At 42.8% G+C, this 576,716-nt stretch overlaps 4 protein-coding genes and 1 long non-coding RNA gene across 17 annotated transcripts in view; 2 read left to right on the plus strand and 3 right to left on the minus strand.

The window, feature by feature from the left end:
* Positions 1–1,971: 1,971 nt before the first annotated feature.
* LOC117354200 (GTP-binding protein 10-like) lies at positions 1,972–368,351 on the minus strand. 4 transcript variants are annotated; one of them, XM_033931252.1, is made up of 31 exons: positions 367,653–367,863; positions 352,874–352,936; positions 348,480–348,545; positions 346,246–346,355; positions 339,077–339,153; positions 328,408–328,506; positions 320,329–320,481; positions 314,335–314,515; positions 306,497–306,620; positions 296,106–296,154; positions 265,877–265,998; positions 213,073–213,289; positions 204,788–204,952; positions 203,593–203,711; positions 191,618–191,736; positions 185,469–185,550; positions 166,877–167,069; positions 163,296–163,433; positions 151,368–151,444; positions 149,117–149,314; positions 146,509–146,595; positions 142,823–142,927; positions 51,111–51,304; positions 49,096–49,187; positions 44,592–44,736; positions 32,383–32,456; positions 31,124–31,176; positions 22,706–22,813; positions 18,547–18,624; positions 10,064–10,187; positions 1,972–4,359 (listed from the first exon to the last, which is right to left on the minus strand). In XM_033931252.1, exons 1-31 carry the CDS (start codon positions 367,761–367,763, stop codon positions 4,157–4,159), a joined length of 3,726 nt encoding a protein of 1,241 aa, XP_033787143.1. In that variant the 5' UTR covers positions 367,764–367,863; the 3' UTR covers positions 1,972–4,156. The 4 variants fall into 4 exon arrangements, with proteins under 4 accessions (XP_033787143.1, XP_033787140.1, XP_033787142.1 ...); XM_033931248.1 differs by lacking the exons at positions 1,972–4,359; positions 10,064–10,187; positions 18,547–18,624; ... (4 more) ...; positions 49,096–49,187; positions 51,111–51,304 and adding an exon at positions 127,497–127,761 and having other exon boundaries at positions 367,653–368,351; XM_033931249.1 differs by lacking the exons at positions 142,823–142,927; positions 146,509–146,595; positions 149,117–149,314; ... (17 more) ...; positions 352,874–352,936; positions 367,653–367,863 and adding an exon at positions 56,131–56,288.
* On the plus strand, positions 63,182–79,928 carry FAM237A (family with sequence similarity 237 member A). Of its 2 annotated transcripts, none has more exons than XM_033931253.1 (3): positions 63,182–63,367; positions 73,499–73,905; positions 78,694–79,928. In XM_033931253.1, exons 2-3 carry the CDS (start codon positions 73,515–73,517, stop codon positions 78,723–78,725), a joined length of 423 nt encoding a protein of 140 aa, XP_033787144.1. In that variant the 5' UTR covers positions 63,182–63,367; positions 73,499–73,514; the 3' UTR covers positions 78,726–79,928. The 2 variants fall into 2 exon arrangements, with proteins under 2 accessions (XP_033787144.1, XP_033787145.1); XM_033931254.1 differs by having other exon boundaries at positions 63,183–63,367; positions 78,697–79,926.
* A 25,040-nt stretch (positions 368,352–393,391) lies between the features above and the next one.
* On the minus strand, positions 393,392–425,337 carry STEAP2 (STEAP2 metalloreductase). 2 transcript variants are annotated; one of them, XM_033931255.1, is made up of 5 exons: positions 425,209–425,337; positions 417,779–418,291; positions 412,834–413,361; positions 403,109–403,273; positions 393,392–393,965 (listed from the first exon to the last, which is right to left on the minus strand). In XM_033931255.1, exons 2-5 carry the CDS (start codon positions 418,268–418,270, stop codon positions 393,681–393,683), a joined length of 1,470 nt encoding a protein of 489 aa, XP_033787146.1. In that variant the 5' UTR covers positions 418,271–418,291; positions 425,209–425,337; the 3' UTR covers positions 393,392–393,680. The 2 variants fall into 2 exon arrangements, with proteins under 2 accessions (XP_033787146.1, XP_033787147.1); XM_033931256.1 differs by lacking the exon at positions 425,209–425,337 and adding an exon at positions 425,149–425,198.
* Positions 425,338–429,584: 4,247 nt separating this feature from the next.
* Positions 429,585–576,716, plus strand: part of LOC117354205 — a 187,597-nt gene continuing 40,465 nt past the window's right edge. The window contains exons 1-2 of the long non-coding RNA XR_004538138.1: positions 429,585–429,698; positions 447,529–447,592. This is a non-coding gene — a long non-coding RNA (uncharacterized LOC117354205). The remainder of the gene's footprint in view (positions 429,699–447,528; positions 447,593–576,716) is intronic.
* STEAP1 (STEAP family member 1) overlaps positions 443,733–576,716 on the minus strand; it is a 185,690-nt gene continuing 52,706 nt past the window's right edge. For 2 of the 8 annotated variants that reach the window (XM_033931259.1, XM_033931257.1), the window contains exons 3-6: positions 545,873–545,998; positions 501,532–502,041; positions 494,654–494,818; positions 443,733–444,114 (exon numbers count right to left, since the gene is read on the minus strand). In XM_033931259.1, the coding sequence (XP_033787150.1) occupies positions 443,857–444,114; positions 494,654–494,818; positions 501,532–502,038 (930 nt within the window). In that variant the 5' untranslated portion in view covers positions 502,039–502,041; positions 545,873–545,998 and the 3' untranslated portion in view covers positions 443,733–443,856. Of the gene's footprint in view, positions 444,115–494,653; positions 494,819–501,531; positions 502,042–522,063; positions 522,139–522,328; positions 522,360–526,339; positions 526,950–545,872; positions 545,999–576,716 lie in introns of those variants that run through there. The other 6 variants (XM_033931263.1, XM_033931264.1, XM_033931260.1 and 3 more) reach the window with 6 other exon arrangements.

The following is a 576,716-nucleotide window of genomic DNA, read 5'->3' on the forward strand; positions in this document are numbered from 1 at the left end:
AACATTTTTTCACTAGTGAGTTTGTGTGGTCAGTCATAGTTAGATGAGTGTCTAGGGTGATACCGAGTATTTTTATGTTTTTGGAAATTGGGTATTCGTGATTGTTTATTTTTATCGATGTTCTCGTGATTTTGTCATTAGGACTAGCCAGAAAGACTTTTGTTTTCTCTGCGTTTAGTTTTAGTTTGAAATTAGTGGTCCATTTATCAATTTCAGTCATTATGTTTGAGAGGTTGTCTACAATTTCTTTTGTGATGTCGTTTATGGGGATTAGAATGGATATGTCATCTGCGTAAATGTAGTGTATTAAGTTGAGTTTTTGTAGGAGGAGACCTAAGGAGGCAATGTAGATATTGAAAAGGGTGGGTGATAGGGGGGAACCTTGAGGTACGCCTGAAGGGTTTTTCCATGGTTTGGAGTAGTTTTCGTTGCTGATTACTTGGTAGGATCTGTTTATTAGGAATTCTTGGAACCATTTCTTTGCCTTTCCAGAGATTCCCATTACTTCAAGGCACAGCAGCATGATTTCATTGTCTACCAAGTCGAACGCGCTGCTGAGGTCTAATTGTAGGATCAGTGCGCTTTTGCCCTTGCTAAAGAGATCATAAAGGTGATTCAGTAAGGAGGCTAAGACAGTTTCTGTGTTGTAACCTTTCCTGAATCCTGATTGGTGTTCACTAAGGATGTTAAATTTGTCCAGGTAGTTTACTAGTTGAAGGTTGACCAATCCTTCCTGTATCTTTGTGAAGAGGGGAATGCTTGCTATGGGTCTGAAATTGGATGTCAGAGCTGAAGAGGTTTTCCGATCTTTGGGGATTGGAGTGATTAGTATGTGTCCCATTTTTTTGTTTAATGTTCCGCTTGTAAGGGCGGATGTTAGCCATGCGAATACAGGTTGACAGTACATATTTGTAGTACTTTGAAGAAAACAATTTATAAAACTCGGAAGAAAAGCTGAATTAAACAATATTAGTAAAAGAGAGATCATGACCTTAAATGAAAACCTTTTATTTGGGGATAAGCCACTGGAAGTGTTGGGCAATAGTGAGTACACATATAGTTCTGCATTTTATATAAAGCTCAGATTGAATCTTGATAAACCAAAATTTGATGAGACCTTCTCCAAAGGACCTTTGGAGCCTATGCCAGATATTTCTTTTTAAGCTGATTTTTTTATTTTCTTAATTCTTTATTCATTTTATAACTTACATCAAGTACAACAATATTGATATTAACATTGTAGCATAGATAATACACTTGAGAATTTACAATTGATCTTTATCACATTAAATTTATCCCCCTCCCTCCCTACAGTTTATATTTCATAAAATCATTATCATCAAGAATAAAATCCCCCTCCCGATTTTTCATTTGTACTTAACAGGGAAGAAAAATATATACTTATTCTTTACAATATTCTGATAATGGCCTCCACACATCTTGAAATTTATTAAAATTTCCTTTTTGAATGGCTAATGTTCTTTCCATTTTATAAATATTATAAATATGGCATACTGAATTCCACCAAAAACTGAAATTTAGTCTATCCCAACTTTTCCAATTATGTGTTATTTGTTGTATAGCAACCCCCTGTCAAAATGAGCAATAGTTTATTATTATTAGAGGATATTTGGCTTTTGGCCCTCATCGCCATGCCAAATAATACTGTGTCATATGTTAATGCCACATGATTTTCTAATAAGCAATTTATTTGACTCCAAATTGATTTCCAAAATTCCATAATAAATAGACAATAGAACAATAAATGGTCTAAAGTCCCTGCTTCAAGATGACAATGCCAGCATCTATCAGACTTAGAGCTATCTAATTTTTTTAAATGAACAGGGGTCCAGAAGGCTCTATACAACAGGAAAAACCATGTTTGTCTCATAGATGCAGACATTGTACATCTCATCCTCCAAGACCAAATGTAGTAATTGGATACTTAATGTCTCTAAGACCATTCTTTGGTTTTTTGATAATTAATCCAGATATTAATTTGTACCACTTTGCGGCCTGGAGTCCCAGTTTTTTTTTTTGTTTTTTTTTTATTAAACCACTGAAATCCTTTTCTCAACAATGCAATTGAGCTGGGGCTACTTGATTGGTCAAACGCTCCTTAAGTGGCATGGTGTTTGTAAAATATCTTAAGCAATCAGAAGAAAGGAAGGGTGATGTGCAGGACATATCATAAAATGACAGTAGAGAAAATGTGCAGTCAAGCATATAATTCCTTTACAAAAGATCATTACATTCTCAATTTCTGGTTCATCATTTTCAGAAATAGAAGTGGAGGAATAGTGGATGTGCTAGATACATTGTCAAACAAGAGTTCTTCCCCTTTTGCACTGATTTATAATAATCAAGTTGGCCTTAAAAATCTTAAAATCTCTTGCTGATTATAAGCAATTCAGCAAATCTTTAAAGACTCGGCTATTAAAAAAACCCTTCATTCTTCCTATGAAACAGCATAACATTCCTTAAATAACCATCATTGGTTCTTTTTTTGGGGGGAGGGGTTATGGGTTTTTATGTACTTTCTTTGTATTTTACATTTGTTGTAACCTACTTAGACTGTTATTTTAAATCAAACTTAGAAACTACATCTGATTTTATTACAACAGAATTAGCCATCATAAGAAATGAGGTTACAATTTTCCTAAAGTCACAGGATGCATATCTGTCCAAGATGATTCATTAGACCAGAGCTTTCCAATCTGTGTGTTGGGACTCCAAATGGGATCACAAAACCCATAATTAGGGTTGCGACCTAGGTGGGCTCTCGATAGGTGCATCAATATTCTGCACCTCCAAGGATCACACGATTTTATTTGACTGGAAATGCTTCTTTATACTCTGGAAACTTTGTACAGTTAGATCTTATTTTAACGACAATTCATTCAGGTTACTGGTTCAATCTTTAGTTCTAAGTATCTTAGACTATTGTAATATTGTTCATTTGGCAGGTTATCATAAAAATCTACATAGATTATGTTTAATACAGAATATCACAGTTCGTTTGATTTTTAAACTGGACAGAACATGCGATGCCTTATTACAGGGAGCTGCACTGGCTCCTTGACGAAGCCAAAGTGTTTTTCAAATTTGGATTTTTATGCTATAAAGTTTTACATAGCTTGGCCCCTAGTTACCTGGCGGACCATTTTAAACTTACTTGCCCTAGATGCTTCTTACGCATGTCAGTACTGTTTACTTTTCCATCAGCCAGAGGCTGTGTTTATAAAAGATATTATTATTATCATTTAAAGCTGCTAACTGGGATACTGATTTCTGTCGATTGTTATCTAGTTCAAAAGACAAACAGGAGAAACTGTCTTCACAACAGTGAGGGCACGAAAACAACAACGGAGACCAGATGGTGCTCAATCCTTTTTATTATAAAACAGACTTGACACGATCGTGTTTCGGTCCAAGAAGGCCTGCCTCAGGAGTCTTAGTGTTGAATGATAAAACCAAAGATGTATTAATCCAAATGTCCAAGTATTGCAATAAAAACACTAGAAAAGACTGATATGGCTGCCTATTCTGAGAATGAACCCTGTCAGGATGCCCAGTCTGATAGTGAGTCAGAATCCACAGTAAGAAAGCAGTTGTTTACAAACTTATTGCCAGAAACCAGAAGCCATACACTAGGCTTAAGAAAATCAGCACTTTGCAGGATGATCACTAGGATTGTTATCTAGTTCCATCTCTTATTTACATTCTAGGAAATTATTGAAAGCTTACTTTTATGGGAGGTTCTTGAAGGATTAATTTTATATTTCACTGCAGATATCCAGTTTTTCTTTAAACCGCATAGATCTTGCAGTATATAAATGGTATTTTATATTTAAAGACAGCTAAGCACTGCACAAGACCATCTCTACAAGTTTTCCTTTCAGATATGAAGTAATACTAATCCATATCTTTCAGACTCCACTAAAAACCTATGCTGCCCCCTCAATTTTTTTCTTCAATGCATTAAGTGCATTTTTGCCTCTTATGAAATACCATATTATATAGATCCAGTGCTCAACATCCACTGCATGGCAAGTGAAGGCTTACTGCTCAACTGTAGGTACAGTATCCAAAATCCTGCAACTTCCATCATCACAAAAGTTTCATTAGACATCTACCCTAAAACTTCTGTACATGATTACACTGATGTGGGTTGCAAACTCTGAAGTTTTGCTTGGTGGAATTCTTTATCATCAAAATCTGCTTGTTCCTCTAATGATTTTCTAATGAAGTTCTTGAGCTCCTTTATTCCTTCTCCAGTGGCTGCTGAGATTGGTAGAACATATTTAAAATGTATCCTGTTCTCTGGAATCATCCTTTCTGGTAGCAGGTGTGAAAAATCTAATGGGAAGCATAAGAAACACATTAAAATATGCATCTTTCTGTAGCTTCATTCAATGCAATACAGGTATTACAAATTTCAGTTTGTATATCAAAATGAATGAAAATGTATCAGATTTACTAAGCTTCTTTTTACCACAGTCAAAGAACAGGAAAAAAAATCAATAATAAATTGGACCTTCAGTAGGTGATTTAAAATCTGTGATAAGTAACAGATTTTCTCAAATTTTTGTATTAATTTTCATCTGAAGTCAATAATATTTAAAATGCTAAATCTAACAAAGTAGAAAAGATGAACTAAAATGAAAGTAAAGCTAACAAAAAATGACACTTCCATTTATCTTCAGTCATTAGAGGTGGAAGTTAAACTTAATACACACCTTTGACAACTGAATTGAAGGCTCTCTGATCCAAAATACTTTGGGAACCCCCTTGAAGAAGAGAGATCTTGTGCCGGAACTAGAATGCCTCACATCATATACCCTCACACCACACTATCATTCCACTCCCATTCTAAAATACTCCCCACTTATCAGTTCAACCCCCTCATTCATCTAATTCCATCCCCACCTATCTACTATGTGGGTGGTAAATGGGTAATGGTGGGAGGGTGGGTAGGTGGCTGAGAAGATGGGAGATGGAATTTGAGAGAATTGACAGGGAATGGGTCAATGGATAACAGATGAGAGAACATTGCGAGGTTCCCAAACTTGGGCACCTGAAGACAGGCTTCATAGTTTGGGTATCTCAGACATTTGGTGGCTGATTCTATTTTCAAATTTATTTCCCACTGAAATCAATTGGAAGGGTCTGGAGTAAAGTTTCAATACTTAACTGAAAGTAAAGACATGCCTTAGACTTCAGTGCTCTTTCCAGAACTGGAAAATAATTCCTTATGAAAAGTGTACTAAAATCTGCTCACTCCTTTACTTCCCACACTAAAAATTATTTTAGCACACAAAAGCCAGCATTACAACACCCTCAGCATGCCAAGCACATGAACACACAAATATACACAAACCCACCAACTCAAACACAAATCTGCATTTACATGCTAGAAAGAATTCCATCAGCTATGTTCTGCATGCCTTTTCCATCTGTTATGTTCCACGTCACCTTTTTTTCTGGTCCTATTCCAGATTCCTTCCCAGCAGCGATCTCTTATTAGACCAATATAAAAAATATACTTTGAAAAAATATATTCATATTTAATTAAAAAGGGCACATTGTAGTCCACCAAAAAATTGTTCTACCCTGCACAAATTTACATTGGCCCCTTCGTTTATTATTTGGCTTGGGTAGCAAATTTTCTATTTATTCAGAACCACTATTTATAATCTGCCCTTGTTATTCGAGCGTTCACGATTTGCAATTTTGTTTATCTGCAGTTGCATGCATTGTGACCGCTATTCACCATTCACACCATGTGTTCGTAGACCTCTGACCTTAGAAAAAATGTTGTTTCCTTTTTATTTCTCGTCCAGTTTTGGCTTTGCTTCCAGAAACGGGCACCACATGTCAAAGAGAGTTAGAAGCATAGAGTGAGTTACAAACATCTACAGGTACAGCTCCAAAGACAAAGAAGCATGTCATGTGTCTAAGTGACAAGATACATGTTTTAGACAGGCTTCATTATGCCAAGTCTGTTTCTGCCATCAGCCGTGAGTTCAATATGAATGAATCCACAATCCAATCCATCCAGCAAAAAGAGTAAGATATTCGTTGGTCTGTTTGCAAAGCATGCACCCCAAACCACCTTCTCTGGGTAGCCCACAGGTGAATGCAGAAAACACTGTCAGAGGACAGAGAAACTCCAGTTTATAGCTATCCCTGAGAACCTCCAGGACCCAGGGGTCGGAAGTAAAGGCCTGCCATTCCACCAAAAAAACTGACAACCACCCCCTGATGTAGAGGGGAGGAGACACCAGTCTGGCATCAGAACTGTTTCTTTTGCAGAAGCCTCCAGATGACTCCCCATGGATGGCTGATGTTGAGGCCCACCAAAGTCTGGAAGAAGAAGAGGACCGTTGTCTCGTGTAAGAGCCCGACTATGGACGAGAGCGCCTGAAGGAATGAAAATGAAGATACCTCAAAGCTCAGGAAGGGCGAGATTTATTCTAGAGGTCTGCATGAGAATGGGGATTGGAATCCTGCGGGTCTACGGGACTCTGGCAGGGATTCCCCCAAGCTCATGGGACTCCCACAGGGATGGAACCAGGGTTCCCAAGGCCTGGAAAGAGAATTAATAGAAGATAGACAAAAGCAGAAACTGGGACCAAGATGATGAAAAACCAAAATGTCCCAGCAGCTACAGCAAGGGAGATGTTCATTTTGAGGGGGGCTAAGCTCAAAGTGGGAGGCCCAGCTCCCTCTCATGGTTATGCCACCACTTGTGTTTAGTACAAAATGAAGTACTTGCTGAGTTTGTTTTGGGGTTTCCAGTTTAGTTTTGGCACATTCTTCTTATGCAAACATTGTCCTGAAAAGTGCCTCTCTCAATTCTGCTTTAAATGATTTTGATGCTGTATTGTTTGATTCTTTACTCATTGCTGCATTAAAAATCATTTGTGAATCTTGGAAGGACCTCTCACAAGTTACCTATGCCAGATGGTGGAACCAGATTTGTTTACTCTACAGATATGAGCTTTATATTGCCAAAAAAAACAACTCTTATTTCTTTTAACAAGAAATGGTCGACCCTACAGTCACATGACCAATGTCTATTCTAATTCTTTCCGGTGATGTATGCATCTCTTATTTCTGTTCACTGTTATTTGTTTATATTGTATTTTATTGTTTAAATAAACTAAGACTTAAAAAAATCAAAACTGTCGGAAGTAATTGCTGCTTTTTATGGGGACAGGTAACTTTTAGGGGGGGACGGGCGGAGACAGAGGAGATTCCTTGCCAGGACAGGCCCGGACGGAGGGGATTCCTCGCGGGGACGGGTTTGATTTCTGTCCCCGCGCAACTCTCTAATCTATTCATAGGAAGTGACTTTGGCCTGCGATTTTGCACACTGGCTGTAAGTTCATCCAGACCCTGGCCGAACAGCAGCTGTCCCTTAAAAGGCAACTGATTCATGGTCACTTTAGAAGAATCGCCAGACCACTGCCAGATCCAGAGCAACCTGCAAGCCAAAACCGAATAGGAGGAAAGCTTAGCAAAGACTTTCGAAATCTCTTTGGGCCGCCGCGGGAGCGGACTGCTGGGCAGGATGGACCTGTGGTCTGACCCGGCGGAGGCACTGCTTATGTTCTTATGTTATTACAAGACATCAGCCATATAATCCACTCCCAAGATTATAAAATCCAAGTTACGAAGCACCACAGTGTCAGGATCATGGTGCAGAGTGGAATGGCATGCCAGAGCCATGAAGAAGAGGCTGATGCCACCTGAACACCAGCGGCCGCCAAATCAAACAGACGCTTAAAGACAAAATCCACACTGGAGAGAAAAGTGCACTTGGTGACCTGCGGCACTGATGAATCCACCTTCGGGAAAGCAAAGCGCTAGTTAAAGACATCCGCCAGGGAATAAAGTTGCTCCACGGTGTGAGCACAGCACAAGGGACCCTCAGGAGTCTCTTCAATGTCTGTATGAATCCAAACACAGTCAAGATGATCAGGAAAAGAAGCAGATTGTGGCCTCCGGTCACTCGTGAGGGAACATTATACAGTAACAGGCAGCTCAGCCTGCAGCTTTAATGCCTGTAGAGATTCAGAGATCAAATCCACAATAAGCATGTGCAGTGTGAGATCCTCCCCCAAATCGGCTCCACAGTGATCTGGATCCTGGAGACCCGCAGATCTGTCAAAGTGGCAGCCATCGCAGCACCCTCCTGCAAAAGCAGAGGTATGGAAAGCAAATCTGGTGCAACCATGGGCACTATCTGCATACCTAACGGCACCTCCCTAGGGGAGGCAAGAGAAAAAACCCTGGACCACAGTTGCAGGGGTTCCTGTGCATGGAGGCCGGCGGAAGGGAGATAGGCAGAGACTGGAGGGGGGGGGGGCAGTTTTCACCCAATTATGCCTGTTAAAAGCATAGCAACAAAATCCAAGGAAATCCCATCCTCCATGGTGGGAGCCAAGCCCTGTGCTCCAGTTGGGAACTATTTGGAGGATTTACCAGGTTTATCCCCCAAGACACGCTTGGGTTTCGCCGTAGCATCGCCTATGCACTCCCCAGGGCCCCCGACGCCATTTTCATGGGAGTTGGGACAGAAGGTGCTTAGAAGACCCTCTAAGGAGGCACTGAATCTGGGCACATCTCTCACCCCTCGCAGGCTGCAGTGCACATAGAATATGGCTGTGCATCCGATAGCCATCCACTGCAAATGAGGCATGAATCTATTACAATCTGCCCTGGGGAGGTCATGTATATAGTTTTCTTTCAAAAATGAAGCTGGCAAATATAAAAAATAATTTTAAAATCAAATCTAGAAAAATCCAAGATGGCCTATTTTGACTAAAAATAGCCCAGGAAAACCACAGGGAACCCTCAAAACCAGAGATTTTAGGAGTTTAGGGGAGTAGGGCATGAAGGGAAACCACGTAAAAATCCCTTTTGAAAGAACCCCCCTCCCCCCAAAAAAAAAAAATCTCTGATTTAAGCTGTTAGCTGGTACTTACAGAAACATGTGCTAACAGGATAACATTGATGCCTGATAGGATTGATGATGGAGCTGTAAACAGCTCACAGGGAGATCCTATGCCTCAACTTGCTGGAAAGCTGAACTTTGAATCTTGACTGCCCCACCAGCCTGACTTCCATGGCCAGTAATCTCCACCACCCTTGGACATGTCGTGCAGCACACCTGGCGGAGGAATTCAGTCTGGCTCCAATCCTGGGCGTGTTTCCATGGAACCACGCAGCCTGTGCTCAACCCACTAGTGAACGAACCTGGGGTGAGCTAGCTCCCAAGGGAATGGTCCCTGAGCCCCAATCTGATGTACAGGCTGTCCAGAGGGCTTACTGACAAGCAGGGAACCCTCCAGAAACAGACTTTCCCCAAAGGTCTGCGATCTCCTGCAGTCGGAGCTGTCTATGAAGGGAATCTCTGCAGCATGAGGGCGAAAATCGCAAACGCAAAGACTGAAATTACATGAAATAAAACAAGCAGAAAAGGAAAGCTCCTACAGACTGATGTTTACAGAACCAGTGACAGTGATGAGGTATGAGGGGTGGGGGAGGGGTTTAAGTCTCCTACAAAGCTCTGGCGGATAGAAAGAAACAACCAACTGATCCCGGAATAAAGTGAGATTGTTTGCAACATTCTAAATGTTCTACTATGGTTTTTGTCAAATGCTGTCCCATGCAGGAACCTAACCCTATTTTTCCTATAGGATACATTATTCACTTTACCCAGTTTTGAGGCGCAAAATGTACTGCTGGAACCTAATCTCTGTTTTCCCATAGGTGCAGCATTTTCTGGGAACCATACTACCATGAATAATGAGAACTGTAGGAACTCAGTTATTTTTGACTATAACTTACTGAATAAGGAATTTCGTTTTCTCACAACTAGGTACATCCCATTCATTGGCCATTCAGTATTTATACACTATTTAATGCTTGGGGATCATTTGAAATCATCTTTAGATTCTTGCTATTTTATACAAACTCTTATAAACTGCAAACTAAAACTGCCACATAGTGCCCCTTGTATACCAGTAGCCTTTGTGACATGAATATTCTTTACCTTTGGGATTCTCCAGTTGTACCATGAGTTCTTCCAATTTTCTTTCTGATTCAGGAAGATCCATTTTATTAATTGCCAGAAGTGCAGGTTTCTTCAGCAGCTCCTCATTGTATAGCTCTAGCTCCTGAAACAAAGCACTGGAGTTTTATTCTGTACGGAAAATATTAGGATCTCCTTCCCCCTCAGACATTGCAGAAATTTATAAGAATTACACAACAGTGGTCAAGAATGTCTGTCTGTCCTTGGGCAAAATTTAATGGACTGGGATGAGACAGAAAGAAGGCACATGAAGTTTGAAAATGGGTCAGCTTGATCAGGAGATCAGCCCCTCAAAATATGGCCCACTGAATTTCTATGGGGCAATGAGTTCCAACTTCTGTAGCATAGAAACAAGAATGAAATTTTAGTTATAAATCAAGGCAAGTCGGTTTAAAAAGTGGAATTTTTTTCTTCCAAACCACCAAATTGTACCTACTTTCCAAAAGCTAACCCTCTCTTAAAATCCCCTCAGCTCAAGTAACATACTACTCCCACAACTGCCACATGACTCCACAAATTTCCATATCCTCATAATTCCCTGTCTTGCAACTGCCCCACTACTCCATATAATGTCCCACACCCCCAAATTATTCCCTACAACTGCAACACCATCATGAATGCCCATACGTCCTAAATCTACCTCTTTCTTGCAAACTGCTCCACTCTAAAAACTACCTCAACTGCCCTACCACCCTGTAAAACTAACCCCCTTGTAGCTAACCCATCATTCCACAAACCATACCACCTGTCTACTAACACTAACCTACAAACTACGGCAACTCCAAGCTACTCCCTTGCAACTGCATGGGGTGGGGGGGGGGAGCAAAGATATCTAAAACAGGGGAGAGAGGAGTATTATAGGAGACAGCTTCCTTTACAGACTGGTGTAGTATAGTGGCAGAGAGGAGGGGTGAAACTGCGATGGAGAGTGTGCAGGGATCAATAGTCTGAAGATTCCTAAATTTATTGGTGCAGACTGGCCGGGTCTTGGGGGGAAGGTGGTGGGTTGTGAAAGTTATTAGATAGTGGAAGAACTGTGGTGCAAAAATTTGTAATAGAGCGGTTTGAAGAGAGGACCAGATCAAGGCAGTGGCCATTCTGGTGAGTAGAGACGGTGGAGCATAGTTGAAGATTGAATGAGGACGTTAAGGCTAGAAGTTTAGAAGCCTAGGAGTTTGAAGGGTCATCAGTGTGAATGTTAAATTCACCAAGAAAGAGGGAAGGAGACGAAGGTTAAATAAAGAAGGAGAGGGAGGAGTCAAAGTCAGTGAGAAAGGAAGAAAGGGGCTTATCAGGGGGTTGGTAAATGGCCGCTACATGGATGGATAGAGGAACAAATAGTTGGATGGTATGGACTTCGAAGGAAGAAAAAACAGTGTGAATGAGGAGGAAGAAGGGGTTGGAATCTACAAGAGGTGAGAGTAGCAGCCCAACATCACCTCTACGACCAGCTGAGTAAGGCATTATGGGAGAAATGGTAACCTCCATGACATAGGGAGGTAGCTGAGGCAGAGTCCTCAGAGTTAGTCCAGGTCTTAGTTAGTGCAAGCAGGTGGAAGGACCTGAACAACTGTCCCACTTATCTGATAACAAATGTCTCCCCCAAATTTAGAGCTTGCCTCATGCAATGGGTACAAACTACGCTCACGGAAGGTCAATTCCCACAGGACCTAGGCGAGATCATAATCACCCCAATTTTGAAAGATCATAAAAGCCCAATAGATATCCCCTCCAACTACAGACCCATTGCTTCAATACCAATATACGTTAAACTAATAGAAGGACTAGTGGCACAATACCTCACTAACTACCTGGAAGACCACAACCTACTTCACCCCTCACAATCAGGGTTCAAAACCAACCATAGCACGGAGACACTACTAGACACAGCCCAACAGCACCTTAGCAAAGGCAGAAGGATGTTGATAATTCAACTTGATCTCTCTGCTGCATTTGACTTGGTAGACCACACCATACTACTACAGATACTAGAAGCCATAGGGATCTCTGGCAGGGTTTACACCTGGTTCCAAGGATTCCTTAAATCAAGAACATAAAGAGTAAAGACAAATGATCTTAAATCAGACCCCTGGTCTAACCCCTGTGGAGTTCCACAAGGGTCACCACTGTCGCCAATGCTCTTCAACCTCTTTATATCCTCCCTTGGGTCCACTCTAGATAACCTAGATATAACATCATTCAGCTACACAGACGATATCACCATTCTCCTCCCCTTCGACTCACCAGCACCCACCTCAACAGAAAAACTGAAAAAAACACTAGAAGCAGTGGAAAAATGGATGATTGACCCCAAATTGAAGCTGAACTCAGACAAAACAAAATTTCTACTGCTTGAAAAGGCCAAAACCCCATCCATTATAGAATTAGAAATAAATGCCACCAAGTACCCTATTCAGTCCGCTCTTAAGCTCCTAGGATTGATGATAGACCATGCAGGTCCAAATCAACAAGACTACCCAGAAAGCCTTTTTAATCATGCGCAATCTACAAAAAAATAAGAAAATTCTTCGACAAAGATCAATATAGGCTCATAGTCCAATCCCTAGTCCTAGGTCTAGTGGACTATTGCAACATCCTCTACCTACCATGCTCCGCAAACATGATAAAACAATTACAGACTGTACAAAACACAGTCCTCAGATTGATCTATTCACTAAGCAAATATGACCACATCACCACTGCTTACCTAGACTCACACTGGCTACCTATACACGCGCAAATTCAATTCAAATTATACTGTCTATTATACAAAGTAATAAATGTCACTGCCCCCACATATCTAAACAATCGCCTAAATTGGAACCATATAACTAGACAAAGGAGAACTCAGACCCCATTTACCTACCCCCATTCAAAGGTACTCAGCGCAAGAAGATGTATGACAACCTACTAGCAACGCAAGCAGCAAAACTTGACCACCCCATCTCCAACATGCTGACAACGACCGACTTCAAATCATTTTGAAAAGAAATCAAAACTCTGCTATTCAAAAAAATTTATCTAGATATCAAAACACATCCCCTTGTCCATCCCCTCTCTTGTAAATTTCCCTTCTAAGTCTCTACCACTCTTGTAATTTTCCCTTCAAAGTCTCAATTATGTAAACAGCACCCTAAATTGTAATTCCTGGAAATGTCCAGTTATCTTCTTTTGTAATCCGCCTAGAACTGCAAGGTACTGGCGGAATAGAAGTCACTAATGTAATGTAATGTAATAAAGAGATTGTGGATGTAGACAAGCTTTTTGGAGATGGAGCAGGCATTCCACAGGGCACATGAGAAAGGCAAGGAGAGAAGAGGGGAACAGAAATAAGACTGGTGACATTACGGTGTGATCGTATGAGTAGGTTGAGAGTTGATTGGGATAACCAGGATTGGGATTGATGTCCGTCAGAGAGCAAGAGAAGGAGCAGAAAAGTATTGACGAGAATGGGGGAGGTCTGCAACATAGTGGATGAGATGCACATAGGAAGAGCAGGGATGGCTGAATGTGCAGGAGAAATTGTTGAAGCTTTAGGGCCGAGAAAAGAATAGTAGACAAGAGGGAGGGTGATGAATTCATCTTTTAGTAACCTCAAAGAGGTCACATTAAATCTGAACAGGACAACATACCCTCTCTAGTATTAAGATCTTGGAGGTTAACTTAGATCAGGATTTATTGTTTGAAGTACAAATCAATTCTGTAGTTAAGAAGTGTTATTTCTTGCTTTGGAAACTTCGGACTATTAGGGCCTAGTTAGCACAGTTACTTTCCATAACAGGTGTTATCCAGGGACAGCAGGCAGATATTCTCTACATGTGGGTGATGTCACCGATGGAGCCCCCTAGCGGACGTTTTCGCAAGCAGACTTCCTCGAAGACCTTCAGGCTTGCGATTGGCCTGCCCCTCCCGCCCTGCCTAGGGCATGCATCTCCTCAGCGTGTCCTCAGTTCTCTGTTTTCCCGCGGAGCCAGAAGCACTGCTCCCTTGCTTCGCACGATCTCACTGTCCCTCTTGCACCACGTGTATGCCTCCTTGATGTCCAGTGAGCAAAGCCAGTCCCCCTCGTCCAAGAGGGGATACAACGTGGGAAGGGTGAGCATTCTGAATCGTTCCCGGACCAGAAACTTGTTCAGAGCACGGAGGTCCAGGATCGGATGCAGATCTCCCGTCTTCTTGGGTACCAGAAAGTACCGGGAATAAAATCCAGAGTTCCACTGCTCCGGGGAACCTCCTCGACCGCCCGAAGGCGAAGAAGAGCCTGAGCTTCCTGTAGGGGGAGGGTAAGCTGAGACTGAGCAGAAGGAAACTTTCCTGGAGGCAAGTCCAGGGGTACGCGACTGAAGTGGAGAGAGTACCCCTCCTGGATGATAGACAGCACCCAAATGTCGGTGGTAAGACTCTCCCATTGGGTATAGAAATGATGGAGACGACCCTCAACGGGGAGGGGGGAAGGCTCCAAGAGGAAGGCAGCCCGAAGGCTCGGACTGGAATTGTCAAAAGGACGGCCCGGGCTTCGCCGGGGTCGGTGGCTGAGTCTTAGGTTGACATTGCTGCTGCTGCAGGGGCCATTTCGAAGGAGGCCTAGAGAAAGCAGGAGTGGATTTTTGTGGATACCTCCGGAGAGGGATATTATATTGACGAGCCGGAGGGGCCTTAGGTTTAAGTTTCACCAGGGACGCAAAGGACCGCTCGTGATCCAAGAGGCGCTTCGTGGCTGCTTCGATGGAATCATCAAAGAGCTCATGACCCACACACGGGAGATTGGCAAGGCGATCCTGTAGATTAGGATCCATATCCACAATCCGGAGCCAAGCGAGGCGATCACAAAAGGCTGTAACTCTCGAGGACAATTCAAAGGCGTCGTAAGAGACCTGAAACATATACAGGCGGAGTTAGGAGAGGGTCTCCTCGAGGAGACAAAACTCCTGACGCTGAGGCTCTGGCACGACCTCCTAGAACGAGCAGAGGGCATTTATACAGAACCGGAGTAAGACGTGAAGATGAAATTGTAGTTAAGGACATGGTTTGCCATCATCGAATTCTGATAAAGGCGGTGACCAAATCTGTCCATCGTATGGCCCTTCCTGCCCGGAGGGACAGCAGTGTAAACCTTCAAGGGGTTAGATTTCTTCAAGGAAGACTCAACCACCAAGGATTGGTGGGAAAGCTGAGCACTTTCAAACCCTCTAACCGGGATAGTCCGGTAACGGGATTCCAACTTGGATGGAATAGCCGTGACAGCATATGGTGTCTCCAGGTTCCGGAGAAGCATCTGCTGAAGAACCTGATGCAACGGAAGGCGAAGCGCCTCGCGAGGCGTATTGTCAACTCCCATTTCCGCCAGGTATTCCTGGGTAAAGCGGGAGTCAGCCTGAAGATCCAAGTTCAAAGCTCTGCCCATGTCAGAGATGAAACGAGAAAAGGAGGAGGTCCAAGAAGATTCATCTTCCAGGGGAGACTCTGACCGAGACTGGGGTGCAGCCGAGAAAGAGGGAGAAACTTCCCTGGAATAGTAAGCCGGAGCCTCAGAGTCCCGTGAACGGGAGATCGAGGAGGCACGTTTAGATTGATGTCTCAAAGACGCCGATGATGCGGCGCTAACATGAGACTCCGAGGTAGGCTTCTTCGCTGGCATACCTGAGGAGGGAAAAGGAGACTTACCCAAAGCTGGAGTAGCAGGAGGGGCCGAGGCTGGAGCCTTTGAGGCCGAGGCGCCCAATGAGGGCATCGAGGCCGAGTTCGAGGCCAGTCCCGCAGGATCCATGGGGCCAAAGAGTTGGAGAATCTTGGCCACCCGTCTACGAAGAGCCAGCGGTTGTAAAGTCGCACAATGGGGACACGACTCAGCACGGTGCTCTGCACCCAGGCACTCCACACACCAACGATGAGGATCAGTGATGGAGATAACCCGGTTGCACTTAGTGCAATTTTTACATCCGGTACGAGGCCAGAAAAAAAAAGAGAGCCGTGGCCCCGCGAGGCCAGGCAGCCAAAGGAAGACCGGGAATCCAGTGAAAAATATACGAACTGAAAAAAATGAAAATAAAAGACGCGAGCACAGCGACTCTAAAGAAACTAACCAAATAAGCCACGGTGCAAGAGGGACAATGAGATCGCACGAAGCAAGGGAGCAGTGCTTCTGGCTCCGCGGAAAACAGAGAACTGAGGACACGCTGAGGAGATGCATGCCCTAGGCAGGGTGGGAGGGGCACGCGTGGGCCAATCGTAAGCCTGAAGGTCTTCGAGCAAGTCTGCTTGCGAAAACGTCCGCTAGGGGGCTCTGTAGGTGACGTCACCCACATGTGGAGAATATGCTGCCTGCTTGCCTTGGGATAACAATTTTAACGTGTTTAAGCTCTTGGTACAATCTTGGTTTTAAGTTTTGATTATTGCAACCTGATTTATCTAGCCTCGTGCAAAAAGAACATTAAGAAGCTACAAATTATTCAAAATACTGTTGACAGATTGATATTTAATCTGAAGCAATTGGTTGCAAATCAAAACAAGATTATTATTCAAATTTGAGTGCATTTGCTACATGGTTTAATACCTACCTATATACTTAATCATTTTACTTTTGTAAATAGAAAACGCTTTGCTCGAGAATTTAGATTTTTTGCATTTCCTTCAGTAAAGGGCTATCTATACAGTACAAAAGATTTTTTAAATAGAATTATGGCTTATCAAGATTCCCTTTGGGATAAGAGTTTTAGTAAGTTGATCTCCAGTTCCAACTCTTATCTAAATTTTAGGAAATTATTAAAAAGTTATCTTTTAAATAGTTAAATTGTAATATCTCTATGTATGTGCAGTTTTCTTTAATTCTTGTAAACCACAGAGCTGCGAGGTTGTTGCGGTATACAAGTATACTATACTGTTATGTTATTGTTTGGGGTGAAGGGAGAGATTGGGAAGAGTCAGTATTGGGAGGAGGAGGTGCACAGGAGCCACAGAAGTGGAAGAGAGAAGAGGGAAGCACTGGGAAGAATATGCAAGCAAAACCTTGTCAGTAAGACTTCCTTGAAGATATGTTATAGATATGGAAGAATTTTCCTAGGGCCAGACTGCTGAGGCTGGAATAGGCTTTGGGGTTTTGCACGAAAGGCACAGTTATATTAGGGGAAGGCAGCAAGGTTAAAGTGTGGGTAAAAATAAAGCTGCTCATGGGCAGCAAAGAACTTTTAAACAACCTGGTCATGTGACCAGAAGCAATCAGATCCTGGGCTTAGAGAGGGGGTTGGGATGGCAATCCAATTCTGATTTGGGCTGCTCAGAAGAAAAGGTGGATGCCCTTTGCTATTCCTGGTCCTGCAAGATGATTCTTTAAGGATGTTATCACATTATTGTCCGAGTTTTCAACTGTCAGATGCCATTTCAACTGATATTTTGTTGGGACTACCAGATTTAGTGAAGGCTTAGTTATCTGTCGACAGTTCTTTTGTAGCTTGTCAAATGGTTCCAACACCATAACAACATTGTGTCAAAATGCTCAAAACAAAATTGACTATTCTTGCCAGTTTATCAGTGGTCTACCTAGCCAAAATTCCAGACAACATGCATCAGTTTTCATCAAGGTGAGCTCTTCTTTTTTTTTTGTTGTTGTTTTTTGTTAGCGGAGATGTTGGTGTCAATTTTGAGTCAAGGTGTGCTCAAGGACATAATCTAGTCCCCCATCCTCTTATCTCCATTCATTTCCAAATCCATCCCCTCTCATTCATTTTTTATCTGTTCCTTCCTTTCCCCATGGCAATAATGACTTTATTTCCCTCTCCGCAGATTCCCACAGATTTCATCAAGGGCCCTGTTGTCTCCATCCCTGTGCACACCTGTAGTTCACAACTCATGGCATTTAGAAATCTAATTATTGATAGTAGCACTTGAGCATTAAATTGCATATGTCTTTATGTAAGACAAGCTTGACATAAACCATGATATACTACGGCTACAGATCACATTATTGATGCTTAGGAGCTGCTAGTCAAGTTTTTGAAAAAGATAAAATAATTTGAAAACAAGTAATGTTATTCATTTACTCTATCATACAGTGGTTACAGCAGTGTCATTTGTTTGCAAATGCATGAAAATTATAAAATCTCTCTGATATGGGCTATATAGAATTGATCATAATTACTCAAGCAAGACCATAAGAACATAATAATAGCCTACTGAGTCAGACCAATGGTCCATCAAGCCCAATAGCCTGTTCTCACAGTGGCCTATCCAGGTCACTAGTTCCTGGCCAAAACCCAAGGTGTAGCAATATTCCATGCAACCAATACAGGGCAAGCAGTGACTTCTGAAATCAATAACTAACATACAAAATGGGACCTTAAGGCATATTCGTTGAAGGAGAGAACACTTTCAGTGCAATGAGAGGTTGTTTTGACGTCTACTAGAAGATGACAGTGTCAGCCTTCATGAAGAGCACATGGAAAACTTACCTTAGTCAGCAGCTGTACAGTTTCATAGGCCGTTCTGAATGGAGTTTTCACAGAGAACTGAAACCCAGAGATATCAATCTAAAAACAATGGTAGGATATTAGACATTGCTTCAGTGTCTCTCAAATTTTTTTAGCTCTGGCACACTAAACTGAGCAAATGTTTTTTGTGGCACATTATAACTGAAATTATAAAATTGCAAAACCAACAAAAATTAAATTTGAGAGTTGTTTATTTAAAGTTCTTTAAGCTATGTATGGGCAATTGTAATAGCAGTGAAACTAAAGTAGATAAAATAGAATTGTTAATCGATGCAATAGATATGCTTGTTTTTGAGTGCAAATTAACTCAAAATGCAGCTCGATAGTCAACCAACAAAAACGCATTTCATTATCTACCACCTGCAGTCATTCTTTTTTTCGATTTAATTTCTGTCAGAGCAGAAAATCCAAGTTCACAAAGATAAGAATATCCAAACTGTAGCAAAGCCTTGATTGCTTTGTTGCTCAAGTTAGGACCAATCACATCAAAGAATGATGCATGTCTGGGCGGTTGTATCCTTATGCATACACATGCTCATAACACTGACAGACTTGTACATGCGATGTACATGTCATCTATTCTAGTGTATACTTATGAAGGGAATTTTTAAATTAAAGTAAAATTCTGGAATCTCTCTGGGGCATACCATTGTGTCTTGGCATACAGTTTGAGAGATACTGTATTACCTAAAACTTAGTTAAGTGTTACATTACTCTTTTACATAATCACATGAGATGCAATATGTATGCTTGGTCAGACCAAAGGTCCATTGAGCCCAGTATCCTGTCTCCAACTGTTGCCAATCTGGGCCCAAGGAAAGTACTCATACCTAGCAGACTCCAAAGAGCAGATCCATTCCATGTTGACCAATCACAGGGAAGAGCAGTGGTTTTCTCAAATCTACCTGGTTAATATATTTAAACTTCTCTTAAATTCTATGTGTACTGACTAAATTTGGTTTGTGAGCATAATTTGTTTCAGAAGCAAGCTCATAATCCAAAGAGCTTGTATATCAAAGCGAATTTCACAATAGGAAGTAATGGAAACTTGGACGATTCATTCCACATCCCAAAAACAGGCCTATGTTGCACTGACTTAATACATCTCTCCTCCCCCACGCATATCTCTGTTAATGCACATCTAGTCTGCTGTTTCTGTTCTGAGAACTGCCTTCTCCAAGAATCTCATGAGAATCTCAGAGAAGGTGAAAGCCAGAAGGCCTTGAGCATGTGCAGATGCTCAAGGCCCCACAGAAACCCAGCATAGAACATCAGCGGCAGGCACTTTCAGCACCGGCGTACGTATGGTAAGCACAGTGCCGGTCAGTGGGGGGAGGAGATAGACAGCAGCACTGATCATCTTGGTCACGAAGGGAGAGAGCAGCACCGGTGGCTTCGGGGGAGAGGGGGTTTGCAGTAGAAGTGAAGCCGGTTCCCAGGGTGGGGTAGTGGCAGCTCGCTTATCGAGTCAATGCTCGTTTTGCGAGTTGAAGTTTGCTCATCTTGCAAAACACTCGCAAACCAAGGTTTGACTGCACATAGTTTGACAGTGTGGACTGAGTGAAAAAAATACTTTCTTCAATTTATTTTAAATCTGCTACCTGTGAGTTACATGGAGCATCTCCTAGTCCTCTACTATTTAAAAGAGATAAACAGTTATTAAATACTAACTCGTTCCATCCTACGCATGATTTTGTAAACTTTATCCCTTTTAGTCATCTTTTCTACAAGTGAAAGACCCATGGCCTGTTTAGTCTTTCCTTACAGGTGAGCCATTCCATTCCCCTTGTCATTTGCTTGGCCTTCCCTTTTCTAGATCTGTCATAATTTTTGAAATGAGGCAACCAAAGCTGCATATAATATCTAAGATGCAGCCATCATTCAAACAACTTAGCTAAAAGAAGATAATCAATTGCCATTGCAGAAAGATTAATAATGCCACTAGCTGCATCAATATTAAAAAAAGACAACATGTGGGGCTCTGATTTCAAGAAAAGGGTTAGATGAACATGAAAACTGCAAGCACATCGGGATCAGGGAATTTTTGGGGAAGAAGGGGGGCAAATTGATAGAACAGCACTAGTTTTTGACTGAATTAAGGGAAAATGGTAAATTATTTTTATCCTGGCAGTCCAGGCCTTTCATGGATAGTGAGCCTGAGTCAGGACCCACTATTTTTGTGTTGCTGCAGTTACAAATACATGATAATTCCGGTTGCAGCAATACAAGAAAAATAAAATGCAATTTAATGCAGGTTTGTGAATACCATAGTAAATTTTCTCAAGGTAAAATAGCATACAAATAATTACTAATTAACATTTCCAGGTTAACAGGTTTAAAGACTTGCGCAGTGATACAAAAGCATCAGCAGGATTTGAATCCTGGCTTTCCAAGTTCTCTGCCCACTGCTCTAACCAATAAGATACTGAGAGAGGTGAGAGGCCTCAGCTGTTGACTCTAAGGGGGTCAATTTTCAAAATGAATTATACAATGGCGGGTAAAAGTATAACACCACTATCTGTGTATTTTCAACACCTATATAGATAGTGGCATGCTGAAAATATATCCAAAAATACAACTGGGCTGACATGGAGTGAACGGCTGAAATCAGGCCCCAGCACACAATACCTTAACAAGAGCCACTGCCGCCCCCCTCAGAAAGTTGCCTTGCAGCTGCCCGCTACTTGCCTCCACCTTGGCCACAACCTAATGCCGCTGTGGTCTACTATATCCCCCTCCCTCCCTTTGACATCTCCTGGCAGTGTTAGCAATTAAAGCAGAGCACTGCCGACAGCTAGCTGGCTTCAGTCTCTCGCGGTCTCTTCAGTCCCTGCTATACCAGAACAGGAAGTTACATCAGCTGTTCCTGTGTAGCAAGGAGTGAAGAGACCTTGAGAGACTGGAGCTGGCTAGCTTGCTGGCAGTGCTCTGCTTTAATCACTAGCACTACTGGCAGGCTATGAAAGAGAGAGGGAGGGAAGAAGTGAGAGCAACTCGACCATGGGGGAGGGAGGAGAGACACCCAGCCATGGAGAGGGAAGGAGGATAAAGAGGTGCAGACAGTGTGGGGGGGGGGTCAGATTCTGGAATAACAAGGGAGAAGGTGACAGAGGAGGCATGGAGAGAAATGGTGAGCATGGAGTGGTGAGGAGAAGGCAAGGGAGGGGAGGGAATAGAGGATACCCATGGAAGGGAACAGAAAGGAAAAGAAGGGGGAAGGAGTTGATGGTACCCAAGAATGGCAGGGAAGGGAAGAGACACAAACTAAACAGATTTGAAAAAAAGGATGAAAAATAGAAGACAAATTTATTGTGAAAGATGAATATAGGGCAGGAAGTAAAGAGGAGAAAAAAATAAAAAAGTGAATAGACAGGGAAGCAGAACCAGAGATGCGGAACAAGATGATTAGAAAGATAAAGATAAGATAAATGATTTTATTTTTAGTTTAGTAAAGGGGTAAATGGGATTTGATATACCAGCTTTCTAAGGGACAATTGAATTGAAATGTATCAGTTTTGAAAATTTACGTCTGCTATGTATATATTGCACTACACAGGAGGAAATGTGAGGGGGCGCTTAATGCGATTAATCGTGCAATTAAAAATTGTAATCGATGTACAGCTCTAGATTTTATACATGAACTAAAGTCCTCTGAGACTGAATATACTTAAGGAGACACTGTCTCTGAAGAGAAGTATAAGATTTGGCTGCTATTTACTTAAAAGCATTAGATTTTAGGATTCAATATAATAATGGCTTTGCTCCCATATTTAAAATCTGAATTTCTGTGACAGTCTGAGGCTAATATAGGTTCACTATACATATCTAGAGGGCTGTAATATTTTAAACCATGTAGCCAAGTAAAAACTGCTTTGAAAATGTAGCCACCCCCTTTCATTTAAATGTTACTAAACTAAACTAAACCTTAAGTTTATATACCGCGTCCTCTCCATGAATATAGAGCTCGGCACGGTTTACAAGAGCTTAAAAAGGAAAAGAATAGCACATAGAGTTTGATGGATTGAGTATAGTACTCTATGTCCAATGATCAGTGTTTACAACAAAGCACGTTTCTATGCAGTCCAAAGAAAATTCACCTGAAGGACGTTGGAATACTTACCACAAAAAGGAGCTGTTTAGTTCGCTCTATGTGCTTGAGGAATTTGTGGCCCATTCCTTTGTTCATGTGTGCTCCTTCAATCAAACCAGGGAGATCAGCTACTGAAATCTTAATAGCAGAAAAAAATAGCCAAAAATATTTAAATATATACTATATACAAATATGTATGTATAGAAATAAATAAGATACATAATAGCAGCCATAAAATATTTTTCTCAATGCATGGAATAACTTGCCAATTCAACCAAGCACCTATTCAGCATACTAAATGGCTCACTTCAACCTTCAGAGCAGAAGCAGCCTGGATAGTCAAATTAAACGGCAAAATATTTTCTGTATAACTTTGCTAATAAAATCAAGAGTCTCCATCACAATATACAGGCAGTTTCACCCAGTCTCTTGTCCTGAAGGAAAACACAAGTTACTTTCTGAGGACAGCAGGCAGATATTTTCACATGTGGGTGACGTCATTCACGGAGCCCGATACGGACAGTGCACAAGCTTACTGTCACTTTAAGAAAAGTCTTGAGATTGCCGTATTGCACATGCATGAGTGCCTTCCCACCTGTCAACTCATGGGGCCGTCAGTTTTGTAACAAAGCTAAGAAGCCAACTAGGGGAGGTGAGAGGGTTGTGAGTATATCTGCCTGCTGCCCTCAGATTACACCTGCTACAGGTGAGTTAACTATGTTCTTTTTGAGGCAGTATATTCTCATATGTGACTCATTAGCTCAGGGGTAGGGAACTCCGGTCCTCGAGAGCCGTATTCCAGTCGGGTTTTCAGGATTTCCCCAATGAATATGCATTGAAAGCAGTGCATGCAAGTAGATGTCATACATATTCATTGGGGAAATCCTGAAAACCCGACTGGAATAGGGCTCTCGAGGACCGGAGTTCCCTACCCCTGCACTAGCTGCTGAGAACATGCCTCTGAGAAGAGGGTTAGTGACAACTACCACAAGACTGGCAAAGGGAAGTGGCATCTAAGTGGAGAATAAATTTTGTAGAATCGGTAGGCTAAACCAACTGTTCCATCTGGAATGATTCTCCAAACAACAGTGGGATGTAAAGATATGAATTGAAGACCAGGTGGCTGCTTTACAGATGTCCTTGATGAGAGTGGAATGTAGGTGAGCTACTGAAGTCGCTCAAACTTTATGTGCAGTTACACGGCATTCCTGCATCAACCCAGCCCAAGCATAGCAAAAGGAGATACATTTTGCCAGCCATGTGGAGATGGTTTTCTTGGTGACAGGAGCTCCAAATCTGTTTGGATCGAATGAAAGGAACAGCTGAGTAGAAGTTCTGTAAGGCTTAGTCCTATCCAAGTAGTAAGCGAGCACACATTTACAGAACAATGTAAGGAACACTGCTTCCCCAGAATGAGAATGTGGTCTTGGAAAGACAGAGAGAACAATCTGGTTGAGATGAAATTCTGTGATGACTTTCAGGACCAACTTGGGAAGAGTATGGAGAACTACCCTATCGCGGTAGAATGTTGTGTAACGAGGATCTGATACAAATGCTTAAAGTTCACCAACTCTGCGTGCAGAAGTAAGAGCTATGAAGAAGACCACTTTCCAAGTGAGATGCTTGAGGGATAAAGTCGAAAGTGGTTCAAATGGAGGCTTCATGAGGGTGGTAAGGATTATATTAAGGTTCTAAACACCGGAGGAGGTTTGACAGATGGTTTGGTATCATAAAGGCTGGTCATAAATCTGGATACCAAAGGATTTACTGACAATGGTTTGTTGTGCAGAGGTATACAGTGGTACCTTGGATTACGAGCATAATCCGTTCCAGGAGCATGCTCGTAATCCAAAATGCTCATTTATCAAAGCGAGTTTCCCCATAGGAAATAATGGAAACTCGTTTTGATACCTTCCCCTCCCCCCCCCGAGGCCAGGGCGCTGCTCCCCTCCCCCCGCTCGCAAAGTCCCCCCCCGCATGATCCGGCACCCCCCGTGAGAACAGGCACCCCCCGCCCGACCAACTTTAACTCACCCCCCCCGTCTGGCACCGGCACGAGAACCGCTCCCCCTGCTCGCAAAGGTCCCCCCCCGCTCGAATCGGCACCCCCCCGCGAGAACAGGAACCCCCCGCCCGACCAACTTTAACTCACCCCCCCTTTGGCACCGGCACGCAGCCCACAAGTGCCGGTGCCGCTTGAAGATCTTCTTCTTCCCAGTCTCTGCCGGCTTTGAGCATGCATCTGCCGGCTTTGAGCATGCATCAACATTCGTTTTGCGAGAATGTTTTGCTCGTCTTGCAAAACACTCGCAAACCGGGTTACTCGCAAACCGAGGTTTGACTGTATATGAAAAACAGTAATAGCACTAAGCTGAATTCTGACTGAAGTAGTTTTTAAGATCAGAGTTAGAGAGGTGTAGAAGATAGTTCCGAGGGGATGAGAGAGGAGAAGTGATTGGATTTAATGAGTTGAGATTTATACCAGACTGTGAAGCGAGTCCATTTAAAGCGATAAGTGTTGTGTGGAAGGTTTTCTAGAAGCTTCAGTGATGGCTGACACTAGTGCAGATAGTGACAAAGTATCTAATTGTTGGGAAATAAATACCATGCTACGAGAGCTAATGAATGTAGATTGGGATAGAGAAGAGATCCCTCGTTCTTTGTCAGCAGCGTTTGAAAGATTTGAAATGTGATGGGTTCTTGTACACTGAGCTGAAGAAGGCGTGGAAACAATTATCATGGCCACCAAGGTGCTATGAGAATCATGGAGGCCTGTTCTTGGTGAAGTTTGAGTAGAGTTTTACTGAGTAGAGGTATTGGAAGGAAAGCATAAAAAAACTTATCCCGCCTGTCGAGGAGTAAAGCATCTGACTCAAGATGACTGGAAGTATAGATTCTGGAATAGAAGAGTGGAAGTTTGTGATTGTAGGGGGAAGCAAAGAGATCCATGTCTGGAGACTGTTGAATTGAGAGACCGCTCGTAAGGTTGGAGAAGTCTGCTCAACTTGTCTGTTAAAATATTTTTACTTCCTGCTAGGTAGACTGCTTTCAGGAATATGTTGTGTGGAATTACCCAAGTTCAAATCTGGACTGCTTCTTGGCAAAGTAGGTAAGACCCTGTACCTCCTTGTTTGTGTTCAAATGAATACTACTTCAATCTTGGAATGTGGCTAAAGCATTGTGGATTACTTGAAGCTCGAGGAGACTGATGTGGAGAGTTTTCTTGTGAGGAATCCAGCTGCCTTGAGTGTGGAGGCCATCAAGGTGGGCTCCCCCAAGCAAGCATGGGCAGAGTATGGAATAGGAAGTCCCTGGAAAGACTGGTTGGTGATAACCAACACTGAAGGGACTGAAGAAGTTCTGAGATCACTCGTAATCATTGGGACAGTGCACCAGTAGCTTGAGACCATTGGGTCGTAAGTGTCCACTGAAGTTCTCTTATATGTAGACAGGTAAATAAAGTTACATGAACTGTAGATTTCATGTGACCCAGAAGAAACATCATTTGGCATATAATTATGAGTTAAAGTGAGGAGACCTTCTAGCAGGTATGAATCAGATTTTTGAGTCTGTGTTGTGGTAAAAAGACACAAAATTGAGTTGTGTCCAAAAGTGTTCCAATGAACTCTAGAATTTGAGTGGATTGCAAATGAAACTTGTCATAACTGAATGCAGAAGTACTGTTGAATTCGTGGCCAGGTGAGTATGTTGTGGTGTGAGACCTTGATCAACTAGTCATCCAGATAAGGGAACACACGAAAACTGTTGTGAGCAGAGGATTGCGTTTTGTGAATACTCTGGGTGATGACATCAAATCAAATCGGAGCATGCCTGGAGGGGGAAGGGTGTTTATGCTTCTTAGCTTTCTTACTGTAACCAGCCCCACCTTCAGAGAGAGGTATCTGCTACCTTCTCAATTTCTTGTAATTGTTAAGCTGAGTCTATTAGCAGAAATCCTTCCAAAAGGATGAACCAGGTTAACGTAAAAATTAACTTCACCCAAATAATTAATCGAACGGGTAAAATAAAGCTCTTAACAATATTTGTTAAATTGTGTTGGGCTGAATGAGAATCAATTCTAATCACCAGAACACAATTCAAGTGCAAGGTAAAATTTATTGCACTCAATTGTTAATTCAGCTAAAGTGACCTGAATCAGACTGAATTCTTTAAGTGGTTTCATACAAATAGCAAACAATTCTTCAAGAAATAACCCCTATTGGCCAGTGTTACAATCTAGAGTAAAAAAAAAAAAAAACTACAACCAACCAAAGAACATAAGAACATAAGACTTGCCTCTGTCGGGTCAGACTGGAGGTCCATCGTGCCCGGCAGTCCGCTCACGCGGCGGCCCCTCAGGTCCAGGACCTGATAGTGCTCCTACCCTAAAACTCACATACGCTTTTCGCTTTTGTCCTGTAGAGTAACCTTCTATCTATACCCTGCAATCCCCTTCGTTTCCAGGAAGTCATCCAGTCCCTGGTCCTGGGTCCACTCCTTTTCAACATATTCATATGGGATCTGACTCAAGGGCTTCAAGGTAAAATAACACTATTCGCCGAAGACGCCAAATTATGTAATATAGTAAGTGAATGCAGTTTACAGAATTATATGGTGCAGGACCTGCTTACATTGGAAAGTTGGTCCTCAACCTGGCAGCTAGGCTTCAATGCTAAGAGGTCATGCACCTCGGAAGCGGAAATCCATGCAGGACATACTTCTTGAACGGAGAAACTTTAACTAGGACTTCAGCAGAACGAGATTTAGGAGTAATCATCAGTGCAGACATGAAAACTGCCAATCAAGTGGAGAAGGCTTCATCTAAGGCAAGGCAGATATTGGGTTGTATCAATAGAAGTTTCGTCAGCCGAAAGCCTGAAGTCATAATGCCGTTGTACAGGGCCATGGTGAGACCTCATCTGGAGTACTGTGTGCAATTCTGGAGGCCACATTACAGTAAAGATGTGCGCAGAATTGAATCGGTTCAACGGACGGCCAACAGGATGATCTCGGGGCACAAGGGTCTCTCGTACGAAGAGAGACTGAACAAATTGCAGCTCTACACTCTTGAGGAACGTAGGGAGAGGGGAGACATGATCGAAACATTTAAGTACCTCACGGGACGTATCGAAGTGGAAGATGATATTTTCTTTCTCAAGGGACCCTCGGCTACAAGAGGGCACCCGCTCAAACTCAGGGGTGGAAAATTTCATGGCGACACCAGAAAGTATTTCTTCACAGAGAGAGTGGTTGATCATTGGAACAAGCTTCCAGTGCAGGTGATCGAGGCAGACAGCGTGCCAGACTTTAAGAATAAATGGGATACCCATGTGGGATCCCTACGAGGGTCAAGATAAGGAAATTGGGTCATTAGGGCATAGACAGGGGGTGGGTAAGGAGAGTAGGCAGACTTGATGGGCTGTAGCCCTTTTCTGCCGTCATCTTCTATGTTTCTATGTTTCCCTTTTTGAAACCCAATATTGTACTCTGTCCTATTACCTCCTTTGGAAGCGTGTTCCAGGTGTCCACCACCCTCTGAGTGAAGAAAAACTTCCTTGCATTCGTTTTGAATCTGTCCCCTCTCAGTTTTTCTGAATGACCTCTTGTTTTTGTTGTCCCTGCTAGTCTGAAGAATCTGTCTCCACCCTCTCTATGCCTTTCATGATTTTATACGTCTGTATCATGTCTCCTCTCAGTCTCTGCTTTTCCAGGGTAAAGAGCCACAGTTTGTCTAACCTTTCGGCATATGAAAGGTTCTCCATTCCTTTTATCATCCTAGTTGCTCTCCTCTGGACCCTCTCAAGTATCGCCATGTCTTTCTTAAGGTACGGTAACCAGTATTGGACACAGTATTCCAGATGTGGTTGCACCATTGCTCGATACAATGGCAGGATAACCTCCTTCGTTCTGGTAGTGATACCTTTTTTGATAATGCCCAGCATTCTGTTCGCTTTCTTTGAGGCCGCTGCACATTGCGCCGCTGGCTTCATTGTTGTATCCATCAATACCCCCAGGTCTTTTTCTAGGGTGCCTTTCCCCATCACTCTTCCTCCCATCGTATAGCTGTACATGGGGTTCCCTTTTCCCATGTGCAAGACCTTACATTTCTCCACATTGAAGCTCATCTGCCATCTTTTTACCCACTCAACCTAACGAATGTAGCGGTATATAAGAAATAAATTACATTACATTACATTTGTTCAGGTCGCTCTGCAGTTCTTTGCATTCCTCAACAGTTTTGACCCTGTTGGAGAGTTTTGTATCGTCCGCGAACTTGATAACTTCGCACTTCGTGCCCGTTTCCAGATCGTTAATGAATATATTGAACAGCAGCGGTCCCAGCACTGACCCCTGCGGGACACCACTCGTGACCCCTTTCCAGTCAGAGTAGTGTCCTTTTACTACTACCCTCTGCTTCCTATCCGCCAGCCAATTTTGGATCCATCTGTGGACGTCCCCTTCCACCCCGTGGTTCCACAGTTTCTTCAGCAAGCGCTCATGGGGTACCTTGTCAAAGGCTTTTTGGAAATCCAGATAAACTATGTTAAAGCTGAACAAAGTTACTAAGTACAATAGCTATTAAATGTCAAAATTTATTTTACAAGCACGTTGGTTACAGAGGTAACCTTTAAAAAGTTTCTGTAGTCAGTAAAATTTGTCACTGCTAATTTCAACTTTATTAGAAGTATAAATCCAGTTCCAAAAACCTTTAATCTTGAAGTCTTCCCATTTGCTTGTGTTTTCAGTTCTTCTTTCTTGCGGTGACTTTCTCTTCTTTTGTTCTTCACCCTAAACCAGCATCTCACAAACTTTGTCGAACTGCTGCACACTAAACATAGTGACTATGGCTCAAGGCATCTGGAAGTGCGCAGACTAGAGAATGACATGGGGAAAAAAATGTGTCCCCGTCACTGCCCCATCCCCGCCCCGTCCCAATGACCACTGTCCCCGCCCCGTCCCCGTGACCACTGTTCCCGCTCCGTCCCCACAGCATCCACGCAAGCCTCAGAACTGCAATATTAAGCTTATTCCTTCTTTATAAATCAAAGTTCTGGCTGCATCTCTCCTGCCGGCATCCCCCAAAACATCCCCGTCAGGAGAGATGCCACTCACTCCTGTCAGCACCCTCCCCCCCAAACACCCACCCAGACCCCACCCTGCACCTTTAATAGGAAGGCTAGCCGAACGGATGCCTACTTCCCTCTGGCCAGCAGGCCCACCTCCTCAGAATGGCGAGACTTCTCCATGCATCCTGGGATGCACCAGGGAGGGGCCTAAGGCCCTAATTGGGGAGGGGCTTAAGGTATCTGGCCAAGCGAAGTCTTAGGCCACTCCCATTGCATCCCAGAATGCACTGGGAAGGCAGCCTAAATCTCCGGTTGGCCCAGGTGCCTAAAACCCCTCCTATGGACGCCTGTGTGTGATTCTCAAAAACCGCTTAGGCGGCTGCTGAGACTGGGTGTCCTATACAGAAACAGGCCCCGAGTGTCTACTAATGTGGTGGAAATGCTCCTTGATGCCAGCAACAATGGATGAATCTGTTGCAGAAACAGTAGTTCATTTAAATCTAAAAGCAGCTTCTGCAGGTTTTTTTAAATCATTGAAGTCAGTCAACAGTTGTCTAAGATGTGTTAACTTTTTTAAAGATTGATACTAGAATTTTATAGATGCTGTTCCATCTAATTCAGTGGTCTCAAACTGGTGGCCCGGGGGCCACATGCGGCCCGCCATGTACTATTTTGAGGCCCTCAGTATGTTTATCAATCACAAAAGTAAAATAAAACAGTTTCTTGATCATAAGTCTCTTTAACTATAAATGACAATATTATTATTAAGACTTAGCCGAAAGGAAAGATTTATAAACTATAAAGAGTTTTTTACCTTATGCAAAATTGTAATTTCTTTAATAAGACATTAACTATTTTTTTTTCTGAGGCCCTCCAAGTACCTACAAATCCAAAATGTGGCCCTGCAAAGGGTTTGAGTTTGAGACCACTGATCTAATTGGAACAGCCTGTTTAACACTAGTCTCATAGAGAATGACAAGGGGATACAGTCCTTGACCCGCAGACTCTGTCCCTGTCCCATGGGTTCTGTCTCTGTCCCTGTCCTACGGTTATCTGCGGGTACCTGTCCTCATGTTATTCTCTACCTCTGACCCTTAGGACCACTAAAGACTCCCCAGGTCATCTGAGCAGCTGATTAAAGAGAGCAGAAATTTAATAAAATGCTTTCCACTTCTTACTGAATAGTAGTTTAATTGAATTATACAACTTATTTGCCTAACAGAAAATACTGTTTAAACAGACAAATTAGAAATTGCAATTTGCAAAACAAAATAACAAAAGGCAAAACAAAAAGAAACAACATACTCCATGCTGACCATTCATTAAGATATAGAAGCACAAACCCACTGAAAAATACTTGGAATTATATTTAATGACTCACCTGTCTGCAGTCTTCAAACATAATCTTTCCCAAATGAGGCATCACTGTTGTGACTAAAAATACAAATGTGAAAAATATCATATTTTATTTCTAGTTACATGATGACTTAAAAAGCAAGGGGAAGAACAGTTCTAATGTTACATAACAATATAAAATAAAGTATAAATTGCTGAAAAACTGTAAAAAGTAAATTTCATACCAAGGGGGAAAAAAAGTCACACACCAAACTAAATTATTTCAAAACTTCAAGAGGCCCTTTCACTAAAGCTTCATCTGCACTAACAGACATTGGCGCACACTAAATACTGAGCATCGTATTTTATACTTACAGGCCACTAATCCCCTCTTCTATGAAACTGCACTAGCATTTTTTAGCACAGAGAGCCCCGCTGAATGGCTTGCGCTGCTCATGACGCTCATAGGAACTCAATGAGCGTCAGGAGAAGCGGGGCCATTCAGCGTGGCTCTCTGCACTAAAAACCCCTAGCGCGGTTTCATAGAAGAGGGGGTAAGTTTTAGTAAAAGGGCATCCAGGGGTCTTATTCTAAGTTGTTAGGGCTTGATAGTAACTAGTTACAGTAACACTAGTTATTGTAATCAGTTACACTTACCCCTCCATATTCGCGGTCCGCAATTTCGGTTATTCACAGTTTTTCGATCAAAGACCCTGTCTGAGTTCTGATCATGACTGGAAAGTTGGATGGGCTAAAGTGAGACTTTGATGACAGCTTTAATAGTGGGAAAACAAGGCCAGTGCTGGGCAGACTTCTACAGTCTGTGCCCTTTCTATTAATTATTTCTAGACTACCAGATGTACGCAGCACTGTACTGAGTCACAAAGGAGACAGTCCCTGTTTGGGTGAGCTTACAATCTAAATAATCAAGACAAACAGGATGTATTTATGACAAGGACAAATCAAGATCAAGTATGCATTTGTAGTATTGCATCATACTCTATGGTATGAATTTATCTTATTGAGCAGACTGGATGGACTACAGGGGTCTCAAAGTCCCTCCTTGAGGGCCGCAATCCAGTCGGGTTTTCTGGATTTCCCCAATGAATATGCATGAGATTTATGTGCATGCACTGCTTTCAATGCATATTCATTGGGGAAATCCTGAAAACCCGACTGGATTGCGGCCCTCAAGGAGGGACTTTGAGATCCCTGATCTACTATGTTACCATATGTTGTCTACAGAATTTAGAACTATGAGTAGAAATCAATTGTAGAATGCATGCATAATTCTATGGTACTTACATGGATACTCTGCAATCTCAGGCTTAGCATGGGAAATAGTACTTAGCAAAGAGGATTTCCCTGCATTTGGAAATCTGAAAGAAAAAAAAAAATTACAAAAAATAGCTTATCGACTATCTAGGTCAAATGTTTTATGTCTTATTAAAATTTGATCTACCACTCCAGCTTTCAATAGTTCTAAGTGGTTAACAAAATTATAAACAATTAAAACAACTCCATAAAATAAAAGGAAATACTATACCTAAACCACTCATACAGAGTACAAATGCAAGTACAACCACAGAAACAGTCATATTCAAAGCAAAGCTTGCTAATCAAAAATTGCCATGGCTTCCTTTAAGGGCACCAGAAAGCAAGATTTAGTTATAGGACAATGCATTTATGTGAACAAAATGAGCATGTTTGTAGTGGAGGATGTATAAGAGAGTCTGAGTATATGTTGTACTGTTATTATTTATTTTGTATGTTGTTTTGTAAACTGCCTAGGCCAGGGCTGCCCAAGTCCGATCCTCGAGATCTACTGGCAGGCCAGGTTTTCTGGATATCCACAATGAACATGCATGAGAGAGATTTGCCTGCACTGCCTTCTTGGTATGCAAATCTCTCTCATGCATGTTCATTGCGGATATCCAGAAAACCTGGCCTGCCAGAAGATCTCGAGGATCGGACTTGGGCAGCCCTGGCCTAGACTTTAGACAGTATATACATTTTTAAATAATAATAATGGATGTATGGTATTCAATGCTGTAAAATGGTGTTAAGTATTCAGGTTCCAAACAGTCATGCTTAACTTATATTATTCTATAAACTACTACACACATGAGTCCCACCCATGTGCCGAGTATTGTTTCCCCATGTTAAGCCTGAGACAAAGGTGACTTGCCAAAGGTCAAAAGGAATGTCAGTGGCAGAAGTGGAATCTGAACCCTTGTTTTGTTTCCCTAGTTCTCAGCTGACTACTTTGACCACTAGGCCACTTCCGCTTGTAGATAAGGATCACAAAGCCTTACAGGCACCTGAAGTTACACTAGTCATAGACCTGGCATAACTGCAGGCTCCCAAATGTGGCAAGGACACACAAACTTACTGCATTCTGTAAACTGCCAGCATAAGTAATTCCATGCAACCAATGTAGGGCAAACAGTGATTTCCTCTATGTCTTTCTCAATAACAGACTATGGACTTTTCCTCCAGGAACTTGTTCAAACCTTTCTTAAAATTAGTTACCCTATTCGCTCTTACCACATCCTCTGGAACGCGTTCCAGAGCTTAACTATTCTCCAAATGGAAAAAAAAAAATTCCTCCTATTGGTTTTAAAAGTATTTCCCTGTAACTTCATCGAGTGTTCCCTAGTCTTTGTAATTTTAAACAGAGTGAAAAATCGATCCACTTGTACCCATTCTACTCCACTCAGGATTTTGTAGACTTCAATCATATCTCCCCTCAGCCGTCTCTTTTCCAAGCTGAAGAGCTCTAACCTAGAGGTCTGCACGGGAACGGGGATCACGGGGATCCCGCGGGTCCCGCGGGGATCCCGCGGGTTCCCCCCCTGGCCCACGGGACTCCCACGGGGACGCCCACGGGACTCCCACGGGGATGCCCCCCTGACCCACGGGACTCCCACGGGGACGCCCCCTTGCTCACGGGACTCCCACGGGGATGAAAACAACCTACCTAAATTCTGGCGATGCAAGCATGCAGATTACAAGTCTGGCGTCGTGTCGGGAAATAGCCATGTTGAGCAGTGAGCTCAGCACGTACACAGATGAAAGCCTTGCTTGCTGATTGGTCCGGCGGCCCCGCCCCACCGTGCCGCCGGACCAATCAGCAAGCAAGGCTTTCATCTGTGTACGTGCTGAGCTCACTGCTCAGCATGGCTATTTCCCGACGCGGGCATTAAGCTGTTTTTTGTCATTTCGGGTGGGGGATGGCAGCGGCATCAGCAGCCTGAAAAAGAAATCATCCTGGCCGGGTTCGGTGTCATGCTCCGGAGCTTCTACAGCCTTCCTATCTCCCTCTCCCTTCTACCTGCGGCTCTCTTCGGCAACTCAGCAGCAGCTTCTGACGTCGGGGCGTACCCTCTGCGAGTCCCGCTTGTTTCAACTTCCTTTTTCCACAAAGGTGGGACTCGTAGAGGGAAGGCCTCGATGTCGGCAGCTTGTCTTGATCACCGCTGCTGACGAGTTGCTTAAGAGAGCCGCGGAGCAGGGGGGTGTTGCCAGGTGCAGGTAGAAGGGAGAGGGCCAGATGCAGGACTCGTGGGTGAGGGAGGAGAAGAGAGAGGGGAGAGAAACAAAAGGAAATATTTCATACTGGGTTGGGCCGGAGTGGAGGGAGGGTGGAAAGATTCTGGCTACAGGGTGCATTAACAAAGGAAAAGGGGGGAAAGCTGAAAATGGAGATAGTGACACAAAGAAGAGAAAGGGTAAGCAGGACCTTCTGAATAAGGATAGAGATACAGAGGGGACATGAAGAGGAGGTGAAATAGAGACATAGAAGTAATGCTGAAAAAGTGTGTGTGTGGGGGGGGGGGGGAGATAAAGACATTGAAAGGGCAAATGGTGAATATGGGGTAAAGACAAGGACAGAGACAAATGAAGATTCTGAAAAAGTGGTGAGATAGGGATATAGGTGAGATGGACACAAAGAAGGGTGATGCTGGAAAATAGGTGGAATGGTAATTCTGACAGACACAGAAGGGAAATGCTGGATCAAGGAGAGATGGGGCTCAGGCTGGATGGAATGAGGAGAAATGCCTTGTTGGCCCGGAACTTCCTCTCCTACGTCAGAATTGACGTCAGGGAGCGGAATGCTGGTCAGCGCGACGCTTCTGCAGGGAAAGCTTGGGACAGCGGTGGCTTGGGGACTATTCCCCGATGGCGGTGGCAGCAAACCGAGTGGCTTGGGGGAGGGCACGGAGAAAGAAAGAAAGGGGGCAGACAGAGACAGAAAGAAGGGGGAACAGGGAGACAGAAAGAAAAAGTTGGGGGAGAGAATGAGGTCTGGAGGAGAGGAAACATACAGGAGGCTGAAAGAAAGGAAGAAAGATTGGATGCACAGTCAGAAGAAGAAAGTGCAACCAGAGACTCATGAAATCACCAAACAGCAAAGATAGGAAAAATGATTTTATTTTCAATTTAGTGATCAAAATGTGTCTGTTTTGAGAATTTATATCTGCTGTCTATATTTTGCACTATGGCTCCCTTTTACTAAACCGCAATATTGTTTTTTAGCGCAGGGAACCTATGAGCATTGAGAGCAGCGCGAGGCATTCAGCGTAACTCCCTGTGCTAAAACCTACTATTGTGGTTTAGTAAAAAGGGAGGGGGGTGTATTTGTCTATTTTTGTATTTTGTTACCGAGGTGACATTGCATAGAGTCATCTGCCTTGGGAAATGTATATGGCAGATATCTTTGTTTTGTGTTCAAAAGAAAAGGAAATGCATTTCTGGTTTTATTTCTACAGTGTTGAAGTACTTGTTGGCCCTTGCTGTGACTGGTGGGGATCCCCAAGCACCGCCAGCAGAGGACCTCCTCTAGAGATGGTCAGAACTCCCCTCCACCAAGCGCAGCAGTCGCTGGCAGCATCCATGAGCCACTGAGGTGCCAGCATCTGTGACTCAGGGACGCTACTGCTGCCTGCCAAGCTTGGCAAAAGGGACCCCAGGCCAACTGCAAAGGAAGTCCTCAGCTGACAGTTTGTGGGTTCTCATCAGCTGAGTATTTATATTTTATATTTACATTAGAGGTTCTGGTAGAAACCCATTTACAAAGTATGTATTCTTCCCAATTAATATTTCCAAATTAATAGTCTCTTTGCTTATTTGTAAATGGGTCTCTACCAGAGCCTTTAATTCAGTAGCATAATTAAATAAAATAACTATTTCTGAAGTTTATAGGGAAGGATGGTGACGGAGGGGATTCCTCGCGGGGACGGGTGGGGACGGAGGGGATTCCTCGCGGGGACGGGTGGGGACGGAGGGGATTCCTCGCGGGGACGGGTGGGGACGGAGGGATTCCTCACGGGGACGGGTGGGGACGGAGGGATTCCTCACGGGGACGGGTGGGGATGGGTGGGATTTTGGCGGGGACGGGTGGGGACGGGTGGGATTTCTGTCCCCGCGCAACTCTCTACTCTAACCTTTTTAGTCCTTCCTCATACGAGAGGAGTTCCATCTCCTTTACCATCTTGGTCGCTCTTCTTTGAACCTTTTCTAGCGCCACTATATCTTTCTTGAGATAAGGAGACCAGAATTGAACGCAATACTCCAGGTGAGGTCACACCATTGAGTGATACAGGGGCATTATGACATTCTTAGTCTTGTTAACCATCCCTTTTTTAATAATTCCCAGCATCCTGTTTGCTTTTTTGGCCGCCGCATATTGGGCACAAGGTTTTATCGTATTGTCTACAATGATACCCAGATCCTTTTCTTGGGCGCTAACCCCCAAGGTGGACCCTAGCATCCGGTAACTGTGATTCAGGTTATTCTTCTCAATGTGCATCATTTTGCATTTGTCCATATTAAATTTCATCTGCCATTTAGACGCCCAGTCTTCCAATTTCCTAAGGTCCGCCTGCAATTTTTCACAATCCACATGCATTTCAACAACTTTGAACAGTTTAGTGTCATCTGCAAATTTAATCACCTCACTCGTCGTTCCAATTTCTAGATCATTTATAAATAAGTTAAATAGCACCGGTCCCAGACCCCTGCGGCACTCCACTGTTTACTCTCCTCCATTGAGAAAAATTACCATTTAACCCTACCCTCTGTTTTTTATCCGATAACTAATTCCTAATCCACAACTGAACTTTGTCACCTATCCCATGACACTTCAATTTTCTCAGGAGTCTCTCGTGAGGAACTTTATCAAAAGCTTTCTGAAAATCTAGATACACTATATCAACCAGCTCACCTTTATCCACGTGTTTATTCACATCTTCAAAGAAGTCAAGCAAATTTGTGAGGTAAGATTTCCCTCGGCTGAACCCATGCTGACTCCATCTCATTAAATCATGTTTGTCTACGTTTTCCACAATTTTATATTTTATAATCATATCTACCATTTTGCCTGGCACCAAATGGAAGCTTACCGGTCTGTAATTTCCCAGATCTCCCCTGGAGCCCTTTTTAAAAAATCAGCATACCATTGGCCACCCTCCAATCTTCAGGTACTACAGACAATTTTAGCAATAGGTTACAGATCACTAACAGGAGGTCAGCAATTTCATGTTTGAGTTCTTTTAGTACCCTGGAATGTATACCATCCAGTCCTGGCGATTTATCACTTTTTAACTTGTCAATTTGGCTCAGTACATCTTCCAGATTCACCGAGATTTCTTTCAGTTCCTCCGCATCATCACCCTTGAAAACCATTTCCGGTTCAGGTAGATCTCTTACATCTTCTTCCATAAAGACCAAAGCAAAGGATTCATTCAGTCTTTCCGCTATGGCCTTATCCTCCCTTTCACTCCTCGATCATCCAACGGTCCTACAGATTCTCTCACAAGTTTTCTGCTTCTGATGTACCTAAAAAAATTGCTATTAGTTTTTGCCTCTTTTGCAAATTTCTCTTCATATTCTCTCTTAGCTGTCTTTATCAATGCTTTGCATCTAACTTGTCAGTGCTTGTGTTTCTTCTTATTTTCTTCATTCGGATCCTTTTTCCATTCTTTAAAGGATGTTTTTTTGGCTCTAATAGCCTCTTTCACTTCACCTTTTAACCATGCCGGTTCTCGTTTCCTCTTCTTTCCACCTTTGCTGATACGTGGAATACATCTGGTCTGGGCTTCCACGACAGTATTTTACAGTCCTAACCTTTGCAACAGATCCTTTTAGCTTCTTTTTAACCATTTTCCTCATTTTATCATAGTCACCCTTTCGAAAATTATACGCCCCTACAGTTCACTGTTGCTGCCAACAGGTTTGCAGGACAGCTATGCCAAACTCACTGGGAGGGGAGAGGCAGAAACGCTTAACTATTACTGCAGGTGAGGCACTGGCAGGGATGCCAGTGGCTAAGAGATTTTGGTACTCTTTAAAGCTGGCACCCTCAGCCGGTGCCTTACCGGGTCCAGTGATTAAGTCAGTCCTGATAAGGTAAGTATTCTATCCCTTTATTTTTGCTGCACTCCTCTGAACTATTTCTAGTTCAATCATCTCCTTTTTGAGACTGGACAGTCAAAACTGCATACAATATCCATTGGTGCAGTCATGCTAGTAACCTACAAAGAAGCATAATGTTATTCTCAGTTTTATTCTCCATCCTTTTCATGGTTCATTGTATTAAAAGATATTGATGAAATACAAGAGTTAGAATATCCCAACAGATTGGTTATGATAAAAGCAAATAAAGTCTAGGAAAGAACATCTCACATTTTTATTACAAGACTGAGGCATTGTACTTTACCACTCAAACTTGATAAAAGAAGCTAAGAAAAATAAACCCCAACCAACCCACAGCACCCCCTAAAAAACATAAGGATGCAAAAGCCCTTCATTTTTCTAAGATGGTGTATTTTGCCACACAGATATATGGCAGACAGTGCTATAAAAAGCTTTGAAGATAAAATTGCAACCCTATTCATACTTTTGAATCTGTAGCTAAAATCCTAATTTCTCCACAATGAGAGGGGGCCTTTTTTTCCAACACCTTTATCTACACAAGCACAAGTTCTAAGTTCAGTTCAGATCAAAGCGTTAGTAGCAGTAAACAGCAATATACTGACTGGCTACCTTGATTGCAGTCTGATCTTACAATACAAAAAACAAACCTATCTTCAATCCAAACAGTGAGCAATTATTTCCTTTAGTTCTCTCAGCTGAGCTTTGTAACACCATACATTATAGAAGGACTCCTTTACATGGTTTTAATCAGTAAAAAGAAAAGAGAAAAAAAGCACTTCTGTGGTCTCAGTGGAAAACAATGACTATATGAGAAAGCTTAGGAACTGACAAACTCAGATGCAGGAAAACAATACAATAGCAATCCAAGATCTGCAATGGGTAACTTCATCATTAGGAAAGAAAACAATTTTTATCGCACTGTATATTCTGGAAAAGAAAGAATATGAAATAGCAGGGAAGTTACAAGAAATTTATGGATGTTTGGGAACCATTAACTAAGTATTGTAAGGATTGACCTCTTTAGATAATCTTTTAAACATACACATCCAGGGGGGGGGAGGGGGTAAGTTTTGGAATTGACTTAGGGAGTATGTTTAGCTGGTTCTTGTAGGTATTTACTTAATGATTAATGGGTAGAAGGATGGGGGAAATACTTTTTTTAACATAATTATAAATTATAAATTCTTGTAAGTTTAATGTGCTTTAATTTTATTATTCTATGTAAATGTATTAATTGTTGTGCACAAAACTGTAGTTTAAAAATTGAATAAAGAATTTTTTTTAAAAACCACTATTTTATTTTTTTTAATTCATTTATGTAATTTTAAAAAATACAAACCACGCAAAAACAGGTTTAATAATAACTTGATATATTGCTTAATTACAAAAGGTAAATACAGCGGTGTACAATATAAAATCAATAAAACAGAAAAGAACTCAATTGGTTGCATCCCCTTCCCCCCCCCAAAAAAAAAAAAAGCCACACTTGTACAGAAAAACAAAATTGGCATGGGAAAGAAAAAAAAATTAAAAAGGTCTTTTTATTAAGTTATGCTAACTGATTTCACATAAACCAAACACTATAAAGTCCATACCTATGGGCTTCTTGGCATTTAGTGCACTTTAGTATAAGTACCCCTAAAAAAGATAATTATGAATGAAAGAAAAACAGAAGCCCAACTAAGCTACAGTCTACAATGATTAGGACTGCAAGATTAAGGGCCTTTCCATGTCAAGTGGTCCAATTTTGAAACATATCCCCAATCGACCACCTCAGAACTCCATGAAATTTTTATATACGAGTAAGCCTAAGGTCTTAAACTAAGCTGTGCACAATATTAGACTCAGATATGTATTTGCTCCTGCACTAAAGCATCCAATGTGATGCGTACTCTTGTCAATCTGCGGGCAACCAGAACCAAAGTGGCTACTTTCAGTATCTATATTGCATAAACCAAAATTGGTAGAAAGCTCAAATTTGGTTTATCTATATAGTTTTGATGTTGAATTCAGGTAATACTGATGGATTTACTCAAACTAGATTACTTTATTACTGCTCAGAAAAATGGGCCAAAAAATTCATTGCACAAAACGAGACTCATACTTTGGTCATCAATAACGGAAAATATTTTATAAAATGCCTCATAACTTATATTAACAACTAGTCTTCAAGTCCGTTACATTAACGGGTGCTAGAATATATGTCTGTCTGTCTTTCTTTCTGTCTCTCTCTCTCTCCTTGGCTCCCTTTTTCTGTCTGTCTTTCTGTCCCTCTCCCTGCCCCTGTGTCTTTCTTCCTTTCTGTCTGTCTCCCTCCCTCCTGCTGTTTGTCAGTCATTCTTTGCCTCCATTTCCCTATGCAGCAGCATTTCCATCCCACTTCCCTGTGGAGCAGCAACAGCATCCCCCCACCCCGACTTCCCTGTGCAGCAGCAGCGGTATTTGGTTTCCCCTCCAGGTCCCTGTGCAGAAGTTGCAGCATTTCCCCCACCCCTTCCCTTACCACGATCTGGCCTGCTCCGTTCGGCCCCTCCCCCGCATTGTGGCCTGCTGCGATCTGGCTGCTCCGTTTGGCTCCTCTCCATTCCCTTCCCGTGGTCTAGCCTGCTCCATGGCCCCCCCTTCCCTTATAGCGTTCCCCACAGGCAGGCAGGCCCAGCTTCTTCCTTGCGGCTCGAGTCCTCTTCTTTGTCGGCCCCCCCCCTTCCCTTCATGTCTGTAACATAGTAACATAGTAGATGACGGCAGATAAAGACCCGAATGGTCCATCCAGTCTGCCCAACCTGATTCAATTTAAAATTTTTTTTTTTTTTTTTTTTTCTTCTTAGCTATTTCTGGGCAAGAATCCAAAGCTTTACCCGGTACTATGCTTGGGTTCCAACTGCCGAAATCTCTGTTAAGACTTACTCCAGCCCATCTACACCCTCCAGCCATTGAAGCCCTCCCCTGCCCATCCTCCACCAAACAGCCATACACAGACACAGACCGTGCAAGTCTGCCCAGTAACTGGCCTAGTTCAATATTTAATATTATTTTCTGATTCTAAATCTTCTGTGTTCATCTGTGTGGGTATTTTTTTTATTTGTCTCTCTCTCCTTGCATGCTGCCTGTCTGTCATTTTTTCTGTCTGTGAATGTCCCTGTGCCTCCTTCCTATGTCCTTAGTGCCCCTTCCTATGTCCATAGTGCCCCCAGTGCCTCCTTCCTGGCCTCCACAGTGTCCATACACTTGCACTTCACTCAAGCTCCATCCCAAGGCTGTGGTGAGGTTTTTTTCCCTAGACAAGGGGTCCTCTGCGATCCCCAGTCTTAAGGGTTCTAGATGGGGCTAAGCCCAAGGCTCCCACATCTCCCTTACGTGACTTGCAGCATGTGGCACATAGCGGTCATCCATTGCAAATCTGGCATGATACAGGAGTATCTCCACTAGATGAGTCCATCCCAAATGTTTTTAAAACAAATTGTGGGGGATCTGAGGCAAATTGAGGCTTTTATTTAAAAATCAGGAAAGTCCAAGATGGCCACTTCAACAGCTTAGTCGAACTAAAAACGCCCAGGGAACCCACTTAAAAGGTCAAAAAATTCTGAGAAGGGTTTTTTTGGAGATGGGAGACCCTAATTACAGCCCCAGAAACCCTTAAAAACAACAAAATCAGACACACACCACCACTCCCACACGATTTTCCTATAGACTTCAATAGGCAGTACTCACTGTTTGTCTGTACTAGGTTAGCCTGCTGCTGCAGCTGTCAGAGAAGCTGGAAATGGAGAAGACACTGCCTCTAGCTCAGCAAATCAGTTCACATGCTGGAATCTTCAGGTCGCCAGTTGGACCAAAGTCCAACTGAAACTTCAACTCCCACAGATCCACACTCAAGCGGGGTGAGTAATTTACAAAGTTAACACCCGTTAAACCCTGCTGGATCAAAACCAGGTTCAAACAGCCTGTATGCAGGCACCTGATAAATCAGGATGTGAGCTAGCTTCAAGAGGAACGGACCTCAAGCCCCACAATGTAGGTCAACTGGACAGGAACCTGAGGGTTGCCTTACCAGCTGCAAATGTCTGATCCAGAGTCTGCATCCTCTCCCAGGCAGAATTGCCCCAGGGTCCCCGGGGTACTCTCCAGCACCGAAAAGACTCAAAAATCTTAAATATGTTGTTATATAGTGCTACGTATGCTTATCAGCGCTATAGAAATGTTAAATAGTAGTAGTAGTAAACTCGGATAAAAACCCTAAAAGAATATCAGAGCAGATCGGAATCACACCTTCTTGCTTGCAGGAGGAAAAAACTGACAAAGACTCTACAGCACTAGAGAAGGAGGTGGAGCTGAAGAATGTACCGTAACTTTCATCTTTCTGCAATCAACTCATGAGTAGAGGAACATCACCTATTATCAGGACTCATATGTCCTTTGCGCCAAAAAGAAGAATTGTAGCATGTCAGCATGCAGTGCTCATCTTGTCTCCTCTCCCCAAACTACAACACATTTATGTACCATATATAAATCTTCAAGTCAATTATCTAGTTTTCATTATAGACTTTTCTCTGCTGATCTTAGATTTTTTTAGATAGCTTGTAAATTTTCAGGGTAGAAGTCAAGTATAAAATACATCATGCGAGGTCTTAAAAATTAACAAAGCAATTTTAAAATGAATTCTTCAAAATGCAGGAACCAATATAAATGTATCGGGATAGGCACTATATATTTACGACATGAAGTTCCAAAATCAATCTTATAGCAGCATTCTGAGCCACCATAGTGGCTCCAATAAAAGTAATTGGGAGCCTAAATAATAAAACATTACAGTAATCAAAGGAAAAATAAAAGCCTGTATTACTTTGCAAAAAATATTACCATTCAAAAAAAAAAATCAAGGGCAATTTTGAAAAAATTTCACCTTAAAATTCATTTTACTCTTCTGGATCTTGTCAGGTACTTGTGACCTGAATTGGCCACTGGGCTTGATAAAATTATCAGTCTGTCCCTATATGGTTATACTTATGTTTGTTCAGAAACCCACATTTGAATACTATAGGGGCACAAACATTTCCACATACTGAAATGTGGACCAAATCAGTACATACTTACCTATGCTATCCACCTACAATGCTGATTAAAATAAAAGAAAGCGTTATTCACCAAATCTAATGTGAAATATACAATGTTATGCCAGTCATCGCTTAAAAGATTCTATCATTACCACATTTATGTAAAATATTTAACATGGATATGTGAAGGGCAATTCTATAACTGGACACAAGTGTTGAGGTACAATACTACAAAAGACCCCCAAATTTGGGCGCTCAAAATTTTGACACACAGGGAAGATATGCACACAAATTAGTTAACGAGCCCTTAATTACTGGTGTTAACTGGCACTAATGTGGACTTGTGTGCGATTATCTGCCTACCTGCTATTCTCTAACCCTGTTTACCCAAAGTCTGGCACACAGTGCAAAAGGGAGGACATGGCTATAGGAGAGGCATGGACACATAGGGGGCGTTCCACACATTTGGGTGCAGTATTACTGAATTCCGGAGTTGTGCACCCAACTTGCGTGTCAGGATTTACACCAGGTTTCAGGAGGCGTAAGTCCTCGCACTCAAATTTGGGTGAAGGAAATTGACAATAGCAGCTATTCTATAAAGGGCGCCCTTCTTAGAATGTCAGTTTGGCATGGATCTTTCCAGTGCCTAAAGTCAGGCATCATTTATTGATCTGGCCCTTTGTGAATAAGTACGCTATTCTATAAGATAGTGCTTAACTTCAAGGGGGGCATAAACATGGGCAGGGCATGGGTATGTCTCCATCTTCCATATACAGAATACTATAAACATGGCATACTTAGGTGCAACCATTTATGCCTGCCATTCATCTCGTATTTGATCATGCCTAAAAATTGTGAGCCAATTTGGGTTTATGCTAGTATTCTAAATAGCATCGTGGTTCACAGGCACCACTATAGAATTGGCGCTTACCATCGGCCCGTCTAACTGAAGGCGCCAAGTTATAAAAATGCCCTTCCCCCACAATGCATTAAATCTGGATAATGAAATACAAAGTTGCTTACCCTACTAGTCCTACATCAGCTATAAGTTTCAGATCCAACCGAACCACTCTCGCCTGGCCTTTTGAGGGATGGAAATTTGTTGTATAACTGCCACCACGACCTCCACTAGCTACTCGTATTCTGTCTCCAATGTTACTTAGCTCTCCTAAAAACAAAGGTTTTTACTCTGTAAAACTACTGTAACTCTTTATTAATAAATATCATTCTGTCAAACACCCATTTTTCTAGCTAAATTGACCTGGCTGAAAGCTGCCTTCAAAGCGGCTAAAAAAGGCACACAGAGTTTGCAAATTACAGTACATGCTTCTAGTCAGATTAAAGGAGCAATGTAAAGGGTGGGATGCTCAGTGGATAGCTTAATGTGGATTCTGAGCACAATTCTCCACACTGTTATGGCGACTCTATGCACAGAGGAGTTTTGCACAAAGAACTGAATAGACATCAGCACGCTACTTATCTAAATCCAATGGTAATGAAGAGATCAGCTATTAAACCCAAATAAAAGAAGTACACATAGGGCCCAAAGGCTTCCTGCATGGTTTTCTAATGCTGTGGATTAAGCATGGGATCTAAGGATAGCTCGCTTTTCTGTGGTTAGCATTAGTGAGGGTTTTGTGCCAGTTTCTTTTCTTGTGCTACCATGAACTCTGTTCCTGTTTTACTCAAGGGGATGGATGGATATTATAATTTTTGGTGGAACTCTTTATGCCATATCTTTAAAATGGAGCGTGCTATAGCTATTCAACAGGGGCATTTTAAGAAATTTAGAGATGTTTGGGACCCATTAACAAAATATTGCAAAGAATGAATATTACTTTTTCCCTTTGAACATACACGTACAAGATTGGGAGGGGGGGATAATTTTTGTTTTCTTAAAACTGAAGATAATTGGTGGGTTTTCAGGGGGTGGGATATTTGATTTGAATTAGTTTCTGATAGAATATTAAGTGATCTTAAATTGTAAAATGTTTTTATCTTGTATTGCACTTATTGAAAGTTTTTTTAAAATGAATAAAGAATTTAAATTGGGATGGATGGCTAATCTCATGAAGAAAAAGAAGAAAATTAATCAGAAAAAGATAAAGAGCAGAGATACAAATGCTGGCTTAAACGACAGATGACACAGCTATGGACAAGGCCCTTGACTGCAGAAATATACATAAATATCAATAGTATCCATGTGTAGAATATACAATTGGCATTCCATATATGCGCATCCTGATATTTACATACTGCAGTGTATGTAAATACAAGATTCTTTCAAGTTCCTGTACAATCTCTGAAAAAATATCAATTCTGCAGACAGAACACGCCTGATGCACTATAACATACAAGGCTGTTACAAAAAGTAACAGCAAATTGAATATTTTGAGATATATAATTCAATTAGAGATACAAATTATATGTCCTTTTTCTATATAATCACCCTCATTTTCAACACACTTCTCACACCATTGCACCAACTTCTCTAGTCCATTGGAAAAAAAAAACCATTTTTGGTTGTGCCTTCCGCCAAGAATGCACCACTTCTTTGATCGTATCATTGCTTCCAAATCTTCATCCTCTCAAAGCATTCTTCAAGGGTCCATAAACACATGATAATCACAAGAAGCAAAATCAGGGTTGTATGGAGGATGCTGTAAGATCTGAAATCGCAATCTCCGAATGTTGTCAAGAGTTGCAGTGGCCATGTGAGGGTGTGCGTTATGAAAGATAACAAAAGTCCTCTGTGACGGCTCTAGATTTTTGGCTTCAGCTCCTCCTCCAACACTGCACTATAACGGGCACTATTCACCCTTTTCCTGATACTGCTTCCAAATTGGTCCATTCATATCCCAGAAGAGAGTGAACAGGATCTTTACAGCGGAGGGTTTAGACATGAACAACTTCTTGACTGAAGATGATATGCGACGCTATTGTGAAGACTGCCTTTTGCTTTCAGGCTTTCCTACCATGAACAAGTAAGTAACACCGTTAAATCTTGCTTTTATAGGCTACGAATGATTCGCTCAATTTCTAAGTTTCTTGAGCCAAAATCACTCAACATATGAATTCATTCCCTGGTTATCACTAAACTTGACTACTGTAACTCTTTATTAATAAATATTACTCTAAAAGAAAAGAGGTGTCTTCAGATAATCCAAAATACCGCCATTAAATTGATTCATAATGGCAAAAAATACGATCATGTTACACCCTTTCTGATCAAATCCCACTGGCTTCCAGTAATCACTGCATTACTTTCAAAATCTTACATTTAGTATTTAAAACTTTGTCTTCCAATGAACCTCAATTTATTAACAAACTACTTATTCCTCATAATACATCACGCTCCCTTAGGTCCACTAATCAAAAACTTATAGCAGTTCCCTCATTGAAAGTAATTGGAACTCATCGTCATGACATATTCTCAGTAATGACCCTGCAAATATGGAATACCTTACCTTAGTATATAAGAGAAGAAAATGACTTAAGTCGCTTTAAAGGCAATCTGAAGAGATTTCTTTTTAAAGATGCTTTTAATCTTTAGCTATGCTCAAAGTTTATTTTAGTCCTTCTTTATTTTTTACTTTTCCCCCCCTATTGTTCTTTCCATTCATGTCTTCTCCTATATTCTAATAAAAACAATTGTAGTTCTGCCCTTCTTACCTTATGAATCTGTTAGTCTGTAAGTCTTAGTTAAACCCATTATAATTAATGACCAAATTGGTATATGCTTATACTTTTTTTAAATTTGTAAATCGCTTAGTAAATAAGCGATTCATCAAGTCAAAATAAAACTTGATTTCCACCCAGGTTTCGTCCCCTGTAATGAAACATGCCAGGAAGCTTTCTCCTTCATTGTTATACCACACACCAAAAAGGCTGTGGAAATCTGCACACAAATCATCTTGTGCTCATCAGACAGCAACCTAGGCACCCACCATGCACACAGCTTGCGATACTTAAGAACATCTGTGACAATGGTATGTGCGGAACCGATACCAACATCCAATTCCCTGACCAGAGATTTTAATGAAATGCACCTGTTTTCACAATTAATGGAATCAACATGACCCACCTTCTCATCAGTGATGGCCGTGTTCCTCATCAGGGATTGATGTTCGCCCACTTTTTAACACATCTACCTACTCGTACACTCGTCTCTTGCCAATGCAGGCATCTCTATACTATTGTGACTTTCTTCTATGAATTTCACGAGGTTTCACACCCTCCGACTACAAAAATCTGACGACTGCTCACTGCTCCTCTACCATGCAAATAACTAAGGATGCCGCCATTTTAATCTTTGTTTTTATTTATTACATTTTATTGTAAACTGCTTAGATTTACCTTGGTTTTATTAGCATTATATCAAATAAATTGAACTTGAACTTAAAGCCTTTGCTCCTACCGACAGCGTCAATGGCTTTTCAGCCTACTTTTTACTCAACCTGTGGTACTCTGTACTTTTTCCTTTCCGGCTGGAACTGTCCCGAACTTCCAGGAGTAAAAAAATTAACCAAACAAACAAAAAAACAAAACAAACCCAAGAAAGCATCACTCTAACCATCAACAAAATGTTTTGTATTTGTTCCTTCATATTTATTTTTTGAAGATGTTAGGTCTGGTGTCAGGTACCCAGCAACTTGGACTTCTATGCGGTACTGATCCCTTTCGGTACCAGTGGACATCATCACTGATCGAGTCACTTGATGCATGCCTCTCATCAAAGCCATTATTCATCTACATAGGCTGTCATTTCTGAAGTGTGCCTTTTTGGGGGGTTACCAATGCTTCTGAAACCCTATTGCAAGGCACATTGTATAGAGAGAGAGGGGAGGGAGATTGTAAGATTGCAGGAAGTTTGCTGGGAGAAAGGAGTGCAGACAGGGAGGGAGGAGGTGTGGTTAGGGTGATGTTGAGAGAGCCAGATTCTGGAAATATGAATGGAAAAATGCAAGGGAAATGGCAACAGAGGAGGGCAGGAGAGAAATGGTGAGCTCGGAGTGGTGGGGAGAGGGAGGTGAGGGAAGAGAAAAGGGGGTACCCATGGAAATGAAAAGAAGGGGAGGAAAATGATGGTGCCCATGAATGGTAGGGAAGGGAAAAGAGATGGAAACTAGTCAGGTTTGAAAAGGAGGAAGAAAATGAAAGAAAAGATTATGAAAGATGGATATAAGGCAGGAAGTAAAGAGGAGAAAAAAGAGGTGAATAGACAGAGCAGAATGAAGCAGAACAAGAGATGCGGAATGAGATGATAAGAAAGATAAATCACCAGACAACAAAGGTAAGAAATGATTTTATTTTTAGTTTAGTAAGGGGGTAATGGAATTTGATATACCGCCTTTCTATGGGACAACTGAATTAAAATGTGTCAGTTTTGAGAATTTGTCTGCTATGTACAGTATATATTGCACTATACAGGAGGACATGTGAAGGGGCGTTTATGAGATTAATCATGTGATTAAAAATTTTAATTTATGTATATAGCCTTAGTTTTTACATAAAGTAACTTACTCACCAATCTTTTTGCCTTCATCATTAGTAACAGAAATTCCCACAGGTACACGAACCTCATAATCCTGTCCCTTCTCTCCTTTCAATGCACAAATACTGAAAATGGGAAAACATATTGTAAAGAGAGGGAATGGTTTTATCACAGATAATATTCAAGAATACAAATATCCACGTGAATCAGAAGTTCAATTTTCTCAAGGTGGCATTCTTCAATGGAATATAAATTACAAAAGCATCTCTGCAGAGAGCGTGGGACAGGCACGTGGGATCTCTTAGGGAGAGGAAGAGATAATGGATGCCATGGACAGGCAGACTAGATGGCCTTCATCTGCCATCATGCTTCTATGTTTCTATAAATAAGACTTCCTGAGTCAGCTTGTCATGATCTGTATCTAGCCCTATTCCAATTCAAACTACAAGCCCACTTTCTTGAGGCTACTTTTTAATCTTAACCCCCATATTCACCTATTTAATTCTAATACTGTTACAATCATTCCTATAATAAAATAAATTTCCTAAATCTCTTACTTGTCCCATCTGTCTTGAAAGGTTTGCAAGCTCTGTCAAGTAGAGATTATCTTGTGCATGTTTGTGTAGAGTGCTGTGATCATATGAACACACACTCAAATTGTTTTTAGCAACATAGGTTACACATGCAAAATCGGTACGCACACAGCTAATTTGTGCGTGCAACTTAGCTGTTTAACAAGATTAATCAGCACCACTGGCTATTAACACCTCATAACAAATGTTAATCAGCACCAATCAAAAGTTACTCACACAACTTGGTTACGCATTCTATAAAGTGGCACACGTCAGTTGTAGCATGGCCTAGAGAGGATGCTTCTAAAACTTAAACTTATTTGATCGCGTTATCGCTTCCAAATCTTCGTCCTCTCAAAGCATTCTTCAAGGGTCCAAAAACACATAATAATCACAAGAAGCAAAATCAGGGTTGTATGGAGGATGCTATAAGATCTGAAATCTCAATCTCCGAATGGTGTCAAGAGTTGCAGTGGCCATGTGAAGGCGTGCACAACTTAGGAGCAGGTATTAGGCCTGGTTTTGTATTTAGGACTGATAATTCTTGGCCTAAATGCTAGTGATGGATTGGATATGGCCGCTAAGCACGATTCCATATAATAGCATGTGCCCTTTACAGAATCGCACTGATCGTAATTATGATTGGTGCCGATCTTTTAGATGTTAAATATATAGAATCGGGACCACAGGGTGTACACGTGCACCTCCATCATGGACTGAGCAGATGCATTCTTGAGAGTCGCATATAAGATTTTGACAAAGCACAACATACTCTGCATTTTATATACGGTGCTTTGAGTTGTGCGCACAAATCTGGGTACATGCCCAACTTGCACATGTATCTTTATTAAACAAGCCAATTTAATGCTGATATTTGAAGGTGCTACTATGAACTGTGGGGGAGAGGTTTTTGGAATGGAGCAATGATCATCATTCTAACAGATCTGACAGATTCCCAGAGAAAGTAATGGGAATTTTTATTGGAGAACTGTTTCCTGATTTTTGAATTTGTTCAAGATAGTCATGTTTTCTGTTTGTATGCCAATTTGTGAATTTATGTCCTTTTTTTGGAGATCAAAATGAAGTCATTGTGGAGTTCCGTTAGAAATGACATGTTGAAATGGTTGTATGTTCCCTTTGCAATTGCTAATAAAGAAATTAAAAAAAAAAAAAAGAAATGACATTAATATCTAAGGTCAGCTCCTTTTACAAAGCCGCACTAGCGGGTTTAACGTGTGCGACTTTTCATCACGCGCTAACCCCCGCGCTGGCCGAAAAACTACCGCCTGCTCAAGAGGAGGTGGTAGCGGCTAGCGCGTCCGGCGGTTTAACGCAGCTTTGTAAAAGAAGCTCTTAGAGTTTAACTCAGTATATTCTATATTAAAATATTCCATCTTATATACATACATATGAATATTACAAATGGAAACATAAAAAAAATTAGAAAACTTAAATGCTTAGATAACAATAACTTACCTACTGTTCCCTCCTTGTCCTGCTGAAAACCGCTTCAGGGGATATTTATCTTTTAATTTCTTTAAGGTCACATCAGTTTGGGCAACAAACCAAACATCACCACCTTTTCCTCCTTGTCCACCCAATCGAGGAAGTCCCATTCCACCAGCTCCTCCTTTCACATAGAATCTTAAATTGTCAATGAAGTTTCCATACTAAAATAGGAGCAAAACAAAATGAAATTATTCATTTGCAAGCCTGATTGTTTATTGAAAGACTACAGTTGACTCCGCTTAAGTGCACGCCCTTCGGACCAGGTTGCCACGTGCGCTTAATAGAAGTACCACTTGTTAGTCATGAAAAATTACAGTACACTTTAGTCAAATGCAATAAAACTTTTATTCAAGCAAAAACACACTGTACTGTTCGGTCTAATGCAATACAACTTTTTCTTCTGCACGCATATTGCACAATTCAGGCTGTGTATCTGACTACTGATGCTGTAAAACTGTCCATGGTTGTGACAGCCATTTATCTCCAGATAACAAGCGTGTGTAGGGACTTCGGTGTGTCCGAGAAGGAAAAAAATCTCTGCAGGTGGTTCATTAGTCGTAATGACAGCAGCAGTTATCTCCATCATCATCAGACTCTTGGCTGTCTGCAGTGTCCTTTAGGACTGTACAGATATCGGAATTAGTGCTGTCAGATGATGTGGGCAGATCGTTGTCAATGGCAACATACAGCTCAAACTCTTGTGACGAGAGTCCAACTGGGAGTTCAATGGACGAAGTTCCTGCTTCAGTTGTCTCATCAGATGCGTTAACGAAGCTCTACCTTCAATAGCAATTTGAAATCGTTGATAATGTGACTCGACTCCATGTCTCCCGTACCACTCGTACCATACGAAGAGAGTTGAGCACCAACATTTTTTCTCAGCAGCTTGAGGGCTGGATTCCGTGCTTGCATCAATCACTGCCATCACATATCGTACAACGGGTGACCTGTAATGACATTTGAAGTTTGCAATTATCCCTTGGTCCATCGGCTGAATCAAAGAGGTGTTTGGTGGCAGAAACACGAGATTGATGTTGGTTAGTCTTATGTCATTGCTGTATGCTGCACAGTTATCACACAGCATTACAATGTGCCTCCTACACCTTCTCATCAGATTGTCAAGCATCTGTAACCATTCAATTCACATTATCGCTGTCATCCATGTGTTTTTGTTGCTTTTGTATTCAACAGGCAGGCATTTAATGTTTTTGAAGCACCTAGGATTTTGATTCTTTCCAATCACCAGTGGCTCGAGTTTTTCACTACCATCCATATTGCAATTGAGCAGCAATGTCAATCGTTCCTTTGGCACCTTGAAGCCAACAGCTTCGCTGCATTTGAAAGCCAATGTTCCGTCAGGGATGGTACGCCAGTAGAGGCCCGTCTCATCGGTGTTGAACACGTCACATGGTTCATATCCACCAATGACTGATGGCAACACTTCCATGACCCATCTTTCAGCACTAAATTCATCTGCGAGAATCAAATTTTATGCCATTACAAACTTTCCACCTCTCTAACCATCCATTTGTCACTTTGAAGTCTTCTATGCCAGCTCTTCAGATAACTGCTGCTTTCTCCATCAGCAGAGGTCTACTGATTGGCAGTTGCTGACTTCTAGCTTCCGCAAACCATCGCAGCAAAGCTTGTTCAAAGTCTCCAGCCTTCCCAATTCTTTTCCGTTTTCTGGTAGGATTGCTGTTGTTTTGCCAGTCTTTCAATATCACTTGCTTTTTTTTTTTTTTGTAAATCTGAGAAATCTGGCTAAGATGAACACTGTAATGTTTTGCAATAGAGACTTGACTCTCCCTTGTGTCAAGTTTCTTTAACACATTGACACGCTCAGCCAGACAATGATTTTTGTCCACGCGACACCATGATACAGGTACTGTAGTTCCGAAAGTTCTAATACCTGGCTAGGCCTAGGCTGCAGTTCCAAAACACATGGCTCATCCACGTCAGAAGGGGGTAATATTCACGTGCTCTGCCCCCCTCATTCCCTCCCCTGCCAGGCTCTGCACCCAGCCCTTCCCCCGGCCAGGCTCTCCACCCTGTCCCCCCTCCTTGCTAGGCTCTGCCCCCAGCTCCCCCTCTCTCCCTGCAAAGCTCTCCATCCTTTTCCCCTCTCTTCCTGGCTCTGCACCCAGCCCCCATCCCTGCCCTGTACCCTGTCCCCCCTTTTTTCCAATGTCCTGCAGGCCTCCACTGGGCCTGCCTTATGACCTGTTGGGCCAGAACCAAGAGGGATCTCTCCTGTCCCAAACAATTGTCAATTTTATGTATCAACAGGTTTTATTGTTGACAAATACACAACAATAGACAACAGCAGTACTCTTGTCATCCATTTTGTCATCCGGAAGAAACTGGCGCCTTCCGTCTACAAAAGTACAATCTGTGTCAGAGCAAAGAAATCAAAGGAACCAAAGGGTAAATCAACAAGATCCATGATAAGATGAGGAGGGGGGCCCAACTCTTAAGACCCCCCCCCCCCACCGTACAACATAAGAGACAATGCCACTGAAAGACATGCTAATATAAGAACATAAGCATCGCCTCTGCCGAGTCAGACCATAGGTTCATCGTGCCCAGCAGTCCACTCCCGCGGCGGCCCCCTAGGTCAATGACCTGTAAGTGATCTTTTAATTAACGTTGTCCTGTATCGTATCCCTCTAATTGTACCCTTCAATCCCCTTTTCCTTCACGAACTCGTCCAATCCCTTTTTGAAACCCAATAACGTACTCTGCTCTATCACCTCCTCTGGAAGCGCATTCCAGGTGTCCACCACCCTCTGAGTGAAGAAGAACTTCCTAGCATTTGTTCTGAATCTGTCTCCCTTCAATTTTTTTGAGTGCCCTCTTGTTCTTGTTGCCCCCGCCAGTCTGAAGAATCTGTCCCTCTCTACCTTCTCTATACCCTTCATGATCTTGTAAGTTTCTATCATGTCCCCTCTAAGTCTCCGCTTTTCCTGAGAAAAGAGTCCCAGCTTCTCCAGCCTTTCAGCATATGAAAGGTTTTCCATGCCCTTTATCATTCTTGTTGCTCTTCTCTGGACCCTCTCGAGTATCGCCATATCCTTCTTAAGGTAAGGCGACCAGTACTGAACGCAGTTTTCCAGATGCGGGTGCACTATTGCCTGATATAGCAGCAAGATAACCTCTTTGGTTCTGGTAGTGATTCCCTTTTTGATAATGCCCAACATTCTGTTTGCCTTCTTTGAGGCTGCTGCGCATTGTGCCTCCAGCTTCAATGTTTTGTCCACCAAAACCCCCAAGTCCTTTTCTAGGTTGCTTACCCCCAATACCATCCCTCCCATCGTTTAGTTTTACATAGGGTTTCCTTTCCCTATGTGCAAGACTTTGCATTTCTCTACATTGAAGCTCATTTGCTATTTATTTGCCCATTCACTCAGTTTGTTCAGGTCCCTTTGTAGTTCTTTACATTCCTCAACAGTTCTAACCCTACTGGAGAGTTATGTGTCATCCATGAATTTTATAACTTCGCACTTCGTCCCTACTTCCAGGTCATTTATGAATATATTGAACAGCAGTGGTCCCAGCACTGACCCCTGTGACCCCTAGGACCCACCCAGCAACCCCCCCTTACTGGAAACACTCAAGAAAGACTGAACTACCAGATTAGGACAAGTCATTAAGAATTAAACTTCTGGCCTGAGGTGATAAATCCTGGAGATACGAGTCCCATAAAATGTTTTAAACTTAAAAAGCTGTGTCATTAAAATCAAGAATCGAAATATTTTTCCCTGAATCGGGCAGCACTAGTGGGAAGTACCACTCTATCTATCTGTTAGTCTATCTTGAAAAGTATACAGAGCGTATTTGTGTTTATATACCCTTTTGTGTTGATCTAGTAACACTATAGAAATGATTAATTGTTCTTACCATTTTCGCTCCTTCCATGCTTTCTTGTACATTACTAATGCAGAATTTTGTAGCCCTGCTGGCCCCTTTCAACAGCAGACCTGCATTTAGGTTACTAACATGCACTAATAATAATAATAATAACAACAGTTTATTACCGCAGGACCGTGAAGTTCTATGTGGTTTACAATGATTAAAAATGCTAGAAATTGAGTAGAACTACCAAACTTAAAAGCTAGTGACTGACAGCTCTAGAGATCAGTTATTGTGGAATAAGATTGTACAAATCAACTACATTAGAAGGCCACTGTAACTGTTAACCAAAGCAGTAAACAGCACTAACACCGTAAGTCATAGGGCAAAAGCAAGAACAAGATTTCCAGTAAGATCTTTTGCCATTACTCATGAGTCAAAGTTCCCCATACATCCTAACTAAAACTACCATAAACATTCAATCTAAGATACCTTTTTTTTTTTTTGCTGTTTTACAAAATTGCAGTCATCATTCTCTCATATGCTGGAAAAGCTACAGAGCATAACTCTTCCAAGCCATGATATATGGGGATGCAGTTACAGCATAGATGTCCTGTTGCACTGCTATAGAGACATGGGTTATAAATAAGAGTAGCTAGAATGCAAAACAATGATGTATTTCTGAGCTAGCATCTCAAGGTTGGTCAACAAAAAAGTAACGCCTTACTTCATTCTTGCACAGAAAAAGCTCGAAGTGCCAGTATGTAAACCGCTTTGCGTGTGGTTGTAAAACTACAGAAAGGCGGCACAGTATACAAATCCCAATCCTCCCCCCCTTCCCTCATCCTCAATCTCTACATGAATGCAGCTTCGAGCGAAAAGACTTGCACTGCTTATGTATGGTGTTAACTGGTTCGGTGAAAATAGACGGGGATGATGCCCGAGTCTGTGTGCAGAATGAGCCCTTAAACTAGGACAGAAACGCAGCAAGATGGGAACTGTCCAAGTCACACAAGGGCAGAAACCGGTGACCCACTTTATCCCCCCCCCCCCTTGCTAAGGATCTGCTTCAGATAAACAGCCGAGTGTTAGAAAGCTAAGCATTGCGATAAAGTGGGCAGAAAGTTGCTCTAACCTTCCTGAGCAGCGCCCTGCTACCACACACCATGTTGCGCTTCTCGGACCTGCTGCAGGCAGCCTCAGCTCGGGAACTTCAGCACAAGGATCCCATCGCCCCTCCCCCCAGCCGAGAGGGTGCAGCAGTGAACTGCTCCCGGCCGACACGCACACTTCATCAACAGTTCCGGGTCGCCACAGTTCTTAATCTAAACAAGTATATAAATGTCGAAGTGTTTAATACTTTTGTGTTAGTCAAAGGGTACGGGACTTGTTTCGTTTTACAGCCGGTACAGAGGAACGCCACGAAACTTACCGTAGATCTTCAGCAAGAACCACCAGCAGTTTAAACTGCTTCACCTCTGCTATTTATTGTACAATAAAGTGAGCATCATTCTTTTGTGCCCAGTTCAAACTTGTCAGCTCTAGGCAATCTCCCCCGACATATATTTGCATTAAATTAGCATATTCATGAATCTAGCATTACCACTGCTCAAACCCTGGTCCTCTGTGTAGGCTGTAGGGCCAGACTAAACTGGATCAGCTTCGGCCCCCTTTCTGCACAGAATTCAATAACGATTCCTGAACAAATTGTAACATCATGAGAAATTCTGGGGTGATGACTGTCTTAATTCATTATGCTGTTTCCAGTTTTAGCTCAGTGTCAGTGTTTCCAACGGGTTTCCAACTGTTGGCAAAAAAATAAATAAATAAATAAAAAGAGGTCTGCTAGACTACTCTTCTACTTCAAGGAGATGATTATCAAACCCTAGATGTCAGCACATTAAACATGTACAAGACTTATTCTTGCCAACTCTCTGTGGTACACATATTACTAGGGTTACCAGATGTCTGGATTTACCTGGATATTTCCTCTTTTTTTAGAGGACATGTCAGGGTGTCCGGATGGCTTTTCAAAACCTGGCACTTTGTCAAGGTTTTAAAAAAACTTCCACCTCGGGACTATGTTGGGAGGGCATCTGCGCAGTGATGTCACATGCCTGTGTGTGATGTCATTGCATTGCATCTATGGATACGCAGGTGCCCTCCCGATGCAGTCCCGAGGACGAGAACAGGTTGAGGGGGCGGGCAGGGGGGGCAAGGCTAGGGCGTAATGTGTGTAGCGGGGCAGGGTGGAACTGGGCACGCATGGGTGTGGGGCTATGGAACAAGATTTTACAGGAGCAAAATCTGGTGACCCTACATATTACATACAAGTACTTTCTTTGTCACTAGTAGGCTCAATATTGAAGTTTTGTACTTGGAGCTATCGAGGATTAAGAGGTCCGTGTAGAAAGCGGCAGTAGCACATTGTTATGCACATTTTTCCTATGCACTAAGACCATTTTTACTGCAGCCAGAAAATGGCCAATTTCCATTTTCTGAATTAATGGTCATGCATTAATGTTAGTGCATGGTGTGCCACTTTGGGTGCCATGAGAGCAGCAAGGGGGAGCAGGGAAAACTTTTCCTGGTTAGACTCCAAGTTTAAGCAGTGCCAGTTTAAAAGTAAGGAGCAGGTACTTGCCCATAGAATCTTAATTGCCCTTCTGACAGCGTCTCATCTAATGAAGTACATGTACCAAAATGCACTGGGATTTTCAGCTAAAAGCTGAGGCAGCCCTAGGGAAGGAATGCAAACAGGAAAGCCCTTTTTAGCTATGATTATAATGAATATTAGATCTCAGGATCTGTGGTGGTCTTTCAGTTGGTAAACATTGATGAGTGAAAGTTGATTTTGCACTATGGAGTGGAGTGATTTATTTTTTTGGGAGGGAGTTGAGATTTTTAGAAAATTTTACTCCCCATTTTTTTGTTTATAGCTACCTTGTTAGCTGCCTTGTTATATTTTAGGGTAACTGCTGAAGAAAAGCAAAGAATGTAGGAGAAGATCTTGTGGTTTGAGATCAAAATATAACTTTTTGGTCTCAGTGCTAACTGATGGGTAAGACTCAAAAACTACAAGGGTGGTCTGAAAAGTTCAGTAAAAAAGCAAGTTAAACAACATAGGGCTCCTTTTACAAAGGTGCGCTAGCGTTTTTTAGCGCATGCACCAGATTAGCGTGCGCTAGTCGAAAAACTACCACCTGCTCAAGAAGAGGCGGTAGCGGCTAGCGCGTACGGCATTTTAGCGTGCACTATTCTGCGTGTTAAGGCCCTAACACACCTTTGTAAAAGGAGCCCATAGTCTCCATCAAGAGTTATACATTACTATAAGCTATGGGCTTCGGGGCCGTTAGAGCAGGGCAGCCGCTAGCACTTTGTAAAAGAGGCTGTTAATGTTGAATTACTTAGATTTCTGCCATTTCCATTTTTAAAATTGCTGTACGATCTTGTACGTTTAATGCCCAGTGCATTATTATTCTGAACCGCCATGAACTGATGGTTTGGCGGTATATAAAAATAAACTATTATTATTATTATTATTTTAGCGCGCCTTAATAAAAGGACCCCTAAGTTCTCTCATCTACTATTTCATGAGCTAAAAATGAGCCAATTCTGATTTATAAGTAACATTCCTTACCCTTTATACTTAGGCATCGATAGACATCCTAATGGTTGGCATACCCTATTTATGCCAGGGTTTTCTTGGCCAACATGAGTGCGCCAAGTTATGGCACTTACATGAAAAATATGTCCACAATGTGCCCCCTAACCATGCCTACATTCTGGTATTCACCTCGGACTAGGCACCTTCCTCAGAGTGGTAAGTGCCTGCCAAGTTAAACGCCCATCTTCCAAATGAGTGCAATTAACATCCGTTACAAGTTAATTGCCAATTCTCAATGCCGATTAAGTCTAGGCTGAAAAATAGAAAGAAATCCCCAGTACTTATCTTGTAGGAATAGGCAGGGTAAACTCCAGAGTGCAAGATGTCATTCATACTGTCACTTCCTACCAAGCTAATGGAATCAATTGCTGCCTCGCATCAGATCCCTCAAAGGGTTTCTGAACTTCAGGAAAGCAATAAAAACTTAGCTCTTCCCATAAATCCAGTCACTCCCTTCCAACCATATGTATTCCTAATATATGCTGATCTAGATCCACTCTGATAACTGAAGATGGAAATAACCATATGTTAACTTAAAATTACCAAATTGTATGCTAAACTTAACTCTGTGTAACATTACTGTACACATAGGGTTACCATACATCTGTGAAAACACGGACATGTCCTCTTTTTAGAGGACTGTTGGGGCACCAGGAAGGATTGTCTGGGTTTTGGAAATCCTGAGCTTTGAGTCCACATCTATAAGCTTTTGCGCATGTGTGGCTGTCACTGTGATGACATCATACACACACACACACACGCGTGCGTGTGACATGATTATGTTGATGTTCATGCATGCGCGAAGGCTTCCAAATGCGGGTCATCGAGCTCGGGGAAGTTGGGGGGCGGGGATGGTGGAGGAATGGGGTGGAGTCAGAGGCAGAATAGGGCGGGGCTGGTGGAGGAATGGGGCGGAGTTGGAGGCAGAATAGGGCTGGGGCAAAATGTGTTGGGGCCAGGTGTCCTCTTTTTTTCAAAGAGGAAATCTGGCAACCCTATGTACACATGTAAATTTATAATTTATGTATGCCAACCTTGTTACCTGTTCTGAGCTTGTAATGGAGGACAGGATATAAAACTAACCAAACAAATAAATAAATAAACTTCAGCAGAAGCTAAGGAGGGAGAGGGAGAATTCATCAGTGTGTTTCAGGTTCCTAATTAGGGAAACCTTTGTGACAATGGCTTCCTCAGCAACCCCAGAAAGAGAGAGAGAGGGTGTGGTTAGAGAACACACTGTTACAAGTAACAAGACAGCAGCGTAAAGAGGTCCAAGGTATAGAACTGGTTGGTTTCCTCAGAGGACAGAGGGAAGGAAGGAGCCCGTTGGACAGCAGGCCAGTTCACAGAAGAAAGAAGGAGTTCCCTGGGGAGGGGGAATCCTAACCCACAGGCTGCCCAAAGGAAAAATTATTTTTCCAGAAGTAGCTGAGGCAGAGAGGCCTGCAGCAGGTGGATCCCAAGGAAGGTAATTGTTGTCCCTGATAGCTAACTGGAGGGTGGACCCACAGCTTCCCTGGGAGTCCGGTATGACGGAGCAAGTGAATTCCATTCTAAATGCTATTCTGTAAAGGGTAATCAGCCCTGAATGCCCTTCATAGATTAGCTCTTAACTTGGATTTTCCTCAATGCCTAAATCTGAGCACCAATTACTGAACCTATCTCTAAGTGCTTAACTCCTTTTAGTAAAATGACCCCTACATCAGTATCAAGGCCATGGATGGGCTCAGGCCTAGATTACTGTACACATAGGCCATCATGGGGACAGGAATCCCACCCGTCCCCGTGAGGAATCCACCCTTCCCCGCGAGGAATCTCCTTCGTCCCCACCCGTCCCCGTGAGGAATCCCCTCTGTCCCCGCCTGTCCCTATAAACTTCAGAAATAGTTATTTCATTTAATTATGCTAGTGAATTAAAGGCTCTGGTAGAAACCCATTTAAAAATAAGCAAAAAGACTTTATTAATTTGGAAATATTAATTGGGAAGAATACATACTTTGTAAACGGGTTTCTACCAGAGCCTCTAATGTTTATAAATTTTTATATACTACTTTTCCTGAAGCAAAAAAAAAAAAAAGAAATAGAATTCTTTTCCTACCTTTGTTGCCTGGTTTCTGCTTTCCTCATGTTCTCATTCAATTCCTTCCATCCAGTCTCTCTTCTCTCTGCGTCTTCCATTTGCTGTTACTGTGCCTCTCCCTTTCTCCCCCCCCCCTTCCAAATTGGTCTGGCACCCATCTTCTTCCCTCCGCTCCCCCCATAGTCTGGCATCTCTTTCTTCTTCCATGCCAACGTCTTCTCCCCATTCTCTCTTCCCCATATCCTTTCAGCATCCTTCTCCCCCCCCATCTTCCCCAAGTCCTGTCAGCGTCCTTCTTCCCCCTCTGTCTTCCACATGTGATTTCAGTGTCCTTCTCCCCCCTCTGTCTTCCCCATGTCCTTTCAGCGTCCTTCTCCACCCCTTTGTCTTCCCCAGTGCTTTCAGAGTCCTTCTCCCCCCCTCAGTTTTACCCATTTCCCTTAAGCGTCTTTTCCTCTCCACTCCACCTTTCCTCCCTTCCTCTCTCCCTGCCTCCTTACCTTCGTGGCGCTTCCCCGCCCGACCAACAACAGAACAGGTCCGGTCCGACAAATCTCCCTGCCCTGTAGCCGCGAATCTAAATTACCTTCTTACAGCTGCTGTAAGAAGGTAATTTAGATTCGCGGCTACAGGGCAGGGAGGTTTGTCGGACCGGGCCTGTTGTCGGTTGGTCGATCGGGGGAAGCGTCGGGGGACCTGGCCGGCTGTGCTGCACCCAGGGTGGACCGCCCTCCCCGCCCGCCCCTTGGTACGCCACTGCCTTTTCCCTACCTGCCCTGCTGCAGCACACAGCCAACTGGAAGTCTTCTCGATATCAGTGCTGACGTCGGAGGGAGGGAGGGCTTTGCTTAAGTCCTCCCTCCGATGTCAGCACTGAAATCAGGAAGACTTCCGTTAGGCTGTGTGCTGCAGCAGGGCAGGTAGGGAGAAGACAAGTCTCGCAGCTGAGTACATCCAGCCCCGCAGGAACCCTGTGACCCTAGGGGGCGTCCCCATGGGATTTCCGCCACCCTAGGAGGCGTCCCCACGGGATCCCCGTGACCCGAAGGGGGAACCCACGGGATCCCCGCGGGATTCCCGTCGTCCCCATTCCCATGCAACTCTCTACTCAGGCCCAGGGAACTTTCCCTTTAAAAGAGATTCCTGGAAGTTGCATCAGAGGGAAGGCTTGGAGCTAGCGCAAACAAGGGGAATTAGCTGTTTGCTGCTGGTGAAGACTTAAAGGATTTAATGGTACAGGGGATCAGGGGAGTGGAGTTAACTGACCCCACTTTATCACCTGAGGGGGTAATGAGAGATGCTACATGGGGTCATTGTGCCTATCCATGTTGGGCTCAGGCCCACTCAAAACTGGGTGTCTGACTCAGTGGCGTAGCAAGTGAGGTTGATGCCTGGGGCTTTGGCGTCCGACATCGCCATGCTATGTGCATCCCCCACCCCCACTCTTCCCCACTGCTTGGACATTTCCCGCCCCCTCCCCCACACTTTTCCCCGCCACTTAGGTGCTCCCCACATATCTCTTGAAATGTTTGCCAGCACAAACAGCATCTTCCACTTGCTGCTGGTGCCAGCATCGGCTCCCATATGATATCACTTACTGGTCCTGACACAAGGAAGTGATGTCAGAAGGGAGCCAAGGCTGGCAAGAGCAACAAGTGGAAGATGCTGCCCATGCTGGCAAACATTTTAAAAAGTACGCAGGGGGAGGGGAGGCAGGGAAGAGGTGAAGTGCTGGCATCTCCCTCAAAGATGGCACCTGTGGCGGTCTGCCCCTACCCCTTACTATGCCACTGGTCTGGCTACCCACCTTTCCCCTATTTAGTAGTCTGGATTACATGAACTAAACATTTTCTCATCAATATGCTGGCTAAAATTGCACTTCTGTTTCTCCAATCAGTTTACAAGCTATAACTGTAATGTCTTTGTAAATTAAGGCTCCAAGCGTCAGGAAACAAGAATGAAAAGCGCAGATCCGCGTTTACCGCCCAGTTAGTACTCTCCTCCGCTTCACCTGCTTGCACACAACATATGGTTAAATCCTCAATCGTGCACAATTAGGCAAATCAGCATAATAGTTGCTTGTGTTATGAAGCTGACAGTCCTACAGTTTTTTATGCATGCCTTTTTTGCGCTTTGCTGTCGCTCCGATTTCCTTGGTGCGGTTGTTGGTTTTTTTGTTTTACCCGGTCACGGGATTCCTCCCTGGACCAGCAGGATATAATCCGCAAGATTTATCCTGTTATAGGGTAAGTAACTTGACTTTCTCAGCCCCATCTAGGCAAAACGCAGCGCAGGTCCTCGAGTTGAGCGCCTGTCCTCCAGCGTCGCACTGATTCACTGTCCAGCGCTCGCTGCCGGTGACGCAGGACTGTGGGCGGAGCTGTGGTATAAATAATGCCCGGGCTCCTTTTCTGCCTCTGTGTTTCTCATGCAGGCGTGCGCCTATAGTAGCCGATCTTTCGCCTGCAAACTGAGCTAACTTGGGCTTTGTTTTTTTGGGGGGTGGGTTTTTTTTTTTTTGTTTATTTTTTTTTACATCTAATCGATCTTTCTTTATTATTATTTTTCAAATTAATATTGCAAAATATTTTCTGTTTACAGGTGACGCTGCATAAGACTTCTCCAGTAAGTAAAGTTTTTACCTTTACAGAATTAAAATGACTTACGAAGTGGTCAGAATATGCGAGGGAGGAAAGATTATATGTATTTTATAAACAATTTACACGTGTAGAGCAAGTTGCAGAGTTATTGGCTTGAGGGATCACGTCTCTCAGTACAATAGCTCTCAAGTGTTGTTAAGATGCAGGTAGAGGTCTTTTATATTATTAAATCTCACAGATATTCATTCAATTTGGATAGATGCCCATACAGAAATCTCTGAGGGAAATCTTACCAAGGTGGTCTGGATAAAACTGATTCAAACGAGACTAGGCACCCTGATTTAAGAAGTACAGTAGGTTGACCTTTTTTGGTGCGTGGCTGATGCCGTAGAAGTACTGCCTATCTGCAGTACTGAAGCAGGAGAGGGAGGCTAACACCCATCCTCCCTAGTTTCAGATAGCTTAAACAACTGCCTTTCAGAACACAAAAGTATATCTGGAAGGTTGGCTTTGTTCTAGCTACCTATATTTGGCTTCTTGTTCAGTTATAAAGAACAGAATATGCATTTATAGGCTTAAAACAACACTAGCCTTTTATTCTAATCTTGTCTCGGACATCTTACAGTTTGTTTTAAGAATTTAGATGAAAAGTAATATAAAAGCAGTATATATGGTAGTAGTAGGTAGTATAGGTATTAGGCTCATAATCTTTCCCTTCCACAGCTCATAATTTGCATTCATCAGTATAATATCTGACTGGGAAGGTGGCAGAACCTGTCCTGGTGACTCCACAGCCTGATTTCCAAGAGAATTTTTATGACAATGCAAAATCTGATTTGCATATATTGAAGACCTGGGATATGCAAATATATGTCAAGTATACACATTATAAGAGTTTTGACTGACTAGCATTGGGATCAAGGGGGTGGGGGAGAGAAGCTCTGTGGTAATGATGTGCAAATAATGACCTAATTTACATAGACAGAGTAGTGGGCAGTGCTAAATGGGAATAGTTCTTCAGAAGCTTAAAGCACTAATACTTCCTCAGGGATGATGAGAACTTTAAAAAGGAATTCTAATGATTCTATAGAAAGAAAAGAAATCAGTGGTTCAAAGAAATATTAATTTAATGGGAATTTGACAATAGTCACAAAGACAATTTAAAAATGGGGCCTTTTTGTTGTGGAATATTGGTGAGGAATTATGCGGCCACTGATATGTCTCTTCATTTTATATGATGTTGTTTGGGTCCTTGTGTATTTGTTTTTAAGGCCCTTTTTTACTAAGCCATGGTAGAGGTTTCTACTGTGGCCAAGAGCGCTAAATGCACCAGCGCTGCTCCGATGCTCACAAATTCTATGAGTGTCAGAGCAGCGATGGGGCATTTAGCGCTCTGGGCTGCAGTAGATACCTCTACTGAGGGCTTACCCCCTCTTTTACATAGCCGTGCGGCAACAACCCCGAAGTCCATAGAGATTTAAAGGGCTTCAGGGCTGTTGCCGCGCGGCAGCTGCTAGTGTGGCTTTACTGGACTTTAAAAAAAAAAAGTTTAAAACAAAGAAAACATCTTAAAAATGCTCAACAAGATCCTAATTAAGGGCCTTTTTCACTGTGTATGTATATATTTTTTAATATTTATAGCTCGCTAATCCCATGTACTCAGTAGGTTACAAGCAACACGCGCAATAAACATAAAACCACAGTCAGATAAATACATATCATAAACAACATACAACCATTACATTAAATAGATTTAAAAAATATATTTTTTTAATGCACACATACCCCCACACACATATAATTTAAAAAAACTAAAAGCAAGACATGTCATCCAAAGCTTCCTAAAACAAGAATGCTTTAAGAAAACAGTTCTCAAGCCTCTCTGGGGGGGAGGGGGGCTCCCCTGCCGGTCAGAAATGAGAAAAATTGCAATGGTACAAACAAACAAACATATTTTGGGGTCTGATAAATAGCAATACACTTATAAGGAAATCGGACCATCCTGGGGGCTCCTCAGCCAGTCAGGTGTCAGGATATCCACAATGAATATTCATGAGATAAATTTGTATGCTAAGGCAGTGCAAGAAGATCTCTCTCATGAATATTGGGCTTGGGAAGTAGTGCCTTAAGATGTTTCCTAAAATCTTGTGCAGCCCAGGAGGCTAAACCTATGGTCTAATTTCCTTGTAAGTATATTGCTGTCTATCAATCCCCAAAATATGCTGGGGTTTTGTTTTTTTAATCATTGCAATTTTCCTAATTTCTTGAAAATAAGAAGAAACTGTTCTCTGTAAGGGATCTGCCTTGTCTAAAGGAAAAACCTAGTGATTTGACTGGAGGAATGGGATAACACTAGTCAAAGGATTTAGTGCTTGTAGGGAGGTGTGGCCTAATGGTTAGAGCTGCTGCCTCGGGGCCGTGAGGTTATGAGTTCAATCCCAGCCATATGACGCTGGGCAATTTGATTAATCCCTCCATTGCCCCAGGCACTACAGCCAGATTGTCAGTCTTCCAGGACAGATAGGAAAAATACTCAAAAGTACCTGATTACTATTCAATGTGTTGTAATCTGCTTTGGTTGAACCTCTTCATGAAAAGGCAATTAATAAATCCAAAATAATTAATCTCTTTCTTTTTCCTCTTGGATTCTCTGGCCCCAATATTCAGACTGTGGGAAGCAGCCCGGCTACCTCTCACAGTCAGCAGTGATCCCAAATATTCAATGCCCAGGCCGTATCTGGCCACTGGCATTGAAATTCCGGGGTAAAATTTGCCACCACTGACATAACCAGCCAAGCTAATATTCAGCAGCTGGCCAGCTAAGGCCCAGCGGCCAAAGACAGACCTGCGTTATAGGCAGGTCTATCTGGCTACATGCCTTAGCCAGTGAGCCGCTGACTATTGGGCACAGAGCAGAATTAGGACACTTCCCCATATCATTCACTAAGCAAACAGAAAAATCAAGGTCTGTTGTCACCTCAGTAACAGCAATAGAAATTCTCTTTGCTTCCAACCATGCATATTGTGAATTATACAAAACCCTGCAAAAAAAGACTCGGAACCTGCATTGCAAACATACGACCCCCAAACAGCACGTACCGCTATAAACGAACAACCCAACTCCGTAATTCAGGAACAGGATGGAAGACAGAGGGAGAAAGTTCATGTTGGCTGCATAAGGTTGTACTTTGGGCCTGTTTTTCTAGTATACGACCTCTGCTAGGCATGACTCGGGACAACTGCCCCCTTTGTCCATAATTCTGCCTATACTACATTCCTGGGGTTGCCTCAGTGTGATCTATTCAGCATGCACACTTGCACACACACATCCACCTGCTCAATTTTATATAGCTGTTTTCTGTATGCATGTGGGAAATATAAAATTACCTTCATAGTTCACAAAATGTAATTATTTACTTTGCAAGTAGCTATTTTTCAGTTTTCCACGTGCTCAGTTTTATTTAAATGCATAGTTGATGAATCACTGCAATGCAAAATTATGCTAAGCAGCTCGTGAACTATGAGCACATAGTAACACTGTGTGAAAATAGCTTCAGAAACATGATTTTGCAAAACCTCACTATGCCTAACAAATTCTAAAGAAGTAAACAGTATTGCAATTACGCACTGTTCAGTATTTTGCCCTCAGTATATTTGTCTCAGTCTGACTTTCCTGACCACAAAATATATTTACTTATTATTATTATTTCTTACAATTGCAGAACTGATAATATGTGAAGTCTGGTGGTCAGTTGGAGGAGGTGTATCTCTGGGATTCGGTAGAAAATAAGGTGGCTGATAAATAAACAGCATAAAATAACTCGAAGGCCATTCTGTGCTCTAAAATGGCAGTATTCAAATGCTAGGCTCAATTTGCCCTTATAACAGGGCACTTATAAAAATGACCAGAAATGCACCTCTTTTATGAAGGCAACTTGGTTGCCGATGGTCCTTTATGACAGGGGTTCTCAAACCAGTCCTCGGGACACACCCAGCCAGACAGGTTTTCAGAATATCCACAGTGAGTTATCGAAAGCCCTCTAGAAAGGAAGTAAAAAGAAAGAGATCCTTTGTGGCAATTACAACACAATAATTACAAGAAAAGAAAAGGCCAAAAAGTAACTCGAGTAATGTTAAGAAATTCTTTTTCATGGAGAGGGTGGTAGATGCCTGGAATGCCCTCCCAAGGGAGCTGGTGGAGAGAAAATGGTGATGGAATTCAAAAAAAGCATGGGATGAACACAGAGGATCACTAATTAGAATACGGATGGGCAAACTTTCACGGTCTGAATCCCGCAAATTAGATGGTTTGGATAGGCTGGAGTGAGCTTCAACGGCAACTCCAGTGGTTGGAAATTAAGAGCTAGATTCACTAACCTGCCCGATCTGCGGCAGGCCGACTGATCCACAACGAGTCAATATGCAAATGGGGGCGATCGGAGGAACGCCCCCCACCAACCACCCAGATCGCTAGTGAGCAATCCTGAAGCATGCGCAGACCATCTTCTTTGCCTGTAAATGGTCTGCACATGCTCTCTGCTGGAACTTTTTTTAAACATTTTGGCTCCATAGCAAGCAATGGGCAGCAGGTCTCCTCCGTCCCGCCGGTGTGCGGGTGCTGCTGACTTGTTCCAGGGGATGGAGGAGAACTGAGGGGGGCTGCGGAGGAGAAGTTCGCGGCTTGTGCCCAGCATGGTGTCAGGCTTTTAGAAGACCGAAATCAAGCTCGTGCCGCCCCGACTTTCCTGCCCTCTGCCGGCCTTCCCCACAGTGCAGCCCCGCTTTAAACCTGAGCTTAAAACCACAGGCTCGCACTGCGGGGAAGGGCGGCAGAGGGCAGGAGAGTCGGGGCAGCAAGAGCAGGGCTCTTGAAGGACTGGAAGTGCGGCGACGTATCCCTGTTCGCCACCTTTTTGAGCAGAGCAGCAGAGAGCAGGGGGCTTATTGATGTTTGATGGGCTGCAGGGCTGGGATTTCAGGGCGAAGACAGTTAGCAATGACGTGAGCGATTGGCCCTCGGCAGTCACTTCTTTTGTGATCGGCCAGCCCAGTTAGTGTTTCTTTTTTTTTTTTTGTGTGTGTGAATTGCTGCCTTCCTACTTTTGGATGCCCTTCCCCTCATTTGCATGCACAGATCGGAATCGGGAGGAATGTTAGTGAATCGAGTCGGGGTTGCAAAGGGGTCACTAAGCAGTCGGGACATGATTGGTGAATCTAGCCCTAAGGTCAATACTGGGTAGACTTCTAAGGACTATGGCCCAGAAATAACAATGAAAAAAAGACATTTTAATTTAAAATTGTGATTACAGGGCAGACTGGATGGACAATTTATCTGCCATCATTTACTATGTTACTAGGCTTATAAATATTTTCACCTTGATTCGATATATGATGTCCATATTTGGGTATACATCTGAGAGCCGTGCACAAATTATTTAGCTAACGAGTTGCTAACAATCAGTTACTGATGCTATTTTATGTTCTGTAGTGCTGCGTGCCCAAAATGTCTTGCACGCTGCCCAAAAGGGAACGGGGCCATGGGAGAGGCATGGATGGGTCAGGGATTTTGCAAAAATTTCAGCGCAGTGTTACAGAATACTGGGATTTTGCACCCAACTTGTGAGCCAGGATTTATACCAGGTTTCAGCAGGCATAAATCCTTACATCCAAAACTGGGCATGAGAATCTGCACTAAGCTTTTTTTTTTTTTTTTTACAGTATATAGGGTGCTCAATGCCTAATTTTGAGTGCCATATACTGAATCTGGCCCCTTATTAAGGTTACCAGATTTTACTTCAGTAAAATCCGGACCGCTAGACTCACCCAATTCCACCCATCCCTGCCCTGTTATGCCTCAGCTCCGCCCAAAGCCCTTCCCCCCGCTCGCCAGGCAGGAAGGCATCCTGAGTGGAGTAGAATGGGTACAAGTGGATCGATTTTTTTACTCTGTCAAAAATTACAAAGACTAGGGGACACTCAATGAAACTGCAAGGAAATACTTTTAAAACCAATAGGATAATTTTTTTTTTCCACTCAGAAGTTAAGCTCTGAAACGCATTGCCAGAGATTGTGGTAAGTGGATAGTGTAGCTTGGTTTTAAGAAGGGTTTGGATAATTTACTGGAGGAAAAGTCCATAGTCTTGCCCTGGATCGGTAGCATGGAATATTGCTACTTCTTGGGTTTTGGCCAGGTACTAGTGACCTGGATTGGCCACCATGAGAACGGGCTACTGGGCTGAATGGATTATTGGTCTGACCCAGTAAGGCTATTCATATGTTCTTAACCATTAGCTGTAGGCATAGGAGGGCCCAAACTGACTTTACCTTTTTTTTTTGGGTTTGGGGAGGTCATGTTATAAAGGATTTTTTACATGTAAATCCTGTTTTATAAAACTAAGCCATGGGTAATGTGCATAAAGCAGGCATGATGACAAGAAGACACCTGTTTTATGTGACATATGTAGGCATGTTTGGAGATGTACTTTGGGTGGAATGCAGCTCGCGTCATGAATTACATGTTGTAGGTTCTAAAATATGCACTCTATGCATATACGGCTAACACATCCATTGTACACCTGCTTTCACGCAGATGCATTTCACCTGTATTTCTGCAGCTTTTGTGATGTTGTTTCAAAAAATCAGATAAGTGTCTGCAGTGTTCATTTTAAAAAAAATATATACCGTATTTTCACGCAAATAACGCGCACCCGTATAAAACGCGCACACGGGTATAGCGCGCAGAAATCACGATGATATGTACAAAAACTTTGGTATACCGCGCTCACGGGTATACCGCGCATGCTGCCCGACGCTCCTCTCGCCCGCCTTGACTTTCCGTGCGCTGTCCCGACTCTCCGTTCACCCCCCCTGACTTCCATGCACTGTCCCCCCTTGAAGGTCTGTCCCCATCCTGAAAGCCTGATGCCCCCCCCGACGTCCGATACATCCCTCCCCCCGAAGGACCGCCGACTCCCCAACAATATCGGGCCAGGAGGGAGCCCAAATCCTCCTGGCCACGGCGACCCCCTAACCCCACCCCGCACTACATTACGGGCAGGAGGGATCCCAGGCCCTCCTGCCCTCGACGCAAACCCCCCTCCCCCCCAACGACCGCCCCCCCAAGAACCTCCGATCGCCCCCCCAGCCGACCCGCGACCCCCCTGGCGACCCCCACGACCCCCCCACCCCCTTCCCCGTACCTTTGGTAGTTGGCCGGACAGACGGGAGCCAAACCCGCCTGTCCGGCAGGCAGCCAACGAAGGAATGAGGCCGGATTGGCCCATCCATCCTAAAGCTCTGCCTACTGGTGGGGCCTAAGGCGCGTGGGCCAATCAGAATAGGCCCTGGAGCCTTAGGTCCCACCTGGGGGCGCGGCCTGAGGCACATGGTCGGGTTGGGCCCATGTGCCTCAGGCCGCGCCCCCAGGTGGGACCTAAGGCTCCAGGGCCTATTCTGATTGGCCCACGCGCCTTAGGCCCCACCAGTAGGCGGAACTTTAGGATGGATGGACCAATCCTGCCTCATTCCTTCGTTGGCTGCCTGCCGGACAGGCGGGTTTGGCTCCTGTCTGTCCGGCCAACTACCAAAGGTACGGGGAAGGGGGGTGGGGGGGTCGTGGGGGTCGCCAGGGGGATCGCGGGTCAGCTGGGGGGGCGGTCGGAGGTTCTTGGGGGGGGCGGTCGTTGGGGGGGAGGGGGGTTTGCGTCGAGGGCAGGAGGGCCTGGGATACCTCCTGCCCGTAATGTAGTGCGGGGTGGGGTTAGGGGGTCGCCGTGGCCAGGAGGGTTTGGGCTCCCTTCTGGCCCGATATTGTCGGGAAGTCGGCGGTCCTTCGGGGTGGGGGTGTGAGTGGTCCTGCCGGGGGGGGGGGGATGTATCGGACGTCGGGGAGTCGGCCGGGCAAGAGGGCTTGGGCTCCCTCTTGCTCCGATCGTGGATGCGGGTGCGGGTGGGAGCGCGTGCGAGCGGTCGTTCGGGGTGGGGGTGCGAGCGGTCCTGCTGGGGGGGTGAATCGGGCGTCGGGCGGGGTGGGAACTATGTTTTAAAACTTTTGTATACCGCGCTCACGCATATAACGCGCGAGGGGTATGCGCGGTAGGTAAAAACGCGTATAACGCGCGCGTTATATGCGTGAAAATACGGTATATATATATATATATATATATAGACACCTCAAAATGCCTAAAAAAAAAGTCCATCTGCTAAAATCATCCAAAAAGTCCATCTGCTAAAATCATCCAAATCCAGATTTTGAAAAGCCAGAATTTAGATGTTCACACAGCAGTTTGTCCAAATAGCAAGGGGATATATTTTTGGTGGGATTAGGGAGGGCCCAAAAGTATGATGTCCAACAGCAAATTTCAAATGGAAAGAAACGTCCATGTCTAAAGAAAAGAGTAGTTTTTAAAAATCTAGACCTGTCTCAGTTTTTTATTTTAGCAGGATTTAGCACATTTTTCATATTTGAAATCACTATTCGGCTGAATATGAATAATGTAATTGGGGCCAAATCTAATCGAATATGAATATTTGGTAAAGCCCTAGTTATGAGATTAGCTTCTTAAAGAGGTCATGTTTCAAAGTCACTTCTACAGGTAAAACAGTATGTGTGTGTGTGGGGGGGGGGGGGGAGGGTTAAAAGCCCACCTTTCTGAGACAGCATTTAACTCTTAACTATTTATCCAATTATTCATTTTTGCAAAACCCCTGTTTTAATCTTTCCCATAATAGGAGGAAAGGTGGTAGGACTTGTATTCCACCTATTTGTGGTTACATATTCAAATTGGTTTACATATACTGTATACAGGTACTTATTTTGTACTTGGAGCAATGGAGGATTAAGGTCCAGATGCACTAAAGTCAGCAATCATCTAACGATCGTCACTAAACTGGTTTTGACTGGTTTAGCGACGATCAGATTTGCCAACCCAATGCACAAAACGGCTCTCCGGATGGTTTTCTGCACTATTGCTCATTCTCCGATTCAGCCATGCAAATAAGGTCATTAATATTGAAATGCCATATAAACTAGCAGAGCAATTGATGCTCTAACATGGCTTTGCGATGCACGAAAAAAAAGTGATCGCTTTTAGAGATCCGAAAAAAGCAACCGGTCAAGCCAGTCGCTTATCTTCGATAGCTCAGCGCTGAAATTAATACATTTATAACACATCAAACCTTTTTTTTAATGGGCACAGATGCTGTGCATGTGTTACACATGCAAAATATCTGCCCCATTAAAAAAACACCTGTGAGCTGAGCTGCCCTCCCCCATGACAAGCCACCGCACCCCCACCCCCCTCTGTGATGAGCCACCGCACACACACACCCAATGACAACCGCAGGTTCCAGAACCTGCCACTTACATATATGGCTTTTTGAAACTGGGCAACCACACTTACTAGTGCCAGCATTTATGGGGGAAAGCGGCTGAATGTCGCTGTTCTTGTTTTCTCCATAGAATTTTGCTAAATCATTTCTTGCGTTCAGGAGAGCCTTTTGTAAAATACTGAGGAAATATGACTGTCTTGACCAGGATGCATCATTTTCCTGTGCTGAGTTCCTATACAAAATGGCAATTCACATTTTAAGGTTCTTGATGCCACAAATGATGCCTTAAGAAGTTATCTTTATTTATTTATTTAATTCATTTTCTATCCCGTTGTCCCTAAAGAGCTCAGAATGGGTTCCTGGTTAGACATACAAAGTATTCAGTTAACAGGTTATCATTTGCACTGGATTTGCTATAACTTCAGTTCAAATTTACGTTACAAGTTATTATCCTAACTTGACACATATTAGGGTACTAATACTAATATACATAATATACATTTTACCGGTTACAATTTCTTTTAGTTATCCTTACAGTGCAAGTTTATCCTAGTTGACACACACAGACAGTTTACAAGTTGGATTTGCCATAGTACAGTGCAAGATTTTACAGTTTTCTGTTTGCATAAATCTAATTCTCCATTCCAGCTTTTCTCAGCTGTGTTGGAATCTTGTTTATACAGCCCCATCACAACACTACGTTTCCACAGATGTATGAGGGCTTAAGGGGGCTTTTTATTTTTCCTCTCTTTCTGCAAATCAAGTCAGTCAGCTAAGAACAGAGATTGTTAGTGCTTTATCTTTTGCCTTCTGTCCTCACTTGCAGGTGTCTTGAGTACATCATGGAAGCTGTGGGCAGGTGGTGGTGCCTGCATTTGGTCTGTGTGTTGATGGTGAATTTCATTGGTGCCCGCTCAGAGTACTCTAAGGAAACTCTGAGGAATCCACACACTGGGAGCCTGGGTGAGATTGATCACGAGTGCTGGGAGACCTCTTCTCGGAAGCTGATGGAAATGAAGAAGCTCAGAGTGGCAGATACTGTTATAGGTCTCTGGGACTTCATGATCTACCTGAAAGAGTCGCAGAACCCTAAACACAATGCCCTCTTTGATGATCTAGCCCAGAACTTCTGGAATATCTACGTGGACTGTGTACTCTCAAGGTCACACGGATTAGGCAGAAGGCATTTAATGCCTCCTGAGTATGTTTTTGCCTACTCAGCAAAAGCAGAAGGTACATGTAAATAATAACTGAGTTTTTTTAAATTATGCTAAAACAATGCAAGTTTCAAGTTTTTATTAAGGCTTGGTATACTGCACTTTGAAGAACATCAATGCGGTTTACAATTCAAAATCAAAAGTAAATAGAGAGAAGGGTGGAAGTAGAGGAGAAGGAAGAAAAGAGAAAAAAAAATAGGAAAGAGGAACCATAATCAATCAATAGGACAGGGAAGTAGAGATGAGACCACATTAAACAATCTTTTTTTTTTCTATGATTCTATTTAAATGGGTATAATTTTATGATTATCTTTGAATGTAGGGTTACCACTAGTCAGGTTTTCAGGCTGCCTATAATGATTATGAGATTAGTTTGCATACATTGGACACCCAGTATATGTAAATTTACATCATGCATATTTATTTTGCTTAGCTGGGGGTCATCAGGACAGGTTTGGGAAGCCTGGTGTTTAGCAAAGCTGCTTAGTTAACAAGGCTTTAGGATAGCTTAGGGCAGGGGTAGGCAATTCCGGTCCTCGAGAGCCGGAGCCAGGTCAAGTTGTCAGGATATCTACAATAAATATGCATGAGATAGATTTGCATCTCAAGGAGGCAGTGCATGCAAATCCATCTCATACATATTCATTGTGGATATCCTGAAAACCTGACCTGGCTCTGGCTCTCGAGGACCGGAATTGTCTATCCCTGGCTTAGGGCAAAGTCTTTGAAATTAGCCCTCAAGAACTCCATTTAGCTGCGCTCATTCTCAAACTCTCTGATGAATATGTATGAGATATTTCCATTCATTGACCTGGTTGTTGAACCCAATGGGGCTCACTTTCAAAAAAGATAGACGTCCAAAAGACAGCATAAACTGTCATTTGGACGTCATATTAGTCAAAACGTCCAAGTGGCCAATTTTGAAACCTACTTTCTAGATGTCTTTCTGATTGTTTTGTCTCCAGTGCATCTAAATCAAGGGGGCGTGTTTTGGGCAGGCTTAGGACCTGGACGTTCTGCAGAGATAATCAAACTTTTAACAAAATGTCTAGGGCACCATTTAGACATTTCAGATTAGACCTGTTTTAAAAACAAATAAGGATCAAAAAGGTGCTCAAACTGACCAGATGACCGCTGAAGGAGACATGACCCTCCCTTACACCCCCAGTGGTCACCAATCCTTGTGAAGAAACAGTACATTCTAGCCTGTATTACAGCTTCGGATGAGCACAGAGGAGCAGAGGGTCACTCTTAAGGAGTACTAAAGTGAACGTCACATAAAAAGTCCCAGGTACACATGTCACTATAACCTGCTTATATTGTATGGTGAGCCCTACAAAACCCACCCAAAACCTACTGTACCTACATAAAGATGACACCTGCAGGCATCAGGGCTATTGTTATGGTATACAGGTGGGTACAGTAAGTTTTGGGTGGATTTTGGAGGCTCACCATACAGTTTAAGCTGTTCCATTAAAACATGTTTGTCTATGTATTCCATAATTTTATTTTTTTATCATTGTTTCCACTATTTTGCCCAGCACTGAAGTCAGACAGCAGCCTTATGGGGCAAAGACCTGGAAAAACTAATTATACACGCAAATAACTATGGTGGATTTAGGAAACATCTAAAAACATACCTGTTCTTGAAGTACCTAGGTAACGAATCTGTACAATCGACCCCATCACAATCTCACCCCCCAAATCTGATCCCGTAAACTGTTATCCACTAATCTCTAACTATGAATGTCCCATTCAATTTGTAGAATCTTTCTAATTCATTGTAAATCGCATAGAACTTCACGGTCCTGCGGTATATAAACTGTTATTATTATTGATCTGTAATTTCCCAGATCTCCCCTGGAACCCTTTTTAAAAATCGGTATAACTTTGGCCACCCTACAATCTTCAGGTAATACAGACGATTTTAGCAACAGATTACAGATTACTAACAGCAGATCATCAAGTTCATGTTTGAGTTCTTCCAGTTCCCTGGGATATATACCATCCAGTCCAGGTGATTTATCACTCTTTAATTTGTCAATTTGGCTTACAGTGGTGTGCAAAAGTCTGGTACTACTTATGAATTTTGCATTCTTTCAACTTTCTGATCGTTTATTTAATTTTTTTGTTGACCCAATAGATTTGTCTGTGTACCACATTAGAAGGAATACATTTGGCTATTAGAATCAACTTTTTATTCTAGCTTGGCCTTAAATTTCTGAATTTGTTTGTTAAAGTTGCCATATTAATCATTTTTCTGCGTAAATTGATAATGTACTTTGCTGGTCAAAAAAGTACATACAAGTGTCATCTATCCTTCATATTCATGTATGTGGCCTTGAAAAAGGCCATTTTGTGTGACAGTGATGGCTCAGTATTTGATGGGCCACCCTCTGTTCTTGATCACCTGTCTGCACTGTGTTGGCATTGAGTAAACCAGTCTGATGTGGATCTTGGGTGACAACGTAGTTCCAGGCTGCAATAGTCACTCAATCAACTCATATTTTGATGTTGGGTGTCTCTTGGATATCTCCCAGGCCATCTTGTGCCACAAGTTCTCAATTGGATTCAGGAGATTAGGCAGGCCAGTCAATTGATTTGATGTTGTTTTGATGCTTCCAGCTGATCGCATTTTTGGAGCGATGGCAAGGTGCGTTGTCATCTTGGAACAGGAACTGAACTGGAAACAGTTGCTGAGCTGATATCGCTGTGCACTTTTGCAGTATTGTGATGTACTTTGTCCCATTGACCATTCTATTGATGATATACAGACATCCAACATCACAGGCAGCCATACTGCCCCAGACCATAACCTTCAAAGGATGCTTCACAGTGAGGTTGAGGCACTCAGGCTTGAAATCCTCTCCAGGAAACCTCCTCACATAGGTATGGGCCTAGCTACCAAATAAGCAGGTGCTTTCATCACTGAAAAGCACCTTTTCCCACATCTCATATGTTCAGCTTGAATGCTTCAGTGCCTACTTGATCAGGTTGCGCCTTTGGGCTTGTTGCCTGCTTTGCAGCCCCACAGGCCAAATTGCAGGCACCAGTGATGAACTGTTGATGAGCTGACATTGATATGACACTCATCTGACCACTCACAGAGTAGCTGAGGTGAGGACAACTTGTGATTAGTCAATGAAATGCATCAAAGTGCACGGTCTTGATGTGCTGTTTGTGCTTGTGCACAACCAGATCGAGGCTTGTCTACTACCAAACCCATCGCTTCCTTCTTTTGTGCAATCTTTAGTACCGCGCTATGACTGCAGCTGACTTTGCTGGTGATTTGATGGCACAAAAACCCTTCCTTGCTCATCACTGAGACACGAACATGCTCCTCCAACATCAGATGTCTAAGTCAGTTATTCTATAACTGAGCACCTCCATTTATGCAAGCCCAAGGCCACACAATAGAAGTCTATTCTATAATGAAACCTAGGTGTTGAAATTATATTGTAGAATGTAAGCAGAACTTGCTATTGGTTCAGCCAACATGTATGTTTCTGCACTTTTGTCAGCCAGTGAACTGGTGTAAGTGCAAGTGAATAAATGCAGCAGGGATTCTCTTGAAAGAGACATTAGCGAAGCCTCTGCTTTTCTTGGAATGCTACTGTTTGGGTTTCTGCCGGGTTCTTGGCCTGGATTGGCCATTGTTGGGATTCTGAGATACACGGACCATTCGTCTGACCCAGTATGAGTATTCTTATGTTTTGTACTAGAAGATGAAGAGCCAAGACCCTAGGCAAGCATTTATTGGCATCACTAGGGTCAAATCCAGAATATTTAAAAAAAGTATTAAAACATTTAATAATAATAATTTATTTCTTATATACCGCTATACCGTGAAGTTCGAAGCGGTTTACAATAAAGATACATTTGACAGTACATGGGATAGAAACGGTTTACAATAAAGATACGTTTAGTCGGTACATGGGATGCAAGTGGTTTACATTAAAGATTCATTTTGTCAGTACATGGGATACAAGTGGGTTACAGTAAAGATATAGATATTTAAGTACCAGGACAACATCTTAGGTCAAGTGATCAATGTCCTCATAGGAAGAGACTGTCAGCAGTGTAGGACTAGGTTCTAGGCAGGATAGAAATTTTTAAATAAATCTGCATATTTATTTAAATCTGATGATATTCCTTTACTGAAAATGCCTGTTTCACCACAGCCCTTTGGAATTCTCTTCCCTGACCACTTCTTTGTCTTCTTTGTGTAGCGCTACAGAAATAATTAATAGTGGTAGTAGTACTATGATTGTAAATGGGTTATCTCTGATTTTTAGCCCTGTAACTTCCTGGGTAACTGACCCAACCTCTTGTAATGCAATCCAACCTTGAACTGAATAGGTAAAGGTGAAATAGAAAACCTGATTAACCTAACATAATTTTCAACTAATGGCGTTAATTATTTAAAAAGCCTTAATGAAGTTAGGCGCCGATCTAGGCATCTTTTATAGAATCAGGGCCTCAATGTGTGCCAACGGGGGACCAGAAGGCGTGGGATCTCTTAGAGAGAGGAAGATATAATGGTTACTGCGGAAGGACAGATTAGATGGGCCATTTGGCCTTTATCTGCCATCATGTTTCTATGTTTCAAAATTTGTATGCAACTTTTTAGGCACTGAGCTTTATGCGTTACACAAGCTGACTCAGTATCAGAGCCAATTTATTTATTTTTTTTTTTAATTTTATTGCCTGAGCTGCAAATTTCACAATAGATATGAAAACAATCACAACTTTCATGCTTAAATAGAAAGCCTATTTCTTAATGATGTATTTCTTTCTTATTCAGCAGGATTTGACTTTACAAAACATCCATTCTGAGTTTGTAAGTAGAAGGGGATTAAGAGAGTTCCGGAAGACTGCATCTTGCTGAAGGGAGACTGCCTGCCTTAAGAGCACTCTCGTCTTGGGACAGATAAATCTTAACAAGCTGTTTCTACAACCTTTCCAGTGTATTTTGTAAAGCACATCATAGAATTGTGATAAACTTCTCCTATTTACCTTTCTTCAGACATCCACCATAGTTGCCTTTTCAAAGCCACAAGTGTGAGTCAAACCACATTACTCTGTACTGGGTCAACATCTTGGTTCTCTCAGGTATACCAGTCTATTAGGCTGAAATCAAGATTGATGTATTTTGTGAGCAGCTTTGTGTTTAATTAAAAAAAAAAAAAAATCACCGAACCCAAATGGTATTTTTTTTTTTTTTTTTAAATGAATGAAATAAAAGTCAAGTGAGTGCTTGGAACATTTCCAGTCTGTTTTTTGGTCTGGCTTCTTCATGAAAGACACACTGCTCACCCTTCTTGATGATTGATTGGAGAAGATTTTCACTACAGATTTTACGGGTTTTAATGGCTGCTTTGACATTAATCACGAGATCTAATTGTCCAAATTGAAAAGCACTGGTGGCAGAAGCAGGGTGATGCAGTGGATCCATGGGTATAAGAGATATCTGCAGGAGCTAGTGCCGTTTAATGTCTTTTCGCATCCACTTTTGGATGCTGTCAGATTCTTTGGGTCTGAGTTCCATTACTATGAGGATTATCTTCAGAGTTGTCTATTGGAAGATGTAGCAGCATGAGCAAGGGTGGAGCCTTAATAAACACAGCCAATTTGAGGCAAAACCAATTTTTTTATGTGCAGGAAAATGTATGACCTTTTCCTTTCACAAGGGAGAAGAAAATAAAACAAAAATCAGTCCTTGTACTCAAAAAGTTCTCTCCTGCGCTCTGCTCCTGCACGGCCATAGTTTGCACTGGTCTGTCCCTCAATAGGCAGCACAAAGAGCTTGTCTCTGGTCTGGGCATGACCAACATTATAGACTTATAGGGTTAGATTCACTAGCCTTCTGATCCATGGGTGATTGGAGGCAGGCCGACCGATCCACCAACCATCTTCATGCAAATGGGGGTGATGGGAGGCACGCCCCCAACCGTCTGCACAGATTGCTAGAGCCCTGACAGTAGTGACAGGAGAAACAGCCTCCTGTCACTGCTGTCAGGGTTTCTGCCGTCTTTTTAAAAAAATTTTTAATCGGGCACCTTCCCGGTTCCCGGCTGGACCCACCCCCCTCCCCGTAACTTTAAAAACATTGGGAGCAGGAGGGGTGCCCAGTCCCTCCTGCTTGACCTCCAGTGATCTTCGGAACAAGGAGGAAGCGCAAGGTCCTCCTGATCCTGCTGCTCTGCTGAATGCAACATAATACCAGCCTTAGGCCACTTCCTGGTGCATCATGTGATATGCCGGGGAGGAGTCTAAGGAAGTCCCTGATTGCATCACAGCCGGCAGACCAGAGGACTTGCACTTCCTCCTGCTCCCGAAGATCACTGGAGGCCTAAAGAGCAGGAGGGACTGGGCACCCCTCCTGCTCCCAACATTTGTAAAGGTATGGGGAGGGGGTGGGCCCAGCTGAGTTTGCGATGGCAAGAGGGAGTTGGCATCCCTCCTGTCATATTCCTTCATGCATGGGGAGGGGGTGGTGGGCAGTGGCGGCAGCAGGCAGCAGTGTGGGGGGGTTCAATTCAGTACGGGGGCAGTTTTTTTTTGGGGGGGGTTGGGGAGGGGGGGCACTGTCGGGTTAAAACCACGGGCTTGCAATGCGTTTTGCAGAATATATAAAAAAGGGAAAATTCATTTTTTATATATTCTGCTAAAAGCATTGCGAGCCCGTGGTTTTACAGGGCAGGAGAGTCGGCCAGGATAGAAGCGATTGGTCTTCAGCAGTTGCTTCTTTTCTGATCGGCAAGCCCAATCGGTTTTGTAGAAATTGTTTAGTGAATCGCTGCCTTCCAAAATTTGCATGCCATTGCCCTAATTTGCATGTGCTGATCGGATCGGGAGGAAGGTTAGTGAGTCAGGTTGGGGAACAATCGGGTTGCAAAGGGGTCGCAAACCGATTGCTACATGATTGGTTTGCTTAGTGAATCTAGCCCATAGAAAACTATAAGTTACATGCTGAAGTGCTGCATTTAAGTGCATGCATTTATACCTGCTGTTGACCTGGCATAATAAGTAGGCATGCCTAAATGCAGTTGCATAGATCCAATTTATACTAATGTACTATAATGGAATCTGGCACCCAGATGCCATTATAGTATTAGTGCTCAGTACACTGCTTCTAGGTGTCCGGTTATATATTGCCCCAAAATATATTAATTTACACATATATGTGAATAATCTAAGCACAGACATTAAGGCCTGCTTGAGATCAGTTGATATGTCCATGTCTGCAAGGTAGGCACAGTTTCTATTACTAGTACTACTTATCACTCATATAGCGCTAAAAGGTGTACGCAGCACTGTACATTTTGACATTTATAGACACAATATATAGGGTTGGGGATGCAGAACCCAAGGTGAGAGAGTTAGGAGTCGAAAGCCCTCTCAAAGAGGTGGGCTTTTAACTGAGCCTTGAACACTGCCAGAGACGGAGCCCGCTGTAGGGATTTGGGCAGTTTGTTCCAAGCATATGACGCAGCAAGGCAGAAGGGATGGAGTCTGGAGTTGGCAGTTGAAGAGAAGGGCACAGATAGGAGGGACTTACCAGCTGAGCGGAGCTCACGGGTGGGGGAGGGAGGGGATACAGGGGGAGATAAGTGAAGAGAGATAGTGAGGGACAATTGAGTGAGTACATTTGTAGGTCATTAAGAGGAGTTTGAATTGTAGTCTGAAATGGATGGGAAGCCAATGAAGTGAGTTTAGGAGAGGGGTAACGGCTCTCCCGGAATATGAGTCGTGCAGCTGAATTCTGTATGGATTGGAGGGGAGCGAGATCTGGATAAGTAGGTGCCTATTTGCCCTCATAAACCAGGCACTCTGTTAAAATTATCTTCCTTATGTCAAAAAGCCTTTTCAACCCAACTGAAGGCTAATACATTAACCCTTAATTCACTAAAGACAAAAGTCCTGTGTGCTCATAAAGCCTCAGAAAGTATTTCAGACATACAAATGATGTTTGATGGGACCTCCCTCTCTTCAAGTGTCTCACAGTTAGAGTTTCAGTGTAGTTTTGGATGTGTTGCTTAATTTGGAACATTATATTGCCTCTATGATTACAAATGCCTGGTATAAGCTCTGTATGATGTGTTACTTAAGCTTTACCTGCCTGTCTTAACTAAAAATAATATTGTAGTTATTGGTTTTGTTGTAAGTCAACATTGGCAACTTTCTTTATGTAGGGCTTACTATGAAGGGTCTTCAGGTTTACAAATCATTATAAATGCTGCTGTTTGGTTCGTGTCTGGTTGTAATTTCAGGGCTCGTATCAACCCCATATTGTACAATCTTCATTGGCTGCCTGTGGAGTTTGATTCAAGGCATCACTTGGGTCAAATCCAGAATATTTAAAAAAGTATTAAAACATTTAAATACCAGGACAATATCTTAGGTCAAGTGGTGATTTCTTATCAATGCCCTCATTGGAAGAGGCTGTCAGAAGTGTAGGACTAGGTTTTAGGCAGGATAGAAATTTTTAAATACATAAATCTGCATTTTTATTTAAATCTAATGATATGCTTTTACTGAAAATGACCGTTTCATAGAAACATAGAAACATAGAAATAGACGGCAGATAAGGGCCACAGCCCATCTAGTCTGCCCACCCTAATGACCCTCCCCTACCTTTCTCTGTGAATAGATCCCACGTGTCTATCCCATTTGGCCTTAAAATCAGGCACGCTGCTGGCCTCAATCACCTGTAGTGGAAGACTGTTCCAGCGATCAACCACTCTTTCAGTGAAAAAGAATTTCCTGGTGTCACCTCGTAGTTTCCCGCCCCTGATTTTCAACGGATGCCCTCTTGTTGTCGTGGGACCCTTGAAAAAGAAGATATCTTCCTCCGCCTCGATGCGGCCCGTAAGATACTTGAACGTCTCGATCATGTCTCCCCTCTCTCTGCGCTCCTCGAGCGAGTATAGCTGTAATTTGTCAAGCCGTTCTTCATATGGAAGATCCTTGAGTCCCGAGACCATCCGGGTGGCCATTCTCTGCACCGACTCCAGTCTCAGCACATCCTTGCGATAATGCGGCCTCCAAAATTGCACACAGTATTCCAGGTGGGGCCTCACCATGGATCTATACAATGGCATAATGACTTCCCTCTTACGGCTGACGAAACCCCTTCGTATGCAACCCATTATTTGTCTTGCCTTGGATGAAGCCTGCTCCACTTGATTGGCAGACTTCATGTCCTCACTGACGATCACCCCCAAGTCTCGTTCTGCTACCGTTTTTGCTAGGATCTCGCCATTAAGGGTATAAGACTTGCATGGATTTTGGCTGCCCAGGTGCATAATTTTGCATTTTTTGGCATTGAAGTTGAGTTGCCATGTCCTAGACCAGCGCTCCAGCAGGAGTAGGTCGTGCATCATGTTGTCGGGCACTGAATCTTTGTCTGTTGTGCATTTGCCCACTACATTACTTAGTTTGGCGTCATCGGCGAATAATGTTATTTTACCTCGAAGCCCTTCTGCCAAGTCCCTTATAAAGATGTTGAATAGGATTGGGCCCAAGACTGAGCCCTGTGGCACTCCACTGATCACCTCCGTCATTTCGGAGGGGGTGCCATTCACCACCACCCTTTGAAGCCTACCTCCAAGCCAGTTCCCAACCCATTGCGTCAATGTGTCACCTAATCCTATAGAACTCATCTTGCCCAGCAACCTGCGGTGTGGTACGCTATCGAATGCTTTGCTAAAGTCCAGGTACACGATGAAAACGCTAGCGCACCTTAGTAAAAGGAGCCCTAAGTGCCACAAAGGAGACCAGATGACCACTGCATGCATTGAGGTAGGACACCCCCACACTCCCTCAGTGCTCACTGACCCCCTTCCACCACACAAAAATGAGAACATAAGAACATAAGCAATGCCTCCGCTGGGTCAGACCTGTGGTCCATCGCGCCCAGCAGCCCGCTCATGCGGCAGCCCAACAGGTCCAGGACCTGTGCAGTAATCCTCTATCTATACCCTTCTATCCCCTTCTCCAGCAGGAAATTGTTCAATCCTTTCTTAAACCCCAGTACTGTACTCTGCCCTATTACATCCTCTGGAAGCGCATTCCAGGTGTCCACCACACGTTGGGTAAAGAAGAAGTTCCTGGCATTTGTTTTGAATCTGTCCCCTTTCAACTTTTCCGAATGCCCTCTTGTTCTTATATTTTTTGAAAGTTTGAAGAATCTGTCCCTCTCTACTCTCTCTATGCCCTTCATGATTTTGTAGGTCTCTATCTTATCCCCTCTCAGTCTCCTCTTCTCCAGGGAAAAGAGACCCAGTTTCTCCAATCTCTCAGCGTATGAAAGGTTTTCCATCCCTTTTATCAGATGTGTCGCTCTCCTCTGAACCCTCTCGAGTAACGCCATATCCTTCTTAAGGTACGGCGACCAATATTGAACGCAGTACTCCAAATACGGACGCACCATTGCCCGATACAATGGCAGGTATCGGTAGTAATACCGATAGTTCTGGTAGTTCTGGTAGTAATACCCTTCTAAAACAGCTTCACCTAGTATGGAGAAGCCTAGTAGAGCTGCACACAGGTGTCTTAAGTAGCCTTATGAGTGGGATAGTGAACCATAGAGAGGAGGACCCAAGCCACTCTAACCACTACATTTATGGTAGAATGTGTGAGCCCACCGAAACTACTGCCATATATGTGCCACCTGCCATCATAAGTGCTATTGAGGTGGAACAAGTTTCAAGTTTATTAAAAATTTGATTAAATCGCTTAATCAAAATTCTAAGCAATGTACATAATTATAATTACAACTTATGGGGGAACTATACACTCCGTTTCACCACAACTCTTTGAAATTCTCTTCCTTGACCACTATGGCTGCAAATGAGTTATCTCTGATTTTTAGACCTGATCAAAGCCCACCTGTTTTGTGTTCATTTTTCTAAATTTTGAAGCTATCAAGATATTTACCCGCTGATGGGACTGATAGAGGGATTTTCTTTATAACTGTAGGTCTGATTTAATCTGATTTAATTTGCTGTTAAGGTTTATTTTTGTCTGGTTTGATTTAATTATTTTTAAATGTAGCTGACTACTGTAGTTTGCTTGGCTTTATTGTACATTGCCTTGAGCTACAAGGGTAGGCAGTTAATAATTGTAGTTAATTACACTCAAGAGATATATATTTTGTACAATAACCTCTAAAGCAAACTGTCAGTTTATGTTAAGTGTTTTGCAAAGAAAACCCATCGATAACATCCCAAGGAGGTGTATATTATGCATGATAAACTGTATTGTACAGCTTTTAAAGTCTGTATTTTATCACAGCCAACTCTTTGTTATACATATATCAATAAAACATATTTTTTCTATGCAAAAGAATGTCTGTGATATATCAAATAAATCTTCATAAATTTCTTCAAATCAGAGCATGTCAGTGATGTGTGATATTGGTAGAATATTTTAGAGGTTATTTTAGATGCTTTATGAATGTCAACAAAATGTTGCAATCCAATAAGTGGTTCACAATGGTTGGAAATCAGGACCCGACTCAGTCCGTGTTTCAATTAACACTTCTTCAGGGGTCCTAAATGTTCTATATGTCATTATCAGCATCGCACTGAGACAGAACTTCTACTGGAGTTTTAAAAAATGTTTATCTGCTTCAAAATTGTAGTAAAATTGTTGAATTCCAATTGGTTCATGGTATTCGAGACATAGAACATTTAGATGTACACACGAATTTATTGGTTAGAAAATGCTTCTCGACATTATGGAAACTCAGAACCATCAGAAAATATTTTGATGCAGCATTGTTCCGTTTATTAGTTCAATCTTCCATTTTAAGCATGCTAGATTATTGCAACATCATTTATTTGGGAACCTTCAAAAAAACCCTTCAAAGACTCCGAGTTATTCAAAATTCGGCAGTACGACTGATTTTACTATCAAAAATTACACTGGCTGCCCCTGGAAGCAAGAGTTTTGTTCAAATTTTTCATTCTTTGTTTTAAATCTATATTTGGTTTGGCCTCTATGTACTTGGTTTCTCAATTTAATTTGGATTGTTCTATTAGGCCCACACGTAGAATTCATATGTTCACCTATCCAACAATAAAGACCTGCCATTATAAAAGATTCTGGGACAGAACCCTCACTTTCCAGGCAGGTAAATGGAACGATTGGCTGGGTAACATTATTATGCATTCCTCATCCTACTTTAGATTTAGAAAATCAGTAAAAACGAAATTGTTTAATCGATTTGTAACCTATGAACTTTAATGTTCTTACTTCTATTCTGTATGCATGTATTTAATGACTTTATATTGGTACTATTTCTCTGACTGTCCAGCACTTCTTCTTGTAAACCACCTCGAACTATTATGGCTTTGCGGTATATAAGAATAAAATTATTATTATAAAGATTGCATACACATGTAAATGTTAACATAGAATATTGCTACGTACATGTTACTGTAGGATGCACAGATTCAAAGGAAGCATGTTCTGAGTGGTCCAAAAAAACGTATATGTGTAGTTTACAACTGATCCACAGCAAGTGCTAAGAGTCTGCCGACTGCTTGTTTGGACTTGGGGTCCTTACCAGTGATTGAGGGGCAATTGTGCTTACCTCAGTGCTGTCAAACACTATAATTGGAAACAAAGAGCCATTTCAATGGCTCCTTCGTTGGCTTCTTTTGTGTATGTAGAGTTATGTAAGCTGTAAAAATCCATGTCATGCTGCTGTTTTGTAGGTTTTTGAAATTAATGTTTCTGTTGCATATATTGGCACATCCATGTATATTTGCTAGTTCATCTGCATTTTACAAAAGGCTTCATGCTTAAAAGATCCATTTGTAAAATACCAGGGAAACTGTGAACAGCTTGACCTAGACCTACTTGGATATCCTATGCAAAATGGCTTCTATCTATCTATCTAGATTGAGAGATATCTGAGACAAAGAAAGAAGGTGTGTGTTGACTCTGAAAAGCAGACTAAGACAGATTAAGACAAACACCTTTGACCTGATACTCAAATGAAATGATCTGTTCACTGCCACTCAGTGAGGGGCTGATTCTATAAAGGGCACCTAAAGTAAGGTGCCTCTTAGGCGTTGGAGCAGCTTCAGAGCATTTAGCGCTCCACAGTGGAAACCTCTGTTGCAGCTTAGTAAAAGGCAGGGGGGGGGGGTAAGTGTCTTTGCTTGTAGTATCATTTTATAGAATAAGGGCCAGATTCTATAAATAGTGCTTACGTTAGCCTACACTGAGGATGTCTTGCGACGCCTAACTAAAATTCCGCTCACAATCCAAATTGTTTTAATTAGCTTAAATGGCATGGTAATTGAGCATGCCATTGAAGTTAATTGAAAACCATGAAAAAAAAAATTAAACAATTAAGAGTTCTGCACAGAACTCAGAGCAGCACTTAGCAATGCCTAAGTCCAGGCACCCTCTGAGTCTTAATTATATTAAGGGTGGAGAACAGGCTTGGCAGACTTAGGCATCATTAGGTGTCCAAGTTAGGCGCCCGTAAATTATACAAGGTAAAACCTGGCCTAATACGTTGGCGCCTACCTCTAGAATGCCTGTCTACTTAGGTGCCACTAGGCGCGATTCTACAATGAGCACCTAGTAGTTAATAGCTCCACAGAGCCGCATCCACAAGGTAGGTACGCTTAGGCGTCATTTATAGAATCTGGCCCTAAGGGCGTAACTGGAATACTGGCATTTATGTGTGCACATGCCCACATATGCGCATACATGCCAGTATTCTGGTAATGCATCTTCTTGGTGCCAAATGTTGGCTCTTGCTGTTTAGAATCTCACCCTTAGTAGCACCAAATGTGAGGATCGCATTACTTTAGAGTGGTGCAAGCATTCGTAAAGCTGAGAATTGGCAGGGCCAGTGATAGGTTATCGGCTGTCCTCAGTGAACCTTCAGCCTTACAACCTGCTCTTCTCCTCCAAGTTTTGATAACCAAACTACAAATCGTAAACATCTTAGAACAACTGTATAAAAGTGCATAATTGGGCATCAGCTGTTTGATATTTGGACCATGGGAGATAGCCAGCTGTCTCCCATAGTGCATGGCAAAACTGGAAATTCAGTGCCAGTACCATATCCAGTGACCAGCACTGATTTTTCAGTTTAGATATGAGTCAGCCGAGACATAGCCAGCTAAGCTAATATTCATCTGCTGGCTGGCTGGCTGGCTACTTAAGTCCTAGCAGCCAAAGATAGACCTGCTTTTTAGGTGGGCCTATCTGGCCACTGAACTTAGCTGGCGAGCAACTGAATATTGGCAGTGACCAGCAATGTTCTGCATCATAGTCTGTCACTGGCTAATCCACCAACCCAGACATCTGGCCAGGAGCACTTACTATCAGCCCCCAAACTTTTAAATCTGAAATTTTATTTTTGCAGACAAAAGTACATGCTGATGGTTCTTTGAGTTTGTGTCACTATCAGGACTTTTTTTTTGGGGGGGGGGCTGCCGCTGCTCTTTGCTGCACCCCCTTCTTCTCCCCACAAGAAGCTGCCATCCCAGGCAACAGCTTAATTATGCCTTATGGTTAGTTTGGCCCTGTGAGTTGGTGGCATTCTAAGATGACTGGAACATTATGGTTTTACTCTCCGACCAGGGCCAAGGGGTAAACAATAGCTTTCCGAAAATTCTAAAGACGAATGAGGCAGAACATAAGAGTTACAGTCATTACGATGTGAAGAATTAAAAGCATGCACAGAGATCTCGGGGGAAGAGGTGAAGATGAAGAACATTGTGCAGTTGATTACAGTCAGATTTACCGATTTCAGAGAAGTGAGACATAAAAGATTGTTCTGATTAAGGGCGACATCAAGGTTGCTGACAAAGAAGGCAAGTGAGAAAATATGGGTCAAGAAGGGCAACAAGACAAGAGAACTGCGGTAGACAAGGAATTTCTTGCTTCAGACTTCAGCTGGAAGATTCTCATAAATTGCAGAAAGCTGAGAGGAAGTAATACCTTGAGTTTTCAGGATGAGAAGATGTTGAAAAAAGGTACTTTTTTGGGTATTGTTTTGCCGACTCCTGGATTTGCACATTGCAGGGAAAAGTGTGTGGTGGTGGAGTACAGTCAACTCCACCTAAGTGTACGTCAGTTAAGTACACGCTTCAGTTAACCGCAGTCTACCACCATGGTCCCGTTTTTTGTACATTAAAATCGATGGACTTAAACTCTGAATATTTGCAATTCGGATAAGTACACGATCCGCTTATGTGCACTGTCATAGGTCCAACCTCTATTCTTTCACATACGTTCACTCCGGTTAAATGCAATCACGTTCTGACTGGGAATGGCTAGGCTTCACACAGAAGCTTAAGCGCTGGGACAGCTGGGAAAGTGAGTGCTCCGCTTCCACTCAAGCTGTAGGGCATAGCTTTCTTGTACTTTAGGCTCCAGCAGCCCATGCACCATATTTAAACTGAGCCCTCCCCCCACTCCTATTAAGTGCACACTCCATTTAAGCGCACTTGGAGAGCCGATCCGAAGGGCGTGCACTTAAGCGGAGTTGACTGTACTTTCAACACACAATTTGGCAACATGGACTGTCACATGATGAATCAATTTGTTGTAAAATTTGGAGGGACAATATTTTAATACTTTTGTTTAGGTTTTATTATTTCAGTTCTTCCCTCTCCCTATTTATTTATTCAATTTTCTATATCGTTCTCCCATGGGAGCTCAGAATGGTTTTACATTAATTTATTCAGGTACTCAAACAGTTTTCCCTGTCTGTCCTGGTGGGCTCACAATCTATCTAATGTACCTGGGGCAATGGGGGGATTAAGTGGCTTGCCCAGAGTCACAAGGAGCAGCATGGGTTTGAACCCACAACCTCAGGTGCTGAGGCTGTAGCTTTAACCACTGCGCCACACTCTCCCCTGTTGGGGTTGTCCAAGGCCATGGGGCTATCTCAATTTGAGCCTAATCCCACTCTTCATCATGAAACCTTTACCCTATTGACAGTAAGAGAGATGTTTAATTAGACATCATTCTGCTGTTATAGGACCTGTCTTGTTCTATAAGCAGCAAGATTTTGTGGTTTTAGTTGTAAAGCCAGGTCTAACCCAAAGGTATTTGACACTCTAGACCAGTGGTTCCCAACCCTGTCCTGGAGGACCACCAGGCCAGGTCGGGTTTTCAGGAGCAGATTTGCATACCAGGCACCTCCATTATACACAGATCTCTCTCATGCATATTCATTAGGGCTATCCTGAAAACCCGACTGGCTTGGAGGGTCCTCAAGGAAAGGGTTGGGAACCTCTGTTCTAGACAAATCTTTAGATTTGTGCTCCCATCCCTATCTATCAAGGGGTGTCTCAAAGCCGCCCTTTCCTTCTCGATCATTCCATAGTCCAGCATCACTATCTCATATCTCTCCATGACACCCAGCATCTCTCTTCTTTCTTACCTCTCATCCCTTCTGTGTCCAGTGTCTCTCTGTTTCCCTACTACCATCCCCTATGGTCTCCAGCAGCTCTCTTTTCCTGCACCCCCCCCCCACCATGGTCTCCCCATCATTCTCCCTTCCTCCCTCCATCTCACACATGAGGTGTTCAGTGACTTACTTCCCCTCTTCCTAAGCACTGACATGAAAGTAATTAAATATGGTTTGATGTGATTTTTAAAAAAATTTATTTAAGTTTTCAAATTACATACCAAGTAATCACTTGTACAGAAAGTAAGTTAGTAAAGATATGACTTATCTCAGTCAAACTTTTTAAGATAAATAATAATAAAGAAAATTATTTTCAACTAACCCAACTCAAGTCCTCAAAATATGGATCCAAGATTACAAAACTGAGATATGAGCAGTTTATATAAACTATAGAGCAGTTGGTTTCTCTTTATCCAGTCGAAACAAAGCCAGAAAAGCAGTTAACTGTTGAGGTTCAAAAAAGACATATTTGACTGAATAGTGGCAAATAATATATTTGCATGGATGTCTTAGATAAAACGTTGCTCCCATGCTCCCAGTGAAGTGACTCCAGGTTTCAATAAAAGAAATTCTCTACGACGCTTTTGAGTTTCTCTAGAAAGGTCAGGAAACATTTGAATATGACATCCAAGAAACTCTTTCTGTTTGTTTTTAAAGAAAAGTCTCAATAACCATATTTTATCAATTGCAAGAGCTACAGTCAAGATCATTGTGGAAGGTACAGCTATCTCTCTATCTGATGTTTCTAAAATTTCAGAAACATTCGGTGGTGCTTGATTCAATGTTTTAGACTGCAATTGAGTCCCATCTTTATTTGGCAAGTAATACACTTGAGTAAATGGTGGTACAGTTTTTTCTGAAACTTGCAAAATTTCTATCAGATATCTCCTGAGCATTTCCCTAGGGGTAACCGTAGTTAGTCTAGGAAAGTTAATAAGTCTCAAGTTATTATTCCGAGAATTGTTTTCAAGTGTTTCCAATTTCTTTCTAAAATTGATATTATCTTTAATTAGGGACTCTTGTACTTGTTTAGCCATCAACATATCTTGATCAAGCCTTTGAATTGAAGCCTTTGAAACAGTCAGATCTACTGTTAAATCCTTCAGTTCTTTAGAGTGTTGAATCAATTTTCCCTCAATATACTGGAAATTGGGACTAATAGCTTTAGCAAAATTTGCAATCAAATCCCATAGTGAATCCAGGGTCACTTGTGCTGGTTTTTCCCATATAGGAAACCTTTGCTGGGTGTAAAAATGCTCAACGTCAGAAGAAGAGCTTTCCTGGCTGCTAGTCCTACCCCGGCTTCCTCTGCAGATACTCTCTGGTCAGAGAGCACTGCTTCCTCAGTCTCCGGTGATGTTCATGTTGCCTCAGGGGAAAGTACCTCCCCCATCTCCGGGGTTTCCTCTACCCCTGAAGAACTGATAGACCAGGATCGCGGAGGTGGAGCTCTAACATCGGGGCTTAAGGTGGTTTCCAGCCCAGGAGAAACAACTCCAGTCTCGCCTTGTCCAGGTACTCTCAGTGTGTTAATTCCCGACATAGATAATGCTTCCCCCTGCATCCACCGCAACAGTTTGTTGATATTGCAGAGGGAGGGTATATCAGAGTGCCGTGAGGCGCCAGCCGCACTCCTGCCCCTTCTCTTCAGTATTAAGAAAGAAAGTCGGGCCACAAAGCTGGCAAAACAGGAAAAAGAGGTAAGCTGAGTGAAGCGGTCAGAAGCGTCGCTCTCAGAGCGTCTGTACATAAGAACATAAGAATTGCCGCTGCTGGGTCAGACCAGTGGTCCATCATGCCCAGCAGTCCGCTCATGCGGTGGCCCTCTTGTCAAAGACCAGCGCCCTAACTGACACTAGCCCTACCTGCGTACATTCCGATTCAGCAGGAACTTGTCTAACTTTGTCTTGAATCCCTGGAGGGTGTTTTCCCTTATGACTGACTCCGGAAGAGTGTTACAATGTTCTACCACTCTCTGGGTGAAGAAGAACTTCCTTACCTTTGTACAGAATCTATCCCCTTTCAATTTTAGAGTGCCCTCTCGTTCTCCCTACCTTGGAGAGGGTGAACAACCTGTCCTTATCTACTAAGTCTATTCCCTTCAGCAGGGCCGCCATCAGGGCAGTACTACCAGTCCTGCATTCAGGGGCCCGGAGCTGACAGAGGGCCTGGGCTCCCCCAGGGCGGGAGAAGATGAGAGGAAGTGGCGGCAGCAGCAGACTGTATTTGAAAGTTAAAAGATGCAGCAGCGGCTCCTCTCAAGATCCCTGACTGCATCGGACTTCTGACGCAGGTGGGGATTCGTGAGAGGAGTCGCTGCCACGTCTTCAGTGTCCTACCAAGCGGGGGGGGGGGGCGGTCCACCCCGGCTGTGCACCCGCCCTAAGGCTGCAGTCGGAGAGGAAGTTCGGGCCAGCCAATCGCTGCCTGGCTGAGTGGAACTTCCTCTCCGACGGCAGAACTGACGTCGGGGGAAGCAGAGAGAGCTTGGGGCAGCCGCGGTGGTGGCTTTGGGGCCTGTTTCCCCCGATGGTTGTGGCGGTGGCTTTGGGGCCTGTTTCCCCCGATGGTGGCAGCAGTGGCTTTGTGGAGGGTAGGGAGAAAGAAAGAGGGCAGGAAGGGAGACAGAAGGGAAACATAAAAAAAGAAAGGGGGCATCAAGAGAGAAAAAAGAAAGAAAGGGTAGGGAGAGAGGAAAAAAAAGTTATGGGAGGGAATGAGGTCTGGAGAAGAGGAAGCATACAGGCTGAAAGAAGGGAAGAAAGATTGGATGCACAGTCAGAAGATGAAAGTGCAACCAGAGACTCATGAAATCACCAGACAAGGTAGGAAAAATGATTTTATTTTAAATTTAGTGATCAAAATGTGTCTGAATTTATATATGCTGTCTATATTTTGCACTATGGCCCCCTTTTACTAAATTGCAATAGTGTTTTTTAGCGCAGGGAGCCTATGAGCGTCGAGAGCAGTGCTGGGCATTTAGCGCAGTTCCCTGTGCTAAAAACTGCTATTGTGGTTTAATAAAAAGGATGGGGGGTATATTTGTCTATTTATGTATGGTTGTTATGCATAGAGTCATCTGCCTTGACCTCTTGAAAAAAACCCAGAATAGGAATGATAATTAACATTTTCTCAGCGTATAGTGTGCTTTGTGTTTTTTAATTTTATTGTTCGTAAATCATTTTGACTTGGTCATTTTAAAGTAGCTCGCAAGCCCAAAAATTTGGGCACCTCTGAGCTAGTGTTGAAGCTGTGTATTTCTATTTTATCCCCCCTTTTATAAAACTGTGGAGCGTTTTTTTAGCGCCAGCCGTGGTGGTAGCAGCTCTGATGCTCAGAATTCTATGAGCGTCAGGGCTGTTACCACTGTGGCTAAAATCAACACTACAGTTTTGTAAAAGGGTGAGGGGTTAGTTTGTGATGACATATACCATACTAGGCGAAGATGTTTTCTGTGTTCTGTGTGTTTGAAAGACATGGTTTTCTGTTAGGATTGACGGTGTAGGATTGATCTGTGCTGGTCTGGCTTGTTTAGTTTTACAATGGGTGTATTGATGTACTGCTCACTGCAATATGTAAGATGCTGCCTTTTCCTAGGTACTCATGTGACATGTGGTTTGTTACTAAAAATCATGTTTTTCTTACAGATGGGGGAGGGGTGCCAAAAAATGATGGGCCCCGGGTGTTACATATGCTAGGTACGCCACTGTATGTAAAGATACCAGAAAGCTGGCGTAGCAAAAACTTTAAGTAAATTGTTATTCTTCTAAGCTTTGAGTATTTAACCCTCCCACAATCTCACGGGCTCTCGTTTCAAGTTTCAAGTTTATTGAGATTTTGATTTAAACGCAATATCAAATATTTTCAATGTGTATAACAAAAATAAATTTGGGGAAATAAATAAAACCATTTGAACAATAAACATACAAACATATCCATAGATGATTAAAATTACATAAGGAGTACAAGGATAAACTACATTTGTTTAAAAATGCGTCCTCCGCGCCTGCTCATAAATTTGTAGAGTATGTAACTTGTCGCTCATGCATATTTTTTTTTGCACACACCTCATCAATCCTTAGAGGGAACATTGGTCCTAGGCCACCATAGCACAAATTCCTGTATTATGCTTCTGCTGTGCACATCAATAAACACTGCTGTCATACTTTTTTTTGTCCCCTGCCGATATCCTGATAGCACCCCCCCGGACAAAAGTGAGGGGAAGGGGTACGTGGGAGGGCCCAATAGGATTGCTCAGTAAGGGGCCCAGAAATTTCTGATGGCGGTCCTGCCCTTCAGTGCCTTGAATGTTTGATCATGTCCCCTCTCAATCTCCTCTGCTCAAGGGAGAAGAGGCCCAATTTCTCTAATTTTTCGCTATACGGCAACTCTTCCAGCCCCTTAACCATCTTAGTCGCTCTTCTCTGGACCCTTTCGAGTAGTACCATGTCCTTCTTCATGTAAGGCGACCAGTGCTGGCCCGGTACCGTGGCCATCTTGGATTCCTATCGTAATTTTTTGTATTATGATAATTATTGGCTTTTGTATATTTTTAGCTACCAGTATGTAATATCCACCCATCTCCCATTTTTTAGTATAGCAACAAAAATAAAAATTAAAAATTATAAGACATATAGAGCAGGTCAAAAGGGTCAGGTGTGCTAGAGTACTAAGATACAATCCACAGCAAAAGGAGGGTTTGGGAATTCATAATTTGAAGAGCTGAGAGAACGTAAAATTATTCATTAGCTAAATGATATGGAAACTGGAAGCATTGTTCTATTGTGCTCTCAATTTATATACAGTAGATGATGTCTGATTTAGGTCGGTTATTTTGAAATCAGTACCAAAAAATCCTAAATATTTGAAAAAACTATGTTGTCTACCCCTCATTTATTGCTCTAGGACTTGTAAGATCATAGGAACAGGGAAGACAAAGGGATTTAATCATGCTACTAAGGAGTTATCTGACTAGATTAGTTAACTAGATTTCTTGGAAATTCACCTCAGAGATGTTCAAAGCATGAATGTACATTGAGCAAGATTAAAAGGAGGCGTTCCTTGGGGAGAGTTTAGCTGGGGAAGTAAATAATGTGTATACAATTGCACCTTCATATATGCCCATGTTGTTTTACCCATGTTAGAAACATAGAAATGTGATGATAGATAAAGGCTGCCTATCCACAGCATGCACTATCTCCTCTTCTCCCTAAGAGATCCCATGTGCCTGTCCCAAGCTTTCTTGAATTCAGACAAAGGGGCATTTTTGGAAAAAAAAAACCCCGTCTAAGTCCAACTTGGATGTTTCCAGCTTAACATCCAAAGTTGGAGGTACAAAAATGGCCATTTTCGAATGGCAAATTGCTGGACGGCCAACTATAGGGGTCATTTTACTAAGGCGCGCTAACTGATTTAGCGCATGCTAAATGCTAAGGCGTCCATAGAATATAATGGGCGCCTTAGCATTTAGCACATGCTAATCTTTAGCGCATGCTATATCGATTACTGCACCTTAGTAAAAGGATCCCATAATTTTTTTAAAAAAATCATCTACATAGACATCTAAGCTTCAGAACATCTAACTTTATAACCCATATTCGATCAGAAAAACATCCAGGTTGAAAGCGTCCTAATCCTGACCATTTGGACATGGGTGAGGCTAGCATAGTAATAGACTGGCCAAGTAGATATCCCGACAGAGCAATGGAACACATTTGAGGGCACTGCTATGAACGTCACATAAAGGGTGACAGCTGTAGATCTCACCATGACCCCCTTATAATTTAGGGTGCGCTCCCCACCCAAAAAAAAAAATCCCTACTATACCCTCCTGTGTACCACCCCTATGAATGCTGATGGCACCTTTATGGCAGTATAGTAGGGTTTGGGTGGGCTCACACGTTCTACCATAAATGGAGTGGTTAGAGTGGCTTATGAGCCTGGGTCCTCCTCTCTATGGTTCATTAGCCCACCCAATAGGCTACTTAAGACACCTGTTGAATATGGGCTCGGCTGGCTAAGTGTGAGGCAGCAAACTTTGACTTGGATATTCAATGCCGAGTGGCTGGATATGGCCCTAGTACTGAATATCCAACTCCTGTATAATCAACCTTTGAAATGTCTCAACAACCGGATCATTCGGTCCCGGGGGTAGCCAGTTTGATCTATTTTTATATTTATCAAGAAACATACGCTGCTCACTCTGCTGATTATCTTTTATTTGGTTAGAGAAATACACCCGTAATCGCAACTTGCGGAAAAAAAATCTATACAAGTACATTCTGGTTGTAAAAGAATCATAATGGGAAAATGGTACAAATGACAAACCATATTGTAAAACAGATTGCTCAGTCTCATTCACCCTCCTACCAGACAAATTAACTACATGTATTGATTCCGGGCTTGCCAGCAAGTCTTGACTTGTTTTGATGAAACCTGCGCTGTTTTCAGATCACCGCAACACGTCTGAGGTCAGCATGACCCAAACATTTTGTTGCATTGTCCACATTCCATTGTCCTGGGCAACAGTCAGATAACAGAATCACAAGCCCATCTCAGACAGACCTGTCCGGCACATCCTTATCTGCAGCATAAGTCTTAACTGCAGTTTGATCTCATAGCAAAGTTTCAACTGCAGTAAAAGTCGCTGTGTTGTGAAGCACCAGAAAGTGCAGGTTCTATGATTTTTTTCAGGTGTCCCACAGGTGTAACCCAGTCTGTGATACATTAGTTGTATGATGGCAGGGGCTTGTACCCGTACAATCCCTCCTTTTTAATATGGATGGCACTCCAGGGATGCCATGCATCTTAAAATATTAGCTAAAAAGTTGTGCGTGTATGTTTGTATCCATTGACACAATAGTACATGCAAGGATGCAACATAGTAGCAAAAGAATAAAAGCAAACGCCAATATATCTTATGCAAATGCTGAATATAAAAACAATGAGAGCGTTAAGCAGAATGCAATCAAGCTTCAATACTTGCACAGCAGAAGACTCAGTTTCAAAGATAAAAAGTCATTTATGTAATTACAATTCATGTTGTAGTTGGCGCGCTAACAGTTGGAAGACGCCAATATGAGTTTTTGCTGCTGCTTCTCATTTAGTGAGCGATTGTTGTTTGTAAGTCCCCCAAGGAAGGCAGTTTTACACTGCCGAAACTGGGATCCTAGTCGGGACCTTATTTTTTATACTCTGTTGACAAGATAATCAACCATACAGTGACTTTTCTACATCATTAAAATATTGCTGGTTGATTCAGACATCTATTTATTTAGATTTCTAGCCCGTCCTCCCAACAGCTCGGAACGGGTTACAAAAGGACATTCACAATGTAGGGAGAGGACATGAAGCTAAAGACAGGGACTACAGAGGACAAAAGAACTAAAAAAGGAAGAGAGGATACCGATAGAAGCATACAAGGGGATAGTTTCCTAACTATATTGGGATGAGAGGTTCAAGAATGTAGCTTTCGAAGGGGTCAGTTTATAAGGAGTCAGAAGAAAGTTCTCACTTGCCTTTTTTTGTGTGTGTTCTACAATTCAAGGCAAGCTCTCTCTTCTGTTCGTTTGTAGCTGTAGTGAGCAATGAAGGAAATGGTAATAGATGTAGTACACAACAAACAGCAGGGAATGCCTTTGTCATACAGCTGCAGACTGCACAGTATATGGTCGCAGGTCTTTATATAGTTCATAGGAAGAGAGGTTCTGGTTTGGAAGTATGTGAGTCAATGCATGACTGTTAGCAGATTGAGTCCAATGCTCTACATCAGTGGTTCCCAACCCTGTCCTGGAGGACCAGCAGCCAGTTGGGTTTTTGGGATAGCCCTAATGAATATGCATGGGGAAGATCTGCATTCCTACCATTTTTATTACATGCAAATCTCTTTCATACATATTCATTAGGGCTATCCTGAAAACCTGACTGGCTGCTGGTCCTCCATGAGAGGGTTGGGAACCACTGCTCTACATCAATAATGAGCACGATAATACTTAACAGATTGAAATGAACAACAGTAATAGCAGAAGCGTATAAATAAAATCAACATCAAAACATGGCAACAACAAGCAGACATGCATTATAAATAAAACAGTACTGTGACAGTAGTACACTGATGTAGGTAAAAAGCATATTTGTAATACAAAAACTCTTAATAGTTTATTAGCACTAATTGGAATGATGTTGATCAACATCTATAATATAATAAAACGGTAAGCCGCGCATGCGCATTTCCTAAGCGTGCGTCCGTTTTCCGTGAGCTATAGCTAGCAAGTGCGCATGCGCGGCTCACCCCCTGCCCTCTCCGTCGCCTCCCGGCTCCAGCGGCGTGACAGTTTTCAAAGAGGCATGGGATTGTTTCAACGCGGAACCACCAGCCGTTAAAGCTCCTGGCGCTGACTCCCGATGGTGGAGGAGAGGCAAGGTAGAAGAAGATTTCCACCGCCCCCCCCCTTCCCTTACCGCGGCCCCGACTGGCGATTTAAGCAGCGTGTCCAGCAGTCTTCACACGCTGCTTCGGGCCCTTCTACTGCCCTGATTTGCTCCGGACGTGCCAGAGTAAATCAGGCCAGTAGAAGGACCCGAAGCAGCGTGTGAAGACTACTGGACACGCTGCTTGAATCGCCATGTGTAGTTGGACCCGCGGGAAGGGAAGGGGGGGGGCGGGCGGCAAAGGACTTGGGCCCGCGTTTGTAGTCGCGACTGTGGGAAGGGAAAGGGGGTAGAGGAAACAATAATGCTGCTGCACAGGGAACTGGTGTGGGGGGAGGGAAATGGAAGGGGGAGGGAATGCTGCTTTGAACAGACAGACAGAGGGAGGAAGGGAGACAGAAAGACACAGGGGCAGGTGCACAGGGAACTGGTGCGGGGGGAGGGAAATGGAGGGGGAGGGAATACTGCTTTGGACACACAGACAGAGGGAGGAAGGGAGACAGAAAGACAAGAAGAAAGACACAGGGGCAGGTGCACAGGGAACTGGTGTGGGGGGAGGGAAATGGAAGGGAAGGGAATGCTGCTTTGGACACACAGACAGAGGAAGGAAGGGAGACAGAAAGACAAGAAGAAAGCAGTCTGGTATGGCAGGCCTGTGCCATGAAGCAGGCAGCTGCTGCAGCTTTGATACCCAAAGTCAGTACTTCAAACTATCTTTTAAGGATTACATCCACCTTAGTGCTGTGAGTCCTTTAACATTACTCCACCTTCACTAGGAAGGGAGGTGCATTTGGTCAGCGGCAACTCTGTGCAAAAAATGCAGGATCCAGAAGTAGAATGGCCTGGGGCATCCATGAGAAGTGAGCTCTAGTAAAATCGAGCAGTTTTGAGGCAGAGAAAACGATGTTTAAAAAAAATAGCTAAAAATTAAAGATGGTCACCATCAAGAAAAATGCACCAAAAATGGGCCATTGGGGCCAAATCAAGAAATAGCAATTTTAGGGTTTGGGAGGAAGAAGAACCAAATCCTAACCCCAGAAACCTCTAAAAATGAAATTTACAGACCTCCCAATTTTCCATCTATAATAATAAAACGCTAAGCGCGCATGCGCACTCTCACCGCGTGTTCCCTGAGATCTGATCTGTTGGGATGTGCCAGCAAGAGTGCGCATGTGCGCTTACTACGTATCCGAAGGTGCGCTAGAGACGCAACAGGCGTGTTCGGCGGCGGGACATTTAGAGGCAGCCACAGAGGGGGAAAATAAAAGTGTACCACAGTTGTCAGAGGGTGCGGGGCAGCAGTCCGGGAGTGACAGAAAAGGAGAAGCAAGAGTTGGTGTCACTCAGAAACGGCCGCCACAGCCCCTGTCACCGCCTAGGCCTCCCGGCTACTCACACGCACCCTCCGAAAGGCTGGGGCAAAAAGAGCGCCTCCTGCCCCCCCTCCCTAGGGCGAACCGAGAAACAGAGCCACCCCGGCCTCCGTGACAGATCCGAGGAGCCCAGCAACTTTCCGACCCGGCTCTTGTGCTGACCCCGCCACCCAGGACCTGAGTCCTTTGCCGCCCCCCCTTCCCTTCCCTTCACGCGGTCCTGACTATGAACCTGGCGATTCCAGCAGCGTGTGCAGCAGTCTTCACACCCTGCTTTGGGCCCTTCTACTGCCCTGATTTGCTCTGCTGCGTCTTTGATGGTGTCATCAGGGATGTGCCAGAGTAAATCAGGGCAGTAGAAGGACCCGAAGCAGCGTGTGAAGACTGCTGCACACGTTGCTGGAATCGCCAGGTTCGTAGTTGGGACCGCGGGAAGGGAAGGGGGGGCGGTAAGGGGCTAAGGGAGCCGGACAGACCGCGGGAAGGGAAAGGGGGTAGAGGAAACGCTACTGCTGCTGCACAGGGAAGTGGTGTGGGGGAGGGAATGCTGCTTTGGCTGCTGCACAGGGAAGTGGTGGGAGAGAAATGCTTCTGCATAGGAGGCAGGGAGAGAGACAGATAGATAGAAAGACAGACAGACAGCGGGAGGAAGGGAGACAGAAAAAAAAGAAGAAAGACACAGGGGCATGGAGATACACAGAAAAACAAAAGGACAAAGGGGGCCAGGGACAGAGAAAGACAGCGGGAGGGAGAGAGAGACCGAAATAAAGACAGACAGACATATATTCTAGCACCCGTTAATGAAATGGGCTAAAATACTAGTACAGGAAATAATGGGAGTACTCATTATGACTTCTGGTGCCTACTTGCCTGAATCAGCCTGTCTGCAGGAAAATTGTCAGACCTTGACCATTGAAGGAATTCTGGCTGCCAGTTGGATGGATCATGACTATGGACTCCCACTCCCAAGATACCTCACACAGTGACAGGGGGAGAAACTATGCAGCCCGCTCCTTGATACCCAGAGGGTTCTTACTCATGGGCTACACAGCCTATTCTCAAGTCTCCAATGAAATCAACAGACGAGCTGCTCCCAGGGGGATGGACCCCAAGCTCCTGAACCAGACTGGCTCCACAGGAACTCAGTAAGATTGGCCTGGGAGCAGCAGTCCACCCACACGGGACTGTGTTCCTTCTGCAACAGAATAAGCCCAAGGCAGGGACCTCCGAGCACTGAAGCCACAAAGAATTTCAAAAATCTGAAGGAAAAATACCCCCAAATAGCAAAAAGAAGCACAGCAGATCAGAACACACCTTCTGAGTTCACTTGCAAAAGGTAAAACTGAAGAGGGAGCTGTTCTCCACTGCAGAAGAGGAGTTCAAGATTTTAAAGTGATGCCCTTCTGGAGTTTCGCAGGAAGTGGGAATCAACAGCTAAAGTATGTACTCCTGTGTATACATAACAGAAGTATGGTCTGACTAGGGGACCCAATGGTCCAGCAAACCCAATATCCAGTTTCCAGTAGTTGCAAACTAGGTCATAATTCCCTGGCATGATTACAAAAGAGTATAATTAGATTTCATGCTGCTTATTCCAGGAAAAAGGAATGGATTTTTCCAAATCTACTTTAATAATAATGGATTAGGACATTTATGAAATTGTCCAAACCTTTTTTTAAACCAATTCTGTGACAAAGAATTCCAGAGCTTAATTACATGTTGAATGAAGAAATGTTTTCTCTAATTTATCGTAAACACACTATTTAGTGACATCATTGCATGATCTGTAGTCCTTGTATTTTTGGAAAGCATAAACAAGCAATTCATGTCTACTCGTTCCACTCCATAAGATTACAGGTGGCTCATATGTTAGTACATGGAAGCCAATAAGAGTTACCAGAAGGGGTCTTCACACCAAAAGCATCTTATATTCATCTAAAATCAGAAGCCTGACTTACAGTGGAGTGTGGTGAGGGCTTTCAGGGGATTCGGTGAATCCCAAGCTCTACAGCCCTGCTTTTTAATGTTTTCGTTTACTTTTTTGCTTGATGCAGTTTGATTTGCTGAGTAGGCAGTCTACTCAACCAGTCAAACTGCATCACACAAAAGTAAACAACAACAACAATAAAAGGCAGGGCTCTTGGACTGGAGATTCCGGAACGCCCCTGAAGGCCCTGATAGTATTGATATGAATTTAATTGGCTGAGCAGCATCTGCCTATTACCTATTCAGGGCAGTTTCCTCAGGGCCTTTAGGGGGTGGGGCAAATCCCTTAAAGGCCCTGATCGCACCCCACCGCTTACTTATAAAGTATTGATTGCTGAAATCATTTGCTTTGCTCATTGAATCCTTCTGTATGTCTTACTGAGTCTACATACATGCCTTCTGTTGACTCGTGAGACGTTTTCAGCTATGAATGGTAAGCATACTTGAATTCACTCGTATTTCTTGTCCAGGCCTGTAAGAATGGCCATAATGATTGCCAGAATGAAAGCCAGGTTTTGTGAAAGGTTTGTGTGGGTCTGTAATGATTTGTTTGCAATTTTATGGCCCTGCGCTTGTTTTCCAGGACTACACAACCCTTTAAACAACAGCAAGAGATCACTTGAAACTGGATTTTCTGTTTCAATATACATACAAAGAGAAATCATGAAAGGACACATGGCATCATCAAAGCAGGAAATACTTCAAAAAGAAGTCATAAGCAGAGCTAGAAAGGCAATTCAAGAAACTGAAAATGCAGACACAAATATACACATGAATAGTAGGAAATATGAGGTGATGAGTTATTGAATAATAATAATAATAACTTTATTTTGTATACCGTCATACCTAGGGAGTTCTAGGCGGTTCACATCAATTAAATTAAGGTTACAAACAATGAAGTCATTGGAGCTTACAGTTTAGAAATGTACAGGTCATTGAAGTTGACAGAAATATACAAGAGTGTACAATAGGAAGGTAGTATTTATTTACAGGAAAAAATAACAGGTCATTAAAGTTAACAGGTTAAGAGAGTACAATAAGAAGGAGTAGGTGGAGGTTCACGTGCATTGAGGGGAGTTGAAAAAGAAGAAGAAGAGGGTGTGTTATGGGTTCTATCCATGGAATAAGTGTGTTTTGAGTTTTTTTCTGAAGTCAAGTTAGGTGGGGGCGTCAAGCACAATTTGGGCTAGCCATGGGTTCAGTTTAGCCGCCTGGAAGGAGAAGATTTTGTCAAGGAACCTTTTGAAATGACATAGTTTTAGGGAGGGGAAGGCGAACAGATGAATTCTGCAGGAGTTCTTATTGTTGTAATTTAGATTGAAATGTAGGTAGAGGTAGCTCGGGGATAAACCAAATACTGTTTTGTAGCAGAAGCATGCGAACTTGAATAGGACTCTGGACTCAAATGGTAACCAGTGCAGATTATGGTAGAAGGGGGTGATGTGTTCCCATTTGTTTAAGCCAAATATAAGGCGGACGGCGGTGTTCTGAATCAGTTTTAGTCTCCTGGTGGTTTTCTTCATGGAGTCCAGATAGATGATGTTGCAGTAATCCAGGATGCTGAGAATGGAGGATTGTACTAAAGGCGAAATGAGTTGTTGTCGAAGTATTTTTTTATGGTGCGAGTTTCCAGAGCACCGAGAAGCTTTTCCTGACAGTAAGATCAGTGTGTTTCTCAAGGGATAGATGTTTGTCTAAGGTGACTCCCAGTATTTTTAAGGTTTGTTCTAGGGGGAAATCTGATCCAGTCACTTGTATTGTGGTATCTTTGATTTTGTCGTTGGAGGTGGCTAGGAAGAATTTAGTTTTGTCAGAGTTTAATTTTAATCTATAGGATAACATCCAGAGTTCTATCTGACTGAGTAAGCTTGATAGAGAGTTAAGCAACTCTAGTGTGAAACAGGTTAGCGGGATGACTATTGTAATGTCATCTGCTTAGATGAAGAATTTGAACTTGAAACTTTGCAGGAGGTTTCCCAAGGAGACGAGATAGATGTTAAAACCTGGCTAGAGATGCCTATGTGTGCAAGGCAGTCTAGGAGAATAGTGTGGTTGACTAGGTTGAAAGCACTGCTCAGGTCAAGTTGTAAGATCAGGGCGCTGGAACCCTGGCTGAAGAGTGTGTGCAGGTGATCGAGTAGAGAGGCTATGATGGTTTCGGTGCTGTGGCCAGAACGAAAGCCCGATTGGTTGTTGTGTAAGATATTGAATTTTTCCAGATATGTAATGAGTTCGGCGTTTACCACCCCTTCTGCTATTTTGGTGACTAACGGGATGCTAACGATAGGTCTGTAATTAGACGGGGCGTTGGGTGGTTCTTTTGTGTTTTTTATAATTGGAGTTATCATGATGTGGCCTTGCTCTACTGGGAAGTTTCCTGAGGATAGTAAAACATTGACCCATGCCAACACATTGGCTTTGAAGTGGATCGGGGCAATTTTCATGACATTTGGGGGGCAAGTGTCCAGTCTGCAGTAGGAGTTGTTATATTTATTGTAGTATTTGCTAAAGGTTAGCCAGTCTATGGTTGTGAAATGGTTCCAACTTAGGTCAGTTCTGGACCCTAGGTCAGATTTGGGTATGTCTGTGTCGTGGAGAATTGGAAAGTGCCCATGGGGATGGCCGGGGCAGTTATTGATGATCTTAGTTTTTGTATCTTGGAATTGAAGAAATCTGCTAGGGTGTTAGCAGTTAATGTGGATTCTTCCTGGATGTCAGTGAGTGTCTTGAGGTTGTAGAGGTCGTTGACCAGATTGAAAAGGTTTCTACTGTTAATTGTAACGTTTCCAATTTTTTGGGCGTATAAATTTTTGCGTTTTTCCTTGGTGAGGTTTTTGTAGTATTTTAATTTTGATCTCCAAGCAGCTCTGTGCTCTTGAGTACCAGATTTAGTCCATAGTCTTTCTGATTTTCTTAGGTCCCTTTTTAACAGTAGTAGAGAATGACAGCAGGACAAATTTTTCCCCATCCCTGCAGGAACTCAAATTCCCCGTCCCCGCGAGTTTTAGCATTGTCCCTGCCCCATTCCTGTAAGCTCTGCCTTAACCGCACAAGCCTCAAACACTTATGATTTTAAAGTGTTTGAGGCTTGTGCAGATGAGGACAGAACTTGCAGGAATGGGGCAGGGTCAGGAAAAGAACTCACTGGGATGGGACAGGGAAATTAGTTCCCCCGGGGACGAGGAAAAATTTGTCCCTGTGTCATACTCTAATATTGAAGTATTTTATCAAGAACGAGAATGAAGATTGTAAGTGTTAAAATGTGCCTATGGCAATGTTCTTCAATGCAAGGCCCAGGGGACAAGGGTGATCCCTGGAGATCTCTGTGGTGGCCCCCATTATCTTTAAGCTTTTTCTTAAGCTACTTTGTGATTCAGAACTAAAGGGATGGGGAGAGTGCCACTTGCTTGAAAGCACAAGGCATTTCCCAGTAGACAAAGAGGATACCCTCAATTAAAAATTGGGCTGGTAGGGATGGATATCATTGACACACACTGCTCAGCAGTGACACAGATCCACACAGGCAGTTATTTGGTGGTTCTCCTACAGCTCAGTAGAATGGCAGTTCTTGAGAGAGTCCAATGGAGGGCAACGAAACTGGTAAGAGGGCTGGAAAACTTCCCATATGCTGAGAGGCTGGATAAACTGGGGCTCTTCTCTCTGGAAAAAAGGAGGCTCAGGGGGGATATGATAGAGACCTTCAAAATACTTAGGGGCATAGAGAGGGTGGACAGGGACAGGTTCTTCAGACTAAAAGGGACGACAGGTACAAGGGGGCACTCAGAGAAACTGAAGGGAGATAGGTTCAAATCAAATACAAGGAAGTTTTTCTTCACCCAAAGGGTCGTGGACAAATGGAATGCGCTCCCGGAGGAAGTGATCCGGCAGAGTACAGTACAGGGATTCAAACAGGGATTGGACAGATTCCTGAGGGAAAAGGGGATCGTGGGGTACTGAGGGAGGTGCTGGGGTGTTGCATAAGTATAGACAGCTCACCAGGTCGTGCAGGTGCAAGGCCGGAGGGTTAGGACATTGATGGGAAGATAGGACTTCGATGAGAAACCTAGGGGGCAAGGGGGCCCCTTCTGGTGATTAAGGCAGATCATGACCTGTTGGGCCGCCGCGGGGGCGGACTGCTGGGCGGGATGGACCTCTGGTCTGACCCGGCAGAGGCACTACTTATGTTCTTATGTTCTTAAAGTGGCCCCCAGCTTTGAAATTAGTGACGACCACTGGCCTATGGGAACAAACAAGTTTATATTCCATCAACAGCTATCTCATCCAGGTTTAGGGTGGTAGTTAAGAGAATAATGCACAATCTTTGCTAAATAGCACTTATTTTACTTTAATATGTGTTATTTTACCACAGTAGAGATACAAAGCAGAAACAAGCGGGTCAAGTGTGATATTTCCAAATGAAATCTTTACTCATGGAAAGAAGAGGTACAATTCTGCAGAGAGCAACTCAATGCCGCAAGCGTTTTGGTATAGCGGATTATACCTTCTTCAGGAGTCTTAGCCACACAGCTGGTGGCATTGATAATGGGCGAGATCTCCTTCAGATCCAATGCTTGGGTGCATGAATATGAAAGAAGTAATACTGTAATTCTTTTATACACATTTAAAAAAAACAACAACGTGAGAACTAGTACTGTATATGGAGAGAACTACAATGAGAAAACTCCAACAATGTGATTAACAAACACTCATAGAAAGTTATTTTACCACAACACATATTAGTTAATAGTGAGATGCAAAGCATGCAAGTGCATACAAAGCACCTAATTACTATGCAATTTGAATAATGCAGCTTGCATTGAAGTATTAATAGAAAAATAACACCAGTTTTTGAGCTAGCATTACTTTTCTTCCCTAGGCACAATGGGCCCCTATCAATGGCCAAATGTTTCCGGGGCCCATCTTAAAGGGATTAGAGGTAAAATAACTGTCTCATAGAACCCCCAGCAAAGACACTCTAACCCATGGATAGGAAACTCCGGTCCTCGAGAGCCGTATTCCAGTCAGGTTTTCAGGATTTCCCCAATGAATATGCATGAGATCTATTTGCATGCACTGCTTTCAATGCATATTCATTGGGGAAATCCTGAAAACCCGACTGGAATATGGCTCTCTAGGAGCGGAGTTCCCTACCCCTGCTCTAACCTCTAGCAAAGATTCCTCTCTCCCTCCGCCAGCAAAACTATCTCACCTCTTGAAAACAACTGGACCTACTGAGACAATCCCTGCTGTCTAGAAGGAGGGCACAGGAGCAATCCTGTTATTCCTGCACTTTCCGATGTTTGGTTTCAAAAGACACCAATTGACCATTAGTGGTAGCTTTGAAGTTCTACTACTAGTGGTCAAGCTGCCAAATAAGGGGCCAGGGGACAAGAGTGACGGGGTCACTCCTCCATTCCACTATTAGAAAACAAGGATTATGTCAATAAGTCCTGGGGTGTTTTCAAGGGATGAGGGGTATTTGCAGGGGAGTGGGGCAGTGGTATATAACAAAAGTCAAGTTTGTACTATCACTCCCTCTTTGGTACCCACATTAATTTGGGAATTATATAAAGGACCAGATGATTTTGTATGAATACTCCACGGGGTCTTTCCTACGGAAAAATTCCTATAATTTTGCGATTCTGCCCAGTTTTTCAGTCAATGCATGTGAATTGAATTATTTTTCTCATAAGAGTCACATGCAAATTATAAGCAATTGAATGAACTATTACATAAATACTGTTCTAACCTATCTTCAGAACTTTGGCAACATATTATAAGTCATTGTTTTGTACACCCTCACTTTTCATGTCCTATGTACAGCTCTGACAAAAGACAGAGTCAATCTATATCTGAAGAAAGGGAGTTATTCAATTCATTCAGGGGGTAGTTCTATAAGGAGCTGCCTAAGTGGCAGAAATGGCCACATATAGATGTAAATGAACACCAACTAGTAATAATGTTCCCTTTAAGCTTTGTGGGAGTCCTCCAACTACATTTCTGCCATGGGGGTGGTACTTCAATATTTTGCTTTCAAACACTGGGGAGAGGTCCATTGAAGTCCTTCAGAACTTGCCTGTCCCTTCCTATTGAAAATGTGATGCTGAAAGCACTTCCCCCTAATAGAAATGTAAGTGGAGGACACATTCACAGCTTAGAAGGAACACTGACTAGTGGCAAAGTACCTGCCATGATTTCATGGCACACATACTTTGCTGATAGGTACGCGCAGGGGTGGAGTTTAGGCAGAGAATGGGCAAAGTATACAGGTACATGAACAAATAGAATTTTGTTACTTACGTGCATAACATCTAGGCATGGGCATTTATGCCTGCTATTATGTTGGTGTAAGTGATCATACGTTAATGCAGGTGCATTGTCTTCCATTTGTGCTAGTACTCTTAGAGAATGACACAGGAACTCAATTTCCCCCCATCCTGTCCCCGCAAACTTTGTCGCTGCCCCTGTCCCATCCCTGTAAGCTCTGCCTTAACTGCACAAGCCTCGAACACTTATGATTTTAAAGTGTTTGAGGCTTATGCAGATGAGGACGAAGCTTGTAGAAATGGGGCAGGAGCAGGAAAAGAACAGGAAAGGATGGGAAAATGAGTTCCCACGGAGACGGGGAAAAATTTGTCCCTGTGTCATGCTCTATACCAGGGGTGTCCAATGTCGGTCCTCGAGGGCCGCAATCCAGTCGGGTTTTCAGGATTTCCCCAATGAATACACATGAGATCTATGTGCATGCACTGCTTTCAATGCATATTCATTGAGGAAATCCTGAAAACCCGACTGGATTGCGGCCCTCGAGGACCGACATTGGACACCCCTGCTCTATACTCTATAAGGGCTGGATTCTGCAAACAGTGCTGTTATTGGCAGCTGCTTACAAAAGTGGTACCATTTGCATGTCAATCATGTGACGGCGCCGTTTGCAGAATTGTGGCTATGGCAAAAGTAGGCACCAGAAATGTAAGCCATGGCTTTACAGGCCTAAATTTACAGCGCGTACCTGTGATAAGAATTGTAGCTATGGAGGCATCTACCAGCGTCTACCTCCTCTTCTGGCGTGAACCACATCTACTTTTGACATAGGTGCCAGTAGGCGCCTCTATAGATGGAACTTGGATGGCGTTCTTTGTAGGTGCTTGCAGAAGCCTATATATTTATTTTAAATTACTTTTTACTTGGTTTTAAATGTCAGTCAATTACTGCAGCATTTATAACTAATTAAACTAATTAAGTTAGGCAGAAGAAGGGCACCTACCGCCACCTAACTTTTGGCATGGTTTAGTTTTCTTTACAGAGTAGCCTCCAAATAGGCACCAAAACCAGTACCTTTATTAGGTGCTATGTTACAAAACTACCTCTGAACTTATAGAATTTTGTTCCACTAGAAATGGCTAAAAAAAATGGTTCTGATGGATCAGGATTCCTTTATAGTTAGTTTTCTACATTTTATGTTCAGGATGTGACACACTGAATTTAGAGTAATGGATGTTTGATCCAAAAGATGTGATTAATGAACCTCCCATCTAGTCATTTAAAATTCATTTGGAATTTTGCAATTCCAACCAATGACTCATAAGGTCTGATCTGCAGATTGCGGTTTGTGAGTTGTGAATCATTTCTAGGAATTTTTTAAGTTGCTAATTTATGTTAAAAACACAAGATATTCTATATTTAACACATTTTATGAAAGAGAAAAACTTTTCCTTGCTGCTCTAGGTCAATCTGCTTTTTTCACCCTGTTTCTTCTCTCCACCCATGTTGCCTAATCCAGAGGTACCACAGTTTCTATGTTGGAATGCTCTTGTTACCTTTACAGTCTCTAGGGGAATAAACCACCCGATATTCAGCACTATTTAACTGGCCATGAACAACTTCTAGCTGGTTAAATAGATTTGGCTGACTAACCACTAACATTTAGGGTTACCATATTTATGATAAGAAAAATGAGGACACAGGGCCCTGCCCCATTCCACCCCAGCCCTGCCCCCATACAAACCTCATCTCTCCTCTTCCCAGAGCTCGGGGCCATATCGGGAAGGTCTCCAAGCATGCATGAATGTGACATAATGACATCGCATGCATGTGATGTCATTGTGTCCCATCCGCACATGCTCAGAAGCCCTCCAGATGCAGTCCTGAGCTCTGGCAGAGCTGGGGGTCGTGCAAAACCCGGACAAAGGGCCAGGTTTGCAAAATCCATCCGGACACCCAGACAGTCCTCTAAAAAGAGGACATGTCCAAGTAAATCCAGACATCTGGTAACCCTACTAATATTCAGCATAGATAGTCGACTATCTCTGGCTGAATAGTACCAGTTAGCAACTTAAACTTTGCCAGCTATTTTGTTTGATAGCCACCAATTATAAGCGCTGACTGGCCAAAAAAGCAGGTCTATCTTTGGATGTTATAACTGGCCAATACTTAAAATTGATATAGCCAGCTAAGTTTGAGCCAGCTAAAGATATGCCAGATCTTCAATGCTGGTCACTGGAAATGGCCCAGCATTGAATACTGGTGATCAGTGATTAGCATAGCACCAACTGCATGAGTTAGCAGGCCAACCTCCCGTGGTTTAAATATCAGCCCTAATATATCCAAATGAACATAAGAACATAAGAAGTTGCCTCCACTGGGTCAGACCGAGGTCCATCTCGCCCAGCGGTCTGCTCCCGCGGCGGCCCATCAGGTCTGCGACCTGTGAAGTGGTTTCTGACCACTTCTATAACCTACCTCAAGTTTTATCTGTACCCCTCTATCCCTTTATCCTCCAGGAACCTATCCAAACCCTTCTTGAATCCCTGTACAGAGTTCTGGCCTATCACTTCCTCCGGAAGCGCGTTCCATGTGTCTACCACCCTCTGCGTAAAAAAGAATTTTCTAGCATTTGTTCTAAACCTGTCCCCTTTCAACTTCTCCGAGTGACCCCTAGTGCTTGTGGCTCCTCTCAGTTTGAAGAATCTGTCCTTATTTACTCTCTCTATGCCCTTAAGGATTTTGAAGGTTTCTATCATGTCCCCTCTAAGTCTCCTCTTCTCCAGGGAGAACAGCCCCAGCATTTTTAACCTGTCAGCGTATGGAAAATTTTCCATACCTTTTATCAGCTTAGTCGCCCTCCTCTGCACTCCCTCGAGTACCGCCATGTCCTTCTTGAGGTACGGCGACCAGTATTGAACACAGTACTCCAGGTGCGGGCACACCATTGCGCGATACAGCGGCATGATGACTTCCTTCGTCCGGGTTGTGATACCCTTTTTGATGATGCCCAGCATTCTGTTTGTTTTCTTTGAGGCTGTCGCACATTGCGCCGATGGTTTCAGTGATGAGTCGACCATCACCCCCAGGTCCCTTTCTAGGTTACTCACTCCTAGCAGTGTTCCCCCCATTTTGTAGTTGAACATCGGGTTCTTTTTCCCTACATGCATGACCTTGCATTTCTCTACGTTAAAACTCATTTGCCACTTTTTTGCCCAGTCTTCTAGTCTCGTTAGGTCCTTTTGTAGGTCTTCGCAGTCTTCCATGTTTCTAACCCTGCTGCAGAGTTTGGTGTTATCAGCAAATTTGATAACCTCACATTTTGTCCCCGTCTCCAGATCGTTAATAAATATGTTGAATAGTAGAGGTCCCAGCACCGACCCCTGCGGAACTCCGCTCGTGACCCATTGCCAATCTGAGTATTGGCCTTTGACTCCAACCCTCTGTTTCCTGCCCGCTAGCCAGTGTTTGATCCATCGGTAGATATCCCCTTGCACCCCGTGGTTCCACAGTTTTTTAAGTAGCCGTTCGTGAGGTACCTTGTCGAAGGCTTTTTGGAAGTCAAGGTAAATGATGTCTATGGATTCACCCTTATCTATCTGACTGTTTATTCCCTCAAAGAAGTACAGCAAGTTCGTGAGGCACGACCTTCCCTTGCAGAAGCCATGCTGGCTCGCCTTCAGTTGTCCATTGTTTTCTATGTGTTCGCAGATTGTGTCCTTTACCATTGCTTCCATCATCTTTCCAGGAACCAAGGTCAAGCTCACAGGCCTGTAGTTTCCCGGGTCACCCCTTGATCCCTTCTTAAAGATGGGCGTGACATTTGCTATTTTCCAGTCCTCTGGGATCTCCCCAGTTTTTAGGGAGAGGTTACATATTTGGCGAAGTGTCTCTGCTATTTCGTTTCTCAGTTCTTTTAGTACCCTTGGGTGGATGCCGTCCGGGCCTGGTGATTTGTCGCTCTTTAGTCTGTCTATCTGTCTGAGGACATCCTCTTTGCTTACCTCTAGTTGTACTAGCCTTTCGTCGTGTTCTCCGTTTATAATCACCTCGGGTTCTGGGATATTGGATGTGTCCTCTCTGGTGAAGACCGACGAGAAGAATTTGTTTAACCTTTCAGCTATCTCTTTTTCCTCCTTTATCGCTCCTTTCCTGTCTCCGTCGTCCAGTGGTCCCACTTCCTCTCTGGCTGGTTGTTTCCCTTTCACATACCTGAAGAAGGGTTTGAAGTTTCTTGCTTCTCCTGCCAGTCTTTCCTCATATTCTCTCTTTGCCTTCCTGACTTCTCTATGACATTCTTTCTGGTGTCTTTTGTGCTCTTCCTGGTTTTCCTTTGTTGGATCCTTTTTCCATTTCTTGAAGGCTTCCATTTCTTGTCGCTTGTCGCCTTTTTAACCGCAGATGTTATCCATGCTGGGTTTCTAGTTCGATTTTTTTTGCACCCTTTCCTAAACCTTGGGACGCACAGGTCTTATGTCATACTGCAAGTACAACCAAAAGTGTAACAAGACTGCCTAGACGGAAATTGTGCGTTGTGACTTAGGCCATGTATAACCAGGTCTAAGTGCCCAGGTCTCCAAAGTGAGCAGATAACCACTGTAGACTGTCACACCTGCCCAGCTCCTGTTCACGGCAGCGAGCTGGAACACTGTGACTGCTCCTGTCCATACATGTACCCTTTAACCAGGGTACCCTTCAGGCCTTCTTAGGCGTCTGCCTAAGGTATAATATCAGATTCCCTGACATTACCAAAAGAAAAACAGGCAAGGGAAAAGAAACACACACCTCAAAATCCAGTATAGTAGAATAATCAAACAAAGGTTTTATTATGTTCACTGGTTGCATTGAACAAAAGGAAAAAAATGCTTCAGCTTAGCAGACCTCAAAACAAGCACTCAAAACTATGAGGCAAAACACAAGCTGTTCAAACAGAGCAAAACTTTCAAAGAAATCCAGTGTCCAGGTTTTTGGGTGTGTCTCATCTTAACCTACAGTTCCACAGCCTCTGGACTTTGTTAGCACATCTTTAAACAGTCCTGTTCACCAGAGTAGTTTGGATTTAGTAACTTTCCCTAAACTGCTTCAGCTCTGTAAACCGTATTCTCTTCTTTAGCACAGAATTCACAAGGTCCGTGCAGGCTCTCAGCACAGCTCCCTGCTGTGCCTTTCAAGTAATTAATTATGCACAGCTGTGAGGAAGAACACTCTCGGCTCAGCTTGGCTGCTAGCAGAGAGAACAAAAAAAATGCCAAAACATTTGCTAGCTTTACAACTAAAGCTTTCAAGCAGCAATTAACAGTTCATTATCAGCAGGGAGAGATCTACAACTCCCCTTTAAACTATCACTGGCATAACTGGTAGCTTCACTACTGTGGACACAGGCAATACACATCCCCTTACTGCTTATCAATGTCCATGGACACCTCCTCCGGTCCTACCAGACTCTCCTGGATTTCCATGGGTTCCCCTGGGGTTCCTTCCTCACTCCCTGGGTCAGCAGTAAGCTCTTCTGTGTCCAACATTTGCCAGTCTTGGTTCAGCTCCTCAGCATTCCATTGAGGAGGAGAGGGTTCTCCACCAGCCCACCCTGAAGCCTCCTCAGCTCCTCCTCCTCCTGAAGCCTCCTAGCTGCTCTGTTTTAACCCCCTCTAATTCGCCCCTCCCTGCTCTGACGAGGGGGAAGGGAGAGAAAACTCTCTGCAGCTGTGCCTGTCTCAGTCACAGCTTCCTGTGTTGAGACTGGCCTTCTGGGAGCTGTAGTTTCTTAGCTCCTGGGAAAGTCCAAGTGAAGTCAGCTTTCCATATTCTGCAGGGCCAACCTGAGCAGCTCTCCTGCCTCGGGGACTACCTACCTTCTTCACCACTGTGTCAAAGCTAGGGATAGCGCTAGATTTGTGACAAGACACAAAGTACAAACCCTCACACACTCCCCCAGTGATCAGACCTCCTCCCCACATCCATAAAAAATGGAATAAAAAATTTACATATCTGCCTCCAGAACATCAGCACCTGGCATAGGAAAGCCTAGTTGAGCAGTAGTCTGGAGGGTGGGCTAGTGAACCATAGAGAGGAGGACCCAGGCCCATAAACTACTCTAACCACTGCATTCATGGTGAAACATATGCACCCCCCAAAACCCCCCAACCCTGCTGTACTGCCATATAGATGCCACCTGCAGCCATAAGGGCTATTGGGGTTGTAGACAGGTGGATCTAGTAGGTTTTGGGGGGCTCACCATGACCTATACAGGAGTTGTGATGAGATGTTTATATGGCACCCTTTTGTGAAGTTTGCAGAAGTGCCCTGTAAGGTGCCCCTCTACTGTGTTGCCATGTCTAGGTGTCCAGTTCATTACTTTGCTGGTCTCTCTCACGCCCAAAAGGTCTTGTTCTAGGCATTTTTGACTTGGACAATTTTTTGGACGAGAATGAGGTATAAATAAGGTGTACCAAAGGCTGAGTGGAATTGTCCAGATCAGAATGATGTGCACTAATGAAAGTGTCCTCCAATGCATCTGATAATATAGGAATCTTTATTCATCCAATGACATAAAAATACATCCAATGACTCGACATGCACATGTTTCGGCCACCAGGCCTTCCTCAGGAGTCTTGAGTGCCACCAATGTGAATATCTAGAATATGTTCCACTCTGATAGGTCTTACCAGACTTCGAACAAAAAAGAAAGTCAACTAAAACTTCTCAAAAAACGAATATAACATCAGGTAACAAGCATCTCGCTGCTAAAAATGGGAATTGAGCCGCCTGGGCCAATCAGGCCTTAAGGCCAGCCATTCAACGGATGGCTGGCCTGTCGGATGGACGGGCTTGGCACCCGTCCGTCCGACCAACGATTTAATTGTAAGGGGGTTGGGGGGGTCATGGGGTCAGCAGGGGAGGTTGTATTTTAGTGGGGGTGGGGGGTAGGGGGTGTCACCGGGCCAGGAGGGCTTGGGCTCCCTCCTGGCCCCATCAGAATCGGCTGATGAGGGGGTGAGGGTGCTGCTGGGCAGGAGGGCTTGGGCTCCCTCTTGCCCGATTGTTGTAAGGGGAAGGGCTCATCGCTGCAGGAGAGATGGCTCATCTCTCCTGCCGCGATGATGATCGCCCACCCCTTCCGAACTGCCCCGATGCCCTGCCCCGATGCTCACCCCAAAGTGCTGCGGTTCGGAGGGGTGTGGGTGAGCATCATTGCGGCAGGAGAGATGAGTCATCTCTCCTGCAGTGATAGGCAGGTTGCTGGGGCTGCTGAGCTGCAGCGATCAGCTCAGCGGCCCCTTTTTCGGCACTTATACCTAAGTAAAAACGTATAAGTGCTGACTAGGCAACCTGTCAAAATCTTTGGTTATACCTGTTGTTACACCTAAGTGTAGGTCGGCCCACCTCCCGCCCTTTTTCCGCCTCTAAAAATGCCTCTTTTCTCTCTGTGCATTTAGAGGTAGGGGAAAGGCCTAAGCTGGTTTTAGATACGTCTAAAACCAGCTTTGATTATGGGTACTTGGACAATTAGGCTTTTTGATCATCCAAGAACCCATTTATGCCACTTTTAAGATGATTTTTTTTTTTTATTATGAGCCCCATTCCCTTTAAGAGAAGTGTGATAAAGATTTTTCCAGATTTGACTAGAGAAACTCAGAGGTGTACAAAGAGTTTTATGTTGCTTAAACCTGGAGTGCTCCAATTACGGGCACTCTCTTTCCTTAAATATTCACGTAAATGTGTAGTTAAATTGAATTCAGTAAAATGTGTCTTTTTTTGAGTCGTCTCAGCTATCCTCATTTATCACCAATAGGAGAGTTCTCTCTAATTCACCTGTTAAGACCCTTGTTGATAATATAATGTAATCTGGAAAATTTAGCTACAGTTTGCTTTATTGATAGTAATAGTGGTATTCCATTTTTTCCCTTTGTGAATTTTCTTGTACACTGCCCCACATTGTAGTTGACTGTGTTCTACGATTGTTCTTTTTGTATTTATTATAAAATTTCCTCAAGATTTCTGTAGAAGTGTTTTTGCTTGGTTGTTATTGAAAATTTGTGAAATAATAAAAAAGAAACCACCACTACAGCCCTCCATCTGTAACCTTGAAATCTCAATTGATTCGACATTATCATTAAAACTGCAAATACATGAGGTAATAAAATATTGCTATTTTTCCATTGATTAGAATTTATTTACCATCTTTTTGAAGAAATTCACCCAAGACATTGTACAGCAAGAATAAGTTCAATACAAGCAATAGACAGTTACAGAAGTTAAAAATAACAGTACTGTACATAGTATGGTATAGTTTGCTACCTGCAGTCTCAACACAATATGCAATAAAACATCTTAATTGCAAATGGCGTAAAAGGAGATGGAACACATACACAGATAAAACAGAGTAATAGGAGTTAGAACTAACTTCAAGAAAGTTGAGAATGAAGTCAGAAAGATGCATAAATATAATCTCAGCTAGGGTAATAATAATAATAATAACTTTATTTTTCTATACCGCCATAGTCAAATGACTTCTAGGCGGTTCACATTGAAAGAAGGCTGGACAATCAGCGAATTATAGAATGCATGAAGAAAAGATGTTACATAATAAATTGGAGTTACATGGGGAAAGAATCCATGAGAGAAGAATGAAGTTACTTAATACATTGGGGTTACACGGGGAAAGAATACATGAGACAGGTCTGGGTAGGTGAGGATAGGCAAGTCCTGCTACAGCATGTACAGCTGGTGTTAGTAGGAAGTTAGTTGCTACTTCCATTAAAGGCTTGGGAGAAGAAAACAGAGAAAATCATAGTGGGGGTAATTCTATAAAGAAAGCACTAACATTTATGTAGCAAACATGCACATAAATAGCCAGGATCCTGGGATAAATGCATTAAATGCTGGGAAATCAACTACATGCTATTTTGTAACTACATACATATCTTCAACAGTGCATACTTTGCTGGGCAGAGTCTCTAGGCAGAACACATAGTACTAGCCTAATGGTCAGTACAGCAGACTGTGATTATGGCAAACTGGGTTCAATTCCCACTACAGCTCCTTGTGACCCTGCGCAAGTCATTTAACTCTCCATTGTCCCAGGTACAAAACCTGAGATTGTAAGCCAACTAGGGACAGAGAAAAAGTACCTGCATATAGGCCTGGAATCTATAAATGGAGTCATGATCAACAGCTTCCCACAAAAGCTGTGTCAATTAGGTGTCAATCATATGATGGCACCATTTATAGAATTGCAGCTACTTCACAGATAGGCACCAGAAATGTAGGAAAGGATTTTCAAGGTCTACATTTCCAACACCTATCTGTGATGAGAATTACAACTTCGGAAGCACCTGCCAACAGCTAAGGGTAACATAGAAACATAGAAATAGACGGCAGATAAGGGCCACGGACCATCTAGTCTGCCCACCCCAATGACCCTCCCCTATCTTTCTCTGTGAATAGATCCCACGTGTCTATCCCATTTGGCCTTAAAATCAGTCACGCTGCTGGCCTCAATAACCTGAAGTGGAAGACTATTTCAGCGATCAACCACCCTTTCAGTGAAAAATAATTTCCTGGTGTCCCCGTGCAGTTTCCCGCCCCCGATTTTCCACGGATGCCCCCTTGTTGCTGCGGGCCCCTTGAAAAATAAGATATCTTCTTCCACCTCGATGCGGCCCGTGAGATACTTGAATGTCTCGATCATGTCACCCCTCTATTTTACCCTTAGGGAATGGGCATCCTTCCTGCCAGTCTTCAATGGGGGTGGTGTTGGGGGTTCGGAAAGGGTGTCGGCAGAAGGCATCTCTCCTACTAGTTTTTATTTGGGGGGTTCAGGGGATCAAAGGAGCCAGCAGCAGGAGGGAGTGGGCATCCCTCCTGCTGAGTTACAATTCGGGGGTGTCGGGAGTTTGGGAGGGTCAACGGTAGGAGGGAATGGGCATCCCTCCTGCTGGGCTACATTGGGGGGGTTGGGGGTTCAGGAGGGTGGGCGACAGGAGGGAGTGGGCATCCCTCCTGCCAATTTTGGGAGTACATGGCGGGGGTCCTCTGCCGCAGCCGGCTCAGCTGATCACAGCAGGGGTATTTTCCCCCAATCAGGTTAGCAGGAAGGACTCTATGAAGCATGGTTTTGGGCAGTCCTGCTGGCTCAGTTGATTGGGGATTCTCTTGCTGCAATCAGCTCAGCTGGTCGCATCTACTTTTAACTTTTGCTGGCCTACATTTCAGGCATTTGTCGTGGCCCTAGGGAGAAACCTAGGGCCACTTAAAACTCACCCAAGGCCACTTCCGGGTGAAACCATGTCCACGCCCAGCCTTGGGCGAGTTTAGGTATCCCTACCCATCTCCTAGACCCGTGACAAATGCCTACAGTGTAGGCATCTTGCCTTATGGATTTTTTTCCTAAAAATGTGTGTCCCGATTGGCCTCCAGATGGTGGTAGGATGTGTCCCGATTAGGTGTCAGACGGTGGTAGGATCAGAAATACTCTCCCCTTTCATAAACACTAAGAGGCTGATTCTGTAAACAGGATACTCTTTACAGAATCAGCCCTAGTGCTTACGAATGGGGACAGTATTTCTGATGTTATAGTGGGTGATCACTTGACATCCAGTGATCCTCAGTTGGTCTAGTTTAATATTTAGTGATTTCAAATATTTTATTTTTATTTAGTCAGATATAGCAAGGGTTCATTCAAACGTGAAGGTTCTAGACATTAAAAAAACCAAACCCTTTGTTCAGAAGGGGGTTTATAGCAAGGAGTTGTCTGGATGGGAACATCTGGAAGAAGCAGGAAAGCAGTGGACAAATTCAAAGGAACAATAATAAGGGCAACAAACCATTTCTTAAGAAAAGTAAGAAATAAAGAAGACTGCTTTGGTTCTCAAAAGTAGCAGAAAAGGTAAGAAAAAAGAGATTAGCCTTCATAATTTACAAAAGATTGCAGAAAAAGGAAAAATATCTGGAAAAGTTAAGAGAAACTAGTAGAGTAGTCAGGAAAGGAATGATAGAACTAGAAGAAAAAATAGCTGACATGGTAAAACAGGGAGACAGTATTTTTTTAGATGTTAGTGATAGGAGGAAGTGCAAAACTGGGGTTGTGAGTCTCAAAGGTGAAGGGGAAGAATATGTGGAAGGTGATAAAGAGGCTGAATTGTTTAACAAAATATTTATTTCCTGTGTTCACTGCTGAAGGCCAAGAGCAGGACTGCAGAAGACAAACACAAATAGAAATGGAGATGTGGTAAATCATTGATGATTTTCAGAAGACTATGTTCGTGAAGAGCTAGCTAAGCTAAAAGTAGAGAAAGCGACGGGGCTGGAAGGAGTATTTCCGAAGGTACTGAAGGAAACAGAAACACAATGGCAGATAAAGGACAAATGGTCCATCCAGTCTGCCCATCCACAGCATCCACTATCTCCTCCTCTTCTTAAGAGATCCCATGTGTCTGTCCCATGCTTTCTTGAATTCATATGGATATTCATATTCTTGAATTCATATGCATATTCAAATTCATATTCTTGAATGCCTCCACCACCTCTACCAGGAGACTATTCCACACATCCACCACACTTTCTGTAAAAAAGTATTTCCTTAGATTACTCCTGAACCTACCACCTTTTAACTTCATTCCATGCTCTCTCACTCTGGAGCTTCCTTTCGACTGAGACTGTCCTCATGAGCATTTACACCACGTAAGTATTTAAACATCTCTATCATATCTCCCCTCTCCAGCCTTTCCTACATAGTATACATATTGAGATATTTAAGTCTCCTCATACACCTTACTATTTTAGTAGCCTTCCTCTGAACCAACTCCATCCTGTTTATATCTTTTTAAAGGTGCGGTCTCCAGGATTGTACACAATATTCTAAATGAAGTCTCACCAAAGTCTTACACAGTGGTAACTAGAGTGAAAACTAGCAGGAGGGATGCCCACTCCCTTCTGCCAACACCCTCTCCGAACCCCCACTACCACCCCCATTGAAGACTGGCAGGAAGGATGCCCATTCCTTCTTGCTGAACCCCCAACACTATCTCCCTGAACTTCAACACCCCTGAAACCCCTAAGCCCATCCCGACACTCTCCCAACCCCAGTAACTTTTTGAAGAAAGTCCCTCCGGTTGGCAGGCCTGCCTTTCCAAAATGGGATGCACCAGAAAGGGGAAGGTCCACCATTTTGAAGAGGTGGGCCTGCTGGCCGGAGGGAGTAAGCATCCTTCCAGTCAGACTTCAAAAAGGTATGGGGTGGGGGGATGTCTGAATAGGTTTAGAGATGTTGGGGAGTGTTGATAGTCGGGGGTTCTGGGAGGGTGTTGATAGGAGGGAGTGGGCATCCTTCCTGCCCATCTTCAATGGGGTAGTGTCGGTGGTTTGGGGAAGGCATTGGCAGGAGGGAGTGGCATCCCTCCTTCCAGTTTTCATTTGGGGGGTCTGCGGGTTCAGAAGGGTCAGCAGGAGGAGAAAGTGAGCATCCCTCCTGTCGAGCTACATTTGGGGGGTGTCGGGGGTTTGGCGTCAGAAGGGAGTGGGCATCCCTCCTGCCAGGCTACAATTAGGGGTTGTCGGGAGTTCAAGAAGGTCAGTGGCAGGAGGAAGTGGGCATCCCTCCTGCCGATTTTGGGGGTACATGTTGGGGAGGTCCTCTGCCGCAGCTGGCTCAGCAGATCATGGCAGGGATATTTACCCCTGATCAGCTGAGCCGGCAGTACTCTCCGAAGTGTGGCCACCTTTCTTTGCGATCAAGCTAAGGTGTGATTCCGGAACTTGGAGGCTGGATGGTGGCTGGCTGACAGTTGAGCTCCCTCCTTTTAAACAACAATTCTTCATCTATTTAATTATAAAATCCTCTAAAAGGACATCAACCAAGCAAAAGAAGCATATGGTATATGCGTTATGAGAAAAGACCAGCTGTAAATTCTAAACATCAGCAGATACTATGAGCCGTTCGCCTGTTCCTGCCTTTTGCCTGCTCTCATCATAACTGACATCTCCAGGGCTCCCAGGCCACCTCTCTTCCTCCAGGGCTCGGTGTGTGAGCGAGATCAGCCCCCCAGAAGCAGCCAGGAACCCTCTGAACTGCGGCAGTTGAGCCATTCGCCTGCTCCTGCCTTTTGCCTGCTCGCACTGCAGCCGACATCTCCAGAGCTCCCAGGCCACATCTCTTCCTCCGGGGCTTGGCGTGTGATCGAGTGCCGCCCCCCAGAAGCAGCCGGGAACCCCCCTGAACTGCGGCAGTTAAGCCGTTCACCTGCTCCTGCCTGTTCCCTGCTCGCATCGCAACTGACACCTCCGGGACTCCCAGGCCACCTCTCTTCCTCCGGGGCTCGGCGTGTGAGCAAGCTCCGCCCCCCAGAAGCAGCCGGGAACACTCCTGATCTGCGGCAGTTGAGCCGTTCGCCTGCTCCTGCCTTTTGCCTGCTCACACTGCAACTGACATCTCCAGGGCTCCCAGGCCACCTCTCTTCCTCCAGGGCTTGGCGTGTGAGTGAGTCATCACTGGACCTTCCTACACCTCAGCGCAGCTGCCAACTCTGCTGCAGAAAAAGAGGAGGAGTTAATGTGCCCCTGACCAACATGGCGCCCAGAACAGACCGCCCCCCCCCCCCTTACGATGTCACTGTTCAGTTTTTATCGGGCATTGTTGGGGCAGGTCGCGTTGGTGAGGATTGCCGAGTTGGAGCTGAAGTATGCGGGCAAGGAGATGCCTCCGGCGCAATCGCTCACCCAGCCTCTCCATCCCATCATCGCTGTCACCCCTGTCGCCGAGAAGCCGGCAGCCAACCTGGCGTTCGCCCGCCGCTAGAGGCACCCGGCCCTGACGCCTGCCTGGGCCTGCTGAGCAGCGTCGACTCAGGGAAGACGCTGCAGCCGCTAGCTTCGGCCATGAGGAGCGACCCCCCACGACCACCACCGCCACCACGAGGGGGAGGCCATGGTTGGCGCCGCAAACGGTCAGAGAGACGCGAGCGGTGCCTGTCCTGAAAGGAGACAGAATCAGCGAATTTGACATGCAGGCGCAGAGAGTGAATATCTTAGACGAGTTGATGACCGGAGACACTGGATTTGGGGCTTCCGGTTTGCTGACAAGGATCGGATGACATCTGGAGAAGTTTCGCAGCCAAAGCAGTGAAGTCATTTCAAGCTGGACTTCAGTCTTGACTGTTTGTTTTTATTTTTTCACTTTCTTTTTTAGTTTATGATATTTTATTATTAAATCTCATTCATTGTTTTGCCACTTGGTTTTTGTTTCCTACTTTATTATTTAAATTTCCCAAGAATTCTATAGTTTCAACGGTTCTCCCTTCTGCTTCTATTTCCCATCTCCCCTCTTTTTTCAACCTTTCAAAGTCCTTTAGACCATTGTAGTCTTATTAGAATGTTTATTTTCTTATTTTTTCTCATCTATCTCTATTTTATTTTTTCATTACTCTACTAATTGTCATTTTTCTAGGTACTTTAGTTAGATTGTGAGCCTTCGGGACAGTAAGGGAATATCTAAGTACCTATTTTACTTATAATTTTAATGCACCCTATTGTCTATTTTTTCTGTAAACCGCTTAGAATCCTAACGGAGTTTAGCGGTATATAAGAAATAAATTACATTACATTACATTACATTCTCTAACCGATACCTGTGACATGGGCACCGCTTCAAGAATCGGGAGATTAGGCGTCTGTCCATTAGGGCAGATGTGATTCTGTTTAGGACACCAGTACACGATTCTCAGCCGCTTCTTAGGCAGCCACCGAGACCGGCATCCTGTACAGAATCAGACCCTAAGTTCAGTATGACCCCATTTTACGTTGGTTTTGTTAACAACTGCAGGAACAGTTCTCCATGCAAAGAATCCAGATTTCCCTACTTTTGGAGACCCTGCAATAGGGATACCCCAATCAATATCTGACAAATTAAAATCACTTATTAGTAATACTTCCCCTTTTACAGCTATATTTTGAATGTCTTCAATCAAATTTCTATTCACTTCTGTCTGTATCATACTAAGGTAGATACAGTACATTTACTATTTCCTTTTCCCAGACTGACCCACAGTGCCTCTTCTTTACCCTGTAGGTCTAGCAATTATGTGGCTTTAATATAAAGCCACTCTCCTTCCTTTTCTTCCTACTCTGGTATAACAATATTCCAGTCATGGTTCTCTATGAACCAACTACCTAAATTGTTATCAACTATTGTAATTTTTAATATTATTTATTTTTTATTTGAAACATATAAGTCTGTTACTATAAATTATTAAAAAAATTATATTTAGTGTTATTTTATAAGTGCTCAGTCTTGTATATCTTACATGGAAACCAAAGCAAGTTATTACAGGACCATCATTGCGCTTATATGTCCTTTTTCAAATGCATTAAAGGCTATAAGTATATGCTGTAATTCACTATAAATGATAAATCAACAATGTTCAATCAAACAGAAAAAGTAGCAGTTATCTTGTCATATTAGATGGTCTTTGCCTTGGTTTACTTGACTTTGGTGCCACGAACTAATTTTTCCAAGAACGATATTCTTCTTGACTATGAACCAAGCTATCGCCATTAAATCCAAATTAGCCTCTTTCATCATAATCTCTAGATCCAAAAACCTATTTCCCATACTATGGGCATTAGTATACTGCTTTCCAGACTTTGCCCCTTTTCCCCATGTGTGTAGAGGCATTTAATGATTCACTTACCTGAGACCTGTTGATTGTTAAGTCTGTTAAGGATTCAGTGCATTCCCCCATGTTAATCAAATTGTTGGAATGGCAGAAAGCAGAGCACACATTGCACTCTACAGATGCTAGTTTTCTTTTTCTTCCTTATTTATGGCATGCAAGATTGGAACTTAGTGGCATTTTTCAGAGTGGGATCTCAGCTAATATAAAATAGTGCTGAAAATGGCTTTTTGTACATATACAGTAAATGAGTATTCTGTGAGGTATGATATAGCAAAGACTTGAGATATGCTTTGAAGCTTTAAGATTTTATTTGAGGAGTGAAAGGGGTGATCTATACTAATTTGTGGGAAGACAATAATGTTTTGTACTGTTTTGTCCTAAATATTGTGCTTGGATATGTATTTTAATTGTTTTACTCCCTCTTTTACGAAATCACATTAGGCTTTTTTATCGCCGGCCATGTCAGTATTAGCTCCGACGCTCATAAAATTCCTATGAGCGTCAGATCTAATACTGCCATAGCTGGCGATAAAAAAGCCTAACGCGGCTGCATAAAAGGGGGGTTAATTATGTATTGTTAGTGATAATGCAAAATATAAATCTGTTAAATCGATCAATCAATTAAAAAAAACAAACAGCCAATTGAAGACTCAATCGCTTCAGGATGCATTTGATTAAGTCTGGGCTCCAGAACCTGTTAACTTGTTTAAATCTTTCTTGTTTCCCTATCTCCAATTCTTCCTATTTCTCTTTTCTCTCCTCCCTGAGAACTCATCTTCCTCTCTTCCCACACACTATTTTCAATTCCTTACACACAAAACAGTCAAAATAACAAAAAGGGTTGCAAGACTTCTTTATTTTTATTCTGCAGAATAAATTTACATTATTTAGTATGAAAAATAATTCTAATTTATGCAAATATGCTGCATAATTGCTGCAGAATTTTGTTAATTTTACCACAAAATATCGCTACCTCTTGCTACAGAATCTTGAGAAATCTGCCTCTGCCACAGCAAACTGGAGCTTTGGTTATAACATTATTAGGATTAAGTCTGTAAGGCATTTTTGGAAGATATGATTATGAGGTATAGAAATGTTTCTAATGAAAAAGGTAGTTTATCTTTAAAGTGCTATAAACAACAACAAATAAAAAAGAATGAAGTAACTGCAAGTGTTAAAACAAAATTAAAGGGGCAGAGTCACAATATCTTCTGCGTAAATACGTAATCACATATAGTAGCTCAGAAATATTTACTAGGAAAACATGAATTGGCCAATTTGAATCTGACAAATTCCAAAGCAAAAACAAACATAAGTCATATCAAAATAGCATGCCAGAGAACCATCACGCTGGGCCTTTTATATTTTCTTAATGTGACCTTATAGTGGAATGTGGTTTCTAATGTTATTTTAGTGGACTAACAAAATCCAGATGTAAACGAGTTGACATGTAAAATTTTTTAAAAATTCATACAAGTCAGAAGTAAAATGTTTAGCTAGCAAATAGTGCATACTGATTGTCCTCTACATTTCTGTAATATAGCACACCATGCAGGAAACAGATTTTTCTTTCTTTCTTTTAATGGGCTGGGTTTACCATATATACTCAAATATAAATCGAGAATTTTGGCCCATAAAAGGAGGACTTGATTTATATTCGAGTCTCATTCAGCCACCCCTCCTACCTCCCAATGGCAACCTCACAAGACTTGGCAGTCTCGTGAAGTTGCCACAGGAACTCACAGCAGCCTTTTTTTTTTTACTACGGAGACTGCCAGGCAGGAGTATAGAAAGTTTGCTCCTGCTCTGGGTCACTTTTGGACCAACAGGGACCTAAGGTAGGCCTGAGGGGGATCTAGAAAGGGGTCAGGATGGTTGGTTACTGAGGTAACAGTCACTTTGGGGAAGGGAGGGAGGGATTGGTAGCTCCAGCTCCTCGCACCACTGGACCACCAGGGCAATAAGGTCTGGGACCGGTAGGGGAGAAGGGGGTGGACTGGCTGACTGCCTGGCTGCAGAGCCAGCAGACAGGACACCTCAGGGAAGAGAGGAGGGATCACTTCTGTCCTGGTTAGGGTTTCCAGATTTCCTCTTTAAAAAAAATCTGATTTATCCCCAACCCTACCTCATCCTGCCGCCAACTCCACCCAATTACACTCCCAGCCCTGCCCCCAGGCGAACATCCCATCTCCTTCCTCGAGGTCTGGAGGCCCTCTGTGCTTGCGCGGATGTCGACACTGTCATGCATGTATGCATATGTCATCATATCAATGTAAAAGAATGCACCGAAGACCTACAGACACAGCCCCAAGCTCGGGGACTTCCAAAACCTGGACAAACTGCTGGGTTTTGAACATTCCTCCAGGCACCCGAACAGTCCTTTCAGAGGACATGTCTAGGTTTTTCCAGACGTCTGGTACCCCTAGTCCTGGTACTTGAATATAAACCGTCAGTTTATATTCAAGTTAACATTTTTCTCCTAAAAAAAGGGGGAGGGGGTAGAAATGTTAGCTCGGTTTATATTTGAGTATATACAGTTCCTCCCTACATATGTATGCTTCCTATGCCTGGTGAATGTCAATAGAGGATAAAGAAGTTCCAAAGCTGATCTTCCAAGGGCCTACATCTGTGGCCACCGTTTTTTTGTTTCCCCCAAAAGTTCTATTCTATATAATCCTGCCATTGTAGGACCAGTCCTCAGTAGAAGGCAACAGACTGCAGCTTTTTGATATGCATATATCCTGATTCCTAGCTGTAGGTGTCACTGTTGCATAATTTTAACAGCTGGGATTCTCTGTTCCCCAGGATTTATGATCACTGCAGCCACAATGTTCTCAACCCACTTTTGGCACGACAATCAGGAGTTCAATCTAGATCCTGAACAAGTGGATTTCTTAAAATTACAATCCATGTAACATTTCTTATGTATTTTTTCATTGTTCTTTCTGGGAAAAACATATACACTTACATTTAAAACATCTATCTTGGCATTTCCTTTAAAGTTTTTTTTCTGTATTTTTTGGATTTTAACATAACCAAAGGTATTTCTGGCTCTTAAAGTAAAATTACATATGAAATCATTATTTGCTTCAGTTTTCTATATTAAAGGAACTTTTAGACGGCAAAAGATTGCAAATTTTGTCTCACACTTGCAGGTCCTTTTACTAAAGCCAACAGTGGGGTCAGCGCGCTAAATACTCCGACACTCATAGGAATTGATTGGGCATTGGAGCATTTGCCATGCAGCACTTGGCTGCACAGCTTTGTAAAAAGGGGGGGGGGGAGGTAATTAGAAAGCATTATAACATGCTTCTGTGAAAAAAACACAGTGAATTCTTTGCTTGCTTACATTCTTATATTAAGTATTAAAAAGAAGACAAGGCATACAAAAATCTATTTCTAGCTATTTAACAAGAAAATATCTAAAATGAATGAACCAATGCTTCTAAAACTTTAATACACATATATCTATATATACATTAATTTATTAACTTAAAAATATATTTTTTTCATAGTGTAATTATTTATTTTACAGATACTGAATCTGTATTCAGTCCTAACATTTTCACTGATTTGACCTTTTGTAAAGGTCCTCCATGGACAGCGACTTTTCTTACAGCAAGGTCTGCGTTAGCAAGAGATCCTCCTGTTAGCTCAGGTGTGCTATGTATTGTGACTAAAGGTCCACAGGGAACCTAGAAAAGAAATAAGTTTTGAAAATTGACATCAAATATGAATATTTTCATTATTAACAGTTCTATTTTCTACATTTGTTCTTTTAATTCAAGCATTTCCTAAACTGTCCCAGTTCAATAGCTTATTTTTTTTCTTTCTGTGATCTTTACAAATTTAGGGGCCTTTTTATTAAACTGCATTAAGCATGAATGCACACTTAACATGAGATGTGTTAAAGCCTTTTAAGGTAAAATGCCTGTCAGTGCATGCTATCAGGTGTTATTTATTTATTCTTGGGGTAATTTTTCTGATAAGAGGTGTGTCATAGGTGGGAAAGCACAATCCACCTAACGTGCTTGGGTAACTGGGTAACATGGAGTTAATGGGTGAGCCCTTGGAGCCGGATTCTGTAAACAGTGTTGTTATTAGTGGCTGCCTAAAAAAATGGCTGTAGATCATGTAACAGCACTGTTTATAGAATCGCGGCTTTCATCAAAGGTAGGTGCTGGAAATGTAGACCAGGGTTTTTAAAGGCCTACATTTCCGGCACTTACCTTTGACGAGAATCGTGTCTACGGAGGCACCTTAGAATGCCTAAGGTCGTGCCTGGTGTTAACCATGCCTACTTCAACCTTAAGTGTTCTAAGGCAGTGTTTCTCAACACGTGGTACCGTGCACCGCCACGGATATTGCCTGCCTGCCCCCGCTGCCAGGGATCCCTCCTTTCTGTCCACCCCCTCCGTCCAAACCAACCCAACCCCAGCTCCCAGTCCTCTCAGCTGGATCCGACCTCTCCCCAGTTCCCGATTCCCCCATCTATCAGCTCCCCACTGCTATATTTTAAAAACTTTGGGCAGCCAGCAGCCTACGCAGAACGCTGCAGAAAGAACACTTCCGGGGCAATGGCAGACAGCAGGCTTCATTCCCAATTCCCCCACCTACCAGCTCCCTGATGCTGTATTTTAAAATCTTTGGGCAGCTGGAGGAGCAACAAAGCCAGCCTCCCGCCATCTGCCTGTCCCGGAAGTGTTCTTTCTGCAGTGTTCTGCCTACGCATGGGGTTAGGAAGGGAGGGAAAGAAAGAGATGCTGTCAATGGGTGAGGGAACAGGAAAAGAGAATTATTGGATATAGGTGTGGAGTAAAAAGGAAAGACATGGTGCACATGGGGAAAGGAAGAAAGAGGAAAATTGGGCATAGAGAGAGAGAGAGAAAGGAAAGAGGTAGAGATGCATGGGGGAGAGAGGGATGAAAGGGAGAAATGTTGGATATGGTGTTGGAGAGGGAACAGAGGGACAGATTGAAGGGGATGCAAGGTGGAGGAATATTGGACATAGTGATGGAGGGAGAGATGTGGCATGGTGTTGGAGAGGGGTGATAGAAGGAGAAATGGGCATGGGGTTGGTGGGCAGTAGTGAATAATGCTGCACATGCTCCAGGGGATGAGAGAGGATGTGGCAGTAGAGGGGGTGGGAGAGATGCCTGGATCACTCAAGACAGATGGGCAGTGAGAGAGAGAGAGGGAGACATGTTGCCAATAGGGGTAGAGGAGAGAGGAAGAAAAGTTGGACTCATGGAGGGACAGAGAAAGATGTTGGTTGGGGAAGGGAATGAAGTCTGAAGGAGAGGAAGCATGCAGGAGGCAAAAATAAAAAAATATTGGATGCACAGTCAGAAGGAAGTGTAACCAGAGACTCATGAAATCACCAGACGACAAAGGTAGGAAAAATGATTTTATTTTGAATTTAGTGATCAAAATATATCCATTTTGAGAATTTATATCTGCTGTCTATATACTGCAATATATTTGTATATTTTTTTTATAGTTGTTACTGAGGTGACATTGCATATTTTAAAGTCATCTGCCTTGGCCTCTTTGAAAACCCCCTGAATATAAATGATGATTAAGATTTTCTCTGTGTACCGTGTGCTTTGTGTTTTTAAAATTTTGTGGTTACCATTATGTATTAATAAGATTATATTGTGTGTATATGAAAAATGGATGGAAGAAACTGCATTACAATACTATTATTATAGTATTATTATAGGGGTGGGATCTGGGGCAGAACTTGTGTGGGGGTACATGGTTGATATTTGTTAGACTTAGGAGGTACTTGGCTTGAAGAAGTTGAGAAACACTGTTCTGTAGTTGTGATGAAGGTGCCATTTTTATAGGCACCAGTAGACACCTACATTAAAAAAAGATTTTTAAATGGCTTTACCAATTAAGTTAGGCGTTGGTAGGATGCCTACTGGTGCCTATCTTAAGGCACCGTTTATAGAATATGGGCCTTATTGCTTCCTATTTAGGAGGGATAAGGACTCCTATGTTAACTTTTTACTGGTACCACGCAATAATGCCAACAAAGTGTGTGACTGGAAAAACATACTGTATATATTAAACCTCCCTCTGTAATTATGCCATGTTAAATCTGGCCTTAGAACATAGGTGGGATTCTAGCATGGTTTAGTAAAAGGGCCCCTTAGAAAAGAAAGGAAGTACAATTCTCTAATAATTTCAGTACTCATGACATACAGAGACAAAAGTAAAGCACAAGTAATACAAAAAGCAAGTTAGCAGGCATCACAATAATGCTTTACAAATTTATAAATAAATGTATACAGAACAATAAAAACACATACAAGAAATAAATACCTAAATTATATCAGTAAAATATCATAAAAACACATACAAGAAATAAATACCTAAATTATGTCAGTAAAATATCATAAAAACAACACACTAGCCAGAAATACATTATTTTAAAACATATGTAAAAACCAAAATACATGACCAAAATAAATCAATGATATAAAAAGATCCATAAAAGGATTACCTCAGGATATTTATTATAATATAGCACTGATGCTTAGAAAAGAATAGTTGATGATATACTCTGGGCTAGGATATCTACTGGAAAAAGGGATCATCATGAAAACAGATAGAAAGAAGGAAGTAGGAAAAGAAATGGTAGGGAAAAGGGGAAGAAAACTAAAAAAAGAAAACAATTAAAAATAATAAGATAATGCCTCAATCTTTTCATGTTAATTGTATTTTCACTGATTGTACAGTCCTCTTTGTTGTGAACTGCTTAGAACTATGAGGTGTGATGGTATACAAGAATAAAGTTATTATTATTATTATTACCATCTAGAAAAGCAAGTTAAAGAGAAACATCTAGAAAATCCTTACCCTCAGGGATAAATTTAGGGTGCTCAAAAACATGGCACGACAAAGATCTTTATTGCACTACTCAAATATACAATCTGCATCAAAGAAAACTCTAGAAAGCTGAGAGTAAATTTAAATGAAATAGGTAAAACATGTAAAATGAAAATGAACGGAAATAAAAACGAAAACACATTGTCTGATAAAAAGATATCATAAGCAAACAACTAAACAAAACCAAAAAACCCAAGAAACAGAGGAAGATTCAACTATTCATATCTGCTAGGACTCAAGCTAAAAGCAAAGGATTTCATGCACAGACCAATGGCAGAACATAAAGGAAGAACATAATAATAAAAAACTAAAATAAAACACACAATATAACACAAATACTTATATTCCACAGTTAGAAAGGAATATGCTGCAATATGGATTACAAGAAGATGAACAAGTCTAATACAAATAAATATAAAAAATTAAACTAAATTATACTGCTGTGGGCAAACAGCTGACTGCCCAATAAACGTCCCTATATGTACCAAACAACTACATAAATATAGAAGATTATTTATAGCTATGAAAAAAAAGTTCACATAATGTCCACAACAGCAATGTAGCCACGGATGGGCCTGGGCACACACAATTTGGGCTTAGGCCCACCCAGTTGCGGTGCAGCCAGCATGGGTGGAAGGTCTGTGGTTTTGCATTTCCCTCCTCATAGGTTTTTCTTCAAAAGGGCAGTGATTCCTATTTGCTGCTTATTTGCTGACCTCGAAGGCTTCCATCTGCCTCATTCTGTTCCTCTCTGACATAATTTCCTATTTCCATCTAGGAGGACTGTGGCATATGGAAGGCTTCGGGGTCAACCGTGGGCAGTGAATAGGAATCGCCACCGCTGCCCTTTTAAGAAAAATTTGTTATGGAGAAGGAAGGAGGGAGAAGGCCCGCAGCCCTTCCCCCGTGCTGGCTGTTGGGGTGGGGTGCTGAGGAAAGGCTGGCACGGGAGGGAGGAAGGGAAGAGAGGGAGAGTTTTTGGACATGGGGAGGAAGCAAAAGAGGGGCAAGAGATAGACAGGTGCTGGGCAGGGGGAGAACAGGGAGAGAGACAGAGAGATGCTGAATGGGGGGAGGGGGGAAGAGAGAGATGCTGCACTTGGGGAGAAGGACAAGAGAAAGAGATGTGCATGGGGGAGAAAGGTGAGAGAGATAGATACATGGGAAGAATGGAGAGAGAGAAAGGTTGTATGGGAGAGAGGAGTAAGAAAGAAAAAGAAAGAAAGAAATGGTGCAAGTGGGGGGAGGAGTAAGAGAGGAAGATGCTGCATGAGGGAGAGGAACAAGAGAGATAGAGAAAGATGCTGCATGGGGAGAGGAACGAGAGAGAGAGAGGAATATGCGTCATGGGGGAGAGGGGCAAGAGAGAGATGCTGCACAGGGGGAGAGGTGTAAGAGATAGATATGCTGCATGGGAAGAAGGGAGCAAGAGAGAAAGACAGAGATGCAGCATGGGAATGAGGGGTAGGAAAGAGAGATGCTGCACAGGTAGAGGCGTAAGAGAGAGAGATGGGTAAGAAAGAGATGCTGCACAGGGGGAGAGATGTAAGAGAGAGCTGTATATGGAGAGGGGGCAGAGAAATGCTGCACGGGGGTAGAGGGGCAAGGAAGGGAGAAATATTGGACATCGCAGTGGAAAGGAAAGAAGGTGAGATGTTGCATGGAGGGGGGGAGGAAATGTTGGAACCTAGTATGCAAGAAGAGGTGAAGATAGATAGATGGTAGACATTGAGAGAGAAGAAAGAGGGAGAGTTGTTGAATATGGCAGTGGAGGGGACAGAGGGAGAGATGTTAGACCCAGGGTGAGAGAGAGAGATGATAGTCAATGGGAGAGATGAAAAGGATGGGGAGGGAAGAAAGGAAATGTTGGATCCAAGGGCAGAAGAGATTGAAAGAGATGCTGGACAATGGGAGGGAAGAGAGAGGGAAAAATGCTGGACCATGGGGAAGGGGGGCAGGAGGGAAGAGAAAATGGACAGGAATATGCTGGAGAGGTTGAGGTAAGGGAATGGGGAGATATCAGGCTATCAGGGAGGGGAGAACAAGTGAGCAGAAATTGGGAATGGTGGAACTATATTGGAGAGGCCAGGGGGAAGGGAGTAATGAGAGCAGGATAGTGATTACAAAGGGTAAAAGTAGTTTAAAAATGAAAGGTAATGGAAGGCTAGAGAATGGGAGAGCTAATAGGTGAGAATATTTATTTATTTGGTTTTTTATCTTGTCCTTCCCAAAGACCTCAGAACGGGTTACAGATTTACAGTTATGGAGTTACAAAACAATGTACAGTTACATAAGACTACATTTGGAACATTGAATGGAGTTTCAGACTACACTGCATGGGATACGATTGTACAAAATTATAAGACTAAAAACATTGTATAAAGAGTGATTCAAATACAAAATTATGACATGATAGAGCATTGTTTAAACATAGATGTTCATGAATCTTCTAGTGTAATGGTTACAAGGGTATTCTGCAGAGGCATGTGTGGGGGAGAAGGCGTGGGAGCTAGAGGGTGAGAGGAGTGGTTAGGTAAAGATGTGGGTTTTTATGGCTTTCCTGAAGCTCAAAAGTCCCTCAAGAGATCAAATGTGTGGTGGGAGGTTGTTCCATAGGTTTGGGAGGAAATGAGAGTAGGATCGCTTTCTGGGTATTTGGAGCTGGAGGGCATTGTCCTGAGGGTATGTGTAGGTGTACTTCGAATTGAGAGCTAGCGCTCGACTCAGAATGTAGAGAGGAAGTTTGAGTGAGAAGTATCTGGTACCATCTCATGAAGCAATTTGTATGCCAGCACTAGGCCTTTGAATATGCATTTGCCTATGGGTAGCCAGTGGGCTGTGGACAAAGCTGGGGTGACAGGGTCATGGGTTTGGAGGTTTTTCAGTAGTATAATTGCCACATTTTGAACTCATAATCGTTAAATGTTTTTTTACAGTTAGGCCATTGAATAACGCATTGCAGTAGTCCAGGCGCAAAAGGACGAAGGCATAAAGTAGTTGGGAGAAGTCCTGTCAGCCATCATGCTGGTTTCATTTTTATGCGATGTTCGCTGTAATCGCTGTCAGCCATCATTCTGGTCTTTTTCAGTGTTTTTATTGCAACATTTGGACATTTGGATTGACATGTCATTGGTTTTATTACTCAATACAAAGATTCCTGAGGCAGGCCCTTTTGGGCCGAAACACGATCATTTTGAGTCTGTTTAATAAATAGGATTGAGCACCATCTGGTCTCCTTTGTTGTTGTTTTTGTGCCTCTTTCTGGTGTGAAGGCAGTTTCTCCTGTTTGTCCTTAGGTACGGTTGTATGTCATCAGCGAAAGAGTGAAATTTTTACTTTGTGTTTTTGAGCTATGTCTAGGACGCATCTGACATAGAGATTGAGGAGTAGTGGGGATAGTAGGGCCTTGTGATACTCTATATTTGATTTGTTTAGGATTAGATAGTTTGGTGCCCAGTAGTACGCTTTGTGATCTTTGGCTCAGAAAGGATTGAAACTAGCAGAGTGCTGTGTCACGGCTACCTATTTCTGCAAGACGAGTGAGGAGGAGTGAGTGGTCAATGGTATCAAAGGCTGCACTTAGGTCAAGCAGGACAAGTAGAACATTTTTTCCTTTGTCCAATAGTTGCCAACAGCTGTCTATGATGTTCAGCAGAACAGTTTCAGTGCTGTGGTGCTTCCTGAATCCTGACTGGTATGCGGAAAGGGCCTCTTGTTTGTCTATGAATGCTTGCAGCTGTGTGCTTTTCCAGTATCTTAGATATGAAGAGTAGGTTGGAGACAGGCCTGAAGTTGCTGGATGTGTTTGGGTTGAGGGATAGTTATTTTAGGATAGGTCTGATTGCTGATCTCCAGCTTTCAGGTACTAGTCCTGCTTTCAGAGAGGCATTGATGAGTGGACGAATTGAATATATGAAGGCATCTTTGACTGATAATAAAAGGTGTGATTGGCAATTTTGGTGAGATCTTCGTGTGAGATGGTGTTGAAAGGCAGTTAGAGTCTCTATTGGTGCTGATGTTAACATGTTGAATACAAGACAGAATTTGATAGGGATCTGAAAAGTATAAAGAAGAAGGATGAGAAAGGGTAAAATTTGAGAGGACAGAGAGGCTATAAAAGGAAAAAAAAAGAAGGAAAGAGCAGTATATCAGAGGCAGGTGCAGTGAAGGAATGGAACAAGACAGGATAGAGGAAAAGAAAAATGGACAGAAGGTGCTTGAAGGAGAGTTATCAGATGAGAGACAGGAAAGCAGAACAGAGAAATTGGAACCAACATGATGGAAAAAGAAAATGTCCAGACAAGAAAGGTAGTAAAAAGCATTTCATTTTTAATTTATTAACTAAAATACGAGGGAAAATCAAAAATTAAAGGTAATTGTTAAATTATGTGATAACTAGAACAGAGCTAGAGAAATGCAACATATAAAATTGTACATTGCCAGTTGGTTAGTTCATCCACACACAGTGAAGAGCTCGACCTTTAGTTGTGTGGCAGCTATGAGATCAGAAACATGGCAAGATTGCACCATCGAAGAACAACATGCAGTAGTTCATTTTCTTTGGGAAGAGGGGGTGAAACCTGTGGAAACTCATTGGATTATTGATTCAGAATGGACACAACACCATGAATCAACAAAAGGTTTATGAGTGAGTAAAAAGGTTTAAAGTGGGAAGAACAGGTGTAATTGATGAAGGTCATTCTGGTCGCCCATCAACATTGCACCCACAAGAGGACATTGACAGGATAGATGCCTTGATTAGAGAAGACCAATGGATAATGGTGTCTCAATTGGCTGCAAATTTGGATATCAATTATGGATCTGCATTTGCCATAATGACTTAATGACTTGGGATACAGGAAAATCTGCGCACGATGAGTTCCCAAACAGCTTACTGAACTGCACAAGCAACAGTGTATGGAGTTTGCGACCTAGTTCCTGAGACGATGAGACATGGGTGCATTACTGTGACCCAGAGAGTAAAAGACGAAGCATGATGACGTAAAGGAAGTGATGCTCACCTGGCTTCAGAAGCAGCTGAAAAACTTCTTCTCTGCAGGAATGCATAAGCTAGTTGAACGGTGTCAGGTCAAAACCGCGGAAGACAAAGGCGTGCGCCGACAACTGAGTGCAGCGTGGAGGCGTGCGTCGAAGAAAATAACTGTTTTTAGGGGCTCCGACGGGGGCAACAAATGTGTTGTCTTGCATGGGGACCATGTGGAAAAGTGATACGTTCAATTGCTCAGTTACTTCTATTAAAACCACTAAATATATTTTGCCTTTATGTTTTGATTTATGCTCATATATTAGCTTTGGAAAATGTATATACCAGATGTCTTTGTATGGTGGTCACTAGAAAAGGAAGTGCATTGCCCTTTTTATTTCTCCACTGTTGCAGTACATGCTGTTTAAGTTCTTGGGATTCCCAGTTCAATTTACTCACACTACCTACCATGCCTCTGGAACAAACTACTAACCACATAAGATCATTAGAAAGTCTACTGAGCTTCAGGAAGGCAATAAAAACTCACCTCTTCCCCTGACCCTCTATTAAGAGTATGCCTATCCAAATTCCCTTAACCTGCTGACAAAATGCCTGACCCTCGAGTCCCATGCCAGACTATACCATGTTTTCTCTCTCATTGTTCTTCCACACTTTGTCATACTGTTCACCATTACATTACATTAGTGATTTCTATTCCGCCAATACCTTGCGGTTCAAGATGGATTACATAAAAGTTTACAGGAATAGCATAAGAGATGTAATAAGAGTTACATAAGAATTACCAAAGAGTTGTCGTGATCTTAAGGTGACAAATGTTGGATAATAAGAATTACCAAAGAGTTGTCGAGATTTTAAGGTAATAAATGTTGGGTAATTAGAGCCATTTTAGCATTAGTTGGGTAGTTAGAAGCATATTAGAATATATTAAGGGTATAGAGTGAGTAGGTGGGGTTTGGGTAGGAACTGGCCGTGTTAGAAAGGCTTTATGTATTTTTTGAAGCGTAGGATTTTAGTATTTTTCTTGAAGGTTTTGTAGTCTGTGTTCGTTGATAACAGAATGGTGATTTGTCTGTCCAGTTTAGCTGCTTTGGTGGCTATTAGGTTGTCATATAGTTTTTTTCGTTTGACATTTTTGGATGGTGGGTGTGTGAATAGTGAGGGGGCCAGGCGGCATGAGGGTGTGGACATCCCTCTTGCCGATTGGATGTTTGTTGGGGGGTGTCGGGGGAGTTAGGCAGGAGGAAGTGGGCATCACTCCTTCCGATCACAAAGGTAGGGGGGAGTGTTGGGGGAGTTAAGCAGGATGGAATGGGCATCCCTCCTGCTGACTGCAAAGATGGGTATTGGTAGGGTCTTCTACTGCAGCCAGCTCAGCCGATTGCAGCAGGGGTATTTTCCCTTCAATCGGCTGAGACTGCAGAATGCCCAAAAGCTGTGGTTTCAGGGTGTCATGTCAGCTCAGGTGATCTGGCAGAAGCGTCCACTTTTAGGATTGAAATGTTGGCCAGCATTTTGCTGGCCTGCATTTCAGGCATCTGTCATCGCTCTAGGGAGATACATAAGGATGCTTAAACTCGCCCAATGCTAACACTCAGCCTTAGGTGAGCTTAAGTGTCTCTATAGACCTGCGACAGACACCTACAATTTTAGGCTACCTTCCTTGCCTGGGTTTTTTCTAAAAATGTATTCCCTATTGGCTTCTAGATGGCGGTAGGATGTCTACTGCCACCTAAAATCGGGACGCCCATTTATAGAATCAGCCCCAAAGTGTGGTCTTTGGGCTGCCAGTCAGATTGATATTGAACTGAGCCTCAACCCCCCTGAGATCCTCATGTTGTAACAGGGTGAAGGGCAGGGAGAAACGCAGTCAGCTTCTGATAAATCAGGGATTCGAACAAGCTACTGGACAGCAAGCTACTGGACCCCAAGCTCCAAAAAATTGTTAAAGCATGCTGGCTAGACAGGTATCCTCGAAGGTTAATTCTGCTAGCAGCAGATGTCCATCACGTGCAGCTGCATCTTCTCTCAGACAGAGGTACCACAAAGTGAGAACATCTGGGCACTAAAGCCTCACACTTTGGATGCAAAAAACATGAAAATAAAAGAATCACAGAGCAGATCAGAAAAACACCTTCTCAGCTTGCTTGCACAAGGGAAACAGAGAGTATGGCACAGCCCTCTAGGAAAGAGACGGAGTTGAAAGTTGTGTGACATCTTTCTGCAACACCTTGCGGATTCTGGAACCAAACCCTACTGTTCGGGATTACTATGCACACTGCACTAGAACCCCCCTCTCCCCTCCAAAAAAAACTTATGTAGTAGCTGCACAGGAAGTTCTGTGCTGGCTCAGAAAAATAATCTCTTAGTTTTTTCCAAGTTCTGAAAGAACTATCTATGTTGGTGCCATTTCATGACATTTTCCATTTGTGTAGTTGAGTCATCCTGCCTGTTGATGGAGAAACAACCAAAGGAAGAAATTTTGTTGAAAGCTTTTGATGTCTCAAGTAGAAAACACTTCAATGGTCTAGCAAAATAAAAAGCCTACCATAATCATGTTGAAATACCTAACCATCACTACCAAAAAGGAGAGGAAAAAAAGGAAGAATGAAAAAAAAGTAAAAAAAATAATGAACAATTATGTTTAAAGCCCTAGTGCAGCACTAAGTCAGATGATCTGCTATTTGTTGATAAGAGCAGAACTGTAGCAAATGATCTGGCAGGCATGAGGGCACCTTACCACATACATGTGAAAGCTTTCGAAGAAAGTGGTAGGTGATTCTCCAGCAACCCATACAGCAAGGTGATATATTCTAATCTGATGTCACTGGGGCTGCTTGTGATCAGAGGAAAACTACTAAACCCCAAATGATTTGAAATACAATCTTTATTTATTTTATTTAAAATGTTTATACCACCAGGAATCTCAGCGATTTCCAAGATAACACACAAAAACAAAAAAATATACACAAACCATTACACAATGACCTAATAAGATCATTATCCCAGTGGCGTACCTAGCATATGTGGCACCCAGGGCCCATCATTTTTTTGACACCTCCCCAATCTGTATGAAAAACATGATTTTTAGTAACAATCCACATGTCACACAAGAGTGTACCTAGGAAAAGGCAGCATCTTACATACAGTACACAGTACGTCAATAAACCCATTGTAAAACTAAACAAGCCAGACTAGTACAGATCAATCCTACACTGTCAATCCTAGCAGAAAACCATGTCTTTTCGAACACACAGAACACAGAAAACACCTTTGTCTAGTATGTAATCACAAACTAACCCCTCCCCCTTTTACAAAACTGTAGTGTGGCTTTTAGCCATGGTGGTAACAGCTCAGATGCCAACGCTAAAAAACGCTCTACAGTTTTGTAAATGGGGAGATAGAATAAAAATACATAGACAAAGATTAAACTGAAGCACCAAGAAGCTGGACTCTGCATACAATGCAACACCACAGAAACAGCAATGCATCTCCCCTAAAGCAAAAAAAAAAAAAAAAAAAAATATATATATATACATAGAATTTTTTTCTACCTTGTCTTCTCTGGTTTCTGCTTTCCTCACCTTCTTGTCACTCTCTTCCTTTCATCCACGGTCTACCCTCTCTCTGCCCCTTCTATATGGCATCTTCTCTCCTTCTATTCACTTTCCAGAAACTTTATGCCTCCCCCTTCCATCTCTCCCACACCCTCATGGTCTGGCATTTCACTCTCTCCTCTCCCTTCCCCCCACTTCCATCTGCCCCCTTTCTCACCCTTCACCACGCTTCCATACCATCCTGACCCCCTTTCTCACCCTTCACCATACTTCCATACCACTCTGACCCCCTTTCTCACCTTTCACCATACTTCCATACCACCCTGACCCCCTTTCTCACCCTTCACCTCACTTCCATACCACCCTGACCCCTTTCTCACCCTTCACAATGCTTCCATACCACCCTGACCCCCTTTCTCACCACCACACTTCCATACCACCCTGACCCCTTTTTTCTCCTTCCACCACCCTGCTATGCTTCTTTCTCTCTCCATCGAAATCAGCAAGGTCCTGCGATGATTACTTTTGCTGCCGCTGCTTCGGAAGAGGTAAGTGACGTCGGAGGGGGACTGGGCCGGCAAATGCAAGGTCCCGCGATGATAGCGGCTTTTGGTCCATCCCCCTCTGACGTCACTTACTTCTTCTGAAGCAGCAGCAGCAAAAGTAATCATCGCAGGACCTTCGTGCACTTCAGCGCAGCTGCTGACTCTGCTCTGGAATAAATACGGCAGCCACGCTGAGGTGCCGTTTTCAACAGCATGGGAGCTTCCGGACCCAGCCGGCTGTTCACCCCCTTGGAGCGTGCACCCATGGTGGACAGCTCCCCCACCCCCCCTTGGTACGCTACTGTATCATCCATATATCTAACAACATAACAGTAGTGCACTTAAAGGTACTTTCAACACTTGCTCATCGACTACAGTATGGGAAAACAGGACAATTTTATAGGAATAATTCACATACCATATCATAAGTAGGCATCAATGAATAGCTTATTTTTAAGCAATTTTTTAAGAGTAGAATGTTCCATCCATAATCTTAATTGATCGGATAAGTTATTCCACAAAAACATCCCAGCAGTCGTAAACATTTTCATTTTTGTAGACACGTGGAGGGGCATAATAAAAAAAAAAAGTCTAAATCTCTTTTTGGCCTAAGGCCTTAAACGTTGAAAGCAGAAGCAGAGAAAGTGTCCATAACCAAAACAAACGTCCTTGTTTTGATTATAGCCTGCCTCTACCTTCAGCTGTTTAAATGCCCAGCCAACCACTACATCTACAAGTACACCCAAACGACGTCTACACTTATACCCCATAATGAACCAAAAAAACGCATAAGCCCAAAACGTCCAACACAAGGGCTTTTAGGCGAAGGAGGAGCCAGTCCTTCGCCTAAAAGCTGGATTCTGTAACCGGTGTCTGTCAAAAACAACACCGGTTACAGAATCCCCTCCAACCCCCCCCACACACAACATCGGGGCAGGAGGGAGTGCAAGCCCTCCTGCCCCGGGCACTCTCGACGATATTGGGGCAAGAGGAAGCCCCAGCCCTCTTGCCCTGGCGATCGTGCACCACCCCCCGCCGAGTACGATCGGGCCAGGAGGGAGCCCAAACCCTCCTGGCCCCGACGACCCCCCCTGTGTACGATCGGGCCAGGAGGGAGCCCAAACCCTCCTGGCCCCAGGAGCCCCCCCCCCGACTGGATCGGGCTAGGAGGGAGCCCAAGCCCTCCTGGCCCTGGCGACCCCCTACCCCCCACTACAATACGGGCAGAAGGGATCCCAGGCCCTCCTGCCCTTGACACAACCCCCCTCCCTCCAACGACTGCCCCTCCCAAACCCCTGATCGGCCCCCTCGCCGACCTGTGACCCCCCTGGCACATGTGCTTAAGGCCCCGCCCACAGGAGGAGCCTAAGGCTCCCGGGCCTATTCTGATTGGCCCAGGTGCTTTAGGCCCCACCTGTGGGCGGGGTTTCAGCCGCCTGGGCCAATCCTGCCCCATTCTGGAGCTGGCTGGCCTGCCGGACGGGCGGGCTTGACACCCGTCTGTCCGGCCAATGTTGAAAGGTATTGGGAAGGGTGGGGTGGGCGGGTGGGAGGGTCGTGGGGTCGGCCGGGGGGTCGCGGGTAGGCAGGGGGGCCGATCGGAGGTTCGGGGGGTGGTCGTTGGGGGGAGGGGGGTTGTGTCGAGGGCAGGAGGGCCTGGGATCCCTCCTGCCCGTATTGTAGTGGGGGATGGGGGGTAGGGGGTCGCCGGGGCCAGGAGGGCTTGGGCTCCCTCCTGGCCCGATCCAGTCAGGGGGGTCGCCGGGGCCAGGAGGGCTTGGGCTCCCTCTTGCCCCGGTGTGTGTGTGTGTGGGAGGTGATGTATCGCAGCAGGAGAGATGCCTCATCTCTCCTACCGCGATGCCATCATTCCTCTACCCGAACTGCCGCGACCCGCAGCAGGAGAGATAGGGCATCTCTCCTGCCGCGGGTCGCGGCAGTTCAGGTAGAGGAATGATGGCATCGCGGTAGGGGAGATGAGGTATCTCTCCTGCCGCGATGCTTGCGGTGGAGGGGTAGGCAGGTTGCTGGGGCCGCTGAGCTGATCGCGCCAGCGGCCATCAGCTCAGCGGCCCCTTTTTCGGCACTTAGACCTGGTTTGACTTTGTCTAAGTCAAAAAGGTATAAGTGCTGACTAGGCAACCTGCCTAAGGTTTTGGTTATACCTGCTGCACGCCTAGGTGTAGGTCGGCCCACCTCCTGCCCTTTCCCCTCCTCTAAACACGCCTTTTTTCTCTCTGTGCGTTTAGAGGCAGGGGAAAGGCCTAAGCTGCTTGTAGATACATCTAAAAACCAGCTTTGGTTATGGGTACTTGGACGATCAGGCTTTTTGATCGTCCAAGTAGCCATTTAGACGTTTGTTTTTTTTTGATTATGAACCCCATATCTTCTATTCATAACTGATTGACATCTAACTTCATACTACCAACTGATCGCAGAACTCTACCAGGTCTGTACACCTCCCAGAGACACTGGAAGCAATATGGTACTGTTCGATGATAAATTTGATGCACCAAAGATAACACTATAAAATGAATCCTCTGTTTAATCGGTAACCAGTGGAGACTTTTCAATACAGGGGCAATATGAGATGTTCTCATTACCCCGCTAATCAGTCTAGCTGCTGAGTTCATCATAACCTATAATGCTTTCAACTTAGCTTTCACTAATCCCAGTAACAATGTAAATAAGTACGCTATTATAAATGAGTAATAATTGTAGATGAGTAAGCTATTATACTTGAAACTTTACTTACTGTTGTGTGTAGATTTTTAATCTGAGTTGTATGGAATGTTGCTCTTTGTTTGGGTCGCTTAACCCTTGAAGATTCTATAGATTTTTCCTGAAGCTTTTTTGCTTTCTATAAGAAGTCAAAAAGCAGGATATATATTTAGAAGTCTGGCAAGAATTACATTACATAAGAAAATATTTGTCATTTTTCTACATCACATAATATTGAAGGTTTGTTAGAATAAAAGAGTAAGTCTATTGCAATTGAAAGCACAATGATTGTTAGCATATAAAGGAAGCCACAGTATGTTTGCTAAAGTAGTAACATAATTTTAGTGCACTAATTATAACTTTAATATGTAATATTTCAAGGGGACTTGCACCACTTATTTACTGGTATACAGTAGCATTTTAGAAAGGACGTTCAAGTCAGTACGTCATAAATAGAAGTCCACCTCACATATAAATTTTAGTTCAAGATACAGTCTGTTCTAAAATACATGTGAGATAGCTAGCTATGTGCTGAAAAAATGAAACGTCCAAATTATGAACAGGTGAAAACAAGGAACATGGATGTCTGTGTGGAAGCATAGAAACATCCATCTTATAAAATAACTACACGATGTCCATGCAAAGCAGATGGGCAATCTAATGGTTAGAGTAGTGGACTGTGATTCAGGGGTCCCAGTTTCAAATTCCATTTCAGCTGTCAAAAAAAAAAAAAAAAAAAAATCAAATTGTGAGTCCTCCAGGAACCGAAAAATACTTACACTTACACTTCAATGGCCTTCAGGCTTGTAGGTGTCTTACATATTCAGGCACATTAGGAATTTTTCTGTCCTTGGAGGGCTCACAATTTAAGAAAAATAAATAAAAAAGAGCTGAAGTGGGGGTTTAGAACCCAGCTCCCCAGGTTATCCATTCACTGCACTAACTGTTAGGTTACTACTCAGATCTGCAAGCTGCTCTATTAAGAATGTTCATAATACCTGAAGCTATCAAAGAACCTGATATCCCTTGCCAGTTTCACACTGGGGGGAGAAAAAGAGAGAGACCAATTATTGGGGAATTATAATTAGAGTACTTTTTTGTAACTTGGATTTGCCAAATAACAGGTCTAAATAACAGTCTATCTTTTTAAACATGGATGTCTGTTCCCTTTCTGTGACTGGAGTTGAATGTCCATATTTGGCCCCTCTCTAGTCCTGGCCAAAACACACCCAGAACACAAATGTCTTGCTGCATGGATGCACTGCAGTATTAGATATTTATACCCTCATTTATATAATTGAGATGGAAACACAGAAATAGAAGCACGACGGCAGATAAAGGCCAACTGGCCCATTCAGTCTGCCCATCTGCAGAACACACTGTCTCCTACTCTCCCTAAGAGATTCCATGTGCCTGTCCCAAGCTTTCTTGAATTCAGACACAATCTTTGTCTCCACCAACGCTACCAGGAGACTATTTCATGCTTTCTGTAAAAAAGTATTTCCTTAGATTCCTTAGATGTACTATGCAAAATGCCAATTTTCATATGTCAAACAAGAATACAGCTTCTAAAATAACAGAGTAGCATTTTAGAAAGTACATGCAAATCAGAACTAAGCATTCCAGATCAGGGGGTGGAAATAAAGGTGCGTCTTATGGAGTGAATACCCAACCACAACTCCCCCCCCCCCCCCATTACCTTATTTAGCTCCTCCGGCAGTCCTACCCTTCCTTCTGGTTCACTCCCGAAGTTGCAGCAGCGTCATAGTGGTGCAAAAGGCAGGCGCGAGCTTTACGTGCGCCTGCCTTGTCCCACACAACTGCATGAATGGCTGCTGTCAGTTCTCGCAGAATGTCCCCCTTCTTCCCATTTCTCTCTCTCTTTACCCCACCTAGCATCTTCTGCATCTCTCTTCCACCCTCTCCCTGACAACCAATTTTGGGTTGCCAGAAATCCAAGTGGGTGGGCATAAGAACCCTGCCTGTCTGCTTACTTGCCTCGGGGTGGGGGGCCCTACCTGCCTGCCACTAGGCCTGCCCACCTGTGTTCTGTCCTGGGCTACCACTAGACCACCAGAGGGGGGACAGGGTACATAGACTGGCAGGGAGGGGGGACAGGGTGCAGAGCCTGGCAAGGAGTGTGGGGTTGTGTGCAGAGCCTGGCAGTGAGAATTTGGTTCAGAATGGTTTTTTTCTTGTTTTCCTCCTTTAAATCTAGGGTGCGTCTTATGGTCAGGTGCGTCTTATGGAGTGAAAAATACAGTATTTATTTTTTGAAATTTTAAATGTACATTTCAAACAAAAGTACATGAAAATGAAATTTGACATAATGAAACAAATTCCGGTACCACAATAATTCCAACTAGTCTATATCAGAAGAAAAGGGAGAGTGTGGCGCAGTGGTTAAAGCTACAGCCCCAGCACTCTGAGGTTGTAGGTTCAAACCCACGTTGCTCATTGTGACCCTGGGTAAGCCACTTAATCCCCCCATTGCCCCATGTACATTAAATAGATTGTGAGCCCACAGGGAAAAATGCTTGATTATCTCAATAAATTCATGTAAACTATTAGGAGAACAGTATAGAAAATTGAATAAATAAATAAACAAAATTAAGAAAAAAATAAGAATTCATAGTCAGCATCTAAACTTAGAAACCTAATACTACTACCAATGTTTAATTTAAGACTCAAAGCCTATAACTATTTACCCATTTTGTACCTGAAAATTTTTTTCAGCTGCAGCGGATTTTGAAATGTACTGTATATTCCTTAAACTGAAATGAAATCATACATTTGCAGAAAAATGTAGTGCCAACAGCAACAATTTTAGATTTTAAAGCCAAAAAGCTTTGTATCTGAATTGCATGGACCTGTCAGAGGGAAGGCTTCTGGGTCAGTCATGGGCCACATGCAGGAGCTACTGCTCATAGTTTTGTGAAGAGAAATTTGGGCTGGGAGGAGGGAGCCATCCAGAGGAAGTAAACACCCACAGGAGGGAGGTACAAATTTTGGATGCAAAACAGGGTGGAAAGGATGACAAGGCGCACGTTAGGACATAGAAGTAAGGAGGAGGGTTGCCCTGGGACAGGAAAGGAGGAAGAGGGGTGTGTTGGCACAGGAAGGGAGAGGCAGGATCCTGGTTCGTAAATACAAATCTGGCGTAAAACATTTTCTCAGTAAAATAAGAAAAATGGGGATGGAGTGGATGGACCACAAGTAGGACCGGAGAGCAATACCTATCTCACATCTCTGGTTGGACCACAAGTATGACTGGAGAGCAGTACCTATCTCACACATCTGGTTTTCAAAAGCTACACCCTTTTGCAACTTATGAAGACCATTATGAAAAGAACTTCAAACAGATTTTTGGGAGGTCAAAAGTTGAAAAGCACCAGTGTTAAATGTAAAGGTACCAAAACTAGGACTAAAAGGAAGGAGCTGAATGTGACTGACCAAATATTTTTTCAGCAATATAAAATTACTCTTTGGATTGCTGTTTATGTGTAATTGAGATGCAACACTTGTGATATAAATCAGTTAATCTGAAGCAATTAATTTAAAAAGTACTAAAGTTCTGAAACAAATCAAATATATAGATTTTTCACTAATGCACTTAACTAGCCTCTGTCACCAAATTTATCCTATTCTTTCATCCATCCAATCACTTAGACTACTAGACATACACAGATTTATATCAGAATTCTTAATAACTCAACATACCTTTAAAGCCTCAAAGTTTGATGTCCTAGTCAAAAAATTGTTCCAAGACTTGACCATCAGGTCATTTTGCTTGTGGTTCTCTTTCATCTGTAAAACAGAAGTATTAATTTTTGTCCATAAACAATAACAATGGAATAATTGCAAATTATCTAAACTAATTTGCTATTAGAAATGAATAGCTTCACACTAAACATATACACTTCTCCCTCCGTATTTGCGGTTTTAGTATTCACAGTTTCGATTATTCACGGTTTTTAGCTTGCTGGCTCCTCCCCCAAAATTACATCAGCTTGCATAGAGAAATCACTAATTCCAAGCATTTACAGAGAAAATTGCCAATTCTCAGCACTTTCTTCACCGTGTTTTGCCTCTCCTTCAGGAACAGGCCAGGTCTCCCACCATGTTATTTGTGGTTTCACCATATTCACGATGGTTTTTAATAGAAAACAGCGAATAACATATGAAAAAGTTATTTGCGATTTTTCTGTATTTGCGGTTCTGTTAATCCCCTATCACAGCGAATACGGAGGGAGAAGTGTATGCAGTTTGGAGCTAGATTGATGACTTCTGTTCCTTAAGCTAGTCCCTGTCATTTCCAGTATCTCTCCCCTCCTCTGGAAGTAGAAGGAAAAGGACACAAAGACATTACTAAAGAGCAACATTTAAAGAATAGTTTTCAGTGAGCCACTGAGGATTGATGTCTATATATTGTGCCAACAAAAATTGGCACCCAAAAGAGTGCTATTCTAGAAAATGTGCTTGTAAGAGACTAACCTGGTTTGGCTGGCTAACCTGGCTTGCCCAGAGAGGTCAGCACATATACAGCAAAGACACAATTGCATATAAAGAAAATTTTTATTTGTTATCATTTGCCTCACACAAAAATAGAATGAATTTGGCTTACCTCAACCAAACTGCTACAGGCATTAGTCTGTTTTCTCAAAGCCTACCTAGACCGAATGAACTATGATTTGATGGACTGAATGAATTGTGATTTGATGTGAATTGTGATTATTATTGTTGGGACATTGAATCATACTGAATGAATTGCGATTTGAATTGGGACAATCATCCGTTAGGATTCAGATGAATTTACTGAATGAATTATGATTTGGTATTTTTAAGTATTGGCATTTATACATGAATTTATTTATATATATGAATTTTTGAATGAAAAATAACTTTTTATATACATATATATTTTTTTCACTTTGCACTTTTTGATCAGTTTTGAAGGTACTTTATGGGCGGGGCTCTGTGACCTGCTTTTTTCCATCCCTTTATTTTTCTCTCAGAATTTTTCACTGACCGTTTATGCATATTAATTATTTATGATAATTGAGACCAAATGATGTACGGGGCAGAGCTTATTTAGGTTCAAAACCTGGTGCTGGTCACCTATGAGTTTCTGCCTGGGGCCAAAAAAGCTACTCGATATATATTTAGGCCCGTACTGAGGTGTCTCACGTTTACTAATTAATTTTTATTTATTTTTTTTCCTGGGTCTAGTGAATGGTCTTTGAGAGTTAAATACAGGGCATTGCCAATGCTTTTTTGTTTTGTTATATGACATTTTGACTGTTTTTTCTTAGAGTTTTATGAATTAGATAGACCATATGGTCTTTATCTGCCTTCATTTTTCTCTGTTACTATGTTTAGGTTCAAACAATTTTTATTGATGCAAACAACAACAAAAACAATGCCAAGGCAGCCCCAAGGTGCGCAGTACAAACAAATATGCATCATATACAATAGTATAACAAACATGGACAAAAGAAAATGAACATCAATCAAACTCCCTTCTCTGTTACTAGAGGTTTAAATAGAGGTACCCAATTTTAGAACTGCCTCCACAGGTTTTTTTTAAAAGTAATTTTCAAGCATACATTTACTTTGAAAACAAGGCAGAATCTGCATGGTAAAAAGTACATGCATGGTATTCACTAATGAAAACCAAGGCACTAACTCAACCTAATTTGAATGAAGAATATTCTCATATACCAGTCAGTTTCAGCAAGACGTTACCTCACTGCTTTGCCAAACTTCATTCAGTACAGTTTAACGTTATTTTTTGGGTCTTCAGCGGGCCACCACGCACTCAAATCATCTCATTGTGCGGGGCTTTATGCACCTGTTCGTCACTGGACCCGTAGATTTTATATGCGTTTTTCATGAATAATAATTTTAACTTCATTAATTTAAGTATAAATATGCTAAAAGTACTTAGCTTGTGTTAGACGCTAATCGGGAGGGTAGAAACAAGGATGATTGATGTTTCTACCCTCCCGATTAGCGTCTAACACAAGCTAAGTACTTTTAGCATATTTATACTTAAATTAATGAAGTTAAAATTATTATTCATGAAAAACGCATATAAAATCTATGGGTCCAGTGACGAATGGGTGCATAAAGCCACGCACAATGAGATGATTTGAGTGCGTGGTGGCCTGCTGAGGACCCAAAAAATAATGTTAAACTGTACTGAATGAAGTTTGGCAAAGCAGTGAGGTAACGTCTTGCTGAAACTGACTGGTATTCACTAACGTCATCAGTTACAAAATTGCCCCATGAGCAGTATAAGATGACATATGAGCATTTTATGGCTTACGTTAGTATACAATTGCTGCTCTTCTTGAAGATCGAGCTTTTGATGGTTTTCCAGCATCTCTGTCTGATGAGTGGCTACTGTCTTTCCAACATCTTCTGATGCCTTTATTATAACATCCAAAGCATTCTCATCAGGAGTAACTGGTCTGAAACCTTCTGCTGTCAATTCTGCGCATATCTCATTCCAAATTTCACCAACCTTTGTTTAACAATTAAATAGAAGAGCAATAAAAGAGAATCATTTAAACACTGACAATCATCCTTCTAAAAATGCTTTTATAAAATGAGCCTTTAAATATCTCTGAAACTGCTGCACATTTGCACATAATTACAAAGAATTTGGGAGTCAATTCCACTTCAGAGTACAGCTATTGAAAAGGCCCTAGCTCGAGTTTCTACATAATGATAAGCTGCAGCAAGTGGAATAATCAATTGTCACATAGCTTCTGATCGCAATGGTTAGGTTGGCTGATAGCTGTTTAGTGAGAGATTAGAGAAACTGGGCCTCTTCTCCCTTGAAAAGAGGAGACTGAGAGGGGACATGATCGAAACTTTTAAGATAATGAAGGGAATAGACTTAGTAGATAAAGACAGGTTGTTCACTCTCTCCAAGATAGAGAGAACAAGCGGCACTCTCTTAAGTTGAAAGGGGATAGATTCTGTATGAACGTAAGGAAGTTCTTCTTCACCCAGAGAGTGGTAGAAATCTGGAACGCTATTCTGGAGGCTTTTATAGGGGAAAACATCCTCCAGGGATTATTATTATTAGTGCCTCTACCGTCTTCCCCAGTACCAAGGTCAGACTCACCGGTCTGTAGTTTTCAGGATCACCCCCTCGAACCATTCTTGAAAATCAGCGTAACATTCGCCACCTTTAGCTCTTCAATACCTCTCCTCTCTTGTCTCTCCCTATTGTCCTCCCTGGGAACTTTGTTCATCAGGCAAATCGCTCTTATCTGTATCCTTCTCTTCTGCTACCAACTCCAGACTGTGCCCTTTCTCTCTTGTTGCACCATACACTTGGAACACACTGCCTGAGTCAGTACGTCAGGCTCCGTCCCTGGAACAATTCATATCCAGAACAAAAGCCCACCTCTTCGAGAATTAATTTAACTCAAAACCTCCTCACCCTAAGCTCCCTGAGAAACTTCCTAAGCCCCTACTTGTCCTGTTGTCTGTTAGTTTAAACTAAACTAAGCCTTAAATTTATAGACAGCGTCATCTTTATAAAAATAAAGCTCGATACTGTTTAAAGCATTTGATGTGAAGAGAAAAACAGAAAAGGCAAGGTTTACAATTTGGTAAATAACCAGGTTTTTAGATTTTTACGGAAGATTTGAAGGGAATCCAGTTCTCTCAGCCACAGAGGAATATTATTCCATAATTCAGTTAAATTGAAGGAGAGGGACTTTCCCAGTTTACTAGTGGAAACTGCCTTCCAGAGAGGGAAATGATCATTTAAGTTTATGCATAGTTCTAGACTGTCTGAACTTTTTAGAGATCCAAGACAGAGGAATTAATAAAGGCCAAATGCCGAATAAGATCTTAAAAGTTAGCCTTGCACATTTGAAGTGAATTCTGGCAGATATTGGAAGCCAGTGTAATTTTGCTAGAAGTGGTGATACATGCTCAAACTTGCCTTTACCAAATATCAGCTTAGTAGCAGTGTTTTGGGTCAATTGAAGACTTTTTAAGCTGTTTGTGGTTAGGCTGAGATAGATGGAATTACAGTAATCAAGCTGTGAAAGTATAATTGAACAAGGACGGAGAAATGCTGCTGTTTAAAGCAGGACCTGACTTTTCTAAGAATGTGAAGGCTGAAAAAGCACTTGTGTACAAGGGAGTTATGCTTGTTAAATGAAAACGATGAGTCAATAATAACCCCTAAGATTCTGGAAGGAAACTCAATTTGTAAATATGCCCCTGATGGCAATGAGTTTGAAGAGGGGAGGCTATCCAGTTTTGGGCCAAGCCATAACAGTTTGGTTTTGTTTGCATAGAAAGAACCCAGGCTTTAGACTGTAAGCTCTACTGAGCAGAAACCGTCTTTAAATATGTTGTTGTACAGTGCTGCATATGCCTATCAGCACTATATAAATGTTAAATAGTAGTAGTAGGGTCACCCAGGACAAGTTTAACAACCAGTGATCTAGACAAAGAATGTCCACTTACCCTCCCAACCTAGGCAATCTGTTATAAAATTAGACTGTATTTGATTTTCACATGCATAACATTATTTAAAAAATACTTACTTTCAGATCAAAATATTTACTGATGACAGAAACTGTGACTAAATCCTTTGCAGCCAAATAAGGTAAATCTTCAAAACCTACAACAAAATTAAAATAGCATGAATTACTCTGAAATCCTTTAATCTATATTTTAAACTGAAGACAAAGGCTATTAAGAGGCTTTTATCACTTGAAGAAACTGAATGAGCTCTTTGTGACATGTATTGTTAGGCTCAGCACCTTCCCCCTTAATATGCAATACATTAGGTTTATTATAATATGCCATGAAGTTCTTTATCATTTTTCAAAAGAAAAAGATGCACTCCTAATGTCAGCAACAAATGGCTTAGGGCAGAGAGAGCACATAGGCCCGGATTCTACAAAGTGCGTCCCAATTTTAGGCAGCTGTAGGCGTCCTACAGCTGTCTAATCAGCCAATCGGGATGCACGTTTTAAAAAAAAAATGCTCCCCAGGCTGGTCGCCTATATTGAAAGCGCCTCCGGGAGCCTAGGGAGGCCCGCAAGACGCCTAAGCTGGCATAAGGGCCTTAGGCGAACCTAGGTGGCCCTACGCGTCTCCCTAGTAGAGGAAGAGACGCTTACAATGTAGGCCAACAAAATGCTGGTCTACATTGTAAGTAGACGCGGCCGCTATACATATTGCGGCAAGGGATCTCTCTGCCACTATAAGTATAGCGGGCCGCAGCCGCCTGTCCAATTGCCAGCAGGAGGGTGCCCAAACCCTCCTGCCAGAAGATGCCCCCCCCGACACTACCGACCGCCCCCCCCAGACACTATCGCTGGTAGGAGGGTGCCCAAACCCTCCTGCCGCCCCCTGACACTACTGATCACCGGCAGGAGGGTGCCCAATCCCTCCTGCCGGAAGATTCATCCCCTCCGCACCCCCTCCGCGCTAACAGCCCCCAAACCTCCCCCCCACCAAACTAACCTTTTCTTGTTGGCCAGACGGGACTTGCCTGTCCAGCCGGCAGGTCCACCTCGTCAAAATGAGGCGGGCCCGCCCCTTCCCGGCCCATCCTTCTGAAGCCTAAGGCCTGATTGGCCCAGGCTCTAGAAGCCTGGACCAATCAGGCCTTAGGCATAGCGGGTCCGCCCATCCCCACTTAATCTAAGGCCTGATTGGCCCAGGCTCTAGGCGCCTGGGCCAATCAGGCCTTAGACTTAGTGGGGATGGGCGGACCCGCTATACCTAAGGCCTGATTGGTCCAGGCTTCGGAGGGATAGGCCAGGAAGGGGAGGGCCCACCTCATTTCGACGAGGCGAGCCTGCCGGCTGGACGGGCAAGACCCATCTGGCCAACAAGAAAAGGTTAGTTTGGTGGGGGGGGAGGTTTGGGGGCTGTTAGCGCGGGGGGGAGAGGTGCGTCTTCCGGCAGGAGGGATTGGGCAACCTCCTGCCGGTGATCGGTAGTGTCGGGGGGGGGGGTGGCAGGAGGGTTTGGTCACCCTCCTGCCAGCGATCGGTAGTGTCGGGGGGGGCGGTCGGTAGTGTCGGGGGGGGGCATCTTCTGGCAGGAGGGTTTGGGCACCCTCCTGCCGGCAATCGGACAGGCGGCCGCGGCCTGCTATACCTATAGTGGCAGAGAGATCCCTTGCCGCGATAAGTGTAGCGGGCTGTGTCTAATCTAACCCGATTCTCTAACCAGCGTCTGTACCATGGACGCCGGTTACAGAATCGGGGTTTAGTGTAGGCCCGATTCTGAATAGGACACCTCTCCCGGGCATCCTATAAAGAAACAGGGCCATAATGCATACGTATGAATACTGCAATATCAGTGTTTTTAAGGGCAAGAAATCCAAAATGTTTGGAATAAAAAGTTACCAGTCTCATTTAAATATTCTTTAAAATGGTGTTTCCCAAGTTGGTCCTGAAGTACCCCTTTCCTAATCAGGTTTTCGGGATATTCACAATGAATATGCATGAAAGAGATTTTCATACAATGGACATGTTCATTGTGGCTAGCCTGAAAACTTTACTGGCAAAGCACAGTTACTTATCGTAACTGGTGTTATCCGGGGACAGAAGACAGATATTCTCACATGTGGGGTGACATCATCCACGGAGCCTGGTACAGACAGTGGTAAAAGTGTATTGCCATTTTACGCTTTTAGAAACTTCGTGACTGCCCACACCACACATGTGCGAGTGTCTTCCCAGCTGATGCCAGCTCGCAACACATCAGTTCTGTAAGCAAGCTAAGAAGCCAACCCGGGGAGGTGGGAGGAATGTGAGAATATCTGCCTGCTGTCTCCGGATAACACCTGTTACAGTAAGTAATTGTGCTTTATCCTAGGACATGCAGGCAGCATATTCTCACATGTGGGACTCCCTAGCTGAATATAATGGGATGGAGGGAGAGTTGGCCATTAAGAAAAATAATAAATTCTGTAATATTGCTTGGTTGAAACGACTATCTCACCTGGAATAGAAATCCAGACGATAGTGAGATGTGAATGTGTGAACTGAGGACCAAGTGTGCTGTAACACTTTCCTTGAGCTGCAGCCCAGCCTGAGCATAGCAAAAGGAAATGCAGGCCGTTAACCATGTGGAAATAATTTTCTTGGTTACAGGCTGGCCCAGTCTGTTAGGATCAAAAAAGATGAACAGTTGAGGTGAAGTCCTGTGCAGCTTAGTTCGTTGCATGTATTAAGCCAAGACACGCTTACAGTCTAATGTATTAAGAGCTGTTTCACCAGGATGAGAATGAGACTTTAGGAAGAAGACTAGACGCACAATGGATTAAGATGAAAATCTGAGACTACTTTTGGAAGGAATTTAGGATGGGTCTGGAGAACCACCTTATCATGATGGAATACTGCGTACTGTGGCTTGAAGTTCACACACCAAAGTCCTTCCCCTAACTAGCCTGACTCCTGCGATGAGGAATCATCTAGCATTAACTTTAAAGCAAATTGAATCATGGATGACTGAGTTCAAACTGAAACTCAACTCTGAAAAAAACAAATTCTTCCTTGCAAACCCGAATGACAAAATCAAAGATATTTCAATTTCCATGAACGGACAGAATTTCCCTATTATCGATACCATAACAATTCTGGGAGTGACGCTGGACTGTTATCTCACTCTAGATATTCACACAGAACTACTGATCAAACAAGGCTTCTCGACACTATTGAAGCTAAGAACCATCAGAAAGTTCTTCGACGCAGCATCATTCCGCTTACTGGTGCAATCGTCCATCTTAAGCCTGCTCGACTATTATAATATCATTTATCTGGGGTCTCTCAAGAAAACCATTCAAAGACTCCGAATCATACAAAACTCAGCAGTGCGACTGATTTTCGGTATAAAAAAAATGGGATCACATAACCCCCTACTATCAAAAACTCCATTGGCTGCTCCTAGAAGCAAGAGTGCTGTTCAAATTTGCCTGCCTTTGTTTCAAATCCATTCTTGGATTGGCCCCCCTATACCTGGTCTCCCATTCTCATACCCCCCAATTAAGGAGGTCAAACGGAAAAAACTATATGATGGCCTCCTGGCCACTCAAGCAGCCAAACTAGACAACCAAATCGCCAATCTACTGACGGCATCCCTCGACTACAAGACTTTTAGAAAAGAAATAAAGACCATACTCTCAAGAAAACTCTGAAAAAAGAAATAATACCGCAAGTCTCAAACTCCACCTCTCACTAAAGCCAACTACCCCAAACAAATAACCTTACCCATTTCTTACTCCTTTTGAAAATGACCAATTTTTTTTTTTTTTTTTGTAAGTTCTTGTTGTAATACATCTTGGATAATTCTTTTGTAATTTGCCTTGAACTGCAAGGTAATGGCGGAATAGAAATCCCTAATGTAATGTAAATTGGATTGTTCCACGAGACCTACACGCAGAATACATATATTTAGCCACCCAACCAATAATAAAAACCTGCCGATACAAAAGATTCCTCGACAGAACTCTTGCTTTCCAAGCAAGTCAACAGAACGGCTGGCTAGGTAACATCATCAAGCACTCCTCATCCTACCTTAACTTCAGAAAACTAGTTAAAACCAACCAGTTTAACCGATTTGTAACCAAAAACTCTTAAAGCCTTATCCATGTATTCTACTTACATGTACTCGATGTCCCTACAACAGGGGTGTCCAATGTCGGTCCTCGAGGGCCGCAGTCCAGTCGGGTTTTCAGGATTTCCCCAATGAATATGCATTGAAAGCAGTGCATGCAAATAGATCTCATGCATATTCATTGAGGAAATCCTGAAAACCCGACTGGACTGCGGCCCTCGAGGACCGACATTGGACACCCCTGCCCTACAATGTGACTTTTACTCTATCTCTATTCCTCCCTACAAATATTCATGTATTCAAAGACTTCATTGTTATTTTTCGCTGACTGTCCAGTTTTCTTGTTGTAAACCGCCTCAAACTACTTTGGCTTTGGCAGTATATAAAAAATAAAATTATTATTAATATCATAATATCATCCTATGCCCTCTCATTTCTTTCAAATGAAAAAAAGAGACTCGACTCATGGGCATTTCTGCCACATAGGTATTTAAACATCTCTCATGAAATATAAAAATAGCAACAAACTCATTCAATATTTACAATGTTGCCAGCAGTGGGATTTGCCACATGAAAAAACCATTACTCAAAAACGTGGAGAAAAAGTCTCAAGTACTTCTTTCAGAGACGGCAATCACCAGTGATTTCAAACTGCTTGTATCTTATCATGGGCAGTAATGAAAGTTTCAAACAGGGTCCTCAGCCCACCACTTGCACAGGGTTTTAGCAGAACAAAATTACAAAAATAAGCAAAAATACTAAGCTTTACAAAAATAAACAAAAATACTAAGTTGACTACTCCTTCTTTCCAGTGTTAGCCCGTGAAAAGTAGTGAACTTCAATTGTCAGCTCTCCGAGGCAATACATCACTGGAGCAACCCTTCCTCGCTGGATACATCTCTATCATATCTCCCCTCACCTGCCTTTCCTCCAAAATATACATATTGAGATCTTTAAGTCTGTCCCCATAGGCCTTATGATGAAGACCACAGACCATTTTAGTAGCCTTCCTCTGAACAGACTCCATCTTTTTATATCTTTTTGAAAGTGCAGTCACCAGAATTGTACACAATATTTTAAATGAGGTCTCACCAGAGTCTTATACAGGGGCATCAATACCTCCTTTTTCCTATTGGCCATACCACTTCCTATCCACCCTAGCATTCTTATAGCTTTCGCCATCACCTTTTCAACCTGTTTAGCCACCTTAAAATCATCACATACAAACACATGTAAGTCCTGCTCTTCTGTCATGCACATAAGTTCTTTACCCCTAAACTGTACTGTTCTTTTGGGTTTTTGCAGCCTAAATGCATGACCTTGCGTTTCTTAGCATTAAATTTTAGCTGCCAAATTTCAGACCATTCTTCAAGCTTCGCTAGGTCTTTCTTCATGTTATTCACACCATCCGGTGTGACTACTCTATTGCAGATTTTGGCATCATCTGCAAAGAGGCAAATCATACATAGCGTAACATAAACTTTTATTAAAATACCACGAAAGCCTTTTGGTTTGAGGCGGTTTACAAGAAAAATGGCTGAGGAGAATCAGTGAGCTACTGCAATGGAGAGAGGATTGAAAATTGTATAAATTATATAGAAGGAGGTTAAACAGGGTTTTTTTTTTTTAAGGAGGGAGATAAATAGGTAGGAATGTTCATAGACTCAGAGCAACAATGTAGAATAGTGAGTCAGTGGGTTGGGAGTCTTTTCATGGAAAATTTAAGATGGGTCATCCTGTTTGGGGAAGAGGAGCGTTTTTAGGAGCTTTCTGAAATGCATGTAACAGGTTGATGTTCTGATCAGTTGGAGGGTAGGAGTCTGTTGATGAATCTCTTTTATGAGTGCATCCTTTAATTGAGGGGAAGGAGAAGAATGATTGAGGTCAAGTAGATCGTCCAGGTCTGGAGAATGTGACCTGACTGGTGAGGTAGTTGGGCAGTATACCATACAGAGCTTTGTTGAAGAGACATCCAAAATTGAAAAGTACTCAGCTCTCAATTTTCAGCCAATGAAGTTTTTGGTAGAAAGGTGTGATGTGATGTGACTGAATTTTTTCAGGTTGAATATGAGCCTCACTGCGGTGTTTTGGATGACACTTAATTTCCAGAAGTGTTTTCGTAGTCCTGCTAGGTAGATGATGTTGCAGTAATCTAGGATTCTTAGGACTAGTGTTTGGACTAGGGGTTTGAAAGGCACCTGGTCAAAGTATTTTCTGATGGATCTGAGTTTCCAGAGTATGTTGAATCCTTTGCATGTGACATGGTTGACTTGGGCAGATATGGACTGTTGACTATCTAGATGCATGCCCAGGATTCTGATTGTGGAAGAGATGGGGAAGTTGGTTCCCCTTAGGGTTATGGAGTTTATTAAAGAATTGGTGGCTGTGGCTAAGAAGAATTTTGTTTTCTCAGTGTTCAGTTTTAATTTGAAGTGGGTCATCCAATTTTCTATTGTAGACAGGATGGTGTCTATTCTGTGTATTTCTGTGGGCATCAGGCATGTGACAGGGAGGACGACTGTAATGCCATCAGTGTAGCTGTAATGGGAGACATTTAGACTATTGAGTTGTTCTCCTAGGGAAGCAAGGTAGATGTTGAAGAGCAAGGGCGATGTTGTGGGATGCCACAGTCGCTGGTCCATGCCATAGATAGTGTGTCCCCAATCTTGACTTGGTAGCTGTGAGATTTCAGGAAGCCCTTGAACCGTACATTTCCTGATAGTCCATAGGCATCAAGGCAGGATAGCAACAGGTCATGATCCACAAGGTCGAAAGCGCTGCTGAGGTCCAGTTGGAGGACGTGCGTTTAGACTCGTGCTTAGTAGATTATATAGATCAGTGATAAGTGATGCAAATACCAACTCGGTACTGAATGACTGTTTGAAGCCTGATTGGGAGTCATGGAATAGTTGAAAGTGTTCCAGGTGATTCATCAATTGAATTTGTAATACAGCCCTTCAGCAATATCGCTTATAAAAATGTTAAAAACAACAGGCCCAAGAACAGAACCTTGAGGCACACCATTGGTAACATCCCTTTCCTCAGAGAGATCTCCACTGACCACTACCCTCTGTCATCTTCCACTCATCTAGTTCCTGACCCAGCCCTGTTTATTAGACGTCTATGTGAAACACTGTCAAAGATTTTGCTAAAATCTAAATACACCACATCTAGAGTACTCCCTTTATCCAATTATCTGGTCACCCAAATAAGGAAATTGATTAGATTTATCTGACATGACCTACCTCTAGTGAATCCATGTTGCTTCCGATCCAGTAATCCACCGGATTCCAGAAACTTCACCATTCTCTGTTTTAAAAGTGTTTCCATTAATTTGCTTACCACAGAAGTCAGATTTACTAGCCTGAAATTCCCTACTTCTTTCTTACTTCCACTTTTGTGTCGAGGGACCACATCCACCCTTCTCCAGTCCTCCCGTACTACTCCTGACTCTAGAGAAGAATTGAAAAGGTCAGTCAGCAGAGCCACCAGAACTTCCCTAAGTTCCTTCAGCACCCTCAGATGTACACCATACAGCCCAATTGCTTTGTCTATTTTTAATTTAGCTAGCTCCTCATGAACACAACTCTCTGAAAACTGATTAGGGTCTACCACTCCTCCATCCCTATTTGTGTTTGTCTTCTGTGGTCCCACTCCCGGCGCTTCAGCTGTGAACAAAGAACAGAAATATTTGTTAAGCAATTCAGCCTTTTATTTATCAGTTTATACATATTTTTCTCCTTCACTTTTGAGTCTCATAATGCCACTTTTGCACTTCTGATTTCATTAGACCTCTCGGCAGCATTTGATACAGTTGATCATAACCTTTTATTAAATAGATTAGAATCTATTGGCATTTCGGAGCAAGTTCTTCTTTGGTTTAGGTCCTATTTTGATAATCGAATTTCTATAGTTTCTTTCAACGATTCCACATCTTCAAGTTTCTCTTCCTCCTATGGTATTCCCCAAGGTTCTATTTTATCTCCTCTTCTCTTCAATATTTTCCTTTCACCCCTTATGACTCTTTGTCAATCTATCGGTTTTTCAGTATTCGCTTATGCTGACGATGTACAACTTTTACATCCCCTTGACCCCAATAATCCATCTGAAATCGCTGCTATTAATGACAAACTCAAACAGATTCATCTATGGTTGGACAATAATAGACTGTCCTTAAACATTAATAAAACCAACACATTACTCTTCCCTTGGAAAGAAAACCATAAAATAGCGGTTCCTATTAATATACAGGGAATTACGCTCAAACAAATAAACAAAATCTGGATTTTAGGTGTCATCCTAGATGAAAATTTAACTTATCACGACCACATTAGCTATGTTGTCAAAACTACTTTTTACAGGTTACGTCAAATCCGCTCTATCTCAAAATTCCTCTGCCCCAAATCTTTAAACACACTAATTCATTCATTGATCATTTCAAAAACTGACTACTGTAACGCTTTATTCAAAGGAATGGCCCAAAAAGAAATCAGAAGATTACAGATTATCCAAAACACATCTATAAAACTAATTATGGGGGCCAAAAAGTTTGATCATGTCACCCCTTTACTACAAAAGGCACATTGGCTCCCAGTTGCACACCGAATATTATATAAATTATCTTTACTCACCTTTAAATCGTTGTTATACAAAACTCCATCATTTATTTATAAAGTCTTAATTCCATACTCCTCTCAAAAAACTTTACGATCCAATGAACAACTTTTATTGGTCATTCCCACTCTTAAATTTATAAATACCCGAAGACAATATATCTTCACTGTTACAGCACCACAAACATGGAATTCTCTCCCACTTTATTTAAGGGAGGAGAAAAATCTTGATAAATTCAAAAGCCAACTTAAGAGCTTTCTTTTTAAAGACGCTTTCAATACTTAATTGAAATGCCAATTGCTCTTTATAACTCCCTTTCATTTTAGTCAGCTATGTATACTATTTCCAATAAATTATTTTGTTTTCCCTTTCCTTTTGTATTTTACCCTTAACGGTCCCTCCTTTCCTATTATAAATTGTATTTCTTTACCCTCTATCCCAGTGTTTCCTGTTGGAATTTGTCTAGTTTTTAAATGTGTTTTATATTTTTACTATATTATTGTTATTGTTTTATTATGTATTTTTTGTATATGTAAATCGCTTAGTAATTGTGATAGGCGATCAATCAAATAACGAATAAACTTGAAACTTGAAACTTCTTCCTATCACTGATATATCTAAAAAAATATCTCCCTGTTTTATCCTGTCAGCTATTTTTTCTTCCATTTGTATCTTTGCTGCTGAAAGGGCCAGGAGATGATGCTCCGCCCACAGAAAGAGCAGGTGGTTTTCCTGAGCTAGAGAGGCACTCTTGGTTCTTCCCTAGCAATTGACATACACCACTGAAGTCACATTGTCAAAGAAGACTTGGACCGCCTCCAGAGTCGTTTGCAATTTTACCAGAGCCAAGCGAATGGCCCACAGTTCCAATTGGTTGATTGACCATTTCTTTTGAGAGAGCATCCAACACTTCTGAATGGAATGATGGTTACAATGGGTTCCCCAGCCGCAGAGACTGGCATCTGTCTCAACAAGTACTCAAGATGCAATCCACAATGGAAAAGGTCTAAGTGAGAATGTCAAAATGAATCTTGGACCCTTGAATTAAGTGTCCACTGCAGGCTGTTCCCTAGAGCCATGCTTCAGAGACATAAGGAAGGTGCTGTTAGCCCTGGGAAGGAAAATTGCTACCATCAAGAGACTGCCAAGAGTCTGAGGGAGACAGATACTTGACTAAAAGGCCCACAGGCCTGAACCCAGGTAGCAATTCCCAAAGTATCACAGCCCAATATTAGAAAAGTGCTCAAAGGCACTAAAAGCTGCATTGGGAGTTGTTGTTTTGGGGTTTTTTTCTAAAATACTATCAAACACTCTGCATATGCTGACTATTGGCCAGGAAAATCTTCATCTAGGGGCAATCGGGGCTTAAGGAGAGGACATGGAGGCCCCACAAAACTCCCCACACTGAATTCCTCTGAAGAACAGCCTGAACGTGACCAGCATGGGAAAATTGCAGGGACGCCGATTCCTGCATGCTTCCTGCCAACCTGAGCCTGAAGAACAATGCGTGCACTGCATGAAGCCAACCCCTAACTCAGCACAGCGAGTTGGCGCTGGCTAAGCCCTGCTGCCATTCCCCACAACATGCAGAAGGTTGTCAATTTGTTTGTTTTTTTAAGTCTCCAACAGATTGGGCAGGGCACGAGGCAGAGCCAAGTGAGAGGCAAGAAAACTGTGGTTCCCCTCATGACGGAGAGGTAACACATACCACCTCCCTCCCTGGGCCAAATTTTGGGATCACAAGAAAAAACTAAGAGTAATAGAAAAAAATCCCAAAATTTAACTACAAAATATTATTCACCAGAGATGGGTTACACTCCCCCGATAACCATTTCACAAACCAGTGGAGAAAAAGCCTCAAAAATTTCAATGCAGCAGTAAACAACTTCAATACTGTTTAAAGTCCAAGCTGCTTATGTACTATCACTGGCAAAAAACTCCACCACCACTGAAATGTAATTATCAAAAGGGTAATATACCAATCACTGTGCACAGGAAAAGCAAAACAAAAAAAAAAAAGTTTTACTTAGCTTGGGACCATGGTCTGAAACGCCATGCCACATGGAAAATCAACCCCACAGGTAAAGGCAGGGGCAGACAAATCCCAATATTCACTGTGCTGTAATCTGGCTGCTGCTTCCAGGATTGCCTGCCCCTATCCGATGCAGTATGAAAACCCTGTGGGGCAATTTTTTAAGCAGGTCCTTTTTCCCCCAGAAATCTGCATTCCTGCTATCTTTGTAGAAATGTCCTTTTTATTCTGACGTGAGGAGGGAGCAAGGAGTGTAGGACAAATACCAAATGGGGCGAGCAGGGATGGGTAGGGAACTGGCACCATCAGCTACACCCTGAAATAGGCACCCAGCAAGCCTAATCCCCTTCCTCAACTGAGTCAGCAGAGCCCAAACAGGAGCCAAGCAGGGCCAGACCAAGCCACTGTTCGCAGGCCATACCAAACGAGAGGAAACGAGGACAGGATAAAGATCAGTCATCTGCCTGCTGGAGGTAGAGAATACTGGTTTATCAGAGAGAGTACCATTCTATATATGACAGAGCTCAACTTGGTATTCTCTATCTCCACCTGCTGGTAGATGGTCATAAACCAGTTGTCTCTGCTGTTGACAAGGAAAGTAATTTTATAATAGACTGCCTATGTTGGAAGGCAAAGTTGGTGCCTATTTTGAGGCTATTTTATAAAGCTATATAAGCATATATGTGACTTTCTAAAATAACGCCACAAAACCTATCCGACTGCAGCTAAAATAAAGATCTGTACATTCACATTTGCTTAAAAACATGCTTACACATTAGTCATATAAAAGTATGCACTTTTTTATCTACATGTACTTTTACATATGTCCCCCGGGGGGTAATTTTATAAATTGTCTTTTATCCATATAAAACACGGTTTATACTTGAAAATCCTCCATAAAATTCCCCCCTCAGAAGTAATTTCATATCAGGGTGCCTAGGCAATAAAGGCTCACAGGGGCATATACTGCATTTGTCTTAAAGGCATCGTTTTTAATTTATATTATATATTTATTACATTTTCTATACCATTCTACCAGAACGGTTTACATAAATTTATTCAGGTACTCAAGCATTTTTCCTTGTCTGTCCCAGCAGGCTCATTTTGCCCTGTAAAGTCTCTTATAAAATTGTGCTCAATTGTTTTCAGTACCAAACCTCAGATTAGTTTATGGAAGACAACAAAACCTAAACAAAAACTCTACTGAGGCATTTTAGATTAACAACAATAAAGTATTCATTATACTTACCAAGTCGATACAATATAGAATAAATATTTGCCCTCATGTTCTCAGCAACATCCATGATGGCAATGCTAGGGCAATTAGCAGGCATTGGGATTACTTCTTGCTGTGCTTGCAAACTGCCAACCAATGGCTGTTTTGCATCTGAAAGATTCAAAAATGTACTAGCTTAACGTTTTATATAAGAATTAGTGCTGTACATTTAGCATGTTTTTAACACATTAAAATAATAACTTGCATTAATAATTTTCACATTCTCCCACTCCACAGAAGCAGCGACTCTCATCCACTCTCTCTAAATCTGTCCCTGAGTCCAGTCCTTCTCTTTTCCGCTCTTTCCTGATTCCAGCATCCCTTCCCTTTTCTTTCTTCCATGGTGGGTCTTCTTTGTTCCTCTCCATATCTTTCCATGGCCCATCTAACCTTTTTTTCCTGGGATTTGTGTAGCCACATCTCCTGCTATCAGGCTGGGTTTTCTGTGGCTGCCTTTCCCTTCAAGTTGCTACTCTGCTGAACATTGAAGCTGCATTTTTTTGGCAGTGGGGGACAGAGATCATAAAGAAGGAGGGAGAGATAGGGGAAAGGGAGTGCTAGACCATGGGGCGGAGGGATTGCTGGACCATAGGAATGGAAGAGAAGGGGGAGAGGACAAGGAAATACTGGACCATGAGATAAGGGAGAAGGGTGGGGGCAAGATTGCTGGTCCATAAGAACTTGAAACTGCTAGAGTACCTGAACTTCCTGTACCAGCAGCTCAAGCTGCAGGAAAGAAGCATCATGAAGGAAATTAATGGTAAAAGAGAGAGAGCGAGAGAAAGAGAGAGCGAGAGCAAGAACAAGAGAGAATGGGTGAAGGATGGGGAGGGCAGAGAGAGGAGATGCTGCAGGGTAGGTAAAGAGAGAAGAGATCATGGCTGGGGTGGGGAAGAAAGGGGGACAGAGGAAATCCTGCATGGGGGCAGATGAAGAGATGCTAAACAGAAAGTGGAGAAAAAGACAGGAGATTTTGGATAGGAGAGTAAAAGAGGAGATGCTGCATGATTGGGGACAAGAAATACAGAGGATATGCTACACTCCCTCCTGCCGCTGCAAACCCCCCTCCATTCCAAACCGACCCCTCCCCTTCCCTATTTTACAAAAATTTGGCAGTAGGGCTGCCCACTCCCTTCTGCCACCGGATGCTCCCCCCCTGAACTCCCCCACACTCCCCCAAAGCACCCCTGTACCTCTACATTAAGATGACAATAGGAGACACTGTATGGCTGGTCGGGTGGGGGGAGGGAGGCAGAAATATGATGAAGAGATGCTTCAAGGCACGGGGAAAATAAAAGAAGTAGAATGGGAGGGCCTGGGTGAGGGAAAGAGATTGAAAACAGAAAAAAAAATGTTTATTCACAGTGAATACACTAGAGGTTTAAATGCATTGCCTTTGTTATATGCAAACCTCTTATGTACATTGACAATGGATATCCTGAAAAATAAAATGACAAGATATGTCCCTTGGGACTGGGTTGAGAAACATGTTTAAATTATTGAATTGTATTTGATTTCAAGGCAGGGGGTGAAGCATGTGGGATGAGGGGCAACGATGTACAGGTGGGGTTGTGGCAGGTAGGTGCAAAAACAAAAATTAGTTCAGGGCGCCCCTGCTTACAACATCATAGAAAATTCAAATTGCTCCATAAAGGCCACACTAAAATTCCTACAATGGCTAAGATAGCCTGGCAGATAAAGCATCTATCACTGCTATTGCAGTTGCAGCAAGCAGTAAATTCACAGGGATACATAGGACTTGGCCTAAGGGGAGGAGCCTTAGGCATCTGAGCCAATCAGGACCTTAGGCACCTCCCTGTGCATCCCAGGATGCACTGGGGAGAGAAAGGCCTACCATTTTGAAGTGGCGGGCCGGCAAGCAGGAGGGACTGGGCATCCCTCCTGCTGTCATCTTAATGTAGAGATACGGGGGTGGTTTTTTTTTGGGGGGGGTTTGGGGGGCATCTGGTGGCAGAAGGGAATGGGCAGCCCTCCTGCTAATTTTTTGTAAAGTGGGGAAGGGAGGGGAAGAGTCGGGTCAGGGGGGAGGGTGTGTGGTTGCGGGTGTGTGGTTGCAGCGGCAGGAGGGAGTGGGCATCCGTTCTGCTGATTTTTATTAAAGTATGGAGCAGGTTCCTTCGGGTGAGGGGGCCGTTCAGTTCGTCATTGGGGGGGGGGGGGGTTGTGGCAGCAGGAGAGAGTGGGCATCCCTCTTGTCTCTATTTTGGTTCCAAGGGTCGTCATCGGGGAAGTAGCTCGCATTTTTTTAAAAATGGGGACAGATATTGTGCGTAACTTTCGCAGAACATCTACACCCATTTAAAAAACAAAAAGGAGAAAAGCCCCAAATAGCTGAGTGGCAGGAGACTACTTTGGGGCTTCCTCTGCCACTCAGCACGAGAGCCATTTTCTAAGCGAGAGAGTGGATGGGATTAAAACTGTCCTCCGCAAAACTCATTTGCATGGGAAGCCATTTGAACATTGATCACTGTTTAAAAATCAGCCCACAGCAACCTGTATGACCTGTTTTAGTGCATCTATCTCTTAGAGTACCTGATTGTGAACTGCTCAGATGGCTTTGCCAATGGGCAGTATATGAAATACAAAATAAAACTTTAAAAATAACTACAGTTTTGAGGATAATTCTTGCAGGAAGAGACAGTTTGTGAGGTGTGGGGCAGTTGTGGGAAGTAGCTGAAAGGACGGAGCAGCTTGCAAAATGCAAAGGTACTTGCAATGGCAGTGTTTAGGGCTGGAAGCAGTTTGTGTGGTGGTGGGTCAGTTGTGGGGTAGTTTTTAGGAGTGAGAAGTTTGCAAGGTAGTTAGGGTATTAGTGTAAAAAAAAAAAGGGGGGGGGGGGGTTAAGTAGGGGTGGAGATTGGCCTGGGAAACTTGGTTGAGAGAAACACTGGTCTAGGTGACTATGGACTTCACTCAGTAAAGGCCCCTTTTACAAAGCCACAGTAGTGATTCTCCTTTGGCAAATGCACCAAAGTCCATTTGCTGTGGCACAATTGCACGAATACATGCCCTTAAAAATCAGATTTCATGGTAGCAGGTTTGCATTATAACCCACTTGTGCAGATGATTTGTTGTTCATCCACGGGTTAAAAAATAAGGACAATTAAAAGTACAGGTTGTGTTTTGTTTTTGTATAGTTAACTAAGTTGTAAAGTTGTAAAGAATGTTTCCTTTATACATTAATAAAGATAAGTATATAAAATCATACCTGTTTGAGGCTTTTATGCATGCTGCGGTGACGGTGACGGGGCGGTGAATGGGATGGCAGTGGCGGTGACGGGGCGGTGAAAGGGATGGTGGTGACGGTGACGGGGCGGTGAAGGGAATGGTGGTGACGGGGCGGTGCAGAGGATAGTCGGCCGGGGACGGGGCGGTGACGGGGACACATTTTTTCCCCATGTCATTCTCTAATCTAAAGGAACAAGGATTAAACCTGAGGTAATCCTAATACAAAAAAAGCAAATTTTAACATGAAAAATACTCAGTAAAACTTGTTTAAAAATGGTGATTTTATACATTTTAATAAAACCCACCAACAATTCTGTCATTTTCATCACGTCTGACATTGAGTGCCTGCTCTTCTTGTCTCCATAACTGTATTAACAAGTTGCCAATGGATTGTTCTTTCTGACCTCGCCAGGTCATAAGGTGAGCAATGCTTTTAGGGTTTTCAGAAAACTCAACCACAATTCCAAGTATTAGGCTATTCATGTTCTTCTGATTTAACTTTGAATGGAAAAAAAAGAAGACAAAATATTCAAATGCTTCATATATGATAATAGAATATTGTCAACCTGTAGACTCCCTCATTTCTTTTGGCAGATTGAAGTAATACAAACAAAATGGTTAATACTGTAAATTCAAGAATGCACAAAACACGGTCAGAACACCCTCAGCACTGGGAAAACAGAAGGAAAATCCAAACACCAAGTGAAGTTTATATTACTACACCAAAAAAAGGGTCACTAAGCCAAATATTCAAATGATTTATGCTCTTAACTTTGGGGGTCTTTTATTAATGATTAGTGCATGTCATCTTCAGAAGGGCCCATAGGAATGACATGTGGTAATTGTTAGTTAAAGACCCTCTTAAGCTCCTACGTTTGGCTGAAAATAGGACACAAATTTAGGAGTTTAGCTTTTTATGGTAAAATAATTTTTATTGAAACAGACAAGAAAACAAATACCCAGACTCGGCCCTATAAGCAGTGTCCCAAAAAACATTTTGTACCAACCTAACCCAATCCCTGCCCCCGCCCCCAATCACCTTCCCGCCCCCCCCCCCCCCCCCAGGTCAGAGTTCCCAGAAACAGTCAGTAAGACTAGTAAATCGATAAGACACAGTCAACAATTCAGCACTCGACTTCTTGCAACAGGAGTCATGGTAGACCAAAAACGTTCCCAGATAACTGTAAAATGCTCACCCCGCACAGTTGAAAGATCAGGCACATCTCAACGCTCCCAAGTGAGCAGTTGAATCATCTGGGTAAGCCACATGTGAATTGTGGGAACATCCATGTACAGCCACTTGAGAAATATACATTTGAGGGCACATAAAATGGACCACTTAAGAAAAGCTTGAAGTCCAGGTGGCCTCGGATGACAAGAAGGAGAAACACCAAATAGCAGAAGAGAGGAGGGTCGTATAGTCACAGTTCAAAGAGTCTCTATACAGGCAAAAAGTTACCCCCAAAAAGTTTGAACCGCTGGACAAGTCCATAACATATGGCCCAGCTCAGCGATCTGACAGCCACATCTATCACACTCTGGCGATGGTCGAAATTTAGCACAGTAAGCTCTATAAGGAGATACATAGATCCTAAATAATAACTTAAATTGCATTTCCCAAAAGTAAACATATTTTTTCAGGGCTGACAGCCGAGCTACGGTCCGTGCTATAGTGTCTTCCGAGAGTACCATATTCAAATCCTGAGACCACACAGTCTGGAAATGAATATAGTCTGGCAAGGGGGTCTCATCCTTCAGGTGTCTCAGATGAAACTTAAGTGGGACTGGCAGTTGAGAGCCAAGAGTATAGGCTGTAGACAATAGTTCTTGCCGAGCAGATTGCAAGTTGGTCCTATTCAAAGTGGCTACATAATGAGCAATCTGCATATATGCAAATCTGCCCACGGCAGTTAGGTCATGGAACAGACTCAAAGATTGAAATGACTGCATAGAACCATCATCTAGTACCAAATGAAATAAAAAGGTTAACCCCCTTGCCGCCCAGTGATGAAACCTGGAACCCCCCATACCCGGGGAGAAGTGACGATTGCCACACAGTGGCAAAAGGGAGGACTCATATGCACTAATACCATGAAATTTACAGACCCATTTCCACACCTTTCGTAATGGGAGACCAAACACCCGAAGCCGAACATCCAAGGGATACGAAGAGGGAACAGAATGAAGAAAAGCACTAAAATGTTCCTGCCGAAAGCACCCCAATTCTAACAGAGTATTAGAAAAAACTGAAGTACCCCGAAAGTAGTCATTAATATGGCGCATGCCACAGCCAATCATAAGATGTCAAAGGTTAAGTAAGCCCAAACCCCCTTTATATTGCGGTCGCGCCACTTGTGAGTATGGTAAACGAGCTCAGCGACCCCGCCATATAAAGCGCCGAATGAGACGGATATACTTGTCTTCATCTCGACTAAGCAAATATAAGAGGAGCATCTGAAAGACATAAAGCCAAGTGGGAAGTATAATCATGTTAAGAAGTGCCACCCGCCCTAGAAGAGATAAGGGATAGTCCTGCCACAATCAAAGTTTAACCGCCAAAGCATACAACAGAGGAGTAACATTAGACGCATATAAGGTAGAAAGATCAGCAGGAATAGTCACGCCCAAATATTTAATGGCATTATCAGCCCACTGCAACGGAAAAATTCCCTCCCAGGAGTCCCGAAGAACAGAATGGGAGGGAAGGGCCATCGATTTGTCTAAGTTAATAGTCATCCCTGAATTAAAGCCATATTCTGTTATAAGATCCAGCGCAACCCCAAGAGATGTAGCCAGGTTGGTAAGGACAAGCATTAAGTCATCTGCAAAAGCCAAGGTTTTAATTACCTGTCCCTCAATATTTAAACCACTCACTTCCTCAAAGTGTCGCAAGGTGCACAATAAAGGTTCCAATGTAAGAATAAAAATCAAAGGCGACAAAGGGCATCCCTGACGGGTTCCATGGTTGATAGAAAAGGTGTCCGAAAGCGTACCATTAACCACTAAAGACGCTGTCGGGGCAGCATAGAGAGACGCAAACGCTGCCCGAAAAAAATCCCGAAATCCCTATGTAGTCCAGAGTATGAAAAAGATTAGGCCACGAAACATTATCAAAGGCCTTTGCCGCATCCAAACTAACCAGTAAAATAGGCTCCTGATCAGATTGTGCATGAGCAATGGCCAAGGGAATTTTTCGAAAGTTCAACACCGACTGACGACCAGGGACAAAACCCACCTGATCACCATGTATCAGAGCGGGAATCAAGGGGAGGAGGTGATCCGCCAAGATCCGAGGAAACAGTTTGAGGTCTACGTTAATAAGTGAAATGGGACGGTACGATCCTGCAAGGTCAGGTGGCTTCCCAGGTTTCGGAAGCAAAACAATATAAAGCATCATTAGCAAATCTTGGGAAAGCCCCAGATTCCACGGCTCCATTATAATAAGCTAACAAAGGACCACTAAGATGTGGTTCCAGCATCCTGTAAAATTCCCCAGGGAAACCATCAGGACCTGGTGCCGTACCTATCTTACTAGACCGAATAGCTCGTTGTAACTCTAATACCTGTAATGGTCTATTTAGATGATCAATATCTACCTCCCCCAGGCGTTGCATACCCGACGCATGAAGGTAGTCGTTGATCAATTCTCCTGGGGGGCTGAGAAGAGAACTGTACTGATTTGCAAAATGCTCATAAAGAACCCGAGCAATATCATCCGTACGAGACACAACTAAGTCACCCGCTGTACGCAAGGACAAAATCGGCTTCCGTCCCACATGGGTATCTACCATTCTAGCCAACAACGTGCCCGATTTATTACCAAAACGCTGAAATTTATATCAATGATAAGTGGACCAGCGTTGGGATCGAGAATGCAAAAGAGCGTTGAGTGCTGCCTGCGCAGCCAAGTATTGTTCTCGAGTTGATACGGAAGGATGGGCTACATGAGCCCTCTTAGCAAAATGCAGGGAACGCTCCAAAGTTATAATGGCCTTATTCAATCTGCGCATACGGGAACAAGTATAAGCTAAAATATGACCCCGAAGGACAACCTTAGCTATATTCCAAAATAAAAGTGGATCTCCCTGATGTAGTCCGTTAGTCAAGACATAATCCTCCCATCTCACCAATAGAAACCTTTGAAAATCATCATCTTGCCTCAAGTAAGCAGGGAATCGCCAACGCCTGGCTCGAATAAAGATATTCATCAAGATGAATATCTATCCATATATGTGCGTGACCAGAGATTTGTTTCGAGCCCACTCAAGCCGCCGTTACCCTCGAAAATAAGGAGGAAGAAACCAAGACATAATCCAACCTAGACCATGTACCATGGGCTCGAGACAAATGAGTATAATCACGCACCTCCGGATGCAGCAATCTCCAGGGGTCTACCAAATCTAAGGTTGTACAAAAATTAGTAAGAACGAGACCCCTGGGCCCCAAAGGAGTAGCAGGTCAGGAGGATTTGTCAGTTTCAGGATCTATAACCAAATTAACATCCCCAAGAAATAAGAGCTGGTCGGCAGGATACTTCATACAGAGGGTAATCAATTTCTGAAAGAAAGGCAATTCAGCAGAATTAGGCCCATAAACTGTTATCAGAAGATAGTAAGACGTGCCCACCTGCAATCGAACCAGCAAGTATCTCCCCAACCTGTCTTTTTCCAATACCTGAACACCAATGGGAGAGGATTTTCGCAAAAGCAAAGCCACCCCCCCCCCCCCCATGACGTCCTGTGGGCGAGGCAAAATATACATCTCCCACCCAGGACTTTTTCAACTTCAGATGTTCCTCATCCGTCAGCCTGATCTCCTGGAGGCAGACAAGATCAGCGGAGGTGCGCTGTAATGCAGCCAAGATTTTCTGCCTTTTAATTGGCGAGGTGATACCCCCCCACATTCCAGGAGACCAGCCTAAACGACGAGCCTGGCATGTTCCAAAGTAGAGGCATGCAAACTAGGTCCTATACAATCAAACCCCAGGATCCCAGCCTCTCCCAGGGCAGAGTAGATATACAGGATCAATATTAAACGAGAACCTGAGATGTGTCCTGTGTCAGAAAGAAAATTATACACAACATATGAATGCAAACATCGAAACCCCATCAGGAACTCCAAACTGTCCCCTTCCCCCACCCCCCTACCAGTCCTCCCAACCCCCCACTCCTCAATCTACACCCCCAAAAACCCCACACAACCACTCCCACCAACAGGACCCACAACCTGTGGTGCCCCAGAAGAACCACAAAGTGCAATGGGCCCCCATGCACACACTCAGCAAACAAAACAATAAAATACCAATGAAAAAAGAGGCAAAAAGTCAACAGGCACGAAGAAAAGCCCGTTATCCAGAAGTTCTGTGCAAACCATAGGGGAAAAGAAACTGAGGCGCCTTCCGCCAAGATTATAGGGCTTCGAGATCGAAATCAGGTAAGAGTAGACACCAAGGATTGGGCAGCCTCCACAGAATCAAAGGATTTCCAGATTCGGCCAGGGGGGTCGCGGGTCGGCTGGGGGGGGTGATCGGAGGTTCTTGGGGGGGCGGTCGTTGGGGGGAGGGGGGTTTGCGTCGAGGGCAGGAGGGCCTGGGATCCCTCCTGCCCGTAATGTAGTGCGGGGTGGGGGTAGGGGGTCGCTGTGGCCAGGAGGGTTTGGGCTCCCTCCTGGCCCGAACAACTAGCGGGGGGGGGGGGGGGTCGCCAGGGCCAGGAGGACTTGGGCTCCCTCCTGGCCCGATACTGTCGGGGAGTCAGCGGGGCAAGAGGGCTTGGGCTCCCTTTTGCCCCGATCGTGTCGGGGAGTCGGAGGGGCAAGAGGGCTTGAGCTCCCTCTTGCCCTGATCGTGTCGGGGGTCCCGCGGTTGGCTGGGGCAAGAGGGCTTGAGCTCCCTCTTGCCCCGATCGTGTCGGGGGTGCCGCGGTTGGCTGGGGCAAGAGGGCTTGAGCTCCCTCTTGCCTCGATCGTGTCGGGGAGTCGGGACCGCCAAGAGGAAGCAGCAGGACACCGGTAGGAGCTTCTACATGATGGGGGGGGGGTCGGGAGGCTGTGGGGGTGCGAGCGGTCCTTCAGGGTGGGGTTGCGGGTGGGAGTGCGTGCGAGCGGTCCTTCGGGGTGGGGGTGCGTGCGAGCGGTCCTTCGGGGTGGGGGTGCGAGCGGTCCTTCGGGGTGGGGGTGCGAGCGGTTCTGCGGGGTGGGGGGGGGTGAATCGGACGTCGGGGGGGCATCAGGCTTTCAAGGTGGGGACAGGACTTCAAGGGGGAGAGGAGAGTCGGGGCGGGCGAAAGGAGAGTCTTGGTGGCCAGAGGAGAGTCGGGGCGGGCGAAAGGAGAGTCGGGCAGCATGCGCGGTATACGGGTGTGCGCGGTATATAAAAATTTCTGTACATAAATTTGTGTTTTTCGCGTGCTATACCCGTGTGCGCGTTTTACACGGGTGCGCGTTATCTACGTGAAAATACGGTAGTAGTGGTGGCAGGATTCTCTTCTGTCTTCATGGTGTTTCGCAGTGCTGAGGCTTATATGGATGCTGCAGAGACGGTGATGGGGCGGTGAAAGGGATGGCGGTAACGGTGACGGGGTGGTGAAGGGAACGGCGGTGACGGGGCGGTGCAGAGGATGGTGGGCCGGGGACGGTGCAGTGACGGGGACAGATTTTTTCCCCGTGTCATTCTCTAAGTACAGTTTAGGGTGTGAAGAAGTTATGTGCACAACAGAAGAGCGAGACTTGGGTGTGATTGTATGTGATTATCTTAAGATGGCCAAATAGGTTGAAAAGGTGACGGCGAAAGATAGAAGGATGCTAGTATGCATAGGAAGAGGTATGGCTAGTAGGAAAAAGGAAGTATTGATGCCCCTGTACAAGACTGGTGAGACCTCATTTAGAATATTGTGTACAATTCTGGAGACCACACTTTCAAAAGATATAAAAAGGATGGAATCGGTCCAGAGGAAGGCTACTAAAATGCTATGTGGTCTTCATCATAAGGCATTTGGGGACAGACTTAAAGATCTCAATCTGTATACTTTGGAGGAAAGGCGGGAAAGGGGAGATATGATAGAGATGTTTAAATATCCACATGGTATATATGTGCATGAGTCATTTGAAAGGAAGCTCTGGAATGAGAGGGCATAGGAAGTTAAGAGATGATAGGCTCAGGAGTAATCCAAGGAAATACTTTTTTTACAGAAAGGGCGATAGATGTGTGGAACAGTTTCCCAGAAGAGGTGGAGACAGACTGTGTCTGAAGTCAAGAAAGCGTGAGATAGGCATGTGAGATCTCTTAGAGAGAGGAAGAGATAATGGTTATTGTGGATGGAAAGACTGGATGGGCCATTTGGCCTTTATCTGCCATTATATTTCTATATTGTATCTCTCCCTCTGACACAGTATTCCTTTCTTCTATATTTTGTATTTATTTCCCCATGTTACTACATGGGCCTCCTAACTTGTAAATCGCCTTGAACCTGTACTGAAAAGTGTGATCAAAAAGTCCTGATTAGATTAGCTTACTGTCACTTTAAATTTTAGCACCGTCCATACTGTGCACATGCTGGTGCCTTCCTGCCTGATGTTGGCTCACAGGACCTGCAGTTTAGTAAGAAAGCTAAGAAGCCAATTAGGGGAGGTGGACGGGTTGTGAGAATATATATCTTCTGCCCTCAAGAGAACACTTGCTACAAGTAAGTAACTTTGCTGTCTCCAAGGACAAGCAGGCATAATATCCTCACATGTGGGACTCCCAAGCTGCCAGGGTCATGTCTCTATGAAGAGGGTAGAACTAACAAACATGAGCCTGGCAAAACTCAAAAGGTAGGAAGAGTTGGTGCTTAGAAAGAGAACAAATTATGCAAAACTGCTTGTCCAAACTAATTGTCCCATCTGGAATGGTGCTCCAAACAGTAGTGGGAAGTGAAGGTATGGACTGAGAACCAACTGGCTGCTTTACAAATGTCCTCTATGGGTGTACAGTGGAGATGGGCTACTGAGGTTGCCATAGCTCGAACCTTATAAGAAGCGATACGGCTGTCTAGTATCAGCCCAACCTGAGTATATGCAAAGGAGATACAGTTCGCAAGCCAAGTGGAGACGGTTCTCTTGGTGACAGGAACTCCTAGTCTGTTAGGGTCAAATGACACAGAGTGGTAGTTCTGTGAGGCCTGGTGCGAGGTACAATGTGTGGAGTGTTGTTTCACCAGGGTGAGAATGTGGCCTTGGAAAGAAGACAGGTAAAACTATGGACAGATTGAGGTGAAATTCAGAGATGACTTTCGAGAGGAAGGTCAGATGAGTTCAGACTGCATGGTAGAATCTTGTACAGGGTGGATCCACTACAAGTGCTTGCAGCTCACTGACCCAGCATGCTAACATAAGAGCTATGAGGAAGACTACTTTCCAAATGAGATGTTTTAGTGAGGAAGTCAAAAGCGGTTCAAAGGGGACTTCATCAATATGGATAGGATGATGTTAAAATCCTGGGCAATGGCCAGAGACTTGAGAGGAGGCTTGACCTTTCAAGAATCTAGAGACCAATGGATGAACTGTTAGTGATTTCTTTTTCAATAAAGAGTGAGATGAACTCATACTGAAGTTGTCTTTAGGCCAGAAAGGTGAAGAAGGTAGTTCAGTATGGAATGCAGAGGACAAGTAGTAGGATCTAGTGAATGAATGTCAAATAGTGAAGTGGGTCCATTTAAATTTGTAGCAACGCTGTGTGGAAGGCTTTCTAGAAGCTTCAATAATAGCTGACACAGGTTCAGATAAAGTGAAAGAGTCTATTCAGTCAGAGAGAGATACCATACTGTGAGTGCTAATGAGCAGAGGTTGGGATGGAGGAGAGAGCCTTTGTTTTGCATAAGCAATGCTGGAAATAGTTGAAGTGTGATGGGTTCCCAAACAGTGAGCTGTAGAGGTGCACTGAGAATTTTGATGCCTTGATCTTGGTGAAGTTTGAGTAGAATTTCCCTGATGAAAGGTATTGGAGGAAATGGATAGAGGAACTTCTAATCTTCCATTTGTGAGTTGCACATACCTATACAAGCTCAAAGTGACAGATCAAAGAGGAAGGGGAAAGTAGTAGGGGAAGGGCATGGAGAAGCAAGAGGAGGAGGGACCTAGAAGTAAGGGGTGCTATACAGAAACTAAGACAGTTAATTGTCAAAGAGGTGAGTCTTCAGGTTTTTTCTGAATGTGGTGTAGTTTGTCTTTTTCCTGATAGCTTCTGGTAGGTCATTCCAGGTTTTTAATCCCAGATAAGTTAGCATAGAGTGGAAAATTTGCTTGTAGTGGAGGTATTTTGTGGATGGCAGGTTTAGTTGGATTATGTTAAGGAGTCTTTTTGATGTCAACCAAACAGTAGAGAATAGTTGGATGAGAGAGGCTGCTGAATTTCCGTATAGAATCTGGTGTAGGATACATGACGATTTCAAAATTATTCGGAATGATATTGGGAGCCAATGTAGTTGCCTGATGAAGGTTGTGATTGAATCAAATTTCTTTAATTTATAGATTAGTCTAACGGCTGTGTTCTCTCGCTACTCCAGCAGAAAGGTATCTGATTCCAGACGATTGGGAGTGTAGAATCTGGAGCAGTAGTGTGGAAGTTTGCGATTTTAGGGGTACACAAAGAAGTCTACTTTGGGTGTCCACCAAATTGCAAAGATCTGTCATAATGTAGTTGTATTGAGGTTGAAGAAGTGTGTTCAGCTTGTCTGCTAAGATATTCTGCCTTCCTGCAAGGTATACTGCTTTGAGTAATATGTTGCAAGCAATTGCCCAAGACCATATTTCTATGGCTTCCTGACAGAGAAGGTGAGACTCTGTGCATCCTAGTTTGTTCAAGCAGAACATGGCGATTTGATTGTCGATGTGTATGAGGACTACTTTATTCTGTAAGTGATCCTGGAAGGTATGTCAGCATTTGGAATTGTTGTAGCTCTAGAACAGCCCCTCCTCAAGGGCCGCAATCCAGTTGAGCTTTCAGGATTTCCCCAATTAATATGCATGAGATCTATTTGCATGCACTGCTTTTATTGTATGCTAATAGCTTTCATGCATATTCATTGGGGAAATCCTGAAAACCCGACTGGATTGCGGCCCTCGAGGAGGGACTTTGACACCCCTGATCTAGAAGACTGATATGGAGAGCCTTCTCTGTTGGAGTCCACACTCCTTGAATGTGAAGGCCATCGAGATGGGCTCTCCAACCCAGCATGGAAGAATCTGTGGTGAGCAGCTTTTGGTGAGGAGGAAGCTAAAAAGGAAGGCTTCTGTTGAGATTAGATAGAATCATCCACCATTAGAGAGAGCATCAAAGGTCTGAAGTCACCTGTATTATTGCTGAGAGATCTGATGGCCTGTGATCACTGGGGAAAGAGTCCACTGGGGAATTCTGAAGTGCAGATGTGCAAAAAGAGTAACATGAACCATTGAGGCCATGTGACCTAGGAGATTTAATATTTGACATGGCAGGGAGGAGACTTTCTGGTGCATATGAAGGAGATTGTTGATTCTCTGCTGGGGGAGAAAAGCTTGACCGTGAATAGTGTCCAAGAGAGATCCAATGAATTCTAAGGTCTGTGTCAGTTGGAGATGTGACTTCTGATAGTTCACTGCAAATCCCAGTAGTTTCAAGAGACGAACTGTGGAGCTGATGGCATTCTGAGCTTGTTGTGCTGAGACTTTAATCATCCAGTTGTCTAGTTAGGGGAATACGTCAAATCTCCATGAGCATAGGGTTGCAGCTACTACTACCAGGTATTTCGTGAACACTCTCAGTGCTGATGCTAGTCCGAAGGGTAAGACTCTGTACTAGAAGTGACCAGAACCTACTCGGAAGTGAAGATATCTCCTGAGGGCAGGTAAGATTAGAATGTGAGTACAGTGGTGCCTCACACAACGAACTTAATTCGTTCCAGGAGCAAGTTTGTTATGCGAAAAGTTCGTTATGTGAAACGCGTTTTCCCATAACAATACATGTTAAAAAAAATAATTCGTTCTGCAGCATAAAATATGCTAAGATGACATAAAAAAAGATAAATTTGTCAAAATGGTGAAAATGGTGGTCTTGCTGAGGCCAAACTCTTTGACGAGGTCACACTGTTTTACCCCACATTCACTCCTTCTAATTATTTCCCGTTTCATTTCAACAGAAATCACCTTCCTGCTTTTTTTAGAAGCCATGATATATAAAAAATATTGAGTTTATCTTAAAAGGACGACTGTATACAGTGAGAGAGGGCAGTTAAGCGCAGTGACTAACGACTGCCTGCAGTGCCTGCGCGGAAGGATGCAATACATCGGCAGCTCGGGCGACTTCGTTGTGTGAAACGAAGTTCGTTGTGTGAAACGAAGTTCGTTGTGTGAAGTTCGTTGTGTGAAACGAAGTTCGTTGTGTGAATCAAGACATGAAGTTCGTTGTGTGCAGCGTTCGTTGTGCGAGGCGTTCGTTATGCGAGGCACCACTGTATATGCTTCTTTGAGGTCTAGAGAGCATAGCCAATCATTTTTCTCCAATAGTGGTAGGAGGCTTCGCAGAGAGACCATGAAAAACTTCTTCACTAAGTATTTGTTGAAAGCACGGAGGTATAGAATTGGGTGGAGACCTCCAGTCCTCTTCTGCATGAGGAAATACTTGGAGTAGAACTCTCAGCCTCTCAGTACTTGTTCTATTGCATTGAGCTAGAGAAGGGCTGAGAGCTCTTGGTAAAGGAGTGTCTTCTGAAGGGAGTTAAAAAGAGACTCTCTTGGAGGGTGGTTCAAAGGTGTTTGTAGCAAGCTTAGGACATAGCCCTAAGCCACTACCTAGGACACCCATTGACCCGAAGTTATGAGAGTCCAGTGTTGGTGAAAGTGATGAAGTCTGCCTCCTACTGGAAGCTTTGGAGGGAGATCCAGTGAGACGTTGGCAATGCTTTCTAGAAAGGAGTTAATAAGATGGTTGTTGCTTGAACTGATTTTGAGATTGTGACTTCTGTTGTCTCTGTTATCTAGGATGTCTCTGATTGGTGCAAACTTAAGTGGAAGGTTGATGGTAACAGTGCCTGGAATTGTAGTAAAAAGAATGCTCAGCAGTATTAGAGTACCTACGAGATGACTGAGCTATTTGTGATGACTGAGTCTTAGATAAAGTTATCATGCAGTCCTTATGTTTCTTAATTTTGTCTGCAGCCTCTCAGATGCAATCCCTCAAAGAGATCATCACCCTTACAAGGAAAATTGGAGAGACATTCTTGGACTGAAGTCTTCAAATCAGAAATCTGGAATCAAGTAAGCCTACGCATTGCGATAACTACTGCAGAAGTCCTTGAGGTCATTTCAAATGTAATGTAATGTAATGTAATTTATTTCTTATATACCGCTACATCCGTTAGGTTCTAAGCGGTTTACAGAAAATATACATTAAGATTAGAAATTACATTACATTACATTACATTACATTCGGGATTTCTATTCCGCCATTACCTTGCGGTTCAAGGCGGATTACAAAAGGTTAGTTTAAGGACAGGATTACAATGAATTAAAGAATTACAGAATTACAGAGTTAGAGAATTACAGAATTACAGAATTACAGAATTGCATGAATTATAATGAATAGCTAGATAGGTAAGATGTAGATCTTAAGGGCTTTTAGAGGTCGTGTTGTTATTGCTGTTTTAGGAATTTCTTGAAAAGTGTGGTTTTTATTTCTTTTCTGAACGTCTTATAGTCTGGGGTTGTCATCAGAAGGTTGGATATCTGGTTGTCTAGTCTTGCAGCCTGTGTGGCTAGGAGGCCGTCATATTGTTTTGTTCTTTTTACTTCTTTGGATGGGGGGGTATGAATGGGGAGTGCGTTTTTTCTGTGTCTGGTGTTGGTTGCTTGGATGAGGCGATTGTTCAGGTATGATGGGCTGTCTCCGTGTAGGGTTTTATATAATATGCAGTAGAATTTGAATTGGATTCTTTCTTGGATTGGGAGCCAGTGTGAGTTGATGAAGGCCTCAGTGATGTGGTCGTGTTTTCTCAGTGAATAGGCGAGTCTTAAGGCTGTATTTTGGATTGTTTGGAGTTGTCTTATCGTATTTGCTGGACATGGGAGGAATAGTATGTTACAGTAGTCCAATATGCCTAGTATCAGGGATTGTACTATAAGTAGGAATTGTGTACTTTCAAAGAATTTTCGGACTTGTCTCAGGTTTCTCATGATTGCGAATGATTTTTGAGTTGTTTTGTTTATTTGCGGTTGCATTGTGCAGCATCTGTCTATGGTCATGCCTAGTAGTTTTATGGTTGTTTGGATGGGATATTTGGTTGCGTTTATGTCTAGTATGGTTGTGGTTTGGATCTTGTCGTTTTCTAGGAGGATGAATTTGGTTTTGTCTTGGTTGAGTTTAAGTTTGTGATTTTCCATCCAGGTTGTGACTGCTTCCAGTGTTTGGTGAAGTTCGTCTGTCATGGTTGGTTTGGATTGATCGTATGGGATGAGGATGGTGATGTCATCCGCATAGCTATAGGATGTTATGCCTATATTATCCAGATGAGTTCCTAGAGAGGCAGTGTATAGATTGAAGAGGGTGGGGGATAGTGGAGATCCTTGTGGTACGCCGCAGGGGTTTGACCAGGATTCTGATTTTTCTTTGTTTGATTTTACACTGTAGGTTCTGAGTTTTAGGAATCCTTCGAACCAGGTGTATACTTTATCTGAGATGCCTGTTGCATCTAAGATCTGTAGAAGGATGTTGTGGTCTACTAGGTCGAATGCCGCCGATAGGTCCAGTTGTATGAGTAGCATTTTTTTTTCCTGTACTAAGTTGTTGTCTGACGGTATCCATGAGGGAGCCTAGTAATGTCTCTGTGCTGAAGTTTGTTCTGAATCCTGATTGCATGGGGTGGAGTAGGTTGTGGTCCTCTATGTAATTGGTGAGGAGTTTGGCTACTAGGCCTTCTATAATTTTGACATATAGCGGAATTGAGGCTATAGGTCTATAGTTAGCTGGGAGGTTTTGTGGTGCCTTTGGATCTTTTTGGATTGGGGTGATGACGATTTCGCTGAGGTTGTCAGGGAATGTGCCCTCTGTGAGCGTGAATTGGATCCATTGTAGAGTTGTGGTGCGGAACTTTACACTAGAGGTGGTAAGGAGATATGAGGGGCAATGGTTGAGGTCACAGGAGGCATGGCTGTATTTTTTGTAGAATTTGTTGAATTCTGACCATTGTATGTTTGGGAATTGAGTCCAAATTCTGTCTGCTGCGATTGCCTCTTTTCCTGTAGGGTGGATTGTGATTGGATTTTGCTTGGATGGGTTGAGGATGAGTGTGGCTCTGGTGTTGGTGATTTTATTCTTGAAATGTTCTGCTAAGAGGGTAGGTGATGGCAGAGGTGTGTTCGTGGTGGTAGTGTGTGGTTTGGTGTCTGTTAATTCTTTCAGGATTTGGAAAATTTTTTTGGAATCTTGTGTTTCTGTGCCTATGAGCTTGGTATAGTAACTTTTCCTCTTGTCTTTTAGTCGGTTTTTGTATAGTTTGTTGATTTTTTTCCAGTCGGTTTTTGTTTGTTCTTGGTTCTTTTTTCTCCATTTTCTTTCTAATCTTCTACACTGTCTTTTGAGTTGGAGTAATTCATTATCAAACCATTGGTCTGATTTCCTGCTGATTCTGGTTTTGGTTTGTAGGGGTGCCAGGTTATCAAGGATGTTGGTGGATACATTTTTCCAGTGGGAGATGAAGTTTTTTGGGTCGCAGACTTGGATGGTTTCGTCTACCTTTGACCAGAAGATGGTTGGGTCGATATGTTTGCGTGAGGTATATGTGGTTTTTTTTGATTGAGGTGTGAATTTGGTTTTGGTCCAATTGATATTGAAGTTATAGATGTAGTGGTCTGACCATAGGGATGGGGACCATGTTCCGTTAGGAGTTTGGATTTCTTGATTGGATGGTTGGTGAGACATGAATGCTGCAATGTCCAGTTGATGACCTTTTTCATGCGTGGTTTGTGGGTTTAGGATCTTGAAGGATAATGCATTGAGGAAGGATAGACAGTTGTTTGCTGGTATGGAGGTTGGGTCTTCTAGGTGTAGGTTTAGGTCTCCTAGTATGAGGTTAAAATCAGCTGTTAGTGAATTTTGGTAGATGAAGTTTTCAAATTCGGGTCTCACAGTGGTCCAGTTTCCTGGTGTTATGTAGCAGAGCAGGCAGTTTAGAGGGTTTTTTTGTGTTGTGTTTGTGAGTTGGCACGCTAAGAAATCCATTTGTGGAGTGGATACTTTCTCGAGTATGTTTAGAGTTATGGAGTTTTTGAATATTATTGCTAGTCCTCCTCCTCTTTTTTTTCTCTCTGCATGTTACTGTTATTTTGTATCCCGGCGGGCATACTTCTTTTATTCTAGGGTCTGTGTCTGAGGTTAGCCAGGTTTCAGTGAGGAATAAGCAGTCAAGTTTTTCTGTTGTGATCCAATTTTTTATGTTTTCTGTTTTGGGTCCTAGAGATCTGATGTTGACATAGGCACATGTAAGGGAGGTCGTGTTTGTCTGTGGAATGTAAGTTGTTTCCGGGTATATGAGTGTTGTTGTGGTTGTTTGAGGTTTTGTTTTCGGGGGTGTTGAAAGAAAGGTACTTGAAAAATTCCCTTACTGTCCCGAAGGCTCACAATCTAACTAAAGTACCTGGAGGGTAATAGAGAAGTGAAAAGTAGAGTTAGAGGAAAAATAAAAATAAAATAAACATTTTAACAAGACAGCATTGATCTAAATACTTTGGAAGGTAGAAGAGAGGAGAGAAAGGAATAGAAGCATGATGAAGTGATGAAGTGGAGCAAGTAAGTTTAGGAGGAGCGATTGACGTTTCCAGAAAGGGCTTCTTCAGGGAAGATGCATCAAAAGTGGCCCTGACAATGTAGTTCCTGGTTGCTAACAAATTCTTAACCAGATGCTGAAATGGTTTGTGCTGGTCTGAAGAGAAGTGTTATTTAAAGTCTGGAAACTGATTTATTAATGACTTTAAATAAAAAGACATGTAGAAATTGTAGTCCAGTATTCTGTTAGCATGCCTGGAATACATATTTGCCAAATTTGTCCAGGGTTCTAATTTCTCTGCCCAGTGAAGTATTAGCGTATGAGCAAGAGCAAACACGCTTTAGGGCAGACTCAACCACAATAGACAGATGTTGAACTTGAGATTTATTAAACCCAAGGTAAGTCTGAATTCTAAAGAGAGAGTCTAGCTTACAAGGAGCTACTGGAATACTAAGAGGTGTCTCCCAGTTCTTAAAGAGAACCCTGATACATTCTCTAGGCCATTCTTCATAGTCTAAAGCTTCCATTAACTCTACAAGAGACTCCTCCTCAGACTCCATTTTGAAAGTAGGTGCTTGTCCTGTTTGTTGAACAAAATTTGTGAAAGATTTCAGGTAGCGATCTGCGACATAGAGGAGGTGAAGAAGAATCAAACAGTATTCCATAAGATTTATCTGCAGAGAATTCAGGGAGGTCATCACTAGAATGTGGTGATACATCAGAATCAGATTTGTCAAAGTAAGCTAGAGCATCAAATGGAGCATCGAGAATGTGTGGAGAAGAAGTAGACATGCTTTGCTCCCTAGAGGATAATGCATGCATTGAGTGCCTTTTGAGTGTCCATGCTCAATGCTGATTAGTCCTGGAGTGGTGCCTTGAGTGACACATCAACATATCCTCGAACTGGGCTGAGGCTGGGATAGAACAGTGTTTTTCAACCTTTTCAAGCCAAGTACTCCCTAAGCCTAACAAATACCATCCAAGTACCCCTGCCCAAACTCCGCCCCTGACTCCACCCTCATAATAATAGTACTAATTGTAATGCCATTTCTTCTATTTATTTTTATAAACAACCAAGGGCTTGAGTAATGCTAATTAAACTTTTCATACAACATTACATAAAAAGTACTTGTACTGATTAGTCACTATGGGTGAGTTCTCTCACACACATCCCCTCCCCCTTCCAGTGGTCTGACATCTTCCTTCCCTTCCTCCTTTCTGATCACCCTCCCAGACCAATATTTCTCCCTCTCTCATCCCACGGATTATGTGCAGCATTTTTCACCACTGCCCACCGGCCTCATGCCCATTCCTATCACCCCTCTCCAGCACCATTCCACATCTCTCCCTCCATCATTATGTCCACTATTCCCCCACCTTGCATCCCCTTTAATCTTTCCCTCTGTTCCCTCTCCACCACCATATCCAACTCAATAAAGAATTAATCTGTGGAATTTCTTGTCAAATTAGCCACCCATGCCATGCCCCCTAACACAAAAGGCACTTAAACCACAGCACAACCAGGTTTGATTTCCACTGTGGCTCCTTGTGACTTTGGGCAAGACACTTAACCTTCCATTGCCCCAGATATAAAAGGTGGATTGAAAGTCCACTAACGACAGAGGAAGTACCTATATGTAATATAAATATGCAAACCACTTCAGTTGCAATGTAACACAAAGCTCTGTTTCTAGTAGTACTAAGTCAATTATTATCAAACCCCAAACGATCGCAAAATATCATGTCTCCCTTACTTGTCTAAACTGCACTTGCTCCTCCTTCAGTCCTCAGCCCCCAGCAGCACTCCCGCAACAGATGGCGCAAGCAGCATCCCATACACTGCACGTGGCTGACCCAGAAACATTCTCTCTGACGTCAGAGAAAGCTTTTGGGTCAGCCACTTACATGCAGCACATGAATCACTGTGTGTGCCACCCAATGCAAGGAGCGTTGCCGATGGCTGAAGACTGAAGGAGCGAGTGCAGCTCCAAGAAGGTTGTCGCTGGAGTGGCAGGGTGGGCAGGAACACAAGATCCTGGGCGGGCAGCAGCAGCAGATGAATGGGTAGAAATTGTTGGGAATTGGGGCCAGGCTGCATACCCCCAACAGGCAGCCCGCATACCCTCTAGGGTACGTGTACTGCGGGTGGAGAAACACTGGGATAGAAGATACAGGAGCCTATGCAGGTTGCAACTTCAAAAGCCCAGCAAGATCTTGTTGGAGCAATGCTCAAAGCTGTTCCTGTAGCGATGGCCCAAGTACCAATGTTGGCAAAGGTATAGTAGGCGCTTGTTTTACTGGGTATTGAGGCGTCGAAGACCTCAATGTTGAGGCATGCCTATGAGAAGACACCAGCAGAACGGACAGTGATTGATCATCCTGGCATTAATGCTTAAATTGCATTGAGGCAGTGGAAGCCTGGGAAAATACCGAGGCTTGTCTGGTAGGGGAGATATGTTTGTGCTTCTTAGCTCTCTTATGAGGCTCTCCTGATGCAAGGCAGCATCTAAGATGAAGAAGTTGAGTCCCTGCTCTGCATCATCAATGTAAGTGGTTTATGTATTGATGTCAGAGTAAATTGAGGTTGAGCACCAGGATCAGAACCCTCAGCCATGCTAGATGTCTCTGAAATGGTACCAAAGAGCTTTTCAAACTGAAGTTTCCAGGCCTTAAGCGACCTCTTCTGCATGCAAGAGCAAGGCTGATGTTTGCCGGAAGTCTACCGAATTTCAAATGTTAAATGTGAAGTACTGGGCTCTTTAAATTGTTAAATGGCCCCAAACTATCCATAAAATTGTGTTAGGGGTGGACAAGTGTGGCCTGAAAAAGTGTTTGGATAGCAATGGTATTTAGCTTCTAAACAGATAATTTATCTATTTACTTTAGGTCTCTTGAATAATAGGCCTAAATCAAAAAGTGGTCAATACATATGTATTCAATGCCACAACCTATATGGTTAGTGATAAAGAATATACAGATTAAGTTAAACATCAGCACTAGCGTTTAACTTAATCTAGTGACCTTGCCAATTAAATATTAACCCCAAAATTTTCAGTGAAATAAAAGTTGCAAATTCTGGTTACTCACCAGATCAGTAAATTCTTTACATATAAATAGATATACATACCGCCAATAAATCCAAAAGTATAAACATGCCTTCTTTTTCAAGAAAATAGTCTTCTGATGCATAACATCCTATAACACAACACCTGCAATGGATATAAAAACAGAAATTTTTTTAAAAAAATTGCCACATATGATCATCTGCTCTTCCACAGCTTTTCTAAGTAAAAATGAAACTCATTATATAATACAGTACTGTGTTTTATAGAGCAGTAAAGTTTTGCAGTTACCAAGAGGCAATTGCCCAAATTACATGCAGTATCTGCAAAGTTTCAGTGTTACTTGTTGGGGGCTGTTCTAATATCTGCCAAATGTACAGAAAATACATTTACTATAATACTACACATATGACAGATAAAGTGGATTCAAGTAATTCCACTTACTACGGTGGCATTAAAAGTATAATTCCACAAGGAGCCATCTAAAGATAGGTGGCAAGAACATGTATATATTCTGGAATTGTAGTCATTTACATGTGTATTTTGACACATACATATATAAATGACTAGCATAGCAGCTAAGAACTACTTGGTAAAGACGTATGTATGTGCCATAGCATGTAGTTTACAAGTAGGCATTCACATAGGTGGAGTGCACCTTTACTTATACAACATATAGAATTCAATAATCTGCCAGCATATTTTATGCCCATTTAGGCAAGAGAATTTACACCAGCTCTATGGGTGGTGTGAGTCATTGTGCCTAGAATATGTGTCCTTGGCTTGTAATGCTGGTATTCTATAAAGAAAAAAAAGTGACGCTTACTTTTCATTAGAGAATAGGCTCCAAGTAGGTACATTAGAGATTCAGGGAGTCCCCAGGTTAAGAACAAGTTACATTTTTAAAGCTGTTCTTAAAGTCGAATTTGAATGTAACTCAGAACTTGTAGATTTTAAGATTCTTGCTGCTTACCTCTGCTTCCAGCTGACAAAAGGGCCAAATGTCCCTACCACTCTTCCCTCTAAGGTACAGCATGCACACTGTTCTTAATGTGGCCATGCATCATTCCTGAATCTGTTTAAGAAGTGTAGGAGTCTATGCCACTGGAAATACTGCTCAGTGAAATCAAATGAAGCTGCAACCACGTTCTTAAGTATGAGTTGTACTTAAGTCGGGTGTCTGTAACTTGGGGACTGTCTGTACCTAAATGTAGGTGCTCCTATATAGAATTTCCCTCCATGTAACATACCAGCTCAGGCAGTAAGTTACTATGCATTAACTACAAGGCCAATTCACTCATTCCCTGCTCCATTCCATGCTGTGCAGTTAGTACATTAATTAGAGTCAAGCAAGGGATAACTGTTAGCACAGCTGTACATTAAGAGGATGTGCTAGTTCACATATTAAATGCTTAAGTAAAGGACCCTCTAGTCTGGGAAGAAAAAAGTAACTTACAGCTTAATATGTACTCCCCCTTCTCCTTCCTTGCTACCCCTCTCTCCTATCTGACCAAAATAGCATATTCAAAAGATTAATCTAGAAGTGATAGCCAAAATAGGACATTAAACAAAGATGATCCTACATTAAATCCAGATTAGTTACATATTTCCTACTTCAGAGAATGGTGAAACATTTTAGATTTAGATATAATCCAAAATCTATACAGTAACAAAAAGTGTCCAGATCAGATGAAAATATATGGATCAATATTCAGTCAAGACAAGCAGCATTCTTTTTAAAACACTGGCAACCACAGCTGAAATAAATATGAATATTAAGCATTGGTAAATAGATAACGGAAGGCATTGAATAAGAACATAAGAATAGGGGGTCACATGATGCGCTCGTCGTGAACAGATTTGGTGCCTTAAAAGAGCTCGCATTAGCTACAGTAAGCTAGTGTTAGACAGACCCGGGGGCGGGTTGAACCTTTCGGATATCGGACTTTACAATGTAGTGGCTTTATTTCGGTTTATCCATGAGGGGTGGATGGGTCATTTCAAGTACTCCCCAGGGGGGTGGCTCGTTTCCTGGTGTGCACCGCATCCTTTTTTGGCCTTATTACATATGCAATTATCGGCGGTTCCAGGGGGATCCTCTAAACTGCATCTCCTGCAACTGCTTTGGTTAGCATGGAAAAGGTGGCGGAGAAAGCAGCTGAAAACACCTGATGCGTTGGTAATGCTGCCTTTGTGTGGTAATCTTGCCTTCCTCCCAGGGATGGGTCATTCCTGGTTCCGGGACTGGGAGCAGAGGGGGTGCACGACCTTGCGAGACCTGTGGGATGGAGGTGGGGTGGGCGTATTCCCTACCTTTGCCCAGCTTCAGCATTGGTGGGATATGCCGTCAAAACATTTTTGGGCATATCTTCAGGTCCGCCACTACTATACTTCATTACAGCAGAAATGGGGAGATGCTTGGCTCTATGGTCCCCTGGATGCACAATTTTTCTTGATACCACCTGCCATGAATAAACTTTCTATCTGGCATTAGGTGTTGCGGGCAGCTTTGACTATAGGTCCTATCAACAAAGTTGCCACTGTTTGGTGGCAGGGCGGAGGGGGGGCCTGGATTTTCTGGGTGATCAGCAAGAGTCCCTTGCTTTGTTTGGTCATATTCAGGCCATGGGCAGCTCTACAGAGCTGTAGGAGATGCAATTTAAGATATTACATAGGGCCTATATCTCTAGGAAACAAGGAGCTGCTATGGGACTGTGGGAGGGGGTTATCTGTACTAAATGTCATCGTTCTTCTGGGACTCTAGTTCATCATTTCCTGGAGTGCCCGTCCATAGCATTATGGTTGCATGTTCTTCCTTTTTTGGAGAAGATAATGCAACACACTATTTCCTAGGATTATGGTATGCTCTTACTGGGAGATCAGAGAGGACTGATGGAGGCGGGCTTCTCTGTCCCTCAGAGGAAATTCATATACATGGCAGTCCTGGTGGTGAAAAAGCTAATTTTGCACCATTGGGTGTCCGATCAGATGGCCTTCTTTACTCATTGGCTCAATAGGATTGCTCAGGTGACCCGCTATGAATTACAACAGACTCCCAAGGGGGGGAGGGTGGAAAATCAATGCTATGTGGGTCTTTGGAAAGCTGCTTTGTTATTGTGTCCCAGTGATCAGTCGGAGCAGTCGGAATACCCATATTGATTCTCCCTATTTCTTCTCCTGGGTTCTACAGGGGTGTTCCCAGAGGATGGCAGAGTGGATGTCTGAATGTGTGAGGGGGTGTGTATGTGGTGTGCATTTTGAGATTTGGATGGTGTGATTGTGGTTTGTGAAGGCGAATTGCGAATGGGGAGGATTTTCATATTAAAATTGTTGCTTGCGCCAGGATACCACACATATTTTTCATGTATATTGACTGTTTTGCATTTCTCCTACTGTTTGTACTTGTATTGTGCATTGCACCTATATACTGTTGGTTGCCTGTACAGCCTGTGTTGCGATCGCTAATAAACATATTTAAAAAAAAAAAAAGAAAAGAACCAATGATCCATCTAGCCCAGTATCCTGTTTCTACAGTGGTCAGTCCAGGTCACAAGTACCTGGCAGAACACAAATAGCAGCAACATTCTATGCTACCAATCCTAGGCGAGCATATGTTTACAGATTAATGTATTTAATATTTTATGAGACTTTTTGTGACCTCTGCCCATGGTTTTACCCAAATTCCACTTCTGTGGCATACCCAAACTTTTACAATAGATGGAATTTTATAACAGGCTATATACATTCCACTCTCTCTCCCCCTGGTAAAAAAAACCGTTCATAAAATTATCCCCTTATCTGTTCCACAAGTTATATACAGTGGTGCCTCGCATAACGGACGCCTCGCACAGCGAACGCTGCGCACAACGAACTTTATGTCTTGATCCGTACAACGAACTTCGTTTCACACAACGAAGTCGCCCGAGCTGCATCCTTCCGCGCAGGCACTGCGCTTAACTGCCCTCTCTCCGCCTGGTTCCCTCTTGCCCCCCCGACTCCCCGACACGATCGGGGCAAGAGGGAGCTCAAGCCCTCTTGCCCCCCCCCCCGACTCCCCGACACGATCGGGGCAAGAGGGAGCTCAAGCCCTCTTGCCCCCCCGACTCCCCGACACGATCGGGGCAAGAGGGAGCTCAAGCCCTCTTGCCCCCCCGACTCCCCGACACGATCGGGGCAAAAGGGAGCCCAAGCCCTCTTGCCCCGCCGATTCCCCAACTCCCCGACAATATCGGGCCAGGAGGGAGCCCAAGTCCTCCTGGCCACGGCGACCCCCTAACCCCACCCTGCACTACATTACGGGCAGGAGGGATCCCAGGCCCTCCTGCCCTCGACGCAACCCCCCCCCCCCCCCAACGACCGCCCCCCCCAAGAACCTCCGACCGCCCCCCCCAGCCGACCCGCGACACCCCTGGCCGACCCCCACGACACCCCCAACCCCCTTCCCCGTACCTTTCTGTAGTTGGCCGGACAGACGGGAGCCAAACCCGCCTGTCCGGCAGGCAGCCATCGACGGAATGAGGCCGGATTGGCCCATCCGTCCCAAAGCTCCGCCTACTGGTGGGGCCTAAGGCGCCTGGGCCAATCAGAATAGGCCCGGGAGCCTTAGGTCCCTCCTGGGGGCAGGGCCTGAGGCACATGGTCGGGTTGGGCCCATGTGCCTCAGGCCCCGCCCCCAGGAGGGACCTAAGGCTCCCGGGCCTATTCTGATTGGCCCAGGCGCCTTAGGCCCCACCAGTAGGCGGAGCTTTGGGACGGATGGGCCAATCCGGCCTCATTCCGTCGATGGCTGCCTGCCGGACAGGCGGGTTTGGCTCCCGTCTGTCCGGCCAACTACAGAAAGGTACGGGGAAGGGGGTTGGGGGTGTCGTGGGGGTCGGCCAGGGGGGTCGCGGGTCGGCTGGGGGGGCGGTCGGAGGTTCTTGGGGGGGGGGCGGTCGTTGGGGGGAGGGGGGGTTTGCGTCGAGGGCAGGAGGGCCTGGGATCCCTCCTGCCCGTAATGTAGTGCAGGGTGGGGTTAGGGGGTCGCCGTGGCCAGGAGGACTTGGGCTCCCTCCTGGCCCGATATTGTCGGGGAGTTGGGGAATCGGCGGGGCAAGAGGGCTTGGGCTCCCTTTTGCCCCGATCGTGTCGGGGAGTCGGGGGGGGCAAGAGGGCTTGAGCTCCCTTTTGCTCCGATCGTGTCGGGGAGTCGGGGGGGCAAGAGGGCTTGAGCTCCCTCTTGCCCCGATCGTGTCGGGGAATCGGGGGGCAAGAGGGCTTGGGCTCCCTCTTGCCCCGATCGTGTCGGGGAGTCGGGGGGGCAAGAGGGCTTGAGCTCCCTCTTGCCCCGATCGTGTCGGGGAGTCGGGGGGCAAGAGGGCTTGAGCTCCCTCTTGCCCCGATCGTGTCGGGGAGTCGGGGGGGGGCAAGAGGGCTTGAGCTCCCTCTTGCCCCGATGGTGTCGGGGAGTCGGGGGGGGCAAGAGGGCTTGAGCTCCCTCTTGCCCCGATCGTGTTGGGGAGTCGGGGGGGCAAGAGGGCTTGAGCTCCCTCTTGCCCCGATCGTGTTGGGGAGTCGGGGGGGCAAGAGGGCTTGAGCTCCCTCTTGCCCCGATCGTGTCGGGGGTGCCAGGGACCACACGGAGTCACCCACCGTACCACCCGATTCGGGTAAGCGCAGGTATCGGTGGGTGGCTTATTTGCGGGGGGGGGTGCCTTATTTTACATTTTTTTCTAAAAAGGGGGGGCTGTCTTATTTGATGGCCCTGCCTTATCATCGGGGAAACACGGTAGAAAAAAAAAAAAAATGAACAGTTAAGTCCCAGTTTTTGCCGCTGAGACTCTGCCCTCTCACTGTAAAATTAGACTCTACTTAGTCTGTCTTTAAATTTAAAAAATGTGTGTTGTTTTAAAAAACAATTATGTTTTTAGATGTATCTAAATAAAAATAATAACCAAAAATTTATCTTTTTTTATGTCATCTTAGCATATTTTATGCTACAGAACGAATTATTTTTTTTAACATGTATTGTTATGGGAAAACGCGTTTCACACAACGAACGTTTCACATAACAAACTTGCTCCTGGAACGGATTAAGTTCGTTGTGTGAGGCACCACTGTATATTGAATATATGTTAAAATTAACAAATATATCTATAGCATAAGAAAGCAAGCCAAAAGTATATCACTTATTCACCTCTATGATTGTTATAGCACTCCACATGATTTCACTTACCATATACTGTCTAAAGTTCCTAGAATTAATCTATTGTGGCCCACTCCACTATTGTACAAAACTGGATCCATCTTCAACAACATGAGAAGAACCTCTACTCCTTCAAAGCCAAACAGATCCTATTTAGGAAATATTTATGAAAAACAAATTTGATTCTCCAAAGAATTTGACTGCATCTGAAGATCATTTTAAAAAGATGGCATGAGAGAAGATACAGATATAGATTACTGTTCACATAAATTCAATTTTTGGCTCCTTTATCAAGAAGAAAACTAGATTGCTATTTCATTTTGGTTGATGATGGTTTTAGAGTCAACTGATCTGGGACCACCAAACAATTATACCAAGAGGCTTATTTTCCAAAATACTTAGACTTACAAAGTTATGCGGAGGGCCATTTTTGAAATGATATCCAAATCCAAGTTTGGATGTTTTGTGGAACACGCAGAAAAATCCAGCACCAAACATGCCCATTTTCAAAACTGCAAAAAAGTCTATCTTGTGTTTTTGAACATGACCCTTTTTTCAGATGTGCATCTAGTTAAAAAAACACAAAAAAACCCACCACATGTCCAAAAGAAAAACACATAAAACAAGCCATTGGGATGTAGGAGGGGCCAGTAATTTTAGTAGACTAGTCACACAGACAACCCAGCAGAGCAGTGGGGCACCTTAGGAGACACTACAGTGAACTTCACATAAAAAGGCCCAAGTAAACTTTTCATCAAAACCCCCTAATAGTGTATGGTTGGCCCTCCAAACCCCACATAAAACCTACTAGACCCAACTGTACACCACACCAATAGCCCTTATGAATGTAGGTGTCACCTATATATAGATACAATGGAATTCGGGTGGGTTTTGGAAGGCTCACAGACTCCACAATAAGTGGTTTATGGGCCTGAGTCCCCATCTCTATGTTTGACTACATGGCCCAAAAGGCTATTCTAGATATTTGCTTGCTGATCTATTAGGACTAGCCATAATTTTTATTTATTTGTTCAATTTTCTATACCGTTCTCCCAGGAGAGCTCAGAACGGTTTACATGAATTTATTCAGATACTCAAGCATTTTTCCCTGTCTGTCCCGGCAGGTTCACAATATCTGAAGCTATCATACAGGCAGGTATATACTGTTTCATTCACATCTTTGGTGGGGTGGGAGGGGGGTCAGTGTCCACTGGAAGATTATGAGGAGGGGGGATTGTGAGGATGGGGTCATGCCTTAATCTCTCCAGTGGTCATCTGGTCAGATTAGATATCTTTTTGGCACTTATTTGTTGTTAAAACAGGTCTAACCCCCAACATCCAAATTGTGCCCTGGATGTATTCATAAATGTTTGATTATGATAGAAAAACATCCAAGTCATAAACCTACCCTAGTCCCATTCACATCACGCATCTAACACAACCTCTTGAGATATAGATGAACTACAGAACAACAGCATTGAAATCAATCTAGAAAATAGGCTTTGAAAATAGTGAATTGGAAGGGTTTGGCAAGAAAAATGTCTATCTGCCCCTTTATGCCACTTTCAGATGTTTTTCTTTTTTGAAAATTAACCCCATAGTAACCTATGGAATTTTGTAAGTCTAAGTGCTTTGACAGTGAATCCTTAAATCAACAAAATAATTATTATTAATCCTAATTTGAACTGAAGGCTAAATGTTTTGTATATTTATCCAATCACATTGAAATCAATATTGTTTGTCTAGTTGATTTTGGGAGTTAACCAATACATTGTCATGTTTGAATTTACCAGGCTTCTCATCAGTTATGTTCAAATGATTTTTATTGAGCCAAATTTACCAAAATATAGATGGTACAGATGGACTAAACAAGGCTGTGAGTTATCAAAGAAAGAGAAAATATCTCACACAAAAAGAACCTCAATCCCCCCCCACTCCGGATTCCCTCACCCAAACAGGCGAACCAGAAAAAGAAACCAAAAGATACAATCAAGGCAAATGCTGAAAAATAAATGCAAAACAAAACCTCAATCAGAAATTTAGAAGTTGGACCTTCCCAAGGAAGAGATATAGTGATGGACTTGCAAATAAGCAAATCCATCAGTCGACCCTCTACACCAGGGGAAAATTAACTACTAGAACAAATAGGCAAAAAAGGGGACTCTTGGTGCCTCTCATCAGTTAAATTTTAACTATAAAAGTAAAGGATGGGTAAGGTGCGTGGAACATGCTGGGGGGATGTGGTTAAAAATTAATTAGATACCACTGACATTCAGGGCTATCTGACTAATTTCAAATGATTGAGGGCTAGATTCTCAAAAATTTGAGTTATACCTATGGGCTGTTATCGCAGCCATTATTGTAGCGATTTTTAAAAAGCAAGTCATTCTCCAAACAATGCTTATGCAAATGAGGCCGGCAGAGAGTAGTAGCAAAGATTCGCTAAATTTACATGTGTCCATTGCTGGTGATAGCAAAAAAACTTCCAACAAATTGAGCCGAAGTCAAATGATCATCCCACCTGACACTACCCACTGGCAGCAGGAGAGATGGCCACTCTGTCCCGCCACCAAGCAATGCCCCCTGACACCCCACCCAGCAGTAAGAGAGATGCCCAATCTTTCCTGCCGACACTCCCTGACATCCCCCGGTAGTAGGAGTGATGCCCACTCCTCCCTGCCACCAAGCAACACACCCCGACACTCTCCAGGCAGTGGGAGAGATACCCATTCCCTCCCGCCGTCACGCAACCCCGTGTACCTCCAATGACCCCCCTCCCCCTTACCTTATGATGGCTGGCTGGAGGGATGTCTATTCCCAGCAGTGGGAGAGATACCCACTCCCTCCTGCCACCTTGCAACCCTCGTACCTCCAACGATCCCCTCCACCTTACCTTACTTACGATGGCTGGCCAGAGAGATGCCTATTCCCTCTGGCAGCAGACCTGCCTCTTCTGATTGGCTCAGGTTGTTTAAGGCCCCTCCTATGGGAGGAGGCGGGGGTCAGAGGCACAGGGGTGTCAGGGGGGGAGGTTGCATGGCAGCGGGAGGGAGTGGGCATTTCTCCTGTTGCCAGGGAGGTCACTTGATGTCAGCAGTGGGAGGGAGTGGGCATCTTTCCCACTGCCAGAGGGGGGATATCGGGTTGGGGGGGGGTCACTTGACTGTGGCAGGAGGGAGTGGGCATCTCTCCTGCTGCAGGGTGGGGATGGGGGTTAGCACTGTCAGGAGAGAGTGGGTAGCTCTCCTACTGATCTTCAATTTTTTAAAATTATTATTTTAATTTGCGGGGGGGGGGGGTTGTTAGCAGTGTTGGGTGATTGTGTGATGTGACAGGAGAGTGGACATCTCTCCTGCCGATCTTCAATTTTTTAAAATTACTTTAATTTGCACGGGGGGGGGGGGGGGGGAGTCTGACCTGTCAAACCTTACTTTCTTGTCAGTGCCTCAGCCAATCAGCACTCAGGCACTGAACAAAAAGTAAGGCAATGACAGCTCAGACCTGTTGGCAAACTTTGGCCGCATATATGGCACAACAAGGTTAGAGAATCATTCGGTGATTATAGAGAATCGCTCAGAATGATCATTTTAATATTAATAACCTCTTTGTACTACATTTTCACACTAGTATTGGAGACTGCTAGAAAACTTGGAAAAGACCTTGGTAAGCTGTTTTGACAATCTGCTGCTAAAATATAAGCACACTAAACTGGATAGAACCGGTTTAGTGAACAAGGTAGATTTTAGTTTTGAGAATCTGCCCCTAAGAAGGCTGGTCAAATAGCAGGTCTAAGTTAACCAAATAAGAGCCTGACAGCACCACCTGGACGACCTATAGTTTCGGGTACACGATCACTCTGGAGCAGTGGTCTCAAACTCAAACCCTTTGCGGGGCCACATTTTGGATTTGTAGGTACTTGGAGGGCCGCAGAAAAAATAGTTAATGTCTTATTAAAGAAATGACAATTTTGCATGAGGTAAAACTCTTTATAGTTTATAAAACTTTCCTTTAACAGTTAAAAGGAAAGATATATAAACTATAAAGAATTTTACCTCATGCAAAATTGTCATTTCTTTAATAAGACATTAACTATTTTTTCTGCGGCCCTCCAAGTACTCTATTTTTTTCTGCAGCACTCACATTTAAAGTTCAATATCTTTTCTTTCTCAAAACTAGCACATTTCAATCACTAAATTGAAAATAAAATCATTTTCCTACCTTTGTTTGGTAATTTCATCAATCTCTGGTTGCACTTTATTCTTCTGACTGTGCATCCAATACTTCTTTCCTTCTTTCAGCCTCCTGTATGCTTCCTCTCCTCCAGACCTCATTCTCTCCCCCAACTTTTTCTTTCTTTCTCTATGTCTGTCTTTCTCTGATTCCGTGTCCCATTTTTTGCTTTGTTTCTGGTTCCCTGTCCCCTCTCCTTCTTTCTTCCTTCCTCCGTGCCCCATTTTTTGCTTTTTTTTCTGGCTCCCTGTCCCCACCTCACCTTCTTTCTTCCTTCCTTCCTGCCCTCCCCCATGCCACCACCGCTGCGGAATAGGCTGCTGCTGCTGCCGCTATCGGGAACAGGCCGAGATCTCCCTGCTTCTCTTCTGCACGGGGCCGACCAACTCTCGCTGCCCAACGTCAATTCTAACGTCGGAAAGGACGTTCCGGGCAGCCAGGCAGCGATTGGCTAGCCAGAACGTCCTCTCGACGTCAGAACTGACATCAGGCCGCCAGAGTTGGTCGGCCCCGCAGGAAAGAGAAGCAGGGAGATCAAAGAACATGGTGCCGGCCTGATCCCCGATGGCAGCAGTGAGAAGGGAAGGGAAGCAGGTTGGGCACCACTTCTCTAGATGAGCTGCGAACCGCACTCTAGGGAGAACAGTGGACCGCCCCCCCCCCCTTGGTACACCACTGGAGCAGCAGCGTGTCTGGCCGTCTCGTTCGTTCAAAGCCGCGGGTGGCGGCTCCTTGCGAGATCCGTGCCTGTGTCTGAAGCTTCTCTGATGTTGTGACATCAGAGAGGCTTCCGATGCAGGAGTGGATAGCGCAAGGAGCCGCCAACCCACGGCTTTGAACGAACGAGCCGGCTGCTGCTCCAAAAGGAAGAGAATGATCGCCTCCAGACCACGGGCCGCAAATAAAACCTGGAGAGCCACATGCGGCCCGTGGGCCACGTGTTTGAGACCGCTGCTCTGGAGCTATTGTCTGATTTTGTGGATTTCTATTTAAAAGGCAAAGTCATTAAAGCATGATCTTACTTCAGATATTGAATTATCAGGACGAGCCACATTAATAGTTTCCCTGGTATTTTATCAGGATAAAGATCTGATTTTGAGGCTCTATTATAATTTGAAGCAAGTTTTTTATTTAGGAGAAAGAATATATATTTATCCGGATGTCTCTAAATGGACTCAGTCAAGAAGAAAATAATTTTTTACATACCGCGATAAAGTGACTTCTTTGGGTGCTTCTTTTCAGTTAAGATTTCCTTGTTAATGTTTTATATTATACCAAGAAAATAAGTATATTTTTTATGACCCAGATCAGTTGCATTTCTTTTTAGAAGGAAAAGGAGTTTCGTTTGCACCCCAGTGATTGGAGTAATTCTAGTCCATTGTTAAAGCTGACGTTTTCACTCTAATTTCCTTGAAATAATTGCATTATGTTTTCTTTCCTGGAAGAGTTTCTCTCTTGTTCTTCTCCTTCCTCCTTAATTAGAGGACTGTGTATAAGTTGTATTTGTTTCCTGAGTCTGGCTTTCGGCCTGGTTTATTTTTATTTTAACCCAATAGGTAATTGGATGTATTAGTTTCCTTATATTTCCTGTTAAGCACAATTCTACTTAAATGAAAATCAAATAAATAATTTTAAAATTTTAAAAAAATTCTGAAATAACCATGGGGCTCATAATCGAAAGAGAAAAACATCCAAAAACCGGCCTAAGTTGGCACTTGGACGAACATTTCTCAAAAAGTCCAAGTGCCGATAATAAAAACGGGTTTTGGACATATTTCTTAACGACCTAGGCCTTCATAGTGCCGCTGAACGACCAAAGCTAAATGCGGCGTTTCGGGAGCCGTGTCGAGGGCGGGAGTTGGGTGGGCCATGGGCTGACTTAGACTTAGTTGTACAGCATGTATAACCATACACCTGACGATTGACGGAACTTGGACGTTGTGACCACCTAAAGTCACCAGATACACACCTAGTCACCAGATAAGCACTGCAAACACATAAAACAGACCCCCACACACTACCCCAGTGATCACCGGCCAACCCTCCCATAAAAATTTTAATCACAACTTTAAAATTTAGCCTCCAGACCATCATCACCTGGCTGCCTGGCATAGGAAAGCCTAGTTGTGCTGCACAGAGGCGTCTTAAACTGTCTTGGAGGTGGGTTAGGGATCCATGGAGAGGAGGACCCATGCCCATAAGCCCCTGTAATCACTGCATTGATACTTAAACATGTGCACTCCCCTATACACCCCCTAAAACCCTTTTGTACTGGCATATAAGTGGCTCCTGCAGCCACAAGGGCTATTGGGGTGGTAGATAAGTGGGTCTAGGGGATTCTGGAGGTGGTTTAGGAGGCTCACCGTAACCTATAAGGGAGCTGTAGGGAGAAGAAGCCATGGCACCCTTTTTGTGAAGTTCACAGCAGTGCCCTGTAAGGTACCCCACTGTTTAGGTGGCATGTCTGGGTGTGCAGTCCATCACTTTGCAGACACCTCCCACGTCCAAGAGGGCTTGTTCTAGGCATTTTGGACTTGGACGGAAAGTTGGACGAAAATGTGGTATAAAGATGGACAATTTAGTGGTTTGGACGATCAGATTGGCAGGACGTATAATTAGACGATTTTTGAAACGAAAAAAAGTTGGACGTATCTTTTGAAAATATGTCTTAAGCTCTTTTTAACTTTGGACGACTTGCAAGATGGACATGTTGTAAACGGACTTAGACATCCCTTTCAATTATGCCTCTCCATGTTTTTATCACTTTCCTAAAAAGCCCAATATGAATAAATAGCCATTACCATACACCAGTGTTTCTCAACTCATTCCTGGAGTATCCCCTTGCCAGTCAGGTTTTCAGGATATCCACACAGAATACATTAAGAGGATTCAAAGAGGGATTGGACAAGTTCCTGAAGGATACGTGGATTGAGGGATATAGATAGAGACAGAGATAGGATGATGAAAGGATATTGAAAGGTTTTAGACAAAGGATCACTTACAGGTCATGGACCTGATGGGCCGCCGCGTGAGCAGACTGCTGGGCGCGATGGATCCCTGGTCTGACCCAGCGGAGGCAACTTCTTATGTTCTTAATATGCATGAAATAAATTTGCATATAATGAAGGCAGTGTATGCAAATCAAGTTTATGCATATTCATTGTGGATATCCTGAAAACATAACTGGCAAGGGGGTACTCCAGGGCCAAGTTGAGAAACACTGCCATACAGTTTATTACATGCTATATGTTATTGTTTACTAATATGGTAGTTGTTGAATCCACACTGGGCAGGGTGATGATTTTATATGGAGCGATTTAATTTTACGAGCTAAGAACGAATACAAATGCTGGTATTTAGTCATTTACATAAGTGGCCACTTACACAAGTAAATGACCTCTCATAAAATACTGAAATAATGTGAAAGTACATGTATAGGTTTTATGGTATATAGGTGTGTATGGAGCAGAGTTTGGGTGGAGCTTAGGTAGAGCCCACATTTACACAAGTAGATGATAAAATTGCTTATTTTTTGCACATATGTGTGTAAAGTACATGCTAATATTTACAATAGTCACACAGCTGATATGATAGTGTCTACATATATACATTCTTTTTGCTTCTACTTGACTTTATAAGATATGCGCTTTTAGTCAGATTTTAACTGGGCACAGCTGTAAAATTATCCTGATAAGCTATGAATGTTTATCAATGTATAATTAAAAAATAATAAAATATCATACATGTCATAGATAGTTACTGAATACAAGGCAGAAAACCAAGAGAATCTCGCAAAGTATAACCAAGAAAAACTGAATACAGTGGGAAACACCCAGGCAGACAAATATGGGATTCAATAAAACAACTCTTTACTGTAGAAATACATGGCCATGGAGTCTAGGTTTTGGCCAATCAGGGACTTCCCTAGACTCCTCCCTAAGGAAGTCCCTAATTGGCTGAGGTGCCCCGGCCCCTCCAAAGGGAGGAGCCTGAGGCGCCTCAGCCAATCTGTGCTTTAGGCCTCTCCCTGTGCATCAGATGATGCGCCGGGGCGGGGCCTAAGGCCCTATTGGGGCAGCAGCTGGCCAGAGAACAGGAGGAGGAGGACTTTCCTCCTCCTCCCAAAGATTATCAGCAGCGTAGGAGCAGGAGGAGGGTCTGGGCACCTCTCCTGCTCTCAAAGATGGGAGCCTGCCTCAAGAGCAGGAGGGACCGGGCACCCCTCCTGCTCTCAACAATTCAAAAGGTTCCGGGTGGGTGGGCCGGGCCTGACCACCTGGGCCAACCAGGGGTGGGCCCGGGAGGAGGGTGGGAGGCCTAGTAGGAGGGACCGAGCACCCCTCCTGCTCCCAACTGGGGTCAGGTCAGGTCGGGGGGGGGGGGCGTGCCAGTCGGGGGGTGGGTGGGGGGGGAGTGGGAGTGCCATGCTTTTTTTCTGTTTTAACATTTTTGATACAAACAACACTACACTCAATAATGTGCCAAAAAATCCTAATATAGAAACAACAAAGAAGCACAACCAGTCACAACAGGGTTTGAATGGGGGACGCTCAGAATAAGCTACAACTAGCCTGAAACAACTCCACTCAAGAGGTAAAGGGGGCTCTCAGTGTGAACCATCAGCAATGGGAGCAGAAGCTCCGATGCTTCACTTCCGGGCTGAGGCGGGAAGCCTCCACCACCACACCATCATTGAGCTCCCTATGTGTATATGATAATAAAAGACACCTATAATAAGGCCCTAAATGAATAGTGAAATCAACCAACCCGTGAGCAATTTAACTCAAACGGTGAGACTACAACCTGAGCGACCCCCACGCAAACCCTGCCAGCCGAAACCCGCCAAGATAACAGCAAAACACAATCAAACCATGCTTAAATTCAATCAAAATATACTTATCCAAACCAAACTGCCACAATGAAAACGCCAGGAGCCGAAGTTCAACCAAGCTGGTTTCGGGGAGGAGCCCTTCTTCAGGAACCAAGCCCCCGACCGCAAACCAAAAAACAAAAAAATGAAAAAAATGCAAAATGCCGAAAAACGAGGCGGGACGGCTGGAGGGAGCCGTCCCGCCTCGTTTTTCGGCATTTTGCATTTTTTTCATTTTTTTGTTTTTTGGTTTGCGGTCGGGGGCTTGGTTCCTGAAGAAGGGCTCCTCCCCGAAACCAGCTTGGTTGAACTTCGGCTCCTGGCGTTTTCATTGTGGCAGTTTGGTTTGGATAAGTATATTTTGATTGAATTTAAGCATGGTTTGATTGTGTTTTGCTGTTATCTTGGCGGGTTTCGGCTGGCAGGGTTTGCGTGGGGGTCGCTCAGGTTGTAGTCTCACCGTTTGAGTTAAATTGCTCACGGGTTGGTTGATTTCACTATTCATTTAGGGCCTTATTATAGGTGTCTTTTATTATCATATACACATAGGGAGCTCAATGATGGTGTGGTGGTGGAGGCTTCCCGCCTCAGCCCGGAAGTGAAGCATCGGAGCTTCTGCTCCCATTGCTGATGGTTCACACTGAGAGCCCCCTTTACCTCTTGAGTGGAGTTGTTTCAGGCTAGTTGTAGCTTATTCTGAGCGTCCCCCATTCAAACCCTGTTGTGACTGGTTGTGCTTCTTTGTTGTTAACATTTTTGATGGCAGGAGGGAGATGACATCTCTCCTGCTTTTTTCTCCGGGGGAGAGGGGGGGCGTAACAGAGCAGAGCAGGGCAGGTGCAGCAGAACAGAGCAGGGCAGGCAGGAGAGATCGCAGCCTGGGGGGGTGTCGGGCAGATCTCTCTTGCCTGCTCCCGGACTCTCCTGCTCTCTGCCGCCGTTCCCCTCAGTGCAGGCCCGCTTTAAAACCACGGGGCTTGCACTGCAGGAAATGGCGGCAGAGAACAGGAGAGTCCGGGAGCAGGCAAGAGAGATCTGTGCTGGGCTGAGCTACTGTCAGGGTGTGCGCATGAGCGGGGATCGTTCTGGCCGTGGGTAGGGAGCGTGTAGGGGGACGTGCTAACGATCGTCTCCATTTGCATGCAGGCCTTTGCTGAATCAGTCAGCCAGCATGCAATAGGAAACGGATTGTGCACGGTTTGGAGGTTTAGTGAATCCTGCACTTTGTGTGTCTTCAGGAAGGGGAAGTCATGTTTGACGAATTTACTTCCATTTTTTGAGAAGGTGAGCAAACAAATCGATAGCGGAGACCCGGCGGATATAATATACTTGGACTTAGGGGGTGGGTCTTTGGTGTGGGCAGACTGGATGGGCCTGGCCCTTTTCTGCCGTCATTTTTCTATGTTTCTATGACTTCCAGAAAGCGTTCGACAAGGTTCCGCACGCAAGGCTTCTGAGGAAACTACAAAGCCATGAAATAGAAGGGGACATACTAAGATGGATAGGCAAATGGCTGGAGAACAGATTGCAGAGGGTCAGCGTAAATGGGAAGTTCTCGGACTGGGAGAAGGTGACAAGCGGTGTGCCCCAGGGCTCGGTTCTCGGGCCCATCTTATTCAATATCTTCATAAATGACCTGGAAGAGGGAACAACAAGCAATATTATCAAGTTTGCAGATGACACAAAACTAGGTCGGGCAGTTGGGGCACAAAAGGACAGCGAAGAACTGCAGAAGGATTTGAAACAGCTGGAGAAATGGGCGGAAAAGTGGCAGATGAAGTTTAATATAAAAAAATGCAAAGTAATGCACCTGGGCAGGAAAAACAAGGAGCATGAATATAAAATGTTAGGTGTAACTTTGGGCAAGAGCAAACAAGAAAGAGACCTGGGGGTACTGATAGACAGGACCCTGAAGCCGTCGGCTCAATGCGTAGCGGCGGCAAAGAAAGCAAACAGGATGTTGGGTATGATAAAAGAAGGAGATCTCGAGCAGATCGGCGGATGTCATAATGCCGCTTTACAGAGCAATGGTCAGACCACACTTGGAATACTGTATCCAACACTGGTCTCCCTATCTAAAGAAGGATATAACCCTGCTGGAGAGGGTACAGAGGAGGGCCACGAAACTAGTAAAAGGTATGGAGAATCTGAGCTACAAGGAACGACTCGGAAAACTGGGTTTGTTCACCCTCGAAAAGAGAAGACTGCGAGGATTCGACAAAATAGAGCAAGAAACACCGTTATTCACGTTGTCAAATGTGACTCGGACAAGAGTTCATGGACTGAAATTGAGGGGCAACAGGCCCAGGACAAATGTCAGGAAGTTCTGTTTCACACAACGAGTGGTGGATGCTTGGAATGCTCTCCCGGAGGAGGTTGTGACGGAGACCACCATTCTGGGATTCAAGGGCAAGTTGGATGCACACCTTCTTGCAAATCACATTGAGGGATACGGGTTAACAAGGTCTTCATCAGGGAACACCTAGCTTAGCCTCTGCGTGTGCGAGTCGCCGGTCTAGATGGACCTAAGGTCTGATCCGGTGAAGGCATTTCTTATGTTCTTATGTAATGGCAGAATATATGTAATGACATCACACATATACAGTATTCTGCCATAATAAAATGTGCAAAGTGAGTTCTTGAGTGTCTTTTTGTTGTGCTATAATTGCTGGATTTTCCACTTCAAAGAACCAGTGTATTATGATTACATAGCTCTCATCCCATTTGGAGATATATATGCTGTGCTTTGCAGACTCCTGATGAAGGCTTTAGCCAAAACATGGCCTGTGTTGTTTCCCACTTTGTATTTCTACAATAAAGAGCTAGTTTTACTGAATACCACATTCGTCTGTGTTTCCCACCATAGATATTTACTATTTACATTACATAGAAGTGAAACACAAACCTTTGTATGAAGATCATTTTCACAAACAGCAGACAAAATAAATAATATATCAGCTTTGATTTCCAATATAACAGCATCTTCTTTATCATCAGTTCTGCTTATAATATTTTTCAGGATTCCTGAAATGACAACATTTAATAGAACTAAAAGGTCTATTTCCCTACTGTTACTGTATAACAAACAGACATACTCAACTATGCAACTGTTAATTCCAATAGTCTCAATATTGTGGTGAGAAGCACAGCCATAAAATAAAGAAAGTTATTGCAAATTTTCTCTATTATTACATATATGTAACACTGAATGGTTTCTGATCTTTAAACAAAAGATAATATTAGACAAAGGGAATCTGAGTAAATATATTACACAGTTTTTAAATTACTACCTCATTTTTTAAAAGAACAAATGAGCTTTTTACTAAGCTTAGCTAATAAATGGGCTAGTGCGTTCTAATATGGAACTTTTCTGTACAATAAGCCCATTGCTAGTATGACTTATAAATCAGGCATTTTTTTCATTTGCTGAATTTCTGACTGTGCACTAAAGTTGGCATTAGTGTACAGCCATTAAAAAGAAATTTAACATGGAAGCACTGACCACCTCCTCTTAAGGAAGCATTAAGGGCTCATTTTACATAGCGTGGAAGCGGCTGCTGCTGCGGTAATCTCCCCAAAGCCCACAGGGATTTAATGGGTGTTGGAGCATTTGCCATGTAGCAGCTGCTACAGCAGCTTTGTATGGGGGGAGGCAAGTCAGCATTATTCAGTCCGCCCGCTTAAATTGCAGTGAGTTGCTCAACAACCGATATTCAGCTACATAAGAGGTGGCATTTGGGAGGAGCCAGCAATATTTAGTACTGGGACCCGCATAGTTAACCTGGCCAAACTAGGACAGTTCAATAACTGTCCTAACTTAGCTGGGTTAGGGATATGGGTCCTGGCTCTGAATATTGGTTGGGACCTGCATAGCCTTTTTCGATTTTGTCCTTTGAAACATACAGTAGTCTACCAGAGAGAATATTTGAGAAATCTGAAAACCGCAAAAATATATATGAAATTAACCTACATAAATTTCTTTTATTTTAATACATTTAAAATTATACAATCTCACATCACTTCTTACATATAGATTAAACTAAAATATTTTTCAGCTTCTAAAACTTTGCCTAAGTAAAAGATGACATGACATAATTTACCCAGCAGCTGGCTAATTGCTCCCTGATCACAGAGATCCTGATTCACAGCTTCATCGCCAAGGGACACCATAGACCTTAATAACCGCAGAGAGTAGCGCATTTGTGCTCGCTTGTTGCCACGACCACCTGAACCATGGAAACAGTTACCATGGCTAAAGAAGGGATCTGAAAAAAAAAAATACATATAATAATTTATTATTTCTTGTAACACATAATAACTTTTAAAAGAATAAGCGCCGAGGCCGCACTGAAACCAGCGGCAAGGCACCAGCGGCAGCAGACAAGAGCACAGCTCTGCTCCTCCCCCAATCCAGCAGGGGAAAACTTTTGCGATAAAAGGAGGAAACGCCAACGGCGTGCGGCTGTTCGGCGCGCCGGCGAAGGCACATGGCAAAGGCGTGTGCGCCTTAGTGAGCGCCTTTGTGAAGCAACTGCCGGGAAGCTGACTGGACCTGATGCAGTTCAGACATCCACTACAGTAGTTTGCACCTCTCTGAAGAACTCTGCAGATCTGTCTCCTAACTTGGAAGACTGCCTCCCAATCATGGATGTTCTCCCCACGGACCCATTGACAAAAATTGATAAGTATTTGCATGTTTCTCTATTCTGCATGTCTATCCAGCTGACTGAAAATCTGATAAGTACTTGCATGATTAGCTAATTTTTGCATGCTTAGCCAACTACTCTCTCGCATCAAAAAGTCTTCTGTAAATCAGCATTTAATATTGTTTCTTATGTTCTACTGATTGGTCAGTTGCCCACCAAACGTCATGAAAGCTGCTCCAGTCACCTTCAAAGCCAAGCTACACGATTGGCTCTCCTCTCTACTATCGTCTGGTACATTCCCCGAGGAGTTAGGTCAGATTCTAATCACACCGATTTTAAAAAAACCCCAAGGAATCTATCCAATTGACATCGAATTACAGACCCATTGCAAACATCCCCTTTTTTGTAAAGCTGATGGAACGCTTGGTAAACCAGGACTTAGTAACACACCTAGATAACTTCAGCATACTTCATGACAACCAATCGGGTTTTCACTCCAGGTTCAGCACGGAAACAGTTATTGCTTCTTTACTGGATTCCCTCCTGAATCTATTCAGCCAAGATCCCAGTGCACTAATCCTCCAGCTGGACCTGAGTAGTGCTATCGATTTAGTCGATCATGCCATCCTACTTGACTGCTTAGAGACAATTGGACTCTCGGGCAATGTATTAAAATGGTTCCAAGGATTCCTGACTAAACGATCGTACCGAGTCTATAGCGATGATAATCAATCCTCCAACTGGGCAAACTCATGCGGAGTCCCATAGGGTTCCCCCCTATCTCCCACTCTATTCAACATTTACTTTTCCCCACTGGCGAATCTACTACAAAAACTAAAAATCAAGTTCTACATCTATGCCAATGACATCACCATAATCCTTCCCCTAACAAGCCTGAGTCCTGAGATGAAGAAACATCTAGAACTAACTTTAAAGCAAATCGAATCATGGATGACTGAGTTCAAACTGAAACTCAACCCCGAAAAAACCAAATTCTTCCTGGCCAGCTCGAACGACAAAATCAAAGACACTTCAATTTCCCTGAAGGAACAGAACTTCCCTTTTGCCGACACCATAAAAATCCTGGGAGTGACGCTGGACCGTCACCTCACCCTTGATTCTCACACAGAGCTACTGATCAAAAAAGGCTTCTCAACAATATGGAAATTAAGAACCATCAGAAAGTTCTTCGACACAGCTTCATTCCGACTACTGGTGCAAGCTTCAATCTTAATCCTGCTCGACTATTGTAAAGCACAGTTACTTACCGTAACAGGTGTTATCCAGGGACAGCAGGCAGATATTCTTGAGTGATGGGTGACGGCACCGACGGAGCCCCGGTACGGACAATTTTAGAGTGATTGCACTCTAAGAACTTGGAAAGTTCTAGTAGGCCGCACCGCGCACGCGCGAGTGCCTTCCCGCCCGACGGAGGCACGCGGTCCCCAGTTAGGATAAGCCAGCTAAGAAGCCAACCCGGGGAGGTGGGTGGGACGCAAGAATATCTGCCTGCTGTCCCTGGATAACACCTGTTATGGTAAGTGCGATTCAGAAGTGCGACTGATCTTCAATATAAAAAAATGGGACCACATAACCCCTTACTACCAAAAACTCCACTGGCTACCCCTAGAAGCAAGAGTGCTTTTCAAATTTGCCTGCCTTTGTTTTAAATCCATTCTGGGTTTGGCCCTCCTATACCTAGTCACACACTTTAAATTGGACTATTCCTCCAGGCCAAAACGCAGAATACAAATATTCAGCCACCCAATAATAAAAAATTGCCGATACAAAAGATTCCTTGACAGAACTCTTGCGTTTCAAGCAAACCAACAGAACAGCTGGCTAGGTAATCTTATCACGCACTCTTCATCCTACCTTAACTTCAGAAAACTAGTCAAAACCAACCTGTTTAACCGATTTGTAACCAAGAACTCTTAAAGACTTTCCCCTGTATTCTACTTACTTGTACTTGATGTCCCTACAATGTGACTTTCACTCTGTTTCTCTTCCTCCCCACAAATATGCATGTATTCTAAGATATCACTGTTATTAAAAAAATTAATTGTATTCAAGGATTTCATTGTTATGTCTTCGCTGACTGTCCAGCTCTTCTTATTGTAAACTGCCTCGAACTACTTTGGCTTTGGCGGTATATAAAAAATAAAATTATTATTATTATAATTATTATTATAATACCATTATAGTGAAGCTGAGAAGTTGTCTGTTAAAATTAATTTAAAGTAGTTCAAGAATCCAATCTAGAGTCTGCAAAACACAACAAATATATCTCCAAATGGAGTAGTTGGAGTAGTTCAACAATACAATCTGATAAAATCAATTTTTTTTCCAAAAAATATTCCCATGTTTTACTGAATTAAAACATTTAAAAAATTTTTTAAATTTTATTGTTATTGAAATTTCAAATATTCATCAAGTACAATAAAAAACAAACAAACCAATCTTTCACTTGAAACAGAAAACACGAAATTACAGGAACTAAGCACAGAGAAACTGATTATGTAATATAATTATAGAGCCATCATAATCAAGAGGAAAATTTTCTCTTAGCCCCCAATAGAGAAGAGAACAGAAAAAACAGTGAGGGACATAAGTACTATATAATCAAAAACACAGAAAATAAATAGAGCCACTGCTTGCCCTGAATTGGTAGCATGGAATATTGGCCAGGTATTAGTGATCTGGATTGGCCACCGTGAAAATGGCCTACTGGGTTTGATGGACCATTGGTCTGACCCAGTAAGGCTATTCTTATGTTCTTAACAATCTTTATTCAGCAACCGCCTCATTTCAGACAACATTATGGCCAAACTGAAAATTTAATATCAAGAAAAGACTGAATTTGCTTCAGGTCAAAGAACACATATTTTACATTATTAATTCTCACCAAACGTTTTACGGAAAATTATAGAAAAAATTCCACCATTTTTTTATTACTCTATTTTGGCGAATAAGGAACTGCTTATGCTTTTCTTGTGTCTCCTTACAGACATCCAGAAAACACCATATTTGTTGATCATATAACATTTCCGATCTATGTTGAAAATTTAATGTCAATATTCCTATCAAGTTCAAAAGAAAAGGTAGAGAGACCAAGTTCCTGGAAACTGTAGGCGATTGCTTCCTGGAACAACTTGTCAAGGAAAACACAAGAGGAAACACAATTCTGGACTTAATTCTAAATGGACTGCGAGGACCGGCACAGCTTGTAGAAGTAGAAGGGATGCTGGGAAACAGCAATCACAATATGATCCACTTCAACATGGAAACAGGGGCGAAACATCGGTCCAGACGCTAGAGCAAGCTTGGTCTCTTTTTAAGGATACGGTCACCGAGGCACAAAATCTATATATACTGTGTATCAACAAGGGATCAAAGAGGAAAAAGAATAAAGAACCAGTGTGGCTCACTGTAGAAGATTAAGGAAGCGATTAGAGATTTTAAAAAACCTTGTTTAAGGAATGGAAAAGATAAAAAACGTACGAAAACTGGAATAAGCACAAACAACATTAACGTAGGTAAAAGAGGCCAAAAGAAACTACGAGGAATAAAATAGCCAAGGAGGCGAAGAATTTAAAGCCATTCTTTCGATATATTAAAGGGAAACGACCCGTGAAGGAAGCAGTGAGACCGTTGGATGACCAAGGAATAAAGGGAGCGCTAAAGGAGGACAAAGCAATCGCGACAGCTGAACACGTTTTTGGCGTCTGTATTTACCGAAGAGGATCTACATAGCATACCGGAACCCATCAGGCTATATGCTGGAAGTGAAAACGGGAAACTGACAGGGTTAACTGTCATTTTAGAAGAGGAATGCTGGCAGATTAATATGCTCAAAAGCGATAAATCCCCGGGAACATGGAACTGAAAGGGAACCATAGCTGAACTGTTTCAACTAATAGCTAATCTGTTGATCAAAACAGGAAAGATTCCGGAGGACTGGAAGGTGGCGAATGTTACGCCAATCTTCAAAAAAGGTTCGAGGGGAGACCTGGGAAACTACAGACCGGTGAGTCTGACCTTGGTACCGGGAAAGATGGTAGAGGTGCTAATAAAGGACCGCATCATTGATCATCTTGACGGACACAGTCTGATGAGGACCAGCCAGCACGGTTTCAGCAAAGGCAGATCTTGTTTGACAAACTTGCTCCACTTCTTCGAGGGAGTGAACAGGCAGATAGACAAGGGCAACCTGGTCGACATTGTATATCTGGATTTTCAGAAGGCATTCGACAAGGTTCCACATGAACGATTACTTCAGAAAACTGTGAGCCATGGAATCGAGGGTGAAATACTCACATGGATTAAAAACTGGCTGGAGCATAGGAAACAGAAAGTGGGGGTAAATGGACAATACTCGGACTGGAAGAGTGTCACCAGTGGGGTGCCGCAGGGCTCAGTGCTTGAACCCGTGCTCTTCAACATCTTTATAAACGATCTGGACATAGGTATGATGAGTGAGGTGATTAAATTTGCGGACGATAGAAAGTTATTCAGAGTAGTGAAGATGCAGGGGGATTGTGAAGATCTGCAACGTGACATATTCAGGCTCAAGGAATGGGCATCGACATGGCAGATGAGGTTCAAGGTGGACAAGTGTAAAGTGATGCATGTCGATAACAAAAATCTCATGCACGAATACAGGATGTCCAGAGCGGTACTTGGAGAGACCTCCCAGGAAAGGGACTTAGGAGTTCTGATCGACAAGTCGAAGAAGCCATCTGCGCAATGTGTGGTGGTGGCGAAAAGGGCGAACAGAATGCTTGGAATGATAAAGAAGGGGATCATGAACAGATTGGAGAAGGTTATCATGTCGCTGTATCGGGCCTTGGTGCGCCCTCACCTGGAGTACCGCGTACAGCACTGGTCGTCGTACATGAACAAGGACACGGTACTACTTGAAAGGGTCCAGAGAAGAGCGACTAAAATGATTAAGGGGTTGGAGGAGCTGCCATACAGCAAAAGATTAGAGAAACTGGGCCTGTTCTCCCTCGAACAGAGGAGACTGGGAGGGGACATGATTGAAACATTCAAGGTACTGAAGGGGATAGACTTAGTAGATAAGTACAGGTTGTTCAACCTCTTCAAGTTAGGGAGAACGAGAGGGCACTCTCTAAAGTTGAAAAGGAAGTTCTTCTTCACCCAGAGAGTGGTAGAAAACTGGAACGCTCTTCCGGAGTCTGACATAGGGGAAAACACCCTTCAGGGATTCAAGACAAAGTTAGACAAGCTCCTGCTGAACAAGAACGTATGCTGATAGGGCTAGTCTCAGTTAGGACACTGGTCTTTGACCAGAGGGCCGCTGCTTGAGCGGACTGCTGGGCATGATGGACTACTGGTCTGACCCAGCAGTGGCAATTCTTATGTTCTTATGTAGTAAGCAGAGTTTCCTATGTGTCCACATATTCTAAAGATGTTTCCAACAACTCTGAAAGTAAAAAAGAGCAGAGAAGACAAGACCATCAAGCTGGATAGTATGCTTTAATGATAGCCATGTAAAGTGAAATCAGAAAACTGGACCCAACATGGACCGTGTTTCGGCTACAATGTCTGCATCAGGAGTCCTTAAATAAATCCACTAAACAATTGAACATAGCATTGTGTAACACAAATCAAATCTTATATGACGTCTTAGCGGCATAACTGAAACAGTCCCAACGTCAGAAACAGATGCATCGTAACATCATTTTTACTCTAAACTTAATTAAATCCCACGGTTTTTCACTAACTTTATCAGAGGGAACCCCCCCCCTGCAAGCCAGGTTTTTAGAATATCCTCAAGGAATGTGCATTACATTGGAAATTCTGCATAGGGAGTGTGTGGTGCAGTGATTAAAGTCACAGCCTCAGCACCCTGAAGTTGTGGGTTCAAACCCACGTTGTTCCTTGTGACTCTGGGCAAATCACTTAATCCCCCCATTACCCCAGGTACATTAGACAGATTGTGAGCCTGCTGGAACTTACAAGGAAAAATGTTTGAGTACCAGAATAATTTCATTTAAACCATTCTAAGCTCCCTGGGGAGAATGGTATAGAAAACTGAATAAATAAATTAAATAAATAAATATGCACACTTATCTCATGTACTGTATATTCATTGAAGATGTGCTGAAAAGCCAGCTGGCTATGGTGTCCCTAAGGCAGATTAGGAAAGCTATGCCCTATTAAGAAAGAAAGATAATCTGAGGAAAATTACACAAGGGCTCATTTTCAAAGGGCTTAGACCCACAAAATACCACAGGTTATTATGGTACTTTGTGTGTTTAAGTGCTTTGAAAATGAACCCCTTAACCTCTTTTGTCTCAGGTACAAACTCAGAATGTGAGCCCTCTGGGGAAAGAAAAATACCACTATACACTGCTTCAACAGCTTTCAGGTTTGTAGGCGGTATATAAGAAATTAAAATGAAAATAGAATATATTTTGATTATTTAATCAACAGTAGGTATCTTTGTGTTAAAAATGTAAATCCTTTATTCAGTAACTGGTGGCTCTTCCTTGAGCTGCAATAACTTCAACAAGGATCAAGTTCAGACCATATGTGGCAAGCTTAAAAACTCATTTTGCGAGTTGGATCCTGCCATTCCTCTATTATTAAACCTCTAAAAAGAGATTAGGTTCTCACCTTGAAATATCTTTTCAACTAGATAGGAATGATATGCTGAACTGTAGGGTTGTCCATGCCTGCTTGTGAGCATTTTGCAGAAGATGTCAATTACAGTTTTTCAGTTCTTCCTCAAGTTTTATTAGGATTTTATATACTGCCTATCAAGGTTATCTAAGCGGTTTTACAATCAGGTACTCAAGCATTTTCCCTATCTGTCCCAGTGGGCTCACAATCTATCTAACATACCTGGGGCTATGGAGGATTAAGTGACTTGCCCAGGGTCACAAGTAGAAAATGACACGGTGACAGTTATCCATGGCTAGCCGCGGGTAACCCGCTGAAACGGTGGGGGGGAAAAGTGCTCACTGTGGGCACAGGGACAAGGCCCATGGAGCGGTAAATGGCCTTGTCCCCGCAGTTAAGGGAGGGAAGGTGCATGGTCACCGATCGCGTGCATCCCCCTCCTTCCCTCCCTCCTATAGTCAAATCTATCTCCCTCCTTCCCCCTTACCTTTGCAGTGCTTTAGTAAAGAAACTTACTGAAGCCGGCAAAGCCTGCCTGCAGTCGCGTGTATGTGTGGGCGGAAGCTTCTCCTCTGACACAACAAATTTAAAAACATTCTTATTCAAGGACGCTTATAACTTGTGACTTCCTGCCCAGCCCAGACCACAGATTTCTGCTAAAAATAATAAATAATTAAGGTAGAGCATAGCTTCCCTCCCCAATTGTGCTATCCTTCTCTCCTATATATGATTGTAGTTCTACCTCTTTTTTCCTTATATTTCAGTTTGTCATGTATTCGTCTAGTATTAGTTATATTTTCCCAATATTATTCTTTTAATGTAATGCACACCGCTTTGACAATTTTTAAAGCGGTATATCAAATTGTAATAAACTTGGAAAGCAGTGCTGGTGAATAACCAAATGCTTAACCTTTTAGTATCCCATGTTACTCTGTTACATTCTAACACATCATGAACTGTAACCATTAAATAGATGGTGATGTCATACAAATTGACTTCCAATTATTTAAATTACGTATTTGCTTCCTTTGCCATAACTTAGCATATGCATGCATCTGCAAGCTTTAAAACAAAAAAAGAGACATACATACCTTGTCCCACACACCATTCTAAGAACAGCAAAAGACGAGTGTTCCCTTGGCATGTCATATAATCTTCAACTAGCAAAGGGGCCACACTAGCCAAAGCAGCAATGGCATGTAGCTGTAAATCTTCAAAGTGTGCAGCAGGCCAGTTGTGAGCTCCAGGACTTTCATTTGGTTTTACGTAATGAAATAAAGCCAAGATCACTCTACCATCACTTAGCAGCTGTAAATAAAGGACACCATCTATTACAATTTCAAAACATGTAGGCACACCAAACAAAACATAAGTAAACAGATAAAACATTAGTAAGGGCAAAATAAAAATATTTTACGTATCTTATATTTCATAGAGTTAAATGTAACTCAATTCATTTAATACTTTGATTAAAGTTGTATGGTTGCTGTGTTAGTCCACATAAAAGGTTAATAAATAGAAAAAAAAGAAAGAAAAATAGGATACCTTTTTATTGGACTATCCTAATACATTTTTGAATGCCAGAACCTTCTTTCTGAGATCAAATCATTTTCCACTCAAATGGATACACGACACAATGCAGGTCTTATTTACATGGAGGGGCATTTTTTTTTTTTTAAATGTCTGTCCAGAAAAACCTCCTGTCCTGCTCATAACATAAATAAAATCCTGTCCATTTCACAGTCATCATACAGGAAAAAATGTCCAGATTTCCTGTTGGATTGTGTCTGTGAAATGGTGTTTTTACACTGGAAATATCCAAAATGAATAGACATTTTCCAAAGTGAAACATCCAACTTTTTAACTACAAACAAATAAGGACATGATTGTTTGTCTGGCATAATTTTCAAAAATGTGGCTACATTGGCACTCCTGTAAAGGAGAGGAGTAGCCTAGTGGTTAGTTCAGTAGACTATAAACCAAGGAACACAGTTCAAAACCTCCTATAACTTTTACTTTTGTAAAAGTGATCCTTCTAGGATCTGAAAAATACCTAGTGCTATTCAATGCAATGTAAGATTATCCAAGTAAGAACCTAATCTTTCATTCTGTTAGGTGACTTACCAAAGCAGTATTGAGACATCTAGGGAGGAACCTATGAACCTGCCTGCAAAACTGAGGACCCAAAGGTGGTGGGTGTCCTCTCGAACCACAATGCCCACTCTGTAGAATCTGACAAAGGTATGGAAAGCATACTAAGTAGGTGCTCCACAGATTTCTTCGGGCGGAATTGCATGGGTATCTATCCATAGAGATTCCAGACTTCTTGTCGAATGAACTTTGCAGAAAATAGGCAGCTGCTTGCCACAGCCAATGTACACCAATGAAATTGCCATGCAGATCCATCTGGCAATAGAAGTCTTGGAAACTGGTCTGCCTCGTCTTGCCTCACTGGTTAGGACAAAATTAATTGGTCTATTCCAGATAGTGGAGTAATGCTCTCCTTACATCCAGGCTGTGCAATACTTTATCCTACAATCCTTTATTCTGCTTAGTCTATTATTACTAATACTATTATTTTTAGAGCACTACCAGATATATGCAATGCTATATAGAGTCACAAAGGAGACAGTCCTTGTCAAATGAGCTTACAATCTAAACAATCAAGACAGACAAACAGGATACCAGGGTAGGAATTACAGTTAAACTGCTGGCTAGGGTGGTGAGCAGAGGGCATAAATCCAAATCCTCTCATATGCAGGTGACATCTTTCTCCTTTGTGAAGCCAGAAATACATTGGATAAGATATTGCAACATGTAAAACCTGCAATAGAGTACCTAAGCAACTGGACACAAAAGAACTACCTCAAACTAAACAAGTCTAAGACCAAGATTCTCTGGTTCAGCGACTTCAATTCACTACCATGTACGGAAATTGAACTCACTTCAGGAATGAAACTAAATATTGAAAGAAATTCCAAGGTACTGGGCTTCATTCTTGACTCTTCCTTAACCTATAAAAGACCAAATCAACGCGGTGATGAGAAAATTCTTTTTCAGACTAAGACCACTGAGAACAATCAGGCCAGTCCTGACCCTAAACAACATTAAATGATCAGTCAAGCAATACTACTACCATACCTGGACTACTGTAACTCTCTATACAGTGGTATATCAGAAAAAGAACTCAAAGATTACAAACACTTCAGAATGCAGCAGTCAAGCTGAGCCAGAAAAAAATGGACAAGACTACCCCATTTCTAAAAGAGCTACATTGGTTACCAGTAAAGAAAAGAATACAGTTCAAGATGACATGTATGATCCACAAAGCTATATATGGCAAAAACTCCTAAGGACTCACCACAAATATCAAGATTACGCCCTCCTTCCTCAATTCAAGACCAATGCAGCGGTTCAAGATCCCCTTCCCGTTTCTACAAGTCCACCGGAAAAAGATGTTTGAAACCACCTTTGAATTCTTTATCTAATCTAATTTAGTCTTCAGTTTATATACCGAGTCATCTCCCATCTGACCACCTGAAAACTGAGTCGAGCTCCAAGACCAGAATACATATGAAAGTAAAAAAAGTAGGAGAAAAGGGATTAGTCCCATACATCTGGAATAAACTCCTAACATCTCTAAGACAGATCTCCCTCTACTACTTCTTTTGGAGGATACAAAAGACATATCTCTTCTCCATATAATATAAAATGACTCTAGCCAATATATTTGTTTCTACTGATCTCTATTGCCTCATTAACTGTTCCTACTGTTAAATGCCGTACAAAGTCTTTTGTTAGCCACATTGAGTCCTTGTTGAAAAATTGTGGGATATAAGACCTGCATAGTATAGTAGCATAGTAAAGTAGGGTTATGAGTTGAAGGCTGTCTCAAAAACGTAGGTTTTCAACTCAGGTAGTTTATTCAAGGTGAGTGGTGGTGAGTTGAAAGGAATGAAATCTGGAATTGGAAGTAGAGGAAAAGGGTACAGATAAAAGCAATTTGACCAAGGAATGGAGTTCTCAGGGAGGTTTATAAAGAAGTGTATATCGAACCCATAGCAAGGAAAAAGGAAAATGAACCACTTGGTTGAAGTGAAAGGCTGAGCCTCTGTGATCCTGAGGTTTGGCTCTCTGCATGAACATGCCTGAAACTCAGAGACCCTTCTTGCTAAGATTACTGCCACCAAAAATACTGTCTTCACCATGAGATCCAGAAGGAACATCTTCTGAAGCAATTCGTACGAAGCTGTATTAAGACCCTTGATGACAATATTATGATTCCCTGACGAGAAGGGCAGGCATGACATGTACTTTAGGAAGCAATTAAAAACATTTCTGTTTGTGAAAGCTTTTTATTAAGTAGTGAAGTTTAATATTTTGATAGCCTGTTTTATTGGAGGTTTTAAAAAATTTACAGTTAAAGCTTGGTTTGCGAGCATAATTCGTTCCAGAAGCATGCTTGTAATCCAAAGCACTTGTATATCATAGCAAATTTCCCCATAGGAAATAATGGATACTCAGATGATTTGTTCCACAACCCAAAAACTTTAATACAAAATACTATACATACAGTGGTGCCTCACACAACGGACGCCTCGCACAGCGCACGCTGCGCACAACGAACTTTATGTCTTGATTCGTACAACGAACTTCGTTTCACACAACGAAGTCGCCCGAGCTGCATCCTTCCGCGCAGGCACTGCGCTTAACTGCCCTCTCTCCGCCTGGCTCCCTCTTGCCCCCCCGACTCCCCGACACGATCGGGGCAAAAAGGAGCCCAAGCCCTCTTGCCCCGCCGATTCCCCAACTCCCCGACAATATCGGGCCAGGAGGGAGCCCAAGTCCTCCTGGCCACGGCGACCCCCTAACCCCACCCTGCACTACATTACGGGCAGGAGGGATCCCAGGCCCTCCTGCCCTCGACGCAAACCCCCCTCCCCCCAACGACCGCTCCCCCCAAGAACCTCCGACCACCCCCCTGGCCGACCCCCATGACACCCCCACCCCCCTTCCCCGTACCTTTCTGTAGTTGGCCGGACAGACGGGAGCCAAACCCGCCTGTCCGGCAGGCAGCCAACGACGGAATGAGGCCGGATTGGCCCATCCGTCCCAAAGCTCCGCCTACTGGTGGGGCCTAAGGTGCCTGGGCCAATCAGAATAGGCCCGGGAGCCTTAGGTCCCACCTGGGGGCGGGGCCTGAGGCACATGGGCCCAACCCGACCATGTGCCTCAGGCCCTGCCCCCAGGAGGGGCCTAAGGCTCCCGGGCCTATTCTGATTGGCCCAGGCGCCTTAGGCCCCACCAGTAGGCGGAGCTTTGGGACGGATGGGCCAAACCGGCCGCATTCCGTCGTTGGCTGCCTGCCGGACAGGCGGGTTTGGCTCCCGTCTGTCCGGCCAACTACAGAAAGGTACGGGGAAGGGGGTTGGGGGTGTTGTGGGGGTCGGCCAGGGGGGTCGCGGGTCGGCTGGGGGGGCGGTCGGAGGTTCTTGGGGGGGGCGGGCGTTGGGGGGGGGGGGGGTTTGCGTCGAGGGCAGGAGGGCCTGGGATCCCTCCTGCCCGTAATGTAGTGCAGGGTGGGGTTAGGGTGTCGCCGTGGCCAGGAGGACTTGGGCTCCCTCCTGGCCCGATATTGTCGGGGAGTTGGGGAATCGGCGGGGCAAGAGGGCTTGGGCTCCCTTTTGCCCCGATCGTGTCGGGGAGTCGGGGGGGCAAGAGGGCTTGAGCTCCCTCTTGCCCCGATCGTGTCGGGGAGTCGGGGGGGCAAGAGGGCTTGAGCTCCCTCTTGCCCCGATCGTGTTGGGGAGTCGGGGGGGCAAGAGGGCTTGAGCTCCCTCTTGCCCCGATCGTGTCGGGGGTGCCAGGGACCACACGGAGTCACCCACCGTACCACCCGATTCGGGTAAGCGCAGGTATCGGTGGGTGGCTTATTTGCGGGGGGGTGCCTTATTTTACATTTTTTTCTAAAAAGGGGGGGCTGTCTTATTTGATGGCCCTGCCTTATCATCGGGGAAACACGGTAGAAAAAAAAAAAAAATGAACAGTTAAGTCCCAGTTTTTGCCGCTGAGACTCTGCCCTCTCTCACTGTAAAATTAGACTCTACTTAGTCTGTCTTTAAATTTAAAAAATGTGTGTTGTTTTAAAAAACAATTATGTTTTTAGATGTATCTAAATAAAAATAATAACCAAAAATTTATCTTTTTTTATGTCATCTTAGCATATTTTATGCTACAGAACGAATTATTTTTTTTAACATGTATTGTTATGGGAAAACGCGTTTCACATAACGAACTTTTCGCATAACAAACTTGCTCCTGGAACGAATTAAGTTCGTTGTGTGAGGCACCACTGTACTTGTATTGCAAGACCTCCTCATTTAGAACAGTCAGTATTCTCCCACAGCATCAGCAAGAGAAGATGATGTGAAGCGTGATGATGTGAAGCATGTATACTGTATGTACTTGTATTGTAAGACTTTGCTTGTTTAGAACAGTTACTACACTCTTGCAGTGTCAGAGAGAGAAGAATCATTGGCTCAGTTGTGATGTATGTACACTGTATCTACTTGTATTGCAAGACATTGCTTGTATATCAAGTTAAAATTTAATAAAATGTTTTGTTTGTCTTGCAAAACACTTGCAAACCAAGTTACTTGCAATCCAAGGTTTTACTGTATGTGCTAATTTTAGCTATAATTAGAAGAGTTGAGAGAATTAGGTAGAAAGATGTTAGCATTGAGTATGTGTGTGTACATGATTGTGTATGTTTATGTTGTAAGCCGCTTAGGCTTTAAGCGGTGAAGAAACTTTTAAAATAAATAAAAATCTAGTCACATCTGTATGAGATGTCAGTGATACCTTTTCCATTCAAGCTCGGAAGCACAGGAGGCCTGCCACCTGCACTTAGATGCCACCTCCAGGCCTTTCTTTAATCTGGCTTGTAGAAATGCAAGGATCACAGGAATTGGATGGAGAAAGGCTCTACATTATCTTTGATGCACCAGAGTTGAAAAGTCTTCTAGGCCTTAGCGTAGGCCATAAATGTTGAAGGATTTTTTTTTTCTTGTTTGGAGAAGAGTAGCAATGACTATTTCTGAACATCCTTTGCATGTTAAGGTTGTGTGCTCAAGAGCCATGCCTGAAGACCAAAGCGATCTGGGTTCTCCATGGTAAGAGGGCCCTGACTGAGAAACCTGGTATGAAACGGTAGCTTGAAGTCTCTGTCCCGTTGGAAATGTATTAGATCCACATACCATGGTCAGAAAGGCCAATCTGGGGCTACTAGGACTACAAGTCCCGGGTGAGGTGCGAGTATTTGGATGACTTGGCCCACCATGGACCACGATGGAAACACATAAGCAGTCCCTTTTCCAACCAGGGTTGAACCAATGCATCCAACTTTGTGCTGCCTGGTTCATCTCTTCCTTTGGAGAAGCGATTCACCTTCATTTGTTTGGTTGAAGCCATCAAGTCCCTCGCTGGTCTTCCCCAGCATTGAACAATAGAGTCCAGACAGTGAACAATTTCCTGGTCTAGAGTCTGCTGGCAGAAAAAGTTGGCCTGCATGTTTTCCACTCCCACTATATGGGCTGTGAAGAGCACCTGAAGGTGAGCTTCTGCTCACTTGAACAATATCTGAGCCTCCAGACATAAAGGAATGCTTCTGGAGCCTCTTTTGTTTGTTCACATAAGCTACAGAGGCATTGTCCAAGAACACTCTGACTGCCTTGCCTTCCAGTATTTCTCCAACATCCTTAATGCTAGTTGAATGGCTCACATTTCCAGATGATTTATGAACTATTTTCTCTGATGGAGAGAACATTGGCCCTGTACCTTCTGACCTCCACAATGGGTCCCCCAGCTGAATCAGTTGTTAAGATCACTCATGAGTAGATTCAAAGAGGCATGCCCTTGGAAAAAATTCTGCTGGGAGCCACAAGCGCAGGATGTTCCACGCTTCCCCTATCCAGGGAAGCTGCAGCTGGAGGGAATGCCGCTCAGGTGCAGCACCTGGAGGTAATGCCAGGCAGTGGGGTTTGGCATGACTAAATGATCCATCATCTGGTTCCTGCATTTCTAGTAACGTGGCTCAGAAAGAAAGTTGTGGCCCCTTTCCGTGTCGAAACAGACACCCAAATACTCCAAGCATTGGGTCAGTTCTAGATGACTCTTCTTGAAGTTGACTATCCAACCTGAATCCTGTGGAAGATATACAACTTGCTGCACTGCTTGCTCTCTCTATGGCATTGATGGTGCTCTGATCAGCCAATTGTCCAAGTATGGGTGCATCTGTATTCCCATCCTATGGAGGTGAGGTGTGATCACCACCATCACCTTGGTGAAGGTGCACGGAGCCGTTGTCAACCTGAAAGGTAGAGCCGCAAACTGGAAGTGCTTCTGGAGGATATGGAATCTCAAGTATTCCCTGAGGGCCAGGAAAATGGGAATTTGCAGGTACACCTCTATCAGATCTCAGGAGGCTAGGAATTCCACTGGCGTTACTGCCACAATGACTGACTGAATCATTTCCATGTGGAAGTGCAGTATCTTGAGCCACATTCAAAGGCTTTAGGTCTAGCATCAGTCACCAGCCTTTGGTGCCTTTCTTGGGCACTGTGAAGTATATGTAGTATCTGCCCAAGTCTGATTCCTCGTTGGAGACTGGTTCTATCTATGGCTTGAATATCTAATAGTCTGCAGCTTCGCTTGGACACTGGCCTACTTTTCCAGCTGGCCAATTGGCGAATCGACAAACAGATCATGGAGGGGGCAATATAATTTGATCTTGTGGTCCTCTTTAATAAGATCTAGGACCTAGCGGTCAGAGGAAGTTTGCTTCCATACCTCCCAAAACATTGACAGTCTCCTGTCATTGTGCGGGAGCACAGTTGCTGCCCTGGTGTCATCAGGTCTACTTGGAGACTATGCTGCCACAAGACCCCGAGGGTTGCTATAGTCTGGAGTTTCCATATCTTTGCCTGGATCCCTGATAAGATCTCTGAGCATAGGAGCCTGCATAGTTCTATGGGAATGTCTTAAGGGATAAAAATTGCCTCTGCCTTCCCCAGTGAGTCAGTGAGGTCTGCTGTTTGATAGAGACTTAGGCTGGCGATCAGCCACACTGACCAAGCGGACGCCTAAGCCTTTTCCAAATAGCAAAAGTGGCCTTGGAGGCTGAATTGCCCACCCATTGTCTGATCTAGAGCAGTTGGCGGGCGGAAACATTGTATGCTGACACTTTGTTCATGACTCTAATGATGTCATATAGAGCATCCACCACATAATCCACCCATTCCAGCATTAGCTGTGGACACACATCCTCCTCTGCCACAGGCTTCTGCTGCAACCTGGTGCAGCAGGCTGCATCCTTAATATCCAAAGGTTAACGCCTCAAATTGTCTCTTAAGGACCACGTCCACCTTCTGATCTTGTGCATATTTTAACATCATGCCTCCCTCACTAGGGAGGGAAGTACATTTGGTTATATGAGCTACCTTCGGCTGACTAAACAGCTGCTAGAATTTCAGAGCCATAGGGTAAAGCTTGGACATAGTTTTGATCACCCTTAAGTAGCTTTCTGGAGACTTCCATTGCTCAGTGACAAACAAGGTGATGTCTGCACGGGGAAAAAGATGGTCTGAATATTTGAGCCACTCATAACTGTGTATTGAAATATTGATGGCTGTTGAGCTTCCAGCTTCAACTCCGAGAGCACATCCATAACATGTGGTATGGAAGCCAGCTTGAAAAGTCAGCACACAGACGGATCTTCTCCCTGGTCAACAGCCGCTATCACCTCCTGATTCTTGGTCCCTACAAAGGAACTGGGATCCCCAGGGCAGAATCTGCACCTTGGGATGGTAAAGGCATTGAAACTGACCTTCAGTTCTCCCAGTCCTGTTTCTACTGGTCATGCAGGCTAGAAGCCAGGTCCCTCAGCAGTGAGAAGGTCTCTTGGAGTGGGAACACTCCCTGATTCAAAGCTGACACACCCATAGGCAGTGCAGAGCATCCCAGACCCATGAGATAAGCTTTCCACAGGAGATTATAAAAATCTGGGATAAATCCCTGAACAGGTGGCCCCACAGACCCCTGCAGGACCTCAGACTGGTTTCTCTTGGGCTCCACAGTGTTCATGCACTGACATTTTGCGCCTGCACTGATTGTGGGCTCCGGGAGGGATTTATTTGCTGATAAATGAGTTCTCTGTGGTTTCCGAGCTCTAGAGGATTCATAGGAGGTTAAACCCGAGGCACCTATTCCATCGTAGCGCACCCTGTGGCACACGGTACATGAACGCTCCTCAGCCAACCATCCAGCACAAAACTGGCATGATACAGGGGTAGAACAGGCTGAGGCTGAGGAGTCCATCCCATTCAATTTGGAACCAAATTGAGGGCTTTTGAGACAGATAGAAGCTTTTACAAATAAGGGGCAGCAACTACTGGGGGGATTAAGGAGGGGTCATGCCTTAATTCCTCCAGTAGTTAGCTGCTCAATTAGAGCAACTTTTTATAATTTGGAAGTGACTAAAACAGATCTAAATTAAAATATCCTTCTTTTTAGACACAGATGTTTCTTCCCATTTAAAAATCCCTGCTGGATGTCTTACTTTTGGGCCCTCTCCAGTCCCATCCAAAAGACACCCCTCTACTATTTTGACGAAATGCAGTGTGAAATTTCCTGACTTTCCAAAATCAGGATTTGAATATTTTTAACAGACTCTTTTTCAGGAATTTAAGACATGTATCTGCTTTGAAAATAGATGAGAATAGAGAAAGACCAGTTGGCTTGTTCAGCCTGCCTAGTTATTACCCTACTTAGCATAAAGATATTTTCCAGTTACCATCCACAGAACATAAATTACTTTTTGCTTTCTTCCTCAGTTTTACTCAACTATCCTAGATAGATGAGGATATATAATCTTATTCTTAAGCCAGTACAGAGCAACTCTCAGAAGTATGATTGAGTGGATATATGAGACTTACTTCTTTGTTTGAGATAGGATGGCCCTGACATTGTCCTTCAGAATTTTCTGATATAAAGCAGAACAAATGGTTCCTGAGATTATATTCATGCACCTTTCTGACTTTGCTTGCAACTTTCTTCAAATTAACCCCCTTATTTTCTAACTCTTGTTACTCTCTCTCTCTGTGTTTCTTAACTTGGTCCTGGAGTACCCTCTTGCCAGTCAGGTTTTCAGGATATCCATAGTGAATATGCATGAAAGAAATTTGCATATAATAGAAGCAGTAAATGCAAATCAAGTTTATGCATATTCATTGTGGATATCCTGAAAACCTGACTGGCATGGGGATATTCCAAGACCGAGCTGAGAAACATTGCAATTTTATCCTATATATGTTTCATCTTTGCTTATACCCTATGCTGCCTATTATAGGGGTCCTTTTATTAAGGTGCGCTAGCCATTTTAGCAACCCCAAAATGTTTTATTGTAATGTAGCATATATGCCACATCTTGTATTATTTCCATATTTTTACTGCTATAATCATCTATAAAGATATTTTTCAACTCCAATAATTGTCTATTGCCTCTGTTTGATTTGTTCTTCTTGTGTACTACCTTGAGTGAATTATTTAAAAAGGCAGTAAATAAATCCATAAATAAAATGACAATATGAGTATGATTAACAGTCACAGGGGAAGATTAAGGGCTCCTTTTACCAAGCTGTTTTAGCGCACGCTACATTGCCCCACGCAATGCAATACATTGCGCTACACGCTAACGCCTCCATAGAGCTGGCGTTAGTATTTTTGTGTAGCATGGGGTCAGTGAGCACTAATCTTTAGCATGCGTTAAAAACGCTAGCGCAGCTTAGTAAAAGGAGCCCTAAGTTTTTACCTTGATAATCTTATTTCTGGTAGATTTTTCTAGGAGTCCAGAATGGTAGGTTTCTCGCCCCGAAACCATAAGTTGTTTGCAGAAGGATGCCATTTACATCTTTCAATTCTACCTCATTCTCCAGTGTGCTGACCCAAGTGTCGATCACCACTCTAAAAAGAGACATATCAAAAAGGAGGGATACAGGGAACCTCCCCGACAAAACACTTCTGCTCTGCTCTGTAACAAATCATTGAACAAAATTAAGAAAAAAACATGTCATAAACCTGCATGCAACGCACTAACACATATGGAGCTCGTAGAGACTCACTTTTTTTTTTCTTACATTCGGTGCAATACTCTTCAAATTAGACTGGCAAGGAGAGGATCTCCAGCCTTAAACATATACTCTGTCCGAGGAAGTAAGCAGGCAAATTCTGACGAGGAAGGATGTCAGGACTCCTAGACACATCTACCAGAAAGAAAATTATCGAAGTAAGAACCTAATCTTCCAAGTTTCTTTGCAATTTGATATACCGCTTATCAAATATCTAAGTGGTGTACATAATTAAAAAGTTAATATAAATAGGGGTATACTATATAAATATAAGTAACCAAAACAAATTTATGAAATAAAAGGGAAGGAGGAGAAATACACAAAAGGAAAGTAATACATTGAATGGAAAACACAATAGGGAGGGTGTTAAAATCTGAAAGGGAAAGATTTAATAAGGTGGAGAGAGGGTATGTAAATGTTGTTAATGATCAAATGCATCTTTAAATAAGAAAGTTTTAAAATTTGATTTAAATTTAAGAGAAGATTATTCACGAAGGTACAGGGGCATTGTGTTCCATAGTGATGGAGAAGACTAACTTACTTGTATCATATACTATACGACGTGGTGATAGGACAGCTAACAGATTTTGATTGCTTCCATTCTGGTGCAATGTATCTAGGAGTCCTGAATGGTAGGGATATACCAAAGCAGTCCCCTGAATCTAGGGTGGGGCAACTGAACCTGCCTACAACACCGAGGACCTAGAAGTGGCGTCCTTTCTGTTGTCATGTCCACTCTATCAAACTTTGTAAAAGTATGAAGAGTGAACCACGGAGTTGCCCTACAAATCCCTTTGGGTGGCACTGCCTGAGCCTCTGCCCATGAAGAAGACACAATTCTGGTAGTATGAGCCCTCAAAGGGATCAGCAGCTGTTTACCACATGTATGAGATGCCAATCTAATCCATCTGGAGATAGAAGACTTAGACGCAATCTTTCCTCGCTTAGTTGGACTGGTCAGCACAAAAAGATGATCTGAGATTAAAAAATCATTGATAACTTCAAGGTAATAGAGAAGTACTCTCCAGACATCCAGTAACTTCAGTACTTTGCCCTTTTTCTTCATGGGCAATCGGACCTTCTGATTGACATGGAAGGCCAAAACCACTTCAGTAGAAAAGAAGGAACTGTGCGCAAGGAAATTCCCAATTCTGTAACTTTGAGGAATAGTTCTCTACTTGCCTGTAACTCTAAGACTCTGCTCGACAAAGCAATTGCCACCAAGAACACTGTCTTGACCAAAAGGTTCAATAGAGACGCCCCTTGCAGAGGCTCATACTGAGCCTTGCTGAGACCCTGCAGAACAATGTTAAGGCAGCCTACTGGAGGGTGCAACTAGTGCCCGTACAAGCCCTCTACAGGTGATCACATGGAGCCTTGCTGAGACCCTGTTGAACAATGTTAAGGCAGCCTTATCAGAGGGTGCAACTTACGCGCCCCCTTCAAAAATCTGGCCACATCTGGATGTGAGGCTAGATACAATACAATAAATCAATTTCTAGACCACATAACCAAATAGTTCTATGCAGTTCACAAAAGAGTAATAAGGATACAGAAATAATCCAAATGAAGAGATCTAATTGCCTATGAATTTGTTAAAGAGATAAGTCTTCAATTGCCTTCTAAATTGAATGTAAGAGTGATACAAGGAGCACAAATGCCTGAAATCACCATCATGCATGGCAGTTTGAAATGAGAGTTGTCGCTTGTGAAATGTTTTATATTTACAGCCATTAACTGGTGGAAAGGCTAGGGGATCTTTATCCCCCTGAGCTCTAAAACATGAGAGCCCTGCTACCTGTACCTTGAGGGATCCAACCACAAGCCCCTTCTCAAGTCCCCTTTGTAAAAAGTCCAGGATTTCGTTGCTGGAGAATGTGATGAAATCAGTTAGCTTGGCGAGGTTTAAAAAAGGCTTGGACAATTTCCTAAAAGAGAAGTACATATGTCATTATTAAGATGGGGAAATTCACCACTTATTCCTAGGATAAGCAACATAAAATCTGTTTTACTACTTGGGATCTAGCTAGGTACTTGGAACCTGCATTGGCTACTGTTTGAAACAGGATACTGCGTTTGATGGACTTTCGATCTATCCCAGTATGGCAATTCTTATGGTCTTATGTCCATTTGCTCTGAGCCATAGCCACTGGTCTCTGCTCTCTCTGAAAGCCTTAGAGAAATTGGTACCCTGCTCTGATCCTATGACATCTTTTACTGTCCAGCTGCTGGCATCATCACTCAATGAGATTTGAATATGAGTTTTATGGATTCAATTTTCTCTTGGATCAGGAAGGTGTTTTTCAAATAGGGATTTACACTGACTCCAGTTTCGTTAGAGTTCAGTTTAAATAAGCTTGTATTGTTTATAAAATTATTCATGGACTGTTTGACTCTCTGATACCTTTAACCCTTAGACCCCTGATGAAGGCATTTCTACATGCTGAAACATTGACCATGTAGGGTCTTTTGTATCTTATTGGCTCCTTATATGCTTCACTACCTTTCAGCTGTATCCTTCGAATGCATTTGGTCTTTACTATCTGCCAGCTGATTTACAAAACCGGACTTGTGGTAAACTACCATTACATATTCCAAGGTGGTCTTCTCCATACCAGTTTGGGACTATTTCACAGTAATATCTGCAACACCTGACATCTGGAAAACTACTGTTGCATATACTAAGGTGGATTTATCCAGACCATCTTGAGACTACTTGACAGTAATACCAGTTCTGATTATTTTAATGCTTTTATATTTCATTTTATGTTATTAATAAACCTGTTATTTCCAGTTCATCAACTCCACTTCTGCTGTTCTTTTGGTTTACTGGCATTTAAGTTTTTGGTTTTTCCTTTATTCGGTGGAGTTCTGAGGTTTCTTGCCTGTTGCACTTATGTTCTTATGACCACTGTAATCGGGGCCCATACAGGCTCTATTTCATTCTTGGCACACCAGTGCTGAAACATCTTCCAGGCTGAATAATGAATAATGCTGAATAGGGGATTTCTTTGCTATTTGGAGACATAAGTGTATGACAGTATTGAAAGTATCTCCAAATATAATTCTTTAAGAAAATCATCTGTACTGTAGAAGCATTGTCTGGAACTCCGATATCTTTTTCAGCAGTTTCTATTTGCATGGCTCTGGAAGAAAAACACAGCCTTCTGCCATGTTGAAACATACTCCAAGGAACTCCAAGCATTGAGTTGTAACCAGGTGGAGCCCTTGTGCTACCACTTTTTCTCCCTCTGCTTTGGAAATATGGGTGCATCTAGATCCCTGCCTTTTGGAGATGCACTGCTACCACAACTATTACCGTGGCACCGTTTCCAGACCGAAGGGCAGCGAAGAGAATTGGAAATGCCTTTCCAGGACATGGAATCTTAAGTACTCCCTGTGAGCTGAAAAAATGGGATTGTGGAGACAGGCTTCCGTCAAATCCAGTGAGGCCAGAAATTTTCCCTGTGCCACTGCTGCAATAACCAATTGAACAGTTACCATATAGAAATGAGATACTCATAGGGCTTCATTGACTGACTTTAGATCAAGAATTGGTCTCCATTCATCTGAGCCTTTCTTGGGTACTATGAAGTATATAGAGCAGGGGTGCCCACACTTTTTTGGCTTGCGAGCTACTTTTAAAATGACCAAGTCAAAATAATCTACCAACAATAAAATTTTAAAAAACACAAAGCACACTGTACGCAGAGAAAATGTTAATTATCATTTGTATTCATGTTTTTTTCAGAGGTCAAGGCAGATGACTTTAAAATATGCAATGCCACTTCAGTAACAACTATACAAAAATAGACAAATATACCCCCTCCCTTTTTACTAAACCGCAGCTCCCAACTCTAAAAACCACTATTGCGGTTTAGTAAAAGGGTGCCATAGTGCAAAATATAGACAGCAGATATAAATTCTCAAAACGGACACATTTTGATCATGAAATTGAAAATAAAATCGTTTTTCCTACGTTTTTGTCTTGTGATTTCATGAGTCTCTAGATGTACTTCCTTCTTCTGTAAATCCAATATTTCTTTCTTTCTGCCCCATCCCCTTTTCTTTCTGTCTCTTTCTTCTCTCTCCCCCTGCCCTCCTCTTTATTTCTGTCTTTCTTTCTCTCTCCCCCCCCAAGCTATCGCGCTGATTTCTTCACTTCCTCGATTCTTTTTCTCTCTCCCTGCCACTCCCCCTAAGCCACCACACCGATTTCTCCCTGCTTTCCCAAGCCGGCCCACAAACCTTCACCTCCGACATCAATTCAGATGTCGGAGAGGAAGTTCCAGGCCAGACAGACAGCAATTGGCTGGCCCAGAACTTCTTCTCCGATGTCAGAATTGATGTTGGAGGTGAAGTCTTGTGGGTCTGGCGCTTGTACGCGCCTGGCCTGGCTCGGGAAGAACAAGATTGCAAGAACAAGATCGCAAAGGCAACGCAATTGACTTGTGTTGCCTTTGCGATCTACTGATCGATCGAGATCGACTATTTGGGCACCCCTGATATAGAGTATCTGTACAAGCCTGATTTTTTGTCAGGTACGGGCTCTATGGCTCAAATGTCTTGCAGCCTTTTCACTGTTGCTCGGACTATGATCACTTTTTCTGGCTAGCCAATAAATCCACATAGAGGTCCTGTGGTGGATGACAGAACTCTATCTTGTATCCCTTGTGAATGTTGTCCAGGACCCAGCGATCCAAACTGATAGTCGCCCAAGCCTCCCAGTAATCTGACAACCGTCCTCCTATCTGTAAAGTCATAGCCCCTGACCTGGCATTATTGTGCTTTCTTGAAGGCTTGTGTGGAGCGAGAACCAGAGGATTGAGGTCATCCAACCTCTGTCTAGAGCCCTGATAAGATCTCTGGGCTAAGTAGCCTCCTGAGTATTGATGTATCTGAGAGCCTTGAAAATTGCCTCAGCCAATCCCTCTAGAGGCTTAATGTCTGCTGTCTGGCAAAGCCTTAGGGTGATGATTTACCACTCTACCATAAGATTGTCCCATCCCTCACCAAAAAGCATCTGGCCTTGAAATGAACCCTGCTTAATGTGGCTTTAGAAGCCAAATCTCCCACTTATTGCCTGATCCAGAGCATTCTGTGGAAAGACAGAATATGTAGAAACCTTGCTCGTGACCCTGATTATGTCATATAGAGCATCTGCCACAAAATCCACCCCTGCCAGAATCAGCTGGGGGCAGACGTCATCATCCATTACTGGAATTTGATGTAATCTGGTATGAGATGCAGCTGCCATGAACGAGGTCACTGCTGCGGCTTTAATCCCCCGACCTAAGACCTCAAACTGCCTCTTGAGGACCACATCCACCTTGTGATCCTTCACATCCTTTAAAATCACACCTCCTTCACTAGCCAAGGAAGTATGCTTGGTGACCTGAGCTACCAGCGAATCTACCTTAGGCTGAACAAACAGCTGCTAAAATTCAGGTGCCATGGGGTAAAGCTTTGACATAGTCTTAGCCACCCGAAGAGAGCCCTCTGGAGCCCCCCAATGCTTCGTGAACAACACTGTGATGTCTGGATAAAAGGGAAAAAATGTGGTCTGAGTTTTTTGAGCCACTCATAACTGAGCACTGTGAAGTCAAAGCTTAAGGGATTCTAATTTTAATTCCCACAGCGAATCAGTAATAATGTCCGGAAGAGCCATCAACTTAAAAATGCAGCATACTATAGGAACCTCCCCCTGGTCAAAGGCCACTACCGCTTCTTGATTAATGGTCTCTGACTGAGAACCTGAATCACCATGGAGTGAAGCTTCTCCCTGGGACAATAAAGGCATAGACTCTGACCCTCAAGCTTTCCAGTCCTTCTCGGTCCTTAATCAGATCCTTTATTAGGGAGAATGCACTCTGAGAGGGAGCCCCCCTTTGCACAGCTACCGACATGCCTGCAGATGACGTGGGAGGACCCCTGAAATTTAAGTATGCATTCCACATCAGGGTCACGAAATCAGGGATAAAGCCCTGTCCAAAAGGCCCAGAGGACTCCTACAGGGACTTCCTGTGTCTCCTCTTGGGCTCCGCGATGTTTACACATCTGCATTTCACCATTTCACTATTAGAGGGCCCAGGAAGGGACTTCATCCCTAACAACTGAACCTCCTGCAGATCCCCAGTCTTAAGAGGTGTCAGAGGAAGCTAAGCACATAGCTCCCATCCCCTTCACATGCTCTGTGGCAAGTGGTACACGGATGCTCCTCAATGTGCCGTCCAGCTCAAACCTGGAATGATATAGAGGTAGAAAGGTCTGAGGAGTCAATTTCAATTGATTTTAACCAAAATTGAGGGGTTTTGAGGCAGATAGAGGCTTTAGAAATAAACACCCCCTCTTTTACAAAAGCACGGAAGAGGTTTTTAGTGCCGGTCAGTGCGATGAATGCTCTGTGCTGCTCTGACACTCATAGGAACTCTATAACTGTTGAAGCAGCACAGAGCATTCAGCATGCCAGCTGGTGCTAAAAACCTCTTCCACATTTTGTAAAAGGGGGGGTGGGGGGGGGGAATCATTAAATCCAAAATGGCTGCCATAGTAGCGATTTCACACCAAAAAAATGTCCCAGGAAAGATTCACCAACAATCAAAAAATTGTGGAAAGGGATTTTTGAAGGTGGAGAACCCTATCCCTAGCCTCAGAAACTTTCAAACATCTAAAAATGAGATCCCCCTGATTTTCCCCATAGGCTATAAAGCACAGTTACTTACCGTAACAGTTGTTATCCAGGGACAGCAGGCAGCTATTCTTACATATGGGTGACATCATCCATGGAGCCCGGATGCGGACAGCCTCGCAAACAGACTTGCTTGTAGAAATGTAGAAGTTTCGAGTCAGCTGCACCGCGTATGCGCGAGTGCCTTCCCGCCCAGCGCAGGGCGAGTCTCCTCAGTTCAGATAGCTAGCAGAGAAGCCAACCAGGGGAGGTAGGTGAGTTGTGAGAATAGCTGCCTGCTGTCCCTGGATAACAACTGTTACGGTAAGTAACTGTGCTTATCCCAGGACAAGCAGGCAGCCTATTCTCACATATGGGTGACCTCCAAGCTAACCAGAATGGGATAGTGGGAGTGTTGGCAACTTAGGAGAATAAATTTTGTAATACTCTCTAGCCAAAATGGCCATCCCATCTGGATAAAACATCCAGACAATAGTGAGAAGTGAAAGTATGAACCAAAGACCAGGTAGCAGCTTTGCAAATTTCCTCAATAGGTATGGATCTGAGGAAGGCCACTGAAGCTGCCATTGCTCTGACTTTGTGGGCTGTGATTTGACTCTGTAGTTGTAATCCAGCCTGGGCATAGCAGAAAGAGATACAATCAGCTAACCAGTTGGAGATGGTACGCTTAGAGATTGGATGTCCCAACTTGTTTAGATTGAAGGAGACAAAAAGTTGAGAAGCTGTTCTGTGTAGTTTGGTGCATTCCAAGTAGAAAGCCAAAGCACGCTTACAGTCCAGGGTATGAAGAGATGATTCTCCAGGATGAGAATGAGGCTTTGTAAAAAAACACTGGATTGATTGAGATGAAATTTTGAAACCACTTTAGATAAGAATTTAGGATGAGTACGAAGGACCACCTTGTCATGATGGAATACAGTGAAAGGTGGACCAGCATCTAAAGCTTGGAGCTCACTGACTCTTCGAGCAGATGTGAGGGCAATGAGAAACATCACTTTTCAAGAAGAGCTATGCCTGGAGGTGTGCCTCGATGAAGGCCTCGACTGACGACGAGAGTGTTGCGTAGAAGCAGGTCTTGAGGATCGAGGAGACTTCGCCCTAGAGATGGAAGCAGGCAATACTACCGGTGAAAGGATAGGGCTAGAAGATGTAGATCGAAACTCAGGAGGTTTGATGGAGGAATCTCGAAACACTCCCAAAGACTTTGCTCCTTGAAAGGAGTGTGAGGATTCCTGTCGAGGCATTCGCAAAGAATCTACTCCTTGCATAGATGCCAGACCAGACACTCGCAAAGACTCTGCTCCCTGCATAGAGTGTAAAGGTTCAGCTCAAGACATAGGTAGAGGCTCGACCTCGCGGAAGTCTGCTTCTCTAACATGATCTGGAAAGAAGCCGGCAAAGATGGATCCGCGTCTGAAACCGGACCACTTGCTGCGGCTATAGGCTCCAAGGTGCCAGTGGAAATGCGCTTCAACTTAGAAGTCTTGGAAAGCTTGAGGACCACTGCCGGAACTTTCTGCTGAGCTATCTGACCTGAGGGTTCAGGGGAAGATACAGCAAGTTTACTCAAGGTGAGAGATGTCCCAAACGAGGAAGGTCTGATGAAGCTCGAGGTCGGGGTTGTGGAAGCAGGAGGACCCTTGGTGGAAGGTGGAACCGAGGCCACGCTCGAAGTCAAGGGTGCGACTGAAGAGTCCATCCCGAAAAGTTTCTCCTCTAAAATCAGACTATGTTTAAGGGCTCGAGATTGAAGAGTAGAACAGCGCTCGCACGACTTCGGATTATGGTCAGGCCCAAGGCACTTGAGGCACCAACGGTGTGGGTCCGTGAGGGAAATCGCACGCTGGCACTGGCTACACTTCTTGAAGCCCGTTGCTGGCCGGGACATAGGAGGGAAGATATCCGCAGCGAAGTCGAAGCCCGCAGGCTGCAGCTGAGCGGCCTGTCCCGCCAGTCGAACGGAGAATAAAATAAAATCTTTTTTTTTTTTTTTTAACTGAAAAAAAAGAAATTAACACAGCGATTCGTGAAGAAAAGAAACACAAACAGCAGGGAGAGAAGGCACAAAGTAACAAAGTTAAACGTAGAGTGTCAAAGATGGACTTCTTGTCTCCATGGAAAACTGAGAACTGAGGAGACTCGCCCTGTGCTGGGTGGGAAGGCACTCACACATGCGCAGTGCGGCTGACTCAAAAATTACATTTCTACAAGCAAGTCTGTTTGCGAGGCTGTCCGCATCCGGGCTCCATGGATGACATCACCCATATGTGAGAATAGGCTGCCTGCTTGTCCAGGGATAATATCCTTACTCACAGTGCCATGCTGATGCTGGGTCTAAGATGATTCAGCATGGCTCTTTCAGCACAGCCAGTTCAGCACGGGACAGTTCAGCACAGCCCTTTCAACATGGCCAAGTCAGCATGGCTGTTTCAGCCATCCCGGTTTAGCATGGTCGTTTAATCGCAGGTGTTTCACTGCAGCCACTGTAATGGCGAGTGCTTACCTTTCTGAAGATGCAAGGTTAGAAAGAGAAAGGGGAATAACCTCAGACTGCAGGTCCAAAAGCTGAGATCTTCAGGCTACCATTCAGACCAAAGCCGGACTGAGATCTCAGACCTCCCACAGATCCATATGCCACAAAGGGAGGAGGAAAATGCAGCCAGAACACACTAAAGACTAACCAGACTGCCATGGAGCTACACAGCTCGCATTCAAGCACCTGATAAATCAGGGGTGAGATATCTACTAGAGGAACAGACCCTGAGCTCCACAAATCTTAGTGCAGGCTGACTAAACAGGTTCTCTCAAAGGGTTGCCCTATCATCAACCGCATAATATCATGGTTATACTTTCCATGATTAAATATAGACAAATTAAAAAATATTGCAATATAAAAGAGAAAATTTGTCTTTGTAAATTTAGCCCAAAGCCATGCAACATACGTTGAGAGCACACAATCAGGTAATGAAAACAGCGTAAACCCTTAGTCCTGTGATATCTGCAAAAATGGTAAAAATAATAAAACTGAACATCGGTCCATAAAATATGGTAAATATAATGGGCAATGCAGCGCATGCTTCTGTAACATGAACAGATACATCTGCTCTCCAAAGGAATCTACTTTGTATATTAATATTTTAAAAAAATGTTACTGTCTCTTATTGAAATGCTATATAATCCATGTAACAGTTAAAACAAAATGCTAATGTCTATCTATTTGTATACAGTATATGTCAATAGGAGATCTGTACAATCAAAGAAAACTTGCTTGCGCTAGTGGTGTGGCGTAAAGATCAATACATTAAGGATGCTTTTAGCAAGTTAGATGACAACAAACATTATTGTAAGCTTCAAGCAGATCCTACAGAGTCTTTGAAAACACAGATTACATCTATGGTGACTAAAGTGCTGGAGAGTGGATACATACAATATCTTACATCAAATCATCCTAAGATACCACTTTTTATTTAGTACCCAATGTTCACAAATTCTTGAATACCCTTCCTGGCCGTCTTATAGTGTCATTAAATTCCTGAAGACTGAACTGCATCTACTTCCTCTTCCAAAGCAGCTGGGGAGTTTGCTCTGATTTCTGTCCCTTGGACCTGAAAGTCGTCAATCAGCTCATTATAATACTGTTCAGGACTAGCACCTCTGGAAGTGGAAGCTTATGGCTGTGATGAGAGTGCTCATACTACTTGGACCAGCATAACATCAGTGACCAAGCAGCGTATCGAGACAGCCAGCTCCTGCAAAGTTCCAAACAGTCTTTCTGGACTGATCTGTAACCACTGCAAGTAGAGGAGACTGGAGTCTCGAAAGGATAGACCTGAGCTGCATTTCTGTCATACAGAAAACAGAGTAGAGGTAAAAATATACAGGCTGAGTATTTAGACAGCCATCATTAATCTGAATGTTAATGTATGAACTGCAATACATTATAGTAGGATCACCCATTTTGCTTTTAGCTTATCACTTGTTAAAATCTTACACTATAATGCATTAAGCACAAAACTTAACACTTTTTTTTATTTAAAAGAGCCCCTAAGAACTCAAGAAAAGAACCAATAAAGTAACTGGGTACATAAATGCCAGATAATTATTTTCAAGCTCAAATGATACAAATCTTTATTGTTAGAATATTAAATAAACATAATGAAGAAATAAAGGGTTCTTTTTACAAAGCCATGGTAGAGGTTTTTACCGCAGGATGATGAGGTAAATGCTCCAATGCCCATAGGAATTCTATGAGTGTTGGAGCATTAACCACTACCGCAGCTTTGTAAAAATCAGTGAAAGAAAATTAATGGGAAAGAGAATTAAGAAAATTAGTGAAGTTGGACAGTATATAACTAATATTAAATTAGAAAACACAAAGTAATTGGTAAAGGTGGAGTCCTAGCATCAAGAAAATTCTTAATTTGGTCAGGGTCTGTTAAGACATAAGTTTGCACTTCAGTTTTTGCAAAACATTTACATGGAAACTGAAGGAAAAATGACCCTATGAGTTTTGTAAGCTGTGAATTGAAGGTCAAAATGTCTTCCACCTTTGCTGTATGGTTCTACAGAGGTCAAGAAATATTAAAACCCTCTGATCCAAATCTTTACATCTTTGTATAACAAATACAATCTAAGGACCCACATTTTGACTGGTTCCACGACGAAGGCGAGAGTTAGGGTGGCTAATAACAGGCTCAGATCCATCTAGAAATCCAGATAAATCAAAACTATCCTGTGGGCTCTCCCTTCCAGATCCTTTTTGGTCACTTCTTCGCCAGTCCTCATAATATGCTCTCACTAGTGGCGACAGAGAATCTCTTGGAATTTGTAGGACCTGCATCATAAGTTTCTTCAACATATCCATTGATTTAAAAAAAACAAACAAAGAACGGAGACGCTAGATCACCAGGTAAAGTGTGGAGAGGTCCGGGAGGCGGGGGTAGAATAGAGCGGGTTCTAAAAGTTATTTGCGTTTTAATATTCACGGGCTGGATTCCGGAACTTGGAGGTAGCAGAAATGGCTGTGTAGCTGTGAAGCTCCCATCACCATAGGATGCCTTTTCAGTGTTTAAAAATCTTCCCCATAGGAAGAAAACGCTTAAAATTACTTATTAATGGCTTCTACCAAGCAATCCAAACTGGAATCAGCCTTTAATGCAGGAGGGAAGGCAAAAAGATTGAAAGCAGATCCACCCACACCTTCCAAGATTCCCCTGCCTGCTGATGCTATGGACATGACAGAGCTAGTGGAAGAGCTGAAAAAAAATCAAATTACTGCTACAAAATAACTCAGCACAGTTGGCAGCAGTGAGAGAGGAAGTGGCTAACCTGGCACAGAAGATGGAGATGGTACATACTAGAGTGGAGATGGTAGAACTGAAGCAGTTACAATTTAAAAAAGATCACAAGGTTCTCCAGGACATGGAAAAATGGATGGAAGAATTTGAAAACCGGTCTCGAAGGAATAATGTGAGGATACTGGGATTATCAGAAGGGGTGGAGGGGAAAAAATGTAATAGCTTTCCTGGAAGAATTTATACCACAGATGCTCCCGCTTAATTTAAAAGTACCGTTACAAATTGAAAGGGCACATAGAATCCCAGGATAAAGATCCAACCGTCAGAAGGGCCCCAGGCCATTGATATTTCGTTTACTTCATTTCCAGCATGTTATGGAGATATTAAGACTGGCAAAGGAGAAAATAAATTTGAATAATAAATATTATTTGTCCCAGATTTTGCAAGGGCAACAGTGAACCAGTGCAGGCAATTTTTATTATTAAGACCACATTACATCTGATTGGGGCAAAATATGGACTATTTTACCTTGCAATAATGAGGGTCACATATAAGGATAAATTTATGCAGTTTGATGATCCTGACAAATTAAAAGAATTTCTATCTCAACAAGAGACACCAATGTAAGTATTTATGTTGTTTTTCTATTTGACTTCCAATTGATTTTGTTTACAATGGTATTCCTGGCGCTTATGGGTTTCTAAGCATTAATATGTAACATGCCTGTAATATGCCTGAAGAGTAAAAATATCGGGCAGTCAGAGATCTTATCAGCTATGTGGCTATGCTGGTTGAAGAGTACAGAGTCTGTGGAGGAAACTGAGACTTCAGATGATTTTATTTTTCCTATTTTGATTTTTTTAAGGAAAATGGCCTGGCTCTCCCTACACAAGAACATTTGCCAGTGTGTCTGCTCTGCATGTGATACTCAGAGTAGTGTAGTAAGAACCTTCAGGGCTCAAAGAATGAGAGCTGATAGTCCTCTTAGCGATCATAACCTTAGGCAAAAGAAAACTTCAGAGACTAGCACGGTAGAGATCTGGTTTTAAGTATTAAAATTCAATACAGCAGAGCTTTTGGCTCAACTGATGCTATTATTAGAAGCTTAGCTCTTCCTGTGGTCTGCGTCATACCAACCTGAAAGCATTATAGAATAGCCATTTTAAAGAATTTTTAAGTTAGTTATTTTATCAATTAACTATATTTAGTCTCTTATATCTATCGGTTGCTATAGGCTTGTTTATTAGCTGTCATTGATTTAGTTAATCTGATAAATTTATCTGAAAGATAAATGAAGGGTTACGTTGGGATTAATTTAGGATACTTTATGGAATGATAAGAGTACTGTTTAGTCTATTAGAATAAATCTTACTTTGTTAAGAAGTTATATTTTATGATTTTACGAAACTTTTCAGGAAAGCGCTGATTGGATTGATTCTTTTAGATACTATTATATTTGCAGTTATACATTTACATATGTACAAGTAAATATATTGTTTTCATCAATTTTTGAAATTCTAGAGGGCATGTATTTTAATGTATTATCTTTATCTATTTATTTATTTAGTCATTTACTATTATTATTTATTTCTTTAATTATCCAGGTATCTATTTAATTATTGTATTTTGGGGTAGATCATTGTTAATTTATTATCGTAAAATACTTATGTTGCCTGGGGAGGGTTCTGGCTACTAGTCTATATGTGTGCTTTCAAGCAATCATGTGATTTTGAGGGTTGGGGGAGGGGGGAGGACAAGGGTTTTTTATAAAGGGATTCTGAACGTGTATGGATCTAAAGATGCTCTTAGGGATAAATGAATTTTTTGAATATCTTCACAGTATTACAATTTTAAAAATTAATAATGAATCTTAAGCTGTTTTCCTTAAATGTCAAGGGGCTCAATCATCCTGTTAAGAGGGAAAAACTCTTAATTTCTTAAAACGACAGGATGCGAATATATATTATATCCAGGAAACACACTTATCTGCTATAGAATCGTTGAAGTTGGAAGGGGTGGGTGGGTTAAGCATTGTTTTCTCGCTCCAGCAGTGGGTAAGAAGGCTGAGGTGGCTATATTAGTACATAGGAAATGCTCAGCTGCATTTTATCTGATTTCTGCTGATCTCTCAGGCAGATGGATCCATGTAGATATGAGCCTGGAGAAAGATATCCTGGTGCTTTTAAACATCTATGCCCCTAATTCAAATCAAGCTGAATTTTTAAAAACTTTTCAACAGTTGATTCTACCACTGGCTGCTTCTAATTTAGTAGTGGCGGGGGACTTTAATGCTGTTATGGATCCATTGTTGGACAAAAAAAAACAGTAAAATACTAGATAATTTGGTACAATCCTGTGGATTCTTCATTTTAATGCTTGGGAGTTTTCTTTCTGCTCTCATGTCCATATATCATTGTCACAAATATATTATGGGCTCCTTTTTCTAAGCTGTGATGGCAGTTTTAGCGTGCGCTTAGCGCACGCTAAATTGCCACGTGCGCTAGACGCTAACGCTAGCATTGAGCTGGCATTAGTTCTAGCTGCATAGCGTGGGTTTAGCTCGCGTGGCAATTCTGCGCACACTAAAAACGCTATCGCAGCTTAGTAAAAGGAGTCCTATGTTTTTGTACCAGATAAATTAGTACAGCAGGTCATCAAAGCCACCATTGATCCAATTATTTTGTCGGATCATGATGGAGTTTGGATTGCATTTAAAATTGCTGAACAAGATGGTAGTAGACCTGTTTGGAGATTCAATAAAACAGTGCTTGCAGATTCAAACTTTATTGAGGAATTTCAATTAAAAATGAATGAATATTTTCAAATCAATGCCTCAGAGGAAATCTCTTTAGAAACATTGTGGGATGCTTTCAAAGCTACCATGAAAGGGCAAATAATCTCATATTCGGCGCATGTTTAATAATTTAATAATTTAAAATAGACTATTCTAATTTGGAATAAAATATTAAGGTTTTGGAGTCCCAATTGGCCTTGAAATGGGAACAAACTACTTTGCAGGCCCTCTTAAAAGCTAAATATAAATACAATGAGATTTCCTCTCAACTGGCTAGGAAAGATTTGATTTCTCAAAAGGCTCTATATTATGGAAACTCGAATAAAGTGGGAAGAGTATTAGCTAATTACCTTAAAGTTAAAAAGAGAAAAATAAACATTGTAGCTATCACAGATGAGAAGGGGGAAACTCATTCTCAAATTGGAAATATCTTAAAACAATATTTGAAATATTATAAAGCTTTATATTCTTCTGAGCTTTATTCAAATAAAGAACTTGAGGGTTTAGAGTTCTTGAAGTTAATTAAGGGGCCCAAAATTCCCAAGCACATAAAAGGAACTCTTGATGTGCCTATATCAGTGAAAGAACTACAAGCAGCGTTGAAGTCCCTTAGAGTTGGATTCACTCCAGGTGGTGATGGTTTCACTGTAGAGTTTTACAAATCATTTCAAATTACCCTATTACCTCATCTATTAAATTTATATCAGGCTCAATTGACTAAAGGTTACATTATAGGTACTATGGAAGAATCTTTAACTATTGTTTTACCGAAGCCAAATAAAGATCCCATGTTGGTTTCAAATTACAGGTCTATGTCTTTGATTAATGTAGATAGAAAACTTCTGGCTAAGTTATTGGCTTTACGCTTGGCCAAGGCCCTCCCTTATATTATCGGTATGCACCAAACGGGATTTGTTGCTCAAAGACATTCTTCAAACAACACCAGATTGGCTTTCCACATGTTAAATTTAACAAAAGCCATGGAAGATCTGGCCTTCTCTGTATCTTTGGATGCAGAGAAGGCCTTTGATCGTGTGGAATGGACCTTCATGTATCAAGCAATGGATTGGTTTGGTATTGGTTCCGGATTTATACAAATGATTCAAACCTTGAATAGTTCTCCTTCTGCCAGATTATATATTAATAATACTTTTTTAGAACGTTTTTGTCTAGAGAGGGGAGTTAGACAAGGGTGTCCATTATCTCCTTTGCTTTTTGGCATTGTACTGGAACCCTTGCTATTGGCTATTCAACAGGCAAAGGAGATACAGGGTATCCCTTATGCAGGTCAGGAATATAAGGTCTCTGCGTATGCAGATGATATTTTGCTTCATTTGAGGAATCCTGAAACTTCCATCCTGCATTTACTGGATTTGATTGACCAATTTGGAAAATTTTCTGGATATAAAATAAATTTTAAAACGTCAGAGGCAGGATCGCGGCAGAGGGTTGACAGCTCTGGAGGCCTATGGCAACCTGCAAGGATCGCTAAAGTATTCGCAATCCTTTCTGCAGGCTGCTCTCTGCTGCAATCAGATAAAGGGAGGCGCGGGAAGCCAGGGGGAAACCAGACACTATAGCACTTCCCGACTGACCCTCCCCCCTCCCCCTCTAAAGCAGAAGTGGCAGCGCTGGCCAGCAAGTGGCAGTGCTGCCGATCCTGCTTTAGGGGGGCGAGGGGGGAGGGTCCGATGGTGAATCGGGAGGCCAATTTTTTTGGGTTTTGAATCGATTCAAATCGATTCATCAGAAATGAATCGGTGAATCGGGCAGCACTAGTATACAGGATGGAATGCAAAAAAATATGCTTTGACATGAAACAAGCCAAAACCTGAGGGCAAAAAACGCCCCCAAAACCCTGTCAAAGATACACAGATATTAAAATATATTACAGGGAAAATGAGTGTGATACCTTAAAAGGCGAGAATTTCTTAAAGGACAATCTCTCAATGACTTCACTTTTAAGGTATATAAGAATGCAAAACCTTTGAATTTAGGATGATCAAAACACATTTAAACAAACACAAAGACATATAAAAAGGGTATTCAGTCCTTATGGAGTGTTTAACTCTGCTGGCATGATAGAAGAGGAGAATAATTTCTGTTTCCTATTTGTTTTTTCTTGATTTGAAGTGCCTGTAATGTATGTACTGATTTTCTTAGTACAGAGTTCAGCAAATCCCAGGCAACTAGAAATTTAACCTGAATCTGATTTGGATTTTGTTCTTCTACTGCTGCTGCCCATACAGGTCTTTTATTTCACGGCATATCTCAACGCAAAGTTTAGACGCATAATGGAGAACTCTGTTAATCTCATGGTCTCAAGTCTTGTAAAATTTTGGAGCATGTGACCAGTTCCACAGTTCCTGTACCACATGGCTCAAATTTGAACTGAGTTGCTTTGTGCAAGGGAAGGCTGACATTGCACTGTTCAGAGCCTAACCTGAAAGTTAGTCTAACAGAGGCTTCAGGGCCTACCCAGGCAAAAGCAGGTATCTCTGATTCTGGTCTGATCCCTGGTGATATTATTGTAGGTAGACTAGATGCTTCCCCTTTTGGACTTAGTTTGCATTTAATAGAATCAGTGAATTTTAATGTATATAATATAAATAGGACCAGATGTATATTAATATAATAAAAATGCACCACTTACAACTTGTTTATTGACTTATTTCTATATCCAATTAAACTATGGAGTAGAGAATGACATGGTGACTGTTACCCGTGGCTAGCCACAGATAACTCGCCAAAATAGTGGGGAAAAAAACCTGGTCGCTGCAGGTTAAGGGGACAAGGCCATTCACCGCCCCATGGAGCAGTGAATGGCCTTGTCCCCACACTAAAGTATCTGCCACGTCGCTTCTCTTCCCAGCCCTCCTCGCAATCACACACTCGCTCCCTCCCACCGGCAGCAAAAAAAAAACAACCAACCAACCTATATGGACATCTCTTCTTCATCTAGCCACCTCCCTCCCTTTTCCTCACCTTTGCGGGCGCTCTTTAGACTTTTCTCTTCTTTCCGAGGTGTCTGGACGTGGTAAATCATTCTCACAAGTCCCGCACGACTGCCCCAAAGCTTCTCCTCTGACACAGAAACATGATGGCAGATAAAGGCCAAATGACCCATCTAGTCTGCCCATCCGCAATAACCATTATCTCTTTCTCTCTCTGAGAGATCCCACATGCCTATCCCAAGCCGTCTTGAATTCAGACACAGTTTCTGTCTCCACCACCTCTTCCAGGAGACTGTTCCACGCATCTACCACCCTTTCCATAAAAAAGTATTTCCTTAGATTACTCCAGAGTCTATCACCTCTTTACTTCATCCTATGCCCTCTCATTGCAGAGTTTCCTTTCAAATGAGACTCGACTCATGCATATTTACATTACGTAGGTATTTAAACGTCTCTATCATATCTCCCCTCTCCCGTTTTTCCTCCAAAGTATATAGATTGAGATCTTTAAGTCTGTCCTCATATGCCTCATGACGAAGACCATGCATCATTTTAGTAGCCTTCCTCTTGACCGACTCCATCCTTTTTATATCTTTTTGATGATATGGCCTATGTCACAAGGTGCGGCCTGAATCAGAGGAGAAGCTTTGGGGCAGTCACGCGGGACTTGTGAAAACAGTTTACCACGTCCGGACACCTCAGAAAGAAAAGTCTGAAGAGCGCCCTCAAAGGTGAGGGGAAGGGAGGGAGGTAGCCCAATGAAGGGAAGTGGAAGGAGAGGGGGGAGCAGATGCTGGTTGGAAGGAGAGAAAGGGGAGCAGACGCTGGTTGAGAGGGAGGAGAGAGGGGGGAATAGACACTGGATGGGAGAGGATAGAGAGGGGTGCAAAATCTGGAAGGGAGAGGGGAGAGCAAGCATATACTGGATGGAAGGAGGGGATAAAGAAAAAGAGCACATGCTGGATTGGGATAGGAAGATAGATTTAGTGAGATACTAGAAGGGGTGAGGGAAAGAGATGGCAAGATGTAGGTAGACACAATGAAAGGGAAATTGAAGTAAATAGACAAGAGATGGAATACAAGAGAAGGAATTGAAGTAAATAGACAAGAGATGGAATACAAATTGAGAAGGAAGAGCAGAAAAGGAAGGGAAAGGGAGAGGTACTAGAGATACTAGAGCATTGGGGGAGGGGGAGGAGACAGAAACCAGATCTGAAGAGAGAAAAGGAGAAGAGCTAAAAACCACCTGGGGGAGGGAGTGAGAGATAGAAGGGAAGAAGAAAGAGATGCCAGACCATGGGGGGAGCGGAGGTAAGAAGATGGGTATCAGTCCAATGGAGGGGGGAAGGAGAGATGGAAGGGAGAGACAGACAGTTTCTGGTAGAGGCATAGAAATAGAGCAGATGCCATAAGGAAGAGGCAGAGAGAAGGCAGACAGTGGATGGAAGGAAGAGAATGACGAGAAGATGAGGAAAGCAGAAACCAGACAACAAAGGTAGAAAAAAAATTTCTATTTCTTTCTTTTTTTTGCTTTAGGATAAAGTAGTATTGTAGCTGTGTTCAGAATAAAACTATTCGAGGCTTGTGTGAATGGGATCAGATGGTTTGCGGGGACAGAGACTGAGCTTGTGGGGATGAGGACCGAGGACAAATTTTTCCCCTGTGCCATTCTCTGCTATGGAGATCATTTTATAAGGCCTGTGCAGCATTTATAAAGGTAAATACCAATTTTAGAAAGCAAATAATTATATCTGCAAGCACATACATTATGAAAGCGGATATTTTGGGGGCAGGACAGCAATGTATGTGTCTATTTACAATTATACAACAGCAATATACATATATTATTTTAAAAACCTGGATGTCAGCATATACACCTGCTTCAAGGCAGCTAACAGCTTGTTTGGACCTGGGATTTGCACCTTTGATTGAGGAAGATGCTTACCTCATTGGTGAGATAAACCATTTTAAAATTTCATAAAAGGTGAAATTTAATCTTATCTGTTAATTTAGAGGCCCTTTTATCAATTTGTTGTGCATGCTAACACACATTAGCATGTGCTATGTGCCACATGGTTTATAGATACAAAATAGGACACTCAGGGCCTGATATTCAGCACTATTTCAATGGCTGGGAATGTCTGCCAGACATCTAAACAGCACATAGCTGGCTATCTACCAATTTTCAGTAGGGGGTAATCAATTATCTCATGCTGAATATCCCAGTCTCTGGACTGGCTGGTAACTGGCTATGTTGTGTGACATAGTAGGTCACTGCAAATATATATTGGCTCGCTGGCAAGTTTGGCAGCCAAAGGCAACCGCCTAAAAGGGGTGGTATATCTTTGGCCGCTGAGACTTATCTGGCTAGCTGCTGAATACTAGCATAGATGACTTTGATCAGCTGGCCAAAAAGAGATCAGAAATTCAATGTCAGTGGCAAGATAAGATGGCACCACTGAATTTCCAGTATCTCCGACGATCTCTCCCAGTCTGAATATGAACCTGACAGCATTTAGCTTGCAATGTCTGTTAGTACATGCTAAGCTTTAATAAAAGAGCCCTTTAATTTCCTTGAATCCTGCTAGACCAGTCCACTTGTATAAGTTTATGTCCCTTTGCCAGCTGATGGAGGCAGAGAGCCCAGGCTTTGGGTAACTTTAGCCTTTTCTACAAGGTGCTGTGCCTTTAGGGAAGACTCCAGTAATTCATACCAAAGTACTCTCTGCGACTACATGTGGCAGCAGAAGAATATTAACCTCCATAAAGGGTGCACGACTCAAACAAATGGTATTAGAACCCACTAGGGACCAGGCCATACTGGACCTGGTACTCACCAATGGAAACAGTGTATCGGAGGTTTCTGTAGGAGATACGCTGGCCTCCAGCGACCATACATGGTATGGCTCAACCTCAAGAAAGGTTTCTCTAGATCAAACACAGCGACAAGGGTCCTCAACTTCAGAAGCACAGACTTCGACCGCATGGGAGATTTTGTCCATCGGGAGCTACATAACCAAGCAGAAACTGATAATGTGGAGACTATGTGATCAACTCTGAAATCCACCCTGCACGAAGCAACAAACCGCTACATAAAAACAGTGAGCAAGTGCCGGAGAAACAAAAGACCCCAGTGGTTCAGTACCGAAATTTCGGATTTCATTAAAGAGAAAAAAGAAGCATTTATCGTCTACAAACATTTCAGAAAGTGGGAGGCAAAAGAGGACTATCTCGTCAGATCTAAAGCAGTCAAAAAGGCAGTCAGAGAAGCCAAGCTCCGAACAGAAGAAGATCTAGCACGAAACATTAAGAAAGGGGATAAATCATTCTTCAGGTATATTAGCGACAGGAAGAGAAACAAAGATGGGATAGAATGCCTTAGGCAATCAGACGGAAACTATGCAGAATCGGATTCTACTAAGGCAGAACTACTAAACAAATACTTCTGCTCAGTCTTCACCTGCGAGGCACCGGGAGACGGTCCACAGTTAAGGACAAGAGACAGCCAGAAAGATTCGTTTCAAGATTTCAAGTTTACGCCCAGTAGCGTCTACTGCGAACTTTCAAGACTCAAAGTAAACAAAGCCATGGGACCAGACAACCTATACCCCAGGGTGCTCAGAGTGTTGTGTGAAGTCCTGGCGGAACCATTAGCCGTGCTCTTCAATCTTTCCCTACGCACGGGAAGAGTCCCCTTGGACTGGAAAACAGTTAACGTTATTCCACTCTACAAAAAGGGCTGCAGGACAGAGACGGCAAATTACAGACCAGTGAGTCTCATATCCATAGTGAGCAAGCTCATGGAAAAACTGATCAAACAGAAACTTGACACAATCCTGGACGAGGAAAACCTACGTGATCCACACCAACACGGATTTACCAAGGGAAGGTCCTGCCAATCTAATCTGATTGGATTCTTTGACTGGGTAACTAGACAACTGGATGCCGGGGAGTCCCTTGACGTAATATATTTGGACTTCAGCAAAGCTTTTGATAGCGTCCCACACCACAGGTTATTGAACAAGCTGAAATCGCTGGGATTAGGGGACACGCTAACTGCATGGGTTGGGGATTGGCTAAGCGGAAGACTTCAAAAGGTAGTGGTAAACGGTACCCCCTCCAAAACGTCAGACGTGACCAGTGGAGTGCCACAGGGCTCGGTCTTGGGCCCGATTCTATTCAACTTATTCATAGGAGATATGACCCAAGGGCTTAGAGGAAAAGTATCATTGTTTGCTGACAACGCCAAACTGTGCAACATAGTAGGTAAAAACATTTTGCCTGACAGTATGACACAGGACCTACTACTACTGGAATAGTGGTCATCGACTTGGCAGCTAAGCTTCAATGCTAAAAAGTGTAAGGTAATGCACCTGGGCAAGAGAAATCCGTGCAGAACTTCCACACTAAATGGTGAAACCTTGGCTAGGACCACGGCAGAACGTGATTTAGGGGTGATCATTCGTGATGACATGAAAGCTGCCAATCAAGTGGAGAAAGCTTCCTCCAAGGCAAGGCAAATGATTTTGCCCTAGGGATTTTGTCAGCAGGAGACCCGAAGTCACAATGCCGCTGTACAGGTCCATGGTAAGACCTTATTTGGAGTATTGTGTTCAATTCTGGAGACCACACTACCGGAAAGATGTGCTGCGAATTGAGTCAGTTCAGCGAATGGCCACCAGGATGGTCTTAGGGCTCAGGGATCTCATGTATGAAGAAAGGTTAAATAAATTGCAACTGTATTCACTTGAGGAACGAAGAGAGAGGGGAGACATGATTGAGACGTTTAAGTATATCACGGGCCGTATCAAGGTGGAAGATGATATCTTCTTTCTTAGAGGACCCTCGATCACCAGAGGGCATCCGCTGAAAATCATGGGAGGGAAGTTTCACGGTGATTCCAGGAAGTACTTCTTCACCGAAAGGGTGGTCGATCATTGGAACGAACTACCTCTGCAGGTGATTGAGGCCAACAGCGTGTCAGATTTTAAAAGAAAATGGGATACTCACGTGGGATCTCTAGGGGTGTAAAGTCAGGGGGGTGGGTCATTAGAGTGGGCAGACTTGATGGGCTATGGCCCTTTTCTGCCGTCATTTTCTATGTTTCTATGTTTCTAAGGAAAGAAAAAAATTATAAGACCCATAGAATACCTCTTAACTCAATAGATGGTCACCAAAGACCCAGGGTATGAGCATCAACCAGGAACATTCCAAGCTGAAAACGAGCCCTGTGTGGCATATCACCAAGTGCTCCTACCCTGCCCTCTGTGCTGCAGCCAAGCAAGGAAAACCAATTAACTGGGTTCAGTTTTGGCACCCCTCCTCCCTTGAACCCTGTGGGACTGTGCCAGATACATATAACTTGCTTTGGCTCTAGCAGCAACTTCCCACTTCCCCACAACTAGTAGGAAAGGGGAACAAACACACAGCAATTAAAACATACAACAAGAGGGGAGACAAAAGCATTTTGCAGACAACTAGGACAAGTAAGTTAACCAACCCAACCAGAAAAGCAGAGATGTGGGTGTAATAGAAAACCCTGGTTTCCCGGGCAGGTCTTGAACAGGTATAGCAGGATTCGAAGAAAGGAAATCATCCTGCTAAAAGCAGTTCAAAAGGATGGGAAGTACTCAAGCATCATACTCAAAGAACTTGGACATATAATCACTAAAAATACTCAGAATATCCAATGTACAGAGCCACACATTAATACCATGTCCAATCCCATCCCATTGGGGATATAGACCCCCCTCTGCTATCTCCTCAACTAATCGAAATTTTCCCACCCGTATCACATTAGACAAAGAAAACGCCTTAAACAATATAAACATCCCCTCTTATAACTTTCTTAACATGGCTTTAATTAATGTTCGTTCTTTACGTAGCAAACATCATGTAATTAAAGATTTAATAATTGAACATTCATTAGACATTCTCTGTATTACAGAAACATGGCTCTCTGAAGGAGATGAGGCTTATCTGCACTACGCTAGTCCTGAAGGTTATAGTTTCAAATATAATCACCGAGTTGGTAAAAAAGGAGGAGGTTTAGCAATAATATTTAAAACAATTTTATCTTTAGTAATAGAATTCCCTCAAAATAATAACAATATTATAGAATCACTTCAAGTTAAAGTAAATTCGAAACCTAAAATTGACTTATTACTATTATATGTTCCTCCTCCAATCAGTCAATCCATGGTAACTCAACTTTTAACCATAATTTCAGATTTTTCAACCACTTCCCATATTCCTCTCCTACTTGGGGATTTTAATGTTCATTTCGACGATAGTTCTAATTCTATCACTTCTGATCTTCTCACTCACATCAATGATCTCAGTTTTGAAATGCTGAATTCGGACCCTTCCCACATCCAAGGCCATACTTTAGATGCAATTCTTATTCCTAGTATACTTAGCTCTAATTTTTCTAAACCCATTACACTCCAAGTCCCCTGGTCTGATCATTATTTCATTCAAACCACTTTATCACTTCCATCTGTTAAAGCACCACATTACACTCCTAAAACTATTACTGTAAGAGATTTTCAACACATAGACCATTCTGCCATTCCAATCGAATTTTTTATAGACTTAGAAGAATTTAGTTCAGAATCTCTAAACGAACAAATAAGCATATGGAACAAGGCATGCAAATCCTTACTCGATAAAATAGCTCCATTAGTAACCCGAAAAATTTCTCCTAAAAAACAAAGAAATCCTTGGTTTAATGCTTCTTTAGGCCTCTTAAAAAAACAACTGAGATCAGCTGAACGTAAATGGCGAACTAATCCTACGAACGAAAATTTAGAGATTTATAATAAAAAATCACAATACTATCGGCAATCAATTAACAGCACTAAAAAACAATTTTACACAAGGAAAATTTCTGCAACCAAAAACTCATCGGCTTTGTTTAAAATCCTTAAACAACTTACTACTTTCAAAAATAAAAAAATAACTTTAACGGAGAACACTCCAACAGCTCAAGCCTTAGCCAATTATTTTCAGGAAAAAATTGCTATGATCAGATCAAAAATCTCTAATAAAACATCCACCATTACTAATCCATCTAGTCCTTCCAAAAACGACAATACATTAATCGAGTCACATACATTTCATACCACACTATCCAAATTTCTGCCCCAACTCTGAAAGCCTTAGAAAACATTTTGCAGGGCATCAACATTAAAGGCTCCAAATTAGAACCCATTCCTCCTTATTTTCTGAAACATCACTTTACTGTTTTCGGGCCGTATATCTTACAAATTATCCATACTAGTCTGAGTACAGCTAGCATTCCTCTTGATTGGAAACATTCAATCGTATTTCCAATCATCAAAGACCCTAAAAATAGTATAGACAATTGTGCTAATTACAGACCAATAGCAAATCTTCCATTTCTGTGTAAATTAACGGAAAAAATAGTATTTCAACAACTAACTGATTTTGTCGAAAAAACACATGTACTTCATCCGAATCAAACCGGTTTTCGCATAAACCATTCAACAGAATACTCATTACTAGGTCTCACAACATCCATAAATTATTATCTTGATCACCACAAATCCGTTTTACTCGTCTCATTAGATCTGGCTTCAGCATTCGATACCATTGATCATTATCTTTTACTACAACGTCTTTCTTCTATAGGTATAGCTGATCAAGCTCTAGAATGGTTTCAATCCTATTTTTCTAATCGAGCCGTAACAGTTCAATTTAATAACACAAAATCAAAACCTTATAATTCAAACTTTGGTATCCCGCAAGGTTCTATCTTATCCCCACTATTATTTAATATTTATTTATCCCCACTTTTGACTCTCTGCCAATCAATCGGGTTCACAGTCTATGCTTACGCGGACGATCTTCAACTGCTACACCCAATCGAATCAACAATTCAATCTGAAATTCAGGAAATCAATAACAAATTAAGTAAAGTTCACGATTGGCTAAATTCCAACAAACTCTCATTAAGCATCTCAAAAACTAATACTCTTCTGTTCCCAGGTAAAGAGGGAGCTAAATTAATTTCCCCAATTATCATCGACAACATACCACTCATAACAACTTCAACGATAAAAATCTTAGGGGTCCTTATAGATAACAAGCTTACTTTCCGACCGCAAATAAGTGCTCTGGTTAAAAACTGTTTTTACAAACTAAGAATGATTCGATCATTGACCCCTTTTCTTGAAACCAGTTCTCTCAACACTTTGATCCATTCACTCATTATTTCAAAACTAGATTACTGCAATTCGCTTTTAAAAGGTATATATCACAAAGATTTGAAACGTCTGCAACTAATTCAAAATACGGCAATTAAGTTAATCTACAGAGCAACAAAGTATGACCACGTTACTCCTCTTTTAAAAGATGCTCACTGGTTACCTATCTCACACAGGATAACTTACAAAATTGCCCTTTTGTCATTTAAAACTATGCAGACTAATTCTCCAGCTTTTATTGATCGAATATTGATTCCCTATGAGCCACCAAGATCTTTACGATCCATAACCCAATCCAATCTAAATATCCCTTCCTTAAAAATAATTGGTACACGTCGAACCTCTATCTTCTCAGTAACAGCTCCTACGATTTGGAATGCTCTTCCGCTTTATCTAAAAACAGAAAATAATTTAAAAACGTTTAAAAGTAGCTTAAAATGTTTCCTTTTTAAAGATGCTTTTAATTGAAGTTGTTATTTCATTATTTTTATCTTTTTTTTCCTCTTCTTCACCTTTTTTCTCTTTTCTCGCCTTCTTTTCTCTCCATCAAATCCTGCCCTTTTGTTTTTTCCCCTTAATGTTTCTCTCATTTACTATAATTATTGTATTTCCTACCTCTTCCCTTCATGTATCGTTTGTTAGTGCGTCCTTATATAACTTAGTACGTGTGGTAGTTCATCTAATAATTTTGTATTTTCATTTTTTTAAAGTTTGTTTTAATGATTTCTGTTTGTTGCAATGTTATTTTATCTAGTGCTTTGTACAACGCTTTGCAGAATCGATAAAGCGTTTAATCAAGAAACTAATTAAACAATAAACAATAAACAATAGTGGATAAAAAAACCTCAGTTTCAAATAGCACAGCCCATATTTTGTAGGCAGACTCCAATTTTCATTGAGGACTGACTCACCCTCAATTATCGGCTCAGAAAAACTCTAGTAATCATAAAAGCATATATTTATCAAGGTGTATTATTCACAAATTGCTTTCAGCACACACACACCTTATGGTTTATAATGTATGTGAAAAAATATGCATGAAACTCAAAAGTTAAAAAGCAAAAATACAGTCCATGTGACAGCTCTTGCCATCAAAAGTCACTGATCCAATCTCCACAAAAAGTGTCTTGAAACTGATTTAAATCCACACAGTTCATTTCCAAATTTTCAATGTCATGTCTTCAACTCAACTGAAAAAAACTGTACTTAACTTTACAATGACACTATGAACATTCTCCCAACAGAAATCCCGCTTCACGATACATAATCACTGCTTCAGGGGAAGTGCATGCCAGTCAAGAACCAGGAAATTTGAACTTGTATGATTAGTAGAGTTTTATTGAGCCGATGATTAGAAACATAGAAACATGATGGCAGATAAAGGCCAAATGGACCATCTAGTCTGCTCATCTGCAGTACCCATTATCTCTTCCTCTCTCTAAGAGATCCCATGTGCCTATCCCATACTTTCTTAAATTCAGGCACAGTCTCTGCCTCCAGCACCTCTTCCGGAAGACCACCAGCTTTACTGTAAAAAAGTATTTCCTGAGTCTATCACCTCTTAACTTTATCCTATGTCCTCTCATTCCAGAGCTTCCTTTCAAATGAAAGAGGCTTGACTCATGCGTATTTACACCACATAGGTATCTGAACATCACTCAAGAACAATTATGTAGTTAACACTACAAAATCAGTCATTTCAAAAAATGTCACTCACCAGCAGTATATTTTATACCCTTAAGATCCACATTTAATAGAAAGGGTGGAGAAAAAGCCTCAAGTTGAACTTTTCACACAGCAATCATAATTGATTTTAAGCTGTCACTCTTCTTCTCATCAGCATAAAAAAAACTCACACCCATAAAATGGACAGATCTAACAGGGATATTTACCTACTACTCTGCACTAGAATCTAAATTAGAATTTAGAAGCAAAATATTCACTTAGCTGAAACGTGTGGTACAAACCACTGCAGCTGCAATGCTTACACCAGGGGTGCCCAATAGGTCGATCGCCAAGGCAAAGTGAGTCGATAGCGGAGCCCATCCTGGGCTCCGTGATAGACTCACTTTGCCTTGGCGATCTACCGGGCCAATCAGCCTTCCTCTCCCCGACGTCAATTCTGCTGTTGGAGAGGAAGTTCAGGCCAGCCATTCGCTGCCTGGCTGGGCCAGAACTTCCTCTCCGATGGCAGAATTGACGTCGGGGAGAGGAAGGCTGATTGGCCCGGTAGATCGCCAAGGCAAAGTGAGTCTGTCACGGAGCCCGAGATGGGCTCCGCTATCGACTCAATTTGCCTTGGCGATCTACCGGTCGATCGCGATCGACCTATTGGGCAGCCTTGGTTGACTCGACGCAGGGAAGCAGGGAGAGCTTGGGGCGGCAGCGACTTTGGGGCCTGTTACCCGATTGTGGTAGCAGTGGCTTGGTGGAGGGCAGAGAGAAAGAAAGAAAGGGGGCAGACAGGGAAATAGAAGGAAAGAAGGGAAACAGAAAAAAGAAAGAGGGCATGAAGAGAGAAAAAAAGAAAGAGAGGCAGGGAGAAAGAAAGAGCAGGGAGAGAGGAAGAAAAAGTTGGGGGAGGGAATGAGGTCTGGAGGAGAGGAAGCATACAGGCTGAAAGAAGGGAAGAAAGATTGGATGCACAATCAGAAGAAGAAAGTGCAACCAGAGACTCATGAAATCACCAGACAACAAATGTAGGAAAAATGGTTTTATTTTCAATTTAGTGATCAAAATGTGTTTGAATTTATATTTGCTGTCTATATTTTGCACTATGGCCCCCCTTTTACTAAACCACAATAGTGGTTTTAGCGCAGGGACCCTATCAGTGTTGAGAGCAGCGCTGGGCATTCAGCGCAGCTCCCTGCGCTAAAAACTGCTATTGTGGTTTAGTAAAAAGGGAGGGGATATATTTGTCTATTTTTGTATGGTTGTTACTGAGGTGACAGTGCATAGAGTCATCTGCATTGACCTCTTTGAAAAAACCCTGGAATAGGAATGATAATTAACATTTTCTCAGCGTACAGTGTGCTTTGTGTTTTTTTTTTTAATTTTATTGTTGGTAGATCATTTTGACTTGGTCATTTTAAAAAGTAGCTCGCATGCCCAAAAAGTGTGGGCACCCCTGGCTTACACCATCTACTTCCCTCTCTTCATTGGCACAAAGTAGCTATAGATGCAGCAACATTAGCTTTCAAAAGCCAAAAGCGAATTCATATTTCTCCCTCCGACAAGGCCTTGTTTCATTGGCCTCCAGCTGCTTCAGGGATTCTCAAGACACTATTACTTTCGTTTTGAGAAACTGTCTGCTTTTCCCTTCCATCTCTCCCTCCCCATTGGTCTAGCATCCATCTTCTTTCCTCTGCTCCCCCCATGGCATGGCATCTGTCTTCTTCCCTTCTATCTCCCCCTCCCTCCCAGCAGATTTTAGCATATCTCTTTCCTCCTTTCAGATCTGGTTTCTGTCTTCTCCCCTTACCCCCATGCTCTGGCATCTCTCTCTCTCTCTTCTCCCTTCCTTTTCTTCTTTGGTCTTCCTTTTCAATTTATTTTCTGCATATGTCTAGATTAAATTCTTTCTTACTATCCAGTCTTCAATGTTCCTCTTTTCATTAAACATAGAAACATAGAAGATGACGGCAGATAAGGGCCATAGCCCATCAGGTCTGCCCACTCTACTGACCCACCCCCAAGTCTACTATCCTAGGGATCCCACTCCTGGCTTAACCCTCTAAGGGATCCCACATGGGCATCCCATTTGCTCTTAAATTCTTGCATGCTGTTTGCCTCGATTCATTGTGTCTACCTACAGCTTGCCACCTCTTTCCCTCACCCCTTCCAGTATCTATCTAATTCTATTCTCTTCTCCCAATCCAGCATGTGCCCTTTTTTCTCTCTCCCCCACTTCCATCCAGCGTCTGCCCCCTCTCACTCCCCCCACTTCAATCCAGCATCTGCCCCCCTCTCTTCATCACTTCTATTCAGCATCTGCTCCCCTCTCTCTTTCTCCCCCATTAGCACCTGCTCCCTTCTCTCTCCTCCCCACATCCTTCCAGCATCTGTTCCCCTCTCACCACCCCCTTCCATCCAGCATCTGTCCCCCTCTTTCTCCACAAAATAAACTTAAAGTGTCACTTAACCTCTTCCCCTTGTGGGTCAACTCCCTCCCTTCCCGTCACCTTCACGGATGCTTTTCAAACCAAAGTTTTCTCTCTCAGAGGGGCCCTGACACAGCAGCCGTTCTAACTAGTTGCACATGGCTGACTCAAAGCTTCTTCTCTGATGCAACTTCCTGTTTCTGACAGATCGCATGCCCCTTGACGCCACCAACATAATCCGCTCCTCACTGGTCCTATACATGGGAGCTGCATGTGAAGAGAATGATGTCGCAGGGACCACTAAGAAAGAAAAGTCTCCTGAAGAAGCTGCAAATGCACCCTGCCCAACACCTGAAGGTAATGCCAGGCAGGGGGGGGGGTCGGAAGTGCTAAGAAATCCAAGATTTGCTTTTGGAGCTTCTGTTTACACGAGCTAAGAAGAAAAATGTAGCCCAAGGCTGTGCCAAAATGAATTTCTGGATAATCTAAAGTCTGAGGTGGTTCCAGAGGGCTCTTCCTGAAGTTGACTATGCAACCCAACTTTTACAGGAGAGCAACCCCTTTCCACCCTGCCTGTTTGTACTCCTGCTTGGATGGAGCTCTGATGAGCCAATAATCCAGATAGGGGTGCTCTTGGACCCCCATTATGTGGAGATAAGCTGCTACCACCATATTACTTTGGTAAAAGTGTGTGTGTGTGTATGTGTGTGTGTGTGTGGGGGGGGGGGGGGTCACTAATCCAAAGGGAAGGACAGCAAACTGGAAATGTTCCTGGAGAACATGAACTCTCAGATATCTCAAAAAAGATGGGAATATATAGATAGGCCTCTGTCAAATCCAGCGATGCTAGGAATTCTCCTGGAGCAACAGCTGCAATGACTGAATGGGCTGTTTCCATATAGAAACATAGGATCTAAGACAGACCTCCAGTCCTCCATGCCTTCCTTGGACACAGTGAAGTATAAGGAGTGTCTGCTCAGGCCCAATTCGTTGTTGAGGACTGGTTCTATGGCATGAATGTCTAAAAGTTACTGAAGCGTGGTTCGGACCTTGGCCTCCTTTACCAGCCTCTCAGGACAGGGACAAAAGAACTCTTATATTGTGCTCCTCTCATATGATGTCCAGCCCCTCTCGTATGATGTCCAACCTTCATAGGTCCAAGGAAATCTGTTCCTCCTACTTCCGAAATGCTGACAACCCCCCCCCCCCCAACATGTGGAGGTGCGGCTTCAAGTTTGGTGTCATTTGGACTTTTTGGAGGAAAGGTTGACTGCTGGTGTCTGGGATTGCTATAGTGTTGTCTGTACCTTTGGGTGAAGGAGCTCAAGTTAATTTTGCGAGACCAGCAGGAGGGACGAAAATTACTTTGACTTCCCCCTGAGGACTGCCAAGGTCTGCTATCTGGCAGCAACTTAGAGTGGCGATGTGCTACATTGGTCATGAGTTCATCTAGGCCCTTACCAAAAAGCAGCTGTCCTTTGAAGGTCAGCTTGCTTGAGGTTGCTTAAAAAGCTGAGTTGCTGTCCCACTATATAATCCAAATTATCTTGCAAACATAGACCACATATACCGAGATTTTGCCTAGGACCCTGAGGAGATCATATAAGGCATCTGCCACATAAACCGCTCCTTCCAGCACTAGCTGGGGACAGACAACCTCTTCCACCGAGGGCACCCGTTGCAGTCTCGTGAGGCAGGCCCATGCAGAAAACCACGCTGCCACTGTTATGATGTCCAAATATAGCACCTAAAACTGTTTCTTTAAAACCATGGCCACCCTATGATTCTGCGCATCCATTAGCATCACTCCTCTTTTATTAGGAAGGGCTGTGCGCTTGGAGACTGGAGCCACCGCAGAGTCCACCTTCAGTTGATCAAACAGCTGCTGAAACTCCAAGGCCATGGGATAAAGCCTGGACATAGCTATCACCAACTTTTGGGATCTCCTACTGCTCTTTGAGTAGAGCAGTGAATTCCAGATGTCTGAGTATTGGAACAGCTCATGACTGTACACTGAGAAGTGGTAGATTATAGTTGTAGTTTCAATTCCTTGACCGCAGCCACAATACAATGTTGGACCAAAACTGACTTAAATAGCCGGCATATGGAGGGACCATCACCTTGATCAAGGGCCACAAAGGCATCCTGCTCGATGAAACCAAAAATGGAACCAGAGTTATCCAGGACAGATCAAGAGCCCTGAGAAAAGGGAAGCATGGAATCTGACTGCCTAATCAGCCACTCTGGGTCTTAGTGGCCGCTGGCACTGGGACCAGATCTCTCGCCCCTGGAAGTGAAGACACTCCCTGAAAATATTGTGGTGCACTCTAGCTGCAAACTACGGCCCTTGTCTGTTGAAAACATTCTCCATATGAGATGGACAAATTCTGGGAAGAACCTTTGTATGGGGCAAGAACTGACCCCTAACGGATATCTGGTGTGGCGTTCATGGGTTTCACAGACTTCACGCATCTGTGCTTTGCGCTGTATCCAGTTTCGGGTGCCGGGTAGGATTTTCTCAATCTCCTGAACCCAGGACAGTTCTCCAGCCCTGGAAGATATGGATGGGTCTGAGCCTGAAGCTCCTGTCCCCTCCTCAACGCCATGACACATGGTAGATGGACACTCCGCTGGCAATCCAGCACAAATGATACATTAATTCATGTTAGCAAACCCTGAGGAGTCCATCCCTGTCAATTTTTGTAAAAATCAAGGGGTTTTGAGACAGATAGAGGCTTTAGAAAAAAAAAAAAGATTGTTTAAAATCCAAGATGGCCACCACCAGAAAAATTGTGCTAAAAACTGCCCATGGAGACTTTTGAAAAATAGAAAATATGGAAATAGGTGTTTTGTTAGGTGGGAGACCTGAACTATACCCTCAGAAACCCTCAAAAATGACTTTTTCAGATCCCACCCCTCCCATTTTTCCATAGAAAATAATGGGGTAGTATTTATAGTGCTGTGCAGTGCCTTTCTGTCAGCTTTTCCCTGCAACTGAAGTGAACAGAAAATACTTTCTGCCTCAAAAACATCTTCAAATGACTCCAAACCTCCAAACCAGTCAGACTGACCCCAAGACCTCCACCCCCCCAAGGAACTTCAAAGTGCATTGGGTTCGAGAAATACGCAGCCGGCACCCTGATTCCCTGAGGGCTCTTACTCAGGGCTCCCTCAGTCTGCGCTTAAGCTTCTGAAAAATTCAGAAGGCAAGCTGGCTCCCAGGGAAATGGACCCCAAGCCCTGAAGTGGCATACAGCGGGCTGGCTCCACAGGTCTACCTGAAGGTTTGCAATGCAAAGCTGCAGTCTAACCCCCTCAGAACCTGTGTCCTCACCCAGGTAGATATTGCATAAGAAAGGTGTCTCAGGACATCGAAGGCACCGAAAAAGCAAACTTTCATTAAAAAAAAGAAAAAATAAGCAGAGCAGATCAGAAACACCTCTGCACAGTTCACTTTCAAAAGAAAAAACTGAAGGGGGCACTATACTCCACTGACAATGTGGGAGGTAATAAAAGCTGTGAGTATCACACTTCTGCAAGACCCGGTTTGTGGGTTTGGATTGAACACCTAACGTATGGAATCCTGAGATGTAACACAAAAATAAAACACTTATTCCCTTGTTACATCTTTTTTTTAATTTTATAATTTTTTATTTATATCCTTTTATATTTTCATCAAGCATAACAATCTTAACAAAGGATCAGAATATACAAAAAGAAAAAAAAATTAACATATAAATACAACTAAGTGTATATTAGAAATACAATCTACTATTTAGTCCACAAATATTGGATTCAAGAAAGGAAATACATTTCAATTAAACTGAACAAATTATTTTAAATTAGAGTAATGGCAATGGTTATCCACCCTAGCCAATAGTCAGGTCATTCATCAAAGGACTAAAAAAAACAACCCTTCTTTTGGTCCTAAAAAATCTAATAACTGTTTAGGCTCGAAAAAAATAAAATTTTTATTTTGATAGGAAATAAAACATTTTGCTGGAAATTTTAACAAAAAAGTAGCTCCAAGGGCCAGGATTCTAGGCTGCAAGGCTAAGAACTCATTTCTACGCCTCTGGGTTTTCTGTGCTAAATTTGGAAAAATTCTAACATTTGAGCCCAAAAATTTGTCATTTATATGACGGAAATATAAGTGTAAAATGTATTCCCTATCACTTTCCAAGGCTAGAGTCAGCAAAAGAGTGGTTCTGGTTCTGGAGAACTCTCCAGAAATAAAGGCAGATCAACATTGTCCTTAGATTTTTCCTTAGGGGTCGACTCCCCTTGAGGTCTCCTTATATCCAGGTAATAAGCCCTGACAATTGGAGATAAATTTTCCAAAGGGATGGCTAGGACTTTTCGAAAATATTTTCTCGCCATCTCCACTGGGGAGATAACTGGGCATTTAGGAAAATTCAAAAATCTTAAATTGTTTTTCCTAAGTGAGTTTTCAAAGTTCTCTAACTTGCAGGAAATGAAGATCTTTCCTTAACCAATTCCGACTGGACAGTCTTTTCTTCCTCCAAATTTTCTTCGTTTCTCCAATTTCTCACTTAATTTAGATAGTTGCAGTCCTTGCTGTTCCACCTTGGAATAGATAGTTCCGTAATCATTTTTTATAGTTGAAAGACTCAATTTTAGGTTGGCGTCCATTATAGATATGGCCTGCCACAGCGCTTCCATATCAATCTTTTCTGGTCTTTTCAACTCCCCAAAACTAATGTTGTTCCCTCTAGAAGTTCCTCTCACCTCTACTTCACTGGCAGTGGGGGTTAGTTGAGCTTCCAGACCATCCTGCTGAGTTTCCAGCATTGGCGTTCCTCCTCTGCTGGAGTCCAGATTAGAGAATGACACGGTGGCGGTTACCCGCGGCTAGCCGTGTTTAGCTGCGGGTAACCCGCCGAAATGGGGAACAAAAAACAGTGGCCTTTGCGGGACGGGGACAAAGCCATTCACCGCCCCGTGGAGCGGTGAATGGACTTGTCCCCGCAGTGAGGCAATCAAGATCGCGCAGTCCCCGCCATCTCCCTCCCTCCACCTCACCTTTGAACTGAAGAGCAACCACTGGTTGAATTTCTGCCGGTCCGCGCGAAAAAAAAAAAAAAAAGCCTCTCCTTTTCTCCTGCTCTTATCGCCATGCTGCAGCTACTAAAGCCGACAGGAAGTCTTTCCGACGTCAATTCTGACGTCGGAGAGGACGTTCTGAGCCAGCCAATCGCTGCCTGGCTGGCCCAGAACGTCCTCTCCGACTTCAGAATTGAGTCGGAAAGAAGACTTCCGGCTTTAGCAGCTGCAGCATGGCGGTAAGAGAAGAGGAAAAGAAGGGAGGCTTTTTTTTTTTTTTTAGCGGCAGGGAGGCAGCAGGCTGGCTTTGGCTAGGGAGGGAGAAAGGTAGACAGACACAGGCAGGCTTCGGGGGTGGGGGTGGGACAAAGTGTGGAAGGCAGTGAGAGGGACATAGGAAGGAGGCACTAGGGGCACTAAAGACATGGGAAGGAGGCACCTGGGGCACTAAAGACAGGAAGGGGCACTAGGGACATGGGAAGGAGGCACAGGGGCACTAAAGACAGAAAGGGGCACTAAGGACATGGGAAGGAGGCACTGGGGCACTAAAGACATAGGAAGGAGGCACTGGGGGCACTAAAGACAGGAAGGGGCACTAGGGACATGGGAAAGAGGCACTGGGGGCACTAAAGACATGGGAAAGAGGCACTGGGAGCACTAAAGACAGAAAGGGGCACTAAGGACATGGGAAGGAGGCACTGGGGCACTAAAGACATAGGAAGGAGGCACTGGGGGCACTAAAGACAGGAAGGGGCACTAAGGACATAGGAAGGAGGCACTAGGGGCACTAAAGACATGGGAAGGAGGCACCTGGGGCACTAAAGACAGGAAGGGGCACTAGGGACATGGGAAGGAGGCACAGGGGCACTAAAGACAGAAAGGGGCACTAAGGACATGGGAAGGAGGCACTGGGGCACTAAAGACATAGGAAGGAGGCACTGGGGGCACTAAAGACAGGAAGGGGCACTAGGGACATGGGAAAGAGGCACTGGGGGCACTAAAGACATGGGAAAGAGGCACTGGGAGCACTAAAGACAGAAAGGGGCACTAAGGACATGGGAAGGAGGCACTGGGGCACTAAAGACATAGGAAGGAGGCACTGGGGGCACTAAAGACAGGAAGGGGCACTAAGGAGATGGGAAGGAGGCACCAGGGGCACTAAAGACATGGGAAGGAGGCACCGGGGGCACTAAAGACATAGGAAAGAAAGAGGGAGGGAATAGAAAGGGACAATTCTTGGGCCTGAGTACAGAAAGAAAGAAAGGATACACAGACAGAAGGAAACGCAACCAGAGACTCATGAAATCAATCACCAGACAGCAAAGGTAGGAAAAATGATTTTATTTTCAATTTAGTGATCAAAATGTGTCAGTTTTGAGAATTTATATCTGCTGTCTATATTTTGCACTATATTTGTCTATTTTTCTATAGTTACTGAGGTGACTGAGCTTGTGGAGATGGGGCGGAAACAGGGTTTTTAAATTTTAGTCTTAGTAGTTTGCCGGTCCACAAAATAATTCTTTTATTTCTGCTGGTCCACGGGTGTAAAAAGGTTGAAAAACACTGATGTAGAGTATGCCGGCTTTCTTTTTCGCCCAGCCGCATACGTTCAAAAAGCCACGCTCGCGTTGATCAATCTTCTCCTCTCTTGCAACTTCCTGTTTCCGGTTGTGTCAGAGGAGAATATTGAACAAATGAGCACCCGCACATGTGGCTGGGCAAAAAAGAAAGCCGGCATACTCTACATCTAAGTTGAGATAGAGGGAGGGAGATGGCGGAACACTGCAGTTGGTTGGGTGTCTGCTGTTTTTGTATCACTGCCTGCCTGCGCTCACATTCCAGAATCTCCTGCATTTTTAGTGTGCACAATTGACCTGATTCGAGCTATAGGTGAACATGGGGGACACGTCATTGAAAGGGAGGACAAGTTAATTGATTTATTTTATGTTCTGTTTTTATTACAGGGCAGAGGCACTGAAACAGATTCTCAGTGTAGTAGTAGTAGTGGCAGAACTCTCTTCTGTCTTCATGGTGTTTCGCAGTACTGAGGCTTATATGGATGCTGCGGGGATGGTGACGGGGCGGTGAATGGGATGGCAGTGGCGGTGACGGGGCGGTGAAAGGGATGGCGGTGACGGTGACAGGGCGGTGAAGGGAACGGCGGTTGCGGGGCGGTGCAGAGGATGGTGGGCCGGGGACGGTGCATGTTATTCTCTAGTCCAGATCCCCCTTGTCAGGCTGCTGGACTCCTGCAGCTCCCTGCACCACCACACTTCCGGGTTGGGGAGGAGTTGAGCTCTGCTCTGGACTCAGAATCGTCCGAGCAACTCCAGCGCCACTTCCGAAGTAGAGAGGGTCTCCACGGCTGAGCGGGTGAAGGCAGCTGAAATCGTCAGCTGAGTTGTTGACTGCAGGGTGCCAGACGCTGGAGGGTTAGGACAAACTGTCCCCTTTCTTTTCCCCATTACGGGTCAGGAATCCACAGCGGTAAGTGCTAAAAAAATCTCAGTGACTCACTGCCTCCCATTCAGGTGTCCATCCTCGACGCCATCTTGAATCTGTTCTCGGTCCCTTGTTACATCTTATGGAAGACAGTGGTGTGAGACTAAATAGGCTCATTATGCTGTATAGTCTCAAAGAAATAGCATGGCAACAGCTGGAAGAGGTTACAGGAAAGATGGGTAAATTTGGAAGGCATAAGTGGGTTTGGTTTTCCTCTTGGTTCAGTGGCTAAGCCCAGGCTTTCCATTCTCATTGTCAGCACAGCTCTGCTACAGGCTAGCTTTTGAGGTCTATGACCTTTGTGGCTGTGCAGGGCACCATGAATGAGGAGGTACTGCTATAGTGGTGTGCTACCCCATATCCTTCCATATAATGTGGGCCAGGAAAAGAGAAGAATAGAGGTATAATGGTGCTGGTCAGGAGAATGGAGGAGAAAGAAGGGGGTGATTGGTAAAAGGAGAGAGTAAGAGGGCTGTTGTGCTGAAATCACCACTAATAAAGGAAATGGCATTGTGTCAAAGTTGCTACCACCAAATAAGGTGCCAATTTTCATTTCTACATAAGGCACTAGATTCAGTGCTAACTGAACTCCCCAAATCAAGCACTTACTCTGTAACCGCTAAAGTTTTAGCAGGCGGGCTAACACACAGTGGGTTGATATGAAAGCATACCTTTAGATTTACCAATTTCCTTCTCAGAATATGATCTTTGGGATTTTCAGTCTGAGAGCAAGAAGTACCACGTGTAAATGTAGCCCAAGGGGCTGTGGAGCAACTGATTGCTGAGTTTCCAGGGCTTATGCATTCAGGTGGTGGAGCAGCTCATAGGGCTTTTCCAGATGTGGAACTGCTATTGTATTTCAGTCTGTGAGTTCTAGATATGATTTGTATCTGGGGATCTGGGAAGGAGGAGTAGGAATACGATCCTTGTCAGGATGGGTGGGGTTAAAAATTTTGAAACGTACAATGAATCTGCTTAGGAAGTATGAGGGATGAGTGTGACTAGCCTGTGTGGGAGGGGTACTGACCAATGTAGAGTGAGAGGGAACCCAATGGGAGAAAGAATTAGTAGGGGGCAAGGCAGGCCAAGTCAGGAGGAAGCAGAGAGCACTGAAGTATAGAATGTACACTGAAGTGAGAAAAAAGCAGAATAAGAAGATGAGAGGAGAAAATGGTCTCTGAAAAGAAGAGATGGTCTAAGAGAAAAGAAAGTGTATGGTGTGCACAGGTTTGTTAGGGAATAGGGACTACTGATGACTGGCTGTGAGGGGAAGAATATGAGTTGTATTGATGGACCATGGTAGACTGGATGGCATAGCATGAATGTGGTATAAATGGTCTGGGAGTAGGATGGTAAACTGTAGTGATGAGCTGGGGAGAAGAGAGACGTAGGATTTGCAGTGCTATCCCTAACATTTCTTTTACCCAAATAACATAACAGATCATTTCTATACCGCATAATCTTGTAAGTTCTATGTGGTGAACAAAGTAAAAAAAACATATAATCATTAAGAATAATCATTATTCAGGAAACAAATATGTCTTCATTGTTTTCGAAAATGGTGGTGCCATCACCTGCTATGCTTTTCATTTAAGGATAGCCTGGCCAGTTGTGTTCACAGCCCACCATGCTTTAATTTCCTAATATGGACTTGGTCATTTGTGGTGAGTCTAGCACCCTCAATCATTTTGAAATGTCAGCTCCTATGATTACATTTGCTTATCTGCTTAAGGGCTAACATCTATACAAGTGGTTACAATATAAATCTACTTAAATTGAAGTAAAACAAAAAAATTTGTTCAAACAATAAACGATCACATCAACAAGAGAACAAATCAACATCAACTTTGATTGAATCACCAGACCTCAAATACTTGAGACACTACTTAAATAATATTTCGTGTCTTTACTGGGGTAGTAGAGTTCATCATTGGTCTTGGTAAAGTGACATGTGCTCTAAATTAATTTTTTAAACTTTGATTTGATAACATACAATAAATATAAAGTGTTTTTAGTGCTTAAGGTGCTAAAGAAAGGAAAGCACTTATCTCTTATGCCCGACGGCTGCCCAATCGTTTTACACGCGGTTATTTTCGCTTTTCTTTAAGCTATTTTTGGTGCATGCATAGAAGGAGGCATAGCCCTGATGAAACCGTGTGTGAAACTTGATGTTTATTTGTTCTCTTGTTGATACAATATAAATCTAAAATATAGAAAGAACACCATACAATGATAGAAAAGTAACAAATAAGTTTGAATGCCAGTACTCCCAGATCACCAGATCAACTGTGTCAAAGGCTTTGCTAAATTCCAAGTACACAACCACCACCACCACCAAAATCCACACTAGTTCTACTATTACTACTACTATGGGTAGTTTTTAGCATAAGTAACTAATACTGAGAGCCCATGCTAATAGTTAACACATGATAAATCCCCTGCATGGAGGGTAATTCTATAAAGGGGTGTTTATTTATAAATGCCAAAAATATGCCCACTGGGAGACATTTCTATAAAGAACAGTAGTGCTGGCCTAAATGGATGCACCTAAAGGTTATGATATGCACAAGTGCTAAGTGATTCTAAGGCGCTAAGGTGCGCATAACCTTTATAGAATTGTGTTTGGCATCATACTAGTTGGCACTGATTTTTTAGACACCATATATAGAATCAGGCCCTTTGTGAATAATACATGTTCTACCTTTATTTTTTCAGGTACCACTTTGGAGAATGTCAGTTTTTTCCATCTTGCTTTTATTTACTTTCCTTATATTTAAGATCTGTTGCCCTTTTTATAGCCTCTCAAGTTTAGCCCACTGTCCTTCCACGTGCTTTATTTCCTCCCACACTACCAGTGCCTCTTTCCAGTACCATATTTTTCGCTCCATTAGCCACACTTTTTTCCCCCCAAAAGTGGGTGGAAATAAGAGTTGCCTGGCTGGTCCTGCGCTGCTTCCCACGAGAACTGAGTTCTGAGACCAGGTAGGCAACCCGGTGTGCTGCTATGCCGCCAGAGAACAGAAGAGGAGGCAGCCGTGTCTGCTGTTTTCGGCGGAAGAGGCGGGGACCATATCATGCAATGATCACTGCTGTCCAGGTGGGTGCCCACCCGGATATTAAATCTGGCAACAACCCTTCCTGGTAGGTGTCCACACCATTTGTCTATGCAAAGCTCCTTGGAGAGGCATTCAAATAAGTCTATATTCAGATAGACTGAAGTCATCCAGCATTAACACCTCCCTCCTTTCCTTCCCACTTTTGCAATATCATTGATGAAGTCTGTCCTGTTCTTCCATTTGAGTTAGAACTCTGTAGACTACACCACTGTGGATTAAAGTACCATTTCCTCTTTCCAAAGCAATCTACCGGGCTTCTTCTTTTCTCCAAACCCCTGCATTTCAGCTCTATATCTTTTACCTAGAGAGCTTCTCCTACTTTTTTGCCATCTCTATTCTTCCTGAATAGGTTATAGCCAGATATGGCAATATCCCATTCATTAGACTCATTGAATCATGTCTCCATAACAGCCACAGTGTCCAAGTCCATGTTCACCATTAGAGCTTCTGGATAGAAATTTTACTGGCTAAACTGTGAGCATTGTGCTTACAGCCTTCAAATCAAATATTGCTAGACAGCAAATTCAAGGCAAAAAAAGAGAAAGTTTCACTGTTATCCAGCAATATTTGGTTGTATAATCTTGCCTTAGGATAGGTAACATAGCATACAGATAGAGAATATAGCCAATTACAGTCTTGACTCCACATTCCTTCGGAGCTTATTATTTCAAGCTTATGGATCAAACCCTGGAAATCCTAAACACATTTTATTTATTTATTCATTCAATTTTCTATACCGTTCTCCCAGGGGAGCTCAGAACAGTTTACATGAATTTGTTCAGGTACTCAAGTATTTTTCCCTGTCTGTTCTGGCGGGCTCACAATCTATCTAATGTACCTGGGGCAATGTGGGGATTAAGGGACACAAGGAGCTGCGTGGGTTTGAACCCACAACCACAGGGTGCTGAGGCTGCAGCTTTTAACCAATAGTCTACCCCTTTCATTTATACATGCAAAGTTCTATTTTTACCTGTACAGTAGAAAGATCTTTCGCTAAAATCACCATCATATTAAATAATAATTTCTTCATTTCAAAATCTTCATGGTTAAAGGAAAGTTTGAGACTTCTAACCAAAGGGCTATGGCTTTTAACTGTGAACAGAATTATAAACATTTTTAATGAAAAAGCTGGTGCATGAATATGAAGAGAGAAAATAAGCAACTGATGTCTCACGTATGTAAACACAAACATCGATTATTTTGCATTTCATTTAGAACACTTGGAGAATCCAAATACAGACAGTCCCTGACTTAAGAATGACTTATACTTAAGAACACAGTTGTGGCTTCACTTGATTACACTGAGAGGTATTTCCAGTGGCATAGATTCCTATACTTCTCCTGCAGCAGATTAAGGAATGATGCATGGCCACATTAAGAAGTATGTGGTTTTGTATGCTGTACCTAAGAGGGAACACTGGTAGGGACAATTGGCCCTTTCATCAGCTGGGAGCACAGGTAAGCAGCAAGAACCTTAAAATTTATAAGTTCCGAATTACATACAAATCTGACTTAAGAACAGCTTTAAAAACGTAACCCATTCTTAACCCGGGGACTGCCTGTATGTAGTACAGTACTAAAATCAGGTTTTGTGGCACCATCCCATAATTTTCAAGCCCTGATTCTACCACAAAAAATTATGTCAGATAATCCATACACTAATAAGGAGCTCAGCATTTCTGGATATATGCAATCTTTGCACCACATTCAATGTCCAAGGTGAGTAGTTCAGTTGTCTTCCACAATGGCACAGACTGCTGAAAAACACTGCCATCTCATGTTTCTTAAAATTTAAGGATTGATTTCTCTGACAAATCTATAACATTTAGCTTAAACAGGAAAAAAAAACATTTTTGTGGCTGTAAAAGCCAGAACTATTTTTAAATAGTTTGACGTTCAGCAAATAAACTAACTGCTACTTTATCAAACTGAAATACTTGTATTTCTAATATCACATAAAAGTAATAATTTTATAAAGGGTACCTGGTCTAAGAAGTACCTACTTAGGCATGGAGGGCCATTTTCGATAGGACTTCTAAGTCTGACTTTGGATGTCTCCTGCAAGATGTCCAAACGTCAAGGAGGGGAATGTCCATTTTCAAAACTGCAAGACGTCTAACTTTTTTTTTTTTTTTAGTAAATGACCTGTTTAGACGTCCTGACCCTTAGAATGTCTATCATTTTTGGTGATTTTCGAAAATCAAAATGTCCACACGCAAAACAAGTCCATTTGGACCTGGAAGAGGCCAGCAATTTAATGGACTGACTACACAAACATGCTAACAGAGCAGTGGGGCACTTTAGAGGGCACTGCTATGAACTTCACATAAAGGGTGCCAGATATACTTTTCACTATAACCCCTTATAGCTTATGGTGATCCCTCCAAAACCTCCCCAAAACCTACTATACCCACCTGTTTACCACCACCATAGCTCTTATGGCTGCAGATGTCATCTATATCGCAGAACAGTAGGTTTTGGTGGGATCACACTTTCATCATAAATGTGTTGGGTAGTATAGGATATGGGCCAGGAATTCCCCGCCCCCCATCTATGGTTCACTACTCTGCCCATCAGGTTACTCCAGATACCTGCTTGCTGCTCTACTAGGATGTCCCATAATATCTGCAGCTGTCATACAGGCTGGTATGTACTGTTTTCTCACATCTTTGGAGGGTGGGAGAGGGTCATTGACCACTGGGGGAGTGTTGAGGAACCATGCTTTCATTCCTCCAGTGGCCATTTGGTCAGTTTGGGAATGTTTTTGGCCCTTATGCGCTTTGAAAACAGGTATAACTCTAAACATCTAAATGTTGCCATGGACATCTTCAAAAAGATTTGATTATCCCTGTGAGACATCCAAGTGCTAAGACCTCCCAAATCCCTCCCAAAACACGCCTCTAAAAAAGACGTTCTAGAGGGACTTAGATGGCACTTAGATGTTTTGATGACTAAAACATCCAAATGCCAGTTTATGCTGTCCGGGAAACGTGTGGGTGTATAATCCACACGCAGCTGGGTATGCAGAAGCTGTCAGTCAAGTGGGTGCCAAAAGCACAGTTACTTACCGTAACAGGTGTTATCCAGGGACAGCAGGCAGATATTCTCACATGTGGGTGATATTATCCACGGAGCCCCGACGCGGACAGCTTTTCAAGCAAACTTGATTGAAGTTTCAAGCTTGCTATGCTGCACCACACATGTGCATGCCTTCTCCCTCCACTAGAGGGCGCATCCCCACCTCGTGGTCCTCAGTTCCATAGCCAGCAAAGAAGCCATCCCCGGGGAGGAGGGCGGGTTGTGAGAATATCTGCCTGCTGTCGCTGGATAACACCTGTTACGGTAAGTAACTGTGCTTTATCCCAGGACAAGCAGGCAGCATATTCTCACATGTGGGTGACCTCCAAGCCAACCAAAAAAGGGCAGGTGGGAGGATGGCAATTTAAGAAAACAGGTTACGCAAAACCGACTGGCCAAACCGGCCGTCGCTCCTGGACAAAGTATCCAGACAGTAGTGGGAGGTGAAAGTATGAACCGAAGACCAAGTGGCAGCCTTATAGATGTCTTCAACAGGTTTAGACCGGAGGAAAGCAACAGAAGCTGCCATCGCCCGGACCTTATGCCCCGTGACTCGACCAAGGAGCGTGAGACCAACCTGAGCGTAGCAAAAAGAAATACAAGCAGCCAACCAGTTGGACAAGGTGCGCTTGGAGACAGGACGTCCCAACCGATTAGGGTCAAAGGACAAGAACAATTGAGGAACCGACCGATGAGACTGAGTGCGTTGAAGATAAAAAGCCAACGCCCTCTTACAGTCAAGAGAGTGAAGCGCCACCTCTCCAGGATGAAAGTGGGGCTTCGGAAAAAACACCGGAAGAACAATGGACTGATTGAGGTGGAAATCAGACACAACCTTAGGTAAAAATTTAGGATGGGTGCGGAGAACCCCTTGTCATGATGGAACACAGTAAAAGGTGGGTCCGCAACCAAGGCCTGCAGCTCACTAATCCATCGAGCAGAAGTGAGCGCAAGCAGAAAGATCACCTTCCAAGTGAGGAACTTGAGATGAGATTTGTCCATAGGCTCAAACGGAGGTTTCATCAGTTGAGCCAGTACCACATTAAGATCCCAAACCACAGGAGGAGGCTTTAGAGGAGGATGAACGTTCAAAAGACCCCTCATGAAACGAGAAACCAGAGGATGAAGGGAGAGGGACCTCCCCTCAAGATGCCGATGGAAAGCAGCAATAGCACTGAGATGCACCCGAATAGAAGTTGTCTTCAGACCGGACTGAGATAAATGAAGCAAATACTCCAGGACCGAAGCCACCGGAACCGAGATCGGGTCCAGATGATGAGAGGAACACCAGGATGAAAATCTGGTCCATTTCTGAGAATAGCAAAGCCAAGTCGATACCTTGCGAGAAGCTTCCAAAACCTCCCTGACAGACTGAGAAATAGGAACCGAAGTCAGGGGGAAAGGAACCAAGCCGTCAGATGTAAGGACTGAAGATTGGGATGCAACAGCGAACCCCGACTCTGAGACAGCAGAGAGGGCAAAACAGGCAGAAGCAGAGGCTCCCGGACACTGAGTTGAAGGAGCAGGGAGAACCATGGTTGACGGGGCCAACGAGGCGCAATGAGAATCAAAGTGGCCCGTGTCGATTTGAGATGAACCAACGTCCTCAAGATCAGAGAGAAAGGAGGAAACACATAAAGGAACCTCCCTCCCCAGTCGAGAAGAAAGGCATCGGCCTCAAGACGATCCGGGGAGTACATCCGAGAACAATAGAGAGGCAGTTTGTGAGTTTCCGGAGAGGCAAACAGATCCACTTGAGGAGTCCCCCAGCGGTCGAAGACCTCGCGTAGGACTCGGGAGTTGAGCGACCACTCTTGTGGCTGGAGAGGGCAACTGAGTTTGTCGGCTAGACAGTTTCGTTCTCCTTGAATGTAAACCGCCCAAAGGAAGATGTTCTGAGAGACCGCCCACTCCCAAAGGCGAAGGGCCTCCTGGCACAGGAACCAAGAGCCCGTCCCCCCTTGTTTGTTCACCTAGTACATTGCCACCTGATTGTCCGTCCGCACTAGGACTACCTGATCGTGCAGCAGGTGGCAGAAAGTCCGAGCAGCCAGGAAAATGGCGTGAAGCTGCAAGACATTGATGTGACAAAGACGGTCCTCCGCCGACCACAGTCCTTGAGTGCGCAGGCCGTCGAGATGAGCCCCCACGCGTACTCCGAAGAGTCCGTGGTCAGGACCTTGTGATGCGGAGGGGCGAGAAAGAGCAAACCCCTGGAAAGATTGGAAGAGTTGGTCCACCAACGGAGCGAGCGTTTTAAAGAGGGAGTCACCGACACAGGAGTGGAGATTGGGTCCCAGTCTTGACGCCACTGCAAGGCCAACGTCCACTGAGGCAGCCGCAGATGTAAGCGGGCAAACGGCGTGACATGGACTGTAGACGCCATGTGACCCAGCAGAATCATCAGGCGCTGCACCAGCACCGAGGGCAGCCGCGAGACCTGCAGACTCAGGTGTAGAAGGGCCTCCAGTCGCGGAGGAGGGAGGAACGAACGGAGGCGAACCGTGTCCAGCACGGCCCCGATGAACTGAAGAGATTGAGAGGGGCACAATTGAGACTTTGGGAAATTCACCTCGAACCCCAGACGCTGAAGGAAGATGATAGTCTGTCGGGTCGCTGAGATAACCCCCTCCCTGGACGGGGCCTTGATTAGCCAATCGTCCAGGTAGGGAAAAACCTGAAGGCCCTGGGATCGCAGAGCTGCTGTGACTACCACCATGCACTTCGTGAAGACTCGAGGGGATGAAGCCAATCCAAAGGGGAGGACCCGGTATTGAAGGTGCAACTCCCCCACCTGGAACCGTAGAAACTTGCGTAAGGCGGGATGCACCGGAACATGGATATACGCCTCCTTCAGGTCGAGGGAGCACATCCAGTCCCCCTCGTCCAGTAGTGGATACAGGACTGGTAAGGATAGCATATGGAACCTCTCCCGGACAAGGAACTTGTTGAGTCTCCGGAGGTCCAAAATGGGGCGCAGGTCCCCGGTCTTTTTCGGGACCAAAAAATAGCGGGAGTAGAACCCCTTCCCCTGCTGAGCTGGGGGCACCCGCTCCACCGCACAGAGACTCAACAAGGCTCTGGCCTCTGACAGGAGAAGGGGGAGCTGCGACCTGTTGGAAGGACACGCGCCGGGCGGACTGGCCGGCGGGATTTCCCGGAAGTTGAGGGAATAACCCTCTGACACAACTCGGAGGACCCAAGCGTCGGAGGTGATGAGGGTCCAAGATTGATGAAATGACCGCAAACGCCCCCCGATGGGCAACGGGGTCAATGACAGTGCGGAGGGGGCCCGCCCCCACCCGCTCAAGGCGTCAAAAAGACGGGGCAGGCTTAGACGCCCCTTGCGCCTGAGGTTTCTGCTGCAGCGCCCTGGACTGCTGAGGGGGTCTCTTCGGCGGGGGCCTGGAAAAAGCCGGCGTGGTCTTCTGCGGATAGCGCCTAGGTGGAGCTCGGTAAGACTTAGGAGCAGACATCTTCGCCTTTGGATGCACGAGGGAGGCGATAGAACGTTCGTGCTCGGAGAGGCGTTTTGTAGCCGCCTCCAGAGACTCATCAAAAAGCTCCGAGCCCACACAGGGTAAATTGGCCAGGCTCTCCTGCAGGTTGGGATCCATATCCACGATACGCAGCCACGCCAGGCGACGCATCGCCACCGCAAACGCTGAGACCCTAGAGGTCAGTCCAAAAGCGTCATAGGTGGCATGGAACAGGTACAGGCACAGCTGGGAAAGAGATTCCATCAGCTTCCCAAAGTCGTCCCGATGGGATTCAGGCATGACCCCGTGATAACGAGGCATGGACTTTACCATGTGACAAAGGTACGAGGTGAATGTGAAGGCATAATTAAGCACCCTATTCGCCATCATGGAATTTTGGTATAAGCGCCGTCCAAATTTATCCAGGGTGCGCCCCTCACGCCCCGGCAGAACCGCAGCGGACACTCGAGAAGGTTGGGACTTCTTGAGGGATGACTACCAGTAAGGACTGGTGGGACAACTGAGCCTTTTCAAAGCCCTTACAAGGCACGGTGCGGTATTTGGATTCCATCTTGGAGGGGACAGCCATCACCGCATAGGGGGAATCCAAATTCCGCAAAAAAGCCTGCTGCAGAATCTTGTTCAAGGGAAGGCGGGGAGACTCCCGAGGAGGAGAGGGCAAATCTTGCTCCGCCAAAAATTCCTTGGAATACTGCGACCCCGCTAACAGGTCCAGAACCAAGGCCTTCCCCATGTCCAGCACAAACCTCGAAAACGAGGCGGGACGCAGTCCAGACCGTTCTTCCCCGGGGGAAGGAGAGCGAGAGCCTCGGGCCGCCGAAAACGACGGGGACGCCTCGCGAGAGTAGCGGGGCTCACGACCAGTGCCAGCCTCCGACCCCCAAGAAACCGCGCCGAGGGAATGCGCCGGGGTCAGAGACCTCCGAGGCCCCGAGGAGCCCCTCGGGGAAGACCTCGGGGTGCGGGGCACAGAGACCTTCCGACGCCTCGGAGAGGAATCCCTAGAGCCCCGTGGCGAACCCCTCCTAGCTGGGGAGCGGAACAGCCTCGGATTTGACAGGCTGAGCTCCGAATTGCGGAGAGCCTCGACCTCCCGGGCCAACGAGGAGCAATCCCGCCTCCGAGGCGACCCACGAGGACGTTTCGACCTCTTGGAACAGCGCTTCGCCCGAGGCCGGCCCGAGGGCGACGACCCGCGGGAGGCTCCGGACGAGGAGTCCGTGGAAGAAATACGGCGAACCCGGCGCAACTTGTCCCGAGGTCAAACACTATGCTCAGGCTGGTCCGGCACCGAGACCGGGGCTAAGGTCGGGGCCGAGGCCGGCGCCACCACCGGGATCGAGGCCGGAGCTGAGGCTGGGGCCGAGGACGGCTGCAAATGGGCCAGGGCGGAGGACAGCTCCGAGGAGATAAGCGCCCGGAGCATGTCCTGGAACACCGGAACGGCCATCATAGATGGCATGTCCGACGCTGTCGGGTACTCCGCAGAGGGTGACCTCGGCAGAGAGTATTCCCGAGGAGCACCCGACTTCGACGCCCAGGGCGGGGCCGAGAACGACCCACCCACCCCCGTCAAGGAACCCGAGGAAGGCTTCTTCGCCAACCCTGGACCTGCGGAAGGAAGCGGGGACTTACCCGGAGCCGACTTCGGGGCCGAGGATGAGGGCTTCGAGGAGGAAGACATCCGAGGCGAGGTCGAGGGTACCGAGGCCGAGGTCAAGGCCGGGGCCAAAGCCGAGGCCGATGTCGAGGCCTTCCCCGCCGCGGGCTCCATGATGAAAAGCTCCGCCATATGAGCACGCCGGCGGCGGAGAGCCCGAGGTTGGAAGGTCGCACACCTGGGACAGGAATCCGTAGGGTGATCAGCACCCAAGCAGAGGAGGCACCACCAGTGGGGATCGGTGATCGATAGCAACCGATTGCACCGGGTGCACTTCTTGAAACCCAACAGAGGCCGGGACATGAAAGACAAAAAAGGCCGCGAACGATCGAGGTCCCGCGGCCGCGGCAACCGGGATCCCCCGGTGCCGAAACAATCTTTTTTTTTTTTTGACGATTTGCAAGTTCGCAGACAACAATAAAACAATAAAACACACAGCGACTAAGCAAAACAACCAAGCCGCAGTGACAGAAGGCAAAAAGGCACGGAGCAAAAACACGACAGGGCTTCTGGCTCCGCGGAAGAAACAGAACTGAGGACCACGAGGTGGGGATGTGCCCTCTAGTGGAGGGAGAAGGCATGCACATGCGTGGTGCAGCATAGCAAGCTTGAAACTTCAATCAAGTTTGCTTGAAAAGCTGTCCGCGTCGGGGCTCCGTGGATGACGTCACCCACATGTGAGAATATGCTGCCTGCTTGTCCTGGGATAATGTTTGAATGCTGATGAAAAATGACATTGAGTGGACACTTCCAGGCTGATTTTTGCAACATTTTCAGCAAGCTGGTACCATCTTTTTTGAACAACTAGTTACACTACTATGATCCTGAGACAAAACAACAGTCCATGCAATGACTGCATTCAGGTTCTCCAAGGCCAAGGAAATTCAAGACCCAAAAGTCAGCAGGAAAGATCATGGCCAACATTTGGAATCAAGAAGGTACATTAATGACTATCTTCCAAGGGGCCAAACAGTTAATGCAAAATACTACTATAACTTACTGATTAAAGAAGGTTTTGAAAGAAAAAAAGAGAGGGAAGCTGTGAAAAGGAATTCTGTTTTTGCGAGGCAATGCTGCTCACAAAGCTGGAAAAATGATGGATATTTTGATGCAGTTGAGGGTTTCAGTACATAGACCATTCACCCTACTCACCAGATCTTGCTCCATCTAATTATTTTCTGTTTCCAAACCTTCAAAAAAGTTTGAAAGAGCAACAGTTTTTGAGTGATTTGGAGTGGATTGCAGAAGTGGAGCAGTATTTCAGTGACCAGACATCAGAGTACTTTTTGGAAGGGTTACAGACACAATATACCACGTGTGTTAAACATAGGGGTGAATATGTAGAATAACTTGTAAGTTTCATGACTCCACATCATTCCCTTCTTGGTTGGATTGAGAACTTTTCAACACCCTTCGTATTTTTTGAAAATGAGCCCCATAGTTGCCTATGTGTATTTATAAAATATTAGCATTATGCAGCAGACATGCTCCATAAATTAATTATTTAGTTTAAATGGTCCTTTTTCTTAGATATTTCTGGGCCAGAAACCCAGAGCCCTGCCCAGTAGTATGCTTAGGATCCATCTACTGGAGTCTCCATTAAAGCTCATTCCAGCCCGTCTTAATCATCCCAGCCATCAAAACCCTCCCCAGCCCATCCTCAACTGAATGTTCATATACGGGACTCAGGCCATGCAAGCCTGCCCAGTATTGGTCTTAGTTCCTTCAATGTATACCTATTATTTTCTCATTATAGATCCTCTGTGTTCATCCCACTCTTGTTTGAACTCTGTCACCATTTTCTTCTCTATCACCTCCCTCAGGAGTGCATTCCATGCATCAACCACCCTCTCCGTAAAGAAGAATTTCCTAACAAATTCCAAGTGCATTCACTCTGCAGCTCCTCAGTATCTCTCCTTATACTCTTCCGCAGGAACTCTGTTCATCGAGTAAGTCTCTGTACCCTTCTCCCCTACTGCCAACCCCAGACTTCATCCCTTCTATCTTGCTGCACTGTATGCCTGGAACAGACTGAGTTAATATGTCAAACTCTGTTTGGCAGTATTCAGATCTAGGCTAAAACCCCACTTTTTCGAGGCTGCTTTAAACTCCCACTCACTTGTAAAGTACCCATGTCTGTTTTAGCATTCCCTCTATGAGAAATTCCTTAATCCCTATTTGTCCTATTTGTTTGTTTTAATTAGATTGTAAGATCTATTGAGCAGGGATTGTGTCTTACATGTTTAATGTGCTGCACTGCCTATATCTAGCAGCACTATAGAAATGATAAGTAGTAGTAGTAACTCTGCCCCTGCACATTCCTACCAGAAGTCGAGGAGAGTCAGGAGGCGGCTGACCAGCAGCGGGGAGAGTCGGGAGCAGGAGTGGAGAGCGAGAGAAGGAGAGCGGAGAGCAAGGCAGGCAGGAGACAGAGAGGGGCAGAGGTGAGAGATAGCTCCGCCCACCCCTCCGATGTCAGCAGCACACTGAAGCCGAGCTCCCCCTTAAAAGTGAAGGAGCCAACGGCGCGCAGCCATTTGGCGCATGGCAAAGGCGTTCGCCTTAGCAAGAGCGCCTTTGCAAAGGGCCTCAAGAAGGGCCAAGTCATTACTACCAAGGACACCAGGGAAGGCCAGCAAGGTAAGGAAGTGGCAGGCACTGAAGGTAAGGGGGAGGCAGGCACAGAAGGAACACACACACACACACAAGGAAGAAGCAGGTACAGAAGAGAGCACACACACACACACAAGCAAAAGGCACCAGTACATTAATAGAGAGTACTCTAAATACGCGGACAACAATGGAAGCAGAGGGAATCCAGAAGATGAGCTTCCCAGTGTACTGCACGGACTGCCATATGTACGATTACCTCCCCTCTGGGAGGCAGTCATATGTATGCAGTCGGTGTCAGGAACTGAAAAGCTTGAAGAAGGAGGTTAGTCGACTGAAGTACAGGATTCAAGAACTGGAGGGACTTTACATCGCGGAAGACCCACTCAGGACAGCTGAAGACTCAGAGAGAGAGAGGCACATCGAGGAACAAGTCAGGGAGCTCGAGGAGTTCATCAAAGAGGCCTACAGGAGGGTGGAAGAACAAGAACATCGTAGGAAGGACGAAGATGCACCCACATGGAATAGAGGGCAATAGCAGTCGGACTCCAAGGAAGAAGAAGCCCATAGAAGAACTCCGCAGGAAGGGGAAGCAAGGTCTTGCCGATGCCTAGAAGAGGAAGCAGTAAAGCACACCGAGGACACAGACCTGTGACTGAAGTGAAAATTGAAGAAGGGAAAGTCTGCGATCCTAATGGGAGACTCAATCCTAAGGAATGTAGACAGCCATATAGCAGGTGGGAGAGAGGATCGACTAGTGACCTGTCTCCCAGGAGCGAGAACAAAGGACATCTTGGACAAAATTGGAGAGATTCTGGAAGCAGAGACTGCAGTAATGATCCACATCGGGACAAATGATGTCAGCAGGAAAGACTACAGAAGAAGTGCACTGATAGAACAGTTCAAGATCCTGGGAAGAAAGTTGAAGATAGGGACCCAGAAGCAGTGGCGTACCTAGGGTATGTGGCACCCGGGGCCCATCATTTTTTGACACCCCCCCCCCCCCCCCATGTAAAAAAATTTTTTTTTTTTTTTTTTGCAATAACCATGAAATGGAATAAATGGTCAGAATAGAAACAGGCAGTGAAAATTTTCTTTTATTGAACCTCATATATGTAACCATTATTCCAAACATAACAAAACATAAATTATGTCTAAATTGTCATGACATTAGAAGTACATATGGAGTAGTTGCAGGCAGTGGCGTACTTAGGGTATGTGGCACCCAGGGCCCATCATTTTTTGACACCCCCCCCCATCTATATGAAAAATATGATTTTTAGTACCAATCTACATATCGCACCACAAGAGTGTACCTAGGAAAAGGCTGCATCTTAAACACTGCAGTGAGCACTAGAACACCAACACATACATTGTAAAACTAAACAAGCCAGATCCCGCACAGTCAATTGGTCCTGTAGTCAATGCCAACTGAAAACTATGTCTTTTTCATACACACAGAACAGAGATACACCCTCGCCCAAAATGGAATAATCACAAACTAAAAATAGAAATATGTAGACAAAAGTTAAACTGATCCGCCAAGAAACCAGACCCTGGATACAATGCAACACCACAAAAAACAGTAACACATGTCCTCTAATACAGTGCAAAATATAAAGACAGTAGATGTAAATTTGAAAAAACTGATACATAACAATCACCACTTTATAAATTAACAAATAAAAATAAAACAAATAATGAGATATAAAAAAATACAATTTTATTGGACTAATCCCCATAAGCTCGGTCCCCATCCCCGCAAACCACCTGATTCCATCCACACAAGCCTTGAATTGTTTATATTAAAGTATAAAAAGAAACAATATTCTGTACAATTGTCAATTTATAAATCAGCGTCTTCTCCCCACTCTCTTCCCCATTTCCCTTCAGCATCCTCAGCCCACTCTCTCTCCACTTTCCTTCAGCGCACGCACATAAAAACAAGCAAGTAATTTTATATCATTTTCATTCTATTCATTCATAGAAATTAAAGTCTAGATAATGCCAGTCACATAACAAAACATGATTTTACAAAAATAATTCCCTGCAGTCAAGCCTGCAAGGATTATTAGATGTCTTTCAGCAGTTCCCCTCCCTCCCTCCCCCTTACCTTTGTGGCCAAGTCAAAATGATCTACCAACAATAAAATTTTAAAAACACAAAGCACGCTGTACGCAGAGAAAATGTTAATTATCATTTATATTCTGCAGGTTTTCAAAGAGGTCAAGGCAGATGACTTTATGCAATGTCACCTCAGTAACAACTATACAAAAATAGACAAATATTCCCCCTCCCTTTTTACTAAACTGCGATAGCGGTTTTTAGCGTAGGGAGCTGCGCTGAATGCCCCACGCTGCTCTCGACGCTCATAGGCTCCCTGCGCTAAAAAACTCTATTGCGGTTTAGTAAAAGGGGGCCATAGTGCAAAATATAGACAGCAGATATAAATTTTCAAAACGGACACATTTTGATCACTAAGTTGAAAATAAAATCATTTTTCCTACTTTTTTGTCTGGTGATTTCATGAGTCTCTGGTCCTTCTTCTGATCCTTCTTCTTTCTCTCTCCCCCTGGCTCCCCTCTTTATTTCTGCCTTTCTTTCTCTCTCCTCCTGGCCCCCCTCTTTCTTTCTGCCTTTCTTTCTCTCCCCCTTGACCCCCCTCTTTATTTCTGCCTTTCTTTCTCTCCCCTTGGTCCCCCTCTTTCTTTCTGCCTTTCTTTCTCTCTCCCCCTGGCCCTCCTCTTTCTTTCTGCCTTTCTTTCTCTCCCCCTTGACCCCCTCTTTATTTCTGCCTTTCTTTCTCTCCCCTTGGTCCCCCTCTTTATTTCTGCCTTTCTTTCTCTCCCCTTGGTCCCCCTCTTTCTTTCTGCCTTTCTTTCTCTCTCCCCCTGGCCCCCCCTCTTTATTTTTTCCTTTCTTTCTCTCTCCCCCTAGCCTGCACAAAGCCATCGTGCCGATTTCTCCACTTCCACGATTCTTTCCCTACCCTCACCCCCAAGCCAGCAGCCGATTTCTCCCTGCTCCTTCCCCGATGTCCTGATGTCCTGAACTTCATCGGGCAGCAGCAGCATTCACAATTCACTGATGTTGCCCGCTTCAGGCCTTCCTCTCTGTCGGGTCCTGTCTTCATGAAAACTGGAAGTAGGCAGGACCCGGCAGAGAACAAGGCCTGAAGCCGGCAACAGCAGCGAATTGTAAACGCTGCTGCTGCCCGAAGAAGGTAATGGAGCACCGAGGCAGTCCGCTTCTCCCCCCTCCCAGCCGAACCCCTGCTGACCCTCCTATCTCCCCCCCCCCCCCGTGAACCTTTCCGACCTTCCCAGCGAGAGTAGCAAACCTCCTTCGCGGCTTTCTCCTCCCTCTGCCGCGTTACTGATGACGTCATCAGTGATGCGGCAGAGGGAGGATAAAGCCGACGCTACTGGAGGGAGGTTTGCTGCTTTCACTGGGAGGGTCAGAAAGGTTCACTTGGGGGGGGAGAGAGATAGGATGGTCAGCGGGGTTTCGGCTGGGAGAGGGGAGAAGCGGTCTGCCTTGGTGCTCCAAGGCCTGGCGCCATTACCTTTTTCGATAATGGCGCCGATGCTGCTTTCGCTGGGAGGGTAGGAGCGCGATAGGGACCGGGCCAGCTGTGCACCCCCCCCTAAGGCGGCACCCGGGATGGACCTCCCCCTCGCCCCCCTTGGTACGCTACTGCCCTGGGGAAACAGCCTGCAACAAGGTCGCGCGATGCCAGAGATCTTTGCCTGCTTCGGCTGTTTCCTCCGCCGCGGTCCCGCCCCTCCTCTGACATCAGAGGAGGGGCAGGACCGTGGCGGAGGAAACAGTCGAAGCAGGCAAAGATCTCTGGCATCGCGATCTTGCTGCAGGCTGTTTCCAGACGCGACACCCGGCGCAGGGGGGGGTAACTGGACCGGACCGGGAGCACCCCCTCAGGGCTTGGTACCCAGGGCGGACCGCCCCCCCCCCCCCCCCCCCCTTGGTACGCCACTGCCCAGAAGATAGCGTTCTCAGAGATCCTACCAGTACCGAGGGCAGATGTGAAGAGGCAGATGGAACTACAATCAATAAATGTAAGGATGAGGAGATAATAATAATAATAATTTTATTTTTATATACCTCCAAAGCCATAGTAGTTCGAGGCGGTTTACAACAAGAAGAGCTGGACAGTCAGCGAAGGAAAATAACAATGGAGATTTTGGATACAGCGAAGAAGAAAAAAATAACAGTGAGGATTTTGGTTACATAAAGTCACAATATGGGGAAACAAGAAGATGTGAAAAGGAGTGCAGTAGAGGGTTTAAGGGTTCTTGGTTACAAATCGGTTGAACAGGTTTGTTTTAATTAGTTTTCTGAAGTTAAGGTAGGATGAGGAGAGTTTGATGAAGTTGCCTAGTCAGTTGTTTTGTTGACTTGCTTGGAAGGCTAGCGTTCTGTTTAGGAATCTTTTGTACTGGCAGGTTTTTATTGAAGGGTGGCTGAACAGACGTATTCTACATGTGGGTCTGGTGGAACAATCGAATTTAAAGTGGGAGGCCAGGTATAGCGGGGCCATGCCAAGGACAGATTTGAAACAAAGGCAGGTAAATTTGAATAGCACTCTTGCTTCTAGTGGTAGCCAGTGGAGTTTTTGGTAGTAGGGGGTTATGTGGTCCCATTTTTTTATACCGAAGATGGTGTGAAGAAGAGGGGTTCCACTTCGTGAGGAACTGGTCAACGTTTTGGGGGTAAGAGCAAGCTCTTCAGGAGAGATGGACTGCACCTGAGCGCGGCGGGAACTAGACTTCTAGCAAACAACGTCAGGAGAGGAATAGAACAGGCTTTAAACTAAGTAGAAGGGGAAAGCCGACAGTCGACCAAGTGTTGACGATTCAGAAGAAGGCATCTTGCGAAGATACTAAGGGGGAAAAATGCTGGGAAGAAACAACAGGCAAAACACAGGAGTTGACTAACCCAGAAGAGGAGGATAAAAGGATTGCAGCACAGGAGAAGAAAATAAAATTTGAAGCACAGCGAAAGGAAGCGAAGACAAAAAAATACCAGGACCTAAATTGCATATATACTAATGCAAGAAGTCTAAGGAACAAAATGGGGAAATTAGAAGTCATGGCCAAAACTGAGAACATAGACATCACTGGGGTCTCCGAAACATGGTGGAATGAAGAAAACAAATGGGATACAGCACTGCCAGGGTACAAGCTCTATCGCCAGGACAGGAGGAGGAATAGCCCTATACATAAAAGAAAGGATACACTCCACCAGAGTGGACACAGTAGCGACGACTAACAATTTGGAATCACTATGGGTAGAGCTGCAGCCTCCAAACAATACAACAAAACGGGCTTATTTGCTATGAAGATCTCTCTCCACAAAAAAACAAAATTCTTAAGACCATGAGGTACAGGACTTGACAGTAGCAAGATATCAAACAAAAGCATGAGAATCAATTCAAAATGCCAGGACCATTGAACGGAAATATTTTTGAAAGACCTGTTGCCAAAAAGACTGTGTCTTGGGACACTGCCAAAATATATATCCCAAAGTCACATTTAGGATAGTGAGCCATAGTGCTAATTGTAGCCTTGTGTGCTCGAGCTGGAGAAACATACAAGCATAAAAGACATTTATATTTCAGCTCCCACAAAAGTACTAACCCAGACTGGTTTTTCATGTTCCAAAAGCACTCCATCCAGGTGACATGCTGTGAGATCAAGAGACAAGTCTCTATTCCAAACAGTAGCTAAGCATGTGCAATCCAGCTCAGCTCTCATTTCTTGCAAGAACCTGTGATGATATGCCAGTGGGACTTGCTGCTGAGAACCTAATGAATATGCAGTACTAAGTGCATCCTGGACATCCTCACATAATTGTGTCCACTCAAGACTGTTAACATAGTGAAGAAGTTAGAAATAAGCATAATAATCAAATACAAGCAAGGAGTAAGTGTTCTGTAACTCCTGAAAAGGTTTTACTTTACCATCATCAATTACTACTTGATATAAGTAACAAAGTCCTTGGACTCCCCAGCACCGAAACACTAGCATCGTATTAAAAAGACTGATAATCCCCATCAAGGACATAACGCTCGCCAAACTCGTAGTTTCTGTTGCATGTCAACAATGTTGCAAATTATCATCATATAAAAGTGACTGATCCTGTAGCATAAAAACTCCTAGATACTTTAAATTTGTCCTCCACCCAAGTATGAGGAAATGTACCCTCCCAACAATCATGTACCCCCGGCAATACCAGCAAGGCTTCAGATTTAACTAAATTTAGCTTAAAGCCTGCTAAGTCTCCATAAGATCACATCATCTGTAATACAGCAAAATGTGCCTAATGGGGGGGTCCATTAAAACAAGAATTAAATCATCTGCAAAAGCCAGCACTTTGATTTGAGAGTCCCCCACCTGCATCTCCAAAATTTAATTTGAGGCTCTTAACCTACAAAGTAAAGGCTCCAAAAATAACACAAAAAGGAAATGGGATAGAGTCTGGTGACTGGTGCTACAAGAGACAGGGCAAGCCACCGTGCACATCCCTTTCACCAGTACAGAGGCCTACAGTTCCATATAGAGAGCAGAGATAGCTGCCAAAATCCAACCCCCTCCAAATGCCCACATGTATCAGAGTTTGAAAAAGAAAAGGCCACTGGATTCTATTGAAAGCTTTCTCCACATCCAAACTAGCCAGCAGAGGGGGCTCTCTGAACCTCTGACACTGAGTCATGGCCAAAAGCACCACCAATTGTTTGCTCCATACAAAACCCACTTGGTCCTCCCTCACCAAATCAGGATAAATCCTGCATGCTACTCCATTTATAAAAGAAATCAGTAGAAAGGCCTCCAGGACATCCACAGGCCTACCCAGCTTTGGAAGCAAACTAATCAGGGCTACATTCTCATACAGGAAGAAATGACCAGAATCCACGGTGTCAGGTCAAAAGTGCGCCAGGACAAAGGCGCAAGCAGACAACTGAGCGCAGCGTGGAGGCGCGCGCTGAAGAAAAAGACTGTTTTTAGGGGCTACGACGGGGGGCGTGGGGGGGAACTCCCCATTTTACTTTATACAGATCGCGTCGCGTTGTAGGGGCGTTGTGGGGGGTTGTAACCCCCCACATTTTACTGAAAACTTAACTTTTTCCCTGTTTTTAGGGAAAAGTTACGTTTTCACTAAAATGGGGGGGTTGCAACCCACCAAACCCCCCACAACGCCGCCGCAATCTGTATTAAGTAAAGTGGGGGTCTCCCCAACAAAACCCCCCGTCGCAGCCCCTAAAAACAGTCTTTTTCTTCGGTGTGCGCCTCCATCTTGCGCTCAGTTGTCGGCGCGTGCCTTTGTCTTCCGTGTTACTGTCTATGAACCGAATCCACTACTGTAAAATAAGCCACCAGAGGGCCCACCAACTGTGTTTGAAGCATCTTATAAGTTTCCAAGTTTATTATTACATATTTGACATACCGTCTATCAAAGGTTACATAGACGGTTTACAATACTAAACTTGAAAAAGAAAGGGGAGGCATTCATAATTAAAATATCAAGGATAGGTCAGACAAAAAGACATATAGTAACAAAGGGGCCTGTGGGTAAGGATAAGTAAATCGAGATAACATAAATTAAAAGGGAGGTAAAAAAGAGGTGGAAATAACAATAGGGAGGAGATAGCACTTCTTAAAAGCGGTTTGTGGTTATTACTCTGTTTGGCCAGGAGTGTTATTGTGACTTCCCTTTTTTATTTTTCATGGCTGGTGGGCATCCCTAAATAGGAAGGTCTTTAATTTGCATCTGAATTTGTAAAGGGATTCTTCAAGTCTGATATCTGATGGTAGAGCATTCCATAGGGAAGGGGTTGTGACAAAGAAAATAGTGTTGCACGTGTAGAATAGTTCTTTTATGGATGGGATATTAAGTAAGTTTTGATTGTTGTATCGTAGGGCACGTGATGGGGCATAGGGAATAAGGAGTTCATTGAGAAAGGCTGGAGAGTTTGTTTGTTTAATCTTAAAGACAAGTAGAAGAATTTTCTATGTTGCTCGATGTGAAATGGGGAGCCAGTGTGCTTTGCGGAGTAAAGGACTGACGTGATCATATTTTCTTGACCTATGTATGGGTTTGATGGCCGTATTTTGAATGAGCTGAAGTCTGCGGGTTTCCTTTTGTGTGATGCTGTGATATAGAGAATTACATTAGTCAATTTGGGAAATGACAAGTGAGTGAATCAGGACTTGGATAGAAGAGGAGTCCAGAAGCTATGTAATAGGGATCTCAGGCGGAGTACACAACTGGTTCCAAGGATTCCTCAAAACAAGAACATACAGAGTAAAAACAAAAGATCTAATATCGGAAACCTGGACCAATCCCTGCGGAGTACCTCAAGGTTCACCACTCTCACCCATGCTCTTCAATGTCTTCATTGCCTCCCTTGGTACCCTATTAGACAAACTCGAAGTAACCTCATTCAGCTATGCAGACGATATAACCATACTCCTTCCCTTTGACTCACAAGACCCCACTACAACAGATAATCTGGTAAAAACCCTAGAAATAGTGGAAAACTGGATGACAGAACACAAACTGAAGCTCAATCCATACAAAACTAAATTTCTACTGCTTGAAAAAGACAAAACCCCTTCGATAACAGAACTAGAAATAAAAACCACCAAATATCCTATACAGACCACTCTCAAACTCCTTGGAGTAACAGTAGATAGATGTTGCACTCTTCAGGTGCAAATCAACAAAATCACACAAAAAGCATTCTTTACCATGCGCAACCTTCGCAAAATTAGAAAATTCTTCGGCAAAGAACAATACAGACTCATAGTTCAATCCCTAGTCCTAAGTCTACTGGACTATTGCAATATCCTCTACCTTCCTTGTCCCACCTACCTAATAAAACAACTACAGACTGTCCAGAACACTGCCCTCAGACTGATCTATTCCCTTCGAAAATTTGACCACATCACCAACGCCTTCCTAGATTCACACTGGCTTCCAATACAAGCCCGCATCCAATTTAAGCTATATTGCATAATATTCAAAACATTAAACGGAACGGCACCCTCCCACTTAAACAACCGCCTAAATAGGAACCTCTATTCCAGACAAAGGAGAACCCAGTCCCCTTTCTCCTACCCCCCTTATAAAGGAACTAAGTGCAAAAAGATGTACGACAACCTACTAGCAACACATGCAGCTAAATTGGACCCCTCCATCACCAACCTACTGACAGCTTCAACTGACCTCAAAGCTTTTCGAAAAGAAATCAAAACCATACTATGCAAGAAATTCATCCTAATTTCCTAACCCCACTCTTCTCCCCTCTCTCCCCCTCTTAGGATCCTCCCTTCAAAATGTGATTTAGACCTAACGCCTTTAACTGTATTCCTCTTCCTGAAAACGTCCAACTATCTTTTTGATGTATTAGGCCCAACGTCGTTAATTGTATTCTTATTCCTGGAAATGTCCAGTTATCTTTTTGTTGTAATCCGCTTAGAACTGCAAGGAACAGGCGGAATAGAAGTCATTAATGTAATGTAATGTAATGTAATGGAGAGAATTAATAATAATAATAATAACTTTCTTTTTGTATCCCGCCATACCCGAAAGAGTTCTAGGTGGTTCACATCAATTAAACAAGGTTACAAGTGGTTTACATCAGTTGAGCGGGGTTACAAGCGGTTCAATAACAAATTGATCAAAGTTGCCAGGGGTGGTGAAGGAAGGATGTAGAGGGGAGAGGGGTTGTTAGATAGAAGGGGCGTTGGGATCCTGGTCTTGGAAGAGGCGGGTTTTGAGTAGTTTTCTAAAGCCGAGGTAGTTGGGGGCCTTGAGGTCCATTTGGGATAACCATGGGTTTAGCTTAGTGGCTTGGAAGGCAAGGGTTTTGTCGAGGAATTTTTTAGAGTGGCAAAGTTTAAGGGAGGGGTAGGTGAATAGTTGGATTCTGCGGGAGTCCTTGATGCTGTGATTCAGGGCGAAGTGAGGGATGATGTAGCTTGGGGATAAACCAAATACTGTTTTTTAGCAGAAGCAGGCGAATTTGAATAGGACTCTGGATTCTAATGGCAGCCAATGGAGTTTGTGGTAGAAAGGGGTGATGTGTTCCCATTTTTTCAGGCCGAATATGAGGCGGACAGCAGTGTTCTGGATCATTTTGAGTCTCCTGATGGTTTTTTTTGTGGAGCTTAAGTAAATGGTATTGCAGTAGTCCAATATGCTAAGGATGGAAGATTGTACTAGCAGGCGGAATGAAGTGTCGTCAAAGTATTTTTTTATGGTGCGGAGTTTCCAAAGCACCGAGATACTTTTTCTGACAGTATTGTCCATGTGTTTGTCAAGGGATAGATATTTGTCTAGTGTGACGCCCAGTATTTTTATGTTTTGTTCAAGGGGGAAAACGGATCCTTTTACTTGAATTGTGGTGTCTTTGATTTTATCTTTGGGGGTTGCTAGGAAGAATTTTGTTTTATCCGGGTTTAGTTTTAGTCTGTATGATAACATCCAGTGTTCTATCTGATTGAGTACGCTTGAAAGGAAGGTAAGGAGCTCTGATGTGAAACTGGTTAGCGGGATGATTATAGTGATGTCATCTGCGTAGATAAAAAATTTGAGCTTGAGGTTTTGCAGAAGGTTTCCTAGGGAGGCGAGGTAGACGTTGAACAGGGTGGGAGACAGGGGGGTGCCCTGTGGCATGCCACAGGAGTTCTCCCAGCTATATGAGAAGGCGTCGTTTATGAATACCCTGTATGATCTGTTCCGTAAGAACCCGTGGAACCAGTTAAGGACCTGGCCCAAGATGCCTATGTAGGTGAGGCAGTCAAGGAGAATGTTGTGGTCGACCAGGTCGAATGCACTGCTCAGGTCGAGTTGTACAATCAAGGCGCTGGAGCCTTGGCTGAAGAGTGTGTGAAGGTGGTCTAGGAGAGAGGCTATAATGGTTTTGGTGCTGTGGTTGGAGCGAAAGCCTGATTGATTGTCATTTAGGATATTGAATTTATCAAGGTATGTGGTAAGTTCGGCATTAACCAGCCCTTCTGCTATTTTGGTGAATAGTGGGATGCTTGCGATCGGTCTGTAGTTGGACGGGATATTGGGTGGTTCTTTTGTGTTTTTTATGATTGGGGTGATCGAGATGTGGCCTTGTTCTGCTGGGAAGCTTCCGGTAGATAGTAGGAGGTTAACCCATGCCAGCATATTTGCTTTGAAGTGGATTGGAGCCGTTTTCATAACGTTAGGGGGGCAGGTGTCTAGTCTACAGAAGGAGTTGGTATATTTGTTATAGAATTTGTTGAAGGATTGCCAATCGATAGTAGTGAATTGATCCCAGTTTAGGTCTGCTCTGGACCCGGGTCTGGTTTGGAACTGTTGTTGTCTTGGAGGGTTGGAAAGTCCCCGTGGGGATTGGCAGGGGCAGTTATCGAAGATCTTAGTTTCAGTATTTTGGAGTGGAAGAAGTCGGCTAGGGAGTTGGCGGTTAGTGTGGGTTCTTCGTCCCGGTTGTCGGTAACTGTCTCGAGATTGTAAAGATCGTTGACCAGTTTGAAGAGGTTACTACTGTTGAATGTGACATTTCCAATTTTTTGGGCATATAAGTTTTTTCGTTTATCCTTGGTTAGGGTTTTGTAGTTTTTTAGTTTGAGTCTCCATTCTATTCTGTGCTCTTGGGTTCCAGATTTGGTCCATTGTCTCTCTGATTTTCTGAGGTCCTTTTTTGCCTGTAGTAGCTCTAGGTCAAACCAGCCCTCCTGGTTTGAGGATCTAATTCTGCTGGTTTTTAAGGGGGCTATTTCGTTTAGAATGTTTGTGCTGTCTTTGATCCAGGTGGTCATGATTTGGTCCGTTTCTTCGTTTTGTTTTGTGATAGTTTCGTAGCGGGACCAGAATTCGTTCGGGTCGATCTTGCCTCTAGTGGTGTGGGTTTTGGTGTTTCTTGCTTTTCTGTTTATGGTAGTTTTTTGTTGGTAGTGAATGGAGAAGCTACAAAGTTTGTGGTCGGACCATAGGGAGTCTGTCCAGTTGTCTTGTTTCCACACGAATTTGGGAGTGATTGGTTCTTTGGCGGAGAAGGTCACCAGGTCTAACTGGTGACCTCTTTGGTGGGTTACGATGGGTGGGGGTTTGAAGTAACCTAGCTGTGAGATTAATGACCAGAGGTCGGATATATCTGGCTGATCTGTTTGCTCTAGGTGAATGTTGATGTCACCGCATAGAAGGTTGTATGGGCTTGCTAAAGAGTTGGTTAATAAAAATTCAGCGAAGTCCTCCCTGGCTACCGTCCATTTTTTAGGGGGGATATAAAAGAGAGTGATTGTTAGGGAGGAGGCAAAGGCCTTTGAAGTTAGTGAGGCGGCTAGTATTTCTAGGTTGGGGGAGGATTTGGTGTTGAGTGTGGTGCAGTTTAGATGGTCTTTGAAGATTATTGCTAGGCCTCCTCCCCTTCCCCTGGTTCTGGCTAGGGACAAAATCTTGAAGCCTGGAGGGAGACAGTCTTTGATGATGATGTCTGTGTCTGATAGTAACCAGGTTTCAGCAAGTAAGACAAAGTCGGGATTGGTTTCGGTCAGCCAGTCTTTAATCAGGATGGATTTATTCCTCATCGATCTTATATTTAGGTAGTAACCTTGAAGGTTCTGGTAGTTGGTGGGGTCCGTTGGGGAATTGTGGGAGTAGGCTAGTTTTTTCAGTGTTCTTTGTTTTTTCATGCAGTGCTTGGTTGGTTTGTGGTTTGGTTGGTTCATGCGGTGCTTGGTTGGTTTGTGGGGGGTGGGAGGATTGAGGGATGGGAAAGGACCTGTGTTTAGGTGGTCGTGTGGTGTGAGAGGTGTGAGTGTGTGAGATCTGGGTTTTGCCAGACGGTATGAGGAATAGTGAACTGGGATGGGGGCAGAGTGTATTGGGTCGGCTGTGCAGATCTTGGTGGTGAGTAGGTAGAGTAGGAGTAGTATAGCGCATTGGTGAGAGTTAGACCAGGCCATAGTGGTGCACTTGGAGGGGAAAGGGATTGTTGATGGAAGATTGTGAAGGTTTTTTTTTTGTTGTTGTTGTTGTTGTTGTTGTGTCTTAATGGGTTGAAATGCTATTTGGATGGTGATCAGGCAGTGGTGTCTATATGACTGACGTGTGAGGAGAGGGGGGGGTTTGGCAGCTGTACTGTTGTATGGGGCTAAAGGCAACTATGGTAGTTACAGGTTGGAGAATGCTACAAAGGTGCTATAATGTTACATACTTGCGGGTTAGAGGTTATTACATAATAGCAGGTTGGAGGTTGTTACACAGTTAAACAATTACAAGGCTATTGATCATATAGTTGTAGGGTTACACAGTTACAAGTTGAGTTAACAGCTATGCAATTATGAGACTATTGTCTATTGACACAGTTACAGGTTAAGTTAAAGGTTATACAATTACAAGACTGTTGACTATGTGAGACTATTGTCTATTGACACAGTTACAGGTTAAGTTAAAGGTTATACAATTACGAGACTGTTGACTATAGGGAGATATTTCAGTTTCAATGATACTTATCAAGTAGGAGTTCTTGGTCCAGATTCGTAGTGCAGGTGTCCGGTCAGTTAGGGGTCTGTTCAGTTTTTTTTTTTTTTTCGGAGCTTGTCGGGTGGGTCTACCTGGTTTAGATCCGTGGTTCCGGGGGACCAGTCGTGGAAGTAGGTCACTGCCTCTGTGTTCAGGATGGGAGGTTTGGTTGAGTGGTTCCTGAATGTGAGTCTAGCGTTTCCATGCAGGCACCTCTCGCCGGCACTTCGCAAAGGCGCGTGCTAAGGCACACGCGCCTTAGTTGTGCACCTTCGTCGGCACACCGAACGGCGGCGCGCCATTGGTGCGACCTGCTTTAAGGTCGGGGCTCTCCTGTAGTTTCGGGAGGGGGGAGGAGCAGTGCTCCCACGCTCCTCTCCCCTTGGCAACGGCGAGGGCTCGGCAGCCAGCAAGAAAAACAGTGCTGGGGCCGAGGGAAATGCCGGGCTCTGTAGGTGCGACCTGCTTTAAGGTCGGGGCTCTCCTGTAGTTTCGGGAGGGGGGCGGAGCAGTGCTCCCACGCTCCTCTCCCCTTGGCAACGGCAAGGGCTCGGCGGTCAGCAAGAAAAACAGTGCTGGGGCCGAGGGAAATGCCGGGCTCTGTAGGTGCGACCTGCTTTAAGGTCGGAGCTCTCCTGTAGTTTCAGGAGGGGGGAGAGCAGTGCTCCCACGCTCCTCTCCCCTTGGCAACGGCGAGGGCTCGGTGGCCAGCAAGAAAAACAGTGCTGGGGCCGAGGGAAATGCCGGGCTCTGTAGGTGCGACCTGCTTTAAGGTCGGGGCTCTCCTGTAGTTTCGGGAGGGGGCGGAGCAGTGCTCCCACGCTCCTCTCCCCTTGGCAACGGCGAGGGCTCGGCGGCCAGCAAGAAAAACAGTGCTGGGGCCGAGGGAAATGCCGGGCTCTGTAGGTGCGACCTGCTTTAAGGTCGGGGCTCTCCTGTAGTTTCAGGAGGGGGGAGAGCAGTGCTCCCACGCTCCTCTCCCCTTGGCAACGGCGAGGGCTTGGCGGCCAGCAAGAAAAACAGTGCTGGGGCCGAAGGAAATGCCGGGCTCTGTAGGTGCGACCTGCTTTAAAGTCGGGGCTCTCCTGTAGTTTCGGGAGGGAGGCGGAGCAGTGCTCCCACGCTCCTCTCCCCTTGGCAACGGCGAGGGCTCGGCGGCCAGCAAGAAAAACAGTGCTGGGGCCCAGGGAAATGCCGGGCTCTGTAGGTGCGACCTGCTTTAAGGTCGGGGCTCTCCTGTAGTTTCGGGAGGGGGGCGGAGCAGTGCTCTCACGCTCCTCTCCCATTGGCAATGGCGAGGGCTCGGCGGCCAGCAAGAAAAACAGTGCTGGGGCCGAGGGAAATGCCGGGCTCTGTAGGTGCGACCTGCTTTAAGGTCGGGGCTCTCCTGTAGTTTCGGGAGGGGGCAGAGCAGTGCTCCCACGCTCCTCTCCCCTTGGCAACGGCGAGGGCTCGGCGGCCAGCAAGAAAAACAGTGCTGGGGCCGAGGGAAATGCCGGGCTCTGTAGGTGCGACCTGCTTTAAAGTCGGGGCTCTCCTGTAGTTTCGGGAGGGAGGCGGAGCAGTGCTCCCACGCTCCTCTCCCCTTGGCAACGGCGAGGGCTCGGCGGCCAGCAAGAAAAACAGTGCTGGGGCCCAGGGAAATGCCGGGCTCTGTAGGTGCGACCTGCTTTAAGGTCGGGGCTCTCCTGTAGTTTCGGGAGGGGGGCGGAGCAGTGCTCTCACGCTCCTCTCCCATTGGCAATGGCGAGGGCTCGGCGGCCAGCAAGAAAAACAGTGCTGGGGCCGAGGGAAATGCCGGGCTCTGTAGGTGCGACCTGCTTTAAGGTCGGGGCTCTCCTGTAGTTTCAGGAGGGGGGAGAGCAGTGCTCCCACGCTCCTCTCCCCTTGGCAACGGCGAGGGCTCGGCGGCCAGCAAGAAAAACAGTGCTGGGGCCGAGGGAAATGCCGGGCTCTGTAGGTGCGACCTGCTTTAAGGTCGGGGCTCTCCTGTAGTTTCGGGAGGGGGGCGGGGCAGTGCTCTCACGCTTCTCTCCCGTTGGCAATGGCGAGGGCTCGGCGGCCAGCAAGAAAAACAGTGCTGGGGCCGAGGGAAATGCCGGGCTCTGTAGGTGCGACCTGCTTTAAGGTCGGGGCTCTCCTGTAGTTTCGGGAGGGGGCGGAGCAGTGCTCCCACACTCCTCTCCCCTTGGCAATGGCGAGGGCTCGGCGGCCAGCAAGAAAAACAGTGCTGGGGCCGAGGGAAATCTGAGTTTGTAGAAACATCATTGGATTATTGCATTTATTTGATCATGATAACTGAGGTCTTTGTCGAGGATGACCCCCAAGAGTTTGATTTTAGTGTCGGTCTGAATGGGGTTGGAGTCTATGCATATTGGTCTGCTCAGAGTTTCTTTGTCAAAGGCTGGGAATAAGATACCCCTTGTTTTTGCTACATTTAGAGAAAGTTTACTGTGGATCAGCCAGGAGCTAATTTTGTCAAGTTTTGTGTTTATTTCCTGGATATCATCTGCAATTGCTGGATTAATGGAATGGAGTAATTGGATGTCGTCAACATATGCGAAGACAGTAAATCCAAGCTGATTGTGCCAGAATTAGAAGAGGAGTTAAGAATATGTTAAATAACAGGGGGGAAAGAATAGAACCCTGTGGGACTCCGTATGTTTGTGAGAATTGTTGGAATTGACTTTGAAGTTTAGATCAGAGCAGTGGCGTACTAAGGAGGGGCGGGGGGAGGTCTGCCCAGGGTGCACGCCCCAAGGGGGTGCACAGCCGGCCACCTTCCCTATTCTGCCGCTGCTTCGTCTCACCACCGCATCCCGGCACTGGCTCCCCCGCAGAGTCATTCCTTAACCCGGCAATTGGTAGATGGAGACAAAAGGTGAGGCGGGCTGGTGGGCGGGGAAAAAGCGTTAGGCCCACAAGGCTTCACCTCCTGCGTCAATTCTAACGTCGGAGGGTAAGTTCTGGGCCAGCCAATCACTCTCTGGCTGGCCGGCAACTTCCTCCCCGTTAGAACTGATGCCGGAAGTGAAATTTTGTAGACCCGATGCTTGTACGCGTCGGGCCTGGCTCGGGGAAGGAGCAGCAGTGTTCTCCTCATCTCCTGCACAAAGCGAAACAAATCAGAAAGAGGAGAGGCGGAAGCTCGTCGCTGCGTGCTTCAGTAACTGCTGCTGGCTAACGGAGGGAGAAGGTACCTAAGAGAAATGAAGTAGGTCCGAGAAATAGATTCGCTACAGGCTAAGGCGGGAGATAGGGCAGGGAGGAAAGCTTACAACTTGGTGTTCTTGCTTGCTTCGGGCCTTCCTCGCTGCCGGGTCCTGCCGACTTTCTGTTTCCGTGAAGGCAGGACCCGGCAGCGAGGAAGGCCCGAAGCAAGGAAGAGCTCCATGTTGTAAGCTTACCTCCATCGCTGACTTATCTCCTGCCTTAGCCTGTAGCGAATCTGCCGACCGAGGCGGGGGGGAAGAAGTGATGAGGGGGGGAGAGAAATGCTGCTGCTGCACCCAATGGTGGGGGGGGGAGGAAGACCAGGGAAAGGAAAGAAATGCTAAGACCATAGGAGGGAGGGAAAGGAAAGGAGATACCAGACTATAGGGGGGGGGGAGAAGGAGACAGATGCCAGACCAGGGAAAAGGAAGGAAGGAGGGAGAGAAAGGAAGGAGTGGAGATGCAATATAATGGAGGGGGTGGGGGAAAAGAGAGAGATGCCAGGGCATGGGGGAAGGGAGGGAAGAGAAATGCTGCAGCAGCACCCAATTGGGGAGGGGGGAGAGGAAGAGAAGTGCTGCTGCTGCACCCAATTGGGGAGAGAGAGGGGAGAAGGAAGACCAGGGAAGGGAGAGGAGAGGAAAGAGAAGCCAAGACCTTAGGAGGGAGGGAAAGGAAAGGAGCTACCAGACCATGGAGGGGGAAGAGATGTCAGGGCATATGGGGGGAGGGGGAGGAGACAGATGCCAGTCCAGGTGAAAGGAAGGAAGGAGAGAAAGGAAGGAGAAGAGATGCTAGATAATGGAGTGGAAGGGGGAGATGGAAGGAGAGGAGAGAGATGCCAGGGCAGGGGGGGGAGAGAAGGGGATAGAGGTGCCAGAGCATAGGGGAAGTGGTGGAGACAAAAAAAATGGAGAGGGGGTGAAGCTGAAATGGAGAGAAAGGGCACAGGAGTACAAAGGCACAGAGTACAAAGGAGAGAAAGGGCAAAGGATATACAGTTTATTGAAGGGACATAGAAAGAGGGAAGATGCCATATGGAAGAGAGAGAGGGCGGACACTGGATGGAAAGGCAGGGAGGGTGGACAGTGGATGCAAGGGGTAGAGAGAGAGGGCAGAAGCTGGATGGAAGGGGCAAAGAGAGGGCAGATGTTGCATGGAAGGGAGAGAGGACAAGCGCTGTATAGAAAGAAGAGAGAGAAGATGATTAAAGCAGAAACGACAAAAGGTAGAAAGATTTTTTTTGTTGCTTTACTTAGAATCAAGTAGTATTGTAACTGTATTGACAAAAGTTTATAAATAGGAAATGGAAATAAGGCAATTTATTGGACTACACCCCTTTCCTCAGGACAGAATAGCATAACAGCAGTATACTGTACTGTTCTGAAGAAAGATTTGGCCTCTGAAAGCTAATTGAAAAATGGATTAGTCCAATAAAATGGTATTTTCTTATTTCTCATTATTTGTTTTATTTTTATTTGTTAATTTGTAAAATGGTGATTGTTATGTATCAGTTTTTTCAAATTTACATCTATTGTCTTTATATTTTGCACAGTATTAGGGGACATGTGCCACTGTTTTTGTGGTGTTGTGGTGTTGCATTGTATCCAGAGTCTGGTTTCTTGGCGGTTCAGTTTAACTTTTGTCTACATATTTCTATTTTTAGTTTGTGATTATTCCATATTGGGCGAAGGTGTATCTCTGTTCTGCGTTTATGAAAAGGACATAGTTTTCAGTTGGCATTGACTGCAGGATCAATCGACTGTGCGGGATCTGGCTTGTTTAGTTTTATAATGTATGTGTTAGTGTTCTAGGGCTCACTGCAGTGTTTAAGATGCTGCCTTTTCCTAGGTACACTCTTGTTGTGCAATATGTGGATTGTTACTAAAAAATATATTTTTCATATAGATGGGGGGGGGGTGCCAAAAAATGATGGGCCCCGGGTGTCACATATGCTAGGTACGCCACTGGATCAGAGAAGTAAGAGGAGAACCAGTCTAGTACAGAGCCAGTGATTCCGTTACTTTGAGGACAATTAAGGAGAAGAGCATGATCAATTGTGTTGAAGGTTGCTGTAAGGTCAAGGGATATTAGGAGGGCAGATTTACGGTGGTTGCAGTAATAGAGGATAGTACGGGTGAGGCCAATCAGAGATAGTTCTGTGGAGTGATTAGTGCGAAAACCTGTTTGGTTAGGATGGAAGGCGTTGGTTTTCTCTAGAAAGGAGTTGATTGAATAGTTTTTTTCAGTGAGTTTGGCAAAGAATGGGAGGTTAGCAATTTGTCGGCAGTTGGAGTCTGGATAGGGTTACCATACGTCCGGATTTCCCCAGACATGATTCCCATGCGTAATGCCCGAATGGGTGAAATATACAATCTCAAAAGAAACTTAAGTAATGTAAAACATTTCCTGTCAATTTGCGAGAATTTTTCAGTCTTTGTTGCAATTGTTGCGAGGTAAGTACACAATGTAAGTCTTCCTCACATGCTGCTGCCAGAATCTCAAAATTAGTACCAGGTAGACTATCCAGGAATGATGGAATCGTAAAGGGATATGTTGTTGTGCCGAAAGGCTAAACATCTCTGACATTGTTTCTCTACAATCCTCAGTTAAGTGACATGCTGGCAAAGCTTGTATATAATGGCGTAATTGATAATAGGAAAAAATATCCTGCTTAGGTAACTTATATTTACAGCGTATGGTTTCGAAGGAAGCCAATAAACTTTCCTCCGTAAACATTTGGAACAAATAAAAAAAAACCCAGTTGCCCACTTCTGAAAAGATTGACTCCCCCAGCAAAACATTTTCATTACCCTGAATAGGGAGATAAGGAGAAACAGAAGAGGAGACAGACAAAACCCAGCAAACTCAGCGCCATGTTCGTCGTGCCGTAGCAAAGATTGGATAGCTCCTCACCACGGAATGAAGAGCAGGGCTGGTTACACGAAGCATAAAACTAAAATGATATGGGGCAAGCAAGGATACCTCAAGAACTAGGTCAGAAAAAGTACCCCTAAACCAATCGTTTATGTGTCGCTGGGGAAATATAAACAGAGAAAGAATCCCCTCTCTGGGTTTCAGTGTGAGGAATCTCTTCTTAGACTCAGAAGAAGAGGCATAGTCAACATGGCATGGGTCAAATGATTTCCTATCCAGGAAGACATATAGTCCAATGGATCCTCTTTATAATTTGTCTCACGTTGCCAATTGTTAGTAACAAAAATCAATCATGATAGCACAACAAGATTGTAGCTGGTGAATATTAGCACATGACAATAGGAAAATATTGTAACGCGTGCTAATGCTTTCCGTAAACTACGCAAGGGATTGCTGAGATCTGTCTAATCACCAGGTATAAGCAAGCCATTTTGCAGTTTGATTATCTACAATGCAATTGATTCAAATCTCTTAGATAGCAGTTAAAAGTCTCCAGAGGGGCATCTCCTCAGGACATGGGAAAAGAGGTGATCTATTTTTGCTTGTGACATTTCTGGCTGCTTGAACACATTGAGGGGAGTTACTAAGCTGTAGTATTAAGTGCAGCTAAAATTTCAGGTCATGATAAAAAAAAAGATGAACTGATTTAAGAAAGTTCTTACCTTCACAATATGTTGCAAACAGTATGAGCTGCTTGGCAAATCCACTTTCCTAAAGCATAACATGAACATTAGTCACATCATTTCATATATACAAATACATCAAACAAGTTAGAAAATAAACAAATGAATCTACATATTTAGTTGCAATATAGTAACATATCAGTCAATATTCAAAGCAAATTAACTGGCTAGGGATGGCTGCTGACTAGTTAACTTGCTTATATGCAGCTATCCGGTCATGCTGAAAATGACCAGGTAGTGCCAATGTGGAAGCTGACTACATTGAGGGCATTTTAGGAGTGGAGCCCAGTTAGTTGCCACTATTCAGACCTAACCAGCCACATTTTTTTGCATAAACAGGACCACATAAATAGCTGCCCTATATTTATGCGCAAGCACATGGCTGGTTAAGTCTGAATATTGATTTAACTGGGCATGTGCTAGCCGGCTTTTTAAAAAACAAAAATTCAGTGCCAAAGCTCACAAAGAGACCAGAATTGAATTACCAGTTTCAGCACCGTTGACTGACTACTGGCCTATAAGTAACTGATGGCAGAAAAAAAATCAGCAGGGGCTATCTGGTCTTTCCACAAAGGTGGCCAAGGCTCTTTTTGCTGCAGTGTGCAGGCTGTCCCTCCCCTTTGTCCTTAGGGTTGTGATGCCATTTATTCCATCCTCTTGCCATAGAGAAGTATCTCAAACTGTGTGCCTCCTGAGATTCCAAGTGTGCCGCGGCACACTGAGGAAGAAGAGAGGCGTCTGCCAGCTGACTTCCCTACGCGGTATAGCGCTGCCCGATTCACTGAAGGCCTGTATGTTTCCCCCTTCTCTCTTGTGCCCTCTGGCTTCCCCTGTGGCTTCTCAGTCTCACCTTTAAAGCTAATTACAGCAGCCTGCAGAGGATCGCCGGTAGGTAAAATTATTTCATTTTCAATATAGTGATTGAAATGTGTCAGTTTTGAGAATTTATATCTGCTGTGTATATTGTGTGTATATGAAAAATGAATGGAACAACTGCATTGCAATGGGATCTATGGCAGAGCTTGGGTGGGCCTAGGGAGGTCTGTGGGTGGGGTACTCAGTTGATATTTGTTAGGTTTAGGGGGTACTTAGCTTGAAGTAGTTGAGAAACACTGCTGGTGCCAGTGCCTCTCCTTCTTTCCAGCCCTCTTCCCTGCTGGCACACCCTACTGGCATCTCCGGGCCCATCTAGAAGGCCTCTTCACATGCGCGGACGTCAACATGATGATGTCACGCATATGTGTGATGTTATCATGGTGACGTCCTTGCACTTCTGGGTGCCTCAAGCTGTGGCCACTACTTTTATTGTGCCCCGGCTCGAGAAAGTTTGAGAGACACTGCCATAGAGGGATATTCTATGATTATTACACACCTTTTTGAATTCTGTCACCCCTGTTGTCCCCATTATCTCCCATGAAAGAGTATTCTAAACATCCACTATCCTTTCTGTGAAAAAGTATTTCCTGAGGGAGCTTTTAAGTTTCTCTCCTTATAGTAACAAGTTTATTTAGGATTTCATATCCTGCCTATCATGTTTAAGTTGCTTACAATTTAATCAAATTTTGTATACTTTCCATTTTTGGAAAAGGTTGGTTGTTCATTAATATCTTTCAAATATGCTGCCTGCTTGTCCTGAGATAAAAAATGATCGCAGAAGCTGATAAATATAAGGCTGAAATTCTTAATAAATACTTCTGTTTATGTTCACAGCTGAAGCACCAAGCGCGGAACTGTTATCCGTACTATTCAATCTTTCCCTGAGTACGGGAAGAGTCCCCTTGGACTGGAAAACAGCTAACGTCATTCCACTGCACAAAAAGGGTTCCAGGATGGAGGCTGCAAATTACAGACCAGTGAGTCTCACATCAATAGTGAGTAAACTCATGGAAACACTAATTAAACATAAATTGGATTCGATCCTGAATGAGGAGAATCTACGGGATCCCCACCAGCATGGATTCACAAAGGGCAGGTCCTGCCAATCCAATCTAATTAGCTTCTTTGACTGGGTAACAAGAAAACTGGATATAGGGGAGTCCCTGGACGTCGTGTACTTGGACTTCAGTAAAGCTTTTGACAGCGTCCCACATCGCAGGTTGTTGAGCAAGATGACATCGATGGGGTTAGGAGAAACATTAAATGCATGGGTCAGGGACTGGCTGAGTGGTAGACTTCAGAGGGTGGTAATTAACGGCACCTTCTCCAATACCAGTGGAGTGCCGCAGGGCTCAGTCTTGGGCCCGATCCTTTTCAACATATTCATAAGAGACTTGATTCAGGGGCTTCAAGGTAAAATAACATTATCCGCAGATGACGCCAAACTATGTAACATAGTAGGTAAAAGCCCTTTGCCCGACAGCACGACACAGGACCTACTCTTATTGGAACATTGGTCCTCGACTTGGCAGCTAGTCTTCAATGCTAAAAAATGTAAGGTCATGCACCTTGGCAGCAGAAATCCGTGCAGAACTTACACTCTAAATGGTGAGACCTTAGCTAGGTCTAAGGCAGAACGGAATTTAGGAGTGATCATTAGTAAAGACATGAAAACGGCCAGTCAAGTGGAGAAAGCTTCATCTAAGGCTAGACAAATGATGGGTTGTATCCGTAGAGGTTTCATCAACCGGAAACCCGAAGTCATAATGCCTTTGTACAGATCTATGGTGAGACCTCATCTGGAGTATTGTGTACAATTCTGGAGGCCGAATTATCAAAAAGATGTGCTGAGAATTGAGTCGGTTCAGCGAATAGCCACCAGGATGGTCTCAGAGCTCAAGAATCTCCCATATGAGGAAAGGCTGAATAAATTGCAACTATACTCACTCGAGGAACGTAGAGAGAGGGGAGATATGATTGAGACGTTTAAATATATCACAGGCCGTATCGAGGTGGAAGATGATAACTTCTTTCTTAAAGGACCCTCGGCCACAAGAGGGCATCCACTAAAAATCAGGGGCGGGCAATTTCACGGTGACACCAGGAAGGGTGGTTGATCATTGGAATGAACTTCCACTGCAGGTGATTAGGGCCAGCAGCATGCTAGATTTTAAGAAGAAATGGGATACGCATGTGGGCTTTCTGGTAGGGTGAAGTTAGGGGGGTGGTCATTACGGTGGGCAGATTTGATGGGCCGTGGCCCTTTTCTGCCGTCATTTTCTATGTTTCTATGCAGAAAACAAATGCAAATAGGGATGGAGGTGTGGTAGACCCTGATCAATTTTCAGAGGATTGTGTTCATGAGTTGCTAGCTAAATAAGGGTGGACAAATTAGTACTACAAAAGCTGGAAAAAGTAGAGGTTATCTTCTGCAGCTTCTCTCCAGCTTATTCTCTATTAGAGTGCTTCTCCAATTTGTATCTCATTAACCAATTCAACCTGGTAATTGAAGATCGCTTTTTCTCCTGACAAAAGTGAACCAGCAAAAAACATGTGTATCAAGAGTTTGATGTGATTTATGTCATTGTACTCTGATGAACTGTGTCCTTTATACGGTGTATTAAAGTTTATGTGAATCCTGTATATTCAAGTGTTCTACTTTGTTTTGCTTTTTTGTGACTTTTAATCATAAAATAAAGGAAATGGGCTGAGTCGCTCAAGAGAGAGACTCGAGCTGAAAGAGAGGGGAGAGAATACATCTTCGCTACCCTGTGGATGAAGAAAGACTGACCAGTCCCGTATGGCAGTGCCAGTCAGAAAGATACACATACGTGTGCAATGTGCTGTTCCAAATATTTCTAGAAAAGAGCTGGGAAGTTGCTCTGCATCAGGCTCCATCTGATAACATCTGTCTGTAAGATTATGTTGTCTTGCTCATTAGAGAATGACACGGGGAAAAAATCTGTCCCCGTCACCGCCCCGTCACCGGCCCACCATCCTCTGCACCGCCCCGTAACCGCCGTTTCCTTCACCGCCCCGTCACCGCCATCCCTTTCACCGCCCCGTCACCGCCACTGCCATCCCATTCACCGCCCCGTCACCGTCCCCGCTGCATCCATTTTCCGTTTTCATCCCCTTGGCCCAGAATCCTTTTCCCTTTCACTCCCTCCTTACAGTTTGAGCCGGGAACACGGGTGATCGCACGGTCCTCGCAGCCCCCACCTGCCTGCCCAATCGATCGTAGTGATTAGCCAGCTCTCTCCCTTCTCCTCACCTTAGTTTGCAGGCTTTCTTTTTCAGCGACCTGCACGCTTTCCCAAAGAGCCGCACACGCGCGGCTGCTCAGTGTTCAATCTTCTGCTCTGCTGCAACTTCCTGTTTCCGGTTGCGTCAGAGCAGAAGATCGAAACTGAGCAGCGGCGGGTGCGTGGCTCTCTGATAGCATGCGGGTCGCCGAAAAAGAAAATCTACAAACTAAGGTGAGGAGAAGGGAGAGAGCTGGCTAAACACTAGAATCGATTGGGCAGGCGGGTGTGAGCTGCGGGGACCGCGCGATCCTTCATGCCTCACTGCGGGGACAAGACCCATTCACTGCCCCGCGGGCGGTGAATGGCCTTGTCCCCGCCGCCGCAGCGACTGCTAGTTTTCTTCCCCGTTTTCGGCGGGTGACCCGCGGCTAAAATGCGGTGGCCGCGGGTAAACTGCCACCGTGTCATTCTCTATTGCTCATCCTTAGATAAATACAAATATTGGAAGTAATTTTGGATTGTTCTCTATGAAGCACCAGAACAATGTTGTAGTTTGTTCATCCTTCAAGATCAAGATACTTGGGCACCTGAAGCTTCTACTCTCTGCTGATGATTTTCATGCAGTTCTTCATGGCTTGATGCTTAATTCACTAGACTGCTGTAACAAACTCTACCTCGGTCTCCTAGTTACCACTCTTAAAGCACTTTGGTTGATACAAGCATTTTGACTGATAGAAACACATTGCAGGGATGACATTTCTTCTGTTTTGTTGACCCTTCATTGGTTACCTGTAGTTTTTCATATTGATTTCAAGTTTTACTATTGTTAAAATGCCTGCAGATTCTGAAAAATTGCAGGCAGACCTTAGGAAATTGGAACACTGGGTCTCCAAGTGGCAGATGAAATTTAATGTGGAGCGCGAGACTGGTAGGTGGGCGGGCGCTGTGGCTGTCCGGGGGAAGACAGACAGACAGGGGGCCAGGGAGAGAGACAGAAAGAAAGATAGACAGACAGGGGGAGAGAGACAGAAAGAAAGAAAGAAAGAAAGACAGACAGGGGGCCAGGGAAAGAGACAGAAAGAATGACAGACAGAAAGAAAGAAAGGGGGAGGGAGAGAGACAGAAAGAAAGAAAGAAAAAGAAATGCCTAAGTCTACACATCTATTCTAGCACCCGTTAATGTAACGGGCTAAAATACTAATATGTTATACTTGTGTTAAGATCCAAGCCTTTTGGAACTCTGTATACACTCACATCACACGTATTTGGAACTCACGCTGCCACTCAAGTTTCAAGTTTCAAGTTTCAAGTTTATTAAATTGTTTGATTAAACGCTTTTCCAATTTCAGAGCGTTTTACATAAATAAAATAGAGTTTAAAATGGACTCACTTATACACTTGCTATTCTTCTAAACAAACTGGGTAACAACATTAAACAGGAAGACAACTGATAACAATGGGAAGGTGGGGAGGAAATACAATATTTGTTAAAAGATTACATAAAAGGGAAACATGTTAGGGAGATAAGGGGATAAAATGATAGACCGAAAAGGTCAGGAAGAAAGAGTATTTATAATCTGTCAATTAAAGGCTTCTTTAAAAAGAAGACACTTTAGGTTCTTTTTAAATATTTGTAAGTCTTGTTCTAATCTTAAATATAAAGGAAGAGAGTTCCATAACATTGGTGCCGTAACAGAAAAAATGGAAGCACGGCGGGTTCCGATAACTTTTAAAGAGGGAACATTTAAAGTACATTGTGAAGCTGATCTGAGAGCTCTGGATGAACTGTATGGAATCAAGAGCCTATCTATGAAAGCCGGAGTATTAGATTTTAATGTCTTAAAGACTAAAAGAGCTATTTTGTAAGTAATCCTGTAAGATATTGGCAACCAATGAGCACTTTGTAATAAAGGTGTGACGTGATCGAACTTTTTTGAACCTGAAATAATCTTTATTGCAGTATTTTGAACAAGTTGAAGACGCCTTATATCTTTTTGGTAAACCCCTTTTAATAATGAGTTACAATAATCTAATTTTGAGATAACTAACGAGTGGATCAGTGTGTTAAGAGAAAATGAATCAAGAAGGGGAACAAGTGAACGGATCATTCTTAATCTGTAAAAACAGTTTTTGACCATTGCACTGATATGTTCTCGGAAAGTGAGATTGTTATCTATTAAGACCCCCAAGATTTTGGTATTAGTGGTCTGATTGAGGGGTTTATTATCAACTATAATTGGACTTGTAAGTTGAACTCTTTCTTTCCCTGAAAAGAGCACAGTTGTGGTTTTATTGATACTTAAGGAGAGTTGATTGTTGTTTAACCATTCATGAGTTTTTGCTAACTTATAATTAATTTCTGTTATGTCCTGTACACTATTAGGATCAAGGGTGTGAAGAAGTTGGAAATCATCTGCATAGGCATATACTGTGAAGCCTATGGATTGACATAATGTTAATAATGGGGCCAAATAGATATTAAACAATAATGGTGAAAGTATGGACCCTTGTGGTATTCCATAATTATTTTGATATGGCTTAGAAAAGGAATTTTTAAAGAAAACATTAGAAGATCTATCTGTAAAGTAAGAACGGAACCATTCGTACACTTGATCTGTGAGACCTATAGAAGAAAGGCGATGGAGTAATAGACAATGATCGATTGTATCGAATGCAGCGGCTAAGTCAAGAGATATAAGAATAACAGATTTATGTTGATCCAGAAAATAGTGAATAGTTGTAACCAGGCCTAATAATGAATGTTCAGTTGAATGATTTTTACGAAATCCAGTTTGATTCGGGTGTAATACCTGAGTTTTGTCAATAAAATCTGATAATTGTTGAAATACTACTTTTTCAGTGATTTTGGCTAAAATCAAATCCCAAACTGCTATTTAATGTGTTAACTATAGTACATTCAATCCCTACGGGAATGCTAGGATTTATGTGGAGAGCTCTTCTATAGTAACATAGTAGATGACAGCAGATAAAGATCCGAATGGTCCATCTAGTCTGCCCAACCTGATTCAATTTAAATTTAAAATTTTTTTTCTTAGCTATTTGTGGGCAAGAATCTAAAGCTCTACCCGGTACTGTGCTTGGGTTCCAACTGCCGAAATCTCCGTTAAAAACTACTCCAACCCATTTACACCCTCCCAGCCACTTAAGCCCTCCCCAGCCCATCCCCCACCAAACGGCCATACACAGACACAGACCGTGCAAATCTGCCCAGTACTGGCCTTAGTTCAATATTTAATATTATTTTCTGATTCTAGATCCTCTGTGTTCATCCCACGCTGCTTTGAACTCAGTCACAGTTTTACTCTCCACAACCTCTCTCGGGAGCACATTCCAGGCATCCACTACCCTCTCCATAAAGTAGAATTTCCTAACATTGCCTTTGAATCTGCCACCCCTCAACCTCAAATTATGTACTCTGGTTTTACCATTTTCCTTTCGCTGGAAAAGATTTTGTTCTACGTTAATATCCTTCAAGTATTTGAACGTCTGAATCATATCTCCCTTGTCTCTCCTTTCCTCTAGGGTATACATATTCAGGGCTTCCAGTCTCTCCTCATACATCTTCTGGCGCAAGCCTCCTATAATTTTCGTCGCCCTCCTCTGGACCGCTTCAAGTCTTCTTATGTCCTTCGCCAGATACGGTCTCCAAAACTGAACACAATACTCCAAGTGGGGCCTTACCAATGACCTGTACAGGGGCATCAACACCTTCTTTCTTCTACTGGCTATGCCTCTCTTTATACAGCCCAGCATCCTAATGGCAGCAGCCACTGCCTTGTCACACTGTTTTTTCGCCTTTAGATCTTCGGACACTATCACCCCAAGGTCCCTCTCCCCATCCGTGCATATCAGCTTCTCACCTCCCAGCATATACGGTTCCTTTCGATTATTAATCCATAAATGCATTACTCTGCATTTCTTTGCATTGAATTTTAGTTGCCAGGCATTAGACCATTCCTCTAACTTTTGCAGATCCTTTGTTCATATTTTCCACTTCCTCTTCGGTGACTACTCTGTTACAAATCTTGGTATCATCTGCAAAAAGGCACACTTTTCCTTCTATCTCTTCAGCAATGTCACTCACAAACAAATTGAACAGGATCGACTCCACTACACACCTTTCCTTCCTCTGAGCGACTTCCATTAACCACCACCCTCTGGCGTCTGTCCGACAGCCAGTTTCTAACCCAGTTCACCACTTTGGGTCCTAACTTCAGCCCTTCAAGTTTGTTCAACAGTCTCCTATGAGGAACTGTATCAAAGGCTTTGCTGAAATCTAAGTAAATTGCATCTAGCATATGTCCTCGATCCAGCTCTCTGGTCACCCAATCAAAAAATTCAATTAGGTTCGTTTGGCATGATTTACCTTTTGTAAAGCCATGTTGCCTCGGATCCTGTAACCCATTAGATTCAAGGAAGTACACTATCCTTTCTTTCAGCAACACTTCCATTATTTTTCCAACAACTGAAGTGAGGCTCAGCGGCCTGTAGTTTCCTGCTTCATCCCTGTGACCACTTTTGTGAATAGGGACCACATCCTCTCTCCTCCAATCCCCAGGAACCACTCCCGTCTCCAGAGAATTGTTGAACAAGTCTTTAATAGGACTCGCCAGAACCTCTCTGAGCTCCCATAGTATCCTGGGATGGATCCCGTCTGGTCCCATTGCTTTGTCCACCTTCAGTTTTTCAAGTTGCTCATAAACACTCTCCTCCATGAACAGCGCACAATCCATTCCATTTTCTCGTGTAACTTTGCCAGACAATCTCGGTCCTTCTCCAGGATTTTCTTCTGTGAACACAGAACAGAAGTATTTGTTTAGCACATTTGCTTTTTCCTCATCACTCTCCACATATCGATTCCCAGCATCTTTTAGTTTAGCAATTCCATTTTTCATCTTCCTCCTTTCACTAATATATCAGAAAAAATTTTTGTCTTCCTTTTTTACATTTTTAGCCATTTGTTCTTCCACCTGTGCTTTCGCCAGACGTATCTCTGTCTTGGCTTCTTTCAGTTTCACTCTGTAGTCCTTTCTGCACTCCTCTTCTTGGGTTTTTTTTATATTTCACGAACGCCAACTCTTTCGCCTTTATTTTCTCCGCCACTAGTTTGGAGAACCATATCAGCTTTCTTTTTCTCTTGTTTTTATTGATTTTCTTCCCATAAAGGTCCATAGCCATTTTTATCGCTCCTTTCAGCTTAGACCACTGTCTTTCCACTTCTCTTATGTCCTCCTATCCTAACAGCTCTTTCTTCAGGTACTCTCCCATTGCATTAAAGTCTGTACGTTTGAAATCTATCTAGTAAGAAGTTGATTCTTCTGCATTAGTTGGCTTCAGAGGAGCCCTCACTTGCATGGTGGAGAGCAATGATGATTCATTTATTAAAATTTGAGCGTATGGAAGTTACAGACATGCCCTCATCCAAAGGATTATAGCTGCAAACAGTGTGTGAACTGTTCTAGACATCTTTGACACCATAGGCTCATAGTCATTTACTGAATTTGAAATTGCTAGTAGGTATTTGTATACAAATTCAAGGAGATTTTTTGGGTGGGTAGGCTGGGGATATTATAATATCTAAGAACTTGCTCAATAAATATATTTGACATATTTCCTGAATACTGTAAAAACTGTTCTCTTCTACATGCTGGATTAATTTGGTGCATTATTTTGATTTTTTTTGGCACATAATTCCCTGGAGTGTATTCAGTCAGCATATTACTATCAAAACTGAGGTACTAAGGCAGAGACAGCTGGCGCAGCTGCACAAAGCCACACAGTGAAAGGGTCCTTCCCTGCTGTGTTCAAAAGTGCCCTTCCCCTATTGTCACTTTACTACTGCTCATGGGTGTTTGTCCCCTATCTCAGGGATTTTATCTTGCCTCTCTATGCCCCACCTATCCTGCCTAGCTTCAGCCCACTATCATCCCAAATAGCTGAGTAATTGACCACTTTTGACAGTAACTCTTTAACAAAACCAGCAAAGATGCTTTTTCCCACAACCAAATGACACTAGCATGCAATATATTACATAGAAAGTAAGAGTAAGGGATGTATTAATAATTAGGTCATACCAACCTCTCAGAAACAAAGCTAAGGAAAATAATAGGTTTCCTGTACATGCTTATCAAATACACAAAAACAATTCAGTACAACAGTCTAAATGTAATTAGTTACAAGCACAAGAATCAATTTGTCCATTAATACAGAAGAATCATTACTTACAATCATTAATGTACCAGGATTTTCAGCTATAAGCGTAGATATCACTAGTAGGTCATTTCTAAGTTGATGGTCAAAATGACGATAACCATTTATCAGAAGGTTCACAAATGCTTCCTTTAAAGGCCTTAAAAGAAAAGAAACAAAGCTGCAGTATTTAGTCTTGTTTACACTTTCTTATACAGAGTGTAAATGGATATACATACTGCTGTACTATATGTGACTAAACTATCTGAATGTAACATCCTTCTTTTGTACTTTTGCAAGTTAAAATGTGAAATGAGCCTGTCTGAACTTCACCTGCTCATGTGTGTCAAATTATAAGAACAATAAGTCATAAAACTTTATTCTTATGAAAGTTACCAAAGTAGCTTGTAAGAACAGACAAGAAACCTAAGGGATTGCATATACTTTGCACTCTACCCTGATATGTGTGCTCTATTCCTGTTTCTAACATAAAATTAATTATTTTAGCAGGTTGAAAACAAAAGTACATTTTTATTCATGTACTATTTGGGATCCATTCTCATGGGCAATGTACAGCGTATTCACACATCAGTGGTGTAGCTACAGGTGGGACTCAGTGGGCAGGGACCCACCTATTTTGGGCTCAGGCCCACCCAGCAGTGGTGCATATCAACAATGTAGTTAACAGGGATACCCAAGTCCCACCAGCTTAAGACCTGCACAAGAACCCTTTGGTGCCCAGTTATAAAACTATGCTTTCATATGCATTGACCGGGTCACCCTTGTCTATCTGCCCATTTACTCCTTCAAAGAAGTGCAGCAAGTTTGTCAAGCAAGATCTTCCTTTGCTGAAGCCATTCTGGCTGGTCTTCATAAGTTTGTGTTCGTCAAGGTGATCGATGATTTGTTTATGTTGCATGTCGGAAAGTGCGTTAAATCTTCATTTATCAACTGTTTTTCCCAAATAACTAGCTTACATTGAAATGCTTTAACTTGATCACACATGTTTGTAATGATCTGATCTTTTCCTTGCAGTTTTAAATTTAAATCATTTAAGTGTTTTGTTATATCAACCATGAAGGATAAATCTTGTAACCATACTGGATCAGAAAACAACCTTGTGTCTTGATTATTAGTTATTAAAAGCTGACATATTTCTTCTTTCAAGTCCCACAATTGTTTAAGGACCTTGGAGAAGGATAGCCAACATAGGTAAAACCGGAATATTTGTTTTTTAATTCACTTAAAGCAGATAACTGTCGCTGATTTAAGCCTCGAGATCTTATGAAATTGATAATTTTTTGGACAAATGTCAACACATTTTCCATGTTTATTACCTTTGTGCATAATACTTCTTGATATATAATGCAATGCGTATGAAGAATCTTGGATCTGTCACAAGTTTTTTTTGTTTTGTTTTTTGCAGCAATGCCACAAAACCGTTGTTTTTTTCAAGCCATTGAAGGAGCTCCATCTGTAGCTACAGAAGTTAGTTTTGACAGAGGTAAATAGCATTTTTGCTGAAGTTCATAAACACAATTACATATATCTTGTCCTGTTGTAGTGTCACGTATTGGTACTAGTTCCAATAATTCCTCAAAAATGTTGAAATTCAGCACGAAGAAACACAGCAAATTGAGCTACGCCCCCAATGTCCATACTCTTGTCACAGGCAATGGAAAAAACTTTGAAACTAGATGATTTTGCCTTGATCTTAAATTGCTGGCCAAATCATTAATTCTTTCTGCAACTGTATTTCAAGACAAAGCGATTGTTTGAAAAACCTTCATACTTCCAAGACAAACAATTTCTGCAGCTTTAAGTAGACAATCCTTGAAGAAATCACCTTCGGTAAAGGGTTTCACGTGTTTAGCTATCAACTCCAACAAGGCATAGCTTGCATGCACTGCTGCTTCACTTTCTTGTGTTAATCCCTAGTAAACATGAACTGTTGTTTTTACAGTCCCAAATTGAACTCTTTCAACTTTCTTGTCTCATTAATCCTTTGTAAAGAAAGATTAGGTTACTCACCTCTGTTAATCTTTTTTTTTCTTGTAAATAGCCTCTGGAAGCTTCACCATAGGGTTCTGCATCTATTCCAGCCTTGGATGCAGAACTTACAAATAAATCCACCCCCCTCTGCTAGGTCATCTCTCTGGACACTCCCCTCTAAGCTCAGTAAGTAGCAAAGCCAGGAGGATCTAGTACAAACAGGAGACACAAGAAAAGAGAGGGGGGGTGCGGTGACTCCCCGCTACAAGTCAATTCAGCTCATGATAACCAAACGCAAAATTAACAAACACTAAAAAGGTCAAATTTAGCATAACAAGAAATTTGGACATTTAGGGCTTCTTTTACTAAGGTGCGCTAGCGTTTTTAGTGCACGCAGCAGATTAGCACGCGCTAAGCCTGCGCTACATGGCTAGAACTAATGCCAGCTCAATGCTGGTGTTAGCGTCTAGTGCGCGGGGCATTGTAGTGTGCGTTATTCCGCACATTAATGCCCTAAAGCAGCTTAGTAGAAGGAGCCTTAGAAACTGCAAAACTGAGTAACGTTTCGCTAAAGGAGATATAGCCTGAAGATCAGAAAGGGCACCACCCCAGGATCCCTCTAACCCCTTAACCCTACATAAAAGGACACTCATGAAATTCTTAGTAAGGCTGGTCAAAGACAGAAATCTAACTTACCAGTTACTGACAGGCAACCTGCGAATTGGACATAATAGATGGGTGGGTGTGAAGCTTCCAGAAGCTATTTACAAGAAAAAATATTAACAGAGGTGAGTAACCTAATCTTTCTTTCTTGGACAATAACCTCTGGAAGCTTTACCATAGGGGCATATCAAAGCAGTCCCAACACATCGGGGGGGAGGGGAGGAAGGCCAATGCACCCGCCACCAGCAGTGAAGCCCCCAAAGTAGCATCATGTTTGGCCGCCACATCAAGCTAGTAAAACTAGGTAAAGGTATGAAGAGAGGCCCACGTGGCCGCCCTACAAATCTCATCAGGCGAGACTGCACGGGATTCAGCCCACGAGGAAGCCATTCTTCTGGTAGAGTGAGCCTTCACTCCAAGGGGAGGTTTCTTCCCCACTGAAACATAAGCAGCGGAAATGGCAGCTTGGATCCATCAAGAGATGGTAGCCTTGGAGGCAGGCTGACCCCGACACGCGGGGCCTGCCAAAACAAATAGATGGTCTGACAGACGAAAGTCATTCATGGCATCCAGGTATCTTAAAATTAGATGCCGAACACGGTCCTTGGACTTGGAGCCCGACTGAACAAAGGAGGGAAGCTGAACTTCCTGGTTGACGTGGAAAGTGGAAACTATTTTCGGAAGAAAAGGTGGCACGGAACAAAGGAACAAATAGACTTGTTGGACTCCAAAGGCGGAGCAGACTGCTACACAGGAGTCTGAGGGGGAGAAACAGGTATAGCCCTTTTTCTCATAAAAGCCTGATACATCAGATTAACAAATTCTGGCAGAAAAAAATCACCAGCGGCAAGAGCCACTCTGCAGGACTCAGACTTGGAATGCTTAGAAGATTTATGAGATTTTTCCCCGGAACTGCGCTTGCGCCCTCTGCGCCCAAATCCAACATCCCAGACATTGCAATTGGATCTCCAGTAGAATTGGAGGAAGGTAGAGCCTCTCCGGAGGGGATATTGCGGGACCCTGTCCTGAGGAGGCAGGCCAAATGTGAAGTTTGGAGCAAAAATGAAGCTTCTACGTCCAAAAAATACACTTTTGAAAACTTTAAAGAAAATCCAAGATGGCCACCGAGGGTGCTGATTTTGCCTTAAAACAGCCTGGGAAAAACAGCGATTTTACAGGTATGTGTGGGAGAGGGGGAGGGAGACCAGGGCATGCAAAAACCACCCAAAACCCTAATTTCAGCACTCCCCAAAATCACCAAACTCGTGGGTACACAGATACCACAGAGACATGTGCTGCAATAGAAATGAATGGCAAGCAAGCCATACACAGTGCAAGCAAAGGAAATCTGCAGCTTCTGCTAACAGGGTATCCCTAGAAGCAGACAATCTTTAAGGAAAAGTCTGTGATCTCCTGCCGAAGGAATCCGCAGCACTTGGGCAATACCCGCAGCACAGAACAAAATAAAAGACTAGGAAAAAACCTTGTGTCTTGATTATATGGCTTAACTCCAAGATTCAAATTGTCAGATTTAAGATCATCTGGAAGTATTGGGTAATGGCAGGTATACGTACCTTAGAGGATGTTATATCTAATGGTAAGCTGCTTGACTTTTCACAGTTGCAACATAAATTTGGTCTTAATAAATCACAGAGTTTTAGATGGTTGCAACTGAAGCAGGCCATTCAGGTGGGGTTCCCTGAATGGAAAAATCTTAATAGTCAATATAGTTTGGAGTTCTTATGCTTTCAGGTGGACTTCTTGGGACACCAGGCCGCACAGTGGTATAAATTGATATCTGGATTTATGAATAAAAAAACCAAAAACTGGTCTTCGGGACATTTGGAGTATTGATATTAAGCATCAAATTACTGCATCTCAATGGCCACTAATTTGGTTTTTGAGGATGAGATGTACAGTATCTGTATCTATGAGACAAATTTGTTTTTTTTCTGTTACACAGAGCATTTTGGACCTCTGTTCATTTACAAAAATTAGATCGCTCTAAGTCTAATAGATGTTGGCATTGTCATCTCGAAGCTGGGACTTTAGACCATCTATTATTCTATTGTCCATTTATTTTGGCTTTTTGGAAATCAATATGGGGCCAAATAAATAGGTTATTAGAAAATCCGGTGGCTTTAACATATGATACTATTTTATTTGGCATGTCAATGAGAGTGAAGAATCAGATTTCTTCAAAAAACAATAAGCTTTTACTTATTATGACAGGAGTTGCCATTCAATAGATTACATTTAATTGGAAAAATTGGAGCAGATTAAATTACAGTTTTTAGTGGAATTCTTTATGTCATATATACAATGGAAAGAACATTAGCCACACAGAAAGGATATTTTAGTAAATTTTGAGATGTTTGGGAACCATTAACAGATTATTGTAATGAGTAGTTAACATTTTCCCTTAATAATACAATTAAAATGATGGGATAGGGATGGGAGGGTGTTCTGATTCTTTATTAAATGTTTGGATTAATAGGAAAGATTATATTTTGTATAATATATGTGAATGCATATGATATGGGAGGGCTAGGAGGGAGGGGGTTATAATTTCATTAATTTAAGTTGATTGTAATAGAATATCAAGTGATGTTTTTAAGTTCAAATTTTATTTCTTGATATACTTGTAAGATGAAAAAATGAATAAAGATTTTTTTTTTAAAAAAGAATACTCACCCACCAAAAAAAAAAAAGTGTAAAGTAAATAAATCTATACTCATATTTTTATTATACTCCGAAGGCAAAATATTTCCTGATAGGCGCACCAAGCAAGTCAATACAAGACTAATGGCGTGTAGGTATGTATTATTATCATCTGATTTACTGCTAGTATTAGTGGGAAAAAAATGGTGCGTTATGACTAGAGGCGCAAACTTGTCTCAGGTACCAAAGGTGTCCCCATCGTAGTACTTAATAAGAATAAGCAACTGGCTATACTCATACATTGTATTGTTGTTTTCAGCTGGCTTAGATAGGCAACTGCTCAACAGGGAGAAATTTTGCAACTCTAATTATGACTGATTGGATTACATTGTCTGGGCTGCAAAGATGTTTCTTGTGGGCCATGAGTTTGACATGCTTTACTTAGGGTGGTAAGAAGATCTCTTTGGGGTGTCAAGCATCTTAGCTGGCTGAGGTTTAAAGGCTTTTGAGGACAATACAGTGATCATACAATCCTCATGTCTTTTAATTTTTTGAGTGACATCCTCAATTTTGTCACCAAAGATATTATCTCAACACTAATCTCTCTTGGACATTAGTGTTGAGGTACAGAGCCATGCCTGCCTCCTCATGGCAATATCACTTTCCGTTTCTTGCCCGGAACCTTCTCTCTGACGTCCGTCCCTGCACGGAGTTGCTGATGGATTCTGCTGATGGAGCATGTCAGCTACGGTGAGGTAGCAGGGTCGGCTTCGGGGGTGGTGCAGCGGGCAGGCAGAAAGGGAAGCAGGGAGGGATCCCTGCCACCGCCAGCTTCAGCATTTAGGCAGACAGGGATCCCCAGCAGCAGCCAGGCTGCATACCCCCAACAGGCAGATCAGAAAAGAAGCTTCTATCCTGGCCAACTCTCCTGTCCTTTAAAATCACGGGCTTGCAATGCTTTTAGCTGAATACATAAAAAAGGAATTTTTCCTTTTTTATATATTCAGCAAACCACATTGCAAACCCATGATTTTAACCCAAGTGTCCCCCCTCCCCGAACCAAAAAAAACCTACCATCCCCCGCACTGATGCCTGCCGTCACTGCTGCGCCTCCCCACGAAGCGAAGGAATATGATAGGAGGGATGCCATCTCCCTCCTGCCATCACAAGCTCAGCCGGCCCACCCGCTCCCCGCCGGGCCCACCCCCTTCCCTTACCTTTAAAACCATTGGGAGCAGGAGGGGTGCCCAGTCCCTCCTGCTCCGCAGGTCTCCGATGATTTTCGGGAGCATGTGATACACGGGGTGGGGCCTAAGGCCCTGATTGGCTGAGGCACCACGGATTCCTCCTTTGAGAGGAGTCTGGGGTGCCTCAGCCAATCAGGGACTTCCTTAGGGAGGAGTCTAAGAAAGTCCCTTATTGGCCAAAAACAATGGCCAATCGGGGACTTCCTTAGACTCCTCCTTAAGGAAGTCCCTAATTGGCCGAGGCGCCCCAGGCCCCTCCCAAGGGAGGAGCCTGAGGCACCTCAGCCAATCAGGGCATTAGGCCCTACCCCGTGCATCACATGATGCACAGGACGGGCCTAAGGCTGCACTCATCGAAGGAGGCCAGGAGTAGGAGGAACTGAGCACCCCTCCTGCTCCCAACTGTAAAGGTACCATAAGGGGGGTGGGTCCAGCCGGGAACCGGAAGGGGGTGTCCTTTGGGTGGCAAGAGGGCGTCAGCAACCCTCCTGCTATTTGTTTTTGGGGGTGGGGGAGTAGTAGATATGGCAGAAGATATTGGGAACCCTCCTGCCATAATTTAAAGAGCCATGGTTGGTTAAGGTACAGGTTGGGGTCGGGAGTGGGCTGTGCAGGTCGGGGGTTGTTTGTGTGCTGGTTCGGGCGCACATGAAGGGGGTGTTCAGCAAGGGGGAGGCTTTTTCTTTTTTTTTTAATAGGCCTGATATTTTGCAGCCTATTAAAAAAAAAGCCGGTAGAGCCCTGACAGCAGTGACAGGAGGCTGCTTCTCCTGTCACTGCTATCAGGGCTTAATCCAATCTGTGCAGTCGGTTGGGGGCGTGCCTCCAATCACCTCCATTTGCATGAAGATGGTTGGTGAATCGGTCGGTCTGCCTCCAACTGCACACAGATCGGACACGGATTGGAAGATTAGTGAATCTAGCCCATTGTATGGCATGGCATGGCATGGTATGGTATTCCAAGATCACAAAAAAGTGAGGTGTGGAAGGAAGCAATCCACTAACAAAAGGTCTATTTACTCACAAAATTGATTTGATTAAGTGGAGAGTAAGAAGACCTTTTTGTTAATGGTATTCCAAGAAACACATCTTTATAGCTCTGTGGAAAACTGACGTCGGGCAGGAAGGCACTGGCACTGGCACATACACAGTACGGGCAGCCTCGAGACTGAATATTTTTAAAAAGTGGCAGTACACTTTAACACTGACCATACTAGGTTCTATGGATAATGTCACCCTCACATATCCTAGGATAACAGCATTTACATCTTTGCTTTACCTAGTATTACAAGTGTTTGAAAATGTACTTACTTAATACATTCTAGGTTGTTAAGTTGTTTAACAGTTTCATCCTTTGAATCACCTTTTTCTAATAAATTCCAGAGAATTTCTGATGAACGGAACAATAGCTGTCCTGAAGGATCAGGATCATTTAAGTGGGAGCAGATCATGTTGGCTCCTTGTGCTTTTATCATCAGGTTGCAGTTTATGACTGGAAAAAACACAATCTTTTAGAGACAATGCATTAGTTACCCACTGGATACAATTCTTGGGCTATCTTCTACATGGCGGAGATAAGCGTCAAGGTGAACTACAGTGAATCATATGAGTAATTCAGGAAGATGCATTAGATTTCAAGCAACGTTTGTATGGTACAGAAAAAGAGATCTAGAGCTTTACCAGCAGACCACAAGCACAAACTTTCTCCATTTAAAATCATACGATGATTAGCGGAATCTCTCTTAGAAGCCAGAAGCATCAGTGGCATGCAATTAGGCAAATTTCAGGACAGCTTTGGATACCCTCTCAATATCCAGGCTGCGAGAGGGCTCTGAAGCAAAATTGCTCCCTATATCAGTGTGATTCCATTGGAGAATTCCCCAATGTGATTGATCTCTATGAATAAATACTGAAGGAGAGGAAATCAGAACTTACCTTGGCCAAAAGTGGACTATAAGAATCATAACTTCCAATCTTGCCTGACTTTTAGCAAGTCTTTGCTAAAAGCCAAATACAAGGATATGCATAAAGAAGGCTGCCCTCCAATGTAGAATGACGGCATCTGAAGCTACTCTACTGTGAATCCCTATCATGGAACAGAACTGAGAACTTACATGTATTGAAGAGTGGCATAGAGATCACAGAAACTCATGTCCGCTACTTCTTCTGAGTTTAAACAAAACTTAGATGGTGGAAGTAAATAGCTCAGCTTATTGGCTAAGTGATGGTCTTTCCCTCCCCAACAAGTGGCTCTGAGAGTCATCTACATTTTGACAGCTTCCTAACAGAGGAGGTATGAACCTATTTACTCCTGCTGACTCATTAAAATCACTTGAACCATGGACACCAATGTAGTGATCTTTTCTGGCAGAAGGACTTTTGCTTAAGTTCTGTCTAGCAGAACTATGAATTTCATTTGAGAGGTGAGGCTAAAATGGGATTTTGGGTAATTCATGACAAACCCTAGTGATTCCAGCAACCTAGACAAGAATGTAAACAAGACTAAGAATGTTATAATGCCTATGTATTGCTCTATGGTATGACCTCACCTTGAGTATTGTGTTCAATGTTGGTTGCCTTATCTCAAAAATGACATAGCAGAACTAGGAAAGGTTCACAGAAGAGCAACCAAGATGATAAAGGGGATAGAACCCCTCTTGTATGAGGAAAGACTAAAGACGTTAGGGCTTGGAAAAGAGATGACTGAGGGGAGATATGACTGAAGTCTACAAAATCCTGAGTGGTGTAATACAAGTACAAGTAAACTGATCTTTTACGTCATCAAAAATTACAAAGACTAGGGGACACTCAAAGTTACAGGGACATACTTTTAAAACCAATAGGAGGAAATATTTTTTCAAGCAGAGAATAGTTAAACTCTGGAACGCATTGCCAGAGGATATGGTAAGAGAGATTAATGTCACTGATTTTAAAAAAAGTTTGGACAAGTTCCTGGAGGAAAAGTTCATACTCTGCTATTGAGACAGACATGGGGGGAAGTCACTGCTTGCTCTGGATCAGTAGCATGGAATGTTGCTACCCTTTGTTTCTTTTTGCCAGATACTTGTGACCTGGATTGGCCACTGTGAAGACGGGATCCTGGGCTAGATGGATCATTAGTCTGACCCAGTAAAGCTATTCTTATGTTATTATGGATATTTATGTTCATTGATCTCTGAGCCTCTTCCTGATATAGGCCTTTGATCAACTAATTGCCCAGCTTGGGAAGAAAAAGATACTTCCTAGACATTTTGGAGATCAATATTCAGCCAGAAACAATGATTGTTTTTTTTTTTTAAAAAACACACTGACCATTGCTTGCAAAGTTTGACCCACATATTTTATTTATTTTATTTGTTTTCTATCCTGTGGTCCCCAAAGTGTTCAGAACGGGTTACAGGTTAAACATACATAATATTCAATGCCGAGCCATTCTAGGCACCAGCATTGAATATCCGGGTTAGCTGTGACACCCAGAAGTTATGTGGGTATGGCACAGATAACTTCTGGAACTGCCCCGACTCTGCCTGGATTGTCCATCAACTGGCTGGTTTCACTATGGCTGGTTTGAGCTGATATTCAGTGTCTCTGCCTGTTTAAGTGCCGTTGAATATTGATGGACAGCCAGCTCAGCAGGGTTTAAATGGTCAGAAGTATCTTCTGCCTGGTTAAACACTTTTGAATATCAACCCCTTTGTGAAGGTATGTGGTGACTGGGACTTCTTTCCAAGTGAACATAAGAATTACCTTACTGGGTTAGACCAAGGGTCCATCTAATCCAGTATCTGTTTCTAATAGTGGCCAGTCCAGGTTACAAGTACCTGGCAGAATACCAAAGAGTAGCAAAATTCCATACAACCAACTCCAAGGATAAGCAGTGGCTTTCCCCAGGTTTACCTTAATAATGGTTTATGGACTTTTCCTCCAGGAACCCTTCCAAATCTTTTTTAACCCTAGCTACATTAACTGCTTCTACCTCTTGCTCCAGCAATGAGTTCTAGAGTTTAACTATATGTTGAGTGAAAAAATGTTTTCTCCTACTGTTTTAAGTGTGCCACTATGGAGTGTTTCCTAATCTTTGTACTTTTTGATAAAGTAAACAATTTAATTGTGTTTACCTATTGCACGCCATTCAGGATGTTGTAGATCTTTATCATATAAGGAGCTGCTGAAAAGTTCTCAGCCCAACCAACTTCCAAAGAGGCAAAAACTCATATTAACAATTTTTCTAGGTACATCAGAAGCAAAAAAACCTGTGAGGGAATCCGTGGGACCATTGGATGATCATGGAGTAAAATGTGCGCTCAGGGAGGATAAGGCCACAGCGGAGAGACTGAATAAATTCTTTGCTTTAGTCATTACAGAAGAAGATGTAAGAAATCTACCTGAACCAGAAATAGTTTTCAAGGGTGATGAGACAGAGGAAGTGAATGAAATCTCGGTGAACCTGGAATGGATGAACTGTGGAATTGATGGCCTGCTGAGCTTGTGATGATGAGACCTTTATAAGCCAGTTGTCTAGGTAAGGAAATAGATGAAAACTGCATGAGCGGAGGATTGCAACCACTACCACCAAGCATTTCATGAACACTCTCAGTGTTGATGCCAGACCAAATGATAGTACTTTGTACTAAAAATGGCGTGACCCCACTCAAAAGTGAAGATATTTCCTGTGGGCAGGAAAGATGGGTGTATGCTTCCTTGAAATACGGAGAATAGAGCCAATCGTTATTTATTTAATTCATTTTATATCCCTTCCTCACCAGAGAGCTCACAATGGGTTACAAGGTAACATACATAAATTAGATAAACTAGTTACATAATAATTGGGCCTTTTCTAATAGTGTTAACAGGGTTCCCATAGAGACCATGCCAAACCTTTGCTTCACTATTTGTTGAGAGCATGGAGGTCCAGAATTGGATGGAGACCTCTAGTATTTTTCGGTATCAGGAAATACTTGAAGTAGGATCTTCGGCTTCTCTCCTTTACAAAAACTTATTCTATTGCATTGAGCTGTTGAAGGGCTGAGAGCTCTTGAAGAAAGGTCTTCTGAAGGGAGTTGAAAAGAGACTATTTTGAAGGATGGTTCAGAGGTCCCGGGAGCCAGCGTTGGGTGGGAGGCCTTAAAGCTTTAAAGTGACAATACACTTTTTGACCTTCCATGCCAGGTTCCAAGGATGACATCACCCAGATGTGAAAATATAATGCCTGCTTGTCCTCAGAGAAAAGCAGATAGCTTAGCATGGATTAAAAAAAAGGTTTCGATAATTTCCTAAAACTCCTTAAGTCATTATTTATTAAGATGGACTTGGTAAACTCCACTGCTTATTTCTAGGACAAACAGCATAAAATCTGTTTTATTCTTTTGGGATCTTGCCAGGTACTTGCGACATGGATTGACCACTGTTGGAAATAGAATACTGAGCTTGATGAACCTTTGATGGGGCCGTTGGTTGATCAAGGAATAAAGGAAGTGATAAAGGAGGACAAAGCCATCGCTGACAAACTAAACACATTTTTTGTGGCTGTATTTACCGAAAAGGATATACGCAACATACCGGCTATATGTAGGAAACAAAGACGGGAAACTGACAGGGTTGATGGTCAGTCTAGTGGAGATATGCAGACAGATTGATAGGCTTAAAATCAATAAATCCCCAGGACCGGAAGGCATCCATCCGAGGGTAATCAAGGAACTAAAAGGGGCTATAGCTGAACTGTTCCAACTAATAGCCAATCTGTCGATCAAATCGAGAAGGATTCCGGAAGACTGGAAAGTGGCAAATGTTACGCCGATCTTCAAGAAAAGTTGGAGAGGAGAACCGGGAAACTCAGTCTGACCTCGGTACTGGGAAAAATGGTAGAGGCGCTGATAAAGGACCACATCATTATCACCTAGATGGACACAATCTGATGAGGACCAGCCAGCACGGCTTCAGCAAAGGAAGATCTTGCTTGATGAACTTGCTGCACTTCTTCGAGGGAGTAAACAGGCAGATAGACAAGGGTGACCCAGTTGACATTGTATATCTGGATTTTCAGAAGGCGTTTGACAAGGTCCCAAATGAACAACTACTTCGAAAAATTGTGAGCCATGGAATCGAGGGTGAAATACTCACGTGGATTAAAAACTGGTTGGTGGATAGGAAACAGAGAGTGGTGTTAAATGGACAATACTCGGACTGGAAAAGCGTCACGAATGGAGTGCCGCAGGGTTCGGTGCTTGGACCCATGCTCTTCAACATATTTATAAACAACCTGGAAATTGATACGACGAGCGAGGTGATTAAATTTGCAGACAATACAAAGTTATTCAGAGTAGTGAGGGCACAGAAGGATTGCGAAGATCTGCAATGTGACATAAACACGCTCAAGAAATGGGCCGCAACATGACAAATGAGGTTTAACATGGATAAGTGTAAGGTGATGCATGTCGGTAGGAAAAATCTTATACATGAATACAGGATGTCTGGTGCAGTATTCGGAGAGACCCCCCCAGGAAAGAAACTTGGGAGTACTGGCCGACAAATCAATGAAGCCGTCTATGCAATGTGCGGCGGCAGCGAAAAGGGCAAACAGAATGCTAGGAATGATTAAGAAGGGGATCACGAACAGCGCAAAGGCAGCACAGAAAGTGCAGTGGTCAGTAGAGCCCCGGGAATGAGCGAAGTAGGCAGAAAGATGGGATTAAGTAGGCTGGTGGCCAGAGATGAAGCTACCGCGTCCTCCTCAGAGCATGGCAGCACGTGACCGTCTTAAGAACAGCTTTAAAAATGTAACTCATTCTTAACCCGGGGACTGCCTGTACAGTTGTTATTTTGCTCCAACTCATCCTGGAGTGCTGGTGTCAAGGTAGGGCACTAAACACAAGTAAATGATTATTGGGCTGTTTTGTCTTTGAGCTATTTTGACTGGGCTATTTTGTTGTGGGCCATTTTTGGGCCCTATATCGCAGTACAGATGATGTAGTTAACAGATCTTAGTTAGGATTGCTATTTATGAGGTTCAACATGTATAGTTAGCACTGCAGACTTCAGCACTGAATATAATCAGTGCCCATATACGGTAACTCCCAGGTCTATCCTGACTCTACCCTATTTAGTTCAGTGCTGCTGAGTATTTGCTCCTGAGCCAGCCAGTGTGATTTAACTGGGCAGGAGCTATTCCTGCCCAATTAAACCAGTTTGAATATCAACCCTCAACATTTTTTAAAGTGCAACATGAAAATTTCAAATTAAATTAAAAAAATAGATTGTATAGGGTTCAAGTCTGCTGTAATACATTAGAATTTAAGTAATACAAACCAGAGGAACTAGAAAGAATCTGTAGTGTTTTAAGTAGCCATATCTTTTCCTCAAGCAAATTTTCAAGTGATGGCAAGAACAAAACAAGAGTTTCTGCCAATCCTGCTGATTCAGCCATCCGTATTTTATAGTCTGAATTGGTGGACTGAAAACCTATGTGCATAAAACAAATGGTTAAAGCACACACTTCTACAAGGTTAATATATAAGTACTCATGGAAAAATCATATAATTTGTACATATTAGAAATCAAAAGTAAACACAGCATTAAACTCTTAAAAAATCTGTATATTTCATAAAACTTACAATAAGAAGTATGCTTTCCTAATCTAAAGATTTAGCTAAAGTGGATAAATTGTATATTCTCTGGTAATATTCTAGCAGCTGTAGTAATCTTAGAAAACACTGGAGTGTTTGAACTTTGTGTTTTATTGTAAGGGCCAAAACAAAACATTTTGCAGCTCACAAGTCTGGAAACTTGTCAGGCCCCTTCTTCAGATGTCATAGGTATGAAAAATTAATGGACCACTACATATTGCTTGTTGGCCCTTTGATTCATAGCAGAAATCACAACTTATTAAGAGCAGAACAGGATTAAAACTTTGGTCAGCCTAGGCCAGTGTATCGCAAACTGTATACCGCAGCACACCAGTGTGCCTCTTGAGATTTCAGGAGAGTGCTGCAAGATACTGAGGAGGAGGAGTGGCACCGGCACCAGCGCCAGTGCTGGCTAGCTGTCTGTAGGATGTGCCTCTCATGGTGAGAGGCACATCTTATTGGCAATCAGCCGGCACCAGTGCCTCTCCTTCTCTCCGCACATCTTCCCTTCCAGCACTCCCCACTGGCGGCTCAGGGCCCACCAGGACAGCCTTCGCACATGCGCAGACGTCGATGTGATGATGTCACACATGTGCATGATGTCACTGCGCCAACGTCCACGCACTTCCGGATGCCTCAAGCCATAGCCACTACGTTTAGTGTGCTGCAGCTTGACAAAGTTTGCGAGACACTGGCCTAAGCAAACAAGAATGTTGAGCCCCTCCTTTGTAGAAGGGATATATATTACAACTGCAACAAAAGGGGTCCTGCCTGGCTTTAACTGCAAAGGAATTCTATCAGATGAGGAACCAGCAAATGCAAAGCACTGATCATCAACTCTTCCTGTAAACTGGAAAGACTCCAACTCTTCTTTCTGCTAGCCTCTGATTTACCAGGGCAAAAATCTATCTTAGAAAGTATTGAATTAGCAAATCTGAGAGGACCCCCTCCTAATCATTTGCCAGCTGATATTGACAGGTGCTTTCTAGTTAGCAGATACCACTAACTACATTAATTGCACAATGCCACTGAATATTCTCTCTGACCACCTTGGCTCTCTCTGGATAGTGCCAGAGCATTCCATGGATGGAGCCTGGGCAGAGCCTGAATTTATCCATTTAACAGTAATATTCCTACCAATAACCAGACAGTTAGCCAGATAAACCCTCTCTTTTACAAAGCCACAGTAATGGCTGCTGCGCAGTAAACGCTTCAGCGCCCATTAAATCTCTATGGGCGTTGCAGTGATTATCACAGCAGCAGCCACTACCGCAGCTTTGTAAAAGGAGCCAAAATTGTTGCAGCCTTTTTGCTTTATCTAGTTAGCAGTCTAAATATTGCCACTATATGGATAGCATCTCTCAGATGTTGTCAGCGACAATTCCCAGATATCCAGTGTTGGCTGGTATCCAGATACTGGAGCTGAATATTTGGAAGTTTGGGGTCACCAAGCTGCACAGTGGTATAAATTGATATCTGGATATATGAATATAAAACCAAGGACTGGTCTTAGAGACATTTGGAGCATTGAGATTAAGCATCAAATTTCTGCGTCTCAATGGCCACAAATTTGGTCTTGGAGAATGAGATGTACAGTGTCTGCATCTATGAGACAAACTTGGTTCTTTTTGTAAAATAGAGCTTTTTGGACCCCTGTTAGATTACAAAAGTTAGATAACTCTAGATCTAATAGATGTTGGCATTGTAATCTGGAAGTGGGGACTTTGGACCATTTAATATTTTATTGTCCCTGTATCATGGCCTTTTGGAAATCAATTTGGTCTCAAATTAATTGTTTACTAGAAAACCATGTAGTTTTATCATATGATACAATTCTGTTCAGGATGTCAATGAGAGCAAAAAATCAAATTTCATCAAGTAATAACAAGCTTTTGTTAATTATGACAGGAGTCGCCATACAACATATTACCAGCAATTGGAAAAATTACAATAGGCTTAACTACACAGTTTGGTGGAATTCGCTATGTCATATTTATAAAATGGAAAGAACAACTGCCATACAAAAAGGGAATTATAATAATTTTAAAAAGATTTGGGGGCTATTAACAAATTATTGTAATGAATAGACATCATTTTCCACTGAAAGTACATTTATACGTAGGGGGAAGGGGGAGGGTAGAAAGTTCCTTTATTAATCTTATTAATAGATAAGAATATAATATTTATATGATATTTTGAATTAAATTACTTGTGGGAAGAGTGGGTGGGGAGGGAATAAATTTATGTATGTAAAATCATAATTGAATGAATTTCAAGTAATGTGTAAAAGTTTCAAATGATGTAATATTGTGTTCTTGATGTAAGATGAAAAATGAATAAAGAATTTGAAGAAAAAAAAAAAAAGGAAGTTTGGGGTTTTTTTAAATCTATGGTGGCTAGCATTTTAAAAAATACAAGTTACTGTAGGCTTAATATCTGCCTCTTGATCCTTATGTACATGTCAAGTTTGCCTATGCTTTATTCCTGTACTGATGAGGTTCAACGTGGATAAGTGTAAAGTGATGCATTATCGGTAACAAAAATCTCATGCACGAATACAGGATGACCGGGGCGGTATTTGGAGAGACCTCCCAGGAAAGGGACTTGGGAGTTTTGATCGACAAGTCGATGAAGCCGTCTACACAATGTGTGGCAGCGGCGAAAAGGGCGAACAGAATGCTAGGAATAATAAAGCAGAGGATCACGAACAGATCGGAGAATGTTATCATGCCGCTGTAACTGGCCATGGTGCGCCCTCACTTGGAGTACTGTGTACAGCACTGGTCGCCGTACATGAAGAAGGACACAGTACTACTGGAAAGGGTCCAGAGAAGATTGACTAAAATGGTTAAGGGGCTGGAGGAGTTGCCATACAGCGAGAGATTAGAGAAACTGGGCCTCTCCTCCCTTGAAAAGAGGAGACTGAAAGGGGACATGATCGAAACATTCAAGATACTGAAGGGAATAGACTTAGTAGATAAGGGCAGGTTGTTTACCCTCTCCAAGATAGGGAGAATGAGAGGGCACTCTCTAAAGTTGAAAGGTGAAAGATTCCGTATGAACGTAAGGAAGTTCTTCTTCACCCAGAGAGTGGTGGAAAACTGGAACACTATTCCGGAGTCTGTTGTAGGGGAAAACACCCCCCAGGGATTCAAGACAAAGTTAGACAAGCTCCTGCTGAACTTGAACGTACGCAGGTAGGGCTAGTCTCAGTTAGGGCACTGATCTTTGACCAGAGGGCCGCCGCCTGAGCGGACTGCTGGGCATGATGGACCACTGGTCTGACCCAGCAGCGGCAATTCTTATGTTACATAAGAACATATGAATTGCTGCTGATGGGTCAGACCAGAGGTCCATCATGCCCAGCAGTCCGCTCACGCGGCGGCCCTCTGGACAAAGACCAATGCCCTAACTTAGACTAGTTCTTATGATTATAAAATTAAAGATCTCCATACTGCTTTATATAATTCCCTATAATACTGCATGACATTATTTTGATGTCCTCAAATCTACTGTAATTCAGCTTTATCTTCTTAGAAGGGAGCCAGGCAACTATACCAAGTTTCCAAGTTTATTATAAGATTTGATTAATCGCCTATTCAAGGTTCTAGGCGATGTACAACATCAATTACAGATTTAGGGTATAAATACATATTTATAACAACTTAAAACAAATCAAATAGTCTGAAATACTTAACATGACTAAACATATACAATATAACAATAACCATACGTGACAACAATAGGTAAGGTAATGGAAAGAAATACAATTCAATATAAAAGAAACATTTAAGGATAAAAACAATAGGAAGAGGTACGGAAATTTAAAATGGACTGAAAAAAGATTCTATATAAAATGTAAAAAACTTAAATTAATCACTAAAAGTATCTTTAAAAAGAAATCCTTTAAGGTTGCTCTTAAATTTATCTAAAATTCTTTCTTCTCTTAAATAAATTGGCAAGGCGTTCCAGGCTAGAGGAGCCGTAACTGAAAAAATAGAATGTCGTCTTGTACCTATGACTTTTAATGATGGAACAACTAATAAATGTTGATCAGTTGACCGTAACACTCTTGAAGTTTTATAGGGAATTAAAAATTTATAAATAAAGACCGGAGTCTTAAAAATTATTGATTTAAAAGTGAGCAAATTCAATTTATACATTATTCGATATGAAACTGGCAACCAATGAGCTTTCTCGAGCAACGATGTAACGTGGTCAAATTTCTTAGCGTTTTCAATAAGTTTAATCGAGGTATTTTGGATAATCTGCAGGCGCTTTATTTCCTTTTGTGCTATTCCTTTAAATAAGGCATTACAATAGTCTATCTTTGAAATTACTAAGGAATGTATCAAAATATTCAGGGATTTTGGACAAAGAAATTTTTTCATTGAACGTATTTGGCGGAGACTATAAAAAGTAGATTTCACAACATGACTAATATGATCATGATAAGTTAATTTTTCGTCAAAAATTACTCCGAGAATCCTGATCTTATGAATAAGTTTCAGTGGAATACCTCTAATAGTAATTGGGTTAATGAGAGTAAAAGTATCTTTCCATGGGAATAGTAAGACATTTGTTTTATCAATATTTAGAGCAAGTCTATTTCCAGCCACTGATGAATCTGGTCGAGCTTGGAATTAATATTGGCTATTTCATAAGAACTGTTGGGATCCAAGGAATGTAAAAGTTATATATTGTCCGCATATGCGAATACAGTAAAACCTATGGATTGACAGAGGGTCATGAGGGGGGCGAGAAAAATATTGAATAAAAGAGGAGAAAGTATAGACCCTTGTGGGATTCCATATGAAGCTGAGAAACTTTCCGAAGTGGTATTATTAAAGTTGACTGTAGAAAAACGGTTGTCAAAGTAAGAGTGGAACCATGCAAGTACCTGATCAGAGATGCCGATAGATTGAAGTAAAAGAGCGTGATCAATGGTGTCGAAAGCCGATGAGAGGTCAATTGAGATTAAAAGGACAGATGAGTGATGATCAAGATGATATAGTATGGAATAAGTCATGCCAATCAAGGAGTGTTCTGTAGAGTGGTATTGTCTGAAGCCTGTTTGATTAGGATGCAGAATATTTGTCATTTCTACAAATTCTGAAATTTGATTATATACTATCTTTTCTGTTAGTTTTGCTATATAGGGAATGTTAGCTATGGGCCTATAGTTTGATATTTCTTCAGAGCTAATCTTTGGGTTTTTTAAAATCGGACGAATAATAGCTTTTTCCAATCTGATGGCATGATACTTTGCTTCAGACTTTCATTAATCAAACTTAATATTAAAGGGCCAAAAATTGCAAAATATCTTTTTATAATAAAAGGAGGGATTTTGTCAGCCTGAGATCCCTTATTGTTAATGTTTTTTACGAGGGCTTCTAGATCTCCTAAAGTTGGAAGATTGAAGTGAGAGCATTTTGCCGACAAAGAAGAATTAGGTTCAATGTCCAAGACTGAAGTTGAGTTGTTTATTTGTAAAAGATTTTCTCTTATATCTTTAATTTTTTTTAAAAAGTAATCTGCAAGTTCTTGCGCGGAGGGAACTGAATTAGTAGAGGGAACTTGTTTTTTATGAGAGGGAGAGATAGATTTCAGGATGGAATACAACATAGAAACATTTTTGGCTTTGAAAATTTGGTTAGAATAAAATTTCATTTTTGCCTGATTAATTTTGTTTTTGTATATGTTTGATTGCTCTTTAAATTTATCCAAATTTAACTGGCTCTTATTTTTCCTCCAATGTCTTTCTAATGATCTAAGTTGTTTTTTAATTAAGCAGAGTTCAGAGGTGAACCAAGGGTTAGCTTTTCTCCTTGCTGAAATAGTTTGTATTGGGACTAAAGAATCTAACAAATTTTTGATGGATAAATCCCATTGAAGTAAAAGCTCTTCTATGGATTGAGTTTTTAAGTCCTGAAAGGTTAAATTCAAGTTATCAACAATTAAGTCTGTTGATAGGCTGTTATAATCTCTGTATGTAATGGTTTGAGGGATAGTATTTATTTTTGTCAGAGAAGTAAAGTAAGATATTGATATAAGAAAATGATCAGACCAAGGAATTGGAAGACAGGATTCTAATTGATAAAAAATTTTTGTATTAAGAGAAGTTATAATCATATCTATAGTATGACTGGCTTGATGTGTTGGAAAATTTAATAATGGATGTAAATCTAGATCATTAAGGAGAGAGAGCGTATCCATAGTGTAATTATTATTCTGGTCTTCAAAGTGAATATTGAAATCTCCTAAAATCAAAGGATTAGTAGTAGAAGATGCAAAGTCAAAAAGAAGAGAATGAAGTTGAGATAGATTTGCACTATTAATTGGTAGTGGGAGGTAGATAAGAAGTACATCAAGTTTAGGTTTAGTTTTAATGGTAAATTGCAAAAATTCAATTGAAGAATTTATTGATGAGTAATCAATTCCTATTGCTAGGGAATCTTGAAAAATAACTGCCAGTCCTCCTCCATGTTTAGAGAGACGGTGAATGTATAGATAAGAAAAGCCAGGAGGACAAGCATAGGAAAGGTATGCTTCTTCTCCTTCAGTAAGCCATGTTTCAACCAAACAAAGAACATTGTAAGAAGATTGAGTGATAAGGTCCTTAATTAGATGGTATTTGGTTTTTAGAGAACGAGTATTAAGTAATCCTATTTTGATTTGTTTATGATTTAAACATTTTGGAATTTCAGGTTTAGATTTAGTAAAATCATGTTGTTGAGGAAATAGAGGGATATTATAACTTTCTCTAGCCTGAGAAGAAAGTGATTTATTGAATAATTTGTTTGAACGGTTACTATATAAGACAGGAATATTAGATGGATGAGTCTCCATTTTTAAGAATTTATTAGAGTTGCTAAAGGCAATAGATAATTTATCGCTATAAAATAGAAGCAGATGGTAGGTAATGAAGGAGCCGAGAATAAATAAGATAAAAGAAAGAAGTTTAGCAATAAACTTACTAAAAAAAATCGTTCCGATTTATTCTATGGTTTGTTCTATTATTTAAGAATCGCGCACAAAGGAGCGCAATAAGGAGCATGAACTGCTCCTTAAGCGCGCTCCTTTGGCGCGCGCCTTCAGCGTGCGCCGCAAAGGAACAGAGGAAAGGGAGAAATGAAAGGGAGGGAATATGAATTGGGGGTATTATGGATGTAATTAAGCTCAGCGTGTCAACATCTTCAAGTCTGTTGATAGAACAGATCAATAAAATGGAATAACTCAATTGTGCTTAGAGTAAACCTAGGATATTTAGCATCACAGCGATCTCCCCACCCCTTTTCTTTGCAAAGATAAAAATATGAAAGCTCAAGGAGCAATTTGAATAACCCCATTTCCAACAACGCATAGCAGATTCAACTGACATTAGGCTGAAAAACACCAGAATATAGCACAGTAAGAAACATGGTTTAAGAAATATTATGCTAGCGGTTGTCAATGCAGCACAAAACCACTGTAATACCCTAGAGATCAAGCTTTCTCAATTTTAAATCCCTCTGCATTATATTATTCAAGTCACAACCTGCCTGTTCATAATCTCTCTCTTTCCATATTCCTTACACTTTCTAATTACAGTAAATATTAATTATACTTGGCATTGGTTATTCCTTTATTATACATACATGATCTTTGTAGAAAATAGGTTTTTGTAATGTACTGTTGAAAATTTTTATATTTATTTGTGAAGTAATCAGAGAGATCTACTGAAAAATTTCACTTTAACAAAATAAAAAGTTAGTGTATTTACCTTCATTTTTTTGCTTTGGACGTTCTGTACTGTAAAAGTTAATGAAAGACGAACAGATCTGTCTCCTCACTTGAAAACAGGGCACCTTCATTAAACTACCTAGAAGACAGACTATCATAAATATTGAACAGACAGACCTCTTCCCTGAAGAAGCACTCAAAGCAATTAAGTCCACCATCATAACAAATAATACTATAGGCAAGTCTGAAATACAGATTTTACTTTATGGGGCTCATTTTGTAAACATTTATCTTTTAGAGCAGTGTTCTTCAACTTTGTGACACCTATGGATCGGCAGAAATAAAATAATTATTTTGTGGACCGGCACCGGTCCGCGGACTGACAGTTGAAGAACACTGGGCTAAGTCATGGGCCAGACCCCGCCTATCTCCACTGAATCTCCGCCCAAGACCCCGTCCCCATAATAGTACTAATTGTAACACCATTTTTTCCATTCATTTTTCATATATATCCACAACACATAATGGTAACCACAAAATTAAACTTCACAAAGCACACTGTATGCTTCTCAATATTCATTCCTACCAGAACACAGATAAAAACAGAACTGCAGAACAGTACAGTACAGAAGAACGGAAGGAAAAGCAGAAGTCCTCTTGGTTGTCACAAGAAGTAGTGGGTTCTCTGAGACAGCCCGCGAGGGTGAAACACGTCAGAACCTGATAGTATCATCACAGTCAGCTTCATTGACTTCACCAGGCTATGGATTTTTTTAGTGTTTATATGAAATGATTGAAATCTTAAGCATGAATTTCAAGCACTAAGCACTTTATATAAAAGAAGAAAATCACAATAAAATAATATAAGATTAATTCAACAGTTTTTTAGTGTAGGAGGAAGTGCAGTGATAGACCAAGGGGGTTCGCATTTTGGGGCGTGTCCCCGTTTGCGGCTTCTCTATCTGTGGGTTCTGAGCACTTCCGAAGCTAGTTTACATATTATGTGATAGGTTTAAAATGATATTTATATAATTGAATACTGTATGATATACCTTCCTCCTATTTGACTACTTGAGGGTTGTTTAACTGGGTTTGTGATGAGAACAAGAGAGAAAAATGAAAAATTTGGACTAATGAAATAAGGAAAAAGCTTGAAGGCATATTTGAGCCAAATACTATAATCATATGAATTGATAATTATATTTCCGTTAACCCTGTTTTGTCTGAATTATTAGTTGTGGGTTGGATTCTAATTAAAAAGATCCGTTTTCTTTGTGTTTGTTTTTCTTCCCCTTATCAGATCCTCACTCAGCACTTCCTTCCCCTTCCCAATGACCCCTGTATACCAATTCCAGATCTTCACTCAGTACCTTTTCAGGACAAGGAGCAGTTGAAGTCTGGGAAGCGGATTCTCTAAAGTCACCGTGCATTTAACAATGGCACTAAATCATTGATAAATTCATGTATTTTACTGTCCGATAAAACGACTCACCGTGGTCTTTTCCATGTTTTCTAGCAGCCTCCCCCTCTGAACCCTCCCCCCAGGTATCCCCCTGACAGCAAGTTTCCCCCCCAACAGCCCCCCACCACACCAATATTGTTGGTCTAATGAGCTGCTCCCCCTCCACCCCCCACTTGTACTTTTTTTAGAAGGTTGGCAGGAAGGATGCTCACTCCTTCTCACCGGCAGGCCGGCCTCTTCAAAATGGGATGCACTGGGATGCACCAGAGGCCCTGATTGGCCCAGGCGCCTAAGACCATGCCTATGGAATGTACTGGGAGTGAGTGAGCATCCCTCCTGTAGGTCATCTAAAAAAGGTATAGGGGGTCAGAGGGGGGACAGACCACTAGACCATCAGGCTTGGTGTGGTGGGGGCTGTTGGTGAGGGGGTTGCTTGCTGTTAGGGGGGTACCAGGGGAAGGTCAGAGGGGGGATGCCCAACTAGGCTTGGTGTGGTGGGGGGCTGTCGGAGGGGGGGAGCTCGCTGTGGCTCTGTGAGCACAATTGTTGTGTGTGTGTTATGCACACACAACAGTTGTGTTCATTAAAAAAATGGGTTAGTGAATGTAGCCCACAGTCCCAACAAGGAACCATGTTTCGGTGTATGGGAATGCTTTCCTCAGGGGACACTGAAAGAGATATCGCTGAAGTCCACTGAACACGTGTTTATGTTGCTACTCACCACTCATGTGTTCAGTGGACTTCAGCAATATCTCTTTCAGAGTCCCCTGTAAAAGCAGAGTAGTTACCTAAAAAAAGTAAAAGAAAAGGACAATGAAATAACCTACTGAAGCCCAAAGCTTTACCTTTTCCCAAGTTTGAATGAAGCAGATAAGATATTCCAATAGAGTTTTTCTTTCCCTTAGCAAATCCTCACTCAGCACTTCCTTCCCCTTCCTGATGACCCCTGTATACCAATTCCTCCTTCTACTGACCTTTCCCATCCCCACTTCCCATCCCAAACTACTTAACCCACCACCACACCACTTACTTTTCAACTTCACCACCTCACCCTGCCTCTTGTCCCCCACCCTTTACTCAGCCCTACAGCTACTATCGTATTTCCCCATATATAGGCCTTGGTTTTACAAACCTGTGTATGGGGTGCGACCTAGTTAAATGGGGCGGCCTATCAACACATTTAAAGTCATCCCACCCCCTGTACCCTTTTCAATCATCCCCCCCATACCTTTTTTAAAACCTCCTCGCTGGACGGTGGACAGCTCGAATCTCCAGCAGTGCAGGGCAGTTGCAATCTCTTCGGCATCCAGCCTGACCCCGCACCGCTTGCTGAATGGCATGCTAATCTACACTCTTGCTTGCCAAACAAGAATACCACAACCATTTAACTAACTCTCTTAGTGTCAACGCTCGCCATCTCTTTGCCATACTCAACTCTCTACTTAAAGTACCCCCACCTCCTATCCCCTCTTCACTTTCCCAACAGACGATAGCAGAGTTTTTTAATGACAAGATTTGTAAGATCCACCTTGAATTCTCAACCAAGTCACCTCCCTCACCACCTCTTCCAGTTGTCCACTCTGCCAACCTCCCTTCAACCCCTGAAATCTTTTCCTCCTTTTCTGAAGACACTGAAGAGGAAACTGCTCACCTTCTCTCCTCTTCCAAACCCATCATCTGTTCTTCTGATCCGATTCCCACCCGCCTATTTGGAGTTATCATTCCCACTAGTGCTGCCTGATTCAGAGAAAAATATTTCAATTTTCAATTCGATTCGATTTGATTCAATTCACTGTTAATGACACAGCTTTTTAAGTTTAAACATTTTATTTAACCAAGGCAATATCATATCAAAAATTTCCAGCTTCCATCCCCAGCCCCCCAGACTCACCAGCCCCCTGCTGATTCCCAGCTTCCATCCCCAGCCTCCCAGACTCACCAGCCCCCCTGCTGATTCCCAGCTTCCATTCCCAGACCCCAGACTCACCAGGCCCCCTTCCGATTCCCAGCTTCCATCCCCAGCCCCCAAGACTCACCAGCCCTCCTGCTGATTCTCAGCTTCCATCCCCAGCCCCCCTACCAATTTCAGCTTCCATCCCCAGCCCCCAAGACTCACCAGCCCCCCTGCTAATTCTCAGCTTCCATCCCCAGCCCCCAAGACTCACCAGCCCCCCTGCTGATTCTCAGCTTCCATCCCCAGCCCCCTTGCCGATTTCAGCTTCCATCCCCAGCCCCCCTGCCGATTCTGAGCTTCCATCCCCAGGCCCCCTGCCGATTCTGAGCTTCCATCCCCAGCCCCCCTGCCGATTTCAGCTTCCATCCCCAGGCCCCAAGACTCACAAGCCCCCATTCCGATTCTCAGTTTCCATCCCCAGCCCCCCTGCCTATTTCAGCTTCCATCCCCAGCCCCCCTGCCGATTCTGAGCTTCCATCCCCAGCCCCCCCGCCGATTTCAGCTTCCATCCCCAGGCCCCAAGACTCACAAGCCCCCATTCCGATTCTCAGTTTCCATCCCCAGCCCCCCTGTCGATCTCTCTGCAGCTTTCGATGTTGTCCACCACGACATACTACTTTATCAACTTTCCGAGATAGGAATTGTCTCCACCATCCTAAAGTGGTTCTCAAACTTCCTACACTCTCGCTCCTACACTGTCAACACAAATGGCACCATGTCCGTTCCTTGGACACCATCTTACGTGTCCCTCAGGGATCACCCCTATCCCTTATTCTCTTTAACATCTATATGTCCTCCCTGAAACTCCTCCAATTATCCCCCCCCTTGAAACAATGTACACATACGCTGATGACATCCTTGTCCTCCTTGAGACAGACCAGAACCTCACCAACCTCCACGAGAACATTACAGCTTACATAATGAGACTCCATTCCTAGTCCTTCTCGGTACAGATGAAATTGAATGAATCAAAAAAAAAAATTACTCTGGCTCGGCCCAAAATTAGAACACCTGCCCACCCTCTTCGCACTACCCTCAGGCGCTGCACTGAAGATTGAGTTCCTTGGCATCATTATCAATTCTTCTCTCTCCCTCAATGACCACCTCAACTCCTTGGCTAAATCATGCTTTTTCAGCCTCCACATGCTGAGGAAGGTAAGATCCTATTTTCGCCAACAACATTTTGCCGTCCTTGTCCAATCCATCATCCTCTCCAAACTAGACTACTGCAATGCCATCTACTTAAGCCTATCAAAAAAAGTCTTCAAAGACTCCAGCTAATCCAGAATACTGCAGCCAAGTTGATCTTTGCAAAACGCAAGTCTCACCATGTCTCCCCACTCCTAGCCAAACTTCACTGGCTCCCAGTGATTTCCAGAATCCATTTCAAATGCTCCTGCCTGGCTTTTAAGATCATTCACGGCATCCTTCCTACCTTAATCCCACTATCTTATAACTCCTTGAGTCCTGACTCTACCAGACCTGCCCAAAGGTATAAACTATCCTTCCCCTCTCTACACAGTATTCGCTATGCAGGCAAACTGGAAAAATCCCTTCTCTTCAGAATCACAGTTTAAGTTTTAAGTTTAAGTTTTATTAGGATTTTATATACCGCCTATCAAGGTTATCTAAGCGGTTTTACAATCAGGTACTCAAGCGTTTTCTCTATCTGTCCCGGTGGGCTCACAATCTATCTAACGTACCTGGGGCTATGGAGGATTAAGTGACTTGCCCAGGATCACAAGGAGCAGCGCGGGGTTTGAACCCACAACCACAGGTCTTTGGAATGACCTTACTACCCCGTTGCAGAACCTGGGCTCCCTCCAATTATTCTGCAAGCAATTGAAAACCTGGCTTTTCACTAAAATGTAATTCTATCCCCCCTTACTCTTCTCTTCTATATATAAGTTCATGTAAACCTTTTTTTTTCCTTCTCTTCCTATATTTTAAGTTCTTGTAAACCGTGCCGAGCTCCACATCCGTGGAGATGATGAGGCAAGGGAAGAGCCAGAGATGAACGTATCCTGAGGACGAATGAGTGGCTACAGGGATGGTGCCGGGATATGAACTTCGGATTCCTAAACCATGGGGAAGCGCTACAAGGACTTCAGGGACCAGACGGACTCCATTTGACCAGTAGAGGTAAGAACGTCTTCGGACACCGATTAGCCCGCCTGCTTCACAGGGCTTTAAACTAGGTAAGTCGGGGGAGGGTACCCATCCACACATTAGTGCAGAAAGGAATTATCCTGATGAGGTGAGTCGAAACTCCGCTTCCATATCCAAGGTAAGTGCCCACATTGCAAACAGTTCTTTAGGAGTCACACCAACTCGGGTAGGATACGCCTCACAGGGACTTAGCAAACACAAGATATGGAGGGCCATGTATGTCAATGCACACAGTTTAGGTAACAAAATTCTAGAATTGGAGGCTGAAATAAGGAATGCCGACCTAGATGTGGTGGCAATATCTGAAACTTGGTTCACGGACTCACATGGGTGGGATACGACTATACCGGGCTACAATCTACTTCGTCAGGACAGAGAGGGCAGGTTAGGAGTGGGGTAGCTCTATACATTAAAGAGGACATCAAAACCACCAGGATCACAGATGTCAAGTACACCGGGGAGTCCCTCTGGGTAAACCTGGCAAGAGGCAGAGAAAAATGCCTGTATCTAGGTGTGGTATACAGACCCCCAAGACAACTGGAAGACATGGACACAGAATTAATTGAAGACATAGAGAATATCACTCTACGAGGAGAAGCTGTACTGCTAGGGGACTTCAATATGCCTGATGCAGACTGGAACTCATTTTCAGCGACAACCAGCGGTAGCAGGAGGGTCTTAACCTCCATAAAGGGAGCACGTCTCACCAACGGGGAAAGCGTCTCAGAGGTCTCAGTAGGAGATACGCTAGCCTCCAGCGACCACAACATAGTATGGTTCAACCTTAGGAAATGCTTCCCTAGATCAAACACGAAAACAAAGGTACTCCATTTCCGGGACACAGACTTTGCACGCATGGGAGATTTCGTCCATCGGACGCTGCAGGACCAAGCGGAGACCGATGATGTAGAAGCTAAGTGGTTAACACTGAAATCAACCATACATGAAGCAACTAGCCGCTTCATAAAATCAGTAAATAAACGACAAAGAAACAATAAACCCCAATGGTTCACCGTGGAGATCTCGTATCTCATTAAGGAGAAGAAAAAAGCGTTTCTCTCCTACAAGCGCACGGAGAAAAGAGAGGCAAAGGTAAAATATAGGACCAGATCTACAGCGGTCAAAATGGCAGTTAGGGAGGCAAAACTTCGAGTGGAAGAAATTCTGGCAAAAAACATTAAAAAGGGGGACAAATCCTTCTTCAGGTATATTAGTGACAGAAAAAGGAACACAGGCGGGATAGTACGCCTTAGAAGACCGGACGGAAGTTACGTGGAAGCAGAATCCGATAAAGCCGAAATACTGAATGAATACTTCTACTCAGTCTTCACCTGTGAGGCACTGGGACATGGTCCGCAGTTGAAGGCAACACAAAGCACAGAAGACCCGTTTCAGAATTTTGAGTTCACACCAGGTGAAGTTTACAGTGAACTGGCAAGACTCAAGGTGAACAAAGCCATGGGACCAGACAATTTGCACCCAAGAGTGCTCAGAGAATTGAGCGATGTCCTGGCGAGACCGTTGGCTGAGCTATTCAATCTCTCCCTAAGTAAGTGGAAAGTTCCCCTGGACTGGAAATTAGCTAATGTTGTTCCTCTGCATAAAAAGGGTTGCAGGGCAGAGGCTGTGAATTATAGACCGGTGAGTCTTACATCAATAGTGTGCAAACTCATGGAAACACTAATTAAAAGCAAATTGGACACGATCTTGAATGAAGGGAATCTTCGGGATCCCAGTCAGCATGGATTCAGCAAGGGTAGGTCCTGCCAATCCAATCTCATCAGCTTCTTTGACTGGGTAACAAGAAAGTTGGACTTGGGAGAGTCTCTGGACGTCGTGTACCTGGATTTCAGTAAAGCTTTTGACAGTGTCCCACACCGCAGGCTGCTAAGCAAGATGGAATCGATGGGGTTAGGAGAGACACTAACTGCATGGGTCAATGATTGGCTGAGTGGCAGACTTCAGAGGGTGGTGGTTAATGGTACCGTCTCTAAAACATCGGAGGTGACCAGTGGAGTGCCGCAGGGCTCGGTCCTGGGTCCACTCCTTTTCAACATATTCATAGGGGATCTGACTCAAGGGCTTCAAGGTAAAATAACACTATTCGCCGATGACGCCAAACTATGTAATATAGTAAGTGAATGCAGTTTACAGAATTATATGGCGCAGGACCTGCTTACATTGGAAAGTTGGTCCTCAACCTGGCAGCTAGATGCTAAGAAATGTAAAATCATGCACCTCGGAAGCGGAAATCCATGCAGGACGTACTTCTTGAATGGAGAAACTTTAACTAGGACTTCAGCAGAACGAGATTTAGGAGTAATCATCAGTGCAGACATGAAAACTGCCAATCAAGTGGAGAACTAAGGCAAGGCAGATATTGGGTTGTATCAATAGAGGTTTTGTCAGCCGAAAGCCTGAAGTCATAATGCTGTTGTACAGGGCCATGGTGAGACCTCATCTGGAGTACTGTGTGCAATTCTGGAGGCCACATTACAGTAAAGATGTGCGCAGAATTGAATCGGTTCAGCGGATGGCCACCAAGATGATCTCGGGGCTCAAGGGTCTCTCGTACGAAGAGAGACTAAACAAATTGCAGCTCTACACTCTCGAGGAACGTAGGGAGAGGGGAGACATGATCGAAACATTTAAGTACCTCACGGGACGTGTCGAAGTGGAAGATGATATTTTCTTTCTCAAGGGACCCTCGGCCACAAGAGGGCACCCGCTCAAACTCAGGGGCGGAAAATTTCATGGCGACACCAGAAAGTATTTCTTCACAGATAGAGTGGTTGATCATTGGAACAAGCTTCCAGTGCAGGTGATTGAGGCAGACAGCGTGCCAGACTTTAAGAATAAATGGGATACCCATGTGGGATCCCTACGAGGGTCAAGATAAGGAAATTGGGTCATTAGGGCATAGACAGGGGGTGGGTAAGCAGAGTGGGCAGACTTGGGCTGTAGCCCTTTTCTGCTGTCATCTTCTATGTTTCTATGTTTCTATATTTCTATGTATATAAATTTAAGGTTTAGTTTAGTTTAGTTTCCATCCCCAGGCCCCAAGACTCACCAGCCCCCATTCCAATTCATTTACTTACTGGAATGGATATTAAATTGCGGGGAAGAGAGGAGAAATGCGGGGAAAGCCAGCCAAAAATAGTATTTGCTGCTGCCAAGGTCTGCTGCATGAGGTCCGCTCGCTCACCGATTGACTCTCCCACTACTTTTGTTTCTTCCGATGTAACTTCCGGTTTCACAAAACTGGGAGTTACATTAGATGGGTAGAGTGGGCGGCCGGCGGTGTGAAAATTATCTTGCAGCTGAATCAGTGAGTCTGGTTTTTAACAAAAATGAACCGATTCAAATCGATTCACCTGATTTGAATTGGTGAACCGATTCGAATCGTGAATCAGGCAGCACTAATTCCCACTGTCATCCCTCCCATCTGTCACATCCTCATCCTATCCCTCTCCACTGCAATAGTTCCTGATGTCTTCAAACATACCATAGTTACACCTCTCCTCAAAAATCTCTCACTAGACCCCCCACATCCCCCTCCAACTACCACCCCATCTCCCTCCTTCCCTTCCTATTCAAGCTCCTGCCGCTACCAGGACCTCCTTTCTTCTCAAGATATTCTTGACCCCCTTCAATTGGGCTTTCTCCCTCTCCATTCTACAGAAACTGCCCTCGCTAAAGTCTTTAATGACCTGTTCCTAACCAAATCCAAATACCATCCTGGAAGCTCAGACTAGATATATTCATGTATTAAAAAAAGAGAAAGAAAGACCAAAAGGCAACCAGCGTAGTTAACGAGTGAGGTGAAGGAAACTATTAGAGCTAAAAGAGAATCCTTCAGAAAATGGAAGAAGGATCTGATTGAAAATAATTGTAAACAGCACAAGGAATTGCAAGTCAAATGCAAGGCGCTAATAAGGAAAGCAAAGAGAGACCTTAAAAAGAAGATTGTGCTTGTGTTTTAAGGGGAGGGGGATTAATTTTTTTTGTTTGTTTTACTGAAATTAAACCAGAGAGGCAAAAGTGTCTTATGGGATCTGTGAAAAATCAGGAACTGATGTGGGCTTGCACAACCATACTAGCATATGAAGTAGAGAATGACATGGTGGTTGTTACCCGCGGCTAGCTGTGAGTAGCCGCGGGTAACCCGCCGAAACGGGAAGAGAAAATTAGTGGTCGCTGCGGGGACAGGGACAAGGCCATTCACTGCCCTGTGGAGCAGTGAATGGTCTCGTCTCCGCAGTGAAGCCAGCACGGATCACGCGGTCCAGCATCCCCACCCGATCGCCGCATCCCACGTCCTGCCATCTCCCTCCCTCCACCTCACCTTCGGTACTTGCCGAATCCGAGTTTAATTCTTCTCCCAGCCAGCACGCTTTCAATAAGTCGCGCCTGCGCAGCTGCTTGAATTGTTGAATCTCCTCTGACGCAACCGGAAACAGGAAGTTGGGTCCGAGGAGAAGATTCAACAGCTCAAGCAGCCGTGCGCGTGGCTTATCGAAAGCGTGTGGCTGGGAGAAGAATTAAAGTCAGACTCGGCAGGCACCTAAGGTGAGGTGGAGGGAGGGAGATGGCAGGACACGGCGATTGGGTGGGAGGGTGCTTCTGGACCACACGATCCGTGATCGTGCATGTTTCCTCACATTAGAAAGGAGGGAGTGGACAGTAGTCGTGGGGACGGGGCGGGCACAGTGATCACGGGGACGGGGCGGGGACAGTGGTTGCGGTGACGGCGACAGGGCGGGGACAGTGGTCGCGGGGACGGGGCGGTGACAGGGATGGTGGTCGCAGAGACGGGGCGGTGACAGGGATGGTGGTCGCAGGGACGGGGCGGTGACAGGGACAAATTTTTTCCCCGTGTCATTCTCTTATGTGAAGTCCGTCACATGTGTGAATCTCCTTGCCAGAAAGCTTTACAAACTGTGAAACTTAACAACTTCATTTTTGTGTGAGTATTTCATTTCTGACTGCCTTTGGGAAATTATTCATCTCGGGTTATAGAAAACTGTCAACACTACAATGTATTCAAAAGTAAACACTATTATATGAAGAACATTCTCATTAAAAACTGTATTAAATTCTACAGTCTAAAAAAGTCTAACTCACCCAATTGTAAAATTGATTCTGAAACAACTTTTGCATATTTTGTTTCATCAGATGATTTCTCCTTTAGAAATGGTAAACTGCCAACAAGAAAAATAACAAATTAGGAAATGCTAAATAAAATGGAAAAAGAGGATATTCATTTATATGATAAAATATTCATATGCCCCCCAATTCTACAAATGATGCTCAAAAGTGCATGTCTAAATTTGGGTGTGTGCCCAATTTGCACACTCAATTTGAGCAATGAGCCAATTAGAAACAATAAATGGTTGCTATCAATTATTGGTGTTTAATTGGCAACAATTCAGATTTACGTGTACATCTTACTAGGTGAATGTAAATTTTTTTAGAGTGCAACTGAAAAGGGGGTGTGGCCATGGGAAGGGCATAGGTGGGCCAGGTGTTCACTAAAGATGCATGCAGTATTATAGATTTAATTGGCTCCATGCCTAATTTAGGTGTGAGGATTTACATCAGGTTTCATTTGGTGTAAGTCCTCATGCCCAAATCTGGACATGGATCCCAGCGCTAAGCACTATTCGTTAAACTGTGCCCAACTCGGAGTGTTATTTATATTTTGGCGCTGAGCGCTCAATTTTTTTGGTGCCCAAAATTGATATACTTCCTTTCTGTGGTTATAATCAAAGCAGTTTACATATTATATACAGGTAAGTATTTTGTACCTGGGTCAATGGGGTGTTGAAGCTTTTATCAAGGGTGGGTTAGAGGTGTCAGGATGTTGATAGTCAGATTTAAGTTTGGAGGTATCAGATGTGTTTCAAGGGTAGGGTCTGTGTCAAGCATGGTTATTGTGCAGAGGCCTGATTGGGCAATTGAGTTCTGTCAGTCTCATTAGGGCAGTGGTCAGAAAACTGCGGCTCTTGAGTCGCATGCGGCTCTTTATCCACTTGAGTGTGGCTCACAGCTCATCTAGAGCAGGAGTGCCCAACCTGCTTTCCTTCCCCGTAAAGAGGACGCTGAAGCACCGGGCCGACCAACCTTCGCCACCCGATGTCAATTCTGATGTCGGAGAGGAAGTTTTGGGCCAGCCAATCGCTGCCTGGTTGGCCCGGAATTTCCTCTCTGATGTTAGAATTGATGTCAGGTGGTGAAGGTTGGTCGGCCCGCCGCTTCAGCGTCCTCTTTACGGGGAAGGGAAGCAGGGAGAGCTCAGAACTCGATGGCAACCTGTTCCCTGATGGCAGCAGTGGCAGCCTGTTCCCCGGCAGTGGTGACAGCCTGTTCCCCAATGGCGGTGGCTTGGGGGAGAGCAGGGAGAAAGAAAGAAAGGGGGAAAGGGAGACAGAAAGAAAGAAGGGAGATGGGAGACAGACAGAAAGGGGGCATGGAGAGTGAAAGACAGACAGAAAGAAAGAAAGAGGTCGTGGAGAAAGAAAGAAATGGGGCATGGAAAGAGAAAGACAGACATACAGAAAGAAAGGGGCAGGGAGAGAGAAAGAAACAAGGGTGAAAGAAAGAAAGAAAAAGTTGGGGGAAGGAATGATGTCTAGAGGAGAGGAAGCATACAGGAGGCTGAAAGAAGGGAAGAAATATTGGATGCACAGTCAGAAGAATAAAGTGCAACCAGAGCCTGATGAAATTAGCAGACAACAAAGGTAGGAAAAATGATTTTATTTTCAATTTAGTGATCAAAATGTTTCCGTTTTGAGAATTTATATCTGCTGTCTATATTTTGCACTATGGCCCCTTTTTACTAAACCGCAATAGCGGTTTTTAGTGCAAGAAGCCTATGAGCATTGAGAGCAATGCAGGGAATTCAGCGCAGCTTCCTGCGCTATAAAACATTATTGTGGTTTAGTAAAAAGGGAAGGGGTATATTTGTCTATTTTTGTATAGTTGTTACTGAGGTGACATTGCATAAAGTCATCTGCCTTGACCTCTTTGAAAACCCGGAGAATATAATTGATAATTAACATTTTCTCCAGACCATCATCACCTGGCTGCCTGGCATAGGAAAGCCTAGTCGTCCAGCACAAAGGCAGCTTAAGTAGTCTTGGGGGTGGGTTAGGGACCCATAGAGAGGAGGACCCATGCCCATAAGCCCCTGTAATCACTGCATTGATACTTAAACATGTGCACTGCCCTATACACCCCCCAAAACCCTTTTGTACTGGCTCCTGCAGCCATAAGGGCTATTGGGTGGTAGATAAGTGGGCCTAGGGGATTCTGGAGGTGGTTTGGGGGGCTTACCGTAACCTATAAGGGAGCTGTAGTGAGGAGAAGCCAGGCACACTTTTTGTGAAGTTCACAGCAGTGCCCTGTAAGGTACCCCACTATTTAGGTGGCATGTCTGGGTGTGCAGTCCATCACTTTGCAGACCCCTCTTATGTCCAAAAGGGCTTGTTGTAGGCGTTTTGGACTTGGACGGAAAGTTGGACGAAAATGTGGTATAAAAGAGACGATTTAGTGGCTTGGATAATCAGATCGGCAGGATGTATAATTAGACGATTTTTGAAACGAAAAAAAAGTTGGACGTATCTTTTGAAAATGTGTCTTAAACTGTTTTTTACTTTGGACGACTTGTGAGATGGACGTAAACGGACTTTCGATTATGCCCCTCCACGCGTGCATGTGCACTTAGGAGGCCGTGATCCCTGCCACCGTACTGTGTACTTCTGTGGCCACATTCCATTTGCGGCGCATGGGGCGGCTTGTGGCGCGTGCACCAGCTTGTGGTGGCTTGCGGCGCATGTGCGGGCTTGGGGCGCAGTAGATTGAGCGGCGGTTTGTCTCAGCAACGGCAGCAGTTTGTCATGCAGGTACTGCAAGGTGTCCCATGCTGGTAAGAAGTGGAGGGGAAGAGGGAAAGGGGCTGCTTTGGGGGGGAGGGGTGTGCTAGGAGGCAGACAGCAATCATGCTTTGCTCTCGGAGGGGGGAAACAGAAGGGGGCCACGGAGAGACAGGCAGGCAGGCATGGTGCAACAGAGAAATACAGGAACAGGGGGAGATAAAACGAAGGGAGAAGGGCTGCTGCTGGACAGAGGGGAGCAGGGAAGGGGTGCTGCTGGACAGGGGGGAGGTAAAAGGAAGGGAGAAGGGCTACTGCTGGACAGGGGGAGCAGGCAAGGGGTGGTGGTGGACAGCCGAGGAAAGAGAGACAGAAAGAAAGACAGACAGACAGCAGTCAAGGAGGGAGAGAGAGAGAAAGAAAGACACACACACACGTTAATGTAACGGGCTTAAAGACTAGTGCCTCAATAATTGATTAATCTAGAAGGTACCACTGCTCTGTCAATTTTGTTACATCACACTAACATAGCAACTACCTCTTAACATTCTTATCAAGATACACTTGTTTAATAGAATAACAAACAACTCCACTTCTTAATACATAACAACGAATGAAGTAGGAACAATAAGAATTCTGAATCACTATATGAAACAGTAAGTGAACCCCTAACCCCTTAGCACAGTGGTCTCATACTCGTGGCCCGGGGGCCACATGCGGCCCCCCAGGTACTATTTTGAGGCCCTCGGTATGTTTATCGTAATCACAAAAGTAAAATAAAAGTTTCTTGATCATATGTCTCTTTAGCTATAAATGACAATATTATTATTAAGACTTAGCCAAAAGGAAAGATTTATAAACTATAAAAAGTTTTACCTCATGCAAAATTGTTATTTCTTTAATAAGACATTAACTATTTTTTTTGCGGCCCTCCATGTACCTACAAATTCAAAATGTGGCCCTGCAAAGGGTTTGAGTTTGAGACCACTGCCTTAGCACAATTAATTTGCTATTATGACAAGACCTGAAGTGAGTTGTTCATGCATGAATATTCTCAAAGGTCACAAAGCAGAAACACAGATACATGATGGCAGATAAAGGCCAAATGGCCCATCTAGTCTGCTCATCTGTAGTAACCAGTGCTATATGGAAGATCAGGCCAAAGCAGCATCAGAAACTGATCAATAGTTACTAAAAAATATTTAGTTGAAATTATTGTTGATCAAAGAGGTAGCATCCTTATTGAATGATAGGTTTACATACTTTTCCACACATGAATATTTATTGTTGAATTTTATTGATGAATAATAAAAACACAGGGCTCCTTTTACAAAGGTGCGCTAGCAGTTTTAATGCACGCTAAAATACCCCCACGCTAGCCGCTACCACATCCTTTTAAGCAGGCGGTAATTTTTCAGCTAGTGTGCGCAATAGCGCGCGCTAATCTTGTGCGTGTGCTAAAAACACTAGCACACCTTTGTAAAAGGAGCCCACAGTGCATCTCCTTTTTTAATATTTAACGGTATTTTGTTTATCTCTTTTGTCAGGGTTTAGATTAGGATCTAATCATGCTTTGAGTTTAAATTATCCTAAAATACAGATTAAGAACATAAGAATAGCCTTACTGGGTCAGACCAAAGGACCATCAAGCCCAGTAGCCCATTCTCGAGGTGGCCAATCCAGGTCACTAGTACCTGGCCAAAACCCAAAGAGTACAAACATTCCATGCTACCAATCCAGGGCAAGCAGTGGATTGCCACATGTTTTTCTCAATAACAGACTATGGACTTTTCTTCCAGGAAATTGTCCAAACCCTTCTTAAAACCAGCTATGCTATCTGCTCTTACCACAACCTCTGGCAATGTCTTCTAGAGTTTAACTATTCTCTGAGTGAAAAAATATTTCCTCCTATTGGTTTTAAAAGTATTTCCCTGTACCTTCGAGTGTGTCCCCTCGTCTTTGTAATTTCTGATGGAGTGAAAAATCGATTCACTTGTACCTGTTCTACTCCACTCAGGATTTTGTAGGCTTCAATCATATCTCCTCTAAGCCGTCTCATTTCCAAGCTGAAGAGCCCTAACCTTTTTAGTCTTTCCTCATACGAAAGGCGTTCCATCCCCTTTATCATCTTGGTAGCTCTTCTTTGAACCTTTTCTAGTACCACTATATCTTTCTTGAGATAAGGAGACCAGAATTGAATGTAATACACTAGGTGAGGTTGCACCATGTAGTGATACAGAGGCATTTTAACATTCTTAGTCTTGTTAACCTCCCTTTTTAATAATTCCTAGTATCTTGTTTGCTTTTTTGGCCGCTGCCATACATTGGGCAGAAGGTTTCATCGTATTGTCTACATGACACCCAGATCCTTTTCTTGGGTGCTAATCCCAAAGGTGGAGTCTATCATTTGGGTTATTCTTCTCAATGTGCATCACTTTTCACTTGTCCACGTTAAATTTCATCTGCCACTTGGATGCCCAGTCTTCCAATTTCCTAAGGTCTGCCTGCAAATTTCACAAATTTCGCTTCCAGAACCTCTCTCCCAAATTTTCCTATGTCATTGTTACCTACATGTAACAAGACAGATGGCTCCTCCCCAGCACTATCTAAAGTCCTATCTAAGTGACACATGAGGTCCGCCACCTTTGCACCAGACAGGCAAGTTACCAGGCGATCCTCACGCCCACCAGCCACTGAGCTATCTACATGCATAATGATCGAATCACCAACTACAACAGCTGTCCTAACCCTTACATCCTGGGCAGAAGCCCCTGAACACACATCCTCAGTGCAAGAGGATATAGCATCCCCTGGTAGGCAGTTCCTAGCTACAGGATTATTTCCTACTTCATCATGGTGATACTCTCCTTCTAGGAGACCTCTCTCCTCCAAGGCAGCCCAGGGGCTACCAGACTGGAGGTGGGACTTCTCTACAACATCCCCGTAGGTCTCTTCTATGTACTTCTCTGTCTCCCCCAGCTCCTCCAAGTCTGCTACTGTAGCCTCAAGGGAACAAACTCATTCTCTGAAAGTTAGGAGCTATTTGCAGCGAGCACACACATATAACTTCTCATCAACCGGGAGAAAATAATACATGTGAAGCTCAGTACAAAAGACTGGATAGCACCCCTCTTGCTGCTGGACTACTGTCTTCATCTTATTACTGAGCTGATTAATTAATTAAACCTTATTACACTACTAGGAATATATTAGACTAGTATAGAGAGCCTTAGGATTATAATTATAGGTTTTATTTAGTACAGTGGTGCCTCGCATAACGAACGCCTCGCACAACGAACGCTGCACACAACGAACTTCATGTCTTGATTCACACAACGAACTTCGTTTCACACAACGAACTTCACACAACGAACTTCGTTTCACACAACGAACTTCGTTTCACACAACGAACTTCGTTTCACACAACGAAGTCGCCCGAGCTGCCGATGTATTGCATCCTTCCACGCAGGCACTTCAGGCAGGCGTTAGTCACTGCGCTTAACTGCCCTCTCTCACTGTATACAGTCGTCCTTTTAAGATAAACTCAATATTTTTTATATATCATGGCTTCTAAAAAAAGCAGGAAGGTGATTTCTGTTGAAATGAAACGGGAAATAATTAGAAGGAGTGAATGTGGGGTAAAACAGTGTGACCTCGTCAAAGAGTTTGGCCTCAGCAAGACCACCATTTTCACCATTTTGACAAATTTATCTTTTTTTATGTCATCTTAGCATATTTTATGCTGCAGAACGAATTATTTTTTTTAACATGTATTGTTATGGGAAAACGCGTTTCACATAACGAACTTTTCGCATAACAAACTTGCTCCTGGAACGAATTAAGTTCGTTGTGTGAGGCACCACTGTATTTGTTTCTTAGATAGTCTTAGGGTTATATTGTATGTTTATTTAGTGTTTGATTCCTTGCAGGTAATGAAATATAAATAGTTCTCCTGTTATCCTAATTAGAATAATTGACAATAAATTAAGTCTATAAGTAAATAAATGAGCTAGGGGTGGGTGGGAGAGGGGAGGGCAGGAGGAAGGAAATGGAGATTAAGCCAGACCTTGCTCTGCCTGTCAGAAACTATCTCTAGCAGAAGGTTCAAGCTTACAAAACTGTAGAACTATAAAAGGCTATTATCCTATGGAGATTAGCTAAGTAAAGTTTGCTATTTTAAGATCTAAACTGTCTATAAAGGAAACCTGAGCTTTTCTCCCCAAACTTATCAAAGCTCAGAGCAAAATAATGTATACTTACCAAAAGATATGTCTTCTACTCTTCTCCTCTTCTCTCAGAAAGAGAATGTCCTCTTCCCTCTTTCTCTCCTCTCAGAAAGCTTATTCTATGGGCTCACAAACTTTTTCTCAGCATTGTACAATTTGAATACATTTCTCATGAAATAAACCAATTACTTACCCATATATTTTAATAATTTCACATGTAGGCTCTATGAACTCCGCATGATATTTAATTTTTTCTGCACATTCATTTAGAATTTGAAATACTTGTACTAAATCTTTCAGAAGCTTAAAATGATTTTGAAGTTAAGAAAAACAAGATGCTATTAACTACAGAGAAAAAATTTCATTGCTATCTATGAATAGCTATTTTTTGAAGCACTCGTTTTTCTTTCAAGCTGTGGTAATTCAACCCATATGTACTCTATGGAGCATATTTATGAAGCATATGGACATCCCAAAATGTCCAAATGGACATTCCTGTGCTTGAAACATCCAAATCTCAATTTTACAAAGGTACAAAAGGAACATTAAACACTGTAATATGTCCAAAGGGATGTCCAACAGCAATTATTAAATGTCCAAGCCTAAAAAAGGACATGTAAGTTAGACCCATTTCATTCATGCCCAAGGCACAAAATGGTATTCTGATTGAGCAGCTGACCAATGGAGGGACTAAAGTATGACACTTCCTTAATTCCCTTGTAGATTTTTCCCTTTTCTCTCCAATGAAAGTAAAACTGAAAAGGGACACCAGGCCCTATGACAGTTTCAGGTATTACAGGCATTCTTAACAAACCAGAAAGAAATTCTGAGGAGTAGCATACCAAGAGACCCAGGTTCAAATTCTACTTTAACTCTTTTTTTTTTATTATTGTGAGCCCTCCAGAAACAGAAAATTACCCACTGTACCTAAACATATAAGAAATCTACCTGTGAGTTTGACGGCTATTGAAGTGGTATATATTCAAGTACAGTAGGTATTTTTCTGCTTCTGGAGGGCTCACAATTACAAAATAAAAGAGTTAAAATTGGATTTGAACCTGGGTCCCTTGGTCTAAAGCCCACTGTTACTAACCACTAGGCTGCTCCTCTGCTCTGAAGGGATGTCTGGACACATCAATTACATAGGTCAGAGCTTGAGATGGTCCAATTACATTGAGAGCAATTTTTTAAGCTCAGCACCATCTTTGGCACGGAGGGGAAAACACCTGATGCTAAATCAAAGTGTTCAATAGCCCAGAGAGCTCGAGTGAAAAGTGTCCTGAAAACGATTGATGCTCCCGGGTAAGAAAAGAGGTGGCCTGAAAGCCAAAAACTGAAAATTAAAACAAAGTTGGAAGAAATATAGGAACACAATTTTAAAAAATGACAAAAACTCTGAAAAATAAGGATGGGAAGCCACAAAAAAGTTGAAAAGTTTGACATGCTGAAGAGAAAATTGAAAACACAGCTTCTTAGCTTTGTAAAAAACTAAGAACTGATGGTCCCGTGAGCTGACACCAGGCGGAAAGGCACTGACACGGTATGGGCATGGTCTAAAAGATTTAAAGTGGCAGTGCACTTATCAGTGGCCATACTGGGTTCCGCGGATAATGTCACCTACATGTGAGAATATTATGCCTGTTTGTCCTCAGAGAACTTGTTTTTTTCTCCAAGGCAAGCAAAATAGCAAAACTGCACAGCATGAGACTCCCCAGCTACAGGCTACCTTCAACATTAAAAAAAGGGAAAATAATAAAAAGGCACTGCAACAGACAGACACCAACACATCTTGAAAACAACTATCCTCCTATATATGATTAACTTTTTTTTTTTTAATAAAGGCAGCATGGAATGGAAAAAAGGTATTGGGCCTGATGGGATGGAGTTGGGTTTTAATCCCCAGATTATGGAGGTCTCACTGACCAAATCTACTGTTGCATCGAAAGTCCTTTCCAAATAATAGTGGGCTGTAAATGTAATCAACAGGTGTCCATGCCACTGACCTAAAATTTTCCTCCATTGAGACTGACTAAGTGGGCAACTGATGTCTCCACAGTTCTGATATTGTGAGCTCTAAAATGACTCTAAAGACTCAAACCTGCCTGGGCATAAAAGAAAGAAATGCAGTCTGGTTATCAATTAGGCAATGTGCATTTGTTGATGACAGCCCTATTTGGGTCAAAAGAATCACACTTTGGGTAGAATTTCTAAGGAATTTAGTCCATTTCAAACAAAAAAAAACCAAGGTTCTCTGGCAGTCCAATGTGGGTGGTGTGCTTTCACCTTTGTCAGTGTGAGACCTGGGGAAAAAGTTGATAGCACAGTAGGCTGGTTAATATGGATATCCAACACTTCCAGGAAAAATGTGCAGAAACATTCTGTTAAATTTACATCAAAACAGAGCCTCTTGATTCATAGAAAGGATACAATACCCTTCTGAAGATGCTTTATCACATTTTTGACAGCGTTCAACAGTTTATCATTCAAATATCTCTGCAAGAAAATTAGAACAATTCTTTATGTTACTTAGTTGTATTTATAATTTATCAGTTGCTACCATAGCCAAGGTCATAGAGATTTAAAGTCATATTAAGTTGCAATCTATTACATAACATGCTCTTACATATATCAAATTTGCTTTGTTGTAACGGAGATTTTCTGTAAATAGCAGGATAAATTGAGAAACTAATACATGACATCATCCAGTGGCACTAAGGAGTTAGCTCATTCAGAACTTCTAGGGTTTTTCTCAGCTTTTCTACAAGCTCCTGTGCAGCCATCACCACTGCCACCTCACATGTTCCCTCAATCCATTTCTCAGCCAGAAATTCCAAGCCTCGATATGAGGGCACATCTTTGAGCAATACGAGTGCTTTATGTTTGTGATTAATTTTTTTACAACTTTGGATGCAAAAAGTTGCATTCTTCTTTCCTACAAAGTTCTCTGCATAATTTTAAAATTTCCTGACCTAGTAATAAAATATCTATCACCTCGGGCCCTCCTGTGCCATTGTTCCATTTTCCAGAGGCAAGACAATGATATTATCAACTCCTCTGCTGTCTGGTATAATTAGTAAAAACAAGTCTGAACCACTTAATTGCTATCTCTAGCTTAAAATTCAGTTGTGATCTAAAATCATATCCAAGCTCATAATTTGATGCTTTACAAGGATACTGTACAAGGTAAACAATCTTATTAACAGTTCTATCAACAATCATTTCAGGGTTTGGTTTTGTTTTTAAATTTACAACTAATTTATTTTCATCCATCCACATCTGAATAGCATCCATACAGGAAGTCACATGATGTCATGTTGAAGTGCGGACATATGTGAGATGAGCTCCTGGACCTTACAGCCCATTCTTTGAGTTAATTTTTTTGGGTTCTGCGGGGCTACAGCAGCCCTCTATTTGTTCTTTGTAACCCTAGTGGCTATCATCTAAATTACAAAAGAAGGAGAAAGAGAAACCATGGCCACATGACCCCAAGATTGCAGAGGCAGAACTTACTGAGATCATTGGTAAGTTCAGCTTGGGTGACCAAAATAGTCATGGAAGTAAAAAATGCTATCGAGTCTTCCTTGGATAAATGTTCACAATACATCACTGATAAGCACAACATTATGGATGGCCATTTAGAATCATCGAAAGGATAATTCTTGGAACAATGTCAAAGGGTGTCAGACTTGGAGGACAGAGTGCAACAACTAATCAAAACTAATACTGTACTGAGCTGAAGTCTAAAGTATAATCAAAGAAAAAAATGGATGACATAAAAAATAGATTCCGATGTGGGGATGCAATTATCAGACGGGTTGAGAACAGACATGAATTGGTCTAATTTTAATTCCTCAGACTGGTTTCTTTTTTGCAAATTATTTAGATCATATTGCAGGCTTGATAATTGTCCTCTCAATGTATTGAAAAATGCATCTTTTAAGTTTAAAAGTGAACTATTTAAGTGGATTACTTTCTTATTTAATGAGGGACGATTTCCAGAAGATCTTGGCCACATTGTAGTTACTCCCATTGTTAAAAATTCAAAGAAGTCTATTACTAGTAAAACTAATTATAGGTCGGTGGCTAGTATCCCATTGTTCGTGAAACTTATGGAGGGCCTGGTAAATGTTGAGTTGGTTAATTATTTGGAAAAATTTAGTATTTTGCATGACTATCAATCAGGTTTCTGTGCTGGATTCAGTACTGAAACAGTTATTGCATCATTATTGGAGTACCTTCACACGCAATTTAGCTTAGGTACAAGTGTTTTGATTCTGCAACTAGATTTGAGTAGTGCGTTTGACTTGGCCGATCATGATTTGTTATTGATTTGTTTGGAGACCATGAGAATCACTGGAAATGTCCGCAGATGGTTCAAAGAATTTTTATATAGTAGATCATAGGAATTTTATATAGTAGATCATATCAATTTTATTCTACTGGGACATACTCATTTACTTAGAGTAATTCATCCCTGTGCCTCAGGGATCCCCATTGTCACCTACTCTTTTCAATATATATTTGATCTCTTTAGCTAACCTCTTGCAACAACTGAAAGTCAAATTCTATATCTATGCGGATGACATTACTATGTTATTGTCTATATCATCTTTTTCTGAGGATGTAAAAGTCCAGATTGCTGAAATTTTGACAAAGGTGCAACTTTGGATGTTTAGATTTAAGTTTAAACTTAACTCAGATAAAACAAAATTTTTCTTGCCAGCCCAAATGATATTTCAGATAAACAGGTTCTGGGGGAGTGGCTTGGATCCGCAGTCAAATGGCCAGGTGACTGAGTAGCTCCGTGGTAATAGGCTTTATAAAAGGATAATTAAGCTATAAATATTAATTTTATTACCTGTATTTATGAGATCGGAACTTAATATGGCATCAAGTAAGCACCAGAAAGGAGAAATGTTGGTACAAGTTCAGGCAATGCAAAAAGATCTAAGCCGGAGCCGGCGACTCCAACGAAGGTACCGCTGCCAAAAGAGGACCGAAATGATATTTCTGCGGAGCTCTGGCAAATTAAAGATATTGTCTCTAATAATTCAAAAACACTTCAAGAGGTTAAGGATGTGGTAGCAAACCTCACGAAAAGGGTGGAACTTATAGATCTCAAATTGGATCAACTGGAAAAACAAACGGAAGCGAATGAGAATGTGATACAGCAGTGCAAAATTGACAAGAAAATAATAGATAATCTAATGAAAGATTTGGAAGATTGTATTAATAGAGAAAAAAGAAATAATTTGAGGATTATCGGGATACCAGAGGGAGTAGAAAAAAATGACCCGATTGCCCTCCTAGAAAACTTCCTTCCGAAGATCCTGCCTATTAAAATGAGATTTCCACTTGAACTGGAAAGGGCTCACAGGATCCCAGCAAAGAGATCTAATCAACAACAGGGGCCACGTCCTTTAATTTTTAGGCTTTTGAGACATCAACAAGTTATGGAAATTATCCTACTAGCAAAAGAAAATAAAAATCTAAAGTATCAGGATTCAAAAATACATATTGTGCCTGACTTTGCTAGGAATACTGCATATAAAAGGAAACAACTGTTGGAGATGCGGCCAAAGCTAAGATCCCCCTCCTCTCACCTCCAGCTTTCAAATTCACAACGGCAGCAACACCAGCACTGCTAACTTGGAGCATTTCTTCAACCAGGTCTCTCCATAAACAGGAAGTTTCACACATATATACATATACATCTCTATGTCTATATCTATCTATATAAAATAATAATACAAATTGAGAAGACATTACAATTTTTAAAAATGCAAAAATTGTATTCTGCCTCAGAAATAAATTAAAAAGAGGAATGAATGCTTTTATTTTCATAGCTAATTATACCCTCCCCCCCGCCGCACACACACACCTTTTACAAAAGCACAGTAGGAGCTGCCACGTGGCAAATGCTCTGACACCCACTGAATCTCTATGGCTGTCAGAGCAATTACCATGGCCTGTTGCGATAATTGCCTTTGCAAAAGAGGGACTATACAATCTAAAACAGTTTGGTAGGCTAGCTGCTTTGATTTAAAATTACTGATTACATGCTTTATCAAATACTCACTTTGTAGCCTTCCAGCTTTCCACAGATAGGTCTATAGCAATGGTCTTTATTAATTTTTAAGCTGGTGCCATTTTGAATTCTGTTGAGTCGAAGGAGAGCCACCAAACATCTTCCCAAGCAAGGCCATGACATAGCTGACCAGTGTGTGTCAAAATGACATCCATCTTCACTAGCCCATCTTCAGCCATCATTGGGGGGGGGGGATATCCTTAAGACTGTGAGCATTTCCAAATGCATGCTATTTTATCTACTTAGAACTGCCTTGCCCTTCAAACATGCAGCTATTCCCCCCTCCACTTTCCCCTTTCCATGTTGAGCCTTGGTATAAAGGCAGAGTAGCAGAAAATAATAATACCCCAGAAAGACAATGGGTCTCAGAGGTCTCAAGGGGCTGCCATTACTCCCTAGGCCTTGCATTGAAGAACACTGGTCTATAGGATAAATTCTAGGATCGGGTGACCTTTACATAATGTTGGACCTGATCAATCCACTTTAACAAACATTATCATGCATCTAGATCAGGGGTGTCAAATGTCGGTCCTTGAGGGCCGCAATCCCGTCGGGTTTTCAGGATTTCCCCAATGAATATGCATGAGATCTATTTGCATGCTCTGCTTTCATTGTATGCTAATAAATCTCGAGGACCGACATTTGACACCCCTGATCTAGATAGACAGATTGACTGAATTCTTCAGACAAGTTGAAAGTAATAAGAATAAATTTGTTCTCATGCACGACTTACTGTATATGGATCTTCAAATAGTTTAATCACACGATTCAGGTCCACAGTCTTCAATATATCCCCCTAGAAAAAGTTAAAACAGTTTCAGTACCTGTATAATCTTTTGGTATGAGGACTCATGATTATTTGGCTGGAGCATGCAAAAGTTTAAAATTTATGAGCTTAAAAAGAACAAATTATTTCTAAGTACAAAGACTAGGAATCACATAAAATCACTAAATATCCACATAAAATATTTATAATCTGTATATTAAAATATTTAAGTAAGTAAATAAATAAATACATAAAAGTTAATTATCAAAATTCTAAACTACACACTCAAAATTATTTCTATCAAACAAAATGCAGGGAAAATCTGTTTTGTCTTGTTTCCTCTTATATAACAAATAGTAATCAAACAAACAATGAGGTTTTGCTGCTAGCTTTGTAAGAAGTACACCTAGGGACTTATGAAGACTGAATGTACATAGAATCCAGCAGCTTTGTGAAGATAGTCTTTGGAGACTGGCGTATTGTTCAGAGCCACTAATCAGCCCCAATGGAGAATGGAAGCTCCTTAGTCTCAGAGGAGGTTGTACAAGATATGTTTAAGAATTTTATTCTAATCAAGTGGCTGTATAATTTGAGCCCAGAGTTACTATGGTATGATAAAATGTGATATTTTGCCTTAAGAGAATTTACCATTGGATTCATTAACCTGCTAGTGAATCCTATAGTAAATTACTCTTATATTGCTGCAGTCGGGAATATCCGTCATTTCTGACTGAAGCAACATAAAGATAGCAGGCCTGGCTTGGGAGCACACTATCTTTTAAAGCAGGGGTGTCCAACCTTTTAGCTTCCCTGGGCTGCATTGGCCGAAAAAAATGTTTCTGGGGCCGCACAAAATGCTGCAGCAAGACAGAGGGAACCGGCAAGACAGTAAACACCCGGGCGTAGCAGAGGAAAACACTGCATCGCCCTCGACCGGGGCAGCACAAAATACTTCACGGGGCCGCTGGACACCCCTGTTTTAAAGGGTCAGGCCAGTGCTTACAGAAATATAGCCCTACCATGATCCCCTAGTACCAAGGAATCTCCTTTAATGGGTACTGGGGAGCAGGACAGCCAAGAGTAGCCTCCAAATGGCAGCTTCAACCTTCTAGCATTAGTCTCATGGTACTACCACTAGGGTTCAGTCAGCCAAACCCCATTTGGTAAGCTGACAATTTAGCGGCAGCACTGCAAAACTATTGCTATGGGGTTTGGACCACCATTTTAAGGCTAGGAGCTAGAAGGGCAGTAGAGTTTACTCAATGCATCTGCCACCCTCACCCCCATTATCCACCAAGGAGAAACCGCCAGAAGATACTAGATGAACTGTTGGGAGGAGGGGGTTCTTTCAGATAGTGACTAGGAGGTAGCAAGGGGGGGGTAGGCCCTTGAAGTTGCTTTCTGGGACTATCAGGCTGTCTACTAACAGCCCAATGCTCTGAGGTGAAATATAACAAGTCTTGAGCTAGCATTATTTTTCCAAGAAAAACACAATTTTCAAGGTATTATGCAAGCTGCATTATTCATCTTGCATAAAATGAGCAGCTTTATGACACATAAATATCATAGATCTTATTCTTCAAAATTTATGATTCTTACCACTTTTTTGAGTCATACTCTTTATTGAGTTTTCTAACAAATGCAAAAAAGATATAGGATACAACAACAGCAGAAACCAATATAGTACAATGTTACAGAATATGCTATGAGACTGGTCCTGGGTAAGATATGAACTATATCACATAAAAGAATTGGGATGTTGATGTTTTCTGTACCAGGTGTGAAGCTCTGGAATGCCTTGATTGGGCAGTTGCGCTTGTGCAAACCTAGAGATGTTTTAAAAAAATTATTGTATGTGTCAGCATTTATGTAAATTTATGAGGGACAGCCTTAACTGTTCAAAGTTGTTAAAACACATGCGGATTGTGAAAAATTGCAGGCAGACCTTAGGAAACTGGAAGATTGGGCATCCAAGTGGCAGATGAAATTGAATGTGGACAAATGCAAAGTGATGCACATTGGGAAGAATAACCCGAATCACAGTTACCGGATTCTACTTTGGGGGTTAGCGCCCAAGAAAAGGATCTGGGTGTCATCGTAGACAATATGATTTACCCCCCCCCACCTTTTTTTTTTTTTTTTTACAAAACCGTGAAAGCATTTTTTTAGTGCTGGTCAGTGCGCTGAATGCTCTTCGATGCTCCTGACACTCATATGAACTCTTATGAGCATTGGAGCAGCGCGGAGCATTCAGTGCGCCGGTTGGCACAAAAAACTGCTTCTGTGATTTTATAAAAGGGGGTTTAATTGAAGAAAGCATTTGTCGCAGTGCACATTATTTTTTGTGAATCACTTTTGCATTTAATAGATTAGACACATGATAAGCCACAACCACCACTTAGGCAGCTTGTCACTCAGGTGATGCTACCAGTATGGTGTTTTTAAGAGCAGGCAGTAATTTCTGAGATTTCCTTCTGGTGTCACCTAATTTTGGAGATGCACATATAGGGTTTTTTTTCTGGATATTTTGGTGATAGTTTTCTTTTTTTTGCCTTTGGCATCTGCCTGCTACTCACTGCTGTCCCAAGTCTCTCAACCCTAGTCTCTAGCTACGTTTCCCTTCTCCCAGTCCTAGTCTCTAGGTGTGTCTCGCTCTCTCAGCAGCAGACTCTGTCTCTGAAGCTTTAGCAGGAACATAAGCCCAACACTTGTTACAGACTCTTGGGGAAAGAAAACTTACAGGGTTGGTAATGGAGTTAAAGCACAAGTAACAACAAAATCTAAAAAATTAACCCCCCAAAAAAGCATAATAGAAAAAAAAAATCTGAAATAAATAAACAAAAATAAGAAGTTCAACTTAGAACAAAAAGAGCACTTTTGATTCCAAAAGACACTTATCCCTGTCAAAGTCCTTATATTCTTCCTGATTTCTCCTCCAAATCTGATGGCCCATAGTATGCTGATTGTGAAGCAGTTGCATTGGCTTCCCATATAGCAGAGTGCAATATAAAATGTTATCGACAGTATATCAGGTTTTGTATTACAAAGCGCCTGTTTTTTTTTTTTTTTTTTCAAGGTTTGTGGACATTGTACCGCTCAGGAAGGGAACTGAGATCTGAAAGTGGTATGAGACTATCGGTGAAGAGAGAGTAGATTGTGATGCATGCAAGGGTTAGGAATTCGATGTTTTCAGTAGCAGGGGTGAAACTGTGGAATATATTGACGGGTCAGTTGCATTAATGCAAGCCCAAAGATACTTTTAAAAAACTTTTGAAGACAGTTATTTGTTGATGCGTTATGTGAGTTAAACAGGCATTATTAGTAGGGTAGGCTGCAGGACAGGTTTTTATTGGTGATGTGATTTACTGTTTTTTAAATTGGTTTGTATGTTGATTGTAAACTGTATGTTGGATGTGTCTTCATTTGTAAATACAGACAAAAAGAACATGTTAAGTCTTTCTGCCACTTCTTTCTCCTCCTTCACCACTCCCTTCCTGAATCCGTCGTCCAGCTTGGAGTGTAGCAAGGGCTCAAGCTTGATGACCAGCAGAAGGCCTTGTAGAGAGAAGAATGAGCAACTGGGAGAGTCCTCAGGGCATGTGTCTGGGAAAATATGACTGAGTGACTGGGAGTGGGTCTGGAAGAAGGAGTAGCAGGAGGGCCCAGTAGAGCTTGAAGTGACTGGAGCGTATTCAAGCTTGATGACCAGTTGAGGGACCGGTGAAGAGTGTCCAGAACCCATGGGGATCCAAAAGGCTGGGGAGAAGAGGACTGGTAGTGGCCCCACAAGCAGCTAGAAGAATTCAAGGTCCAAGGCTGATGAGGACTGGCGAGTGACTGGCTGCGGGGCTGGTGGCGATCAGTGGAGAGACTGGTAATGGTACCGAAAGCTGCCAGAAAACCAAAAAGTCCAGGGACAGGTCAGAGAGGACCTGGTGGTGACCAAAGAAGTGTCTGGAGGGGCCTGGTCATGTGTGTACGAGTGATGCTTTTTTTTTTTTTTTTTTAAACAAAGCCTGATGTTGTTTTAGCAGAACCTGATGTTGAAAGAGAAGAAAGAAGACCAGAAGTGCCTGGAGGTGGGGTAATGATGGGTGATGACCGCTCAGCCCATTCACACTGACACCTGGACAAGATCATACAAAAAATCTGCCAAGTAGGTAAGACCCGATTCCATAGCTGGAAATGATGGAGGCTGGGAGGACTCTAGCTCCTCTAAAGAATCTGCTGCTTGTTGCACCCAGCCAAGGCATGATCTTGAGGGATAGGAACTGCAGATTGCCACATGCAGGGATAACGCTATCACTTCAAAGGAAAGCTTAACCTTTTCCTATCGTGTGTCCCGGATGACGGGACATTCAAAAAATGACATAGACAGTGGATAAACAGTCTGTATGGACTAATAAAGAGCCAGGAACACAAAATATTTGAATTTACAGACTTATGACTTATTTACATTATGTTTACAATAGCCGTAAATGATAACGGTGAATAATACAAAAACTTTGCTAAAATAATTAGGATTGGAAACAGCGTAACGTAAAATTTATTACGAAAGGAAAAGGTTAAGGGTGGATTCAGGCTTCTGGTCCTTAACATCTGTCAAGGCAATACCATCTTCCACAGGAAGAGTAGTCTTCTTGGTTATGGCAGTCACCAGTGCATCCACTTTAGGCCAATGCAGTTTATCTAATTCTTCAGAGGCGAGGGTGTAAAGCCAGGCCATGGCCATGGACACCTTCAGACTAGCAACTGGCATATCCTACTGCGCTGAAACCAATTCCTGCATTGCCTCATGCATTGGGAAAGCCCAGGAGGACTGTCGAGTACCCATTATCTTGGGGTTTGCTGCCGATGAAGAGGAATCCTTAGATGAGTCAATATTCAGAGCTTCGAGTGCCTTAAAGAATTAATGAAGGCAACTCCTTCTTAAAAAATACTCATCTGTAATGTCAGGAGGCAGCTCACCCTCCTCCAACTCTTCCAGGGGGTGGCGGATTGCGAAGCAATGGAACTCCCAGCCTAGAAATGATTTAGTGAGGGTGGAGCAGCTTCCAGCACTTCCTCCATGCCCTGCAGCCTTCTGTACTTTGGCGCGCTGCCCAAAGGCAGGGCCAACTCTGTGGACAGAGACCTTTGGTCAACAGAAAAACATTGCTTGTTATCCCAAAAGGAGAAGACCTCCCCTGGCGGGTTCCTGTGAGGCATGAGCCTGTTTTAGCAACTAGGCCTGGTGCAATAGCAGGACAAACTTGGAAGAGAAGGGCTGCCACACCCCATCTCCCTCCTCCTCCCCCCCCCCCCCCCCCCGAGTAGTCTAGAGCTCAGCTGCTCCTGTGGCTGACTCTTGGAGCTCTAAAAGCTGACTCTGTACCTCCCCAAGTGAAGGAAGAGCCATGTGCCACTCCCGGGATTTCCTTCTCTATGTGTTGCCAACACAGGGATTCCCTCGAGCATGCTGACAGACTGAACTGCAACCACAGATAATTCAGTAGTGGAGGACGCCGTTCCCACCCAAAGTTCCAGAGCTTCATGCAGGCAGCCACCACACTTTTCGCCACTTGCTACAGCAGAAACAGCTTTTTGCACCTCAGCTGCCATCTTGAAATTTTGGTATGGCTCAGCTGATATGTGGGAAACACATTAAACTCCCTCACCACAGGAAAGGAACCCGCTGGCAAGGCACTCACAAAACAAAGGCCCTGAAAGCAAGTTCCCTGGAAATAATGTCGACGGCTCCCCCCTGCTGCCTCTTTTCTTCTCAATAGTTTGTACTCACCCCAAGGAGAGTACTTGCTGCCCTTTTAGCCAGGATTACTCCCTGTCTCTACCAGAGCTTGTACCGTTGTCCAAATCTTTCCATATTATCAATTTTTTTTAAAATTGGGTTCAGCTCTTAGAAACAAACTCCTTATTTATTTATGTTTTCTGGTAGAGAAGGAAGGAACGCAGAGAGGGTGGGAGGAAGAGAGAGAGAGCAGGGAGGAGATTGACCTGGCTTCCCTAGCTTTATCCCCTAGGCACCCAATCAGCCTAAAACCCCCAACAAACTATAATGGGAACTATAATGGGAGCCTAAAGCCAAATCAATCCAGGAGCATGGGTAAAGCCATCCATCTGCCTGCTGGAGAGAGAGAGTATACTGGAAAATCAGGTAGCAAACCATCCAGGCAGGTGGATTACAGTTTTGGTGTTCTCTATCTCTGCCTGCTGGTGGATGACTTAACCCATGCATCAGGATTCGTCTGCTGTTGATGACAGGGAAACAATGTTAAACAGCATTATTTAATGAAACATGTTGCAAAATATGATGCTGTTAAGAGGCCAAGTTCAGACTGATCGAGTGAACACATTAAGAAAGAGTGTTGTGGGTCAACAGTCATTCTTCAAGATTGCAAGACAAACATCGGAAACTGTGACTAAACCTAATATCTGAAGCCTTAGCTAAGAAAGGGATGCCACTTTCAGAAATCAAATGTATTAAAGGATTGTTTGGAAATACAGTAGACTCTCAGTTAACCGGCTCCCACGGGGATTGGTATATGCCGGATAAATGTAGTTTCTAGTTGCTTGAGAGTTAAAATTAAATAGGCCTAACTAATACTATACCCCATACCATAAACTCTACAGTATATTGACTTGATATTAATATTGAAATAGAGTAAATAAAAGCAAATTAAGACAAAGACAAAAAAAAAACAGTTTTGTGAATACAGTCTGCGATTTTAATTAAATGGCAGTCAATAAACTCTTCTTCTCTGTTATTCCCCCACCCCCACTTGTAGGTCTAGCATCTCTTCCTCCCTTCCCACCCTCCTTTCTGGTCTAGATCAATTTTTCTCACCCCCTTCTCTCCCCTCCCCCATTTATGGATCCAGCATCTATCCATCTCCCCTCTCCTGCCCTTCATCCTGCAGGTCCAGCATCCATGTCTGATATCAGTGATACAGTGATACAGTCTGATATCAGTGATACAGTGACAAGAAGTTCAGTCATTGCCCTATGAATGGCACTACAACTCAGAGGGCTATATTAAATGAAGTGCAAACTGCATTTGGAAAATTCAACCTTTCACAGGAGAAACTGTGTGGTTTAACTACTGATGGAGCTCCTGCTATGATAGGCAAACACAACAATTTTGTAACTCTTTTGACACAATCTCTTTCCCATCACTGCATCCTCCATCAAGAGCAGCTGTGTGCTAAAACACTGGATATGGAACATATTATGAAAAAAGTGTTACTACCATCAATTTCATAAGATCAAGATGCTTTCTTCAGAAGCATGATGCTGATTTTGGCGGTGATCTACTTCAGCCAAGTTTGCTGGCTTAGTAGAGCAGCAATGATTGCAAGATTCTGGTCTCTGAAAGATGAAATTAAATCTTTCATGGAAGAAAAAAGGAAAGATGTTTGATTTCTGGAAGATGACACAGGCTAAGTGACCTGGCCTTTCTGATAAACATAATTAAAGACAACTATTTGTAGATGCATTTCTTTGAGCAATTGACTTTATGTAAAGATTGAATCTGCTTGTTTTCGTTCTTATTTTGTATTGACTTTTTAATATTTTATGCATTTTATTGGTAACCTTCGTCTTTCTCCAGGATAAGGAAGCAGTTCTTCGTTTATTCTATAGGACTGATAATTCAGAATTTCATGGTTCAAAAGTCTCAATTTTTCCTGATGTATCAAAATGGACTCAAGCTAGACGGAAGAAATTCCTGACTTATTGTCAGTCAATTTTGAGTATGGGAGCAACTTTTCAGTTACATTTTCCTTGCAAATGCTGTGTTACCCATCAGAACACTAGATATATATTTTATGACCCTGATCAGTTGAACTTTTTTCTTGAGGGTAAAGCAGCTGGTAAAGCTTCAGATCCCCCCATGGAACTTCTTAACCAGGATGATACTTAATTAATTTAATCCAACTGTTCTCTTTAATGTGATTGAACTTTTCCTGAAATCCAACTTCCCTTGGAGGTGAAGGATCCTCTCTCCTCAGGTTGTGGACTTTGAATTTAGTTATTTTTGTGAAATTTTATAATTTACTTGTTTTGTTTCCTTTTCAATTGTTTATTACCACTACATTGTTGTTTAACAATTTGTAAAAGCATATAAATAAATAATAATAACAAAAAATATTTTATGTATGTAATTTTCTATAAACCGTTTTGGAAAAAAACGGTATAGAAATTTTAAAAATAAATAAATAATAAACACTCTAATTTGAATTGCACTTATCTAGTACAGGTTCAAGGCGATTTACAAGATAAGAGGCCCATGCAGGCCATGGGAAAGTTACATTGCATTGTAGAGGAAGGTTACATTGTTGAACGATGCTGTCCAGATAGTGCAGGGCCGATTTGCAGCCAATGGATGAGGAGATACAATATCATAGACTAAGACTGTGTATAGTTGCAGGTAGAGAATGACACTGGGACAAATTTTTCCCCATCCCCGCGGGAACTCATTTTCCCATTCCGGCGAGTTCTTTTCCTGTCCCATTCCTGCAAGCTCTGTCCTCACCTGAACAAGCCTCAAACACTTTAAAATCATAAGTGTCTGAGGCTTGTGCAGTTAAGGTAGAGCTTACAGGAATGGGGCAGAGACAGCGACAAAACTTGCGGGGATGGGATAGAAAAATTGAGTTCATCTGGGGATGTGAACAAATTTGTCCTCGTATCATTCTCTACTTGCAGGGAGGAGACGGTACTTGGCTGACCTGAAGCCCAAACTTCAAGGAAAGGACTAATTAATTGGTGAATAAAATGTATGCACATATTTCTGCTTTTACAAGTAAATTAGAACTGTTGAACAACCATATGGATGATTAAAAAAATTAATTTCCCAACACTAACAAGACCTACTGGTACAATTATTCATAAAAAGTATATAAATATGATTACTAAACTGGATTTCAGGAAGAATGCTGCCCAGCATGAATATTTTTAAAAATCCTTTCTTAGTTGAAATTGATAGTGCGCCAAATTTTCTTCAGATGGAACTTATTGATATTCAAAGTCAATCTGACTTAAAACCAGCATTTCACAATTTTGACCTGCTTACTTTTTACTCTGTTTTCAGTGATTTATATCCCAACTTAAGCAAACTTGCACTGAAACATACTTCACTGTTTGGTAGTACTTCTAACTGTGAACAACTGTTCTCATGACTGAAGCATATCAAACGTAAATCAAGATCCCTTCTTTTAGATGAACATTTATCTGGCATACTTAGAATTGTTAGCTCGTGGGTTCTGGGGTGGGATTTGCTTGCTTGCCCCAAGTTTTGGCCTTTTGTTGTGTATTGCTCTGCCTCTCATTGGCAATTTTCTCTTGGGAGAGGCTTGTTCATGCTTGTTGTTGCTGTTACTCTCATTCTGTGCTCTTTTTGATAATGTATAAGTTTCTGTACAGAACATGGTTGCTTGTCTGGACCATTTGCCATTCTCAATAAAAATACTTTGAAAAAAAAAAAGAATTGTTAGCTCATCAGTAGGACAAGATATAGATCACCTGTGCAAGCAAAGGCAATGCCAGATATCTCATTAACTTGGCTACTCATGAGACGGCATACAAATAGTGGATGCAGCCATTTCAAAAATGAGGCAACTAGGGCCCATTTTACCAAGCTGTGGTAAGCAATATTGTGTGTTTACTGCAGGATAAAAAAGCTTACCGTGGGATGAGCTCTGGTATCTTGCAGTAAATGTGCACTAGAGAATGACACGGGGACAAATTTTTACCCGTCCCTATAGAAACTCATTTTCCTGTCCCATCCCCGTGAGTTCTTTTCCTGACCCTGACCCATTCCTGCAAGTTCTGTCCTCATCTGCACAAGCTCAAACACTTTAAAATCATAAGTGTTTGAGGCTTGTACGTTTAAGGCAGAGCTTACAGGAATGGGGCAGGGACAAAACCCATGGGGATGGGACGGAGAAACTGAGTTCTTGCAAGGACGGGGAAAAAATTGTCCCCATGTCATTCTCACATGCACATGCAAAAAAATGTAAATTTTATTTTGTGAAAGGGGGCACGTCTGAGGAGGGGAGTAGACATGACACTGCAAATCAGTTAGCACATGGGGCATTTGTCATGTGCTAACTGATTAGCATGGGGGTCCTTACTGCCTATAAAATATGAGGCAGTAGGGTTCACATGCAAATTTTTAATGGCTATGTGCTAATAGCCATTAATTAAAAAAATAGAAATATTGGACATTTTCCAGCTGCAGGAAAAGTAGCCTTAGTATACAAGAAAGACCCCCATATGACCACCCTAAGGCCACATTTTGCTGCAGTTTAGTAAAAGGATCCTGCAAGGGCCACTGGGTATGCCTCTCAGTTATAAAACTATTACTTTCATGGCTGAGGTAGAAGAAAGGGAATCTAAGAATAAAGCTTGGGTGAGAATGAGGACAGAGGAGTACCCTAATAGAGTAGTAGGCTAGGAACCAGAAAGCCCAAGTTCAATCTCCTGGTAGCTCCATGTGACCTTAGACAAGGCATTTAAACCACCAATGTCTTGGGATAGCCAAGATTGGCACTGGCAACCCCACCTCATTTAAGGTCTGCCATTGAAACTGTCACGCCTGTGGTGGTCCCATAAGCAGCTCACTGCTAGTGGGCAGCAGGGATCTGTGAATGGAGGTGCCATTGTCTAGCAGGGGCCAAATATGATTGAGCTGCAAGCCCAAAAAATAAGCAGCCATTCTCCTCTCTTGTCTCAGTTACAAACTTATTTACTTTTATATATTAACCAGTTAGCTGCATTAATGCAAGTGAGTGCATAATTAATAAACTAGCCCCATGGAGAATACTACAATTTGCACTATTTAGGATATGTTAACTAGTTAATATATGATTGCAAATAAGGCCCTTAGACTCTAAGCCTTCTAGGGAAGGGAAATGCCTGCTGTATTTAAATAAATTACAAATAAAAGGCATGAGCTAAACACTCAGATGAAAAATAACTAAGAGGTTTCTGTCCTGTATTAAGATATGATAAAAGTGGCCTTAGTGTACCCTTATGCAAGTTTTTGCTGCATGCTAAGGCCATTTTTACTGCAGCCAGAAAATGGCTAATTTTGTAAATTTTTTCTATTAATGGCCATGCACTTATGTTGCCACTAGCACTCGGTCATTAAAAAGAATTACCACATGAGCACTTACCAACACCTAATTTGTAGGTGGTAAGGGCTCATGCGGTAATCCTACACTAACCAGTTAGCACATGGTAATGTGCAGGAATGCCTACTCTCCACCCCCCAGACACTCCCCCTGCAACAAAAAATATATTTTTTGCTCAGTTAGTGCATGCTGATTCAGAACTTACCGCAAGACACCTGAGCAAATCCTACAATAAGACACTTTAATCTGCGGTAAGCGAGGGCCCTTAATTTTGGCTAAAAAAAAATGCCAAACAAAAATTTACCTCCTCCAACACTCATAAAATTCCTATGAGCGTCGGAACAGTTACCACTGCTGCTGGTGCTAAAACCCGTGCTATGCGTTTGTAAAAGAGGGGGTTACTTTTTTTGTAAGACCCCCAAATAATATATGTAGTGTGTTCTCTTTTCATTTTAAGAAATAAAATGTGCCATGCCAGAAAAGTTCTACACAGCAGATCATAATGGGAAGATCTATTCCTTATTGCAACCCCCAGTATTACCTGGCTAATACTTGCTAGTCAACCTGTTGTCTGGAAACTTTTTAAAAACTCTTTTAAATTAGTTACAGTTGTTATCCAGGGACAGCAGCAGATATTCTCAACATGTGGGTGACGTCATTCAAGGAGCCCCGTAGCGGAGAGCCTCGCAAGCAATTTGCTTGTAGAACTTCAAAGTTCGCGAGTGCCTTCCCGCCCAAGTCAGGGCGCGCGTCTCCTCAGTTCAGATAGCTAGCTAATAAGCCAACCAGGGGAGGTGGATGGGTTATGAGAATATCTGCCTGCTGTCCCTGGATAACAACTGTTAAGGTAAGTAACTGAACTTTATCCCAGGACAAGCAGGCAGCATATTCTCAACATATGGTTGACCTCCAAGCTAACCAGAATGGGATGGTGAGAGAGTTGGCAATTTAGGAAAATAAATGTAAAACTGCCGGACCAAAAATACCATCCTGTCTGGAGAAAATGTATGAACTGAGGACCAAGTGGCAGCCTTGCAGATTTCCAGAATAGAAGTTGATCTGAGGAAGGTCACAGACGCCGCCAGAGCTCTAACTGTATGGCCCATGACTTGATCCTGCAGAGGGAGAGCAGCCTGAGCAGAGCAGAAATAGAAGCAAGCAGCCATCGAGCTGGAGATGGTGCACTTGGAAACAGGATGCTCCAACGTATATGGATCGAAGGAGATAAAAAGTGGAGGAGCAGATCTGTGAGGTGGAGTATGTTACAAGTAGAAAGCCAAAGCACGTTTACAGTCCTTAGTATGAAGAGCTGATTCTCCAGGATGAGAATGAGGCTTTGGAAGCACAAAAAAACAACAAAAAAAACCCACACACACTGGAAGAACAAGGAAATGATGGAGATGAAATTCTGAAACCACTTTAGGGAAGCACAGTGCTGACCAACTTTTGCCACCCAACGTCAATTCTGATGTCGGAGAGGAAGTTCTGGGCCAGCCAATCGCTGCCTGGCTGGCCTGGAACTTCCTCTCCAATGTTAGAATTGACGTTGGGTGGCAAAAGTTGGTCGGCCTGGTGCTTCAGTGTCCTCTTTATGGGGAAGGGAAGCAGGGAGAGCTCAGAACTCGGCGGTGGCCTGTTCCCCGATGGTGGCGGTGGCAGCCTATTCCCCAATGGCGATGGCTTGGAGGAGGGCAATGAGAAAGAAAGAAAGGGGGGGGCAGGGCGACAGAAAGACAGGGAGACAGACATAAATGGGCATGCAAGGAGAGAGAAAGACAGACAGAAAGAAAGAAACGGGGCATGGAGAAAGAAACGGGGCATGGAGAGAGAGAGAAAGACAGACATAGAGAAAGAAAGGGGGCATGGTCATGGAGAGAGAAAGAAAGAAGGGGCAGGGTGAAAGAAAGAAAAAGTTGGGGGGAGGGAATGAGGTCTGGAGGAGAGGAAGCATACAGGAGGCTGAAAGAAGGGAAGAAATATTGGATGCACAGTCAGAAGAATAATGAAGACTGATGAAATTAGCAGACAACAAAGGTAGGAAAATGATTTTATTTTCAATTTAGTGATCAAAATGTGTCCGTTTTGAGAATTTATATTTGCTGTCTATATTTTGCACTATGGCCCCTTTTTTACTAAACCGCAATAGCAGTTTTTAGCGCAGGGAACCTATGAGCATCGAGAGCAGCGCAGGGCATTCAGCGCAGCTCCCTGCACTAAAAACCACTATCTCGGTTTAGTAAAAAGGGAGGGGGCATATCTGTCTATTTTTGTACAGTTGTTACTGAGATGACATTGCATAAAGTCATCTGCCTTGACCTCTTTAAAAACCCATGGAATATAAATGATAATTAACATTTTCTCTGCGTACAATGTGCTTTGTGTTTTTAAAATTTTATTGTTGGTAGATCATTTTGACTTGGCCACGAAGGTAAGGGGGGGGGGAGGGAGGGGAGCTGCTGAAAGACATCTAGTATTCCTTGCAGGCTTGACTGTGCAGGGAATTATTTTTGTAAAATCATGTTTTGTTATGTGACTGGCATTATTTAGACTTTAATTTCTATGAATGAATGAATAGAATGAAAGTGATATAAAATTGCTTACTTGTTTTTATGTGCATGCGCTGAAGGGAAGTGGAGAGAGAGTGGGCTGAGGACGCTGAAGGGAAATGGGGAAGAGAGAGTGGGGAGAAGACGCTGATTTATAAATTGACAATTGTACAGAATATTGTTTCTTTTTATACTTTAATATAGTAAGTTCAGTATAAAACTATTCGAGGCTTGTATGGATGGGATCAGATGGTTTGCAGGGACGGAGACAATTTTTTTTCCCGTGTCATTCTCTAGGCTCTGCTACAAATCGATTTCGACTACATGCGGGCGAGCGGGGTGTCAGTCGGGTATAACCATCGTAGCACAAGCGGGCACAAGGTATGGCTCTCAAAAGATATCTTAATCGTTTTACTGCTGACCTTTGGCTCTTTTGACTGAGTTTGCCTACCACTGCTCTAGCAAAAGAATTCACAGTTTGTATTGACTGACAAAATGCATTCTTAAATTTGCTTTTAATCTTTGAACATTTCCAGTTTTGACTAAAAGAGTAAATTTAGATTTACATATTACATACCACACAGGATTTTTAACGAACCACTCTTTTCTGTATTGTAATTTTTGCTGTCCTTCTTTCTTTTTTATTTCTCTTATACTATTTTTTTAAAGGCGAGTTAACATGTGGTCACACCATGGATCGCACAATCGTTATATTGTCCGTTTTGGTTTTCATTTTTTTTCTAAATCTTTTTTTAAGTTAAAAATATACGTCCATCTCAGATATCAAGAAAAATCTAGAAATATACTTTTAAGGAGAAAAGCCCCACCCGTACGTTATCAAAATGAGAAATATCAAAAAATAGTCTACATCACCAAAAATAACATTTTTTAATAACAGGTACAGTAGTTCAGAACAAATGGTTACAAACTATCTGCACTGCATATTGTAAAGAACCAAAACCAACCCCTCACCCATTACCTTCGGGTTCCCCAAAATGTTCCAAACCAGAATGTTCAAAGCTCAGCGAGCATGATGGCTTCTACTGACCGCACAGTCCCAAGCCTTACCTCAGCGGCGGCCAGCGACTGCCGGAGGACGGGGATGCTGCCCTTGCCCCGCGGGCTGCCTGACGGAGCAGCAGTGCTGAGCGCTGGCACCGCCAACTCGGCTGTCTTCATCACTGCAGCGCCGAGAAGTCTGCAGAGCCCAAGGCGAAACCTTCTTCTCCACCGGCGCCGATCGAGAAGCACGCGGCTCTCCTGTTGCTAACACAAGCCGCGCGCCGTTGTCATGGTGAAGGAGGGACCAGACGGGAAAAAAAAAAAAAAAAACCCCACAACAACACCCATTCCTACGGAAAGCGCCATAGACCAAATCTGCTTGGCGTTGGAGGCTAGGGTGAAGAAGACGCGTAATTGAAGTAAAGTCAGATTTGGGGTGGAGTATGCTGTTGAGGGTAAAGGCAATTAGATAAGTGGACACGTAAATATATGAAACCAAGTTCAGCACCAGAATATCTGACACAGCGAGACCATAGGAGTAGCCCTTCCCAAAGCTGAAGATTTATTACTACTATGTTGATAACGAATGCCGTTTTTCTCGTTGGCCCCAGACATCTTCTAAACTCAGTTCTGGCAGATTTTCATTTAATAAAAGAGAAAATAAAATTCCTTTTGTTATCTGGCTACTATCAGCAGATCTACCAACTCTCCCACTATTGTGGGTCATCTCGTGCACTCCCGTGGGGATGCCTTCATAAAACTTCATCACCTGATGCTGATCCCACGGCAGCAGGAGATGATGTTTTTAAGAAGGCATGTTCTGCTGCTGCTGGCTAGGAAGGCCCCTTCTTTCGCTGCGAATCAGCTGGGGTAGGGCAGAGCAGTGGGCGGGGTTGGGTGGAGTGGGATGGCTTTAAATCTTCCTCTGAATGGGTCAGCCCCCTTGGCAGCATAGGTTCGCTGCTGGCTGCGAATCAACTGGGGCAGGGCAGAGCAATGGGCGGTGACGGGGTGGAGTGGGCTGGCTCTAAATCTCCTTCTGAATGGGTCAGCCCCCTTGGCAGCATAGGTTCGCTGCTGGCTGCGAATCAGCTGGGGCAGGGCAGAGCAATGGGCGGTGCTAGGGTGGAGTGGGCTGGCTCTAAAGCTCCCTGTGAATGGGTCAGCCCAGCAGATCAATCCTGGTACCCACATAGATGAGGAACCAAAGTTAGGACTGCTTTTTGTGTAAGGCTGCTTTTACCAAGCTGCCGGTAATGAAATAGAGATAGGGAAGATCGCGGGAAGGGGTGAGGAAAGGATAGAGTGATGTAGGATCTATGCAGGGAGCGAAAGGGAAAGATTGGAGTAGAAGAAATGCCAGAGCATGGGATGAGGGGGGGGGGGGCAGGAAGGCAAGGGAGAGCAAGGGAGATTAGGGCCCGGAGAGGCAATGTTGGAAAAGAGGAGAATGGAGTTCCTGAGAGGGCAGATTATGATGGGGGTAAGATTAAAAAAAAAACCCAAAAACCCTGACACAGGGAACATGCTGTATAGAGATGAAAGATGGATGTTGGAAGATGGAGAGAAAAAAATTTGTCAAATGGATAGGTGACCCTTTAAGGACAGGAACAATAACTGAGAAAAACAGAAAACGGACACAGACCAAAACAAATTGAAAAATAAAATGCTCATATAACAAAATATTTCATTTTGAATGTATTAATTAAAATATGTCAACTTTGGGAAATATGCATTTCAGTTTTTGTTTCTCCAGTTGTGTTAACGTCCAACTTCTTGAGGGTCCATTTCAGTCTTTACAACTCATCTGTGGTCCTTTGTTTCATATTTGTTGAAGTCTGTCAGTGTTTTGTGCTACCCTGTAGTTTCAATGTAGAGATCTGTAGCACTCTTGTTTGTTCTGTTTTCACACTGGATAGTATGTTGGTGATGTAGTGCCCTGTGCATGGGGGAATTCTGTGCTGGCCTTTTTAAAATGATGGGATATGAATTCGGGACTGCAGTCTGCATTTATACATTTTTATAATTTTAATTTGTATTAATTTTTAATTTAATTTTATTAATTTGGATATTATAGGATATTATTTATTAGAAATGTTATTTCTTTTCTATTTAAATGGAGTTCTTTTTATAATTTTGATTGAATTATATTTGTTAACCGTTTTGATCCTTTTTGGCCGTATATGCGGTATATAAAGATTTTAATAAACATACTGTACAAGGCAGGATTTGTGCAGAATTCTCCACCTCTGTAGATCACAAAATTCTTATTTTTTTACTTAGAGTTCTTTTTTCGGTGGCTTAAGTGCCTTGAGACCCCGTGCGGTGTCCTTTGCTGGAGGAAAGGGTGCAGTCCCATGGAGCTGGACTGCTGCTTTAGAGAAGCTTTGGTGGATCTGTGGAGCTAGCCTGCTTGTGCCACCCTTACGGGACTCAGGGTCCATTCTCCTGGGAGTTTGCTTGCCCTCTGTCCTTGTCAGGGGTTTAAGCGCAGGCTGCGCTTAAATTTCCCTTTGGATTTCAGGGCGCACGCTGCGTTTCCCGCCCCCGGTCATGTGGAGAGTTTCCATGGGGGTGGAGGTTACAGTCGGTGTCTGTCCAAGTGGCAGTCTGAAGATCTTCAAGTTTAGTCATTTGGAGCAATCGCCCAATGGATTTGTATGGCCATTTCCATGGCTCATGTCACCCGCAGCAAGCTGCCACCAGTTTCCCTTCAGGCCCACTCCACTAGAAGTGTTGCTGCTTTGTGGGCGGAGTCTTGCATGTTTCCTCCAGTTGAAATTTGCAGGGCGGCTCCTTGATCCTGTCTTCCTATTTGTACCTGTTTTTCCGGTTGGATGTGGTGGCTCGCTCTGATACCACTTTTGGGACCTTGGTGTGTGAGAAGGCTCCTCCCTAGACACTGCCATTGCTGTGGTACGTCACCTAGTGTACTGAATCCGGAAGAGATGTAACAGAATGGAAGATTATATTTTCACCTTTAATCATCTTCTTTCTGTTAGTACCTGGAGGATTCAGTATGGTCCGCCCTCTCGCTTGTTCTGAATCACCTGCTTTCTACCTCGCTTATTCTCCTTTCATGCTTCAGAATCTTCTAGCCAGTTGATGGATCCTGTGGGAAGTTTTCTGTGAGTATGCATTACTGAAATCTGTCTCATGTGGGTGCTTGTTACACACAGTAGGTTAGTCCTACATTGTTCCTCAGTGTTTTTCTGTGTTGCCTTTGTGACTGTTTATTGCTTGTTTTCATGTTTTGCAGAGCAGACCAGTTCACAAATTGTTTATGTCGCTGGGGATCTTCCTTAGTACAACCTTCCTTGTCATGGATTTGTTCAGGTATGTTGCTTGGCTTTGGGACTGAACTACAGGGGTCTACAGGGGCTTTATTCTGTATAGGACGCCCAGTCTCAGCAGCTGCCTAAGCAGCTTTTGAGAATCGCACACGGGCGTCCTATACAGAATCACGTCCATCTGCCTAACCCTACCTAACCACCCCTATTCTCTAACCAGCATTCATGCCATAGGCGCCATTTAGAGAATTGCCAAATTCTATAAAAGGTGTCCCGATTGTAAGCGGTGAGAGGCGTCCTACCGCTGTCTAACCAGCCAATCAGGATGCACGTTTTCTAAAAAAAAACAACAACCCAAGGCAGGCTGCCTACACTGTAGGCATCTGCCGTAGGTGCAAGGAGGTGTCTAGGGACACTTATCTGGGCGTGATCATGGTTTTGCCCAGAAGTGGTCATAGGTGAGTTTAAGTAGCCCTAGGCGTCTCCCTAGGACTACAATAGGCGCCTGAAATGTAGGCCAGAAAAATGCTGGCCATATTTCAAATACACATGGTTTGCTAAACTGATCATAGCAAGGAAATCTCCCTGCTGCGATCAGCTGAGCGGCCTCGGCAGGGAACCCCCAAACTCTACCGCAAATTGGCTGGCAGGAGGGATGTCACCCCCCCCCGAACCTCCCCCTCTGTCCACGGCAGGAGGGATGTCCACTCCCTCCTGCTGGAACTCCTGAAACAACCCCCTGCTATTCTGATTGGCCCAGGTGCCTCAGGCCCCACCTGTGGGCGGGGTTTCTTCTGTTTAGGCCAATCCGGCCCCATTCAGAACCCGGCTGGCCTGCCGGACGGGCGGGCTTGGCAACCGTCCGTCTGGCCAACGTTCAGGTACGGGGAAGGGGTGGGGGTGGGGGTGTTGCAGGTCGGCGGGGGGGGAGGGTCCGATCGGGGGTTCTGGGGGGGCGGTCGTTGGGGGGAAGGGAGTTGTGTTGAGGCAGGAGGGCCTGGGATCCCTCCTGCCCATATTGTAGTGGGGGGTAGGGGGTCGCCAGGGCCAGGGGGGCTTGGGCTCTCTACTGGCCTATTAAATTGGAAGGTGGGGTCGCCGGGGCCAGGAGAGCTTGGGCTCTCTCCTGGCCCGTTAAATCGGAGGGGGGTCGCCTGGGCCAGGAGGGCTTGGGCTCCCTCCTGGCCAGATTGAGTTGGGGGGGGCACGATCGCCGGGCCAAGAGGGCTTGGCCTCCCTCTTGCCCCGATATCGTCGTGGGTGCCGCAGGGCAAGAGGGCTTGGGCTCCCTCTTGCCCCGATGTTGTCGGGGGGGGGGGGGTGATGCATCGCGGCAGGAGAGATGCCTCATCTCCCCTACCGCGATGCCATCACTCCTCTACCCTAGCTGCCGTGATCCGCAGCAGGAGAGATAGGGCATCTCTCCTGCCGCGGGTCGCGGCAGTTCAGGTAGAGGAGTGATGGCATCGCAGTAGGGGAGATGAGGCATCTCTCCTGCTGCGATGCTTGCGGTGGGTAGGTTGCCGGGCCGCTGAACTGATGGCGCCAGTGGCCATCAGCTCAGCGGCCCCTTTTTCGGCATTTAGACCTGGTTTGACTTCGTCTAAGTCAAAAAGGTCTAAGTGCCAACTAGGCAATCTGTTAATGTTTTGGTTATACCTGTTGTACGCCTAGGTGTAGGTCGGCCCACCTCCCGCCCACTGCCCGCCCTTTCCACTCCTCTAAACACACCTCTTTTCTCTCTTGTGCGTTTAGTGGCAGGGGAAAGGCCTAAGCTGTTTTTAGATATGTCGAAAAACCAGCTTTGGTTATGGGTACTTGGACGATCAGGCTTTTTGATCGTCCAAGTAGCCATTTAGGACACTTTTTAAATGTTTTTTTTTTTTAAATTATTAACCCCATAATGTTTAAGAGAGAGAATTGCAAAAAAAGCTTCTTAATAAATTATAAATTTTTTTGGAAGACCTCAGTATGGATTGTATAAGTCAAATCAACGACAAAACGTTCAATACTCCAACCCAAGCAAGAGCGTAAGCTCAATGCACCACACCATCATAGTGTCTTCACATGTGCATTTAATTGTGAGAAAATGCAAATACACTAAAAAATGTGTAAATCAAAACAAACACAATCTCTTGAACATAAAAATAACTGCACAGTCCTATAAATCAAAAGGACTTATCTTGTATAAAGAAGTCAGTCAAAGCTCCCGATACTGTGCCTTAATAGCTGTTTTCAGTACGTTTTTCCGCCCATGCCAAAGATACAGAGGTAGTTCTACTGAGCTTCAGTTTCGGAAAAAAAATCCTTCTTCAGGAACCTCCTCTTACTACGAATTGACAATTTTCAAAAAGGCAAAGAACAAAAACAAAACAATTATTGGAGCATGAAACGCTGAGCTGGCCAGCGTCTGAGGGGAGGGGCTAAGTGCACATCGGTTATAAAGAGGCCACATGATGTCAGAGGAACTTGATTAAAAATAACAGAAGTTCAAATAATAGTGTTCCATTCAATGTTTTCATTCAGTCCAGATGGAAAACTGAATGTATTGCTTTTTGTTGCCAATAATATCATCAGGTATAGATTGTTGGGGGGGGAGGGGGTTTGGGAGGATTGTTCTGGTTTCAGCTTTATTGTTGTGTATGGCACTTTTACATTGCAAATAAATAAAAATTGTTTTGACACTAAATAGGATATGACAGGACAAGACCTCACAGCATGGGGTGGTAATGTTATGAGTTTGGTTTGACATTGCATTAACTAATATAGCCTGGCAGTACAAAATATGGTAAGGCAGAACAAAACATTGCTGTGCATTAAGATGCATGACGATACATGGTATGGCAGACAATACATATAGCAGCATGGCAAGAACATGTCAGTGCATGGCCTGGCATGACAGTGCATAACTGTGAATGATAATATGCTAGGTATGGTATATTTATTTATTTTCTAGTATTTATATACCACTTATAGCATTTTCCCCTATCTGTCCTGGTGGGCTTACACTCTACCTAATGTACTTGGGGCAATTGGGGATTAAGTGACTTGCCCAGGGTCGCATGCGATTTGAACCCACAATATCATGGTGCTGAGGCTGTAGCTCTAACCACATACTAGGAGTGGCATACACTCCTAGTATGTGGCACATAGAATGTCTGGCAAAGTGTGGAAGTGTCAGCAGTGGCAGTGAATGACAGGCATGGCAAGATAGTATATAACAGCGCATGATAATATGGGTTAGGTATGATATGGTATGGAATGTATTGAAGGGCACGGTAATATCAGTAATGGCTGATCTTGTTGTATAGTTAGTGGTATTTAGACTGGAGCTATTTTATAGAAAGTTAAAGGAAGAGGTAAGTTTTTATTTCCTTCCTGAAGCTCAGTAGTCCTTCTAGTGATCTGATGTGAGGTGGTAGTTAGTTCCAGAGGCGTGGTAGGTAATGCAAGTAGGATCTTTTCTGGGTGCTCTCAAAGCAGAGGAAGCATTCTGAAGGTGTGCGTAGTCATTTTTCTTGCAAGCAAAGTTGCCGGTTTGGGGTGTAAGGTGGTGGTTTGGAAGCCATATAGGTTGGTACCATGTTGTAGAAAACTTTTTAGGCCATTACCAAGCCTTTGAATACACATAATTTGTTGATAGGTAGCCAGTGAGCAACACACAGTACTGGGGCGATTGGGCCACATATGTGAAGGTTTTTTAGGAGGCGGATGGCAACGTTTTGTACTCATTGTAGTTCATGGAGATTTTTTGAAGTGAGACCATTTAGTAGTGTGTTCCAATAATCCATGCAGGAGAGGACAAAGGTATATAGTAGCTACATGAAGTCCGGTTCTGAAAAATATCTTCTGATTTTTTGGATTTGCTGTAACATGCTTTGCCGTACTTTGTATTGTAATCTGAATTATTTTTTTACAGCTGTAATTGTCTATTGATTATGCTTAGTAGAAACGATTATAAAAAATAAAATTGTGGAACATGTAGACAAACATAATTTAATGAGACGGAGTCAGCATGGGTTCAGCTGAGGGAGATCTTGGCTTACCAATTTACTTGACTTCTTTGAAGGTGTGAATAAACATGTGGATAAAGGTGAGCAGGTTGATATAGTGTATCTAGATTTTCAAAAAGCTTTTGATAAAGTTCCTCACGACAGGCTCCTGAGAAAATTAAAGTGTCATGGGATAGGTGGCAAAGTTCAATTGTGGATTAGGAATTGGTTATCGGATAGAAAACAGAGGGTAGAGTTAAATGGTCATTTTTCTCAATGGAGGAGTGTAAACAGTGGAGTGCTGCAGGGGTCTGTACTGGGACCAGTGCTATTTAACTTATTTATAAATGATTTGAAAATTGGAACTACAAGTGAGGTGATTAAATTTGCAGATGACACTAAACTGTTCAAAGTTATTAAAACGCATGCAGATTGTGAAAAATTGCAAGTGGACCTTAGGAAATTGGAAGACTGGGCGTCTAAATGGCAGATGAAATTTAATATGGACAAATGCAAAATGATGCACATTGAGAAGAATAACCTGAATCACAGTTACCGGATGCTAGGGTCCACCTTGGAGATTAGCGCCCAAGAAAAGGATCTGGGTATCATTGTAGACAATATGATGAAACCTTCTGCCCAATGTGTGGTGGCGGCCAAAAAAGCAAACAGGATGCTAGGAATTATTAAAAAAGGGATGGTTAACAAGACTAAGAATGTTATAATGCCACTGTATTGCTCTATGTTGTGACTTCATCTGGAGTACTGCATTCAATTCTGGTCTTCTTATCTCAAGAAAGATATAATGGTGCTAGAAAAGGTTCAAAGAAGAGCGACCAAGATGGTAAAGTGGATGGAAAGAGACGGCTGAGGGGAGATATGATTGAAGTGGAGTAGAACAGGTACAAGTGGATCGATTTTTCGCTCCATCAAAAATTACAAAGACTACGGGACATTCGATGAAGTTACAGGGAAATACTTTTAAAACCACCACACTGCTCTTCTCCTCCTTCATGATAGCTTCTCTCTTCCCTATCTTCTATCCTCTTCCTTCATCATCTGTCAAGTTTGGTTAAATTTGTTGTAAATCTGATAAATTGTTGTAAATCTGCATGTCAACGCGGATCCTAATCTAATTGATGTGAACCGCCTAGAACTCGCTGGGTATGGCAGTATATAAGAATAAAATTATTATTAATAAGAGGAAATTTTTTTCAGAGAATAGTTAAGCTGTGGAACACGTTGCCAGAGGATGTAGTAAGAGCAGATAGTGTAGCTGGTTTTAAGAAAGGCTTGGACAAGTTTCTGGAGGAAAAGTCCATAGTCTGTTATTGAGAAAGACATGGGAGAAGCCACTGCTTGCGCTGTATTGGTAGTATAGAATATTGCTACTCTTTGGGTTTTGGCCTGGTATTAGTGACCTCGATTGGTCATCGTGAGAACAGGCTACTGGATTAGATGGACCATTGGTCTGACTCAGTAAGGCTATTCTTATGTTCTTTGACTTATTCTTGCTGTACACCATCTTGAGTGAACTCCTTAAAAAAAAAAGTGGTAAATAAATCCTAATAAATAAATAAAAATTGAATTCTCTCCATCATCTCATCCTATTCCAGTATATTGTGAGTCATTATGCTTGGGTATAAGCCAAATGCAGTGATAAGCTATCGGTTTCTTATCAAAGGATTATGCCAACAATCAATCACTTGCCAAATGTCTTTCATAACATTGTTTCTTTTAATGATAACACTCTATTTATATAGAACAAAAACAGACACATCACTGATAAAAATGTTTTGTAACATTCTTTATTACATATTCAATTTAGTCATCAAAACAACAGTGAAAGTAAAGATGCTGTTTAGCAATGTTTTTCATTAATCTGACCAAATAAATATTAAGCAATGTTTCCAGTAATAGTTCTGTTCCCAATAATGAGTAAATGCTTATGTGTAGTACAAATCAAATCAGTCTAAATTACTTGTTAAATTTTTCAGTTCATCACTAAGTCTTCCATTCAATTAAGTGAATGAGTTTGGGACAACAATTTCCCGACAACACACATACTCCCACTTTGTTCCCAACTATCCCCTCTTTTACAAACATCTTCTCAATATCTTATTTTGGCCATTCGCAGAGTCTCTCCCTAAAGCATCCTCTTACCTGTCCAATTGTCCCCATAAACATCATCTTTAAGGGAGTCTACAGTATATGGGTAATCAACTGAATATTCACAGGAGATCAATTTTTTTTTAATCCAGTGTTGATTTATGCTATAAACTTTAAACACCGGTTAAACTGTTTTTAATCAAAAAAGTTTTCTAAATATATTACTGTTATTTTTTCTTTTCCTTTAAATGAATATACTGTATTTATATGAGTGCTCAATGCCCAATCTCCTGCATAGAAGTCACAGTAAAATTATAGAGGGACCATCATTGCACCCATAAATAGCTTCAGATGATTATTATATCATCCAAATAAGAGCCACCTAAAACACTTTCTTATTTAAATCTTGTCTTAGAATGGTAAACCGCGCACTTAACTTATACTGAAAGTTGGCTCTTTGCAACTATTTCCACATAGCTCCGCAGGATTCCACCACCTTAATAATAATAACAACTTTATTTTAATATACTGCAATACCACAAACAGTTCAGAGTGGTTTACAGAGGAAGAGACTGTAAACAGCCAATGATATTACAAAAAACTTTCAAAATTACATTAACATGGCAAGATTAATCAATTTTTCATGGAAGTGTTTTAGAGGTACATCATGGTAGAATTGGAGTCATAGAAATTTGTCAAAGAGATAAGTTTTGATTGACTTCCTAAAAGTTTGGTAAGAAAGAGCGTTTGAGATAAGGTTGGTTAAACATTTATTCCACTTGCCTGCTTGGAATGATAATGTTCTGTCGAGGAATCTCATAGATACAGCCCTTCAAGATTGGGAAAGCGAACAAGTAGGCACTAAGGGCCTGATTCTCTAAAAGTGCGTCCCGATTTTAGGCAGCTGTAGGCGTCCTACAACTGTTTAATCAGCCAATCGGGATGCACGTTTTTTTTAAAAAAATGCTCCCCAGGCAGGCCACCTATATTGAAGGCGAGGCCCGCAAGACACCTAGGCCCTGATTCTGAATAGGATGCCCGGGAGAGGTGTCCTATTCAGAATCGGCCTAAACTAAACCCCGATTCTGTAACCAGCGTCCATGTTACAGACGCGGGTTAGAGAAACAGGTTAGATTAGACACGGCCCGCTACACTTATCGCGGCAAGGGATCTCTCTGCCGCTATAAGTATAGCGGGCCGCGGCCCCCTGACCAGGAGGGTGCCCAAACCCTCTGCCCGAAGACGCACCCCCCCACACACTACTGACCGCCCCCCGACACTACCGATCTCCCCTCCCGACAATATCTTTCGCTGGCAGGAGGGTGTCCAATCCCTCCTGCCCGAAGACGCACCCCCCCCTGGCGCTAACAACCCCCAAACCTCCATTCCACCAAACCTGTTCTTAGATGAGTCTTGCACGTCTTGAGCCGGCAGGCACGCCTCATTGAAATGAAGCGGGCCCGCCCCTTCCCGGCCCATCCCGCCGAAGCCTAAGGCCTGATTGGCCCAGGCTCTAGAAGCCTGGACCAATCAGGCCTTAGGCATAGCGGGTCCGCCCATCCCCACTAAGTCTAAGGTCTGATTGGCCAATCAGGCCTTAGATTAAGTGGGGATGGGCGGACCCGCTATGCCTAAGGCCTGATTGGTCCAGGCTTCTAGAGCCTGGGCCAATCAGGCCTTAGGCTTCGGCGGGATGGGCCGGGAAGGGGCGGGCCCGCTTCATTTCGACGAGGTGTGCCTGCCAGCTCAAGACATGCAAGACCCATCTAAGAACAGGTTTGGTGGAGTGGAGGTTTGGGGGTTGTTAGCGCTGGGGAAGGGGGTGCGTCTTCGGGCAGGAGGGATTGGGCACCCTCCTGCCAGCTATCGATATTGTCGGGGGGGGGAGATCGGTAATGTCAGGGGGGCGGTTGGTAGTGTCGGGGGGGGTGCGTCTTCGGGCAGAGGGTTTGGGCACCCTCCTGGTCAGGGGGCCGCAGCCCGCTATACTTATAACGGCAGAGAGATCCCTTGCCGCGATAAGTATAGCGGCCGCGTCTACTTACAATGTAGGCCAGCATTTTGCTTGCCTACATTTTAAGCTTCTCCTCTACTAGGGAGACGCATAGGGCCGCCTAGGTTCAGCCTAAGGCAGAAGGAGGAAGGTAAGAGGAGGAGGAACTCTTGACTTACAGGGGAAGGGGAGGAGAGAGGGTGCGATGTTGGACTGAGGGATGCGGAGAAAGTTGGTAAGGTTGGCTGTATGGAGGTGGAGAAATGCTTGACATTGATGGAGAAGGGGAGAAGGGATATTCTTATGGAATGGAGAGGAAGGGAAGAAAGAGGAGGAAATGCACATAGATGAAGAGGAAAAGAAGAGAGAGGAAGAAAGTGCACATGGATAAAGTGGCATCTTGCGGGTCTCCCTAGGCTCCCGGAGGCGCCTTCAGGCTTGCCTGGGAGCATTTTTTTTTAAAAAACGTGCATCCCGATTGGCTGATTAGACAGCTGTAGGACGCCTACAGCTGCCTAAAATCGGGATGCACTTTGGAGAATCAGGGCCTACGTGTACAAGTTGTGCCTGGAAAGTCGAAATGATGAGATAGATAGATTGGGGATGAACCTGTTATGGTTTTGAAGCAAATGCAAGCAAACTTAAAAATAACCCTTGCTTCCATGGGCAGCCAGTGTAGTTTTTTGTAATATGGGCTTACATGATCTGATTTCTTGAGACCGTAGATGAGATGGACAGCAGCGTTCTGAACGATTCTCAGTCGTTTGATGGTTTTCTTAAAAGATCCCAAGTATATAATATTGCAATAGTCTAAGATACTTAAGATCAAAGACTGAACCAGCAGTTGAAAAGAGAAGAAGTCAAAATAGTGTTTAAAGGTACGAAGTTTCCATAAAGTGAAAAACATTTTTTAACCTGAAAGTTAGTGTGATCTTCAAAAGTTAAGCTTCAGTCCAAGATGACACCCAGGATTTTGATGGTAGAATTAATTGGATGGTCTGACCCATTTAATCTCAAAGAGGTATTTATGATCTTGTTGTTAGGACTTGCCAAAAAGAATTTAGTTTTACCCAAATTCAGTTTTAATTTAAATTGCATAGTCCATTGTTCTACCTTAGTAAGGATAGATGAGATGAATTGTTCTGTCTCTTGAGTCAGTGAGGTTATGGGAATAATAACTGTAATGTCATCCACGTGTATATAAATGATTTCAGTTTTAAACTGGATAACATATTTCCCAATGATGCCATATAGACATTGAAAAGTGAAGGGGAGAGTGGGGAGCCCTGTGGAACTCTGCAGGGATTACACCCAGCCTGAGAGAAAGTTCCTTCACTTTAAACCTGATAAATACATTTTTTTAAGAAACCCGTAAACCAATTTAGTACCTGTTCGGAAATGCCAATGGAATCAAGGCATCTGAGCAAAATGTCATGATCAACAAGGTCAAAGGCACTGCTCAGGTTAAACTGCAGTACCAGTGCGCTTTTTCCCAGGGAAAACAGATGGAAGAGATGATCAATCATGGAAGCTAAAATTGTTTTGGTACTATGATTTGTATGAAAACCAGACTGAGAGTCATGTAGGATGTTATCATGTAGGATTGCTATTGTGTCTATCTCATCGATGTGTGGTCACACACAAGAGTGTCAACTCACTCACTTAAAATGGGAGTATATTAGTCAATATAAACAAGAGTCTCTTATCCAAATTACAATATTCTTCTAAAGAGAGAATCAGAAAAGTTTTTATACAGTGAAAAAAGTTTAATCCATTAAACTCATTAAATATAACCAACCACATCCAATAGTGAGTACAGGACTCTATCCAGTCGAACTTAGAACACTCCTTCTCCTTTATCAATGAACAATACAAATAAACCCACTCCTCCCAAAACAAGCTTTATGACCAGGCAGAAAATCGAACCCAACACATTCTGGAGCGCAGTGGATCCAGCAATAGATTACAGCAACCCTAGTGAATTCATAAACACCTGGCGGTCCCTCAGTGAATCGACATTGAACAAACTAGCACCACTAAAAACAAAATACATAGACAATCAGATAAATGGTTTGACACCGAACTCCTACAACTAAAAAGGAAATGTAGACAACTAGAAAGGGCATGGATAAAACAGAAGCAAGATACTACTAAAACAGAATGGAAAATCCAAATCAAGCAATACAAAATCAAACTGAAGGAAAAACGCAAAGACTATTATTCCAACCTCATAGGCACCGACAAACCAGACACAAAAAAACTGTTCAACCTAGTAAGAAACCTTACCGACACCAAACCATGTCTAGCCACCCAGGAAAACCTAATACCTACAGCCTCTCAATTAGCAGACCACTTCAAAAATAAAATCATCTCAATTAGAACAACATTCATTAACCCACAAAACAACACAGACAAGATTCTAATAAAGCCCACAACAGGTGAAGCAATACCAGCAGACAGGATCTGGACCGACTTCCCTACAACCCAGTGGACTGAACTGGACAGGTTATACAAAAAATATTGCAAATCATCATGTGATCTGAATAACTGCCCACCATACCTACTAGCAACTGCTTCCACCAACTTCAAAGCCAGCTACACATTATGGCTACAAACCACACTCAGGGAAGGCCAGTTCCCACCAGACCTCGGAGAAATTATAATTACGCCTATACTGAAAGACCCCAAAGGTCCAACAAATAACCCATCAAATTACAGACCAATCGCTTCTATCCCAACATACATCAAAATAATAGAAGGACTAGTTGCACAACAACTGTCCATGTACCTAGAAGCCCACAACATCCTACATCCATCCCAATCCGGATTCAGAACCAACCACAGTACAGAAACTCTTCTGGTATCTCTACTAGACATAGCTCGAAGTCACCTCAGCCAAGGAAAAAGACTGCTAATCATCCAATTTGATCTCTCAGCTGCATTCGATCTAGTGGACCACTCCATACTTCTCCAAATACTAGACGCAATAGGAATATCAGGTAAAGTTCATAACTGGTTTCAAGGCTTCCTTAAAACCAGAACATACAGAGTCAAATCAAAAGACATTCTATCTGAACCATGGTCCAATCCATGCGGAGTACCACAAGGTTCTCCCCTCTCTCCCACACTTTTCAACCTATTCATATCGTCCCTAGGCACCACCCTGGATGCTCTAAATATTACTTCTTTCAGCTATGCGGACGACATAACCATCCTCCTCCCATTCGACATAAACAACCCAATCTCCTCAGAACGCCTGAAAACTACATTGGAAACAGTGGAAAAATGGATGACAGATCACAAGTTGAAGCTGAATTCTGACAAAACTAAATTCTTATTACTAGAGAAGGACAAAAAACCATCCCTAACAGAACTGGAAGTAAACTCAATCAAGTACCCTATACAAAGCGCCCTCAAAATCCTAGGTATACATTTAGACAGACGCTGCACAATGCAAACACAAATCCAAAAAATCACCCAAAAAGCATTCTTCACAATGCGAAATCTAAGAAAAATCAGAAAATTCTTTAATAAAGAGCAATTCAGGATCATTGTGCAATCCCTTGTGCTAAGTATCTACTTACCTTGCACGACCAACACAATAAAAAAACTACAGATCATCCAGAACACAGCCCTCAGACTCATATACTCACTCAGCAAACACGACCACATTACCAATGCATACCTTGAATCCCACTGGCTACCAATAAAAGCAAGAACACAATTCAAACTCTACTGTCTCATTTTCAAAGTAACCCACGGCACGGCACCCAGTTACCTAAATAACCGTTTTCACCACTACCTCCCACCAAGAAGAAGGAGAACACAGAACCTTTTCACCTACCCACCACTCAACGGTACTCGTCGTAAGAAACTTTACGACAACCTCCTGGGGACACAGGCAGCTAAAATAGACTCTGACATCTCAAAATTACTGACCAAAACAACAGACATAAAAGAGTTCCGCAAAGAAATAAAAACATTACTGTTCAAAAAATATCTCCCATCACTCTAACCGCCACCCAATGACCTCCCAATCAACGACTTCGGAAATACCCACCTATATTATCTTTTTATCTGCGATCTAGAATGTACTGTAATTCTGCTACACTACACCCGATTCAACCGATCGAGTTAACATGTATTACCTCTGTTAAATGCATTATCTTCCGTTATATGTATTATCTTCTGTAACAAGTATTATCTTCTGTGAAATTGTAGTATCATATCTCATTACTGTTCCTGTAACTTACTCTTATCCTGAAATGTAACTCTACTGGAATATTCCAGATATTTCTATATTGTAATCCGCCTAGAACCGCAAGGCACAGGCGGAATAGAAATCCCTAATGTAATGTAATGTAAAGTAACAGTTGAAATGATGACAACATTCAATAACTGGAGTAAAGGAGTATTATAAAGTCCTGGACTCAGCTGTAGATCCAAAGTGCTTCATGCTCTTCACATATAACACACACCCACTAACAACAAAGTTTGCATAGTTCATCCTTTCATAGTTCATCAGTGCAGAAATAATTCAAAATTCAAATCCAAGTTATAATATCCAGAAACTTCCTCGACACAATATATGGTCTCCGGACACAATACGTGTTTCTCTTCAGCTTTGTCAAGAGGAAGACATTTACAGCGCTCTGGAACAATAGCATTATATCATAGTTAATCTAAACAATTCATATCCTGTTCAACTACATGTCTAATTCTATAAATACATTACATCTCTGTAACAATGAACAGTCTCCTATTGGAACGAGTAATCCCAGTACAGGGCTCCATAATGGCACACCCACAGACAAAGACGCTTTCACTTCAACTTCCTACACACTCGCTTTTCTCTACCAAGTCACATGATCACTGACGTTTTCAAATTGATTGGATAAAACACACTTACCAGCCCAAAGGTCATTCCACAGCTTTATTCAATCCATTCGGAAATACAGTGTCCCAAGTGAAGATAAACCTTTGTTCACAGTTCACTAGTTGCCTGGAAATATTACCTCCATGGCTCACATGAAATTGTTTCAACACTACAAATTTCAGATCAGATTCTTGAGGGCGTTTTTCAAGCCAATGCTCTACTAGTGGCACCTCTTCTTTCTTATTAAGCAAGCAACTGAGATGTTCTGCTATTCTGAGCTTAACTACCCGGCACGCTTGACCAATGTATATTAATCCTCACGGGCAAATTATAGCATATATTACTTGCATGGAAGTGCAGTCAGTGTAATCATATAATTCAGAATGTTGATCCCCATGGGGTATTGGTATGCTAGTGGTCACTAATGCATGCGGACAATAAACACAATGGCCACATGAATGATGACCCCGATTTCATCAGAAGAAAAACCTCGATATTTAGAACCCTTTATCAATTCCCCCAATTTTGACCCCGTTTAAATGCAAAACGAGGTAAATCTGTAAATTCAATGTCCCAATGTTTCTGTATAATCATACGCAATTGCAGAGTCTCATTTGAATAAGGAAGCACACAAGTTAGGCTGCTAGATTTCTCTGGTTGAGATTTACAATACAACCACTCTCTATGTGCATTAGAAGCACGTTTATTCACTGATTTTAAACATCTATCAGGATAACCCCGTTCTTTAAATCTATTCACCATAATGTTGTCATCATTTGAACTGTTATTTGTATTGTTCATTGATAAAGGAGAAGGAATGCTCTAAGTTCGACTGGATAGAGTCATGTACTCACTATTGGATGTGGTTGGTTATATTTAATGAGTTTAATGGATTAAACTTTTTTTCACTGTATAAAACCTTTTCTGATTCTCTCTTTAGAAGAATATCACACACAAGAGTGACCACACAGGAGACACACATAAAAGTGACTACATTTCAATGAGATAGACACGTGTAACTTAGTAGATGACAGCAGTCTGAATATGTTTATCCCATTGTTAGTAATAGCTACCGAACAAATGGTTTATCTTCCGATATTTATTTATGGCTTATGGCTCAAAGATTTCAACAAAAAATTTGTTCGGTAGCTATTACTAACAATGTGTTAAACATATGCATATCATCTTCTCCATTGGTTCTCAAACCAGATATTCGAGTTTTTGGGATATCCCTATTGAATATGCATGAGAGAGATTTGTATATAATGGAGATGGGAGGAATGGAAATCTGGCTTATACATATTCATTAAAGATATCCTGAAAACCCAACTGGCTAGGAGTCCCCCAGTACAGGTTTGAGAACCACTGATCTACTCTATTACTAAGCATGCAGGATAGTAGCATTTAACAAAATCAGAAATGGTCCAATGTGACTATTCTTGTTTGTGTATTGGGTTCGTTGTATATTTGAGACACCCTCTGTATCTGTGTGTGAAGTGCTAACTGCTTATATTGCATACTTACATCATCTAAAATCAAGAAATGCAAAGAACAAATGATCTCTCATGATGTGACTTTTCTGCTGGATACATAAAGAATGATTAATTCACCCACACTATTTACAGTAAGCAAATGTTATTTCACATTTAAGAGTCCTTTTAATGAGTCACAGTAAGCATTAATGCATATTTACTGCAGGTTTAAAAGGCATCCCACAGTAGTTTTAGAATTGGTGCACGCTACGAACATGCTAACATTCTATACCACCTTTAACCAGGGCTTTTTACTTAACCTCTAGTTTGTCGGAGAAAGAAAAAGACAAAAAGAAGAATGAGACGTCTAGCCTTGACGGGGGTTTTTTTTGTTTTTTTTTAGAAAACTCTCAGTCTGTGTTTATAGCTGATTGTGACTTTTGCCTTAGAACCTAATAGAAACTGGATTTTGAGATTGTATTTTTGACATAAGGATGTTAAATTCTGTGGCTCAATTATGCTGGTTTTTCCTGATTTGTCCAAGGTAACATGTAGCAGAGCCCCCAAAATAAAGAAGGCCACCTCACCAGGTTAGCTGAGCATTTTGTCACCTATTTGACCAGGGGAGAGGCTAAACTTTGTGCTGCCACACATCCAGAATGCTCCTGAAGTGTAATCCTGGCAAGAATTCACATCAGTAGAACCTAAAGACTACATCCCAACAAGATTTGAGGCAAAATTTGCAGTTTTGGAGAAGCAGGGAGATTTTGAAAAAAAGATTGCTAAAAATCCAAGATGATTGCTGCTATGAAATTCGCACCAAAATCATGATTTTTTTAACACTTACCAAAGTTTAAAAACAGCGATTTGCGGATTTTTCAGGTAGGGGAACACGAGGGACATGCAGAAATCTTGAAAACCCCACTTTTCAGATCTCCCCTGATTCACCTCACAGGCTAACAGTCTTTACTCACTGTGACCTGTTTGTGGATCTGTGCTGCAGCCTGCCATGCCTCTCTTACAGCAGCTGGATCAAAGAATCACTGCCTCATGCTGATCTTTGGGCTGCCAGTCAGACCCTTTGCCTGACTGCATCCCCACCCCTGTGGACTGATGGATGCACACTGCGATGGGTGTAGGTGAGAAGACGCAGCCGGCACCTTGCAAGACACCACTGAGCCTTCTAAGGGCACCTAACAGCTTGCGCTCGACCCCTGCTTAACAGGTGAGACAATTTCAGAGACGGCCCTGAGCTCCACAAAAAAACCTAACAGGCTGGCTAACTAGTACCCACTGGGATTGGCCTGTCAGCTACAGACATAAGTCTGTGTGATCTCAATCCAGTCAAGCAGAAGAAATGCTCTGAGCAAAACAATCGCTCCCCCCCTCCAAAAAAAGGAATAAAAACATTGAATAAAATAATAAAATGTGGAGAGCAGAAGCAGAATGAACACACTCCTGCAGGCATGTGTACAGAAAGGATAAACTGTAGGTGGAGCTAAGGAGCTCAGTGAAGTACAGAGGCACAGAGAAATATCCGAACTGGAGTCCTTCTGCAGATGGCACCATGGGGGCACTACCCACTTGTCTAAAATGTCTTACCCACTGCATTGGAAATAGTGCTTAACCAGTTAACTGTGAATATTCAGGGGGAGATAGTCAGTTAGTGCTGATATTCTGTGTTGGGTTTAGCAGTTAAAATAGGCTGCATAAATAGCAGGCTTACCTTTAACAGCTAGGAACTTAATGGGTTAAGTTCTTATGACCAAAAATGAAACGAAACATCCAATGCCAATTGCCAGATAAAGTGTGACTTTAACTGTGCTGCCTGCCGCCGACTGAATATTGGCCCCATTGTCCATGCCAAAATTTACATTGGAATAGTTTGCAAACAATGACTGCAGCTTATACACAGAACAAACATAATAGTTATTATTCTTTTATTAATGAACAAATGAGAACAGAGCAGTGCATCTTCATTTTGGCACATATATTCAATAACTGCTTAAAATTTATATACAGTGCTATCTTGATTATCTGACTTGAATGAGACCAACCCATTTTTGGATAAGTGAAAAGTTGGATAATCTGTAAAACAATGATAACCTCTTGAACAATGCATAAACAAAGGCAGTAAAAGTAGTGTCCAGGGATCACAATGGTGCTGTTTTGCAGTAAAAGCAGGATCCCGGGTCCAAACCAAATTGTCTCAGGTGTAAAACTTCCCTCTCTGCTACGCTGGAAAATGGAAACAAAAGCCATGCTTCTTACTGGTGAAGCGATGAAATCATCGGGGGGGGGGGGGGGGGGGGGGGGGGAAGGGGGGAGGAAGGGAAGAGTCTGTCGAATATGCTAAGTGCCTGGATTAGTGAAGGTTGGATAATCGAGACTGTACTATAACACTAATTTTACAAAGAAACTAAGTATCAAACCAAGATGACAAAATCATTGATAGAATAACCAACATAAAACTAGTATGCAATTTCTCTGATAATCCTCAGACTTCATACTTTAACAGCTAGAATTAATTTACACAAAGATACATAATTGCATTTTTTATTTACATATAGTACAGTTGTGTTGTACATGGCACTTTCATAATTTCCAATGGCACTGGAAGCAAAAACATAGTAAATATCCATCAGTGAACAAAAGATGTCCTAAACAGTCATTCCACTTGGAGGAAAATAAATAGAACCTATGGCACATATATGGAATTTAATATATTGCTGTTCACAAAGAATAATTTGACTTTCTTAGACTAAAACTATTATTTTTATCACACATTAATTTGTATTTTTTAATGCAGCCTTCAATATCTTTCTCCCTTAAATACGGTTGAGGACAATTTTAAATGCTATTCTGTAAGTAACACAGTGGAAATGTGTAGAAATTGACATTCATAAAACTGCATGTCCAACATGAATGAGACAAATTCTTTATTGTATATTTCGCCTATCAAAAACCACACCGATTAGAATGGTGCTTAGCGCGATTCCATAAAAGGTGCTCGCTATATATTGAATCATACTTAGCACCTGTACATATGACTAACATTTAAGAACACCCACTTAGGTCAATGAAAATACCTGTACCTAAGTTGTGTGTGAACTGGGTGTATTCTATAAGTGCACCTAACTTTTAGGAATTCCCATAATCCACCCATGCTCCTCTCCTGGCCATGCCCTCTTTTGAGGTTTGTGCACTAGAATTTATGTGCACCGCCTAATAGACTGTGTTCAGAAAGTTGGTTTGTCATGTATTCTATTACGATTCTGTACAATTCGTTGACTGTTTCAGTTTCTCTTGTTGTAAACCGCCTAGAACTGGCATGGTCTGGTGGTATATAAAAATAAAGTTATTATTATTATTACACATAACTTCTAATTGGTGCCAATTAGTATCAAGTGTTAATTGCCAATTTTTGGCACTTATTAGCTTGTTAAGCAAGCTGTACGCACAGATTTGCACACAGAACTTGGGTCGCACAATACGGAATCTGGGTCTATGTATGTAAACTTAGGCACATGCAGTCTGTATATGCACAGTATAACTATCTGGACCGAGCAGAGATGTTCTTGGGGCTCGGTTGGACAAGGCATTGTATTATGGATACATGGACCAATATTCAGAACAAATTATTTGTTCACCAGTGGCAGATAAACATGTAGTTTACAAACAGTATTGGGGCCATTTCAATCACTAAGGGCTCCTTTTACTAAACTGCGCTAGCGGTTTTAGCGCACGCTACATTGCCGCGCGCGCTAGACGCTAACGCCACCACTGAGCTGGCGTTAGTTCTAGCCACATAGCCCGGGGTTAGCACGCGCTAATATTCTGTGTGCGCTAAAAACGCTACCGCAGCATAGTAAAAGGAGCCCTAAGGACCGGATTTTCAAAATGCTGCTGAAAGTTAGTTGCTGATGTGTAACCTCTTGTTTCTGTAAACTGCCACTAAGTTAAATGCTGTCCACATATAGCAGCTTATAAATTGTTGTCAAACGTTCAATGTATATAACTTTTAAATACAAATTTTTGTTAAGTCTTCAGAATGTGCCAACCACCAGCCAATTGATTCTCGGCTGAGATATTTCATGGCAAGTTCATCCTCATCAGACTTGTTTTGTAAAAATTTCTATACTTTATAGTTGTGCTTGTAAGTGCTTATAAAGTGCTTTCTTGGTGCAATAATCTTCTAAAATTCTGACTCAAATATTTAAAGAAACTTTATACTTAGCTTTCATGCATGCTGATTGCATGAATCGCTGCTAGTTAATCCTAAAACATCGGGTAGGGACCTGTCTGCTCCAACATATTTCGCCAAAGGCTTTATCAAGAAGAAGCCCCCTCTTCAGTGTTGAACCACTGCATCCTGACCAGGCTTCCAAAGTGAAATACTCACGTGGCTTCTAAATTGAAATACTCACGTGGATTAAAAACTGGTTGGAGCATAGGAAACAGAGAGTGGGGATAAATGGACAATACTCAGACTGGAAGAGCGTCATCAACATGGCAGATGAGGTTCAATGTGGATAAGTGTAAAGTGATACATGTTGATAACAAAAATCTCATGCACGAATACAGGATGTCCGGGGCGGTACTTGGAGATGGTGCGCCCTTACCTGGCATACGGTGACCTGTGTCTAGCACTGGTCACCGTACATGAAGAAGGACACGGTACTACTCGAAAGAGTCCAGAGAAGAGCGACTAAAATGGTTAAGGGGCTGGAGGACTTGCCGTACAGCAAAAGATTAGAGAAACGGGGCCTTTTCTCCCTTGCGCAGAGGAGATTGAGAGGGGACATGATCAAAACATTCAAGGTATTGAAGGGGATAGACTTAGTAGATAAGGACAGGTTGTTCACCCTCTCCAAGGTAGGGAGAACGAGAGGGCACTCTCTAAAATTGAAAGGGGATAGATTGCGTACGAACATAAGGAAGTTCTTCTTCACCCAGAGAGTGGTAGAAAAACTGGAACACTCTTCCGGAGTCTGTCATAGGGGAAAACACCCTCCAGGGATTCAAGACAAAGTTAGACAAGTTCCTGATGAACCGGAACGTACGCAGGTAGGGCTAGTCTCAGTTAGGGCGCTGGTCTTTGATCAGAGGGCCGCCGTGTGAATGGACTGTTGGGCACGATGGACCACTGGTCTGACCCAGCAGCGACAATTCTTATGTTCTTATGTAACACTTTGAAGAAGGCTCCTGAGGCAGACCACATTGGCCGAAACACGTGCGTGTCGAGGCATCGCACAGACTTTCATAATTGTTGAATAAATTGCACACCAACATTACTTCATATCGCCACTGTGGTTTGTTTGTTTCTGGGTAGAATAGAACATCAAGTTTGGAATCCTTACTTTCTTCTCCAGTTGCACTCAGTATTTGGATTATAATCCTGCCGAGGAAGCTGGGAGGAATTTCCCTCCTGTTAAAACCATTGGATTGTGTTTCCAAGTTAATGCCTCCAATAATGGAGTCGCCTAGTAGTAAGAAAATTCTGTTTTGAGATGTTTTGTCACTGCTTTTCACTACACAGACCTGAATGGATTTTCAAAACAACAGAAACTTTTTACTTTGAAAATTACCTCACGAAAGCTGTGTGAACACATTTATATCTGCTCTTTGAAACACACAATTTTTGAAGTAAAATAACTGCATAAATTTGACTATCCCTTAGTCCTTCCCAGTCAATTCATCTTTCTCTATTTCTACATATATCGAACAAACTGCTAAAACCCGACTTTTTCTTTCTGAACATGCTACAAAAATCCTTATTCATAGTCTCATCATCTCCTGCTTAGACTTCTGTAACTTACCTCTCATAGGTCTCCTTCCTAACTTCTTTCCTCCATCAATCTACTAAAAAACTTATTTCCCATTAATGTCACTATACTCACATAACCTCTTTTCTAAAGTCGCTTAATCAGCTCCCTAATCATTTCTGTATATAGTTCAAACTTTTCTTATTAACCTACAAATGCATTCATTTCACAGCTCCTCAGTATATTTCCTCTCTTATTGCTCCCTACACTCCTCCTCAGGAATTCTGTTCATCAGGTAAGTCTCTCGTATCTGTGCCCTTCTGCGGCTTCTACCTTGCTGCGCTGTATGCCTGGAATAGACTTGCTAAGTTGATATGTCATATTCCATCTCAGGCTCTATTTAAATCTAGGCTAAAAGCCTACCTTTTTGGATGATGCTTTTAAATATTAATTTTGATTTTGATTTGATTTCTTATATACCGCTATACCGTGAGGTTCAAAGCGGTTTACAATGAAGATAGATTAAAGATACATTAAAATAAAATTTGGATTTTCCTAGCTGTCCCGAAGGCTCACAATTAGCCCCCTGTCTACCTATTAAATACCCATGTTATTTTAATCATTCCCATAGTACTGTATATCTCTTTTTGTTTGTCCTGTTCATTTGGTTTTAAATAGATTTCAAGCTCTATTGAGCAGGGATTGTTCTTGTGTTTGTGTATAGCACTGCATGTATCTAGTAGCACTATAAAAATGATAAGAAAAAGTAAGAAAACTCCTCCTCAAACAGTCGTAAACTTACATGTATAACTTTATCAGCATATAGGGCAGGCAAGTCTAATGTGATTTCGTATACATAATAAGATTTTCAAGTTGTCCATCAAGGAATTTATGGAGAGTTGCCTAAATATTTTCATGAGATTTTGCAAATATATAGGCCAGAGCATGCACCGAGATCCCCAAAAATGTATACTACTTGATATGGAAATTAGAGGAGAAATATACTAGGTACATACAGTGACATGGTTCCAGTTTGGCCCTTTTTTCCAATTTGGGGACATTTTTGCTCATTTCACACTTTCATTTTAATAAAAAAAATATTGATTTAATATGCACTGATTTGTTAAATCAAATTTATGCACACTAAGGGCCTGTTTTACAAAGCCACATGGTAACGGCCCCGAAGCCCATAGAGATTTAAAGGGCTTCGGGGCTGTTGCCGTGCGGCTTTGTGAAACAGGCCCTAAATTTAATGTGCGTTAATGAATTGAATGTGTATTAACCAATGCACATTGACGTCACTACAAATATGAAACCTTGACCAAATATGATCCAATAGAAATCCTTATCCACATTTCAGGATAATGAAATAGGTTACATATAGTAATGAGATAAGTGAGGGCTCTTTCAGTTTCATCCACTGTAAAAAAAAAAAAAAAAAAAGATCTGTATGAATAAGTCTATTTGTCTATTCATACAAGAGGCCATTCGGAAAAGTTGAAAGGGGACAGATTCAATACAAATGCCAGGAAGTTCTTCTTTACCCAACGTGTGGTGGACACTTGGAATGCGCTTCCAGAGGACGTTATAGGGCAGAATACAGTACTGGGATTTAAGAGAGGATTGGACATTTTTCTGCTGGAAAAGGGAATAGAAGGGTATAAATAGAGGATTACTGCTCAGGTCCTGGACCTGTTGGGCCGCCGCGTGAGCGGACTGCTGGGCAAGATGGACCTCAGGTCTGACCCAGCAGAGGCATTGCTTATGTTCTTATGTTCATTCATATGCTTATGTGCCAACATATGTATACTGAGAATGTCTGGGAAGAACAGGAGCAGTGAGTCAGCACCAAAATAAGGAGCATAGAGTCGTGCAGAGCAGGTCTTGCCACTTGTTGGAGCAGACAGTTCTACCAATGTGAAATTAAAATAAAATTGTCTCCATGGCTATCCTTCTTCTATCTGGGTTTCTTTTGCTTGTAACAAAGAAAGTGATCCTAGGCTCCTGGACCCTTTCCCTTTTCCATCAAGTTTTCTGTTTAAAAAGAATAAAAACATAAAACCCTACTGAGGATCCTCTACCTCTCTCACTGCTCCCATAAAATGGACAGTGCCAGCTAGGGATGGTCCCTTGCTCGTCCCTTTGCCCGTATAAATGCAAGCTGAATAAGAAGATACAACAAAAGGAGAGGGCTCCACTATTTTATAGGGCAGACCCATTCAGTTCTGGCTTTACTGGTTTACAAGTAGCTGCACTAGTTTATAAAGAGAAGACATTGGTTTCCTCTCATATATCAATCTAACACCAATTACAAACACTATATTTATTAATATACACAAATTAGTTTGAAAACATCAAAAATGGAAAATGTTCTTGCTATAACACAATATACTGTAGTTATACTACATTCAAAGTTTTCAATAATCTTTCAATGCACTTGGAATCAATACAGCAATTTTTTTTTTTTTTTTTTACAAGCTTTCCTTTATATTTACCCATTTGCAAATGCTTCACATTATCTTAGCCTCCATATGCAGGACAGTGACTAAAAAACAACAGTAATCTGACATACAAGAGAGAGTTCAGTGAGCCTTCCATCACATTACTGTAATCCTTTCTGGTGAAATCTGTGCCACTGTACCACTTGTTTCCTCCAGAAAATGGCTTTTTTCCCATCCTCTTCTAATCCGCCTGAGCCTTTGGTTTATACAAGGAAGTAGTAAGCTAATTTTACCCAGAATTACAAGAAAAGGTAACACAAGTGCAAGAACAAAACTGGGTGGTGTGTAAAACCTATAGTACTCTTCTTCAAAGGCTCTCTTCCACCCATAAATTAAAACATGGAAAGTGCTTATGAGCAGTGCGACATAGCCCAGCGTAGACTTTGAAGGAGGGAAAATAAAGAGCATGAAAAAAAGATAAATTAGAATGTGGAACATTACATTAACAAGACAAATCTAATGGCATTTGAATTACCAGCAATTGAAAAATTAAAGATGTTATAATAATTTTTTAGTTATTGTTTTACTCCCTTATAATCAGTCTTTGGTGGTCATCATTGTTTTTTTAATGCCAGTTACCACAGACACAAATATCTGGCTTTTCAGTGGGAAAACTTGGAGAGTGGCTGCTGCTGAATATCTGAAGTGAGTACCCAGCCCTATTCAGATACTGGCAGTACATTTAGGGGATACGTTTTGCTGTATTAAGTTATCTGGAAAGTTATCCGAGTAGTGACACTGAAAATCGCTATTACCTAGTTATCTTTGGCCTCAGCATCAGCCCCAGAACACCCCGGCACTACACAGTTAGTATCAAGTAGTCTTAAAGGTATTCAGTGGTACTAACCAGAGAGTGCTACTGAATATTGACCCCTTAGATACAGTTCTATGTTTTAGAAGTCCCCAGTTCACTTTGCGTAGGATATCATTCTCAGAAATTGGATGTTTAGGTTTATGTGTTCAATACTATGATAATATTTTATAAAAAGTATGATGAACATTGAACCTTTTATAAAACATGTGGTGTAATACTGGAGTTACAACACTGATCAGTTAAAGCTATTATACAAAAGAGAGCATACAAAACAAGAGCAACATCATTTGGGACTCTGCACATGTAAATGCCAAAATTTTTTAATTGCCTGTCTAAGCGAAGTCAATTAGGAGATATCTTCTAAATCTCTAACCTATCTTTTTGTTTCGAAAATGGCCATTTCATAGATGTTTGTCTTTAGTGCATCTATCCATTTAAAAAAAAAAAGTCCAAATAAAAAGCATAAAAACCAGCCCTTAGAACATAGGAGGGGTCAGCATTCTTAGTAGACTGGCACAGACATCCCAGCAGAGCAGTGGGGCACCCTAGGGGGCATTCAGTGGCATAGTACAGGGGGAGGGAGCAGGGGGGTGGACTGCCCCAGGTGCTGTCTTGATGGGGGCACTGACATCTCTCCTCCTCTCAGCCCCCTGCTCCTTCCCACTCCTCCCCCCCAATGCATGCACCTTTACTTCTCCACCCCGCACCTCAAGCTCTTTACTGGCAAGAGCAGCAGCTCCAACCTGCTCGTGCCATTCTTAGCTCTTCCTCTGATGTCACTTTCTGTCTTGGGAGCAGGAAGTGATGTCAGAGGGAGAGACAAGGCTGGTGCAGGCAACAGGCTGGAGATGCTGCTCATGCCAGGGAAGTTAAAGAGGTACAGGGGAAAGATAGGGGTGCATGCATGGTGGGAAAGGAATGGGGGGGGGGGTGGCGGAGAAGAGGGCAGGGTGGCACCACTTCTCTGGGTGCCTTCCACACTCGCTATGCCACTGGGGGCACTGTAGTAAACTTCACATAAAAGTCCGAGGTACACAACTCATCATAACCCCTTTACACTTTATAGTGAGCCCTCTAAAACTCATCCAAAACTTACTGTACTCAACTACATACCACTCCAATAGCCCTTATGCCTGCAGGTGTGACCTATATGTTGGTACAGTGGGTTTTGGAGGGCTCACAATTTTCACTACAAGTGTAGTAGGTAGGGTGGAATATGGGCCTGGTCCCCTTCTCTGCAGTCCACTAGGCTACTTCAGCGACCTGCTTGCTGCTCTAATAGGACTGGCCATAACATCTGAAGATATCATACAGGCTGGTATGTACCATTTCATTCACCTTTTTAGGGAGTAGGAGGGGGTCAGTAACATTTGAGGGAGTAGTCATCCAGTAGTCATCTGATTAGTTTGGCCAACATTTTGGCACTTTTTATTGAAATAGGTCTTGTCTCAAATGTCCAAGTTTTGCTCTGGACATTTCTGAAATGTTCCATTATTGCAGAAAACATCTATATCATAAGTCCGCAGTAATCCAGCCCAAAACATGCCCCCTTGAGATTTCGATACATGCAGACAAATAGCATAGAAAACCATCTAAAAAATGTGTTCAAAAATGGCAATTTGGACGTTTTAACAAACAAAACTTCCAAATGTCACTTTATACCATTTTTGGATGTTTTTTTTCTCTTTTGAGAATCAGCCCCAATATCAGAGAAAACATTGGAAAGTGTTGTCTTAGAAGTGAGCCCTCTGGGGACAGGGAAATTGCTACTGTACCTGAATCTAAATTGCCTTGAACTGGAAAAAGTGCAAGCTTAATGTAAATTTAAATGTTCTGCAGTACCAATAATCTGATTATATTAGCAGTTCTTTGTATAATAATCGTTCTGTTTTATTGAACCCGCAACACCGGAAGACTGAAATTAAACTTCCATCTTGTCAAGTTTAATTTTACACGATCATACTGTTTTCAGAAACAATGGGTCATTTGTGCAGAACAATTTATCCCAGAGATTCCATATTATGTAGTGTAGTCTAACTGTATGGGAACAAACTATGAATGAAGTATTGTCTAACAAAGCCTCTAGGTGTAACACAGAAGGTATTATATTATGGATAAAAACCTTGACCTTGAATGAAAGAATAGTCCTACAACTGCAGCAAACTTAAAAGTGCACTCATCAGGATCGTGGGAGCTGATAGTTATATAATTTGTCTTCCTGTTACAATTTCATGTAATACTTTAACGTAAGTAAGGTTAACAGGGAGCCAGCCATTTTGCCTGACAAAGATGAATCAAAAGTACACATCATGCCTCATTTATTTATAAAAACTTTCAAAAATATATTGCCTTAATTTTCAATTGGGTTTTAATCTATGGTAGCAGAACTGAAGAAATTGGTGGACAGCGCAAAATACAGGAAATTCTTAAACACTAGCAATTAGAGAAATAAAATACCAGGCATCTTTTAAGTAAAACCCAGGGATAGCCCTATGAAACGGTATTTATTCTGTAAAATGAAATATGGGTGTTGAAAAACTCATTTTTTGCTCTAATGGAATAATGGATATTGTAGTGGAGAAAGATGAATGTTTTGTTGTCTAAGTTTGTATGGATGTTTGTCAAAATGGATGAGAGACCACAAATTAAAGCTGAACCCAAGACAAAACCAAATTCTTACTTCTAGAAAAAAACAAAACCCCAACCATAACAAACCTAGAAATAAACTCTATTATATATCTCATACAACCCAACCTAAAACTGCTGGGAATAATGATAGACAAAGGCTGCACCATGCAACTTCAAATCAGCAAAACGGTCCAGAAGGCATTCGCAACCATGCACAATTTAAGGCAAATCCGAAAATACTTCAACAATGAACAATGCAAACTCATGGTATAAGTGCTAATCCTAGGACTCCTGGACTACTATAACATCCTATACCTGTCATGCCCGGCAACATGCTAAAACAATTACAAACAGTCCAAAATACAGCTCTTAAACTGATATACGCTGAAAAAATATGACCACATTACCACCGCTTTCCAAGAATTACACTGGATCCCAGTACAAGCACGCATATAATACAAATTCTACTGCACCCTATTCAAAGCCTTAAATGGAAACGGACCAAGCTATCTGAGCAACTGCCTACCGTATTTCCCCGCATATAGGCCGCACCCAAGTATAGGCCGCAGAAAAGGGCGACCTATGTTTAAAAAAACAGAAAATAAGCTGCCTTCATGATATTAGCAGTGACTTACCTTCTGATACCTCCCCTGCCTTTTTCAATCATTCCCCCCCCCGGTACCTCCTTCATCCCCCCCTGGGTACCTTCTTCAAAATCCCCTCACCGGATGGCTCAAATCTCCAGTGGTGCAGGGCAGCCGCGATCTCTTTGGCATCCCGCCTGCCCCCGCACTGCCTGCTGAATGGCCGTCAGCTCTCATGGGACTTGACCCATAGTACATGACAGCTATTATAGGCTAGTTTGTCAGGTGCACTTGAAAGTATTATAAGGGCAATTCTATAACCTAGGTACTCACATTTATGTGTGTAAATGTTTAGAATACTATTACTTAGATGCATATGTGCACACATACTGCTTAACTTTCACAATATATATCAAGCCAATCAGGGCCTTAGACTCCTCCCTCATGTATTCCAGGAAACAGAGGGAGGAGTCTAAGGTCCTAATTGGCTCAGATGCCTAAGGTCCCTCCCAATGGGTGGGGTCTTAGGCATCTGAGCCAATCAGGGCCTTGGGCCCCTCCCCGTGCATCACTTACGAACAGGACAGACGAACATCTGTGTGAATCATTTGCATGCAAACATTTTAGTGCATCAATAGCTCTTTTTGAATCAGCAAAATTGGATCAGTGCAAACCCACACGGTCTTACCGATCCTCTTAGTGCATCAAGCCCTGAGTCAGGAGGACGCACCACAAACACATAGAAACATAGAAAGATGACGGCAGAAAAGGGCCACAGCCCATCAAGTCTGCCCACCCTACTGACCCACCCCATTAAGTCTGAATGCTGATGACCTAGTTCCTTAATTCTCGTAGGGATCCCACTGGATGTCCCATTTATTCTTAAAGTCGAGCATGTTGGTGGCCTCGACCACCTGCACTGGAAGTCTGTTCCAGTGATCTACCACCCTTTCTGTGAAAAAATACTTCCTGGTGTCACCATTAAATTTCCCTCCTCTGAGTTTGAGCGGGTGCCCCCTTGTGACTGAGGGTCCCTTGGGAAAGAATAAGTCGTTTTCCACTTCGACATGACCTGTGATGTACTTAAACGTCTCAATCATGTCACCCCTTTCCCTGCGCTCCTCTAGAGTGTAGAGCTGCAACTTGCCCAGTCTTTCTTCGTATGAGAGACCCTTGAGTCCGGAGACCATCCTAGTGGCCATCCGCTGGACCGACTCAGCCCGAAGCACATCTTTACGGTAATGTGGCCTCCAGAATTGTACACAGTATTCCAGGTGAGGTCTCACCATGGTTCTGTAAAGTGGCATTATGACTTCAGGTTTGCGGCTAATGAAACTTCTTTTGATACATCCCATCATTTGCCTTGCCTTAGATGAGGCCTTCTCAACTTGTTTGGCAGCCTTCATGTCTGCCATGACTGATGATTACTCCTAAGTCCCGTTCTTCTGAAGTCTTAGCCAGTGTTTCTCCATTCAACGTATAAGTTCTGCATGGATTTCTGGTACCAAGATGCATGACCTTACATTTCTTAGCGTTGAAGCCCAGCTGCCATGTCGAGGACCAGTTTTCCAAAGTGATCAGATCCTGCGTCATATTATCCTTGAGAATGCTTTCACTTACTATATTACATAGTTTGGTGTCGTCGGCAAACAGTGCTACTTTACCCTGAAGCCCTCGGGTCAAGTCACTTATGAATATGTTGAAAAGGGATGGTCCCAGGACTGAGCCCTGCGGCACTCCGCTAGTCACCTCCGATGTCTCAGAGAGGGTGCCGTTGACCACCACCCTCTGAAGTCTTCCACTCAGCCAATCGTTGACCCATGCAGTTAGTTTCTCACCTAACCCCATCGATTTCATCTTGTGCAATAGTCTGCGGTGTGGGACACTGTCAAAAGCTTTACTGAAATCCAAGTACACTATGTCCAGAGACTCTCCCGAGTCTAACTTTCCCGTCACCCAATCAAAGAAGCTGATCAGATTGGATTGGCATGACCTACCCCTAGTGAATCCATGTTGACAGGGATCCCTTAGGTTCCCCTCATCCAAAATCGTGTCTAGTTTACCTTTAAGTAAAGTTTCCATGAGTTTACATACTATTGATGTGAGACTTACTGGTCTGTAATTCGCAGCCTCTGCTCTGCAACCTTTTTTGTGCAGAGGAATGACGTTAGCTGTTTTCCAATCCAGGGGGACTCTCCCCGTACTTAGGGAGAGATTGAAGAGTATGGCTAACGGTTTTGCCAGAACATCGCTTAGCTCTCTGAGCACTCTTGGGTGCAAATTGTCCGGTCCCATGGCTTTGTTCACCTTGAGTCTTGACAGTTCACTGTAAACATCAGCAGGTGTGAACTCGAGTTTCTGAAATGGGTCTTCCATACTTTGCTTTGTTTCCAGCCGTGGCCCATGTCCTGGTGCCTCGCAGGTAAAGACTGAGCAGAAGTAATCATTCAGTAGTTTGGCTTTATCGGAATCTGTTTCCACATAATTTCCATCTGGCATTCTAAGGCGTACTATCCTGTTTGCGTTCCTTTTCCTGTCGTTAATGTACCTGAAGAAGGATTTGTCCCCTTTCTTAATGTTCTTTGCTAGAGTTTCTTCCATTCGAAGTTTGGCCTCCTTGACTGCTGTTTTGACCGCTGCAGACTTTGTCCTGTATTCAATGTTTGCTTCTTTTTCTCCCGTGCGTTTGTATGAGAGAAATGCTCTTTTCTTCTCTTTGATGAGGTACGAGACCTCATCAGTGAACCATTGGGGTTTCTTTTTTCTTTGTTGTTTATTTACTGATTTTATGTAGCGGATAGTTGCCTCATGAAGAGTCGATTTCAAGGTTGACCACATGGCTTCCACATTATCAGTTTCTCCTTGAACCTGCAGTGTCTGATGAACGAAATCTCCCATGCGTGCGAAGTCAGTGCCCCTGAAATTGAGTACCTTTGTTTTTGTGTGTGATCTAGGGAAGCCTTTCCTAAGGTTAAACCATACCATGTTATGGTCACTGGTGGCTAGCGTTGCTCCCACTGAGACCTCCGAGACGCTTTCTCTGTTCGTAAGTACCAGGTCCAGGATGGCCTGGGCCCTAGTGGGCTCTAGTACCATTTGTTTGAGCCGTACTCCCTTCATGGATGTTAATATCCTCCTGCTATCACAAGTTGTCGCTGAGAGTGTGTTCCAGTCTACATCAGGCATGTTGAAGTCTCCTAACAGAACAATGTCCCCCCGTAACGTAATGTTCTCGATGTCTTCAATTAATTCTGTGTCCATGTCCTCCGATTGCCTTGGAGGTCCACACCAAACTTGCCGAAGCAGGAATAAGCCAAACAACAGTGGTTAGGATAATTCATGATGATCTGGAATTAAAATGTCTTAAAAAGCATCTTGCTCAAGAGTTAACTTTATTCAACAAAAAAACACATGCTTGAAATGGTGCAAGCAGCTTTCGACCAAGTACCCAGAGCACAGGGTCAGCTTCATCTGGTTTATCGATGAAAAAATATTTACTATAGCGCCACTGATTAACACACAGAATGATCACCTGTATGTGCCTTCAACTACACTGAAGCGTGAGGTTAATGCCAAATGCTTACTACAGACCCACCTGACCTTCAGCCAACCAGTCATGGTTTCGGTCGCAATCTCGAAACTTGGATTCACAGGTCTGTTCTTCATCAATCCTGGGATTATGATCAATAGCGCATACTACTGGGACATCCTCTTGACACAGAAGCTGTTGCTAACAATCTGTCACATGTTTGGGAGACTATTTTATCTTCCAACAGGACAATTCCCCAGCACACTGGGCAAAGGATACTGTAGAACTGCTACCTTGGGAGACCCCAGTCACTTGTCATTCAGGGAGATTCTTGGTTGGTATTCTACCAGTTAGTAGAACATCAAGAACTCCCAAGACCTTGAACATTTAAACTACAAATTGTGTCTGGTAGTTTTTTTTCCTTGGCTTTCTCCAGAGATGGAAGAAAGAGCTGAGGGGTATAAAACCTATTCAATCAGAGCAAACAGTTCCATTGTTATATACAGTACATACTTTATCCATCTGAGAGGATACTGATGAAAAGTACAATGCTACTAACTGTTCTGCTTCTTGCAGAAGCCTGAGAACAATTAACACTGTACCTACTCATCTTTCACTTTATCCTTCCTTTCCTCTATTTTCATAAAATGCTTAACTCTAGAGTTTGGTACCTAAATGCAATTTCTTGTTCTGCAACTCCTACATATTAAATATGATGGGAGTAAGTAACAACTGGGCACCTGGTAGAAGCCTACTCTACAAAGGAATGTAGGCACTTATATTCCTTTATAGAATACTAGCATAACAACAAAAATACACACTTATAAGTTAGGTGAAACTTACACCAGCCACAGAGAGCATAATGCGTGCCTACGTTCTGGTGATACATGTGTACTACTCTAAGGAGTCCTTTTATAAAGCCACGCTAGCGGAGTTAGTGTGGACATTTCATCTCGCGCTAACCCCCGTGGCCAGCTAAAAAACTAACGCCTGCTCAATGTACGCGTTAGCAGCTAGCACGGCAGACGGTTTAACGCGTGTTAAACCCCTACTGCAGCTTGATAAAAGGACCCCTTAGTTACAGACAAGAGTGACTCCCGCCCATATTCCATAGTATTTAAGTGGAATTTTGGCACTTACATGTACTTTATAATTATTATCTGCATACTTTACAGAATTACCCTCCACGTGTGTATACCTTTTATTTATATATCTACTTATTTATAGCAAGTTATGATATACGTATATATTAAAACTAAGAAATTAATTTGCAATTACAGTTGCTTAGTCAATGCAGTAAATTACAAGAACAGTCATAAAATAAAAACAGATAATAGAGGCAAAATGAAACAAAATGATGGATGAAAAGTAGAACTGGAAAAAAGAAAGATCTAGTGCTGTATGGTAAAACAATCACTTTATTGCAAAATAAGCATAACATGGCCATGTTTTGGCTACCACCTGCATCAAGGGCAAGTATACATATCAAATATAATTGCAAGCATTGATCCAAACAAAATACATAATATCAAAATATCAATGTTTCAAATATGAAACAATGAGATAAGGTCCATACTGTTTTGCTCTGTAAATTCAAAAAGTAGCAATGCATATACATGCCTCTGATGCAGGTGGTAGCTGAAACGTGGTCATATCGGACTTGTTTTGCAAGAAAGTGATTGTTTTATCATACTGCACTGAATCTTTAGTTTTTCCAATTTTACTTTTCGTCTAAAATAAATTATATGTTTCCTTTACTATTTTTTAAAATTGTATTTCTTTACCTACTCCCTTCCTTCTGTATCATTAATTTGTCTTGTCAGTCGTATTTACATTGTCTGTTTCCCTTCAGCTATTGTAATTTAATATTTTATACTTTGTACATCGCTTAGAATGTTAATAAGCGATTAATCAAATATTTAATAAACATGGAAACTTGGAAGAGAAGCCACCTTTCTTGGAAATATACCTGAATAAAACTGAATTCTCTCCAATTTAGGGCACTGTTCACTGAAGGGATGGAGGTTACTGCCAGTAGAGAAAGCAGTCCAAGGCTCATGATGCCAAAGGAGATGTACATCTCAATTCGCCATACTTCTTCCTCATTCCAAGAATTTTCAATATTCGCATGAACCTATTGAAAAATCAGAGCAATGTTTTAATGTGTGCTCTTGTCAATATTTCCTTACTCTGAAACTCATACCTCATTGCAATATACTAGGATTTCTCTTTTCAGGGCCAACTTCTGGACTTCTTTGGATAGCTATTACTCTTGTCTTTTCCATCCTGGCTTGCTACCATTCTTGCAACCAGCCCCATGATCTTATTTATATCTAAGCATCAACAACTTGAGTAGTGTGTGCAGTTCTTGTTGCCTTATCTCAAAAAAGATATAGCGGAATGAAAAAAGGTACAGAGAAGGGTGACAAAAATGATAAAAGGTTTGGGACAACTTCCCTATGAGGAGAGGCTAAAGCGGCTAAGGCTCTTCAGCTTGGAGAAGAGACAGCTCTGGGGGGATATGACAGAGGTCTATAAATTACTGAGTGCAGTGGAGTGCAAAGGGTAGATGTGAATCGCTTGTTTACGCTTTCCAAAAATACTAGAACTAGGGGGGCATGCGATGAATCAATTAACTTAGCGGGGTTTATAAAAGACTTGGATAATTTCCTACAAGAGAAGTCCATAGGCCATTATTGAGATGGCTTGGGGAAATACATTGCTTATTCCTAGGATAAACAGCATAAGATCTGTTTTACTACTTGGGATCTAGCTAGGTACTTGGGGCCTGGGTTGGCCACTGTTGGAAACAGGATACTAGGCTTGATGGACCTTTAGTCTGTCCCAGTATAGCAATTCTTATGTTCTTATCCTCTCTCTGGAGAATAAAACTCCCTTAGTTACTGTACTGATTTGATTTGTGTTAACCATTCATTAAGAAATCAGCATCTTAGGACTATGCTCTTTGTTAATAGATGTCAACTGGGTTTCCTACACTTTATCAGTCATTTGTAGGACGAAGAAAATATCAGTCCATGAGTTAAGTAGTATAGTTTTACATTAAGTAATTTTAATTGCTCTGTGCAGACCACAAAATTATATACAAAAATAGTTTGAATAAAAATGCCAAGAAGTGATTTACACTTAACCTTCACATATTCAGGTCTCATATTCAAATTGGGATAATGGACCTGATAGTGAAAGGATTTATGCTCCTAATTTTGAGAGGTATGGTCCTACATTGACCTCTTTGAAAATTTACTAGGCTGAGTGAGCCGCATTGACAAGATCATCGACAGTATGAAAGAGGAAGATACAGCGATGGTGATCCATGTGGGAACTAACAACGTGAGCAACAGGAATTACAGCAGGGAAGTACTGAAGGAACAGTTCTGGATGCTAGGAAGGAAGCTGAAGACCAGATCACCGAGGGTAGCGTTCTCGGAGAACCTGCCGGTACCCAGAGCAGATGAGAAGAGGCAGATGGAGCTGCAAACAGTCAACGCGTGGATGAGGCGCTGGTGTGAGGAAGAAGGATTCCACTTCGTGCGCAACTGGACGACGTTCTGGGGGAAGAGTAAGCTGTACAGGAAGGACGGACTCCATCTCAGCAGAGACGGAACGAGGCTTCTGGCAAACAGTATCAAGAGAGAAGTTGAGAAGTTTTTAAACTAGGAAGAAGGGGAAAGCCGATAGTCGACCGAGTGAGAGAGTCGATGGTTCGGGAACCGGTATACCCGGAGGATACCGTGCAGAAAGAGCAGAGAAGACTCACCAGATCTCAGGCAAGACAGATCTAAAGGGTCACAAGAGGGAAGGAAATGCAAGAAAGGAACAGGCCACATACTCAGGTGTATGTACACGAACGCAAGGAGCCTAAGGAACAAGATGGGCGAATTAGAAGCTATGACACAAAAGGATAACTTTGACATCGTCAGCATCACGGAAACATGCTGGACTGAAGAAAACATCTGGGACACTGTGCTACCGGGATACAAACTATACCGCAGAGACAGAGTGGATCACAAAGGTGGGGGTGTTCCCCTATATGTCAAAGAGGGAATCGAATCTACTGGAGAGAACACGCCTGAAAGTATGAAAAAGTTAGAGTCTCTATGGGTCAAAATTCCGGGAGCAAATGGATTGGAAATGAAAATTGGCATCTACTATCGACCCCCATGGCAGCCCAAAGAAATGGATGGAGAAATGATAGATGAGATCAAATGCAACTGCAAGGGAGGCAACACAGTTATTGGTGATTTCAATTACCCGGGAATAGACAGGAATCTAGGCACCTCCGGCTGCGGTAGGGAGACCAAGTTCCTGGATGCTGTAGGGGATTGCTTACTGGGACAACTTGTCAAGGAAAACACGAGAGGAAACACAATTCTGGACTTAATTCTAAATGGACTACGAGGACAGTCGCAAGATGTAGAAGTAGAGGGAACGCTGGGTACCAATGATCACAATATGATCCGCTTCGACATAGATGCAGGGACGAAACATCGATCCAGAACGACAGCCACGACACTGAACTTCCGAAAAGGAAATTACAAAGGGATGAGACTCATGGTGGGGATAAAGATCAAGAAGAGGATAAGCACTGTTACAACGCTAGAGCAGGCATGGTCCCTTTTTAAGGACACAGTCACCGAGGCGCAAAATCTATATATACCGCGTATCAACAAGGGAGCCAAGAGGAAAAAGATCAAAGAACCGGTGTGGCTCACTGTAGCGGTGAAAGAAGTGATCAGAGACAAGAAGACTTCGTTTAAGGAATTGAAAAGGTCAAAAATGGATGAAAACTGGAAAAAGCACAAAAAGCATCAATGCAAGTGCCATAAAGCAGTAAAAGGGGCCAAAAGAGACTACGAGGAAAAAATAGCCAAGGAGGCGAAAAACTTCAAGCCTTTCTTTAGATACATTAAGGGGAAATGACCTACAAAGGAAGCGGTGGGACCGTTGGATGATAATGGAATAAGGGGAGTGCTAAAGGAGGACAAAGCCATCACCGATAAACTGAACACATTTTTTGCGTCTGTATTTACCAAAGAGGACATACACAACATACCGGAACCCGACAGGCTATATACACTGGAGGCAAAGACCGGAAACTGACAAGGTTGACGGTCAGTCTAGAAGAAGTATGCAGGCAGATTGATAGGCTTAAGAGTGACAAATCCCCAGGACCGGATGGCATCCATCTGAAGGTCATTAAGGAACTGAAAGGGACTATAGCTGAACTGCTTCAACTAATAGCCCATCTGTCAATTAGATCGGGTAGGATTCCGGAAGACTGGAAGGTGGCGAATGTTATGCCGATCTTCAAAAAAGATTCGAGAGGAGATCCGGGAAACTACAGTGAGTCTGACTTCATTACCGGGAAAGATGGTAGAGGCGCTGATAAAAGACTGCATCATTGATCACCTTGACGGACACAAACTGAAGAGGACCAGTCAGCACGGCTTCAGCAAAGGATGATCTTGCTTGACGAATTTGCTGCACTTCTTTGAGGGGGTAAACAAGCAGATAGACAAGGGTGACCCAATCGACATTGTATATCTGGATTTTCAGAAGGCGTTCGACAAGGTTCCGCACAAACAACTACTTCGAAAAATTGAGAGCCATGGAATAGAGGGTGAAATACGTGGATTAAAAACTGGCTAGCAGATAAGAAACAGAGAGTGGGGGTAAATGGACAATACTCGGACTGGAAGAATGTCACCAGTGGGGTGCCGCAGGGCTCGGCACTTGGACCTGTGCTCTTCAACATATTCATAAATGATCTGGAAATGGGTACGATGAGTGAGGTGATTAAATTTGCAGATGATACGAAGTTATACATAGTGAAGACGCAGGGGGACTGTAAAGATCTGCAACGTGACATAACCACGCTCAAGAAATGGGCAGCGACATGGCAAATGAGGTTCAACGTGGATAAGTGTAAGGTAATGCATGTTGGTATCAAAAATCCCATATACGAATACAAGATGTCCGGGGCAGTACTAGGAGAGACCCCCCAGGAAAAAGACCTGGGAGTACTGGTCGACAAGTCAATGAAGCTGTCTGCACAATGCGCAGTGGCAGCGAAAAGGGAGAACAGAATGCTAGGAATGATTAAGAAGGGATCACGAACAGATCGGAGAGGGTTATCATGCCATTGTACGGGGCTATGGTACGCCCTCACCTGGAATACTGCGACCAGCACTGGTTGCCATACATGAAGAAGGACATGGTACTACTCAAAAGAGTCCAGAGAAGAGCGACTAATATGGTTAAGGGGTTGGAGGAGTTACCATACAGTGAGAGATTAGAGAAGCTGGGCCTGTTCTCCCTTGAAAAGAGGAGACTGAGAGGAGACATGATCGAAGCATTCAAGATAATGAAGGGAAAGACTTAGTAGATAAAGACAGGTTGTTCACCATCTCCAAGGTAGAGAGAACGAGAGGGCACTCTCTGAAGTTAAAAGGGGATAGATTCCGTACAAACGTAAGGAAGTTCTTTTCCACCCAGAGAGTGGTGGAGAACTGGAATGCTCTCCCGGAGTCTGTTATAAGGGAAAACACGCTCCAGGGATTCAAGACAAGGTTAGACAAGTTCCTGCTGAACCGGAACGAACGCAGGTAGGGCTGGTCTCGGTTAGGGCACAGGTCTTTGACCTGGGGGCCACCGCATGAGCGGACTGTTAGGCGCAATGGACCACTGGTCTGACTCAGCAGCGGCAATTCTTTTGTTCTTATTTACTCAAAATTCACTAAACTCCGAAATTTAGAGCATAAGTATGTGTTAACAAGGGCACATTTAAGGAAGGTACAAGAAAGTTAGGAGTTTTACATGGATTTTCAGTACTAGGCTATATAAATTAGTCTCATAAATCTAGGCGAAATGTGATAGACACGTGGGATCTATTCACAGAGAAAGGTAGGGGAGGGTCATTGGGGTGGGCAGACTAGATGGGCCGTGGCCCTTATCTGCCGTCTATTTCTATGTTTCTATAGGTCCTTTTACAAATCCACGCTAGCGGTTTTATCACACGCAATGGATTAGTGTGCGCTAGCCGGAAATCTACTGCCTGCTCAAAAGGAGGCAGTAGCAATCTAGCGCGTGCTATTCCGCGCATTAAGGCCCTAGAACAGCTTTGTAAAAGGAGCCCTAAATATATAAGCATAACTTTTAAAATGAATTTTGAGTTAAAAACTTATTGGTGGAAACATTTTAAATTGGTTTACAGGTTTTCTGGTTAAAGATCATATGTGAAAAATATCCTCTGTTTGAATACCTGATTGTGATATTCCAGTTTCACACCGCACCACATATAAAATTCTTATGCTTGTTTTCAAAACAAAACTCACATGATCTTCAGCTTTTCTCGACAAACTTATCTCCTACTCTTCATCTAGGGCCCTCAGATTAGCTGATCAGAACCTACTGACCGCCCCTCCGATCAAAGAACTTTATTATTCTAGAAACACAATCTTCTCTGCCACGGCCCCCATACTTTGGAATGCCATGCCATCTCACCTCCACCATGAAAACGTCCTTGAAAATTTAAAACCAATCTCAAAACTTTTCTGTTCCAGGATGCATACCAAAGCACAAGATAAAATTCCTTCTCCATCGAATTGCAAGCTTACTTTTCACGAGAACTACTTCATTGAAGTGACCCCTTTCCTTGCTGTTTTTTCCTTCCCTTCTTCCCTCCTTTTACTTTTATTTATACAATGTAATTATCAATCTCTCCCATTTCAAATCCTCACGTATCTAGTCAGGTCAATGTCTACGTCACAATTTGCTTTTACCCCCTTCACATTTATTTTTTAATTTAAATTTTTAGTATTGTTAACCGACCAGATACATGTTGACGGTCGGTATATTAAATGATAAATAAACTTGTCTTTCCTTTGTTATTCAATGTATATATGACAATATTGAGTATTCTTTCTTTAGTATTTGAAGCGTCCCTGCTCACATATGCAGATTATATATAAATATGTTATAAGAAGTAAGTTCTGATCTCAGTGGTTTCTCCACCAATATATGTTTGTATATATTCGGCTTCCCAAGCTCAAATAAAATGAACTCCTTTAAAAGATCTTATGGTTTGGACATGATCGGGTTGATTTTCCTCTTAATATTTCTTTGGGAGCTGGCAAAACTATACTGGTTGAAAAATATTCAAGAGTATTAGGACTTATCTTAGGCCAGGATTCTCAAAAACCCGTGTTGCACATGCGCAGAAAAAACGCTGTCAACACTGTCAAAAACCATCCCAAAACAAAAACACAACAGCGAGAGAGATGCCCACACTCTCCTGCTGCCCTAAAATCCTGGCCGTGACACCCATCCACCGCAGTAGGAGAAATGCCCACTATCTCCTGCTGCACTAAAATCACCGCTGTGACCGCAGTGACCTGACTGCCCCCCTCCTCCCGCAGGAGAGATGCCCATTCTTTCCTGCTGCACTAAGCTCCCCGCCGTGACCTGATCTCTCCCCCATCCTCCCGCAGAAAGAGAGATGCCCTCTCTCCTGTTGCAGTAAACCCTGCCGTGACCCGATTGGCCTGGACACCCCATAGGAGGGGCCTAAGGCGGCCTTAGAACCCTTCCTGATGCATATGGGATTGGCCCATAGGAGGGGTCTTAAACAACCTGGGCCAATCAGAGCCTCAAGATCCTCCCCGGTGATCCCAAGATGCACCGGGGAGGGGAATTCCCATTTTAGACAACGCAACAGCAGCTTTTTGAAAATGGCTTGGCATTTTTTTAAAAATCCACCGGAGGGCTCATTTCAATGTTAAAGAGCCCATTTGCATGCCAGTGTCAGAGACTGCTAGAAACCTCACTAAAGATGGAGATAATCCGCCGCTAAACTGCGTACAGGCTAAACCGCTGGAAAACAGTTTAGCGACGGCGTTAAACTTTTGAGAATCTTGCCCTTAGACTCTACCTTATCCTTTCAGCAGAAAATTAACAATATAATAAGAAAATGTTTTCTGAGCTTACATAGTTTAATTCAGTTAGCACTCTATTCTATCAACATCATTTTGCAATTTTAGCTTAATCTATTATTTTAGCACAACTTGATATTGTATATTGTAGCATAAGCTGAGGAAATTTAAAGAGATTACAGCTAATACAAAATATGGCTGCACACCTAATTTTTGGTAAAACAAAATTTGATCATGTCTCCCCACTTTAGAACTCTTCATTGGCTATCACTGGAATCAAGGATCAAATTTAAGTGTGTTTATCACATTTTAAAATTAACGGTCAATCTGCTGAAACATTAGTATCATTGCTTATGAACTTTATTAGACAGAATAGGGTAGATCCTTTTATGTCAACATGTTGTCATTTACTATGTTTAAGGGCCCATAGACATTTATTTCCATGGCTTTTATTTTTATATCTCACTGGAACAATCTTCCTCTTTATCAAAGAGCTATAATTCTTATTTGGTTTTCCGATAAAATTTTAAAATTTTGGGCTCCTTTTATCAAGGCGCGCTATGGGGGTTAGCGCGTTGGACATTTCATCACGTGCTAACCCCTGCGGCAAGCCAAAAAACTAACGCCTCGTCAATGGAGGCGTTAGCGGCTAGCGGTTTAATGCGCGGTATTCCGCGCGTTAAACCCCTACCGCACCTTGATAAAAGGAGCCCTTTGTTATTTCAAACCTCATTCTTAAAAGAAAACTGTTGTATTATCCTTTTATATTTTTTCTGTAAACCGCACCAAGCCCTCTCTTATTATATAGAATTTTGTAATTACAAAAGATGAAAGAATAGACTAGAATTCAAACATCAGATATGTTGGGCTTACATTGTCAAATTTGGGCATGAGATTCCACTGCACATGGCTGGGGAGGGGGAGCTCCTGGGATCTGGGCTCAAAGTTGGTTCATTTTCAGGGGATCCCAACTCTTCTCTAACTAGAGTGGATCCCAGTGGGAGAGCATCAACCGCATTCCGTTTTTCTGGTCCTCCTTGTGTCCCAAAGGTATCTATTGGTGCAGTTACAGAAACAGTAGCCTGCCAAACCAGGCTTACCCCCCCCCACATCAGTTTCCCCATCTCTACAAAGACAAGTAGGAATGCTACTGCCAGCATCTATCTGTAGAAGACATCTTAGACCAAATAAAAACCAACTAGATTTGTAAATCTTAAGTGTGGATGCTGCATTATCCAGTCTTATAAATCAGTGTAAAAATCTTAGAATGTATCCTTAAGAGAACTGGAAGATAATGTAAGAAACACCAAAATGAGCGTAATGCGGTGACAATTGGCAGTATGTGTTAACAAATGAGTTGCAGAATTCTATGCATTTTGTAGTGATTGAAACATATAGGTTGGTAACCCAGCCTAAAGAGCATTACAATAAATTGAAAAGAGGTAAAATTAAACTTTGAACAAACAATTTGAAGAAGTGAGTTTTAATGTTTTCAAATATGTCTTGAATTTCATATATGAAGACTCCAGTTGCATATATAAGTAGTGGTAAGGTGTTCCACAGGAAAGGCACAACCACACTAAATAAGGAGCTATGTACAATACATGTTTATGGCATATTTATCAGTGATATGGGACAATCAGTAAATGTTAATTAGCACAGCGCAAAGCTCTGCTTAGTACATAGGCGATCAGATATTAAAACAGAATGGAAATCCTGAGGAACAAATCTGACAAGTTAATTCTATTAAGGCCCATTTTTTTTTTAGCACTAGTGAGGAGTTTCAATGCTGTGTTTTGAATTTTCTGAGATATATCTTTTCGCTTCAGTAGCTATGTAGGCATTGATATAACTTCTAAGTAGCTAGGTTCTACCAATAGAGCTAGGTGAAAGGAACAGACAGAGGCCTGTCTTGTTGGTGGAACCTGCTTACACATGAGGCACATTGGAACAAGCACAGTAATTACTGGCATGAAAACACTGAGTAAGATCCTCCTTCCTTTTTCTCTTAGATTTTCCATCTCTTCTATTTACTTTTCCTCCTCCTCCTCATTTTTTCTTTCCCCTTCAGAACCTCTTACTTCTCTTAAAGACGAACGCCATTTATAGAATAGCGCTTAGTGCACCCAATTTTGGCATGAAGGTTTATACCATATGATTTCCCTGAATATAACACTGCACACAAATCCTAGAAACACCCCTGACTCATCCATGCCCCTCCAATGGCCATGTTCCTTTTCGGATTCACGAGGGAAAATTTACATGCGCATCTTTGGAGACTATAAAGGTGTGTGTAGATTTCAATTACTGACAATTAACGCCAATAATTGATTGTTAGTGCCCAATTATCGGTGTCAATGGGCTCATTAAGAAATTAAATTATGTGCACTAATTTGAGCACAAACCCAAATCTGCACAAACAATTTTGAGCACCATAAATAGAATTAGGGGCTAATATGCATTTTTCTTTCCTGAGATGACAAACATAATGGTTCACACATGTGGACCCCTCAGAAGAGTGCACACTATGTGCAAATAGTCCATCCTCTTTAAGAAAAATGTGCACTCTTTAACTGTGAACAATGTTCATTTTAAACAACTATCCATCTCTAACAAATACACCATGAAGAGAGTTGGAAGCAAGAGCTCAAGAGAGGAGCACTTTCCAGACACTAGCAGCAACTGGTAAGCTGAAATTTTCACTGCTGCCTAATCTGTATAGAAAATGTTCTGCTGTATGTCTTACCTGCTGATAAGCCATATTAAGTAACAAGTATCGTTCCGACCTCCTCATGGGCAAACAGAGACTATAAACCACATGGACAGTAGCGAAGAAGAAGCTAAGCAGTCCAAGCTGTTTCCGGCATTGTAGCCAGCTCTCCAACCACGGGGGAAATCGCCTGTACTTTGTGCCATAGTAAAGCTGATGCGCAGCTGCCAGGAGTCCTGCTACATACACTAAGGACAGGAGAGTGATGGCCACAATTGGTAAAGTTTTGTTCACAATCTCAATGGGAATCTTGTAGAAGTCACTTTGTTGGTTTCTTAAATATGGATGTATGACATCTCTGATGAAGGAATAGATGAAGAAAAAAGTGGCCAGACTAATTGCCACCACTACTGGACCTTTCCACAGGGTGAACAGCCGTAGTGGTATATTCTCTATGTCTCTGGCTGAAGACAGTGCTCCGAGATCAACAGGAATAAAGTTCAGCTGACGGGAAATTTCAATGATTTGATGGCGAGCCTGAACATGATTGCTACAAATATACACCTATTAGACAAATAGAAAAGAAACATTATTATCCAGTTTCACAGAAATGGCAGAGGCGGACAAGGCCGATGCAGCCTGTTAAGAGTGCTGCCGGCCCAACGCTACTTAGGGAGGTAAGGCTCGCGGTGGGGTTCCGATGGGAGGGAGGGAAGGATAGGGATTCGGCTATGCGGTGGGTGCGGGTGCTTGGGGGGGGAGGAGCGGGGCGGTGCTTACTCACTCAAAGGTTCTGTTGCACAAGGGATGGGAGGGAGGGAAGGGAAACTGCCGGCGAATCCCGGGACTAGAGCTTATTTTCAGGGAAACACGGTATATTAGAATGTGATCTCTCCTTGGACTAAAAATCAGTCTTTTCTTTAGATAAATATTGAGGTTTTTAAACTGTGAGTTAAATGTTGTTACATTGCTTCTTCCACATACCTGCAAGTGCTGAAGCCCCATCTGCTAAAAGTAAAAAAACTACGAGGCCAATATTCAAAACAGTTTTCCAAATAAATTAATGAGTTGCCCAAACTTTGGCTTTTCACAATCCCTCTCCCAGCCTCAGTTTACCAGATAAATTCTGAAAGGCCAAGTCATTGACCAGGGAAAATTGGCAAGTTGAGCAGAGGCCATGCTTTGGGTATTCTGGACTAGAAAAAACAAGGAAGGCAACCAAGTCACATCAAGGTCTGCGTGGGGGAAGCCCACAGTGCCAAACTTGTCTCACAACTTATAAGCCAAATACAGTGTAACAAGTCAAAAAAGCATGTCACACTGTATAATGTTGTAGGGCGCTCTCAGTGTGAACCCTCAGAGATAGGAGCACAGCTCCGACACTTCACCTCTGGGTCAAGGCAATAAGCCTCCACCCACACACCATCATCGAGCGCCCTGTGTGTGCAAGAATCAAAGCAATCAACAATCAAAGTGAGTAAATAAAACTCAACACAACACAAGCAAGCAACCTGAGCGACCCCCACATAAACCCTGCCAGCCAAACCCCCTCAAAAAGCACGCACAAAATCACAACGAAATCAAAAACCATACCAAAAAGTGAAGAACATATCCAGAAATAAACAATACTTATCCAAAACTGTCACACCGATGGAAAAACCGCGCCAGGAGGAAAGGTTGTTGTTGTTGGGTATTCTGGAGGCATGGCAATGGTTTAGGGAGATATTGCTTAATATGAACATAATTTTGTTAAACTTATCCAAGTGAGTTATCTTAAAGTTATCCAGATAAGTTTATCCTTACAATTTTAATCAATTATGTAATGTAATGTAATGTAATTTATTTCTTATATACCGCTACATCCGTTAGGTTCTAAGCGGTTTACAGAAAATATACATTAAGATTAGAAATAAGAAAGGTACTTGAAAAATTCCCTTACTGTCCCGAAGGCTCACAATCTAACTAAAGTACCTGGAGGGTAATAGAGAAGTGAAAAGTAGAGTTAGAGGAAAAATAAAAATAAAATAAACATTTTAACAAGACAGCATTGATCTAAATACTTTGGAAGGTAGAAGAGAGGAGAGAAAGGAATAGAAGCAGAAGGGGGAGCCGTTGAACAGTAGAATTCTGGAGAAATTTAAATGATAGAAATAGAACAAAACAAAGACAAAAGGCAAAACAATAGATAAGATTAAAGATAAATCATAAGCTGGAAAGAAAAATAAAATAAAACTTTGTCTTCAACCAACGGTTTCAGCGTCAGTGATGAAGTGGAGCAAGTAAGTTTAGGAGGAGCGATTGACGTTTCCAGAAAGGGCTTCTTCAGGGAAGAGACTTGGCAGACAGTCCCAGGATGCCTATGTCTCCTCCCCTGCGATGTTCTCCCATCCATGCATTCCCTCCCAGACACACTGCCCGTGCCCCAGCCGGTGGTCAAACTTACCTGGTTACCGTAAGTCTGCTGAATATCACAAACACATTTTACAAATATACATGTGTGTGTGTATATATTTTACACATATACATAGATATAAATATGGATGATACACACATCCACACATATGCAAAAGCGCGAGGGATGCTTAAAGGTTCACTGCACATCGCAATGGAGAAAAGTTTACATTCCAACTTCGCTTCCCCCCCAGTGAGAGGTTGCAAACTGAAAAAATACCATGAATTCCTTCTCTCACACCAAGCAGCATCATGGGGTAAAGACCTAGAACGGGGGTCGGCAACCTGCGGCTCCAGAGCCGCATGCGGCTCTTTTCCACCTTTGCTGCGGCTCCGGTAGTGTGTCACGCAGGCATGCAGCTTACAAGTCCGGCGTCGCGGCGGGAAATAGCCATGCTGAGCAGTGAGCTCAGCACATACACAGATGAAAGCCTTGCTTGCTGATTGGTCCGGCGGCCCCGCCCCGCCGTGCCGCCGGACCAATCAGCAAGCAAGGCTTTCATCTGTGTAGTGCTGAGCTCACTGCTCAGCATGGCTATTTCCCGCCGCGACGCTGGACTTGTAAGGTGCACGCCTGAAAAAGAAATCATCCTGGCCGGGGTCGGTGTCATGCTCCGGAGATCTACAGCCTTCCTATCTCCCTCTCCCTTCTACCTGCTTCCGGCCACATCCCCTGCTCCGCGGCTCTCTTCGGCAACTCAGCAGCAGCGATCGACACAAGCTTCTGACGTCGGGGCCTACCCTCTGCGAGTCCCGCTTGTTTCAACTTCCTTTTTCCACAAAGGTGGGACTCGTAGAGGGAAGGCCTCGATGTCGGCAGCTTGTCTTGATCACCGCTGCTGACGAGTTGCTTAAGAGAGCCGCGGAGCAGGGGGGTTTTGCCAGGTGCAGGTAGAAGGGAGAGGGCCAGATGCAGGACTCGTGGGTGAGGGAGCAGAAGAGAGAGAGAAAGAGAGAGGGGAGGGAAATAAAAGGAAATATTTCATACTGGGCTGGGCCGGAGTGGAGGGAGGATGGAAAGATTCTGGCTACAGGATGCATTAACAAAGGAAAAGGGGGGAAGCTGAAAATGGAGATAGTGACACAAAGAAGAGAAAGAGTAAGCAGGACCTACTGAATAAGGATAGAGATACAGAGGGGACATGAAGAGGAGGTGAAATAGAGACATAAAAGTAATGCTGAAAAAGTGTGTGGGGGGAGATAAAGACATTGAAAGGGCAAATGGTGAACATGGCGTAAAGATAAGGACAGAGACAAATGAAGATTCTGAAAAAGTGGTGAGATAGGGATATAGATGAGATGGACACAAAGAAGGGTGATGCTGGAAAATAGGTGGAATGGTAATTCTGACAGACACAGAAGGGAAATGCTGGATCAATGAGAGATGGGGCTCAGGCTGGATGGAATGAGGAGAAATGCCTTGTTGGCCCGGAACTTCCTCTCCTACGTCAGAATTGACGTCAGGGAGCGGAATGCTGGTCAGCGCAACACTTCTGCAGGGAAAGCTTGGGACGGCGGTGGCTTGGGGGCTGTTTCCCGATTGCGGTGGCAGCAAATCGAGTGGCTTGGGGGACGGCACGGAGACAGAAAGAAGGGGGAACAGGGAGACAGAAAGAAAAAGTTGGGGGAGAGAATGAGGTCTGGAGGAGAGGAAACATACAGGAGGCTGAAAGAAAGGAAGAAAGATTGGATGCACAGTCAGAAGAAGAAAGTGCAACCAGAGACTCATGAAATCACCAAATAGCAAAGGTAGGAAAAATGATTTTATTTTCAATTTAGTGATCCTGTATATAGCATTAAGATAAGAAACAATATATGCAGTGTTAGATTTGTTTTATAATGGTTTTGCGGCTCCAAGTTTTTTTTTCTTTTCGAAAACGGGTCCAAGTGGCTCTTTATGTCTTAAAGGTTGCAGACCCCTGACCTAGAACAATTACTTTCGCCCTCTACTTATGAGGAATTTAGGAAACGTTTAAAAACACACCTGTTCCTAAAACATCTTGACAACTGATCCACTTATCTCTTTCCTCTCAATAGCGACCTACTGTCCTTTTGATCACTTTTCTCCTCAACAATGAATTTCCTGTCTAATTACTTCTCTTTCTTCCCCTCTTGAAGTCAGTCAATTTGTACCTTTGCTTAATCTTTTGTAAACCGCATAGAACTTCACGGTATTGCGGTATATAAGCTGTTATTATTTTAATGAAATAATATTTTAATGAAAGAATTTGGGGCAGGTGGAAAACAAATGTGATGCTCACATGTGTGTTTCACAAAATGCTCCCTTCAGAATTAAAATTCTGGATACAGGATACAGCACTATGTCAAGCTTCCTAAAGCTTACTGTCAAAGAAAAGCTAAGGAAGATTTAGCACTGTGGTATCAGGCATTAGACAATGAGAAACTCTACACTGACAATATGGTAGCAAGAGGCAGACTTTCTCAAATACTGCATCAATCCTTGTGGTGAGCGCTGTACATCTGTTTTCTTTTCTTCCCACAAAATCAATACAGAATGGAAATGGCTTACCTGTCTACTGGCGTCCTTTGGTCCTAACTGCAAAGCCCAAGCTGAGACATTATTGAATCCTTTGACTATCAAGCAATCTGGGAATAGTGAGGCCAAATATTCTGCATTGGATTCTGGGTACTGGTCAACTCTCAAATTATTGCTAACATCTACTAGGATTTTACCAGTAAGTAGGTGCTTGAGGTCCCATAAGGATGCATAGTGCTCTCGATGTATGGCAACAAAGATGATGTTAGCTTTTGTTACAGCATCTTCATGATGAGTGATATCCACTACATGTGGAAAGAACTCTGAAGCACGTTTTGGGTCTCTGCTTCCTATGACCACATGGTATCCACATTTAATAAGCCTTATAGTCAGTGATTTGGCAAAGTCTCCACTTCCTAAAATACCTATGGTGATCTTATTTGTGTCCTTAATACCATTTAAACCATTGGGCAAAAAGGTTTCATTCAGGCTCTTAGGACTTCCCATCATCGAGATTGATTCCATGATTCCAAATGCTGGCAAATTCTTTTAAAAACAAAACATGAAAAGAGAGAAAAAGCATGGTGTTATACGAGTCAAAGAAACAAACTATTTTTAATATTCACTATTTTGCTGATATTCAGAAGAAGCTGTATTTGCTGGTAGGTAGCAAATGCATAATTTCCCTATTATTTACAGAATTATACAGACAATATCAGTCCATTTAAATTGCTGAACAACCGAATATTATCTGTTTAATAATGTGCTAGGTTAAGTGTTGAGTGGAGGCAGTTCTAACAAAAAAAAAAAGATTAGGTTCTTACCTTGCTAATATCTTTTCTAATAGATAGGTGTGTCATTCTGAACAGTAGGGTATTCTCCCCATGATGAAAGTTGCAGATAACACAAACTATTCAAAGTTATTAAAACGCATGCAGACTGTGAAATATAGCAGGAAGAACTTAAGAAATTAGAAGACAGGGCATCCAAATGGCAGATGAAATTTAATGTGTACAAAGGCAAAGTGATACACATTGGGAAAAATAATCTAAATCATAGTCACTTGATGCCAGGTTCCACCTTAGGAGTCAGAACCTACACAGTAACAGAATTTATCACCGTCCCCTTGGGAAACCATTTCGTATTGTTCTTTAGTGTCTATCTCAACCTCAGTCCTTATATACTACCATTCTTCAATGTAAGGCTTGAGGGTCAGTGGTTATGCCCATTCATACTCTGATTTTTCCCTCTCTCCTTAAAAGAATGGCATGGGGATGGTTTCCCGCAGTTAACTAAAGGGATGGGGACAAATTCTGTCAGCATGTTATTCTCTAGAGATCATAGGTGTCATTATGGATAATATGCTGTGTGCATTGATGTCCAGCGAGTGGCGACAGCCAAAAAAGCAATACAGAATGCCAAGTATTATTAGGAAAAGGACAGAAAATAGGACAAAGAATACTAGAATGTCTCTGTGATCTCATCTTGAATACTGGGTGCAATTCTGATTGCTGTATCTCAAAAAGAGATGTAGAGGGGTGTTTTCAGAAATAACGTCTAAATCCGAGTTTAGACATTTTGGGAAAATAATGTCCAAATATTTAGTAGAGACAAAGGCCATTTTCAAACAAGAAAAACATATATACAGTGAAACCTTGGATTGCAAGTAACTTGGTTTGCAAGTGTTTCGCAAGACAAGCAAAACATTTTATTAAATTTTAACTTGATAAAGAAGCAATGTCTTGCAATACGAGTACATACAGTATATGCATCACATCATCACAACTGAGCCAATGGTTCTATCTCTGACGCTGTTGGAGTGTAGTGACTGTTCTAAATGAGCGAGGTCTTGCAATACAAGTACGTATAGTGTTTTGTACTATAAGTTTTTAGGTTGTGGAACAAATCGTCTGAGTTTCCATTATTTCCTGTGGGGAAATTCGCTTTGATATACGAGTGCTTTGGATTACAAGCATGCTTCTGGAATGAATTATGCTCACAAACCAAGGTTTGACTATATATAAATATTTTTTTTAAATGGCCATTTCCTAGATGTGTTTCTCTACAATGTTTCTATCTTTTTGAACCATTTTTGAAAAAAAAAAAGTCTAAATGAAAAATGAACAAGGATCAAGTATTATTTCAATATGTAAAAAAATATTAGGGTTAGGTCATGAAGCATCAAATTGGTATAAAACACTGGTACATTTAGAGCAAAAAATGAAACATTGATGGTTTACAAGACATCTGGTCACAGGAACTAATGGCAATTCTTATTCCTTAAACGCATCCGTTGTTGTCAATCTGCTTCCATGAAACAATCACTATTTTTTGTAATCAGACGTGTAATATGGACTCCTGTTAGACTAAACAAAATTAATTCAGAATATTCTCCTCTATGTTGGTCTTGTGGACATGAAAAAGGAACGCTAGATTATGTTATTCTACTGGTTCATGACTTCTGGCAACAGATGTGGAATCACATTCAAACATTATTACATATAAATGTTCCCTTAACATATGCTGGAGTGATCTTTAACCTCTTTGCTTCTGTTGATATCACTAATATTCATAAAAGACTGGTTGCTATACTTACTGCTGTAGCAATCTAAACTATTTTGAAAACCTGGAAAAATGCATCCTTGTTATCTTTCCAATTTTGGTGGAATTCAGTGTGTTTAGTTGGGAAATATGAGGCAGTCATAATGGAGAAGAGAGGTAAAGGGGCCAAATTTAGATCATTATGGGCACCCATACAAGTCTGCAGATAATAGTTGAATTACAGGGAAATAATGGGGATGTATGCATTACTATAGATATGTAGATATGGATGGATGTTGGGTTTTCACTCTCTGCATATGGGAAGGGGGGGGGAGGGAGTTTATTTCAAGGATTTTGTCTCTTAATATCCTAAGCTTTGTGTTAATAGTGTTATGAGAAATTTGTTTAATATGTTTCTCCTGCTTTATTGTATGTTGTTATATAAAATTTCAATAAAAATTTTGGAACTAAAAAAAGAAAAATGCACAAGAATCAGCCATTGGAACATAGGAAAGGCTAACATTCTTAGAAGACTGTCCACAAAGACATTCCAGCAGAGCACTGGGGCATCCTAAGGGGCACTGCAGTGAACTTCATATAAAAGGTCCCAGCCAGGTACACATCTCACCATAACCCCCTTTCAATGTATTGCGAGCCCTCTAAAACTCACCCAAAACTTACTGTACCCAACTGTATACCACAATAGCCCTTATGCCTGCAGGTGTCACCTATATGTCGGTACAGAAGGTTTTGGGTGGGTGGTGGGAGGGCTCATATTCAGGGTGCAGACCACCCTGGGTGTTATCTTGGTGGGGGCACTGGCCCCTCTCCGCCCCCCCTCCATGCCATGCTCATGCTCATCCCCCGAACCTCTTTAAAATCTTCGCCAGTGCAAACAACTACTCTAGCCTGCTGCTCATGTTGGCCTGGCTCCCTCTGAAATCACTTCCGGGTCGCGGAGCCAAGAAGTGACATCAGAGGGAAAACAGGCGTGAGCAGCAGGCTGGAGAAGCTGCTCATGCTGGCAAAGTGTGTCACAGATGATGCAGGGGAGGGGAGGATGTAGGGGGGCACCACCGCCCCGGGAGCCTCTTACCCTCTTATGACACTGCTCATACTTTCCCCCATAACTCTACTAGTTAGAGTGGGTTCCTTAGCATCGACAGCAGATGAATCCAGAGACTAGTGGGATAACACACATCTACCAGCAGGTGGAGACAGACATAACATTTGAAGCAGGCAGATATGTACTGTTTCATTCACATCTTTAGGGAGTGGGAGGGAGTTAGTGACCACTGGAGGAGGAAGGGGGAGGGGCCTTCATGCTTCATTTGGCAACTTTTTTTGGCACTTATTCGTTATTGAAAGAAGACTAGCCTCAAACGTCCACGTTTTATAGAAAAAATGTCCATATCATAAGTGTGCCTTAATCCCGCCTAAACCATTCCCCCTTGAGATTTAGATGCACTGCAGACAAATGCATAGAACTTTGCCTAAAAAATGTGTTTAAAAAATGGCAGTTTGGACGTTTTAGCAAACAAAATATCCAAATGCCCCTTTATGCCATTTTTATATATTTTTCTTTTTTGAAAATGAGCTCCATAGCAGAATTACAAAAGGTTCAAAGAAGGGTGACCAAATTAATTAAGGGGATGGAACTTCTCAGATTTGAGGAAAGGCTTAAGTTTCAAGTTTCAAGTTTATTAACTTTTTAATATACCAACCATCACCAAGTATCTGGCCGGTTCACAATACAATTTATACAGAGGAAAACAAAGATAAAATTTAAAATATAAAATGTGGTGAGAGAACATTAAAGACATAATTTGACTAACATGAAGGTGAGGATATGAGGGGAGGGGGGGGGAAGTTACATATTCTGGAGAAGAGAGGGAGATAGTGAGGGTAGGATAAGAAGTTAGAGCTCTTCAGCTCAGAAAAGAGGTGGCTAGTGTGGGTTATGATAGGGGTCTACAAAATCCTGAGTGCTTTAGAATAGGTAAATGTGAATCTATTGTTTATTCTTTCAAAAAGTACTAAGACTAGGAGACACTCAATACAATTACATGGTAATACTTTTAAAACAAATATGAAGCAATATTTTTAAACTCAAAGAATAGTTAAGCTTTAGAACTCTTTACTAGAGGATGTGGTAACAGAGCCTAGCATATGTGGGTTTAAAAAATTTGGACAAGTTTTTGGGGGACAAATCCAAAATATGTAGATTTGTATTTCTTAGAAAATGGTCAGAGAATCCCATTGTCTCTCAACGCTGATCTAAGTGACCAATCAAACACATCAAATCCATTGCTTTATTCAAGAAAGTTTATACTATCAATATTTTACATTTAACATGTCTGATGATTAGAACAAGCAATATGAAGAATCCTTTAATTTTACGCTTACTCTATACAGCGCTGCATATGTCTGGTAGCGCTATAGAAATAATTAATAGTAGTAGGTTAGATAGAAATGACTGTCACTGATTCTATAATTATGATGCTCATTAAAAAAAAGACAATTCTAAAGAATATAATAATAGGAAAAAAATGATTTGCCTAAAAAAGTGCAAGCTAACATACCATACAGTGAGAAGAAAAAACCTTAGACTTTATAAGTCCAAGGCCTAGATGCACTAAACAGGGTCGGTAAGACCATGTGCATTCACTGCGATCCGATTTTTGGCCGATTCCAAAAGAGCAACTGATGCTCAAACAAGTTTGCATGCAAATGATTTGAGCGGAGGTTCGTCGTAATCCTCATCCGATCCAGCCGATCACTGTGAGAGCAATTCTCGCACATGCGCAGAGCCAGCACAGGAAGCCCAAAGCAACCTCCTGCCACTCAGCTGTTCAGGGCAGGAAACCTTTTTTTTAATGGACACATTACCCATACACAATACCTGTCCCCATTAAAAAAAAAAAGTCATGCTGTCCCCCCCCTCCGATCACAGCCGCTGCACACACACCCTCTCCCTTCTGACGACAACTGCAGGTCTTCGAACCCTCCGTCAGCAATGCACCCAGAAATACAGGAGAGATACCCACTCCCTCCTGCCTCAACAACCCCATTGTGCATCTGGGCCACCTGGATCCCCTCCCCCTGACACTTCCCCACCCTACATGAAGATCTTCCTCCTACCACACCACCAATAAGACCCCAAAACAGCCCTGCTAGTCTGGTGGGCTTGGGGGGTCCTCTCAGAACTCCTCCAGACCTATGGGAGGGGCTTTAGGTATCTGGGGCTAATCAGGGTCTTAGGCCACCTTCCTGGTGCATCCTGGGAGGCAGGGATATTTGTGTAGGGTGGGGGATGTCAGGGGAAGCATGGGGGAGTGCTGGGGGAGTTCAATGGCCTGGATATACAATGGGGTCGCTGAGGCAGGAGGGTGTGGACATCGCTCCTGTCTATAGATGCATCACTGTTGTGGGGACAGCCATCATTGGGGGGTGGGGGGGGGGGTTGGAGACCAGCGGTTGTCATTGGGGTGAGGTTCAGTGGCAGCTTGGCTTACATTTTTTTAATGGGGCAAATATTGTGCATTTGTAACAGACGCACATCTATGCCCATTAAAAAAAAGGTAGGGTATGTTATAAATATATCAATTTCAGGGCTGAATGGGGCGTATGTGGCGCAGTGGTTACAACTACAGCCTCGGCACCCTGAGGTTGTGGGCTCAAACTCATGCTGCTCCTTAGGACCTTGGGCAAATCACTTAATCCCCCCCATTGCCCCAGGTATGTTAAATAGATTGTGAGCTGGCCGGGAAAGACAGTGAAAAATGCCTGGAGTACTTGAATAAATTAATGTAAACTGTTCTGAGCGGTATGGAAAAAATGAATAAATAAATAGATAAAATTAAAATTAATGGCCTTAATGGTAAATTCAGCTATAGTCACAATCATAGCTCGTAAAAGCACCTCACTTACTAAGCACTTACTATGCACAGGAACAAGGTGGAATCCATTTCAATTTTAGTTACCATCCCAAATCAGCAATCTTTCAAGCTGTACTTAGTTGAAATCTGTCACAATGCTTCCAATTTGAGAATGTTGCTTCAGGAGTAATATTACTTAGAATGCATCACAATAAAAACTGGATGGCACACTTCTAACCTCTGAAAATAGTGTCTAGAACATCTCTTATTTATGGAATCACTGTCAACTAATTAGAATCATTACATGTTTTAAAAAAAATATATTTATTTGCCCACCTTATTCGTTTATGTTGGGCACTCGTTTGGATTTTACACATTTTCAGTAGCTGCACAAGGCAAATTATATTTTAGGTACAGTAGATACATCCCTGACCCTAAAGAGCTTTTAGTCTGAGCTTTGTACATAAAGGCACTGGAGGGTGAAGTGTCTTGCCCAAGGTCACAAGGTGCATCAGCTGGAAGTGAACCCGGGCTCATCGTATAGGACCACACTGACAGCAAGAGTTGTTCCCATGATAAGCATCACCACGGACAAACCACTGTGGCCCCAACTTAAACATACTGCCAGGTCAGTTCGCATTTTCTGAGAGCAGCGCATCTGGCGCTCTGCTAGAAATCATGATTTTCCCCATTTTGATTTAATCCATGCCCGAATACAATAAATGTGACAAGCCTAAGCTAGGATAGCAGTCACAGCGATATGGATTCTTCTTTATTGAGAACTGGGCTGAAATCACCAACTTATTTCACACTAAGCACAATCTGAAATACATCTTCCCACAGTAAAGAGCCATTAGAAGGCAGAGAGTGGTACTAGGGGGGAAAAAAAAATATTAACACACAACGTTTCCATGCGGGTGACCACAGAGACACCGAGACATACGCATTCGGCTACTCACACACCAAGCACCCTTAGTAACATACATTCAAAGGAACCGGCACCCCTCGCCCCCACTATCCGGCATCGCTCCCTCTCTGTTCTACCTTTTAACTTGTCTTGCAGCAATTCATACACTCTAACCGCAGCAGCTCCGGAGGATTCCCTCTGCCGCGTCCCGCCCCTCTCTGACACAACTTCCTGTTTCCGGTGGGGAGAGACGCGGCAGAGGGAATGCTTCGAACGGACAAGTAGATGGAAAGATCGGGAGTTGAGAATGAGGGAGAGATGCCGGGACTGGAGGCAGGTTTGAGAGAGAGAGGTGGCGGGGCAAATGGGGTTTCAGAGAGAATCGGAGATGGCGGGGGTCATCGTTCAGTCGGTTGCTTGTTGAGCGCCTGCTTTCTCTGGGTTTCCTTTCACCACGCTTGAGGGGGGAATAAGGGAGATAGATGGCCAAAGGTAACCGTGCTTGCAGCCACCAGTCTAAATGAAAAGTTATTGCGTGACTAATGCACAGAAACTTTTGGCGACTGCTTTACTGTGCACGAACAAACAACAAAGAAAGGGTGGAAGGGGTAAAACGCGGACCTCGAGGATCTCAACCGCACGTCCTTAAAAATCTTCATTTATTGACAGCTGAGGTTTTAGGTTCCATCTCTGCAGGTTCGCGTTTTACCCCTCATTCCACCGCTGTAATTGTTGCCGTTTCTGACCCCACGGATCTGTGCGGAAGTATTTCCTCACATTAATTATTAATAAGACTGTCAGCACAGATCTGTGAGGTCAGAAACGGCAAAAGTCTGGAATGAGGGGCTAAAACGCGGACCTGCAGACATGAAATCTGAAACCTCAGCGGTCAATAAAAGAAGATTTTTAAGGACGTGCTGTTAAGATCTGTGAGGTCCACGTTTTACCCCTTCCCCACAAAAGGGGGAGGGAACAAAAGTACCTATGTAAAGAGTAGCCAAAAGAAAGGTGGGATAAATAATATTTTTTGTCCAATGACCTTTATTATCCAAAATCGTGAGAGCGGTGACTGAAAGTCCCATGCTACTGAGCTCAATAGTATTAAAACGAGCTCATTTGCAGATTTGTTCAGTAGTTAGAACAGTACATAGAAAAATACCTGCCAAACTACCTGTGCTTTTCTTTCCTACCAGTTCCTGAGCTTTGTTAGCTAACTGACAGGATAGTCATGGAAACAACCATGGCCACTCACTCCCAAGCTTTCTCCCTAACTGGGGGGAAAAAATCTCTGTGATCCAGCAGGCCCACTCTCTTTGATCTAAGAAAAAAATCCCTGATAATTAGATGACCCCCCTCCTAACCCCCCAACAAAAATTGCCTGGTGGTCCAGGGAGCTCACTGGCCACTTACCCCCCCTGCAATTTTAGTCCAGTTAAATGCTATATCGTATGCCTGTGCTCTTTATTTTACATTAGACAAGAACAATGTAAATTTAAATTAAGAATCACAGAACATCTTAGCTGCATCCATATGGGCAAAATAGAATCACCTAGTGGAGTATTAGCGCACAGAGCATCATGATATTAAAGAACTAAAGTTTGTAGTTCTGTTACAAATACAGACCCTGAGAGGAGGTGATATCCCTTATATCAGTGTTTCTCAACTTCTTCAAGCCAAGTACCTCCCAAGTCTAACAAATATCAACTGACTAACCCACCAAGCTCCACCCCTGGCCCACCAAAGCTCCGCCTCTGACCACACACCCATAATAATACTAGTACTAATTGTAATGCAATTTCTTCCAATCATTTTTCATATACATACAATATAATCTTATTAATACATAATGGTAACCACAAAATTAAAAAACACAAAGCACACTGGATGCAGAGAAAATGTTAATTTTCATTTATATTCCTTTTTTCAAAGAGGTCAAGGCAGGTGACTTTAAAATATGCAATGTCACCTCAGTAACAACTATAAAAAAATAGACAAATATAGTGCAAAATATAGACAGCAGATATAAATCCTCAAAACTGAAACATTTCGATCACTAAATTGAAAATAAAATAATTTTTCATATCTTTGTTGTTTGGTGATTTCACAAGTCTCTGGTTCCACTTCCTTCTGACTGTGCATACAATATTTCTTTCTTTCTCCTGCAAGCTTCCTATCCTCAAGACCTCATTCCCTTCCCCAACCTTTCCTTCCATGAGTCCAACTTTTTTTCCTCTCTCCTCCACCCCTATTGTCAACATGTCTCCCTCTCTCTCACTGTCCATCTGTCTTTCTCTCATTGCTTCCCTTGCTACAAAGGAAATGGGGAAAGAGAGAGAGATCCATGGTGTATCTCTCCCACCCCCTCTACTGCCACATCCAACATTTCTCCTTCTTTCATCCTCGAGACCATGTGCAGCATTTTTCACCACTGCCCACCAGCCCCTTGCCCATTTCTCCTTCTATAACCCCTCTCCAGCACTATGCCACATCTCTTCCTCCATTATTATGTCCAACATTCCTCAACCTTGCATCCTCTTAAATCTGTCCCTCTGTTCCCTCTCCACCACCATATCCAACATTTCACCCTCTCATTCTTCTCTTCCCATGCATCTCTACCTCACTCCTCTCTCTCTCTTTATGCCCAATTTGCCTCTTTATTACTTTCTCCTCTCACTCACACACTCATGCCCAACACTCCCTTTCTATTCCCTCCCTCCTATGTACCAAATTAGTGCCCCCTTCCCCTTCCCTTCTGTGTCCCATGTTAATGCCCCCTACCTTCCTTCTGTGTCCCAAGTTCATGCCTCCCCTCTCTGCCTTCCAGCCTTTGTTCCAAAATCGTTCCCCTCCCATGTCCCAACGCGCTCTTTCCCCCCACCCCTTTGTCCCAGATCATGTTCCTTCTCTCCCTTACTTAGGGAAGCCTTTTGGGGTTGGCTTTGGCGGAGGGGGGAATGCAGGAAGGAGGGCATGGGATCTCCGCCAGCGGTGCTTTGGCGGAGGCGGACAGACAGGAAGAAGAGCATGGGATCCCTGGCAGAGGCAATTAAGGAGGAAGGGGGGGGGGGCGGGAGACCCACACAGTGCTGTGTACCTCCAACAAGTGGCTTGCGTATCCTGTGTTGAGAAACTCTGATCTATATGACTTGTCCTAGAGCCTCCTTACCTTGCACTGGCTCTTTTATACCGAATCAACTTACACTGCACACAAAGCTACTGGCATCAACTTACTTAGGCCTAGATTCTCAAAATGACTAATGGCAGTCTTTTGCGAGCTTTCTAGCACTCTCCGATACTGCCATGCAAATGGGCTTTTCAGTATTCATTCCAGTGAATTTTTAACATCGTGGAACCATTTTCTAAGAGTAGCATCGGTTTTTAGCAACAGAAATCAGCAACTGGTTCAGGGGTGCTGGTACAGTGCCAGCTCTGTAAAAAGTGTGTATTTTGACTGATTAATGACAAAAAATAAAAATTGCAGTGTTTTTATTTTTTTATGGGAGTAATAAAAGCATGCTTCTTGTGTATGTGTATTATAGCCCCCCTCGGCAGCGGGCATGATGCTCACTCTCGCCACCAACTGACACATCCCTATGGCAATGGAAGAGATGCCCACTCTCACCTGCCTCTAATTGCCAACCGACATAACCCCAACACTCCTTGGCAATGGGAGAGATGCCCATGCTATCCCGCCGCCATGCTACACACTGAACCCCCCCATGCCTCCGACGACCCCCGCCCTCTCCCCCTTACCTTTCTTTAGATGGCTGGCCACTCCGGCCAGCTGGCCTGCCTCTTCAAAATGGGCCTTCCCCTCCCCAGTGTATCCTGGTATGCACCAGGGAGGGGCATTTTGACATTTCATCATTTAGAATTTTGGTACAATCCCTTATATTAAGTCAACTAGATTACTGTAATATCGCCTATTTAGCAATTTCTCAGAAGAATATGCAGCGATTACAATTGGTGCAAAATGCGGCAGTCAGGTTGATTTTTGGGCTGAAGAAATTTGATCATGTAACACCTTCCTATTGACTTCTGTACTGGCTGCCGATGGAGGTGTGTGTGAAATTTAAGTTTGGCTGTTTTTGTTTTAAGGTTTTATTTGGGTTAGCTCCTAAATATATAACTGACCTTTTTTCTTTCTCAACTAATAGACACAAGAGAAGCTCAAACATCCGGTTAGAGGATGTAAACTTAAAAAAATATCATCAACATCTTTTTTTGTATCAGGCAGCATTAAGGGGTAAAGATTTGGAAAAATTGCTTTTGCTTACTAATACTTATGAGGAATTTAGGAGAAACCTAAAAATGTATTTGTTCTTGAAGCATTTAGGTAGCTGATTTGCAAAATCTTATACAATAACTGATCTTAAAGGTTTTTAGTTACTAGTTTTTAACTTTGTAAGTTTTACTCAATTTGTAGCATTTTTAACTATTGTAAACTGCATAGAACTTTATGGTCATGCGGTATATAAACTTTTTATTATCATTATTATTATTGATTGGCCCAGATTGGTTAAGGCCCCTCCTATGGATACACCGGAGAGAGGAAGGTCTATTTTGAAGAGGCGGGCCAGCTGGCTGAACGGAGTAGGCATCCCACCGGCCAGCCATCAAAAGAATGGTAAGGGGGAGAGGGCAGGGGTCCTCAGAGGCATGGGTGGGTGTGTAACGTGGCAGCGGGAGAGCGTGGGCATCTCCTGCTGCCGAGGATGGTTGGGGGCTGTGTTGGTTGGCGGTGGGAGAGATTGGGCATCTCCCCCGCTGATGAAGAGGTGTGTTAGCGTCAAGAGAGAGTGGGCATCTTTCCCGCTGGTGGGGGGTGGAGTTTCATGGCAGCGGGAGAGGATTACTTGTGGCTCAATTTTTTTTTTTTTTGCCTTTATTCTGCGCATGTGCCCATTGCTATCACTACTGTCCGCCGACCTCATTTGCATGAGCAATTTTTGGAGAATGACTCACGTTCACATACTGCAGACTTGAACATTCATTAAATTATGCTGCCCATGTTACAGACTTAAACATTTATTAAATTATACTGCCGCACAGCTACACCCTTTAAAAAAGGGGTACCCACACTTTTTGGGCTTGCGAGCTACTTTTAAAATGACCAAGTCAAAATGATCTACCAACAATAAAATTTAATAAAACACAAAACATACAAAAAATGTATATTCTGGGATTTTTTCAAAGAGGCAGATGACTTTATGAAATGTCACCTCAGTAACACCTATACAAAAATAGACAAATATACCCCCTGAATGCCCTGCGCTGCTCTCGATGCTCAAAGGCTCAAAGGATTTTTTCTATAGTGTTTTTTCGCGATACTCTGTTTGTCTCCAGTTAATCTCGGCTTATTGCTCAAGACAAGTCTTTTGGCTTAAGTCCTTTTTATTATTATTATTTTTATTTTTGAGTTTTAACATCAACTCCCCTGAGGAGGGCGTGTTCGCCAAAACACGGACCGTGTAGGGTCCGGTGGACTTTGTTGATTTTATTGTGAAAAGTAATAAATCATTTACAGAACATCTTATCCACAGTCTTTCTTTTTTTTTTTTTTTTTTTTTTAGTAAAAGGGAGCCATAGTGAAAAATATAGACAGCAGATATAAATTCTCAAAACAGACACATTTTGATCACTAAATTGAAAATAAAATCATTTTTCCTACCTTTGTTGTCTGGTGATTTCCTGAGTCTCTGGTTGCACTTTCTTCTGACTGTGCATCCAATATTTCTTCCCTTATTTCAGCTTCCTGTATGCTTCCTCTCCTCCAGACCTCATTCCCTCCCCCAACTTTTTTTTCCTCTCTCCATGCTCCCTATCTTTCTGCCTGTCTTTCTCGCTCCATGCTCCCTTTCTTTCTGTCTGTCTTTCTCTCTCCATACCACCTTTCTTTCTGTCCCCCCTTTTTTTCTGTTTCCCTTCTTTCTTCCTGTCTCTCTGCCCCCCCTTTCTTTGTGTCTCCATGCTTGCCCCCTTTTTCTCCCTGCCCTTCCCCAAGCTACCGCTGCCGCTGCCATCGGGGAACAGGCCTCCAAGCCACCGACACCGATTTCTGCTCTCCCTGCTTCCCAGTGCCGTAAGGAGGACGCAGGAGTGCCGGGCCGAGCAGCCTACCCCACCCAATGTCAATTCTAACATCAGAGAGGAAGTTCCAGGCCAGCCAGGCAGCAATTGGCTTGCCCGGAACTTCCTCTCTGATGTCGGGAAGCTGGTAGAACGTGAAGGCAACACTAGTCTATCACGGAACCCGGGATGGTCTCCGCGATCGACTTGCATTGCCTTCATGATCTACTGGTCGATCACAATCGACCTTTTGGGCATCCCTGCTTTAAAACATGCCCTCACTTTTCTCTTTTACCCACCCAACTGACAAGAATCCACAGTTTAGAATGTTGACCTAGCACTTGGCATGCAGAAGGCAACTTGTGAAAGGCTGATATTCTATCATATCCCAGCCTGCCTGCCATATTCCCTCCTAATTTCTGCTGTTCAACTGCCCAGTAAGATTCTGTAAATAGTAACACTCCTCTTCCTCAGCTTTTATGTATCTTGCCAGGTCTCCTATAGTAGTTTTCCTTCTCTCTTTACTCCTTTGCTCCAACATGTGTTCAATTGCACAGTTCTGTCTGCTGAACTGACTCCAGAGCTTGCACATGGTCATCTTCTAGCTGTTCCTCAGACATGCCAGGGAGAGTCTTCCCATGCCCTCCCTTTCTCGCTCCTATCAACTGCTGTTCCATTTGAGCTGAAGTGGCCCAAAATAAGACTTTTCCTTCCCATTGTGAGCCAGCATTTTCAGGCATGTGCTCATCTGAGCCCAGTGGAATCTCACTTTGGCACCTACTGCAACCACACGTCACAGCCCTCCTTCTCCTTCCCATGACCAACCAGGCTGTAGCTTCAGCAATCTCACAGACCCAGAGTGCTGTTACAATCTGGGATCCCAAGAACTTCCAGGTCCATAGTTATCACTTCACTTCCTGCCAGCAATCATGGGGCTCAAAGTTCTCAGGAGACCAAATCAACCTCTTCTCCCTGTATTCAACCCCAGATTCAAGCCCAGCCTTGACAACGGGACACTAAAGGTGAGCAATTTTTAAAATTATACCGCTTTACATTTCAGTACAGTCAGAAGTGCTGGAAGGTTGCCAGATAGCCTCACATTATCCTCCTCCACTGAAGCATTAGGAACTTGACTACAAGAAGGACAGTACCTATTCCATTGGAACAGTGGGAACACAGGACAAAGATTGTAATTTGATTGAGTTTACTAATGTAAGAGTGTAATCTGATGAATTTGACAGCACATTTCTCCATATACCTTTGAGACCTAAGGCCTTCTCAAGAAGCATCACTATCTGTACCCTCATCAAAAGAAATTGTACAACGTGATACCCCCCAGTAAGCTTTCTCAGAAGTAGCCCCCACCTCTTGAACTTACTCCTAGAGGGGCTACGTCTAACTTGAGACTACCTCTATGACAGAAAGATGGTGAAAGCCTGGTTCTTCTCCCAAGCCTTTAATACATGTGTTGACTCTCTTTCCACACCTGGACTAGCTTGCTGCACACCCTGTAAATTAGATCAGTTTCTCGAATCTTGTTGAATGGTACAAAGAACTTGTCTTGAGTTTAGTCATTCATCTATTTATCTCAATTGACTGTGTACTACCTATCTTGTCCCCCATCTATATATCTGGACTTGGCCCCTTGACTACATAGTAAGTTGTATTGTAGAAAAAGCATTAGCATCATATTTATGTTAGTCAAATGTTCTAATGTGTGTTTATTAGGTGTTTCATTGGTATTATGCTGACATTATATTGTATCTCTGTTGTTTGAATGCTCTTCCATGCTTTCTATTATGGTATTTGTATTGTACTGACATCATATTTCTGTTATATGATTATTCTGCACTGATGTTAATTGGTATATTTCTGATATTGTTCCATAATAGTCCTATTATAGTATTAGGTTTCAATTTGGTGTTTCCAAGTTTACCTCATTTGTTGTATTATTTTTATATTTGGTCATTTTACTATTGTTACGCTGTTAACAAAATAGTAATTTTTATGTTAAACTTTAAATGCTGTTAACTACCTAGTGCAACAGGAATATCAGTCTGGACCAAGGAGTATTTACCCTCCTTTACTGCGAAGTCTGTAGAGAGCCTAATTTACATATAGGGGCATAATCAAAACAAACATCTAAGTCAAATTTGGTTATATGGAGCTAAACGCCCAAAGTCAGCAATGGGAAAATGCCTATTCTCGAAAAATATGTCTAGAATATTTTTAATTTTTGGAGAGACTCAGTAATAATCTCTAAAAGTGCAATGGGCTTAAACAGCCTTTGCAGGCTGACCAAGTAGGTGCCCTGAAGGGCAGTAGTCTCTAGCCAAGAAGCAGCCTCCTTTGCAGGGCACCTACTTGGCCAGTCTGCAATAGGAGGCTGCCTCTTGGCTAGAGATTACTGCTCTCAGAGTCTGTGTTCCCTTGCAGCCAGAGATGTCCCATAATTGGGATCCTCTGCAGCTCCGAAAAGCCCCTTGACAGGATTAAAATCCTCCAAATTAAAGGAAAAATAAACACAAGCAGAACAGACGGGTTTCTACCATCTTATATGTACAGAGTAAAACTGAGGAATTACAGGACAGAAAATTGTAAATGAGGCTCTATATACCAGATATCGCAATCAGAGGTATACAACCCACAGAGAAAAGTACTCTCATGTTTCATCCTAATGTGGTCAGTTTGAAACTTGCCCCCTTAGTCATCTGAAGAGGAATGCATATCAGTGCAAAGTAATAGCAACTGTGGTCTATTTATACCATAAAGGCCTAAAATCTTGGCTATAGACAATATGGTGTCAATAAATGCTTACAGATCAAGGTGCATGTTTTGTTAAGCAAAAACAAATATTCCAGTTTAACTCCTCATTTGACAGTTCTTGACTTACAGGAAAAACAGTTTGCCAAGGATTAAGAAAACACTAACCGATTTAAGAATATTGATGCTGTTCTTTGATTTTTAATTTATTTTTTATTATTTTGAAAAAAGTTTACACAAGGTAGATTTGTTTAAAGAAACATAGAGCACAATCTTAAACATTCATTATAAGGTATTAATTATGAGAAACGGAAAGAAAAGATTATGACCTCTTACGTAGACCACAAATGTAGGGAGATGCTAAAAATGCTAGGAACCTAAATTTAGGAAATATCTTAAAAGAAATACATAACATGATCTTCTACTGTAGATTCTGGACATCCTGAATTAACAACACATTGTAACCCAAACTAAGTGGAAGATGTCCCAACAATCGTCTTCAAGTCCAGAAAAGTCTTCAGTTGCTCAGAAGCAAAAAACACAAATTTTAACTCCTGCATAATGCACTAAACATTTGATTCTCTAGTTTGCTGTCTCAAACAAGGATGCTTTTCTCCTTTCTTGTTTTGTTCTAGAAATATCCATATTTTCTGTCTAAAACATAGCTATTTAGAATGGCGAAAATATAATCGCAAAACAGAAATAAGATCTTGCTCAAAGACAAATTAAACCAATAATGTTGATCTTCCAGTGAACTTCAATATTGAAGATTCAGGTAGATTAGTCATATTTTTTAAGTTCAGTCCTTCTTTGTGTCCTTGCCCACTAGAATTAATGCTAGAGGAGTTTTGAGGGGGAAACTGGTAAATAATACAATTTCCAGTGCAATAGGTGAGACATTCTAGACTGGTGTTTCTTAATCCTAGGAGTACACGAGCCGCTTGTGGGGGGGGTATGAGGCCCGGGTCTTCTACCCCCCTTCCTCCAGAAGCATGTCCCCCTCCGCCGAGGAGCCTTCTTGTCCACGCGCTTGGGAAGGTCCTGTCAGCTTCACCCACTTTGAAACATTTGCATCAGAGGCGCGGTACCAACAGGGACTCATGAGCAATAGACTCGAAGGCTCTGCATCAGTTAAGCTAATACCAGTGCCGGGCCTTGTATAGACTACGGACTCCCTGACAGGCAGCGGAAGGGTTGCAGAAGACAGAGGGTTCTTCATTGCTGGAGTTAGCTTGGTGTTGCCCAGACTGTGGGAATACCCTGGCTGACCCAGAAGTCAAAGCTTCTGGGTCAGCTGGGGTGGCTGACCTGGAGAAGGCAAAGCTTCTGTCTTCTCACCTCCACCTGTCCCTGAGTATGTCCTTGGTCCACAAGGGTGGAGATGCAGTCAAGCATAGAGTCTGACTGACAGCCCAATGATCAACATTGAAGAGCATTTACAGCATGAAGCAGTGATTCTCCGATTCAAGATGCTGTAAGAGAGCTGAGGCAGGCTGCAGCACATTTTCAGCACAGGCCACATTGAGTAAAGGCTGTCATAGCCTGCTTGACTCCTGTGTTCCCCCACCTGAGAAATCCTAAAATCGCCCTTTATGCACTTTGTTTAATGTGAAAAAATATTACGATTTTGGCACAAATTTCTTAGCGGTGGCCATCTTGGATTTTTAGCAGTCTTTTTTTTCTAAAGCTCCTTGCTTCTCCAAAACTGCAGTTTTTGCCTCAATGCCTGTTGGGATGGAGTCCTTGGGCTCTCCTAATGTGAATTCTTGCCAAGATTGTGCAAAGTTAGCGCCTTAAGAGCATCCTTGCACCACGTGGCTCAGCTGGGAGAGGTGGCAGTGCCAAGCTTAGCCTCTCCCATGCTTAAGCAGGTGACAAAAAGTTCTGCTAGCCCAGTGGGGTGGCTTTCTTTATTTTCTGGGCTTGGCAAGGCTGCTAGTTCCATGTACCTGGCTGTGGATCCTTCGCAGCCTAAGAAACACAAAGTTAAGTCATCTGAGGGTGACTCTATGCCCCAGGAGCCGGAGGCTTTCTCAGAATTTATGAAACATTTGTGTTATAAATTTCAAAGTTGCCGTTTTTCCCCTGCACAGTCCTGCTCTGTCTCAGATGCATCTCTCTGTGTGCTTATATGAGCACATCCTCGGCTCAGTCCACCACTTTTCTTGCGCTGCCTGATCCTGATCTGAGAGATCCTTCTGATGATGACCAGCTTGTTGACTCCTTATTTACATGCACAGCACTTCCCAGGCTGGGGGTCCAGGGACTGTTGCTGGATCTGCGGATCCCTCAGGGGTTTTGAAACCTGGGACGTTCCCACAGTTCTGCGTTTATTTAAGTCTGTGGCTTTGTCACTTCTTATTTCGGAGTCTTGGCTTTGTGGTGTGCACTCATAGTCTGCTTCCTTTTCCTGGCAGTATGCCTCTCTGGAAGGTGCTCTTAGGATAATGAGACCAATGTCTCGATTGTATCCTCTGCAACAGGAGTGCCAGCAGCTTCTGGTGTATTCTTTGATTGCGCAGGTGATTAAGGTGGTGTGGTGCTTAAAGATATGCAGGACTGCTTTGGCAGCATCCTTTGTTGCACGTGCCTGTCTCTCTTGGCTGCGCACGCTGAAGAGTGAGGCTGTGGATCGTTCTCCACTTCTTTTGGCTGGATCAGATTATGTTACTGATGCATTGTATGACCTTATGCAGGTTTCAGCAAAAGTGTCGGTGCACTCCATTTCTGCCCACAGGGTGCTCTGGATCAGACAATGGGCTGGTGATTTCACTTCCCAGGCTACTTTGGCTAGACTTCCCTTTAATGGGCATTTCTTGTTCGGCAAGGACCTGGACAACCTCATGAATTCTGTGGTGGATGCCTGTATGCGAGTGCCACATCGCAGAGATTTTCCCAAGGCTCCCGGCAACTGTATGACAGCTACAGGTGATCACAGCCTTCCGCCTCCTTTTCTGTGTCCTCTGCAGTGGCGTACCTAGGGTATGTGGCACCCGGGGCCCATCATTTTTTGACACCCCCCCCCCAATGTAAAAAAATTTTTTTTTTTTTTTTTGCAATAACCATGAAATGGAATAAATGGTCAGAATAGAAACAGGCAGTGAAAATTTTCTTTTATTGAACCTCATATATGTAACCATTATTCCAAACATAACATAACATAAATTATGTCTAAATTGTCATGACATTAGAAGTACATATGGAGTAGTTGCAGGTGATGCTTGGGACAGTTCTGATTGTGTTAGTTCGGTTTTATGTGTTTTTTGAATAGAAGGGTTTTTATTTCTTTTTGAAGGTTTTGCAGTCTGTGGTTGATATCAATTGGTTGTAGAGTTGGGGGTCGAGTGTTGCAGCTCGAATGGCTAGGAGGTTGTCGAACAGTTTTTTTCTTTTGACGTTTTTGGTTGGAGGGTGTGTGAATGGTGCACAAGTTCTCCTATGTCTGTTTGAAGTGGATTGAATTATTTAGCTGAAGAAATTAGTTACCCCCCCATTCCACACACATTAATTCTCTTCCATTTTTGTTCCCATTATAAAAAACACTGATAAGTTCCCAGAAAAAAAATACATTAAAATAAGAAGTGAAAACAAAGGCCCCTACAGATGAGAACATAACATAAGAATAGCCTAACTGGGTCAGACCAATGGTCCATCATGCCCAGTAGCCCATTCTCATGGTAGCCAATCCAGGACACTAATACCTGGTCAAAACCCAAAGAGTAGCAACATTCCATGCTACCGATCCAGGGCAAGCAGACACTTCCCCCATGTCTTAATAACAGATTATGGACTTTTCCTCCAGGAATTTGTCCAAATCTTTCTTAAAACCAGCTACACTATCTGCTTTTACCATAACTTCTGGCCACTTCATTTTTAAGTTTAGATCTTTCCTTTCAAACAGAGACCTTGCTAAATGTCAAATACAGCACAAGGTAACTTCACATGGACTTAGCTGTGCAGGAAATGTGAATCTCCTCATACACCCACCATATAGTGCAAAAATGTGCAAAGGTCTGTTTTTTTCTTTCAATCACTACATAGCCTAATGCCACACAAGCAGCGCTGTTACAAACATATTCTGTAGGTCAATGCTAAGGATAACAAAGTTTCCTTCCTTGGACCAGAAAGAGATAAACCACTGGAAGAGATCCCAAAACAACACCCAAAGACCCACTCAGTGTGTGAATCAGTTGAGTGGAGTGGACTAACTGGGGGGTGGAAATGGGCCCGGAGTTTGCTCAGCAGAATTTCCCAGACCACCTCTTCCTCTCAACACATTGACACGCTGCCACCATCACCACTAGGAACACCTCACTGGGTAGGCCAGCTATGCTATAAACTTTATAAAACACATTATTATATTTTCTTATAAAGCACATATTTTAACTGACCTCTCTGACATCCTCAGCCTTTCCATTCACAAAAATAGAAGGAAGAAAAGTTCCCATTTCCTGCTGTCTCATGTCCCCGGCCTATACAATATTTTTTTTCTGCAGACCCTTCAAAAGTCTGACCAAATCCTCGTTTCACTTGCATTATAAAGTACTGAGGATGCCATCTCTCCCCAATCCCAGGTCCTAAAGTCTAAGACAGTAGCGCAAACTAATGCTGCCAGATACAGGAAAAAAAAATTTTGATTCGATTCAGCCCTATTGAATTGGTTTTTTCAATTCGATTTTCCTGCCCAGTTGGGTGATTTTTTTTCAAAACTCCTGGTGGGTTTTATAGCTTTTTCACCCCCTTTGGCTTCTCCTAACCACACTGGCGCTGTGGTGTAAATAAAATAAAGAAACAAAAAGGACTTTTCCTCTTTCTGTTAAATCCTAGCTCACGTTTGCAGTCCAACACCAGCTCTGGCAGGATACACATTTCAAATCTGACATGTTATAATCACAAAACAGAAAATAAAATTAATTTTTCTACCTTTTGTTGTCTGGTTATATTTCAAATCTTGTTGGTCCAAGGCTCTGGTTTTCTTCTGATAACTTGCTTGCCAGGGTCTCCTTCTTTCTGCATGCTAACCATCCATCTGCCAACTCTGTCCTCCCTTTCCATTTCCCTTCCCTTCCCAGGAAGTCTGGTATCTTTCCTTTTTTTCATCTCCCTCCACAGATCCACCTTTTCTTAAATACCCTTTCATCCGGCATCTCTCCCTCCTTCCCCACCATCCCAGAGTCCACCATCTCTCCCTTTCTTTTCCTAATTACCCTCCTATCCAGTATCTCTATCCCTCCTCCACACCATCCCTTGTGTCCAATTTCTCTCCCTTTCTGTTCCTTCCCTCCCTAAATCCCATGGTCCATCATCTCTCTCCCTCTCCTCTATTTTCAGACCCATTATTTCTTCCCCCCCCAAAGTTTGGCATATGCATGTCTCTTTGAACACCCCCTTCCCTCCGTGTACTTCTAAATCATGGTCCCCCCCCAAAGGCCTGTCCCCCCTTAAAGGTCTGCCTGTCCCACCTTGAAGGCCTGCACCCCCCTTGAAGGCCTGTCCCTTCCCCTTGTAGGCCTGTCCCCCCCTTGAAGGCCTGCCTGCCTGTCCCCCCCTTGAAGGTCTGCACCCCCCGAAGGCCTGCACCCCCCCGAAGGCCTGTCCCCCACTTGAAGGCCTGTCCCACCCCCTTGTAGCTTCTCCCCCCCCCTTGTAGGCCTGTCCCCCCTTGAAGGCCTGCCTGCCTGCCTTTCCCCCCTTGAAGGCCTGTCCCCCCTTGAAGGCCTGCACCCCCTTGAAGGCCTGCACCACCCCCCTCGAAGGCCTGCACTCCCTTGAAGGTCTGCACCCCCCCCCGAAGGCCTGTCCCCCACTTGAAGGCTTGTACCACCCCCTTGTAGCTTCTCCCCCCCTTGTAGGCCTGTCCCCCCCTTGAAGGCCTGCCTGCCTGCCTTTCCCCCCTTGAAGGCCTGTCCCCCCTTGAAGGCCTGCACCACCCCCCTCGAAGGCCTGCACTCCCTTGAAGGTCTGCACCCCCCCCCGAAGGCCTGTCCCCCACTTGAAGGCTTGTACCACCCCCTTGTAGCTTCTCCCCCCCCTTGTAGGCCTGTCCCCCCCTTGAAGGCCTGCCTGCCTTTCCCCCCCTTGAAGGCCTGCACCCCCTTGAAGAACTGCACCCCCCCGAAGGCCTGCACTCCCTTGAAGGTCTGCACCCCCCCGAAGGCCTGTCCCCCCCTTGAAGGCCTGTCCCTCCCTTGAAGGCCTGTCCCACCCCCTTGTAGGCCTGTCCCCCCCTTGTAGGCCTGTCCCCCCTTTAAGGCCTGCCTGCCTGCCTTTCCCTCCTTGAAGGCCTGTCTCCCCCTTGAAGGCCTGCACCCCCCTTGAAGGCCTGCACCCCCCCTTGAAGGCCTGTCCCCCCCTTGTAGGCCTGTCCCCCCCCTTATAGGCCTGTCCCCCCCTTGAAGGCCTGCCTGCCTTTCCCCCCTTGAAGGCCTGTTCCCCCCCTTGAAGGCCTACACCCCCTTGAAGGTCTGCACCCCCCCAAAGGCCTACACCCCCCCCTGAAGGCCTGCCTGCCCCCCTTGAAGGCCTGCACCCCTTGAAGGTCTGCACCCCCCCCCGAAGGCCTGTCCCCCCTTGAAGGCCTGCCTGCCTGCCTGTCACCCCCTCCCCCTTGAAAGCCTGCTTGCCTGCCCGCCCGCCCCACCCTGAAGGCCTGATGCCCCGACCCACCCCGAAGGACCGCTCGCCCCCCTGGCCTCCCCGCACCACCTATGAAGCAGCCGCAGCAGGATCGCGAAGTCAGCGTCAGCGATCCTTGCGCTGCTTCCTGCGCCACGGTCCCGCCCCTCCTCTGACGTCAGAGGAGGGGCGGGATCGCGGCGCAGGAAGCAGCGCAGGGATGCTGACGCTGACTTCGCGATCCTGCTGCGGGCTGCTTCACAGGTGGTGCAGGAAGGTCAGTGGGGCGAGCGGTCCTTCGGGGGTGGCGGGGGACTGAACGGCAAGGACGGGAACACCCCCTTAGAGCTGGCACCCGGGGCGGCCCGCCCCCCCGCACCCCCCTAGGTACGCCACTGGTCCTCTGTCAAAAGTCTCATGAAATCAGGCCAAGGGAGGTCCCTCTACAGGTAGGGGGCAGACTCTTAGAATTCCTGCCTGCCTGGATTTGCATTTCGTCTGACCATTGGGTCATAGACATTGTTTGGTCGGGCTACAAGGTGGAATTTGCCCGGCCTCTGGCAGCTTGGTTTGTGGACTCTCCCACAGGTCGGCCAGACAGAGCGCTCAGTTCAAGTCACTATTCATCACTTGCTGGATATTCACGCTATAGAGCCAGTGCTGCCTGACTTCTCGGGCTCAGGCAGATGCTCTATATACTTTGTGCCAAAGAGAGGCTCTGAAGATTGGAGGCTTCTTCTGGATCTTCGGCACATGAATGCGTCTCTCAAGGTTCCACGCTTTCGCATGGAGACAGTGCAATTGGTTATTGTGGAGTGGCCCCGGGAGAGTTCCTCACCTCTCTTGATCTCACGGAACATTACTTGCACATTCTGATATTTCTGGCCCAACGCAATTTCTTGCAGTTTTATGTATTGGAACATCATTAACAGTTCTCAGTTCTGCCCTTTGGGCAGACAACAGCTCCCCATACCTTCACCAAGGTGATGGTGGTCACGGCAGCTTACTTACGGAAAATGGTTCTGCAGGTGCTGGACAACCTGGGCTGGATTGTGAACTACAGAAAGAGTAATCTGACACCCACGCAGTCTTTGGAATATCTGGGCATTCTCTTCAATACAGCTGCAGACAGCGTCTATCTTCCAGAAGCATGCAGACAGAAACTGTGTGCCCAGATTTCTTCCCTTCTGGAACAGCCGCCGCAGGGAGAGCAGGTTTAACAACTGCCTCGCATTTAGTACGAGGCATACTGAATCAGGAAAAAAAATAAGGAGTTCAAGAGTACTGCGTCAGCTGTTAGTAATGCTGACAACGATGAGCCGCCAGCTTAGCTCCTCTTATTGATGCTGTTCTTACTGTTAGATAAAATGCTTTAGCTCTACTCTCACTCCTCTATCACATATGGATGGTGCTAGAGCAGTCAGTAAGAATTTTCAGTGGCAATAGAGCATCTCTGAAAATTCACTTATCTATCTTATATATCTAGAGAACAATTCAGTAACAGGGCATCTGGTAGAAGCCTTTTCTACAAAGGAACATTGATATCTGCTTTCCTTTATAGAATACTAGCCTAACTGGGTACGCATGTGCTTAGAAATTAGGTGCAAACACTTATGCCAGCCATAGAGCTAGTTTAAGTGTTAGCACCTAAATGCTGCAGATACGTGCGTAACTTGTGGTATTCTATTAGTATAAATGTGTATATGAGTCCCACCCATGCTCTGACCATTTGAATTTCCACTTTTCCACAGATACACTATGTAGGTTAAGCAAGTATTTACAGAATAGTGTTTTGGCAGAATTTTGGACATCATTTTAAACAGTTATGCATGACATAGATGCTCCTAAGGGGTAATTTATTTTAATTATTTATTTTTAACATTTCTATTCCGCTTATAACCTAAGCGGATTACAAGTTATGTAATTGCATAGTCTTAAGGCACATTGAAAAAACTTCTCTCTCTGTGCCAAGCAGGCTCATATTCTAAACTAAAGTGCCTAATAATTTTGCATGTACCTTTTTCAGATGTATCTCAAAGCAAGTTATATTTAGGTGCAATAGGTATTTCTCTGTCCCCAGAGGTCTCATGATCTAAATTTGTACCTGAGGTAACAGAGGCCTAGATTTAGCTGGCAGGAAATTCTGGTATTCTAATCCTTGATGCATGTGTGGGAATACATAAGATCAAAATCACTTTGGCTATTCTTCTTGGGGGTTTCTCAATGTCACATGGGGACAAATTTGTTCTCGTGAGTTTTGTCGCTGTCCCTGTCCGATTCCTGTAAGCTCTGCCTTAATCGCACAAGCCTCAAACACTTATGTTTTTAAAGTGTTTGAGGCTTGTGCAGATGAGGACAGAGCTTGCAGGAATGGGGCAGGGACAGCGACAAAACTCGCGGGGATGGGTAAAAATTTGTCCCTGTGGCATTCTCTAATTCAAACCATATCACCCCTCATCATGTGGTGAGGGGTGATATGGTTTGAATGTGACATTGGGAATACATAAGTGCATAAATGATCAGTTTCTGGTTGAACACTGCTTTGTATGTGCCAAAATTCAATGGCACGTACTTTGCAAATGGGCATTTACATGGGTAGGGTGTGGGTGTGGGGTGCACATTAGAGAATGACACGGGGACAAATTTTTCCCCGTCCCCATGGGAACCCATTTTCCCATCCCATCCTCACGAGTTCTTTTCTTGTCTCTGCAAGCTTTATATACTCATCTGCATAAGCCTCAAACACTTTAAATCATAAGTGTTCGAGGCTTGTGCAGTTAAGGCAGAGTTTACAGGAATGGGGCAGGGACAAAGACAGCAACAAAACTCAAGGAGACAGGATAGAGAAATTGAGTTCCTGCGGGGACGGGGACAAATTTGTCCCCGTGTCATTCTCTAGTGCACATTTACATGCATAAATTATGCTGTAGAACACTATAATCTGCAGTAAGGCTGGTATAAATGCTTACCCCTAAACCACAGATTCATATTTGACTTGTTACACTAGTATTCTATAAAGAAAAGTAGGTGCTTATTTTTCCTTGGGCTCCAAATAGGTACATTCTAGGTGCCTAGAAATAGATATCCCTTTATAGAATTACCCTCTATGTGGTTGCTGTGTAATAGTAGTAGTAGTAGTAGTAGTAGTAGTAGTAGTAGTAAGTGCCTTTCAATGTAGACCCAAGTCACTTTACTTCTAAAAGGGAATGAAACATGAGGTTTACAAGCCTATATTAAAAAAAAGTATTCATGAACACTGGGTCTTTCACATCCTCCAACATTATCAAATATAAACAGGAAAAACAAAAGACATGCACACAAAATAATAACCAAATTGCCTAGAAGCCATTAGTCATCTCTATTTGGTCCATTTTTGTGTCTGTTTCCCACCCACATCTGATCTTCTGTATCCTCTTGTTAAGACATGGTAGGAGAAACAGAATTTTACAGAACAGCACCAGCGCAGGGAGGAGAACAGCTAGCATAAACGTTGGAGGAGTATACCAGACAAATTGATTTTTGTCTATCCATTTATTCCAGGCAAATACCAGTGCATGGAGTGTACCCAGCAGCAGTGCTAAATATCCCATCTTGCTCTGAAAAAAAAAAAATAATTAGAATTAGAATTCTTTATTAATAGGTTTCTACATGTGGCAAGATAGGAATTCAAGCTTTTATAAACCTGATGTAGCATAGGGTGTCTCAGTATATTCACACCTTGCTATGTGCAGGAACACATAAACATATGTTGGTATATCCAGTGGCAACAGAAATATGTTTTAAAAAAGAGCTTCATAACTTGTGGTTTGTGGTTTATATTTATATCCTGCTTTATACAAAGCGGATTCCAAAAACACATAGGTAGAAAAAAAACCACAAAATACACACATTACAAAAACACATACATGCAAGCACAATCTTGTCTTAACTGCCTTGTCCTACATAAAATACCCATTTACCGTAAGTGTCGACATTTAATCTGTTCAATACACAAAACTGTCAGATTTACAAAACTGAATTTCGGGGAACAGCCAGTGAAGGAACTGTGACATAGCTCTTGTTAGTGAATTTTTTATGGGGGTTTAAACACTAGAGTCAAGCACAATTGTCCCCTCAGTGAGAGGGACAAATCCCAGGTCCAAATGAGCAGTTAGCTAAATATGGAGCTCATTAAAAAAATGTTAAAAAAAGTCAAAATAATGACATAACGTGGAGATGGGCACACATTTGGCCGAAAGACATCCAAAGTGTATAAGCAATCCTCCCACCCCCCCCAACTCACAGCGTTAGTTACCGACATCAAGACGTCTGCAAAGTAGGCATTCTGTGGGCATGATACAGGCATGACTCGGACATTCTAAAACACACCCAGATTTAGACCTGTTTTAAAAGCAAATAAGGTGAGAAACCACTTGCCTTTTGACCCACTAGCAATTTGGTTGTGTTGCAGACCGGAAAGCAAGCGTTTAAATTATTGGAGAGTTGCTGAGTGCTGTCCCTCTCTGAACCTTCACCTAATCAGCCCACCACCTCTCTCACTCCACCCTTAACATCTGCCAGACCCCAGCCAACCCTTTTCCCCACCCCTCCTATCTGCTTATTTTCTCACCCGTAGTCCACACTATGGCCTGTGTCACTGTCTTGTCTTTGTGTGTGTTTGCACTGTGCTCAGTGAGATGGAGAGTGAGTGCTGATTGCTGCAGCTGTGTGTGCATGTGGGAGAGAATGATTGCTGCTGTTGGGGCATGTGTCTGAGTACCAAGTGCCAGGGGTGGGAGAGTAATTGCCTGGGTGTCTGTCTGGGGAGGGGCTCACTACATGTTATAGGTGTAGGTGCACACAGTGGAGTTTGTGGGGATAGTGGGGCGCACCTATGGTGGTAGGTGATGAATGCTACTTAATGCACTGGTGGTAGGGACAGCAGATGGAAGTGGTGAGGGAGGGCCCTGCAGGAGATACCCCTGTGTAAGAGTGTCTAGGGCCCTCTCTTGCTTCCTGAACCTGACAGACCAGGAATGCATAGACAAGCACCGCTTTGACAGGGCTGCCATACACGACCTGTGTAAGCAGCTCAAACCCCTCTTCCAGGTCTGCACCACAGGAATTATCATTGTCCACCTCAAAGTCACTGCCTCCCTTATATTCCTGGCCACCGGGAGCTTCCACTCTGTCTTAGCAGCCAAGACTGGCCTCACCCAGCACGTCATCTCCCAACAGCCTTACCCAATTCCTCTTGGTCTTCCTCACCCAAACCCTGGACTACTTCATCTTCCCCAACACTCCCCCAGGCCCTACAGAACAGCATGTCACAGTTCTATGTCATAGCCCCGCTTCCCCTTGGTCAGTTATCGACTACACACAGACACCCCCCCCCCCTGGGCAGGCGAGGCACCTACCACAACAAGAAAGCATACCATTCTACGAATATGCAGGTTGTGTGTGATGCCCAGGGGGAAATAGTGGATTTGTTTGCACGATCTCCAAGTTCCACTCATGATGCATACATTTTCCAGCACTCAGGAATCTACATGAGATTGGACCAAAGGAGATCACTGTCAGCTAGTTGCTAGCTAAGCACCACAGGGATGCACAAAAAGAACTCAGAAGACTTCAAATCATCCAGAATTCCGCAGTCAAACTTCTTTTCAAAGCAAAAAAATTCAACCATGTTACCCCTCTCCTAATCAAGGCACACTGGTTACCCACATCTTTTTGGTTGACTTATAAAATTCTTCTAACTTTCAGAACAAAAATGACACATTCTCCAGGATTCATCAACAGATTTCTCACACCATATACTCCCTCATGCTCCTTACGCTCCAGCAATCATAACCTACTAGAGATCCCCTCGACTTGTCACATATTTTATGATACAGCCAGAAAATCCATATTTGCAGTTACTGCCCCAACATTATGGAATAACTTGCCATCTTACCTACATGAAGATTCCTCCCTTCCCAAATTCAAATCCAACTTGAAAACATTCCTGTTTACAGATGCCTTTGATTGTTAATTTCTCTCCAGCATTTCTCAACAGACAGGATTTGAATTTCCCCCCTTAACTTGTTTCCCTTTTAGCTCTCTCTTTCCTATTGAATATTATATTTCTTTCCCTGCCTCTCCTGACTGTTTCTGTATGTCCTTGTCATTATGATCATCTATTTTATCTTATATTTTTAATAATGTACACTTGTGCATCCCTGTGGTGCTTAGCTAGCAACCAGCTGACAGTAATCTCCTTTGATCCAATCTCATGAAGATTCCTGAGTGCTGGAAAATGTATGTATCATGAGTGGAACTTGGGGATCGTGCAGACACATCCACTATCTCCCCCTGGGCGTCACTTCTGTCGGTGGTGTCCTTTCCAGGCATGCTGGGCACCTTCACTCCCCTCATCTGGGTCACGGCCAGGATCTGAAAAGTCTGGGGGTTGGAGAAGTTGGTGTTTGTGGTGGTGTGGCTCCCCCATGCCATTTTTAGATTCTTCCCTTGTTTGTTCCCTGCTGAAATCATGGTCGGCCTCTGCCACCATCTTACCTCCCACTGCTGGGGGACTGTCTGCCCCCTGATCCCCTGGCTCTAGTTGGACCTCCGGCTCTGAATATCATCTGCATAGGTAAAGCAGAGGAGAGGTTTGTTGCTATCTATCTGGCATGACTGGATCTCCCACACCAGCGTCTCGATCTCTGCCACAGATTAATTGACCTAGTGGCTGGGAGCCTGGAGATGCTTTTTTGGGGCCATCTCCAATAGAAATTAGGAAGGTTAGGACATCCCCAACAGGGTATTTATCTAGGCTTTTCTAGACTTCTCAGCTGGATGTTTGGGAGATGGGTGTTTAGCTTTTCAATTATGGACCAATTGCCAGAATGTCTCCCTGGGATCCTGCCCCCTTAGTTGCTATTTTCTTATCTTATCCTCACCTGCATGTTTACAATGTGGAAGGGACATTCATTGCTGTCAATCTGTTAGACCTGGCCCACAGACTTTTCATCTCTTCATTCCCACAGCATCAAGCAGCTGATTCCTGGACACCATGAAGCTACTGGACCTCCCTGCTGTCCCTGTCCTCAGGTAAACTGCTTCCCCTGATCTCACCCTATCCCTTGTACTTGGGAGCTGATGGACAATAGCTGTCGTAGTCACCTCTTGCCGTTTTGCAGGCCCAGGCTGCTGGACAGGACATGCAACAGACACTAACCACTAAGAACACAAGGGAGAGCTATGGACTGTGATACCCTGTTTTTCGTCCTTCCCCCTTGACTCTCTGGTTTGTCTTGTGGCCTTCATGTTCAGTGGTCCCAGAGCAGGGTCCTCCATCCCTAGGGCCATCCCCACTTAACTAAGAGGGGAGGCCTGCAGCAGCCCTGTCTGCCTTCCTTTTGCAGTCCTTAATGTCCCAGTAGTTATTGTGACTGGGTGAGGTGCTCACAGATGGCTACCCACTTATTTCCCATGATGGAGGCGTCTGCTGCCCCATTCTGTCCCCTGTGCTGTGGTCCCCTGAACACAGAGTAAAGTCTAGTCTCTCTGATAGCTAAGCTTGTGCCTTTTGGATTGCTATAGTAAGACAACAAACATGCATATAGTTGTTCCTTCTCCTCATGTATATATCCCCCATTAGGGTTGTCCAGAAAAACCTAAAGTTGGGAAAATTGTGTGATTGAAGCTCATCCTACACCTAGTGCACTGTAAGGCTTTCTTTCAAGGAACTGAACTGCATCACAGGCTTTATCCTGACTATCTAAAGAAGACATTGAATGCCATTTGTAGATGACTACACCAAAGTGTACGTACGTATTTAGCTATTAGCAAAGTATGTTAAATTTCTGTTATTTTCCTCAATGAAGTACAGGTATTGAAGGTTTGTTAAATAAAATACTGCTAGATTTTTTGCATAAAGTGTCTTTTTATCATTATTTGATGACAGGAGACTGTTTTCCTATTCTTTTGTGGTTGTAACACTATTAGTGGGGATCTCAGGAATCCGACCCCACTTGTTATAATAAATATATTGAAGACTATAGTATTATTTCTGTACTGTTTTTTTGTTCCTTTTCAGTAAAACAGATGACATAAAATGTCTTTTTATTAGTGTATAATTGCTGAGTGTGAAAACATAAAAGTTATAACTATAATACCAAGAAATTTGTTCCATTAAGTAAAAATAATAGCAAATTTTAAGAAAAACCAAGCTTTATGTAATCAGTGATGTTGAAGGACCCCAGGATGGGCTTTAAAAAACAATTTCCTGATTAAGCACAATCAAATTCATGGGAAAAAACCTTCAATTCGCACAGTTTTCCTACTTTAAGTTTTTCTGGACAACCCTAATCCCTCATTTGTGTGTTTCCCCTTCATTTTGCCATGTTAAGGATGTCAAAGCTGTATTTCTCACCACGGCCTTTTAAACCTGATACCACAATTTTTAAGCTTGCTATAATTTATAACTGTTTCTCTCACTATGACCTTTTCAACATTATTAAACATTCCACATAGCATTATTAAACATTCCACATATCCATTAAGTAACATGTCTTTCATTGTAAAGTGTCTCTTGGAAGCAGCTGTTTGTGTATCTCCCAAGGATTTCAGCCATGTAGGTTGGGGTTAAGGGAGCATGCTGAATGGAGAGTAAACTCTAGTTTAAGCACTGCCTTCTAATATCTGCAGGTTCTATACCTCACAGGTTGCTGGTGTGAGACAACAGACCTTTATCTTTATGGCATGTGTGACCAGTGGAGGGGCTAGACACGCTCTCTTCATGCCAGCTGTGAGGATCAGGCAGGAAAACCTGTCCTTTGGCCAATGGCGTAACAAGGGTAGGAGATTCCTGGGGTGCTGGCGCGTCCCCCTCCCCCTCCCCTGCCACACTCTTGCTCTACCTTCCCCCCAGTACCTCTTTAAATCTTTTCTAGCATGAGCAGCTTCTCCAGCCTGCACCGGCATTGGCTTTCCCTCTGACATCATTTCCTGGCCCCATGGCCCAGAAGTAATTTCAGAGGGGAGCAGCAGGCCGAGAAGTTGCTCACCCTGGTGAAGATTTAGAGGTACAGGGGAGGGAGGGGGTTGGGGTTGGAGGCAGACACGTGCCGGTGCCCTCCTGCAAGACAGCACCCGGGGCGGTCCATCCCTTGCCCCCCCATTACTACACCACTTCTTGTGGCCGATATGTGGTCCACAGTGACAGATATGGGTATCTAGCTGGGAGCAGCAGGCTACCATGCTACTATACCCATGTGGCTAGGGACATCCATGTTTAGACCATGGCTGCATACCCCACCATGGTTTTGCCCTAGGGCAGCAGCCCAGCTATATGGCACAGCTGTTGTTCCATACCATGCAGCCTCATTACCTTCACCTTTCCCTCAGGCCACCAGGTATGGACAATGCAGCCTTCAGGGCCCTGGGAGCCTATACTCAGGCCACGAGGCAAAGTACACTGTACCCTTTAGCCTTGGCCACAATGCTGTTTCAGTGACCTATAACATTAGCAGATACTGTCTGTTGCACAGTTCACCTACATACCCTTCCCCTATTCCTGTGAGGCAGGCTGGTGGGAGCAGTGAACAGTGTGCCCTTTCTGAGCAGGAGCCAGAGGCTATCCATCAGCCTTGAGTCTCAAGAAGTCCAGACATTTGTTATAAAGTGGAGACACATACATTGAGGCTCATTTTCAAAGCACTTAAGTTTCTATGGTACTTTGGGCTAAATTCACTAAGCCCACCAATCAACTTCCAACCACTTAGCGACCCCACTTAGCGACCGATTTCCCTCCGACCCAATTCACTAACCTCTGTCCCGATCATCCTCCGATCCGCACATGGAAATGAGGGGGGAACGGCATTCAGATGCAGGCAGGAAGCGATTCACTAAAATAAAAAAGCAACACCGACTGGGCTGGCCAATCCAAAAATAAGCAACTGCTGAGGTCCTTTCTGACTGCCCTGTCCTGCTTCTGCCACCCTGCCCTGCTTCTCTGCTCTCATCCCCGATCTCCTGCCTGCCCCAGTCTCCTGCTCTCTCCTGCCTGCCCCGATCTGCTCTCGCCCTAAATTCTCTTGCCGCCCCCAACTCACCCAGAATCTTTCCTGCGGCCCCGACTCTCCTGCCCTTCCCGCAGTGCAAGCCTGTGGTTTTAACCCATGGGTTTAAAGCAGGCTTGCAAAAAAGTTAAAAAGGGCTTGGAAGACCAGTGCATGTGCGATCCCAGCAGTCAGATCGCATGAGGGTGATTTGTGAATCAGCCTCACGGATCGGATCCGATCCGTACCATTTGTGAATCTAGCCCTTTGTGTGTTTAAGTGCTTTGAAAATGAGCCCCACTGTTATGCAAAACACTGAAACAAATATATTTAACCTAAAACTCTGTGTATCAACTCTGGCATTCATTGCCAGGAAATGTGGTAACAGCAGTTAGTACAGCAGCTATTAAAATACAGTTTTGGGTAATGTCCCACAAGATAAGTCCATAAGCCTTGATGAAGGTGGCTGTGGGGAAACATAGAAACATGATGGCAGATAAGGGCTAATTAGCCCTTCCATTCTGCCCATCTGCAGCATCCACCATCTCCTCATCTCCCATGTGTTCTTGAATTCAGACAAAGTCTTTGTCTCCATCACCTCTACCGGGAGACTAGTCCATGTCTCTGCTACCCTTTCTTAGATTTCTCTCGATCCTCCTTTCAAAATGAAAGAGACTCACCTCATGTGCAATTATACCACTTGGGTATTTAAACATCTCTATCATAGCTTATATCTCCCACCTTTCATCCAGAGTATACCATTTTAATAGCTTTTCTCTGGCCTGACTCCATCCTGTTTATATCTTTTTGAAGGTGCGGTCTTCAAAATTGTATACAATATTCTAAATGAGGTCTTACCTATTAGTAATACGTCCCCTGTTAAAGCTATATTTTGAATTAGAGAATGACACAAGGACAAAGTGTGTCTCTATCCCCGCAAGCTCTGTCCCTGTTCCTGTCCTGTCTCTATGGGCACTAGCCTGAGGAGTAGTGGCTCGTGGCCAGTAGATGGTGATGTTTATGGGACGGTAATGGAATGGATATCAGAACATGATGGTGCAGTATTTTTGTGGAGTTTTTCTACAAAAGCGCCTGTTTTTCATATGATTCTGGGTACTTCTAGTTAGATACAAGCATATGTGTTAGTTAGGGCCATGCCCAATAGAAGCGTACGACAAACCGGTGAATAAAAATCTAAATATAAATGTAGCTAAAGCCAGAAAAACACACTACAGATTAATATAAGGGAAAGAATGGTGTTCTTTTTGTGTACTTTGCTGTTAGGCTAGATCATGGAGGAAATCATAAAGGATACATGGAATCCATTTTGGGTTCTTTGTTTTGCTGTATCTGCTCTGTCTTTGGACACCATTTTGTGCCAGTGTCTAGTTTCTGTCTTCTTTGTCCTCTCTGTTTTTCTTTGTTTAATTTCCCCGCTCCCAGGATCGTGGTGTTAATTAATACCACATGTGCTTTAGACTGGTTAGGAAGATAACGTGTCCTAAACTAAGATATAACAGGAATTAAATATAGTTATGAATGAAAATTATGAATGAATGCTTGCCAAGCAAATATGACTGAAGTATATGAATGTGTGGCTGTGTATTGAACAAAAGAATGGGTTTTGAAAAAACATATTATATATCTTTGCAACCTAAAGAAATCCTAAAACATCTGGAAATGAGTAACAGTTTCTAGTGAAGAGAGGGGGAGACCAGCCCCTCCTCCTCCTTTTCTAGGAAGGCTTCTGTGTAATGGCTAAGTAATTTGAACCTGTCAGTTTAGGGAGAGCCCTCTTTTCCTCTAAGGCTGACTAATTTTCAGCATGGTTCATAGGGCTGAGAACATTTCAGCATCTTTTTAACAAATAATTTCTCTTAATATACTTTTGTGAAAATTATGATTTATATTCTGAAATTTGAATATAAGCAAACAAATGTACTTTTCTAAAACTTTTTTCTTTGTCTAACTTTGAAACACCTCTTTTGTTGATTTTTATTGGTTGTCAAACTGATGATGTCACTGAGCCAAAAGTATATAATAGAGTGACTTGAGATATTAAGCTGAGCTCGTTATCAGAAAGCCAGCATTTTGGCAACTATAACGATCTCCCACTAATGTAATGGCTAATGCATTTATGCTGTATTCTTTTGGTGTGCCATGATTGAAGATAAAAAAAAAAACAATAAAATTACTGGTAACTTTACATTAGTGAATTTTTGCATGTTTTATTATTTTTCACACCTTTGAGCTTATGGCGTCAATGTCCCTTGCTCAATCCCTATCCCCACCCCATGGATTCTGTCCTCATTTGCACAAGCCTTGAACATTTGTGATTTTATATTTGAATCTAAAAGTCTAAAAAGGGACAATATTCTGTATAACTGTTTATAAATCTTGTTTTGGTACAACCTTCCCAAAGATTCAGTTACCTATGTTTTTACATCATTTAGGAAGGTAATTGGATTATCTTTCAGACATGGGTGTAGAAGAGAACCTAAACTCTGTAGTGAATGAACAGGAAAATAAGAGGTACATAATTGAAACGAAAATACATCTAAAAACCCGTCTAAATCGGCACTTGGATGATCAAAAAGACAGGTTTTAGATGTATCTAAAAACAGATTAGGCCTTGTCAGTGCTGCTTTATGCCCAGAGTGAAAAGGGGTGCTTTTGAAAGAGTGGTTAGGACGGGAGGTAGGCAGGATGTGGGCCAACCTAGACTTAGCCATCCTGCAGTGATAATCAAAAGTTCAATGAGACTTCCTAGATGGAATTTATACATTTTGACTTAGTCAATCTAAAAACAGGTATAATTACCCAGAAGGTATCAAAAGTGACCAGCTAGTTTGAATTTTCCTGTATGTCATTTTTCGCCTCCTGAGATATTGATAAGTAGATTTGTAAAGGAGATGTTGCTGTTTGATAAATCTGATGAATTATCAATTTTTGAACGTTGACATGTTTATGTTCCTGAAGCTGAAGTGGCTCCTAAGGGTATAAATGAGGGAGCTAAATTGGAATCAATTAATCTGACTAATTTCTTTGAATCCTCCCAGGAGGATATTACTACCAGGTCAACCCTTCAGGTCACCCTCTAGATTGAACAGGAAAAAAATTAATATTTTGAAGTTGTATAAAAAAAAAAGATGTTAAGTTATGTGGTCAGTCAGTCCAGATTTTTCTGGATGTGACTAGAACCACATAACTGCTTAAAAAAGAATTTCTGAAATTGAAAGACAGGGTAACGACGTTAGAAGGAATTTTCTTCCTTTATTACCCCTGTAAGTGTTTGATAACATTGAATTCTATATGATATATTTACTTTGATCCTACCCAGCTTGAAAGATTACTGATTGATAAGCATTTATAGAGGGGTAGTTTGAGTGGATAATAGAATTTGAATTGAAGATGAAGGGGGTGGGGTTTAATGTGCAAAAAGTAAATTCCTGCATATTACACTGTGTAACACAATTTTTGTTCCTGGGCAGTAAGTGTAATTTCCTAGTTGCTTATGCCTAAAAAGTATAGAAAATATCTGTTATTTCCATAAAACTTTGTTTTTGTGACCAGGATAGTCAAATTCTGCATTTTACCTATTTAAAATGTGAAAATGCTGAATTTTCATCGTTTCATATAAAGTCATAAAAAGCAACATATGAATCACAATTAACATATATTTATATTGAAGTTATACAAAGATTACTCATAAAAGATTTAGAAGTGAGTAGTTTTTTGAGATTTGTAATTATATGGTCACTCATGAATCAGCCCCCAGATGTAGTCTCCCATCATGTTCTCATTATATTGTCCTTGGTAGCGGTGTTCAAAGTTCAGTATATCCTGGTGGAAGTGCAAACCTTGCTCCTTTGAGTATGCTCCCATATTTTCCTTGAATGTCTCAAAATGAGCATCAAGGACATTGGCTTTGAGACATATCCTACAGCCCATTTTACTGTAATTCTTCACCTAATTCTCAACCAACTCCATGTGGTTTTCAGCCTTGTGATTGTCCAGGAAGCCCTGAACCACTGCAACAAAGGTGTTCCAAGTCGCTTTCTCCTTCCTAATTAGCTTCTTGGGAAATTCCTTGCACTCCAGGATCTTCTTTATCTGTGACCCAACGAATGCACCAGCTTTGACTTTTGCCTCATACAGATTAGGGAAGATGTCTTGAAGGTACTTGAAGGCTGCCAACTCCTTATCTAGAGCTCTGATAAATCGTTTCATTAGGCCCGATTGGATGTGCAGTGGTGGCATCAACATCTTCCCGGGGGGGGGGAGGAGTCTAACAGTGGATCCCATTTGATGTTGTTTCTCCCCACAGAGAATGTGGTCCATGGTGGCCAGTCCTGCATTTGGTAGTATGCCTTTGAGTCCCTGCTGTCCCAGGGAAACACGGTAAAACTGCCTTGGAGACTCAGGAATGCCACCATTTTGAAGTCTCTGATGACCTCCCATCCATATTCATTATACTTCAAGGTGCCTAGTAAGAACATAAGAATAGCCTCACTGGGTCAGACCTAGGATCCATCTAGCCTAGTAGCCCGTACTCATGGCGGCCAATCTAGGTCATTAGTATCTGGTAAAAACCCAAAGAGTAGCATAAGAACATAAGCAGTGCCTCTACTGGGTCAGACCAGAGGTCCATCATGCTCAGCAGTCCGCTCTCACGGTGGCCCATCAGATCCAGGACCTGTATAGTAATCCTCTATCTATACCCTTCTATCCCCTTTTCCTTCAGAAAATTGTCTAATCCTTTCTTGAACCCCAATACCGTACTCTGTCCTATCACACAACATTCGATGCTACCTCTCCAGGTCTTGATGTTGTTGTAATCTTCTTTGAGATGTACTGAGTGAGCCAGTTAAAGACATGGGTACTTATACCTGTTATTAAGCATCATGGCTTTGATGCTTCTGGATGAGCTGTCAGTGAAGAGATGTCACTCTTTTGGGTTACAGGCAATTCTAGTTATCTCAAACTGGTCACATTGTAGTAAAAGCAGAGCGTATCTTGATGGGTGAAGAAGGTGGATAATGCTTGGTGATGCTTCCTCTGATCTGTACACTGCTTGAACCTAGATGTCAAAAGCTCTGCATTGGATTTGGTGAAGCCAAGATCTCTGATCAAAAGTCGTTAAGGTCCTTTTGGATAGTATGGGTTTCTCTCATCAGCTGTACCACTGATATTGTAAACTGGATCTACAATGTCTCCCTCACTGACTTGCTGCTCTTTTCTAAAGACAGCTGCTCTTTCTCTCTGGGTGAATGGTATGGGAAGCTCAGGGCAATGTGGCACCAGGGTGATGGATGAAGGAACATTCGGACATGTGATTGCAGATGCATGCTTGTCAGTTCAATGTTTGGAAGAGTCAACCATGTTGAAGTAAAAGTTGCTTGAGTGGTCAGTGGGTTCCTGCTAAATTCTTGGGATAGCAAACTTCATAGCTCTCTTTTCCCCTCTGTACCATCCTGTAGAAGAACCAAATGAAATTGTGGTAATGAAAAATTTATTTCACCTATAACTATAACCTTTTCTAACTGGTAGGTCAAAGCAATTTTAAAACACTAAAACATCAGAAGACGTTAAGAAAAGAACTATAGTTTTTTGATCAAAAAGATACATTCTCATATAAAATAAGTTATTTTTAAAAAGTTAAATAAAGGGAGAGGGTTTGGGATGGATTTCCAGCGAAATTTCAAAAAAGATCACACATTATTCAAGGTTAAATGCCTGCTTATATAGCCACTTTTTGGTTGGCTTTAAATGTTTTAAAATTAAGCTCTATTCTCAGTGAGACTACCAAAGAATGCCAAGATGAAGAGGCCGCAAAGAAAAATAGCTGAATGTCTAGTTGTCTCCAGGTGAACCAATTTAGGAGGACAAGGACCTTGGGAGGGCAAGGCGATAATCATTAAGCGATCATAACAAGCTTGCTGGAGAGTAAGGAATTATTAGAGAGAAGAGCTAAAGTGGAAGACCCATAAGGAATGCTTTAAATGTTAGGGTTAAAAGCTTGAATATTATGTGTTGCTCTACTGAAAGCCAGTGAAATTTTAGAAAAACAAGGGAAATGTAATCAAATCTTCAAGCATGGCAGAATAGCTTGACGGCCGTAATTTGAACTGATTGTAATTTCTTTTTTTTTTTTTTTGCGTGCAGCCCAGATAAATAATGTTACAATAGTCCAATCTTGTAATTACTTTTCGTGCACTTATTCTTTCTTTGGAATCTGTGTTGAAATATTGTGTTACCAAATGGAGTTGAAGTAGAATAAAACAATTTTTTTAAAGAAAGGATATCTGGTTTGTGGAAAAAAAAACTGTGAGTACAATATAATCTCTAAATAATGGAACAATTCATCAGTTTAATAGTAGTATTGAACAAGTTTAAATCTGACTCTGGAGCTGAGAGACCACCAGTGAACCAAAAGGCAATTATTTTTTCTTGTGTTAAGAATCAATTTGTGAGATGTTAGCTATTCTAAGACTGAATTGAGGCAATTTTGCAATGGCTGAAGCAAAACTGAGCAGAGATATGTAGGGAATAAGAACAGTATGTCATTTGCATAAAAACGAAAAGCAATACCAGCAGATTGAATGAGAGTGGCTAATGGACGTAGAAACAGGTTAAATAGTAATGGAGAAAAAAATGGAAAAATGGAACCTTGCCACAGTTTAGTTTGTAAGTTTGAGATGAAGAAAAACCAACTTCTCCAGCACTTTTGAGATAGGAAAGATTTGATAATGGGTGATAATGAGCCAGATTAGTTGGATCAAGTGATTTTTTTAAAGAATGAGTCTTATCACTGCCAATTTCCATAGTGAGGGAACCTGTCCTGTCGAAATACTGGAGTTAATTATTGACAAAATGTGAGTCATCAGTTCCATTTGAGGAATCGTAAACCAAGAAGATGGAAAACGATCCAGGTAGCAGAAAGTTCTCTTTACAGTAGCAAAGATTTTTGACAAAGAAAACAAAGACTGTGGCTGAAAAGATGCCCATGTTGAATTACCTACAACTTGAGAAGAAGCTTCAGTTTTGGTTGACGCATAGCCCTTAATTAATGTTTGAGAGATTTGAGAAGCAGAGTAAGTAGGCAATGCATTTTGTAAATTAAAGATCTTATTAGAAACGTATTGTGATAAAGTTTCAGCCGTTGGTCCTCAATAAGAAGAGGGTCTGAGGGATTTTGAAGTAATGGTATGAAAGATTGAATATGATTCTTTAGATGGATCTGGTGATTTTTTAAAATTATGGTAAGTCTTGATAATGAGATTTTGCTTTTATTAAATGAAAATTATAGTCTTTGAGAATAACTCTGAACTTGGTGAGGTCAACAATAGATCGAGTCTTTTTCCATGTGCATTCAGCTTTGTGCAACTGTCTTTTTATTACCTGCAAGTCAAAGTGATACCAGGGATTACGAAGATACAATTTAGAAGGAACCAAAGTTTTTGAAGGGGCTACTTTGTCTAAAACCCCAATTAAAGTATTGTGGAAAATTTCTGTCTGACTATCCAGTTTTACTAAAGTCAGTTGGGAACTCAAAGATGGTGAAATCAGTTGCGGGTCTACTTTTGATAGGTTGCATATGTTAAATGGTGGAACAGGCATGTGAGAAGCCTCGGAGGTGGGTATAGTTAATGAAACCTTAACTAGCAAATTATCAGACCAAGGTATTGTTATAGAGGGACAGAGTCAAAAATAAATCCAGTATATGTCCCTTATAATGGTTGGGAAAGGGAATCCATTGAGTTAGATTAAGTTCTGGGAGAAGTGATAGGAATTTCTGAGATGAGAGCAAGGAGACAAGTAATTATCTACATGAATATTAAAAATCTCCAAGTATAACAAGGTAAGGAAAATGTTTGGATACTTCTGTGATGGCCTGGAAGGAAGAATCCCACTTATTTTGAGTTAAAGAAGGGGTACAATAGAACAGGAGAATTGTATGTGAAGATAAAGTGTTGAAGCAAACAATAAGTACCTCAGGATATGAAAGGGATGGGGAAAGTTCCATAATTTGCCATTTAGTAAAATATAAAATTTAATTTTTTTTTAAATTAAACATTCTAAAATATTTTATAGCAGAAAATTCCACCACCCTAGTGAGAAACAAAATTGTCTTACCTTCCAGAGTTTTGGGGGGCAGTGTTCACGTGTGAAGTGATGTGCCCAAGGTTTGTCTTGATCCCCAACAGGCATGCCAAAATATGCCTTGTAGTTATTGCACATCTTAGCAGATGCTTCTATGGAGTACTTTTTCTCTTTTGTCTTGATAAATTGGCCATATACATAGCAAACTATATCTACTGAAATTTTGTGCCTTAGTAAAACGGCCCCTAAGTTTACTCATCTTAGAATCAATCTGGGATGTTCTGTAAAAAATATCAATGTCCTGGTCACAAAAGCAAAGTTTGAGGGGCATGATAGTCATTTTCTATACTTTCGTGGCATACAATTTTGTGAAAGAACACTTATTACCTAGGAACAACAACAAAAAAAAGTTACATAGTGTTATTTCAGCTGCTTCTTCTCATTGATGTGGTCTATTATTCCTGTATATTTTATTTGTGTGGAATGTGTATATGTATATTATAAATGTAAATAAAATAGAGTGCAATCATTGGGGTCCTTTTACTATGGCGCGCTAGTGTGTCTTAGTGCACGCTAAATGCTAACGCGTCCATTATATTCTAAGGACGCGTTGCCACACGTTAGCATTTAGTACATGCTAATTTTTAGTGTGCGTTAAGACGCACTAGCCCGCCATAGTAAAAGGACCCCATAGTTCTGGTACTGGAGGAACAAACTTAATTTGTTGATGATGTGGGAGTCTAGGGCAACATATTAGTCAAACAGGAAATGTATAGATTTAAAATATAAACTGGAAGCCATGCTTTCTGATAGAGAATGACACGGGGACAGATTTGTCTCAATCCCCGCAGGAACTCAATTTCTCCGTGAGTTTTATCGCTGTCCCTGTCCTATTCCTGTAAGCTCTATCTTAATCACACAAGCCTTGAACACATATGATTTTAAAGTGTTTGAGGCTTGTGCAGATGAGGACGGTGCTTGCAGGAATGGGGCAAGGACAGGAAAAGAACTCACGGGGATGGGGAAAAATTTGTCCCTGTGTCATTCTCTACTTTCTATCTCCCATGAGATTTCCTGAGAAGAGATTATAAAACAGCAACTATAAATAATGGTGTAGGCTAATTACTACAGTCCCAAATATAACCCCTCTGTGATCTGGCCGAGCGATCACTCGCACATTCTCCACCATGCCCTCTGCTGGTTGTCAAACTAAAACCATAGGGTAACAAGAACTTTTCTAATACTTTTAAGTCCTTGGCAGAAAGCTAAAAAAGCTTCTTCCTTCAAGTAATAACACTTTTATTCAAGATCTTTTTACCTTAATAGATATCCAGTATGTTCTCTCCAAACACATGTCTAAATAGAGGGCAGGCATATCATAATTAGAGGGTCAGATCATAGGACCTTTTATAATTTATATATTACTAGTCTTAAAGCCAGTTACATTAACGGGTGCTAGAATATGTGTGTGTGTGTCTGTCTTTATTTCTCTCTCTCTCTCCTTAGCCGCTTTCTTTTTTTCTGTCTTTCTTTTTTCTTGGCTGTCCATCACCACCCCTTGCCTGCTCCCCCTGTTCATTGTCCCTTCCCTTTACCTCCCCTGTGTCCACCACCACCCATTCACTGCTCTCCTTATGCAGCAGCAGCCCTTCTCCCTTTGTTTTACCTCCCCCGTCCAGCAGCACCTCTTTCCTTCTCCCCCTGTCCAACATTAGGCCTCCATTCCTTTTTCTTCACCCCCCCTGTCCATCAGCATCTCTTTCCTTCTCCCCCTGTCCAGCGGTAGGTGTCCCTTCCTTTTTCTCCCCCTCCTCCTTCTTATCCCTATGATACACTTACCTTGCTCTGCCCCTGATCAGAGGTTCCCGAAAGCCGCCCAGTTGCATCCATTGGAAAAGTTCCCTCTGCCGCGACTCACGCTGTCTTTCTTTCTGTCTGTCTCTGTCCCTGGCCCCCTTTGTCTGTCTGTCTTTCTGTGTATCTCCCTGCCCCTGTGTCTTTCCTCTTTTCTTTCTGTCACCCTTCCTCCCTCTGTCTGTCTGTCCAAAGCAGCATTCCCTCCCCCTCCATTTCCCTCCCCCACACCATTTCCCTGTGCACCTGCCCCTGTGTCTTTCTTCTTTTCTTTCTGTCTCCCTTCCTCCCTCTGTCTGTCCAAAGCAGCATTCCCTCCCCCTCCATTTCCCTCCCCCCACACCAGTTCCCTGTGCAGCAGCAATAGCGTTTCCTATACCCCCCTTTCCCTTCCTGCGGTCCCGACTACAAACAAGGTCCCGAGTCCTTTGCCATCATCAGAGACGCGGCAGAGCAAATCAGGGCAGTAGAAGGGCCCGAAGCAGCATGTGAAGACTGCTGCACACGCTGCTTAAATCGCCAGTCAGGCCCGCGGGAAAAGAAGGGGGGGGCGGCAAAGGACTCGGATCCCGGGCAACGGAAACTTGCTGGGCTCCTCGGTGGGGGCGCTGAACGGCCACGATCCCTCTCCTCCCAGACCCCCCCTCCCCCCGGCTGGAGGAACGGAGATCGGCGGCTAGCTGCGGTCCCAGCTTGTGGAGGCGATCGGCGGCTGGTGATGTTTAAGCGCGCATGCGCACTCCTGCAACCACAGACCTACTGATCACGGAAGCACGCAAATAGGAGTGCACATGCGCGGCTAGCCTTTTATTATATAGGATTAGAGGTCCACATCCTGTAACCTTGTTTTAATCATATATGCCTGTCTCTCCTTCCCCTTATGTTGTTGCTTTTTATAAATTGAAAAAGTATGTTCCCAGAAGCGAAGGAAGGAATTCTTGGCTTTGAGGCCAAGAGTCCTAGCTCTTGGGGCTACTTATTTGGTTAAATTTCCAGCAAAATGTTATATTACCTATCAAAGTAAGAATTTTCTTTTTTTGGAGCCCAAACAGCTTTTAGACTTTATTGGACCAAAAGAAAGGTTGGAATCTCAGTCCAATGATAAATGACCTGCCATCCGGCTGTAGCTTGGGTTACCTCTTGCCGTTACTCTAATATAAAATTTTATTTCCAAACTGATGAAAATTTCCTTTCTTGATTTTCGAAATTGTGGACTAAATATTAGTTAATGTTTTCAATACATTTGTTTGTATAATTATGTGATTTCTTTTTTCTGTTTGTTTCCCATCTTTATCAAATTATGTATGCTTGATTTAAAATTGAAAAGGCTAAATAAAAAATTAAAAAAAAAAAAAAGAATTCGTATGAGCATCAGAGCTGTTACCGCTGCGGCTGGTGCTAAAAAATGCTCTACAGTTTTGTAAAAGGGGTAAGGGGTAAGTGAGACTGTACTTTAATGATGACATGCGATCTTTGTGAAATTCTTTAATTTTATCAAATTGTATTTTTATCTTTCATTTCTAGGATTTTATGTTCTGTATGGATTTTGTTTTGTTTTGTTATTTGATTATGCATGGGGTTTTTCTGTAACCCGTTCTGGGCTCTATTGGGAGCATAGGCTAAATACTAATAAATAAATGATGGAAACAGCTGAATAATATCATCAGATTGCAGAGATAGGATACCCTATTTCCAGGGTTTTTTCTGTTATAATCAAAAACTTCAATTTCCCCTTTGGGGGTGTTTTTATTGAGGTTTTCAGGTTGTTACCGAAAATCAGGAGTCCTATTTCTACTGCATGCATAGGGAAGATTAAGTTCTTGCCTCAATAATCTTCTTTCTAGTAAAAGGGCATATGAGTCTTGACAAGTAGGTTATTCTCTCCTAACCACGAGTTGTGCAGAAAGCATCATCTATATTTTTCAGCTCTGCCTCCTTCCTCACTGGGCTACACTGTATTTCCTCAGTTTGTACCAAAGCAGTCAATAACCACTATAGAACACAAGAAGGAGGGGTATCGGAACCTCTCCAACCAGACACTACTGTTCTGGCTGTTTATTATATTTAACAAATATAATAAACAATGTTAAAAACATTAGAGTAAATGAGGTGGAGCGAACAAGCTACCTACCTGAGTGCAACCGGCACCAACACTTATTGAGCTCATATACTTGCACTTGTCCTTGTACCCATAAAATTGGTAATTTACTCTTCATATCTAACTAGCAGGAGAAGATACTAAGCTCTGGACCCCCATAACTGTCCAAGACAGTAAGCAGGTAAAATCATAAACTGACATGGAGGGGCGTCAAGACTCTTATGCCCTTATTCCAGAAAGATGATTAATCAAGGTGAGAACTTAATCTTCCCTTCTGGTGCAAAGGGCATATAAGTCTTGATGAGCGGGACGTACCAAAGCAGCCCTTGAATCTAGGGTGGGCCTGATGAGCCTTCACTTAACACCAAAGACCCAAAAGTGGCATCCTTTTGTGCTGCTACGTCCACTCTATAAAACTCTGTAAAGGTATGGAGTGTTGACCATGTAGCTGCCCTACAGATTTCCTCGGGGAGGTGGAGGGGAATTGCCCAGGCCATGAAGATGCCATACTTCTAGTGGAATATGCTCTGAAAGACATTTGTGGCTGTTTATCACAGCCTCTGTATGCTGACAGAATTGCCATGCGAATCCATCTGGAAACGGATGCTGGCCTGTCCAGCCTAGCAGAGTTGTTAGCATAAAAAGATGATCAGAAGCTGAAAGTTGTTGGTCACCTCGAAATAATGGAGAAGAACTATCCGCACATCCAGCAACATCATCTCTTTGTTTTTCTTCAAATCCATGGAATGGAATGCAGGTAACCAGACCTCCAGGTTGACTTGAAAGGCCAAATCCACTTTCAGCAAAAAAGTTTTCTCAGAGCAGATCAGAAAGACACCTTTCAACTCGCATGAAGAAGGAAAAACTGAGGAGATATGGTACAGCCTAGGGAGGAAAAAGGTGGAGCTGAAAAATGAAGATGAAGCCTTTTGCACAACTTGCAGGTAGAGAAGAATAACTCACTTGTCAAAGCTCATATGCCCTTTGGATCAGAATGTAATTTAAATCATCTGGATTACTTATTAGCCAGCTGGATGGATCATGTATACATAGAAATAAAAAACTGAAGAGTTTGATTTCACAGTTTTGAAACTGCATTAAACTGAAGTCTTGAGCAAAAGAGGTATAATTTCTGGTATGGAATAAAATTTCACAGAAAACAATGTTGTAAGCAAATTTGTGCAAAAATACCACTGTGGAATATAAGAACAGGGCAAAAGAACCTTTGTTTAAGATTTTACTTGCACAATTAAATAGTGCATGTTTTGTTTCAAAACTATGCAAGCAAACTGACTGGCAGTTTTTGTTTGTGCTTTTTTTTTTCTTTGCCTTTGCTTAATACTTAAAAAATCTGACCCTAAGCCTTTGGAATGTGGTTCAAATAAAGAATGTGCAGTACTTGTCAATCTTTTTGTGGTTGTGGTTATATAATAGCAACCAGATAAAATTGTGAGATCCCAAATGTGGAGAATAATGATGCATTTATGGAGTACCCACCCAAATGTGGTTTTTGTTACTTCATTTGGGGTCCTGCTTCACAGTTTGGAAAGCTCCAATATACAGAAAGAAACCTGAACAACATTTCCAAGAGATAAGAAAAACTGCCAGCATTGTGAAATCAGATTGGAAGCAATAGAGGTGACAGTACCTGAGTTCAAGAAAGCATGATGAGGGAGAGCAAGTAGTTGGTGTGGATGGGACTGCTGGTCATTTTCTATGTTTTGTGGACATTACAAGTAGTTTATAGTTTATTTAAAATTTGTTATGCTGCTTATTGTACTTCTAAGCGGTATACAGAATAAAAATAGCTTGAGCTCGTACTATGGAACAAATTCTATATATGTCACCTAAAAAATGGTGCCAAAAAAAGATCTGCACATAGGCCCAGATTCTCATTGGGACGCCGAAAGCTAGGTGGCGGTAGATGTCCTACCGCCACCTAACTTAATTGTTTCAATTGGTACTAAACGACATGGTAATTGACCACATAGATTAAAACCAATTAAAAAGTAATTACCCAAAAAAGGTGCCACTAAGCGGACTCCGGGCCTGGCACCTAGGTCCCTGATGGTTAACAGGGACTAGTGCACTGAAGCCCGGAAGTAGGCATGGTTGGGGGCGGCGCTGGACTTCAGCATCACTATGCGCCACTGGCCGCAATTCTGATGAGACCCTGGGTGCCGGAAATAGAGGTCTGTGAAACCCAGGCCTACATCTCCAGCACCTAGGGTCCCATAAAGCCGTGATTCTGGAAGCAGCACCCGTTTTTGTAGGTGCCTGCTGTGGCAGGCACTGCTTACAGAATTAGCCCCTTAAACCACTTCCAGAGTTAGATGTGGTTTAAAGATTAAGTGTAGTGCTCATTTGTGCGACTAACATTTAGGAATGGCCATTTATGCCAGTGAATATCAGGCATAAGTGCCTGTACTTAAATTGTGCATGGATTGTGCATATTCTATAACAGTGTGCCTAATATGTAGGAACACCCACAACCAGCCCATACACCCGTTTGAGATCTGCACAGTATAATTTAAGCACACCACTTTATAGAATACGCTTAGAAAGTTGTGTGCATTAATTCTAATTAGTTCCATAATTTATTTATCAGGATTTATTTGCTGCCTTTTTGAAGGAGTTCACTCAAGGTGGTGTACAGCAAGAATAAAAAAAGTCAAACATAAGTAGTAGACAGCACTAAAAAATATGGCATAGTATTCGTATGTTACAGGGTGTAAGAAAAGGAGTAGTATATACCGGTAGATAGAAGACAGAGTAACAGAGGTTAGAAAATAAGGGACTAATTTGAAGAAAGTTGCACATAAGGTCAGATTAGTGCTTGAAAATGATCTCATCTAGGGTAGGAGTGGATAAACATTTCTGCCTTAGTATCACTCCTTGTGTGTGCGACTAGCAAGTTAGTTACTTCTTCCATTAAAGGCCTGGATGAAGAGCCAAGCTTTTACCTTTGTGTTAAGTGAGGCCTTTTAGGGAGTGCATTTCAGAGTGTAGGGGCTACTCTGGAGAAGGCTTGCTGGTGGGTATCACATCATGTGATGTCTTTCAGAGAGGGTGTAGTTAGGGATATTCCTTGGGAGGACCTTAGTGACCTTAAAGATGTGTTGAGGGAGATCCTGTTCCACTTTGATCGGGAGCTGCCCCAACTGAGCCCGACTGCCGCCAAGGGAAGGAGTTGGCCGGGTGTGGGATTCCAACTCCGCCCCCAACAGCCCTTGCGGCTTCTTCTTTAAAAAAAAACAACTTTCTGCTTATTTAATAGTTCTCCTTTCCTTTGGCTCTTCCATTCTGTTCTTCCCGGAGTAACAGAGGATCCCCTCAGGCGTGGGACCAGCACTCCTTCCCTCACCGACGCTCCAGCCACTGAGCCAGTTAAAAAGCTCAGCGCCTAAAGGCGCACCAACCTGTACAAAGACACAGTCTCTACCCACCCGACATAGCCCCGCAGCGACGCCCCTGAACATCCGACTACTCATCAGCCCCAGTGGAGACCGATGAACACAATTCCAGCACCTCAACAAGAAAAAAAAAGGAGGAAGAATTCTTCCATTTTTCCCTTCCGCCCTGGGTCCAACTTTGCCCCACAGAAACGCAAATTAGCCTTAACCTTGCCTACTCCAGATCACCCGGACCCTTTTTCAGCCCCAACCACATACACAATCACACTGAAATCCCAATCACTTGCCACCAACCAACACCCAGAGAAAGATCAACTATCTAACTCCCAAAAAATCATCTACAACCTCACTTCAACCAACCCCCTACCTCCTGTCTTTCACAATGAAAGCTATACCACAAACACAAACTATCCTACTGATCATCTTGCTCCTAATCAACTGGAAGGCTGCAGGAAACAACATCTCCCCAATACCAATTATTTCAACTACAAATAGAATTCACCACCCAGCTGGGAGAACCATTACAGACAGAAACACAAACTCCCAGACCTGCATACACCACATCATCACACCAACATGGAGGAGAAGACCAACAAACCCTTCCAGGACTAAACCACACCCTCAACCAAGAGCACTTGTCTACCCAAAAGCAACAAATAGTGCGCAAACAGAATATACAACACTAATTCGTGCCTACATAAACATCAGAGCTCTAGGTCCAAAGACAGAACACATAAAAGACTGGATAAAAACCAAAAATCCGGACTGCCTCTTCCTCACTGAAACTTGGCTAACCTCAGACTCGGACCCCAGGATAACGGAAGTTTTCCCGAAGGGATACAAGATAACAGTGGTCTGCAGGGAAAAAAAAAGAGGAGGTCTAGCCATCTTACTCAAAAACTCCCTAAACTTAAAAATACTAGACAAAACATCCACCGCATACATTGACTACTGCAACATCCTCTATCTCCCTTGCCTTGCAACAATGATAAAACAACTACAAACAGTACAAATCACAGCCCTGAGACTAATCTATTCACTAAGAAAACACGACCACATCACTGAGGCATACCTTGACTCACACTGGCTCCCAATTCAAGCAAGAATACTATTTAAATCCATAAATGGTGACAACCTAGCCTACTTGAACAACCGCCTAATTCAAACTACCACAACCAGACACAGGAGAACCCAGATACCATTCACATTCCCTCCAATCAGAGACATCATACGGAAAAAACTGTACGATAGCCTTCTAGCCATACATGCAGCAAAACTAGACCACCAATTCTACTAATCGCAATCCCAGACTATAAAACTTTCAGAAAAAAATAAAAACCTTGCTATTCAAGGAATCCATGAAGACTAACTAACACCGAATGAAACATTTCAATCCTCTGAAGCAACCCGCTCTACTCTGTAACACCTCTGGACATGTTCAGAAATCCTCTTCTGTAATCCGCCTTGAACCGCAAGGTAATGGCGGAATAAAAATCACTAATGTAATGTAATACTCTGGGCCATTTCCATTGAGGGCCTTCAAGATTAGACAGAGTTTTAGCGGGGGGTGCTAGGGAGTCTGATTAAGATGGAGGCTTAAGGCATGAGCTCCCAGTCTCACCAGCATAATTTGAACAGTTTAGCCTTATAATCCTTCCACAAAGTTTAGAAAGACAGAGGCGGCATTTGCAGCCAACTCCAGTGCTAAAAGATTAAAAGCTGACCCTCCATCTCTCACGAAGTCAGATAGCTTTAGGCCCAAAGGAGACAGTAAAGCGGAGGTCACGAAGCAACTGCGCCATATCTCAAACATGATGTCTGACAGCAAAGAAGATATAAAGGAAATTAAAACAGAAATACTGAATCTTACAGGTAAAAGCAGCAATGGATCAAAGACTGAGATCGCTTGAAAGGTAAGATAATATGTCTGATGAAGTAGTGATCATCCAGCATGTTGATCAGAAATCTATAAATACCATTGAAAATCAATTAGATTTTGGAAATAGATGTCACTGCAATAATCTTAGGGTAATGGTCATCACGAGGGTATGGAAGGATAAGACTTGGCAAAATTCTCTACATCTTGGCAGCCTCAAGTATTACCATCTCCAGATTGATCGACAAGTGGAAGTGAAGTGTGCGCATCATGTATGGTCATGCAGGAAATAAGATGCGTCTGCTGGTGGTTAAATTGCTATGATTCCCTCAAGTTGCCATTATTCTTAAAATGAAAATGCTACAAAAGATTTTTGGCAAGGGCAGTCAATTTATATCACAGCCGATTTTACCAAGCTAACTGCTGATACGCGATGGTGCTTTTGGCTCCAAGACCCAGACTAAAGGCCGTGAAAGCCCATTATTGGCTCCTTTCTCCTGCTCAATTCAAAATGACATATCAAAATTGTACTAAGACCTATCTCGAGCCTGCAGAGGTGGACCATTTCCTTCAAGAACAAGAGGCCCTTCAGCGTATGTCTACTTAATAAGTGACTGCAAACCATGCTCATTTCTAATTTTGTATTTCATATCTAATAAGTATCAATTTCATATACATATTTGAGAATATTTGTTATCAGGGCGTTTCATATGATTCCATCCTATCATTCTCCAATAAGAAGAAGAATGGCTGGCTGGGATGTGAGTTTCCTCATTGCCTGCATTGAGCTGAATAATCTCTGACAAGAGGCTTAGGAGCCTCGCTGTTGGGGTAGGTATGAGGCTTTTGTAGGGGTGTAGTATGTACCCGGTGAGGGGGGGAAAGCATGATTGTTGGGGTGTATGTGTTCAATCAGTTCACTTTTACAGAGGGGGTATTTACAGTTTGATTTTCAATGCAATTGACATCAATTTTCTTACAAATCAGGTCTATGTTTAATTGCCTTCCAGGGTAGATAAATATCCTCATAGTTCAACTCTTACTATATATCTCATTAATTTTGTATCTTCATTTTCCAACTCTTTCACTTAAAGGCCTCAACAGTCCCATTAAGCGAAAAAAGATTTTAATGTTCTGTAAACAGAAACATGTTCAGGTGGTCTTTCTACAAGATTAACGGTCATGGAATCTGCTAAACTTAAAAGTCCCATTGTTTTTACTCTGCAGCTCAATCAGGTAAAACTGGAGTCTCCATTCTGTTTGCCAGGAATTTAAATTGCTCTATTATTTTTCACTTTGCTGGTGATAAAGGCCATTGGGAAACTGTTACAATACAAATTGCACATCAAATGTTCTCTTTCTTAAATGTATATGATCCCAATAAATCTGCTGTGTTTTTTTTTCATGAGTTATCAAAAACATTAGCTTCCTATATTATTGTAGGAGGAGATTGGAATATGGTGTTGGACAGCCTAATAGATCGTAGATCTACTGTCCGATATAGGCCTTCTAAGACACAAACTCCTGCTGAATATAATCTCTGACTTTGGGTTAAATGATATATGGAGATTATTTCACCCTGCTGAATTGGATTACACATTTTATTCTTTAAATCCTTTTATGTCTTTATTCTTTAAATCCTTATTACCATATGTTAATATGTTGTATTTGTTCTTTGTTTACTCTGTAAACTGCTTAGAACTGTAAGGCCTGTGTGGTATAAAAATAAAGATTTATGTTATAAGGAGGCAGTAAAAACCTACTTTAAAAATATGTTCTCAATTAATTTGTCTAATATATAAATTGCTGTAAGACAATGTACACATGCTATTGTATTTTAAAATATATTAATTTTCCTAGATAAATGATCTAGCTATTTTAATGTTATCCACTTAGAACCATATTAGGTATATAAGAATAGCCATACTGGGTCAGACCAATGGTCCATCTAGCCCAGTATCCTGTTTCCACAGTTGCCAATCTAGGTCACAAGTTGTTGTTAGGTGCCATCAACTTGTGTTTGAGTCCTAGCGACTTGATGAATAGTGGATCTATAAAGAAAATTGGTTTTGTGCTAGTCCGGAAAGGTCCTCCAGCGTCATCCCCATGGTTGTTTTCAACATGTCCAAATCAGATACCAAAATCCACAGAGAAAACCAAAAAGAAAATAAAGAAAGAAAAGAAAACAAGTGATATAGAGGACCGGAGGGGGTATCAGATAACCCGGCACACAAAGATTGGGTGCTGGGGGCAATTCCTCATTTAACCCCACGGAACCTCCACCACCTAATATTTTTTATATATATATTTTTTTAAAGTGTTACTTGACTGTGTTGCTCATTTCTAGATACTTATTATCACTGTTGCGTTGCTACATTGTATAACTAGTAACCATTACTTAGCTTTAGCTTGCTGATAACAAAATAATCTTTCCCCTGAACGCCAACGCGTTTCGGTGTCCTTTCTCAAGGCGACATGGGGAGCTGAAATTACACACAAAAAGAAAAGAAAAAACAAAACAGCCCATTAGACTCAACATGTCCAGCCATCTGATTGCAGGTCGCCCTCTTCACCTGGTTCCTTCGATCTTCCCAAACATGATGTCCTCCTCCAATGATCTCTCTTCTGATGATGTGGGAAAGCCGATCAATGTCACCTTGATCCAAGTATATCTAATCTAATCCATGATTTATTAATCGCACTATACCAAAAAGGTTCAAGGTGATTTACATTCAAAGAGGTCATAAAATCTACCGGAATATTCAAAAACAATAATTAAAATATCATAACATGAATATTACAACAAGTCATATAAAAAGGTTTTCAAATGTTTACAAAACCTTAAGTATGTAATTGATATCCTTCCTAATGTACACAGGTAGATTATTCCAAATTGTAATGGCAGCATAAGCAAAAGAGGAGTATATGCTCCAGTGACAGATGCAGAAGGTGAGGATGTAAAATTGTTCTACGAACAACTTCAAAATGTAATAGATCATTAGCTGAAACAAGTTCTATTGATCATAATGGGAGGCTTCAATGCAAAAGTAGAAGTACATCTGAAGATGCGGTGTTTGGAAAGCATGGCATAGAAGAAAGAAATAAAGCTGGTGATAACAGTACAGTTTTGCAAAACAAACCAACTGTCAATCATGAATATACATTTCCAACACCACAAACAGCACCAGTACACATGGACCTCTCCAAATGGCATGCATTAAAATCAAATTGACTACATCTGCATAGGTCACACATACCTGGTAAAACCCCAAATAGTTTGACGTTCAACGAAAAAGAGAACAGATCTTTCTAGTCCAAAATCCAACCCTCAGAATAAAGATTATAGCAAACTGGGTTCAAGGATATATAACAATCACTCTGAATCATATTACTTGGCATAGATATGTCATTAAGCAATATTTTGTACTTTAATTAATCATATACATATTATCTTTTCATACTTTTTGTCTCTCAAATAGCCCTCATTAATAAACTCAATAAATAAATAAATAAATGGACTAGGATGATGATATATCATACAATGTGAACAGTTTTCAGTGCATAGGACCTCCCATAACGTAGGTTATCCCAAGTCAACATTCTGTCCAATTCATATCAAATAATCATTTATACCATTGCCTCCATCCCATCCCTTATATTTTAATTTTAATATAAATATATATATACCAATATATGTCTGTGTTTTATATCTTATTTGAATTAATTTACATCAAACAGGCTGCCCAACAAAACATGTTAAAACTATCAATGTGCCCTAATCATTCATGTGCTTAATTTACTTGGATCAACAACACTTATCTTTTATGGCGATATGCCAATCCAATGTTGGTTATATGAGCAGTTCAAGCTCATATAACCAAGGTTGGATCGCCTTAAAAGATAAGTGTTGCTGATCCAAGTAAATTAAGCACATGAATGATTAGGGCACCTTGATAGTTTTAACATGTTTTGTTGGGCAGCCTGTTTGATGTAAATTAATTCAAATAAGATATAAAACACAGACACATATTGATATTTATATATATATATATATATATATAAATATATAAAATTAATATATAAGGCATGGGATGGAGGCAATGGTATAAATGATTATTTGATATGAATTGGACAGAATGTGGACTTGGGGTAACCTACGTTATGGGAGGTCCTATGCACTGAAAACTGTTCACATTGTATGATATACCATTCTCCTAGTCCATTTATTTATTCATTTATTGAGGGTTTATTAATGAGGACTATTTGAGAGGAAAAAGTATGAAAAGATAATATGTTTATGATTAATTAAAGAAAGTAAAAAATATTGCTTAATGGCATATCTATGCCAAGTAATATGATTCGGAGTGATTGTTATATATCCTTGAACCCAGTTTACTATAAACCGCAAATAGTAGCAACAGTCCATGCTACCGATTCCAGGGCAAGCAGTGGCTTCCCCTATGTAGTAAGGAAGGTGGGGCAGACTGTCCCAGGCCCCGTCTTCATGGGGAGTGCCAGCGCCTCTCCTCTCTGCATAACTCCTTAAAACATTCGCTGATGCAAGCAGCATCTTCCACTTGCTGCTCAAATTGGCCTTGGCTCCCTTCTGACATCACTTCCTGCTTGCGGGACCAGGTTGTGATGTTAGAAGGTAGAAGATGCTGCTTGCTCTGGCAAACATTTCAAGAGGTGCACAGGGGATGGGGGCACTCAAGAGGCGGGGAAGAGTAGGGTGGTGGGTGCACACTACAGCAATGTAGGGCATCAACCTCCCTCACTACGTCACTGCCCCCATGTCTGCCTCAATAGCAGACATTGGACTTTTTCTCCAGGAACTTGTCAAAACCTTTTATAATACCAGCTATGTTAACCGCTCTTACCACATACTCTGGCAATATGTTCCAGAGCTTAACTATTTTGAGTGAAAATATATTTCCTTTTATTGGTTTTAAAAGTATTTCCTTGTAACTTCATCGAGTGTTCATAAGAACATAAGAATAGCCTTACTGGGTCAGACCAATGGTCCATCAAGCCCAGTAGCCCGTTTTCATGGTGGCCAATCCAGGTCACCAGTACCTGGCCAAAACCCAAAGAGTAGCAATATTCCATGCTACTGATACAGGGCAAGCAGTGGCTTCCCCCGTGTCTTTCTCAATAACAGACTATGGACTTTTCCTCCAGGAACTTGTCCAAACCTTTCTTAAAATCAGCTATGCTGTCTGCTCTTCCCTAGTCTTTGCAATTATTGATGGAGTAAAAAAAAAAAAAATTGATTCACTTGTACCCGTTCTACACCACTCAGGATTTTGTAGACTTCAATCATATCTCCCCTCAGCCATCTCTTTTCCAAGTTGAAGAGCCCTAATCTCTTTAGCCTTTCCTCATACGAGAGAAGTTGCAGCCTCTTTATCATCTTTGTCACTCTTTTTTTGAACCTTTTCTAATTCCACTATATCTTTTTTGAGATATGGCGACCAGAATTGAATGCAATACTGAAGGTGAGGTTGCACCATGGAGTGATACAGAGGCATTATAACATTCTTAGTCTTATTTACAACCCTTTTATAATAATTCCTAGCATCTTGTTTGCTTTTTTGGCTGCCACTGCACATTGGGTGGAAAGTTTCAGAGAATTATCTACGACACCCAGATCTTTCTCATGAGCATTGATCCCCAAGGTAGACTCTAGCATCCGGTAACTATGATTTGAGTTATTTTCCCAATGTGCATCACTTTGCATTTGCCCATGTTACATTTCATCTGGATGCCCAGTCTTCCACTTTCCTAAGGTTTTCCTGCAATTTTTCACAATCTGCATGTGTTTAAACAACTTTGAACAGTTTAGTGTCATCTGAAAATTTAATTGTCTCACTCATTTTTCTAATTTCCAGATCATTTATAAAGTTTTCACTCAGAGGGTGGTGGGCACCTGGAATGCGCTTCCGGAGGTTGTGATAGGACAGAGTACACTAAGGGGTTTCAAAGAAAGATTGGATAAATTCCTTAAGGACACGAGGATTGAGGGATACAGATAGAGGTAGGGATAGGATTATGAAAGCGTATAGATAGAAGGATAAAGGGGATTAAAGGGTTTTAGACAAGGATCACCTTACAGGTCATGGACCTGATGGGCTGCCGCGGGAGCGGACTGCTTGGCGAGATGGACCTCTGGTCTGACCCAGCGGAGGCAACTTATGTTTTTAAGACAAAAGTTAGACAAGTTCCTGCTGAACCAGAACGTACACAGGCAAGGCTAGACTTAGGGCACTGGTCTTTGACCTAAGGACCTAAGAGCGGACTGCTGGGCACGATGGACCACTAGTCTGACCCAGCAGCGGCAATTCTTATGTTGGGAAGAGGAGGGGCAAAACAGCAATGCTTTAGTACAAGCCTGTACTTACAGGGCCTGTGCAGAACAGAATCTTCTGGAAGCTTAGGAATGGTACTTAAGGAAGTAGGGGAGCATCAGCAATGACCTGAAGCTGGCATGAAGTGGGCAACTGGGGGAGGGGGGGGTCCTGACCATCTTGGGAGGGACGTATAGAGGAAATATGGAGATGCTGGCAACATGTGGAGGAAGATGCTGAATTATATTGGGGTAGGGCAGTGCTAGGTTCTTTTACCCACTCTCCTGGGGATTGCATGACAGATGATTGACCTAGGGTGCCCAATACTCTTGGGCTGGCCCTCTCAATCATGGTCATTGCTGATCCTGCTTTCTTTGAGTTACAGAACTTTCAAGTTGCCAGGTTCTTTTTAGGCCAATCCTGGATTTGTGATAAACTTATCATGATGCATTATGGGAGACACAGAATTTATTTCAATGGATAGAATCAGAGACTACATATACCACAATACTTTAGGTTATAAATTCAAGCACGATTGGCTGTAAGCAAATGCATGAATACTGATAGATAAGAAAGATGTATATAATCTCAAGAAAAGGAAAAAATATGAGCTGTGTTCACTGTAACTAACTTAAACTTTAGGAGGGGGCATGTAAGAATAGGGTGATTTTTAGCATCTATTTCACCTCAGAATTTTTGTTTTAAGACATCTTGGAAGCAAGGGAGCCAAGACCCTCCTTTCACTGGCATAGAACTATGGAATGCCTTGCCTTGCGGTTTTGTGTGGGGAGGATGAATTTTAAGAAAATGCTGAAAACTCAATTATTTGCCAATGCCTTCTTATGCTAAGGTATATTTCAGCTGATTTAGAACTCTTTTGACAGCAATGTATGATTTAAAACTTGATTGTATTTCTGAATTGATTGAATTTGTGCTCTATCCCTGTTTTTTAACAGGGACGATTAAGGATGTTGTTATATGTGGTAATCGCAGGGAAACAAGATTTTATGTATGTGATATGGAAACCGCATAGATGTATGTGGTATATAAATTTTTAAATAAATAAATTAACATAGAAAAAGACATAATATAGAACACCGAACAATGACCGTATGACCTCTCTGAAAACACACAGGGTGTACGTGCAATGTGTCCATCCTTTAACAAAGTAGAAGATTTAAGCTATCATTCATCACTGTACGCCTGCTGAATAATTAAATTTACCTGAATAATTAAATTTACCTGTTATTCTGGTGCTTGGAAAGTTAATATACAACTCAGTTTGTGCACCCCCACAGAGATAAGTATCAACCTCAGAAATTTGCTTATTGAGGGAAAAATATAGTTAATGAAATTAAGCATTAAAGTATAAGCTTGCTAAGTCACTGCATATTACCGTATTTTCACGCATATAACGCGCGCGTTATACGCGTTTTTACCTACCGCGCATACCCCTCGCGCGTTATATGCGTGAGCGAGGTATACAAAAGTTTTTAAACATAGTTCCCGTCGGGCCCGCCCGACGCCCGATTCACCCCCCCAGCAGGACCGCTCGCACCCCCACCCCGAACGACCGCTCGCACGCCCCCCCCAAGAACCTCCGACCGACCCCCAGCCGACCCGCGACTCCCCTGGCCGACCCCCACGACCCCCCCACCCCCCTTCCCCGTACCTTTGGTAGTTGGCCGGACAGACGGGAGCCAAACCCGCCTGTCCGGCAGGCAGCCAACGAAGGAATGAGGCCGGATTGGCCCATCCGTCCTAAAGCTCCGCCTACTGGTGGGGCCTAAGGTGCGTGGGCCAATCAGAATAGGCCCTGGAGCCTTAGGTCCCACCTGGGGGCGCGGCCTGAGGCACATGGGCCCAACCCGACCATGTGCCTCAGGCCGCGCCCCCAGGTGGGACCTAAGGCTCCAGGGCCTATTCTGATTGGCCCATGCGCCTTAGGCCCCACCAGTAGGCGGAGCTTTAGGACGGATGGGCCAATCCGGCCTCATTCCTTCGTTGGCTGCCTGCCGGACAGGCGGGTTTGGCTCCCGTCTGTCCGGCCAACTACCAAAGGTACGGGGAAGGGGGGTGGGGGGGTCGTGGGGGTCGGCCAGGGGGGTCGCGGGTCGGCTGGGGGGGGCGGTCGGAGGTTCTTGGGGGGGGCGGTCGTTGGGGGGAGGGGGGTTTGCGTCGAGGGCAGGAGGGCCTGGGATCCCTCCTGCCCGTAATGTAGTGCGGGGTGGGGTTAGGGGGTCGCCGTGGCCAGGAGGGTTTGGGCTCCCTTCTGGCCCGAACAACTAGCGGGGGGGGGGGGGGTTCGCAAGAGCCAGGAGGACTTGGGCTCCCTCCTGGTCCGATATTGTCGGGGAGTTGGGGAGTCGGGGGGGCAAGAGGGCTTGAGCTCCCTCTTGCCCCGATCGTGTCGGGGGTGCCGCGGTTGGCTGGGGCAAGAGGGCTTGAGCTCCCTCTTACCCCGATCGTGTCGGGGGTGCCGCGGTTGGCTGGGGCAAGAGGGCTTGAGCTCCCTCTTGCCCCGATCGTGTCGGGGGTGCCGCGGTTGGCTGGGGCAAGAGGGCTTGAGCTCCCTCTTGCCCCGATCGTGTCGGGGGTGCCGCGGTTGGCTGGGGCAAGAGGGCTTGAGCTCCCTCTTGCCCCGATCGTGTCAGGGGTGCCGCGGTTGGCTGGGGCAAGAGGGCTTGAGCTCCCTCTTGCCCCGATCGTGTCGGGGAGTCGGGACCGCTAAGAGGAAGCAGCAGGACACCGGTAGGAGCTTCTACATGATGGGGGGGGGTCAGGAGGCTGTGGGGGTGCGAGCGGTCCTTCAGGGTGGGGTTGCGGGTGGGAGTGCGTGCGAGCGGTCCTTCGGGGTGGGGGTGCGAGCGGTCCTGGGGGGGTGAAGGGGGAGAGGAGAGTCGGGCGGGCGAAAGGAGAGTCGGGGTGGCCAGAGGAGAGTCGGGGCGGGCGAAAGGAGAGTCAGGCGGCGACGGGAGAGTCGGGCAGCATGCGCGGTATACGGGTGTGCGCGGTATATAAAAAGTTCTGTACATAAATGTGTGTTTTTTGCGCGCTATACCCGTGTGCGCGTTTTACACGGGTGCGCGTTATCTATGTGAAAATACGGTATATATATTTTCAGCATAGAGCATAAGATGACAGACTTTCAATGGGTAACTCTGTGAAACCAAATTATGGCTAAATCCCAAAATATTTTATAGTGAATGATTTAAAAAATATATGTACAATAATTACATTACATTAGTGATTTCTATTCCGCCAATACCTTGCGGTTCAAGGCGGATTACATAAAAGTTTTCAGAGATTACATAAAAAGTTTACATAAAAATTTACAGGAATAGCATAAGAGATGTCATAAGAGTTACATAAGAATTACCAAAGAGTTATCGTTATCTTAAGGTGATAAATGTTGGGTAAAAAGAATTACCAAAGAGTTGTCAAGATCGTAAGGTGGTAAGTGATGGGTAAATAGAGGCATTTTAGCATTAGTTGGGTAATTAGAAGTGGGGTTGAGGTAGGAACTTGTCGTGTTAGATAGGTTTTATGTATTTTTTGAAGAGTAGGGTTTTAGTATCTTTCTTGAAGGTTTTGTAGTCTGTGGTCGATGACAACAGAATGGTGATTTGTCTGTTCAATTTAGCTGCTCTGGTGGCTATTAGGTTGTCAATCAGGATTAGCTGTTTCCTTCATGCACTAAACTGTGAATGGCTTATGAGGAATGACACAAGTGTGATGGTTTCCATAGCAGGCCCCAAATGGGATAAGGTTGCCAGTGCCACCCCTGGAAATCTTTGGCCAACGGAGGGTTAGGTGGGTTGACCAAGGCTCTAGGGAGCAGCTGTGGTATTTCAACATAGGCTCTCCGATTCCTAGTCTGCTGTTCTATCATTAGGCTATGCCTCTATTCCTTCTACCAGGAAATTTTTTTCTCCTATTTTATATTAAGAACATAAGAAGTTGCCTCCACTGGGTCAGACCAGAGGTCCATCTCGCCCAGCGGTCCGCTCCCGCGGTTGCCCATCAGGTCCACGACCTGTGAAGTGGTTTCTGACCACTTCTATAACCTACCTCAAGTTCTATCTGTACCCCTCTATCCCCTTATCCTCCAGGAACCTATCCAAACCTTCCTTGAACCCCTGTACCGAGTTCTGGCTTATCACATGCGCCGGTAGCGCGTTCCATGTGTCCACCACCCTCTGAGTAAAAAAGAACTTCCTAGCATTTGTTCTAAACCTGTCCCCTTTCAATTTCTCTGAGTGACCCCTAATGCTTGTGGCTCCCCACAGTTTGAAGAATCTGTCCTTATTTACTTTCTTTATGCCCTTTAGGATTTTGAAGGTTTCTATCATGTCCCCTCTAAGTCTCCTCTTCTCCAAGGAGAACAGCCCCAGCATTTTTAACCTGTCTGCGTATGAAAAATTTTCCATACCTCTTATCAGTTTAGTCGCCCTCCTCTGCACTCCCTCAAGTACTGCCATGTCCTTCTTGAGGTATGGCGACCAGTATTGAACACAGTATTCCAGGTGTGGGCGCACCATTGCGCGATACAGCGGCATGATGACCTCCTTCGTCCTGGTCGTGATACCCTTTTTGATGATGCCCAGCATTCTGTTTGCTTTCTTTGAGGCTGTTGCACACTGCGCCGATGGTTTCAGTGATGTGTCGACCATCACCCCCAGGTCCCTTTCAGGGTTGCTTACCCCTAGCAGTGTTCCCCCCATTTTGTAGCTGAACATCGGGCTCTTTTTCCCTACATGCATGACCTTGCATTTCTCTACGTTAAAATTCATTTGCCACTTTTTTGCCCAGTCTTCCAGTCTCTTTAGGTCCCTTTGCAGGTCTTCACAGTCTTTCGTGTTTCTAACCCTGCTGTAGAGTTTGGTGTCATCTGCAAATTTGATAACCTCACATTTTAACCCCGTCTCCAGATCGTTGATAAATATATTGAACAGTAGACAGGCCATTACAGGAACCATCCTGGGCCTTCAGAACCTTACTACCATGAGTCGCGACTCTAACCATCTAGATATCACTGTCTGGTAGTAACTATAACAGCCCCTTTGGGGTTGTGAATTCTGGTTTTATAGATCCCAAGCTGGGAAAGAATGTTGGTCTTTCTGGAACAAAAAAGCAACCCCCCCCCCCCCCAGGAGACAGGATCACCATATGAATGCAAAAGGACACACACCAAAAAGTGACTCTATGTCTGGATGTCAGGTGCCACTGTTGAGCAATGGGTACCATCCCAGCAGGGCCTACAAGTACTTTGCAGCAACATTACCCTAAAAAATAGAATCCTGCCTTGCAATTGAATCCATGTCTTCTGTACAGTTCTGGTTAGACCTGCCACTGAATCAACAGGTTAGCCCAAAATAGACAGTTTTGTAGCCATGATCTTCTCATTCTTGGGGTGACAAAATTGCAAAGAAAAATTGATAGATAGTAAGTTGAGGAAAGATAGCCACCAAGGTCTGTTCTTATGAGTCAGTTGTTTACTCAACTGTGTGCTTTCACCTTTAATCATCCTCATATGGGAAAAAATGAGAAAAAGAAAGATTTTTTAATACCCAGATAAAGGATCTCTGTGTTTATGGGCTGATGGACAAATATAGTTCAGTGATTCAAACTCATCTGCCAGATGCTGCAAATAGAGAGGAATAGGAGATGAAGCTCTCTCATGGGCTAGATATATCCCTTTCCCTGGGCATTAGGACCTCCTGCCTCAACCCATGATTTGGAAGGTCATAGAAGCACCTTTCCCTTTAGCACCTGGGATGAGGCAGGCGACTGCAGTGACTGAGGATCTGTGCTAAAGTGGCTAGGGCTTTTTAGCTTGGAGAAGAGATGGCTCAAGGGAGATATGATAGAGGTCTTTAAAATACTGAGTGGAATGGAAAGGATAGAGGTGAAGCGCTTTTTTACTCTTTTCTAAAAATACTAGTACTAGGGGGCATGCAATGAAGCTACTAAATAGTAGATTTAAAACAGACTGGAAAAAATATTTCTTCTCACAACATGTAATTAAACTCTGGAGAATGTGGTGAAATCAGCTTAGCAGGGTTTATAAAAAAGGTTTGTATAATTTCCTAAAAGAGACATCCATAGGCCATAATAGCTTGGGGAAATCCACTGCTTATTCCTCTAGGACAGTGGTCGGCAAACTCATTAGTCAAAAGAGCCAAAGATCAGCAGTACAATGATTAAAGATTTCTTTTGAGAGCCAAATTTCTTTTCAAGAACCATGTTTTTAGGAGTTGGTTTAAACTAGCTACTAACATTAAATAAAACCAAATATGGCAAATGTCATTTAAAAGCAGCCAATCAGTATGATGGGCGGGAAATATTGTCCAATATGAAAGGAGGGGTTTGCATTTATCTCTGCATATTTGGCGGCAGGACCGATGTTGCTCTTCCTTTCCTCTTTCCACCCCCTCCCCCCACAAGCATACCGGGGCCGCCAGGTTTCCTGAACACTAAGTAGAAATACAATAGATGTATGGGACTAGAAGGGACAGTCGGGTGCTATAGAAAAGTGGTGAAATCTGCACACTCAAGCCTGCAAGGATTACTAGATGTCTTTCAGCAGCTCCCCTCCCTCCCTCCCCCTTACCTTCGTGGCAATTTTCTTTTTTTTTTTTTTTGTCTTCCAGCTGCCCGAGCCAGCTTTCATCAAGTCGCGTGTGGCTGCTGGAACTTCTCCTCTGATGCAACTTCCTGTTTCCGGTTGCGTAAGAGGAGAAGTTTTGGCAGTCACACACGACTTGATAAAAGCCAGCTCGGGCAGCTGGAAGACAAAAAAAAAGAAAATCGCCATGGTAAGGGGGAGGGAGGAAGATGCCCGATCGGTGACCACATGCGTTCCCAGTCACCGTTAGGCTGGTATCTTAATACATTCTGCTTCATTTTTTCAATCAAGTTCCTTATATTCAACTTGATGCATTTTATCTGTTCTATGTATTACTTCTTTCCCTGCCATGCCGGTATTTTCTGCATTATATTGTAAATGCTTTCTGTCTTTATCTGTTTTTAAAGTCCATTATTCTAATTTGTATTTTATCTGTATCCCATGTATTAGCTCACCTTGTTGTGAACCGCCTAGAACTTTTTCGGTATGGTGGTAAATAAGAATAAAATTATTATTATTATTATTCTCTAGCAGAGCCGCACTCAAGTGGCTAAAGAGCTACATGTGGCTTGCAAGCCACGGTTTGTCGACCACTGCTCTAGGATAAGCAGCTTAAAATCTGTTTTACTACTTGGGATCTAGGCTGGCCACTGTTGGAAACAGATTGCCAGGCTTGGATCTTCAATCTGTCCCAGTATGACAATTCTTATGTTCTTATGAAATGCAAAAACAACTAGTGATCAAAAGAGCTGAGGAAACTGAACAGTCAGCAAGTAGCAGTGGCGTGCCTAGCATGTGTGACACCCGGGGCCCATCATTTTTTGGCACCCTCCCCCATCTGTACGAAAAACATGATTTTTAGTAACAAGCCACACGTCACATATGAGTACCTAGGAAAAGGCAGCATCTTACATACTGCAGTGAGAAGTACAACAGCAATACACCCATTGTAAAACTAAACAAGCAAGACTAATACAGATCAATCCTGCAGTCAATCCTAACAGAAAACCATGCCTTTCGAATACACAGAACATATAAAACACCTTCGCCTAGTATGGAATAAGTAATCACAAACTTACCCCTCCCCCTTTTACAAAACTGTAGTGTGGATTTTAGCCACGGTGGTAACAGCTCTGATGCTCATAGAATTCTGAGCATCAGAGCTGCTACCACCACGGCTGGCGCTAAAAAACGCTCCACAGTTTTGTAAAAGGGGGGATAAAATAGAAATACATAGACAAAGGTTAAATTGAACCAGCAAGAAGCTGGACTCTGCATACAATGCAATACCACAGAAACAGTGACACATGTCTCCTAAAGCAATAAATAAATGGAAAATTTTTGTTCTACCTTTGTCTTCTCTGGTTTCTGCTTTCCTCATCTTCTTGTTACTCTCTTCCTTCCATCCACTGTCTGCCATCTCTCTACCCCTATATGGCATCTTCTCTCCTTCTATGCCCCTTCCAGAAACTGTATGCCTCCCCCTTCCATCTCTCCTTTCATCCCATTGGTCTGGTATCTGTCTCCTCTCTTTCCCCCCTGCTCTGGCATCTCTCTCCCCGCTCCCTTCCTCCTGTTCTTCCCTGGTCTTCCTTCTCAATTTATTTTCTGCCTTTGTCTAAATTCTTTTTTACTATTCAGTCCTCAATTTCCCTCTTTCACTGTGTCTACCTATAGCTTGCCACCTCTTTCCCTCACTCCTTCCAGTAACTAACTCTATCCTCTTCCCTCAATCCTGCATGTGCCCTTTTTTTCTTTCTCCTCCCCACTTCCTTCCAGCATCTGCTCCCCCTTTCCCTCACACTTCCATTCAGCAGCTGTCCTTCCTCTCACCCACACTTCCATTCAGTGTCTGTTTCCCTCTCTCTACCCCTTCCATCTACTGTTCACCCTCTATCTCGCCCCTTCCATTCACTGCCCTCTGTGCTCTTTCTATCCAGTGTGCACCCTCTCTCTCTCTTCCATATGGCATCTTCCCTCTTTCTATGCTTCTTCCATAAACTATCTATCCCGTGCCTCTTCTCTCCTTTGTACATGATTGATTTCAACTCTGTCACCTCTCCGTTTTTCTCTCTCTGTCACCATCCCCTCCCCTATGCTCTGGCATCTCTCTTTTCTCCTTTCTTTCCTTCCCACCTTACAGTCTGGCATCATCCCTTCCCTGATTCCCGGCATCTCTCTCCTTTCCTTTTCTTCCATCTCTCCCTCCCCCTCCATGCTCTGACATCTCCTCCTTCCTTTCCCCCTTCCTTTTCCCTTGATCTGGCATACCTTCCTCCTTCCCTCCATGCCCTGGCGTCTCTTCTTTCCTTTAAGCCCTGGCATCTCCTTTCATTCCCTCCAGTTGGGTAAAGCAACACTCTCCCCAATTCTCTCCCCCTCTGCTCCCTTTCCTCCTTCTGTCACCCAAGGCCTGGTGTCCTGAACTTCTTCGGGCAGCAGCAGCATTCACAATTCACTGCTGTTGCCGGCTTCAGGCCTTCCTCTCTGTTGGCTCCTGTCTTCATGAAAACAGGAAGTAGGCAGGACCCGGCAGAGAGGAAGGCCTGAAGCCGGCAACAGCAGCAAATTGTAAACCTTAGAACACCGAGGCAGACCGCTTCTCCCCCCTCCCAGCTGAACCCCCACTGACCCTCCTATCTCTCCCCCCCAAGTGAACCTTTCCGACCCTCCCAGCGAGAGCAGCAAACCTCCCTCCAGTAGCGTCGGCTGCTTCGCGGCTTTCTCCTGCCGGTGCAGCGTCGCTGATGACATCATCAGTGACGCGGCAGAGGGAGGAGAAAGCCGCAAAGCAGCCAACGCTACTGGAGGTTAGGTTTGCTGCTCTCGCTGGGAATGTGGGAGCGCGATAGGGACCGGGCTGGCTGTGCACCCCCCCTAAGGCTGCACCCGGGGTGGACCGCCCCCCCTTGGTACGCCACTGGCAAGTAGTGCAGTGGTATAACCACTTGGGGGAGCCAGACCACCCAATTTGGTTTTGGGCACCCTCCCCAAAATTTAAGTGCAGACTGCTACTTTGGCCGGGGGGGGGGCGCAAATCCCACCAGCAAAAGACCTCCTCCTGTAAATCCAGGCAGGTAACAATACTTTCCTGGGCAGCTGCCGCCACCACTCTGACCTGCCCCCTGCTCATGCTTGTTTTTTGTGAAACTGAGCATGCACAAGGGAAGACCCGCCCCCTGTGTATGCTTGATTTTTGCACATGCATAGGGAAAGGGTTTCCCTTGCGCATGCTGTTTCACAAAGAAACCACAAAGAGTTATATGGTAGGGGTAGAGGAACATTTGGCTGGCATGGCAGTGGTGGTCCAGGAAAAGAGCCGTAAATTGTTGGCTTCATGAGGCCGGCTTCCACTGTTAGAGCCTATATATGGGTGTGGCAAATTTTGCGCCCTCCCTCCTTGGAGAGGGTGAACAATCTGTCTTTATCTGCTAAGTCTATTCCCTTCATTATCTTGAATGTTTCGATCATGTCCCCTTTCAGTCTCCTCTTTTCAAGGGAGAAGAGGCCCAGTTTCTCCAATCTCTCACTGTACGGCAACTCCTCCAGCCCCTTAACCATTTTAGTCGCCCTTCTCTGGACCCTTTTGAGTAGTATCGTGTCCTTCTTCATGGATGGCGACCAGTGCTGGGCGCACCATGGTCTGATACAGCGGCATGATAACCTTCTCCGATCTGTTTGTGATCCCCTTCTTAATCATTCCTAGCATTCTGTTTGCCCTTTTCGCCGCCACCGCACATTGCGCGGATGGCTTCATCGACTTGTTGATCAGAACTCCCAAGATTCTTTCCTGGGAGGTCTCTCCAAGTACTGCCCGGACATTCTGTATTCATGCTTGAGATTTTTGTTACCGACATGCATCACTTTACACTTATCCACGTTGAACCTCATTTGCCATATCGATGCCCATTTCTTATGTTACAGATCTTCGCAATCCCCCTCTGTCTTCACTACTCTGATTACCTTTTATCGTCCGCAAATTTAATTACCTCACTCGTTGTACCAATATCCAGGTCATTTATAAAGATGTTGAAGAGCATGGGTCCAAGCACCGAGCCCTGCGGCACCCCACTTGTGATGCTCTTCCAGTCCAAGTATTGTCCATTTACCCCCACTCTTTGTTTCCTATGATCCAGCCAGTTTTTGATCCACGTCAGTATTTCACCCTCGATACCATAGCTCGCAATTTTCCGAAGTAGTTGTTCATGTGGAACCTTGTCGAACGCCTTCTGAAAATCCAGATATACATTGTTGACCGGGTCGCTCTTGTCTATCTGCCCGTTTACTCCCTTGAAGTGCAGCAAATTCGTCAAACAAGATCTGCCTTTGGTCCTCATCAGACCGTGTCCGTCAAGGTGATCAATGATGTGGTCCTTTATCAGCGCCTCTACCATCTTTCCCGGTACCGAGGTCAGATTCACCGGTCTGTAGTTTCCCAGATGTCACCTCAAACCTTTTTGAAGATCGGCGTAACATTCGCCACCTTCCAGTCTTCTGGAATCTTTCCCGATTTGATTGACAGATTGGCTATTAGTTGAAGCAGTTCAGCTATAGTCCCTTTCAGTTCCTTGATGACCCTCGGATGGATGCCATCTAGTGCAGGGGATTTATCGCTCTTAAGCCTATCGAACTGCCTGCATACCTCTTCTAGACTAAACGTCAACCCTGGCAATTTCCCATCTTCGTTTTCAGCATATAGCCTGATGGGTTCCGGTATGCTGTGTATATCCTCTTCGGTAAATACAGACACAAAAAATGTGTTCAGTTTGTTGGCGATTGCTTTGTCCTCCTTTAGCACTCCCTTTATTCCATGGTCATCCAACGGTCGTACCGCTTCCTTCGCGGATCGTTTCCCCTTAATATATCGAAATAACGGCTTGAAGTTTTTGTCTCCATGGCTATTTTTTTCCTCATAGTCTCTTTTGGCCCCTTTTACCACCTTCTGGCACCTGCGTTGATGTTTCTGCTTATTCCAATTTTCATCCGTTCTTGACCTTTTCCATTCCTTAAACAAAGTTTTCTTGTCTCTGATCGCTTCCTTCACCTCTACAGTGAGCCACGCCAGTTCCTTGTTCTTTTTCCTCTTGGATCCCTGGTTGATACACAGTATATATAGATTTTGTGCCTCAGTGACTGTGACCTTAAAAAGGGACCAAGGTGCAAAATCTATATATGCCACGTATCAACAAGATGCAGGGAAAAAAAAAGACACCTTTCTCAACTAGCTTGTAAAAGGAAAAACTGAGGGGGTGAGGCACTGTCCAGTGACAAGGACGCAGAGCTAAAAAATGTAGATGTCTTCTGCAATTCTTGCATTAAAAGGAAAGAACTCACTGGTCAAGCCTACAATACCCTTTGCATTAGAATACTTCTGTTAAAACTAATGTTCAAGTATGGGCATGTTGAAAGTTGAAAGATTATTTTAAAAACTGAACAAAGTCTGTCAATCTACTGTAAGGAGGTAATGTAAATGTTTAAAAACAAATAATAACTTAAAATAAGAGTTTGATTCAGGTTAGACAGAGTATATAGTGCAAAAATAGGTTATAGCTTTCTTTTACTGGGATGCAATAGAGCTAAGAGGAGAGAAGGGTACAGTTGAAACATTTAAGCAGAGAAGTAGTTGGAGGTAAAATATTTGCATATATGTGAGAATTGAGGGCCAAGAGCATTACTGAAAATACACAGACTTATTTCAAGTATACTGGACATGCAAAAGGTACAAGGGCAGAGAACTGAGATCTGCTATTTTGTTTTCACTATCATATGGGATCATGTGACTTTTTAAGAGTTAAAATGCAGTCATATTAGATACAAGTTTGGGAAGTACCACTACAATTTGAGATATTGAGAATAGAGGTAGAGTAGATTTTGTAGAGGGCCTGATTTATAAAAGTCTTTCTAGTAGGTATAGTAATAAAAATAAATAGGTGAACAGCTTTAAAAGTTATCTATATACATAATGTGCCTTTGCTAGGAGGCACAAAAGAAGAACCCCTTGTCTTAGGATAAAAATGCACCAATAGGAAAAAGACAAGGTGGATGTCTCAGTCAAATCAATATGTGACTTTATTAAGTTGTACAAACGTTAAAAGACTCTTAACGTTTGTACAACTTAATAAAGTCACATATTGGTTTGATTGAGACATCCACCTTGTCTTTCTCCTGTTGGTGCATTCTACTTGCTAGGAACATTTCCTTGTTCCCAGCAAATATTTTTCAATATTTTTATTTTTTTATTTTTTTTGGGGGGGGGGAATTGTTTACGGACCCTGGCGTTCAGCTTCATTCCTTCTACCACCTAAGCCTCTTTCCTGAACTGGGGGATTTTCCCAGTGGTCAGGACAATGGTCTTGCCCTCCAAGCTACCCCCATTTCAATTCACACCCAATAGGGTTACTAGATGTTCCGTTTGGAAAATCCAGACCCCCTAGACCTGCCCCCAGGCCTGCCCAATTCCACTCATTCCCACCCCATTATGTCCCAGTTCCCCCCCCATTGCCTGCTCTCATCAGGTAGGAGGGCATCCACACTTGTGCGGATGCCCTCCTGCCTGACGACAATTTCTTAGAAGCTTTTCAAAACCTGGACAACGTGCCGGGTTTAGAAAAGCTGTCTGAACCCACAGACATGTCCTCAAAAGGATGTCTGGTAAAATTTCATTTTATTGATCTAAGTACCAGCACAGAGCATCCAAACAGGAAATATTTGCTTTAAAGTACAAAAAAAGAGAAACTAAAACTGAGACAAACAGTGGGCCTCTATGAACAAGTCAAGATAAAAAGAGTTTTATGCAGTAAAGGCACAACAGTATAGTAGAAGGCAATTTAATGTTCTCTTTCCAACTGGTTATACAGCATATTTTTTTTTTTAAATGAATGTCAGGACAGATTTTGCTTGTGCAAATTTATATAAGCAGGCATCAAGGAAATCAAATAGATTACAAGGATAGGGAAAGTTTATTAATGCTGCTTGAGAAGCATGGCTTAAACAAACTTATTACTGAATTCTCAATAGCCTATTCATGCCCCCAGACATCAGAAAACCCATGAGACTGACTGCAAACAGGCAGGTCTTTCTTTTTGCAAATCTACACAGGGGTTATGTACTCCAGGAAGTGTGGAGCATAAAGTATCATAACAACAAATTTAAAAAGCATGAAAGAGAAAATATGTTTACTACGTATTTCTGTAGTAGGACCAAGATGCATGCATTTCATTTTCCAACATGAGAAGTATATGTATAGTAGAGTATTTGCACGCAAGCTATGGTAATCAGGCACTAACAAATTTCTTTAGCTGCATTTAATTTTGCGAGAACTGACGGCAAAGACACGCAGGAAGCGGTGTGGTGCTGGAGATCAAAAAGATCTCTCCTGCCCTGCACCGCTACGATTTGAGGAGCAGCGAGTCCAGCGAGGGAGTAAGGGGGGAGGGATTTTTTTAATTGGATAGGCCGCCCCAGTTACTGGTAGATAAGCCACAGCTAATGCAATCTACCAGTTTTAAAACATGTATAGGCATTTTTTGCGGCCTATACACTGGGCGGCCTATATGCAGGGAAATATGGTAATATTTTAGAGGTTATAGTAAGAAATTACTAGATAATTTTCCAATTTTCCTTAACTATCTCCCCAGAGCTTTAGTCTACACTCCCTCTTATTAGGTGTAAATGTTTTTTCATATTTGTTGTCATTTACCTTTTGAATGCGTGGCAATATTGGATTGTCATTCTTTTCAAGAATATAAGAACTGCCATACTAGGTCACAATGATGGTCCAGCCAACCCAGTATCATGTTTCCAACAATAGCCAATTTGAGTCAATGGTTCACCTATATCCAATGAAATGCCAATTTTTTAAAAAGGGGTCTATGGGTGATCCAGAAAACTACAGTCCAGTAAGCCAGATGTAAGTACAGGGCAAAATGATGGAAACTATTTTTTACTAAGCCGTGGTATTGGTTTCTACTGCAGCCCAGGACACTAAATGCTCCAATGCTCATAGGAATTCTACTGCGGCTTAGTAAGAGGGGAGAATTACCAAAACAGACAAATAGTTTAATGGGACAGATTTTGTATACCTCAATCATATCCCTTTCTCTGTCATCTTTTTTTCCAAGCTGTAAAGCCTTAATTTCTTTAGCTTTTCCTCATGTGATAATTCCATTCCCTTTATCATTTTGATAACTCTTCTTTGAACCTTTTCTACTTCTGCTATACCTTTTTTGAGATATGGCAACAAAAACTGAATGCAGTACTCAAGATGAGATCACACCATGGAATGAGTGAGGAGGTTAATTTTGAAGATGAAACAAAACTATTCAAAGTTGTTAGATCACATGTGAATTGTGAGGGCCTTAGAAGACTGAAGATTTGACATCCAAATGGCAGATGAAATTTAACGTAGACAACTACAATATGATGCATATTAGTAAGAATAATCTAAATTATAGTGGCTTAGTGCTAGGTTCCACATTAGGAGTCATCGCCCAAGAATAAGCTATAAAAACATAGAAACATGAAGGCAGATAAAGGCAAAATAGCCCATTCAGTCTGCCCAGTTACCCATCCAGTTTGCCCATAAGATCTAGAAGTCCTTGTGGACAGTATGTTGAAATCTTAGTATGCAGTAGTGGCTAAAAAAGAATACTGTATTAGGAATTATTAGGAAAAGCAATAGAAGATAAAATAAAGATTATTATAATGCCTCTCTATCACTGCATGATGCAATCTCACTTTGAGTACTGTGGGCAGAGGCTCCTATGCGCATACTGCGCCTGAACCGGAAGCCTTCTCTCTGACATCACAACGTCAGAGGGAAGGCTTCCAAATGAGGCGCAGGACGCATGAGGAGCTGCTGCCCATGGCTTTGTATACTGCAGCACTGAGGAAGAATGAGCCGGCCTGAAGATAACACCGGGGGGCAGGCCAGAAGGCAAGGCACAGCATGGAGGGAGGGAGACAACAACGGTAGGGGGGAATGATTTTATTTTTTAATTTAGTGATTGATTTATATCTGCTGTCTGTTCAGGAAGAAATGCATTTGTTTCTTTTCCTCTGGGGTTATACTGCATACAGAGTCTTGCATCTTAGGGTTTGTTTGTATATATTAGTACAGTACTTTTAATTTTTGGTCCCTTATTTGCATGCGGTTATCTGTGTTCTGGTAGGAATGAATATTGAGAAGCATAGTGTACTTTGTATAGTTTAATTTTGTGGTTAACCATTATGTGTTGTTAATACAATTATATTGTGTGTGTGTATATGAAAGATGAATGGAAAAAATGGTGTTACAATTAATATTATGGGGTGGGGTCTGGAGGCGGAGATGGGCGGGGTCTGGCCCACGACTTAGCTCTGTTCTTCAACTGCCAGTCCTTGGACTGGTGCCAGTGCACAAAATAATTATTTTATTTCCGCTGGAACACTGCTATAGAATATTTGGATTTAGGTGCCCAACTGCCATCAGTTGGGTGTGACAATTTACACCAGGCCCAACAATAGGTGTGGGAATCCATGCTACGCGCTGTTCTATAGAGGTTGCTTAGCACTAAGTGACCTTTAAGAACTGGCGCTTGGTGAGGATCTAAACAATGTCTATCTTTGGGCACAATTTACTGAATCTGGCCTTTAGCTCACACCTTTTTAAAAAATAGTTCAAGGTAAGTTACTTTCAGGTAGAATACAAATTTCCATGTTACCGGGGGGCTTACAATCTAGTTTTGTACCCGAGACAGAGGATGAAGTGACATGTCCAAAGTCACATGAGGCATATGTGGCGGGATTTGAGTCCTGGCTGCCCTGGTTCTCAGCATGCAGCTCTAACTACTAGATTACTCCTCTATGATTAGTTATTTTACAGTAAATGCTGTTTAGCTAGATACAGTAATAAGATCACAGCAGGAAACTGCTTATAGTTTGATGTGGAATTTCCCTGGTATTTTTTTTTTTTTTTTTTTACTTCCCCCATGATAATCATTTTGATAGTAGCACTCGTATAGAGCTAGCAGTTTTGAAAGGACACACAGATGGATGGACGGCCTGACAGAAAATGAACTAGATTATATAACACAGGAGATCCTGGAGTAAGGTTATTTAAAAATTTCTAGCGAGAGAAAAAAGTTAAGTAAGCAAAGAGCAAGGCATAAGATAAAGTGGGGGGCAGAACCAGGATTAGTGCTCTTGTCACTAAGTAGTTTTCATGACTTGCTGTACTGTGTTCTGCTTTTAATTACCAGTAAGTACCAGTCAATCCTCTTCTAGCTGAATAGAATGATTTTACTTGTAATACATATACGAGATTTACTGAGGTTGAAAATGAGATTAGATTATTTTGTCTGGTCAAGATTATAAGGTTTCAGCCTATGCAGATGATATTTTGCTTCATTTGAAGAATCCTGAATCTACCATCCCACATTTACTGGAATTGATTGATCGATTTGGCAAATTTTCTGGTTACAAAATAAATTGGAGCAAATCAGAGGTTCTTCCATTAAAGTGCATTGTGTGAAAGATTTATTTGACCCATTCCCATTCCTTTGGAAAGAAGAAGGTATAAAATATTTGGGTATCATGATTCAAAAATCATTGGACAATACAATGACAGTAAATGAAAAATCCTTATTATTGAAAGTCAAAGAGATGTGTGAGCATTGGAATTCACAACATCTTTCAAAGTGGGGGAGAGTCCAAACCATCAAAATGATGATTTTGCCTGTGGTTTGTTACCAAATGAGTATGTTGCCGGTTTATTTTCAAAGTTTCTTTTATAAGAAATTACATGGGATTCTTACAAAATTTATTTGGCTGGGTAAAACTGCTAGAATTGCTTTAGTATCTTTGCAAAAATCACAATCGTCAGGGGGGGGGTAAATTTTCCAAATTTTTATAGGTATCATCAAGCCTTCATTTTGCATCTGGGTAAGTATTGGATCCTTCCTGAACTCATGGATAATCTATCGGACTGGCTGATATTAGAGAGTCATCTCATGTCCCCATTACGTCTTAACTATATTTTGAGTATCAAGCAGCCTAGAATATATAAGGGCAATAGTATTCTTCTTTCCACCTGGAATACATTAAAATTTATTAATAATTTAACACCTACTCCAATACAACAATCCACGTGTCAATCTCTATGGTTAAACTCCAAGATACAAATCGGCAAGTCTAAAATTCTCTGAAAACATTGGTTGCAGGCAGGCATACGAACTTTAGATGATGTGTTTCAGAATGGGAAAATGATAAATTTACTACAACTACAACAATCATTTGGCATATCAAAGTCTCAAGCTTATAAATGGTTGCAGTTGAAACAGGCCATTCAGAAAGGGTTCCCTGATTGGCGAAATTTAAAAAATCAGTATAGTTTGCTGGGCCTATGTTTCCAGACAGACTTGCAATGGCACCAGGCTGCCAAATTGTACAAATTACTATCTGAACATTTGAATAAAACCCCCAAAACAAGCCTAAAAGACATTTGGAGCATTGAAGTAAAGCAGCATACTCAATGGCCACGGATTTGGAGGATGAGATGTACAGAGTCAGCATCTATGAGACAAACCTGGTTCTTTTTGTTACATAGAAATTTTTGGACCCCAGTTCGTTTGCAAAAGTTGGATAGTTCAAAGTCTAATAGATGCTGACATTGTCATCTTGAAGTAGGGACACTGGATCATTTGTTGTTTTATTGTCCCTTGATACTCAATTTTTTAAAATCAATATGGGGACAAATTAATATGATACTGAAAACATTTATTCCCTTGTCCTACAATGTAGACATATGTGGGACATTGTTGAAAGCTAAAAATCCATTAGACAGGTATAAAAGCAGACTTCTTATAATTATGACAGGGGTTGCCATGCAAATGGTCACTAGGAATTGGAAAAACTGGGACAGGCTAAATTTTTCCTTTTGATGGGAAACTTTGTGTCAATGTTATAGATATGACAAGATGAACTCGGAAATATTGGGACATCATAAAATATTTAAAGCAACATGGGGGTCCATTAACGGAATTTGTTAAATCTGATTAATTGAATAAGCCCTTAATTCCTACTTGACTCTCACACACATCCAGGGAGGGAGGAGGGGGTGGATATATTTTGTATTATTATTTGATTGGATGTAAGTGCTGTTCAATATTTTACTTGTTTGTAAAATTTTTGCACTTTGAACTCGAATTGAAAATCAATAAAGAATTACAAAAAAAAGATTATTTTGTCTGCCTAAATTAGGGCCCCTTTTACAAAGCTGCAGTAGCGATGCTGCCACAGTAAATGCGCCAAAGCCCATAGGAATTGAATGGTATTCGGCGCATTTACCATGGCAGCACTGCCATGACTTTGTAAAAGGGGCCCTTAGGGTTTTACATCAATACATTTAAAAAAAAAAAAAAAGTAAACTTAATTATAGACTTTTATAAATTGTACATATTCAAATCAAAGAACAGAAACAGTTAATATATATTAAAAAAATTTTAACCAGTTTTTAATGGCTCTTTAATTATCAGCACCAGTTTTTAAAAATTAACTCCCCTCCTTTACAAATCCATGCTAGTGTTTTTAACACCAGCTGTAGCGGTAACAACTCTGACTCTCATAGGAATTCTATGAGCGTCTGAGCCGTTACCTCGGCAGCCGGTGCTAAAAACGCTAGCGCAGCTTTGTAAAGGAGGGGGTAAGTTAGGCGCCTACATCGGTAGGCACCATTTATAAAATCAGGACCACAGGCACCTGGAGGTGAAGCAATAGAAGTCCTGAATATTAATCCATATCCTCAAACTTTGCTCCTTAACATACTTACAAACAGATTAAGTAAAAGTACATGGCTTCTTGGCACTGCACATACTTTTACATGCATAAACCCAAGTACAATTTTCTAAAAGCCTTTTGACTACACCTAGTCTTGTTCCCTTTCTCTCTCTTCTCTCTTTTTTTTTTTTTTTGGGGGGGGGAGGGGTTGTTGTCAGGAATGGCTCCAAAGACCTGGAGATGAGCAGATATTGTCCTTCTTCAGAAAAATGGGAGTAGGGGGAAAGCTGGTAACTCCAGTGGCCTCAATTATACTGCTGCTGAGTCATGCACATATTTAAAAAGATACTGTACTTGTAGAAATGTTTTCTCATTCTCCCAAAAAATATGAGTAACTTGGGAATCTTTGACTGTCTCATAATGATTTACTCCTGTGCAGAATTTCTTTTTTTTTTTTTAAGTCAAGGTATTTTTATTGAAATTTTTGAGAATATAACAAGGCACAGAAAAATAAACTGTATTTCAAAGATCACACTCGTGTACAATTTCTTGATATGGTCAAATTTTGTATAATAAATGCTTATGAGAATTAGTTTGACAAGACATACAAACCCGTTCTAGCCTGTAATAAAAAGAAAAGTAAAATGAAAGCCCCTCTCTACAGCTATCCCTAAATTAAGATGAGGATGTCTTTCTGTGAATTTCAGGTGAGTCTTTATATTGGGGCGGGGGGAGGTCTTACATTTCCCCTAACGTGCCTCAGAGTCAATACTGAACTTTTGAAATGTATCCAGAAGGGAACAATTTTTTTTTTTTTAAATATAGATTAAAAAACATAACTTGAACTGTCAACAGTACATTTTGGCATATTTTCTCTAGTAAATAGCTCTTATTTTTAATATTTCTTAGTTTAAAAATCTGTCATTTTGGAGCTCCAACCAACCAGGACTTTCTTCTGTGGTATTCTTAGGCTATATTTAAAAGATCCCCGCAAAAGATAGCCAAGTATGCCTCCAATGGTTATATTTTGTAGCATACCTGAATACAGCGGAACTCTCTCCAAGACAAGGAGCTACTGACTGATGGAATCGAAGTCATAGCCAGTATGGCCAGAAGAGCAAGTCCTAAAATTCCCAGACAAATGTAAATTTCCATCCTCCAGACATCATCTTCAATCCAGGCATTCTCTTTTCCCTGCTTCACCTAGGAAAAGAACAAGCTGATTCTTTCCTATAGGCATAACACATAGTAATGTTAGGACCTCAATAGACTATTAAGTTTTTGTAGCATATTATTTGTGGGAGGGACCTTTTCAAAAGGAGGTTCAAGTCTTGCATGTATTTTCAAATAGGATATAGCCTGTTTGAAAATACAAGAGATGGATGCCCATGTTCTGGAAACGTCCAGCATGAACAACTATTTTACAAACTGAAAAGCCCAAATTTTGAACAGGGGACAATAAGGGACACAGACATCCATATAGCAGCATTCTTAAAACACGGCCATGCAGATGTCCATGCAGAGCAAGTCAGCCTAGTGATTAGTGGACTGTAAGCCTTCTTAGGAACAGAAAAATACCTACTGTACCTGAATGTACACCACTTCAATAGCTTTTAGGCTTGCAGGTGTCATATTTAGGTACAATAGGCTTTTTTTTTGTTTGTTTCTGGAGGGCTCACAGTTAAAAAGAGTTGAAGTAGGATTAGGACCTAGGTCTCTTGCTTTATTGTCCATTGCACTGACCACAAGGCTACTCCTCAGATCTACTTTTTACTGTTAAGTAGACTCATAACACCTGAAGCTGTCAAAAAGCCTGGTCTCACCTTCAGGTTTCATTTTCAGGGGAAAAGGAGGGACAATAATCACTGAGGGATTAGGGAGGTTCACAGTTAAACTGTGAACTGCTCTGAATGCTTGGGTTGGAATCTTTGGTGGTCAGTTGCTCTATATGTACTCTTCAGGATATATGAACTCCTGAGGAAGGCTAGTATTGCCAAAACACAGACTGTGTTGGATCCTATTATTCCATTGCACATCGCCTACAATAGAATACAGTTGCCAAGCTATTACTGGACTTTTATAAGAAATGCTTTTTGATATATTTTCCCGCATTCATATGGATACTGTGTATTTTTTTTGTTCCACTGTTTTTGCCTCCCTAGACCAACCCCAAACATGCCCTCAAAACATCTCTTGCTATCTGGATGTTTTGCAGTGTTGGACATCCCTATTCTGCCTTTGCAAAATTGAGATTTGGACATCTGAAACAGATGGCTGTCCATTTCAGCCTTTTGAGACATTTCATATGCTTTGAAAATGAGCACCATAATAATCACACTATTTTACCCTATCAGGATATTTAATTTCAAAATATGTTACTTCCCATTCTAAGCAATCATGAAATGTTGCACCAAAAATATATGACATGATATTCAAAAGACTAAACATGATCATATTTTAGCCATTTTATGCATCAGCCAGAGTCCCTGGAAAAAGCAATTATGTTAGGAAAGGTTGAAGAGAAAGAGCGTGTGAAAGACCAGCAATAAGATGGATTGACACAATCACAACAATAATGAATGCTCCATTGAGGGGAAGATTCTTTTCTTTGACACTAATGTAGCAATGTTGGTTAAAGACAATTTACGTAGTTCTGAAAAGTTGAAAATCTGGAAAATGGGATTCAAAATTGTAATTTAAGGATCCTTAATTTTCCAGAGTTCCACTGGTGTCTCCATATGATATGTTTGGTAGCAGTGATCATCATATGGTATGGTTCAAGCTAATATGTAAAAGCTAAAGCCGACAGTGGACACACAATACTCAAAGTTCTGGATTTCAAGCATGCTGATTTTGGAAAATGAGAGCGTTCCTAAATAAAGGGATATGAGGAAAGAGCTTGGACTGTGGTCCAAGCTGAAAGGAGCTATAAAAATGGAAACTGAACTCTATGTAAGGAAAGTTAATACAAATTAAAAGGAAAAGGAAATTATGGTTCTCTTAAACAGGTGACTGAAAAAATAAAGGCAAAAGAGGCAGCATTCAGGAAATACAAAGGAACTCAAGAAGAAGAACACAGAAAAGAATACTGGATAAAACTCATAGAAGTGAAGAGAGAAATACAATTGGTGAAAGCACAGGTGGAAGAAAAAATGGCTAGAAATGTAAAAAGAGGAGAAAAGACTTTTTCAGGTATATTAGAGAAAGGAGGAAGACTAGAAATGGAATTGTGAAACTAAAAAGATGCTGAAAACTGCTATGTGGAAAGTGATGAGGAAAAAGTAGATGTACTAAACAATACAATCCAAATCTGCAAGGATTCTATGCAGATTTGGAAGTTACATTATTAGAGTGGGAGGTGGTTTAGGGAGGAAGGGATGAAGAGCATAGAGTGGTTATAGGGAGAAGAGGCTTTAGTTTCTTCCTGAAGTCAAGGTATGTGGTGGGTTGTCTTAGTTGTATTGGTAGTTTGTTCCAAATGTGGGGAGCTTTGTATTTGAAGGTAGCCTCAAACATCTTCTTCTGCTGTATTTTTTTGGAGGTGACAGGAGGGGTAGTTTGAAGTGTGTTACACGTGCATTGAAAAAGGAATGTGGGACTTTGATAGCAGATGTTAGTCCTTCCAAGTTTTCTCCATAGATCGCTTGTGAACCATGCAGGCTATCTTGAAATGGATTCTCTTGTTCATCAGTAGCCAATGCTGTTGTTTTAATAGTGGACTTACCCTTTCGTATTGATTCTTTTTGTGAATTAGCCTTGCTGCCGTGTTTTGTAGTACTTGGAATCTGTTGCACTAGTGTTCTGTAATATCACCCATAGGCAGCTTTTTTGTTTGGGGGACCCCCACAAGCTCCGCCCCCAGATCCTGCCCAATCTTTGCCCCCACAAGCTCCAGACCCTGCCCCTATAATAGTACTAATTGTAATACCATTTTTTCCATTCATTTTTCATATATATATACACAATATAATCTTATTAACAATGCATAATGGTTAACCACAAAATTAAACTACACACATATGCTTCTCAACATTCATTCCTACCAGAACACAGATAACCCCTATGCAAATATGGGACCACAAACTAAAAGTGCTAATATATATAAATGAAACCCTAAGATTTAAGACTCTGCATGCAGTACAACCCCAGAGAAATAGAAACAAATGCATTTCTTCCTTAACAATATAAAATATAGACAGCAGATGTAAATTTCCAAAATTGGCACAATTCAATCACTAAATTGAAAATAAAATCATTTTCCCTACCTTTGTTGTCTGGTGATTTAATTAGTTTCTGGTTGGACTTCCTTCTGACTGTGCATCCAACATTTTTTTTCTTTCTGCCTCCTGCATGCTTCCTCTCTTCCAGACTTCATTCCCTTCCCCAACCAACATCTCTCTCTGTCCCTCCAATATGTGTCCCTCTCTCTCCCTCCTCTATTATGATCTTGCATCTCTCTGTTCTTCCTCAGGGTCTTTCTCCTTCTGTCTCTTTTGACTGTACCTCCCATAGTCCAGCATCTGCCTCCCGTCTTTCCCCTTTGGTCCATGCCTCTCTCTCTCTTTCTCTCTTTCTGTCTTTCTTCTGCTTACAATCTCTCCCTCCCCCCTGTCCTATTGGCAACATGTCTCCCTCTCTCTCCCTCCTCTGTTATGATCTTGTATCTCTCTGTTCTTCCTCATGGTCTCTCCCCTTCTGTCTGTAACTCCCATAGTCCAGCATCTGCCTTCTGTCTTTCCCCTTTGGTCTTTCTTCTGCTTAGAACCCCCTCCCCCATCCATCCCCAGCATTTGTTCTCCTTTCTTCCAGGTCTTTCTCTGCTTCTCTCTCTCGCCTTCCTTCCTCCCTCCATAATCCATGGTCCATAATCTTTCCACCTCTCTGCAGTCTCTTTCTCTCTCTTCCTCTATACACTCCCAAGTCCAACATCTGCCCCCTCTCTTCTGCCTCCTCATTTGTTTCAGGTTTCTCCCTCTCTCTATCTTCCTTCTGCTAACATTTTGAGTCCTCCCACCTTTGATCCAGGTCCTTCTGTCTCTCTCACTCTCTTTATCTTCCCCCTCCCCAGGGCCTGGCATCTCTCCTTGGTTCAGGGTGTTTTCCCTCTCTAGTCCAGCATCTGCCCTGTCTTCCGTTCAAGTTTCTTTCCCGCCCCTCCTCACGGTCCTTTTCTGTCCCTGCCCCAGGTGTCCAGATCCAGCGTCTCTGGCAAGCCCCATCCTGCAGGGGGACCTCACCTCCGCTGCTTCCCGCACCCAGCGAGAGTGGTAGTTTTCTGCGCTGGGACCATCACCGCCATTTATCGAGGACCAACGTTTAAAACTAATTATGGCAGCCTGTAGAGCAAACCTAGCAGGCTGCCGTCTCCAAAGCATGTTCCCTCTGCCGCGGTCCCACCCCTCCTCTGACATCAGGGGTGGGACTGTGGCAGAGGGAACGTGCTGCGGAGACTGATGGCAGCCTGCTAGGTTCGCTCTGCAGGCTGCCATAACTAGTTTTAAAGGTGAGACTAAGGGGGAATCTGGAGGTCGCTGAGGGGGAAGCTGAGGAAGAGAGGCTCCTGGTCCACAGTCCGTGAGGCTCAGCCGCAGGAGAGAGTGAGAGAAGGGGGCTGGCGCAGTGCCAAATTTTTGGGAGGCCACGGCCCCTTTGGTCCCCCCCCATTCTGATGCCTATGATGCCACCATATAGTGAGTTGCAGTATTCCAGGTGGAGTATTTGTACAGATTGTGCTACTGTCTTGAAACTGGTCTCCATTAGGATTGATCTATTTGCCCTCAGCTGTCATCTTAAAGAAGAATTATTTTTACTAGAGAGGTGATATGAATGTTGTAAGTTAAGTCTGAGTCAAGTGTAACTCCCAGTACTTTAGACAAATTTTCTATCTTTAGCTTCTCACTTCTGGATAGCTCTAGTTCTGTGCTCGGTAGTGAATTATAATCTCCAAACCATAATATTCTTGTTTTAGATCAGTGGTCTCAAACTCAAACCCTTTGCAGGGCCACATTTTTTATTTGTAGGTACTTGGAGGGCCTCAGAAAAAAATAGTTAATGTCTTATTAAAGAAATGACAATTTTGCATGAGGTAAAACTCTATATTTTATAAATCTTTCCTTTTGCTAAGTCTTAATAATAATATTGTAATTTATAGCTAGAGAGACATATGATAAAGAAACTGTTTTATTTTACTTTTGTGATTATGATAAACATACCTAGGGCCTCAAAATAGTACCTGGAGGGCCGCATGTGGCCCCCAGGCCACGAGTTTGAGACCACTGTTTTAGATGTATTTCGCTTGAGGAAGTTATTCTTTGTCCATGTAATTAGGTCAATAGTGGTTTTCAGGCAATTTAGAGTTATCGAAGGACTCTTTGGCTATGCAGAGAATGAAGATATCATCTGCATAGGAGAAGATATGAGCCTGGGTTGAGGGTAGGTTATTTCCCAGTGTACTAGATAGATGTTAAATAGAGCAGGTGTTATTGATGAACCTTGCGGGACTCCGCAATTGGCCTACCATGATTGAGATCTCTTGTCTTCCTTCCAGACTTCATTTGTTCTATTTCTTAAGAACTATGAAAACCATTATAGCACCATGCCTCGTATTCCTAGTTTGAGAGAGTGGTCTACTGCATCCAAATGCTGCAGATATATCGAATTGTAATAGTATAGATTGTTACTCAAATTAATGTCCAAAATAAGAAATCAACTCAGCAGAGGCAAACAGAGATTCGGTGCTGTGCCTTGGTCTAAAGCCATGTTGTGATTTGTGGAATCCATCTGTTTGGTCTATAAAGTTAGATAGAATTTTGTGTAAGCACTCAACTAATACAAATACTTCTGTTCTGTGTTCAGAATGAAAAGTACAGAGAAGGACCTTGACTGTCCAACAAAAATGTATATGGGAATGGAGTAGATATCGCACCATTCTCGGAAGTGGTTATGAACAACTGGGAAAACTAAGGGTTCCTTTTACTAAACTGTGTTTGGGCATTAACGAGCGGAATAGCGCATGCTGAATTACCGCGCAAGCTAGACCTTAACGCCAGCATTGAGCTGGCGTTAGTTCTAGCCATGTAGCGTGCGGTGTAGCACGCGGTAATATCCTGCGTGCGCTAAAAACTCTAGCGCACCTTAGTAAAAGGAGCCCTAAAAGTAGACAAAGCCTTGAGACTAGATCAGAGCCATCCTAGAGAATTGAGGGAATTTTCTAGGTAGTTAGCAGTGACATTCTGCTAACTGGCTAAGCAACTGCACAAAGTTAGGACAGCAAAACAGCCACCTTAACTTTAAGTGGTGAGTTAACTGGGCACTGGTCGCAATGGTCTGAATACTGGTGGATATAACTTCTGGGTCAGCAGTTGTATCCATATTCAAGGCCCCCTTTATGTATAAAATGCAATAGCTACATTTTGATCATTAATTACAATTTAATGTCCATTAAGCAAAAGAAACTTTAATAAATTACTGGTTTTAGTTTATAAGATACATCAAAAATTAGGGCTCACATTGATTAATCGTGAATTTTTAATCGCATAAAGCGTCCCCTTCACATTTCCTTCTATACTCGTACATTGGCAAATATAGACAGAAGTAAATTCTCAGAACCGATATGTTTTAATTACCAAAATGAAATAATTTTTCTTACTTTTGTTGCTTGGTGATTTTATTTTTCTAATAATTTGTTCTGTCTTTAAAATCACCAGGCAACAAAAGTAAGAAAAATTATTTATTTTCATTTTAGTAATTTAAACATGTCGATTTTGAGAATTTACTTATGCTGTCTAAATTTGCCATTGTAGATGTACAGAAGGAAATGTGAGGGGGGGGGGGCGCTTTATCCGATTAAAAATTTTAATCACGATTAATCGATATGTAGCCCTAATCAAAATATTTAATCAGAAATAGGCTCATACCTGTTGATATGCCCAGTTCAGCAGCTTGTATCTGTAAGACCGTCTCATAGGATAACTCAAGCTATAGAGTGCATGTAGTACAGCTGTGAAAAAGCTGAGAAGTCCAAATTGTTTTCTTGATAACATCCATGTGTGCAACCACTGTGGAAACCTCTTATACTTGGTACCATAGTGAAGCTGAAAACATGCTGCTAATATTCCTGGTAAATAAACCAATGTCAAGAGAGAGATTGAAGTCACAGGCAAAACTTTGTTTATGACCAGGATGGGAATTTTATAGAACATATTCTTATTGGCTGTTACAAAAGGGTGAAGTACTTCCCTTAGAAAAGTGTAAATAAAAGTTATCACTGACAGCATAACTGCAACCTTCACTGGCACGTGCCATTTTGGAAAGAAGTCATGTTTACCGTTTCGATCAGGAGGACCTTCAGTCACCTTACAATTGAACTCTTGCTGAAAATGGAAACGTTCAACATCAGAAGTGCTAGTGACTTGAAAATCCATTTTCTAGGAAAAAAAAAATAATAATAATTAAAAATTTTAAAATAAAATAAGGACAGTCATATGGTAGAACTTAACCAGAGTATCTAGCATGGCTGTCTTCAGTCCATGAATGAAAGCTAGGAACAGATTGTTCAGATTACACAATAATATATTAATTTCCTTTCCCAACATAAGGAAGTTTCATTTATCTGTAAAATCTTTGGGGCGTTTTTTGTTTTTTTTTAACCAAAATGTGTTAGAATCTGGGCTTAACACATGGTAACAGGGGATTTTATCATCATGTGCTAAGCCCCGATTCAACCCAGCACTTTTGTGAGATTTTTTAAACAAATTTTTATTGCAGGTCATGTGCTAATGTTGCCATTAGTGTATGCCATGGCATCTGCATTGAGCTAACACTGGAGGATTTATCACCTATTAGGAAGTCTAAGTGCTCCCAAGGTAACTCAGCATTAGCCAGTTAGTTTGCATTAAGCATAACGAGCTAGCTGGTTTAATGATTCCACACCCACTCTCTACCTATGACATGTCCCCTCCCTATAAGTGTGGGTTAGCACATGCAAACATGCAATATACTGCAAATGAATCTATTGCAAAAGTAGTAGCTGAGAAGGTAAGGAAAAAGAGATTAGCTTTCATAAACTACAAAAGATCATGGAAAAGGGAAGACAGGCAAAAATATCTGGAAAAGTTAAGGAGAGGCTGGTCAAGTAGTCAGGAAAGCAATGATGGAAGAAAAAAATAGTCGACATGGTAAAATGGGTGGGGTCAGGGACAAGTAATAGGAGGAAGTTTAAAAATGGTATTGTAAGACTCAAAGGTGAAGGGGAGGAATATGAAGAAACTGATAAAGATAAGGCTGAATTGTTTAACAAATATTTCTGTTCTTTGGTCACAGCTGAAGTGCCGGGAGTGAGACCGCAGAAGACAAAAGCATATAGGGATAGAGTCGAGGTAGACCCTGATCGATTTTCAGAGGATTATGTTCGTGATGAGCTAGATAAACTAAAAGATGGACAAATCAATGGGCCGGTGGTATATATCTGAGGGTACTGAAGGATCTTAGGGAAGTTCTGGCGGCTCCGCTGGCTGACCTTTTCAAATGATTCTCAGTGGTACTGGACAGGGTGGATTTAATTTACATCACTAGCCAGAAAGACTTGATTTAAATCATGGTTTTCTACAGACTCATTATTCCTGGTATAAATCTTAATATTTACAACCAGATGTTATCAGAACAGTTCACTGCAGAGTTCCATCTAACATCTTATGGGAGCGTTAGCTTGGTTCTAACTATTCTTTTCAGAGCTGCTGCTACAAAATGATTGTTATTAAAGTATTTAGCATTTTCAATGACAGTCTTTATTTCTGAAGCCTTTGGGTAGGAGGTGCAGCAAATGAACACTGCAACCACATGTTATTAGCTTGGTATTCTCTTCTTGCTCTTCTAAATTTTTTCTCATCTTGGATATATTTGCAGCCATTGTCTGTGACTAAACTGCAGACTAGACATTTGAATTTTTGTTCACATTATAGCTTTTGTTGCTACTTCCTGTAAGTATTCTGTTGTATGTGCATTTCCCGAGACATCAATTGTTTCTGCATGAAAGACATTCTCTTCTTCTGTTATACAATACAAGTACATATAACAGAATCATTGTGGACATTACTCCACCCATCAAAAAAATTACCAAAAAATGTAACACATTGCATGAATATACAGTCTCATGCTACATAATTAAAAACTAAAGTATGTGTTATTGTCATTATAAACACACAATGCATGTTAGGTACATCATATACCTTAATAACTACCCCCATTTATGTCTGGAATTTTTTCCTTTGTGCTGCAAAAACAATGTTTGGGTGATTCCTGCATGGAAATTTTCATGCACCTGCATATTCCATAGGTTAGAGGACAAGCTTTCATTATGATATTACCAAGAGGTTGTTACATTCCATATTTCTCCCAAAATCCACTTTCAAAATTCCATCTTGATCTGATTCATGATCATCATATGTTTTGCTTTCCATCCCAGATGAACCGTAATAAAGGATGAAATAGATTTTTGTGGCTTAAAAAAAAAACCCTTTTGTTTCTACAGCAAGTTAATAATTTTTGGAATATACTCACTGGTTTTAAGAGGTACTCTCAAACTGTGCTAGGACCATGTCTATGACTGATCTTCACGAAGTGCACCTATCCTTTTTGGACCTACCATAAAGTTCTCACTATTCTCTTTGTGCTCAAAAGCAGAAGAGAAAAACAGAAAAGTCATGAGGCTCTGTGTGAGAAGCTTTTTGGCCCATCGAAGTCTGGTGCATTGACATTGGCATCAGAAGTATTGATCTCTACAGCTTCAGGAGCAGCTCCAGACACTGAGGCTGCATCAGCATAGAGGAGGTCTCCCCCTGCTTTGATGTACAAGAGGTTGCTGAAAAGTTCTCAGCCCAAAAAGAATGACGTGGATATGGTTCAAACATCTGAAACAATGTCAAAACATAGAATTTGTTTCTGCAAATTGGCACTTAACACTCTTTTCAGCTACAGTGGCAAAATAACGCTCAGAATTTAGGAAGTTGGTTGGTTGGGCCAAGAACTTTTCAGCAACCCTTCGTAAAGCATTGGTAGTGCCTGTTTGGGCCAAACATCATCAGACCCTACACTAAAGGCTCACAAGGATGCTGCATCATCCACTCTCCAAAGAACCAGAAGCTTAAGAACCAATGCCTCTGCTCCTCATGGCAGGGATGCTCATACTATGGAGTCTTTTGGGAGGAAAGAGTTTCAGGGCTTGATGGTCATTTCCTGCATCCAGTTCTACCGGCTCTACATGAGCATCAGCTTGAAGGGCTTGGTGGGCGGCATAACGGAGTTTGTGGATACTCTGTCTCCAGAGAAGGCCACAGAATTCCATCAGCTAGCAGTCAAGCAAACAGAAGGAATGTCTCATTTTCGATGCTTTTGACATGAGATCCAGACTGTCTTAGGTATTGGCATGGGCAAACTTTCATAGCTGCATGTTGTTTCAGACCTGGATGGAGCCTGCAACTCAAGAAAAGCTGATGGACATTCCTTGCCGAGGAGACAATCTTTTAGGGACAAAGTGAAAGAGGTTGCTGACCTCATTAAAGAAATGGTCTAACACCATAATGCCCCTGTCTCAGCCCACTCCTCGGAGTTTATTTTACTGTGCTGAGAACATCAGGCCTGATTGCTGCAGTCTGAAGCCTAAAGGGGCGGATGCTGTCCCCTCCCCAGAACATCTCCCGACCCTTCAATCAAGCCCCCACCAAAAGGTCCCTCACTATCCTCTTGGACCTACCAGCCCACTACCTGGTAGTCCAGTGGTCTTCAGGCTGGAATGATACCTAGTTGCTCCCTTCCTGCGCTGGCCCATAAACCACTGGGCCACAAGGTAGTAGGATGGCAGACCCAAGAAGATGGTGGGATCAGCCCTTTAGGCAGACTGGATGGGCCATTTGACAACTATCTGCCATCATGTTTCTATGGAACCCAGAAGCATTGGACTATTGCATTCAGGCTCAATGCTCATGTGCTGCTGGAATGCAGCTTTTGATGTGGCTCACAAGCAGCATTATTCATTTACCATGGAAGTCAGCAATCTATGGGACGATTATACTGTAGGTTGGTTACTCCTGTAGTAAATCAAGATGTGGTAAAATCTCACCCTTTATTGCACCTTGATAACTTCAATCTTTAAAAGAGGTGCTTCAGCTTTTTCTTACTTTATAGAAATATTTTTTCTCTCCCTTTTTCTTATATCTTTTCATTAATAATTAGATCCCCATTTATGGTATGTTTGAAATATATATAATATTGGGTTTGTTTCTTCTTATTGGTGCTTTAGTGCTTTTGATGCTACTACAGTGGAATCTTGGTTTACGAGCATAATTCATTCCAGAAGCATACTTGTAAACCAAATTACTCGTATATCAAAGTGAGTTTCTCCATAGGAAGTAAGGGGAAACTCGCTTGATATGTTCCCACCCACCCCCACCCCCAAGGCCAGCGACGCTGCTCCACCCCCTCCCGAGAACTGGCATCGCTCCCCCCTGCTCGCGAACTTGTCCCCCCTGCCTGAACAGCATTCAGTCTTACCCCCCATCTGGCACCAGCATGCAGCCCAGAGGATGTGCCGGTGCAAGAAGTTCCTGCCGCTTGCCTGGGCCTTGAGCATCTGTGCATGCTCAAGGCCTTCTGGTTCTTGCTCTCTCCGAGATTCTCGACAATGTGGTTCACTAATTCACGTGGTCATGACGTGCTGCTTAGTAGACCAGTTCTGCAGGAGAAGGTCCACGAATTGGCTAAAAAGCTAAACAAACCGGATTTCAAGGCAACAACTGGTTAATTCTGTCGTTGGAAGGCTTGCAATGGTATTGTCTACAAGCATATACACTGAGAAGGATGCTGATGAGCTGGCTGCTATCTCTGGATTTCTGAAGTTCTGCCCTGTCTTATGTAATTACAAACCTAACGACATCTACAACTATGACGAAACTGGGATTTATTAGCGTGCAATGCTAGATGGAACATTGGCACACCATAAGGAGACAAATCTCTGGCAGCAAAAAGGCAAAAGGATCAAATTATGATGCTGGTCTGTGCAAACATGACAGGCACTGACAAGTATAAATTGCTCATCATTGGAAAAAGCAAGTCACCAAGGTGTTTTTGGGGATCAGCGAATATCAATGTCACATATGATGCAAACACTAATGGGTGGATGACATCAAATATTTTTTGTGAGTGTCTAATTTAAGGGTGATATGAAGCGGCAAGGCAGAAAGGTCATTATTGTTGACAACTGTTCTGCTCATCCCAGTAATGCTGACAAAAATTTCCAGGATGTGAAACTGGTTTTCCTGCTGCCAAACACAATTGTGTATTCAACCATGTGATAAGGGCATTATATGAAATTTAGAAGCCCACTACCGTTGCCATGTCCTGGAAAAAAACCATAACAGAGATTTCGGCAGTTGGAACCCAAGCACAGTACCGGGTAAAGCTTTGGATTCTCGCCCAGAAATAGCTAAGAAGAAAAAAAAAATAATAATAATAATTTAAATTGAATCAGGTTGGGCAGACTGGATGGACCATTCGGGTCTTTATCTGCCGTCATCTACTATGTTACTATGACATTCGTGAGGCGAATCCATCAGCAGCCTTGCATAAGCAATAATGTTGCTTGATGCAGTTCATATGCTGCATCAGGCTTGGAAAAACGTGACACAGCAGACAGTTGTTAACTGCTTCTGCAAGGCTGGCTTTGTGGTACATCAGGAACAGGACTGAGATTGACAGACTCCTGTGATCTTGATTTACTGCCATCAATGACTGACTTAACTGCTGGGGAATTTGAACAGTTCATTGAAATGAACACAACAGTAGAGTGTCATGCCAACCAATGACGAGATCTGTTCATCACTGCAGGCGGCTTGGCCTGGAGGATCAAATGATGAATCTGGTGGCAATGTGGGGGGAGAGAAGAAGAGTGACAATGACACACCCCCTGCATAGACATCACCTCAGGCAATTAGGCACTTTAAAAGACTTTGCGCCAGTGGATGGAAAGTGTTAGCTGTCCAGATTTATCATTATTTTATGCAGTAGAGAACTTTGTGCAGTCAAAAGCTGTTAAGCATGCGAACGCAGGCAAAAATCCAGGACTATTTTGCAAAGTAGAATAGAACACCAAAACACTAGATTTAAAGAAATGAATACAAAATTTTCTGCTACAATACGTATTGCTTAATACTGTACAGTGTTTTATTTGTGTTATACAGTAGCTATTTAGGAACAGATTTTCCGTTGAAGTGCAGTGCATTACTTTTGTAGCTATGCTACCATTATGACTGGGTGTTTTGTGACTTTTTTATTATTATTTATCATTTCAATACATCCAAAATACACAATGGTACAAGAAATACTGAATACATATAACTTAGTCAATAACATTGACCTAAGCAAAAACATACAAAGCAATATTTATCTTATACTAGCTGATGCCCCGGCGTTGCACGGGTATTTAATTATAGCAATAACACTGTAAATGGATTCAAATAAAGATACTTTATAGTGGTGAATGAAATTATTTTTTAACAGCTTTATAAAAAGTACAATATTCAAATTATAATGTGAAATATTTGACAAAATGAATACAATACAACTAACACAAAACTTGATTATAAACAACATTTTTAGTTTCAACTCCAGGAGCAAGAACATATAAATTCTTGGGTGAACCCACCCTTGAGCAAGCAACATAGAGTTGTCCATGGGAAAAACAGGGGGATCTTAAATCCACTCCACAGTATGTAATAGTCTGTCCCTGTGATTTGTTGATTGTGATAGAGAATGCAAGTCTCACTGGAATTTGCAATCTCTTAAACTGAAAAGGAAGATCTGTTGGAATAAGTGGCATCCAAAAGTTTCAGTATTGATTTAAACAACTCAATATGTGGAAACTCAGGTTGAAAAGAAACTCCATGCAGTTTTTTCCCGGTTCAGAATGGAACCTGTGTTCCTAGTTCAGCATATGTGAGTACTCATGTAATGTAATAACATTATGAACTGGGGTGCATGAAGGAAACTGTTACAAACACAGTTAGAACATACAAACTCTATATGTATGGTGTCCGTGGTAGAATAGAAACGATGTCCCTAGTGGTTATAGTGTCATAGAAAGTGTTTTATAGTTGGAATTACTGTGAGAATGGCAGCTTTTTACATCCTTTCCATTGACATGAATGGGTGAAATCTGATTTTCTATTTGTAGCTCCGCCCACGTGTGCAGGAGGGCCGCGAGACCCCCAGAACATATCACCCCAGGTAGTGAGGGATCTGCATACCAAGTTTCGTTCAAATCGGTCAAGCCGTTTTTGAATTACTGTGAGAATGGCAGCTTTTTACATTTTTTCCATTGACATGAATGGGTGAAATCAGATTTTCTGTTTGTAGCTCCGCCCACGTGTGCAGGTGGGCCCCGAGACCCCCAGAACATATCACCCCAGGTAGTGAGGGATCTGCATACCAAGTTTCGTTCAAATCGGTCAAGCCGTTTTTGAATTACTGTGAGAATGGCAGCTTTTTACATTTTTTCCATTGACATGAATGGGTGAAATCAGATTTTCTGTTTGTAGCTCCGCCCACGTGTGCAGGTGGGCCCCGAGACCCCCAGAACATATCACCCCAGGTAGTGAGGGATCTGCATACCAAGTTTCGTTCAAATCGGTCAAGCCGTTTTTGCGTGATCGCGGCACATACACACACACACACACATACATACCTCCGATTTTATATATATAGATAGTCCACAATTAGAGAGAAAAGCAAGAAAGAACCCTCTGGGAAAAAAGGGGGTATAAATACAATAAGATAAATGAAAAATAAAGAAAACGAGCAGTTATTTTGGATGTTAGCCTACCATTGCTTTAAACTCCACACTAAGGGCTCCTTTTACTAAGGTGCGCAAGCGGTTTACCGCATTCGCTAAATGCTAACATCTCTATAGAGCTTGCGTTAGTATTTTCGTTTAGCACGTGGTTAGCGCGCTAATCTTTAGCGCACGCTAAAAACGCTAGCACACCTTAGTAAAAGGAGCCCTAAATAACATGGTTCATTCTGGCTATGGTTGATTTCTCTTTACCCTCTAGGAAAAAACCTAATTGGGCAGGTTCATAAAATATATATTTATTCCTTTGATAAGAAATAAAACATTTACAAGGAAACCTTAACTGAAAAACTGCCCCCAAAGAAATAACTTTTGGGTTTTGTGACCTTTTGATTGTGACTTTTGAATTCACTACTGTATTTTGACTGGTCTGGTTGTTAGCTTTTGATTTTAACTTTTAATAAATCTTATTTCATCCAGGCCATCATATTCCACATTTGTATTGTTTTGGGATTTCCATACAGTACAGTACAGGCCTTTGCACATACATTTCAACATATGTTATTCAAGTAGCCCAGTTAATCACATAAGTAGAGCTTGCACAACGGCTATGCAATTAAGCGGGTTCCACTGTATTATATATTTTGGATTGTATAAATTACTTTTATATTATTTATTCCCCACTTTGACATTAATGAAGGCTGGCATCAACTAATTAACTACATAAACTTGAAGGGCTGAAGTTAGGACCCAAAGTGGTGAACTGGGTTAGAAACTGGCTGTCGGACAGACGCCAGACGGTGGTGGTTAATGGAAGTCGCTCGGAGGAAGGAAAGGTGAGTAGTGGAGGCCTCAGGGTTCGGTGCTGGGGCCAATCCTGTTCAATATGTTTGTGAGTGACATTGCTGAAAGGTTAGAAGGAAAAGTGTGCCTTTTTGCAGATGATACCAAGATTTGTAACAGAGTAGACACTGAAGAGGGAGTGGAAAATATGTAAAAGGATCTGCAAAAGTTAGAGGAATGGTCTAATGCCTGGCAACTAAAATTCAATGCAAAGAAATGCAGAGTAATGCATTTGGGGATTAATAATAAGAAGGAACCGTATATGCTGGGAGGAGAGAAGCTGATATGCACGGATGGGAGAGGGACCTTGGGGTTATAGTGTCCGAAGATCTAAAGGCGAAAAAACAGTGTGACAAGGCAGTGGCTGCTGGGCTGTATAATGAGAGGCGTCATCAGTAGAAGGAAGAAGGGGTTGATGCCCCTGTACAGGTCTTTGGTAAGGCCCCACTTGGAGTATTGTGTTCAGTTTTGGAGACCGTATCTGGCGAAAGACGTAAGAAGACTTGAGGCGGTACAGAGGAGGGCGACGAAAATGATAGGAGGCTTGTGACAGAAGACGTATGAGGAGAGACTGGAAGCCCTGAATATGTAAACCTTAGAGGAAAGGAGAGACAGGGGAGATATGATTCAGACGTTCAAATACTTGAAGGGTATTAACGTAGAGCATAATCTTTTCCAGAGAAAGGAAAATGGTAAAACCAGAGGACATAATTTGAGGTTGAGGGATGGTAGATTCAAAGGCAATGCTAGGAAATTCTACTTTACGGAGAGGGTGGTGGATGCCTGGAATGCACTCCCGAGAGAGGTGGTGGAGAGTAAAACTGTGACTGAGTTCAAAGTAGCGTGGGATGAACACAGAGGATCTAGAATCGGAAAATAATATTAAAAATTGAACTAAGGCCAGTACTGGGCAGACTTTTACGGTCTGTGTCTGTATATGGCCGTTTGGTGGAGGATGGGCTGGGGAGGGCTTCAATGGCTGGGAGGGTGTAGATGGGCTAGAGTAAGTCTTAACAGATATTTCGGCATTTGGAACCCAAGCACAGTACAGGGTAAAGCTTTGGATTCTTGCCCAGAAATAGCTAAGAAGAAAAATTTAAAAATTTAAATTGAATCAGGTTGGGCAGACTGGATGGACCATTCGGGTCTTTATCTGCCGTCATCTACTGTGTTGCTATAATGTTCATTCATTACCTTTAGCAGACACCACTTCCAAAAACAACACATAGCAACCTACACAAAAGGCTCTTCAATAACAAAAGAAATTATACAAAATAATTTAACTGAGCAGAAGAGGTTCCTGTCCAGTTAAATCATGTTGGCTGGTTCTACCAATAACATGTGGCGACATTTAGCTACATAGTGTTGCTGAATATTAAGCACTAACTACTACAGCACTACTTGGTTAGTGCTAGGACAGCCCAGAGATGGAGTCAGGTGCCAGTGCCCAGATACCTGGTTAGCTATGTTAGGCCACTGTTTCTCGGTCCTGGAGTACCCCCTTGCCAGGCAGGTTTTCAGGATATCCACAATGAATATTCATTTGCATCCACAATGAACTTCATTTGCATGCACTGCCTCCATTATATGCACATTTCTTTCATGCATATTCATTGTGGATATCCTGAAAATCTGAGTTAAGAAACGCTGTGTTAGACCACATATAATGCAATCTTAATCATGCTTGGTTAGTGATCTGAGTATAGATCTGAATATTAGCCTTACTCGCATAGCTTCCTGGTACTACATAGATATCCAGTGCTAGCACTGAATGTCTGGGCCTAATTTTCATGTTGTACAGTAAATCCCAGTTCCTGTGGATTGAATATCAAGTCAGAAATCTTACAAATATATCCTCACCCCCCTCCCCTTCTTATTCTGATGTTTTTTGCTCTGAAAGACTTAAAATGTAAAATTGCAGTCTTTGCCTATACAGTTTGGCCCTAGATTGTTTGAGAAAAATGTTGTTGCTCCATACGCTAGGGCTATAGTTGAAACCAACATATTTGTAAGAGGTTTACATCTTGAAAAGAAATAATTTTGGGAGGTAATTTTGTATAAAATTTTTCATTTACCGGGGGGGGGGGGTGGGGGATGAGGAGTGAATCAAGACTTTGGGTTATTCCAATTCTTCTGCCAGAGCCCTAATACTGAAGGAGACTCCTTAAGGTACTGACTGCTTGTGAAGGGAAAGTCTAAGAGGGTTTGCCAGAAGAGCAGACAACAGAATGAGAGAAGAGAGAGTTACTCCATTGAAATTCTGCACAAAAAATTAACAAATTCTGCAAGTTTGTCAAAATTTAGACAATATTTTGATAATTATCCATATTTCATTTAAAACAAAAATGTTTTTCTTGTACCTTTGTTGTCTGGATGTTTTATTTTTCCCTCACATTGGTTCCAGTTTCTTTTTTCTGCTTTCCTGCCGTCTGCTAATTCTCCTTCAAGCCATTTGTCTTTTCTACTCTCTCCTGTCTATTCCCTCACCACACTTACATATTGATCATTCCTTTTTAGCTCTTTTCTGTCTTACTCTTCTCCTCTTTTTCATTTTTCAGCTACCTATCAAATTTCCATCTTCTCTCCCATTCTCCATCTCATTCCTTCCTCAGCCCTCCATTCCCTTTCATCTTCGATGTACCCCCATTACCATATTTCTACCCTCTGTTATATCTATCCTTTCATCTGTTTCCTTGCCCTTTCCTCAGGGTTCTACCATTCTCAACGTTTTCCTTCCTCCACCCTTATAGCCTAGCACCTGTTCCCTCTTCCTTCCTGTCCTACCCTCATAACCTGACATCTCCCTCTCTCTTCCCTCCTGCACTCTCCCCCATGGTCCAGCATTTCTCCCATTCTCTTCCCTCACTCCCATTGCCAGGCATCTCTCCATCAGTCCATTCTGCTCCTGGATCCAACATCTCCCTCCCCCTCTCATCCACCCCATGTCCAATACCCCTCTCTTTCCTTCCCCCATGCAACATTCTCTCCCTCTGCCATATCCAACATTTCTGACTTTTTCCTACTGTCCACCATCTCTCTCTCTCTCTGCCTTGTGTCCTGGGTCAAACCTCTCTATCCCCCTCCATTTACCATCTCTCCCTTCATCCCCCTCCATTATCATGTGCAACATTTAAACTTCTCCCCCATCATTCTTAGCTTGTTCCCCTCCCCCTGTACCAGCATCTTTCCTTCCTCTCACCCCTCTCTTCCCCATGCCAGCAACTTTCCTTCCTCCGCTGTACTCTTACTAGTAAAGCTTGCTTCAATGTGTCATGGAATTGGCAACGATTCTCACATGCTGCCTGCTGATAACACGGAAGCCTTACCTCTGCCATGGAAAGACTTCCAGGTTAGCAGCAGGTAGCATGCGAGAATCACTGCCGATATCACCACCTGATAGCTGACACCATTCAAGATTCTGCATGGGAAAGGGAGAATTCTGCATGACTGTACAATTCTGTACAAATTCTGTGTTGCACAGTCAAGCAAAATTCCATCAGGAACCTAGAGAGTTTCACTAAGAGAGAGTATAAGAACCTTTACTTTTCCAAGGTCACCAGGAGAGGACAGAGCAAGGAGTGTTTGGAGACCCATCTCCAAAAGGGAGAATTTGAGTGAAAAGACCCTGCTCTTTGCAGAGTCTGTTTGGAGTGTTACAGCTTGGTGGGAAAGATAGAGTGATCCCAGGCTGAGGAAAGAGAGTGGGAGCCAAGAACGGCTTATCGTGTGAATTAAGGAATTTGTATGAAGAGATTAGGGAATATAATAGATGTGTTTTTGAGGTGACTTTGCCTTAACCAGCTTGGAAAACCAGTTTCAATATGCACACCAGAAGATGTAAATAGTTTAAGCATTTTGACTTTTCAAGGTCAAGCAAAAGTTTCAGTTATTAATTGCACCTTGGACTCGGCTGTTTTCCTTGGATAAGACAGCGGGAATACTATCCAGATGGAGGGGGAATGAAAGAGGGAAGTTAATTAGAAAGAAGGAAAAGCCTCAAGGGGCATTTTTAGAGAGAGGGGAAAGAAGAAATATCTTCAGAAGAGAATAGGTGAAAATTATGAAGGGTATCTGGATGGAGGGGTGAGAAGCAGAACATATTGTATCTTCAGTAGGGAGGGGTAATAAGAAGGGTGTATAGCTCTGTGTAGCTCAATGTGTGCTGGTTTTAAGTTCAGCTGTGATTGCTTCATCAGTGGTTTCCTCCCATTGGTTCATTCTGATTTTCTGTTTTGTATATAGTAGTGTAGATTTGGATACATTGCACTGGATTATATTATTCTTTTCTGTATGTTTAAAATTAACAAAATCTTTCCCTTTTAAATAATATATTTTACAAGTGACAAACTCCCTTGCAAAACAATTTTACAGAACCAACTCAAATGGAAATCCCATAAATGTCCTAAACTTGAAACTCATACAAACTTTCCCTGAAAATAAAAAAAAGCAAAAACTTCAACTGCAAGAGTCCAGTAAATCACTTAAAAATCCAACTTGTAGTTGTGTAGGTGTTGATGCCACCGATAGCAATTCAAATTAGGTTCAGCGAAACATTCTCTATGAGGCAGTGATTTGGCAACACATGGGCCATATTGGAGCGAAGAAAGAAAGGGGAGTGAAGAGTTTTGGTTTGGATCAGCTTTTATATGTGCATTGTGCTTGGCATCAACCAGGTTGGTTTGAGCAAGTTGCCGGATTCCTATAGTTCAGTTTGATGTTTGGGATATTAATGGGCCTTTTTTTGCATCACATAAGTAAAATTTTTTTCAAGGCATATTTCCACTTTTGAAATTTCATACTGAAAAAGCCTCTCACTAACATTTTTCCTTTCCTTTTTTTTAAATATGTTTTGAGTTTTGTTTTATGTACTTTTTATTCTCTAATAAAAGTATTTAAACAAGTTTTCAACTGTTGCAGAAACTTAAGATTCACTAAGCATTTACAGAGCCTTACTGCCAGTTGAATCTGTGTCTGTCTGGCAGGCAGAAACATCCCATTTTAAAAAGGCCTGTTTTTTCACTCTCAGTCTATGTCCTGTCTCCCTCCCAAGGCAGCATGCCCAGGCAGCTGGAGTGACAGTTACTGCTCGAGGGCTGGACAGATGCCTCCTCTGACAAAGAACTTTCCTACAATTTGTTGGCAATTGGGAGCTTCCACAGACACGGCATCTGTATTCTCTTTCCCCTGTAGCTGAGTGAAATATCTCCTTGGTGTGCCAGGCCCAACAGACAATGGATATGAAGCCTGAATCCCTGCACAGAGCCCAAAGCATGTTATTCCTAGCAGAATGTACTCACTATACTAATCTGTTTAAATACAAAGTAATTGGGAGTAGACAAGAGTACTTTTGCAAAAAACTTATCCCTGGTAATTCATGAGGACATTTATGTCGTCACCCCTTTGTGTTTATTTCAGTGTTTAGTTGCTTTAAATTTCCACTCTTAGATATCCAGCTATTTTTTTCAAGTTCCATTTGGGAAACTTGTTTGTAAGGATGTTATTGGTGGAATAATATATCTTGGAAAATGTGCCCTCTCAGGTTTGTCCCTTTGTTACGGAAAGCAAGAGCAACTATTATGGTTCTATGCATCTATCTGTTTTTCTGTCCATCTTTTTAGAGGAGTGTCTGGGTTTCTGGCGGTTTGTCCAGGTTTTGGAAAGCCCCGAAAAGCTCCGGCCACTTCTGGAGGGCCTCTGAGCATGTGCAGATGACGTCTCACACAACCGCGCATGCTTCAGGCACTCCAGACGAGGCCGGAGCTCGTCGGGGAAGACGAGAGGAAGCTTAGTGGGGGCGGGACAGGACTGGATGTGGGACGGGCGGGGCCATGTGTACAGGGTTTTACCGCTAAAAATATGGTAACCTTATCCATATGCAAATGTTTGGATATGCATAAACATATGCATATGGATATAGCAGGATGACAAGAGCAATGAACCACAGGGTGGTAGAAAACTCAGGTCCCATCATCCAATGGATGACTGGTGGCGGGTGAAGGCGTAGACTAGCAGGAAGGATCAGAGACTGTGGTGATTGAAGCCTTGGAGTGGAGGGTAGGTAGCCTATGGTATAAAAGGTGAACTAGCTGATGTGGAGGGGCATTTTTGATATGAAGTCCAAATCGAAGTTTAGATGTTTTGCAGAACACAAACAAAAATCCAGTACTGTAGTGAGCTTGGCCATTATCAAAACAGAAAAACATCTTTCTGTTTCAAAAATGGCAATTTTTCAAATGTGTCTGTCCTCAATGCATTTATCTTTTTGAACTATTTTTTTAAAAAAATCTAGAAGAAAAATGCACAAAACAAGCCCTTGGGAAATAGGAGAGGCCAGTGGTATAGTAATGGGGCGAGGGTGGGGCCAACCGCCCCGGGTGAAATCTTCACGGTGAGCGCCAGTGCCTCTCTCTTCCTCTCCACCTCCCCGCTTGTGTACCTCTTGAAATGTTCACTTGTGCAAGCAGCATTTTTCGCCTGCAGCTTGAACTGGCCTTGGCGCCCTTCTGATGTCACTTCCTGGTCGCGGGACCAGGTCATGGTGTCAGAAGGGAGCCAAGGCCAGCACAAGTAGCAGGTGGAAGATGCTGCTCGTGCCGGCAAACATTTCAAGAGGTACGCAGGGGGAATGCCCAAGCGGTGGGGAAGAGTTGGGGGCACATGGTATGGAGATGCCAGGAGCCACCGCCCAGGGCGCCAACCTCCCTCGCTAAGCCATTGGGAGGGGCCAGCATTTTTAGTCGATTTGGCCTCACAGACATCCCAGTAAAGCACCATAGGGGGCACTGCAGTGAGCTTCATATAAAAAGGTAGTACACATCTGTAATCCCCTATTGTGTAGTGAGCCTTCTAAAACCCACTGGACACCACACCAATAGCCCTTATGTTTGCAGGTATCACCTATATGTTGGTACAGTGGAATTTGGAAGACTCAGATATTCTACCGTTAGTATAGTAGTTAGAGTGGGATATTGGCCTGAGTCCCCATCTCTATAGTTCAGTACTCCATCCACTAGGCTACTCCAGGAACCTGCTTGCTGCTCTACTAGGACTGGCCATAATATCTGAAGCTATCATACAGGCTGGTAAGAACTGTTTTATTCACATCTTTAGGGGGGTGAGAGGGGTTCAGAGACCATTGGGTGAATATTGGGATGGGGGGAATTATGCCTTCATTCCTCCAGTGGTCACTTGCTCAGTTTGGGCACCTTTTTAGCACTTATTCCTTGTTAAAACAGGTCTAGCCCCAAATGTTCAAACTGTGCCTGGACGCTTTCTAAAATGTTCGATTATTGCAGAAAAACATCCAAATCATAAGCCTGCCAAAGCCACGCCCCCTTTAGATTTTGGCGCACTGACGACAAAACACCATAAAATTCTGTCTACAAAATACATTTTGAGAATAGCGAAGTGGATTGTTTGGCAAGATAAACTTCCATCTGCCCCTTTATACCACATTTTGGACTTTTTTCTTTTTTGAAAGATGAGCCCCTACCATGTGAAATTCCCTCATAAGCAACTCCTGGGAAATTTAAAAAAAAGTCATAGGAAAGCAGAAATGCCCTATTGACCAATTAAAAGATAGAAATAGAGCAGGGCAAAATGATCAATTTCTCAATGGCATGCGTGTGACATCATTATGTCGACATCCGCACATGCACGGAAGCCCTCCAGACCTTGGGGAAGGAGACAGGAGGTTTGGCTAGGGGCGGAGCTGGAGGCGGAACAGGGCAGGGCTAGGTATCTTTTTTTTCAGAGAATCTGGAAAACCTAGGATATACCATCTTTTCAAGTGGTTCAATTGAAGGAATATTGGACTTCAATATTTTAAATCTGTGGGACTAAATTATGGAATGCAATGCCACCTTATTTATGACTGGAACAAAATTTACACTCATTAAAAAGGGCCTAAAACTTTACTCTTCCAGCAGGCCTACAACCAGTGTAAGATGGGGGCACTGTATGAGTAGTATGGTGTTCTGGATGTTTATGACTTTGTTTTATGAGTTGCTGTCCGAGAAAGATTTTGTATAGGGAATTTCCTGGTTAGTATTTTTAGAATGTATATTACTGATTTTAATTATGCAATTTGTAAACCACTTTGAGTTTTAGATTGTGTAGTACATAAATTTTAAATCAAATTAAACAAAGGTATTTTCAGCAGAACCTAACTGGATAATGCCTCTGATAAAGCTCCGTTAGTGCTCAAGTTAAAACCAGCTATTTTGGAGGCATTCCAGGGGCAGAGTCAGCACTTAGCTGGTTAAATTTCAGTATTCAGACCTTAAGCAACTAAGATAACCCCATAAATAGGGCCACAAAATACAGTCCTATCTTTATGCAGTTCTTCATACCTGCTTAAGTACTGAACGTTGTTCTTAACTGCTGTTTTTGCTGGCTTATGTAAAATTGCAGTATATCAAATCAATCCAATCCAATGCTGGAGGCGGTCAGCAAAACAATCATCACCAGCTGAATACTGAAATGATTCTTGCTGTACATGATTTGTCAGGCATGATTTAAACAAAGTAATAATAGGGCCATTATCTACACACAATAATCAAGAAATCAAGATCTCAAAAGGTTAATAGTATCAAAAGCAGACACATAGGGCAATTCTGTATCAGGTCACCTACAGTCAGATGCCCCAAGGCGCCTATTCTTTAAAAGAAAGTAGGCAGCTGCAATGTTAAACTGAAATACAGCAGTTGAGGGACCTTCCTCTACATACCCGGGACTGCCCCTCCAATGTCACTTGTTCTGAGGCAGAGCCGGAAGCTACAGGTATGTAAGAGGAAGTTCTGCAAGGTTATATAGGGAGAGGTATGGCCAGTAGGAAAAAGGAGATATTGATGCCTCTGTATGACTCTGGTGAGGCCTCATTTAGAATATTGTGTACAATTCTAGAGGCCGCACCTTCAAAAAGATATAAAAAGAATGGAGTCGGTCCAGAGGAAGGCTACTAAAATGGTGTGTGGTCTTCGTGATAAGGCGTGTGGGAACAGACTTAAAGATCTCAATCTGTATAATTTGGAGGAAAGGCGGGAGAGGGGAGATATGATAGAGACATTTAAATACCTATGTAATATAAATGTACACGAGTCGAGTCTCTTTCATTTCAAAGGAAACTCTGCAATGAGAGGGCATAGGATGAAGTTAAGAGGTGATAGGCTCCGGAGTAATTTGAGGAAATACTTTTTTACGGAAAGGGTGGTAGATACGTGGAACAGTGCCGGAAGAGGTGGTGGAAACAGAGACTGTATCTGAATTCAAGAGGGCCTGTGATAGGCACGTGGGATCTCTCAGAGAGAGAAAGAGATAATGGTTACTGTGGATGGGCAGACTAGATGGGCCATTTGGCCTTTATCTGCCATCATGTTTCTATGTTGTATTTTGGTTTGCCACTGCTGCTGCTGGCTCGGGAAGGCATCTACAAAATTTTTTTGTACATAAATGTCTAGCTATCTTACAGATACTGTAAAAGAACTTCTACACCTATTGCATCATTGTCATTTTAGGAGGACCTCGCTATTGTTCTCTGTGTATGTAAAATCTGGAACCCGTTCTGGGTTCTTTTGGGAGGATGGGATAAAAAATGAACCCCCCCTTTTACAAAGGCCCGCTAGCGGCTGCCGTGCAGCAACGACCCCACAGCTCTGACTCCCTTTGGGCTGCAGGGCAGTTACCGCTGTGGCCCTTGCTAAACAGCTTCATAAAATAGGCCTAACTAAGTAAATATCAGCTGAATGTTTTGGTTTAAAGCCAAATTGAGAGTTGTCTAACATATCATGTAAATCTAAGAAATCTTAGCATTGCACGTGTTTGGCCACTGTACTTTTATCATTTCTGTATGGTTGATACTGCTTATTTATTGCCATCCCTGGATCCCAACTACATGGTTTTCCCTGTGGGTACTACACTGGCAGCTTCCACAGCTTAGGGTGCTCGCAGCCTCTGAATACAGCACTTGTGTGAGCCAGTCATGCACATGATTGCCTAGGCAGGGGAATGGGACGATTCAGCATGACCAGTACAGCACGGGACAGTTCATCGCAGCCATTTCATCATGGGCCTTTCAGCGCAGGCTGTTTCATCTCATAATATTAAGACACCCTCTCAAAAATCAACCTTTTCCCCCAGAAGCCTTTCATCTGGATAACTTTCTGTTCCAGTATAAAGGGAAACTTTACAATGCACCCAATTGATCTATGATGATGCGCCCTTCTCCCCCCCCCTTCAAACCTTGAAGTCACCAGATGATGCGAGGGCAGGAGAAGAAGGCAGTGGATGGATGAAGGGAAAGGAAAGAAGCAACAACGGGGAAACAGCCATGCTGATCTGGGCTGGCTCAAACAGCCGTGCTGAACTGGCCATGCAGAACTGGCTGTTATTATCCTAGACCCCCTAGGTAGACCCACTTTCTGTGTATTTGGTCCCATTTTTATCCCATTCATATCTACCACCTATATGTTCCACTTTTAATAGTCTTTGCTGAGGGGTAGAGAGATGCTGATTTTACTTGGTACAGTATACATGCACAGTTTTGCACCAAAAAATAAATAAAAAGAGGTCTTGTAAAAAAAATGCTCCAAATATCCAAATGCTCCAACACAAAATGACTACCATTATGACAATATATTAGTGCTCATTTGTCATATTTCTTGTACAGTAGTGAATGTATGCTCCATTATTAAAAGGAGCTTGAATTTTTATTTTAATGTTGAATGCCTTCGCTGTATGAGTAACTGTAGAGCAGTGGTTCCCAAACCTGTCCTGAGGAGACCCCCAGCCAGTCAAGTTTTCAGGATATCCACAATGAATATTTATGGGGGTGATCTACACGCAGTGGAGGAGGTATATGCTAATGTCAAATGAAAACTGTACTTGTGATAGAAGGAATATCAAATCTTAAATAAGCTTGAAACTCAGGGCTCCTTTTACGAAGCCGTGTTAGCGGTTTAACGTGCGTAATAGCACATGCTAAACTGCCAGCCGGGCTAGACGCTAATGCCAGCATTGAGCTGGCGTTGGTTCTAGCCGCATAGTGCAGGTTTAGCGTGCGCTAAAAAGCTGCATGTGCTAAAACCGCTAATGCGGCTTCTTAAAAGGAGCCCTTAGATCTGATTTAAAGGATAACGTTTCAACAACACACAAAGTATGCTTTTATTTTTAGCGTGATAATGCTGAATAAACCCAGATAGAATAAACCCAGATAGTAGGAGTTCTGTGTTTATAGGAATAGAATTCACACAACTCCTTTTTATCAGACAATAAGAAAAGCAGAACTTCAAAGTAATACAAATAAAATTTAATTTTGTGGTGCTATCTATCCTACACATTTCTCAAACCAAGTATAAACAAAATCTTTCTTTAGAGCTCCAAACCGGTCTATTGTACGTACAAAGCAGCAGGTCAATTCAAAACGCACCTCAAACAAGCAGACTTCCATAGCCCGGCTTTTACTTCTGGCTTTCTCCGAGTCACACACATGCACACAATTGGCAGTCAGTTCATACAGTGGATGCTTTTAGTTCAAATGAATACTTTTCCAAGTGCTGAAATGTCAGCAACGGCTGCTCCCTGCAGTCCTTCTCCACCGCAGTCAGTTCTGGCACTGACTTTCCTAGACTTTACAAATCCCAGGGTCAGCACTACTTACTATTTGCTCGTGTTTGGGATGAAGTAAATACTTAAAAGTATGTGCTAAAATTAAACACTTGTATTTAGCAGTCACCTAGAATAGAAATGTGAATGACAGTACAGTACTTACAAAAATATCTAGCTTGTTTTTCCTCTATGGACTCGGAATACAAGCAATCATCCCACTGAAAAAGAGTGATTCAACCAGGACTCAGACACACTTATAAATCCGTCTCTAAAGCCGATCTGCATGAGCCCTCCCCCTTAAAACTCCACCCTTCTCCTAGTCACATCTCCTTCCAACCCTCCTCCCAAACCTTTCCTTCTTCAGTGTAGTTTCCTTTCCAACACCTCTCATTTCAGTCTTCAATTCCTTTCCTTCTGTCCCTTCTTACCTCTAATTAAAGAGCTGTTGAGTTACTTTACTCAGTTTCAGAAGGGAGATTTTAGGGCAGTCCTGATTTCTGACAGCCTCATCCTGGTGCATTATGGGACCTACGGCACAGCTTTCACAATGTGTAGATTCAGAGACCAGAAATACCACTCTGCTTTGGGATGTAAGTTTCAAACCAGGACTGGCTATAAAGTAATTTCCTGGAACTGGATAGCTCTGTTAATACTTTATTACAATGCCTTGTCTATTAAAGGGAAAGGGATTGGGACTTGTATACCGCCTTTGTGTAGTTTTACAGCCACACTCAAAGCAGTTTTACATACAGGTACTTCAAGCATTTTCCCTATCTGTCCACTTCCTGCTTCCCCAGGCTCCACTCTCCTTTCCAATTCTTAATTTTATTTCTTGTTTATCACTATGAAAGCAGTGTACATTCAAATACAGTAGATTTACAGTATATCTGTCCTTGGAGAGCTTACAATCAAAGTTTGAATCTACAGCAGTGTATCGCAAACTGTGTGCCTTTTGAGATTTTAAGTGTGCCGTGGCTCACAGGGCGGGAAGAGAGGCTTCGGCGCCTGTGTCAGCTGACTTCTACCGTCACGTTGTGCTTATTTGCTAGGACTCCTGCCTTCCTCATCTCCGTGCCCCCGGACCAGCAGCAGCAACTCTTTGTGCTTTTAACTTTGGCACACAGCTGCCACTAGCAGTAGTTTAGCCCGGTTTCATCAGGCAGCCTCAGGGCCTTTGCTAGGACGGCTCGCATCGCATCATCATGTGCTTGTTTTTGAATGCAAATTAACTCAAAATGTGGCTTGATAATCAACAAGCAAATATAAAATTTCATCATCCACCATCTGCAGTAGTTCTCTTTTTTTAATTTAATTTTTGTCAGAGCTGAAAATCCAAGTTTGCAAAGATTAGAAGATCCAAACGGTAAGAAAGCCTTGATTACTTTGTTGCTCAAGTTAGGATAACTACTGCATAAAAAATAAAACTAAAATTACCGTTAGTTTTCAAGGACAAATTACATCAAAGAATGAAGCCCCACTTGGAGTATTGTGTTCAATTTTGGAAACCATATGTGGCAAAGGACATAAGAAGACTTGAAGCGATCCAGAGAAATGTGACAAAAATGGTAGGAGGTTTGCACCACAAGACGTACGAGGAGACCGGAAGCCCTGAATATGTATACCCTAGAAGAAAGGAGGGACAGGGAAGATATGATTCAGACATTTAAATACACTTCTCCTTCCGTATTCGCTGTGATAGAGGATTAACAGAACGCAAATACTGAAAAACCGCAAATAACTATTTTAGATGTTATTTGCTGTTTTCTATTAAAAACCATTGTGAATATGGTGAAACTGCGAATAACATGGTGGGAGACCTGGCCTGTTTCTGAAAAAGAGGCAAAACATGGTGAAGAAAGTGCTGGGAATCGGCGATTTTCTCTGTAAATGCTTGGAATCAGCGATTTTCTCTGTAAACGCTTGGAATCAGCGATTTCTTTATGCAAGCTGATGTAATTTGGGGGAAGGAGCCATTAAGCTAAAACCTGTGAATAATCGAAACCGCGAATACGGAGGGAGAAGTGCACTTGAAAGGTATTAATGTAGAACAAAATCTTTTCCAGAGAAAGGAAATTGGTAAAACCAGAGGGCATAATTTGAGGTTGAGGGGTGGTAGATTCAAGAGTAAGGTTAGGAAATTCTTTACAGAGAGGGTGGTTGATGCCTGGAATGCGCTCCCGAGGGAGGTGGTGGAGAGGAAAATGGTGACAAGAGTTCAAAAATGCATGGGATGAACACAGAGGATCTCTAATCAGAAAATAATGGTATATATTGAAGAACTAAGGCAAGTACTGGGCAGACTTGCACAGTCTGTGTCCCATTTATGACTATTCATTTGAGGATGGACTTGGGAGGTCTTCGAATGCTGGGATTATTTAGATGGGCTGAAGTGAGCTTTGATGGAGACTCCAGTAGACAGAACCTAAGCACAGTACCAGGCAGAGTTCTAGGTTTCTGGCCCAGAAGTATCAAAGAAAAAGAGCAATTTAAATTAAATCATTAATTTATAGAGAGCATATGGTTGGGCAGACAGCATGGACCATTTGGGTCATTTACTATATTACTATGTAGAAGGGCGACAAAAATGATAAAAGGGATGGGTCGACTTTTGGAGGAGAGATGTCTCAGGGGTGATATGGTAGAGGACTATAAAATAATGAGTGGAGTTGAAAGGGTAGATGTGAATCATTTGTTCACTCTTTCCAATACGATGAAGCTACTAAGTAGTAGGTTTAAAACAAATCGAAGAAAATATTTCTTTACTCAACATGTAATTAAACTCTGGAATTCGTTGCCAGAGAATATGGTGATATCAGTTGGCTTAGTAGGGTTCAAAAAAGATGTGGATAATTTCCTAAAAGAGAAGTCCATAGGCCATTATTGAGATGACTTAGGGAAATCCACTATTTATTCCTAGGATAAGCAGCATAGAATCTGTTTTGCTACTTGGGATCTAGCTAAGTATTTAGGACTGGGTTGGCCACTGTTGAAAACAGGATACTGGGCTTGATAGACCTTCGGTCTATCCTAGTATGGGAATTCTTATGACTACCAGCAAACCTCTTTTGTCCCACTCAGACCTACAATCTTTTATGTGCCTCACAAATCTGCAGCTTCCCTAACAAATGCAGCAACAGTACTTGTGCGATTGTCCTGGTGCTTTGGGCCTCCTATCTACATGAGTGATTCTGTCTGCTCTAGGATTGTCCAAGATCAATAGCACTTCTTGCTGATATCATGTTACAACATCCTGAGAACAAAGCTAGATTCTTTGAGTATGTTTGCCAGAATATAAAGTTCTGACATGCAGAGAACAAATATCCTGAAGTAACATAAAAACATAAGAATTGCCGCTGCTAGATCAGACCAGTGGTCCATCGTGCCCAGCAGTCCGCTCACGTGGCGGCCCTCTGGTCAAAGACTAGCGCCCTAACTGAGACTAGACAAATGGAGAAGTAGAGCAGACTGCACAGGATAGAGTGGCACAATCAGCAGCATGTGAGCTGACCTTTGAGATTCCTGGAGATCAAGAACCAAACAGCAGTAGAGCCGGATTAATACTGCATTGGGCCCTAGGTAAACATATAGTTCTGCCCCCTCCCCCTACTAGAGACTCTCAACTCCCACCATCATTTCACCTTTTCACTAGTAGTAAGGAAAAGTGTACAGCCTAACTATGGCTATGATAGCAGTAATAGTTTGTGAGTAACCATGGGGACTATCCGAGTGCATGCTTTAAATGGAGAGGAATAATGGGTAGAAATCAAGAGCTGCTAAGTTACCCAGTTCCAGGGAAATTCTGAGCCAGTCCTGAATTTCTGCAACCCTATCCTGGTACATTGTGGGACTCAAAGTGGTGATTTCAATGGGTAGTATCAGAGACTACAAACTGAACACTGACTGAATTGGGATAGAAGTTAAAAAATAAGTCTCCCTTCTGGAGCTGGGTAACTTGGCAGCTCTGCAGCAATGGACTGAGATATTGGACAAATCATTTACACTCTATTGTTTGTGATAAAAATCAAAGATTCCAAGGATGGACTGCCCTAAAGAGTGAGATTGAAAGGTAATGTGCCCAAAATAACAATTTACAAAGTTTTACATGTGAAAAAAGGTTCATGAAAAGAAAAATCAAAATCAAATATTTCAGCCTTTTTTTTTTTTTTTTTTAATGCTTCTGCAAGTATATAGGCAGAGTGGAGGCAGTATTAGGACAGTGTTCAAATGAATTTGCCTAAATAATTTAATAATTATCAGGGTAAAACCCCTGGGCTTAAAAATTTCTCTTCATTGAACTTCTTTGTTCCAGCCCAGATTTTCAAAGAGGAACTTTATTCATATGAGACTGTCCTTACCAGATACACTTTCTAGGTCTCTTTTCTAGTGCTGTCCTGTTACTCATTCAAGCAGTGCCTAATCTACCACCTAAGAATACTCACTGGTTCTCTCCAAAGACCTTGTGCTGAGCCAGTTTCCTTCACAGCCAGTGCAGCTCAGCCCTTCCTTCCTGTGACTAGAAGCCATCCCATTGGTTGGATTCTACCACAACCTCTGCACTGGAAGGGGGGAATATTGGAATGCTGTAGTGTTTAAAAAATATCCACATTTTTTTCAATCTACTTCCCTACAATTGTCACTTGTTTCATTTATCATTCAAAGATTATAAAAATGTGTTTTCAGAAATGTCATGTTGAGTCTCTATGTTGGCCCTGTTTATCCTTTGAAGTCTCCTGCATAATTTAGCTAAATATGTTTAGAATATATTTCTCTTATTCTTTCCTCTACCACATGTGTGATGGCTCTTATTTGAGATTTTTTTATATTGTTCTTGTTTAGATTTGTTTGTCTTGAAGAATCTTAATATTCCACCTGGTAATAGCCAAGGGCATATTTGCTTTTCAGTTTGGCTATTATCACAATGCACTATCCCTAAGATGACCATACATCCCGTTTTCAATGGGACAGTCCTGTTTTCAGGGACAGCGTCCCGAACCTGTGCTCGAGGACACCAGGACGGGCGATTGATTTCCCTCCCTGCTGCGCCGTTTCAAACTCTGGGCCACCCCCGCTGCTTCTTGCCTTCTTCCCGACATCAATTTTGACGTCGGAGAGGACATTCCGGCCAAGCCAATTGCTGCCTGGCTGGCACAAACTTCCTCTCCGACGTCATAATTGCCGTCAGAAAAAGGCAAGAAGCAGCAGAGGTGGCCCAGGATTTGAATCAGCGCAGCAGAGAGGTAGACTGGCAGGCAGCGGCAGTACATGGACGGGGCGGCGGCAGGTTTGAATCCGTGTGGGGGGTGTTGAATCGCAGGGGTGGGGGGATTTGAATCCGCGGGGGGGGGTGGGGTGTGAATCAGGTACTGGAGGGAGAGAAGGAGGTAGGCAGGCAGGCAGGCTGGCTTCGGGGGAGGGACAAAGGGAAGGCATAGGAAGGAGGCACTAGGAGCACTAGGGACATGGGAAGGAGGCACTGGGAGCACTAGGGACATGGGAAGGAGGCACTGGGGGCACTAAGGACACAGGACAGGCACTGGGGGCACTATGGACATAGGAAGGAGGCACTGGGGCACTAAGGACACCAGAAGAAACACAACCTTTTCTATTTTCGGACCTCAGCTTTGGAACAAACTTCAAATCTATTTGCGTGCTGAAACCTCCCTAGAAAAATTTAAAAGTAATCTAAAAAGCTATCTTTATAAAGATGCTTATGAATCTTAGATCAGACAATCCTTTTGATTCTCCTATTTACTTTTAGATCAGGTCTCACCTTAACAATTACTCTTAGACTAAGTCTTCATAAAAAATTGTTATTCTATTTTAATTGTTTATTTTAAATCAAATGTAATTTAACCTCTAATTCTTTACGTATCTTTAATGTAATTATGGATAAAATTGCATGTATATGGTTTTAAATTTTTTTATTTGTCTCCCCCCAAATTATTATTGTTATACGCATTGAAAATACTTGATATTGCGTTTAAATCAAAATCTCAATAAACTTGAAACTTGACAGGCACTGGGGGCACTATGGACATGGGAAGGAGGCACTGGGGCACTAAGGACACAGGATAGGCACTGGGGGCACTATGGACACAGGCCAGAAGCACTGGGGAGCACTATGGACATGGGAAGGAGGCATTGGAGGCACCAAGGACACAGGACAGAGACACTGGGGGCACTAAGGACATAGTAAGGAAGGAGGGAGGGAATAGAAAGGGACAATTGTTGGGCCTGAGTGCAGAAAGAAAGAAATGAAAGAAAGGATACAAAGTCAGAAGGAAACACAACCAGAGATTCATGAAATCACCAGACAGAAAAGGTAGGAAAAATTATTTTATTTTCAATTTAGTGATCAAAACGTGTCAGTTTTAAGAATTTATATCTGCTGTCTATATTTTGCACTATATTTGTCTATTTTTCTATAGTTACTGAGATGACATTGTATATTTTAAAGTCATTTGCACCGGACTAGATGGACCTCGGTCTGATCCGGTGTAGGCGTTTCTTATGTTCTTACATCATTGAAACCCCCCCAAATATAAATGATAATTAACATTTTCTCTGCGTATAGTGTGCTTTGTAGTTTTTTTTTTAATTTTAAGGTTACCATTATGAATTAATATGAAGATATTATGTGTACATGAAAAATGAATGTAAGAAATTGGGGGTGGGATTGGGGGCGGGACTTACAATTAATAGATGTCCCCTTTTGATGAAAAAAATAAATGGTCACGTTAACTATCTTCTACCCCACCCCTTTTACTAAGCTGCGGTAGAGGTTTCTACTGTGGCCCGGAGCACTAAATGCTCCTATGCTGCTCCAACGCTCATAGAATTCCTGTGAGTGCCCAAGGCCTCTACCATAGCTTAGTAAAAGAGGGCCTATATATTTTCTTTGAGGCACTGATTTTATTTTCAAAGTTAAGAAATTGTGTTTAGCTTTAGGTGATTGATGATACAAAATGGTTTTAAAGGTACCTCAATGACAAAAGCAAATTTATACAAGCAGAATATCTAAAAATTATATAGCCACCAAAAAGATATTCATGTAATAAACCAAGACCAGAGACTCTGTAAAGCAAGTTTCCAAATTAATATGGAGAAAAGACCTCAGTGTTTCCCAGGAATACACCTGGGAAACTTCTATAACAAGTATATAGTTGCCACAGAGATATACATCCTCGGTCCAAGAAAAACTCCATTAAAGTTAAATAAGCAACATGTCAAAAAACATTAGTATAGATTTTCTTATAAAAATAGGAAGCCAACACTTATCTTATTAGTAACTTTGTGTCCTCTGGTGTTGGAAAAAGTCTCTGCAGTTGAAACTAATCTCCTAGTGCTGATATAATTGCAACGCACAGGAGAAAAATGTAGAATTCCCGACAGGCCCTGTTTCGCAATAACGCTGCATCAGGGGAATTTCTAAAAGATAAAGATACAAAAAAGAATAGTGAAATAATTTATCAGTTAAAACATTACTTATAGCAAAATTACTAATTTCATTTCATTTACATTGAAAAAAGAGCTACCGCTTCAAAGATTCTCTTCAAGAAAATGGTGACTCGGCGTCTGACATGGCTTTAAAGGGGTGCATGCTGGCGTCACCAACAGCCAAACCAATCAAAAGTCACATCTCATCTTGCATAGTAGGGAATTCAAAAAATTGCCATTAAAAAGTTTTAAAATCCCCTCCCTTACTAGATGGAAAAAGATGTTCTATAATCCAATATTGTATCTCTGCAAAAGAGTGATTCAAATCCAGGCAGTGCTGCACCATAGGTGCTTCAACCTTATTGCATGTAAGGCAGGACCTATGTTCAATTATTCTAGTTTTGAAAGGTCAAGATGTCTGTCCAATATATAACAGATTACAAGGACAACATACAGTGTAAACCACTCCACTCGTATCACAGGTAGTAGAAGATTTCAATATACAGTATATTCTCTATTGTCCATCGGATTCACAAAAGAAGTACATTCCTGAGAGACGTGGCAGATAGAATAATATCCACATCTATGATGTCCCACCAAACCACCCTGATTATTTTGTAAATCATTATATGTCAAAGCTCCTCTGCTTGTTGGACAGATAATTTCTTGTAAGTTTTTATTTCTCTGGGTGAACAAGAATTTCCTTACATTTGTATGAAATCTATCCCCTTTCAACTTTAGAGAGAGACCTCTCGTTCTCCCTACCTTGGAGAGGGTGGACAGTCTGTCTTTCTCTACTAAGTCTATTTCCTTCAGTATTTTGAATGTTTCGATCATGTCCCCTCGCAGTCTCCTCTTTTCAAGGGAGAAGAGGCCCAGCTTTTTCAATCTTTCACTGTACGGCAACTCCTCCATCCCCTTAACCATTTTAGTCTCTGGACCCTTTCGAGTAATACCATGTTCTTCTTCATGTACGGCGACCAGTGTCGGATGCAGTACTCCAGGTGAGGGCGCACCATGGCCCGGTACAGTGGCATGATAACCTTCTCTGACCTGTTCGTGATCTCCTTGATCATTCCTAGCATTCTGTTTGCCTTTTTCGCCACCACAGCACATTGTGAAGATGGCTTCATCGACTTGTCGATCAGAATTCTCAAGTCCCTTTCCAGGGCCTGTCAGGAATTCTAAGTTTTTTTCCTGTGCATTGCAATTATATCAGCACTAGGAGATTAGTTTCCACTGCAGAGATTTTTTCCAACACCAGAGGACACAAAGTTACTAATAAGATAAGTGTTGGTTTCCTATTTTTATAAGAAAAGCTATACTAATAAGTTTTTTGCTATGTTGCTTATTTAACTTTTAATGGAGTTTTTCTTGGACCAAGGATGTATTTCTCTGTGGCAACTATATACTTGTCATAGAAGTTTCCCGGGTGTGTTCCTGGGAAACACTGAGGTCTTTTCTCCGTATTAATTTGGAAACTTGCTTTACAGAGTCTCTAGTCTTGGTTTATTACATGAATAACTTTTTGGTGGCTAGATAATTTAAAGGTACCTCTCCAGATGTGTTTAACAATGGTGCCAAACACACATGCACAAAAATAAGAGCCAGAAGAGGACCCTACAAAAAACAACCCAGAAACAAAACATTAGTGATGAACAAATGACCTCTAACACCAAATAAAGTTCCAAATCTAAGGAATTTATTATTATTATTATTTTTTAAATAAAAAGATACATACTTCTGTATCATTTACAGGCTCAATTGAAAATAGAAACTCCTATGTGCATCCAGAAGACCCAACATGGCACCATGTTTTGGTGGGAATACTGCATGCCTCAGGGGTCATAAAGATCTGTAGATATGAGTCTGCTTGTGGTACAATGAAAGAATAGATGAGCCCCTATAAGGATATACTCTGTGTAGACCAGGGGTAGGCAATTCCGGTCCTCGAGAGCCGGAGCCAGGTCAGGTTTTCAGGATATCGACAATAAATATGCATGAGATAGATTTGCATCTCGAGGCAGTGCATGCAAATCCATCTCATACATATTCATTGTGGAGATCCTGAAAACCTGACCTGGCTCCGGCTCTCGAGGACCGGAATTGCCTACTCCTGGTCTAGACCATAGCTCAGTACCTAGGGCCTTGGTTTTCACTCCCAGATCTTGAGGGTTGCATATTGTTAGGATATCCATAAAGAAGAAGTATGAGAAATGTGCATTTGACCCTACCCTGTTCTACTTCTGACTCCACCCCATTCTGACCCCCCCCAGCACCGCCCTGCTCTGTCCCCCAGCCCTGCCCCCACACAAACCTCGTGTTTCCTTCCCTGAGCTCCAGGCTGCGACTAGAGGGCTTCCATGAGTGCATGGACTTCCACATGCGTGCATGCGTGTGATGTCATTACATTGATATCCACATATTTGCAGAGGCCTCCAGATTTAGCCCCGAGCTCAGGGCCTTCCAAAACCTGGACAAATTGCCAACAAATATCTTCCTACTTAGGGCCATGATGCCAATAATGCTTCACAACATTAATTCCTATCAGAACAGCTGGCCTTGGTCACACATGCAAAACACAGATAAACCCTATGCAAATACAGGACCACAAACTAAAAGTTCTAATATACACAAATGAAACCCTAAGATGCCAGGCTCTATGTATAGCACTGTACTTCAACCGCCGGTCTGCGGACCAGTGCCGGTCCACAGGGGCGGCATGTGCATCGGCCCGAGACAGTGTTCTTGAGCCGCCAGTCTGATTGATGTGGTGCTGTCTGCGGGCTGGCTCTCTCTTCCTTACTGATGCACAAAGACGCGGGCAGGAGCTCCTACGAGCGTCCTGCACCTGAACCGGAAGCCTTCTCTCTTGATGTCACAATGTCAGAGGCAAGGCTTACAGTTCAGGCGTGGGACCCATGCGTGGAGCCACTTCCCGCGTCTTTGTTCACTGCATCAGTAAGAAAGAGGGAGCCGGCCTGAAGATAACACTGGGGGAGGCATAAAATGGCCAGAAGTTAAGGTACAGCATGGAGGGAGGGAGACAATAAAGGTAGGGGGAATGGTTTTAGTTTTTAATTTAGTGATTGAATTGTGTTAATTTTGAAAATTGTGTTTTAGTAGGAATTAATGTTGAGAAGCATATGTACAGTGTGCTTTGTGTAGTTTAATTTTGTGGTTAACCATTATGTGTTAATAAGATAATATTGTGTGTATATATGAAAAATGAATGGAAAAAATAGTGTTACAATTAGTACTATTATGGGGGCGGGGTCTGGGGTGAAGATGGGTGGGATCTGGCCCACGACTTAGCTCAGTGTTCTTTAACTGCGGGTACACAAAATAATTATTTTATTTCCACCGGTCCATAGGTATCAAAAGGTTGAAGAACAATGATGTATATAGTACACCACCAGAGAAATAGAAAGAAATACATTTCTTCCAGAACAGTGCAAAATATAGACAGCAGATGTAAATTCTGAAAACTGACACATTTCAATCACTAAATTGAAAATAAAATCACTTTTCCTACCTTTGTTGTCTAGTGATTTTATTTATTTTTTTCATCTTTTCCCAGTCTCTGTGCATTGTTTTGTCTTAAAGAAGTACCCACACAAGTATTGTTAGGTTGATACTATAGAGGGCAGTAACAAAGTAAAACCATCCATTGGGTTCACCAGACTGCGTGGAGTTTGATTATCTACATTTTAATGCTACTGTTTTTCTTCACTTACTAACAGGCTCTTAGAGACTTTGGTTGTTCTCAGTCAGCACAGTGGAAATGTCTGGCTTGTGGCATAATTGGTCAACTTTTTCCAGTATCTGATGTTAAGGGTACAGGTTTTACTTCCAACTTTGAACAAACAAATATTATACCTTGTGGTAATAGACATCCTAGCCTTTCCTACCCTTTTAAACTTTCTTTTTCATTTAAAAAAATACCAGAGCCAGTTTAACTATTTGCTTTCCTTCCTCTCTTTTTCATAGTCTCATCTGATCTCTCTTCACCATTCCTTTTCGCATCTTCAGTAAACAAGGCAAGTGTGGTGGGGGGAGGCACTGACATTTAGACAGTACCCCATTTATCTTACTCATAAAGTAGCCAGGTTAGAAAGGATGGGACACAGTGGAGCTGGAACATAGGCCTTAAGTCGGTGCTGAGATAGGGTAGCAGTGGCATCAACAGACTTGAGGGGAAGTGCTGGGAATGAGGAGGAGGCCTTGACCAATAGTTGCAAGGGGGTACAGGTAATCCTAGCTCCATCCTTGCTCATCTTTTTCAGAATTTGATTCAAGTCTTATTTTTCTAGCATTTAAGCTCCAGTTTTCTAAAAAGGAAATAAATAATACAAGGTTTCCTACAATCCAGAACCTATAGAGTCAAAACAAACAAAGAAAAATCAGAACCATGGTCCAACCCATGTGGAGTTTCCCAAGGATCACCCCTATCTCCAACACTATTCAACCTATACCGTATTTTCACGCAAATAACACGCACCCGTATAAAACGCGCACACGTGTATAGCGCGCAGAAATCACGATGATAAGCACAAAAACTTTGGTATAACGCGCTCACGATTATACCGCGCATGCTGCCCGACTCTCCGTTCACCCCCCTGACTTCCGTGCTCTGCCCCGCCTCTCCGTGCGCTGTCCCGACTCTCCGTTCACCCCCCCTGACTTCCGTGCACTGCCCCGCCTCTCCGTGCGCTGTCCCGACTCTCCGTTCACCCCCCTGACTTCCGTGCACTGCCCTGACTTTCCGTGCGCTGTCCCGACTCTCCGTTCACCCCCCTGACTTCCGTGCACTGCCCCGCCTCTCCGTGCGCTGTCCCGACTCTCCGTTCACCCCCCCTGACTTCCATGCACTGCCCTGACTTTCCGTGCGCTGTCCCGACTCTCCGTTCACCCCCCCTGACTTCCGTGCACTGCCCTGACTTTCCGTGCGCTGTCCCGACTCTCCGTTCACCCCCCTGACTTCCGTGCACTGCCCTGACTTTCCGTGCGCTGTCCCGACTCTCCGTTCACCCCCCCCCCGACGTCCGATTCATCCCCCCCCCCGGCAGGACCATTCGCACCCCCACCCCGAAGGACCGCCGACTCCCCGACAATATCGGGCCAGGAGGGAGCCCAAACCCTCCTGGCCACGGCGACCCCCTACCCCCACCCCGCACTACATTACGGGCAGGAGGGATCCCAGGCCCTCCTGCCCTCGACGCAAACCCCCCTCCCCCCCAACGACCGCCCCCCCCAAGAACCTCCGACCGCTCCCCCAGCCGACCCGCGACCCCCCCTGGCGACCCCCACGACCCCCCCACCCCCCTTCCCCGTACCTTTGGTAGTTGGGCCAGAAGGGAGCCCAAACCCTCCTGGCCACGGCGACCCCCTAACCCCACCCCGCACCACATTACGGGCAGGAGGGATCCCAGGCCCTCCTGCCCTCGACGCAAACCCCCCCCCCCCCCAACGACCGCCCCCCCCCAAGAACCTCCGACCGCTCCCCCAGCCGACCCGCGACCCCCCTGGCGACCCCCACGACCCCCCCACCCCCCTTCCCCGTACCTTTGGTAGTTGGCCGGACAGACGGGAGCCAAACCCGCCTGTCCGGCAGGCAGCCAACGAAGGAATGAGGCCGGATTGGCCCATCCGTCCTAAAGCTCCGCCTACTGGTGGGGCCTAAGGCGCGTGGGCCAATCAGAATAGGCCCTGGGGCCTTAGGTCCCACCTGGGGGCGCGGCCTGAGGCACATGGGCCCAACCCGACCATGTGCCTCAGGCCACGCCCCCAGGTGGGACCTAAGGCTCCAGGGCCTATTCTGATTGGCCCACGCGCCTTAGGCCCCACCAGTAGGCGGAGCTTTAGGACGGATGGGCCAATCCGGCCTCATTCCTTCGTTGGCTGCCTGCCGGACAGGCGGGTTTGGCTCCCGTCTGTCCGGCCAACTTCCAAAGGTACGGGGAAGGGGGGTGGGGGGGTCGTGGGGGTCGGCCAGGGGGGTCGCGGGTCGGCTGGGGGGGGGCGGTCGGAGGTTCTTGGGGGGGGGACGGTCGTTGGGGGGGAGGGGGGTTTGCGTCGAGGGCAGGAGGGCCTGGGATCCCTCCTGCCCGTAATGTAGTGCGGGGTGGGGGGAGGGGGTCGCCGTGGCCAGGAGGGTTTGGGCTCCCTTCTGGCCCGATATTGTCGGGAAGTCGGCGGTCCTTCGGGGTGGGGGTGCGAGTGGTCCTGCCGGGGGGGGGGGATGTATCGGACGTCGGGGAGTCGGCCGGGCAAGAGGGCTTGGGCTCCCTCTTGCTCCGATCGTGGATGCGGGTGCGGGTGGGAGCGCGTGCGAGTGGTCGTTCGGGGTGGGGGTGCGAGTGGTCCTGCTGGGGGGGTGAATCGGGCGTCGGGCGGGGTGGGAACTATGTTTTAAAACTTTCGTATACCGCGCTCACGCATATAACGCGCGAGGGGTATGCGCGGTAGGTAAAAACGCGTATAACGCGCGCGTTATATGCGTGAAAATACGGTACATTGCCTCCCTAAGCTCCTACCTAGACAAACTAGGCATTACCTCCTACAGCTACGCAGATGACATCACCATACTCCTCCCCTTCAACCAACCTGAGCCCACCATGATAGGCATAATACACAAAACAATGGAAAAAGTAGCAACATGGATGAAAACACAAACTAAAACTTAATCCTGACAAAACAAACTTCATCCTCCTAGAAAACAGCAAAACCCCAACATTGACTAACCTAGAAATAAACTCGGTCTCATACCACATTCAATCCACACTAAAACTACTCGGAGTACTGATAGACAGAGGTTGTACCATGCAACCACAAATCAACAAAACAATAAAAGCATCATTCGCAACCATGAGAAACCTAAGACAAGTAAGAAAATTCTTCTACAGGAAACAATTCCAACTAGTGGTTCAGTCACTAATACTAGGCCTAATCGACTACTGCAACATACTATATCTTCCCTGCCCAGCAACCACGATAAACAACTACAAACAATACAAAACACAGCCCTAAGACTTATCTACTCACTGAAGAAACATGACCACATCACAGAAACATACCACAAATCACATTGGCTCCCAATACAAGCCAGAGTACACTTCAAATTCCACTGCCTTCTTTTCAAAGCTATAAATGGAGACAGCCCCACCTACTGGAACAATCGACTAACCCAATCCACATCAACCAGACATAGGAGAACCCGCACTATATTCACACACACCCCAACCAAAAATGTCAAAAGAAGAAAAATGTATGATGACCTATTGGCCACTAGAGCAGCGAGACTAGATCAACAGCTCGCCAATCTGCTGTCTACGACCACAGTCTACAAAACCTTCAAAAAAGAAACAAAAACCCTACTCTTCAAAAAAAACATAAAACCAATATAACAGAACCAAAAGGGCTCTGAACTCCTCCAGCAATTACCAAATACTCCTTAACAAATTATAAAATGCTCAAACTATTCCTTAAGTACCTCTTAATATCCTAACATGTTCTTCTCATTGTTATAACAACTCTTATGTAATCCGCCTTGAACCGCAAGGTAAAGGCAGAATAGAACTCACTAATGTAATGTAATGTATTTAGAGTGATGAATGATCTGGAACAAAAGAAAAACTTTAGGATAGAGAAAATATTTAGAGGATTTGATATTTCTGGACTTTTCTTACTTCTAAATGACATTCCTGTAGAGAGCATTATCTTACACTGACACCTAGTGGCACCAGTAGAACTTGACATTGTTACCAATATTCTGTAAATCATATCTCAGTCACAGAGCCTGGTTTCAGGATATTCCCAATGCATGAAATACATTGGCATATACTAGTCATTTTTGCCTATCTATTTCAGACATTCAGAAATCCAGAGGAACAAAACCAGGTTGAGAAACATGGCTATACAGCTTTGAGTTTTAACCTTTTCCTCTTTGTAGATGATACCAAAATCTGCAATAGAATATACACCCTAGATGGTGTGAATAACATGAAAAAAGACCTAGCAAAGCTTGAAGAATGTTCTGAAATTTGACAGCTAAAATTTAATGCATTTGGACAGCAAAAACCTGAGGAAACAGTACAGTTTAGGGGGTGAAGAACTTATGTGCACGACAGAAGAGCAGGACTTGGGTGTGATTGTATGTAGATGATCTTAAGGTGGCCAAACAGGTTGAAAAGGTGATAGTGAAAGCTAGAAGGATGCTAAGATGAATAGGGAGAGTTATGGCCAGTAGGAAAAAGGAGGTATTGATGCCCTGTATAAGACTCTGGTGAGACCTCATTTAGAATATTATGTACAATTCTGGAAACCGCACCTTCAAAAAGATATAAAAAGAATGGAGTTGGTCCAGAGGAACGCTACTAAAATGGTGCATGGTTTTGTCATAAGGCATATGAGGACAGACTTACAGATCTCAATCCGTATACTTTGGTGTCAGGTCAAAAGCGCGCCGGGACAAAGGCGCGCGCAGACAATTGAGCGCAGCACGGAGGCGCGCGCCGAAGAAAATTACTGTTTTTAGGGGCTCTGATGGGGGTGTGTGGGGGGAACCCCCCACTTTACTTAATACAGATCGCGCCGTGTTGTGGGGGCGTTGTGGGGAGATTGGGGGGTTGTAACCCTCCACATTTTACTGAAAACTTTACTTTTTCCCTGTTTTTAGGGAAAAAGTTAAGTTTCCACTAAAATGTGGGGGGTTACAACCCCCCAAACCCCCACAACGCCGCCGCAATCTGTATTAAGTAAAGTGGGGGGCTCCCCAACAAAAACCCCCATCGGAGCCCCTAAAAACATTAATTTTCTTTGGCGCGCGCCTCCGTCTTACGCTCAGTTGTCGGCGCGCACCTTTGTCTTCCGCGATTATGTCTATGAACCGTATACTTTGGAGGAAAGGCGGGAGAGGGGAGATATGATAGAGACGTTTAAATATAAATGTGCATGAGTCGAGTATTTTTCATTTGAAAGGAAATTCTGCAATGAGAGGTCATAGGATGAAGTTAAGAGGTGATAGACTCAAGAGTAATCTGAAAAGAGTGGTAGATCCATGGAATAGTCTCCCAGAAGAGGTGATGGAGACAGAGATTGACTGAATTCAAAAGGACCTGGGATAGGCACGTGGGACCTCTCAGAGAGAGAAATAGATAATGGTTACTTCGGATGGGCAGACTAGATGGGCCATTTGGCCTTTATCTGCCATCATGTTTCTATGAAAGGAAGGTCTGAAATGAGAGGGCATAGGATGAAGTTAAGAGGTGATAGACCAGGGCTAGGCAATTCCAGTCCTCGAGAGCCGGAGACAGGTCAGGTTTTCAGGATATCCACAATAAATATGCATGAGATAGATTTGCATCTCAAGGAGGCAGTGCATGCAAATCCATCTCGTACATATTGTGGATTTCCTGAAAATCTGACCTGGCTCCGGCTCTCGAGGACCAGAATTGCCTACCCCTGTGATAGACTCAGGAATAATCTAAGGAAATACTTTTGTACAGAAAGGGTAGTAGATGCATGGAACAGTCTCCCAGAAGAAGTAGTGGAGACAAAGACTGTGCCTGAATTTAAGAAAGCATGGGATAGGCACGTGGGATCTGGCCTCAGAATCAATAAAATCATAAACAACAAACGACTACAGCGAGTTCAAAATGCAAAGAAGCCCATGATCCAATCTCTCCACATTGATATCGTCCCACTGGCTGCCCATAACCAAATGCTGCAGTTTCAAAGGCCTAGTGTTGGCATATAACTCTCTCTACAACATGACACCCAAATACTTCTCAGACAAACTTCCTCTCTACAGTAATCCCCAAAGAGAACGCTACGCTCCCAAGATGAAATATACTCTATCCATTTCCAGACAGCCTGGAAACAATCCTATTCCCATTTCTTACCATATCTCTGGAACAGCCTACCTCCTCATATCAGAGTTCTTAAAGGACTTCTTAACTTTAGAAAAGCTGTAAAAGCCTTTCTTTTTGCCTAGTTACTCCCTCAATCCTTCACCAGCATCAGTAAGTAATCCTATATGAAGATATATTGCAACACACTGTATGTAAACCCTATATTGTAACACTGTGAATGTAAACTGTAACCCATTCTGAGCTCTTTGGGGAGATGGGATATAAATAGAATTAAATAAAACCATTATTAAGCAGACTTAAAATTCTAACACAATATGTCAAAGAAGGGGAATTTCAAAGAATTCTATGGGATGAGATCCATGGGTTAGAAAATTTTCCCTAGCCAGAGCAGCTAAATATAATCACATTGTTGTATTATACAGCAATTGATAGCCACTCTTGAACTTACCATTCTTTGAAGAATTTTAGGGTCAGGGAGAAACTTGATAAATGTTTTAATTTTTTAAGTTGTCCCTTTCCAAATCAGTTGCACAAATAGTAAGGGCAAACTACAGAAGCAGTTGAGGCTCACTTATCTTGAGCCTATTTTCAAAGAGGAACTGGGCAGATAGTTTGCCTTTGAAAATTGGCTAAAGGTACTATATATGAATATAAAAGTATCTGTGTACTTTGAACTATGCAGGTTAGTGAAAACTTCCTCTTATGTTTGACTTTCCTGGTTGCACAACCACACAGGGATTTCTACTGTGATCAGCCTATAAATCTTAGGAAACTTACTAGTAGATAAAGGCCCACAGTTTGTTAACTATTGCAAAACTAGCATGTATAACTTTTTCTGTTTTCATGTTTAACCCTCAACAGGGCACGTTAAGAAATTTACGTTAAAGGGCACCTGGGGTCCGCGTAAACCCCCAGCACCATAAAGTCATATTACAGCTTAAATAAATTGAATGTAAATAATTATTGAGGTTAAATGCCATAAGATCTTGAAACAGACAAGGAACAAGCAGTTTATAAATTTGAAAAATTTATTTAAATCATACTTTTCTGACTGAATTTAACTTTAATAATTAACTTTAAAACGTCAACATAATATTCAGCTTCAATGTTTATATTTCAGTTTCAGATGCAATTGTCACACAATACTTACGATGTGCTATGCTCATTGCAAACATTATGATTGCATGCTATGCATATCTGTTTCACTTTTCTGTCCTGCGTTCTACTGCAGATATAACGTCGCTTTTTCTTTGGCAGCTCCAACTGGCATTTTTCAGCAGGATTTGACTGACAGTAACTAAGCCTGATCATAGACTGCTTTGCTCCCTTCTGCAGCGACTGTGGACATTGAAGCCTCTCCTGTATATGATCAGCAATTAACTGGCATCCTAATTGCACCAGAAATGACCTTCTTATAACATTCATGGTTCAAAAGGAAAACTGGACTTTCAAAAATAGATTCCAAAATGGCCTCGCTTGGCCCATGTCCCTCCTGGTCCATTCAAATGTTTGACACCAGGGACTGCTTACAACTCCCAGTACTATATTCAACTGGTTCCCAAAAATGTTTTCACACAGTTTCTATTCAAAATTGGCAGCGTCAGACTGGATCTTGCCTCTGAGCTCTTCTGACTGCAGAACTCAGGGCAGAAGGGACCTCCTCCCACAGTGACCGTTGGTTGTGGTCCCTCCCCAACAGGACCCACAATCCAATCAAAAAGAAACCAAAAAGGAAAAAAATATCAAAAAATCACTGCCAGAGCTGTGTAGTGCAAACTGCCACAGCCTAGCAAAACTCAGGTTTTTTCCAAAAGAAACTTGCCAAAACCTTCACTTGGTAATAAGGCTCTAAAGTAAACTTCCCAAACTTAAGTTTACTGGGGCAGCCAGCCTCTTTACTTCTCCAGCAAACTAGCAAACCGTTTTAATTTCAAAGTTTGCTACAGTGGTACCTCGGTTTACAAGTGCACTGGTTTGCGAGTGTTTTGCAAGACGAGCAAAACATTTGCAAAATCGGCACCTCGGAAACCGAGCACACCTCGATTTGCGAGCGCCCCCCCCCCCGTGAACCGGCACCCCCCCGCCGCCATCGGGCACCCCCCCCCCGCCGCCATCGGAAACCCCCCCGCCGCCATCGGGTACCCCCCTGCCGTGATCGGGCACCCCCCGCCGCCATCAGGGCACCCCCATGCCGCAACCTGAAGTCCCCCAGAGCCCTCTTCTTACTTTAATGTAGCACCGGCATGTTGGCCTCCTCTTCTGTGCTAGCCTTGAACATGTGCGCATGCTCAAGGCCTGCGAGTTCACGTTCTCAGAATCTCGGAGAGAGCGAGACCAGAAGGCTTTGAGCATGCGCAAATGCTCAAAGCCAGTCCAGCCCGGCCCATCCCAGAAGAGGGAGGATCTCCGACGCACTGCCCAGCCCAGGCCGCGCCAGAAGAGGGAGGATCTTCGGGCACCAGCACTGGTGCCCAGTCGGGGTAAAGGATGTCATTGCCGTGCTCGGGGGGTGGGGGGATGTAGGATCGCGGTGGAGGGGGGGCAACGCAAGCGGGGGGGGAGGATGCCGGTTTGCAGCGGGTATGCCAGATCGCGGGGAGGGGTATGGAGCAGCATCAGTTGCCTCAAGGGGGGGGGGAGAATGGAGCAGCGCCAGTAGCCTCAGGGGAGGGGAGGAGGTGGAACCAATTAAAGCGAATTTACCTTACTTCCTATGGGGAAACTTGCTTTGATATACGAGCAATTTGGTTTACGAGCATGCTTCCTGAACGAATTATGCTCGTAAACCAAGGTTCCACTGTAATAAGATATTGTGTGTACATGATAAATGAATGGAAGAAATTGGGGACGGGCTGGGGTGGGTCTAGAGCGGGATTAGGGCGGGACTGAATAGATGTCCCGTTTTGATGAAAAAAAAAAATGGTCACGTTAGGTATGCTGCTTCGAGTCCTAGGAACTGGTCTTCCTTTGATATACTGTTTCCTCTCCAGCTTGGGTTGGTTCAGAGACTGCCTCCTTTCTGAGCACTGCTGCTGGCCCTTATAAGCCTCAGGATAATGAGCTGCAGGTATTGCTTGTTCCTGGCTAAAATGGAGACTAGAATGTTCTTGGTGTTGCCTTGAACTGGGTCCCCCATGAATGTTATGAGTTGCCTTGTAAACATTCCCCCTAGGAACTATTCCTAGGACTACTAGTTCCACCTGCACATTGTTACCCCAGGCACAAGCGTTTTCTTACTACCCTTCTTAGTCATATGGTCTACCCTGTGACAGTATTTGTAACTGATCTACCTGTACTAGCTGCCCATTGTAACTTCCTGGGTAATTGACCCAACCTCTTGTAATGTAATCTGACCTTGAACTGAATAGGTAAAGGCAGAATAGAAAACCTGATTAACTTAATGTAGCATGTATATAACCACCACGAATGAAGTGGGATTATAAATTGTTTGTAGTTCAAATGTATTATACTGAATTGTTATGAACATTAAAGGAAGGGTTAGGAAGCAATTTGTTTGTAGAAATATGAATTGTTTATAGAATTTCTACTTTCTTTCTATTTATACTCAGCTTTATGTAATGGGTGTCTTGAATATTTATCTATATGTGTTTTCATGAATTATTTATTCATTTATAGGAGTTTTCATGAATTTTGAACACAACAAATATCTTGGAAGTTTCTCTCATGTATGCTTTCTTTATGCACTTTCTTATGCAAACACTGATATTTATCTGCTCACGATTTTTATGAATTTTTTGGTAACTTTTTTCTAGGCATTTTATAGCTATTTTATGTGATATACAAACTCTAGGGCACTTTTTAGGGGTTCATTTATACTTTTCTATACTATTGTGTATCCTAATCAATTGTATTAGTTTACATTCACAGCACTAGCACTTTAGATTGGAATTGTTATAGATAACAGATAGGGTAGATTCTAGGGAGTATATAGAACGTAATTTTAACCAAATAATTTTTCTCCCCGGAATGAATGTTTGACCTTGAACTTATCCAATATTTGACTTGCATAGTTTGTACTTTCAGGACTAAATGATGTATGAGGCAGCGCTCATTTAGACTTATGTCTGGTGCTGGTCACCTGTGAGTTGCTACCTGAGCTCAAAAATCTCACATTTATATCTCAAGAGCTCTGATGTCTTTTTAATCACAGCATTTGGAATAGGTTCTTATTCCCGCAAGGCCTAACATTCTCTACGAGGATCAAAACAGTTAGCCAATTATATAATATTTTACATAACCACCACATATATTCTTTTATTCTGCTGGAGTAAAAAATATTTTTGAACTCTATGACCTGTTTTCTTGTTCTTCCTTTTGTCTGTAAGTCCTTCAGCATATGTGCTTGTTCTGTAACCATGGAATCCTTCTTTACTATTAATATATGGCACTATTAGGTTAACTAGATATAGAAATTATCCGAGTGGCTATACAAATAGCCGGACCAACTTCATCCACTCAATATAATAAACCCCGGCTATATATCACATCCCCATATTAATAACAGGATGGTTATGAAAGAATATTTTGATACTCAATCCTCAGAGGGAAATTGTACCCGTTGGCTCAAGTGTATGAATACACTGAACCCACTCTTCACGGGATCTCATGGGATCAAAATATATCATATTATGCAAAATATTTATTAAATTTTTCTATATTCAATATGAACTTGTACTTAACTTATAAAGTTCGTTCTTTCTTTTTTTTGAACTTATTTAAAATAGGAGCGCCTCCACCAACATGACAAGAACAAGAAAACAGGTCATAGAGTTCAAAAATATTTTGTGACTATTAGGTTAACAGCACTGTGTGCATTTCACGTTATTTTTAATTCAGTACATCCTAGAACTTCTGTAAACAACCTCCAGCCAATTAAGCTGAGCAAACAATATTAGTATGATATACACACAAATCTTGACACTTTTTAACTATCAGCAGTTTTAGTTTTCCAATTATTTTAAAATATTACATTTTCTACCTTCCATAAGATTAGGAAGCTGGCAGTAGTTTTAGGCATACTCTAGCAAAGCATGCCAGCATTCAGATGCTGAAAGAGCCTGGGAGTTCTTGCTTTTGCAAATGTTACAAAGCTTTTCATATTAGTATGATATGGAGAAGGGATGGAAATTCCATGCCTAAGTGATGCACAATAACTTATTCTTTACAGCTGCATATTACAGTATATGAGTCCTACACAAGAAGCAGGTACCAGCTGAGGAATAGGGTTGGGGGGGAAGCCAAAAATGCAAGATAAACTGTACTGCAGTTGGAGGAAAGGAGCATCAACCCAGGACATTAGAGGAGTAAAACAGACCTGGATTTGCAAGAGGGGCAGGACAGTGATCTACTACTACTTATCACTTATAGCACTGAAAGGCATAGGCAGCACTGTACATTTTGACATTTATAGATAGTTCCTATTCAGAAGAGCTTACAATCTAACTTGGACAGACAGACATAATATATAGGGTAGGGAATGCAGAACCCAAGGTGAGAAAAGTTAGGAGTAAAAAGCACTCTCAAAGAGGTAGGCTTATAACTAGGCCTTGAACACTGCAAGAGACTGAGCCCACTGTAAAGATTCGGGCAGCTTGTTCCAAGCATATGGCGCAGCAAGGTAGAAGGGGCAGAGTCTGGAGTTGGCAGTAGAAGAAAAGGGCAGAAATATCTAAGAAAAAGAACAATTTAAATTAAATCACAGGGATAGATAAATGAAGTTAGATAGTAAGGAGTAATGTGAGTATAGCAGCTCTCCCGGAATATGAGTTGTGCAGCCGAATTCTGGATGGATTGGAGGGGAGCAAGATGGCTAAGTGGAAGGCCTTAAAGTAGTAAGTTGTAGTGGTCTAAGCATGAGGGCATGGTAAGGGTTTTGGTAGTGTGCTCAGAGAAGAAGGGTTGGATTTTGATAATATTATAGAGGAAGAAGCAGCAGGTTTTAGTGATATGTTGTATCTGGGCGGTGAAGGAGAGAGAAGAGTCAAAGATGACCCCGAGATTACGAGCAGAAAAAATAGGAAGGATGAGAGTGTTGTCCACAGAGATGGAGAATGAGGGAAGCAGAGAGGTGGGTTTAGGCGGGAAGATAAGCAGCTATGTTTTAGCCATATTCAATTTTAGATGGCCTTGTTGAAAAAATTCCTATGAGAGTTAGAGCATTTAGAGTTCCATGTCATGGTAGAAACCTCTACTACGGCTTTGTAAAAGAGGGCCTAAATCAGAGCTGACCAAAAATCCACTGGATATTCAAAGTCAGTCACCAGAAACAACTCAGCATTGAATATCCAGGTTGAGAACTCACATCAGGCGAACAGAGGGCTGCTCAGCGTCAGCTAAATATCGGGCCCAGTGTGTTTACAGAATCCTTACAAGTTGCTCTTTCCGATGGATTGCAAAGAAATGTATATTGGTACTAGATCCTTGGTATGTGTCACATTAGGATAAAAACTTGTATTGAAAAATCTTGCACTGTAACAATGTCAAATTGTAACCTTAAACTGTATATTAGGCATATTGGTATTACTGTACTATAACTATGCAAATTGTAATCCATTAACTGTAACCGTTCTGAGCTCATTGGGGAGAATGGGATAGAAAGCAAAATTGTTTTTCCTGGGTCCATTGGAGGAGATATCCTCTTACCTCTAAACCTCCCTAAAGAAATTATCAACTTAGAAATCGGGTTTATGGCTTCTTTCTGGATGTCTATCCCAATTATGCAAACTTTCAGTAGAAACAATGATGAGACTAGCCTCCTTTGATGAAGATCTAGGAAAAATAGGAAAATTGAAAAATATTAAATTGTTAGATAAAAAATATTCTCAAGTGCAGTCTCCATTACAGTATTACCCTTTTACAAGAGCTTTGTAACAGGGTTCCTAAGTTTTCATCTGAAAATTCATTTTAAATTAGGCCCTCAAAAGTTATGCATAAGGAAATGTGGTAGAGAGGTTCTGAAAGCCAAATTTAGGCTCTTAGGTAGGAAGCTAAAATCCAGAACCTCCATTTTCAGAAGTGCTCCCCATTCCACATGTAGGACCCAAGAGACAGGCAGAGCTCCAGAATCTTAATGTGTGGATAAGGCCTAGGTGCAGGGAGAAGGGGGTTTAGATTTGTTAGGAACTGGGCAACAGGAAGGGGAAGCCTATTCCACAACAATGGGCTCTACCTTAACGAGGATGGAACCAGGCAGCTGGTGACAATATTTAACAGGGAGATAGAGCAGCTTTAAAACTGGAAACTGGGAAAAGGCCGACAATCGCTCAAAAGAACCTGAGTCACTGAGTCTGTTACTCATTCTGTATCCATAGTGAAAAAGCTTAACCAGTCACCTTGCCCTTGAGCTGATCACCACATGGGAATCTCCCAGCCACGATCAGTTTAGTGGCCACGGCAGGGATCCTGTACCCCCCCTTCCCCACAAAGATGGTGAGCAGGAGAGATGTCCAGTCCCTCCTGCCGGGACCCCCAAAGACATCCCCCCACCCGCGAATGTCAGCGGCAGGATGAGTGCCCAATTCCTCCTGCTGCAACCCCCCAAAGACATCCCCCAGCAGGAGGGATGCCCAGTTCTCTTGCTGGGACCTCCAAAGACATCCCCATACCCGTGAATGTCAGCAGCAGGAGGAGTGGCCAATTGCTCCTGCCGCCACTCCCTAAAGACATCCCCCAGCAGGAGGGATGCCCAATCCCTCCTGCTGGGATCCCCAAAGACATGCCCCGGGGGGGAGGGGGGGAGGTTGCCACCAGGATGGACTGGGCATATCTCCTGCTGATGATATTTGTGGGGGGTTGGGGGGATTTCAGCAGGAGGGACTGGGCATCCCTTCAGCGGTTGGGGGGATGTCTTTGGGGTCCCAGTAGGAGGGACTGGGCATCCCTCCTGTTCGCCGTATTCGCGGGGGGTATGGGTTCCCTGCTGCAGGTACTAAACTGATTGTGGCAGGGAGATTGCCACAATCAGTTCAGCAGCAACGCGATTCTTTAACCAGCACCTGGTTAAATGGGTACCAGTTAGAAAGTTGTGGTGGTTAGGTTGCTTAGGGTGATTTTGTATAGGCCGTCCATGTGCGATTCTCAAAAGCTGCTTAGGCAGCTTCTGAGACCAGGCACCCTATACAAAATCCGAGCCACAGAGTTCAGTACATTCATTCGTTATATAGTTAGTTCAAATATTTCATAGTCCATCCTGCTTGCCTGTTCATTGGATAGAGTAATGGCAGTTCACAACCTATCAGGTTCTTCCTTTGTTACTTCCATTCTCTCTGCCCTGTTTACTTCTCCCGTTACTCTCCAACCCTATTTACAATTACCCATATTTGGGCACTTACTCTTCCTCTCACATGCTCACCCCTTGTGCTGCGTCCTTAGACTGGTCACCCAATCAAAAGCCCTTTTGGTTAATTGTGCTGAGACATCAGATTCTATGGTTAAGAATTGCCGCTGCTGGGTCAGACCCCAGCAGTCCACTCATGCGGCAGCCCTCTGGTCAAAGACCAGTGCCCTAACTGAGACTAGCCCTACCTGCGTACGTTCTGGTTCAGTAGGAACTTGTCTAACTTTGTCTTAAATCCCTGGAGGGTGTTTTTCCCTTTGACAGACTTCGGAAGAGCATTCCAGTTTTCTACCACTCTCTGGATGAAGAAGAACTTCCTTACATTTGTACAGAATCTATCCCCTATCAACTTTAGAGAGAGCCCTCTCGTTCTCCCTACCTTGGAGAGGGTGAACAACCTGCCCTTATCTACTAAGTCTATTCCCTTCAGTACCTTGAATGTTTCGGTCATGTCCCATCTCAATCTCCTCTGTTCGAGGGAGAAGAGGCCCAGTTTCTCTAATCTTTCGCTGTACGTCAGCTCCTACAACCCCTTAACCAACTTAGTCGCTCTTCTCTGGACCCTTTCGAGTAGTACCATGTCCTTCTTCATGTACGGCGACCAGTGCTGGATGCAGTACTCCAGGTGAGGGCACACCATGGCCCGGTACAGCGCATGATAACCTTCTCCAATCTGTTCGTGATCCCCTTCTTTATCATTCCTAGTATTTTGTTTGCCCTTTTTGCCGCCGCCGCACATTGCATGGACGGCTTCATTGACTTGTCGATCAGAACTCCCAAGTCCCTTTCCTGGGAGGTCTCTCCAAGTACCGCTCCGGACATCCTGTATTCGTGCATGAGATTTTTGTTACCGACATGCATCACTTTACACTTATCCACGTTGAACTTCATCTGCCATGTCGATGCCCATTCCTCGAGCCTGATTATGTCACTTTGCAGATCTTCGCAATCCCCCTGTGTCTTCACTACTCTGAATAACTTCATATCGTCCGCAAATTTAATCATCTCGCTCGTCGTACCTATGTCCAGATCGTCCAAGCACCGAGCCCTGCAGCATTCCACTGGTGATGCTCTTCCAGTCTGAGTATTGTCCATTTACACCCACTCTCTGTTTCCTATGCTCCAGCCAGTTTTTAATCCACGTGAGAATTTCACCCTCAATTCCATGGCTTGCAATTTTCCGAAGTAGTCGTTCATGCGGAACCTTGTTTAACACTTTCTGAAAGTCCAGATATACAATGTCGACCGGGTCGCCCTTATCTATCTGCCTGTTTACTCCCTCGAAGAAGTGCAGCAAGTTTGTCAAACAAGATCTGCCCCCTCCCTTATCCTGATTCAGCAACAATTCTTACTGCTATATACAAACAGTGGTTTGATAGGGTATTACACTCTGCAACAATTAACATTCCTTATCACAAACAAATCAGTAATTCACCTTATGTTAATTCTTATTTCATTTCTCACAACTTATTTTCATCCTCCCAGCAAAAAAACTGGCACATCACTGACGCTGAAACCGTGGATTGAAGACAAAGTTTTATTTTATTTTTCTTTCCAGCTTATGATTTATCTTTAATCTTATCTATTGTTTTGCCTTTTGTCTTTGTTTTGTTCTATTTCTATCATTTAAATTTCTCCAGAATTCTACTGTTCAACGGCTCCCCCTTCTGCTTCTATTCCTTTCTCTCCTCTCTTCTACCTTCCAAAGTATTTAGATCAATGCTGTCTTGTTAAAATGTTTATTTTATTTTTATTTTTCCTCTAACTCTACTTTTCACTTCTCTATTACCCTCCAGGTACTTTAGTTAGATTGTGAGCCTTCGGGACAGTAAGGGAATTTTTCAAGTACCTTTCTTATTTCTAATCTTAATGTATATTTTCTGTAAACCGCTTAGAACCTAACGGATGTAGCGGTATATAAGAAATAAATTACATTACATTACATTAATGTATATTTTCTGTAAACCGCTTAGAACCTAACGGATGTAGCGGTATATAAGAAATAAATTACATTACATTACATTACATCAACAATATTTGCTAACTTTGAGTTTTTCAGTGTTACAGCCCTCCTGTATGTGTGGTACGTCCTTCCAGGGCATGTTGCCAGTAGATGACTGGAAAGAGCGGTTGCAAGAAGTGTGGTCTGTGAGGCAATGACAGCCAGCACTATCTGTTTACTTCCTCATTGAACAGTGTGTCTGTAAAGGTGATGTTGAAAGGTTAAGCTTTTTCACTATGGATACAGAATGGGTAACAGCCTCAGTGACTCAGGCCTTCAGAGATGCAAAAGAAGGTGGCATTCTCTTGTTTGTTGTCAGTAGGAGTGGCACACGGTGGAAGAGTAGCCCTGTGGTCAGCATTCTAGCCTTGACAGCCAGCAATTGGGGGTTGAAATCCCAGCTGCTCACAGAACACAGTCTGGTATTTTTCTTGCTTCTATAAAAGATTGTCTGAATTCAAGAAAGCATGGGAGAGGCGCCTGGGGTCTCTTAGGGAGAGGAGGAGATAGTGGATGCTGCAGATGGGCAGACTGGAAGGGTCATTTTGCCTTTATCTGACATCTTGTTTCTATAATAGCTAGTGGTAGTAGGGAGTGTGTGAAGGTCACAGCTTGCAGACTCTAGAACAGTAAACTGAGCCATCATGTCTAAGGAAATATAGTATTTCTTTATAGAAAGGCTCCTAGTGGAGAAGACAAGAAACATATCCAAATTCAGGAAAGCATGAGACAAGTACAGAGAATCTCTGAAGGAGAAGAAGGGATTATAGAGCTTACTAGGTGGTGTGCCTGGACAGACTAGGTAGCCCCTTAGGCCCATTTGCACAAAACTCACTGTACGCTTAACGATCGTCACTAAACCAGTTTTAACCGGTTTAGCAACGAAGTATTGCACCTGTCAATGCACAAAATGGCAAATCACAGTCTTTTCTGTGGTTCATAGTAGCTTCCGATAATCGTATGTAAATATATTACAACAAGCCCATCAATATTAAAATGAGCACTCTGATCAATATCCACATGATGCACAAAATGAACTGCCTGTTTTTAACACTCAGAAATCTCCAACACCTCTGTAGGTGCCAGTAGTAATAAAAAAAAAAAGCACAGGACAGTGACTTTTTTTTGTTTAATGGGCATTGATGTTCTGTTTGTCATGCATAATATCTGTCCCCATTAAAAATTTTTAAAAAGTCATGCCAGTAGGAAAAAGAAGGTATTAATTACCCTGTATAAGACTTTGGTGAGACCTCATTTAGATTATTGTGTACAATTCTAGAGGCCGCACCTTAAAAAAAAATATAAAAAGGATGGAGACAGTCCAATGGAAGGCTACTAAAGTGGTACGTGGTCTTCGTCATAAGGCGTATGGGGACAGACTTAAATATCTCAATCTGCATACTTTGGAGGAAAGGCGGGAAAGGGGGGAGATATGATAGAGACGTTTAAATACCTATATGATGTAAATGCTCATGAGTTTCTTCCATTTGAAAGGAAACTCTGGAATGAGAGGGCATAGGATGAAGTTAAGAGGTGATAAGCTCACGAGTCAGGCTAGGTGTTTTTAACACATGCGGATTGGTAATCACAGATCAGCATGCGTTTAGCACGCGTCCGATTATCCAACCCAAAAGGAGGGGATGGGTAAAAAGTACAATATAAATGGTGTTTTCCCTGAAAAAAGCTAGGGACTTTTCCACTGCTGACGAGCTGTGTGATGACATATTGAATAAGCCTCCTGATCACGGTCCCCCGACGGAGTGATGATGCAATAACCGGTAACGTATTGATTCAAACTCTGTACTTAATTAATGATTATAGCTAAGAATACTATATTTATGTAATAAAACTTAATTTGTATACTATTTCGAACTCCTGGTATTCTTCCCAGTGAGGAAAAGTGACTGAAGGGGTTTTTTTTGAAAACCCCTTTTAAATAGTAATACAAATTTCAGGAGTGGCCATAGGCGCAACATTCGCCCCTTCAGTAGCTAATCTCTTCATGGCACATTTTGAAGTAGAGTGGATATCCAATTCCCCTTTCAGCAATAAACTTTTTAAATGGCATCAGTTCATCGATGACATCTTTGCATTATGGAAAGGTTCAAATGAAAAATTGAACAGATTCCATAAATGGCTGAACACCTGCAAAGAACATATACAGTTCACCATGAACAGTTCCCGAGAAACAATTTCTTTTTTGGATTTAAATATTAGCCAAGTTCATGATCATTTTGAAACTAATACATACATGAAACCCACAGATTACAATACTTTTTTGAATTACCAGAGCTGCCATCCGCCAAGACTTAGAGATAGCCTTCCGTTTTCATAATTTTTGAGGCTAAAAAGAAACTGCTCATCATTAAAATTGTTTAAGATACAATCGAAAGTATTAACCCAGAAATTGATAAATCGAGGTTATCCCAACAAGGTGATCTAAAGGGCTTTTAAATGGGCTAAATATCTTAATCGGGAACTACTCTTGCAGAAAAAGATTGATGATCAAGATGACCGTGACCAAGTTTTCACTTTTGTCATGAGGTACACTGCCGATGCTCAAATTCCTGCTTCAATTGTCAAGAGGAATTGGAAAATTCTACAAACCCACCCCATGTTCCAAGATTTTGCATTGAGGTTGGCTTTTTCGAGAGAAAGAAATTTGAAAGACATTTTAAGTCCTGCGGTATTCAACATGTAAACGACCCAGACTAGCAAGATTTTACCAAATGGTTTTTTCAAATGCGGGAAATGCAGCATCTGTGCATCCACTATTCAAAGCAAAGAATTTGTTAATCCATTAGACAATAGAATTTACCATATTAAACATTTTCTAACTTGCGATTCTAATTTCATCATTTATATCATCTTATGTCCATGTTCAAAAATTTATGTAGGGAAATCCATTCGAGCATTTCGCACAAGAATGTGCGAACACAAATCTAACCTCAAGCGGGGAATTCTTTCTGCACCTATAGTCGAACATTGTCAAATTATGAAACATACTTTTTGCCAACTGAAGTGTTGGTGCATTGACACAGAACCGCACAATATCAGAGGCGGAGATCGCCACAATAAGTTGCTTCAGCGCGAAGCAAGATGGATTTTCAAACTCAATTCATTAACACTGCATGGTCTTAACATCAATATCAGTTGGAAATCAATTTTTTTATATTTTGTGGATTTTAACACACTTAGTTCGATACATTAACTTTCATTGACATATCATCCAATGAGATTGATTGTATCTTGACTGAGGTCATCCAATGTGATTGTTGAAAGGTCAGCTCTTCATGTATTTAATGCGCATGCGCTGGCGTTCTCACTTTACCGGCACCATTTTATGAGTTCGTGTTCAAAGCTGTCTACACATTCATGAAAGACCCCCGAAGAAGCCATTACTGATTGGCGAAACGGGCCCTGTCGAATGGTTTAAATTATGAGTAAGAGATTTGGGTCAATGAATGAAAATCCTCCCTGCATGACCATCTTGGCGTTCATTTATTGAACGTTGCAGGATTTCTGAGACCCTTACTCTTAACTATACCACAACTTGGGGTTGGTTTGAAACCTGTTACCTGTTTAAAGATAACTGGTTAAGTCTGGTCAGAAAAATAACTGTGTTAAAATTAACTGGATTATTTATCCACTTACTGTATCTTTAACCTGCAATTTCCAACCCTGCAGATTTAACCAGTTGAGGGGGAAGTTATCAAAATGGGCTTCAGTTAAGAATGTTTATTTTACCACTAACTCATGTTGTTTTAGTACAGATTCCATTTCCTGCATTGAGACTTTATTACTAAAAACCTAGGCTAACATTAAAATAACCCTTCTTAACAATAGCCTACTTTGATATCTTTCCTCCCTAAGTCATTGAAAATCTAAGTATAACTTGTCTTTAACTAGATATCCCATGTGTGAATAAAACTTTTTTAAATATTTACAATACATGTGTTGCCATAGTATAGTACAAACTAAAGAATGACACAGGGAAAAAAAATCTGTCCCCGCCCTGTCCCCATGACCACTGCCCCGCCCTGTCCCTGCGACCACTGTCTCCGTCCCGTCCCCGCAGCATCCATACAAGCATCAGTACTGCAATATTTAGCTTATTCCTTCATTATAAATCAAAGTTCTGGCTGCTGAACTAGAGAAAGATGTTCAGTTGGCAGGGCTTTGTTTATAAACTTTTATCAACACAATGAATATACTACTTTATCCTAAAGCAAAAAAATAAAAATAAAAAAGGAAATAGAAAATAGAAATTTTTTTTATACATTTGTTGTGTGGTTTCTGCTTTCCTCATCTTCTCATTCAATTCCTTCCATCCACTGTCTGTCTTCTCTCTGCATCTTCCATTTGCTCTGTTACTGTGCCTCTCCCTTCCCCTCAATTGGCCTGGCACCCATCTTCTTCCCTCTGCTCCCCCCATAGTCTGGAATCTCTCTCTTCCCCATTTCCCTTCAGCATCTGTTCCTCTCCACTCCACCTACCCCATTTCCCTTCAGCGTCTGTTCCTCTCTACCCCACCTTCCCTCAGGTCCCTTCAGTGTCTGTTCCTCTCTAGCTCACCTTCCCCCAGGTCTCTTCAGCGTCTGTTTTTCTCCATCCCACCTTTCTCTTTCCCTGCCCCTTATCTTCACGGCAGGCAATTTCTAAATGTGTTTCCTACCAGCAGCTGGAGCATTGAAATCACATGTGGTAGCAGGAAAGGCCGTCTCTGATGCAACTTCCAGTTACGTTAGAGATGACCTATATGGCAGCCACATGCAATTTCAACGCTCCAGCTGCTGGTAGGAAACACATTTAGAAATTGCCTGCCGTGAAGGTAAGGAGCAGGGAGGGAGATAATCAGGCGGCAGCGATATGGAGGGAGATGCTTGGGCGGCGTCAGCAGCTATCAGTATGGAGGGAGCGCGATCGGTTACCATGCGCGTTCCCTCCCTTCATTGCAGAGACAAGGCCATTCACCACTCCACAGGGTTACCCGCGGCTAGTTGCGGGTAACAGCCACCGTGTCATTCTCTAGTATAAACCTTTAATGTTCCTGCAGTTTTCAAATTCTTTACTTAATGATTCTTGCAACTTTTGACCAGAAGAGGGAGCTCTGGTTCTTTTAGATGGAATATACTGTAATTTTTTTTCAGTTGTCTTAACACCTTACCACTAGTATTTTTATTACTTTGTAATATCAAATTCTTATTTTCTATGTTTTATTAATAACTGAAAAAGAATTAAGTGGAAAAATATAGTCACTAGGGGTGATTCTACAAGGCATTGACTAGTTGTGGCCGGCAGAAAGGCACATAAAAGGCGGTATTCTAGCCATTTACACATGTAAATGGCCACTTGCATCCATAAATTTGCTCTTCTAAAATTCCAACTACCAAAAAAGTGTGTACCATGACTTGCTGGTGTGTGCTTTGTAAGTAGGTGTGTGCATAGGACGAATACGAGCAGAGGGCATAGGTACACACATAGATTATAGAATACTATCATTTGTAATGTAATGTAATGTAATTTATTTCTTATATACCGCTAAACTTCGTTAGGATTCTGAGCGGTTTACAGAAAAAATAGACAATAGGGTGCATTAAAATTATAAGTAAAATAGGTACTTAGATATTCCCTTACTGTCCCGAAGGCTCACATCTAGGCACAAACATATACTACCAGCTACAAGGGTGGTGTATGTGACTGCGCCATGACGTGTGTGTGTTTTTGGCCAATCTTTTTATAGAATAGGCTTACAAAGGTGCCATAACCAGTGCCTAAAATAAGTGCCCTTTTACAGAATCATTGTCCAGGAGGGAAATTCTATAATAGCATGCCTACGCCAAGAGGGGGCCTGATAGAAGCCTATTCTATAAAGAGATTTAGGTGTATACATTAATAGGTACGCATACATATAGGCAAAATCTGGGTGTAAGGTGGATAAGATTTACACTTACTTGTGTAAGTTATAGACTTTTATGTTATGTAACTACGGCAAATTGTAACCTGTTAACAGTAACTCTATACTTTGTATTGTGACAAACCTAGGGCCAAGTCAAGGTTTGTCCTAAGGAAAGACAGGGTTTTGCCTAAGCCCCATTGTAAGTGGGCAGACCAAGTGAGTGCTGAGTCTCCAGGTAATGCTGACTGGCTGAGATGAGCCAGAGTCCGCCTAGTAGGAGTCCTGTCCCTTTAAAGCAGAGGGCTGTTAGAAGCAAGGGAAAGAAACTTACCAGGTAAATGCCTAAGCCTGTTTTCCTGCCCTGGCTTAGGGGGTGTGGCTTAGAGCTCCTGAAAAGCCAACTCAGAGCACAGGAAGTGAGACTGAGATGGAGAGGGGAGAGAGAGGATCACCGGAGGCAAATCTACCAGAGCCCCAGGTTCCAATAATTAATTCTACTTTACAGTCCTTATGGTTAAACTCCAAGATTCAAATAGGCGGTGCTGGGATCGCTTGGAAGAATTGGATGCAGGCAAATATTAGGACATTAGATGACATGATATCTAATGATAAACTGCTTGAGTTTACACAATTGCAACATTCATTTGGAATTTTAAAGTCTCAACAATACAGGTGCTTGCAGTTGAAGCAGGCTATTCAGAGTGGGTTCCCTGAATGGAAAAATTTTAAAAAAAAACTTATTTCAGCTTGCAAATCCTTTGCTACCAAACAGATTTAATAGGACATCAGGCTGCCCAGTAGTATAAATTGATTTCTGACTTTTTAAATAAAAAGCCAAAAAATAGTCTTAGAGACATTTGGAGTATCGAGATAAAACAGTATATTTCTGTATCTCGTTGGCCACGAATTTGGACTTGGAGGTTGAAATGTACAATGTCAGCATCTATGAGACAAACATGGTTATTTTTATTACATAGGATTTTCTGGACCCCAATTCGGTTAAATAAATTAGATAGTTCTAAATCTAATAGATGTTGGCATTGTCATATTGATATAGAGACTTTGGATCATCTGATATATTTTTGTCCATTGATACTTAGTTTTTGGAAGTCAATTTGGGAACAAATTAATCTTATTCTTGAAGCATCTATCCCCTTGACATGAGGCGATAATATTTGGAACGATTCTTCATGTTAAACCCACTTTAGATAAAAATAAAAGTCGCTTTTTCATGATTTTGACAGGTATAGGGATTCAAATGATCACATCTAATTGGAAATACCATGATAGGATTAATTTCAATTTTTGGTGGGCAACTGTATGTTCAACATATAAATATGAAAAGATTATGGCAGAACGTTTAGGTATTAGTAAATCTTTTAATGGTGTATGGGGGTCCATTAACTAATTTTATTACATTATAATTAAATTATGATTCTCTTTTGTTTCTGTTAGATTCCTTTACACATCCAGGGAGGGTTGGAGGGTGGGGGGGGGGTTGAATATTTATTGGAAGAGTATAATTATTTAGATAGTATAATATATAATATCATATTATTGTTTATAACAAGGATAAGAAGGGGCGGAAAATTGTTTAAGGTAATAATTGTGATGATAATAATGCATTTTCATATAGTTTTTCTGATTCTTTCAATTGTATACATTATAAAAGTTTGAAATGTCAATAAAGATTTACAAAAAAAAAAAAGTAAAGTAAACTGAAATACAAGAGTTAGTTTTCAAAATGTTTAGCGAATAAAAAAAAGTTTTTAGAAGTTCACGGAAGAGTTGGAAGGAACTGGGACACCTCAAAATTAGGGGAAGTTCATTCCATAATTGGGGCAATTTAAACGCCAGAGAATTGCTAAAATTATTAGTTCCTTGAATTCTTTTCCTAGAAGGAAGAGAAAGTTTAAATCGATGAATGCCTCTCGCATATAAAAATCTATAAACATTCCATAGCAGAGGAACAAGAGGAGCAAAGATACCATGTAAAATCTTAAAAACAATACATAAACACTTAAACTGAATTCTAAAATAAACCGGGAGCCAATGGAGAGAGAAAAGCAAAGGAGTCACATGGCCGAATTTGCTCTTTCCATAGATCAACTTGGCGGCGGTATTCTGAATCAATTGTAGTTTCTGAAGGCAGTTCTTAGTGATGCCAAGATAAATGGCGTTACACTAATCTAACCGGGATAATATAATAGATTGGACCAAAACAGAAAAATGATGTTGATGGAAAAGAGATCTGACCTTCCTCAACATTCGTAAGCTGAAAAAATATTTCTTAACCAGAAAGTTTATTTGATCCTTAAAAGTAAGAGAAGAATCAAAAAGTATTCCCAAAATCTTAGAGGAGAACTCAATTTGTAGGGAGACTCCAGAATCCAAAAATACAGTGGAAGGAACATGATCCAATGTATTCCATCTGATAATTTACCTCCTATAGTTAGTTATCTACAGCTGAAATGTTCTGGGGATGCTTCTACCCCTAATGAGATTAAAGGAGATAAGGGGGGGGGGGATATGGATTTGACAACCTTCTTAGAGAGTTCACTAGAGGTGGTAACTGAAAGGAGAACCCTATTAATTACATTACCTTTGGAAAGTGGTCGTGAATATATTCTGCATTTGTATTTACACCATTTAAATGACCAGTTTTTGGGGGCCAAAATTCGTATATTTCCTGATATGGTTCAAAAGTCCCAGAGGCGGAGAAAGGAGCCAAGAATCCTTGCCTCGGGTGGAACTTTTATATTACAATTTCCTGTAAAATGTTTTATCTATCAAACTAAGAATTTCCTATTTTATGAACCCAAACAGCTGTTAGAGTTTATTGAATCAAGAGAAGGAGGAGCATCTGTAGCAAATTTATAGCTTGCTCTACTGGCTGTAGGTAATCTAGAACATTGCCGCTTTCTTATTGTTGGATGATATTTCATTTGATTTTTATTTCCTGTTGATTTTCTCAAAATATTGTGGACTAAATATCTAAATAATTTGTTTTTCCTGTTTTAGGTATTTCTATTATGTTTAATTGATCTATTCAAATTGTAATTATTCTGCTTGATTGTAATAAGAAAGTTGTTAATAAATTTTTTTTTAATTTTTTTTAAAAAGACAAAAGAGAGATGAGGCTCTCTCCTAGACTGCTTACCCGAAAAACAAGTCTGATTTCCTAAGTCCTTAACTGAACAGCCCACTTCCAGGCAATGTTCATCAGACTTCCCTGTTTTTATCTTTTTGTAAGTGCTTGAAGGCTTTCTATGTTCAGGAGGCCTTTGGCAATTTGTGAAGGGAGGAAATTCAATTTAGTTGAAGAAGTTGTAAGTAGGATGTCACTAGTACAGTTTTATCTTGAAGAGATAGTGATGATGTGTTAGGCTATTTATGCTTATGTGTATGTGGGTTGTAACCCGCATGGATCTTTCTGATATGCAGGATATAAATGTTTTAAATAAATAAATTCCCTCTATAATCACCTACCCTATCCTCATCAGATTCCCCTAATTTTGAGTTGACGTGATATCTAATGGTAAACTGCTTGAGTTTACACAACTGCAACAGGGGACTGATGAGGATAGGGTAGGTGATTATAGAGGGAATTTATTTATTTAAAACATTTATACTATCTGAGCAATATGCATAGATTCGCCTCTGTTTTGTGTATCTGCCTTAATTAGATTGTAACCTCTTTCAAGCAGGGACTATCTCTTGAGTGTTTATTGTATAGTGCTGCATGCATCTGGTAGTGCTACAGAAATAATAAATTGTAGTATTTAGTAGTAGATTCAGCCGGGAGAAGAGGCATCCCTCCTATCCCAGATCACCAGGGCTTATGGCAGGCCCAGAGAAAGACCTGTAAGGCATTGTGGGGAGGGAGGGGGTGTAGAGCCTGGCAGGCAGGTAGGGAGGGAGGGAGGGAGGGAGGGCTGCGGGCAGGACACTTGAATATAAACCCCAATATAAATATATTTGAGTTATATATATATATATATAAATATATTTGAGTTAACCTTTTTCCCCCCCTTTTTAGGAGAAAAAAGGTTACCTGGGTTTATATTCAGAGCATACACGGTAACTGTCAGTATTCTGTAAAAATGTGCTAAAATAGTCAGTATGTCCCTGAACCACCCATATCCCATACTCAGTTGCATGCTATAGGATTTAGGTGCCAGCTTTATAGAATAAAGGCATTCATCACTAACACATAATGTCATTAACACATTAATGTCAATTAGGTACGAGTGTATCAAATTAATAAAACAAATCAAATTATTGACAATTAGTGGTACTTAAATGCCAATTTAGATACAATCAAACAATTAAGTTAAGCATTAGGTCAGGTATTCTATAAAATGCATACACTTTTGTAAGCAAATGAGCATGTCATTTATAGAATTAGGCCATCTAAAACCTAGGTTCGAGATTACAATACAAATAATACATAGCTTCCAAGTTCTCCTTATTCCTTACTTTGACTTTCTTTCTTTTTCTTTTTGCACCATCTCCAAGCCCATTTGATAGCTTCTGTCTTTTGGATTTAGGATCCTCCTTGAAGTTAAGGGCTCTTTTTACTAAGGTGCGCTAGCGTTTTTAGCGCACGCAGGAAATTATCGCATGCTATGCTTCTAGAACTAATGCAAGCTCAGTGCGTTAAGGTCTGGCGTACGCTATTCCACACGTTAAAGCCCTAAAGTGGCTTAGTGAAAGGAACCCTACGTCTTTACCATTGCTGCTTTTCTCCTCATACTACTTTTACCTTCTGTTTATATTTATACAATATCTCTTTTTTTCCCCCTAAGGTAGTATATTAAATAGAAATTAAAAAAAAAAAAATCAGAAGGGCTGGTCTAAAGTCCATGGCCTCTATGATCTCAAGACTCATTCCCAGGTTCCTTGTATATTTTTTATTCTATATTCTTGCATATATCTAAAGTAATAGTGACAATAGAGGAAATTAAGTAATCTAAAGATGCTACAGCCTGCCACAGATTTTCCAGTGTGATATAAAGGGGTCTCTACAAAACAGTATACTGAACTTCAGGGATTTCAGCAATCTCAATCAGCTGTCCTTAACTCCTACACTCACTGTCCTTGAGGCAGTCACTAATTCTCCTTCCACAGTGGATTCCATCACCCTCTTTGGCATTGAACTTCCAAATTGTGCAGCAATAATTCAGGGCATTCCACTGCAAGCCAATATAGTCTCCTCACTTTATTGGCTAAGCCCATCTGACAAAGTCAACATGTGCTGCAGGAAGGAGAAAAGAATATCTGCTAGCACTCAATGATGCAGGGGTATAGCGAGACACCCACGTTTTGGAGGGCCTGGACTCCAGTTGGGTGGGCAGAAGATCCCATCTCTCCCTCTCCCACCTAGGTGGGGTGAGGTGATCTGGTCCACCCCTCCGCTGCCACTGCCTACCTTTCAGAGAGTCGATCTTCACCAGCAGCAAGCAGCGCGACAGACACATGCTGCTCATGCCAACCTCACAGTCTTCCTTCTGACACTCTCCACCTCTAAGGAAACAGGAAGTTGCGTCAGAAGGAAGGCTGTGGAGCTAGTGTGAACAGCGTTTCAGTCTCGCTGCTCACTGCAGGCAAAGATTGGCCCTATAAAGGTACGCGGAGGAGAGGGTTTGGGAGTTTTAAACTTTGGGATTCCCACCAGCTACCTCATGGATGTGCTGCCACTGGGTGGGCCTGAGCCCAAAGTGGCTACACCACTGCAATGTTTTCAGGCCAGATATGGGAAAGTGCCCTGCTGCTCTCCTCATAGCAGCTCTATCTTCTAGTGAGTTAGAAGCCATACTATGAAACAGGTCCAGAATCATCACTTGCCTGAACGATGGACCTCCAGAAGAGGAAAATGGATACACCCAGAGTATTCCCTTTCTCATGCCCATACAGGAAGGTAAAAACCACCAGAGGCAAAACCTTTTGACAAAGTGACACAAAATGCTCAAATCACCTCTTCATTCTAGAACACCATCTTGCCTCCTGCATACTAAACACTTATTTTTTGTACTCTGAAAGAACCCTTAATTAGTTGGAAAATTACTGTGGCCAAATGTTTCCTATACTATGATGGTTCTGAATCCAGCTGAAATTCTCATGGACTGCTACAGAAGTTAAGAAAAGTTTCTATTACTGAGGCACAGTGATTCATGCAATTAGCACTGAGTGCATATTAGTATCAGCCACTATCACCAAGGAGATGATTTTTTTTTTAATTCATGGAAAGGTTAATTTCAGAACAGGTAGCCATACAAATCCTCAAAAACACACCTATTTTACAAAAACAACATATGTTCATAGATGCTTTCATAAAATAGACTCTGACAAAATCTCCCTCAGAGCACAAATGCTCTTGCACAAATTAACATCTGCTCTAATCATGCACCAGTAAATATGTGCATTCATTCTATGCATATACATGTATGTGTGAACACTGCAATTCCAATAGAGCACCATACAAATATGCCCCGAGAAAGCCTAAGTGCAGATCCATAAAAGTACATGTGCTTAAAACTTAAAACTCCCAAACTCTGGCTTGGAGGTAGGCTTCAGAGGGTAGTGGTGAATGGCACCCCCTCCGAAATGTCAGAGGAGTGCCACAGGGCTCCTCCGTCCTGGGCCCGATCTTGTTCAACATCTATATAAGAGACTTGACAGAAGGGCTCCGAGGTAGAATAACATTATTCGCCGATGATGCCAAACTAAGCAATGTAGTGAGCAAAAGCACAACAGACAAAAATTCAATGGCAGACGATATGATGCATGACCTACTTCTACTGGAGCGCTGGTCTAGGTCCTGGCAACTCAGTTTCAATGCCAAAAAATGCAAAGTCATGCACCTGGGAAGCCAAAATCCATGCAAGATTTACATCCTAAATGGCGAGATCCTGACAAGAACTGAAGCAGAAAGAGACTTAGGAATGATTGTCAGGGAAGACATGAAGTCTGCAAATCAAGTGGAGCAAGTTTCATCCAAAGCAAGGCAAATCATAGGTTGCATACGCAGGAGTTTCGTCAGCCGTAAACCTGAAGTCATTATGCCACTGTATAGATCCATGGTGAGACCGCACCTAGAGTACTGTGTGCAATTCTGGAGGTCGCATTACCGCAAGGATGTGCTGAGACTGGAATCGGTCCAGAGAATGGCCACCAGGATGGTCTCGGGACTCAAGGATCTCTCATAAGAGGAGCGGTTAGGGAAGTTGCAGCTCTACTCACTCGAGGAGCGTAGAGAGAGGGGAGATATGATCGAGACATTCAAGTATCTCACGGGCCGCATCGAGGTGGAAGAATATATCTTCTTTTTCAAGGGTCCCGCGGCAACAAGGGGGCATCCGTGGAAAATCAGGGGCGGGAAACTGCACGGTGACACTAGGAAGTTCTTCTTCACTGAAAGGGTGGTTGATCGCTGGAATAGTCTTCCACTTCAGGTTATTGAGGCCAGCAGCGTGCCAGATTTTAAGGCCAGATGGGATAGACATGTGGGATCTATCCACAAAGATAGATAGGGAGGGTCATTTGAGTGGGCAGACTTGATGGGCCGTGGTCCTTATCTGCCGTCTATTTCTATGTTTCTATGTTTCTTGTGTTAGCATATTTAGTTGTATGGCTGTATGCACTCACACAATTTTATGAGAACTATTTTCCATATACAGTACAAAACATGCTTTAAATGGAATGATCTAGCACCATAGAGAAACATAGAAACATGATGGCAGATAAAGGCCAAATGGCCCATCTAGTTTGCCCATCAGCAGTAACCATTATTTCTTTCTCTGAGCGATCCCACGTGCCTATCCCACACCTTCTTGAATTCAGAAACAGTCTCTGTCTCCACCACTTCTTCCTGGAGACTGTTCCATGCATCTACCACCCTTTCTGTAAAAAAAGTATTTCCTTAGATTACTCCGAAGCCTATCACCTCAACTTCATCCTATGCCCACTCATTCCGGAGCTTCCTATCAATTGAAAGAGGCTTGACTCATGCACATTTATGCCACGTAGGTATTTAAACATCTCGATCATATCTCCCTTCTCCCGCCTTTCCTCTAATATTGAGATGTTTAAGTCTGTTCCCATTTGCCTTATCACGAAGACCACACACCATTTTAGTAGCCTTCCTCTGGACCGACTCCATCCTTTTTATATCTTTTTGAAGGTGCGGTCTCCAGAATTGTACACAATATTCTAAATGAGGACTCACCAGAGTCTTATAAAGGGGCATCAATACCTCCTTTTTCCTACTGGCCATACCTCTTCCTATGCACCATAGCATCCTTCTAGCTTTTGCCGTCATCTTTTCAACCTGTTTGGCCACCTTTAGCTCATCACATACAATCACACCCAAGTCCCGTTCTTCTGTCATGCACAAAAGTTCTTCACCCCCTAAACTGTACCGTTCCTTCGGGTTTTTGCAGCCCAAATGCATGACCTTGCATTTCTTAGCATTAAATTTTAGCTGCCAAATTTCAGACCATTCTTCAAGCTTTGCTAGGTTTTCTTCATGTCATTCACACCATCATGAATATCTCTGTATCACTGGAACAAATTGGCTTCTATTCATAGTTAGATTTTTTAATGAAGTAAGTAGATGCATCAACCCTTCCAGAACTGTCTGAATCTGTGAATCTCTCATCAGATGGCATACTTGTCAGCATACCTGTTCCAAGAGATGCACTCAGACCTGCAATGATCTCACTGGTGATACTGGTAATTGTGCAGGTACATATTTGCATTTTTAATTCTCAGTAAATTCAAGACAAACCCTGGTTTCTGAATTCCTACTCTACTTAGGGATGAAGGGTTTCTATATATTTAACCTACAGTAGAAATGTTGCAATTGGCAACCAGCTGTATGTTAATGGAGATCACACTGTATCTGTTTGCATAAGCAACAAGTAGGTTGCAGGTATGAAGGTATATTACTTAAAAGTGCACTTCCCTAATAGAGAGCAGCATGAGAATGGGGATTGCAGGAATCCAGTGGAATCTGTAGAATTCCTGCAGATATGGAAGAAGTTCTACAGAATTCCCTTGGGGATGGAAGAAGTTGCTGTGGGTTTCCCAGTGATTCCAGAATGAGTCTTGGAATGCACTGAGCCAATTAGAGCACCAGAATAAGCTTTGGAATATACAGAGCGAGGCAATTGGAGCACCAGAATGAGGCTTGGGATGCCCAGAGAAGCAGCTGGAACACCAAACTAAGGCTTGGAATACTCATTGGTTGAATAGTGAATGCCATCCAAAAGACCACAGGAGGCTGTTGGGGTTGGGAGGAAACAGAGGGTTGTGAGCAAGTAAATAATAGCGTTGACTCCTTTAAGTACTGATGGAGATGGAGATTAATTGTGGGGATGGGTGTGTAGAATGGATCTTAGTGGGTATGGGTTAGATTCCATTGAGGATGGGTTGGGATTGGTGAAATTTCTGTTCCCATTTTTATCATGTTTATAGAAATATTAAACTTTTTATGCATTTATCTTAATGTCTCTGATGTAATGACATAAAAAAACAGTCAACCAAAATATACCATCAACAGTACAATCGTCCAACATGGCTTGATTTACCCTATGGTAGTGGACTTCATCAGGGAATTATTGCATGTGCTAAATTATTAATGTCCAGTGGGATTTATTCCATATGAATTCATCTAAAATTAAAACAAGAAATCTTTATAGGAACATGCCCAAATTAGTCCAATAAACATATATTAAGAATATCTACTCACAGCTGTTCACCAGAATCTTCACTGCTTTTAGCAAGCATATTCTTCATATTAACATAATTTTATTACAAATGTTCATGCATACACTTTAGATCTATGACATCAGTGAATCCTATCCAACCAGAGCAAAGTAAAAAAATGAATCAAAAAAATGAATTCCACTCTATCATAGTGTTTAAACCAGATGGCTCAAGAGATTTCAAAATGAATGTCCAACAGGCAAGTAGGATCTCTTGGAGAAAGAGATAATGGTTTCTGCGGATGGGCAGACTAGATAGGCCATGTGGCCTTTATCTGCCATCATGTTTCTAGGTTTCATATTCGGGTTCTATGAGTAAATATTTTGTTTTAGTGGTAACCTTCCTAGTTCCTTCTGAGTATAGAGTTTAAATGCCCAGCCATGCACAGGATTTGTGGAGAAGAAACAGACAAAAAACTCAAAATTTGGTCCAGGTTCAACTTCTGTCTTTAGCATTCACTTGGATTCAGGATCCTCCTTGAAGTTAATTCTTTGCCATTGCTGCTTTTCTTCTAATACTACTAGAAATTCTGGAAAGTTCATCTTCCCTACTCCAAAGGCCTGTCATTTTAAGACCTTTTTAGACAGGACTTTGGAGTATCAAGCTGGGAAGATGAACTCCTGGCTAAATCCGATGATTGTTCAATCTAATTCTTACTTTACATTTAGGAAATCATTAAAAACCTTTTTATTTGACAAATAAGAAAATTAATTTTGATATATTTAAATGAGGTTTTTTGTTTCTATTCTTATTGTCATAGTATGTTTTAATTTTTTAATAATTTTTAACATTGTACTTGAATGATTTTAACAATTGTATTACTTCTATATATATATAAAATCGGAGGTATGTATGTGTGTGTGTATGTATGTGTGTGTGTATGTGCCGCGATCACGCAAAAACGGCTTGACCGATTTGAACGAAACTTGGTATGCAGATCCCTCACTACCTGGGATGATATGTTCTGGGGGTCTCGCGGCCCACCTGCACACGTGGGCGGAGCTACAAACAGAAAATCAGATTTCACCCATTCATGTCAATGGCAAAAATGTAAAAAGCTGCCAACGCAAAAACGCCTTGCCCGATTTGAACGAAACTTGGTATGCAGATCCCTCACTACCTGGGGTGATATGTTCTGGGGGTCTCGCGGCCCACCTGCACACGTGGGCGGAGCTACAAACAGAAAATCTGATTTCACCCATTCATGTCAATGGAAAAATTGTAAAAAGCTGCCAACGCAAAAACGGCTTGCCCGATTTGAACGAAACTTGCAACACATCTTCCTTTTCAGTTTAAGAGCTTGCAAATTCCAGTGAGACTTGCATTCTCTATCACAATCAACAAATCACAGGGACAGACTATTACATACTGTGGAGTGGATTTAAGATCCCCTGTTTTTCCCATGGACAACTTTATGTTGCTTGCTCAAGGGTGGGTTCACCCAAGAATTTATATGTTCTTGCTCCTGGAGTTGAAACTAAAAATGTTGTTTATAATCAAGTTTTGTGTTAGTTGTATTGTATTCATTTTGTCAAATATTTCACATTATAATTTGAATATTGTACTTTTTATAAAGCTGTAAAAAAATAATTTCATTCACCACTATAAAGTATCTTTATTTGAATCCATTTACAGTGTTATTGCTATAATTAAATACCCGTGCAACACCGGGGCATCAGCTAGTTTATTATATAATTTTAGATTGTACGTAGAGAGTGTGTTCTATGAAACTGTACCATGTGCTGAAATGTCTCAGTATTCTCCTATTGTGAACTGCCCAGAACTATTGGTTGGGCAGTATACAAGAAAATAAATTATTATTATTACTTTTACCTTATGTATATATTTATACAATATCTCTCTTTTTTTTCCTAAGGCAGTATATTAAATAGAAATAAATAAATAAAAAAATATAATGGCTGGTCTAAAGTATATGGCCTCTATGACTTCAAGACTCATCACCAGATTCCTTGTATATTTATTTGGATTTAGCCCCCCCCTTTTTCAGCTGTAGCTTAAGCTACACTAGGTATTTCCCTATCCCCAGAAGGTTTACAATCTAGTTTTTGTACCTGAGGCAATGAAGGGTTAAGTTACATGCACAGAAACAGCAGCGGGATTTGAATTGCTTGAACTCCAATGCCTAGAGATCTCTTTCCCCTCTAGGAGTGCACTGGTTACTCAGACTCCAGTTTCTGGGCCCCTTTTCTTCCCTTTGAGATCAGGGTGATCTAACTCTTGTGGTGTGTTAATTGTGCTACCTACTTCTTCCCTCTCACTGAGAACTGGATTCTCTAAACTCACAGGTAAAATCCAGCGAGTTGATGTGGGAGTGATTTTTATTTTATGTGCGATTCTCAGCATAATAGCATGCAAATTATATGCACACTATTTGTGCAGAGAATCGCCCATAAAGGGCAGGAACTGTGCCTGGCACTTGCTCAGAAGAGCAATCATTAAGCACAGCTCCTCCCTTCTGTCAATGCTGCTCTCCCTGCCACGATCAAATGAGCTGCAGATTTCTCCAAGTCCTGCTGGCTCAGCTGATTAACCGGCAGGGAAAGCAGCAGATAGAAAAGTCCCCCTTCCCGCTGACACCCCCTCTCATCCACTGCTGCTCGGAGCCCCCAAGCACCCTGTACAAGATCGGCAAGAGGGATGCTCATCTTCCTCCTGCTGCTGCCACCGTGGTCCCCTGCTGCTGCCACCGTGGTCCCCCCTACAATGCCCCACCATGCCAAATAGCTCCCCCTAACATTCCCAACAGGAAGGATACCCACTCCCTCCTGCTGCCAGTGATCCCCACTTCCCCAACACCCCCAGCAGGAGGGATATCCACTCCCTCCCACCATCAGGGTTCCCCCCCCCCCGACACCCACAGTACCTTTCTGACAAAGGCTGACCGGAGGTATGTCTACTCCCTCTGGTTGGCAGGTCCGCCATTCTGATGAGGTTGGCCGGTTGGAGGGGGTAGGCATCCCTTCAGCCAGCCTTTGTTGGAAAGGTAGGGGGAGGGCAGGATATCCGGCTGTGGAAGGGAAAGGGCATCCCTCCTATCAGGGGTGTTGGGAAGGATCACTGGTGGTGGGTGGGAGTGGGCTTCCCTCCTGCCTTCCTTCAATTTGGTGGGGTCTGAGCTGTCAAGTGTTACTTTCCTGTCAGTGCCTGAGCCAATCAGTTCTCAGGCACTGACCAGAAAGTAAAACTATGATAGCTCAGACCCTGTCAGAAAATTTTGACTGCAAATGTAGCACAGCGAGGTTAGGGAGTCACTCGGCAATGATAGAGAATCGTCCAGAGTGCTCCTTTAAATATTGATGATCCCATTTTACTACCATTTTAATATTAATGACCTCATTGTACTACATTTTCATGGCAGAAGCTTGGAAAAGGCCATTCTAATAATCAGCCGGTGTAATGCTGGCACAGCAAACCGGTTGGAATCGGTTTAGTGACCATCATTAAGTGCATGGTAAGTTTTGAGAATCTAACCCTGAGTGCCAAACTTTTTACTATGGCAAAACCCCTAAAATTTTTTGTACACCAATGAACTCTCAATTTATGTAAACCTATATACGTATGTTCAAACAAGTAGATTCTATAATCTAATTTCTTGAGGAACTTCCAAAGAGAATTTGAGGAATGCTGTTTGGGAATCCCATCAAAACTTAACTTTTGACTAAACCTAATTTGCTTCATTTACTATGAATAATGATCTACTAGCTAGTCTTATAGGCTCAAATTATATAAACGGCACCACAATTAGCAGCTGCCCACAAAAGCAGCGTCAATCATGCAACAATGCCATTTATAGAATCATGGCTACATCACAGATAGGCGCCAGAATATAGGCCAGGGTTTTCAAGGCATACATTTCTGGCACCTATCTGTGATGAGAATCGTGACTATGGAGGCACCTACCGATGCCTACTACCATTACTTCTACTACTGTTAATTATTTCTAGAGCACTACCAGATGTACGCAGCACTGTACAGAGTCACAAAAGAGACTGGCCTTGCTCAAAAGAGCTTACAATATAAACAGACAAGACAGATAAACAGGATGCCAGGGTGGGGGATATAGTTAGGAGGATGGTTAATCTGCTGGCCAGGATGGTGAGCAGAGGGGAGAAGGGTTATGGACTGAAGACTGTGGTAGGCAGACTGTGCCTGCAAGGTCTGGCCCTAGGGTTAGACAGTTTAGCATTTCACCTGATGTTCCTTCTGTATCCAGTAGAGGGAGTCTTGAAGCTAAGCTGCAGTTTTCCCTTCCCCCACGCAATCCCAGAGGAAGTAACCGGATATCCTCTACACCTGAGGGTTTGGGGCGTGGTTGCCAGCTCCTAAATCAGAGGTCTGAGCTGCTTGAGAGGCAGAAGGAGAGACTGAGAGAACGAGGGCAGCTGCAAAGCTCAGGGCTGCTCTTTGCCTGAAAGCATGGAGCTTGTTGAGGCCGGAGCAGAGCTACCTTCTGACCTACCTGAGGAATTCCAAGCCATGGAACTGGAGCCAGAGCAGATAGCTGAGGTACATAACGGCATCCAATCTATGGAAATATGCTGGTCCAAGGCAAGCGTTGAAAACTCTTAACTGGATTACAAATATCCGTGATTGATTATTGGGACTATTTTTGAAGTTGTGCCGTGCTATTTTTGCTGAGTCTAAAGCAGGATAGAATCATTTTGATAAGTGCTGTGCTGGACTTATCCTGTTGTACTGTAGTTTTTTTCTTTTCTTCCTTGTGGAAGGATGACAGTTTGTAACTAAGGAGGGGTGGAGACATCATCAGGGGGCCAGCACAACTTTTTTTTTAAAAATGGAGACAGATATTGTGCATGTGTAACAAATGCACAACATCTGTGCCCATTAAAAAAAGAAAGAAAAAAAAAGTCTTGTTGCCTCAAACAGCTGAGCGGCAGGAGTCTGCTTCAGGGCTTCCCCTGCTGTTCAGCTATTCGTGCTTCCCCTGCCAGCTCTGCGCATGTGCCAAAATCACTTTACAACGACTGATCGGATGGGATTACAGCAGACCTTTGTGAAACTCATTTGCATGCAAAGTCATTTGAACATCGATCGCTGTTTTCAAATCGAACAATTTATCGGCCCCATAATGACCCACAGGATTTATTGATTTTTGTGCATTTGGGTTCCAGTCCATCACTTTGTGGCCCATTCCGAGGGCAATCAGTTTATTTGATGCCTTTGTGGAACACTGTCAAAGGCTTTGCTAAAATCTAAATACACCAAATCTAGTACACTCCTTTTGCATAAACACAGGCGATCAGAAACCCATCCTTTATAACATTCTTCTTACCTCGCTCCTGGAGACACAGCTAGCCAGTCAGGGTTTCAGGATTAAGAGTGTGACTATTCATAAGATAAATATGATACAATGGGTCTCTTTTACATTCTGGAAAACCTGACAGGTTGGTGTTCCTACAAGAGAGGGTTGAGAAACACTGCCTTATACATATACTCTATACTGCTCCCTCAATCTATAAACCTTTTGGTGTACTGAGTAAAAGCAAACGCATATTAAATTATTTATAATGAGGGGAGTTGCCATACAACTTATTTTGAGGAACTGGAAGAACTGTGATAGATTAAATTACACTTTCTGGTGGGAATATCTTTGTTATACTTTTAAAATGGAGCGTAAGATAGCCATACAACAGTGACATTATAAGAAATTTATGGATGTTTGGGAGCCATTGACAAAATTCTGCAGGGAGTGATTGTTGATTTGGCCCTTTGATCATGCACGTCTAGGGAGGGTGGGTGGGAGGGAGGTGGGGAGTAATTTTTATTTAGAGTGCAATTGTTGGGTATGTATAAAGGGGAGGTTGATATATGTATTTGTCATAAATATAATTTGTTAAAGTGTAAAATGTCTGTAAAATATGTTGCACTTATTTTTTGCTTTAAAATGAATAAAGATATTAAAAAAATTATTTTAATTAATGATATTCTTAATAGGATACAGCTTTTTTGAAAGCAATTAGGTTGAAGTAGGGAGCTTCATAAAAGAATATAGATTTTGTAAGATAAGTCTGTGCATGAAGTTATTTTTACAAGCTTAAATTGACAGTAAACTCCTTCACAAGAGACCATGGTGCTTCATCAATTCTGAGTGAAGAGGGCTTGGCAAACAGCCCGCAAAAGCAAGAGAAAGCAAACACTGATACATTCTTTTCTCTAGGCTGAGCAGCAAAGTAGGGTTCCTATGTTTGCCTGACCTCAAGGAACTTTTCTAGAATAGTACGTTGGATATTTTTTATGCTCATCAGACTTTTAGAAACTATGCACAAATGTCACAAACTACTGTGCAAATAGAGCCTTGATATCTTAAAATACCCTCAACCAAATTATGGGTCCCTGGATCCAGGAAAATTCCATATAGTTGCTGGGCTAGTTCCATTTTGATGAAATCTGTCATTGATAAAAGAGAGCTCAGACTTCTGTAAACCAATTAAAATTTTTTTCCCTCAGGAGGTAAATAAAAGCACATGATAGAACTAAGGCAGAATGGAGAGTGGTCATCAGTACAGTGGTTTGGTATTGAACAATACTGAACACGATAACAATAGCACATAATAAATCACTTTGAAAGGTACATTGGATATACTTTTTTTTTTCAAGGGCATATAAAGTATACTCATGAGGACCAAAAGGAGGCCTGTGTTATTTTTATTGTCCATTTTGGAAAGTAAACTTTATCCTCTCTTACTGCAGAAAATAGTCCCAAAAGTAATTTGAAAATCCAGTTGCTGTATCTAGATGCAAGGCTGATATAAAAGAGAATCCTGTAGTTAGGGAGTGCTTTGAAAAACGTTTACAATCAATGGAATATTCTTTGCTTTAAAAAGGGGTTGTAATCCAGTGTTAATATATAGGAAGAAATGGAATCTTCTTTCTCAGAGCATCTTTCACAAAAGCTATGAGGCCACTGTACAAAACCGCATTATGGTAGCTCATAATGGCACATTAATTAGCTCACATTGATGACTCATGTTAATTACATCCGAGTCATTCTGGAGTTAATTTTCTTATGTAATGTAATGTAATTTATTTCTTATATACCGCTACATCCGTTAGGTTCTAAGCGGTTTACAGAAAATATACATTAAGATTAGAAATAAGAAAGGTACTTGAAAAATTCCCTTACTGTCCCGAAGGCTCACAATCTAACTAAAGTACCTGGAGGGTAATAGAGAAGTAAAAAGTAGAGTTAGAGGAAAAATAAAAATAAAATAAACATTTTAATAAGACAGCATTGATCTAAATACTTTGGAAGGTAGAAGAGAGGAGAGAAAGGAATAGAAGCAGAAGGGGGAGCCGTTGAACAGTAGAATTCTGGAGAAATTTAAATGATAGAAATAGAACAAAACAAAGACAAAAGGCAAAACAATAGATAAGATTAAAGATAAATCATAAACTGGAAAGAAAAATAAAATAAAACTTTGTCTTCAATCCACGGTTTCAGCGTCAGTGATGAAGTGGAGCAAGTAAGTTTAGGAGGAGCGATTGACGTTTCCAGAAAGGGCTTCTTCAGGGAAGAGACTTGGCAGACAGTCCCAGGATGCCTATGTCTCCTCCCCTGCGATGTTCTCCCATCCATGCATTCCCTCCCAGACACACTGCCCGTGCCCCAGCCGCTCCAAGGAGGCTGCCCCAGATGAGGCCCACGGTGAATGCAGGATTCTCTCCTCTGCGGGAAAGCCGCCCGGAGCCGACAGTCGATCTTCTTAGCGGATTGCATGGGGGGAAGAGTTCACACTCTTGGTAGGATTGGGTCTGTGTGCTCTCGGTGGTTGTGGCTGGTCTCGTTGCTGCTTAGGTGTAAAAGCAGTTGATCTCCACTGCTGCTGATATTTAAAAGCAGGCAGATTGATCTCTCCAATGGACTGCAGGGGGAGGAGTTCACACTCCTGGCAGGATCGGGTCTGTGGGCTCTTGGTGGTTGCGGTAGGTCTCGCTGCTGCTTGTATGTAAAAGCAGTTGTTTTTCTACTGCTGCTGATATTTAAAGCAGGTAGATTGATCTCTTAAACTGGATATAGGGGGAGGAGCTCACATGCCTGGTTGGATCGGGGCAAGGGCTCCTATTATAGGCAGCTGGTCTTGCTGCTACTTAGGTGTTAAAGCAGTTGATCTTCCTAGCGGACTGCAGGAGGTATGGAGCTCACACTCCTGTCATGATCTGGTCTATGGGCTCTTGGTAGTTGCGGTTGGTCCCAATGCTGCTTAGGTGTAAAAGCAGTTGTTCTCCCACTGCTGCTATTTAAAAGCAGGTAGATTAATCTATCCAATGGAATGCTGGGGGAAGATCTTATATGTCTGGCTGGATCGTGGCAAAGGGTTCCCGGTAGTGGCGGCTGGTCCTATTGCTGCTTAGGTGTAAAAACAGTTGATCTTCTTATCGAATTGTAGGGGGGGCGGATCTCACATTCCTGGCAGGTTCGGGTCTGTGGGTTCTTGGTGGTTGCGGAAGGACCCGCTGCTGCTTAGGTGTAAAAGCAGTTGTTTTCCCAATGCTGCTGATATTTAAAAGCAGGCAGATTGATCTCTCCAACAAATTGTATGGTGAAGAGCATACACGTCTGGCTGGATTGGGACAAAAGCTCTCGATAGTGGCGGCTGGTCTTGGTGCTGCTTAGGTGTAAAAGCAGTTGATCTCCTACTTCTGATAATATTTAAAAGCAAGCATATTGATTTTTCCAACGGAATGCTGGGGGAAGAGCTTACTTGTTTGGCTGGATCAGGGCAAAGGGCTCTCGGTAGTGGTGGCTGGTCCTGTTGCTGCTTAGGTGTAAAAAACAGTTGATCTTCCTAGTGGACTGCAGGGGGAGGTGGAGCTCACACTCTTGGCTGGATCGGGTCTGTGGGCTCTTGGTAGTTGCGGATAGTTCCGCTGCTGCTGAGGTGTAAAAGCAGTTGATTTCCCACTGTTGCTGATATTTAAAAGCAGGTAGATTGATTTCTCCAATGGACTGCAGAGGGAGGAGCTCACATGCCTGGCTGGATCGGGGCAAAGGGCTCTTGGTAGTGGTGGCTGGTCCTGCTGCTGCTTAGGTGTAAAAGCAGTTGATTTTCCTAGCGAACTGCAGGGAGGGTGGAGCTCATATTTTTGCAGGACCGGGACTGTGGGTTTTTGGTGGGTTGGTCCCATTGCTGCTTAGGTGTAAAAGCAATTGATCTCCTACTGCTGCTGATATTTAAAAGCAGGCAGATTGTCCACGGAGAGGAGCTCTGAACTCAAACTGCCATCCTCCTCACCTCCAAGTTCCGGAATTTTATATTATATTAATACATCAACACTAATACCATTGTAGAAAACCTTACATGCACCACTCTGATGTATACCTATTTTTTCTTGAATTAATAAGTTTGCATTCACATTCAAATATTTTAATGCATAATTCCCAGGACTCTTCCAATATTCCTAATAATGAGAAACTTCAATCATCCCCAGTTAAACTGCCACTCACGTTTTAAAATGCACACTAACATTCAATGCAATCAAACTCAGCAAACCTCATCCTCCCTTCAAACCTGCAAAGTCTCCTCTGCTGATTTTCCTATCTCTAGAAGATATCCAGAGGGGACAGTATTGCTTATTTGCTATTTAGTTTATATTATAGGAATCCTTTATATAAAGCTTGCTTCAGCTATATTTAAGAATGATAGTATTGTTTTACAATTGAATGGGTTGTTTAACTATGCATTAGTTATGGCATGAGTAATTATTTATTTTCTGAATAAATTTGTTTATGTAACTTATTTAACAATACAGGAGAAATCTATATCAAATATTTTAATGCATATTATTTTATCTATGCACTCATAATTAATGATTCAATTTGCATAATTTTGAAATGCAATGAAAATGCATCAAAACAAGGTTGCTTCATTTCTCCCCTCCTTTACAAAGCTGCGATAGCATTTTTAGCACCGGCTGACATGGTAACAGCTTGGATTCTCATAGGAATTCTATGCGCGTTGGAGCTGTTACTGCGTCACCTTGCACTAAAAACGCTATTGCGGCTTTATAAAGGAAAGGATTCATTTCTAAAGGATACAAACCAACAGAATTGTTTTTTAAATTTTTGCGTTCATATTTGGTGGGCACTATTTGCAAATTGCATGTGTTATTTGTAAACTGAAAAAAAAAACCCACAAAGGCCCTTCGAAGTCTAGGCAAGAGATGAGTTTTTGTCCTATAATAAAAACTTATATATTGCCCAGGCTTCAAAGGCCTTTTGTGCTTTTTCTTTTTATTGTGTATACTTTGTACTCTGTTCTGCATTTTTTTTTTTTTTTTTTACAGCAATGTATGATTTAAAGCTTGCATGTATTTCTGAATTGATTGAATTTGCACTCTATCCCTGTTTATAACAGGGACGATTAATGATGTTGTTTAGACATGTCTATGCTATATGTGATAATTGTAGGGAAACAATATTTTATGTATATGATATGGAAACCGCATAATTGTATGCGGTATATAAATTTTTAAATAAATAAATAAATAATAAATAAACCTGAATAATTAAACAAACAAACAAAAAAACCCTGGCAAGCTCAACAAAGGGCTCCTTTTACAAAGCTGTACTAGGGCCTTAACGTGCGGAATAGCGCGCACTAAATTGCCCTGCTTGCTAGCCGCTACCGCCTCCTTTTTGAGCAGGCGGTAGATTTTCAGCTAGCACGCGCTAATCCGGTGCGTGCATTAAAAACGCTAGCGCACCATTGTAAAAGGAGCCCAAAATTTAATAGAAAAAAATCCCCCAGCATGTGCTCATTACCTGGTTTGTATTTCATGCTAGTGTTTGTTAAAGGGAACGAACACAATTAAACATGATTACATGCATTAACAGCACTTTTAATGTGAACTAATGGTTCTGTGAATATTAATGCACTTTGGAACATTGGTCCATATAGGAACCACCACGGTGCAGCATAGGGAAGCAAGGCAGATTAAGGAAAATGCAGAGATTAAGGATAATTCAGAATATGGCTGTTATGATGATCTTTGGTCTAAAAAAGAATAAACATGTCAGACCGTATTATCATCTATTACACTGGTTACCATTAGAGGCAAGAGTTCTTTTTAATGATATCTGGTCTGTCTCCCACTTATCTTTCCCCTCATTTTGAGTTATATAAACCACTGAGGGAAACCAGAAGCTCTCATATATTCGCTTACCCCAAGATAAATGATTGTCGATACAAGACTTTTTTGGATAGATCTTTTGCGTTTCAGGCTGGCAAATTACAATCATGGTTAGGTCAATGTATTCATCAAGCATCGAATTACTGTTCTTTCCATAAATTAGTTAAGACCACTCTGTTTGACAAATTTATTACTTAACACTGGGATTTCTCTTATTGACTGTATTTTATATTCTATTTTACTATTTGTATTTCTATGATATGATTGTACTTCGCTGATTGTCCAGCTCCTTCTGTTGTAAACAGCCTAG

The sequence above is a fragment of the Geotrypetes seraphini genome, chromosome 2 (genome assembly GCF_902459505.1).
Source record: "Geotrypetes seraphini chromosome 2, aGeoSer1.1, whole genome shotgun sequence".
NCBI classification, from domain to species: Eukaryota; Metazoa; Chordata; class Amphibia; order Gymnophiona; family Dermophiidae; genus Geotrypetes; species Geotrypetes seraphini.

Bases quoted from the DNA above. Each gene is read 5' to 3' on its own strand.
- STEAP2 (XM_033931255.1), bottom strand. From the start codon at position 418,270: ATGGAATCAATCTCGATGATGGGAAGTCCTAAGAGCCTGAATGAAACC. The intron at 403,274-412,833 runs GTAAGACATACA...ATTTTTCAATAG, and splicing joins TTAATATGGCTTATCAGCAG to GTTCATGCGAATATTGAAAA. The intron at 393,966-403,108 runs GTATATTTCCAA...CCTCCTTCAAAG, and splicing joins GAGAATTCAGTTTTATTCAG to TCTACGCTGGGCTATGTCGC.
- LOC117354200 (XM_033931252.1), bottom strand. From the start codon at position 367,763: ATGAAGACAGCCGAGTTGGCGGTGCCAGCGCTCAGCACTGCTGCTCCG. The intron at 320,482-328,407 runs GTAAATACACTA...TTATGCACATAG, and splicing joins TCCAAAGCAAAAAAATGAAG to GTTTTCAGTCCACCAATTCA. The intron at 32,457-44,591 runs GTAAGCAACTTT...TTTTTCTTTCAG, and splicing joins GCTGATGTAGGACTAGTAGG to ATTTCCAAATGCAGGGAAAT.
- FAM237A (XM_033931253.1), top strand. From the start codon at position 73,515: ATGGAAGCTGTGGGCAGGTGGTGGTGCCTGCATTTGGTCTGTGTGTTG. The intron at 73,906-78,693 runs GTACATGTAAAT...TTTCTTATTCAG, and splicing joins CTACTCAGCAAAAGCAGAAG to CAGGATTTGACTTTACAAAA.